Below are 445058 nucleotides of genomic sequence, written 5' to 3'. Positions count from 1 at the left end.
TTGCCCAGTCTTGCGCAACCAAATTAAAGGTCCCTCTCTCTCTACCCATCCCTATTTTTTTTGGCCACTTCCGGTTCGGGCCAAGTGCAGCCATTTTGCGTACGCCCATAAATCTATTAAGACAATTTGGCAAAGGCAGAGCAGCGCAGGAAAGTCGAAACTTTGTCTATTCCTTTCTTTTTTTCACTTATTTTATTTCTACTACTTTTATATATATTTTATTTTTCGGTGGAGCGCATCTAGCGCCAAAAGCAACCGCACAAAATCTGAAACGCAGCTAGGAAAAACGGGGGGTTCCTAGAGGATGGGTTTTCCAAGGAGTGAAGTGGCTGGAAAGGACGAAGGCAAGGCAAACAAAAGTAAACATGCCTGCTTTCTTTATTTTTTATTCGCATTTTTTAAGTACTGTCAAGGGTATCGCTATCTTATGTCCCATACACACACACACATACGCTCTTTTGGGTGATTATATGACAAGCTGCTGGAGCTTTGCTCTACACTTAACCCAATTGGGGGGTTAAAAAGATTTAAAAGAGTTTCCAAATAAAAGTGGGATCACATTATGATATTACTCTTTTAAGCTTTCTTTCTTGCAATCCCTGGCTGGTTAAAAATAAATAATAAAATATTTAAGCCGTAATTTGATTAGGGTTACAATTGATTTTGATTTCTGATAGAAATTATATATTTATATAACTTACATATATATACCTTCTTAGTCATTCATTTGTATTCATAAGGATATATTTTTTAAACAAAAGCTATACAAGATAACATACAGCATTAAGCATTTAAAAGAGGGCTAGTTAGTTTCTGTGAAACTGAAAAAAAGCCCTGATTTCCCTCAGTGTAGGGCGTATCCTGAACCTGAAGCCCAAGCTGATCCCTTAGTCGAGTAGGAGCACCGAGCCATCCCAGCCATGCAAACAAGCTGAGGATTGGGCGAACTGCTGGCGCACAGGGCGTATGGGTAATGGGTAATGGGTAATGGGTACTGGGTATCTCCAGACTCTCAATACACGTAATATTTTATTCTTTGACTTGATTTACTCCCCCAGCCGGTTCGCCAACCCCTTTCTTTTTCACCCCACCACCCTTGAACCCAGTTGGTTCCGTTAGTGTCAACTTGGCGCGAAGTTGCTGGCTGTGACTGCAAGATACTGTCAGTATAGATATGTATAAACCAACCCAAGCCAAACCAACGCAAGTCCCTCGGAAAACCCGACTCTGCCGCATTCTGTAATAATCTATCAAAAATTGTACGCAAACAAAATGTGATTTGGCCCACGTGCTCCGCATATCGCTCCCCTTCTGTCGCACACTTTTCCTCAAGAGAAGGATTTTTCTACTCTGCATAAATTTTGTTCTGGCATTTGGCAATTGCTAGCACTGGAAAAAATCGTATATAACTTGGAAATGCAGTTAAAAATAATCTTAAAATTATCCGAAACGTGTTTTTTCTTAAGGCAACTACTTAATATCTAAGAAACTTTTGATCTCCATATTATAATAGTTTAATGAATGGCTTGTGTATGGTTTCTTTTTCTCCGTGTGAGATATGTGCAAGCAATAGTTGTTTGCCCATTTTAAGATTGTGATTGAGTTGAGTTAAGTTGAGTTGAGTTGGCAGAGGAGTAGCATGCAACTGGTTGAGATTGCATTGGAGACCGGGCAACTGAGGTCCTGGGAGTAGTCCTTCCACCGCCGCTTGCGTAATGTAACCACAGAAAAGTATTTGGTATTCCACAGGGGAAAGGAAGCTCCAAATGTATTCTTGTTTAAACCAATGTACCTTTTGTTAATTCTTTTTGTATTAACAGATTTCCTTTCTGGCATACAAATTAGCATTCCAGTCAAGCTTACATGTATATATTTAAAATGCTTGAAACCTCCTTTGGTCAAGGTGAAACATATAAAGTAGTTACGTGCCACTCACTTATTCACTGGTAATGTAAATTCGTTGTCATTTTGCCAATACCATATAAACCCAAAGAGGGTTTGGGCAACGACAGGCTCTGAGGGATCAAACTTTTGGTTACCCTAAAGTTGACGGCCATTAAAGGGCCCCCAAATGACTTGCCACCTTAAACCAAAAACGTTCCTGTTCACCCGGAATTCTACCCGATTTCCGGAAAAATTGATGGAAACTTTTTAGATATTTTAGTTGCGGATTAAAAGGCGATGGAGGAACTAAAGTAAGCACAAAGTTCACTTACCAGGGTATTCCATGAGGCAGCTCTAGAGTTTCGCCAGCCTTTCCTGTTTTATTTGCGGCTTGTGTTCAATCTGTTGAACTTTGTGCCATAAACAACTTTGCTTTAATCGATTCTGATTCGATTTGAGAATCTGACTTTGAATCGCTTTTTAAATCGTTTTTGTTTGAAAGTTTTCTTTTTTTTTCTTTTTTTTTTTTTTGCTTTTTCGGCATATCTCCCGCTCCAATCCCCCCCCAAAAAATCCCCTTTGCTCCCGTGCAACCCGCTCAATCTGTCACTCAATCTCCCTGGAGGCGACTCTGCAACATTACTTTCGTGGCACTTTTTTTACCAAAGCGACAAAAGTTGAATCGCATCCAGAACTTTTGCAGCACACATATGCATGCGTCTCTTTCTGTTGCCTTCTATCCGTCTCCCTTTCTTTTCGTCAGCAGATTTTGGATGCTGCAACATCTTTGGTTACACTCAAAATGAATCGAACTCAAGCAATGCTACGCGATATTAAGACACTGGAAGAAATAAGTTTCCTTTTCTACACAGAGAAAACTTTCTAAGAACATTGTTCTTGAATTGAGAACATTCTTCTTGAATTGAGAACATAGTTCTTGAATTGAGAACATTCGTTCTTAAAAACAACTTTTTGATAAGTATACACTAAGGACTGAACTAATAGTTTATTTGCACATACAATGTACTTAAATACCGCCAATTTAAACTTAAAAATGTCGTTCTATTTTTAAGAACATTTTCAACTCAAATGAGAACGTCAGAATTTTCTCTGTGTGGTAATTATGTGTGAAAACAGGAACCCATTTCCGAATAAGAGCACTGTTTTCAATCTAAAACATTTGTAGAATTGTGAAAATATTAATGTTTTGTTAGTTTGAAAATGTTATTAAGGTTGCCTAACAGATATTTAATTGTTAAAAAATGTCACAAGTTCTCTGAACATTTGTTTGTCTTAATTCTTAAAGTGCATCCACCCAAGGCTCTTAAACTTCAGAACGAAAGAATCGAATGAAGAGGATAACAACGGCAAAGAAACTGCAAAACAAAAGTCGAGGAGTAAACAAATCTTTGCGATACAAAAGATGCCGCAAAGATACAGATACATATGCGGATTGGGAGTTGCTGCTGCGAAAGAGACAGATAGCTTTAGAGCGAAAGAGACAGAGAGAGAGAGGGAGGGAGTGGGAGCGAAAGAGACAGCCTGTTGCGGAGCAGCAAGAAACTGCAATTTGCGGGCACAGATGGGAGCGAGAGTCAACCAAAGTGAAATCCTATAGAAATTGCATTTGCGGCAGCAAAAATTTGAATTGCAATTGCGCTCGCACACACAGACATAGACACACGCACACGGATGACCCCCGACCTCATCCGCTTTTCCGCTCCCGAGATTGTATTCCAGATCCTGAATCCAGATCCAGTACGCTTTTGGTATCTCCTCGCCTCCTCGGTTTTCCTTGGCTTTTTGCTCAGGGTCCAAGCCGTTCAGCTCAGCTCGTTTATCAAAGCCAGCGCTTTTGAATTTGTGAAATGTCTTTTCCGCTTTCCTTACGTTTGCTTAGCTGGAAAAGCGGGAAGTGCGGGAAATGCTGGGGGGGAGGGAAAACCGGAAGTATCGTTGCAAATTACGTTGGCCATGTCGCTTAGTTTTTCCGATTCGAATGCGCGAACATGACAAATAGATTAGCCAAAAACTTGGCCACAAGGCCGAGAGGGAAAGTGGCTAAAAGTTGCAAAAGGGACAGGAAGTCGCCCGTAATGATGACGGCTGCAGCTGCAATTAGGGCAAGGCTTTCCCGCTTTCCCCTTTCCCGCTTTCCCATCACCTCCCTCGCTTGTCAAACGCATGAAAAATGTGCTATATTTTCCAACGGTCCCAGCAGACGCTTTAAGTAATAACTATTTCGCGGCCAGCAGATACAAAAAAAAAAGTATCTACAAAAAACAAAGTCAAAAATAACAACTGGGGGAGGGGGTTGCCTGATCTATGGGCTCCATGTCATCCGCTCCATGACTCCCATATTCCATCTGTCACCGCTGCAGCATTTTATGGCTATTCATTTTTATGCAACATGGCCAATTGATGGCCGTAATTGCTTTTATTTGCCACCAAACTTTCGAAGGGGAATGGAAATGGAAATGGGAGTGGCCTGCCTGCACAAATGGCGACAAATGTGGAATCAATTACATACAACGAACTGGGGGCCTCCGAAAACGGAAAACGGAAATAGACGCAAAGGTTTGACAGTTGAAGGCTCAAAAAAAAAGTCACTGAATTGACACATTTAGTTGGGTTCCATGGGAACTTTTCCCCCGAGAATTGTATTTAAAAATCTACGACTAATTTACTTAGATTTATTATTTAAAAACCTAGAGTCTAATGAAAATAAATGCCCCATTTCCGTTCACAGCCAAGAAATCAATTTAAATAATTTAATTAAGCAATTTAACAGTTGTATATTTAGATTTATTATTTTAAAACCAAGTGCTTGATGATAATAAATGCCTTTGAAATGAAGTTAATTTCCAATAACAGCCTTCTTTTTTGCTACGCAACCAATTTAGCTTTAAATTGGGAGTGGTTTTCCCCCTCCAATTCACTTTGACATTAAAAAATATTGCCTCTGGAAGCTTTTCGCAGAAAGACTAAGCCCACTGCCTATCAGCACTTGCCTCAAAGAGAAAAAAATTCAAGACAAATACAACTTATAAATAGTTTTACTTGAGTAGCGAAAATTGAAAAACCAAAGCGGCCCGAAAAAAAACAACCAAAATCTTAAAAAAAAAAAAAGAAATGGGGCTAAAAGTGGGGAAAGCAAAACAGAAATAGAGGATGGCCAAGAAACGCAGCAAAGACAGGCAGAAATAATAAAATAGGAAAACTTTTAGCGGCGCATTAAGTAAACCGAGAAACTGTGACTCTGCGGTCGTCCTTGAGGCTCCGCTCGAGTGGGCGGTGGGCGGTGGGCGGTTCTAGGCGTGGCAGGCAGTGCGAAAATGGGCTGCTAACTTAAATTTATGCGACACGCCGACCAGGAAGCCAAAGAAGCCAAAGAAGCCCTTCGACAAAAAAATAAAAAACTAAAATCAGAGAAAGATGCCGAAAAAAAGGCACCAAAACTCGAATAAAATTCAAACGCAAGCGAAAACTTTTTGCAAAGCTCAACCGAAAAAGCAGCTCTTTTCCCCCAGTTTTCCGCAATCCGTTACTGCCCCCCCCCTCCCCTCCGAAAACTGAGCCTCTGCTGGACATGGAATGCCGAACCTTGTTACCCTCAATAGGCCAAGAACAATACACAACTACGAAATTGGTAGGCGAAATTCGGCGGGGGGGCAAAGGGGTGGGGAAATTGACAGGGGGGGGGGTGGTTGGGCGCGTGGAAGGCTGTTGAAGCCGGGCATCGGCGACATTTTGATTTATTTATGCCGACACCAAACGGCGGCCAACTGAACCGTCCTGTATGAATACATATAAAGTATGGTCGCATATGGGGAGGATTTGGGGCGCGGCGGGGTCCTGACACAATCACTTAATGGTGGAACCCTGGTCCTCGCATGGAACACTCCTCATAGGGCGGAGAAGTCAGAACCGGAAAGATAATAACATTTCGGGAATGACTTTAGTTGGTCTAGTCTAGTTTGGGCCTGAGCAAATCACTTAAGGGGTTTATTTCTGCCGAAATCTTAGGATCATAGGAAGTTATTACCAGGCTAGAGCTTATGAAAGCATATGAATATCTATATTTTATACTAAAAGTAACTTATATTTCATACTTACTTTTAGCCATCCGCACTTTGTTACCCTGTTTCATATTGTATAGGTATAAGAATAGATCATTTTCCACAGATCTCTTTATATTAACCATTAAAAATATAAAGTTATTACCAGGCTAGAACCTGTGAAAACATATGAATACCTATACATATTTTTACAAACATGTAACAAACATTTTTAAGATTCTATTTATACTTCATACTTATTTTTAACCATCCGCACTTTGTTACCTTATTTCATATAGTATAGGTATAAGAATTGATAACTTTCCACAGATCTCTTCCAATTAACCTTTAAACATTAAAAGTTATTACAATGCTAGAACCTTAAAAAACGTTAAATGACTCTATTTTCTACCAAAAGTAGCAAATGTATTTAAGATTCTACTTATAGCTTATATTTATATTTAACTAAAAGCACTTACATATCATATTTCATATTGTATACACAGAGAAAATTCTGACGTTCTCATCTGAGATGAAAATGTTCTTAAAAATAGAACAACATTTTTAAGTTGAAAATGTTATTATTTTGCTCGATAAAAGTTGAATTGTATATCTCAACAAATAAACTATTAGTTCAGTCCGTGGTGTATACTTAAAAGTTGTTAAATAAACTCAATTTAACTTTTCTCTTCTCACCATTTCGTTCTAATATTGAGAACATTAATACCAAATTACACGGTTTTTAAGATCGAATGTTCTCAATTCAAGAACAATGTTCTTAAATATTTCTCTCTGTGTAGTTATAAGAATAGATTACTTTCCACAGATCACTTCCAATTAACCATCGCCCACCGCAGAAGTCACTTGAAAGAAGTCAGGAAATTTTGATTTCTGAGTCCTGTGAACCGAGTGCCCGTCAGGATCTTCTCCTTCTGCTGCATTATCCTGCGGGCTGGGTTACGGGTTCAGTTTTGGGTTCGGTTCCGGGTTCCTGGTTCGATTTCGGTGCGCTTGGCTCGCTCATTTGGTTTTCCGTTTGAATTTCCTTTGCACTCAATGAAATTTCAACTTGATTTCCGTCGGGGCATTTGTAACTTATATATTTTCAGCTCTACGTCTGGCTGCCTCTGTGTGGGTGTCAGTGTGTGTGTGTGTTGGTGGGGGTGTGGCCCCCCTTTCGCCGCCCCTCGCACACTCACACACACACAGTTGTTGACACCTACCGCCGACGACAGCTGCTTCGCACCCACACACTCACATCCCCATTCACATCCACGCCCACATCCATGCCCCATGTGTCCATCCGTGTGTGTTTGTTTGTTGATTTGGCTTAGTAGTTACCAGGAGTCTGGCCTTGATGGTCCACGGTGGCGAAGAGTCCTGGCAAAAAAATATACATACACACACATGTGTAAAAAGGGACCGGAATGCCCCGACTATTCACTACCTCTAATAAACTAACTGGCAAACTTTTAATACCCTCAAGCTGATGGGTTGTTTTTCAGAAAATAACTACTTAACTATCCATAAACCCAAAGTGCCAGGAAAACAGTATAGCAAATGTGGGGATTATAGATAGGAATACAAAGAGTATAATATAAACTCTGGTAATTATTAGAGGAATCATTACAGAGATCAAGATTCTTAGAAAATATTCTTTTTGTGGTGTTGATTTTTGCTAAGACAGCTCCAAAGATATCCAATCATTTTTTTTACCCATAATATTTAAGTAAATTGTATCTATATACCCCATCTATAAAGGGTATAGTAATATGGTATACAAAAATAAAGAAACATATAGCCAATTTGAGGAATCCGCTTAAGTGCGACATTGATTTCCGTCACTGATACCCAACACATGTCGACCCGGCAGAAGCTTATGAAGAGGGGTTGCAGGAAAGGAGGGGGGCTGCCAAGCGGGGGGTACACCTAGAGCCGGGGCATTTGGTTTTGGCCATGAGAAATGGCCTAATTACAATTTAAATTGGCACTCAAAACGGGGGCCCGAAATCGAAGGAACAACTAAATTAGTTACCTCTCGCATTTGTTGCACATTTAATGAGGATTTGCCTTCTGATGGGTGGGTGATTTTTCTGTTTTTCCAAGTGTAGCAGAGCGGGTCACAGGATTCACGCAGTTGGTCACACACGAGCTGACAGGCGAAGCCCCCCCTCGCAAATCCCTTGACCCCGCCCCTGCATTTGAATGGCGCCTGCGGCAATTGCAAAATCTATGGATACCGGAGATGCCCGAGAAGTGTATCCATAAGATATTGTTGCCAACCGATTTTCACATGCAAAGTTTCTATTTCTCTTTTCGCACTCTGTCCAAAGGGTATGGCTATTTTTAAAGAGGTTATGGAGTTAGACAGGGAAACATTTTTAAAATTTACATGAGGAAAAGATAATACTTTTATAGGGAAGTTCTCCACTTAATATAGAAACCTATTTACAATTTTAAAACGAGTTTGCAATTATTAACAGTTTTTGTAAACACTTTGGCATGATCTAAATGTATATACCTTATTTTCCATGTATTTATTTTATTGCCATTAAAATATCTATCATTTAAGCTAGGGTAAATTAGGATTCGTTTAATTAGATTTGAGAGTTTTGGGTTTTTGTTTCTGGGAATTGCCAGTAAAGTGTGTGCGGGTGCTACATTCGATTTAAGCGGGTTAGCCGGAAAGAGAAAGGGAGAGAGTGAGAGCAAGAGCGAGGGAGAGGGAAGCCAGCGACAAGTTGGCCAGGGAAAATACGAGATGACATTAATAACTTAGCAATTGTATTGGGCCAGTTGCAGACGAGTTGCAGCGAGGCAAGGCCAACTGCACCAGCTGTTCTGCCGGAGATGGCTCAAAGGGGGCGGTGGTCAAGAAGTGGGCGTGGCCTGGAAGACCTATGTATGTCTGGGCCAAAACCCAGGCGAGATTGAGCCAGGCTGAGCCCGGCAGGTTGATTGATGGTCTGGAACGGAATGAAATTGAATGGAATGGAACCCAGGGGAATTATCCAGACGTTGAAACAAACTACGGAGGAGGAGCACAATCTATTGCAATACCTAGAAGCAATGACCTGATATGAAATCGAAAAAAAAAAAATTAATCAACAGCAAATATATATAACACACAGACAGCGAAGGAGAATATTTAAATTATTGATCTGGTAAAATTAATTTGCATGGGCTTAAATGCATGACAGCCGAGGCCCCAAATAAAGTGCAAATAAAATGGACTGGCATTAATTAGGGATTAGGGTCATAATTACTTTTTTACAAAACCAAAACATTGACCAGAAATCAAGGCAAATTACATATGAGCACATTTAACCGGAAATGAAAAGGCCAAAGATTAATTAGGGATTTAGGCGTTAGTGCTATTTTTAGCAGCCAGTTTACGACCAATGGTGGTGCCAAATTAGTTGGGTTCTTTCATCAGTGCGGGGGCCCAGTTCAAGTGGATGATTTATTTGATATATATATGTATGGTAGGGGACTCGAAGAGACTCGGGTCAAAGGTCAAACGGTGTGTGACAGACACTCAGTCATCCGCCAGTCAGTTCGTCATAGACAGGCGACCGCCTTTCAATCAACCAACCAACCAGCCAGCCAGCCCCAAAGTACCCAAGCTCCCTTTTAGCCATGATGATTAATTGCGGCCCCGGCATGCTAACAATGTTAATTTGTCATATATGCGACGGCACTTCCGCCGGCAAATGGGAAACCGAACCGTAGCGAAAAGCGAGACGAAAAAGCTGAAGGAATCAAATTAAAAATGTATAATCGCTGGGGGAGCCCATATAAAAGAAAAAAATACAAGATGTAAAAAAATATGGAGGAGGGCTCGGCGGGTACGGGCACCAGATTGAAGAGCAATCAAATCAATAATTCATGTTATGAAAACGTTAAGAGTAACGATAATGCCCGAGTCGAGATGAGTTGAGAGGACAGGACCCGAAGAACTCGTCTTGAGGTCGAATTTTTATCCGGAGGTCGTTGGGGTGGGGGGGTTAAGCAAATGTACATTTTCAATGACAACGGTAAGTGCATGTAAATGCAAGCGATGACAATGTGAAGGGGCGGGTTGAAAGGGGGAGGGGGGGGGGCTAGAAGAGGATCCATATACACCACCCACAAGCCCACACGCTCACAACTGAATTTCGAAATAAATTCTCATCTATTTCGGTTTTTGGGTTATGGTTACTCGCCGCATTTCCCATTTTCTACGGGCTTCCTGGGAATCCGCAGCACTTACCACTGTGGCTGTATTTAAATACTTGCACGATTTCCGGTTGTTAGCGCTGCTAAGTTTCAAAATGGCTGCCTCACCGACACACACACACACACGTAGGAGAGCCACACACACACCTTGGCAGCAATTTTCGTAGCACACTTTCGAGCGCACTCATCGACATCGGACATGCATTGTTTTTTTCGCCACTGTTGATTTCCACAATTTTCTCTTGCAAAACTATGCACAGCAGAAAAATTGGTATAAAACAGAAAAACACAAAATACACTTTTTAATTTAACATGCAGCTTACTGAAAGTCCAACCGATCTGCCTTTATAATATCAAAAATTGTAAGTAGATTTCTGTATCCTTGGTTACCCCTTTTAATAATACTGACTTTTTGGTTTTTATATTTAATCCCACAAAATAAATGCAGCTGAATTAACAAGCCTCACGTTTTATATCACAGCAATCACAGCTTAAAGCCCACCTGTTAAACAGAAATATGATATATTTGTTGAATGGCAAAGCTCAAAGCAAAATTGTCATCCTTTGCCCAAATTGCATTTGTATGTAAAGGGCAAAAATCACAGCTTAAAACACACACTCTTTAGGAATTCGGTGAAATATTTATATTGTTTGTAATTAAATCAGTCGACGGGATTTCGCACAGAATTTTGTGAAAGCAAATAAACAAAATATTTGACCAAGCCCTGCAGGGCACAACTTTTAAATGGTATTTGGCCTTAATAACGTGGTAAAAAATTAGGGGCTTTGACTTTTCACTAAAGCCAGCGTAGTTAATGGCATAGATCGGCTTTTAATCGATGATTTGACACCGCATGCCCGTTCAATTTCAAGGAAAATATGCAAAACAATCATTGCCGAAGCCAATCCACAAAGCCAAACAAAAAATAGCTCGCCGGGGGTTCGGGGGTAATATTTATATATACCATAGGTACCTATAGAACCTCCCCTATAAGTCCGCCGATCTGAGCTTTTCCTTTGCCTTTACTCGTTTTTCGGAACGGCTGGTTTATTTTATTATTTTCTGCTCCTCTTCCATACACTCCAATACCTTTTTTGTGCCCGCTGCATTCTGTGGCGGAAGTTCATTTGAGGAATTTCGCTTTGGCATTTCAGATGTGCCGTTCATTATTTTGTTTTGCTTTCACCTTGGCTTTCACCTGAGTTTTCCCAACCATTTCCATTTCCATTCGCCATTCCCCTTTGTCGGCGCTCTGTTCTTTGTCCGCAGCTGGCTTCCATGGCCAATCGGCGAATGAATAGTCTGATTTATAATGATTAATGCCTCCGAGTTATGTGTCGGACATTTGCAATTGAGATGGAGCTGAAAGCGTAGAGAGATACGGCGGCCGTAGCGAAGCGAAGTTGGCCAAAACAATTTGCGGCCACACCTCGTTGGCCAAAAGTGACAGTGTTTTTGGGCTGCTATTGTCTGCCATTTCTCTCTCTCTTTTTTTTTTGGTTTTTTTGGTCGTGCGTGTGCCATCAAAAGTTTCGTCAAACTCTGCGATTCGCTGATTTGGTGGTTTTGGCCCCGGCTTTTCAGCAGATTTTCCCCCCAGATATTCCAGCAGATTTTCCCGCAAAGAGCAGCCTGCACTCGCAGTGATAGTGCGATAAGCAGCTTACCTTTATGGACTGTTTCCGCCTGACCGATTGCATCTGGCCAGTTGGGTGTACTGGCCCACAAAACGCTAATGAAATGGCCAGCCAAAGTCCAGGCAAATTCCATACGAATTCCTTCCAACCACCCCCCACCAAAAATCCAAGTCACCTTGCGGCGATTTCCATTTCACCGGTAAACGTTGCTCCCATTTCAATTTTCGTTTTGGCCATCATAAAATATAATTGTTTTTCCACTCGCCCCGAAAGTGAAAAATAAACTGCCAATTCCACATTGGCGACTGGCTAACAATAAGCTACACCAACAATAACAGCAGCAACAATGGACAGAAGTAAGCTATTTGTTTAACAGCTGCAAGTCAGCAGGAAAATAAAAAGAGAGCTGGGAATAAGCAGCCCAGCAGCAGGTGAAACTGGCGGGGGAATCGACCAGGTGATGCCCTTTGGGATGGGAATTATTTCCTTATATTACAAGGACCCTAAATAAATATTATATCGAGGAAAGCAGGAAAGTATCTGCAATATAAACATTTATTTTAAGATAAATAAAGGTCCTTTCAGGAAAAAAGTTAAGTAGGTTTTTTACACCAGTTTTTATGATGTTTCAACATATTTTTTATAAATTTTTGTATAAAATTAAAATCACTATATGTATATTTTAGATTTCAAAGCAGTATTTAATGCATATGCTGTAAGATGCATTAAATACTGCTTTGAAATCTTCAAAATCTAAGATAAAGCAGTATTTAATACTAAATAATATTTAATACTGTGCTAAAATGCATTAAATACTGCTTTGAAATCTTCAAAATCTAAGATAAAGCAGTATTTAATACTAAATAACATTTAATACTGTGCTAAAATGCATTAAATACTGCTTTAAAATCTAAGGTAAAGCAGTATTATAGTGGTTTAAAATCTAAGACATAGAAATTCAAATAAATGACTGTTATATGTAGGTTTTTAAGATCAGTTTTTATTTAGCTCCCAGATATTTTCATGTATTTTCTATTAGTCTTTGTAATCCACGAACGGAATGTAAAGAAATATTTTTTTTTAACAAACTCTCAGTGGAAAGCCTGCTCTTACCTGCAACCTGTTAGATGTTACCCGAAATTATAAGCTACACTAGACTACAGGGTACGAGGACGAAGGGCGGCGAAAGAAAAATGAGGGGGCGTGCTTCTTGTTCTGGCTCAGCTGCTGATTCTTGGACGGATGCTGAGACCGCATTTATGGCCCACCGGGTTCTACTTATATAGCAATACATATACTTATATATGGCTATATACGATGGCCGCGTATAGCCGGTGCCTACGATTTTTACCTATGTGCCGACGGGTCCGACACGGAATTCATTTAAAATTTAATGACCTAACCGTTATTGCTGTTGTTGCCGCGTTGCTTGTTGGTTGTTGTATGCATGTCCTGCCACCAGCAAAAACAGCAACAACAACAACATCGAGGCAATATTAAAATTCATTAAAAATGATTTGCGTAAAACGCAATTTTATTTTTTCATCGCCACAAAAAAGAGGAAAAACGAAACGCCAAAGAAGCTACCGAAAAAAGAACAAAATAAAAAGTAGAAAAGAAAAAACGAGAGAGGGAAAATAAAACACGGGCATAAAAACAAGCGGCTGGGAAAATAAAGTACAACACTTCAAAATGAAACAAATAAACAAAAAGCAAACGGATCGGAATTCAGGACGAGGAGTTCCATGGTAATGTGTTATGGTATGGATGGTATGGTATGGTATGGTGTCCAGTGTCCAAGAGGGGCAGTAAATCCGCGGAGGTGGGGAACCCACTCATGCATACATACACACATTCATGAATAGGGAAGCCCCATTAATTGAATTGCCTAAAACACATGAGGCTCGGTCCTCTAGTGGCGTACATTTACACCTCTTTGTAGCCCCGAAATCAGTGCTTAGAGAATAAAATGTATATAATTTCTGGAGCAACAAGAAAAATAAACCACATATTCTGCTGAAAAAACATCTAAAAGTTGTACAAAAAAATATACAAAACTTAGTAAAATCGGGTGTTAACATATAATCGTTAATTTCTTATCGAATAAAACCTGTTTGATTTGACTCTGTGAAAAAGTAGACATGCCAATAATAAATATGGTCTTTTTAAAACCTTTAGATACTTTATTTTAGATACCTTTTTAGACTTTTTTGCCATTTTGTATATGAAAAGTTTTCTCTTGGTTCCCCAACTCAATACTTTTTACGAGCTGCTTAACATTACACATAAATTGCGTGAATCTACGATAGTTTTTGGGCCTGCCCCCTTGTATTTCGCTCATGTCCAGTGTGACCAGCCTCGATTAACATTCTGCTTTGACTGGCGCACTTTGTGCTTAAACAACATGATGGTTACACCCCGAAATGCCCTTCATAGACTCCTCATCCAGTGGCCACTAAAAAATTAATGAAAAAAAATTGCCTCAACTGGCACTTACGCACACACACACACACACACACGCCCTCGCACACCCACAGCCATACACGTGCATATAAAATTAAAAAATTTATTGCTTTCGCTGATAGGCACACACAGGCCATTGGCTGTACCGCCCCGCCCACTCGGCTGCCCCGCCCCCTTTTGCTGCGTCACGCAAATGAAAAACACAAAATACAAAATGCACGTTGTGAATGGCGAAAAAGGGGGAAAATAAACGGGAAAAGAAAGTTTTTTAAAATATTACGCTAGGCATTTATTTTTAACAATCCATGCATTTTATATGTCCTGCGAAAAGGGGCGTTGGGCGATTGGGGGCGTGGCCCAGCGGGTTACGTGGTGCGTGCTGTAATTTCCATGTAGACACAACAACAGCAACAGCTTTCACCTTGTCGCTTTTTCAATTTTCCCTCCGCTTCTTATTGACTTTTCCCCGCCTTTCTCCGCTTCACTTTCTTTTTTACGCACGCTTTTTTATGCGCATACACAGATATCGCATACACATATATATATATATTATATTACTTGATTTGATTTTATTTTTATTTCGCTGTTGCCACTTGCAAACATTTCACAGTCTGTTGCCTGTTTTGAGCGCAGATTGTCAATGAAAGTGGGTGAAATGTGGGTGGATGGGTGGTTAGGTGGTGGCTTTCTGTTAAGAAGTCGTGATTCTTAGGCTCATTAAGTTTGACAGAGATTTGCGCCAAAGTTTCCATTTTGTCTGATCCTTGTCTGATTTTATCCACCGACATCCGTGTACTTTTATGAGTTTCATGTCAACCTGAATGGTTGGATGGGCGGAAGTGGGTGGGGGGCCTGGGGGGTCAAAACACTTTGTCATCTAGTCCTACTGCCGGTGACCAATTAGTCCACAGGTGACAAAAGAGCCACGCCCCCAAACCACGCCCCTGCTACGCCCCTGAAAAAAAAACGAAAAGGAAAGTACGTGGCAAGTGAAAGAAATATGAAAATGGCAGCCAAGCATTTTGCAAGCTAAGCCTAAAAGGCCAACAGCCGGCTCACAAGCACGCCAACAAAATACCCTGGAAATATTTAAGCTTAAAAAGCAGAAATTCTATTTATACACCCTTTGGTATATTCAAGTTCTTGCAAAAATGGTATGTTTACTTGCCAACAATTAACCACAGTTTACATCAAAACCATATCGATTTCGGCTTAAATCACTGGAAGTTTGATTGGCAACAAGTTTTGGCAACTTGAAAATTACTTTACCAAAGGAAATGAAGTTTTCTACAATGCAACAACTCGGCAAAAATCCCGCAAACTCGAAAACACATTCCCGATTTGAGTTACTTTGGGGCTGTAGTGCCCCCTATTCAACAGCAGATGGGTGTGTGTGATTTTTAGGGAATATGTGACGGGATAAAGAGAAAAATATAATATGATCCACAAATATATTGGTAGAAATAGTCCTATTATGCCATCATTTAATAACTTTCTTTGTACTTAACTTTGAGTTAAGATTAAGTATACGCATTACGTATACGCCTGGTTATCAAATACTTTTTTTTTAATTACTTAAGTTTAATAAATACAATAGTTTCCTTTAATTAAAGAAGCACCTAGATAAGGTATAGAATTTAAGGAAACTTAAGTATATTTTAATCAGGCAAAGAGTGGACAGTGATTATCGGGTATCGCACAGTCGGCAAGCAGGACTCCAGACTTGTTTTTCTGGTCGTCCCCTGCGCCACGCGAGAGGAAACAATAACAAGCGGAAAAAACACACGCGGTTTGGCATCGCCATTGTTACCTGTACAGGTGGACGTGTGTGTCCGCGGACGGAGATGGCGTGGCGATGGCGATGGCGAATGCGATATTTCAGTGCGTTGTGTGAAAAGCAGCGTAAAAAAAGCTTAAGCTAAAATGGGATTAGAAACAACAGAAGGGACAGGACGAGGTCCTGCGAAAAGGATGTGGAATGGTAAGGGGAATGGGAATGGCTGGTCCTGGCAAAGTGCTTGTGTGCGTGTGTGTGCTGTTTGCTCTGCAGTTGCTGTTGTTGTTATTTGAGTGGCCGCACAGCTGGCACATCCAGCATCCTACATCCTACATCCTACATCCAGCATCCTGCATACGCAACAGGATGAAAAAATTACCCAGACTCACCTGAACTTACCTGCGGATAACAGGCATGCTTGCCATGTGAAGGAAAAACAGAAAGGATGCTAATAAACTGCACTTCCTTATACCCAGAGACCCTATAGCTTGGCTTTAAACTAATAAAATTCTTACCAATATAAGAAATATTCAAAGGGCTTACACTTATTTTGGCCACCTTTCTAAGCTCTAGTTCTGGTTCTATGTTTTCCAAAAACACCCAACTTGTATTGGAAATATTTTTTGAGCAAGTTCATATATATTCATATATATTCTTATCTAATAGACAGATAAAAAAACATTTTCTTTTTCGACCTTAGAGCATTTCACCTGCGACTCTGTGGACCTCGTAAGCTCCTATTGTTTCTTCACATTTCGTTTTCCTTTGTACTTTCCCATCGCATTTTTTCCGACGTTCTGTTGCTAACGAAATTATTTAGTAGACCCGCGTGGCTGTCAGTGGGGCCAAAAACAGAAGCAAAAGCTGAAGAACCCCGAAAAAGGGAGCACGGAATTTGCAAAGGAATAGGGTGGAGGGGCGGGGCGGGGGGAAGGACGAAGGCTGTCCGGGTTGGCAGGAAACAGGACATTGAGTGGCAACTAGTTCATCAGGTCCAGGTGCAGCTGCTTTCCCCCTTTTTCGGTGGACACTCCGTGTCGCCGTGGCGTTTATTTCGCATAAAAATCGCATTAAAACTAAAGCCAAAGTTGGCCCAGAGACACGCCCCCTTCACGCCGCCCTCGCGAATAAAACAAAAAGTAAAACAAATTCATGTTCACACGCACAGCCAACAACAACTATACAAACAGAGGAGAAAATCCATGGAGAAAGCAAGGCTAACTGCGGATTTTGTCCTTTCTTTTTACGACTCTCACCCTTCACTGCCCACTTGGCACAGTGGTGAAGAATGCGAAAATATATGCTAAAAAGGGAGTATGGAAATATTGTTTTGAATAAGATTGGGTTGCTTTTAAAAATCTTAAGTAACTAGAAATACAATTTAAGTATAAATTACATTCAGTTGAGGTTTTAAATAAAATCATTTAAATTTTAAGAACATTTTTGATTGTAACTAAGGGTAATGTCTTTTAATTAGATTTAAATACTTTATTAATTATACATTTTTTAGTCATAAATATCTACTTTACACCACTGTGCCTGCGTAGGCATGTGTGTGTGTCTGTGTGCTTGAGTGGGCGTTTGTTTGTTTGGCCAGCTTTATTTTTTACCTTGCTGACTTTTCCTTTTTGGCCGGGAAGAGCGCCTTTTGATGTGGGCTTATCAGATATCAAAGCGCATAACTGATAATGTGGCAATTGAAGGAGAAACTCAAACAACAGGTGGTCGACTGGGTGGCTTACCCCTGCCCCCTGAACCCCCTGCACCCTGCCCCCTCCCCCCGCTTTACATAAGTTCCATGCTGATTAAATCTAAGCCGAACTTGGGGCTACGGAAACGCCAAAGTCAAAGGCGAAGTTCAAAAAGAGTGGCAGATACATAGGATCATCCATCGCATTTCCTTATCGAATTGCTGTTGGCTTTTCTTTTGTCCGTCTGGCTTACCTTTGTGGATTTGCCCTTTTCAACGGGGCACACAAACAAGGTCGAGCAGCTGGCCAGCAAAAAATCATGGCTGGGACCATAAAATATGCAGATGTTTTCTCTAAAAATATATGCTAAAGAATATTTATTAGAAAATGTAAAATGTTAAAGTGAAAGTGAAAAGGGGAATATTTTTAAATTGAGTATCTATGTTATCATATATTTAGGAGGTTGAAGATTAGAAATATACACAATTTTAAAAATATATTATGCATTATAAATAATACCCTCTTCCAAAAACAAAACAAGCGTATTCCAATTTTCCACTTAAAAATGTCAACTGTTTTCTCTAAAAATATATGCTAAAGAATATTTATTGGAAAATGTAAAATGTTAAAGTGAAAGTGAAAAAGGGAATTTTTTAAATTCAGTATCTATGGTATCATATTTTAAGGAGGTATTAGTTTATAGTAGTTTTGAAAGAAACATAATATTTTAAATATATTTTTCATAACAAATACTTCCCTTTTCCAAAAACAAAACAAGCGTATTTAAATTTTCCACTTAAAAATGTCAACTGTTCTTCGAACCTTTTAGTTATTAGAAAATGTAAAATGTTAAGTGAAAGTGAAAAAGGCAATTTTTTAAATTGAGTATCTATGGTATCATACATTTAGGAGGTAGTAGTTTATAGTAGTTTAGAAAGAAACATGTTGTTTAAAATATATTTTTCATAACAAATACTTCCTTTTTTTTAAAAACAAAACAAGCGTATTCCAATTTTCCACTTAAAAATGTCAACTGTTCTTCGAAACTTTGGAGCTTCCCACTTTTATGTTGTTTTTCGGCTGGGTCCCTTTGCTGATTTGTTTATGTTGATAATGATTACAATGTTGTGTTGCTGCTGTTTTTCCGGAGGCGAGGCTTTTCTTCCCCCCCCCCCTGCTCGGGATCCCTCCCTGATTGTTTTATGTGCCGCTCTCATTATCGCGGCCATCTTTCAAGCGTTGCCGGCATATGTTAGTTGGCCTAAACTTGAAAAGCTTGCAGCGGCACACAAGTGTGGCCTACTTTCCGGGGGGAAAGGACAAGAGAGGGGGGGCTTTGGGGGCTTAGCGGGGTGGTAGATGTCTGCCAGCAAACATAAAATCAGCTAAAACGTTGCCACAGCACGGCACACACACACATATAGTGGCACACAATTTATGCCCCTTTTTGCTGAAGCCTCAACACGGCCCGTGCACCTTGCGGCATTTAATATTTGTGTTTCGCCAGCACGGGCATTTTCCACCCATTTTCCACCCGCCCGCACCTGAGCTCCATGGCTTTTGAAAACAGAAAATACAAAAAAAATGCAGAAAAAATCCAGAAAACACAAAAAGTAAAACCAAAAAGAAGCAAAAATGTTACCTGCCCGCTTTTTTCGTGCAAATATAATAATGTCAGGACTGCGTCGACTTGTTTACGCTTTGGCGAAGGCTTTCGCTAAGGCAATTTATGATTGACCGCATGTCCTGGGGGCCAAGGACCTGGCCGCAATTGAAACTTTAGCGCAAGCACGTGCCAAATGTTTTCGCCCCCGGCTTGCGACGATTACAGGGCCTCCACCCTAATGAAAGCACCCCTCTCCGCCCCCAAAAAACACCCCCCATCAAAGGAAATTTGCTTAAGGGCTATATATACCTATGTATATATAGTACATTGTAATTAGGTTTTCCCAAAAGGTGAACTCCGACCAGCTTGTCGTACTCGCCCCCCAAAAAAAAAAGAAATGTGTGAACAAAAAAGGGGGCCAACTCGTGTTGGCTCAAAAGCAGTGTGTTGTCAGCTTTTTGCAGCGTAAATTAATTTGTAAATGGGTGGCATCACGTTTGTCGCAGCTAATAAAGAGAAAGTTTTGGTGTCGAATTTTGGATACCAACCAGTAGAATGTAATTGGGCAAATAGAGAACAGATAACACTAAATGTAACATTTAAAATGCATTTAACAAGTTTAACCCACTCATTATTTAGAGTTTATGGTAAGCGAATAGCTCGGCAATTTTATAAAAATCAAATTTCAAACCTATTTAAACTAAGGCAATACAAAATGTCAATCGAACTTTGCTTAGGATATGGAACATGCATTTGGGCGAACAAAAAGTATCTTAGTTGTTTTGCGAAAAAGCGATATTTTTCTTAGACCATTTTTGCTGTAACTTGGTCAAAAAATGTCCAAAATATAAAAAACGCACTGTTTTGGACAGCTAACAAGCTAGATAATTAATCGCATTTACTTTCTGGAGAATTCTAAAAACTAAAAATTTTCGCATGTTTTCACTTTTTTTGAAAGGGGTAACATCATCATTTTTTGCGAAAATTGGTCAAAAATAAAATTTTTTAGGTGTGAATGCCAATCGATTGGGAATTGCATTACGAACTCAGCAAGGTATGGCATTCCATTTTAAGACCATTACTTTTATTGTTACGCCCAAAATACTGATATTTTTTGGGCGGAAAATTAGGATTTTAGTTTTTGGCAAAAAATCGATATTTTTCGTAATCCTTTTTTGATGTAACTTGGCCAAAACTGGACCGATATCTAAAAGACGCACTTTTATGGACAGCTAACAAGCTAGCAAATTGATCGCAGTCATTTTCCGGCTGATTCTAGAAACTAAAAATTTTCGAAATTTTTCACTTTTTTTGTAAGGGGTAACATCATCATTTTTTGCGAAAATTGGTCAAAAATAAAATTTTTTAGGTGTAAGTGCCAATCGATTGGGATTTTTTTTACGAGTTCAACAAGGTATGACATTCCATTTTTGGACCTTTACTTTTATTGTTTCGCCCAAAAAACCGAACATATTCGGGTTGAAAAAAGGACTTTATTTTTTTGTCGAAAATTCGATATTTTTCCTTGTCCTTTTTTGATGTTACTTGGCCAAAAATGGTCTGAAATCCAAAAGGCACACTGTTTTGGAAAGTTAACAAGCAGGATAATAGATCGCAGTAATTTTCTGGGTGATTATAAAGACTTAAATTTTTCGCAAATTTTTACTTTTTTTGTAATTTTCATCATTTTTTGCGAAAATTGGTCAAAAATAAAATTTTTAAGGTGTAAATGCCAATTGATTGGGATTTTTACTACGAGTTCAGCAAGGTATGACATTCCATTTTTCGACCTTTACTTTTATTGTTTCGCCCAAAAAACTGAACATATTTGGGTTGAAAAACGGACTTTATTTTTTTGGCGAAAATTCGATATTTTTCCTTGTCCTTTTTTGATGTAACTTGGCCAAAAATGGTCTGAAATCCAAAAGGCACACTGTTTTGGACAGCTAACAAGCTAGATAATTAATCGCAGTTACTTACTGGCTGATTCTAAAAACTAAAAATTTTTGAAAATCTTAACTTTTTTACAAGGGGTAACATCATCTTTTTTTGTGCAAATAGGTCAAAAATAAAATTTTTAAAGAATGAATGCGAATTTATTGGAAATTTTATTACGAGTTCAAAAAGCTATGACATTCGATTTTTGGACCATTACTTTTATTAGTTTCGTCCATTTGATACCCTTTTAAAATACATATTTATGGCACATACACCTGGATTTAATCAGCCCACCTGTGGGCGTGACCCCAACTGACCTGCAATGCTCAGCAAATCCGGGTCATAAATAAAACAATGCATTTTTTAAGGCCACCGGGTCGCATTAATGCTGTTGCCAGTCTAAAACTAAAAAAGAGAGAGAGAGCTGGGCAAATAAATTAGCGGCCGTGATGGCTATTACTGCAACGGCCATTGTTTGTTTAAATTAATTAAATTAGCATTGTAATTGATTAGCCAGCAATGTCAATTCGGTGCAAACAGAGGCCCCGAACCCGAACCCGAACCCGAACTAGAAACCCAAAGCCAAAGCCAAAGCCAAAGCCAAAGCCATTTCCCCAGCGAGTCATCCTTTGGGGCAGAGTAATTTGTGTGTGCGAAGGGTTTGCGGCAAATGGATTCTGAAGCATCGGATAAACAATATATTATATTTCTATAAATCAAACTCACTGCCAATGCAGTCGGAGTGGATCCCCCCCCCCCCCCCTCGCCCATGGAGTCCCTTAGCCGGGAATATTTATAAACCCGTGTATGGGTGTAGTCATATGAGTATTCAAAGCGCAGCGAGGAGAAACATAACACACACTGCCACACAGGCAAACAAACAGGAACAAGGATACGACAAGGCAGCAGCGGCAAGGACCAAGGACCAAGGACGAAGGACGCCCAGGGAGGGGGGGGGGTGGCGAATGGGGACAGGAGTGGAACAGACAGAGTGACTGGGATTCAAATGGCATTTCCTAGACAATATGCAAACATATAGCATACTAGACATGCTTACAACCAGATACCCCCCCCCACACCCCACTCAAAAAATCCAACAAAAATGTTGAATAAAAAGGACGAAAGATGGAAGGACCCACATGAATATTGAGAACTGCGATTTGATTGTATTGTACATACATATGAAAAGAAAAAAAAAACCTAAGAGGCATCCTTCCTGCTCTGTTGACACCAACAATGGCAACGCAGCAAAGGCTGAGAAAAATCTGTTGGATTGCCTTGCCCTTCAAGTAGGCTCCATAGCCACCCAACTTTCTCGGGGATTAAGTGCATAGACCACATAACTCCGCAGTTAACCGATAAGTTCGGACAGACCTACCAAAATGTTCAACTTTCAGAAGTTCCTCGCCTTTCGGGCTTAGATAGACTTAGATTTTCAGACTGTGGATTTTAGCACTGTAAAGCTCACAGCCATAAGATAAAGCCACAATGTAGGAAACTGTTTTTATAACTCTGGGGTTCTTTTCCAGTAAATTCTTTAGAAAGCAGAATGATACTAACAGATTAATACTATTTGTATACCAGATTTTCCTGTATTACTAGCTTTTACCTCTTTTTAGGATTTTATTTAAAACTAAAATTATTAAATCTCAATTTTTATAGGGCTGCCTTTAGTATATAGTATTTAACTCAGTTAGAGGATGACATTGAATTGAATAACTAATGCAATCCAAGGCATTTCAAGTATTCCTGGATAAATTAGCTCGTTGAAGAAGCACTGTTCTTCAAATATGTATAGGTACAGTGCGCGCCGATTTAGCCAACTTGGCCAACTTGCTGGCCAGGAGGAGGTCCTCCCACTTGCGACCGGGCCATCTATCTTCTATCTACAATCTGTGGCATATGCAGCAGCTACGTGGGTGTGCGTGTGTGTATGTGGAGCACACACACTAACTCAGTAGCATACATATAAAGTGTGCCAGGGTTGTGCAAGCCAAAGTCAAAGTGTTCTGTCCACAAAACTTTGTGCCCGGCTAAGAGGCAAATCGAAGAGGCGAACCGAATGGAGGTGGGTGGAATTTATTCCATATCTCAGCAATATATCTTCAAGATGGAGCACCCACAGACACACACACAGAGATAGAGAGAGAGGGGGGGTCAACAAATTGTCATGCAGTGCAATGCAAAAACAATTGCCCGTGGTCGGACATCAACAACATCATCATCAACAACAAAGGAATGGATTGATAAACATAGACAACAGACGCCGAATGCACAGGAAAAATAAAAAATTAATCTATACACTACATACTATTTATAAATCACCTTTGAATGTTATTTTAAGGTGCCTAAAAGTAGGCAATACAAAATTTTAAACTTGCAAATATGACTACACAACATTTTCTGCATACTTTTAAACACCCCTTCCTACATTTAACAGGGATTTCAAGACCCTGTTTAAATTAAAATGATTTTTTTTTTTAGTTTACAAAAATTACTTAAAACTTACTTTATATTTTTTATTCTCATACTTGTTGAAAATTGTTTAAATGCCAAAAGCGATCCTGTTTCTCACAGTGTCCCCATACAACACTGCCACACAACTACGAGTGTTTACTGCTCCTCCAGATTGTGTGCCATGTTCGAGTGGAGCAACTTAAGCAGTCAAATAGTTTAGCAAATTGAATTAATAATATTTTGTGGGCGGGCCAATTGAGGGATGGGTTACAGGACGATTTGGGGCGGGGCCTAATTGTGGCAATAAGCAGCTACTGTTGCACACTTGGAGACAGATTGGAACAGTCGAGTGCCATTCAATTACTCCACTTACCCGGCCAAGTTGCAGGATTCTCGCAACTCGATTGTCCTGCAATGTATTTTTCTTTGATTAATTTATTTATCTCCGGCCCGGCATCATTTTGTATTTATTTATTCACAGACTGATGATATGCTTAAATGAGTACATAAATTCGGCTTTATTACTCTTGAGGAATTTATTAAATATCAATATGTGGGTGGCATGAATACTTGGCAATCGCATCAGCATCTGTTATGCCGAACAATCCTCTGATGCAAGTTAAGGGGGACACGCATTTTGTTGGTATCACAATTGATAGAGCGATCCAAACTTTATTTTAAAATCAAGTCTTTAAATTGTGTGTTGCAATTAAGTGTAATATATGCTTCAATCAGTAGAAATCAATTATTTGCATCTGTTTCAATGTGAACAATCGGTTGGATGTTGTGTTTATAAAATGTAAGACAAGCTGGCTGCAGCAATTTCAATTACTAAATTTACTGTTTGCCCCGCAAAATGGAAGACGAGTTGGTATCATTGGCAACCAATTGGTTGTATTAGAATGGGGGTTATTAGATATCGACAAACAGAGGATTGCGTATTGTATATCTAGTGCGATACATAACATTTGGGGAATTACCCACTGTAGGTATGGATTTGAGCTGTAATTCTGTAGACTGTCACATTTGGCCAAAATGCATATTCGAAATGGGAACCGTTCTATCCAGCTGCGTATCTATGTGATTTTGTATGCACGTGTGTGTGTGTGTGGCATTTACTCAGCTAATTTAAAGCTTAAAAACCCTTTTCGGCCAGCTATGTGAACAATGCCAATGGCCAAGGGCCACTCGAGTTTACCTGAGGGGATGTGTGTGTGTGTGTGGGGGGTGTGTTGGTGTGTTGGTGTGTGTGTGTGACTGTGGCAAATAGTCAAATGCAAACTATTTACCACACATTGAACAACAGTTGCATAACGGTTCAAGTCTCCTTTACGTTTTGAGGTCCCAAGGTTGGCACCCGCCCCCTTTCCACCCACTAAACCAACCCCTCACCAATACCATCATCATCAGGACCCGCAGTGAATGCAATTTTAACTATGTCACACACACACAGATACACACACACACACACACACCCTGGGCACAGACAATGCGGAGTGGCACTCCATTAAGCATATAAGTACACCTATTAATGGTCAAAAAGGAAGCCAACGAGAAACCGACAACGACAACGAACCAAATGAAAAACGAATTCAGAAAAACAGGAGGGAATAAAAAAGGAAGAGAAAGGAGCGACCAAAGGAAGCTGGGAAGAGGGAACAATATTACACTTTATACTTTTGCCACATTACAAAATGGAATTTCCTTCACACTGAACTTAAATCTTATAAAAAACAAACATTAAATATGATTTAAGCTTTGATCCTAAGATTTAAATAAATAAAATTTCGCTATATAGGAAGGAAGTGTTAAAAATGTTATAGACTTTATGAAAGCATAATAAAGAGTAAAAAGGATTGGATGTGATAATGATTATTACTCATTCAAATGCAATTCTTAAATGGAACAGAACAAATAAGGTGTATCTTAAATAAAATAAAATATTTTAAGCTTGCAAGTTCAGTTAGGCCTCTTAGCTTGATTATGTTTTACACTCTGAAAATAAATACTTGTAATGGGTTTTAAGAAACTTGTACTTTAAAAACAATTAAAAGTTCGAGGAACTTTTATTAATCCCAGCTACTTATCATAATGTATTTTCTGCTCTTGTTTTTTACAGTGCACCGCCGGCATACGCACACTCACACTGGCACACACATAATGTAACTCATCTTAAGCACATTAAGAGATGTGCAGGTCCCGCAGGGGGGGGGGGGGGGGCAGAAGGGTCCTGAATCGGGAGCCGCAGGATACAGGACCCACCACCGACTGGAGATGGAAATGGCGATGGAGCTGGAGCAGCACTTGCGGTCGAGCGGGAAGCTCTGGGCTCGGTTGGTTGAGTGAATGGATTAAAAGTCCATCAGAATGTACATAAAAGTCATTGACTTAACAGCCGGGGTCCGGGGTTTTTCGAGACTTGCCAGGTATTCCAGGCATTCCGGAACCGTCGAGGGTCGTCCAAGTTATGCGCCTCACCTGAGGGAATCTTGGGCATCATTACTACTATTTTATTTTATTTTATCTTATTTATTTTTTGGTTACTTTTTTGCCTTTTTTCCCTTTTTCTCGTTTTTTTCTGCATGTATGCGTACGTGTGCATGTGTGCGTGCCTCGGCTGGATGGCTTCACATGCCGCACGACAACACTGGCGCTCGCGTGTGAAATTAAATTGTTTGTTGGTTCGCGGAAAATGAAAATAAACTTTTGTCTTCCTGCCCTTGTTGTTGTACGATATTTCCTGAACGACTATGTGTGTGTGTGTGGGGGTTTTGCACGGTTGGACCGATCAAATGTTGCTGCCACAGTGACTAATTGAGGTTGGGCCATTGGAAACGTTTAATAAAAGGGCTTAAATCGGTAACATTCGGCATCAAAACATAGTTCAAATGACTGAAAGGTAAAGTATTTCTAGGGTTTTAAATATTTTCTATTATAATTCTTTAAACAAAAGTAGAATAGTCTAAATATTAAATCCCAAAGCTGCCCTGTAATGCCAACAGAGCTTATGTGGTCTCAACCGAGTAACTCAAATTGAGTAACTAAAGCGAGGTTAGTCGCCCGTCATTAGGATTAACTAGAAATCCCGCCAGTGGATGAACATGGGCCAGAAAACACTGGCCATGCCAGTTCCAGCGAACAAGTGAGCCTGATTGTGCCCCACAGATACACAGATGCCGGGCCTCCAAATGCCGGATCCGATCGAATGTCGGTCATCAATTTGAATTATTACCTGGCCTGTAATGAGCCGAGCATGATGTTGGCCGTTGTGCAAAAGTCCAAAGGCCCCATCGTGTCGTCGTATGCAAAATATTTCGCCAGTCATTCAATTTGCCCGGCCACCGAAAACCGCCGCGCCAAGGATTCCGATCCCGATCCCCGTCCTGCAGGTGCCTCTCCATAATGGAGTGTTCAATAATTATGCTGCGGTTTTGTTTCTGGTTTTTCCGGCTGTGGTCGTCCTTGCTGCCCCATTGCCCCATTGTCCTGTCTTTCCAGGGGGAGCTTTACCATCCATATTACCCATCCGTCAGTCGGGCAAATATATTAGTTTATTGGCGATTCCTACCATTTCTTTCGCCGCCCCCCCCGAAAAGTGGAAACCTCAACATCATTGAGAGCATTCCACGAGAAACACCCCCGATTCGCCACCCATGGACAGGGAAAATCACGCCGCCTAACGATGCGAAACCACAGGCTTAGGGAAGAACCGCCCCCCCACCTAACACCCAACCCCTCGAAATCCACGGAGCACAAATACGAAATGTATTTACATTGCAGGCTCCATTCAATAACAACCAACTGCAACTGTATGTATGTGAGCACTGAGAGAAACGAGGGTAAGTAAGAAATAAATTGGTAAAAACCAAAGTTATATTACTAACTACAAAGAAAAAATACATATATTGCAGCAAGATAAGAGTAATTCCAAAACTTAGCTACCTTTGTTAAAAAAAGGTAGTAAAAAAGATTTTGAAAATTTAAAGACAAGGAAAAATAATATATTCACTAAAAATATGAAAGATTACCAGAATACAAAAAAATACATTTTTATTTCTGCTATAATTATTTTTAAGATTGCTTAAAAAGAAGACCAATATTTTTAGCAAAGGCAATAAATATATATTCTTAGTTTTGACTATCCCTCTAAAATTCTTTAAGCTTAGAATGCACATATGTATATTTTCTGGACCTTATAAATACCAGTACTTTTTAGTAAAGTTAGCCAATTTTTTTCCCAGTGCACAGGTGCGTGGGCAGGTATGTGTGTGGGAATACCATGGTTATGCGAAAAGCGGCTCAGTGTCATTAGGTGTTTGGTTTGGCAGCGGGAACACGAAACATGAAAAACGGAACGGGAACAAGAACGGAAAACAGGAAAACAGCAAACAGAAAGCCCGAGTTGCCATGTCATCGAATTTTCCGCATTTATGAGCGGCCCAGCGACGCAGTGGATTTTCCTGGAAGGGCGGGACTTTGGGACTATTTTCCGGGCCGGGGCCCAGCCGCGAATGAATGGCAAAGTTATTATGTAGCCGCAAACGCTGCATTCCTCTTATTAACTTATTCAGCATGCCGGCGCAATCAATCCGTCAATAAATGTAGGCGGGGGAATTGCGGCGGCGGCGGCGGCGGTGGGGAAATCTCGAAATCGGCTTTCGAATCCGCTTCTCCAGCGAGCAATCACAGAATGTTCATACATTTGCGGCCGATTTCGAGGCATTAAAAGGCTGTTGCATGCACCATTCCTAGATTACTCGTCCACCATGAGTTCTTCATCGTTCCGCGAAACCGTGTGCTTTGTCAAAGGATCATTTTCTACGAACAATATTCGCTTTTTTTCCCCCTCAAAGTTGCTCTCTTTTTTGTTTTTATTGATTCCCTGGAAATAACCAGTTTGCCAGTTGGCTTTAAGTGTTCTTGCCAACTCAGTACTCAATCAGAAATTTCAGGAATTGTTTGAACTCATTCATACGAATATTTTGCATTGTAATAGACAATAGGCTGTGGGGCTTAACATTTCAATGGAATTTCAATTGTGGTAAAGGTTTATAATGATAAATAAATGCAGTTCCACATATTTAAGTATTAAAATTGCCCTGAAACACAACACCCTGAGCAAAATGGCGATAATACCTGAATTCCCAGTTAATAACTTTAAAACATTTGCCCTTAAATTGTGTATTATCAGGTTGCTAGCCTCAAACTTTTTCCAAAAAACCAAAGTTAGTTGTAACTAAGTTTGTGGATTTTTTGGTGATTGTTTGCTTTTTATTCCAATTAAATTGAAGTTAGCCCTAGGATTTTCCTTGTGAAGTCAGGGCTGCTGCTTAAGTTGGAGTTTTGAGAACAATCGAGTCCTTTGCCTCACTCGCATGCCCCATCATAATTGCAGCAGTCGACCGCAGAACTTTTGTTTAATAGACCCAATCACACATTCCTCGGGATCGGGATGAAGAGGACTCCTTGGGGGGGGGGGAGGGGCAGAATGTCCTTCGGTTGGTGGGTGGCCTGGGTTGGCTACCAACGGCGCACACTTAACTCAAGTTTCATTCAATTATTGTTAAGCACCTCAAGTTTTCTTGGCCGCACACCGCAAAACGGCCGCAGGGGCGTGGCTTGCCCACCCACATTCACCATCAAATTCGAAGGAGCCACCTTATGGGTTTTGGGCCCAAAAACGAGGCCACTTGACAGCCAGGCCGACAACGCCAGCCAGGAGACAACGTCACCTACGCAGCGGACCCGACAAACCCATAAACACCATGTCAGGGACTCCGCCGGCGAGGGCTGCCGGCTTTCTCGTCGTCTCGTCTCTCCAGGCTCACAAAAATGTTGTCGCACAATTTTCTGGCTGGCCAGAGGCTTCTACACTGCGAGAAAGCTTAGGGAAATAATGAAAAATTTCAGATTTGAAATATGTATTTGATCAAGCAACGAAAATGTTATTGAATTTATTCTCAATCGCATTAAGAAGCAATTGTTGAAATCATTAAAGTGATCATCACATCTTAATGTTTTTTTATTTCTCTGTGTGTAATATTTTCTAAAAAATATTTATTTATTTAAGGTGATAGTAAAGTTTACAAAACTAATATTTCTAATCAATTAAAGTAAGGAACGTAAATATGATTTGTTGAAATCATCAAAATGATCATCATATCTTATCTTTTTTTATTTCTCTGTGTGTAATATATTCTAAAAAGTATCTTTCTTAACTAAATAATTGTATCTTATGAATATTTCTAACCAATTAAAGTAAGGAAAGTAAATATGATTTGTTGAAATCATCAAAATGATCATCATATCTTATCTCTTTTTATTTCTCTGTGTGTAATATTTTCTAAAAAGTATCTTTTTAGTATTTTATAAATATTTCCAATCATTTAAAGTAAAAAAAAGTAAGTATTATTTAAATCCCTGCAGGAATTATCCTCAGTGTAGCCACACACAGAGACTAAACAAGCGAGAACAAGCGGAAGCCCCTGTCCCACTTGGCCATCCCATGGCGCATCCTGGCCAACTCCCGAGGCCTGACACCAATACTAATGCGTGCGATTAACATTCGGAATGGTCTGCTTTCCCCCCCCCCCCCCCCCCCCCCCCCCAGACGAAGATGATGGTGCTGCAAGGAGCAAGGAAAGAGACGCAGGACGAAGGACGCAGGACTTCTCGAAAATCGGCAGGCAATTGGCATGGACACGGCCATGCGGCTTGGCCCACATGCGATGGCGGACACGGTCAAATGGCTGCGGTACATGTGTATCTGAATCCGCACACTCGCATATCTCCAGCCAGCCCCTAAACCCACCCACACATATGTATAATCTAAGCCAACACGTACGCCCACGCATACACACGGTTGCATATGTTTGTTATAAGTCCCCCCTGCAAATATGCGATAAACTACTTGCCACCTTGTTTGAAGGGGGGGTGATGGGGGTTTCTGGGGTTTTTTGGGGCTTACTTCTCCGTGGCGGCGGAGGTGGGTGATTTCAGGATCCCGAAATGGTGTCGGCTACACGAAAAATAGCGGCATGTCCTGTCTTGTTGCCGCAACGTGTGTCTTTCGATCCGGTGGCAAGGTGGCAAGGTGGCAAAGTGGCAAGGTGGCAAGAGTGGCCGGAAATGGCCAGGGTTGGCAAACAACGCGACGCCGATTCAATTACTAAGTTTCCTGTTTCATTTTAGAGTAGAGTTAAAACACGCGAAGTTTATATGGCTGACATTTCAAATTGCAAACTATATATTTTACCCACCTTTACTTACCTTACATTTCATTTCTAATATAATATTTTAAGTATTTTTGTCACATTAACTTATATATCATATTAACTCTTTTTGATTTGTTCAAAAAATCACTCATTTACTTCAAGAAAATGAAAGAATTCGTAACATTTTTTCTGCCAAAGTGCTGAATTTTTGAATCTCAGACACCAGGCGAACAGAAATCTTAGCAAGTGACAGCTGGTTGCCAAAAGTAAACTTAAACAGCTGTTAATTTTCAAGATGGCGGCCCTTTGCATATTTCCCCTCCCCCCACTGACCAATAGAAATTGATCTCCATGGGAAAGAACCGTTAGTTGTGAGCCGAACGCAGACCAGAGATGAGCAACCATGGCTGTTTCACGAGCATGTCACTATCTTGTCACGATCTTGTCACTTTCTTGTCACGATGTGTACGAAATCACAGTGAAGTCCTATGTATTTGCCTAGGCCGTGCCAAAAGGAAGAAATCACTACGCCATCTCTAATTAGGCTTGCATTTAGCTAATCAGCTGATCGTTTTACACCTACTAAACGTTTATGTTCGCCTGGTGTCTGACATTAAGAAATCAAGCAATTTGACCATTTTCTCGACGAGGAAATATGGTATTTTGGTTTTATGATTGAGGTCTGAAATATAATTTCTTGATCTTGACACCAGGCCAACATAATCCATAGCAGGCGGCTGCTGGGCGCTAACATTTTCTTACTGGAAGTAAGCCGTTAGTTTAGTATAAGGAGACTAGAGATGGCCAAACGCTTGATCCGGCAACAAAGGCCATACATATTTTGAAGCGGCACACCTCTAGTAAAACCTTAAAAACTGATATTGGGACACCTACTAATTTCTCTGTTCACCTGGTTCTTCAAATTGAAAAATCCCTCATTTACTTCAACAAATTGAAAGAATTTGTAACAATTTTCTACCCAAAAGCTGAATTTTTTAATCTCAGACACCAGGCAAACAGAAATCTTAGCAAGTGTCAGCTGGTAACTATGATTTTACTTATATTTTCAAAATGGCCGCCCTTAACATATTTCCCCTCCCCCCACTGACCAATAGGAATTGATCGCTATGGGAAAGATCCGTTAGTTGAGTGCCAAGCGTAGACCAGAGATGAGCAACCATGGCCGTTTCACAAGCTTGTCATGAGCTTGTTACGATCTTGTCACGAGCTTGTCACGAACTGGTCACGATATGCACGAAATAAATATTAAATCCTATGTACTTGCTTAGGGCGTGCCAAAAGGAAGCAGTCACTAGGGCATCTCTAACTAAGCTCATATTAAACTAATCAGCTGTTCGTTTTTCACCTGCTAAACGTTTATGTTCGCCTGGTGTTTGAAATTAAGAAATCTATCAAATTTCATCCGCCAGAAGACAATTTTTTGCTCTAAAGCTCGTCAAAGTGCTCGTTTTATGGGTTTCAGACACCAGGCAAACATAAATCTTAGCAAGTGACAGCTGGTAACTATGAGCTAACTCAGAGAAGCGTTTTCAAAATGGCGGCCCTTTGCATATTTCCCCTTCCCCCACTGACCAATAGGATTTGATCGCCATGGGAAAGATCCGTTAGTTGAGTGCCAAACGCAGACTAGAGATGAGCAGCCATGGCTGTTTCACGAGTTTCTCACGAGTTTCTCACGATAAGCACGAAATAAATATTAAATCCTATGTACTTGCTTAGGCCGTGCCAAAAGGAAGCAATAACGAGCCCATCTCCAACTAAGTTTAGATTAAACTAAACAGCTGTTCCTTTTTCACCTGCTAAACGTTTATGTTCGCCTGGTGTCTGAAATTACAACCAGAATACAATTTAGAGCGAAGAGAGGGTATTTTACACATCGGATTTGGAAAATTAGAAAAAGTAGTAGGCTTAAATTACACAGGTTGTGAACTATTTTTAAAAGAAATACTAAAATCAAATAAGGTATGTGTTTATTTAAGTTTTATATTTAATTTTCCATATTCAATATTTCACGAATCCTTAAAATATTGTTGGTATATTTAAAAAAACAAAAGTGGTTTTTTTCTAAGAGCTGCTTTATCGATAAGTAAAACTGTCCACCTATCGATTTGTTCCGCAAAATATTCAAACATAATTGTAATTCCAAATTCCATTCCATTAAATATAATTTAAGTGGCTTTCGCATAAGTACGAAATGGGATAGCTGAAAGCCTTTCGAAATGTTTGCGTATGGATGGTAAAAATGTGGCATTAAAAATGGCCACGTTTTAAATTCAAAAATCTCTAAGCCCCAAGGGAATTTCACCATTTTTAACTATTTAAAACCCCCTACTTAAATATAAACTGTTGGCTGGGTTAATTGAAAAATGAACTTCGTTCGTGCCGTATTTTTCGGATGGTTTTTGTTGAAATATGGCTTTTCAACCGGTTCCCAATGGGGAAGTTTCCAGCCCTTCGAGAAACCAAAAAAAAAACAAGGGAGAACGCTATAGTCGAGTACCTCGACTATCAGATACCCGTTACTCAGCTTAAGCGACCAAAGGGAAATGGAGATATGCAAGCAGCAAAGCGAGATTTAAATGCGCCACCTACCGGCGGAAGACAGATTTAAGCGTTGTGTGCGTTAGGGTAGGCGTGACAAATTCATTGTTCAATAGAATAAGTTAGCCGCGCACTTTGCTCTCTCTGAGCGCCGGCAGTGCTTTTCTCTTTGCCGCTAAGTTCGGCCGGCAACTATTTACATACACACACATACACGCGTAAAAACATTTCGCACTGTCTGGCTCTGACGTCATAGCTTTTTTTCTTGGGAGGTTTGTGGGCGTTAGAGTGGGCGTAGAAAAATTTTTTTTGGGTCAATCGATAGGTATGGACAAGACTAATACATTTCAGTTAAAATTTTCTATCTAACATCAAAACTGTAGGAGCCACAGTTTTGGGCGGTTTGTGGGCGTTAGAGTGGGCGTGGCACTCTACTGAAACAAACTTGCGCTGCGTAAGAAGCTCAGGAATCTGCTCGCCTAATCTCAATAGCCTAGCTCTCATAGTTTCCGAGATCTCAGCGTTCATCCGGACAGACGGACAGACGGACAGACGGACAGACGGACAGACGGACAGACGGACAGACGGACAGACGGACATGGCTAGATCGACTCGGCTAGTGATCCTGATCAAGAATATATATACTTTATGGGGTCGGAAACGCTTCCTTCTGCCTGTTACATACTTTCCGACGAATCTAGTATACCCTTTTACTCTACGAGTAACGGGTATAAAGAGTGGTGAAAAAAAATGGCAACCATGTTGCCAGCGGCCACGTAGAAGGCATAACTTCGCTTCACTTTACGCCTATTTCACATAAAACTTACGATTACACAAAAAGAAAAAAGGCTGTGGAATGAGAAACGAAGGGGGGGGGGGGAGGGGGCGGTGAGTTGTGGGCGTGGCAGCTCACTTTAAGACTTCTTAGCGAAAAAGCGACACACAGGGAGTTTATTTTGCGGTGCGATTTGATTTTATGCAAATGATTTGGGATAGGAAAGGGAGAAAGGGGGTGAAAGTTGCGGCAACTTTCAGGCAAATCAATTCGAGCTTGCCAAAGTGACACAACTTTGAACACACACACAGATACACACAGATACACTCAAACACAAACAGACACACACGTGGATGCCAAAAAGGATGCGAAAAGAAGCACGGAAACAACAGCTCGGGGAAAGCGGAGAGCGGGCGTGGAAAAGTGTGGAAAAGTGTCGAAAATGCGAGTCAAGGCGCCGTTTTTGCAATTTGTGTGCGACGCGATGTCAAAATACATTGCCAGCTACAAAAAAAAAAACAAAATGGAAACAACAACAGCAACAAAAACCGCACATGATGAGGAAGAGGAAGAGCAATGGCAAAAAGTTACAAAAAAAAAATGAAAATGAAAATGAAAAACCAAAAAAAATAGCTGAAGAGCAGAGAAGCAGCCGCATGTAAATGCCAAACGCTAGTTGCAGACAGTGCGCGACATAAGTCGATTTGGCCCAGAGCCCGAAAAGCGAACCCCTTTCAATTTATTAATGATTTGGAAATTCAGATTTAAACAAATATGCATTTAAAGGGACACTCTTGAGGTCCTGGAAAATCCTTTTCCCTTAGACCCACAAGAAGTTACATAAAACAATACGACTTTGACTTTCGACATGGGTATATTCTCTTATTAAGAAAAGATATTTAGCTACAAATATTTTATTAAAAATGGCCAACACTGCGTATGCGTTATTTCTTTGGTGCACTTGTATCTCATGTCGTATACGTAATATTTAAATATTTTTATATTGGCCAACACTGCGTATGCGTTATTTCTTTGGAGCACTTGAACCTCATGTCGTATACGTAATATTTTAATATTTTTGTATTTCAATGGCATTTTGTAAATGCTTTAGGAAAGTTTACAACTTTTCAAGATGATATCTCTTTCTTTTGCAGAGCTAGCATTAATTAAACAAAAGATAATAAAAGTTAAAGTTGATAATAAAATTTTGCTGGATTATTTTATTAAGTGCAAAGTTTCTCTTTGGCAAACATATGCTCTTGTCGCTCACTGTACTGCGCAGTCGGTTTGTGTTGTTATTGTTGGTCTGCATACGTGTCGAGTGTTTATTTGAAGGTTAAAAATGCATAAACTTTTAAGCTCGCACACACACACACACACACGCAGACACCGACACTAACACTAATGGCTTTAATTATTAATATTTCAGCGTGAAATTTAAATTCAAAGCATGACAGCCGGCAGAGCGAAAGAGAGAGGAGTAAAAGAAAGAAATACTCGGGAATACGTGGGTAAATTCTGCACACCCAACTTTCACCCAACTTTCACCCATTTCTTGCACTTGTTTTCCTTTCGCTTAGTCTTGTTATTGTTGCTCTAGCAATATATTAAAATTCAATTTAATACAATTTCAATTGCTTGTGCGTGCCATTGCGATTGCGGAGGCGAGAAGGCAATAGTGGCTTTGCCAAATGGCGAAAGGTGATGTGTTTGCACAATGGCACCCATTAGTTGGCCAGGACGAAGGGAATATGGCCCCTGAATTACTGACTCTTACTTGAGAATACCTACTTGAGACGTGGAATATATTCTCGTTAATAGAATTAAATTAAATGGTTCGCATTTAATATAATAAGTTTACGCCATGAGCTTCATTATTTCTTGACAGCGAGAAATCAAATTTGCAACTATTTATGCGACACATCTGAATTTATGCATTTATTCAAACTCAGCTGACAGAGATGCCAGACCAGTAAAAATAGTGTGACCGAATCATTTAATAAACCTGAATTACTGACTCTAACTTGAGAATACCTACTTAAGATGTGGAATATATTCTCGTTAATAAAATTACATTAAATGGTTCGTAGACTAAGCTACAGACATTTAATATAATATGTTTACGCCATGAGTTTCATTATTTCTCGAAAGCGAGAAATCAAATTTGCAACTATTTATGCGACACATCTGAATTTATGCATTTATTCAAACTCAGCTGACAGAGATGCCAGACCAGTTAAAATGGTGTGACCGATTCTTAATCGTCTGTGCTTTCTTCCATTAATATTTAATACACTTGAAGCTTTATATCTTCAAAACAGAACAGGAAAACAAATTTCCATTGCCATTTATGTATTTCTTGAATTCATATTTCATGTGTTCTCGAATTAATGAATAGTCACTTCTTATTTAACTCTATTTTATTAACAGCTTTGGAAAATGCTCTATAAATTTATGACGCACTTTTCCTTATTAATTGGTTGGTTGAATCAAAAAAATCTCAAGAGAACATAAACTCTAGGACGTGTGAAAAGTGGAAAACTAATTTGAGTACGCCACATATACTGGTGCATACAAATGCATTTTTAATATTTATGGACAGCTGAATTGGCCATGTTTTTGCCACAACTTTTTCTCTTTTGTACTGGGTATGACTAAGTCCTTAATTGTTTATTTTTTTTCTTCACTTTTTTTTAACAGCAATATTTCTTGTTGTTTCTCTTGCAGTTGCTGTCGCTTTGTTTCGCCCACCAGATATATTTTATGCTGGAATATTCTGCTTTGTATGCAAAACGTGCAAAGTTTTGTTGTTGTAGATGTGTGGCCAGTGTTGTTGCTGCTGTTTGAAGTGCGTGTTGCATCGCTCAACACTGGCGTTATTTATGCAGCAGCAACAGCAACAGTGGTAGCAACATGAGCGGAAGCGACAACAACGCCTGCCAGTCGATCTCTGTGACCCTTTGCAGTTGCTGTTGTTTCTGCTGGCGTTTAATGAAGAGCCCACCATCAGCAGAAAGGAGAAACGAGTGTGGAGAATGGAGAACCTAGACCCACATCCACATCCACATCCACATCCACATCCTCATGCCTGGCACATGGCCTCATCCAAAAGTCGAGGCCATTCCCTCTGACATGTCAGTGTTGCTGGGCTGCCAGTGCTTGTTGTAATTTGCATTTCATTTTTCCCCTTTGTAGTGCAAAAATGTCATTAAATTAAAGGGCAAAAATTGAGGGAAGCAAAGTCCGCAAGAAGGTCCGAAACTCTGGCTTAGTATTTTGAATGCATTTTGCAGAGAAAGTGAACCGAACAAAGTAAAATAAATCAAGAAATCCAGCAGAGGCATGCACAAAGGTCATCTTGTTTTTCGTCTCCGTCTGTGTGGGTGCAAAACTGATTAAGCTCTGAATTTAATTCACATAACACTCATACGCCTGTGAATAAATGTCTCTTTGTAATGTCAGGCACATAGCTTTAAGGTATTATTTTTAAAAAAGAAAAATAAAGCACATTTTTTTAGAAACTCAGAAGCAAACCCGCTTTTTTTTCTTATTGTAACCTAGTCAAAATACGACAGACAACGAACTGCGAGCCACCTAAGCTACCTATCAATTTTCAGAAAACTTATTTTAAATCACTAAGTTGCAATATGCCAATAAAAAAAAAACACTGATTTTTTATGGCAGAAAATCTAGATTTAGAATTTTGACAAGAAATATATTTTTTAGAGGTTTTTTTATCGTAGTTCAGCCAAATCAAGGTATACAGGTTAAAGACCGACTGTTTTGGGCAGCTTACTACCCATGCTAACGATCCCCATCATTTAACGAACAATTTTTTTTTACCAAATTTGGAATTTTTTGTAAGGGGTTACATCATGTTTTTTTGAAAAAAATGGTCAAAATTTAAAATTTCCAGATTTTGATGCCATTGGATTGGAAATTAAACTACGAGCTCGACGAGGTATAACATTTCTCATTCTGACTATTTGTTGCATTGTGACGGTAAAAACAATGATATTTTATGACAAAAAAACAGGATTTAAATTTTAGTCAAAAAATTCTGAATTTTTTAGGCGTTTTTCCTTTGTAGTTTGGCCAATACAAGACTCACAGATAAAGGACCGACCGTTTTGAGCAGCTCGTTACCTATGTTAATGATCCCCATCACTTTTTAGGAAACTTATTTTTTGACCAAATTTCTCATTTTTTGTAAGGGGTTACATCATGTTTTTTTTGCAAGAAATGGTGAAAATATAAAATTTCCAGGTTTTGATGCGAATCGATTGGAAATAAAACTACGAGCTCAACGAGGTATGACATTCGTCATTGTGACATTTTACCGCATTATGGTGGTCAAAAAACTGGTTTTTTTATTGCAAAAATCCTAAATCAGATTTTTGTCAAATTTTTGTTGACGAATCATCATCTTTTTTTGTGAAAATTGGTAAAAATGTAAAATTTCCAGGTCTTAATGCCAATGGATTGGAAATAAAGCTACGAGCTCAACGAGGTATGACATTCCGTGTTCGGAGCCTCTTTCCTCCCTGCAGTTTTTCAAGGAGGAGCCACTGAATGAAAGGACTCGGCACTTTTGCTCACTATTTTGAATGCATCTTGCGGAGAGGCGAACCGAAAAACGCAAAATAAATCAAGGAATTCAGCACAGGCATGCGAGCACAAACACAATCTGCACTTTAAGCACATCTTTTTGTTTTTCCTCTCCTTCGGCGTGGGTGAAAAACTGATTTAACTGGGAATGTAATTCATATGACTCGCATATGCATGTCGATAAATGTCTCTGTGTGTTGTCCTGCATATAGAATTTATATAATATTTTTGTTAACAGATTTACCATGGGTGTGTGTGTGTGGGTGCGTAAACAAACAACTGACTTACGTACATAGGCGAACTGCAAGCGTTGGCAAAACTTTATCAACGGCAGGCGGCGGGGTCAGAGGTTAGCCATAAATATATATATGCAAAGTGTATATGTATTTGCTTATGTATGTATGGGCTATGTGCTAACTGAATCAGGTCAAAGAAAACACGCGGAGGGTAATAAACATGATAAATACTCGGCAAAAAGAGCAGCAAGGGCAAACGAATTAATAAAGAACGCAAAATAAAGAAGCCAGAGCCCCGAACAGACGAGTCCTGGGATGAAAGTGGCATATGAAAGTAGAGGGATAATCTTTGGTTGCAGAAAGCAGCTCTTAAATATGTAAATATATTATGATAAGCGTTTTAATTCCCATCGTAAAATTGTATTTATTTTTAATGTATCTACAAAACATTTCACAAGCCATTAGTAAACATTTTAAACGTAAGCTTTCCCATCAACCATTATTGTTCATAATCCTTTTTAATGCTAGTTTATTAAGCCTTTGCGATTAAAAGCAAGCTGCCAAGGTGGTTAAGGCACACGAAAGTGAAATCATAAAGCGAATTGAAAGGATAAAATCAGGGATAAGCCTAATTAAAGCGGAAATCCTTGTAGGCATCTCCAGCTGAGCCATCATTATAGCTTCCGTGCCAATTGGAATTCCAATTCGGAGTTGGACAACTGCCAATCGGACATCATCGACAGCAGGCATCGTCCTGGCAGGATCAAAAAAAGGACGAGCCCAGGAACAGGAAGCTGGGGACTTTGCATTCCGGCCATGCCGAGAATCTCAGTTTCAGTGCAATTAGCTGGGAAATGGGAGATGGTAGCCCGGCTTAATCAAATGCCCCATTTTGGGGGGAGATGAAGGTAAAGCCTTGTAAAAACTGCAGAACATAAAAATGTTTGCTTCCGGCCAACAATACAAAGGCCGCAATATTCACACTCTTGCAGCCGACTGGGCACACACACATCCTGGTCGGCTGGCATCCTGGAATCCTGGGATTCCTTGCATCCAGGACGAGGCAGGCATACAAATGAAGTAAACTGGCAGGCAAAAAGTTGCCACGATGATGATGCACCGCCCAATGAAGTCGCTTCAAATGAATATGCGTGCAGAGCCGAAAACAGGACAGCTCCTCGTCTCAACGAGCTGCTGGGGACTCATCCTCAACCTTATCCCCATCCCCATCCCCATACTTATTGCGATTCCCCAAAACCAAAACTCCCTGCTCTCCATCATTCATGATTGCCGCAGTCTGTGGTCTCATGATCGTAATTTACTATTCACAAAATATTCAAAACTGCTGCACAAGTGACACTCGAATGTCTTTTCGCAGTCCCACTGACAGACGCAGACGCATTCACAGTTGGAGTCGTTTTGAATCGTATTCGGAGCCCGGTTTTCAGGACTCAGGACTCAGGACTGTGGTCTGGAGACCTGCCCTCCCCGAGCTCATCATCAACATACCCATCCCCATCCCCATCCCATCCCAATCCCCAATCCCCGTTCTCATCCTCGTTGTCGTCTGTCAAGTGCCAAAAGTGCTTTGTGCCTTTTGCTTTCGGCTCTCTGGGCTTTATTGTAATGCTCTTTGTTAGAGCTGGCAAAACTTTGGCCCGGGCTTCTTCTTAATGAGAGAAGGGAGGGTATGCCACGAAAGCGATCCTTAAATAACACACCTCAGCCACAGGATCATTTAATTGGAGTCCTGGGACTACTTTATGCCTTAACTCATATGGTTTTCTCTGGTGATTTCAGCGATATATTTATTTTTTTACATAAATTTCACCAAATCCCAGTTTAAGCCTTAACTAATTAGGCTTCTCCTACTCACAATCTACTATTCTGGTGCTAATATTTTGACTTCAAGTGCCAAATAATCTGATTATGCCTGCATTCAATACCTCTAGTTTAATTTCTTATCTTGAACTAACAGTCAATACATTCCGAATGACTTGCCTTTAGATAATGCTATTGTTTGGTACGAGCTTTAATTGTTTGGCAAAAGGATTTGCTGCCTTGCCAATAAGCTGATGTGGTTTAGGCCATAATTGCCCCTAATTCTGGTACCAACTACACTGAATAACCATCAAAATCACAATCACTTTGAAATGTTATTTGTATATGCCCTAAAGTAGGCAACAATAAATTTTAACTACAGAAGTACAAAGCAATCTTTCAGAAGGACTACTTCTTTTTATCATTGCATACTTTTAGGCACTTAAAAGTGGGTTTGAAATTATATGGTATCTCTTGTGAGTTAGAAGCATTATCAACTATATTAAACATTAGTTTTGAAATTAAACTAAAATGTTTTGGCTAAGTGTAAGTGATGGACTACGCATGTTGGCCATTTCCAAGGCTAAACAGGGAACATCGCCGCTGGTCAGAGGTGGCAACGGCCATAATCTCCTTGAAGCTGGACTGTATGCCCTTTGTTGGACGAAACACCTATGCCTGAGATTCGAACTTTGATGGTGGCCAGCTGCTGAGCGGTTTATTAGGCCCAATCCTCTGAAATTATAGTTAATAGGCGCGGCATTGTTTCCCTGAAGTTATGCGAACAGACAATGGACGCAGGATTTCTAATCACGTTTGATTAGGCAGCATAAAGCAGGAGTGTTTGAAGTCGATTAAATGCCCACAAAAGGCTAATTTAAATTTAAGATTCTTCACAATGGCACGTTTAAATAATGTAATTAGGAAAAACGCTTGGTTTGACTTGTTCCACACCTATACTTGTCTTTAACTTAGTGCTATATTTTTCATTATAATTAAGTTTCTTTTCTTTTTAAGTGTTTTAGTGCATGGAAAACTTTTGCTTTCCTCCATTATTCTCTTTCTTGAATTTGCAAATGTTTTATTGTGTGAAATACTCGCATTATTGACAAACAAGAAAATAATATTTTTTATTTGCAAGGGTCTCGTTTTTGTTTTCATCTCTTCGCCCCTTTCTACGCTTTCTTCGCTTTCCTCCCTTTTCCCTGCCTTTCTGCCAACTTTTGGCTGATTGTTTCGACTTGGGGCAGTCCGCAGGGGAAGCCACCCACCCAAACCCCCCCCCACCAGACCATCGCTTTCATCGCATTTCACTTCTTTCACTTTTTGGCAACACGACAAGAACAACAACAACAACAAGTAGAGCACCGGGGGAAAACAACAACTTGGTGGACCATAAAACAAGGTAAACTATATAAAAAAGCGACGCCAGGAGAAAGCAATTACAAATGCAAACTACGAGCAACAGCTGCGGGCGGTAAGTCCATGGGGGATTTGACTTAGCTTAGGGGTATGGGTTTTTAGTTTTTCCCCCAAAAATGGGGGAGTCCAAAGTCCGCAATCCGGAGCTATAAGGTGTGTCCAATCTGCTGTTTTTGGCAGATGTTTCCATGGCCTCGAAACGCATTTTCCATTTTCCATTTTTTTTTTCTGTTCTGTTTCCTGTTTTGTGCAAATTTTAATGTCCAACCGGGGGCATATGTTTATGACGCTTACTAATAAAAAATGTTTTTACGACTCGACACGACTCTTCTTCCACTTTCTAGCGTCGCCTGGCACTTACAGTTTATGTGGCTTTCTCCGGCGAATAAACGAATCAAATTCCTTGGCTGGCACACACGGCGTATGAGTAATGCAGCAAAGCCTGCGCCGCGAAAATGGGCGGGAAAAACGGGGGGGTAAAAACGGAGAAAAAGTGGGAACAAGGGAAAAAGAGTGGATTTTTGGTAAGATAGATCATCATCATCATTGCCATGGCAATGGCAGCACTCGCATTCCAGCCAAGTTAGGGCACAGGACAGGATACCTTCGAGGAATTCCAGGAACTGGAGCCCAAGGAGCAGCCATAAAGTGCAAGGATACGTAATGCAATATTTAGCATCCTTTGAGCGCGCTTCCAGTTAAGTGACAAAAAAGTGGAAAAAAAAAATCGCACAAGGATCCTTGCTCCTTGGGCTCATCCTGCCCAACGACGACTACGGCTCCTTGCTACGTGCAACTCGACGCATATCAAGTTACAACTTGCAACAAATATTAAATCAGTAAAATGTCCTTTAGGGCGCACTCAAATGTAATTGTTGTTGCTGCCACCCTTCTAGTTCATCTCGCCGCCATTGTTGTCCTGGTTGTCCTTGTCGTCCTGGTTTCCCCCCATTCGCCCCCATACCCATATTCAGTTCCCCATCTTCAGTTACAGCGCGTCAAAATTGCTGCCAGCCCGCGAGTGTTTATGGCGCCTCACAGGATCCCTCGTCCTATTCGTCCTGTTCGTCCTGTTAGTCCTGCCGTCCTGATGGAGCTGCTCGCCTTGCTGAAGGAGGCGCTAAGCCAGGTGAGATGCACAGTGGAATCAAACTTCACCTATGCATCCAACAATCATTCCCCTCCTGATCCTCACATATATTTAATTATCCTGTACTATTTACTCACATTGTTATTTACTTCTCCCCTTTTTGGCTGAACTGACTGAATTATGACCTATGCATTTGTATCTAAATATTTTCCATCTAAACTTGTTCCTTACTAAAGGAAATATAGATTTATTTATTTAATTTCCTAATCATATCACCTTTATCCTTTGGTTACCAACGTCGTTAAAAGATACAAAATAACATATATGATATTGAATGCCTACTGTGAAAAAAATAACTAAGATGCAGAAGTTATTACCTAAAAAATTCCTCAGCTCTTAACTCTCTTATATCATTTTTTACAAAATACAAAACTAGTTTCCAGATACCAGATGCTTTTATTAAGCCACTCACCCAGTGTGGAATTTTTTCACCAATCAATCTAGCCAAGTGGCTGGATAATTCAATCTTCCCCCCCAACATTTCCCCGAATTCTGGCCTTTCAGTTCGTACACCTATGGCTACTTTTGCTGCATCTTGTGCACGTACTTAAAGCACTTCTTTGCCTCCTTGTCTTTGGACTCTTAACCACATTTTGCCTTGCACTATCTGGCCTGTTTTTTATACCGGCTTTTCTTTTGGCCAGACTCGATGGAATGGCTGCCATCCTTCCATCGGGCAAGGCACTTTGTCAGCGTGGCAAATTAAATCCGATCCACTGTCCCACTGTTCGAAAGGGGTCCAGGTAACCTGGTCCACTCTCTCCTTCGGAAGGCACTACCATCTTGCCCCATCCCGTGGCGCCACTTACCACGCATCCCGAGAGGATGAGACATTGTTGTGCATCTGATGGATACCGCTACTGAGGCCGGATTCCGCCGACTGAAAGATTGTGCAAGTGCAAATGCTTTTCACGGCTATGAAATTACCACCGACTTGGCCGCAGGAACAGGAGACGGAAAACCAGATGAAGGGCGGAGCTCCAAGTGGAGACCACCTTCCCCTCCTGCATTTGACATTGTAATTTGATTTTGTGGTTTGCAGGTACAAATGTGTCGTCGGCCTCCTTCGGCGATGTGGTCAGCTGCGCTAAAGGCGCTGCATTTTGCGGCTCGCAATTTTCCGGATTGGCTTTCCCATTCGCATCCGCAGTCGCGAGTTTTGCCACTTGGTCTGCTCCTGTCACTTGCACTTTTCAGATTGTGTGTCCTGTCCTGTCCTGTACTGGCCTGTACTGTCCTTTCCATTCTTTTTTGTCCCTTCTGCAGTCCTGGCCATGTTATTTATGCCCCTCGGTGTGCGTGCTGCACTCTCTATTCGTATGTGTGCGTGTGTATCTGTGTGAGAACGCCTCCGCCGGGATGATAATGTGTGCGCATAAATATACATGGGGAATTTATTAAGTTTTATGTGCCAGCGCACAGAAGTAGGCAACAAGAAGCGCAGCTCACGGCAAGGACTCGCATTCGGATTCAGTTCTGACACCTCGTCTCCTTCTCGCCCCCCCCCCCCCCCTCTCCTCAGCCCCTGCTTTAAAACTAGTTTATCAACTTTTTTGACAGGCCAAAAAGAGGCAGAGCGAAAAATACAAGGCACTTGGAGAAAATAGCAAGAACTTATAACCAAGTTTTAAGAAAATATAAGGAAATATAAAAAAAAAAATTAAAAATCAGCATAAAACATTGATAATCATAGAAAATAAATTATACATATACTATTATACAATTTCAGGAATTACCAACTTATACAATGGAACCAAAAACATAAAAAAAACTAACCATAGATACTAAATCATAAATATTACTAAGGTAAATTTATAGAATGTAATCTAGTACCTAAAAAGTCATATTTAAAATATGAATATTTAGTCTTAGTTTTGAAAACATAGCCAGCATTTTTAAGAAATAAATCATATTTATATTTAAATGTTTTAAAAACAAATCTTACGTTTAAAAAAAGGAAGAACAGACCAAAAATCCCCCAAAATTCAAATCAATTTACCAAATCTTCTCAGCAAAAAACCCATTCTTTTGCAGAATTCTCAAGGGGTAGCGAATATTTCCCGCAGTGCCAGCCAAGTCAAGATTTCGCATTAGGCACGTGTTTTTCGGATACGGTTTAGATCCCATCACATTTCGCCCCATTCATATCTAACGCATTTGTCGCACATTTTGCTTTTAACGAGCCAAATTGTCTGGGCCAAAAGTTTAGCTCGTTTTCGGTGGAAAACTATGCGATAAAGCGATGGAAGGTGGGGGTCGAGTGGGGGGGCACTGGTGAATCAGCGACTTCAATCAGAACTCCCCGCTGATGGAGTTGTCGCAAGGATCACTCATCTGTGCGGAGTGCAGGTCGTAAACATTTGCCAATCTGCAGACAACGCCTTTGGGGGTTATGCCCCCTGCACCAACTACTTATCTTATTACTCGGTAACCTCCTACTGCTCCCCCGTTTTCCTGCCACTTTTTTGGGGGGTCCTCATCAAGTAGTCGCCATGGGAGGCAATTCCATTCCGTTTCTGGTCCTGCTACCGTTCCGTTCCAGTCCCCACAGTGTACAGCTGCAGAATGCAGCGTTGACAAGTCGTCATTCCACTCCGAATTTCCCAACTACCCACTGTCAACCCCCCGGAAAACCACCCAAGCCCATCCCAAAAAGGAACCCCCACAGCCAGTACAACTTAATTTGCACTATTCAGGGTGCGACTTCGTAGTCGTCGTCGTCGTTGTCGTTGTCGTCATGGCTGCCAGCATCAGGGACTTTTTATTATTTCTCGCTCTGCCAAATTGTATCCCAGTTATTGTCGTAAAACATACGAAGCTGCCACAGTGCGTATGTGCTATATTTGCAGCACCACCACTTCGTCTTCGGATCTCACTTCCTTCCTTCCGCCCCAGGAGCATTGCCCGACGATACCCTGCCGCAGGTTATAACGATTTCCCATTCAAAAAATTCAGGAAATTCAAGAACAAAAGCTGCTTAAAAATGTGGGAGCACTCGCGCAGGCACAAAGCTGTTATTAAAATAGATGTGTTGCACACAAAAAATAACCATTAATGCTGTCTTTAAAGAATAATAGGGGCTATAACCATTTCCATTCGAAATTCAAGGAAATTAAAAACAATTCAAGAACATAATCTTCTTGAAAATATATGTTGGCAGTCTCGCAGGCACAAAAGCTGTTAGTAAAATAAGTGTGTTGCCCAAAAAAACTAACCACATATGCTGTCTTTCAAGAATAATAAAAGTTATAACGATTTCCATTCAAAATTCAAGGATATTCAAAAAATTCAAGAACATAATCTTCTTGAAAATATATGTTGGCAGTCTTGCAGGCACAAAAGCTGTTAATAAAATGAGTGTGTTGCACAAAAAACTTACCATTTATGCTGTCTTTAAGGAATAATAAAGATCTTAACGATTTGCCATTCAAAATTAAAGGAAATTCGGAAAATTCAAGAACAGAAGCTGCTTAAAAATATATATCAGTGTTCTCGCAGGCTCAAAGTTGTTATCAAAATAGGTGTATTGTACAAAAAACTAACCATTTATGCTGTGTATAAGGAATAATATAAAAAATAAATTTACAAAATTTAAATTTACATAAAAGTTAATAAGTTATTTAATTTACTAGATAATTTTAAAAAAATTGAACTTTTTAAGATAGAAAAAAATTTTATTATCCTACTTAAGAGGTTCCACAATTGGCTCTACAAAGAAATCATTGCGGAATGGCTCTGGAAACACACACACATAAAATTTCTATTTTCCTTGGATTATCCTGTGACCAGGAATGAGTTCAGTGAGCTCCAGGACCTGAGCTTTGCCATCCCTAACTGCGGCTGTTTTATTTGCACAATTTTTATACATTTTACGCTGCTGTTGTCGCTGCCGTTTTTGATTTGGGTTTTTTCACTCCTGGCTCGACTCGCAAGGCAACTTATCCCGCCAGCCACTCACTATCTGCCACCCCCTTAGCCCACTGCCACCCAGTGATCCACCCACCCACCAATCCACACAACCACCCCCACATATGTCAGCTGGCATCAGGGGTTTTCCCCCAACGTTTCTTGTTTTTCCGCGACTTTTTTCGCGTGTTTTATTTCGCTGAGCGAATGTGTCACACAGTTTTTAGTGTGTAAAGTGCAAACAATCAACGCAAGCGACTTTCAGCTGCTGCCCGCCCTCGCTTTTCTCTCCGTTTTTCGTCACGCTTTTAGCTAAGCTCGGTCGCACTCCACGTGGCTCCACTGTACTCGCGGCAAACTGCATCTGGTTGCTTGTCAAACGTTAGCAGCATTTTTTCAGCTTGTTTCTGTCACTATTACATTTCATATTTCCACGCCCCTATTGTTGTTGCTGTTGTTGTTGTCCAGCTTAGAAGAGAAATTCCTCACTTTGCCATCGTAAACCCAGCCAACCCCTAGAGTTTTTGCAGAAAAAACCCCTTGACCCCCTAGGAAAACGCCCCCTTTCATTTGGCTGCCGAGTTTTTTCGAGAGCCTTCTTCATTGCGAGTGAGTTAAGTCCGGCTCTTAGGACTTCATTTTCACGGAGCAACTCTGCAAAACTCAGAAAAAGATTCGCAATATATGTTATTATTTTTCAGGCACTTTAAACTCTACGAAAAAGCCAAGAAAAGTGTAGATTATAACTTTATATCGATTAAGACACTGGCTTGTTCACTTTTATTTATTTTTTTTAAGCCTGGCCACCTAGCAAAAAAAAAGATCTAAGGCTTAAAACATTTGCTGACTTTATTTTATGAACCATATTTAAGTTGCCATGACTTTGGAATGACTTAAAATCCAGTCAGTTAGCCAAAAGTCAAGCAAGTGTCATAAGCCCTTGGGGCCTGCTAAAGCATATTAAGGCCTAAAAAGTAGGGAAGATGTGACAAATGTGCAATAATAGTTCACCAGCAAAGAATTACCCATTGGAAATGCATGCAATATATATCCTAAACAAATCCATGGCTCTGGCAACTAATCGCAAGGACACCGGACAGGACTTTATTGAACCGAACCGGGCAAATTGGAGTCCACATCAGCACCTGCCAACGATATCGATGGCCGGGCACAAAACCGATTTCAATTCCATTGGGAGGCCGCAGGCCGAGGCCCCAAGGACAATTCAAATCCTGGCTGCCAGGCTGACTGGCTGCTCGGCTGCTCATTTCATTGTCGACTGCCTCGCTTTAAATGACAGATTTATACGGTATGCACAGGCAACAAACAAGGACAACGACAACGACAAATACAACTCCGATTCCTATTCCGAATCCGACTTCATCTCGGACTCCCTGAGCAATTCAGCAGCAGAGTGTGGCAGTTGCAACTTCAGTCCTTGTCCGAATGAGTGACATGTCCAGCCAGGACGAAGACCAGGACATTGGTATGCACTGCGCTCGTCCTTCCACTCATAAAAGGAGGGGAGATGAGAGTCCCCCCCCTCGTAATCCCAAAACATATACTTAGAAGTGCGCACGGATACGGAGATCCTGGGAGATACAGGCAACAATAAACAGGAAGGCACAACGGGAAAAGCCAACAAACGAGCCAAAGAATGCCTCGCAGGATGCTGAAGGAGTCCGAGTGGCAACATAAACTGAATAAAAAATAATTAAGCCACTGTTGACGCACTTTTTCGGCACGCTGAGCACGTGACAGGATTCCAAGGGTGTTCCTAAGGGGGTTGGTGGGATGGGGTTGAGCAGCGCAAAGTACAGAGGTGACCATTAAATTGCAGAAGTACTGTCAAAGGGCACCAATTAAACTTCAAGTGGCAAATGCAGTGGGTTTAACCTTAAAAGTTTTGGGTATCACTTTCCAGTACTGTGTTCTTGTTCTTTTGATTAGTGCCTTTTAACTTGTAAGCATTGTTGCAATTTCCACTATCAATCTATCAAAAATAACTAATTAACAGAACAACTAATTCACAAAAAGCATACCTTGATTATATTTATCAAATATCATAATTTTTCATATCATATTATATCATATCATATCATATCATATAAATCATATCATACCGTATCATATCATATAATATCATATCATATCATATCTTATTATATCATATCATATCGTATTATATCATATCAAATCATATTATATCATATCATATCATATCATATCATATCATATCATATCATAATCATATCATATCTTATTATATCTTATTATATCATATCATATCGTATTATATCATATCATATCATATCATATCATATCATATCATATCATATCATATCACATCATTTATATATCATTTCATATATCATATCTGATCATATCATATCATACCATATCATATCATATCATATCATATCATATCATATCATATCATATCATATCATATCATATCATATCATATCATATCATATCATATCATATCATATCATATCGTATTATATCATATCATATCATATCATATCATATCATATCATATCATATCATATCACAACATTTATATATCATTTCATATATCATATCTGATCATATCATATCATACCATATCATATCATATCATATCATATCATATCATATCATATCATATCATATCATATCATATCATATCATATCATATCATATCATATCATATCATATCATATCATATCATATCATATCATATCATATCATATCATATCATATCATATCATATCATATCATATCATATCATATCATATCATATCATATCATATATCATATCATATCATATCATTTCATATATCATATCTGATCATACCATATCATATCATATCATATCATACCATACCATATCATATCATATCATTTCATATCATAACATATTTCCTATTTTAATGAGTCCTAACTTAATGAACTAAATATGTGTAAGTACAAAAACAGCAGGCAGAAAATATATTAAAATAAGAAAGCATTTAGATTAGTTGATACCAAATTAAGTTATCCACCACTTTTCCTTTTCAATTAATTTCTAAACTCTTTGACTTTCTATTCGTCCGATGGCCTTCTATATACTTTGGTTGCATTTTAAATGTTTTAACGCTTTAGATGGACGAGCGTGAAGTTTGCATGGGACTCGGTTCAGTGGCCCCGGGTTTCTCTTTTCTCCGCTGCAGTCCTTCAATTATGCATTCATATTCATCGGATTCTTTTCATATTCCCCTCCATTCCTGACCCACTTCCGGAAGCCCAGTTAGCGACCAAATGAACCAACATGGCTGACGCTGATGACCGTCTGCCATTGCCGTTTTGCCATTTTGCCATTCTGCCATTTGCCGTTTTAGTTGTTTCTCTGTCCGACGCCATTTTGTGACCCCTAATGAATATGAAGAGAAGTTGGCTGCATAATTTAGGGGGGGCATATAGGGGGTAGAGTCCCTACCTACCTCCCCACCACCACCCAGCAAGGACATCCAAAAACTGCATTGAATGACATGCGTTTTGCCATCACAGTTCTTACGAGTCGACTGTTGGTCAGCTGGTCATAAAAAAAACACGCACAGCTTAACCAAGACAAATGACAAGGAAATGTGTCAGAAAGAGGGTCTGGAAAGGGGGGTGGCTGGAACCCATAAGGTCAAAGGGCGGGGGGCTCAGGAAGTGGGCCAAATTCGGGCGCTCCCTGGAAGTGTGCAATGACAAAAAGGCAACTGATTAAAGTTGCTGATTGAATGGCACGAGGCTAGAACACTCACTAACGCACACACGCATGCACTGAGAAAAAAAGGGGTTGAAAGTATAACAAATTGGATGATAATAAGTTCAATAGTATACAGATAATGTCCTTACACATCAAATAGTTAGTACTTAAGACAATATTACAAAATATATCTTTCCCAGTAGTATAGTAGTATATAAACTCCCAGTATAACTTTTTAAAGTGATCAAGTGATCTATTGTATCAAGCAAATACTCCCATCTTTTAACCTACAATAAATCATAAGAAAATCTTTAACTTTTTCTTACTAAATACTCCCTTGCTTGTCTAGGTTCTTTTCGCTCAGTGAACGTCTTGAAGTGATTGACATATGTAACTATATAAGAAAGAAACTTTAAGATCCTTTTGTATAAGGAATAAAATCCCATTCTTACCTAAAAAATACTACAAATTTCTTATGAAGTTCTTATTTCTCCCCTTACTTTTTTAGGAACTTTTCGCTCAGTGCACTTTTGCCATAAATAAGTAAATGCAAAAGTCAGAAAGTTGACAGGGACCGGGTAACGAAACGAGGCGCACGTCACTGGCTGCGGATGAAGGGCGAAGGCCACGAGGGGGTGGGGGGGGCTAGTACATGGGTGCCGAAAGGGGGGTTTGGGGGAGCGGCACGCATTTGTCAGGCAAACGGCAAAAGATGTTTGACGCTTTGACAGCTGTGGCAGCGGCAGTGACAGCGGCAGAGGTAGACGCAAAAATCAAACAAGAAATATGCGCGTCGATTCGCCGCTTTCGTCACTAGACGAAGGTTTTCGGGGTTTTTGGGAGTTTCTGAGTTTTCCTTTTCTTTTTTTTTGGGCAGGGGAAATGGAACGTCATCTTCAATGGGACATTTCCACTTTGTCAGCCATCATCGTACTTGTCGTCGTCGCCGTCATCGTCAATGGTCGCCAGGGACTGTTCGCCATGACGACGTCTGCTTTTCCTCGTTTTACCGCTTTCCCACTTTTACCCATAACTCGGATGCACACCCCCTTGGAATACATTGAAGCCCCCGCACCCAAAACAGGTCCTTCCTTCATTTTTTTTAGCTACAGACCACCTAACCCCATGACGGGTCTTTCAAATATATTTCACTGCACGTTCTCCTGCCACTTAGGAACGCTTTTCGGTTATTTTTAATATGAGTACGTGACTTTTTTCCTCCGCCACTTTGCCGGCGGAGAATGGGGGGAAAACAGAGATGTAGCCTTTTTTTAGGCCATAGCCTAATTGAATGCAAGCCTCAATCGAACGGCAGAGATCGGCTGGATTTATGAATGACACCATTCAGAGCGGAGGCCCAAAAACTAAGCCACCTAAAAATAAAACAAGGAAAATTTAAGTATTTCATTTGTTATAGTTTTATCTAATTTTATATAGTATACAATTTAGGGACTTATTTTTGTTTGAATTTCCAGCACTAAAGAAACCGATTATAGTCCCACCATGACCTCCATCTCTGTGGCCCTTTCAAGTGGGCCAGAAACAACAAGTCCTGCAAGGACTTACACTCTTAAATCCTTAACAATGGCAGGGGGTGAAAAGGAATTGTATCTTTAAGCCGGAATGCAGCGGCCAGAACTGAGAAACTGACCGGGTAAGGAAATGGATGCCCATCCTTTCGAGGCCAGGGTTTTCCAAAATTTGGCAGCCACACCAACGCACAAAACTCGGACACAGACACCAGTGCAGACGTAAAGTACAAATGTGCCAAATGATAACATTTTTGGCTCACCCCGCCCACAGTCCACGTATCCCATGGACCAAACTGGCCGCCGAAGTCGAATCTGCATCCTCGTGCTGATACATATGGGCGGGCACTGAGAGAAAACGTCTTCTATAACTAGGAAATGTGATAAAAAATGTCTTAAAATTTAGAACATTAAGAAAACTATGAAAGGTTAAGGGGGAAATATATTATAAGCAGAGAAAAGGATATTAGAAACAAAGTATATAGCACATTAAACCGATAATCAGTCCTAGGAAATAACTCTGCCGGCACACGTACAGCGTACAAGCTGCCCTGTGCGAAATACGCACACGAAAACAAAGACAAAGTGCATATGTCTTTTTGTCAAGGCCCCCAAGACTGTTGAAATTCATTGGAAATTATAAAATCCCACAATTTTATGGCACTTACTCAATTTAGAACCCGTTTTTTCGCTCACTGCACTGAGCCTTTTAGCTCCTTGGGCAAATTTGGCCAACTGCTCGATGTTTTGGTGCCGTTGCGTGTGCCGGATTGCATTCCTTGAATGCTCATTTGCCCCGCACTCACTGCGCTTTTACTGCCGCACCCGCACCGCCACACACACCACACACCTCCACGCACTCACACACATTCGCACACACACAGCGAAAGAGAGGGCGAGAGATTTTTCTGTTGCTGTTGATGCGATTTTATGTATTTCCATGATGCGCTTATTCGACTACGGCATTATCCTGGCGAAGCCACGCAGCGCTTTCCATGCATACAAATTGCTAAATTATTTAAGCAGCGACAACGGCCCAGTTCAGTCGAAGGGGAGAAAAGCTGTAGGAGAACCAGGAGGAAAACCATGAGGAAAATCAGGAGGAAAAGCCTGGTCTAAATCAGGGGGATGGGGCGCCAGGGCAGTTGCTATTAGTCCAAGTTGTCCTGTGCGGTAAGTCCGTTGGTCAAGGGGGGGGTGACTGCCTTTGGGAGGCAAGTTATGGGGCCTGCAGGAGCTTAAGGACACGCACGTATGTGTGTGTGTGTGTGTTTGCGGCCAGGCCAATAATAAATAAGTGGCCAAAAGCGTAGCATACTTTTGTGCGCCGTTAAACTTTCTGCGTAAATTCAGCGTTCATCATGGCTAACTTCGTTTCCTTTTTGCCCCACTGACCCCGCCCTCCCTTTCCTTTTGCTGCTGCCATTACATACAATTGCTTGCTGTCACACACATATATACACTCAGAGAAAAAAGTATATATTTTTACCATTCATTTAAATTATTTTTAAAAATATACAAGATACAAAAATAAAAATGTTATAAAATTTAACTAATATTTATAAGTAAACAAACAAAAAATATGTAAAATTCTTAGCAAAGCAATTTTTTCCAGTGCATTTTTAAATTTTAAATTTATATTTATTTACCCATTTCATAATAGGTTTGTCTGTTAATAAACAATTTTCCCGAATTTCCAATATCCTTAAGATAATAATAAAATGCTATATCAATTTCATTAAGTCACTGTATATTTTTGCCAGTGCACACACACACACACTCGCAGGCAGTGGCCACCAGAGTTGGACAACTCGAGCATGGGCTCCTGGCCTGCTGGCGGTTACGCGGTCACTGGGCCAGTGGTCACTGTACCGGAGACACCATACGCATTCAATTCAATTTGAAATTCATGGCATTAACTTTAACTTCAACTTAAGTCCGCCGCATGCAACTTGATAAAATGTCTGTGAGCAGGAGTCCTGCGGAAAATAAAATGGGGCGGAGGTCCTGGGGGCGTGACCACTGCAGTGAAGGCTTCTAACTTAGTTTGTGTGCGTTGATGTTTTCCTTTTATGCTTGCAGTTTCATAATTTGATTGCATACTTTTCGGGACGCCCATTAACACGATACGTGTGTGCGTGCGTGTATGCGTGCGTGTATCTGTGTGTGTGAGTGAGGGCTTTTAGCTAGCCAATTGCGGCCAATTGGCAAAAACAAAACCACCACAAAAATTGCACCAAAAATTCAACATGTACTGCAATGCAATGTATGTTTTCAACTCAACCAGAAAAAGACAAACCAGAAATATTCACAAATTCTGTCGGCGAAAAACTATGGAGAAAGGGCGCAGCTATATAGTTATATATTTATGCTAACTAGTTTGAAGCAGTGGCAGCTGCATAAACAATTCCCTGCGACTCGTTCAACTTCCATGGACCAACTCGGGGTGAACAAATTTCGGTAATTAAACTACATGCATTCGCCAATTGCAGGAAAGGGAAATTTTCAAGGGGGTGGGGGAGGCAGTGGGGTAACATCGCATTTGTTCACAAAAACATTGATTGTTCTTAATTGCGAAATGGATGGCTGATAAACTCATTGGATGCCACAGCATAATAGTTACAATCGATGCTAATGAATGGCCGGCAGAGAATGTTTAAAAGCGGAAAAGATCAATCGACAAATGATTTCGTTTCTATTGAATCGTTTTACAGGAAAGCAATGGAATTTGTTTAGAAATATATATGATTTTTAAAATATTGCAAGTAATATTACCTGCCTAGTTAAACATTTTTGCATAAATTAAAAAATAATAATCCGCAAACTAAACCACAATACAAATTATTCCCACACTGGGAAGGCCTTCATAAGCACTCAAGAACCCCTTCCTAATAGTCTTACAGGAAATCAATGAAATTTGTTTAGAAATATATATGATTTTTAAAATAATGCACGTAATATTACCTGCCTAGTTAAAGATTTTTGCATAATTTAAAAAATAATAGTCCGCAAACTAAACTACAGTACATAGTACTCCCACTCTGGGAAGGCCTTCATAAGCACTCAAGAACCCCTTCCTAATAGCTTCCCATTAAAAATGCAGCACTTCATTGTGCCCGAGTTTCAATAAAATAGTTTCGGCTATTAATATGAATTGATTGCGAGGCGAAACTGTTGCAAGTTTAATAAGGCAATCAATCTGCAGTATTTATGAGCCGCAAAAGGGGCAATCAATCGGGTAATTGCATATATAGATATCCTGGACCGGTTTGCAGACGACGATGGCGACCAAAGAAATTAAACCAATTACCACATGTGGTGTCGGATTTAAGGCATCCCCGAGTAGCTGGCAAATATGAATATAAATAAAGTTGCCGGCCATTCGCTGGCAGACTGATCCAACTTTATTGCTCTCCTTTGGCCACGTTGGCCACTCGAGGCCTCGAGGAACTTCCGACTTCAAATCACGTCGCTTTATTAGTTCAACTTTCATCGCTCGTCGATTTTTCAGGTCCCCAGATCCCAGCCAGCTTTTCCAGTGGGTGGGGTGGTACTGGATAAGTCTGGGTGGTTCGACTCACCTATTGACGTTTATTGAATCAAAAACGTTCGATTCACCGCCGCCGCTGCTTTGGTTTTAGTTCACTTCGCTGGGATTTTCCGCTTCAACTTGGTGCTTTGTTGCGGTGCCGTTAAAAAAAGGGGAACACTGCGAGAAATTGCTGTGTATCGTTGTGGATTTTTTTATTCATTCTTTAATTGTTATAAATCTTTGGTCTTATCATCATTTCAGTGGAGAGCAGCGAAACCCTGTAGTTGTAGCCATGAGCGGTGCCCCAATGAATTCCGTTGTAGTCAGGAGCAAAGCCATCAGCATGGTACTTCCCATTGAGCGAACTGGAATTCAAGGTGTTTGTTTAAATACTTTTCATATGAGATTACGTTTAGTTAGCCTACCTATATCCACATTCAGCGAACCACCAGCCACCACTGTGCGTGCCGGCGCAATCCTCAGGAATAAGGTCATTATCCCGGTCGAAAGTGGAGAACTTCTTGTACTGATTCCAGTGCATAGAGTCCCCGGCTGTACCATTAAATGAGCTCAAATGTGTTATCTCGTACGATGCCTCCTCATTGCCGATTCTAAAATCATCGTAATACGCATATTTGGTGGTTCCATTAGCGTCGCCAAGTATAATTTTGAGCTCACAATGTCGTTGATCTGTCATCTGGTATAGTTTTTCCAGGCCGATAAAGAACTCTTTGCGTACATCTCCGAATCCATTCTTATAACTCTCCCAGTCGCGTGTGAAGTTCTCAGATCCATCGATACGCCTTTGGATCGTCATCCAGCCTTCCTCATTGCAGGCAGCCTCGAAGTTCCTTAGTCCGGGAATTTTCACTCTGTAAATGCCACTTTCACTGCCAATGGGGCATCGGTCGGTACCATTGGTGGTCAGAAGTTGATCGGTAATCTCAGATAGCTCTTCGGAAACCGATCTGATATGATCTTCCAAGCCTTTGATTACTTGATCCTTCTTCTTCAGCTCCTCATCTATATCACTTATGATTTTATCTTTTCCCTTAAGGTTCTCCGAACAGTCCTTAATTTGATCATTTCTTGCTTGAAGTAGAGAGATAAAGGAACCGACCCTCGATACAATGTCTTCAGTGGTTTTCTCTTTAATACTTTCTGCCTCGTTGACGATTCCTCCACTGCTGAAAGTCAGCTCGATTAGGAGCAAGATCACCAAGAAGATCGACTTCATTATGCTGACCACTGGAAAATCAGAATTAAACTGAATGATACGAAGAGCATTGGCACAGTTTATATAGGCTGACTTGCGCTGCAGTTGGCAGCTATTTATTCTTAAATCTGAAATAATAAAAAATGCCAGAAACGGACAGACGGACAAACACGCCTAGATCTGATCAAGAATATAGATACTTTATGTGTGCTTCTACCCTCTTCTATAATCTATAAACATACAAATTCCAGAAATATGACCTATTTAGGTTATCAATTGATAATTATCAGCTGACCTGTGTAGACAGGGACAATTCCAAAAAATTACTTAATCTTATTAAAAGCGCGTGCAGAACTCATAAAAAATCTATAAATTGTATCAGCTCGTGCCATGCCGGAGATAAGACCATGGCAATAACATTTTTCGTCGCTGCGATTTCATAAAAATTATGAAAATTAATGAATGCCTATATTGTACATGCGATTTTTCCATGTGCAGGGGAAATGTTTGCGCGAAGTGGAAAAAACAAAAGAGATTTCCCCACGGAGCGTGTGCTCAGCAAACTGCTAAGCCTTTCAGCTCCATCGTTGCCCACATCCACATTCACATCATCCACTTCCACATCTAAAACACACATCCAAACACCCGGCAAACATTTCAAATCGCCGGGTCATGATTCAAGCACTCAGTCAGCTGTATTTTATTGAATTAGGGCGGAGCACAGAGCACCGAGCACAGACTGCAGTATGCTGTTCGAGGGGCGGATCGGTTCGGCTGGGATCGGATCGGATTGGGGTTGGGAATTTCGGGAAGAGGGTACCTATAGGGGGGGCGCCACAACAAATGCGACGCCTGGGGCCAAGGCTCCGATATGGATGCAGAAGCTCCAGGTCCTTTGGTCCTTAGGTCCTTTCGTCCTTTTCCACTCCCATATTAAGGGGCATGTGTGTGTGGCCCACAGCCCCCAATAACTTCATAAATCAAAGCGTTTGCTCAGTCATTTTTAGAATTTGTTTGCCACTACGCTGCATTGCAAACAAATCCCCGGCCAGAACAACTCGTTCGAGAATGCAAATCCCCCTTGCCATTGTTTTTTTCACTGATTTTTCTGGCGCTCGCCTTTATGGCCATCGATGCAGGGTATATTCGATCGATTCTGCACTAACTGATATACTTTATTCTAACTATAAATGGTAGTTTTGTATAGGAAATTTTGTTTATGGAACAAGTTTTTGTATGGGGCAAAAAAAGGCTGTATTTATATGATTCCGAGATTTTATTTGTAGCTTTTTTCCCCCAGTGTAATGTTGTTTTTTGTAAAGGAAACTATTTTATGATGGAAAACAAGAAAATTTCCACACGATTCATGTTTTTCAGTGTAGAAATTTGTGTAGATAAGGAAAAGTTTATTGTATATGTTCTTGAACTTGAAGTTTGTTCAAGGCTATCTATAAAAAAATTAAAAAAGCGCCCCGAACAGAGCTTTAAACTAAAGAAATTCCCCCATCTTATCATCTTATATATATGTCTAAAATAACCTTATCTGAAAGCATGAGAGAACGCTTCAGTCGATTATCAAATACTGTGTTTTTTACTGCGTTTATGCTATGCCTATGAAATCAATTCATGTGCATAAACACCGTTTCAAATTTCTACTACTCTATAGAGCTCTATATAAAATTCAAAAGATTTGACAGTCTAACTAATATCATTTCAAGAATTTGTCTGTGTTGTATAAACAGGGGCTATTATAATTTCATGTGTTGGAGAATGCATGTTATTCATAGCATAAACATAGTAAAATACCCGTTACTCAGGTAACAAACTTAAAAATAAAGATTCCTTGTGTAGCTTGCTCTGCGCAGGAATCTCAAGAATCTGCATGCTTAATCCCAAATTGCTAGCTCCTACAGCTTAAACCTATGTGAAGACTTCCTCTCTCTTTGCAGATCTTTCTTATCTAGGGAGCCCAGATTCCTTTTTCCAGGGCATCCAAGGTTCGAGACCCTGGGCCATTGCGTAACTCCTTTGTCCCGCCCCATTTGGATCTCCGTTGTTGTTGTAATTGCTCTGGTTGCATTTTTTTGCTGTTTTTGTTGCCCGTTTTTTGCGTTACCTTTGGCAGAGGAATGTTTGCCTGTTTGCTAGATGTTCGTTTGTTGGTTTCGGTTCTTTGGCAATGCCATTCACATTCGCATTCAGATTCCCAATGCCATTGCCGTAAGCCCATGCCCATTTTTTCCGCCCCCATTCAGTGATTTAAATTACAATTGTGGGTGGTAAATGGAGCAGGAGGAGGAAAAATGTGGAGGAGGAGCAGTCTGTTCATCGATGTGTCGCGTGTGACATTGTCATTTGTTTAAGCTTTATTAATGGTTTTTTGGCTTTGTGCTGCGCACTGTGGCGAAATGGGGAATCGGGAATGCGGAATGCCAAATGCCAAACGCGAATTGTGGGCGGGCCCCCTCAAAAGTAGGCAACACTTTTTGTCCTCGCCGAGTGCTCTCTAATTAGTGCTTGTTTACGGGGCCTGAGAACTCTTGACAGCCGGCGCCTTCAAGTATCCAAGCAAGTTTCGCAAAATACGATTTGCATATTAAAGCTAAGTTTGGTAAGGATGGTTGGCTACAAGGGGTGGGGGGGGGCTGTTGGGGATGGGATGTTAGAGCAGCCAGGCGAACTCATTGAAATTGAACGGAAATTTTGCGCCCAAGTTGAGCGAAAGTTGAGCAACTTTTTCTCGTTTCTTGTTTTTCATGTTTATGGATTTATATTTTTTTCTAGCCACTTGCCTTTCACATTTCGCATTGCTTGTTGTTCCAGCCCCGGCTTTCTATTTGCAGATTATATTTTGTATTTCGCCCGGGCCGCCACTTCGGTTCGGTTCAGTCCATTCCTTAGTCGCTCTCGTATTTTATTTACACGCTCGCTTTGACTTGCCCGTGGAACAATGAATGTCACTTTGGTCTAGACCCCAGACATTGCCCTCGGCGCTGCGGTTGGAACGGGTTCCTGTCGCACATCCTGGGTGGGGATAAAGCCGAAGCAGGCATACCCTTTGGCTACCCATGGAGCCTTGTAGTATTTTGGGGCAACTCTGGACTTTCCCAGTTATTTAGCCATATAATATGATATACTATGAAATAATATGGTGTTAAATGTTATGATATCATGTTATATGATATGATATAATAATGATAAAGTAATACTATAATATGATATGATCTGACATAATATAATATGATATGATATGATATGATATGATATGATACACTTCGATATGATATGATATTAAATTTTATGATATCATGAATATATGAAATAATATGATATGATATGATATTATTATTGATGATGATATCATGAATATATGAAATAATATGATATGATATGATATTATTATTGATGATGATATCATGAATATATGAAATAACATGATATGATATGATATAATTATTGATGATGATATCATGACATGATGATATAACAACAATGCTTTGAAGATTTAACTATTTGTTTTACCTCTCAAAAATCTTACTTTAGCGTTATTTGAATAATATCAGACAGATTTACAGCTTAAAATTTCTTATTGGGCATTATATAAAATAATTTATTTGATATCCTGACACCTAAGAGTTTTTTATTTATTAAATATTAATTAATACATTAAATAACTAGTGTAGTGACCATAATAATATTTATTTAATTTGGTTTATTTGTTTGTATTCATTTCTGTTCTATTAAATTGTATTCCTTTTCATACACCATGTCATATAATATATTATGAGCAGTGTTTCGAGAAATGATGAAAGGGAAACCCCGATCTTGATCCATTTCCAATTTGATGCATATAAATCTTTTCCCATTCGACTGAAGATATGTATTTGCTGTGAGTTTTTCGCTTATGATTGAGTGAACCTGAACCTGTTGCCCCCGGTAGAGTAATCGCCTCAAATATTTTCGTGTATAACTTTTGTTTGTGCCGAACCGGTGGCCAGGGGCTGCGGCTACAGGGGGGGGGGGGGGGGGGTAGTGGGTAGTGGGTAGGGGGTAGGGGGTTTGTATGTATTGTAGGGAGTGTGTGACCTGGCCTGGGGTCACACGTGAAACGGGTTAAGCTTATAAGTTTATAAAGTTGCGGATGGACGCACGTGTCGTTGTTTTTTCAACGCTCAGCTTGGCACAACTCAAGTTTTTTATTTATTTTTCTTTGCCATCGATGTGGCTGACCTTTTGCTGTTGACTCTGACCCCTGCCCCCTGCCCCCTGACCCCCCCCCCTGGGTTTCCGGTTACCCCCGTTACCGATTCCGTCGTTCGTCGCTGCAAAGGATTACATTTTTGCTGCCTCTCGGGCCAAAAGGACATTTGAAGAAAGGCATTTCCCGCTCCGCACGTCGCAATCGGATTTATCGCATTACGCATACGCACCGTTGCCAACCTGTCCCCTCATCCTGGCATCAACCATCAATTTATCGTCCTGTTTATGGTCATTTTACATGGCCAAAGCGTTAATTAAGCCCACTTGGCTGAAACTGTTGTTGTTATTGCTATTACTATCTCCGCTCCTGCGGAAGGAGTTCAAGTTACCCCCCCCCCCCCCTGCTTTCTGTTTGCCTGCGCCCCTGTGTTTGTGCAAGTGAATCGATTATTCATCGAATATGCTAATGGCCAAATCACTGGGCCCCACTAAAATCCCCAATTAAGGGCTGTAATTGCAGTCCACACACAACTTTTTGGCACTCATTAAATATAGCTGCTTGGTTGGCCAAAGCCAGAACTAATATTTTGAGTGCGAATTGATTTTTAATAGGAGTTTCGTTAACTTTTCGGTATCACAGATACAGCCATGGAATTGGAATAATTTCTAAGCAACATTAATTGAACAATAGCTTTGGCGATTTGTCAAAGAATAATAATAAAGCCCACCACCTGCCGGGAACTCTGGTCATAAACTAATAATCTCAGTCGAATGCCTTTGTGGTCATGTCCTTCCTGAGGACATCCTTCTGCAGTCTTTGAACTGCCAGGGGTTTCTGGGGGCATTGCTTATTTTTGGTCCCTTTCTTTGCACTCTCGCACAATGAAATCGCTGAAATTCCTTGCCAATTTTATAAACAACAATGAACAGGCAAGTGTCGGTGGCATCGTGTTGATGCCAATACTGGGGCGATCCCGGATCCCAGGATCCCAGCTAGCCCACATTCCACTTTCTGCATTATTCTGCTTGTTAAACAGTTGACGGTGGCCTTTGACTGGCGACGCCAAATACTACCAAAAACACCAACAAAAGGGCTAAGGAAAAAGGCAAAAAAAGCTGAAAAAGAGGAAAAACACCATCGTACAGAAATGCAGAAACAAAAAATAATGGCTTGACTTTCAATTGCACAAGGACAACAGGAGCGGCAGGACGAACAGCCAGCAACCAGCGGCAATCAACAAACAACACAGCATCGCCGACAACAATAAAAGGCTCAGAGGGTGGTGGTCCTTTCAGGAGGGGGGGGGGGAGTTGTGGGAGGGTGGTTATAAGGGGGAGGGGGCATCAAAATCAATTCGAGTACGGAAACTGCTGCAGTTGTTCAGTTGAACGGCCTGGACACACAGAGCCTGCAAAAGTGGCAGTGGAAACGGAGAGACCTCACTGCCAAACGGAAAGAGCACTGCAAAAAAAAGGAGGAGTTAAATTCTAAAAAAATCTACTTAAATAATAAATACAATATCGATAGTATCGATAGTATCGCTCAGCACCATAATTTAATTTTACAATCGATTTTTGGTACGTTTGCTGAAAAAAAGTATTTTTAGGTATAAGAATATTAAATGTAAATGTTCAAGATCTAACTTCGTTTCATTTTTTTGTTTAGTTTGCTTTTATTTTTGTAATTTGTTGTTTATTCACAACGATTTTCGATAGTATCGATAATATCGATAGTGGCCATATCGATTTTTTCTAACCCTGTTAAATATAATCTCCTATGACTCTGTGAAACCTTCAATGATATCAAGCCAAACATAACTTAAGTTCAACAAAAAATTGTTAGATTAAATACCAGCTTTAAATATTTATACAACTCAAGAAAGCAATAAGCTGTATGAAATAATGATTTGATCCTTAAGATTGTTATACATCATATGCGTTAGGGCTAAAAAACAATGACTGGTAAAGTTTTATTTTAAAATCTTTTAAATTGAGCAAGCTATTAATTTTGTCCACAAAAAAGTGCTGACATTTCCCATAGTGCACTATTTTAAATGTTTTTAAGAATTGTTTTTACGTTTTTTTTTGTTTTTAATCTGACACTGAGCACTGTTTTTTTTTCAGTGAGCTGGAGTCATTCCCGGATAGGATTCCCATTGTTTTTAGTGTTGTGGTTTTTGTTGTTGCTCAGCAGGCTCTGCAGATTATGCATCGATATAAATGAATTGGTGGAGTCAAAAAAGGATGCAAAAAGGATGCACATGCGTTAAGAGAGAGAGAGGGAGATAAGAGGAAGCGCGACAGAGAAGGCTGCTACCGCACAACATGAAATCAACTTTAGTGGCTGAAATTTGAATTTAGATTGAACGCAGATTGCCAAGTGACAAAAGGCTAAAGATCCCCTTCGAAGATCAATCATTGCATATGAACAAGAAAGGAATTTTTTTATTTATTTAAATTATGAAACTCTTAACACGATCAATAGCCAATATTCGAAATATTTGTAATAACATATCGTTCCATAATAAATAAAGCAAAGTGAAATGCAAATGGCAGATAGGAAATGAAAGCAGCGGAATAAATTCGTACTTTCCCAATCGGGATGAGTCCAAAAATGATGCGAAGGCTCAAAGAATGAGCCATTTCTTGGCCCACAGCTCATTCCCGAACCCGATCAGGTTCGGTCCCAAAAGGAAATCAATTCAAATTAGATGAAAATTATAGTTGAAATTGCTGGGGCCACCCTGCCGCCAAACTCTCTCCCCAATCTGATTAACACTGTGCAACCAAAGAAATCGATTTGCCAACACCCACGTAATCAGGGCAGCCGGGAATGGGAATCGGATTCGGAATCGGAATCGGAATCCGAAGCAGAATCGAAATCGGAATAGGAATCGAAGCAAAGGGAAGCAAAGGGACGACTCGCTGACCACCAGTTGCCCATTTGGTGGCCACCAACTGATTACAGTCTAATAAGTATGCGTGGGGCGTGACCGAGGGTCCTTTGTTAATAGGTCTCCAAAGGGTCACACACACACACACGCACTGCTGGCACTGCGGTCATAAAAGGGCGAAAAAGAGAGCAAACTCCAGGAGCTGGGATGGCGACTCCCAAAAGGGAATTCAAATTGAAGGCCACAAAACGAAATCTTAACAATAAAATGAGTTCAAAAGTTACGCATCTAGAAAAAAGGCAGCAACAGCAACCAAACAAATGCCAAATCGAACAGATGCACTGGGAAAAAAGACTTTTGATATACATTATTGAGTTATACATGTATTAAGATGTACATATATTAAGATAAACAAATATTTTCAGTTCACGAACTAAATTACTAAGTGCATCCATCATTTCAAAAAGTAAGGCATGATTCATCTTAAAGAAGTTACAGATAAATCTATTAATGATTCTGTAAAATACAAAACCTTAATAAATTTGTAATGTATCTATATAATAACAATTTTTATCATCGAAATAGGCTTAAGCCAATTTTCTGTAAGTGTACTCACATGCACACACAGCGATACCCATTTGCTCCCCTTTTTTTTTTGTTGAGAGGGGAATCTTGGCATTTTGATTTTGATGTGTTCATTTGCACTTGTCCTCACTCCCACCGATGATAAATTAAATTTAAACTGATAATAAAAGAAGAAAATTTACGAGCCAATAAGACAGGGGGAGTTTGGCCTTGAGATTTGGGGTCGGCCCGCCACACAAATAAATAATAACAAAGGGCCGAGCCAACAAACGGGCTGACGGGAAAGGAGCAGCAACTTCAAGTTCTCAGCGAAAGGGGATGTGTGGCATGGGGAGGTCCTGGCAAAAGGACAATGGTATGGGGGCAGCGGGGGCAACGAGGGAGGGAGCCAAAACCGAGATAAGGACAAGACAAGTGCAGTGCGAGATAAACTTAACAAACGAAGTCAACAGCAACCAGACAGGCAGTTGGGTGCGGGGTCCTCGGAGGTCCTTGGAGGTCCTTTCCAGGGGGCGGAGGTGGGGGTCTTGCCCCCAAAAAGGAAGAGGAAGAGCAAGAACAATGGCATTGACAATGTTTAGCACATGAGAGCACAGGACTAGCAGTAAAGTAAGTAAGGGAAAAAAGGAGAAAATAGGGAGCCAAGGAGCAGGAGCAGTTGGGTCATAACAACAGATTCCAACTGCTTAGTGGATACTTATCCTGGCTGGCACACACACACAGATACTCACAGATACACACCGATCCCCACACACAAACAATCAAAGGTTAAGGTATATTACGTATACGTATTACGTATACGTAATGTTTGCTTAACGCGAGCGCACGGCGACAAAGAGATTAGAAATCTCACAAAGCACAGCCAGCCAAATCCGACTTCAATTTAAGCTTTTGTCAGCGAAAAGAAGGGCGAAAAAAAAATACCAGCCAAAAAAAAAAAGAAGAGGGGAATGATAAAGCAGAGGAGAATGAAGGAGTGCACTTGGCCAACAAATGGAATTAAATTCGCCACTTACCAACTCGCTGGAGGGAAAACTAATCTGGTTGCACTGAAGTTGAGGGAAATGTCTTGTTCTGGTTTGGCTCCGACCGCTCTAATTGATTTAAATTGGTTTCCCAGCCATTCTTTGATTACTTTCAATCGATCGTTTTGGCTGGATCAACTAAGCTGCCGGGCTTTTTCGATATTACTGGCTCTGATTTGCGGATGAATCAGCACCAAAGGTATTTACGCTAGAAAAAGGATAAAGGCGCCTGAGAGTATGCAACAGTTCTAAGCTCTTTAAACATAAGACAATCTATTTTCATTGCATACTTTTGAGCAGCTTTTTGTAAGTACGTTTTCTGCCCTGCTTTTTCTAATTAATAGCCATTGATATTTTAATTCATCCATTTGTTGTCCTAATTAAGGTTTTGAAATCACTTTTAAAGGCGGCTGAGATTATGCCATAGTTCTCAGCTCTTAAAAACATAAGATAATCTATTTTATTGCATACTTTTGTGCAGGTTTTTCTGCCCTGCCTTTTCTAATTAATAGCTATTGATATTTTAATCCATTTGTTGGTGTTCATCTTACGTTTCTTAATTTGATTTTCTTAGTCGCTTGCTCTTTCAATTTTTTACTGCGTTTCGCCCATTTCTCAGCTTGTCCTACTTTGTTTCCCCAGTGATTAAATACGTTTTTAATTTACTTTTATACCGCCCCGGCCATTTCATTCGATCAGTGCGTATCCTTTCCGATTCCTTTTTATCCTTCCGCTACCGCTGGCTGCCATTCGAGTGACCCCCAGTACGTATCCTTTTTTAAGGGGTGCCGAAAAGTATGCTAAATGATTTCATTTAACCAGCAAATGACACCGACACCAGTACACCAACACACCAACACGCGGAAAAGTACAACAACAAGGGCAGCAGATGTGAAGTACGCAGAACGGCGGCGAAAACGAATGTAATTGCAGCAAATGAATAAATGAGGCGAGGCAGACGAAAGCCACCGCTCTTCCTTCGAAGGACCCCCATCCTGCGAGCACCCCCCCTGAAAAAGCCCCCTCATTTTCCACCATCTGGCTATGGTTGTATGGGTGTGTGTGCTGCTCGAATGCAACGCATGTTTTGCCGCTTATTGCCCCAGCAACAACAACAACAACAACATAAAGGCAGACAACGAGAGAAAGCCAATAATCTAAACTTTTTGGTGAAAAAATAGGGTTCTTTCCGGTTTTTCAATCGTAGTTCAGCCAAATCAAATTTCTAAAAAGACCTGCCTTAATAATGTTGCAAACACCCCGAAGAGTAGGATACACCCTCGAACTCCACGTGCACCGGGTATAAAAATGAAAATGAGCAAATGTAAGCACACAGTGCCTGCCCCTCCCCTCCCTGCTCCCTGCTCCCCGCTCCCTCCGATTCCCCTCACCATTTTCATTCCCCACACCGTATTCCGTATATATCCGCCTGATCCCGACGCTATACTACGCTATAGTACCACTCTGGTACGAGTATACTGCCATACCGCTCGACGCCTCTCCCCGGGTGCTTCATAAATTCAAATTTGATTTTCATGTTGATTATGATGCGAGAGATGCGCAGATGATGATGGAAATGAAGATGGCAAATGGCAAATGGTATATGGCAGGCGAGGCCTCCGAGATGGAGCCACAATCAGAGCCAAAGGCACACGGACACACGGCATCCTGATTATTGTCCTGTTGTGCGAGTGAGTGTGTGTGGGTGCGTTGTCCTTGTGACTCTGCTGCTGCCTGTGTTTTGCATTCCACTTGGATTTTTATTTCAGCTTTTTCCATCGTCTCGTCGCCTCGGTTTACGACTTGAGCGAAACTTGTGAATTGGACTAGCCTTTATGAGTTTCGCCACCCAAAAGTGCCATGTATAATATATGGTATGTATGTTCTATACATAGGCCCATCTCAAATGTGTCATTTGCCCGAAAATCTATTATTGAGTGACATCCGTTGATTAAGTGACTCGGCGATTCCTCACAAGTTAATGCACTCGTAATTAATGAGGGGGGAATTACGATATTACAACATAGAACTAATTCCTCTTAATGAGCTCTTGGCATAGATTGCTCATGACAATATTAATGGTGTTCCTTGGAGGGAGGGGGTTTCAAGTGATAATATATCTGTTTCAAATTGTTCCTAAAAAATGTTTGATACTGTAGAAAGAAAGAATTATTCAAGTACATTGTTCTTGAATTGAGAACAATCGTTCTTAAAAACGTTTAAGAACAATTTGGTATCAATGTTCTCAATATTAGAACAAAATGGTTAGAAGAAAAAGGTTAAGTTGACTTTATTTATCAACTTTTTGCTAAGTAATCTAATGACTGGACTAATATTTTATTTGTTGAGATATACAATGTAAATACCGCCATTTCAACTTGATTCAAGCCAAATAAAAATATTTTCAACATCAAAAATGTCGTTCAATTTTTAAGAACATTTTCAACTCAGATGAGAACATCAGAATTTTTTCTATGTACTTCTGGTTTTATTATTTATTAATCATTTTTATAGTTCTTAAAAATAATGCAACTTCACATATAACCTTCCATAGATATAGATTTACAACTCAAAACCCATTTGCTGATTCAGGGACGCTGCTTAAACTCTTTTCCCATATGCATGACATATAACATTTCGCGTCCATTTGGCTGTCTTCGGCAAAATCTCTGGCTGCAAATGGCCAAGACAATCAAAGGCGGCTATAAAGTCAACTGACTTTATTACAGCCCTCCAGTTGGCTCGTTAGCGCGGTTAATGCCCAAAAGCGGTGATGGTGATGGCAGCGATGGCGATGACAGCGACGCATTCCCATCTCGATCTGCCGCTCAGTCTTTATCTGGCACAACCACTTTCGTCGCCGTCGCCATCTCCATGTGCATCCTGCATCCTGCATGCTGCATCCACCGATTGCCATTTCCAGGCCAATCCCAATACCAATACCAATACCAATCCACGTCGCACTTGGCCGAGAGACACAAAAACAAAACCGAATGGCAGGCGACATATGGACGTCATCGGCCAAAAAGGGGGATTCGGATGCCCAATTCCCCCATAACAAGGCGACTGGCGGCAGCTGCTGGCGACACATCCCGATTCCGATTCCGATTCCGACTCCCAACCGTATCCGTACTCCCCATCTCCATCTCCATGTCCATGCCCATTCCCCGAACCCAATCCCAGAACCACATTCACTTGGCAAGGCGGAAGACAAAAGACGCCGTTTGCCATGTCCCACGCACCACTGTTAAATTCTGCTGTAAAACTCTCATTCTCAATTACAATTGTAATTGTAAAAGGCAATAATTTGGGACAGGCGAGGTGGATCCACATCCATACGCAAGAAAGCATTCCCTTTAACCATTCCCAACTGCCCTCAACCGACAAGGGGTTATCCCCTTTCGATGCCACACAAAAGTTGTGTCCTTCATATTTCGTAATAATGCCATTATAAAAATTCGCAGGAGTTTTTCATCATGAATGAATTTGCAGATTCTCCCTACTAGTTACTTTACTATAATACACTTTTAATGAATAAAAATAATACTAATATGTTGACATATTTTTACTTAAGGGAGAATACGTAGATTCTCTTTAACAATTACCATTAAAAACATATTTTTCGAACATACCATACAATTATTATTTAGTTTTTGGATACTTGGGACTAAATATACCCTAAAAACCGTAAAGAAATATGGTTAACTATTATGATTTTAGGGAAAACATAATCTGGTCACACTGGAGATCGGATTATTTCACAATGTTCACAAGAAATAATATGTTCTATTTATGACAGCTATTGCCAATTGATGTGAACTGATTAAGAGAGAGTATCCCGTTTCCGGTTGTGTTTTGCGGATGCAGTTTTCCGGGCTAACCAACAGGTGGAAGCGACGGATGCGAGTCCGGTGTCATAACAACCAGCCGAAAGAATCCAAGGAAAATGGGCAAAATGGCAGGAAAATGGGCAACGAGAAATGGAAAATGGGAAATGGTTAACGGGAAACGGGAGGATCGGCCGTTTGACTCCGGCCAAATGGCGAACATTGACGGTCCGGTGCGGTTGTTATTGAAATTTTTCGAGCGTATGCTGTCGATTGGGTGACAGGGCCAAAGTCGAGGAACAATATGGGGGCGAGGCAGCTGCGAGGCCATTAAGTATGCAACAAATTGCAGCGAGGACAACCAGGCCGGCCAGGACACCCACTGCATGCAGGACATCCCGAACATCGGGGACATCAACAATCAAATGGCCGCAGCTGAAATGCAGCGATAGGTGTTCGAGGAATTTCGAAATGAGAAAATGGCCAGTCCAGTTCTCCTGAAGCCAAGTCAAAGTGGCGAAATTAAAGCTGCAAGTGCACAAGGTCCTTGGTTGAATCATCATCTCATATATTTTACGATACGCCCCATGCAATTGTTCACTCTCGGATAAAAAAAAAATGTAAAAGAAACCCTTTTCAACATATGTACATGCTGGCTCTCAACTAAGAAAAATGGCGCCCGACTGTACCTAAAAATGGAATCGAATTGATCAACTGGGAATGCCGCACTCCCCCTACTATCCACCCAAGCCCCCCCTTTCAAGGTAAACCAGCCATAAACCCAACATAACCTCACATAAACTTGAAAAGAAGAGGGCCACCTAAAAAGGACCGAGCAGAAAGTCGAGCGGAGCGGCGACCGTCGTAAAGCAGCTGTTGCTCCTGTGCGTGGAGTGTCCTTGTCACACCCACCCACACACACATCCTGCATAGCCACATGCATACACTGCCCAAAAATGGGGCTTAAATCATTATTTTATTCACTGCTTGGCCTCAAGCTAAGGTACAGCCTTCTTGAAGGGAATAAACTTTTTTTCAGCTACAGTATTTCTTCAGTATTTTTCAGTATTAATATTTTCTTAATTGTTTTGTTTAAGGAGAATAGTACGTAGACTAATCGCTTTAAACAGGGAATGCTTATTAACGATGATAAACTAAAGCCATTTGGCCTCGAACTAAGGTACAGCCTTTTTGAAGGGAATAAACTTTTTTCAGCTACAGTATTCTTTTCAGTATTATTCAGTATTTATATTTTTTTAATTGTTTTGTTTAAAGAGAATAGTTTACGTGTACTACGATACCTATAAGTCGACTAATCTCTTTAAATAGGGAATGCTCATTAACAATAATAATTTAAAGCCATTTAATATAATTTATTTAAACAAAATGAGTTACCATTTATATGTATTTTTTCAGTATTTTTCAGTATTTATATTTTCTTAATTGTTTTGTTTAAAGAGAAAAGTCTACGTATACTACAAGACGTTTACGTAGACTAATCTCTATAAACAGGGAATGCTTATTAACGATGATAAATTAAAGCAATTTTATATCATTTATTTAAACATAATTAGGTACCATTTATATGTAGATTCTTCTAACAGTTTTTGGATCTACCTATTTGATAATTCTTTTTTGTGTGTTCTGATAAGCAGATATATTTTATATTTCCTAACGATAATATCTGCATATATACCACCAAACCAAGGAACCTGTTTTCCTTCAAGTACATTTGGGTAATACATTTATGCAAGTGTGAGGGGCGGGAATGATAAAGTGTAGGCAAAGAAGGCCAAAAGAAGAGGGGGGGGGGGAGACGTTGGCCGCCACAGAAGGCAACAAAATTCAATTTACTATGCGCGCTTTATGGCCGATTCCAGCCGTGTGTTTGTGTGGGTGCAGGCCAACACACCCACTAAAAGCCAACCCCCGGAATACCAACCACCTCATTGGAATGAATCCCAGTTTATGGGCAGCAGAGCTTGGCCAGTTGGCAAGTTGGCAAGTTGGCCAGTTGCCCGCCAGACAGAAGTAATTACAAGTGTTTGCTTATTAAGTTCCATGGCTCATTAGGCGGCTGGCGATAAAGGCCGTGAGAAGAGCAGCCATCACGATGTGATCCACCTACCTAAGCCAGGAGTGGAGGTCAGAAGTGGGTGGTCACCGCGGGCCATCGACACCGCAGTAAGCCAAAAGAGGAGAGCGGGAAAACAGGACGAAAACAGGATGAAAATCAGGACGAGCAACAGGCGACTGCACGGCCGCTTAAGCCCGTTTCGCATTATCTAATTGTCAGTCTTAGTGCGGGGATTACTGTACTAATTTTTCACCCATCAGTCAGTGAGCCCCACGACCCGCCGACCCCTGACCCTTGGCCCCATGCTGACAGCCAACCCCTGATCCATTATCCCACCAAAGGGAGCGTTACGCATTGTGGCCATCGGACAATCAGCGAAATTGTAAAAGCGTTAGCAACACGGCCGGAATGGAGCCCCAACCTGGCTTCCGCTTTCACATGTCCGCCCAAAAAGGGGGCAACTCCCCCATTTGCTGCATTTTGCGGCTGCCAGCAGACATTTTCCCTCCGAAATGTTGGCTTATCACAAAATGGAAGGTTCTTTCTTACTGATGACGGGGATAGATACGTTCAATGATTGCTAAATCTAATGGCTATGATTATAATTTACTTAAGCCATTTTTAGGGTGCTTAGAAGAACATAACTATCTAAAGACTGGCTAAAAATCTTTACTATTTAATATATCATTTAACGTATTTTATGAATAAATATCTTGTGTTTTTGTACAAGTACTGGCATTTATCAATTAAAAAATTTCAATGGGCCCACAAGGCAGTAGAAGTTGGGGGCCTAATCCCATCAGCTTTGTCCATTTCAATTTTCTTCGTCACTTGCCGCACCTTTCACCTTTCACCACGTCTTTCTCCCCACGCCTGCCACTCGACCCTTTCGTTCTTTTCTCGCCACTGTTCAGCATTTTCCTTTTGGCCAGTCTCCCGACTGCCGACTCCCGTCTGCCAATTACCAATTAAGCTTTGCTTAAAGCCCAATTAATACCCTTGCTCTGATTACCCACCCACCACCTCCATCACCATCATCATCGCCCATCATCAATGCAATTATTGACAACAAAGCTCGGCGCTGTGCCAAATCCCAGAATCCCAGAATCCCACCCAGAAGCGGCAATCGACTAACTGGGCACTCCAAGTCATCCATGGACATTCGACACATGGCGTGGCAGCGTGAAAGGGGGGGGGGGGATGTCCTTGGGCTGGGGTGCTTTAGGGGGTGGCAACTGGACAACTGGACAATTGGACAACTACTACAAAGCAGGAAGCCCGCACAATGCCAAAAACGAAGCTGCACCAGCAACCAGATGACCAAAGGCATTTCATCTAACCGAAATTTGGCAGGCACTTGGAATTACACTCGGAAAAAATTTAGTAATACATACCTACAAAAAAAAATTTACTCATTAATCTTTTAACTGTACGGAAATCTATCCACTGAAAAGAAACAACTTATGCTTATACTGTACATGTTGTAAAATATTTTAAAGCAATAACATTTCTTGATTTAAATTAAGTCTATCGAAATATCGAAGTACATTCGTTCTTAAAAGCCGTGTAGATATTTTGGTATTTTTGGTATCAATGTTCTCAATATTAGAACGAAATGGTGAGAAGAGAGAAATATCCAAGAACATTGTTCTAGGATTGAGAACATTCGTTCTTAAAAACCGTGTAATTTGATATCAATGTTCTCAATATAAGAACGAAATAGTGTGAAGAGAAAAGTTAAATTGAGTTTATTTAACAACTTTTAAGTATACACTACGGACTGAACTAATAGTTTATTTGTTGAGATATACAATGTACATAAATACCGTCAATTCAACTTGATTCGAGTAAAATAAAAACATTTTCAACTTAAAAATGTTCTATTTTCAAGAACATTTTCAACTCAGATGAGAACGTCAGTATTTTCTCTGTGATATGATTATAGAAAAAAAGATTTTAAAAAAGCATACCCATTTCTCTAAGTGTAAAAGCCGGTGGCTTTTCGATTGGTAAGAGGTAAGTGAAAAATTGGTCACTGATTAAATTCAACACGTTGTGGGATTAACTAACTTGTTTTTTATTTCCCGCCGAAATTGTGTTGTTAACTTTTTGGCCCGGCCGCAGACCAGCAATTACACCTCGCCCACTGGCCATCCCCGGAGATCCTTCCCCGGAGTCCCAGGCTATATCTTTTATAACTACATCTCACAGATATATAAATATGTATTCCTACCTAGAATAATATTTAAAGTATCTTCAATCGCTGTATATACTTTGCATCTATTTTTCCTACTTTAAGGCTTATAAAATTCCTTAAAATGTTTTTTGATTTCAAATATCTTCTATGGATCTCTAAGGCGTGGTATAATTGGGGTATATTTCATTGTAAAGCCAGAAAGTACCCTTAATGTATGTATTTATATATAAAATATAAATTTATTTGAATTCTAACTTGGGAGAATGTTTAAAATATCATTAATCGTTGTATCTATAGTATACTTTGTACCTATTTTCCCTACTCTTACTAATTAAATAATTTTTAAAAATCTCTCTTTATTCACAAATATCTTTATCTCGAGAGCGTGGTATATTTCATTGGAAGCCAGAAAGTACCCTTAATCTTGTAGCTTCAAGATAGAGGAGCTGGCAGGCCGCAGAAAGAGCCGCCGGCGGGGAATCGTTTTTGTTTTTGAAGTTTGCCCAACTGGAGCATCGCGGCCAGAAGTGGAGGAACTGGAGGAAGTGGGGCACTACCGGGAACTCGGATTTGGACCAGGATGCAGCGAAGGCGGCCCAACCTGGCCAACAACTTGGGGCGACTTTTTGCACTCATTTCGCACGTTCAAACAATGGAAGTGGGGAAGTCAGGGAGGGAAGGGCAAGGGAATGGCTAAAAGTAATTGGTAGAGGAAGAGCAGAAGGACTCAGGACGCAGGACATGGCCCAAGGACAGGGAAGTAGCTGGGAAAGGAACCAACTCTGGCACGCATCTAAACGCCGTGGCGAAATTAGGAGCCAGGCGACAAACTTTCAAAAACTGACTTAATCCTTAACTAGAATCCTTTGATTAAGACATTTTTAAAATGCATTTAATGTATCATTAAAAATCAAATTAAAAATACATAACTAGAAAAATTGTTATTGTTATTTATAAGAAATACATATCCATAGATACTACGACTTATCGAAACTTCCAAAAGTTTATTAAACAAATTGCTAATTATTATTTATAAGAAATACATATCCATAGATACTACGATTTATCGAAACTTTCAAAAGATTATTGAAACTCTTTTCCAAATTATAAATATTTAATAACTTATGATTTATGATCTTAAATATTCTCTGAGCTCAAGCTAAAAATCAAAATATCTGTGAGATATAATTTAGAATATGAGAACAAAATGGACTTAGTTAATAAATGAAATATTTATATAATGCTATTTTTATGTGGCCATATTTAGTACGTATCATAAAAGGTAAATTCCAAAATTCCCTTGTTTAATTCTGCTTAGTATTAGCAAAATTCTTTCATAAATTTCTGTCAAATTTATTTACATCATCCATTTTGAAATTATCGTGTCCTTGGAGTCTTCTGCCTGGCAATCCATCGGATTGTTCGCTTTCATCTTTTGTCGGCTGGCTATTTGGGGAGATACCTTCTGGGTTCCGACTGGGAAAGCTGGGAAAACTGGGGGATACGGGGAAAGAGGAGCGGAAAACTGGGAAAACGCAGAAGGCATTAGGGGCATCAGCCGCACACGAAAATACAGTTAGCTTTAAGCATTTCCCGTATTTTACTGTCATGCCACAGTGCCACGGCCTCTGTTTGTGTGTGTGTGTGTGTGTGCCTTAGGGGGCGTGGCTGCAAAAAGGGGGCGGGGCTGCCCAACGGTGCTTTGGGGTTTTCTACTTGGTCGTTGTAAATTACTTGATTCGTTGTTGGAATTTAATTAACATTTTCCTAAGTTTTACTTTTAGTCTTTTTAGTAACTGTCTGCGTGTGTTTGTGTCGTGTTTGTTGTTTCGTATCTGTGTGTGTGTGTGTCTTGGTGTGTGTGTGTGTGCTCTCTCTCTATCTCTTTCTGCCGGTGCATTGCCCTCTCTTTCTGGCAGTGACAGGCTTTTCATGCGGGCAGAATCGGACCCAAAAGCTTACGAGTTGTTATGTTTACACATTCGGGCCTTTTGCATGTGTGTGCGTAAACAGGATCATACGCACACACTTACACGCACTTTATCACACGCACACCCACACACTCACCCACACACATTGAGCCATGTACATTTTAAAGTGCAGATAATTGCGCGTGTAGACAAAATGGATTTTCGACTATTTATGTGGTTATCCCAAACTGAATCCTCAACCGCTTTTCCACCATTTCACCACCCATACAATCGCTTTTCCTGCTGTCGGAAAAACTGAGCCAACAAAAATTGCTTTTAATTGAAGCCCGATTGGAAGCAATCCCGAAAATTAAACAAACAATTTGATGGGCAGCGCCGAAAATCGTAGAGGTGCAATTTTTTGGACATCCTCTCATTAAAAGCTATTACTATGGTTTTTTGTTTCTCATAAAAACGAATGAATTACGCAAATTTTACAAGCAGGTGTTAAAGGATTTAATATATTGTATATAAGGTGATATTTTAACAAATTCAATTTTTTTAAAAATTTAAAAACATTTTAAGGAGGGGCTATAAAAACTTGTACATTCTTTTAACACTAAAAATTTAATAATTCACTTTTTAATTTCAATTTTCATATGTGCAAATATTTAAAAATAATATAATCTATAGATTTTATCTGCAAAGCCCTTTGATAGAACCACAAATTCAATTATTAATTTAAAAAGATTATTTGCTTAACTATTTATGAGCGGGTTTATATATCTCACGGTTATTTTGGTGAATATATATGACTTGCCGCGCAACACAAATATTTAAAAATACTTAAAAGAAGTGCTATAAAAACTTATACATTTTTTAACACTACCAATTTAATAATTCACTTTTTAATTTCAATTTTCATATTTGCAAATATTTAAAAATATTATAATCTATAGATTTTTTCCGGCAAAGCCCTTTGATAGAACCACAAATTCAATTATTAATTTAACAAGATTATTTGCTTAACTATTTATGAGCGGGTTTTATGTATCTCACGGATATTTTGGTGAATTTCTATGACTTGCCGCGCAACACTTCCTGGCAATTGCAGGACCCTTTCCCCCGGCCAAAAAGCAATTGCAGTGACAGGACGACTCATGGATAGCAATTTCAAAAGGAATTTCAAATCGAGCCGGCCAACAACAATAACAACAAAGGCGACAGCCGCATCATTCCGAACAACAACAACAACGAATGGCAACAATTGCAATCATTTACATAAAAAACAATGCAAATAGAGTAAAATTAAGCAAATATAAATAAAATGCATTGCTCAAAAAACATCAACTGGAAAATGAAATGGAAACGTGTGGGCAACAACAAAGGATATATCCTATAGATACCTATATACATACATATATATGTATGTATAGTTGTGTGGCTAGTATAATGCACAAATGCACATGTAGAAAATGAAATCAAATGCAATAAAATGCTCTGACATGTTGCGATATGTAACAGAAACTTGCGGGGCAAGATAATAAAACACAATGATACCAGGATGAAAATCATATAAAATGAAAATGAAAATGAACCGAATTGCATTTGGCAATCCCATCCAATCGCACCAAATCGGCATAGGAATCGTCCATATATACGTGTGTATATTTTCTATATCCCATTGAATCCGCAATGAAAATGGCAAATGTATGTACGCTGGTGGCCAACAGCTTTCTGGCCATAATAGCTGGCCTAATGACTTAATTCCTGGGCCAAAGGGCTAACTAAAACAAGTTCAAACCAGCTGTTGGCGGATTATCCAATTCGAATTGCACTTGTGGAATATTTTACAGCATTGCGAAATTAAGGCATACAAAAATCAAATAAAAAATAGATAATAGATAATAGCTAGTAATGTATAGATTTATAATTTATGGCTTCATAATTAAATTGAAATAGTAACCAAAGTAGCCAAAAAAAAGTACAAAATCAATAAAAAGATACAAAAAATATTGTGAGAGTCATGAATTAAAATTAATTAATAATAATAATAATAAAATAATAATTTTGTAGTTTTATTAAAATGGCAGCCAAAGTATCTCAAAAAAGTAAAAAGATAAAAAAACATATTGTGAGAGTCATGAATTAAAATAAATTAATAATTGAATACTGTACACTTCAGAATAAGTAGATAATTCCGTAATTTTATTAAAATAGCAGCCAAAGTATCTCAAAAAAGTTTATAAAATCAATAAAAAGATAAAAAAAAATATTGAGAAATTCGTGACTTGAAATGAACTAATATTTGATGATGAATGACAAGTAAAATGGAGCTGTTGTTCTTTTCTTCACGGCGTTTTCTCTCAATAAAATATATATGAGGGTATTGAATTCATGCAGCTATTGTTCCCTTTACTTTCCCTGGGTTTTTCCCTCAATATCGCAGCACTTTATGTTGGGCGTAATAAATATTTACATTCTGCCGAGAGCGCGAACAAACAAGCTTTATTTTTCGGGTAGCAGGAAACAACTACAATCCTTTGGCTTCCGTCCCCTTTCTCCGCGACTTTCTTCCTCTCCTTTCCTTTGCTTTCCCCATTGCCGCTTGACAATGTAAGCTCAAACAATTTCATTGCCAAACAAACATACTCTCACAGATACTCACGCACACACGCACACACGCGCGCACGTACGCACACGAATGCGAATGCAAACAAACACTGACACATACACACATACACACATAACGGTACATTAATTGATAATTGTTTTGCGCTCAAAAGAAATTAAAGAGCAAAAGCTGCCCTCCCATTTCTCCAACGCTCGTCCCTCCTTCACCCCTTTCTCCGCTTTCATCACTTTCTCCACCTCCGCTCTGCAATCCTCTTTGTGCCCCATTACACTGCAGATGTATTGCGAAAACAGGAGGCAGGCGGAAGTAAATAAAATGCGGGACGACAACTGAGCACCTATACAGAGAGAAATTCGGGATATCGTATATATATTAAGAGGATAACAAGATCCTTGAGATAATATTCTCTTTTAGAGCTTCTCTTCATGGGTTCGAAACATAATATGGAATTCCAATATTATCATCAATCATTTTATTATTTTTTACATATTTCGATTTAAGTAAGCTACATCCTTTAAAAATTATACATTTGTAGAGTTATTAAAAGGAAATCAAAATCCTTGAGAGAATATATGCTTTTAGAGCTTCTCTTCATAGGTTCGAAACATATTATGGACTTAAAATATTATCATCAATTATTTTACTATATTTTAATATATATCTCGTTTTAAGTAAACCACACCCTTTAAAAATTATACAGTTGTAGAGTTTTAAGTTGTAAGCCAAATTTACATATTTCAGAACTGAAATACTATTATATTTATATATTGTCTTACATATTGTATAAACAAAATTGATATGGCATTTGTTTTCCACTGTTTCAGAAAACATAATAGTATACAATACATATAAGTAATTTTTTTTTAATTTAAAGAATTTGATTATTTTATTTATTTTAATAACTATTTTTCTTATATCAATTTTGTTATTCTCTAAATATTTATTGCTTATAAGAACAATAATGCCTGCATGTATTTCTAAAAGTCCCTACGTAAGCCATATTAAAAACCCATTTATTTCTCGCAGTGCAGTACATTTTGTATTTCCTAATACAATCTGCACATACTCTCTTTTTTCGCTGCTCCTCTATTTTTTCATTAACTTTTTGCGATCGCTGCTTGTTTTGGACATGTTCCGGGTGCCACGCCCCCTTCGCCGCCCCGCGGGCAACTTAATTGAACGATTAGTTTTTGTACGTGCACCACGCCCACGGCAGCAGGTGCCGCCCACAAACCACCCACACCATTTTTAACCACCTCTTCCTTGATTTTTGCTGTCCATCCTGGGTCACTATTTAATTTTATCTGCTTCGCCTTGGTTTTTATTTTCGTTTTTATCGCAAAAGCAAGCGAACTATGTATGTACTACAATTTCCACGCCCCTTTCTCTTTTTTTGGGGGGAGGGGGGCTGTCGAAAAGAAAGGGAAGCAGGAAAAAGTCAAATGCCAAAGCACTAAAAAGTCAAAAGGCCACAAAGAAGCAGCGACAACAACAAGTAATAGTAATGGCAATCTTTTGGTTGAGCAAGTGAGATAGCAGGCAGGGGCGAGCGAGAGGGAGAGATGTGGCTAAATGAGAGGGAGCGAGAGGGAGAGCGAGGTAGATGGGCACAAAAGTTAAAATAAATAAAACAAAGCCAACGCATGAAATGACACAACAGAGACAAAGAAAGTAGTGGTAAGGGGGTGGAATGGGTGGAGTTACGCCCCCAAACCCCGCCCAAAAAACACCCACCCACCCAGCACCACCAGCTGGGCGACAAAACGTGGCCAAACGACACGAGAACCCGCCTAAAAATGACAGCAAACGTGGCAAGATGTTGCCCTCGAAAAATTACACAGGAAGAAAAAATGGGTTCTAAAAAATATATAAAAAAAAAATAAAATATATGTCATTTAAGTTATAAATCTCTAGAGATTTTCTTAAATTTCTTATTTTGCTATTAAAACGTTTTAAATTACTGAATTGTTAAGGTTCAAAAACCAACCTACAGATAGACATCTTTTATAAGAAATAAAAATAATATTAAAAACTATAAGACTATTTAATTCGTAGGGTTAAAATAAAATAAAGAGATATAAAAGCTTACATTTTTTATAACAAATACAATATAAAATATTTTAAAACAAATCTATGAGGATATTTTAAATTAAGGACTTAGAAACATGAAATTTTTTCAGAGTTTTGGAATAAGCTTGCTGTGATTTTGAAAACTACTAAGAATTAATAAATTTCCTCTAGAGATTTTCTAAAATTTGTTATTTAACTTTAAAAACTTTTTAAATTGCTGAAATTTAAGGTTCAAAAGTCAACCTACAGATAGAAATCTTTAGAAATCTTTTATAAGAAATAAAAATAATATTAAAAACTATAAGACTACTGAATTCGTACGCTTAAAAACCAATAGAAAGATATAAACCCTAACATTTTTTATAAAAAATACAATTTAAAATATTTTCAAACAAATCTATGTGGGTATTTTAAAATTGGGACTTGGAGACTTACATTTTTTTTTAGAGTTTCGGAATATGTTTGCTGTGAATTTGGAATCTACTAAAAATTAAAGAGTTTCTTGTGACACTAAAATTAAATTTTTATTTGGAGTTTAGTTGAAAAGAATTTTCGAAACAGTGAAAACTAAGCGAATTGCTTTCGAACTTAGCTCATAAATTCTCTCAGTGCAGACGGCTGCTAAAACTGGAGCGTTAAATAGTAGATGGGTGGCAGTGGTTGGGAGTTTTTAGGGGAAAAGTGGGTGCTTGGATGGTGGGTGGATGGGCGAATGGGTTTTTGGGCTTTCGGGTGGCGCAGGCAGCAACAACAGATAATTTAAAGCAACACGGCACTGCCGACTCCACCAGAGCTCTCCGATTCCGCATCCTGGATCCTGGACCACCGTGCTCCAATGAGCCGAATGGCAACTGTTGATAATGATGATGGAGATGAAGAGATGGAGATGCGGCAGCCGACACGCTTTCGCCGTAGGACACACAGTGAAGCCTGGTAACACGAACCGCCGAGAATCCAGCTTTTTGGCCTGTACAAATGAGCAGTGGAAAAACAGTTGCACATACAAACACTTTTTAGTTTCGGTCCCCTTGAAAAGGTTTCGTGGATTTTATTGATATTTGATATTTATCCCTAATTGGATTTCGGCTGTAATTCATTGGTGAAATGAAAGAAATTTGCCTTGACACTTCGATGTTTATTTTCAGCCCAGCTTTTATGGACAACTAAGACAAGCGTATTAAGAACTATTTGAATTTATTTTGTATTGGAGAAACTTGGAAATGCGGATAGTTAAGTAACTTTAAAAAATTGTCAGCATGAATACTGAGAATTAAAATAAATCCTATTTTTATTGATTTCAAATGTTTTTGATAAATTGCTACACACAAAAAATGTTAATGGGTAAAATAGATCAAAACGGCTGATTTCGTAACTGTAGTAAAAGGTTAACAACTTTTTTAAAACAGTGAGGTGTATTTTATTGTTGCTTTGGTCACCATTTAGTAGTTAAAATACCATACATTGGTAGGTTGTAGTATTTCGTTGGTCATTTAACTACAAATTTGTTTGTGTGTAGTAAGTATCCGAATTTATGGTTAGTATTTAAAAGGGTAACGACTATTTTAAATAATGAGGTGTATTTTATTGTTGCTTTGGTCAATATTTTATAGGAAAAATACCATCAAATAGTAAGTTGTATTATTTCGTTGGTCATTTAACTATATTGTAATGGTAAATTTTACCTACAAGTTTGTTGGTGTGCAGAAAGTATCCGAATTTAAGGTTAGTACTTAATGCCATGACTTACCAAGACACCTTATTAAAAGGCCCGTAATCATTAGCGGAAATTCGCTGGCTTTTCGCACGTCTTGAACGCTTCATTAGCCCGCGAATGTTATGACAAAGTGACCTCCGATTTGGTCAGCTGGAAATCCTTCGGCCCGGCGTTGCGGCTGCGAGTCGCTGGTGCGGTCGTTGATTTAAATGTTGATGCCACTGTGGGCGGACTGTGGGCTCCTTGAGGTCGCAGGATACGCACACGCGCGTGAATCAAACGGCACAGGTGGGTGGTTGGGTGGCTGGGCGGCTGGGCGGCTGGGCGGTTCAGTGGTGCGCGCATCGCTGTCTTGTCTCGCTGTGTGTTTATACAAACACACGCGGTAATTAATTTTATTTAATTTTCGACGACAATTCAGGCGACAAGAGCAAGGGCAGCCAAAAAGCCGTCAGAGAAATGGGGAAAAAAGAAAATGGCACAGCTGATAGGAATGCGGGGGCGGCGGGGAGGGCGTGGCCAGTGCGGCACAGGAAAAAACAAGTTAACAAAACGTCAACAATAAGAGGAAAGCCGGGCCAAAATGACCAGCTCGGTCAAAAGAAGGCGGTCGAGACAATGCCAAAAATAGGAACTACCCACTGTTGACCATTTTGCGTTTGCTCTCAATGTTTCACACATTTCCTGCACAGCACAAAAATACACAATCATCACAAGCAATTGAATGAAAATGTATGAAAGGAGTTAAAAATATACATCTTTTACAGGCTTCAATGTAATTTACTTAAGACAAAAATACTTTTGACCGTATTTTGCCTTTTTCATGTACACACAAAAAAACTAGTGGGTCAAATTGAACAATATCAAAGATAAATGGTTTTAACACATCAAATTGCCAAATTTAACTAATGAAACAGTTACTCTCACAACAATTAAATACCCACAGCTAACTATATATGGTAGTTTTACTATTGGATACTATTCCAAAGCAACAAAAAATTATGCATTACATTTTGAAATAGTTATTAACTTTTTTATAGTTAAGTAACTATCCGTATTGGTAGTTTTTACCCTTAAAATTTGTTGTATGCAGCAATTTTTCAACAACCTTTGAAATAAATAAAACTAAGATATTTTTTAAAGTTCAGTATTCGTGCTGACAAAATATTTACCATAAAAAAAATGGTTTCAATAGGTTTTTGAGTGTTTTACTTTAAAATAATTTATTATTTTTTCTTTGTAAGTCTTCTTTTTTAAAAGGATGTTCACAGAATATACTAAAATCATTTGTTAAAGCTTCCTCATTTTTTTCTTTGTAAATCACCTAATTCAAAAGGATGTTTTATGGAATATGCTAGAATTTATTATGGAGCGCAGGACTTTTTGGCACCGTGTGTCTGCAAAGATAAAGCCAAGAGGCTGTCCGTTGTCCGTTGTCCGCTGTCCGTTGTCCTTTGCCCCCTTCGTCCGTGCAGGGGGCACATAATTATCAGCCACATCAGCCGCAGACGACAGGACTTTGACTTTGGGAGTGAGCGGAATTGGCGAAACGAAACGTAACGAAACGAAGTAAGAAAACAAGTTTAACTTAATTGTCAACATTGTGCCAGGCGGACACAAACAGCGACAGCCAGGACAATGGGCGGATGTGAGGGGTTAGGGGATGTGAGGGGTTAGGGGATGGGGGCCCAAAGATGGCCAAGAGAGCGCAAAAAGCGGCGGAGAGAACAAGCCAAGTTGAATACCAAAACGGAAGGGCATAAAGTAACGGCACTAATGATGGAGCACGCCATCTTGTCAAACGCTGGAGTGGTAAAGAGAGTAAAAGAGAGAGAAAGGGGGCAAGACAGAGAGAGAGGGAGCCCTATATAGTGGAAAGTCCCTAACTCAGCATTTCACATTAAAAACTAAAATATAGCACAATATTTCATGCAATCTCATTGTACCATTAAAAACAACTTAGTATCCATTTGAAATACAATAAAAAAGGGATTTTCAAAACAATATAATAATATATCACACAATGTTTCATGCAATTTCATTGTACTGTTTTAAGCAACGATGAATTTATCTAATATACAAATAATAGAAGTGATATTTTAAACAATACAAGTTTTTTTTATTATTTTAGTAATTAAAAGATTTAAACCAAATGAAATATAAATGCTAATTTATTTTCCTTCACACTGAAAACTAAAAGTATGCAATTTCATTGCATTTTTAAAGGGAACTAAGAATTTAAAGATGTTTTTCAAAACATTACAACTTTTTTTTATTATTTTTAAAATTAAAATGATACAAACGAAAGGAAATATCAAAACGATTTCCCTCGATTCAAAGATTGTCACCTTTTTATGGCCCCTTTATTTCGCCAACTCAAGATGCGAAACCGAAAAAAATGAGGAACGCAATCAAATGGCAGCGTGCTAATGAGACTCTAAACAAGCGCCAGGGCCATTAACCCATGTGCGCCACCCCGTGCCGAAAAACGCATGCCAGCACGCTTCTCATAACCCTTAACACTCGCTTCCCTACCCGCACAAAAAAAAAACAAAAACCAGCAGCGGAGAAAAACAAAATAAACGGCTAACAAGTAGCGTGCCATGGCAATAAAATTTAAAAGCGTGATTATTTTCAAGAAGCGAAAAAAGAAGTATATGCACAAATGGTGGAGCTAAAAAATAAATGGATTTAAAAAGCTTTCAGCGCGGCCTAATTATGATTTGCGGCGGCTAAAAGCTAATTGCAACTAATTTTGCCTTGGCTTAAGCAAAAAAAAAAAAAGAGATACAAAAATAGAGAAACTTAAGAGTGCCGCCAAAGTGCTAAAGTTTAAATTTGAATTTAAATTTAAATTTGAATATGTTATCAATAACAGGTGAACTAGTTCTTCAGTGTGTACACACCAGGCTAGGCCAGGCCACAATACCGATTGACCCGACTGATTAATCGATAATAGTTTGGTATGTTATTTAGATCCGATGCAGTCACACTGATTCCGATATAAACATTTGTGTTTTAGATCACCTATCGACACACTATTTTAATACCCCTCCCTCCATATATATATGGGATCATATTTTAAAAACAAATACTTCTATATGTTAGATATGTAGAAATACATTATTTTGCTTTAAAATTGAAAGTTTTATTAGCATATTATATTTCAATGGTATAAAAAAGTACAATTAAAATATCAATGTCACCGATGATCTTAAAATATCAATGTTAGCATCATATATAATATTTAATATTAAAACAGATAATTCTCTTCCTCTTCGATTTCAGGAGTAGAGATGGAAAAACATAGATGTTGGCTTGCGATTAATATATTGGGTAAAACATTAATCACCCGATAAATTCCAATGTATCAAGTATTTTTAATAGTTTTTCAGTTTAATTAATTTTTTGGCTAATATTTTTATATTGGGAAAAAAAACAAAAGGAATTTTAATATTTAAGCTTAAAACTTTTGAACACGTATGCGACATAACCCCTTAAATTACTAACAATGGAACTTTGGTTCTGAAATGTATAGTTTTATATATTTCTGACACGCGATGCTGCATGACAGGCAAGCATGTGAGTGCTGAAATCCCGTATTTTTTGACTAAAATCCGAACGCTCATTTTCAGCCGTAAAAAATCAGTCTTTTGCCTGGCATTATGCAACCACTAGTCCGAATGAGGAATGTAATACCTCGTTGAGCTCGAATTTAAAATTCCAATCGACTGGCATTTAAGCCTAGAATTTTTTTATTTTTCTAATTTTTCGCAAAAATAGATGATGTAACCCCTTACAAAAAATGAAAAAATCGGTGAAAAAATTAATTTCCCGGAAAGTGATAGGGGTTGTTAGCGTAGGTTGTCAGCTACTCAGAACGGTAGGTCTCTTAACTGTACGCCTTGATTTGGTCAAACTACGGTGGAAAAATTGCAAAAAATTGTGTCTTTTTTGACTAAAATCCGAACCCTCATTTTCAGCCATAAAAAATCACTATTTTGGCTGGCATAACGCAACCACTAGTCCGAATAAGGAATGCCATACCTCGTTGAGCTCGTAAATAAAATTCCAATCGACTGGCATTTAAACCTAGAAATTTTTTATTTTTCCCATTTTTCGCAAAAAAACAAAAAATGAGAAAATTGATCAAAAAATAATTTTCCCGAAAAGGTATGTGGATCGTAAGCCTAGATCGTTAGCTGCTCAAAACAGTCGGTCTTTCAGCCCTACGCCTCGTTTTGACCAAGTTACGGCTGAAAAACGGCTAAAAACTGTATTTTTGTAAAAATTCCAATCCTTGTTTTTTCGCACAAAAAAATCAGTATTTTGCGAAAAAAGGTCAGAAAAGGTCACACAAAAAAAAACTTCGGTACTGAAATGTATAGTTTACATTTATTAACTGTATATTTCATCACCGAAATTCCTTTTTATTGATTTTAAAAAGATTCAAAATATCACGATTCAAAAATATTGATGTATTGGTACCTTGATATATTTTCCACATCCCTAACTAACGTTTTTTGTCACCCTCTTTTACTGACACTTACGTGGCTCTTACGTGACACTACGTTGGTGACACTTACGTCTTCTGTCACACGTTACTGAAAGCGATATATATCGGGTATATATCGCGATATAAAGTATTCAAAAAATATTTTATTTTGATATTTTGGTACATGCTTCACATCCCCAACCCCCAAGCAGGAACACCAAGAAAGAGGCAACATGGATCTGGACAAGTGGATAGAGAACGTGAGGGAGTGCAAGTACCTGCCGGAGAACGAGCTGAAGAAGCTCTGCGAGATGGTGTGCGACATCCTGCTGGAGGAGACTAACATTCTGCCCGTGAGCACGCCCGTCACCGTTTGCGGCGACATCCATGGCCAGGTAAATGGGTGATCAGTGCTCCCTGGTAACCAGTCCCACTGATAACCTTTGCCATCCCATCCCATCTCCAGTTCTACGACCTGGAGCAGCTGTTCCGCACGGGCGGCCAGGTGCCCGATACCAACTACATATTCATGGGCGACTTCGTCGACCGGGGCTACTACTCGCTGGAGACCTTCACCCGACTGCTGACCCTGAAGGCCCGCTACCCCAGTCGGATCACCCTGCTGCGGGGCAACCACGAGACGCGGCAGATCACCAAGGTGTACGGATTCTTCGACGAGTGCTTCAGCAAGTATGGGAATGCCAATGGCTGGAAGTACTGCTGCAAGGTCTTCGATCTGCTCACCATTGCCGCTGTAGGATTAGCTTTGTCACTATGTTATTGCTGTATGGCCTCAATAATCCATATCCTTTCCTGCAGATCATCGACGAGGAGGTGCTGTGCGTGCACGGCGGCCTGAGTCCCGAGATCATCACCCTGGACCAGATACGGACGATCGAGCGGAACGGGGAGATACCATACAAGGGTGCCTTTTGCGACCTGGTGTGGTCCGATCCCGAGGACATGGAGTACTGGGGCCAGAGTCCCAGGGGCGCGGGCTGGCTGTTCGGCCACAATGTGACCAAGGACTTCATGGCGATCAACAACCTGGACCTCATCTGCCGGGCGCATCAGCTGGTCAACGAGGGCATCAAGTATATGTTCGAGGGCAAACTGGTTACTGTGTGGTCGGCACCGAACTATTGCTACCGCTGCGGGAACGTGGCGGCGATCCTCAGCTTCGAGACGGCCCAGCAGAGGCAGACGAAGATCTTCCTGGCGGTGCCGGATGCGGAGCGCGTGATACCCAAGCAGAACACCACGCCCTACTTCCTCTGAAAACGATCAGTGCCCCCGGCCAGCGTGTGATACGATATAACATACTATATATATATATATGCATATACACCATATACCGATCCAATACGATCCGCCCACTGATTCGGCATCGTGGCTAACAATCATCTACGCTTGTGGACCAGCGGTGAGCCTTCGACTTCGACTTCGACTGACTGATCCATTTGTCCACCCACAAAACGCCTTCTACACACACACACACACACAAACACTTAACACTCAAGAAACTTGGAACACCTGCCCACACCCAGAAAACTCGGAACACACACCTGCAATGGCCTACCACATATCTATTTAGTAAGATCAAAGTTGAACCTTTTGTTATTTGTTTTCGGCAAGTCAAAGTGCAAGACCAAAAAGAAAGTATAGATTCGATTTGTTTAGGAATTATATCCAAGTATTGTATTTACTGGTAATGGATGCCGCAGCAGCTGCCGCATTTACACAATTCACCATATTTTGTATTCCAAACTTATTTATTTCTGTGAACAACACACGAACTATATATTTTGTACATTTTGTATTAGTAATGCTTTGAAGAAATCAAGTGGCACAGCAAGAACTAAGAGTAACCAAATGTGTGATCCCGATCAAAACGATACGATTAAAACAAAAGACAATTTGAAATGCGCGTTGAAGTCCAATGGATATGGGGATAGGGTTTGTAAGGGTAAGAAATCCCGCCTTTTTTTATACACATCCTTATCATCCATCTCTTTCTCGTTCGTTGAAAGGCAGATCCCAAAGCCAAGATGTACTTTTACTTATGTTGGGATATGGGATATGATAACCAAGCCCAGAGTAATCACTATTTCCTTACATAAATATCTTTTATTTCGTTTCGTTTTCGTTCATGAATCATTCATCTGTTTTGCAACATCAACAACTATTTATATCGTGTTTGCATTGCCCCAAAACGAGCCGTTTCATTATTCTAGCATCTAGCATCTAGCATCTGGCATCCAATTCAAAAACAATACGTATAATTACAAGACTTTCTATTAGAAGGTAAGGTAAATAGGGGGCATTCGCTTTACAGGGCGTGCTTGTTGTTATATAACTCATCTTAACTTGGTTTTCCATGGCACCCGGCCATGCTCACAGTGTGTTTGGATAGATACATCTCTATATATGCCTTGGGGCGGGGGGTCAACAATTACAAAAAAATCAAATAATCACACACTGCAACAGTGCAAGTTAGGAATTAAAATAATGCTCAGCAACAACAACAACTAAAGTTGTACCAAAACATTTGGCCCAATCATGCATTTACATAAAAAAAAAGTGGGGGGAAAAAAAACTAACTGAGAGTTGAGCAACAAAAACGTAGTCAATTGTTTGCTTGTTTTGCTTTTCCTCGTTGCCTATGATTTTCCTTTGGTGCTCCTGATAGTGTTCGCCACCCCGTGTGCTCCACCTTTCCACTCCTCCCCCTACTGCGGCGATATATAGTTATGCTCGAAGATGTCCAGCTCGTTCTGTATGTAGTTGGCCTTGTTGCGGAGCAGCTTCAGTTGCTTCTGGTTCGCCTCCAGGATGTTGAGCTGCGAGTCCAGTGTCTTGAGCTCGTCGTTCATGTCCGTGGTGGCGGTGTCAACGGTGCGGCACAAGCGGGCGAAGGTGCTCGACAGCTCCCTGGGTTGAAGACAGAATCATATTAAGTGGGATTCTCCTACTTATTGGATCACTACTCACTGCTGCACTTGGTGGCTGCAGTTGGCCGAGGTAAGGTCGACGATCATCTTGAGCTTCTTGGTGGCATGGCGCACATACTGCCCCTTAAAGGTGCGCTCCTTGGCCGAGTTGGTCCACGAGAGGCGCTCGTACAGGTAGATGCAGCCGTAGAGGGCGCCCACGCCCACCAGGACGCGCCAGCCGATCGTTTTCAGCATCTGCAAGTGATGGGTGTTCAGCACATAGCTATTCAATAGCACCTGCTTGCGGCGTTTGTGAGCACAAGAGGCGTTACGTTAAGGAGCTGGGATACACTTACGATGCCGGCGACGACGAGGCCGCCCACGGTGCCCTGCGATCCAATGGAGGACACCGCGAAGCGGGAGATCAGCGACAGCTGTTCGGGCGTAATGCCGGCCACAACAGGAGCGGGCAACAGGCACACGGGCGTGGACTCCACGGGCGTGGTGGCGGGCGTCGATACGCTGTGCTGTGGAAGGGAAAGATATGGGGATGTAGTGAAGATAAGCACATGGGGATGTGGCCACAAAAAAACCACTCACTCCAATACTGCTCTGTCGGTTGACCAGCGCCGGCTGACCCTTCTTGCTGCGCTCGCGCACCTTGCCGGTGAACCGCTGGATCATTGCCGCAATGCCCCAGCTGAACTTAAACTCCAGATCCTCCTGAAAGTCGGCGCAGAGGTTCTGACAGTTCAGCGAGTACAGCATCTCGAAGGGCTGTGTGCGCACCACCATTTTGGTGCTGGTGGCCAGGAGCTGTTCGTTCGGCACCAGGGCGTGCATACGGTCGGTCATCTCCGTCTGGGCAGACTCCACATTCATGGCCAGCGCCATGGAGAGGCGGGCACGCAGATTGCTGCCCAGGCCGCTCTCCACATGCGCGTTGAGCTCCTTCTTGTAGATATTGAGAACCAGACGCTCCGGATGGAAGGGCATGTTGAACTCGTCAATGAGAACGCCCAGGCGCCAGATCTCCTCGTTGAGGGCCTTCGATACCTTCTCCTCCACCTCCTCGACCATGTTGTGGATCTTCATTTTCATTTCCCTGGTGACCTGCATCATTTGCGTCTCGGTGCCCTGGATGCGTTCGGTGAGCATATTCTTTTGGTCCTGCTTCAGATTACGGAATATGGTGATCCGCTCGTAGATGTTGTCCAGCATTGACTTCATGTCTCCCGAGACGCTCTTTCCCCGCGAACTGTGCTGCTGGAACTTAGTTTTCACGGCACTCTGCGAGATGCACTCCTCGAACTTGCGCTCAAAGTCCTGGAACTCAAAGTATCGCATCTGGAATCCCTCGGCAATGGCACCCATATGCGGTGGATTGCCCTTGGCCTCCTCAATGCGCGCCTGCAGCGTTTCACGGGCAGAGACGAAGAACACCCTCTCGGCGGCCTCCTTCTCGTTGCTAACCTTCAGCTCTTTGGTGAGGAAATCGATGCAGCGCTCCGTGTGCTGGGACTTAACCTGTCAATGGCGAGACTTATTAGAAAGTGCAGATAATGAGTTTTCAAGGATCGGCAAAAGGAAGACAACAAGTAGACAAGGATTTCCATCGGCCATAGCCGAAGCGCGTTTGGAAACGGAAGCAGAGTGGATCGGGTTTTTCGGGGCCAAGCAAGCGGTTCGTTTTACTGGGTCTAGCTCATTCATTACCTTGGCCAGTTCCTGGCGTTGAATACATTGGATAGTTGGTTGGTTGTTTGATTGATTGGTTGGGTGGTAAACAAAAACAAAAGACACACATCAACATAGAGAGACAACAGGCATACAAAAAGGGTCCAAGAGAGACTAATGAGATGGGAAACGAATCGTTGGTGATTGGTGATGGCAACGATTCGTTTACCATGCTAATGGAAATGCAGGGTCTGGAAGAGACTCTATGGACTAACTATGGGGCTTCCTAGACGTTCGTACCGATTCCTGGCACTCGGGCTCGTTGGCCGAGGCATCCCAGCGATTGTTGAGGATGAAGATGTTCGGCTTGCTTAGCTTCTGGGAGACGGTGTGAAAGAACTGCTTCTCCGCGCGCGTCATCGTTGACTCAGCATTCAGGACCAGCACAAAGACGTCGGCGTTGAGGCAATGGTTGTCGATCCAGTCGTCCAGATTGGCGGACACATCCACGCCAGGCGAGTCCACAAACACGACATCGTCGCGCAGCAGGCTGCAGCGTTCCCTGGGCCAAAAGATGCGCACCAGGCTGCTCTCGCAGAGCTTCTCCTGGCACAGAGCGTTCGCCAGTTGTTTGATGTTCTGTTCGGTTAAAGTTTAAAAGGGGATAATGAAGCCAACGATATTCGCATTCTTTCTCGGGCAACGATGCCACCACTTACCACCACATTGAGCTTCTCATCGGATCCCTCCTTCATCAGGTACGCCTCGCCGCCATTGCTGCCCTCCACTTGGCAGAAGCAGTTGGTGGTGTGCCCAATGCCGCTGGGCAGGATCTTCTCGCGCAGCATGGCGTTGATCACCGAGCTCTTGCCGTTGGAGGTGCGCCCGAAAAAGGCCACCTTCATGTGATCCCGCTGCAGGACCTCGCGAATGGCGGCCACCTTGTACACATAGCTCTCGAACAGCTCCCGCTCCGCCTTGTCCACGATCTCAGCCTCCGCATGCAAGGCTGGAAAAGGGAGTCAAATCGGGTCATTAGAAGGTATTTAACCAAAGGTGTTATGTTGTGTTGATAACTATGTTCGCCACTTCTCTTACTATCCTATAGAGGTAAAGTACACTAAGTGACTGAAGTCTAATCCTGATGTTGTAACAGGGAAGTTTTTACCTTTATATGAAGGGTTTCCTAGTCTTGTCTTGGGTTTTTAGCAAAGGTTTCTATACGAAACGGAACACTGAATCGAATAATGAAGAATAGAGGTTAAATGAACTGATTGAAGTTCAACCCTGGAGATCTCTTAAGGAAGTTTTTTATCTCAAGATATTTTTAACTAATTCTTTTTTACTGGAACCTATGCAGATTTCCAATGGTTTTTTAAAGGGTTACCTAACATAAGAATCAGAGTAGTGGGCTTTCTGGGGTATTCCCCGGCCAACTCACCGTTGATGAACGTGGTCGTCTCATGGACGTACTCCTCGATCTCCCCGTAGATGTCGTTGATCTTCTTCTTCGCGCGCACGAAGATCTGGAGCGGCGATTTGTCGTTGGATTGATAGAGCCGCGATTCGGGTAGCAAGTTGGCGGCCGTCGAGGAGCCCGACGGTTGCAGGGACGAGTTGAGCCGGGACAGGGTGGATCCGGGCGAGGATTTGTCCACCGTGTCCGTCGACGAGGAGTGGCGGTCGTCGTCGGCGGCGGGGCCCGTTTGCCCGGTAACCAGCGAGATGGTGCGGTTCAGGTAGGCCGCCATTTCGGGATCCGGTTCAAGATTCGGTTGGTTTTACGTTTGGTTTATGGTTTATTGGTTCGTTTTTTTTTTTGGGGGAAGAAGAGAATTGCGATACAAAACAAAAGGTATGCAGTCTAGGGATTCGGTTTTAGACACACGCTCCTCCTCCGCCAGAAAAAACTCAAAACTCAAATATCTTTCTTTCTTGTGTGTTATATATTTTGGGGTCTTTGCTCAAAAATCAACGTCACAAAACTGAAATGAAAATAAATGAACAAATTATGACACCAAAGGCGAAACGAAGGGAAAATAAAAAAATATACTAATGAAAAAATACAGTGCGCACTGGTAAGAGTGAACTTGTGGGTACTTAAAGGGCAGCCAATATTACTGAAAACCACATTTAACAATGAGCCTTAAGGCTAAAAAATAAATCATAACATCTCAATTTGCTTGTATTTTTAAGGCACTCGTATTAATATTTGCAATTTTCTTGCGTTCACCTTATCGAGTGTGCACTGTTTATGGCGAAAAGGAAAATACCGCAACGCAAATTGCACACACACACACACACACACGTGGTCCAATTGCGCTGCAACAAATACAGGCGAAAAGTAATAAATTCTAATGTTTTCTTCTTTTTTGACAACTTGCATTGGTGTGCGTGAGTCGAATTGATAAACTTGAACATCATCATCCACCTGCCCTCTCGCTCTATCAACTAACCTGATTGTTGCTACTCTCGCTCATATTTGTATTTGTTTTATATTTGTATTTATTTTCCTCGCCTCCGGTTAATCTTGTTCGTGCGCTGCCCCGCTCTCAGCTGCTGCGTTTTCAAATGGAAATGGACGTGGAAATGCGTGGATAGCGTGAATCGAACTTCCAACAACCGTACATTTCCGGCGCCAAGCAATGCGGCAATTTCCCAAAAATTTAGTTAATATTATTAAATTTTTAGTCTAAAATGCACATGATGTAACGTCTAGAGCTGGGTAACCTCTCACGATAGTATCGATATGTCGCCTAGTGCCAACCAGGGCTGGCAGCGACGAATGCCGATATATACTGAAAATATACCAGATGGTGGGAAATACAGCGCGCTGATTCCAATAGGCGGGAAAGTAACGGTGCCTTTCCCGCTCCAATTCAGAATTGTCATTGGCGCTTTGTGATATGTACCTTGTATTACTTGTATTACTTGTATTTCCTTTTTTCTGTTTATTTTCGCGCTTCGTGTGTCCTAGAATGAGTTTGCAGGACGAGAGTTTTCCGGCGGACGAGCTGTTCGACCACTTGAACAATCCGAGTGGTCAGTCCGCCAGGAGGAGCTACTTTTCGGAGCACCATCAGCCGGCCGCCTTTCAGCGGAATGCGTCGCCATTTTTGGAGATCTGCCACGCGGATGCGGATGTGGATGGGGATGGGGACGCGGATGTGGCCAACAAGAGCGCCAAAACGTGTGTCAGCGATCCCGCAGGTCGCGACCAGGAGGATGATGTCGACGTCGATGACGGTAAGGTGTCCCAAAAGTGGTCCACTCTAGGCTCTATTCTAAGTATGCAAGCCTACACGGAAAAAAATAAAGTGCCTCATGTCATAAGAGAAATTTATTATAGGGGCGCCATACAAATCACTAGGGGCTTTAAATCACATTTACATATCTTGTAAAAGTATGCAACAAACAAAGAATAGTCTTGATTTTAAATAAATTCTTTAAATTTCTAAGTTCAACATATATTGTTGCTTACTTGTTCATTAAAGAAATTTGTTATAGGGGGCTGTTTGGCGGGGCTTAAAGATCAAACAAAGTAGTCAATATTCCCAATTCCAAGATATTATAAACCTATAATGCCACATACTCCCTTTCTTAACAGACCAACTGGGTGACGAGAAGGCTCCTTTGGGCAGCAAGCGCGGCAGCAAGGCGGTGTCCTACCAGGACATCCACTCGGCCTACACGAGGCGCCGCTTCAAGCACGTGACCAGCAAGGTGGCCCAGTACATAGCGGAGATGCAGGCCCAGGACCAGAAGCGACGCAGTGCGTCCGATTCCGGCTTCCAGCGGCACAGCTCCATGCCCGAATACCTGACGCCCAATTCGCGGCGAGACGGAGACCACGATGGCCACTTTAAGATGGACAGCTCCCCCACACATTCGCACTCCAATTCCAATTGCAACTCCAGCTGCAGCTACGAGCGCTTGCTGGCGGAGATCGAGAGCCTGCAGCAGGACAGGGAGCGCCTGCAGCACGAGAAGAAACACCTGCAGGCATACAACGAGCACATCCAGCTCAGCCTGGACAAGAAGATGGCTGAGAACATCCAGATGAAGCGCAATTTCGAGATCCTGCGCACCGAGCTTAGCGATTGCCAGCAAAAGCTGAGGCGCCACCAGAGCCACTCGCTGAGGTCACTGAACTCCTGGCCGCCGGCGGGCATTGCCAAGGTCACCCAAACGGAACCCTTGCTGGCCATGGCCACCATCTGCGCCTCGGGCAACGCCCTGAAAACGCCCCTGCCGCTCGGCAACCTCACCTTCAACAGCAGCGATGGATCTATCGAGCTAGCCCTGCTCAGTGTGGCGGCACCGGTTCGAATCGCCCAGAATCCAGGCCAGAGCAAAAAAGCCATCCGCCCGCAATCCTTGGACTTCAGCAGTGTCAGCACTGAAGCCGATGGCAGCGGAACCGGTAAGGATCAGCTTTATATATATTGCAGTTGAACATTTTCCATATCATTTTATAATATATTTGTTTTTAACCATTTTTCCTCCATTAAAGGCGATGCTCCCGGTAACTCCGCGTCCAGGGCCCTGGTCAGAAGAGCTCCGGCGCCCAACAACTCGGAGACCAGTCAGCCCAGCAGCAACGACTCGGCCATAGAGGTGGAGGGCCACGAGGAGGAGCAGCGGCAACCCGCCAGGCAGTGGGGTCAACCCGGCGGCATCTACTACTTCGACAAGCGCAACAACCGCATCATCGAGATCAGCCAGAATCCGAATCAGACCGTGAACACAAGCCAAAGCCAGAGCATCAACGATAGCCAGGCACATCTGCTGGTCCACTCGATGGCGCAGTCCCATGTCCACGTCAGGAGCAAAAGGAATAACTTGGGCAGTCGGGTGCTCCGCTTCCTGGGGCCCTGTGTTCGGTGCCCAAATGGTGACCCTCTTAATGGCAGCAATGAAACATATACGGTGGGATTGCCGCCTATGCCGGAGGAGGAGTTCGTGGACCCAAGGAACCGGCGATAATCGCCCATGCAAACTATTTTATTTATTTATTTGTATCATCATATCTTGTTATTTTATGTCGCGTTAAGTTTATCCATGTAGTCACCATTTTTATTGCCTCAGTATGTAGTTAACCAATATGTGCATGTTTAACCAAATTAAAAAAGGGCAACCAAGTTTCCCCCCGAAAATGAAAAGCTTTCCGAGACATTTTGTAGGAGAAATTTTAAATTTATTTCATTCCGAGTATATTTGCTTGTTTTAATAATAAATTTGCACAATTGCAGTTATTTCGAAAATCTTCGGGGGGCAAGTGATCTTTAAGCCCCATAATCTGAGATATTTCAGCTAGTGAAAATATTTGCATGTTAAAATTCGTCACCTACTGAAATGACATGTGACTAGTCCATGCAGCACTTGCAACTTTGGTCACACTGGCAGTGACAATCGATCACCATTTTTAGTGCCTCAGTATGTAGTTAACCAATATGTGCATGTTTAACCAAATTAAAAAAGGGCAACCAAGTTTCCCCCGAAAATGAAAAGCTTTCCGATACATTTTGTAGGAGAAATTTTAAATTTATTTCATTCCGAGTATATTTGCTTGTTTTAATAATAAATTTGCACATTTGCAGTTATTTCGAAAATCTTCTGGGGGCAAGTGATCTTTAAGCCCCATAATCTGAGATATTTCAGCTAGTGAAAATATTTGCATGTTAAAATTCGTCACCTACTGAAATGACATGTGACTAGCCCATGCAGCACTTGCAACTTTGGTCACACTGGCAGTGACAATCGAATCGAATCGAATCGGCATTCGTCACCGACTTTCCGCACCCTTTCACTTTCGCTGGGAACTCACTGGGGGGAAAATGGACACACGATCTTCGATTCAAGTTTGCTAAGATTTATTGTGGGTTTGCTTTCTCGAATACACTTGCACGGCAATGAACGAACGCTTTTGCGGATTCCACTGGTGGAGTTGGCAATAACTACTCTCTATGCATAATATTATTATTGTTCTGTTTTTTTATTGAGTTTTTTTTTTAAATGTTTTTGTTGGTTTCTTTACACTTGTTTTTGTATTGTATTTCTCTCGTTTGTATCTTGTTTGCATAATAAATTATAGTTAAATTAAAAGTAAAATGTTATCAAGTTAGTAATTTTTTTAGGTTTTCAGGCGGGGTGGTGCTGGTGGGTCGGGCGTTTTGGGGGTTGTTAAAGCAGTAAGGTCGTGGTTAGTCGATCGGCTAGGATGAAAACATAACAAACTAAATATATAGTGGGGGAATCGTGGGAGATTGGAAGATTGGGAGGATGGGTTTTTTTGTTTGGGCGTTTGAGGGTGGGGAAATGCTGAACATAAACAATAGGCGCAAACATTCTCTCTCTCTGCCTGTCCGTCCCTATATATATAGTCAATCGTGTATGTATATATATAGCTTATACAATTAATTAAGTGTTTGCTTGTTGGTTTTCTCTTCGTTAATTATTTTACTACTAAAAATAAGTTTCTGCCTTATTTCCAACTTATTGTTTTGCGGTTGTTGCAGTGTGTTGCAGTTTTCTTCTGGTTTTTCCTATTGGTTCGTATTTGGTTGCTGTTCTCCTCAACTACACATATCCAACTCTCTCTCAATATCAGCGTCGTCATATCGATATCCAAATCCCGATCCGATCCAGTACAATCCAATCGAATCTCTCCCTCGTTCCTCGTCCCTCGTCAATTACAATCTACAGCTTCTGCATCCGTCGTCCGCGTCCATCTCCCTCTGGCTATAAAAGGATCAACTCCAGCTCCTCCCGCTCCTCCTGCTCCTCCTGCTTCTCCTGCTCCAGCTGCTTACTTCTGGACCATCTTGACCAGCAGATCGGTGGAGAACGACTTGGGGCGCTCGATGGGCAGGCCGAGGGCACGATCCCAGACAAGGGAGGCCAGCACGCCGAGGGCACGGGACACGCCGAAGAGCACCGTGTAGTAGTTCATCTCCTTCATGCCGTAGTACTGCAGCAGCACACCGGAATGGGCATCTACATTGGGCCAGGGGTTCTTCACCTTGCCGGTCTCGGTCAGGATTGGTGGCACCACCTTGTAGATCTTGGACACCAGCTGGAAGGTCTCGTCCTCGGGCAGGTGCTTCAGGGCGAACTCGCGCTGGCAGGTGTAGCGGGGATCGGTCTTGCGGAGCACGGCATGTCCGTAGCCGGGAACCACCTGAAAAACGTTTCAAAATAGGTTGATTAACATCTTTGGCTATATATTTTGGAAAAAGCAAAAAAAAAACTGTCCCAAGGCGTATCCAAAAATACGAAATTAATCATGCCTATAGAAATGCTTAAGGGGAAAACATATGTAGGCAAAAATATAATATATCTGGATGGCCATTATTTTTGTTTTGAATGTTTTCTGGTCTTTTATAATAAGCATTTCTGTATTCCATATATGCATTGCATAAAGTGGAAAGCAGAATCTTTAAAATTGGCATCTTCCCATCTCTATAACGAAATCTACTTGTATGCTTATAGCCTAGGGAGAAACCCTCACCTGTCCGGACTTGAGGGTCTTCCAGATGTACTCCTTCAGCTGCTCCTCCGAGGGGTTGTTGCCGGCCTCCTTCTGCAGCTTGCGCAGCCACACGAGCACCTCCTGGTTGGCCAGGCCGTGCAGGGGACCAGCCAGACCGTTCAGGCCGGCGGCGAAGGACAGGTAGGGATCGCTGAGGGCCGAGCCCACCAAGTGAACAGTGTGGGCGGACACGTTGCCACCCTCGTGATCGCTGTGGATGGTCAAATAGAGACGCATCAGCTCGGTGAAGGGGGCATTGTCGTAGCCCAGCATCTTCACAAAGTTGGCCGACCAATCCAGACTGGAGTCAATCGACCGGGAGCCCTTGCCGCCGCGATAGGTATTGCAATAGATGGTGGCAGCCACCACGGGCAGCTTGGCAATCAGATCCATGCTGTCCTCATAGACGTACTCCCAGTACTTGCTCTTGTGCACACCATCCGAATAGGCCTTGGCGAACTTGCTGTCGTGGTTCAGGGCGGTGACGGCGGCGGCGAACTGCGACATTGGGTGCAGGGTGGTCGGCATGTTGTTCAACATGGTGACCACGTGCTGGGGCAAGGCAGCACGCTCGGCCCACTCGCGGGACAGCTGCTGGACCTGGGACTTGGTGGGCACCTCGCCGGTGAGCAGCAACCAAAAGAGACCCTCGGGCAGGGGCTCAGTGCCGCCATCGGCGGCTGGCAGAACCTTTTGGCACTCGGGAATGGAGAGGCCACGGAAGCGGATACCCTCATCCGCATCCAGCACCGATGTCTCGGTGACCAGGGCCCTGATGCCGCGCATGCCGCCGTACATCATGTCGATGGTGGTCTCGCCCATCTTGGTGGCACCATGCTGCTTGCGGAAGTTCTTCACGCGCTCCTGCTCCTGGGGCACCTTGGCGGTCAGCACGTCGCGCAGGCTCTTGCCATCGGCGGAGATCATGCGAACGTAGGAGCCCACATTTGGCAGTTTCTGGAAGAGATCAATGTGGAAATCAAGTTCAGTTCGGGGCTTTTATTGGGGATATATCTCATGAAAAGACAGTGAGTCAGTGGGGGGATTCTTGGAAGTCCCTTTCTTCTGGGGACTTTACATTTAGTTCATCAAAAACCAGTTTAGGCATGTATTTGGTTTATGATAGCAAACAATGTATATAAAATGATAGCCATATTGGATTTCAACAAACATACTACTCGGATATTTTTTTTAATAATTCAAAATCATAGGAATTGTATAGAAATCCGGTTGCTAGCCCCACATAGTGCACAGGCAATCCCACTAATTCGCAAAAGCCCGACAACTACGAGCACTTCCGGCCACTGTTATCGATTGCAATCGGTCGTTTTGGCCGTCATTGAGCGGCGCTTCAAGTACAAGGCGAAATGCATGTGCACTAAGTATGGGGGTTCGTAATCCGCCGTCTGTGACAGTCTGAGCTCAGCTGATAAGGCTGATAGAGCTGCACTCGGTCGTTATGTCAGCACTCCAACATTATTCCCATGACTCAGCTGGGTGGTGCGTCAACGAACGACGAACTTTGAGGCACCAACAGTGGCGGGCATTTAAAGCAATTCAACTTAATTGGCGGTTCACTGAACCGCCCACAACACCTGAATCAATGGCAATTTTTTTTTTACTTTTTGGGGCGTTACCAAGTGGGAGATCGGCACGAGTCGAAAGCCCAAATCAAAAAGACAGAACCAAAAAAAATCATCTGAGAGGCGTAGGTATGGGGGCACTTCAGTTGAAAATTGTATCATACTTTAAGTTTTTATAGATCATATCGAAATATTTTCCTTAGGTATTTTGTATTATACCATATGTGTTTAATATTATTTTGATCCCCCTTGTAATTATTCTTGAAATCCCACAAAAATATTTTGTTTACCAAAATACATTGAAGAAATTAAAGTATTGAATCAATCGCAATTTTTTTACTTTTTCGGGCGTTACCAAGTCTCCCACATCGACACGAGTCGAAAGCCCAAATCAAAAAGACAGAACCAAAAAAAAAACTCATCTGAGAGGATATTCGCCTTGGGGCGTAGGTATGTTGGCTCTTCGGTTGAAAATTGTATCATACTATAGATCATATCGAAATATTTTCCTCAGTTATTTTGTATTAAACCATATACGTATGTTATATTATTATTTTGATCCCCCGTAATTAGTTTAAAAACTCAAAAATATTTTGTTTACCAAAATAGATTGAAAGAAATTAAAATATTGAACCCCCTTCCCAGAACGCCCCTGGTGATCTTATGCCACGCGTTGGCATTCGTAAATCGAAACGAAATGGAAATGGAATTCCGAGCCGCGTTTTGAGCCCGAGAGTCCAATTTCAATTCCGATTCCGCTCGGCAGGCGCAAAGTGCGATTTTATTTCTGATTGACAGCCGTAGTGGCCCCCGTATTTTCCCCCCACAGAAACAACCCCCATATTTTTTGTTTTATTTTTTCTGGTTGCGCGGCCAGAGGGTCAACAAATTCAATTAACCAAGTGAACTTGTGGCGCCGCCTGCAAAATTGAATTGCATGATTTGCGTACCAAAGCGACCGGTTTCTCTTCAACATAAAGCCCCCAAATTCATTGATAAAAGCATTTTGACCAGCTTTTGAGGTGCATGTATATTAATTACCCGATAATAGCCGAGTAGAGTACCGAAAACAGGATGATATAGGGGGAAATAACGCTGGTTGTCAACCGCAAAAGTTGCCACTAAAGAGGCACTGGAAGAAAAGTATATGTATTTCTATAAAATCTCTTATCTAATCTGCTAGACTCTGCAGTCAGATAAGACATCTAAAATGTGTAACTTGGAAGTAAACAGTTGGAAATACTTTTATATTGGATTAATTAAGATATTATGATAATATGAAATAGTTCCTTAAAGAATTACATGATAATTTTAAACCTAACATCTCTTCAATTAAACATATGTTATTCATTCGGAATTTGAAATAATATTAGTTTTTTAGCTTGATATATTTTTTCCAGTGCATTGTGAAATCGGAAACCCAAGAGATCGCGAAAAACGTCGTTTTGTAGCTGATGCAGCGCAAGGCGCAATAAAAACGACCATATATCCACCGAAGAAAATGCTAATTGAGCTGTCAGGTGTGCGGTTTGTGGCTCGATTGGTGGAGAAAGGCTTGCATAACACTAATAAAATGGAATACCAATTACCACGCACCACAATACACCCATATACCACACTACTTTTGCTATCTTATCACTAATGCTTCATTATTTTATATTTTTTTTTGGAGGGGGGTACTTGAAATGGGTCTCAAGTTGGGCGAGAATACATTTGTATACAATATGAGGGCTCATTATCTGGCGCAGAGGCGTGCGTTCATCTGCTGATAAGCCGAATGGCAAGTAATCCAAATGAAATTCAAGGTCTCACGCGCCGGCAATTATCGCATGTCTAACTAGTCGTAGTCGCAGTCGTAGTCGTAGTCGCAGTCGTAGTCTTAGTCTTAGTCGTAGGTTGCGTTGTCATCAAGGAAGCGATTCGGAATCGGAGTCGCGTGTTTTGACGGCGCCAGCAGACTTCCTTTCGCCGCCCCAAAACGATCGAACGATTTAGTAATTATGTAATATACAGAACTATATGTTAGTATACTTCATTAGAGTGCAAAAACGGAAAACCTTGAAAAATCCGGGAAAGCCTCGAGAACAGAGCAGAGTTGTCATCGAGGTGAGCCGCCGATGACCCCGTAACGATGGAGCTGGAATCAAGTGTTCTCACACCCAGACTACAGTTAGGCTTCCTCAAGAAGAAAACTTTACTTAAGACCTCAAAATATACTATCTTACGAAAGATTACCTTTTAAGGAAAGAAATATTTAAAAATAGGGAAATCCTCAGTATGGTATAATAATTTTTTAGGAGTAATCTCCTAATAATATATAGAACACCGAACCCAATTGAATAAGTTAATTAGTGTAATTTTCCTATTGTATAAGGCATATGAACCATATAAATTCGCAATTAACTCCATGCAACTAGAAACTAGAAAGCCCATTTCCGAACGATCACTGTAGTTCCACATTGCATTTGAATGATCATTACGAAAACTGTTTGATCTCACTGTAATGGGATGGGGATTGGGATGGTAATGGTGTTTTTTTTTTTTAAGGGGTTGCGGGCTTTGGATTTTAGAACCTTGGGTTCTCCTTGCCTCGCGTGACGTTTTCAATTCGGTTTGATGATTTCTGCTATTAGAGACCGCTTGTCAGTCGTCTAATAATTGCAGTCCGAGTTAATCGTCTTAATTACGTTTGCCATTCTCTATAGTTTTTATTGTGTCTCCGAAAGTAAACAGACATCACACAATCGCATCGCATTGAAAGTACCGCCTGACGTAATCCCGCCACTCAACTTAACTCAACTCAACTCAACTCAACTTAACTAAAATCGGTTCGGTTTGGATCGGATCAGTTGAACAAACTTCAGACGTCTGTTGTTGCCGGGTCGGATGTTTGCCCCTCAGTCAGTCATTTAAAAGCTGTAAAAATTCTGACTAAGCAAAGATCATAATGGGGCTCTTACGAGAACTGCAGGCATGCGTCGTAAGCAGAGACTAATTTACATATTACTTTGGCTAAATTCCGGTTCTTGAAAAGTTTCCAAAATATTTTTAGTAATCTCAGTGTATTCAAGAAATGAAAGGGGAAAAAAGTTTAAAAAATGGATAAACGAAATGGGTTACTCACTTTTTTAATATATTTAAAGAAATTGACTAAGAACACTGATAATAAATGGTGATTATGGCATATAATATCAGGGATGGGAAATAGGAAAAAGTTCTTATTTCAAACATATAGCCTTGTTGAAACTTTTTCCCAGTCCATCAATCATTCAGATACATTATTATCTTTTAAGACCGCCTTGAAACCGTTGTTTATTTGTTACCAGACAACAAATTTGCATGTGGAATCCTGCTCATTTGCGCATTGCGAAATCGCCTAAATATAAACACAAATATTTGGCCGTGTTTTTATCACAAGAAAATAAAAATAAAATACTGATTGAGTTAACACCTCATTTTCCCAGTTGGTTGGGGGGCTTTGCGTGTCCGCTTTATCAGCGATATGGCGACGTCTACCGATCATGTGCCCAGCAGCAAATTTGTCACGCTTATCAGGCCGAAATGGAGGGGGGTTCATAAAAGGGGGCTTTTACAGAGACAGGGGCGGGGCTTTTTCGGATGGAACCACCCCCAAAAAGTACAATTATAAGTTATGCTGATATTTCCTCAATTGGGGACAGTATATTATTATAATATTAATATGTTTGCAAGGTATTTAAATGCATTTCAACAATGCATTGTCCCGCCAAGGTGACACTTTTATAGAGCCACTTCCATTGCATAACCCTTAGATTAAAACATATTGTAAAATCAATAGGTTTATTGCAATCCGTTGATTATTTAACTTAGCATGTAAAAAGTAAGTATGAACGTCTGCCTAATAAACATTTTATTGGTGAGAAAAACCCTGTGCTGATAACAAAAAGCATAGGTTTATTGATACGAAATGGTAATATATGATGGGTTCTGTTAATTATTTATTGTACTAACGATAAAGCTTGAGTACTCTCTCTCTCTATAGAGTTTTATCTATTTATATATGGAACTTTTTTAGCAAAATACCTCATCGATGCGAAGATTTGGGGCCCCCGTTCTTTATCTCGTATATATCTCGAGACCCCAAACTTTCCATGACGCCCGTTGGGCGGCGTTATCTCGCGCATAACTAGAATTCTGGATTGGTAATCCCATTCATCCAGGTGGAAAAGGTCCACTTGAGCTTTGCCCACTGGTCATAAAGTCCCGATTTAGATTCCCTAATCAAAAAAATACAATCCGCTGCGGCCGTAAAACTTAATATACAAAAAATGATGTGTACATATACAGAGTATAAATTATGCATTTGCTCTTATGCAATCGCTGATCATCTGTTTACTTTTTCGATTTTTCTTCTGTTTTTTTATTTTGCCCTCTCTATCTCTACACTCTCTTTACTTTCTATACACTCTCTCTTAGTTTGTTTTGGGGGAAAAAAGGGCCGTGGGCGTTACGTAAGAATCGTGACGATTTGTGACGTATTAGCGGAGAGGCGATAAAACATTTCGCGTGTTGCCATTTCGACAAGCTACGTCAAACGCAAATAAAACAACAGTTTATTATTTTGTTTTTGGCCAAGACACTGAGCAAAAAGTGGGGGACCTTTTAGTTGCCTTAAATTATAAAAAACCAAACCTGCTTGAATATTAAATGGAAAGTGGACAAAAAACAAATTAAGCTTTTTAGCCAAAAGCCTTAAGTGGCTTAACATTTACAGCCATTATTTATAGACAAAACAAGTAAATGGCAAAAACAAAAGTTAAATAAATCGCCTCTGCCGACGTCAAAGCGTTTTTTTTGGCACTCTGCCAGCGTCAGCAGAACAAGAAGAACAAGAATTGGAGAGTGTGCATAACATTTGGCAAAGCTACACGGTGAGAAATAAGTTTTATTTTCTTTTATAAAAAAATGTGTATACTTTTCCCTCTAATTGATGAAAGTCGAATTATTTTAATGGCAATCTGACTTAGAATTATATATTATAATATTTTCTATTTTTTTTTAACATTTCTCAAAATGACCCTAATTTTTTCCGGTATAAACATTACCCAACGCAGGTCAAGGAAAAACACCCCCGAAAAAAATCAAAAGGAGGCTCGTCCTGCGAGCCCTTTTTCTTCGTGTGTATGTGTGCCAGCCGACTGTGTGCGTGTGATATTGATTTTCCAATTATCAAATCGCGGATTCAAACTTTTCGATTTTTTTTTGTTTGACATTATGCAATCCACACACATGCAAAGTGCATCGTTGCCGGTGGGCGGTGGGTGGTGGGTGGTGTTTGGTGAGTGGGCGGGCTGCTCCTCCTTCTCCTTTAAGGTCATTCGGCGGACACTTCTCTTTTGCAAGAACGAGATGGTATTTTTTGTCTTTCTTTTTTGGCAACAACAAAAACAACAATAACGTGACACGCATGGGAAAACGGAACAAAAGAGAGGGGGAAAAGAGTCTCTGTATTTCTTTCTCCTCTCTTGCCACACTCTCTTACTCTCTTTTTTCTTAATTTCGCTCTGCGCCGTGGCATTTGTTGTTGTTGTTGTAAATTTACAAGAATAAGGTAAGGTAAGGCCAAAAAAAAAATTTAAGCCGGACTTGTGGAAATTTCCCTTAAAAAATGAAAGAACCCAACAGAAATTGGGCGGGCCAAAGAGAAGAGTTCGTTAAACCCGAAAAAACAGAGTTTTATTTTTAGAGCAATTTCGATGTTGCCAAAAAAGCAATGGGCGAATTTCATTTGGCGATTATGTAATGTATTAGAACAAAACACATAGACGACACACACACACCCGCAAAGGGGGGCACTTATCATTTGCCAACAACAATGAAGCGAATAAAGTTTCTTAATCGCAAGCACATGGCTGGAAATTCTTCTTTTTTTTATACCAGCGTGACGTGCGTGGAAGAAGAAGAGCGGGAAGGAGGCGGAGTAGGAGTAGAGGATAAGAGAGGAGGAAGAGGAAGAAGATAGTAACAACAGAAGCGACACACTTTACAGTTATTCGAAACGGGAAAGGAAAGGTGTAAGTGCTAAATCCCAGGAGTCACTGGAAATACACTGAGCGGAAATACAATAGAATAGTAGTGGAAACTCACCTGTGCCTCGGTCAATTTGCGTGCGGAAATGCGATAGAGCGACATGGCAATGCGATTACGTACGGCTGCGATAGAAGAAAAACACTTTCGCCTTGCTAGAAAATCCCTCTCGCACTGAGAAAAACACAGACACACACAGAAAAAAATTGCCTTTCCTTTTCCTGGAAGTGAAGTGTTCTTTTCGTGGGTTTCTCGGCTAGCAGCTGCGCGGCAACTGAAAGGCCCGCGCGCATTTTCAACGGGCTGTGGGAAAAAAAACCACCCGCTAACCCCACGCAACGGTGTTTTCAGCTTGCCTGCCGTAAGGTCACACTAAAGGTGGGCTGGCACCCAAAACCCCCACGCTTTAAATTGTACTATTATTGTACTCTATGAAATGCATATTAGGCACCAACTGATTAAATAATATTAAGGGTTAACTCTTGTCAATACAAATGTTCCCTTTTTCTTTAAAACTCTAGAATTAATTCTAGTTCCCACCCCCAATCAGTGTTGCCAACTTAGTCATTTTCCCACCAAATCTATAGTGGTCAAAGACCTATGCTGATTTTCCAAAAAGCCCTCAACTCCAAACCTTTTTTTAAATGTTCAGAGCCACCTGAAACACCCAATTTTAGCAGCATGCGGTTTTTCTGGCAATTTCAGAACAAGAATTTGCTTGTTCCATACAGTACGTATGTATGTACATGTGTTCTTCTATACAACTCCACAATTTTTTCAAACGTGTAATTCGGGTTATGGATCAACTTTATTAAAAATATACCAAGTTATAATGAAAAAAACTCACCTGCGCTTCCGATTCTTGCTTCAAGGCTTCCGGATTCGGCTGCTGCTGCTCCTTCAGTTGGCCCGTAGTATCATCCTTCTGTTTGGAGCCCAATCGTTGGAAACCAAAGGGATTGGCATCCCAAATAGACTTCTTGGCCATAAAACGATGTTGCAAATAAAAGTAATTGCCCGAAGAGGCACTTTTAAGGCGAATTACGAACATTAGTCTTTTGGTAGTATAAAAAGTAAAGAAATTAAAATTTTTTGTCTCCGACTGTCGTCTCTTTTCAAGGAATATTAACTAGTGATGTACGAAATGGAATTATTTTGACAGGAAAGTTAGTGCATACAAACTAGATATGACATCGATTGAACAATGAATAATCGTTGAAAATGGAATGATTGAAATCGGCATTGAAAATATTGTTTTAAGTAATTAACAACGAGAAAACTTTCCACAAAATGAATTAAGAAAATGTTATCATAATGCCAAAAACCAGCTTTGGATGTTAATGAACTGGGCAACGAATATGTTCATTTTACGAGGGGTATAATATTTCCATATTCCATATTTTGGCTTTTATTTCGAATGACTTTTTAAAAAAACTTGCATTTTTTTGTATTATTTTTTGTTAGGACTCAAAATTTGTGAGCGTGGTCATTTAAAAAAGGCTCAAACCAAAATTCCAAAATATTCGTTTGAAATTAAAAATAAAGCTAAGCTTATATCCAATAATATCAGATATTTTCCCACTGTTTGCGAGCCACCATCCGCAGCTAGCGGAGGGCAAAGCTCGATATCAACAAATCGATAACAAGGAGAATATCGGAAAATCGGCCAAACTTACATCACTAGGTGTTATGCAAAATACGTCATTTTTTTGACTTTTCGACAGGTTTTTTCCCTTTAAACGAGCGTAAGTGTTGATTTTTCCGAGGCTAAAGCCCACTTACATATCCGATTGCCCGCAGGAGGAGACACCATGGCGACGGCCGTGCCGCATTGCCCCCAGAAACAGGACCTGCCCCCGCCGGGCGGCTACAAGAAGATCCCCTTTGCTCGCGTGCCGCCCAAGAGCTACTTTACAGGTGAGCCATATCATGGAATATGTGAAGATTACGGCTTTATATACTAACCCCCCGATATCGGCAGGCTTCACCATGATCGGCAGCTATGTGGCCGTCACGGCCGTTGGCCTGGGCATCTACTACTTGACCGCCAAGAAGGTGAAGCGCGACGAGATCGAGATGCGATCCGCCCAGAATGTGATCTTTCCCATTTTGGTGGCCGAACGGGATCGGGAATTCCTGCGCCAGTTGCGCCGCAACCGGGACGAGGAGGCCGAGCTGATGAAGAACGTGCCCGGCTGGGAGGTGGGCACCTGGTACGGCGAGCCCGTCTTCAAGACCCTGCCCGAGGACACCCTGGTGACGCCCATCTTCAAGGAGTTCTACGCCCACTCCGACTGGAAGTCGTACGCCAAGCGTGCCCACCTGAAGCTCTGGTCCTAGATCGGCCGAAGTTAATGGATTAGTTAATGCCTAAGCCTCCTCCTTCTTTTTTTTGTTTGTAGATCCGCCTAAGTGCTAAAAATATCATCCAATTATAATGTCTGATTGAGATTGGCTGAAAAATGCTGAGTGTATTTGTGTTTTGTGTCCTGTACTCTGGATTCAGATTTGGAGCACCGAGGTTACCAGAGGTTTTTCCCAGCGGGGGCGTTGCCGTCCAGCCGCAAAATGGTCCCAAGAGCAGTGCTCAAAAATGGCCAAATAAAATGGTTGCGGGGAATCCCATTCGGTTTGGTTTAAAAAAATTTTTAATGAAAATATAAGCGGGTAATCCAATCGTTTTACACAATAAATTGAACCTTAGGATATAGGTAAAAATATATATATATATATAAATGACTATATAGACATTAACAAATTACAATTTTGGGGTTTATAGGGAATACCAATAAAAAGGTTATGGGATTTAGTATTTTTATTTAATTCACAATCAATATGACGGGCGTTTTGTGTGCCAGCATTTAGGTTTTGGGTGTTATTACACAATAGCGGGTGATTTGGGGGCTCTATCATTAAGTAGTCGTAATTAAAAGTAAGTAATATATATCTATACATTGGCCGTAATCGCCATCCTCGGGTGTGTCCAACGTTAGCCGATCAGCTCATCCGAATCATCCTTCTTTTAAAGCCATAAAGGTGGCAACAAAATCAAATCGTAATATGTGTGTATGTGTACAATTAGGTAAAGAAAGACGCTCTCCTTTGGAATTGCTTGGAGAGATGTCGTCGAAGCCCCAAAAACAAAGCGGGTGTGTGTTTGTGTGTGTGTGGCGCGTGTCCGCTCCATCTGCCCATCTTGATCGTCCTTTAGCCGATCATCTCATCATCTAGTTCGGGCATCCTATTGCTCCCCATCCTCATCCCCATCGTCCTCCTGCTTGATAACAACGTAACGAACTGGCGGCGGCGACTCCTGCTTCTTCTTCTCCGGCTCCAGCTGCTGCCGTCGCCGCCAGTTGCCATCACGTTGTGGCCGCCTCTACTTCATGTCCCGACGGCGCTTGATGCTGCCATCGCAGGTGGGCAAATGGCGCTGCAGGAAGCCCTCGAAGACGAACTTGCGGCCGCAGCGCTCGCAGCTGAATTCACGCTTCTCCTCCACCTGCTGTTTGTGCTGACGCAGTGCCTCCGCATTGGAGTACTTCTCGCGGCAGGCATCGCAGGCATACCGCCGCTTCACCTGGCCCACATCGAAGACCACAGTGAAGTTCTGCGAGCAGAAGGCGCATTCGAATTCCTTGACCACCACCTTTTTGCCACCGTGTTGGGCGGCCAGGGCCACCGCCTCGGCCTCTAGCTTGTCCTGGTGCTTGTGCGACTCCATGTGGGCGGTGTACTTGCCCTCGTCGACGAACTTGCGATAGCAACGGGTGCAGCGGTACGGCTGCTCGCCTGTGTGGCGCATCATGTGCTCCTTGAGGTAGGCCACCGAATTGAAAACCTTGCTGCAGACCTTGCACTTGCGATCCTCGGCGGAGACCTCGTTGCGTTGGCGCAGGCAGGCGCGCATGTGGAGCTTCAGGGAGCCGGCGGCGCTGTAGCAATTGCCGCAGTTGGGGCAATAGAAGGTCTTGTTGCGGGAATGCGGATCCTGCTCGGCCTGGTCGATGGTGCCCTCGAAAACGATGGAACCGACCTCGTCGTCATCCTCGTCCACCTCGCCCTCTTCGTGCTCCACGGTCACGATCTCATCGTCATGGTCCAGCTCCTCGCCTTCCTCCAGCTCCTCATCCTCCTCGGCGTCCTCGACGTCATCGTCGTGCATGTTGGGCACAATGTGGAGGATGGTGTGGGTCCCGTCGCCCTGCTCAATGGTCTCCACCTCTTCGACAGTGCTATTCTCGACCAGCTGCTGCAGGGTCACAGCATGGCCGTTCTCATCGATGATGACCTCCTGGGCATTGGCCAGGGCCTCGTGCTCCCGATCGCTGAGGGTGACCACCGCATGCTCGGTGTCATCGTCGTCGGCGGTGGCATAGGCATAGGTGTACTGGGCCTCCTGGCCGTCATCCTCGTGCAGCTCGTGGCCCTCCTCCTCCTCCTCCCCGACCCCATGCTCTTCGTGCTCGTGCTCCTCCTCCTCCTCCTCCACCTCGGCATCGTGCTGGATGACCACGGGCACGATCTCCTCCTTAACCGTGGCGTATTTGACACGCTTTGCATTCATTTCGCCTGGCTTGGGGGGACTCTACTGAGTTTTTTTTCCTAAATGGAGTACGGAGTGAGTACGTCCTGCTTCGGGAATATTCCGAATCGAAAAGAAATTTGACAGGAGAGCCTCCTTTCCTTTTCACCTTTCAGTTTTCCCGGCTGACAGCTCCTCTTTCCACCTCGCCTGCCTCGCCTCTCTGCTCTGCTTACCTCTCCTTCACCTCGCCTTCCACACACGCTATCTCGCTCGCTCCGCCTGGAAGCTATGGGGCCAGCTCCGGCTCTCGGAATTGGTATCGGAATCGGTATCCCAATCCCCGCCTGCTTTCTCAACCAACTTCTTTTTGGCGGCCTTTCGCTCTGGGTTTTTTTCCACAATAGTCAACACTATGCGATTTTAATATAAAATTTTTGTGGCAACTTCGGCAAGATGGTGGAAAAGCAGAGCTGCATGCGGTCTGGCCCGTTGGGTGACGGATTTTTTAGTGCCTTCGTGGTTTTCCAATGGTTTTTGGTATTTTTTTGGGGCTCTTTATTATCGGTGGTGTTATCGGCCAGGCAATCGATTATGTGCACGGGGTGGCAGCGCCGTCAGTTGGGCGCCCATTTCAAAAGGTGGTTGGAATGCATTGTGAGATTTGTTTTAGTTTACACATTTTTTGGCCAACGTTTGAAATATTTCTACACAAATAAATGTGATAAACACTTGTTGTGTTCTGTTGCACAAATTTCCAGCAATAAGTTACATAATTTTTTTTTAACCCATAAGAAATTTGCATATTTTTTTAAGTTTTTTGTTTAAGCCGTGCCTGTAAAACCCATAAATAAAAGTATAAATCTTTTAAAATCTTTCCTTATTTAAATGTGCACATTACATTGGCTAAACCCCATGAGGAAGTTTTTCTATTTTCTGTTTTTACAAAGCTGTATAGATCCAAGAGAAAACCCCCTTTGGCCCCATTTCCCCCATTTTTAGTGCTAGTTAGAGACATTAAGACGTGCCCTGTTGTGGGGAAGATGTCAGGGAAATCGGCGATACTATTTTCGCCACGGCATTTGTCACGTCGCCAAGCAATTTTTGCATTTGGCTGCGATCAATGGTCACTAAAAAAATTCGCCAGCGCTTCGCATCTAAAATTAGAGCGGCTATATGTGGAAATTGCACTTAAAGTTCGGCCATTCGGCTGTCACCTATCCATTGTTTTCTCGTTTTTCGCGGCATATTTATTAGCGGGCGTGTCACTTCTTGACCCCCCCCTTGAAAAAACGACCTTGAACCAATTATCGCCGATTGACGATCGATGTGCGATGTCGGAAAAGCTCGTAACTGACTCAGCCGATCGTCAATTGAAGATCATTCAGCGAATTCCCATGAATGGAAAGTTTTTGCCCGCTTAACCCTCTAACTGCTATTTGTTTAGCCATATTTGCGTAGTATCCTACAGCTGTTATATCCGTAGAAACAGCAAAGCTTGGGGCTTAACAATTGGTATATTATTAATTTGTAATCATTCTGACGTTCTCATCTGAGTTGAAAATGTTCTTAAAAACAGAACGACATTTTTAAGTTGAAAATGTTTTTATTTTGCTCGAATCAAGTTGAATGGGCGGTATTTATGTACATTGCATATCTCAACAAATAAACTAATAGTTCAGTCCGTAGTGTATACTTAAAAGTTGTTAAATAAACTCAATTCTAATATTGAGAACATTGATACCAAAATGTACTTACACGGTTTTCAAGAACGAATGTTCTCAATTTAAGAACAATGTTCTTGGATAATTCTCTCTGTGTGTTAGTTATTACTTTTTATTTAACATGATTGTGAAATCGCCAGTAACTATCATCTAATTTAAAGCATTCCGGAACTTAAGACACTGAAGTATCTACGTAAGCACAAATAGTTGGTTTGAGTGGGAAAAGGGTTAATGACGCACTATCACATGAGAACCAAGATTGCAATCTAAATATCCCGAGTTGAATGCGTCAGAGGGGAGTACAAAGTACCAAAGTACAATATATGTATTACTATATGGGGGTTCCGTTACCCATCCCATCATAGATATCCGATCGGGGGAATGGGTAAATGTAAATTTAAATCTGTCTCAACTTGTGCTTAACGTAGCAATCAGTTTTCCGTCCAGATGAATGAATGCCAGTTGCCAATTGCATTGGAATATATTACAAATTGTTTAAGTTTATAACGAATTTTCATTTTTTTAAGTAGATTGAAACATTATTACAAAGGATTACAAAACGGATTACAAAGTATTACCTATATTAAATCATATAAAATATCTGGAAGTTGTATTCTAGTCTATATTTTCACAAAAACAAACCTAAGCAAACACTTAAATACTTTTTATATCAAATTCATTATATCATCATATTAGGTCTCGAAAATGTTGTATAAAATACCAAACAACCTAGTGGGGTCTGAGCAAATATTTATAAATTGATAAGGGAATTGTGGTAGGTTAATATGAGTGCCAATTACTATTATCGTACACTTCCCGCGAGTCGCCCCATAAAAAAGGGCCTCTATTATCTGAAAGTCACATTTCTACAATTTTACAACTCTCTGCGATCATCGACAACTTGAGATTGGAACGGATGGAAAGGCTATAGCTATGCGTTATTTTTGTTTACATTAAGACTCGAGAGTTCTTGAATCTTCCATCGTCGAATCGATTTCGATTTCATATTTGGATGGGTATGCCAACATATAATATGTACAAAAACCACATAATCTGAAAACGTGCCTCAAAGAAGGTCTTTATTCGGTTTATCAATGTCATGACTACCCGATTTCCAAGTCCCCGTCATCTAAACATCAAAATTTGCAAAATTTTCCACTGGTTTATTGTAATACAAATTTAAATAAATTAAAGAATGTAATCGATAGGTAACTTAAGAATCAAATTATATCTACATATGTATAATAATATTTGTTTTGATATTTTTAAATTCTTTCGCGTTTTGAATAACAACACTAAATTGATTTCCCATGCAGCTTTAATTTAATGATTGCCTGAAATTGTATTGTGTCGATTTGATTGAAACCCATTTGAATGCATATGGTGAAACGACACCAGAAATTTCTGGAAAAAACCGGGTATTTCGAAATGCTCAAAGATAAATAAAATGCCATTGTATTTTGGCGGCATTATAGTAATGGTTCCCCTGGAAAAACACCTGTTACAGTTTTGTCTTACTACCCAATTACCCACAAATTACGTACTATTTTCCTCTTCTTTTTTTTTTTGAGATTTGAGCATTTTCTAACAGTTTCGTCATTTTACAAAGGTTTTCCGCGCGTTTCTCCCCTTTCATTTTCCGCCTCTTATCGATCAAATTCACTTGGCGCCGAGGTTTCAGCCAATGCAACAGCTGTTCCAGGGGGGTTTTGGGGGTGCGACCGGGCGCAAAAGGGGGTGGCACGCAATCAAAAGACACTCATTCACGAGTGGAAATTTCCATTGCAATTTTTAGTGTAACTGAAGCGGCTTCCCTTAACCCTGGACGGCCTAGAAGTGGCTTAAACCTTTTTAATAAAAGGTGTTATCTAAGTGATTACTAGTCGACTAATACGACGTTTTCTGGATGAAACTAAAATATATTTTATGTTATATGTAATACTATAAGAAAAATTTTTAGGAAAGGAAAACTGCACTTCTATATTTCATAACTTGAGTTATGGGAAACCGATTTTGAAGTGAGATACCTCTATAAATTTGTGATTGACCTCTCTATCATTTTACATGACAATCTTTCTTTTTTAAGAAGGGTCAAAATTTTAGCCCCTTTTCATGTTCGATTTTTCCGTATTTCCAATGTCTTTCAGAATGGGAACCATAAACTGGACTTCTAAATTCCAAAACTTGATCTGTTGGCTACCGATTTTGAAGTGGAATACCTCTATGAATTCGTGGTTAAATTCTCTAATAATCTGCATTAAAATTTGTTTTTTTAAGATCGATTTTTCCGTATTTCCAATGGATTACAGAATGGGAACCAAAAACTGGACTTCTAAATTCAATAACTTGAACTATTGGTTACCTATTTTACCTCTATAAATTTGTGGTTGAATTCTTTAATAATAATTTAAATTTAAATGGTGCTTTTAAAAATATGTTAAAATTTTAGGCTATATTAATGTTGGACTTTTAAGTATTTCCAATGGTGTTCAGGATGGAAACTAAAAGCTGCACTTCTAGGTTCCATAACTTAAGTTATGGGATCCCGATTTTAAAGCTAGTGAGCTATTAAGCTTAAAACAACTCCAATTTGGCTATAAATGTTTGTTCTGTATATATTGCAAGCCACACTCTTTCTAAAATTATAAAAATATAATGAAATCATGAGAAAGAAGATGGGTGAGTGTATCAAAATAGCTATGTACTTCCCATAGTAGGAAAGTAATTTTCTAGAGCAGGCCCATTAAAAGCATCTGAATTGCAGCGTTACGTTTAGATTTGCCGAGGCTAATTGATCGACTCAAAAGCGGCGCAATCAGTTGGGGTTTTGTGATTTTCACTTTTTTGGCACACCCCGATTGCCAGCGCAACCAGAACGACCCCCGCGGGCATGCATGGGTTTAATTGCACTGCTTCCCCCTCCCTCTCACTCGCACCTTCAGCCCGCCCCCTCGCCCCCTCTCGCTCTAGCCCACTTTATGTGATTTTTGTTAATGCTAATGGCATGTGGATGAGCGAACGGGTGCACAGTGGGTGTAATTAGGGGAAATGCATAATTGTCTATGCTCTTTCAAGTATAACAAAAGTAGTTGTTTGTAATGATTTAATTGCAAATTTTTTTAAACAACTTTATGTATTTACTTTCTAAAAAGAATTAGATAACCAAGAAATTTAGCTGCAAATGTACTATAATTGTTTTTAACTTAGGAGTACAATATTTTAGTTGCTTATTACACCGTTTGGCCCACTGTGGGCCAACAATGGGACTGACTGACTGACTGTCTGACTCACTCGCTCTCGCACTCACCTGCCTTACTCACCCACTCACGCTCTCCCCCTCCCCCTCCCCTTTCCCCACCATGCCCCCATATCGCCTTCTCCCTCGCACACGAAAGTGCAGTGGCATCGACCGTTGATTTTGCTTTGTTGTCGTAAATTGTTCGCTTTATGCTGATTGTTATTGTTTCTTTTTTCTCTTTTCCTTTTTTAGGCGTAAAGGAGAGAGAGAAGGTAAAGAGAAGGTAAAAAAGGAGAGTCCAAAAGAGGATTGCATGTCGGGTTTAACTTTTATTTTAATGGGTTTTCATTCGCTTAAAATTATGTACAGAACAAACTAAAAAAAAAGAGTATTAAAAAAGCTAACTTCGAGGACCGAAGACTAAAATACCCTGGGAAATATGTAGTTTCAGTCGACAGTTAAACTATTTATTTTACAAGTCATATTCTCAGATATAAACTCACTACCAACACCTTAAGAACTGAAATCTTTCAATAATCTCTTTTGAAAATGTAGATATAAGTATATAGGGTATAAGTCACAATGGAACTTGTAACAATTTTATTAGGTACCCAAATTTAAAAACATTGTTAAAGATACAAAAAAATTTCTTAAATATTATATGCTCTCTATAAGAAAAATCAGAGACTTTAGCTAATTTTAACTGGCCTCATTCCGAACTCGACTGTCGATTGTACGGGGTCTTCCCAAGGGTACTTAAACACGCAATATTATAAGGAATAAATTAATAGCAAGGTCTGTACTGTGGTGAACCCTTTTCTCAAGGACTTTGACTACAACTATGAACGATTGACCACCACCGTTTCGACGGACTGCATTTCCCGAGTTCCGGGATTGGTACTACTACCATTACCAGTACCATTTTGGGTACCATTACCATTATGGGTTGGGTTCTGTGTCTGGTTCTGGTTTTGATTATGGTTTTGGCTGGGCGGTGGCTCTAGGGGCGGCAGACCCACTAGCTTTTCACTTTCCCGCCACAACCAGTCGGCGGTCTCCATGTTCCGAGCCCAGGGAACCAGGGGCCAGCGCATGCAGTCCGAATAGTAGCCACCCGTCGAGCCCTCCAACTGGGGATCGAGTGCCAATCGCAGGGTGGTCTGGGCCCCAGCCTTAGGGGTCTTGAAGAAGTACAGGGATCCCGTCTGGAGGACGCTCTTCATCCAGCCGGGTCCCGCAAAATGGCGATTAAGCTCCGTTCGCACCACGCCCGGATGACAGCAATTCACCGTGACCCCCGAATTCTTGAGAATTGCGCTTAGCTTGCGTGTGAACAGTATATTGGCCAGCTTGGACTGGCTATAGGCCCCAAAGAACTTGCCGTACTTCTTCTCGCTCATCAAATCCTCCCGGTTAATGCGTCCAAAGAGATGAGCCGCCGAACTGACCACCACAATTCGACTGGGCGTACTGTGTTTCAGGCGATCCAATAGAAGATTCGTGAGCAGAAAGTGTCCCAAATGATTGACCCCGAACTGCTGCTCATAACCATCGGCTGTCAAGGTCCGCGGGCAGGCCATTATGCCAGCATTATTGATCAGTAGATCCAGCCGGGTCTCTTCGGCCTTGAAACGATCCACGAAATTCCTCACCGACTGCAGCGAACCCAAGTCCAAGGTGCGATTGAAGAGCTGCTGATTGCGACTGCGATCCATGATCTCCAGGCGGGCGGCCTCGCAGCGCCCGGGATCCCGACATGCCATATAGATCCGGGCACCCCGCTTGGCCAGCTCCAAGACGGTCTCCTTGCCAATGCCCGTGTTGCAGCCGGTGACGATCACCACCTTGCCGTCGATACGGTTGGCCTTCCGGTAGGCCGGTCCCTGGATGCACTTGCGCAGCAGCCACATGAAGAGCGATATGCCGAGGGCGATCAGGAGAATCAGCACTGCCCAGGCCCAGAAGCCACGGAAGCAAAGGGTCTTCTCGACCGATTCGGCGGCGGGATCGAAACCAGGTGGAAATCCTGATCCTGGCACTGATCCTGGGGGCGTGGCAGCCTCCGACATAGCTGGCTAAGCGATCGATACGATCGATCGGTGATTCTCCGGTTTCACTGGCGGTCTCTTCGGGTTTCGGTTTGAATTCTACACAAAAGAGAGAAAAGAAAGTTTATATATATATGTTTATCCGAAAGGAAATGGGGGGAAAAGGGCCACTCCGAAAAGCGGTACAATGGGGTAAGGTAAAAATAAGTCAAGATGGGAAATCTCAGGAGGGGAGTGACCAAGTTGAAGGCCCCGCTGACCCCGAAATCTCAAGTGGTTTTGCACCTGAACAACTGGTTTCTCGTAATTCACTTAAGTTGCTCGCTGCGCGTTGTATCTAGCAAATCATTTTAGATTTAAAAGTCATTACATTTTATGGCATTACAATGCTGTCTAGAATCCAGAATCAAGCATTTTAAAATGGCTCAATCAAATGTAGTGTTACCAGAGGTCCGGGCCTAGAACTTTATAGCTAAACCATAATTATTAGACTTTGGATACTGGTTAGTATTGGAAGTTCACTAACTTTAACTAGACATACAATGAAAAAATGTTCTCTAAGCCTAGTAATTAATTTAATAATCATTATAAGATACTTTAAGATGGTGTTAACATAAGAGAAATTAAAATTGTAATTTAGAAATCTTTATATTTTTATTTTTTCATATAGTTCAATTAATGGAATGTTTGTAAGTCGGTCAATGCCCGGGCATAAGAACTTTCACTATGGTAATGGAATTAACACCTGAACATTTTCTTAAACGAAGCCAAATATATTATTGATTTTTCGTTGGGAAACTGAATAAAATTATAGCAATGACAAGGGCTCCATGACTTTTCCCAAGCGGATTACATTTATATGGCCCAATTCCTTTGAGATTTTGTTATAACCCCTTAAAAAACCCAGACTTTCATTGACAATTTTGGCATTCCATTAATGGCAATTACTCAACTTTCTTTTGCATGCCAAAGACTTACTTACCAATTTGAAGTGGCCTTTATGAACGGAGATGGTTTGAATGCTGGGAACTGCTGTTACCTCGATATTACCACACGAATAAAACTTTTGGGATGTCAGGTGGTTGTTTCGCACATTTCCCAGAGGTGATATGCTATATTTACTCGATCAGTTAGTGCGACCGATCCGAAACTCTAGTTACTGGGCTACTGATCCACTGGCTGCGTGTCTAAGCCTCTCGCGCGATCTTGGCCAACTGACTGACTGACTGCCGTGGAGTCCAATTGCTCGGCGCCTGGCTTCGACTTCCAGTGGTTGTGGTTCCGAGCCGTGTTAACGCGTCAGAAATAACCTGAAAAAAAAATTATTCCGAGGCGTCTGTTATTAACATGCTGCCTCTGCCGCTGCTGCTGCATATGCACTAGGGTGGACCCTGGTAATATCTATAAGTATCTATGGGAAATCTAGGATCTGACTGCACCATTTGAATTTTGTTTAAGCCCCCGTGAAGGCAAAAATGTATACCAAAAACATATATTATATATTATATATATTATCACTCATACGCAATGTTGATGTTTATTTGTTGCAACCAGGAAACATACATATTATATGAAGGTTTTAACATTCTGTTCTGCTTAATGTTCTTATTGTAGTAATTATGCTCATTTATAAAAATATAAATATTTTAAGTAAGATGTATTTATGTATGTATATCAATTGGGCCTATGCGTCGTATGCGTAATATAGCCATGTTTATTAAAAAGGGAATTGTGGTAACTCCTATACTTTGGATTTGCTGATTTTGCTAAAAATCTGTGATCTTGATCTGCCTATGAAGGTCCACCCTACATGGTTACAGTGGTTCTCGGTCGGCGTCGCTGTCGCTGCTTGTTGTTTTTGTGGCCAACATACCAAAGAAGAGCAGCAGCAGCAGCAGCAGCAGCTTGGCTTGAATTTCATTTCTTACCAATTTGCTGTTCCCTCTCCTTTTCGGTGCTTGTGTTCGACTTTCACTTGAAACGTTGTTTTTCTCTTTTCCCTCGGCTCGTTTGTTTTGCTCACTCGTTCGCTTAAGCCGCGCTCGCTTCGATGCCTTTTGCGGTCTCCTCCTTATCCTCTTTCGCTTTGTCTATCTCTTTGCTTTGGTATTTCGATTCGCAGCACGTTTTTGATACACAGAAAGTAAATCATATGAAGATCGCATAATATTATGATGATAATTTAAAAGTAATTTGCATATGTAAATATTATAAACAACACATTTTGTGGGCTTTTGTTTTCCAAGAGAGTCATTCAAAAATAACTTCGATTTATCACCATAATATCAAACTCTTTTTTTTGCGGTGTAAGAGAGACAACATTCCAGTCACCTGATGACTATTTTCAGGGGGCAGGCCGGGGGGATCACTGACCCCGCCTTAAAGCCAAGGCCGAGACTTTGTAAAATTCATTTTCACCTGGGCAATTATACCTGTACCTGCACTTAATACCCGCACTTTGACAGTAAAACTGAACAACGAAAACGCCGGAAAGTCGCACGGCAAAAAATGACAACACGACGGAAATCAATAAATGCCGCTAATCGAAGGCAGGCCGTGAGTTGAATGTCCTTGACACAGGCCAAAAGGCAAGGCGCAGGGGTCACGGGACCAAAGCCGGCTTGCGTTTTCCTCATTTTCAGCCTTTTTTGACTACGTGCTGCTCCACACGTTTACCAAAAAAAGGAAGAAGAGAGCGGGAGAGTGAGCGGCGTGGAAAGGAGGCCAGGAAATCCGGGGAGATGAGAGAGCAGGATAACGGGAGTGAGATGGGTGTAGTTTGAAAGCCTTACAGACCAAGGGGGTCAAAATATTATCCATATATGAATGAATACAAAGAACCAGCTCTATAAGCTTTACTTAAATTTAAATAATACACAGAGAAAATTCTGACGTTCTCATCCGAGTTGAAAATGTTCTTAAAAATATAACAACATTTTTGAAGTTGAAAATATTTTCATTTTGCTCGAATCAAGTTGAATTGGCGGTATTTACATTGTATATCTCAAAAAATTAACTATAAGTCCAGTCAGTAGTGTATGCTTATCAAAAAGTGGTTAAGTAAACTCAACTAAAATTTTTTCTTCTCACCATATTGTTCTAGTATTGAGAACATTGATGCCAAAATGTACTTAGACGGTTTTTAAGAACGAATGTTCTCAATTCAAGAACAATGTACTTGAACAAATCTCTCTGTGTACTCACTTAATTTTCTAGTAACTGCAATTTCCTTCAAGGGTTTTGTATAAAGACTGTATTTTCTTAGAGACCGGCCCGATTTTCCTTAACACATCAAATAATTTTCAAGCTGTTCATCTTGCTATTGCTTAATCTCGTTGAATAGCTTAATACACACTTCTTATCTGCTGCATAAAGAGCTTTTGCAGCATCCACAATTAGATTCCACACTAGGTTGCCCAGCCCACGATCCGTAATCAGTGCACTTTGACCCCTTTGAGATGATACACTGCTATATTTTACACCATAAACTTTAGTCACAACAAAGCCTGATAATTTGATTATTAAGCAAGTTTTGTCAATATATTGCCCGGTCTAAATGAATTTCTGCCCAATAAAATGTGCACTTTATGTTTGCAATAATTAAATAACCGTAACGAAGTTTGTCAGTAGTTTTCAGAGAGAGTGGTTGTGGGTGGTGGTCCCCCCTTTTTGCCATCGCCTCTACGCATATGGCGAGAGAGCGACAGAGAGTAAATGTCACTGCGTTTGGGAGAGGCGCGTGAGAGGCGAACTTTGACTAGGTCAGGTCCTTTGAGCGTCCTTCGCCCCCCTTTTCGCCAATCGCGTTGTTTAATCGATGAGGAGAGCGAAAGCTGCGCCCTTTGCACCCTGCCACGCCCCTCCTGTACCACCCACCGCCCGTCTCTCTCTCTCTTTCCCTCTTTGGCCATTTCTTTCTAGCGAGTTTTTTGGGAATTTTCCACTGACACTGCGGCCTGTTCAATTGGGAACATTAATTCAATCACTGATTGAGTCCACATACTCGTACATTAATATATAATATTTCAATGGAAAGAACCAGAAAACGAAATAAGGCACGTGATTGTCGTTTATAAGACTTGATGGATATAAAAACTTATGTTTATCTAAGGACCTAAAAGGTATAAACCTAAAACCGAATTTCTTAGATTTTAGCCATAATCTTTAGATCATGAAAATATATACCAAAAATATAGTTATTAAAATAGAAATGCAATAATATTACTTAGTACTAGGCAACCTAAAGGACTCTTTGTTCGCGATTCGTGCATTGCGTTTATCCTCTTTGGTTACACATAAGTGCGCTTATCTCTTTTTTCACTTTTGCTGCCGTCAGTTGGTCGCTAATTCCCGCTGTCACTGCTCGCCCACCCCCTAAAAGAACCTCAACTCACCCCTGACCCCTGGCATCAGGATAAGCCGCAAGCTTGGCCCCCTTTTAGTTCCACCCCCGCCACTCGAATCGCGGGTGACGTCAATGGAATTCGGGTTATAGTTATACAACCTCACCTTGATCTTGGGCTAAACAACAGATCGGGGTAAACAATTTGGGGCTGCCAAAAGACTAGCACACGAAACGTAAACAGCGACTATAAAAAATAAACAACAAACGAAGTATTTCGAATTTTTGTGTTTTTCTTGAGGGTATATTTGAGGAAATTTATGGGAAACATAACTGAACTGATTTCAAGAATTCAAGAACGAAATGTTCTTGATAGAACTAAATTTAGAGGAGCTGTAACACTTTTGTAATTAGATAATCACCGAATTAAAAATGAAATAATTCGATTTTTGTATTTTCCTTAGGGGTATCATTTACGAAATCTATTGGAAACATAACTGAACTGATTAAAGGGGGGAACGAAATGCTCTTGATAGAACTAAATTTAGAGGAGCTGTAACACTTTTGTAATTAGATAATCATCGAATTAAAAATGAAATAATTCAAATTTTGTATTTTCCTTAGGGGTATCATTTACGAAATCTATTGGAAACATAACTGAACTGATTTCAAGAATTTAAGAACGAAACGTTCTTGATATAACTAAATTTCGAGTAGCTGTAACACTTTTTAAATTAGATAATCATCGAACAAATAATAAAATAATTCGAATATGGAATATTTTCCTTAAGGGTATCATTTACGAAATCTATTGGAAACATAAGTTAACAGATTTTCATGATTCAAGAACGTGAAATTCTTGATATAACTTAATTCGGAGGAACTGTGAACACTTCTGCAATTAGATAATCATCGAACCCAAAATGTAATAATTCGAATTTTGTATTTTCCTTAAGGCTATAATTTACGATATCTATTGGAAACATAATTGAACAGATTTTCATAATTCAAGAACGGGAAATTCTTGATGTAACCTAATTCCGAGGAACTGTGACCACTTCTGCAATTAGATAACCACCGAACTGACCAACCGCAGAAATGTAGCACACGTAATCGAATTATTGTTGCTCAAGGGAGGCCAGGGGGCAAATAGGGGTTAAGCACAACAATACATTTCATTGTTGGCGTCATTGTATCGCGACCAGAAGAGGATCGAACTGGAAATTGCTCAATAAATGTTCGATTCAGCATCAAATTGAATGCGGCACGCGCAAGGCGCAAAAACACAAAAAAAGTAGAAAACAAAAAAGTGGGGAATGGGGGCCGCAGGGGGTTAATGCCAATGAAAACCTGTTGCCTCGCATAAACATAGAAAACACAATAGTTGGCCCCCCTTTTTTTCCCACCGCCTGTCACTCGTCTTCAAGTGACTCGTAAATTAGCAAATAGAAAGAAAAAACAACAAATTCCTTCAAAGAGAACCAGTGAAAACCAAACAAAAGCAAAAACAGTAAGAGCAAGGGCAAAGATAAGAAGAATGTTGGAACCGAATAAGACGTTAGACGTTACCTAAAATAATGCAAGGACCCTGCTTAGAAAACCGTATAATAGTGTTGGTAAGGGGGAAAAAAAAGAACAAGAACAAATGGAAACCGACACAATGAGTCAATGTCAAGGTCCAATCCAAAAATATACGAAAATATTCAAATGAACACGGTATAATAATAAGGTAATTATTTTTTATATTTATTATTAGAATACTACCTAAAATAATGCAAGGACCCCACTTAGAAAACCGTATAATAGTGTTGGTAAAGGGAAAAAAATAGAACAAATGGAAACTGAAACAATGAGTCACAATGTCAAGGTCCGATCCAAAAATATACGAAACTATTCAAATGAACATGATAATAACGTAATTATTTTTAATATTTATTATTATATTAATATTATAGGGATAAGAATCTAAGAATCAGGTGATCTGTTTTATATAGCAAATAATCTCCTGATATTATTATTTAGTAAAGATCCATGTAAGTACCATGTAAAAACAGTTCCTCTGGTTCTGATTCTTAGATGATATTATTATTTAATACAGATCCATGTAAGTACCATGTTCAAACAGATCTCCTGGTTCTGATTCTTAGATTCATATCCCTCAACCATTAACTTGTTGTTGTTTTGATGATGTCTTGAGTGAGTTGTTTGTTGTTTATGCTGACAATGGAGAAAACAACTGGGAGGGGAAATGCAATGGGGAGGAAGAGATATATAGATGCAGTATTCGATTGACATTGGCGAAAGGAATTGCACAACCACAGGCCAACAACAATGTTACGATATAACCGATGACTATGCAGGGGGCATCTCATCTCGAATTACATATGTGTGGGTATCTACTTATGCACATAAGGCATCGAAATCACATTCAACCGAGTAATGCAAGGCAAATGGACAGGCGCACATAGTATATCACATAATCATTCATCTAACCGAGGGAGGGCTGTTAAATCATCACCATAGTTGACATTTATGAATGCATAACATTAGCCTATCTGCGATATTTACGCCGATATCTAGATGGCTAACTGCGTATCGGTTTTTATGGCCGTGTGAAGTTGAAAATCTGCCGGCTAGCTAACTCGAACCGGTTTTTGGAAAGCACCAGAATATCATCGAAAGATAACAACTGACTCTGCAAAATGCGGGGATAAACAAAAATGCCCACAGATAAGGAGACTAAACAATAGAACCCGCTCAATTCCGAACTGATGGGTTTTCCAAAGCAGATGATCTTTGGTTGCCTTAAAAATAATAATAGTTATGGGATAGAAATTATATGTTGAAAGTTGGTAAACTTATGGAATCCCTTTCATAGCAATTCTAAGATTCTTTGGTTACCTACCAAATAATCATCTTTGGTTACCTTATTAAGGGCTGGATTATAATATAATAAATAATAGTTACTGGATAGAAATGATATGTTGAAAGTAGAATCCCCTTCATAGCAAATCCAAGATTCTTTGGTTACCTTATCAAAGGATGGATTATAGTAAATATAATAATATAATATGTTGAAAATGCCAACTTATAGAAGCCCTCTCATAACAACTCTGAGATTGTTTCCACATTCTATTTTAAGATCTGGAGTGCTGAGGTCCAGAACTGGCATTCAAAGATAATAAATAATATTTAAACAAGTGCAACTGTGTTTACATTTATCTGTTGCTTTCACAGTTTCAATTATAGTTATACTTAGTTTCGATTGGATGGAACAGCTGTTCATTTCACGTTTGCCCAGTTTAGCATGCTAAAATTTCGATTTATTTCCGCTAATTTGCTGCATGCGCGAATCACAACAAATCAAAATTGAAAAATCGTCAACGCATCGAAATTGAAAGAGAGCCACTGAAATACAAATACATTTCTATACATCATATCTTTGTACATCTATTTTGGACCACCGCTCGAACCGCTTTTCAGATACATATTCCTCAATTGAAATTGAATTGTAGAATTTTTATAAATTTTTTTTCAACAAATGTGGGTTTCGCCTAGATTTGAAATGTGTGTCGCGCTGAGTGGATACCCACAAGTCCCCCGAAAAAGGCCCCCCCTTTTGTTCGCCAACCGATTTTAACAATATGACACACGCCAAATTGTTTCAGGCAATTCAATTCGTCGCTGCTGCGTCCAAAGGTCAAGGTTGACACTGCCATGACGCTCTTGATTGGGGTATACGGGAATCGCTGTGGAACATGCCAGATACTTTGTGTCTCCAGATACTATGCAACTGCGCACTGCAGTCGTAAAAATAAAATCCCTTCGGGGGCTTTAACTTTAGGGTTAATAACAAAACACCATTGACTTTTAAGGGTTTTATGGTTTAGTGGTAAGAAGGGTGCTTTCATTGTATGTCTCATAGTTATTGGAACTAAGTTGACTAACTTAAATTCAGTTTGCCGTATTACACAACTACTTATTAACTGTTGCATCCTCTGTGCTTTATTAGCCAATAACTATAAAACCAAATGAAGACTTACGAAACAGGGCAAATAATAACTTGGTTTTATTTATGAACTTCTCTTAGTTCAGTTGAGAGGTTTTTAAGGTTCATAGATTTTTAATATGATTGGTTATTAGGTTGTTTTTATGAAGTACTTAAAATGGTACTATAACGTTTGGGTGAAAGTTTTTATTAAGTTCTGACGATATTGATCACCTTTCTACTTTTATACACCGCTTAGAAATCTTCCTCTTGATATATATAGTAAAGTAATATAAGGAATTTTACAATATTACTATTATTAGTTAGGAATTTACAATATTATTTACAATATTACTAACTAATAATAGTAATATTGTAAAATTCTTTGTATTACTTTACTTACAACTTTTTTACAAGTATCTTTTGGGTATGATCTAAAATTTAGTAATGGGATAGAATTTAACCTGTGAAAGTTATTCTTCGGTTAGCACTGTACCTATATCTGTATATTTATTGGCTTGATTAAGTACCTCAAAGAGTCCTTGTGTTATTCGAACCTAAGTTTTAAGATAAAATTACATCCAAACTGCACATACATATTTTCCTGTTAACCCTACGCTACGAGGGATCACTGTACTCGCAAATCTTTCTTCTGCATTTGCCTTTCCGCGCGTTGCGCATCTTTGCTTCCGCATACCTCGTTCCCATGAAGAGTAGCGTGTGCGAGGGGGATGAAAAAGGGCGGAAGCGGGAGCGGGATGGCGAGAGTGGGTCTAATTGCGGCCGAATTGGGGGCTTCCCCTGCGTTTTCCCCCTCCCCATGAAACGCATTTTCTGCGCACTTGGCTGCAGTTGCATTTTTCTCTCTCTCCCTCTGACTTTCTCTCGCTCTCTCTCTCTCTCCCTCCCCCTGCTGACATTTAAATGTTTTCGCGTGCAAATGAAATGACACAGTCTTTGGATTTATTTTTCCATATACTTTTTTGATACTTTTTATTTATTTGGTTTTTTGTCAGAGTTTTTTTTGTATTTGTTTCGTTTGCCGTGTATGTTTCTGTAATTACAAAATTACTAGCTAAGAAAAAAAACAAATAACATTAATTGTTGCTTAAAATTAGCTGCGTCTAGGTACATTTTTGTATATATATATATGTATGTATATTTTTTAGTACAAGTACATGGGTGTATATATGTAATGCGATATAATATTAAGTCTGTTTTCAGCTGCTTCGTTTTTTTCGCCTTTTTGTTATTATTTATTCTCTTTTATTTTGTTCGCAATGCATTCAAAAGTATATTGTCAATTGCGCCTCGTAATTATGCAATTACAAAATGAAAAGGTAAAAATCCGTGGTTCTTTTTCTAGTTTGTTTGTTAGACTCTCAAGTGGTTTGTCTTGTTTTTGGGTTGTTGCTGATGTGGTCTTCGTTATACAATGCAATTGGCAGTTGCAATTTCAGATTTCCTCTAGTTGCGAAACCGCAGTTACAAAAAAATAAGTGTTTTAATATTTTTTTTTGGAGAGGATTTGGTTTTGGTTTTGGGATAGGAATTCTAGGTTCTATATTTGGAAGCCTGGCATACATAAATACATATAATTAATGTAATTATACATTTGGGACTTTAGTTTGTATTTATAGGTTCAGATATATATATATAGATTTAAATAGTTTGCATATGTACACCGAAATTTATATATGTATGTGTGTAGATTATGTGGATTATGCTCAAACAAAATTTGCACCAACAACTCTAAACGCCAACTCACTTTTCTGTTGCCCGCCAATAACTAGGTTAAGTGACTTTTGGTAACCCCCTTTTTGGCTACGCCGCTGCACCCACTCTCTCTTTCACTTCCAGTCTCTCCTATCTCTCTCTCTCGCTCCGACCTAGTTGGTGATTAGCCATCTCCCTCTTATCCTGGCGACGAAGTGCAGCGTCGCAGTCGCATCTTTAGCCGGCTACTGGCACTTCCAATGCTGCTGCTGCGCCGACGCCGACTGCGACTGCGACTGCTGCTCCTGCTGCCGGTTAGCTGCTCCATGGAGCTGACCTCTGCCTCTGCTTCGGCCTCTGCCTCGTCCTCTGCCGACGCCTGTGTCCCGCGAGAGGTGGCCAGGAATTTACAGTAGCGCCTGAAGCGTCGCCCCAACCGATTGACCATGCCTCTCTCCCTGGTTGCTGGGGCTGCTCTTCTCCCTCTCTCCTCCTTGCTCTTCCTCGGCGAAGTCTGTGCTCGTGGCTGTGCTCCCCTCTGCCAGGAAGTGTCTACTACTTCCCCGCTCTCTGTTGCACTCAACTCCCCCTCATCCGTGGCCGCTCTAGCTCTAGCACTGCTCTCTCCCAAATGGAGGCCAGGTGATCTTCCACTGGAAGTGGGGTCATCTCTCTCGCTATTGTTGTTGTTGTTGTTGTTGTGGTTGCTGGTAATGGAAAGGAGCGCCATGCTGCTGCTGCTGGCATTGTTGTTGTCGTAGTTGTGGTTGTTGCTGTTGCTGTTGCTGCGATTGTGATTGTGTTTGTGATGATCTCATGACCGTTTACCGCTATCCTTGCGAAAGGATTTACGCAGCTTGTCGACCAAACGCAAATGGAACTTCGTATAGTCATTGGAAGATTCCACTGCACCAGCTGGCTGTTGTTGTTGTTGCTTCTGATTTATGGCCGCTGCCTGGGCGGCCGCCTGCCTTTCCAGTGCCGAGGCGGTATGCGAACGGCTGGGCGGACTACTGCGCGTGGGCGACACAATTTGTTGCATCGAACCGTGCGAGCTGCGCGATGCGTTGCGCGGAAAAGCGCGCGAACTGTGGCACCGCTGCATCTGCATCCTTTGATGGGCCGCCGAGCTGGCGCCCAATTGGCCGTGCGACGGTGACGTGGCGAAACTCTCCGATTTGCATTCGGACACCTTGCGGCGTCGCTGCTGCTTCTGCTCCTGCGCCGGCGTTCCAAGAGCGGTGGCCAAAGCCGTCGTACCGTTACTACTCGCATTCGAACATTCCGACGTTTTGCGTGAGCGCGTGTCCTTGTAAATATCGTAATTGTTCTTCATCACGGGCATCATGAACGCCATCTTGATCACTTCTCAGTACTCTCTTTTTCGATCTCGAACCTCTCTCTTTCGAGTGAGATAAACACAAAACAAAAAGAAATAAACGGCTGTTCTCGTTTGTTTTGATTTTCTTCTTTTCCTTTTCTGTTGTTGGTCTCGTTCTTCACTTTTGTTTTTTTCTGTTTTTTTTTTGTTGTTGGTTGGTCTGTTTGTGGGGGAGAACCTTAATGCGCGCACCTTTGCCGTTCGATGGCTCTGTTCGTTTTGAGGCCATCTCGCTTTGGCCGCCTCTACTTATACGCTGGCCGGCTGGCGGGAGAGTACACTGAGAGAAGGGCAGGGGGTCAAAAAATTAATATTGTGCATTAAATGTTCATAAAGTAAATCAAATTGTGACTAGTGCACCAAATTATAAGTATTTATTGTACTTGTAGCGTTAGGAAGAATTCAAAATTATTTAATAAATTAAAAATAAATAAATAAATAAATTGAAAGTGTTTTTTAAAGTAACTCATACGCACGGTTGCCTGTGCCGGGTTTTGAAAAATAGCTTTAAAGCAGGAACCACATTTACATTTACTTATATTTTCATTAAAGACAAATAAACCCTTCTTACGTTTTGGCTTAAAGTACCCAAAAAGCAGTTCATCCGTTCATCATAAAAAGAAATCACTCATACGCACTGTTGGCCATTCAGCTCATTAAGCATTTAACATAAAAATGCATCTTAATGTTACATTTTAAGTTTGAAGGCCCCTAAAAATCAAGCTCAAACTAAATTACAATGTAAAAGAGTAAACAATTATTGCTTTATACTAACTTTTATTATTTACAAAGATAGCATGTTAATAAGGAAACCATTTTTCGTCATAATTTCTCCAAGTGCATGGATGGTGCTCTCACTCTTCTTAAAAATAAAGAGAGCGCGCATGCGCAGTGAGAGCCATGCTCAGTGCAACATGTTTACACGTGGCGCCAAAACGCGATTAGCGATGTAATAAAAATTGCAACAAAACGCGAATTAATATAAGAAAAAATATTTTTTTTTTCACAAAAACAAAAGTTTGTTTCATAACCAGAACTACATATAAATGTAAAGTTCAATTTTTAAAAAAGAAAATACATGCAAAATTGTACGCTTACCTTTTGTATTTAGGGGGGCGGATCTAAAAAGGAGTTCGTCACCGTTTGACGTGGTCGTGCAGTTTTTATCTGAAATCGCGAAGCTGCTTTACGGCTGAGCCCTATATGCATGTTAAATAGCCGTCGTAATCATGATCGATTGCCAACGGTGGGCCGTTTAAGCCTCAGATTGCGATAAGAGTCCAATTCTCATGTCCAAGTCGCATGCTAGCGGGCGCGAATCGATAAACCCCGATGATATCCGAAACAAGGCCCAAGATAAAACGGCACACACAGTTTGTTTAAGTATGTTTTTGTCACTTTAATGAATAGTTTTCAATTAATGTTCTGCCTGCGCTCCTCATCATAATCATCATTTTCGCCTATATGAAATCGTTAAATAATGAAAGTGCATACATATATATATTTTATAATTTATTTCCTTTTGCTTAAACCATCTGGTTTTTTTTCCTTTTCGTATGAATGCATAAATTTGTGGTAACAATTTTTCATTTTCCTTTTGCTTATTAAAACGCTCAACTCGCTTATCTTTTTGTAATGTAAATGCATTTTTTAACAACAATTTTTCGTGGTTTGTCTAAGTTATACAAAAAAAGTTTATTCGAAAACGATTTTAAAAAGTATAGAGAACAAGATTCGGAAACTGGAACGCAACCTATGTGTAAATGCATATACATATAGATTTGTATATATGAATATATATATTATCCTCACATAAATGTATTGTGGAAATTATTGTACAATTTGTTAAGATCTTGCTTGAATTCGTCATTACGCCTATATATCGTATATATGTCTCGAGTGCATTTTGTGCTTCACCACTTCTGCTACCAAAAAAAAAATACAAAAAAGGTTTTCGTTACGTAATACCTTATGGGGACTATTTGGGGGCTATGAAATTCTTTCGATAAACTCGTACAGTTCTCTGATTCAAGCTCCCATTTATCCTGACCTCGCCTCGCACATTTTCAATGTTGTTTATGTATTGTATAATTTACCTATAAGATTTCCTTAAGATGCATTAATATTAATTTAAATTTTATTTGCTTGATTTTGCTTCAATTTAATGAATGTCCGTTGTCCGCTAAGTTCAATAAAGTATTTAGGAATTTCAAAGGCTAGCTAGAGGGTGTTTTTTGCATTTCGTTCGATTCCGCATGAGAGTGAGTAAAAGGAAATATCTTTCGGTTACCCGGACTGTTCCTTTGAAGCTAGCTCATAGATCGTATTCGTACCGTGATGTTTGGGGCGCATAAACCGAACGGGGTCACCAAACCGGTTACCCCCGAAACAAAAACAAAGGAGGAACTTCTCATATGGCAAGTGTGTGTGTGCTGGCAGTTTGTTGGCTTTATAATTATATTCCCGTATATAATATAAGCATTTAAAAGTTCACAAACTTTTGGCGGAATTTCTTTGGACCGCAAAAAAAAACATGTCAACATCAAAATCCCTTTTGTATCGAATACTGTAATCTAGTTTAGACTTATGTATTTACAACACACCCGGCAAAATCGGGGCTGACTAACTAACTAACGCTTCGAACTCAACTAAAGGCTATATATGAATCAGGCTACTTTTTGTGTTTATTTTTTGTATTTTGACCAACTGAAAACGATTACAACTCGTTCATAGATCGTTTAATGTGTCTCATCGTGAGACTTCTAGGGATATGGGTCGAAATCGGGAGGATGGTGCTACAGAGAGATATGGATCTCCAAAACACACACACACAGACGCACGCATAGAAACGGACACAGACACCGTTATAGAAGAGATTAGTGACTAAGCCTAGGTATTCTGGATTCTGGTTTCTGGACTCTAGGGATTCGGAATTCCGGATTTGTCTGAGCTAGTTAACAAACTACACACAAATACACCGACTTACAGCTAGAGAATCCGAATGCCTCGTATGCATGTATAACACTTTGTCTGAGATCACATATAGTAAAAATTGCCAGCGAAAAGTTTCTAGGGAAATGGACCCTTCGGTCCGTCAGGATTGCTATATATGTAGAGTGAGTGTTGTAATTGTTGCTATCAAAAAAATTACCCTAACCATGTACATTCATGAGCTATATATGTATATGTATATGTATGTATTGTAGTACCGAGTATCGTATGCATATTATCTTGTTTTTTTTTTTTTCTTTAAGTATATTCCATTTAGAGTTTTATTTGGTTTTTAGCTAATCGAGTCGAAAGGTAATACGCATCATTGTCTAGCGATCAGTGTCCCTCGGCTTCTGCACGTATAACAACCACTCTGCTTGAGGTACATTAAGGATATAGGCCAGGAGCAAAAGGCTGGCCCTTAGTTTAGTGACTCGACTTACATAGAGATAGATTACCGGCTTAGCTACCCTGAAGATCTATGAAGAACCGTTCCAGTTCGAACCAAAGAACCAAAGAAGAGAAGACGTTTACTTTCGGTCGGGGAACCTGCGATTACGAGGACTTGAACCATCATCCCGGCGTGGGAACTCATCGTGTTGGGTCTGCAATCGAGAGGTGATTAGAAATGGGTGGGGGAGTTTCTCGATGAGGAGTCAACCTACCACCCTGGGATTGGACAGGCCCTTGCCACTGTGACGGACCAGAGGCGCCTGCTCCTCGTCCCCGTAAATCCTGTTAAGATTAAGAGATCAAGGGTTAGGTAACCCAAAGGATTGCCATCACTTTCGATCCACTCACCTGCCCTCGGCCGAGGTGTCGGGTTCGAGCAGTGGCAACATGTCCTCACCCTGCTGCAGTAGCTCCACGGAGGCCAGGGACTCACTGCCCGTGCCCGTGCCCGTTCCAGTGCCCGTCTCCGTGCTGGTATCTCCGCCGCCGGCCGTTGCTGTCGAGGATTCGCCGCGCTCCGCCTCGTGGCACTCGCACTGGCAATCCTCCGGCTTCACATAGTTGTAGTGCAACTTGTCGCCCCCATCCTGATGCGATTTCGCTGGCTGCTGATGATGCTGGTGGTGATGGTGGTGGCCAGTGCCGGCTCCAGTGCCGGATCGATGGTGGCCACTGCCGCAGGCGGAGGAGGAACTGGTGGTGGCCGTGGCGGCCACACTGCTCGTCAGCGTCTCCTTGGGCAAGGTGGTGATCCGCTTGGCAGGCTTCCGCTTCTCGGGTATGTTCTCAAAGTCAATCCAATGGCCGGAGAGCTTGCGCTGGGTCGACGCCTTCGGCTTCGGCTCCTCCAGATGCGAGGGAGCAGCCAGTGGTGGTGGTGCTGCTGGTGCTGGTGCTGGTGGTGTGACCACCGGGAACAGCTGCTTGGCGGAGTCCTTGCGCTCCAGATTGTTGTTGGCCCGCAGACCCTCCTCGGCGAACTCGAACCAGGTCTTGCCACTGGTGTTGGACACGCGACGCGGCGACTTGGTGTTCTGGATGCGCTCCTTGCCGAGGGACTCCTTGCGGGGTAAGCTGATCCTCAGCTTCTCACCACGCACTGGAGCCCCTGCTCCGGCAGTGCCGGTGGTGACTCCTCCTCCACCCGCGGTGACTCCTCCTCCTCCTCCTCCTGCTCCGCCTCCCCCATCGATCTCCTGATGACCACCACCGGGTGTCACCTCCTGCGGCGTCATTATCCCCGTGCAATACTCCTCGAGATGTGAGGGATTCAACGGCGTGGTGGATCTCGGCCTGTCCACCGGACATGTCTTGAGCTCCATGTTGGCCCGCTCTCGCATGGGGATGATGGGCACACCCTGGGCCCGCTCCTCGGGCAGCGTGGTGGGTATGTAGGGCAGCTCATCCTCGAAGGACTCCTGGGACACCAGACCCGTGCTCTCGTGCTCCTCGATGACACACACGTTGCGCGGAAAGTTGTGGTGCCGCCGACCGCCCGCCTCGCCGCCCGCCGGTACGGCCGTGGTCACCGAGGAGCTACCGGCCATGTCCGAGTCCCGTTCGCTCTCCGAGGACTCGACGGGCTCATGCTCATCCGTCGACTGCGAGTGACGACGTTCCGATGGCGGGGACGTCATTGCCATGGGATCCGGAGTGCTGGAGGTCAGGGGATCGTGACGACAAGTGATGACTTGATCCCTGAAGGAAGTGCTTGGTGGTTCCCTATGGCCAGTGCCGTGAGGATCCCTGTAGGAAGTGCTGGGTGGCTCATAGAAGGTGGTGCCCGGCGAAGCCGCAAAGGAAGTGGAAGCTTGAGCAGCGGCAGCGGCGGCGGGTGGCGTGGTCACTGGAACTCCTGAGTTTGTGGGAGTGGTCACTGAGCTCGGTGGCTGCCTAGCTGGAGCCACACTACCCACTGCGGTGGGTGTGGGAGTGGTGGGCGTGGCAGTGCCAGAACTGTAGCTAGTGGTTTCACCTGAAAGAAGGAGGTCTCAAAATGATAGACAGAATCAGAGATGGGGTGATCAGGATCACTTACGTCTTGACTCCGCAACACTCTGTCGCTTGGGCTTCCTGGGTATGGGCACCTGACCACCTGGCAACTCTGCCATCCGACCCAACTCCGCCTCCGTGAGATTCTCGTGCAGCTTGCGGCGCACATCGAAGTTCTCCAGGTAGCGGGAGTGGCGCAAATCCGCTGGAGCCGCCGTCGCCGGAGCAGCCTCGTCCTCCGAACTGGGCCGCGATTTGTGCTTGGAGCGCATCACCACCGCACCGGCTCCTCCTCCTCCGCCGCTGCCGCCCTGCTCCTCCTCCGAACTGTAAACGCCCCGCGGTGGCGGCGGCGGAGGTCCGGTGGAGGAGGAGGAGGTCGCCTCCACTCTCCGGATCACGGTTCCCTGGCGCTGCAATCCCTCTGTCGTTGTCTCGGACCCAGAGTGCTCCACCTGCTCCGACAGCTGGCTGGACTGGCTCTCGGTCTTCGAAATACTGAACTGGGTGGAGAAGAGCTGCTCCTGGCTGCCGGAGCCCAGGCGAGTGGCGAACAGCAGGCGCCTTCGCTCCTTGGCCGCCGCCTCCGCATCCGGATTGGGAGCTGGATTCACGGTGGCCACCGTGTGCACCAGTCTCGGCTCGCAGGCACTCTGGGTGCTCTCCACCGAGGGCAATCGCTGCATGGCCGCCGCCGCCGCCGCCTGCTCCCGCTGCTGGGCGAGATTGGCGGCCCGGGCACTGACCACCGAGCCCACCGACTCGGCCGTCGTCTCCTGCGAGTCCTGCGAACTGTGCCGCTGCACCTCCAGGCTCCAGTTGGCCTGCTCCGCCGGCTGTAGCGCCTGCTCCTCCCCCGAGGCACCCATCCCGGGCGGATCCTCCTGGCTGGGCAGCGATTGTATGGCATCCAGATCGGGTCGTTGGGCCACCCTCCTCTGGGCCACCGGACGCAGTGCAGCCGCTGCGGCCGCCAATTGGGTGGTCGTAATTTGGGTACTGGAGGCCACCACCGGTTGGGCGGAGGCGGGCGGTGGAGCTCGGTGGGTGGGCAGCGGCGATGGATCCATGCTGGCCTGGGCCGCATGGGTCAGCTGTTGGATGCCCTGCAGCAGGGTCCGTGCCTCCCGCTCCTCGGGCGGCGTGTGCAGCGGTATATGGATGACCCCCTCCACGGGCTCATCGTAGTAGCGCAGGCGACTTCCTGGCCGAGATCCGGCAGGGGTGCGACTGCGATTGGCCGATCCAGATCCCGATCCGGGTGCTGGTGGTGGTGGCGGTGGCACTGGCTCCACACTGGACTCTATCGGCGATGAGCTCTTGCTGCTCTGGCTACCCCTCTTTCCTGGCTTGAAGATGGCCAGCACGGACTTTTGCTTGCTGGGAGTCACATTCTGGGAGCCACCGCCTCCTCCTCCTCCTCCGCCGCCACCACGTTCTCCGCCCAATCCACCCGAAGCGGTGGCGGGTCGCTCTTTGCTTTTGCTACGCGAACGAGCCGTTTCCCTGGGCGAATCCGGTGAGTCCTTGCCCAGACGGAAGAGCGAGCTGAAGGAGCTCTTGCGGGAGACTGTTCCTCCTCCGGCTCCTCCGCCAGTTGCGGGCGAGGGTGAGCGACTGGTCAGTCGTCGGCCTGGCTTGGGACTCGCCGTGGGGGTCAGGCGATGCTCCTCGATGGGTCCACCCTGCAAACTCAGCGAGGCGGGCTTGGAGTAAACCGGTGCCAGTTGATTGGGTGCCTCCACCACCCGCTCATTGGAGGCGATGCCCTTGTCACTGTACATGTGATCCGGCCGCAGATTAATCCTTATGTATTCCGTGCCGCTGGCCGTCTTGCCCACGACCATTTGACCCGGACTCTTGGTGCTCCTGCGTTGGGCGCCAATTGTGGGCTTCGTCTTGGGCTCCTTCTCTGCCATCCTTTCGCCGTTGGCCATCGAACTGGCTGTTTGCCTGCTCCGACTGCGACTTGAAGTGGCTGCCGTTGGAGCCGGGGGCAGGACCTTGATGCCCTCGGCGAGAACCGCCTGGGTGGGATCATGTTTTCGGGCCAAGAGGAGTTGCTCCAATAGTGCAGCATTTGCCGCCACTGTTCCGGCACCCGGCATTCCCTCCGCCGCCGACTGACTGTGGGCGGAACTGGCTGCCGTGGAGGCACCACTGGCACCACCACCGCCACCACTGACAACACCGGTAGTACCGGCACCAAGCTCGACGGGTTTGGGGCCACAGAAGGAGGTCTCCAGCAGCATGCGATGCGGCGAGGGCGAGCGCGAGACACCCGATATCGCCGAGAGGCGACTCACCGCCGATCCCTGGCTGCCCACGCTGGAGATGCGGCTGGTGCGACCCGAGATGCAGAGCAGGGCGGCCACCTCCGAGCTGGCCGAATCCTTGCGCTGGTGCTGCTGCAGGTAGCTCTGGTGGTCGTCGAACTTGAAGATGTGCGGCGACGAGCGCTTGGCCTGCGAATAGAGTGGAGAGTGGAGAGAGAGGGGGACACGGTCGTCAAAGGATGCAGTGGCACAAGGAGTGGTAGTGGCGGGAGACCATGTCACTTCAACTTAATGAAATACCTGCGTATATTGTGTACCATGATTTATAATCTTGACGTGAAATTTCAAACGCTGCAGTAAGCAATAAACCAGAAAAGTGAGACTACGGTGAAGAGAAAGGATATTACTTGAAGCCCCTGAGGTCGGGGGCTGTTGAAATTAAATAAGAAGAGAATTTCTAAAGTAGATAGTATATCAAATATATTACAGTATCTAATAAAGATGATTTCTGGACTGGAAAGGAATGGTGGCGAAGACAGGAGAAGTCTGTCAAACGTTAGAGTGACAATAAATACAGGATGGAAATATAGAAGATTGTGCAATATTGGCATAGAATTAAAAAATACGAAGGTTAGAACACTACAATGGGAACACAACTATTCTGTAGATCAAAATAAATTAACAACCAACTTATCAGTGATATTTAAAAGTGGTATTTCCTTAGGTTAATTGAAAATATACCAAAAATCTGGGAGTAAATTTAAAGTCTATGTACACAATAGTTATCTCAGACTTAGTCTTGTGAACATATGTGGAATGGACATTAAATGAAGATCTAAAATCGAAAATTGAGTTAGGCAGAGTGCACTGGATAGGGGAACCATTTCCCCATTTTCCGCAATGCACACATTGAAAAGAGGAAATAGAAGCGGACACTGGTCCGCTGGCAATCATGGGATTCCATTCGGCTCCACGTCAATCGCGGCACTTCAATCTGGACTCACTTCCCGCGGCTGCCAATCAACCAAGGCAAACAGAGCGGGCAGCACAAAGAAAAGAAGCGCCAGTGGAAAATGGTGAAAACAGGGAAATGGAGATGGAATTGCATTTCGGCTGCCGTTGGGGAATGGACCGTATTAGACAGGTTTTCAGATTTTTCGTTCGACCTGCTACTGCTAACTAATTAATTAGCAAAAGTTTTTGTAGTCCTTTTACCCTTTTTTTTTGTTTTTAAAGGGTTTTGTTTCTCCTAATCTAAGAGTTAATTATCCCACTCTTTTAAGATGTTGTTAACTATATGTAAAGTCTAAAACCACTGTCTAAAAGTATGCTACAATATATTCTTCATAGCAAAATCCCTTGGATAAATGCTGCATGCTTTTCGAAGCATACTTTCTGGCGCCTTTTAAATGGTTTCAAAACCATTTAGAGATTTCAGATCCCTAATAATTGGAGATAATTAGTTTAATATCGATGATATTTTATACGAAACGCCCTTTAGCAACGGCCTTCAGTTAATTACAGCTTTCCTTGGGGCTCAATTAACGCAGTCACGCGTCCGACTAATCAATTGCAACTTTTTGCAATTAACCAGGAGCCTTCACCTCATCTCCCCGGGCTTTTCCAACCAGAAATTGATAAGTTGGACGCCTCTCGCCCAGCTGACAGAGTTACTCATTTCTCCCGGGGAAAACTGACTCGTCCGGGGGGTAAATAATTCCCACAAACTTTTGCCCGAGTGGAGGACTAAACTTTTGCCAAACAATCGCAACTGGGGAAAGGAAATTGAGGCTGCAGTGGAAAAGTGCAGGGGATGGGGTCTTTGGGGGTCTATGGGTTTTTGTCGGGTGGCTACGCTTGTCAGCTGTCACTCGGTGCTTACTCGTCCATCCGCCCGCCCATTTCCGTTGATGGCACCACTGCTGCTGCACTTCCCAGCCACTCGAATGCAATTTTGCATTATTAATTCAACTTGCGATGCGGTTACTGTCTCCCATCCGGTTCCCCTTTTCCCCTGAACCCCAGACCTCTTTGCCCCGTCAATGTCACGCCCATCCGCTTGTTTAATAGGAAATGTCGAAGCAACTTGAAAAAATAACGAGCTTCCTTCTCGCGAATGTGTTTAATAGAATCGTTATTTTTTTAAAAGCGACGGAAGGAGGCGGTAAACCAACGTTGTTAAATCTTTTAAGGTCTTTGGTTAATAATTGAGGTGCCTCAAAATTACTTTGCTAGCTAAAGTACGGGTTTAATACCTGGTGGTTAGAAATACCGCAATCGTTTAAAATATTTTACCATCTAAAAAAAGCAACTTAATTTGTATTTATCGTGGGAATATAGATAGTTATCGCTGCGGGTAGTAGATGTCTTTACAAATATCGATTTTTATCAATCGCAACATTTATTTATCTACTCAATCGGCTTTTCTTATCGAATGGTTTGTGTATTTATCGTGTGATTTTCGATAAGTATCGATACTGAAATTTTCAATAAGATTATTTTTTATCTACCTAAGCGATACAGAAATGTTTGATTTCTTGTTATCCCGATCAAGTTATCTGTTATCTACCTAATCGGCTGTTCCTATCGAACGGATTGTGTGTTTATCGAGTGAAGTTCGATAAGTTTCGATCATTTTTTCGAATTTTTTCGATTCTTGCAATCCACTGCTCTCACCTGCTGCTGCTGCTGCTGGATCCGCTCCTGCTCCTCCTTCTTCTGCTCGGCATCCATGAAGTACAGCTCCTCGGTGGAGCTGCGCAGCTCGAGGGCGCCATCCTCCCGAAAGCCAAGGCCAATCGTTTCCTGTAGGGTGCCAGTGCCGACCTTCAGAGCATTAGTTCAACCACATAAACCAGCCAGTACACACACACATCGAGTCGAGCAGTTCGTTTTGTCAGAGCGATAGTTTGTTTGTTTTGATTTTTTGTTTTTCGATTTGGTTTATTCGTTGGGGATTAGACGGAGGTCAGGTCAGGTGAGGATGGGGGTTAAGAAGCATGCACGGTGGTTAAGGGAGTGGAGCAAAAAGTCGAAAACAGAAAACAGAAACGAAATCAACAAATCAACAGCCAATTTGTGTGCAGGATTCGTTTTGTGGTTCGGTTTTTGTTTTTTTTTTTCGGATTGTAGGTAGGTACGTGTTTTAGGTTATAGGTCAGGGGTTAAAGAGGGGGTGTGTGTGTGCAAGGGGTAGCGAGCGCATCACAGAGTGTTACAGACAGAGAAAGAGACAGATGTTCACATATATATACGATGATATACGTATCGATGAATGGTTAGGATAGATTGATTGATGTTTAAATGGAAAAAGCGACAAAAACAGGTACACAAATCCAAAAAGAAGCAAACAAGAGCAAAGTACAACATAATTAGCACCAGATGATACCTCGCCCACCGAGAACTTAAACCCTAACCACCCACAAGTGATGGAAAGATATCAATTTGTTTGACAACGTGTGACATAAGGTATAAGCCCGTGAATTCTAGGGGTTCTCGAATTTCAGTGTAATGCCTTGCCTTAATAGGGTTTCAAGGAGTAATATTGCTTGAAACTGGAAAAGGACTCATCCCTTTGAATTGGAAGCATATTCTTTAATTAGGAACTAGCTGATCTTTCTTTGAGGTTAAAGCACCTCCAGGCTATAAAAGAAATTATTCTTAAGCTCTGATTAAATAGGGGGGTCTAAGTATTCTTGGGCTTATACCTTATGCCCCACCTGAAGTGGGAGTTCGTTATCCTTGGACCCACCTGCTCGAATACATTTTCCGGACTGCTTTCCCGGCTGTCCTCCTCGTGATGCGACGAACTGGAGGCGCGACTCAGCTCGATGCGGGGCGTTGAGGGCGTGGTCAGGGTGGCACCGCGATAAGTACCACCCCCAGCGCCCGCGCCCGCACCACTGCCCCCCGGGCCGCCACCTGGATGGGCGGTGGGTGGTATGGGCTGACCGCCCTCGCTGCTGCTCACCAAAGTGGTGGTCACCGTTGTCGTCGCCGTTTTCAGCGGCGGAGGTCGCTGTTTTGCCTGGACAATCGTGGCCGAGCAAGTGGCCGATGAAACCGATGATGACGAGGAAGAGGAGGTGGATGCGGATGCTGCAGGTGCTGCGGATGCGGATGCGGATGCTGCAGATGCGGATGCGGAGGTGGCTGCACTTGCACTTGCGGATGTGGATGCGGCTATGCTGGGTGCTTCTATGCCGCCGGCGGTTCTATTGCGATTCGTCGTCGCCGACATCGTTGTCTGGTTTCGCACACTTTGCTCCATCATCTAAAAAGAAAAATACAAAAACATCTTATTTAAACAATATAATAAAGAAGTAATGTTAAAATAAGCATTAGTTAAAATAGAATAATTAATTATGTAAAAATATCTTAAGCATTAATGATAGAAAAATAGATAAAATGATTTCTTGGCTTACTTTTCTTACTACTTGATAACCTTATACAATCCTATAGATCTAATAAATATCTTTATCGAAGGACCTTCACACATTTCTAAGTTATTTTAGTAGACCACAAATTGCCAAAGGCTGTCCTGCAATATACAAAGTTCCCAAAATCTGTACAAACTGTCACCTTGAGTTGTCAAAAAGTGCGTTTTGACATTTAGTTGCAACAACAATTGACACTTTGTTCAGCTGGGCTCGTACTTTGGTTGGTTTGTTTGGTTTCTGCAACTATATTGCAGATTAAAACGTTGGCCCAAAAGTGTTGTCCGCAATTTACATAGTTGCAAATTTATGCAAACTGACACATAAAGCTCTTTATACAAAGAAGATTGTATAGAACTTTACTTATTCGGCTATTTGCTGTTATCATAAAAGCTTGGATAGAAATCGAGCTCATGGCTATAAGTCTATTAAAATGTAACCAGTAAGTGCATATACCTTTTGTATCTGTGCATTATATCTACAATTCAGGGACATGGAATGCGTCAAGTTTGAAACCTAATTGTTTACCGCTGGGATTTCAAGGGAGGACCCCCTACATTACATTAGATTACGGACAACCCGGGGGAAAACCCAGTAGAATGGAAATCCGCTGGCTCATTGCGATTGGGGGGCTAACTTTCGCCACCACCCACTAAATCTCCCCTCGGATTGCATTTCGCAAATTGAAATCAAACGCTTTTGACACAGTTTCCTCTATATACATACATTCTATGTATTGGGGAGCTGGCCCGCGGCGATTTCTCTGCGGATTTTCCATCGTTTCGCTTTTCATTTTTGCTTATACCCCACATGTGCATTTTAAATGAAACGATGATTTTCCTTGTCCTCTGGGTTTTCATGACCTTGAGGCTTTCTTGTTATTGGCCGCGATCATAATTTAAGGGTTTTGACTTTGGTATTGCATTAAAGCGTGACCTGCACGGGGTCTCGAAATTGCTTTTGGGCGTGCTTTGACCATCTGGCCGGAATCCCAGGAACTCAAAGAGCAGATACCTTGCCCTTTGGCAATTTTCCCGGTAATGAAATGACAAATGGGTATTTATATTAGGAATTATTCAGGCCACTTATAAGCAATGACCTATCGCGTTTAAAGTAATTTCTGTTTTCTATAGGCATGCCTCGGTAGTCCTACTACCATGTAACTTAACTTGCATATCTCTTAGATTTTAGCTTAAGATCTTGTATGTTATATCTTATCTATTAGTATATCTTATACATATCTTTAGTTCTTGAGTTCTAGTTCCCGTTTTTGGTATTTCATATCTTATGATTTTTACATAACATTAATTGCATATCCCTATCATCTCTATTATTATTATATCTTATATATATCTTTAGTTATTAAGTTCCAGTTCACGTTATCGGTATTTCATATTTGATTTTTAGCTAACATTAATTTAGAATACAACGGGTTTCCTTTAAAAATGTGTCCCCATGGGAACGGCAATTCCTTTCCTCAGTTGGCAGTTTCCTCCTTCCTTAAAACTGGTTTAAATAACTCCTAATCGGAGGTACGAGATAATAACTTCCAGCAGCCGGTTGACTTTATTTGTCGCCTTTCTTGTCTCGGGGCCCAAAGTCTTTGGCTAACGCCATTAGCGGGCTTTAAGTTTTCAAGCTGTTTGAGGGGGGGTCGGGGTCCTAAGTTTACTGGAGCAACAGACGGGGGTTTTTCGCAATGCCACCACCCTAGCAGCTATAGCTGCAGTTTTTCCTGTGGTGCTGCTGCACTCGCATTAAAAGCGCTCAAGGAGAAATCCTTTCACACGCAAAAAGTGGGGTTTGGGGTTGGGGTTGGGGTTCGGGTTGGTTGGAAATGGTGATAAAGAGCGGTGCGGATGAGCGGAGACATACATATATATAGATATATAGTTGCTCGGGGCTGGATGATTGACACATGGCGCCTGAATGCGGGGGCTTGGTATGGGGTGTATCGTTTATTGTCGCTGCGGGACCTTGGGGCCACAAATTAATTTAAAGTTGGCGCTAGCAGCTATACAACGATTTCCGAAATTGAAGGCCCCAAGCATGCTGTGCGGCAAGCAAATTAGGGGTCCACCATCTAGGGTTCCCATTCTATAAGGTCTTCAGCGCAACATCCTTTAATCTCTAAGCTCTACTAAGAACTCGTAGGCCTGTAAATGCCAAATATCAGAAAACCGCTCTACAATACCGAAATATTTTAAAGAAGAATTCCTCACAGCCCATTACCTTTAAGAACCCTGAAACCCAATAATCTTTAAAAATATCTCTTGTATCTTGTAAGCTTAAAACACATGAACTTTAACTTTTGACAACCCCATTAAAAACACCATATCACCATATCCCCCAAAACACATGTGATTTCTCTAACCACCAACCAAAACTTCCCAAAACTCCGAAACCCCCAAAAAAAACCCCTCTCCCAAAATGTTGGCCTTTTGTTTTTGTGGTGTACAGAAGAGAAAATACGGTATATTTCTTCGTTTTTTTTTTTTTGGAAGGCAAGGCAGAAAATATGGGCAAGTGTTTTGGGACAAATCGTAACATAATTCTGGGCATACGAATGGGAAACGGGAAGAGGGGCGAAAGAGGTGCAGGAGGAGACGAAAGAGAAGGCAAAAGAGAGAGATAGAGAGGGAGAGAAGAGCCAGCAGAGAGGCTGTCACACAAATGTGTGATTAAATTAATTAAAAGTTAAATAAAAAGCAACTTAAGGAAAAGAGAGCGAGCCAGCGAGAAGTGGAGGGGGGGGGGGGGGGGGGAGAGAAGAAGAAAGTGGATAAGAGAGAGCCGCGTGCTTTGCTTTCTGTTTGTTGTTCACACACACAGCCGCACACACTCACCGCGGTCCCAAAAAGTCCTCTCCACGTGTGCGTGCGTGTGTGTATTACTTGTCCTTATTAATTTGGCATCAATTTGCACAGGAAAAAAAAGTTTGAATGCTAAATGCCAGCAAGTGTGATTTCTGCTCCTTATTTGCGATTGCCTTCTATCATTCGTTTTTTGATTTATCTGCTGGCTGCTCACTTCAGCTCACGGCTAGTGCTGTCTCCGTCTGACTGACTGACTGGCTGGCTGGCTGGCTGGCACACACACACGCGCTCTCTCTCTCTCTCGCTCTCACTCGCTCTCAGGAGCACCGTTTACCGTTGGACCGCACGCACGCAGCGCCAGCGTCGAACTGCCCCGAAAAGTATGCTAGCGTTAAATGTGAATGGGAATGCGACGAAAGCTTCGCCGTTTTCCTTTGCCTCTCCTCTCCCCCCCCTCTCTTTCTCTCTCGCTTCAATTCGCTTCGAAAGCTTTGCCGGAGGAAAGTAGCGGCAAGAGGGGGTTGGGGGTACGGGCAAAGAGAGGCCGGAAAGCTCAAAGGACTCAGCTGTGGCGCCTGCGAAGCTTCAAGAGTCAACTTGGCATGTGTGTGTGGGTGCGACTGCGATGGGGAATACACCGGCGGACAAATAAATGGGTACACCTTGGGATTAACACCGAAAATGTTATCATATCCGTTGAAGAATTAGCTCAATTAATTTGCACAAGCAAACTATTGAAAAGCTTAGATAATTTAATCAATTGATAAAAATAATACCTTAGCTTAACTAGCTTAATAACTTAACTTAACATAAAGAAACAAATTTTAAAAATATATGTCTTATAATATTTTCTAAATTTTTTTATTTATGTCTTAAAAATTTGCTTTTAATTGTTGCATTGCATTGGAAACTTGGATAGAACTAACATAGTAAAATTCCGAAATCTTAACAACAGTATCATTAAATGAATAAATGCAGATAATGGGGAAAGCTGAAACAATAATTCAGTTAACAAACTGAGTCTCCCATTTTCAAGTGTATAAATCAAGGACATCTTCTTGTTGCCTGGTCCTATGTCCTTTTCCCCCGCTGTTCCCCCATTTCGCCTTTCGTCCCTTTTGCCTTTGGTTAAATAACTTTACTTGCAGCACTTGAGAAAGTCGGGCCATAATTCACGGGTCTTCAGCCGCCGATCTGCGACGCGTGTCTCCAGATATAGCTGCAAAATTTTGGTTGTTTTGGTTGTTTCAATGTTTCTGCTGCTTTCTGTCGCTTAAGGTTCATTCTGTTTATTAGCCACAAGCGTTTGGCCTGACGGCCTGCCTTTTAAGTGGCCATTTGCATGATAGCGGCATACAGCCCCAAACCTTTGCACCCCTATGCCCCCCCCCCCCCCCTCCCCACTGCCACCCCCTTTTATACACCCATTTTTTGGAGAGCGGAAAGCTTTGGCCAAGCTTACAGGGCCCCGTAACGCTTTAGTTGATTTCATGTTTTGGTTAATTAATTTAAGCCCTGTGCATTATGTGCATGTGCCATGAGCTAGTAACAGCTACGGTGGTCCCTCGATAAGTGGCTCGTCTAGGAAAAGTTGTATCTGAAACACTTACGGCCTTATGACACTTGCTTGATCTTTGACTCACTAAATGGATTTGTTTTAAAAGGTGTTGGCAACACAAACAGGTCTTAATATTATATATGTTCATAATATATTGTTTAGGTGTAGAATCTTTTTCTCTGGGTTTTATAGACTATTTTTAAATAAAAAAAAAAAATTGGTCTTATTTCATTTTTGGCTTATGAATTGTTTCTTTCATAATTTTAAGAAACCATTTTTTATGTTTTTAAAATTTAAAACTTTTATAAAAAAAAACTTTTATAAAATATAAAAACAAATAAGTTATCTTAAGACCTAATGAATTTTTCCTTCCATATTTTGACACAACCTTTTCTTTATTAATATATATTTTTAAAATTTAAAGCTGTAATGGGTATATTCAATTTTATAAAATAAAAAATTACTTCTGCCATATTTTCACACAACCCTTTTTATATTTTTTAAATGGGAAACTTTTATAAAATAAAAAAGCAATCAGGTGTCAGGTGCCTAATGAATTTTACCTTCCATATTTTGAGACAACGTTTTATTTATTATTATATATTTTTAAAATTTAAAGCTGTAATGGCTATATTCAATGAATATATGTATGTTAAATACATATTTTTTTGCAGTAGGAGGGCTACACTGTACCCTGTTGTAGGGTGTTCGGTAACTAGGCTGAAGGACTCACCGCCGCATGGCCAGGATGCTGATGCTGATGCTGTTGCTCCTGCTGCGGTGCATTTGTCGTGGCATTGTCCTCGAATGACTTTTCGAAGGATGCAATTGGCGCTGGGCCAAGTCGTTTCTGCCGGCGCGCATCCATTCCGTAACCGTTTTCCAGTGTCGCTCCTCGATGCTATTTATTCCGGCAGGAGCCCGGCATCGGCATGGAATATCCTTTAAATGGAGCACCAGCTAAGGAAGAAAGAACAAGAGCAAAATGAGAGACACACATTAGAAGGCCGTTGGCACGATTTCTTTCTCGGCGTGGCTTTTCATAATTGCTTATGGCAACAATGTTGCACTGGAAAAAAAACATCCAATGCCAATTATCACAATTCATAAATATTAACAAAGCTTGCCCTTATATTTATTTATTATATTTTGAATTAGGGAGAAGTTTTAGCCATCGAGGTCATGTCGGCTTGGAGTTCAACAAGTCTAACTCTCGACATTATGGCAACACACAAAAAGGGACGCTAGAACTGGTTGGGAATTATAGCGTCACCAGAGCGGTATTTACAGTAAACGTTCTATTTAAATCATTGTTAACCTTTTCTTTGTCAAAGGTGAATAAATTATTTTAAAAAATGCAACATATTTTGAGCTTTACTCAACAAACGTAGATTATACATTTCCTTATTTCTTGGGATCCCGAAAAACCTAGTAGAGTTTCTTACAGTGCAGGAATAACTACAGCAAAACGGTTGCAATCACATATCACTTGGCTTTTACTGTGGCTCGCGTTGGGCCCCATCAATCATTGGGGAATCATTTGGAAAAAATAAGCCAAACTAAATATATATGAGGCAATACGTGTCTGCATTGCCAGCGAATTATTCGCCAGTGCGAGCGAGCGGGACAGATGCGCGGCAAGAGCGAGACAGAGAGGGAGGTCGGTGGGAAAAAAAGGGGCTGTATTCCGTGTCAACAGTTCATTGAACCGCGTGGCAGCCGCAAGCGAACCGGAAGTGAAATAATAACATCAACTATTGATGAATATTTAAAGACACGGCCATCCAGGGTTGTCATGTAATTCCGGGAAATTCGCCATTAAATATTCAGTGCCAATATTCTTACGCTGTGGATTGTGTACTATGGCAATTTCGAATTGGCTTGTGTCCTATATTTATAACAATTAAAGCCTTGAAGTGAAATTAATAAAATCCTACTAAAAATTATGGGAATTTCTTGTGTTGTAAGACTGAACAAGCTCATAAATGTAGCCTTATTAAGACCATGAGTTTAATGAGTTTCCCCGAAACATTATTAAGCCAAACAATAGTAGTTTCCCTTTGTAAACTAAATTGTGTCACTCAGATGACGCAGGACCAAAGTAAATATCAACTAAAATCCATTGTTGCAACCAAGCTCTATGACTTCATCGAATCTCTCTCTAAAACCCTAACCAAAAACCAATAAGAGCTCATATATCCCTTGAAGAGCATAATATTTTGTGATTTTAAGTAACTGAGGACTTGGATTCTGTTATTTCAGATTTTCCGAGAACACAAAAGCAATTGCTACCTTTCATTTTAATGCACAAAAGACAATATTTCCTTTACTCCCTCGATTTTCTGGGGCCAAAAAAAAAAAAAGAAATAGGACATAAAACTCGAGCATCCTTGAACTACATATATATATATATGTATGTACGAGTATGTGTATATAAACACACACATCCTGACGCAAACATGATTATTGCAGCTGCCTGGTATAAAGTTTTTTTTCTTTTTTTTTTTTTGGGGGGGGGGGTGCATGGGTATGGGAACTTTTATTCTGCAGTTTGTTCTGGTTATTGGGGCAGTGCGAAAAAAAAGTGGGATTGGTCCTGTGGGGGATGCATATTGATTGGGGAGTTGCGAGTCGAAATGAATTCGGTGCATTATTCATCGTCATGCGGATATATAGTGTACAATACTCACGGCAGTCCGATGGCGAATCAAAGGGAATTGTTTGATGTTCATCTAAGCAAATGTTTGAACGGCTTGAATCGAACGCAATCCCTAAAATATTCACTCTAACTTTCACTCACTGAGTGAATAAACAATGCCATAAAAGCTTCTTGATTTGATGGCTTCCTAGAATTTTCATTCGGTGATTTAAGTCAAGGACTTAAACTAGATGTAGACAAAAATAGTCATAGAAAAGCAACTGTTGTTGAGTATCGATAAGATGAGTATTATATTAATACTATCCAAAGTATTAAATTGAAATTAATTGGTTTACAAATTCTAGACTCTTTAATATGCCTTTATCATTAATATATTATATAATAATATTTTGTCTTGAACCTATACTTTAATTTTAATACTGCCTGTGGTGTACTTTTAATGCAATCGATATTAAATCTTAACTTTCTGTTTTTTTTTGGGTGTAGGTATTTAATTTCCTCAATGGGTAATCCTCAAGGGGCATCGATATTTTTAGCCAGTGTTTGTCATTGGTTTGGCAATGCGATTAAAGCCATTTCAACGTCAGGCCCAAACACGAACACACAAATACCCATTCCAATGTTGACGTAGTTTTTAATAAACTTGTCAGCGCCCTTTTCCGCAATCACCCAACAAATCCAACAAATCCAACCAACCCCCCGATAACCTTGAAACCCCACCCACCGTCCCACATTTGACCTTCTGCTGGCGCGATTCTAAATTTAAAACGTTTAGCAGCAATTTTTCGTAATTTTCCCATAGATTCAGGGGCAATGAATACAAATGAGTGCACTCATCAGTGTCAAGTTGTGATAAAAAAGTGAATAAAAGCTCGAAAAAGGTGAAAACCTAAGGCCAAGTACCTGGGCTATACCATATATGCATGAATAATTCACCCGATTTCCAAAGGATTATACTCGCAAATATGTGCAAAGTCCTGGGGCTTGAAATTTGAATGCAAACATGCAACTAATTAATTAGTCATAATGCCCACCGCAAGCCATGCAAATATGTTCGAAATTCCCTTGATTAATTTTAATAGAATTAATCAAAATCATATTTGACACAAACAGTGGTAAATTAAATGCAATTAGTTGTAAATATAAGTACATGCGCGGTTTAATTAAACCAAACACCATTGAAACTCACTCGAAAGGCTCATAAATAAATACGAAATGTCCATGAAAGCTGGCTTTACTGCATTTTAAAAGTATTTTCCCCCGCAATTATAAAAGTTTCCCTTGGTTGTAAAACACTTTATTAGAAAAAAACCCGATTCATGTACAATGCACATGTTGTGTTTCCTTTTTTTGTTGACGATGCAACAAATTCTCATAATTCTGCCAACCAATACTGCATTCATTCCAATTAGTTGCACATACACAATACAATTGTTACACATACTTCACATTATTTTAGTTTGTACTTCAAGTCCCCTAATTGATACAAACATGTATCATATGTACATGTACGCATTAATTACTCAAATGGAAATATGAGGTTCATCAATTTGATTTCCATATAAATTGATATGGAGACTATAATTAAATTAAAATACTTGTTTGTTTATTTCGGAGAATAAATTACCAGATCTTTGATTTAATAAAATTTGGTTTCAGATATGTTTTGTAAAGTGCATAAGCTGAATCATATCAAAATTTCGGTTTCCGACGTGCAGTTTTTCAATCGTAGTTTGGTCAAATAAAGGCGTACATCTAAAAGACCGACTGTTTTGAGCAGCTGACAACCTATGCTAAAAATCCCCATCACTTTCCGGGAAATTTACTTTTAGACAAATTTTTTCATTTTTTGTATCATGTTTTTTTTGCGAAAAATGGGTAAAATAAAAAATTTCTTGGTTTAGAAGCCAGTCGATTGGAATTTTAATTACGAGCTCAACGAGGTATAACATTCCTCATTCGGACTAGTGGTTGCATTATGCCACCCAAAAGACTGATTTTTTATGGCTGAAAATGGGAGTTCGGATTTCAGTCATAAAATACGTACTTTTTTGCAGTTTTTACATCGTAGTTCAGCCAAATCAAGGCGTACAGCAAAAAGTCCGACTGTTTTGAGCAGCTGACAACCAATGCTAACAATCCCCATCACTTTCCGGGAAATGTTTTTTTTTACCGATTTTTCCATTTTTTGTAAGGGGTTACATCATCTATTTTTGCGAAAAATGACAAAAATGAAGAATTTCCAGGTTTGAATGCCAATGGATTGCAATTTAAATTACGAGGTCAACGAGGTATAACATTCCTCGATCTGACGTTTATTTTCTTTGTAGCAGCCAAAAAACTGAATTTTTAGGGCGAAAAAATGGGATTCCGACTTCAGTCGGATTTTTGTTTCCAGTTCTTCAATCGTAGTTTGGTCAAATCAAGGCGTACAGCTAAAAGAGCGACAGTTTTGATCAGCTTGTTACCTATACTAATGATCCCTATCACTTTTTGGGAAATTTATTTTTTTACCAAATTTCGCATTTTTTATAAGGGGTTTCATCTTTTTTTGCAAAGATTGGTAAAATTTTATAGTTATCTGGTTTGAATACAAATCGATTGGGATTTTATTTCCGAGCTCTGAGAGGTATGGCACTCCTTATTTTAAATTTACCTGCCAAAATTATTTTCAGTATGGACAATAATACCTTTTTCTTTAGAGGTTTTTCAATCGTAGTTTGGTGGGCTGAAAATATCCCCTGTTTGTGAGATTAAAACTGACTTTAGGCAGCCAGCAATTGGTCCCAAAGGAAAGGCAAAACGTTGGGTATTTTCGGGAAACCCCCTTTTGCTGATTTCCACCACTTAAAGCTACTCGATGGCCTTTAACACAGTCATTCCTTCCCCGATCAGATGGAGCATCGAAAATCGATGGAATCAGCGCCAGAAAGTGGTGGAGGGTGCACGAAGGCGACAAGGATGTCAGCATAAACGCGCAACTTTGGCAAACAGCTTAAAGAACCGTTCTCCCGGCGATATATAAAAGACCCCGAGCAACCCACACTTTTTCCACCACTTTTCCACCAGCCCATCCCCCAATTTCTTGCCTTTCCAGTGAAACTTTGCTGTTCTGGGCAAACTATGAAAGGAAAAATTGGAGTAAGAAAACAAAACTTTGTCTGGCCGAACATTAAATAAACATTTGCAAAATCTTTACAGCATACAGGACCCAGACTTCGATCTCAATAACTTTAGTTTAGTCGCTGTCTTTACTGGGGAAACTTAAGAATTCCTTGCATTTATTGAGTTGGACATCAATGAACTGATAAAGAGAATATTTATTATAATAAACACTACTGCTTACACCTATAACTGAGATATACAACTATATTACTCAACAATTTCCTAATCTCTTTTAATTTTAAATAATTTCAATGCCCATTTTTTTTCTTCTTTTGTTTCTAGGCTTCAAACATTTTTCTTCACCCTCTGTGAATTGGCAACTTCGGCTGAAAATGGCTCATGGCCTGCGGCCAAAGGCAGTGGGAAAAAGCCTTTAGACACATTGCCCCCAATGACATTGGTGGCCCAGGGGTGGGGGGCTTTTGGTGGCGAAGGGGGGTCGTCGGCTGGAGACGCTGGGCGACGTCGCCGCTGTCGTTGCCGGCAGAATTTCCCACTGCGAGCGGCGGGAGGCGCTCAGCAGGCGGGAAAAGCATTTCATTGACCTCATAAATTGTCCAAGAAGAGGCGCACAAAAAAGGGGACCAAAGGAAAAGGGGGGTTTGCGACCCCAAAAAGTGGCATCCAAAAGACGGCGGCGGCCGTTTAGTGTTGGCTGCACAGAAAACAATCTTATAATACTTTTCCTTAGTGTACTTTAATACTAAACAAAAAAATACTAGAGATAATCCGGCTCGAAGGACCAACTTTTTAAGTTTTGCCTTTAAAAAAATGATTAATCAATAACACTAGTCCCCAAGTCAGCAGAAGTTTTCTTTCTCTGCACGAAAAGCCAACTTAAAATACAACAAAAAGTTATTAATGCCCGCTCGTTGCTCATCGTTCCCAGCTAAACTGTTTGTCATTTGGGGTGAGGGTTGATGGTTTGGCTAGGGAATAGTGAATAGTGGGTGGTGGGTGATGGGTAGTGAAGATTAACAGAGCTGGAGAAAAAACCAGACGCCAATGAGAATAAATTCAATGAGGATGTTCAATGGACGTGCATAGATGTATGTATTTAAAGGATGTGGCCACTGAGGCAAGAGAATGGCCAGACTGAAGGAAAGAGAAGGGCAAACAGTCTGAGGGCAGACAGGTGACAGTGGTGATGGGATCGTAACTATTATAGAACGGGCCAAACACAAATAAAAATCCAAACGTCTTCTTTGCTTTTAAATTGATTGCATTTGAAGCTCTGGAGATTTCAGCAGAAACCCGTTTTGAAGGCATTCATTGTCAACATAAAACGTATAATGCAAATCCATTACCATTTATAGACCACTGTGCGGTTTCCATGGGTATTCCGATTCTACGATGCTTATCGGCGGTGGAAAGCTGAGGGAGACAGGTGGAGGCGAGAAGCAGAAACAGCAAAATGGAAACAAAACGCTGCCTTTGATCGGTGGCTTTTGATAAGCGTCAATGACACAGACAGTGCAAAGGATATGGGAGGATTGGGGCCGGGGGAAAGGACCTCGTTGCTGCTGGCAGTGAATCAGATTTCGCCACTCTCCCTCTCATTATGCATTATACATTGTGCATTGTAACCAAGTTGAGCTGACTCATTCAAACTTGTCGACGAACGAATTTGGGCCAACTGCAAAAAGGGGCAGCAGGCAGGGTGGTAGCAAAGAACAGGTGACTTTTCTTTGTCTGGCCGCAAAAGTGGAGCACCGACGATGCTGACCAAGCAGCCCCGATCCGTTCACCCCCATCAGCGAACAGTACACTGAGCGCAAAAAATACATATTAGGATGGTAAGAATCGTTAAAAATCGAATCCGGCTCGAAGGACCAATTTATGAAAAATTAACAACCTACATGAGTTAATTACATGGTTAGAAAGAAAGGATCACTAGTTGTGACTGCATTTCTGGTATACTCTTTTTGGTATGTCACAGTTTTGTGACTCATATTAAGATGGTAAAAATCGAATCCGGCTCGAAGGACCAGTGTATGAAAAATGAACAAACTACATGAGTTAAATGTTGGATAGAAAGAAAGGATTACTAGCTGTGACTGCATTTCTGGTATACACAGTTTTGTGGCTCTATAGATGGTATATATTTTTGTTCCCCGTGTGCCAAATGCGATTAGACCTCTTCCACTGCATACTTTCAGGCAGTCGCAGGAAAATGACTTCTTGAAAGGCAAAAGCCAAAAGCAATAATGTGAAAGAAACGAGAATTCGAGTGGGGCACTGAGAGAAGAGAATTAGCATGCAATAACAATGGGGGAAATGTAGGTGTGGGTTCGTTTCAGTTTGGGTCTGTTCTCCTCTATTCGACTGGGGGTCTCCGAATGGGGGGGGGGCGTGAGGCCGTCGGTCTGGGCATGACTAATATGGGTCTCTCGCCTCTCGTTCTTCAGCGAGGTTAAAGTCTTTTGGGGGTAGTTCAAAGCCGTCGGCCCCCGTTTTCTCCGCGCTTTTATTCGTACTTCCCCGTTTTGTTGCCATTGCTATTGCCTTTGCTGTAATAGTGTAATGGCGTGCCGACTGGCGGCAGCTTGTAGGTGTTAAGTAATGGCACACATACACAGTGGGTTAAGAGGGGGTGGCATTAGGGTTATTCGCTGAGGTCGCCAATTATCGGGGACTGCCACAACACGTATGGGATAAGCCCAAAATGTAATGGTAATTAAGGACTAATTGGAAATCATTCCGTTAGAATTACCGAAACCCAGAAGTTTCGTTTTAATCAATGAGTTATATGTAACTTTAGCAGTTGGGGCTGGCTAAATTGGTAGAAGGTCCCTTCAATTATATTCAAAATATTTACTATATAAAACCTTTACCAAAAATTAGTATTTCACAAAACAAAATGAGAAATCAATCCTTGTACCAAGTATTTCGAATATAATCGCTTAATAGAGATTGATTGAGAGTTACTAAAATATTTAAGGCTTTGTTTTCGCAAGTTGATAAAATATTTGTGACCTTTTCACAATCACTTGGAGAAATGAAAAATGCAAGGACCTTAATCAAAAAAAAAAGCTAATCTAGAGGTGGTATGAAAAATAATATTAAGCAAAATAATTCTTAATTGCAGCTCTGAAGACCTCAGCGTTCCGAATCAGCCAACATGTGTATTTCAATTTCAACCCTAGCCTTCCCTTGCATTACCATTTATTATATTCGCCAGGACAGAACCCGCCCCGTAAATAGCAGGTCCCCTGGATTTTTATGGCCGTCGCCTGGTAACAGGCTGTGCAGTCATGAATTCCACCTTACATAATTGAACAAGCATTCGCCGGAACAGGGATATCCAACTATATAGTTGGCAGGACACACAGTTGGCAGACTAGTTATACGAGCAACAGCTAAGAAGCGGCTTACCCACTGCAGGCGAAATTCATTGCATACCTCCAGAAGTCCGGAGTCTGGAATCCGGGGTGATAAAAACCGCAAAGGCAAAACTGGTTCACTTGCCGGGCTTAACACTCGAGCACAGAAAAAAAGTAACGATGGTGCAATCACACATATTTCGTTGGAATTTCGACGCTTTACCGCATCCACTGGTTGTTTCCCAGCGAATTTCCCTGGCTCCTACTCTCGCCTGATTATTTGCTGCGAACTTTAAGCCAAATTCGATTAGACGCGATAACCGTTCTCGGCGCCAAACGAACGCCGACTGAACTTATCAGTCACTCAACTGAACAGCGACCCGGCCAACAACTACAGCTGCGAATCGCCCTATACGTATACACACGGTCTGCCAACTTGTGTGTGTTGGTGTTGCGACGACAACGAGCATGCAACAACAACATGTTGGACCTCTCGCACACACAGCCAAGTACAGTGGTCGCTGGCTAAGGGGATTTCATGTCTAAGTGTTCATAATAACAGCGGAGTAAACTGTTCACAGAAGAAAGTAATTTTCAAACAAAATTGGGGTCACCAAATCCCATCTAGAAATCTTAAAATAGTTGGATAAAGCTGTTTTATACCTTCCTAATCAGCGTAATACTTACTGATAATGTCATCAAAAAATAAATACACGAGCTCCTTTGAGTTAACTATCCCCAAAAGAAAATTTTTTTTGGAAATTGGGGTCACCAAAACCTTATAGTTTACTATTCACAGAAAAAGTTCTCTGATTGCAGTTATATTAATCAATTACAGTTGACTAAAAATAGTAGAAGCATGCTTTTTTATACCATCCTTATCCCAGCTTATTAAACCCTAATAAATGTTACAAGAAAAATAGATATATAAAATGTAATAAATTCGGCACATCTCAACATATCATGTAGTATTATATCTTCTCGAATTAATCTCATTGAGATTTAAATGTTGATTCCCTTTTCGATGGTTTGCAAACCCCACTTAAAAGTTTAAGGCTTCAACAATAGAATATCAAAACTCATGAACGATGTTTACCAAAGTATAAAAGTTTTCGATGATCGAACATTTTTCTTTTCTTTTGAGGCATCACTGTACTTCGACACACACACACTCATATTCAGAAGAGACCCGAACACGGTGGACAGGCGGACTATTGTTGACTGCACATTTCGCTTATTGCTTCTGCTTCTGTTTTTGCCCCTTTCCGCCTGACCCCCCCCTCCCCCCCCAGCTTCTGGCTCTTCCTCTTCCGGAAAAGCAGGGGAAGTGCAGGGAGAATACGGAGAAAGCAGAGAAACGGAGAATGGCAAAGGAAACGACGGAGGAACCGGGGGCAATCCTCGGCCAACTGCAGCCCATATATAGAGTGCAGCGTAAGCTTTTTGGGCTTGGGTTTGGGCTTGTGCTTGGGCATGTTAATGGGGTCACCACTGCCACGCCCACTCGATACGCCCCCGTCCTACAGCTGCTACGATTGTTGTGGCAGAATGCAAAATTGATCAATTTGGGCGTCAAGTCTGGCAGGGACTCTCGCTCTCTGTCTTTGATGGGCCACAAAGTCTCCATCCCCATATACCATCCCCCCCCACCACTTTGATTTTCTTTTTCTCCCATCATGTGCAAATATGTATAATTTATGCCCACTTCCCGGTTACTTGAAAAGCAGACAGGGCCGAGGTTTCGGCTATCGCCCGAACGCCCTAATTGTGTTGGCAGTCATAATGCAATTGAAGGGTTGACTGCTGGTCATCACAAGGATGCTGCTCTTGGTCCTTCCAGCCGGATGAAATCTCTATGCAAACTCTGGAGATTTTAGATCACCTAAAAAGCCCTCTACCGGTTTGCTTTTGGTATTTCCCTGATGGTCTTTTGGATTTAAAATATATCATAGCGTACTTTTAGGCGCCTTTAGAAGGGATTTTAAAACTAATGAGAATTCGAAGGGAAGCAATACAAATGTTTTATTTGAGATTTCCAGATTAAACAAATTTTTTATTTATTTTTTGCATTAAAAGTTAATTTTTTTTAAAATGATTTAGGTGATTTTTACATATTTTATTAATATATTAATATAGAACGTGGTGCATCTCTGAATTTAAGGATATCAGGGCTGCATATACCACACCTAACCAAAAGAAGGGTATTCACTGAAGCCCACCCACACACCGACCCACATCCATTGTGCATGTGTGCATGTTTGCATGTGTGTGTGTGTGCAGGCATCCTCCCCCGCAAGACCGCCCAACTACCCACCGCCACCCCCAAAAAGGCAGAGTTGCCACATAATTCGATTACCATACATGTACATGCAATCGCATGCAGTGCACATCTGGTTTTGGATAAAAGTGTAAGTCCCAGAACACACACACACACACAAACACACACAGCACCCACCGCCCACCAAAATGGGAGTGGCACGCAACACACTGATGGATGAGTCGGAGCGTTAAGTGGCGTTAAATCGGGGAATACGTAACAGGGAGGAGAGTGTTTGCATATAAACAAAATACGCATACATATAAACACATGCACAGCGAGAAAGATCTGCTTAGAACACCATTCTCACTTAGTTTATGATAAGGATACAATTTTTAATTTAGGACTTTATTTAAAATTGTACCTCAGAAAAGCTATTCATATCATATCAATTCATACCATATCATATTATATCATATTATATCATATCATATCATATTATATCATATCATATCATATCATATCATATTATATCATATCATGTCATATCATATCATACCATATCATATCACATCATATCATATTATATCATATCATATCATATCATATCATATCATATCATATCATATCATATCATATCATTTAAAAACAAAGTTATATATCTTTAGGGTTAGAGATATTTAGGATGCGTTCCATATCGTACACCTCTAGCATCAAAACATTCAAATTATCTTAGATAAAAAACAAAAAACCTTGATAATTCTTATCTGCCAACTTTTAGACATGGATACTTTTCAAAACCCAACAAATACAAATTCTCCAAGTCTAGGATATCTTTAAAAGTAAGTCTGCATAAATTGTTTCCGTGCTACATGGCATTAAGACTAATATGTCATGTGGATGGACGGCAATGGCCAGCTAAACGGAGAATGGACGGGGGCTATATAGTACACATAGAGATGATGGAGAATAGGATGTGAGCTCACTTTTTTGCCAGGCCACACTTTAATGTGTCAGCCGCACGACTCCAAGTGTCACAGTGCGAATTGTGGATTGTGGGGGAGTCCAGGGTCCAGAGTCCAGAGTCCGGATTGCGAATTGCGAATTGCGGATTGCGGATGGTAGACTGCAGATTGGGTATTGCGGCCGGAGGAGGAGGTGGACAAGGACGACCCAGTGGCCAGGTTGGCCAACCGAACGGATGTGTCGATATGCGCATTATGCCTCAAGGGTCCTTCGGCCTCTGCTTTCCGTGCCACATTGGTGTGGCATTGCTTTTGCTGTTGCTGTTGCTCCACTTCTATTGCCACTTCCATTTCCTGAACACCCACTCGTCCAGATCACACACAGATACGCATGCACTCCCACACACTCGCATAATATCTATATATCATTGGCCCGATTTTTAGGGCAGTTTCATGCACTGATAGCAATTAGTAAACAACAAAGTTCCCTACTAAAAAATTGAAATGGATCTTGACATCCTTTTAAATCAAAGTATGGTACTCTATACTACATAATATATATAATATTAAAATAACATTGTATAGTATTAAAAAAAAACAAGATTATCTATTACTAGCAATTGGTGAATTAGAAAGTTATATTGCTAAAGGGAAACTCAATGTTTTTTCCCAGTGTAGTCCATCCAGATTTACCCCTTCGCCTTCCGTCCCTTTTTGTGGCGAGTTAATTGCATCAGTCGCAGGCATCGAATGCAGCGGCAGGGATTGGAATTATGCTGTTGCATTAAATATGGAAATTCTGTGCGCGTCATAATGCCATATATGTATGTATACCCCATATACACCCCACCCATCTCCATTTCCCCGGCCACTCGTTCCCCACAATAGAGCATTCAATTACCCAAGATGCGGTCGCTGGTGGGGAATTATGTGAAATTGAATATGCATATATGGAGTGTGGAGTGATGGAATGCGGAATGTGGAGAACCTTCACTTTAAGCATATATTTACATAGACCCAAGCCCAGCTGGGAAATGGAACGAGAACAAAACAAAAATAGGACAATAGATGGTCGGGCCTAATCCGATTTTCACATTCAACAGGATTCGGCGAAAGTGCCTCCAGACTAATTGAATTTTGCCAATCATTCTTGGTCACTGTTCCATTTTGGGATTATAAAACTCTTTGTCTTCTAAATCTCTTAATCAGAAAGCAAAGTTAGTAAAATTTAGGTTTAAATAATTTTCAATAAATACTCAGTTGGCTAAAAATCCAATTTAAACTCAATTAACTTTGGCAAAATCCCGAAGAATGTGAGAGCTAAAATAGGTTAAGGCCCAATGATTAAGGTACAGTTGTGCGCACGACGACTAATCGATTTCGAGGGTGCGTAGACTTTTAGTAACTCCGGCATCACTGGACTTTCGCTGACCGTTCTTTTTGGCCTTGTTTATCTGCCAGTTTTCCGAGTCCATTAGGTAGTCCCTGGAATAAAATAAAAATAACCATTAGAGATTAAAATCCTTTTAAAAGAGGCCAAACTCTAGATGACTTTGAACTGTTAAAGAAGAGTTGGAAGCACTTGCCTCTGCTCCTTGAGCAACTGCATCCACTGGAGCTTCAGGTCGGACATTTTGCCCGCCTCCCCGCCGTACTCCTCCGGCAACATGGAGCGCGGAAAGTGGCGATACGGGGTCTCAGCACCAGGCAAATGGAAGTGGATCAGCTTGAAGACCTCGCCCTTGATGAACGGCTTGACCACGGCCATCACCTTGTCCACGAACGAGGGGCAGTTGAGCACGTGGATCTCCTTGAGCCGCACGGGATGCGCCTCCTGGACGAACTTCATGTAGACGCGCAGGGCGCCCAGGGCGGTTTTGGTCAGGTGACGCAGCGTATAGCCGGCCATGTCGAAAACGGGTATCTCCCCGTCCGACAAACGCTCCTCGTCCTCCGTCGCAAAACGGCAGTCGGCCACCATAAAAAAGACCTTGATGGCAGCCGTGAAGTTGAACTGCCAGAAAAATAGATATCATTCATGAGAAAATAAGGTCTTATGCAAAAAATCCTTATAAATGTGATACTATCTACTCAAATATCACTAGATATAAAGGTAAATAAGATCTTATGTAAAAATCCTTATAATTGTGATACTATCCACTCAAATATCACTAGATATAAAGATAAATAAGATCTTGTGTAAAAATCCTTATAACTATGATACTATCCACTAAAATATCACTAGATATAAAGTTAAATAAGATCTTATGTCAGAATCCTTATAATTGTGATACTATCCTCTAAAATATCACTAGAGTTTCGAAATCACCTACAAAAACGCCCAAAAGAATGCAACAATGTATGTTAAACTCGAAAGTGCAAGTTCTTCTTGCATACTTTTAGACACCTTTATAGGGATTTTGAAAACCATAGTGATTAAATGTAACTTCCCAATATTTGTTAAGGTTTTTTATTTCTCTTTAAAGATGGTTTAACACATGTTTCGAGTGTGTGGCCTGTGAGCACCTACCTTATCCGCATCAAAATCAATCAGGCGGTAGAAGAGCAGCTTGTTGTTCTCCGGGGTCAAGCCGGGCAACGGCACCAGATCTCTGCAAGCGAATAAAGTCAGGAAAACACTTAAGTTAACATAATTCCGGGCCCCCTGATTATACTGTCCATCCAACGAAAACCGGTTACCCCATTTTGCAAGCCAATGCACTCTGTGTACACTAAGCAAAAACAAGCCCTAGTGTCAACATTGCAGGCCACTAAACTCACGGGGCTCACAAGATCTAAGCTAATAGCACCCCAGCAAATGACATGGCCAGATAATCAGAGGTTTTTTCCACTTTCACAGGAATCTCAGCTAATTACTAGTTGATTGGACTGTCGCCACTAAAACCAAAGTCTCATTCAGCGTTTAATGTCTGTATTGAAGCGTTTATCTGCCAGTAAATTTCTGTTATGGCTTTTCTGACGGTACTTATTATTATTGATTTTCCGGAGGAGATTTTTAGTAGATTGTAAAATTGGTTTGTAAGCCAGACCATGTATATGTACGTGTTTTGGATTTGGATTTTCTGAAACTGAACTTTATTTACCTCTTTTGTTGTTTTTTTGTACGAAAATGTAATGTTTTTAATTCAGTTAACTTCTTATAAGCTTATAAACCCGTCTAACTTGGTAATAAACATTTTTTTAGGTTTCAAATTTATTATCATGGCAGTAAATTCTATATTATTTTTTTTTTTTGGCACTTAACTTAATTACATCAGCAATTTCTTTTAACAAATGTATATATAAACCTTACTTTTTTTTGGTTTTATACTTTTTTTAAGATTTTGGGGGGATAGTAATATTTTTTATGGACAAAGAAATGAGCAAGGAGGTCATATACCGATTTTCCTGATTCGATTCTTCTGATTATCGTTTCTTTTTATATAGTTAGGTAGAGAAATCCTAAAATATGATTCCTTTTCATGGAATATCTTTGATCTTTGGTATTTCCTTGGATCCTAACTCCCGAAACGCTATATCTTTATACTCACGCGACTTGCAGAAGCTGCTGAGAGCTGTCGTCCAGGGGATCGCGATCGATGAAGATGTGGGCATGTTTGTTGCGCAGTCCATAATTGAGTTCCAAGAGGCGCTGGGCGGCGGATGGATCCCCGCGCGTCGTGTGCAGAAAGCGGCGCAGAAGCAGACGGGCTGCAGAGGAGGAGGATTCGGATGGAGGTGAGTTCAGGTGTTCAGGTGTACAGGTGGGCAGGGGAACAGGTGCATTCATAAGTCTCTGCGGTGCGATGGTTATGCAACTGGCTGTGGTTCCCATCGCTCAGGCAATTGACCCACAATCAAAGTTGGCCACCAACAGCAATCACACAGCAAAAAATGTATAAGAACTATTTAGGATCACTAAAGAAGAATGGATCCTTTAAGATGTTCTTGTAAAATATTCACAATAGAGGGATTTACCCTAAAATTATTTAAATAATAATAATACAAATAGTAATAAGTTGAGATCTATAATAATAACTTAGTGACACGATCTTCAAAATGATAGCACAATGAAAAAAAACAGCACTTTATACTCATATTAGAAATTGCAATGGGGTTAACCCGAAACGATCGCAATTTCTTTCGGTGCTCTTCACGGAGAAGACGAAGAGTGGCTTTTTGCGATCTGACCCACTTCCACTTGGCTATACGAACATATATTCTGCGGCAATTGCGGCTGCGATTTGAGCCACTCCTGCAGCTCCGAAATCCGTTTGGCCATCAGCTGATCCTCGTTTTTCTCATTCAAGTGGACCATTTTGAAGCGTTAGCTTAAGAATGATTCACCACCCACAAGAACTATCGGAATTATCGGAGCTATCGTAGATATCGGACTTCCGGGAGAGAGCGAGACAGAGTTGGCAGAGAGGAGGAGCGATTAGATTTAAATTTATGCGAGACAGAGCGTCTGTGCGACGCTAATTCGCGACTGCAACTGATTGGAACTTGGCTTTTTTGGCTTTTCGTCGAGTCGCTCTGCCACTGGAGCTCTGCCGCTGCCGACGTCGCTGCCTCCGCCGGCATCGCAAATAATAAGTGCTTGAATATCGGCGAAAAGGGGGAGGATATGGGGCAAAAGTCTGGCAACCTGCTGTGCGATCATGCAACGTATGGGGCGTTGCCATCTTGCTTTTTAAGGCATCCACAAGAGATCCTTAAAAGTAAATAATGGACAGAGAGAATTCTAACGTTGTCATTTGAGTTGAAAATGTTCTTAAAAATAGAAGGACATTTTTAATTTTAAATGTTTTTACTTTGCTCGAATCAAGTTGAATTGGCGGTTCATTGTATATCTCAACAAATAAACTATGAGTTCAGTTCGTAGTGTATACTTAAAAGATGTTAAATAAACTCAATTTAACTTTTCTCTTCTCACCATTTCGTTCTAATATTGAGAACATTGATACCAAAATGTACTTACAAGGTTTTTAAGAACTAATGTTCTCAATTCAAGAGCAATGTTTTTGGGTATTTCTCTCTGTGTGGTATTAAATATCAAAAACGTAATCCAATTGAGTTTATTGCTAGGAATATTTAATTATTTTAATTTCTTTTGATATATCGTGTGTATTTTTATTAACTGCTGACATAAATCGATGATCTAGATTTGGTTTCATTAGTTGGTTTTTAGTTTGAAGCATGATAGTTTTTCTGGCACTTGGTAGTTGTCTCCCTTCTTATAGATATTGTATAACAATGCTGTTGAATAATTGCATGTCCTATGTTAATTTTCGACTGTGCAACATTTACCTTTCTGTTTTTTAAGTATTTTATTAAGCTGTCATCTCCAAATAACTCAATATTCAGTGGTTGTTGGGTAATTTTCACTATGGACCTCACTGTGTCAGAAGGTCGAAAACCGCCAGGTGTGTGTTGACTTGTCTTGTCTGTTTTTTTTTGCGTGTGCGTATTGCGTGGGTGCTGTGCGGTTTTTCCGGCTTTCCACCATAGGTTTAGGCCATTGCCGCATGGCCATGTTTGGCGGCATTTTACTCGTTCGGTTCGGTTTGGTTTTTTTCTTCTCCTTAGCTTTATCGCGACATTGGCAAACAATTTTCGGCAAGGCGAAGTCGCGCTCCACTTGTTATGCTGCTCTGCTCCCGGCCGAGCCGGCCAACTGAACTGGCTTGGCCCGGACGTGTTTCGCAAGTTAAAACCAATCCAAGCCAAAGCCAAACTATTTACAACCGTCTACTGTGAAACGGCGACAACAAAGCATGAACATGAATTAAAACAAAACTGTCAAAAAGAAGCAGCAGCAGCAGCGGCGAAAGCGAATTTGGGTACAATTTTTGTTGGTGGCCCACAGAACACGGCAGTCAACTGGAAACTTACCTGTCCCACACCTGCGATCGTATTTCCATTTCGATTTTACAGTCAACCTTCTGAAAAAAAGACTTTTCTGTACCTCAAATCAGATGTCTACAACTCTAGCATTCCATTTCAAAAACAACTCTTTTCAAAACTTCAACTTAATCTATAATACCTTTATAAAGTAAAATGTTGTTTTAATTTTTTCTTTAAGTATACAAAAAGAATAACCATTAATTTTAAAAAATCTGTGAGACCAAGTATACTATACCTTCCATTTTCTAACTGATTTTCAAGATTTTAGAAAATTGCTCATTCGACATGTTGTTCATTGGTATAAATTTCTGTAACAAGGTACTTAACTAATTAGTCTTAAGTTTATAGTTAAACTTAGTAAAAAGTAATATAAAATATTTCAAAATGACATCAACTTTAGAAGTTTGATGTTTACATCTCTAGCATTCTATTTCAAAAACAACTCTTTTCAAAACTTCAACTTAATTTATACTACCTTTATATAGTTTAATATTGTTTTAATTTTTTTTTTAAGTATACAAAAACAAAAACCATTAATTTTAGAAAATCTGTGGGACCAAGTATACTATACCTCCCATTTTCTATCTGATTTTCAAGATTTTAGAAAATAACTCATTCGACATGTTGTTTATTTTTATTACAGTCAATTTTGTATACATTTCCGTAACAAAGTACTCAACTAAATGGTCTTAAATTATAGCTAAACTTAGTAAAAAGCAATATAAAATATGTTTTAAGCTGACTTTAACCTTTGAAGTTACACATAAAAACTAATAAAAGTGGAACAACAAAGTCTTAAGTCGTAAAATGTAAAACCCATTTGCTTGCAAATAAAAATCAAATATTTACTGATCACTTTAGGGAAGTCGGACCGTATCTTTCGGTGGCCAATTTAATGCAGTTGTAAACTACAAACGCAGCATAAACACGCACAAGTTCACATTTATTTAAGTCTCTCGAAAACAGCTGAGTGGCCTTGAAAATGGAACTTAGCCGCCCCATAAATGCTTTAAAACAAAGCCCAACTCAGACTTTGGGTAAAAAGTGCTAACTACCAAATTAAAATGGTCAACGTACCACTCGAAATATACGTGGAGTTGGGAATTATGGTCATGTGAATGGTTGCCTTCGTTCTTGGCATTTTTCTGCGACCTTAGCTATAGGGTGATGCACTGGAACAAAATTGACTGGGAAAACTAAATGACAAGAAATGGAAAAGGAAATTATCTAAGAAAACATAGTATTAGAGCTATGACTAATTTGTATTTCCTTATCGACGTATAAAATTCTCGTTTATATTTGAAAATAAAAAATGGGAATGGGAGTGGAACATTTGAATTCTGATCGGCAGATCGAGTGTGTCAATCACAGCAAAGTGCATTTTGTAATAATGCACTTGCTGTGTGCCAACTTCGTTGCATCATTTTGCAAATCAATTAGCTAGAATATTCGCACTGGCTGCTAATTGCGGTCGCAGCATCATCAATACAAACCATTTTGGCCAAGTGAGGAATGATATATGCATTTTTGGATAAGGCTAAAACCGAAGCTCTGAAAGCTCCATTCGCTTGGCTCGTTGCTAAAACCCTCAGTCACCAAAATAAATGGTTATCATTGCACATGGTGCAACTTGTGGTCAGTCGAGAAAGGGTTTTCGACATTCTCCAATTTTTAGCGGAATAAAGTAACTCCTAAGTGTTGCAATTTTTCTGAAGTTATGGTTTTTGGTCTTGCAATATGTGCGACCTCTTCAATCAAATATTTCCTCACGCATCTTGAGACATCAATCATGATTCTGTATTTTCTATTCTTTTTGCCAATTCACTGCAAAGTAATACATTCTATTTTTATTGTATTTTATTTTAAAAATTATTTATTATTTTATTTTATTTTAAATTAAAGCTAGTATATAATACTAAAATTAATATTTGAAAAAGAAGGGGCGCTGGAAGCTAAAGTTCTTCGGCCCAGATACTTTCTAAAACCATGTAACGTTGACCTAAGATCACATAAATACCTAAGGAGGTTAATAAACTTTAAATGAAATAAAATGCACTAATAAGAGTCAATTTTAGTTATTGAAAGTCATTCGGAAAATGAATAAAAAAAAAAGCATTTTTGCTTAGCATGTATGTGGGTTGAAACTTATGCTGCATCATCATATGTACATCAAAAAATAAATAGGCGAGGTTTAAAATAATATGTTTTTTTTTTATCCATTCAGCATTGCATTATTTTAATTTTTATGTTCTTTACATTTTATTATCTTACTTATTTGAATTTATAAACTTCGTAATGAAATTCAATTTAAAATAACGCTTTTTCGTAACGTTGCCCGTCACGTAACGTAAGCTCGAAGTTAACGTAACGGAACGCCCGATAAATCGATAACCGAGTGGGTGTGTTACCGCTAGGAAAGTGTGACCGTGCGTGGGCAGAACACAAACTAATGGAATAAAATAAAATAAATGGAGTAAGATCGAATTTTATCAAGTAAAACTACGGAACGGAACAAAATGATCTGTCGCCTGTGTCTGAACGCGCTGGACGAGCAGAGCGCTGTGCTGCTATTCGGCGGCAGCGCCGGCGGAGCCAGTGCGTCCGCCCCAGAGGACGAGGACGACGGAAAGGCGATGCCGGAGAGCTATCTGGTGCAGCTGATCTCGATTCACTTGTATCTCTGCGTAAGTGGCGAAACCTCCCACCCTCCGCCTGCCAATCCCACCCTCTACTAATGCCAATCCCCTCCAGCTCTCCCGCGACGATGCCATCTCCACCTGCATTTGCACCGAGTGCTGTTCGCAACTGGAGAGCTTTCACAACTTCTGGAAGCTGGTAGAGCTGAAGCAGACGACGCTGTGCAGCCAGTTCCTGGCCATCGATTGCGATGTCAACTGGTCGGAGGAGGGCAGCGAGGTGCAGGAGGAGCCGCCGGACATGGACGCACAGCCCCAGCTGCTGCCGGCGGAGGAGACCAAGGTCGTCACGCCCACCACGGCCAATAAGTTCCCCTGCATGTTCTGCGAGAAATCCTTCAAGATGCGACGCTACCTGGAGGAGCACATAGCCACGCACACCGGCGACCGGCCCATCGCCTGTCCATACTGCGAGATGGCCTTCCGCTGCCGTTCGAATATGTACACCCATGTGAAGAGCAAGCACACCACCCAATGGCTAAAGGCGCGCGAGGAGCGGGATGCGGCCAAGTCGGGCCAGAATCACACGGCACCGGAGGAGTCAGCTCCTGCACCGGCTCCGGCTCCAGCTCCTGCTCCTGCTCCTGCTCTTACTGTTGTTGCTCCCCCTCATCCCCCTGCCATTTCTACCCATCAGGCTGCGGCTGCGGCTGCTGCTGCTCCTCCACTCCCACCATCCACCCAACCACAACAGCTGCCCCTGTCCGTGATCAAAGGCCAGCCAAGCGAGGCCATAAACCTGACCATCACCAAGACCCCACCATCCGCCAGCCGGGGCTCACGCAATCGGTCCAGTCGCCGCAAGACGCACTCGCCGAAAAAGGTCCAGCACACGGAGGGCAGCGATGCCAGCGACGAGGATTCGCCCCAAAAGAGGCTCAAGGAGAACGAGCTCATGCTGGCCAACTACAATGCGGTGGCGGCGGCTGTGGTGGCAGCCGCTTCGCTCACGGGCAATCCTGCAGGACAAACGGACAGCCTGCAGCAGCGCCTGTGCGTGAGTCTGCTGCAGCAACAGCAGCAGGAGCAACTATTTGCTGTCATGTCGGCTGCAGCGGCGGCAGTGGGAACGAGTAGTGCTGCCACCACAACGACGACGACGACTACAGGGGCAATGTTGGTCCATCCCTACGGGTGAGTAGTGGAGGTGGGAGTTTGTACCGGCAAAAAGTTAGCTTATCAAACAATCCCCCACAGGAATCCATCGTCAGAGACGGAGAAGCCCGCTGCGCTACAGGCCGTCATCCATGCCGCCGCACCCGTCTCGGTCATTTGTCCCAACTGTGGCGAGCTTCCTGGCCAGAATCATCGCTGCCTGAGCAAGCCCAAGTATGCCTGCGATGTGTGCGGCAAGTGCTTCAAGATGAAGCGGTATTTGGAGGTGAGCACATGCCGCAGGAGAGCCCATGCTGTATCGTTATTAACCCATACTCTTCCCCCAACCAGGAGCACTTTGCCACCCACACGGGCGTCAAGCTGCACACCTGCGCCTTCTGCCCCACGGAGTTCCGGTCCAAGTCGAATATGTACCACCACACCAAGCGCAAGCACAAAGCGGAATGGGAACGGTCGCGCGCCACGCGCTCAGCGGCCAAGGCGGGCGTCCAGGAGCAGGGGCAGCATACCGGTCCGCCACAGGCTCAGCCAGGACCGGCTGCTGCTGCTCTCTAGGATGTCCGCGGAATGCTTAGTTTTAGATCTTTACAATTATATATATATACATATATTTTTTTGCATATTAGCCATACCGAATACCGATTGTACTTATCCCAAGTTTCGTGTACTCCACCACAAAGTCCCGGCGCCTCCACGTCGGGCACCTATTGTGTATACTCTTCTCGTTCTCTATAATGCCTTGACCAGTTGGATTGCATCTGGTTATAAAGTAAACATTCATTTTAACAAAATCGCCTTCTGTTTTCTTATGGCAAGGATTCTTCCATCTTGTATGGCCAATAAGAGGCGAAAGTCCCAAGTATTGACCTTAATTCTTACAAGTTTATTTCACTTTAGCAATTTATACAATTAGATACACAATTAATATGGGTATGGATCCGTTGAGGTTGATCCACGGACCATGGACACAATGCATAGTTCAGTAGATATAGAGCTTGGGCTCCATTCGAACGCAAACTCCATACTTACTGCAGTAACCATAGGGCGCGATTGTCTCCTTATAACTAGGATGGGAGGATTTTGGGTGATTTAAAAAGGTGAAGCCGAGGCTGTAAATTGCCAAGTTGATTGCGATGAAATTTAATTGATTGCTAACCCTAACCCTATGCCTGGCTGCTAGCTGCCCCACTGAGATTGGTGCTGCTCCACTGGAGTTGGCTGCGGTTGATTGCGTTTCTGTGTGTGTCTGTCTGTGTGTTTGTGTGTTTCCTAAAACTAAGTGCTGCGCATGATGTCTTGGTCCTAGGATCGCTTGTTCCGCGCCTGCGCCTGCAGCAGGTCCAGTGATGGCACCGAGAATACAAAGGACAGGCAGCCGAACCGCAGCAGGGTGCCGTGCGCCAGCACCGCCGATCCCTCCCAGGCGCCGGCCACCATGGGCACTGGATTGGCGTTCGTGCAGCGGCAGGCGGGCTTCACAATGGGCGCCAATCTGTAAAGGGGGAATACACACTTTATTTTCATTCAACTGGATGTACGTAGACTCTAGCTACCGCTCGTTGCCCATCTTCTTGGGCTCCAACTGGCGATGGATGTGCCGCCGCTTGTCCAGCAGATCGTCGACGCGCCTCTTTAGCTCCGCATCGTCCGGTCGCATCCGCTTGCCGGCATGCGTGGGCATCCTGTCGGTCAGATCGCAGGCGTACAGCTGCCCATTGACCTCTGTGCCGAACTCCGAGTAGTTGATCAGTTCGTACGACTTGGAGAACTCGTCGTAGAAGATGATGGCGTGCTGCGGCGAAATGCGGCAGCAGTAGCCAATCGCCGACAGGTCCACGGTCTCCGTCTGCGCCAGCGTTGTCGATGGCGAGTAATGGCCGCCGTAACCGATGTACAGCGTGCGGTAACGCATGAAAATCGAATGGTCCAGCCCCAGTGAACTGAACCAACGGCTGTCCTCGAGCATGTCGCCCAGGGGCGTGATCACCGCCCGCGCCTGCACCTTGCACTGCAGCAGCTTGAGCTCCAGACGCGAGGCCAGCTCGTAGGCCTTCTCCGTGTCGCTGCGAGCACGTGGCACATAGCTCTCGGCAGCCGCATCCGCTGCCGCAATAGCCGCCGCCGTGGCCAAGGCCGGGTGCAGGGCCATGGTGGGATCCTCGTCGGCGGCATTGCCGTTCTTTTGCGCCAGTATCGAGGACGTTTCGCTGGTGAACAGCAGCGAGAAGCGGTTCATGTCCTCCGGCGCCAATTGACCCTGAAGCGCGGTGGTGTCTCCTCCGGCCGCATTTGATGCTTCGGTAGCGGCCAGTTGACGCAGCCGGCGGGCGGCCGTGCGATTCTTGTACTGTGTCACAATCTCTGGATGCTCCTCGACCAGCTGCTGCAATCGCTGATGCGCTAGCTTCTTGATAATATCCACGTCCAGGTGGAAGAGATCCGCATCGATGATGCCCGCCTTGCTGTCCTCCTCGTCCTCCTCGAAGCTGATCTCTAGCTCAAGGCTGGCCTTGGACTCCACCTTGATAACCGACGGCTGTTCGTTGGCCAGCGCATCCGTATCCGTTTTAGGAACCTCCGAATCGACTCCGCCGTTGACTTTGTCGCCAGGCGAGTTCGTTTCAGACTCCGGCTCCTCGGGACTGGGATCGCTATCGCTGTCCCCCTCGACCGCCGTCTCCACGGTGCCGTATTCCCGCTGGATCTCACGGAACTTGGCGCGAGCCGAGCGCAGGGCCTCCAGATCTTTGAGCAGCGATTCGGTGACCGACTCGCGGGAGATCTCCTCGACTTCGGTGGGCAGGTTCTTGCGCCGCTTCACGCGATCGTAGCGCAGCGTTTGACGCATGGAGGGCAGCAGCGCCGGGGGATGCTCGTAGTGGTAGCGCACAATGGCCGGCACCTCGATGTGGGCGCGGGCACTCACGTTGGTCTTGGTGCGGTAGGGCGGATGGCGAGTGTTGACGCGCCGGAAGAACTCCAGCTTGACGTTTTCATGGTCAAGCGGCTGGTGGAAGCGATTCCACAGGCGCACCCGCTCCGTGGCCGAGATGCTGTTGGTCATATTGGCATCCTGCAAACAGATAGATATACGCATTAAAACTAGAGAAGGCTTCTATGAAGGGGATTATCTTACAATGAAGTTCTCGACATGGTTGGGGCACATCCACAATCCAGCTGGCAGTGCCGTTAGTGGGGGATCCAGGCAGTCCTGGTGGTAGTAGAGCGGACAGTAGTCGCAGGAGATGAGCGGCGCACGCTTGCAGGAGCGCGTGCAATAGAAACAGGTCTTGGCGGGCAGCGGCACCAGTCCCTGGGCGTCCAGCTCGAAGGGCTTGGAATTGCGGCGCTGATTGCCGGCGCACTTGCGATGCCCACCGTTCCCGCTTGGCGGATGCGGCTGCTGGACGGGCTGCACCTTGCCGTTGCCCGGGAACTGGGTGTGCAGCTCCAATTCCGGTGGCAGTGAAAATTGCTGCGGATTCAGCATGCTGGCCGCCCTAATGACATCGTCCAGCGGCGTCGGCTTCTTGTTGGGATCGAGGGCGCGCTGTATGGCCAGCGGCATCTTGGCCAGCAGCTTCTCAGTGCTGTTGCGTTCGCTGTTGCTGCGCTTGCGCAGGTTGCGGATCTTCAGCGGTATGGACTCCAGGTCGCCGGAGGAGGGCGTATTGGCCCTGGAGCCACTGCCCGCCGACGGCACGCGCTCCACGGAGCTGGCCTTAGAGGAGGAGGCCGGCGGCTGGGATACCTTGGCCATACGGCAGCTGTGGCACAGCCACTGGCCACTGGGTATGTCCTCCTCGCTCAGCGGCGGATCACTAGGATGGAACAGAGGAGAATAGAGGATAAGACACTGGAGGAGACAGCACTAAATCACACAGAACACTCACTGGCACTGCAGGTGGAAGCTGGAGGGGCAGCGGTCGCAGCACAGCAGATTGCCGCCCTCCTCGCAGGCGTCGCAGTAGTCGTGGTTGTGGCCCCTTCCCGGCCTCCTGTAGTACGGATGCTTCGTGTTGGTGCTCCGCTGGACCAGCTTCTCGTCCTCGTTGGGCGGCGGTCGGATGAGCTGCTTGATTTGCTGCGTGAGGAGAAGGGAGTTGGGAGGCGGATGCGTGCGTTAAGCTAATGTGGCATCTCTTGAGCGGCCCCGCCAATCGGAATTGGAGCACCAAGCGGGCAGCGGTAGCCGCTGGGCAGCTGGTCAGCGTCCCTGGGACGCACTCACCTCCATGATGCTCAGCGAGGCATTTGGGTCCTGGTCCACTTTAGACATCTTTTTCGCTGGCTCCTCTTATCCGGTGTACACAATCAATCTCGGCAAGCAACTCTTCACTTCCCTTGGCGGCGGAGGCGGGGTATTCGGTATATTCAGTATTTTCGCTGTGCAGCCCTGCGCATCCTATCGATAGGCGATTAACGGATTATCCAGTGCTGACGCCATTTCACTCCGCATCTAGCTACTTTTGAACTGGCTCGTTTTACCCAGCACAATTTTTTCATCAATCCCATTCGGCTTTGGAATAATATACCTCATAAGTGTTTTTTTCCAAAACCGAAGTATTATTTGCTAATTCACCATTCATATTCAAATCTCAAGAAATAGTATTGGTATTAAATAATAAAAACCAAAGAAATACTAAAGTTCAAAAATTGCGGCACAATATTTTCATCAATCCCCTTCGGCTTTGGATTAATAATCCTCATAAGTGTTTTTTTTTCCAAAACCGAAGTATTATTTGCTAATACACCATTCATATTCAAATCTCAAAAAAAAAGTATTGGTATTAAATAATAAAAACCAAAGAAAAATTAAAGTTCAAAAATTGCAGCTTAAGAAATTTTATGCCGTGACTAGGGCTGTTACTAAAAATAACAATAGGTGATTCCCTAAGAGTACTCGAACACAAAATTAAATTGACTTCTTGGTTTTAGTAAATATAAAAAAAAAAATACAAAGATAGATTTAAGAGCAATAATAAAAGCATAATAAAACCCAATGAAAAATTAAAGTTCAAAAATTGCAGCTTATGAAATCTTATGCCGTGACTAGGGCTGCTACTAAAAATAACAATTAGTGAATCCCTAAGAGTACTCAAACACAAAATTAAATTGACTTCTTAATTTTAGTAAAAATTAAAAACAAAAAAAATACAAAGATAGATTTAAGAGCAATGAGGAAGCTATAGCCAATAACCCAGAAAAATTACATAATATTCTTAAAGCAAACTAATAATAATTGAAACCAAAATTTACACACATTTAACTTTACAGATTCGAGAGTAACAAAGAAAAATGGTCCAAGTCCCATTCAAGCTATAGTCAATCTAATTAATGGTAACAGCCAAACTGTCTTAAAATCACATACAATAATGTATTAAATAATATTTAAGCAGGCTTGTTTCTAAAGATCATTAGTACAGCTCAGTATAAAATTTAGAAATTCCAAATTTTCATATTTTGCAATAGAGTCATTACTTGACTACAGATCTGTCCGTAAAACCGCCAAGCTAGCAGCACTGCTGGCAATCGACGCATCTCAGCTGGCCGACGACGCAATTCGCCAATTGACCAAACAACAAAACTAGAGCAATGTTCTCCATCTTCGGGAAGCGCAAGCCCGCAGAGACACCCACGGAGGATCAGCCCATCCAGGGGCCGGCGGAGGGATCCCGTCCAGGCACCAGTGGCGATGACTTCGTGTTCATAGAGCGGAGGCCCGGACCGGATGCGCCTCCTCCGACCGCAGCCTCCATTTCCGGCGCCATGTATCCGCCCATGCCACCGGCGGGCTATCTGCCCTATCCACCAATGCCAGGAGCCAGGGGCGGTGGTGGGCCGGGAGCTGGAGCTGCGATGAAGCTACCTGGGACACAAGGACCCGTCAACTACTTGCAGGACATTCCCTTCGAGCTGGCACCCGGCCTGGCCACCAAGGATCGCTATGCCAGCACCCAGATGCAGGTGGACAGCATCCTGGCGCTCCTCACGCGCCAAATGTCCGTGGACGAGCTGGCCGAGGAGTACACGTTCGCCCTGGAGAGATCCGTGCAGAACGAGTGCTACTAGCATTAGTCCGTAATTTCACTGGTTATTGTAATAAAACGTTGCTTATTTAATTGTAAAATATTTGTAAAACATTCTGGAATGTCTTAACCCATCCATGTTAATGTAAATCGTAAGATCCCATAAATATTATATAGTTAAATATGTGTTTAGGGAATTCCCCGTTTTACAAACATACATTGTTGAAATATTCAAGGCTTATTGTAGAAAAAAAGTTTGCGATTTTCCTAAATTAATGCAGTTTTATCTCTGTAGTTAATGTATTTGTATTAAATTTAACTTGATCCCAATTCTACATTTTTGTACAAGTTTCTGGAACTCCCTATTTTAAATATTTACCTAGATAATTTTAATTTTTATTTTTATTTCATCCCTTAAACCATTGTAATTCCGTTCTGTCGGATAATATCTGATCTGTATTGTTAACGTAATATTGCTAAAATTTGGTATTACATTAAATATATAATACGTATTTTTTGAAAAAGTACAACTAGATCCTTATAATGAAACCCATAACTTGGTGTACCTATAATTTTCAACCTAGTAGCCCGGAGGTTTTTCCTCAGACCCATTTCAACTGGATCTGCTCATAAGGTGTTCAGTTTCCCCGACGCGAACATATCAAATTGTTAGTGCTCTCGTTTTCCAAAATTATTCGTAGAAAAAAAGATTCAGAAAATTTTTCCTGCCTTTACACTGCCAAGCATCAGCCAAATTCTCAATACGTGCAAATTGATCGCGCCGTTCTGACCACCACCACCACCAATCTCCTGTCATGGCCAGCTCCAATGTCTCGGACTGGGATGAGCCACTGCCCACGTCGACGGACTCGCTGCCCGAGGAGGAGGATCCGGATGTGTGCGCCGAGGAGAACGTGAAGAAGCGGCAGGAGGAGAACCTGGCCAAGCTGCAGTCCTATGTGCGCCGCATGGCCTACCAGCCGGCCATGCCGCCCAAGGTGAAGCCCTACGATGTGGCCCTGTCCAAGCCAAAGATGCACACGCTCATCGACAACTACGAGCAGTTTAAGGACGTCTACGATCCCAAGCTGCGGGCCAAGCGCATCAAGCGAATGCTGGGCAAATACAATGCCATCACCACCGAGTAAGTGCAGCAGCCAATCCAGGTGCTAAGCTTGTCACTCCAAATTCCCCAAAAACTTGCAGGCAACTGGAGGAGATCCTCAAGAGCAACAAGACCAAGGAGCGTAAGAAGGAGGACTTCCTGAAGCGCAAGCAGGAACTGTACTACAATATGCTGACCAAGCTGGAGCGCCAGTGCCGCACCCAGTACCTGAACGTGCTCATCAAGAAGTTCGCCAAGTTCATCGCCCATCTGGCCACCACGATGCGGATTCCGCCGCAGCTGGTCGATCCATATGCGCGCATGCAGCGCGGCATATTCTGCAACATTCTGCTGGCCATCGGTGTGCAGCCCACCTCGCAGTCGGCCATCTATTACACCAGCCAGGATGCCATCGAGTACGATGTGTGCCATCGCCTGGCGCACGCTCTGCTCAGCCTGATCATCAAGGCCCTGGACTCGGCCGCCACACGGGATCCCAACGAGCTGGCCAAGCCGGCGGACATGGACTTCGAGATGGACAACCACATCAAGCGGCGGCTCATGTGCGCCGCCGAAAAGAAGCTGATGTACGAGCGCCGCCGCAAGAAGCCCCAGCCACAGGGCCTTGGAGCCTTCGAGAAGTGCACCCGCTATGATTGCGACTAGGATTTGGTGTCTAGGACGGCTCATCCAGTATATATATATATTTGTTAATCTTCGGCTTCTCACTTAAAGTGTTTACACAGTCACCGTCTGTCCTGGGTTTGATGGGTTTCCTTTGGCTCCTTTAGCTTGAGGCACAGCCAATTGGCGGGCACCTCGAAGCTCTCCGTGGGATGCTGGGTGTACGCCTCGCAGTAGGGCACATGCCAGGTGCCCGACACTTCGTGGGCATTCAGTCGATGGCGGATGGGCTCCTTGACTATAATCCGACCCGTCTGCGTCTGGGTGACCAGCGAGAACTGGTGCTCCTGCTGCCAGCGTCGGAAGATGGGTTTTAGCTCGGGCCCCAGGTGGAAGGCGTGGCTGCGCATCAGGTCGCGGGAGAAGAAGTCCGTGTCCTGGCCGCTGCGCAACGTGGCATACAGCAGAAAGGGATCGTCGTGCGACCTGTGTGCGTGGGTAAAAGAAACCAGTTATTCTGCCTCTCTTTCTCTTTGGTGGCGCACATGCTTACAGATTGCTGGTGAGGAAGAGGCTGGCGTTGCTCTGGACATAGTGCATGGCCTGCTTGGACCAGTTGCGCATGTGCTCGCGTCCCAGGACCAGGACACGCTTGTCCTGATCCCGAAAGTGCCGCACCACAGTGGCCACCAGCTTGGCCAGCTGCTGGGGTGACTTTTTGGTGCCCGTGGAGTAGGCCACATTGAGGCCATCAATCACACAGTCGTAGGGAGCTGTCTTGGCCACGTACTTCTTGAACCTGGCCACCTCCTCGGGCGTGGATGACTGGAAGACATCGCGTCGTATGAGCACGCGCTCCAGGAAACATTCGCTGAGCCGCCTGAACTGTTCATCGCTGATGGCCACCGGCTGGAGGTGCTGCTGGCAGGACTGGCACTTGCCCAGCGGTCCCAGACTGGTGGCACTGGCCTCGAGGAGCTGCGGCACCTGCTGGGCCAGCTCCTGCATGCGCTCTGCCACCCGCTGGCTGACTAGAATCTCATGGCGCTCAAGGAAGTCCAAGAGACGATTAAGCTGGGCAGGTAGCTGGCTAGTTTCGTTGGCCAGGCGATTGAGCAGCGACAGGTAGACCTCACATTTGGGTAGCTTGCGGGCCGTGGCCATTTCCTCCAGCAGGCGCCAGGCCATCTCCAGCGCCTGCTCCGTTTCCACACTAAAAGCCTTCTCCGCCAGCGCAGAGTAGGCGGCCACGCTGGGCGCACTGGTGGTGACCTTCATCATCTCGAGAAGCGGTAGGGCTCCGTGCCAATTGTCGCCCTCTGTGGCCACCAGTCCGTGGATTATGTGCTCGCAGCTGCTGGCGTCCAGGGTTTCGTGCTCCGCCTGCAGGGTCCTGCAGATCAGCAAGATCTCGGCCTGCTCCGCCTCGCTGAGCGGTCGTTCGTGGTAGGCGGCATTGTAAACCCTCAGCAGGCGACCCAGGGTGGCTGCATTTGGCTGGGAGCCCCGACTGCGGAGGAACTCCACATAGTTCTTGGCCAGCGGCAGTTGTCGTGGGCCACTGCAGACGCCAAGGATCACTGCGTCCACATTGTGCCCGTTGATGTGCTTGTAGCCGTCCACCAGCGACTGGCGCACCTCCGTCCACTCCGCGGCGCTCAGCTCCTGGCGACGCTCGAGGAGATCGCTGCGCAGCTGCTCCAGCCGATCCGGTGGCAGGCTGCCCGGCTGGGGGCGCCGCTTGTGCTGGCTGGCCATCCAGCGTGGGTGTGGTTGGCCGGCGCTGGGGAGGATTCGCCGCAGCAGTCGTAAATTGTACATTCTCCTGATCCTGGTGCTCTGTTTTGGGTGATTTGATTCCAATAAGAATATTGCCGGTTAGCAAGTACATCAACCTTTTGGTTTTTTGGTATATACCGAATTATGGTAAGAAATATACTTTGTAAATGTGTTCTCTATTCGAGATTATTATATTAGTCAAAAATTTGACTTTTCTATCCGAGCTTTTAATCGTAGTTCAGTCAAATCAAGGCGTACAGCTAAAATACCGACTGTTCTGAGCAGCTTGCTAAATATGCTAACGATCCTCATCACTCTTATGAAAATGTATTTTTTTTGCCAATTTTCTCATTTTTTGTAAGGGGTTACATCATCTATTTTTGCGAAAAATGGCAAAAATTGAGAATTTCTAGGTTTGAACGCCAGTGGATTGCAATTTAAACTACGAGCTCAACGAGGTATGGCATTCCTCGATCTGACGTTTATTTTCTTTGTAGTAGACAAAAAACTGAATTTTTAGGGCGAAAAAATGGGATTCCGATTTTGGCCAAAATTACGAGATTCAGATTTTAGTCAAAAATACGATTTTTCTTTCCAGTTTTTCGATCGTAGTTTGGTCAAATCAGGGCGTACAGCTAAAATACCGACTGCTCTGAGCAGCTTGCTATATATGCTAACGATCCTCATCACTTTTAGGAAAATTTATTTTTTTTACCAATTTTATCATTTTTGGTAAGGGGTTACATCATCTATTTTTGCGAAAAATGGCAAAAATGAAGAATTTCCAGATTTGAGTGCCAGTGGATTGTAATTTAAATTACGAGCTCGACGAGGTATGACATTCCTCGATCTGACGTTTATTTTCTTTATAGCAGCCAAAAAACTGAATTTTTAGGGCGAAAAAATGGGATTCCGATTTTGGTCAAAAATACGAGATTCAGATTTTAGTCAAAAATACGATTTTTTTTCCAGTTTTTCAATCGTAGCTTAGTCAAACCAAGGCGTACAGCTAAAAGACCGACTGTTTTGAACAGCTTGCTAGATCTGCTAACTATTCCAATTACTTTAAGGAAAATTTATTTTTTGACCAACTCTCGCATTTTTTGTAAGGGGTTACATCATTTTATTTTTTTTGCGAATTCTTATATATCTTGGGGAAGAATCTTTATGGTAAGACGCACATCTTACCAAGAAAAAAGGATTACAAATTTAAAAACTATTTTTTAATTCGGAAAAGAAAAATATTAAATAATTTTAAATAATTCTTTAAGTAATCATAACTTTTTTTTCAGAGTTCAAGACATCGATAGTTGTCAGACGGAATCGCTAACGAAAACCCACTATCGATAGACCCGATAGCATTTACCATCGATGGCTTGGCAGCTCCAAAAGAAAGGAGGAAAATAGAGAAAACAGAAGAGAAAGGAAAATAGAATAATAAACCAGAGCAGAGAAAAGCAGAGCCAGGAGCTACATTGGATAGGATCGGATATCGGGACGAAGCGATACCCCTACCAAATGGGCAACTTTGTGAGCAGGCAGAACGCGGCGGTCGAGGAGGCGGACCCCAGTACGAACAATGCCTACAAGTACCCACCGCGGATGGGCAACTTCTTTGGCACCCACTTCATCATGGGCGGCGAGCGCTTCGACACGCCCCAACCGGAATCGTACTTGTTTGGCGAGAATGCGGATCTCAATTTCCTCGGGAATCGGCCCACGGCCTTTCCGTATCCCCCACCGCAAGCCAACGAACCGACGAAGACCCTGAAGAGTCTGGTCAACATTCGCAAGGAGTCGGTGCGTTTCGTGAAGACGCTGAACGACAAGAAGATGGCCAGTGCTGTTCCGGACAAGCCCAAGCCCATGAAGGAGATCGATCGTGATCTGGATCTGGAGAAGGAGAAATCCAATGTGACCATCGAGGATGTGGATGGCAATGTGCTCTGCTCGATGGGCTTGGGTGGCGGGGATGCCGATTTGGCGCCACCTCCGCCACCCTGTTCCTACAACATCGAGTTCACCTTTGACTCGGACGCCAAGTGCGCCATTACCATCTACTACTTCTGTTCGGAGGACGTCAGTCCCAGCGGCGTGACGCTGGTGCCCCGCGAGGGCCTCACCTCGGAGACCTACCACTACGAGAAGGGCATCAATCAGTGCTTCTCGCAGCCGGGCCATGTCTTCAACCCGCAGCAGATGCCCGAGGATGAGCTGGGCTACAGCCCCGGGCGGGAGCAGTATCCGGTGGCCATTCACTGTGTGGTGGAGGAGGGCAGCGACGAGTGCCGCCAATCGCACACCACCATCTGTGTGATCGACCATCATCCGGAGAACGGCAGCTATGTGCTTCGAGCCCTCAAACAGAAGATCTTCGTGGATGGCCTGTGCTATCTGCTGCAGGAGATCTACGGCATCGAGAACAAGGCGGTGAATAAGACGTCCCTGGACGAGGAGATCGACGATCATGGCAGCGAGTGCGTCATCTGCATGAGTGAGACCAGGGACACACTGATCCTGCCCTGCCGCCATCTCTGTTTGTGCAATTCGTGTGCAGATTCGCTGCGCTACCAGGCCAACAACTGCCCCATTTGCCGAGCCCCGTTCCGGGCGTTGCTTCAGATCCGAGCTGTCCAGAAGGGGATTAGCACACATGTGCTGCACCAGAATACGCCCACATCGACGGCAGGAGAGCCGGCGCCGGTGGACGTGCCGCCGGGCTATATTCCAGTCTCACTAATCGAGGCACTCAACGGACCGCCGCAGTATGTGGCCAGGGCCAGGTTAGTTCTTGCGTTTGCTTGGGTCAGACTGGTTACTTATACCGCTTACTCCCGTTTAGAACCAGCGAGCACGACATCACAGACTCGGCCGCCACAGTGGCCGCTTCGACAATGACCAGTGCCGACATCAAGGCCACATCGCCCATCAAGTCCAGCAGCCAGCGACGGCCAAAGATCAAGAAGAACGCCTCGACATGCACTTCGACCAGTGAGGTGGGCACCATTACCAACCAATCTGGCGGCGGGAACGGCAACGGCAATGGCAACGGCTCATCCACACATTCCGTGGAGATCGAAAGCGATCCGAAGAAGTCCAGCACGGCCACCTGTACTTCGCCCACTTTGGGGGCATCCACTTCACCCGAGCCGAAGCAGGACAAGCTGCAGATCGTCAACGAACGCAAGTATCCCAGATCCACGGCTGGATCCGGTGGCGATGTGTCTGCGGGCACCGATGACGATGAGGACAGTGAGAACGAGAAGTTATCGCCGCTGCTATCGCCCGGCAGCAAGAGCAAGAACGTGTCAAGCAAATCCCTGAAGCAGGTGGTGGCCTGCCTGGAGGCAGACGATGTGGATAAGAGTGGCGGTGCCGGTGGCGATGGGCCCACCGAGGAGTCTAGCCTTAAAAAGGGCTCATCGCTGAAGCGCACCAAACCGAGGCCAGAACTTAGCGGAGGTAACACACCTTCGCCCACTGAGGCCACGGCCGAGGATTCGGATTACTACACGCCGGAAGATACTCAGAACTCGATATTGAGCCCCCTCTGTCCCACGGAACGGGCCAAGAGCGGTGATCCCCTGGGCGCCAGCAGCTGTGTCAATGGCAACCTGGGCGTGGGTAGGAGTGCGGGATCCGTAGCCGGACCAGCTGGAGTGGGACCCGTCGTCGTGGGCTTCAGCAGTGCGGTGAAGAAGAACCTGCACAAAAAGTCCACCTCGGTGGGCAACATGGTGGGATCCGGATCGGTGGCTACGGTTGTGGACTTGAAGTCCAATAACGTTAGCTCCCTTCCAGGTATGTTGAAATTCTGTTTAATAATAGTACTTGATTTGAGACAAACATATCTTCCCCACGCAGACATGTTGGACAGCCCGATCAGCGGAAACTCGGCCTCGACGCGCAGCTCCAGCGACAGCTACTCTTCCAGCTCGTCCACCAAGCAGCTGCTAAGTTCCAATCCAACCACCACGGCCGCCAACATCATCGTGGATGACAAGACGGCTCTGCAGAATGCCGTCAACGTTTAGAGCCGGTTCCAGCTGTATTTCGCGGAATTTTTGCGTTTCGTTTGATCGTTATAGCCTTGCGTTTACTCTATTTATTCGTAGTCAACTAGACTTAGTTAAATCAATGCTGCTTCCCCGCCCGCAAGAACAAACATTGTTGATGATGGTGACGAGGATGGCCAGAAGGATTAACAGGAGGATGACCAGGAGGATAACCAGGAGGATAACCAGGAGGATAACCAGGAGGATAACCAGGAGAATGACCAGGAGGATGACTAGATGGATGTCCTGGAAATGATGAGAAGCGGCGGCGGAGGTGGAGGGTTATAAGGCCACCAGGACACAACACTTAACCAGTATACAGTATACACACACCACACACGTCCCGCATGCATGTGTACGTAGTTTAATCTAGCATAATGGCTTGGGTATATAACAAATAAACTAAATCAAATAAACAATGGCGCCTAGGGCGCTGCATTCCAAAATATATGTAAATCGAACCCAAGTGCTAATATTAATGGGCGGTGTGGGGCAATTTTGTTAATAGGCTTATTAATTCAAGTTTGTATGAATGATTTAAATTGGTACATCGATTTCCCATTTTTTGTGATTTTCATTTTGAAAAGCTAACGAATTTTTAATTTCTCTTGTAATTTGGCTGATTTAGGGAACATATTCGGTCTCCGCTTATAATATTTCTAGCATCTAAAACGCTTATAATAATTCAGTTAAAACAATTCCCATATTTATTTAAAAAAAAGAAACAATTTTCTCTTTTAAGAACATTTTTATTTTAGCAATACTTTATTCAACTTATGTTGTGGCTTGAATATAAAATATATTCAAATAAATGAAAGACAATTTTTTTTAAAATTAAGTATTAGTATTATACTTAATGAGTGCTTATGTTACAAAAAGCGCAAACATTAAACTTAAATATGAAAACAAATAAGTTTTTCAAAAATAAACGATATCTCTCTATCGATAACCACACCCACCAGTCGGTCTATCGCCAGTTATCGACTTCGCGAAGCTCGGCGCTGCCATCACTAGAGGTCACTCTTGGAATTGGTTTTGTTTACCTTTCGCCCAGTTTCAACTTTTCGGTGGTTTTCGAGCGGTCAAGTGGCTGAGAGGAGTCGCGGCGTGAATTGTGCGAAGGACCGAGTTCGAAGGACGCCAGTGGTTTTGCCGGAGGTACGTAGGCAGGAGCTGCCCTTCGCGTCCTGCCAACCGGGCTCCTCCAACTTGGGGGGCTCCCGATTGCCGGACATGTGCGTAATTGATTTTTCGGTCAGCGCGGTCAAGCATTATTTATTTACTAAACTTACCATCCCCCTTACTCCTCTTACCACCAAAAATTACCACTTTGTTTTTTTGGTTTTATTGCAAATCTCAATAGAAAAACTTCCAGCGGAAAAAAAAAACAACACACGCACACTAGGACTTTCAACATTATTTTAGGGATTAACTGTAGGTACAGAGATCGAGATTACATATATATGCATATAGAGAGGGTCTATAGAACTATCAAATATTTAGATAATTTAGCTAATCATTTCCTTATCGTCTTTTGCGTAACAAAGATGGGAGGGGAGATTTAATTCGACTAAAATTTTGAACGAAAGTAGTGGGGGGTTTATCTGCCGGATCTGTTGGGAGCACTACTTGGGTGCTCCGTTGGACAAAGTGCGGGATTTGCGCTTCTTCAGCTTGGTCTTCACCTTCCGCACCAGATTCACGGTGTCCAGCGAGATGCCAGTGGAGGATTTGTTGGCCTGGACAGTGCCATTGCTGCGTTGATACTGCATTTGCCCGGAGGAGGAGCCCAGGGCGCCCGTGCTGCTCTTGGCCTGCAATCCGGCCGCATTCCTCATCCGCCGAGAGCTGCCACCACCTGGCATATTGGCCGGCTGTTGGACGGCCGTGATCACCAGGCCGCCGGTCTTGAATTTGTTGGGTGCTCGTCCTCCGCCGCCGCCGCCGTTGCCCTGCATGTGACCCATCACTCCGGCGGAGTGCATCCGAGCGGCCACGGATCCGGAACCGGCTCCACCCTGGCCCTTGAACATCATGCGCTGGTGCTGCTGCTGATGCATGTATTGCTGCTGCTGCACCTGCTGCATTGCGGATCCTCCGGCGCTGTTGCGACTCCGGGCAAATCGTGTCACCAGCTGCGTGGTCTCCGCGATCTTCATCATGCTGCTGGACTTGCGCTTCACCTTGCCACCCGATTCGCCTGCCACCAGATTCTGGATGGCCTTGGCCTGACTCGTGCCCGCCGACTTCCTAACGAGATGCATGGGCTTGAAGGCTTGCTGCTCCCGGTCACGGTCACGGTCACGATCCCTTGAATGTAGCGTCTGCTGATGCGGATCCTCCACCTTCAGCAAGCGTTGCGCTTGCTGAGGCTGGGAGCGCTTGTGCTCCTCCTGTTGCTGCCACAGAAGAAGCTTCTGGGAACATGCACTGCCGGAGAAGAGGACGTTTTGAATTTTGGATTGATGGATAAGGCCAAACACTTACTTGAACAGATCCACTTGCTCCAGTTTTCTGGGCTTGCGTGGTGCGCCCATAAAGGCGGGTGGGACGCCCATGGCGATGCCACCGGAGGCAGCTGTCGGTGGCTCCCTGCCACTGGAAGTGAACATGGTTCGGTTCTGGCCACCACCACCTCCACCTCCTCCTCCACCACCACCGCCTGCGCTTCGTATGGCCGTTGTGGTGTTGGCCATTTGGGATCCTGCTATCGAGTGACCCTTGTACCAGGCCAGTGGACGCCCATCTGCATCACCGTGCGCTCCTGTCCAGACTTTTTTCTTCAGCGAGAGCTTGAGCTGCAGGTCATCCGCCGTTTGCACATTGCCCTGCCTTTGGGGAATGAAATTGCTCGGGACACCACTCCTAAAACACCATAAAACAAAACAATTTTCAATGGCAATTCATCTTGCTGAAGAATTCGCGTTTTAAAGCTATCATATGATGCTTAAGAACTCCCGAAAGGAATACAAAATACCCACCTTCTGGGTGGCGGCTTGGTCATCGCCTTCATCGCTGGCTTCGATTCGCCCATGTAGAAGTTGGCCGCCTTGCCCTGACCACCATGGCTCCCACTGGGTATGTCCTGCTGATCGAGGTTGTGCCACGAGTAGGTGCGTCTGGCGGATGTCCCAGTTCCGCCCGCCTGACGTTGCATCATGCCAATGTGATGGCCACCCGTGTCCAGTTCGGGGGCAGTGCGGGGTGTCAGCTTGTAGACATCCAACTTCTTGCCACCACCGGGAGTGCCGCTCTTCGAGGGCGTGGTCACGATCAGTTCTGGCGGCATGTGGGCCGCCTTCGGTTTCTGGACCACCGTATCGCCAATTTCCTCAATGTACCGCCTCTGCAGATCGCTCTGGAGCAGCGTGTGCCGAAGCGGAGCCACTGCCCCATAGCCATTTTGTCCGGTCGTCGGCGAGTGCTCCTCGTCGTCGGTGGAGAAGTGCAGATCCGAGCCGGGATCCGTCGTGGGCAGGTCCAGAGTGGTGCGCACCACCTCGCCGCGCTTCTTCGGTGGCTTGTTTCTCACCTTGGTGCGACGCGCCTGCGTGGACTGATTGGATTAGATGTGGGAGATTCGAGGCGAGATTGGAATTTATCAAGTTAGTTGTGCTTGGGTGCCAGGTGGTGCTGTGCTCCACAGTAGAGAAACAAACTACGTAAGTGGTAACTTCCTTAGGTTTTTCATCTGTAAATATCATCGATTTAATTCAGTTTATAGGGTTCTCTTTTGGGTTCCGATTAACTTATGAAGGTGTCCAAAAATATGCAGAGACGTATGAATCGTTCGGTATTGAAAATATATTGCGTTGAATACTTTTGGACACCTTTCTATATGATTTCAAAACCCTAGTGATTTCCGTATAACCCTCATTTCTCTATGCTTTTACCCCAAATACTTAAATACCTCTTGATAAGAAATAGAAAATGGAATGGCATGGCATATACCTTCTTTCGGCGGTAGATGTAGATGCGCCGGTTGGCCAGCCACAGCCGGAAATTTCGATCTACGTGCAATTTCTGATTGACCACCGGCTTCCTTTTCTCCGTGGGCATAAACTTTTTCTTTTTGCCCGTTTTCTTGGCCCCGCCACCGGTTGTCTTGACCTTTCGGGCGCTCTCTTTTCCGGTTCCGGTTCCTGTCCCTGTTCCGGTGCCTGATCCAATTGCTGATCCGATTCCGGTGCTGGCACTGGAGCAGTCGGGATCCCGTTGGGATTCAGATTGCGAGGAATCCATGCTATCGGTACTATCGGAACTCTGAGCTCCTGGCGGCTGGCCTCCTCTCTTTACCGGTGGCTTTCTGGCCAACTGCCTACCCGGATTCGGCTGTTGGGTCGCACTGGTCTCTATGATTGAAGCTGCGGTTTGACTGGTGGCCACGGAAGTGGTATCACCAATGGTGGTGCCACCACCAGCAGCTCCTCCTCCTCGCAGACGTTTCCCAGTCGGAGTCGTCTTGACAGGACCCATTTTGTGACGCCTCCGTTTCAAGGTGGTCAGTGTTTTGAATTTGCGCTGAAACAGCGGCGTAAAGTAGATCCTGTCCAGCTCGTGCATCACTTTGCGCATGCGTCGCATGCGGAACTGAGTTTTGGAATGGGAAATAGGTGGTAATGGGGAATAGGGAGTGCAGAGGTGCAGTGCAGGAGGAGCTAAGTCGAATCCCACTTACCTTTCGGATCTCGTGGATCACCTCCGGCGAACTGGGCGGTGCTCGGGTGGGGGCACAACAGGGTCCCTCCAGATCGGAGGCAGTTATCGAGTGCTTGCCCTCATTATCCGAACTCGAGCTGCAGTTGCCCTCGTCGCTATAGGGGTTAGGATTAGTAGAGATTAGTATCAGTTAGTAGAAATAGGGGGGATTTTAAAGGGTATTTCATTTGGTTTCTAAACCACTTAGCCCCTCTCCTACTGATTCCGAAACATCCATCTAGGGATGAACCCACCTTGAGTAATCCGACAGAGGGATATTTAATGGCTCATCGGCACTGGAGCCTTCTCGCATCAGTCTTTCGATAATTTTGGATCGTAGCCTGTCCTGTTGTTTGAGTAAATTTAAAATCTATTGTAAATGTTAATGCATTTGGATTAGTGAAAAATCATACACTGGCGAAAAGGAAAAAAATTAAATATATGTTTTGGATTAAGGTTGTAAAAAAATATCAATGTGAGTGTGCAGAATAATCAAGCAGTTCACTAGAAGCAGTTTGGTAAAAGCTAAAGTGAAAGCGAAAAAAACTTAAGGCTAACCAAAAGACAACATAAATCATATGGTAGATATGGTATTTATTTCAAAAAATAATATTTTCCGGTTATAATAATACGGTTACGCTTACGGGCTAGCAACATCGAAAGAAACGCGAATTATAGTTAAAGTGACTAGGATATAAGAATAAAGAGCTCGAGTGCCTGCTGGCGTTGCTGTGCTGGGTGTGACTATCTCGTTACGTTTGTGCGGGATCAAGTGGAACAGTTGTATTATAAAGATAGGTATATAGATAATCCAAGAACCCATTGCGTGGATAGGATGTCCGCTTTTTGCGGCTCTATCCACGCAACTGGGTGCTCAAAAACATTAGAAAAACTGCGGTACGCGCAAATAGAGAGCATTCAAATTAGTTCAATTCACAATGCCTCACATACAGAATCCCCGATTGGATCCATATGCTGATGATATATGCCCAGATATACCCTATGCTATATCTGTCATATAACTTCTGTGGCTCTGGCCGATGTGTGATTGTTGTGTGTTGTTTGGAAATTTTCTTGGATGTAGAGTTACGAAGAGATGTTGAGATACGGTTATGGATTTGGGATTTCAATTCTGGGTCAGCACAGCAGCGCTTTTAGGACAAACCGCAGGCAGCGACGAGTTGGCGACAATAATTGCGATTACATTTACGCATTACGATTAACAATTTACGATACACGATATACGATTATAACAATCAACGATAATTGGCACAAGTTTACAGAAAGGAGCGTGTGTTTAGGGTTGTGTGGATCGAATGGAACCTTCCTAGGAGACACTTTTCTCCACAGAACGTTTCACTTTCAGTTTGTCGTTCATTATACATCCCTGATCGGCCATTTTCTGTAATTTCAATGCTTTCTGTTCGCGTTTCTCGCGTTTTCTTATCTTTTTGATTTGTTTAAACAACTTTGCGTGCCGCTTTACTTTGTTCGGATTCTCATCGCAGTAGTCCAAAAGTGTCTCACAAAATGCTCGTCCCATGTGCTCGTAATCCTGAAAGGTTTTTTGGGATTTTAAATTACAATTAAGTTGAGTGAGTTTCCAATTCATGGATGGTTAAACGACACCTACCTGCGTGTTGAAGTGCGTCCCCTTGCGCGATCCCAACGAGGATCCACCGAAGGAGGCCTCGATCGTATAGCTGTTGGTGATGCCCAGCATCCAGACCACGATACGCCCGGTGCCCTCCTTGCTGCGCTGGATCTTGAACTTGCAGCTCTCGAAGGAGAACTGCGAATCGGAAATGGATATATTCAGATACTTAAATGGGATAGTGGCAGTCTGGCTCCAGGATTCTCACCCGATCCGCACTGTTCTTGTGCAACATCAGCGGAAAGACCTGCTCGGTTAGCTTCTTCTCCGGGTTGCGTTTGTTCTCACAGCCATATATGAATATGTTGTGCTTTCGTGAGTGAGCGTGCATATCACAGTACATGGCCACGCCGCATTCCTCAATCAGTCTGTAAAAATTAATACAAATTGAATGGAAATCTAATTTTAATTTTTCTAAAACAAATCCCAAAACACGTTCTCTAAATAGTTATCGATATCAAAATAGAGACGAAGTGTTCTGGGTTGGTTTAATTTCTCTCATTTCAAAAAAGGGACTAATTTCTTCTTGATTTCAAGAACGATTCTTCTCGAATATGTAAATAAAAACATTTGATCTTAGTTTCCTTATCGTTGTTAAATTTTTTAGGTGTTTTATAAATGGTATTTTAAAGCCTTAAAACTCACCTTCTAATCATGGCTTTGGTATACCAAATGGATGGATATGTCTCGCGGATGACCGTGCGATACTGCCGGTTGAGGTCCTTGCCGGTCAGCGAGTTTCGGGTGTTGCCCACAATGACTCCGTCCGGATTCAGCATCGGCACCAACTTGAAAATGAACTTATGCCGCAGCCGCTTGGCCACCGTAGTGTCTCCCGTGATGAAGTCCATCAGACCCTTCATCATCCACGAGGCAGGCGTCTCACTGGGATGCACACGGGCCGACACCACAATCGATTTCTTTCGCTATATAAGATTACGTGCAATTAGGAAAAACAAACGATAAAGCCTTTAGAAACTGAGTTGCGAGGATTTGTTTAGCAAATTATATTATATAATATTTTAATGGTTATATATTTCATGCAAATAGAAAGTTGTTAAAACCCAGTGAGGATTTGGTTCGCCCTTTCCTTTTTTCTCTGCAAATGTTCCCAATTAAAAAACTTAAAATTATGTTTGACACATAGTTAATTATAACTTTTACGACTTTTGCAAACGACTTTGTTTTCGCATAATTAAGGGGCAAAATGAATAATATTGTTTGCCGAAAACTGTTATGCAAGCTGTTTATCTAAGCACAACTTTTGGAAACTGGTTGCCAAAGTTCGTCTGCAGATTAATGGCTACAAGATAAGGGGGTAACTCACCCGCATGTTCTCCTCGTTGGAGGAGGGTGCCGTCACGGTCAGGTAGTAGACATTATTTCCCGCCAAGGTGCGGCAGAGCAGGCGTAGCTTGCAGAACTTCGACTTGACCGGATGGCGCTGGATCTCCATGAGGTAGTCCTGCAGGTCGCTGTAGGTGTACGGATAGCTGTGGGCGAAGAACACGGTGTCGTCGTCGTGCTCGAACTCGATGGTGAAGGTCAGTGTGTACGTCGAGTTGTCCTCGTCGTCCTCGTTGGCGCTATTGCTGGCACTTCTAAATAAACATTTTATTTGATGTAAGTTATGAGTGAATCTCTTAAATTCTTATAAGCTAGCCTACACTTACTCATCGTCATTCCGGTAGTAGCAGATGTTGGCCCCGCATCTCCGCCAGCCCTCGCTCTTCTCCTTGGCGCCCAGCGTGGAGTACATAACTGGCTGCATCCCGTCGTTGTAGAGGCTGTCCGACTTGACCAGATTGACAATCGAGAAGCGGTACAGCATCTTGCGCCTGGTGCGTCGCACACGAAAGTAAAACCACTGCTTCGAGCGGCTGGTGTAGAGATCGGGTCGCAGGTAGAGCTCGTAGTAGGTGGGCGTGATTTGGACCGCCTTGGCCAGGTTGCCGCTCTCGAAGCGCGATTCGAACTCCAGGCCATCGTACTCCTCCGGATTCATTGGATGGCAGTTGGTCACGAAACGGGCCCCACCGACGGCCGATCGGCTAAACTGTGCTTGGGTTAAATCGGAGCACAGAAAGGATTGCGACGAAGTGGTCGTCGTCGTCTGGTTAGTACTTGCAAAGGAGTTAAGGGTGCCGGTCGTCTCCTGGCTGGCTGTTGAATTCAGCAGCAGCTGCTGATCCCTGCTCAGCCGGAAGACGTTATTCCCGACCGGGGACGAGGTGCGAGTGCCCATCGAGGTGCCAGTGGTAGTGCCCGCTCCCATTCCCATTGGCATGTCATAGCCACCTCCCCTGGCCGATTCGTCCTTGCCGCCTAGACAACCGTCCTTGTCGCGATGGCGACCTCTGGCGAGCGCCGCTGCCGACGCCGCCGCTGCTGCCACTGTGGCCGCATGGGTGTGGGGTATCGCTCGTAAAGGGGGCGACTGGCGGCTCTTGATACGACTGTTATCCTGCTGCTGACTACCAGCTGGAGGGGTGATTGGGTTATTCTGGGTATTATTACAGTATTTATAGTGAAAGCTCTTTGAGGGACGTTTAAGAGCATTTTATCTTAGTTTTGTACTACGAAATTCGGAATGTGATATAACCCGCATTATCCTACTACCTATGATGAGAGCTGCTGTCCCTCGAAACAGAGCTTTCACTTTTTTTAGCCTTATAGTTTTTAGTTGAAGCGATTGATGTCTAATAGATTATTGTAGACTGTTTGTGTAAAGCTATAACTAATGTCAAGAGGTATTTAAGCTAAGATCGCTCCAACTAGAGTACCAATCAGAGAAATCCCTCGCTTACAGCCAGCCAGTCTGCTCCTGCTCTCGTCTCCCACCAAAGTTTCGGTATCCGATACCGATCCGGAACTGGGACACGGACGCTTCTCGGCGCCACCAGCTAGCCGGGCCGAATTGCTACCCAAAATTCGGTGCAAACCATCGCCACTGCCCGAATTTTCCGATTCCGATTCGGATTCCTCTTCTTCTTCGCCCACACCCGAACTACTGGTTTCTTCGGAGGAGGTACTATCTCCATGACGATGACGATCGTTGGCCATTTCCCTTTTCACCACCGCACCCTTGCTAATCCCCTTTCCGGAACGCGACTTGGGTGCCACAGCTGCGGATCGATTCTGGCGGGCACTTCGCTCGAAGGCCACCTCTAAGCGGGCTATATTCGTTTTGGGCAACTTGACGGGGGCAACGGCGTATTTGTTCGATACCTTTTGGGATCCCGAGGCGGGGACCAGTGAGGGATCATCACAGTCTACGATCCGGTCGATCATCGCCTTGGCCACATTCTTTCCGAACTGACTGAGGACATAGCGCGGCGAAGCGGGCTTGTATTCGCTGGTGTTGTTCTTCCAGATATCATCAATATCGCTGGGATCCTTGCTCGCCTCCGAACGGCTGGCTGCTCTCGAATTTCGGGCCGTACCACCGCCGCCAGGAGTGACCACCGCTGCCTGTTCCTGATAGCGTTTCTTCTTCGCTTCGATGAGATCCTTAATGATGGCCTTCTCCTTGGCCTCACCGTGACCGCCGGAGGTATCGTACTCATCATCGTAGTAGTCATCGTTGTCGTCTAGGGACGCACTCGTGGATCGATTGTCCACGTTGTTGATCATCTTGGACACGCTGTTCAGTTTGCCGCGGGCACAGCCACCGCCCCCCGCCAGTCGCATGGGCGTGGCCCTGCTGGGGGGCGTGGAGTCCTGGCGGGAATCCGAGGAATAGTCCGATTCGTCGCTGGACTCATCCTCCTCCTTCTTTGCCTTGGGCTTTTCCTGTATAGTTGTGTCGTCGCATTTAGTTTATACATTTTCACATAGCCTCAAAAGCGGGTTAGTTTTTTATCTCCCCATATATATTTTTTTATGGATAAACATTCCCCCAGTTAGTGCAGGTGCAAGGTGCAGTTAGTACTCGTAGTTTCAATGATTATTTTCGAAATCGTTTTGCAAAAAAATTATATAAATTGCTCTATCCTTGACTACATTTTCTTTTAAAAAATTGAGTGATAGATGTTTAGATATTTAGGATAATAGGAAATAATCATACAAGCTGACCAACAAATCAGATATGCAAATCGAAATCGAGTAAATCCTGTGAAAATATAGTATAAAGGATACTCACGTAGTTGACGGCGCTAATTGGACTGTAACTGAACACTACGATGCCATTCTCCTCGCCCACAGGCCGTGGCTTTAGCTCGTTTCCGGTCGGAGCATTGAGGGGCTCCGGCGTAGCGGGCACGTACGGAATGTGTGTGATGCGCTCCTCGATGACCTGGATGGGAATAGTAAACCAAAAGAAATAATCAGTATAAGTATTTCTTTGAAAATTTCAGTTTTTCTAAAAACGCGAATTCTTCAGAGTCTTCTAATATATGGTTAAACTTTGTGTGGCTTAGCTCATTTCGAAAGCATTACCTTAGGAATTATTTATAGATTACAATTTAAAGAATCACTTTGTCAATTGCCTTAGATTTACCATTCTATATAGTTCCGATAATTGCTGTGGCACCCCGGTTGTCTTTTCAAGGTTTAACCAATTAAGGACAGTGATATTTCGATTCCATGCCACAGATGTGGCTCGCAACGAAAATTCTCAACGTTTTGTATGTCCATGACAAGGAAATTGAATTGAATGTCATACAGAGTTACTATTACATTTAAATTCCCTGTCACCGATGACGATTTGCTTTGTGCCCGGCTGTGCTCAGCTGCCCACTCCTTGTCATCCTCCCGATATCAAGCCCTATATTTCCACTGACTTTTTGCCTGTCCTCAGTTGAGGCTTTGATGTTCTTTTACTGTTGTTCTTGTCATCGTTATGGTTCTGCCCACAAGCTTGAGCAGCTTATTTGTTTAGCCTTTTTGATATGCTTACACATGTAAGACGGGCACAGTGGGTCAATAGTTATTTTCGAGTGAAGAAAATATTATAAAATATTTAAAATGAAATAATCTAGAGCCCCTAAAAAATGCAAATGATCTATTTCCCAGAATTAAAAATCATTTACATTTTTTTGAACTTAATTTAACTTTGTAAACGGATCAATTTACTTTCGCAGGCCTCTTGCTATATGTACTTATACGCAATGTGGTCGCATTAACAAGCATTTGGCATAGACCCCCTTTTTTCAGATATGAATTATAAATATCAAGATTGAATACATTATAAAAGCGAACAAACACTTTGACATTAATTGGTATACATGGCGTATGAGTAATTTGTATCAATATCTGTAGTTTTAAATGTTTTTAACTTTATAGAAATCTGTTTTCTGAAGACCCACTATTCCCCTTAGTATTTAAATAATGATTTGACTTTTTAAGAACTCAAAATTTCTTCAAATATGTATTCTTTCTAAACTTTGAAAGTTTTTTTTTTTTACTTTTTCGCACACTGTGCAAAAACAGGACGATAAAACATGCAAATCTGATACACACACACTCACACAACGATTTGCTGGCAGTTGTGTGTGTATGACGGCTTAATTGAAACATATCAGAGTCAGTTCTTGCAACAATGCCCTCTCTTTCTGCAGTCACTACACCCGTCTCTTTCTCCCGTCACTACACCCGTCTCTTTCTCCCTTTTACTCGTATTTTGTGTCAGAGGATTTGTATTGTTTATTTTTTGGCTCACTTTAATGCGGTTTTATTTATTTATGCTTTGATTGTACGTATGATATCAAACTAACTAATTAGCTTGTTTATTCTGCCCTACGGCTTTTGCTTGTCCGCTGTCGTTTGCAGCTAATGTGAACCTCTCGTTTTCCTGGTAATGAAAATGTGCAAAAAGAATAAAAAAAATAACAAAAACTTTTTCATGCCCATTGCCAATGCCAGTGCCATTGTGGCAACAACAACAAAGCGATTCAATTCAACACCGAAGGCGTTTTTACGAATTTCACTTTTTATTTGAGTTAGCATTTTGGACGTCATGGCCAAAAGAAGACGAGGGAAAGACTTTTCCCAAAAAAACTTTCTTGACTTCTTATTTATTTTTGCTCTTTTAATTGCATTTACAGTTTGCCGAACTTTTCGAGCGTGCATGTGTGTGTGTGTGGGTGCCTGGAGCCTTAAAAAAAGAGGAAGCAAATTAACGGTAAAACGGAGGCGAAGGTAAAGAGCAAGCAGGACGGCTATAGCAAATGTGGTGAGTTTGGATTTTTAAATTTCAATTTAAATCAGCATACACTTAAAGTAAAAAATGTTTTAAAAAAAATTTTTTTTTTAAATTTTTTTTTTATATAATTTTTTTTTTTTGCCAAATATGGTAATGATAATATAGATTGACCTTTGAGAATATAAAAATGAGATTTATTTATTTATATATATTTATATACTGCTAGCAATTAATTATAAACTAAATGCCTTTAGCTCAGCTTAAAAATAAAAAAAAAAAAAAAAAAAAAATTAGATATTAGATGGCAATTATAAAATAAAGTTAAATTTACATTGTTCCTATACATTAATGAACCTTTGGTATTCCGTTAAAAACGTTTTGAACTTTTTCAATTACCAAATTTGTATTGAATTTATTTTAAAAAATTTTTTTAGATATTAAATTTTTACTTTTAAATATATTTTTTCATTGATGTGAAAGCAACTTTGTAAACTTTTTTCTTACATTTTTTTGTTCTCATGTTTAACCATGTTAATTGACAAGGAAATGTTGGGCTTCCTTTGTTTTTTCGATTTATTCGAATTGCGCCACAAATTGCTCAACAATTGACCTCCAATTGATTCATTTGCCGCTCTCCCCCCACCCCTTTTCCGCCTGTTTAATCAATCAGTTGGCCAATTTTGTGTTTGACCCCTGGCAGCCGAACCCTTCCGCCCGAAAACCCCCCTCCCTAGCCGCCCCCATAAATCGCTCTCATTCAGCGGCTGACGGGGCGTATGTGTAATGTGTAATATTTGCCCAACACAATTTGGCAGCGCGCATCGTATGCAAATCGAGTACAAATAAATAAAATCGATTGTTAACAATGCTAACGACTTGGCCAACAATTAGGTAAAGGAAAAAAGCAAAAAAAAAGCAAAAAAAAAAGCCAAATAAATAAAATCTCAAAGCGGAAACGAAAGGATTTTCATTGCACTTGGCGAGCGTTTTTACCGCATGCCATGGGTTAAGCGGGGGCGGCGGTGGGCGTGGCCTAGTGTGTGCACCTTTTATTGCAATTTGACCTACATAAAAGCAAGATGGTTGAGGGGCACCACAGTCCCACTTGTCTAAGTCGAACTATCACATGTCGAAGAAAATCTATTATTTAAAAATAAAAACGAAACAAAATGTTTCTAAATTTGTATTCCAAATAAATACATTTTATAAATATATTTATTTTATTTTTATTTTGTTTTAAGGGAACATTTTATTAGAGTATTTTGTATTGATAAATACTCTTTACGACATTTAATGCAAAGTAATTTGTTCGAATTTGTAATGAAAAATGCATAAACCAATTTAAATTAGTTCGACTTAGCGAAGTTGGCCTGTGATTTCTTTGGATTTGCGGCTGCTCCTTTAAAAGCCTTCACCCCATTAACCCCCATGCCACTCGGATTTTATATGCATTAATATTTATGGGGAGCGGCACGCATGTCCTGGGATATCCTGACGAGGCAGACGAGGTGCGTGTCAAAGGCATTGAAGCTCATCCCCCCAACCCCCCATCTAAATCTAGAAATCTAGGACAGCTTAGCCTTAGCCTCCGCCACGTCCCCATTGATTTGGGGTATTTAGGATCTGGAGTCTGGCGTTCGTATCAAGGGATTACCCACCTGACATTCCACCGGCCATCTGGGGGCCTGCTGTGAGCAGTCATTGTCCTTGTCCTTCGGCAGGGCGAAGAGATCGCGCGGTTCCTTCAGTCGAGCAATCGGTCGCAGGGTCTTCTCATCCGTGTTCACAACCAGCTGATTGGTCTTCAGGCCCTTCGATAGGAAACTGCCAAGGAAGCCTGAAAAAAGGAAATTAGATATATAATGTGAAGATAATCTTTAATACTAATAGTAGCCTGTCATAATAATGTCCTAAAACCGCAAATAGCTCCAGGGAAATCACTATTATGAGTATATTAAGAACAATATAGGGGTTCTCTAACCACTGGTTATTATACCCAAACAAAAAACGTTAAATTTATCTGAATTACGAAAATATTGATACAAGATCTCAAAAATCCAAGCTTATTCTGAATATATAGAGAGTTCTTTAACCACTGGATATTATATGGCAAACAGTAACGTCAAATTTATATAAATTACAAATATGATAAGATACAAGATCTCAAAAACCCCACCTTATTGTTTATATATTAAGAACAATATAGGGGTGTTCTTAAACCACTGGTTATTATACGCAAACAAAAAACAAGAAATTGATATATATTACGATTATAATGATACATGATCTCGGAAATCCAGCCCCTAACACGATCCTTACCTTTTAATCGCCTTAATGGTTTTTCAACTGAGGATCGTAGCACTGGAGATCTCTTGAGTGTGCCAAACTTATAATCGTAAACTAGGGATCACTGATCGCGTGTGAGATTTTGCCAACTTAAAAACCGAAATAAAAATGTTCTCAATTTAAAAACGAACTTGCTTACAGCAACTGAGATGTGAAAGATATAGAAAATCGCCCGATATGATGTTCAAGTCAAGGCCTGTGTGTTTATGTGTGTTTATGAGGGGGTGGTTCAGTGGGTCGGCAATTATATAAACATTTGTCGTGCCAAAAAAAAAAGTTGTCTCCACCTCCAGCGGACAAATGTTTAGAGGGTAGGCGCAAATCGCCATTAATATGGCCTAAATTAGCGGCATTTGGCGACTTTTGTCAACAGCAATTAATTGCCATGTGTGCGGGGAAAGCCCCCTTTTATCCCGATTTTTCTTGAAGTAAAGTTTTGTATGTGCAAAACATAGATATATTTCGTTTTCATTTCGCTTCTTGGAGCGTTTCCTTACTTTTTCTTTTCTTTTCTGTTTTTCCCACCAGTGCAACATATTTTGTTAATTAATTTTTGTTTTCTTTGTTGCTTTCTTTGTGTGTCTGCTTAGTCGGTTTTTTTATTAGCACATAAAAGCTGATTTTGTTTTCTTTTTTTTTTTTTTGTTTTGTGCCCCTCATTGGCTTCTTTTATTGCAATTTTTCGCTGGAAAGTCGGAAAATGTCGGAAAAAAGGGGGTGGGCTAATGTCTGGCAACTGTGAATTTTCGGGGGCTTCCAGTGAAAAAGTTTTTCCGCAGCAGCCAACCATTTAGAGCCTGTCAAGTCGATTAATATTGCTAATAATATTCGGCTTTTTTACTTTTTATGTTTATGGCACGCGGGGATTTTTAATAGATTTGCATGTGGCTTATGTTCGCATTAAATTTAAGGCCATAAAATTTATGCACAATTTATGAGTTTGCTTGATTTTGCATTCAAAGATTCCTTCTGTACCATGAATTATAATAACCCATTGTTTAAATTGCTAACAAAGAAATGACAAAGGGAAAGATTCGTAACAAAGAAAATGGTATATAATAGGATATATGTATATACTAAGAAGGGAACTATTATTATCATAATATTATTTCAGAATTTTTGGATTGCTTAAAATGTTATATTATTATTTCCGATTCCGTTTTAAAGTACCACACCTCTTGAACTAACATTTTCAAGAGTTCCGTTTGGTGTCTTCTGCCAATTATTTTGGGAGCTGTCGAGGGGATTATTCAGTTGATTTTTCAGTGGAGGCACTTGAGCACAAGTATGTCAAATTGTTCATGGCTCATTTTGAATGGTTCTATGTGAAATACACTGCGAGAAATGTTTACATTGGCTTATTCGGTTTGATATGTAACTTTGAAAAAATAAACATTCTTAAAAACAAAACGTAGGTATATAAATAAGCAATATCAAATTGATGTCAACAGCTTTTAAAATGGGCTTTTTGCTTTGTGTTGTTATGAATACATATCTATGGTTTGCCATTTCTTTAAAGTGTGTTCGAATATATACATATAGCCATTTAATTTGATATTCTTACGATATAAACAACTGTTTGTTGGCATAATAATAATAAGTAATACCATTAGATATAATATATATATAAGATTTTTAGTAATATAATATAATTATTATATCACAGATAGGATTTGGTTACCTATCTTTATTGCTGAATTATTTATATTTTCCTTCAAATTTCTTTAAAACAATGGTATATTAGAGCTTTTCCAAGAATATTACATGATACATTCGAATAGCATTGCTATTAACAAATATTTGAGTAACAACTTATAGATCATATGTAAGTATTAAATTTCTTTTGTTAGGACACATTGTAGTTTTTGAAAGCACATTCAAGCTCAAGATGTACATAGTACTTTTCGCTCTGTGTAACCCCAATAGATCCCAAGAAATCCCAAGAAATGTTCTTACCGGCACAGAATTCAGAACCCGCTCCTCCAAACGATCTCGAAAGCGCAGAAAAAGACGGGCGATAAAAGCGAAACGGAAACAGAGGAGGACGCTAAATGTGGTGGGTGGCGGGGGGCGTGAAAGGGGCGTGGAGGGGCGGCCCTCGCACAGCTGTTTTTGTACTACCCGATTTTTGTTGCCGTTTTTTGTTATTTGCGATTTTTTTTGCTTTTTCGACAAACGATGCTCAAAATTTGTGGCACTCGAACAAACAGAAAAAAATAAAACAAATCTAAAAAGAAATAGCGATACAAAACCGATATAGACAAGCTATAGAATACCGATTATATGGCGGCACACTTTTCGAATATTTTTTTAGGGGAACTTTTAAATGTTTTTGAAGTTCAGTTTTGAAATTTCGATTTGGTAGAGTCTGCTACTTGGAGTTTCTAGGTTTTTTCTTCAAAAATATGATTGCGTTTTGACTTTATTACGCTTGAATTTTAAATTTGTTGTAAGATTTCAAATGTTTTCTTTAAAATTTTGTTATTTTTTGTGTCGTTTGCCGTTGCGCGTTTTGTTGTTGACTAAAACAGAAAACCCAAGCGAATGGGGAATGCTCAGCGCTGCCGCCGTCGCAGCCGACGTCGCTGTCGGCGTCGATGCCTGCGAATATTATTTAATGCGAAAGAGCAGGAGAAATGGCATGGGGTGAGGGATGGCGAGGGGCAAGGAATGGCCAAGGAGGAACACGGTAGAGAGAGAAAGAGTGTGGGAGAGAGCTTTGGCACTTTCGCTGCCGACGCAAGCTTGGCGCTCAGCTGTTCTCAAGAGCAGCGTTATCCTGCAAGTGTGTGTCTTGCTGCCCATTGTTATTGTTTGGCGGAGCTTTTGCTTTAAGTTTTCCAGTTCCAGCTGTTTTGGTGATGTGTGTGAAAGAGAGAGGGAGAGAGAGAGAAGGACTCCTGTGCGTGGGTGATCTTCAATAAATACAAATGCAAAATTCCCAAAAATGGACTCTCATTAACCCAAAAAAGATTAACCCTTAGAGCGACTTTCGGTGTATTATGGACTATTAATAATTAGATTAATTAGTTACAAAAGTAATTTAAAAATTCCAATAAATTAAATTTAATTCTATACAATAAATTTAACATTTTATCTAGTGTTAAATGTTAGAAATAGGTACTTTTTAAATTTAATTATTATTAAAAAAAAGAAAACCTTAAATTTCCCTATTTATTTGCTTTTTGAAATCGCACTTATGAGCACTTGAGCTGTTCCCACAAAGCAAAATCCACCACTCAAGCACTTCAGCTGCAGTTTAAGTGGAATGACAAAGCTCATTCGGCGACCTTGACCTTTCACCCCACACCACCCCCCGGCACGTGTGATGTTTTTATTATTGTTGATTTTAGATGTGCTCTGTTTGCGTTTGGACCGCCATTTGGCAAGCTTTAAATGACATTTGTCGCCTGGATTTGTGGTCTCAGAATTATTTCTTAAAGGTCATAGGTTATACTGAGTTTGTGATTTTGAATTTGTATACCTTTTAGAAATTTTTTTTTACAGAAATGCAGTTATATTATTTACATACTTTCATTTAATATATAAAAAACAGCTTTCATAAAATATACTAACATTTATTTATTATTTAAAATTTTAAGCTAGCTTATTAAAAAATCTCTGTGTAAATTAAGGTAGCATTGAATTTTCATTCGATTTGTTAGCCTTTGTTCTCAATATTTTGCGTTCATTCATAGCCAAGCCAAAAAGAGAAAGGGGAAAGCAGAAGAAAGGGCCAAAATAGAGGGGAAAGCTCTCTCCCTCTCTCTCTCTACCCGCTTTCAATTTTCAATTGTTGCATAGAAATAACAGACGCCTCGCTGCCGAAGAAGACAGCAGGAATTTGGCGTTAATTAAATTTTTATGCTCAAATGCAGGCGGCAATCGAGAGGCTGAGATCTGCGGACCGATCGCCTCTAATTGCAGCCTTTGCATATTATTTACTTAAATTGTATTATCATTCGTAATATTTATGGCATTTTGTTTATCCCAATCGCAGGCATTCGGCCAATGCCTTTGAGGCCGGATCCCGAAAACCAAAAACCGAAATCTCAATCCGTGTAGCGCAATATTTCTGCCACCCCACAATATTTCACAATTTTTATTCGGCATTTTTTCTCGCCCGTTTTCCTAGGCCATCTTTTGTTTTTTTTTCCCCTTTTTTCTTTTTGTGAGTTTGCTGTTGCATTCTGAATTGAAATTTGTTTAATAAATTTCATTGTTACATTTTCTTTGTTTGCCATTTCTCCAGACGCTTTTATGGCATCGCCCCCCAGATCTTTCTGTATAATAGCCAGGGTTTTGGGGTATATCTGTTTTGATTTACCATCATACCTAAGTTTTTGTTTATTAAATTTATTTTAATCATATATTTTTTATAAAGTATATCTGAAGTTTTATGAAAAATCTGTATAATCCTATTAATTGAAGTATAATACTAGTCAGTAATGTATCATATGAATCATTTTTAACCTATATAATAACAGTTGCTAAACGATCTGCTAATAAAAAAAAAACCATTAGTACTACTTAAAATAATCTCTAAAAAAATAAAGACCATGATTTATAACTAAATGGGAACCCTATCTTAGGATGATTACAAAAACCAAGTAGTACTACTCCACATAATCTTTAGAGAACGATTACCCACATAATTTTATTGGGACCTTATCAACTAATCAACCTTTGCTATCAACTAATTAACCTTTGGATGGTTAAAAAATCCAATTAGTACTACTCCAAAGATACTCTAGAAATACTATATTTCCATATATTTTAATGTGAATCTTATCATTTCCGTAGTTTGCCATTAATTAGTTGCCCCACAAGGCAAAAATAACCTAGATACATGTAATTGCGCCCATTTGTCGATAATGCCCGGTTAGGGAATTCCCCGTGTCGAGTCCACCTTCGATATTTCCATTCCACCTGCAGTGGCACGGTCTGTAATCCCAGTCAAGCGAATTTCCATGCTAGAAATGATGAAATATGCAGGGAACATTAATGAGTTTACTGCCTCTGGGAATTGATTTATGCAGGTGAAATATCGTTAATCGCAATTCAATGAACTGAAATGGGTTCGAATACCCCCCTATATATCTATATCTATATCTATATCTATCTTTTCTTTCTGGGTTGACAACAACAGGCAACGACTTTGATTTCGGAATTGCGATTCCGGAATTTCTGTGCTAATGATTTTTTATTGCCGTTGTCATGACAGCCGCAAGTGGCGACTGAAATCAAACAGTTTTGCGGCTAATTCTAATTCCCATTTATCCGCACTTTATCCGATTCCAGGTGGGCCAAGAGGTGGGTAAACTAAAAGGAGGGAGGAAAAGGATAAGGATCCAATCGAACAACGACTCACAACGAAACTTTCTTCGGGCCGGGCGATAGAAGCCGAATATTCAACAAATTCCCCAAGCTGGCCATGTAGTACAGTGAACTACCAGTAAGAGCAACAGCAATTTAACGAACAACAACACCGAGGTGCCCTTAGACAATCTATTCGTACAACAGAAACAACAAAATCAACTAACAACAAATTGAAAGTGAGTATAAAAAACATATAGAACATGGTGCTTTGATTTCTTATATATGGCATAGGTAAGATGGCAATCGGTATACAACTTTAAATTTTAAGGGGTGCACAAATTATAATTATACATAGTAACAAATATAGTTGTTCAAATACTACACTTACAAATTATCTATGTTTGCTTGGCAAGTTTTGGTTTCACTTGCCGAAGTTCTACTGTATTATAAATTGGATTGAATGGCTAGACAGCGCTTTTGACAAATGTCTTGTGGTTGATAAAGGAATTTATGTCTAAGAACAATCTAAGAAATAATAAAACATACTAAAAGTCTCAACATTGGTTATTACCATTGTTAAAAGGTTATAAGGAGTAAAATAAACTAAATTAAAATAGTTATTTTATAGCATGAAGGAGATTATTCCATTTAAAGGCTCTACTGATTTGTTGTATAAAGTACTCATTTAATTTTACATATTAAAAAAAAACAGTTATGGCTTGCAATACCATCTAAGTGTATTTAATTGTACTCTAATTACTTTGGCATTAACGTAAAGTAAGATTATGATAGACATATATACCATAAGTACTACCAGGTGTTGGATTATATATGTTTTCATTTTTCGACATTCAATTACCAGCGATTCTTAACGGGTTACAAATTCTGCTTATGAACCCATAATTCATTGTAAGCTTAATCAAATGATGTTTATAATGTTTATTGGAATTTTAACCAGTTTAGGATCACGCTGAAACTAATATTATCTTTCTCTGGACACTACATTGAATATATTTGTTTCAGTGAATTAAAAAGTGCTAACTAACTAATATTTTCTTTGTCTGGACACTACATTGAATATATTTGTTTCAGTGAATTGAAAAGTGCTAACTGATATTTTCTTTCTCTGGACACTACATTGAATATATTTGTTTCGGTGAATTGAAAAGTGCTATACTTTTTTCAACTGCATAATCTTAAGTAATACTATTTTCGTTACCTCCACTCGAAGTGGTCAGCGTGCAGACGGGAAAGAGCTGGGCCTGCAGGAACTGCACGCGACCGCCTCCAAAGTCCATGGTATATGGTGTATATATGGTATTTCGATATGCTTACGGCATTTTGATGGGGGGAAGACCAAAGGGAAGACCGTATTTGCGGTGCTATGCTAAGCCATATAGGGGGGAAAATGGATTCTAAATGGGAGCACAGATTGCTGATTGATTTCACTGGTCGCGATTCACTCGTTTTTGGCACACATTGAAAAAATGCAAACCACTCGGATATATCCTTTGCCTGGGCTCCTTATGCAATCGCTGTGGAAAGCCGCTACATGCGGCATTATTATTATTATTATTTGTATTATAATACCCGCACCGATTACGACTGTGCGATACTTTCGTTTCGCATTGCGTCGCCAAATGATAACCACTGATTTTTCGAAACTGAGCCGCAGTCGATGATTCGAGCCGTTGTGAACCAACTCGAATTTCCACTGCGACTGTTATAAACAAATAAACAAAGCCTCGCTCGTTCTCTCTTGCTCTTTCTCTTTCTGTCTCTCTCGGAGCCTTTTCTACTACCATTGTCTAATGCTATAAGGAAGTGCAAGGTGGAAGTCCTGGCATTCTACACATACCCATGCATATCTAACCATCCTAGCCATCCCAACCATCCTATCCATGGCATGCCGTGAACATGAATTCGATTCGATGGCTCAAACAAAGCCAAAGCCAAAGGCAACCAGCCTTGGATACGCCAAAAAAAAAATGAAATAGCTGGAAAAATAAGTAACAAACTCGATTCGTGGAATTTTTGTTGCATATTCTAACGAGCAACAAATGTTTGCCGAAGGTGGAGCTACTCACGGATACGGATATCTCCAGGTCACGTTTACACCGAACACCATATGGTTTGTACTCTAAATATCGAGATAGTTCTAGTGATAGTTCCAGTCTTAAACGGTTTTTAATAACAATTATTACTTTATCTTGAAGAACAAGGGTTCTTTAGCTTAAATGTATTTCTCTGGAAGATGATTATACCATCTGGACTTATTTTGAGATTGGGAGAATATTTATTTCCAATTTGCTTATTTGAAAATAAAAGTTTTTAATAAATATTATTACTTACTATAATTATTATTATTTATGAAGTGACAAAAGAATCATTAGCTTAAATTAATGTCTTGTATTATAATACTCATCTGAACTTATTATGGGATCTTATCTGAACTTATTTCACGATCTTATCTGATCTTATTATAGAATATTATCCGAACTTATTATGGTATTGTGAAAATATGTATTTTCAATTTTCTTATATCGAAAATAATAATTTTGGATATAGTCAAATTTATGTAACTACTTTTCACTTTATAGGATTGTGTTTTGTATACATAGTGAATAACCTGAAATAAACCTGTATGTAATTTATTTAATTCTTGTTTTGAAGAAACAATTTAGCCACTTAGTTTTCTTCAATCATTGTTAAGGCCCCCTAGATTTTCCTTTGCACAGACAATTTAGCCACTTAGTTTCATTCAATCAGATGCTGCTCGTGTTTTATTTTCCTAATAGTCTGAAAAGTCAGCAATAGAAATAAAATAGACGCAGCTAAAAAGAAAAGTTAAGAGAAAAGCAAAACAAATCAAAGCAAAGCCTCGATGCCAAACAAATTTGTCAAAGTCGCTCCCTCGTGGGGAATTTCAAGGGGGGGTGCTGGGGTTGAGGGAAAACCGTGGGAAACTTTTGTGGAGAGAGCAGGGAAGAAGAAGAAGAAGAAGCAGCAGCAGCTGCTGTCAGCTGCCTACGCGGACACAAAACGAACAGGTGTCAAAGAGCGGGAGGAGAGAGAAGAGCCAGAGAAGAGAAAAGAAAGCACCAACTTGTAATCAGTCGCTCTCCATCGTCCTCCCTTCCTCTCTTTCTTCACCTGTTCTCCTCCCTGATTTTCTGCCTATGGGATTATGTCATCGAAGTGGATGAACAGCGGGAAGAAGCAGAAGAAGAATCGTTTAAGGGGAAGAAAGCTGAATTCTCTATACCCTACCCGATCTTTCTAACATCATTTACATTTTTCCAGAACCAAAATATCTTCATATATATACATATATCATCAATGTTAGGAACTTTAAGGATCGCTTAACTCTTAATAAACAACGTAGATCATCTGAAAACATTAAAAGAACGGATCTCAGGAAATAGAGGTCCAATCTAAGCGATAAAAAGGACAACATAGGCATATGTTTAGCCGTAATAATACCCCATGCGAGGGTATATCAAAAAGAAGAAGCTGCAACAGCCCCACAGAGGCAACAGCAATGATCTTGATCGTGCAATTTATGTGTTTTCTATTTTGGCAAGACGCCGTGACTGCCAAGGCGAAAAGAAGACTCTCTAACCGAACCGTAAACGCATGCCGTTCCCCCTTTCCCCCTTCCCCCCGAACTTCTCATTTTCCTCGCTTTTCCCGCATTTCTCCACCCCCCTCAGCGAGACCCTGCACCGCTTGGCCCTCGTCAATCATCGAATTGTGCCAGCGATTAGCTTTCGCCACCCCATTCCCCGATTTGTATGCCAAGAACTTTGCCTCACTCCTCGAATCTACAGTGAATAACGACGAACAATCCACTGAAAACCGCAATGATATACTCTTTTATATCTGGAGAATTTGGAATTAGTAATCCAGTGAGAGTATATGTAGATATATGGAGTAAATATGCAATAACATAACATATCTTTTCTCAAAACTTTAAGAACATATACTCATACTTTAGATCATATATCATACAAAATATAAACTGATTTTAATAGTCGTACGAATTTGAATAATTGTGTAGATAAAATTTGTTATCATAAAATATTTGTTGTTTTTAAATTTATAAAAATAGGAATTATGACGTGGTACACGTCATTGGAATATTTGTATGACAAAAAAATAAATAATACTTTAAAACACGACTAAGGTTTCATTCCAAAAGTTCCCCTGAGCCAGTATCCACGTTAGCGATATATTTTTTTTGTTCGCTAGCTGCTTTGGGCAAATTAACAAATTGCAATTAAAAATTTCCGTTTGCCATATTTTGGCAGCGGACGACATGTGTATTTTTGTTCACACAAAAAATAAAATCACTCGAATCCGTATTTCGAAGCTCTATAATAATTGTGACAGAGATAAACGATGTACAAGAATTGGAAGTGAAAAGCGAATTATAAATCCGCTGAATATTAAGTATTCCCGATGGATATCTGCAGATTGTGCAGGCTTCTTTTGATGTGTAAGCTCTAGAGGGTGAGTCAGTTCTTATATTCCAATAATCACTTTGACATTTTTATATTCCTGAAGGAGACATCTACACTTTTTATGATTTTTCACAAATATTACCCATACGCCATGTGTGCCAGATTAAAGCTTAATTTTTAGTAGCTGCTCAGATTGTTAAAAATTTGTAATAGAATTAAGGCGCTTAAACTTTTTTAAGACAACTTTACAGCCTCAATGTAACAGACATATTTACAGCCTGCCCACACTGCGTATGAGTAATATATTTTCCTTATAACAAATATCTTTGAAAATTGCTTTAAGGACATTTTCAAGCTCCATTTCGGGCATAGCCTGCTTGAGTGCTTTCTTTTGTTCCGTTTTTGTGCCAACACATCAAATTGAATCTTCATTATCTGTTGACAGCACTTGAGTGAACAACTTGAGTGGGCACAGAAAATGAAGAGCAGGTGCACCGAGCAAAACAACTCGAGTTTAATACGTGAATAATGTTTAAGCAACATGGTTTCTGCATAGGTTTTAATAAGATTATATAATGGGTTTCTTATACTTAAGAAATCAAATGGTGAAAAGTTATATGTAAACTTATCAAATTAATTATTATAACATATCACTGTATTTTTTCCCGTGTTGGGGCTGGAGAATCTAACGGGACTCACCATTGACATAGTCACCCAGGACCAGAGAGCATTCCATGTCATTGCATTTGAAGTTGGCTCTCACCACATTCACATTAACGGTACCGTCTCTCTTGAGCTCCAGCTCATCCTCCTCTCCCGCCTCCTGCTGCTCCTCCTTGGATTTGGATTCCAGCATCCCATCTCCATCTCCCTCTCCCTCTCCTTCTTCTTCGCCACCCCCCTCGCCAGCTTCCAGCTCTGCCTCGGTCTCCCTCTCTTCGCTCTTGGAGCGCCCATTGTTGTTGCTATCCTCGCTGCAGCTGCTGCAGCATCTCTCCGCACTCTCCACGCTAGCCATCTCGCTCTGACGCACGGGCAGAGGCTGCAGGAGGGCGAGGGGACAACGGCGTCTGCTCATCGAAGCCGAGCTCAAGGTTCTCAGCAGGCGGCTAAGGGAGGCGGAAACCGCCTCCCTCTCTCTCTCCGCCATCTCAGAATATGCACTCGAAAAAAAAGTACAGTTGTAAAAACACTTTAGCACAGATCAGCGCGCGCGTGCCTGTCCAGCCCAACTAACTAACGGTTTATCTCGAGTTGAGTCGCTCTTCTCTTCTTCGCTCAGCTCAGCTGCTAGCGCAACTGCTGACTGAGCTGCAAAACCAACGCGGACGACAATGGTGGCCTCTGCCGGCGTCGGCGTCGGCGTCGACGTCGCTGCCTTTGGCGAAATTGCGAATCACAGTAAACCACGGCATTAAAATTGTTGCTGCCACGGCGTTGCCTTTGTGCAAGGCACCGACAAAAAACAACACAACAAAAACAAATTGAAGGCCCGCCTAAAGGGCCGAACCAGATATACACTCAGTAAAAGGATCCTAAAGCGGCCATGCGATATGGTAATCGGCAGAAAGATGATATGATAGCTTATCGGCACATAATACACAAGTCGGACAAGTTTCATATCAGTTTATTGATAAACATTCGGAAATGAGTCAATCTTCATATCAGTTTACTCTGTTTATCATCCATGCGCTTAATGGTCTTTATGTAATTTTCAAAATGTATAAATAGTCCTTATAGACATTTTCTAAACCTTGTATTCTTTATAATGTTATAATATGTTCTCATAAGCATAAAATTATATTAATTTAACTTTAAATGCTTTAATTGGCTTACATGGCGTATGCGTAATTATTGTAAAATCTTTTTGGACTTTCAAGATCTGCAATATTAATTTAATGAATTTAAATCCCTAAGCCCCTTATTATAATACCCTTTCTTTAGAGTATCAAAAGAAAACACAGAGAACAACAAAAAATAGTTTTTCGTTATTTTGTTGTAGGCCTACTACACGTGGCAGTGGAGGCGGGACAATAGGCGTCCAAGGGGGACCCCCAACCACCCATTGAAACTCCGCTGTGATTAACATAAATTGCGCACGACATGGGCTATAAACAGCGCAGCAAAGTTCCCAGCCCTCATCCCAAAGCCCCATGGTCGGAGCATTTGTTTTGCAATTTTAAAATATATAATAAAAATATGCTCACTAAATCCCGTTTTAGCCGGGACGAATGCTTATATGGGTCTGCCGTTCCCGCCCACTCCATTGAAATCCCGACTCCTCACCATCCCCCTTTCAGCTGCCTACTTTTTGGCGCGTGAGCGATTTCCATCAGTGATGACGAGGTCTTATAGAGAGAGATTACATATTTTGTATCCCCATCTATCATCAGTTACCCTATTGTGCGATGTAGAGAACCCAAGTTCTTATTATATATCCCCATACAGCTTTAATACCTGAATATTACAGCAACCATTTATCACGAAATTCGCGTTTAAGAGCTTGACATTTATGTTTTATTTGAATTTTGCAAAATTTTGGCACATGGCTTTCATTTGCCGATGACAGATTGCCGCATTTACGAAATAAGCATTTTACAAAGTACAAATCGAAATAGATTGTGTCCTATACGGAAATACCTAAGACAGAGATTATAACGATTTATCTTTACCTGATCAGATTATAAAATAATTTTAATCTTAAGAAATACCAAAGAGTTCTAATCATCAGTTTATACCAATTTATTTATGATCTTCTGATCTTAAGTAATACCAAAGAATTCTGATGTCTTGATATCATTAGTTTAATCTGGTGAAATTTGGCACCAATATTATTTTCTTATCTTATTGGATGTATCCTAAAAATACCAGATAATAAACTTGGAATCTCCAATCTTAAAAAAGCCAAAAGCACGATAAAAATAGCTGATTTGGCAATACCAATTCAATCCCCTGTGTGTTCAGCAGGGCCCGCTTGGCACCAATTTCCCAGCCTTAGCTCGGTTGTTTTTGCCGGAGATGGAGACGATGTCGGCTTATTGGCATTTGACAGCGCCCTGGCAGCGGCGGGACGTCCTTAGAGAAGAGGTCCTTACGGGCGGCTCAATCTCAATAACTTGGCGGTGGCGCCACGCAAGGGAAACGCTTTCGAAATGTGGCACAGATCCCCCTTCGGTGGATTAACCCATTTTATAGCAGCGATACTTTAATGATGGTATACCCAACAAAATATAAATATATATCCCAACAAAAGTCACCAAAAATTACAATACCATTGCGCCTCTACAATCACTAATCGTAAAAGATAATCTCTGATTGCCAGTTATCGATTAATAATCGCCATAATAATCAGCATATACCGTTTTCCCACCACACTCAAAAAGTCATATCCACCGGATATTGCCACGAGGCGTCATATCGTTTTTGTCTGCAATGCGTCATTAGTCCCACGAGGTAACCCAAACCCCGTTCCCAACACTTGCTGCAACACCCGAGATCCCAATCCCGATCCCCAGCCCTATATATACCCCCTATATCATAGCCTTGCGTCGCTTGCATGTCATTTTCCTTCACCAATTGGTTGCGTCTCCTTTGTTCTTTGTTCTTTTTTTTGTGTTCATATACCTTCTTTGTTGTGTTTGCTCAATGGTTTCGTGTAGTATACTTGTTGTAGTTTTTATTTTTGGCTGCGGCCGCCCGCAGTACAGTGAAGACTATCCGTCCGTCGTGGTCCCCTCCCTATATAGTATATCCGTACTTCCGGCGGGGCCCCTTAGCCAAGTAAAAGACAGTGACAGGAGCCAAAACAGAGCGGCAAGTGCCCCGTTTCTCCATTTCTCCCAAACTACATTTCTCCATTTCTCCGTTATTGATATGCATTTGGAGCCGAGACGAAAATAGACGCCGGCACCGAAAAAAGAAACTATTTACGGTGGACGTCAGGCGTCAGGTACGTCAAATGCAAATGCCAGCCAAAAGCCAAAACTACGGCGGCAAAGTGAACTTTTTTTGGGCAGGCGGGTCTTGATTTATCATCAAGCGAGTTTTAGAGGCTCGGCTTAATTGATTGTTTTGGTTATAACCGAACTAGGCTGTTTGATACATGAATAATTAGGCGAATAATATGGTATTTGTCACTGTCTGTCCTTACATCAGAATTAGACTAGCTACTAACGTGGTTTTATGAATATTAAATAGAATCATAGGTTGTAAGCCTAGAAAATTAAATTTTTATCCCAATTTTAGTTTAACAAGTGGACTAATGGAAACCCAATAATTTTAAAAATATGTAATTTAAAAGGTTTCAATTTTTTATAGATTTTACATATTTTGTTTCCTAAGTTCAAGATAATAAGGATACATATGGATATATATTATATCTATATGATTATATTGTTACTAAACCAAAGTATTCCTATTATATTTTAAAAATAGAGTGTACTAATACTTAGTTATGATAAAGAATGTATAATATAAATATTTTATTTGACAAAATCAATTCGAAAAGGTTTCCTTAAAAAGGAAAGGATTGTATCCCCACACAGACTTTGACTTTGACTTACCTTCATTCTGTTTTGATGGCTGCTGGTGGAACTCACAGATCTCCGGACCCATCGACGCATTCCGGTTCTCCTTGTCCTTGACGCCCTTCTGCATTTCTGAAGCGATTCAGGGCGTTTCCGGATGGCTTTTCTCAGGATCTCTGGATCTATTCACTTGGTAGTGCTTCTTCGGTGTTCGGGGATTCGGCACGGATGAGTGGGTGCGATAAGAACGGCTATTGGTGGACGAACTTTGTGCTGAATTTGTCTCCGATTTGGAATGGGATTTTCCGTTTTCGTGTGTTCATGTGTGTTGTATGAGTGACTAAAGGGGTGTAAATGAGTTATGGATGTTCGGATGGGGTGTTTTGTGTGTGCCTGGTGTGTGTTGTGGGCCGAATGGAACTGAAGTGTCAGGGCCTGCTTATTTCCTGCGAGTTCTGAGAATTCAACCGGCTCACTGGGATTGTGTCGCCAACCATACACTTGGAGAAAATTGTCTAGTCATAGTGATCACAGTGACCATCGGTAGCGCTTTTGTTTGCCAAAGGAATAAATCATAGAAACGGTCTCTAGAGTTTTGTAAACCATAATAATATTAAAAGTATATATAATAGTATAATTTAATAATAGCTTGTAAATTAAAGAAAAAGGTAATAAAACCTTATACAGTTATAGATATTATGTCATTTAAGAAACTATTACACAGGAAATGAACTGTTCACAAAATTCTTATCAAGAATATATGTACTTTACAGTATTGGCTGGAATATACTTTCGAGTATTGTATTGTGATTTTATGGTACGCCCTTAACTGGATGTATTTCTCCCAGTGTACGAGTCCAGCCGAGCGGTATTCTCACCTTGGAGCGAGCGGTAAATGTTAACGGTGAACGGCGCCCGACGCCGGATACCGGGTAACTGGCTACTGGCCATCGGATGGTATCCGATGCCGCCGGAAAAGCCGGAAAACTCGGAAAATTCGGAAAGGAAACGGGAAACACTTCGTGACAATGCGACGCGGGCTGGCAAACAAATCAAAGCGAATTAGTTGCATTAGTGGCAGCTATCAGCGGAAAAGGCAGCAACACAGCTCCAGGATGCGGCGTCGCTGCCAATGACTCGTCCTCCTCTTCCAGTTCCCAATCGCAGTCCCACTTCCAGCTGCACCTGCTCCTCCGCCTCCCCGATCCTCTGCCAAGTAAAAAGAGCAGGTCGCCTGGCGTGCCAGCACCTTGGGCCATAATGCACATGCGAGTCCATCGGGAAACAGGGTGTCCCCAAGTTAATATCCAGGGAATTTGAAACCCCAAGGGGTTCCAATTTTTTTAAATACTGAGCTCCCATAAACCTTGGATTCTCCATGTTCTAATAGAGTAACAACTCCATCCCAAAAATCTTTTGAAAATATTATAGTTTAATATATAGTAACTATTGTATTAAAACTTGTACAATGCATATGACATATGATATTTTAGGTATATGACATTTGAATAGCCATATAATATTAATACAATGTTTATTTATAGTTAAATCGCTTGTAATCGACACCCCTTATAGCAGATAATCGTATGGACTGGCATATATTTATCGGATGGCCCCACATACCATCCATTCCGCTGCCACTGCTGATTATGTGCCATTAAAATTGGCTGCCAATTGGCAAAAGTTTTTTTCATTCTGCATTCTGCATTCCCGCTTTCTCCGGCTTTTCACTTCACCTCCATGACGGCCTTTTGTTCGTTGTCCTGAAGCTTTGCCCTTTGCCGCGGTTCAAAGTTCAATGCATTTCCCTTGCGACACGCACACTCGCACACAAACACACTCGCACGTCGATGTGCCACGCCCCTCCAGCCCCCAAAACACTACCTAAAGTATAACCGACCAGGTCTGCTATTGTGGCCATTTTCAAGTTTCTGAATTTGTAATGGATTTCTTGGGACAAATATCACCTGTAACACAAACTATTATTTCAAAAATTAATTCTGATATTACTTTGAAACTATTTATTTCCCTTCTACCATCTTCTAAAATCTCTTGATTGGGTGTCATAAAGTAGGCTACAATTATTTGTAATTTTGTATTGTTATATTTTAACCCATATTTTACCTATAACACAAATTATTATCTTAAATAATGGAGATACTTCTCAAAACTCTTTTCTTTCTACCATAGAAATCTCCTAAAAAGGTGTTTAAAAGTAGACTACGATATTTTTTTAATTTTAAACAACATACTTTAGGATACCTTTTTAGGTGGATTAAAAATGATTGGGTTTTTTTGTGGCACATTGGATAATATAATTCATCAAATATGTTTATATTTTATACTCTAAACCAAATACTTATTTTTTAGAGGTTATATCTTATGAAAAGTTCTGCCTTATTTGAACAAAATTGGCAGCACTGCAACTGACAGTCCATCTTCACACATTTCCACAAAACGCCGAGGCGTCGAAAAATCCTAAACGCAACTTTGTCAGACTTTCAGGGGGGCAATGGAGGTGATGAGCTTGAGGTCTGGGTTTTCGGGGCCCCAAGTTTCGGATTTCGCATTCCGTTTGGGTGGGGGAAAGTGTTCCTGTCAGCCATCAGGCGGGAGAAATGAAATATGCGCGACTTCTACGGACAAACTAAATGAACTCTGAACTTTATGCGAAATTTCACCTCATGCATGCATGCATGTGTGTGAGTAGAGGTGTGTCTGTGTGTACGCTGCGTGTTTTAAACTTTTGTTGCCTGGCAAAGTAAATTTGCATAAGGTTTTTTGGTTAAGTGGGGAGGTGGACGGGTGTTGGCGTAAAAAACATAGCGAAAAAATATGTTTAAAAGTAACTCAATGCACTGAGAAATAAAAAAGCTCTTAATTTTACTCAACTAAGATTAGGGTTACGAAAAGTGGACTAAATATGACGTTAAAGATGTACCTCCCATTTATATTTGGGAAGACATTGACTTTAAATGAGTTAATATGGAATATAACCCAATTAAGTCAATTTTTTCTTTAAAATATATATATTTAGGTCATTATTTTTCCCGTTTAGTCCATTAATTTCAAAATTAAATCAAGGAACCTTATGATCAAAATCCTTAAAACTATAAAGTTCATTTAAGCTTAGGGATATAATATATATAATATATTTCTTGTTTACCCAAGTGTATGGTTTGATTTATTTCATCTTATTTTGTTTTTTTCGGAAACTGGTGTTCCTTACTTTTTAATAGATCTTATAGATGCATAGCTTACTAGAAATATCGAATTAAAATTCATATATTAAAAACTTTATTTTAACCACCTCCATTTTAATTTTGAAATCTAAATTCGCTCTACATGTTTTTCTTGTGCAGACGTTATTCGTTTGGCTTTCAATATTTCAGCTTGAAATGCCAAAAGTGCGTCATGAATGATGATATATGTATGTAGGGGGAGTTGTGGTAACAGCAGGGAGTAGCTGAAAAAAGAGTGGATCGAGTGTGGGTCGTGGGTGTGAAAGGAAGTGGCTAAAGCACCGGAAATTCCTCAACTTGATGCGGAATTTCCGAAGTGCAACACACGGGCAAGGGTTAAGGGTTGGCCCTGGTATTAACCCAAAATAGACCACCCAACCCCACAAGACTTGTTTGAAATTAAATATCAATTTATAGATTAATAGATAAACACCCTAAAGCCAAAAATAATGTTTAAAAGAATGTTTTTCATATTATTTTTAGTTGGTTTATAAATTTTCCTATATATGATGAGCTCTTAAGCCAATTTTTTAAATTTACATAAATCTTAACACTATTATAATGGGCATGGTATAATGTTTTTTAAGATCCACAACATTAATGCTCTGAAATTAATCCAAAAACTAAGACATTATCTCCATAAATTAGAAACGAAATACGAAAACCCCAATTCCATAAACTTATAAAGCTTAGAAATCGTATTATCCTTATAGATGTCTATAAAAACTAGACAGACTTGAAGAATCAACTGCCTAGTTTGTCATTTGATGACCAATCAAGACTTCTATAAAAGTTAGTATATAATATATGTATATATTTAGTTTGGCTTATCACCATTGCTGATGCAACTGCAGAAAAGTTCGAGGGTTAATTGAGCAATTTGCGCGACTCACTGTCGCATTATCCTCCGGATTCTAATTTTAGATGCCGGCTACGTCAGCGGGCCAATTTGCAAGTCCCGCTGCCACCGGCGACCGGTTTCCCTGCGGCTGTTTGATCAATAACCCAGATATACGGCCGTAACAACAACTCCGAAATCAACAATGCCACACAGACCCAAATCACAGAAGCCGCGAGAGTCGGCCGAGTCCATCGAATTGAATCGCAGCCATCAAATTAATTGCAGCCGCATTGTGCATCGGGCCTTATTAAGACACCACCTCGTTTGTCTCTGTTTTCCAGTTGATAACTGCCGATTTTTGAACTGACAATAAAACTAAGCGCAACCGTTTAAAACCAAGGAACCAAAGTAAATCCCATTTAATCAGTGGAAAAAAAGGAAGAGGAGAAATAAACAAACAGGAAAAATGGGACGCAAAGTGACCGTGGCGGTGTCCACACTGAACCAATGGGCTCTGGACTTCGAGGGGAACATGGTGAGGATATTGCAGTCCATCCTGGAGGCCAAGGACATGGGCGCCAGCTATCGGACGGGGCCTGAGCTGGAGGTTTGGTAAGTGCACAGATTCGAAATCACATATTAAAGTGTGCAAAAGTATGCTACAATATATTTTTTAGGCGATAGGTCCAAATACCTTTTGGAGATTTGAAATCACACTTAAAAGGTGTCCAGAAGTAGGCTAAAAAATATTTTTAAATCGAAAGAGCCAAGTGCAGAGATTTCCTTCTAGAGAATCTATGGATAAATGGTGAAAGTCCATTTTAATTTTTCATAGCATGCTTTTGTGCACATTTTTTTAGACTGGTTTTAAACCTATCGAGATTTCCTTGTAATGATTCCAAATCTCAATTATATCAATCGTATTTTAATCGTATATCTCATATATTCAAATCTCCAGAGATTTTGTAAACAGCCCTAATAATATTTAGGAATTCAAACCACTTAAAAACTACTTCAAATGGATGCTACTATTATTATTTAAAATTACGTAAACATAATAATGATAATAAAATTAATCTAATGAGTTGCATATATATACTTTGTGAAAATCAAGCTTGAAATATTATTTAAATATTCAAAGTGTTATACAACATGTTAATAAATATAACTTAAATCCACAGTGGCTACAGCTGCGAGGACCACTTCCGGGAGCCGGACACATTTCTGCACTCGTGGGAGGTGCTGCTGGAGGTGATGATGTCGCCGATGTGGTGAGTCCCCTTAAGTGCTATCCACTATCTCCCGGATTATCCGGATTAACCCCTCCTCTTCTCCTTGTGACCCCCAGTGAGAACATGCTGGTGGACGTGGGCATGCCGGTGATGCATCGCAATGTGGCCTACAACTGCCGGGTGGCGTTCTTCAACCGCCAGATCCTGCTCATCCGGCCCAAGATGGCCATGTGCGACGATGGGAACTACAGGGAGTCGCGTTGGTTCACCGCCTGGACGAAGAACCAGCAGACGGAGGAGTACGTCCTGCCGCGCATGATTGCCCAGCACACGGGTCAGCAGACGGTGCCCATCGGGGATGCCGTGATAGCCACCAGGGACACCTGTCTGGGCTACGAGATCTGCGAGGAGCTGTGGAATGTGCGCAGCAAGCACATCGAGATGTCGTTGGCCGGCGTGGAGCTGATCGTCAATAGCTCCGGCAGCTACATGGAGCTGCGAAAGGCCCACATCACCTCCGATCTCATCCGGAATGCCAGCTTCAAGGCCGGCGGAGCCTATCTGTTTAGTAATCTTCGCGGCTGCGATGGCCAAAGGGTGTACTTCAATGGCTGCTCGGCCATTGCCCTGAACGGCGAGATCTTGGCCCGGGGTCAGCAGTTCGCCCTGCAGGATGTGGAGGTCACGCTGGCCACCATCGATCTGGAGGAGATTCGTGCCTATCGGGTGAGCATGCGATCGCGCTGTTCGGCTGCCGCAAATGCACCGGATTACCCAAGGATCCACTGTGACTTCGAGATGTCCACGCACAGTGACATCTTCAAGACGTCGACGCCACCGCTGAATTGGCCCATCCACACACCGGAGGAGGAGATCGCCCTGGGACCGGCCTGTTGGCTCTGGGACTACCTGAGGAGATCCGGTCAGGGTGGATTCTTTTTGCCCCTCAGCGGCGGCGTGGATTCTAGTAGCTCCGCCACCATAGTGCACTCCATGTGCAGGCAGATCGTGCAGGCTGTGCAGCTGGGCGATGCCCAGGTGCTCCACGACATCCGTTTGATCCTGGGCGATACGGACTATACGCCGGATAATGCCGCCGGATTGTGCAACCGACTGCTGGTCACCTGCTACATGGGCAGCGTGAATAGCAGCAAGGAGACGAGGCGGAGGGCCACTCAATTGGCCAGCCAACTGGGCAGCTACCACATCGAGATCAGCATCGACTCGGCGGTGAATGCCCTGTTGAGCATATTCAATGCCGTCACCGGGCTGACACCGCGATTCCGTACGCAGGGCGGCTGTGCCCGCCAGAATCTGGCGCTCCAGAATATGCAGTCGAGGATTCGCATGGTGCTGGCCTACATCTTCGCCCAGCTGATGTTGTGGGTGCGGAACAGGCCGGGTGGCCTGCTCGTCCTGGGCTCCGCCAATGTGGATGAGTCGCTGCGCGGCTACCTCACCAAGTACGACTGCTCCTCGGCGGACATCAATCCGATTGGCGGTATATCTAAGATGGATTTGCGAAGATTTCTCACCTACGCCAAGGATAAGTAAGCTGATATTTCGTATTTAAGGGATGGGAGCATAAATGTATAGATCGCCCTACTCAGAAAAAAATGTTCTCAAAAGGGAGCCAAGATCTATTCAATCTGGGAAACTCCTAAAATATAAAGGATGTGTTTTCATCTCTATTTCAAGGTCGCTTAAACCAGATCGTAGAGATAGTAAAACAGAGAGACGAAGAAAGAGAGACATTTCATCTTGATTTTAAGAACTTTTCTTCTTGAATAAGTAAGAAGACATTTTCTCAAATTGAGAACATTTCGCTCATTTAGTTGAGAAATTAATGATGCAGAACTGTTCTTAGTGTAATAATATATATTATGTAAAAATGGTAGAGTCTTATCTGTACTACACAGAGCGAAAAAAATATGTACAAGTTTACTTTTGTGAGACATGTCCCTCTTTAAGTGACTGATTTTATCTTGGCTCAATTCCTTTCTACATTTTTGTGAGTGCATATACCATATGTGTTCTCCGCCAAAAGTTGCTAGTTACTCTGTTAACCCTTGAATCCATTTTTCCCAGGTTCAACCTGCCCGTGCTGGAGTCGATCATCGATGCCCCGCCCACCGCCGAACTGGAACCGCTGCAGGAGAACGGGGAGCTGCAGCAGACGGACGAGCAGGACATGGGCATGACCTATGCGGAGCTCTCCCAGTATGGGCGCCTGCGCAAGCAGTCCTTCTGCGGCCCGTACAGCATGTTCTGCCGCCTGGTGGCCACCTGGAAGGGCGACCTCAGTCCCAAGGAGGTGGCCGAGAAGGTGAAGCACTTCTTCCGCTGCTATGCCATCAATCGGCACAAGATGACCGTGCTGACGCCGTCGGTGCATGCGGAGAGCTACAGTCCGGATGACAATCGGTTCGACCATCGCCCCTTTTTGTATCGGCCCAACTGGAGCTGGCAGTTTAAGGCCATCGACGATGAGGTGGACAAACTGCAGCCGATCTACACGCCCTCGTCGGGACAACTGCGTCCCAGCAGCGAGGACCTGCTGCTGTCCACCCAGCGATCCTTCCCTGGGGACGACTCCAAGCACTCCTCGCCCCTGTCCTCGGCCTCCATCGCCTCCATCGATGTGGGCATTTCCACGGCGGCGGTTCCGCTGCCAGGAGCCGCTGCCCCCGGCGGCCTCTCCAAGAAGCCGAGCGGCTACTCTAAGGTGCACGTGAATGTGCTTGGCAAGATCAAGGACCGCACCGGCATTCCTGTCTAGGAACAACATACTCGCAAAGCACTGGAAATATACAATGTCTTTTTTTTTTATCAGCACAGCTTGATGTCTTTTGCTGCCCTCAGTGAGAAGTCATAGGGTTTTCCCCATTTGTTTAACTATGTGCCTTCTATTGGTCGTAAAATGTTTTCCCCTATGTATTTTATAGATAAATGTTTCCTTAAATTGTTTGACATATGTATTAACCCCCATATTATTGGGATAAAAAATTAAATTCCAAAGAAGTTCTAACCCCTTAATTGCTAAAAGTTTTAGATTTAGTTATTTTGATCAAGTCTCTGTAACATTATAACCTTATGTAAGAATTACATTTCTTAATAATTTCAGTGAAAGATTGAACCAAAATCACAAATTTGGAATTGAAAAAAGGAATTTAATACCATTGTATCTTAAATATTGGTCGTTCATGTAACTAAATATAAAGAAAAAATACTTAAGCTCCATTTAATCTTACCATTATTTGCATGTCATATCCAGCACTTGACAGACTATGCTTGGCAAACCACTAAATACATAGCTTTACTATAAAACCGCAGCAAAAGGCATTATCCTGTATATATACAAAATCCATATGCGTAGGCTTAGGCGTAGTCATATTAGAGCGTCATCCTTCTAGATCACATTTTTTTGAAATCCCCTTCGATGTAGTCGGCCTTTGCAACGTCTTTTCCGGTTTGCCTTATCTTAAAGTCTTTAATCTTGTCTAATGCTCAAGTAAAAAACTGGACAAACTTTTTGTCTCTCTGTCCAAACGATTTGTACAACAATCTTAAACAAATAACTAGGCAAATCCTTTGCCACACGTTTTGTTAGATATATAACTATTTTTTTCTGGCCTTACAAACAATTATTACTCGTTGTGTTGTTGGTTGTGTGCAGTGCGTGTGAAGAAGAAGAATATTTGTAAAAGCCCCAGCCTTATAAAATATGCTTATCAGCCACAATTATTATTCTAAAATTACGGATTATTCAGTTATTGGCTACATTACTTATTACAATGTATCCATTGGATAAAACATTGATATTAATATGATTTCTCCGTTAAGTGAAATTTATTTCTCCTAAAAACTCTACACAAAACATGAAATAAAATATCACAACTAACAAAGTTATTATTTTTTCAAGAATAACACCATTAAAACGCACTGTATGTTTAATAATTAAGACAAATTCGTTTTTTCTATGGTTACAATATATTATAAAAAATATTAGGAACGTCAATTATATAATCTGTGGACAAAAACATATATTCGATATCATAGCTCGCTACTGTTTGCCTAAGAAACTCGATTGATTATCGCTTAGGAAAAGTGAGGCGCTTTAGAGATCATATGCTAGTTAGTCCTTTTTGGGTACTCATAAACTATTTTTTTGTGTACACCTAAACAAAAATATTTAAACACTTCAAAATCAAAGCTATAATAAACTTTTGAATTGAAACTGTTTTCTATAATCGCAGTTTAATTCAGATCAGATCATTATTATCAGCTACCATCTTTTTGGAAACCATAGTTATATACTTTTGTTGTTAAATAAACTAAGAACATGAAAACAATTTAAATTGTATTGGTTTTCTGAATCGAAGAACCGACTTTAAATTTAGTTATAAGAATTTAAGGATTATGTAAAATTACTTAAATTTTACAGACACTGTTGGGAGATTTGATATATTTGGTTTTTAGAAATGCATGTAGATTTATAGCACATTGTGAATTTGAACACTCGCATCGGTTCGATTAAATGGAACACTGATTATACACCTCTGTAGAAGGAAAAAAGTATACAGCAGTCATTTTTGTAGTTTCAAATGGATTGGGTACTGGTTCTTGTAGGTTCCGTCTAGGTTATAGTAGTGTGAAAGACCGGATTCCAAATTTTTTAGTGATTATAGTATATTTACTATACCTACAAAATGGGTTATCTTCATTTTAAACGATGATTTAATCTTAACCATGACCAAAACTTTATATTTGTACTTCCCCAATCTCTTTAATATTATTTTTGGCTCACCTTATGCCTTATCAGGTCATAAACGGTGCAACAAAGATAGCCGTAACATGTTTAAAATTGTTGAAATCTAAACTTTGAAGTGACTTCCGCCCAAGAAAAAACGATGTACAAGGTTGGTCAAGTTGTATTAGGTGCTAAACGCATAGTGGTGCTATATCGGCGCTGGGCAGGAATCCCGTCCAGCCGATGATGGTGCGGAAGTGCTCTCCCTTGAGGCTTCGCACGACACGGACATTGCTCGCCTTCCCATGGATGGCGTCCACCTTGCGGCCCCGCAGGTGATCCAGCACCATCTGGCCACGGGTATGGACGCCACTCAGCTCCACGGTGGCATAGTACTCCCGCTGGTCGGCGATCATGGCGTCTGGGAAGAGGTAGATGGCCGTGAGCAGGGAATCGCAGCTGATCCAATTGACGAATCCTCGCGGCACCAGCATCGAGCGTTCCACCCGGGTCAGTAGCTCCACGAAGGGATGTTCGACGGCGCCCAGGACATTGAGGCGCCAGTCGAGAGTCACTCCGAGCTCCCCATCGATGCAGGGCTCCCAGGGCAGGATTAGCGCTGGCTGCGTCAATCGCTCCAGGGTTGTGTGCGCCGCCTCCGGATCCATTAGGAAATTAAACTCGGCACTCTTGGACACATTGCCCTTGCCGAATATGTTGCCGCCCATAATGTAGACGCCACCGATCTTGTCCAGAAACGAGCGACCATAGAGATTTATGCAGTTGGCAAAGTTGCTGAGTGGCCCACAGAGCAGGAAGTCCACTTGGCCAGGATTCTCGCAGGCCAGGCGGTACATGGCATTGACGGCATGCTCCGGCTGCAGTTCCTGCTTCTCATTGACCTCCGGATAGCCGCCCACATCGTTGAAGCCATCATGGCCATGGAATTTAGAGGTGTAAGACCAAGTGCGTGGCACAATAGAATCGGCGCAGCCCTTGAAGACGGGAACCTATGGAGGAGATGCAGGATTAGAAGGGTTTTGTGGAGGTTCTCCTGGTAAGAGCTTACATCCCGCCTGTCCAGCGTGTGCAGCACCCGCAGGGCATTCAGTGTTCCATTGTCCACGTCCGTATTGCCCTGCACCGTGGTGATGGCCAGCACTTTGGAGCTCCTGCCGCCCGGCAGAGCCACCCCCTCCGCCCGCAGCATCATGGCCAGGCCCCAGGCATCGTCGGTGCCTATGTCACAGTCGTAGACCACCAGGCGATTCTTGTTCTCCATGGCTAGGGGTTTCCAACCAAACTGGTCTACCTTTCCGTTCCTATCGATTACCACATTTATCGTTTTGTTTTGGGGCTCATTGTTGTCATCGAATACTAAGTAGTAGTATTAAATTTTGTGGGTTGTTACTGAGTCACTGGCAAAAGTCACTCTTTGAGTCTTGTCTGGGCTTGGGATCATAATGCTGGGGATGTGACAGAGCTGATTTGTTGATTTCCCAACAGTTTTCTAAAATTAATATATATAATTTTAATAAATATATAATTGTTTTTAAGAGATAATTAAACAAACTTACCTGCAACCTGCAATATGCATCTTTCTGCATTGCAATCATCTGTAGTAATGAGGTGGATTTCCCATAAGTCCAGCTGTTTTGGAGTGGTGAATTTACAAGCTGTTGTTATTGTATCTTATCATCCACCAAACATATGATTTTGTTATTATTAAAAATATATATATTATGTTTAATTTAGTGATTTTAAATAATAGAACATTCTTCAAGACCAGTGTATTTAAGAATTTGCTTTTACATTGACTCAACCTTTATTTTCTGAATCATGTAGGTAGTAGTTAGAAGATTTTTTAGTGTTACTATTTGTTATGATAATAGCTATGAATGAATATGGAATATCCATATAATTATTTGTATACCCTTGCAAAGGGGAGTATAATTTCAATTGGAAGTTTCTGAATATTTCATATTTACTTTTCCAATTTTATAAAAAAAATAATATAATTACAAATACTGATATTACTAAACCACAATATTTTTAGGAATAGGAATAGGAACAGTTCTCAATCTTAAATATTTAAAAAGTTGATTAATTTTCAGTCTTACTTAAATCACAGTTTTGGAGAAATACTTACATATGTGGGTAACTCTAATTTTCTTAAATCCCACCAAATTTAGCAAGAAATATTAGTTTAGGAACTTGTTTTATTAAGTAAAATAAATATTTGGTTATCTACTTATCTCTTTCAGGAAAGGTTTATTTCCATTTCAGAAGTGAAACATAAAAGAAATCTTCGTATAATTTTCACTATCGCAACACTCGTTAATCAAAAAAGACTATGCAAATAGGAGCAAAGGCGTTTAATGACTTAAGTGGGTGTTCCACGCTCATTTATTCTATGTTCGTACAAGTGTGCAATATATGTACTAGACGTACCTCCCGTCTGGCATTCCAAAATCTAGATTACTTCAAGTGTCGCAAGTGGGCGACGGACAACGACTCTCATTATGGTTCGTTATAATCGCGACGACCTGCCGCAACTTGATTACCATAGTTGTTACAATAGTGGTTCCAGTTGCCCTTCGGATCCCGCCTCCGGGACTCATTGAATTAAATTGTGAATTCAATTTGTTCTGGGCCCCACAAATTCTTCCCTACATCAACGGATTTCTGGAGCTTCCATTCCGGGAAAGTCCCAGAGATAAGGCATGGGTTTGTATTAAATTGTCTTTCATTTTTATTTTTAAAGCGGTACACAGAAAAGAATTGTTTGGTAAAATGTTCCAATGCGAATGGTTATATAACTATAAATAATAGTTAGCTATTGAAGGAAATATTTTTTATATAAGGTCAGGATTGATAATAAAAACTTAGCATATATAACTATTTGATTGAAAATTTACCAATGCAAATAGTTATGTTACCATAACTATAGTAGTATGTTACAAACAAAAAGAAATGGTCATTAGTAATGTAACTATCTTAAATAGTTAGCTACTGTAAAAGTAGTAGTATTTCTTATGTATTGTTATAAATACAGTAGTATGTTACAAACAAAAAGAAATAAAATTGACCTCCGCATTGGTCAATAGTTATGTAACTATTTTAAATAGTTAACTACTGTAAAAGCAGCAGTATTTCCCATGCACTGTGAATGTTACTAATAAAAATGATTTTAAAATGAAATATAATTTGAAGACTTTATTATTAAGTTCTTACATTCCAAATAGAAACTTATAATACATTTTTGATTATTTTTAATGTTTTGGTAACCTGGAAAGTAGTTTGTAGTGCCGTACTTTCTCCCGCAAAGTAAGGGCATTAGATTGGCGACCTTATCGGTGAAAGTATTCCCACACATCTTATCCGTTTGTCCCGCTCTCGCTTGCTATTGACTCGAACGTGAAATACAGCGCAGATATGAAATGCACACATGTCGGACATATCGCGCACCGTACATGTGAAATGCGTCGGGAAACGGCGAGAGAGTTATGAAATGGCACTCTGGTAGTGCCCATGCCCCAGTACCAGTACCAGTGCCAGTGCCAGTGCCATTACCAGTAGAGTATACTACCCATTTACCCACTACCCAGAACTAGAACCGAGGCGAACCGATAGACGATGTCCGGCAGCGACCAGATGATTGCCGTATATGCCGAGTGTACTGTATATGGGTAGTCCGTAGTCCGCCGTTTGTGCACATTCACCAATTGCCGGCGATGGCAGACGGACGCACAGTGGCAAACGGCACAGGAGGCGGCGACGGAGGAGGTGCATCCACATCCACATCCACATCCACCAGATACGCAATCCTTGACTGCGACGGTGGTAGCGACGATGCCTGGGCCCTGCTCCTGCTGCTCCATGCGGCCGAGAGCCATGGCATCCACCTCCTGGCCATCACCACCATGGGCTGTGGGAACACCAGGCGGGAGAACGCGGCCCGCAATATGCGACGGATTCTGGATGCCTGCAAGCGCACAGACGTAAATATAAATAAATTCATATAAACTCGAGTGCACAGAAAGAAAATGTTCAATTGAACAGTTTGATGTTTCGTGAATTTTGAAACGATATTAGTGTAAATTACATATATAAACTGGGGTTCTTGTTGGAGTGCAAATTATAAAACTGAACTTGATAAACATATCTAAGTGCAATTAAAATTATCAAAAATCGTTGAGATTAAGCTTTCTTTGAAATATTTACTAAAAATATTTCCCAACTAACTATGTACGTTCTAGAAACAAAGGAATTTACCTTTACTATTTTTCTATATCGATTTTGTGGATTTCTTTTCATGAAAACATGAAATACAACAAACAGATGATTCTTTGTTTTTGATGATTTGGGTGCAATAACGCCCAGTGAAATAACGCCCGTTATGTTTAATCTTGTATTTCTGTCGGTTTTTCAAATAATATTAATATATTATAATAAATTCCTTTAAAAAAACGTATGGCTAAAAAATAGTTTTTAGCTTAAAAGTCAATTTTATTTTTGCTTGGTTACTATTTAATAGTATTACTACTACGAAATACACATAACTTACTATTTCACTGTATTTTTACTTAAAACTCCCCATTTCACAGTAGTTCACTGTAAATTTACTATTTTACAGTACTTTTACTGTACGGTTACTATTTACCATAGTTTCACTATAAAGCTACTATTTACTGTTGCTTTACTATTTCATAGTATGTTGTGTGTATTTTCTTGAAAACATGAAATACTTAAACAGATCATTCATTATTTATAATGATTCATGCAATCGAATATTCATTCATGCACAAATACAATAAGGAAAGAATAACAATTGAGGCTGCGGAATCTCGCAAGATCTAATAAAGGAGACACTTTAGCTTTATTAATGCAATTTATAAAGGTTTTTGTATTCAGAGGGCTTATTGTGTACAATTTGTTAAAAATGATTGTCATACTAAGGAAAAGTAATCCGAATATGAGCTTCTTGATGTAAAAACATATACTATAGACAATACATATATCTTCTTTCTGAAAAGTTGAGTTAAGGGATGTTTCTATTGCTCTTTCTAACTGATGTTTACCGATTTCAGGTTCCCATTTACCTGGGCGCCGTGGATCCCATGATTCCCACCGAGGAGGACGACAAGAAGTATTTCCATGGTCGCGATGGATTCGGCGACTGTCTCGAGGATGACCTCGGTCCCCTGGAGGGCATCGTGGAGCCGGAGCATGCGGTGACCGCCATCCATGACCTCTGCCGCGCCCAACCCAAACAGATCACGGTTTTCGCCGTGGGCCCACTGACCAATCTGGCCCTGGGCTATACGATGTACGGCTCTGAGTTCGGGGAGAACTTCCGTGATCTGTTCATCATGGGCGGCAACTACCAGGGCGTGGGCAACTCCTCGCGATCGGCGGAGTTCAACTTCCACTCGGATCCGGAGGCGGCCCACACGGTGCTCCTGAAGACCCGCTGTCACATCACCATTCTGCCATGGGAGCCCTGTCTCCCGGATAGGTTCAACATACCCATTGTGAGTAAGGAGTGTTCTTGAAGTTTACCCCATGGGGTTTTCCCCATACACAGATATTACGATATTGTACCAAGTATGCAAATTGTTTGCTTGGAGTACATATTTTTGCTTAACATATAAACATATAAACAGTTTCTTTGAGACTTCCGTTGAGTTCATAAATCTTATAAAAAGTTTAACCCTATTCATTCCAAAAAAAAGAGCACATATTATAGGTACTCTTTAACGAAGATTTTACAATAGCTATTTTAGATATATTTTTGTAAGAAAATTCGGCACCCTAATGGTTTTAATATGAACTTTAAGTTATGAAGTTTAAGTTCTTAAGAAAAAATCAGGAATATAGGTCCTTGACAATTTGGTTTTTGAAAAGTCTAGAAATGTTGGTTAGTTTTTTTGGTAAATTTATGGTTAATACAGAATTTATAGAGGTTTTTATACTTAATATTGGAAGAACTTACTTAACATTTCTGTGATGAGATAGTATCTAGATGTTCTGAGGAATGTCTAATCCAAAGTTGTAAAATTCAAAATACATTCTAGATCTACTTGTACTTGTTTATGGAATCCCGGTATTTAATACCCCTTCTCCTGCAGAACTGGCGCCTCAAGGAGTTTGCCGCCAGGGCCAAGGAGGCCGGTCATCCGGCGATCACCCTGCTCAACCAGGTGGAGGCCGCCCAGTGGCTGCCCATGATCGAGCAGTACGGGATCGACACGTGGAACCCCTGCGATGCCATCGTGGTGGCCGCCTGGCTCTTCGGTGACCGGTTGATCCGGAGGCACAGCACCTGGCACGCCACCGTGGATCTGCGGGGCACCCACACCCGGGGCCAGATGGTCCTCGATCATCTGCGGGAGCGCGAGAAGTATCCGGAGAACGTGCGCATCATCGAGCTGGTGGACGTGGAGTTCTTCAAGAGAATCTGCGAGTGGATCGCCGGCCTGGACGACGGCGCCCTGCTGCGCGACACTCAATAAACCCGTATCTATAGTGAATCCCTCGCTAATCGACTTTTTAATTTAGTGTGCCTTGTGATAAGGCGGGGGGCCTTTTGGGCGATAAGAACTTTTTGCACACCACCAGCAATAAACCGTTAAAGGTGGCAAAACTAAAATCTGAATGCAAAATATAATCGATCAATTTGAAATTTGGCAATTTTAGATTGAAAAATTGGTTAGTGTCATTTAGCAGTGCCATAAAAAATTTGTAAGTACCCGCAAATATGTGGATGCCACCCATTTTGTTTAATTTTCTATATCTGTTAATAGTTTTAAAATATTAAAAAAAATTCCACAGGTACCAAAGGTCTTATATATTCTTATAAATTTCTTAAGAAATCAAAACAAAAATGTCAAAAAAACAAACACAATAAAATTGTTGCGTAAAATTAATCAAAATAGATAATATTTACTACTATTTAAAGTAGTTATAGTAAAACTACCACAAAATCTACAAAACGTACTATTTTACAGAAGGCTTACTATAAACTTACTATTTTACTGTAGGTTTACTATAAAGTTACTATTTTACTGTAGGCTTACTATTAACTTACATTTTATTGTAGATTTTCTATTTCATAGTAAGTTGTGTGTATTTTGAGGTGAAAGTAAGTTCATTCGATGGGTTGGGCTCATACACCTATTATATTGGTCAATTTGAAGAAAATGTTTTTTTGTGTGTATCAAAAACAATTTTTTTTTATTATTTAAAAAAAAAAACAAAACAAAAACACTTAAACATCTAATTGGTTCCTGGGATTACTTAGACTTCTTCTTAGAATTCTTTATCCTGGACACAGGACCCTTTTTGTGCTCCGTGGGAGTGCGATATGTGCCATGCAGTTTGTCCAGCAGACCGAGCACTCCATAGTTGTAGTTGAATCTGGAAGAAGGAGAGTGATCCTGATATAAATCCAAGGATAACGAAGGACAGGATACCCACTTGGCATGGTGGTAGTCGTGGAACCGCACCGATCCCGCCGACCAGGGAAAGCTGTAGCCCGTATGGTCGCCCATCGAGTTGACGATGGCCAGGGCGAAGATCACATAGGCCAGGGCCACATGGGTGCCCAGGAGGGCAATGGAGGTGGCCACCGGCAGCAGATTGGCCACCACATGCTCCACCGGATGGGCATACAGCGTGATGGCGGCAATGGGTGCCGTCCACTCGTGATGCTTCTTGTGGACATACTTGTACACCGATCTGTGGTGCAGCAAACGGTGGGCATAGTAGAACATGACCTCCTCTAGGACCACAAATATGGCCACATCCCGCAGCGATCGCCGGAAGGTGGGCAGCACCCGGATGTCCCCGCTGTTCTCCGTTCTGTAGACCAGCTCGTAGATCGCCCAGCAGGCCAGGAAGTTGACCACCGTCAGATTGAGCAGCACCACCTTGACGGCAGCCCACAGCCTGGCCAGATCCACTGGCTCATTCTGGCCCGGTTGGATCTTGTATTTGCGTAGAAATCGCGGTCGATTCGTGATGTCCATCAGGGTGAAGATGCCGGCATAGAGCCAGTACACCGCAAAGATGACCACCGTGCTGCCCACCACCCAGAGGCGCCACGAATCCTCGCCCACGGCGTCCAGCAGCCAGCTCCATCGATCCTGCAGGAATTCCCCGGTCTGCGTCCAGCCAGCCAGCAAGGTGTCCATTGTGGTCGAGGTATTGGCGAAAACTACTTGCGGATCACTTCGGCTGCTCTTTGAAGTTCGTTCTCCGGTCCCCCGATGCCCTACACCCAGTGGATTCCATTGGCTCTGGTGAGTCCCTGTTATCTATTTTATAAATTCTTAAGTAGGTAAGTAAATACAAGAAATGTTTAAGGAAAAGATTTCATGTTAATCATCCAATAATATAAATGTATTATATCATATTCCTAAGAATATCATTTAAAGAATACACTTTTCAGCAAGGATCGTTAAAAATCAGATACAAATAAGATAATATTTTTAAGGATTGTACTTCTCGGAGGTCCTGAGAATCAAAAAAAAATATGTTGATCATCCAAAAATGTGGAGCTTAGGATATAAATATATTATAATATATACATATATATTATATTAATAAGTAACCTAAGGATATGCTGTGCTATAGTTTTGAAAAAATAAGGATATAAAACTATTCTGATCCAAAATGAAGTGGATAAAAAAAGTGATAGATAAGGCTTAAGAACAAGAGCTTTCCCCAAAATCGAATGGTTTTCAGTGAAAATATCATTCAGTAGCTCATTACCAGGATCAGTCAGCCCTGACTATCATTATTTTCAGGTTCCTGGGTACTCTTAACGATTATATATGACTATGCCAGCTGATTAGCATTACGTACGAATTTAGAAATCTAGCCAGCTTATCTTTTCTTTCGCAGTCGATGGCAGATTATAGCCAAGCATTACTACTGTATTAAGATTAGGCGTCCATCTATATATAGTCGATTGTTGATTGTTTGGGGGTTTTGAGAATCTCACTGAATCAAAGTTCAAGCCCCGGGGGAGATTATTAGCAGGGTTAAAAGGTTTAGTAAAAGTAAAAAATGAGATTATGATATAATATGTTAGTTTTCAAGAGGTATCATAAATTCCTGTGCTGGTGGTCCGATTTTTGCCCAATTTTGGGAGTGATAAGAAGTCATATTTTAACTTGATTTGGTAAGTTATAAATAAGTGCTGAAAATATATTAATATTTTAATAGAATTAATAACACACACCTTGGCTGAATTTCATTTTCATTTATTGTTTTTACTTTCCATCTTTGTATATTTGACTTAAATTGGTTTCTTAGTTCTGTTTTGGTTTTCGTTTCATTTGTTTTGGTTTTCGTTATCCGACTTTACAACAATTCACTTGCTTTTGCAGATTTATGTATGCCTTGAACGCCTTCAGTTTTGCTATACTAGTTTATTAATCAATTGTTTAATTATATAGTTATATGTATTGAAGCACAGATATTCGAACTGGTTCGTGTTTAAATAAGCCAGAATAACCGATCGATAAGGGACCCAACGAAACCGCCTAAGGAAAATATCAATGAATTGTAAAATTCACCTAAAGTAATTGTCACATACACGTATTCGGGTATATATCATATATCTAATGCCTAAGCAGATTTATAAATATTGCCTTGTCCATCGGATTGTTATATATTTCGTGTCTGTTTCTGTCTGTGGATAAGCTTTGTTTTCGGGTTCCATCTGGTAATAAATTTAAATTTGTTTCTGGTTTTGCGCTTCTTTTGGTTGTGGTTTTTATAGTTGAAAAGGCACTGCTGCATTCAAACTTTTCCTTCTTAGCCCCCGGATCGTAACCCCTTAGTCTCATTTGGTAATTTTATGTTTAGAGATAATTTAATTTAGATAGCCCGTCTAGTGCTTGTGCCTTGATTTCCAACCGAATGCCCGCACAGTTTTGCATATTTCACATATCCCCAAGCTGTTTATAAGGACTTCCTCGAACCGAAGTATCTGTATCTGTACGTGACGTGTTTGCATTACTTGTGTGTGATCAAATTCCTATCCTCTAGTTACTTACAAAAACTCCATCTAGTCGACAAAAACTTGTTCTCTTTTCTTTTAATTTATCTGCTCATTTTTGGTTTTCTTCGGTTTTTATTTTTAATTTTAATCAAATGCCACATACCCTAAATTGATTTAAATCTTTTGTGCAATTCTTTCTCTCTTAAATGTTTTCAAGCTCTGTCAAACTTTATATGAAAGCAATATAAAATCGGTTATGGTAAGTCTGAAGTTGAAGGTTATTTTATAGAAGTTTTAATCACTAAGAGTTGGAAATCATCAATTTGAAATGTCCTGAAACCTTCCCAGCTTTTACAAATTTCAAATGTTTAATTTAAATATTTTTTCGCAATTGCTAGACTATCTGAACCTAACGACAGCTATTTTTAGGTATATCTAAATTGTTTATCTATCCACGGAAGCTCAACAAACAGACATTTTCAAATTTGAAATAGAAATTAGTTTTATAGTGGTATCTTTCAATGTAGCTATAAATAATCATATACTTCTGGTAGGTTTTGTTGATAATACTGCTTGATGAAATAATGGTTAGTTTTATTGAACTATTGTCAGAACTCCTGGAGAATGTTAATCATCTCGTTTACTTCTTTCATTCAGTTTAAAATTTCACAAAACATTTTTAGCCTATTCTATATACTCTTACAACTAACTGACTGCCTTACTTCTCACGCTGCAATTAAAACTGCTTACAAAAGTGGGAAAAAATCGAAAATTTAAATACAATTCTGCATCCCAATAAAAGTATTCAGAAATTATAGATTTTATATGAACATTAAGATAAATTGTTTGTAATATCTTTGGGAATTTCCCTAAATAAATATCAATAAAAAATATCAATAAAATAAACTGTTATACATCGAATTCTAGAAAATGAGAACTTTTTAATGCTACAAACGGAACTTAGATTCAACCGACCTAGCTTTTCGGGACTCTTCAGACTAAGAAGCGTGCCGCCGGCTCCCAAACATTTCTCCACTTTCGTTTAAAAGCTTATTTCTAAAGGAGAACCTTGAGCTACAACAACAACTACTAAATGACACTGGCGACTCCAACGGCCACGCCCACTATTATTCAAGCTGTCCATGGCGATGGCTGCGATGGCCGCGATGATGGCGATGCTGGCGATGATGACTCCTGGCCTCCGCCTCCGTTTCGTTGTCGGTATCCAGCTGATCCCGCTCCCGATCCCGCTCCTCCTCCTCCTCCTCCTCATCATCATCGTCGATGGCATCCTCATCGTGCTCGTTAAGCAGCAGCGGACTGTCGTCACCCAGGCGATTGGGGGGCAGGGCGCTGCCCGGAGTCGTGGGCGCCGATCGGGTGATCCAACCCTTGCGCGCCGTTCGTCCCCGGTTCACAAAGAAGCTGGCCCCACTGACCACACTGCTCACCGGACTCTTGAGCACACAACGCTGGGCTCCCGATCCCGAGCCGGATCCCCCGATGGCCGCCATTGGTATGTACAAAGCCTTGTTCGGCTGCGTTTTACTGCCGGAGGTGAAGAACTTTTTACTACGCCCACTGCTGCCACCGCCGGAAATGGATGCGGATGTGGTCAGGATGGGCTGCAGCTGCACCTGCTGGGTGTTCGAGGGCGTCGATAGCGTATGCTGCAGCCGGGGCTTGGCCCCCGTTCCGCTGAGCAGGAGCTGCTCGTAGCTAACGCCCGCCTGGAGCTGCCGTATCTGGTCGAGAATCTCACGCACCTCGCCCGTCGGACTGGTGGCCTGGGGCGGGGATCCTGGTGTTCCAATGTTGGCCAGACTACTTACACCCGACACCTGGGCCGAAGGCTGGCAGCAGTTCTCCAGGCTGTGCAAAGGATTGGGCTGAATGCAGCCATTGCTGTATATCACCGGTGTGCCCGATCCTCCCGAAACCCCTGTGCCTCCAGTGACCGATCCACCCAAGCCGCCCATGGCCAGGCTGTTCAGGGATGCCGCCTGCGTGGCCGCTCCACTCTCCGCGCCCTGGGAGGCACCGCCTGCTCCTCCACTCTCTGGCAGCATTCCTGAAAGTATGGGTATTGTATGATTAATTAGTTAAGAATTAAAGGCAGTGATTCAGATTCCATCTCTCTTTTATGCTTAAGAATTCGCGGAAAAAGAAATCCTAAATCTTTCAAATTCATAATCATTTGAAGTGGTTCAGATCAGAAATATATTAGATAAATAAAAGAGATATGATGATTGCCAACAAAACCTTGTAAATCATCGTATCTGTTGTATGCTCAAGAATTCGCGCCGTAGGAATAAAGTTCATTGTCATAGCTCAGAAAGATTCAAAGTTAGTCTGATTATGAAACTTTCTTGTGGACAAGCGAAGTATATCTCTCTTTTTTGTGCTGAAGAATTCGCGGTTTAAGAATAAAATCTCTTTAGCCGATACAAAACTGTCACCGAAATGTTGTTTTTAAAGATTTAAGGTAATTCAGATCACAATCAAATATATATCCATCAAGTCTACTTTGTGCTCAAGAATTCGCGCCGTAGGAATACAATTCATTGTCATAGCTCAGAAAGATTCAAAGTTAGTCTGATTATGAAACTATCTTGTGGACAAGCGAAGTAAATCCATGAGGTTTATTAACTCATATCAAAACCTTTATATGATCTCTCTTTTTTGTGCTGAAGAATTCGCGTTTTAAGAATAAAATCTATTACTCCGATACAAAACTGTCACCGAAATGTTCTTTTTAAAGATTAAAGGCAGTTCAGCTCAAAAACAAATATATATCCATCAAGTCTACTTTGTGCTGAAGAATTCGCGGCATAGGAATAAAACCCCTTTCCCACTACCCACCTGCCACACAGCTGTTGTTCACAAAGATGTCGCTCAGGCTGCTGCTGCTGTTGGCCAAGTACCGGAAGTGCTGGTCACTCTGGGACTGCAGGTAGCCCACGCCCACTCCCTCCTCGTGGGAGGCGTGCAGCCGGGTGCTGTAGAGGGCTCCTCCGCCCGGAGCACTGCCCAGTGCCACGGTGGCATAGTGCTGCGCCTGGGCGGGCATCAGTCTCGGCTGATAGGCGTCCGGCTCCACCAGCTGGGATGCCGATCTTGGCATGGCATAGTGCACAGAGGCCAGCGGAGCACTGGTCACCTGATGCGGCGCCGCCTGCTCCATGGATCTCAGGTGGCTATTGGCATGCCCATGGCCATGACCATGGGCATGGGCATGGGCCACATAGTGATGCAGCCCCAGCTCCGGACTGGCTGCCCGGGAATATGGCGGCGGCACCAGGGTGTTGGCCTCGTTTGCATTGCAAATAAAGCTGGAGCTCAGGGAGTCGACGGTGCTGGCCGCACTCAGGGATCCCCCCGCCGCAGGCCGGACAATGTAGTTCCGGAAGTACTGGACCATCAGGTAGCTGGAGCTGCCATTGCCCTTGCCATTGCCCGAATCGCTGTTGCAGGAGAAGACGAGCGGATACAGGTCCGGTTTGGAGGTGACCTAAAGGAGTGGGTGATCAGTATTTAGATTGCTCCAATCTTTGGTATTAATAGCTACCTCCGTGTAGGGCGGCGGCGGATGGTGAAATGAGTTGCAGCGACTGTATTGCGGAGGAGCATAGCAGGAACCGGCTGAATCTCCCTCGGATTGGGTGTGGTGCTCATTGAATCCCCAGCCACACAGGGTCCTTCGCTTCTTCCACAAGGAGTAGGCACACAGGATGGCCAAGATAATGGCCACTACCACGCACCTGTAATGAAAATGGTATATTATATTCATATAAATTCCAATGATCTCTAGAGGTGAACTAATTTATCAGCTAATCTTAAGTTGGGATATTGTTTAGTTGGTTATATTTAAGTTCTAAGAAAATCCCCATGAAACTTAGCTGATAAATCATTTTGTGTGCGAAAGTAAAGATCATTCACTGCTCGGTTTGCAGCTGGCGCGACTGAATGAAGAAGCCCATTTGGCCGGAAACGGATGTGGATGTGGAACCGTGTCCTGCTGTGCCCGTAATCGAATTCCGACTGAAATTTGTTTGCCTTTTCGGTGGCCGAGAGATGGGATTATATGAGCAGGGTGTGCGGGAGGGTCTCCGTTTGTGTCTCATTAGTTGGCATTGCCATTTCCACGGCCCCCAAGGGAGGTGCCCACATATAGGGGTACTGGTACGGGTACAGCTTGCATAAGCCTCTCGACTTGACTCGACTTTTGACTTGACGCAACCCCGGCACTGGGCGCCACCTTTGCTGCCAATAATAATAATATCTCGCATGGCACACAATGCCAATCAGCTGGAAGTCCGACCAGGCCACCCTAGCCACCCCCACCCCCGCCAAACGCCCCCTCCCCATTGATCGGCCTTGCAGTCGACCTCCGGGGAATCCCCAAAAAGAAAAACAAATGCAACCATGACCCTGACACACACAAACCATCGCAGTAAATAAATAAATCACTCTTACTGCAATTAAAATAATCGAAATGTGGGAAAAAATTGATAGAACTAGTTAGGTTTGTCCTTAAGAACCCCCAACTTATAGAGGTTTACCATAAAAGAATTATAAACAGTTATAATTACTGCTTAGTTATTAAAATAACCGAAATGTGGAAAAAAATTGATAGAACTAGTTAGGTTTGACCTTAAAAAACCCCCAACTTAAAGAGGTTTACCATAAAAGTATTATAAACTTAGTTATAATTACTGCCTAGTAAAATAGTAAGTCTTCCAGTGAAATATACCCTATAAGAAGGGATTTCTCTACTCCTGAGACATGTATTACTTACCAGAAGAACCAGTGGGTGGCGAAGAACAGATTTAGAACGTGCGAGTCCGAGGAAGGCGGCAGGGGGCGTGGCCCGCCCTGGTACGGTGGGCAGCAGCCCTGGGTGCAACATCCCTGACTGCAGCCCTCGCAAAATCTAGCCGACACCTGCAAAAATAGAACATTTTGATGAACAGCTATTATATCATATTTCTATTTTACTGATTACAATGATAAAAACTTTAAATGAAAATCATTAAAGTTAAAAATACAAAAATACAACGCGAATTCTTAAGCATTGTGCTAGATAATTATTACTAAAATCCGTAATGCTTTAAATATTTCAAATAATACAGCATTTAATTGCATCATCTAATGAATTTTTAAAATAATATTATAAAAAAAAGTATCTTATTAAACGGTTGCACTTAGTGAGTCTCCACTGTTCTGAGCTTATAATTTATTTATGTGCTTAAAAGAGCGAAAGAAATGTGAGAATATTAAATGCATTTATTGCCGTGGGGAATGCAAAGCAATTAAATTAAAATGCAAAGGTGCATGCAACATTGATGCGTCCTTGTTTATTTGTTATCCTTTTTTATCTTTCCACATATTGAAGTCAATGAAATCGAAGTAACGAATACCCTACAATTGTTTTTTGGGCTTAATATTTTCAAAATAAGTCATAAATAATAAGGGAAGCAAAATAAATGTATTTCTTCAAGAAATTCTAGAAAATTAAATTTACAAGATATTTTTAAATATATTTTTATTATTTATATTCTGATTTAAAGTTGTTTTTCACTGCAACATTGATGAAATGATGGGCACTTACGTTCGCTGGCAGCAGCGCCAACAGGAGGGACAAGGAGAGCAGGAGCCACTGCAGCGCAACCGTGTGTGAGTGAGAGGGATGGAGACACATGGTTCTCTGCCGCTGCCTCGGTCGACGTCGCAGTCGCTGCCCAAGCTGGCGCCAAATGTCCTGGATGGCGGATGTGGAGGGGGCGGGGGTATGCGTGTGTGTGTGTGTGTGTGTCGCCTCTCCCTTTTTCTCCTTTTTTTTTCTTATTTTTGCAGCCTCCGTTTGTTTTTTTCTCCTTAGCTTTAACCCTCGTGTGTGTGATTTGTTCCTTCCCTTTGTTTTGTTTTCCTATCTAGTTTTTTTTGTTGCTTTCTTCCCTTGCTGTTGATACTTTGCAGTTCCGTTATTTGTGCCACATGCTGTTGTTGCTATTGTTGTTGTTGTTGCGGTTGCACTCACACAAACAGCGTTTTGTTTTGTCCTTGACAGACGCCAAATGCAATTTAGCGTAGCATGCTTTTGTGCGTTGCGTTTGTTGTTGTTGTTGCTGCTCCTGCTGCTGCAGACAAGAAGAAGAGAGAATTTGTTGCTAACTTATGGTTGTATTATTATTATTTTATTGCCAAGCCAACTAACACAATCACACAAGAGAGCACCAGCACCAGCACCAGCACACACACACACCAGCACACTCGCACATACACAAACACCTCGGCGACGCCAAAGAAAATTTTCTTTTCGTGTGACGCCACTCTCTTTTTTTTTCGACCGTTTACAATTTAATTTTTATAACGGCAAAACAAACACTGGAAGGTGAGTAAAATGTGCTAATGCAACCACTGCAACTGTTGTTAACCCAAAAATGTAAGGCATATAGATAACAACAACAACAGCAGCAGCAGGAGCAGGATATACGGATGCGGGGTTGGGAAATGGGGGGTGGTGAAATGCGAATCACAGCGCAAAGCGGAATTTACCGTTAGCCTCGAACGTGGGAGCGCGCACAGCAACAACTGAGCGACAAAAACGGAAACAAAGGAGCCAACAGCTTTTGAACTGACGACCAGGGTTGCCACCCCACTCGGAAAAATTAAACCATTTTTATAAGAGCCTAAAAGCATGCTGCAGTATCTTTAAATCCACCAATCTTATCCGGTATTTCACATTTTATTTTTTACAGCATACTCTTAGGGTAAGTTTAAAGTGATTCGAAACCACAATTTCTTTTTTTTAGTTTTTAGTTAAACGCGAAAAAAATAAATCCTGATGAATATAAAGAATTACCAATGCAAATACTTGGTAGTATTATATTATATTTAAAAAATCTCTATTCCGCCTTTAAGTGTCTACAAATACACTTAAAAATTGTAGTATAAACGTCAACTTCAGGGTAGAAAAACCCTGAGCCGATCTAATCTATAAAAGCCTGACAACCCTTAACAGCTGATAACAATTTACCAAGTGGAAGGAAGAGGGATGATTAAAGAGCGCATGTGCTCAATGGGCGCACTTTTTAAATTTAGATTAGTTGAAATGATTTAAGAACATTAATGAATTACCTAGATCAGGATACATACAAAAAAAACACGTAAACTGGTTAATTTATAAATTTATTTTTCCATTTTAGATTACGTTCTAAAATAATTAATAGGATCATTCTTAAGAAACAGAAACAAAAAAATTTTCCATTTAACTTTTAATAAAATTGAGTGAATGAAAACTAATATTATTATATTGATTGTAAAAAATTAAACATTCATAGTAGGTAAAGTACGCGAATTAATGAGCCAATGTGAGTAAAAAAAGAAAACCTATGATTAACTTATGAGTGACCTAATCTACTTTACTTTGAAGAACGAGGCAATGCTCTTGGTTCCCTTGGCGCCCTTGGCCAGGGCCTTCTCCTTGGCGGTCAGCGAGCGCTCCTTCAGCGGAGTCGGCGTGGGCGATGTGATGCTGGCATTGGGATCTGCATCGCTGTCCACCAGACCGCTGCTCTTTAGCTTGGCGGCGGCATCGCTGTCGTTAAGCTTGATCTTCTTGGAGTCGGTGCCCTCGTCCTTGCCCGCCTTGGATTTCCGCTTCTGGGCAGCAGCCTTCTCCTCGACAATCGCCTGAATCTCGCTGGGAATTTGCAGATAGCCGGTGAGCAGGCCATGCAGATCCGCATCCAAATACCGCCCCACAATGTCGCAAGCCATGCGTGTGTAGTCCATTTCGTTGGTGACACTTTCCGACGCCAGCTTCTCGCTCCGCACAAAATTCTGCGACTGAGCGCTGTGCCCGCAGTGGATTTGCTTCTCCTTGAGCATGGCCGCCACCTGGCGCGTCTTCAGGGCTAGCCAGGCCAACGTTCGCTCTTGGTTGTATTTGTAGAACCTCTGGTCGCCGGAGCTCTTCACATCCGACACGCATTTAAGGCTCTCCGGGTCGAGGATCTCGTTGAGCAACCGACTGGTGCTGGCCTCATCCACGGCAATGTTGTCCAGCGATATTGCTCCTATTTAAAGAAGATGTTGCTTAATTTATCATATTGCTTATATAAAGAACGGGGGCAACTATAACATACTTTGCGCACAATGCTTCCGGAGGTGGTGGAGGGCAAGGAGCGTGGGATCCACCGGCGTGGTCATGTAGATCCTGCCATTGGAGCACACCTCGCTGTTCACCAGCCAACTGCGACGCGGCTCTGCGTACTCAAGCAGCTCCATCATCTGGCCATCGGGATGGGTGACGAACAGAGCCTCCTTCCCCTGACCGGGATGGAAAAAGCGCTCCAGCCGGAGGCGCCCATCGTCCCCTTCCTTGGGCAGCAGTTCCTCGGACACAAACAGCACCTTTTTCAGCGCCGCAGCAGTGGTCTTTTTTGCAGATCCCTCCGCATCCGGATCTGGTTTTGGTTTGCTGCCTCGTGTTGCTTTCTTGCTCATTATCCCGGATAATTTAAATTTTTGTTGAAATTATAATCAAGTAATAGTATGCAAGGCAAACGTAAATAAAAATGTACTTCGCCAAACAAAAACACAGATTTCCCGCCTTTTCCGGCGATGTGTGTTTCTCGATAGACGTAGACGATAGTTGTAATCGATAGGCAGTCGGTATATAATTAATTTGGTATCTCAGTATTTTTATATCTGAATCTCGTATTTTTTACCAAAATCGGAATCCCATTTTTTCGCCCTAAAAATTCAGTTTTTGTCTGCTACAAAGAAAATAAAATCAAATGTCATACCTCGTTGAGCTCGTAATTTAAATTGCAATCCACTGGCATTCAAACCTGGAAATCTTTGATTTTTGCCATTTTTCGCAAAAATAGATGATGTAACCCCTTACCCAGAGCAGTCGGAATTTTAGCTGTACGCCTTGATTTGACCAAACTACGATTGAAAAACTGGAAAGAAAAATCGTATTTTTGACTAAAATCTGAATCTCGTATTTTTGACAAAATCTGAATCCCATTTTTTCGACCTAAAAATTCAGCTTTTTGGCTGCTATAAAGAAAGTAAGCGTCAGATCGAGGAATGTCGTACCTCGTTGAGCTCGTTGCTTAATTTCCAATCCATTGGCATTCAAACCTGGAAATCTTTGATTTTTGCCATTTTTCGCAAAAATAGATGATGTAACCCCTTACCAAAAATGAGAAAATTGGCAAAAAAAATAAATTTTCCTAAAAGTGATGAGGATCGTTAGCATATTTAGCAAGCTGCTCAGAACAGTCGGTATTTTAGCTGTACGCCTTGATTTGACCAAACTACGATTGAAAACTGGAAAGAAAAATCGTATTTTTGACCAAAATCTGAATCTCGTATTTTTGAATCTCGTAATTTTGACCAAAATCGGAATCCCATTATTTCGCCCTAAAAATTCAGCTTTTTGGCTGCTATAAAGAAAGTAAGCGTCAGATCGAGGAACGTTGTACCTCGTTGAGCTCGTTGCTTAATTTCCAATCCATTGGCACTCAAACCTGGAAATCTTTGATTTTTGCCATTTTTCGCAAAAATAGATGATGTAACCCCTTACCAAAAATGAGAAAATTGGCAAAAAAATAAATTTTCCTAAAAGTGATGAGGATCGTTAGCATATTTAGCAAGCTGCTCGGAGCAGTCGGTACTTTAGCTGTACGCCCTGATTTGACCAAACTACGATTGAAAAACTGGAAAGAAAAATCGTATTTTTGACTAAAATCTGAATCTCGTATTTTTGACAAAATCTGAATCCCATTTTTTCGACCTAAAAATTTAGCTTTTTGGCTGCTATAAAGAAAGTAAGCGTCAGATCGAGGAATGTCGTACCTCGTTGAGCTCGTTGCTTAATTTCCAATCCATTGGCATTCAAACCTGGAAATCTTTGATTTTTGCCATTTTTCGCAAAAATAGATGATGTAACCCCTTACCAAAAATGAGAAAATTGGCAAAAAAATAAATTTTCCTAAAAGTGATGAGGATCGTTAGCATATTTAGCAAGCTGCTCGGAGCAGTCGGAATTTTAGCTGTACGCCTTGATTTGACCAAACTACGATTGAAAAACTGGAAAGAAAAATCGTATTTTTGACTAAAGTCTGAATCTCGTATTTTTGACAAAATCTGAATCCCATTTTTTCGACCTAAAAATTCAGCTTTTTGGCTGCTATAAAGAAAGTAAGCGTCAGATTGAGGAATGTCGTACCTCGTTGAGCTCGTTGCTTAATTTCCAATCCATTGGCACTCAAACCTGGAAATCTTTGATTTTTGCCATTTTTCGCAAAAATAGATGATGTAACCCCTTACCAAAAATGAGAAAATTGGCAAAAAAATAAATTTTCCTAAAAGTGATGAGGATCGTTAGCATATTTAGCAAGCTGCTCGGAGCAGTCGGTACTTTAGCTGTACGCCCTGATTTGACCAAACTACGATTGAAAAACTGGAAAGAAAAATCGTATTTTTGACTAAAATCTGAATCTCGTATTTTTGACAAAATCTGAATCCCATTTTTTCGACCTAAAAATTCAGCTTTTTGGCTGCTATAAAGAAAGTAAGCGTCAGATCGAGGAATGTCGTACCTCGTTGAGCTCGTTGCTTAATTTCCAATCCATTGGCATTCAAACCTGGAAATCTTTGATTTTTGCCATTTTTCGCAAAAATAGATGATGTAACCCCTTACCAAAAATGAGAAAATTGGCAAAAAAATTAATTTTTCCTAAAAGTGATGAGGATCGTTAGCATATTTAGCAAGCTGCTCAGAGCAGTCGGTATTTTAGCTGTACGCCCTGATTTGACCAAACTACGATTGAAAAACTGGAAAGAAAAATCGTATTTTTGACCAAAATCTGAATCTCGTATTTTTGAATCTCGTAATTTTGACCAAAATCGGAATCCCATTATTTCGCCCTAAAAATTCAGCTTTTTGGCTGCTATAAAGAAAGTAAGCGTCAGATCGAGGAATGTCGTACCTCGTTGAGCTCGTTGCTTAATTTCCAATCCATTGGCATTCAAACCTGGAAATCTTTGATTTTTGCCATTTTTCGCAAAAATAGATGATGTAACCCCTTACCCAGAGCAGTCGGAATTTTAGCTGTACGCCTTGATTTGACCAAACTACGATTGAAAAACTGGAAAGAAAAATCGTATTTTTGACTAAAATCTGAATCTCGTATTTTTGACAAAATCTGAATCCCATTTTTTCGACCTAAAAATTCAGCTTTTTGGCTGCTATAAAGAAAGTAAGCGTCAGATCGAGGAATGTCGTACCTCGTTGAGCTCGTTGCTTAATTTCCAATCCATTGGCATTCAAACCTGGAAATCTTTGATTTTTGCCATTTTTCGCAAAAATAGATGATGTAACCCCTTACCAAAAATGAGAAAATTGGCAAAAAAAATAAATTTTCCTAAAAGTGATGAGGATCGTTAGCATATTTAGCAAGCTGCTCAGAACAGTCGGTATTTTTGCTGTACGCCTTGATTTGACCAAACTACGATTGAAAACTGGAAAGAAAAATCGTATTTTTGACCAAAATCTGAATCTCGTATTTTTGAATCTCGTAATTTTGACCAAAATCGGAATCCCATTATTTCGCCCTTAAAATTCAGCTTTTTGGCTGCTATAAAGAAAGTAAGCGTCAGATCGAGGAATGTCGTACCTCGTTGAGCTCGTTGCTTAATTTCCAATCCATTGGCACTCAAACCTGGAAATCTTTGATTTTTGCCATTTTTCGCAAAAATAGATGATGTAACTAACCCCTTACCAAAAATGAGAAAATTGGCAAAAAAATAAATTTTCCTAAAAGTGATGAGGATCGTTAGCATATTTAGCAAGCTGCTCGGAGCAGTCGGTACTTTAGCTGTACGCCCTGATTTGACCAAACTACGATTGAAAAACTGGAAAGAAAAATCGTATTTTTGACTAAAATCTGAATCTCGTATTTTTGACAAAATCTGAATCCCATTTTTTCGACCTAAAAATTTAGCTATAAAGAAAGTAAGCGTCAGATCGAGGAATGTCGTACCTCGTTGAGCTCGTTGCTTAATTTCCAATCCATTGGCACTCAAACCTGGAAATCTTTGATTTTTGCCATTTTTCGCAAAAATAGATGATGTAACCCCTTACCAAAAATGAGAAAATTGGCAAAAAAATAAATTTTCCTAAAAGTGATGAGGATCGTTAGCATATTTAGCAAGCTGCTCGGAGCAGTCGGTACTTTAGCTGTACGCCCTGATTTGACCAAACTACGATTGAAAAACTGGAAAGAAAAATCGTATTTTTGACTAAAATCTGAATCTCGTATTTTTGACAAAATCTGAATCCCATTTTTTCGACCTAAAAATTTAGCTTTTTGGCTGCTATAAAGAAAGTAAGCGTCAGATCGAGGAATGTCGTACCTCGTTGAGCTCGTTGCTTAATTTCCAATCCATTGGCATTCAAACCTGGAAATCTTTGATTTTTGCCATTTTTCGCAAAAATAGATGATGTAACCCCTTACCAAAAATGAGAAAATTGGCAAAAAAAATAAATTTTCCTAAAAGTGATGAGGATCGTTAGCATATTTAGCAAGCTGCTCAGAACAGTCGGTATTTTAGCTGTACGCCTTGATTTGACCAAACTACGATTGAAAACTGGAAAGAAAAATCGTATTTTTGACCAAAATCTGAATCTCGTATTTTTGAATCTCGTAATTTTGACCAAAATCGGAATCCCATTATTTCGCCCTAAAAATTCAGCTTTTTGGCTGCTATAAAGAAAGTAAGCGTCAGATCGAGGAACGTTGTACCTCGTTGAGCTCGTTGCTTAATTTCCAATCCATTGGCACTCAAACCTGGAAATCTTTGATTTTTGCCATTTTTCGCAAAAATAGATGATGCGTCAGATCGAGGAATGTCGTACCTCGTTGAGCTCGTTGCTTAATTTCCAATCCATTGGCACTCAAACCTGGAAATCTTTGATTTTTGCCATTTTTCGCAAAAATAGATGATGTAACCCCTTACCAAAAATGAGAAAATTGGCAAAAAAATAAATTTTCCTAAAAGTGATGAGGATCGTTAGCATATTTAGCAAGCTGCTCGGAGCAGTCGGTACTTTAGCTGTACGCCCTGATTTGACCAAACTACGATTGAAAAACTGGAAAGAAAAATCGTATTTTTGACTAAAATCTGAATCTCGTATTTTTGACAAAATCTGAATCCCATTTTTTCGACCTAAAAATTTAGCTTTTTGGCTGCTATAAAGAAAGTAAGCGTCAGATCGAGGAATGTCGTACCTCGTTGAGCTCGTTGCTTAATTTCCAATCCATTGGCATTCAAACCTGGAAATCTTTGATTTTTGCCATTTTTCGCAAAAATAGATGATGTAACCCCTTACCAAAAATGAGAAAATTGGCAAAAAAAATAAATTTTCCTAAAAGTGATGAGGATCGTTAGCATATTTAGCAAGCTGCTCAGAACAGTCGGTATTTTAGCTGTACGCCTTGATTTGACCAAACTACGATTGAAAACTGGAAAGAAAAATCGTATTTTTGACCAAAATCTGAATCTCGTATTTTTGAATCTCGTAATTTTGACCAAAATCGGAATCCCATTATTTCGCCCTAAAAATTCAGCTTTTTGGCTGCTATAAAGAAAGTAAGCGTCAGATCGAGGAACGTTGTACCTCGTTGAGCTCGTTGCTTAATTTCCAATCCATTGGCACTCAAACCTGGAAATCTTTGATTTTTGCCATTTTTCGCAAAAATAGATGATGTAACCCCTTACCAAAAATGAGAAAATTGGCAAAAAAATAAATTTTCCTAAAAGTGATGAGGATCGTTAGCATATTTAGCAAGCTGCTCGGAGCAGTCGGTACTTTAGCTGTACGCCCTGATTTGACCAAACTACGATTGAAAAACTGGAAAGAAAAATCGTATTTTTGACTAAAATCTGAATCTCGTATTTTTGACAAAATCTGAATCCCATTTTTTCGACCTAAAAATTCAGCTTTTTGGCTGCTATAAAGAAAGTAAGCGTCAGATCGAGGAATGTCGTACCTCGTTGAGCTCGTTGCTTAATTTCCAATCCATTGGCATTCAAACCTGGAAATCTTTGATTTTTGCCATTTTTCGCAAAAATAGATGATGTAACCCCTTACCAAAAATGAGAAAATTGGCAAAAAAATAAATTTTCCTAAAAGTGATGAGGATCGTTAGCATATTTAGCAAGCTGCTCGGAGCAGTCGGTACTTTAGCTGTACGCCCTGATTTGACCAAACTACGATTGAAAAACTGGAAAGAAAAATCGTATTTTTGACTAAAATCTGAATCTCGTATTTTTGACAAAATCTGAATCCCATTTTTTCGACCTAAAAATTCAGCTTTTTGGCTGCTATAAAGAAAGTAAGCGTCAGATCGAGGAATGTCGTACCTCGTTGAGCTCGTTGCTTAATTTCCAATCCATTGGCATTCAAACCTGGAAATCTTTGATTTTTGCCATTTTTCGCAAAAATAGATGATGTAACCCCTTACCAAAAATGAGAAAATTGGCAAAAAAATAAATTTTCCTAAAAGTGATGAGGATCGTTAGCATATTTAGCAAGCTGCTCGGAGCAGTCGGTACTTTAGCTGTACGCCCTGATTTGACCAAACTACGATTGAAAAACTGGAAAGAAAAATCGTATTTTTGACTAAAATCTGAATCTCGTATTTTTGACAAAATCTGAATCCCATTTTTTCGACCTAAAAATTCAGCTTTTTGGCTGCTATAAAGAAAGTAAGCGTCAGATCGAGGAATGTCGTACCTCGTTGAGCTCGTTGCTTAATTTCCAATCCTTACCAAAATTGAGAAAATTGGCAAAAAAATAAATTTTCCTAAAAGTGATGAGGATCGTTAGCATATTTAGCAAGCTGCTCAGAGCAGTCGGAATTTTAGCTGTACGCCCTGATTTGACCAAACTACGATTGAAAAACTGGAAAGAAAAATCGTATTTTTGACTAAAATCTGAATCTCGTATTTTTGAATCTCGTAATTTTGACCAAAATCGGAATCCCATTATTTCGCCCTAAAAATTCAGCTTTTTGGCTGCTATAAAGAAAGTAAGCGTCAGATCGAGGAATGTCGTACCTCGTTGAGCTCGTTGCTTAATTTCCAATCCATTGGCATTCAAACCTGGAAATCTTTGATTTTTGCCATTTTTCGCAAAAATAGATGATGTAACCCCTTACCCAGAGCAGTCGGAATTTTAGCTGTACGCCTTGATTTGACCAAACTACGATTGAAAAACTGGAAAGAAAAATCGTATTTTTGACTAAAATCTGAATCTCGTATTTTTGACAAAATCTGAATCCCATTTTTTCGACCTAAAAATTCAGCTTTTTGGCTGCTATAAAGAAAGTAAGCGTCAGATCGAGGAATGTCGTACCTCGTTGAGCTCGTTGCTTAATTTCCAATCCATTGGCACTCAAACCTGGAAATCTTTGATTTTTGCCATTTTTCGCAAAAATAGATGATGTAACCCCTTACCAAAAATGAGAAAATTGGCAAAAAAATAAATTTTCCTAAAAGTGATGAGGATCGTTAGCATATTTAGCAAGCTGCTCAGAGCAGTCGGTATTTTAGCTGTACGCCCTGATTTGACCAAACTACGATTGAAAAACTGGAAAGAAAAATCGTATTTTTGACCAAAATCTGAATCTCGTATTTTTGAATCTCGTAATTATGACCAAAATCGGAATACCATTATTTCGCCCTAAAAATTCAGCTTTTTGGCTGCTATAAAGAAAGTAAGCGTCAGATCGAGGAATGTCGTACCTCGTTGAGCTCGTTGCTTAATTTCCAATCCATTGGCATTCAAACCTGGAAATCTTTGATTTTTGCCATTTTTCGCAAAAATAGATGATGTAACCCCTTACCCAGAGCAGTCGGAATTTTAGCTGTACGCCTTGATTTGACCTAACTACGATTGAAAAACTGGAAAGAAAAATCGTATTTTTGACTAAAATCTGAATCTCGTATTTTTTACAAAATCTGAATCCCATTTTTTCGACCTAAAAATTCAGCTTTTTGGCTGCTATAAAGAAAGTAAGCGTCAGATCGAGGAATGTCGTACCTCGTTGAGCTCGTTGCTTAATTTCCAATCCATTGGCATTCAAACCTGGAAATCTTTGATTTTTGCCATTTTTCGCAAAAATAGATGATGTAACCCCTTACCAAAAATGAGAAAATTGGCAAAAAAATAAATTTTTCCTAAAAGTGATGAGGATCGTTAGCATATTTAGCAAGCTGCTCAGAGCAGTCGGTATTTTAGCTGTACGCCCTGATTTGACCAAACTACGATTGAAAAACTGGAAAGAAAAATCGTATTTTTGACTAAAATCTGAATCTCGTATTTTTGACAAAATCTGAATCCCATTTTTTCGACCTAAAAATTCAGCTTTTTGGCTGCTATAAAGAAAGTAAGCGTCAGATCGAGGAATGTCGTACCTCGTTGAGCTCGTTGCTTAATTTCCAATCCATTGGCACTCAAACCTGGAAATCTTTGATTTTTGCCATTTTTCGCAAAAATAGATGATGTAACCCCTTACCAAAAATGAGAAAATTGGCAAAAAAATAAATTTTTCCTAAAAGTGATGAGGATCGTTAGCATATTTAGCAAGCTGCTCAGAGCAGTCGGTATTTTAGCTGTACGCCCTGATTTGACCAAACTACGATTGAAAAACTGGAAAGAAAAATCGTATTTTTGACCAAAATCTGAATCTCGTATTTTTGAATCTCGTAATTATGACCAAAATCGGAATACCATTATTTCGCCCTAAAAATTCAGCTTTTTGGCTGCTATAAAGAAAGTAAGCGTCAGATCGAGGAATGTCGTACCTCGTTGAGCTCGTTGCTTAATTTCCAATCCATTGGCATTCAAACCTGGAAATCTTTGATTTTTGCCATTTTTCGCAAAAATAGATGATGTAACCCCTTACCCAGAGCAGTCGGTATTTTAGCTGTACGCCCTGATTTGACCAAACTACGATTGAAAAACTGGAAAGAAAAATCGTATTTTTGACCAAAATCTGAATCTCGTATTTTTGAATCTCGTAATTATGACCAAAATCGGAATACCATTATTTCGCCCTAAAAATTCAGCTTTTTGGCTGCTATAAAGAAAGTAAGCGTCAGATCGAGGAATGTCGTACCTCGTTGAGCTCGTTGCTTAATTTCCAATCCATTGGCATTCAAACCTGGCAATCTTTGATTTTTGCCATTTTTCGCAAAAATAGATGATGTAACCCCTTACCAAAAATGAAAAAATTCGAAAAAAAATAAATTTTCCTAAAAGTGATGAGGATCGTTAGCATATTTAGCAAGCTGCTCAGAGCATTCGGTATTTTAGCTGTACGCCTTGATTTGACCAAACTACGATTGAAAAACTGGAAAGAAAAATCGTATTTTTGACTAAAATCTGAATCTCGTATTTTTGACAAAATCTGAATCCCATTTTTTCGCCCTAAAAATTCACCTTTTTTGGCTGGAAAAAAGTAAAATAATATTTGTATGTTTTTATTGCCTTATATTAAACTTAATTTTAATTTAATTTTCGAAAATGTCCCAGCACCAAAAGACTGTAAAAACATCGATAGAGACATCAACGACACTTTCTATCGATACTATCGACAGAGCATCGATAGGTGACAGCTGTTAGTTCAAAATATGATGAAATTGTTTATGAATATATAGTACAGATAGATTAGTACTATTATTATTACTTTTCAACAAAATGAGCGTGGATATAGCCAGCACAATCAAGTTTCGGGACATTTGCGACCTGTTCGAGAAACTGAAGGCCACTAGGAAGGTGGCCAACAAGGAGGAGGTGCTCAAGAGCTACTACGAGTCCTTCTGCCGGCACCGCGAGTCGTTTCGCCGGCAAACCGGGCTGCCCGATGACCAGGCGGAGAATGGAGTCAGTAGCTTCTACTCCGTGCTGCGCCTGCTGCTCCCCGGTGCGGACACGGGTCGCGATACCTATGGACTGCAGATCACGGCCCTGGGCAGACTATATATCAAGGTGCTCCAATTGCCGGTGGATTGTAAGTGGATGTTGTGATGGAGATGGGGAGCATGGGCAGCTACTATAACTATTCTTTTGCTCCCTCCAGCCAGCGATGCCGTCAAGCTGCAGCATCGCAGCGGGAATATGTACCGGGACTACGGCGATGTCGTCTATTCCGTGCTCAAGCCCAGGTGCTTCAATCCGCCCAGCGATCTGCGACTGAAGCACATTCACGAGATGCTGGACACCATTGCCAACGAGGACACAGAAGGTGGGTGGTTTTGTGAACTACCTTAGACCCTCTGCCCAAACTGACACTCGTTGCAGTCAAGAAGCAGCAGCTCATCCGTTTCACAGAGCAGGCCTCGCCCGAGGAGCAGAAGTGGCTAATCCGGCTGCTGTTGAAAAGCCTTGGTCTGGGCATCGGGGAGCAGAAGATCTTCGGGGTGCTGCATCCCAAGGCGCAGGACATCTACCAGCGCTGCTCCGATCTGGGACACGTGTGCAATCTGCTGGCGGACAGGACCACCGACATGGACGCCAGTACGAGTACGGACAGCAAAGCCGCTGTCAAGTTCGTTAACCTGAATGCCGTCATCCGGCCATTCCATCAGATACGACCCATGCTGTGCGAAAGATTTCCGGGCGACATCCAGGAGCTGATGCAATCGGATGTGCTCTACATGGAGACCAAAATGGACGGCGAGCGTTTCCAGCTGCACATCGACCGCGGACGCTTCATGTACATCTCCCGGAATGGCGTGGATTACACCCGGAACTTTGGCATCGGCTATGATCAGGGCACCTTGACGCCCAAACTGAGGGGTCTATTGCCACTCGGTCTGGAATCCATCATCCTTGATGGCGAGATGATGGTGTGGGACACGAACCAGTTGCGCTTCCGGGAAAAGGGCGAGAACACGGACGTGAAGAGCCTGAAGCCGGAGGGCAGTTGGCAGCCCTGCTTCGTGGTCTACGATCTGCTCTACTTCAATGGCCAGAGTCTGCTGGACCACACCTACATCCAGCGGGCGTACAAGCTGCAGAAAATGATCGTCGAGCAGCCGGGTGTGCTGCAGTTGATGCGCGCCCGCAAGATCGGCTCCGTCGAGGAATTCAATGAGCTGTTCCAGCAGGCTCTCGACTCCCACGCCGAGGGCATTGTGCTGAAGAAGCAGGGTTCCAGATATCAGCCGGGCGTAAGACTGGGCGGTGGCTGGTACAAGGACAAGGCCGATGTGAGTAGAGTTCAGTTCAGAGTTGGTTAGAATCTAAATATTTGAACTCATCTCTTTTCCCAACCAGTACATCAAGGGTCTGATCACCGAGTTCGATGTGCTGATCATTGGCGCCTTCTACAACCGCAAGCGCACCTTTGTGGACTCCTTTCTGCTGGGTGTTCTCCAGCCAGCGCCTCCTGGCAGCTCCAATCGCCCCGAGGTCTTCAGCATCGGCGTGGTCGCCAACAACACGAGACAGCGCAGCGTGCTAAATCACACGCTGAAACCGCATTGGCACGATGTGATCAAGGAGCCACCGCCGCTGTGGTTTCACTACAAGCCCAAGGAACGGTCAGGATGCCCTGATCTGTGGATCGAACCGCACAACTCGATCATCCTGCAGGTGAAGGCCGCCGATTTGTCGCCCAATGGAGCGTTTTTCACTCGAAAATCATTGCACTTTGCGCGCACTGAAATGAAACGCGATGACAAGTCGTGGAGCGAGTGCATGACCCTGAAAGAGTTCACCGACCTCTGCGAGGGTTCCACGGCCATCAAGAAGCTGAACAAGCGGCAGCTGCGAATGGAGGATGTGACCACCAAGCGGAAGCAGCTGCGGATGACGCCATCGGAGCGGAACCGCCTGGGATTGGCCGTTTACGAGAAGCGCTGTAATGTGGACCCCGCCGCGAGCAGTTCCAAGCTCTTCGAGGGACTCAGCTTTTGCATCCTGAGCGGATCTGCCGGACGGCAGAGCAAGCATCAGCTACAGGAGCTAGCCGCCAAAAACGGTGGCTGCATTGTGGAAAATCCGCTGCCCAACGATCCCAAGTGTTTTTGCATTGCCGGCGACGAAACGTTCCTGGTCAAGCGGCTCTGCCTTCAGGAGCCGCGCACCTGTGACATTGTGCGCATGGAGTGGCTTCTAAGGGTCTGCCAGAAGCAGGAGCTCGAGCTGAGGCCCAAGGATCTCCTGGCGGCCACCGTACCATTGCAGCAGGATCTGGCCGAGTGCTTCGACCGTCTGGGCGATAGCTACAACAAGGACATTGCCGACGTGGCGGAGCTGCAGGAACTGCTGCAGGACATTGAATTGACGCCCGAGAATTCGGCTAACATTACCGCAGCTGAGGTAAACGCTCTGGAGGATCAGCTGCTGGATGGGAAGACAAACCTGAACCTGTTCCGTCACCTGCATGCCTGTTTCTATGATCCACACGGTGATGAGCTGGGCAAGCTTCTGTTTTTGCAAAACGGCGGCAAGCTGGTCGACGAATCCGATCCGCAGCTGAATCTGCGATTCTTCCGCATGTCCTCCGACATGGATAAGGATAAGTTTGAGCACTGGCTGAGTAACCATTCCACGTTGAGCGCTGACAAAGTTTTAAACTCTGCCTGGATCCATAATTCGCATCGGGAGGGCATACTCCTACCCATGAGATTTTTTGTCTAAGTCGTTGAATTTGTTAAAGCTATATTTTTGTACAAAAAAATAACTACTATACCTACTTATGCTGACAATAATATATATTTATAAATAAAATTATTACGAAGAAAATTGAATCAAGCAAGATGGTAAAAAAGTTTTGAGATCCGCAATATTAACTAGCATTGATCTACTTTTACTCAGATTCTAACACCCATTTCCATTAATAAAATGCGCAACATGATTCTTTTTGAAAGATTTCCTTTTTTATTCACATAAAAAGAGATAACGAGCAGATTAATATTGTTTCTTTAGGGAGGATTGTAGACAAATTGGGTTTGATGAATTCTAGGTTTGTGATTTCTTCAATTGATAGGTTTGAGAGTGATCGTTTACAAAGTTCAGGGAGTTTTCAACGGGTTTTTTTCAGTGGTTTTGCACGGTTCTGCACTTTGGGCAATAAGAACATCAAAAATACATTTATTTTATTCATTGTAAAGTTAGATATATGTGTGTATATATATATAACATAAATAATGTATATATAGGTGTATAACATTTAACACTAACAATTCTTAAGCGCGGGCTCTTCGCTCCCTCTCTTTCTCTCCCTCTGTCGCTCTCTCTATCTATCTCTCTTCACCTCAGTTGCACTTACTAACGCTATCTCTGTCGTTCATTGACTTGACTGTAACATTTAATTTAATGAGGAATATGCAATCTCTGAGATTGTTTAACACATTTATCGACTCCATGAACATCTAGATTACGTATGTCAATCAAATTGTACCAAGATAATACAAAAAAAAAACACATTTATAGTTATAGGTTCTCAGTTAGTTCGGTTCTTGGGAGTGGGCGAAATTCGTGGTTGGAATATTTGTAAATGTTTATAAATAGTTGGGCATTGGGCATTGGGCATACAAATGCAGAGTTCTCTCGGTCTTGATCTTTATTTGGGGCTGGCTTAACAAGTGCTGAAGGTCATTCAACCGTCAATCGGTACTATATTCTAGATCGCTTTTTGCTCAATGTAGTTTGGGTTTGAGGGGTTTGTTCTTTCTTATATTTTCAGTTTTGTGGGCTCTTATTTTCGTACGGGGAAATGGGCTAGGATTGCACCCATATCTGGCTTACAACGCTACACATAACAACTATCAACATTAAGGATATTCATAATAATAGCGATTTAATAATAATAATAATAGTAATAACATTAGTTACATCTTTATTTGTGTGTGTTCCTTCGATATAAGTTAAAATAAAAATGATTAAACCATAAACAAAATAATAATTGCATTTTCTTTAAATCAAAAAAGTCTTTTGGAATTTCTCGCATATTCATTATATTCGTAGCTACACATAATATGTACTCTTTTTCTGTTATAAATTATTAACTGTATAATAATAATTTCTTTTCGTCGTTATCTTTTTTATTTTCCCAAAATTAATTAAGCTTAATTTGTAGTGCCTAAACGTTCAGTAAGGCTTTAACTATAAAACATATATATCTTAAATTCTCAAACAAATAAAAAGGAAGTTTACAAATCAGACTTCATTATGAAAATTATGTTTTCCAGCAAAAAGTGTAATCAACATTTTTTTTGAAAGTTAGTTCTTTCTTCAGTTTTGGATTTTTGCGGTCGATATTTGAATTCTTCATTTTCATTTTCATTTTCGCTTTTCATTCTTCACTTTCGGGAGTTCATGTTATATTTCGTAGGTATATGGCAGTCGTTATCATTGTTATAAATTTACCTCTTGAGATAAGTTGATTATTGTTTTCAAAAATCAATATTAAATTAGCAAAAAAAAAAAATAAACAAAAAAAAATAAATGTAGGTATTCCATATAGAGTAAGGTTTATTCCTAAACGTAAACAAAGCTACAGCTACTAATATGTGGGTGTGTTTGTGGTTTTTACTCTCTTCTCCCGATCTTAATCCATCCACTTGGTCAAAAAGTTGGTCCACATGAAACCTTTAGTCCATCTAATCTTGTGTGCTTGTGTGTGGGTCTATATACTACATATATACTTAAGCCTAAGCCTGTGTAGGAGTGACATTTATTGTTATTTAAAAAAAAAAACAAGTCCAAATAGTTTAATTTGTTGATCTGTAGCCGTTTAAACTGCAAGGAAACACAGATAAAAATCAATTAGCAATGAATTCGTATGAAATATAGGTTCAGAAAGAGTGGCGAAGAAAGATTTCATTCAAGAAACTATTTATTTAGGATCTGAAATTGCAATTCAAGGTTTTCCTAGGTTCTTAACTATTCAACCATCGACACTCTTAATGAAAATCTATAGAACTCACGCTGATCGAAGGTGCTCGGATTGATGTAGCTGATCAAATCCTGATCCGACATCGTGGTCAGCTCCTGGGGAATGGGCGGCTGTACCGCCACTGCCGCCGCCGCAGCCACCGCTCCAACCGCTGCCGGCAGGATGCTCCCGGCGGTATTGGGTGCGGATGCCTGTTGCGTCATCACAGCTCCATTTGTGGTCACCGCGGCGGTGGCTACCGACTTTTGCAGCGCATTCTCGCTGGCCAGCGCAACGATCAGAGATTCTTGTGGTGTCGGCGGCACCACCGGCAAGTGGTGGCCATGATGGTGGCTAGTCACATGGCCCGCAACGTGTCCCGTGACGCGTCCGTGGCCGTGGCCATGACTGTGACCGTGACCATGATGGCCATGGTGCGAGTGATGGCTGTGATTCATCGACTGGAAATTGGCCGCCTCCACAGCCACCGCTGCAGCGGCAGCAGCCGCTGTTTCCGGTGTGTTTGAGTGGTTCAGTAACAAATTGACCAAAGGATCTGATGCCGTCTCGGCGGGATTACCGCTCACACCCACGGCTGCCTGGGGCGAATGGGAGTGGACGCGACCATGATGATGATAGTGGTGCTGCTCCTGCTCCTGGGTGGTTATAAAGTCCGCCGCTGCCTTGATGATCATGTTGCTCACCGCCGTTGATGTGGCAGTGGCCGCCACCTCGGGCTGCATAGCCACCGGCGTGGGTGGCAGCTCGTCCACCACACCCACACCCGATGCCGCCGTGGGCGGACTCATCATGATGTTACTCAGCGCCAAAGCAGCCACCGCTGCATCCTGCTGTGTGGGTTCCGGCTGCATGGCTATGTCGTTCAATATGGAGTTGGCCATGGTCACCTGATGGGGTGCCAGTATATTGGGCACCACTGCCGTGGCCGCTCCATTGGCGGAGCACAAAATCGTCGAGGGTGAAACAGCGGGATTCATGATGATATCGGTGGACAGGCCACCGGTGACATCGACGGGCGATGGGCCGCCCAAGGCAGCTGCTCCGGCCAGCGCTGCTGCCGGCTCTGAATTGAGTATGATATCCTGGGTCAGGGGTGAACTGTTGGGGGAACTCTCGCTGCCGCTCATGGAACTGCTGGAGTTCGTGGAGCTCAGGGACAAGCTCCTCTCCAGCACCACATTGGGCGGGGCAATGCCCACCTTGGCTTGCAGAATATCGGTCAGAGCGTGATCAATCACCGCCGACGAGGTGAACAGAGCTGGCTCACTGGTCCCATTGCTGGTAACCACCGATGTGGATTTGGTCAGCTCATCGATGAATTTGTGCACCTGTTGCTGCTGTTGCTGCTGCTGTTGGTGCTGCTGCTGCTGTTGCTGCTGCTGGGGTTGCTGCTGCTGTTGTTGCTGCTGCTGCTGCTGCTGTTGCTGCTGCTGCTGTTCCTGCATTTGCTCCTGCATCTGCTGATGCTGCTGCACCACATGCTTTACAATCTCATTCTTGACGGCCAGTTCCACTGCCACAGCCACCGCGGCCGGATCGATATCCACGGCAGCGGCCACGGCAGCAGCTGTTGCCGGTGCCACAACGGCCGGGAAGCCGGGCAGACTGTTGGACTGATCGTACATAATCGTGTCCAGGCTGGGCTTTCGCACAAAGCGATGATACTGCAGGGCTGCATTCGGGCTATCCGGCGTGGACTCGCCGGTCAGGGGACTGTGCGAGTTGCTGTCATCGAGGAGTTCCGTCTTCAGGGCCTCCGCATTGGCCACCGCCGCATTTAGATGGACCAGCTGCTGATCGGTGATCATGGGCGTGACACTGGGCAGCGAGGAGCGGCGAACGCCCATCGGTATTTGAGTGGTAATCGGTGGCGGCATCATGCCCGAATCGATCTCATGCTTGGCCTCCACGTTGTCGCCCGGAACTGATGGATTCCCGGAACCGCTGGCCCCGCTCCAACCACTGGGGCAACTCGCACCCGGCGCCGATGTGGTGTCCATGAAACCGCTCACATCTACAAGAGGAACAATGGGCAGACAAGACGTCTCTTAGTAATCTCATTTTGGTGGCATGTCAAGCAAGAATCACGGGGGTCATTTGGGGGTCATAATACAAAATCATAAGAAACAAAGATGTAATGTAAGACAGTCAGGGGTAGAATATTGTTTGTTTTTTTTTTTTTTCTTGGGACAGGTTTTTTGGGTAGCGCTTAGTCCTAGGCCAGGTTTTAACTGAGATAGAGTCAGGGGTGGGATAATCGCAGAGCGGGATCCATCAAATCCGAGTGCCTTTCCCTTGTTTCCGGGTAACTACAAGCTTACAAACTAAAAACAAACTTACAACTATAGCGCCAGAAAAGCACTCGAATTCTTTGGATCTACCATCTCCGGGGGGGGGCAGTGGTATTTAAAACTAAGTCTTAACGACTAATTTAAAACTAAATGACTATTTTATTATATATATTTTTTAAAAATTAAATTTTAGGTTCTTAGGCGTATTTATGCTTGGTTGTCTGTTGTCTCTCATTCGCACTTTCGTTCACACTACACTCAGAAAAAGGGAATTGTGCAACAAGAGAGCTACGAAAGAGGTCTTCAGAGTATGCTTTAAACGTATCTTCATTCTTTCCACAGCACACAAAAGTAAATGGCTAAATCAAACCACACCAAGCTGGCCAAAATCAATTATAAAAGCAATCATAAAAATGACAAGACTAAACCGATCGAAAGTTAATCAGACAGACCCTAAGCAGTCATTACATATGGCAATCGATCAAAAATATATTCCTTGTTCAATCACACAACCAAAAGAAAAGGCAAGCGAAAGGTTGCCGCTTTTTAACAATTATCTCAGAACAACAGACGTTACGAGACTATACCATTCAAGTAATTCTCACCCATGGACAGTCATTCAACGGCAATCGTAAAAAATCAACAGGCATTCCATTCGGTCTCACTTTAAAAAAGCACACTCCAAGCATTTTTACCTAATTTATAGACTTATAATTACTACTAATTGCTGAACTTAAGTGCTAATGCTTAGGTTTAAGGTGTTTATGGATTAGTATCAAGAGCCAGTAAACCCAAATTTGCTCGATTCCTGAATCCCTAAGCGGGGTCGCATTGATCTAAAGCTGTTGTCGTTCTCTAGGCGTAATGTTGAGGCTCTGAAGTCGAGCGACGCTTTAACTTCCACTCGTTCTAGACGAGTCCCATCACTACCACCTCTTATTTTGGGTCTTTCAGAACAAGTTCCCGCTTACAGTGCCTAATTGTTTCAACTGGTTTTTTATTTTATTAACGTGAGTTTAGCATTTTCACTGGTCCCTCAAACCTATATGTGTTATAAACATCCATCCATAGGGCCTTGGCCTGAAAATTCTGTACATGAATTGCGTGATTAGATAGAGGAGAACTGAAACTGATCTTCAAAGGGTATGCAATGAATGTTATTGGAATAACAAAATATCTCAATTTAGATATATATAATAGAAAAGTAGTGAAATTTCGGAAATATACATACTATATTTAAAGGACTATGCTTTTCAGACATGTTAACAATACAAAGTGTCGAAAGAACAGGGAAAGATATTGATATGAAGTGATGAGCATACTACTTGTACTTATGAACGATTTTAAAGGACTGATGAATATGATTAGATCTAGTTTTACACACCCTATAAAGAAATTCCAAGGCTAATCTATCAAAATAAACTGATCCCCAGTTAATGAAAATCTTCGATCCCATGATATTCACAAACAGGACAGGACAAAAAAGTGTAGATGGTGTTAGCTTTATGTGAGTACGCAAATATATCGTATTTATATAGATGCTTAAAGGTAATGCTCTAAAGGTTATATGTGAAATGGGTTTCCCTTAAAGTTAATAGTAATGGTAAATGTGTGTGTGTGTGTGTGTGTGTGTGTAGGGGGAGGTATTGTGTGTGTATTAATTAATAGACATATAGAAAAATGGATTACGAAATGGCAAAAAAGAATTTGTACGTTGGTCAATCGGTAATTATTTTTTTTTGTAATTTTTTCTGTAATAGTTGAATGGTTTTTTTGTGTTTTTTTTTTAACCAGTACCCTAAAATTATCCTTGATGCCGTAGTTGCTGTTGTTGTTGTTGGACGTTAGAGATGGGGCTAGAGATGAGCAGATGGGCCTGTTGAAGACTCGTTGGGGCCGAAAATCCTTCGCCGGTCATCATTTCCCATGGGGTTGGATACGATATTGCCGTCTCGGTGCCATAGGTCCTTATAATTTTGATATAAGTATACTTTTTGATTGACATTTTTGTGTGTCTGTGTGACGTGTGGTGGGTGTGTGAGTATCTATCGCCATCGAACGCAAGCGATTGGCAGTCACTTATCGAGCGATTGCTGCGATTCTTTCGATATCATCGCTTTTGTCCCAGCGTTGCTTTCCAGGCAAGCTTTCTTTTCTTGGCTTTTCGATTCGTTGGCCTCTTTGCTATAGTTACTATTTTGTGTTTATATATAGAGAGATGCAGGATATATATATCGGTGTCTATATACTTGCTATATCGACTGTCGATTACTGACTTAATTTGGATTTAATTTTGGCCTTGCATTTTATAGCACTCAAAAATTTACATATTTGACTATATAGTTAGATTGAGCACCTAAATTGCTAAGAGAAGGGGAAGGAGGAAGAATATAAAGTAAAAATATATATATGCATATTTTTTTGGGAGGAGGAGTTTTTTTTTTTTGTATGGTGGAGGGAGGGAGTATTTTTTTTTTATTCAAAGACATCCTGATCTTTTACGGTTATTTATCATTTTTCCTGACTTGACAAAACAGGTTTATGGTTTAGTTTATGGGGGAATCTGCCTTGCGGTTCTTCTCTTCTTGTCTGGCTTTATAGGTATTGTATATCCTCCCGACATTCTGCTGCTTCTGCTGCTGCTGATTCATCGTGTGGTGGTTTATACTCGGTTTATTTTATGTTATCGCTTTGGTTGAGCTTTCCTTCATCGGTTTTTGGGTATTCTTCTCGGCTGAACTTGATCAAGAAAACTCTGCACTTCCATTCAAAGGCCCCCCCATTGGCACAAACACACACGCAGGCAAACAAACAAACACGCGCGCAAACACTCGATCAAACAAACAAACACAGGCACACACGTAACTTAAGCCAGAATAAAAGTACCCAGGAAAAGCGAAACTTTTGTTTTTTTTTGTTTACGTGTTACAAAAATAAGCAAGAAAAATCGACTCAGATATGGATGAAATGGATGTTCTACACAGAAAACTATACGTATTAAAAATGGAATAGAATAGAAATAAACTATTCATAATCATCGCAAAGGATCCGTTTGGAGGGAAAATCAAGTTCATTCATTCAGCAGAGTTGTTTCGATCAGTTTCCGGTTCCGCTCCATTTTTTTTCTTCTTTTTTTTTGAAGTGGAGGGGACGAGCAGAGAGGGGTAAAAAGAGAGAGGGGCAGAGAATGAGAGAGTGAGAGAGACGGGAGGTGGGGGAAGACTGGAGGAATCGTTTCTCCGAAGATTTGCACCGTCCTGTGCCTTAATCATTTATGGTTATTAATTTAATTTAGAATCTTTTGTTTTATCATTCTTGGTTGTGCTTATAGATTAAGTTATAGTTTATGTTATATTTTTCGTTGGCTTTTTTTATCTTGTCCTAGTTTCCTGCTTAAAATAAATAGGGTATTGATTTTTTCATGCGTTATTCGGTGCAAAGGTAAGAAAGTTTTAAAGAGTATGAAAGGAAAGGGAAAAGAAAAGGTGGCAGGCAATATATGAGCGACAATTGACCCCTCTTAGTGACCTGTATATTTATGAAAATTCATTCTTTTTTAGTATATATATATGATGATAAGACAATGAACTCGAAATCTTTTAGTTTTGATCGGGCAAAATGTATGGAGACACAAACAAAAGTAATATTTCTAGGCCTTAAACTTAATATTCTGATTTAAATTTAATTTTTAACTAAGCCTTTTGAACTTTGGTCTTGCCAATGAAGTCACATCCGAATTTTTGTTTTTTTTTTTCTGTGCATCTCTGGGGTCAAGAACATATACCGAATATTTGGCACAAAAATTTCGTTCACTTTTCTTTGTTCTGCTAGCTACACACAGACTTGCTAATTGTTAAATATATATTTAATAATAAATTTAAATATTTTGAGCCAAACCGCAAACAAAGGGGAGACAGCGAGAGAAGATAGAAGATACATAGAAGGGAAAAGTGGAGGTCAGAATAACGCATGAAGAGATCACATTGTTTTATCTAACGCTTATCGATTTATATGTTTGTATTAATTATGTTTCGTAACCACAAACGGTTCTAATTTAGCTAAGCTTATGGGGTTGCTTTTCAAACAAAAAAATAATAATAAATAAAAAATATATAGAAGAATTGCAACTTCAAAGTGGTAGAGGTAGACTAAAAATGGCACTAAACATAGACTTTTAATAACTGCCTAATGACTAATGCCTAATCCTGACTACCTCACGTATGTATCTTTAGTTATAACGACAAAAGGTTCTTCGACAGGTTCCTTTGATCTCTATAAAGCTAACGAATCGCGATCTCCGGCTGGGAGTTTGTGGTTGGTAAATTCGGTTGGTTCTTTTTTTTTATTTTTGGGGTGCAATCGAACGCTTAGTCAACAAATAGATACCTTGGGCGTGGATTGTGTTACTTAACGTGCTGGCCGCCGCCAGCGTCGTGTACTGTCCCTTGGGCGTGTAGGTGAACGTGTGCGGTTCGCTCTTCTTGCCGCTGGAGACGATCGACACCTGCACCTGGACCGGCTTGACGATACTCTGCAGATACGGCGGCACCGTGCAAATCAGATGGGTCTAAAAAGTAGTACACACACAGCTATTAACATAAGATTCTTCTCGAAATGCCTTTAGAACGCACCTGGTGGAGATACTCCTTGTCCGGCAGAACGCTCTGTTCCCACAGGGCGGCTGTTCCGCCGATGAGCTGCTGGCGCACTGCAATCTCTGTGGCCGGATCGTCGCCATTGACGCTGTCGTAGGTCTCCTGGAACACCACGTGCGTGTCCTTGAGAAAGTTCTTGCCAATGATGAAGAGCTCGAGGCCGCCGTCGACGGGACACGAGTTCAAAGACTTCTTGCATATCTCCGGTACGCCAGGTGGTTGAGCTAAAAAAGCAGAATGATATAAGCAATTAGAGAGCTATTAAACAGGTTAAGTTTGCTACAATACTCACTGCAGATGATGGGATTCGAGCAGACCTGGAGGGTCTCGGTGGTGCCATCGTCACGGGTCAGCTGGGTGCGGAAGACCATCCGGCAGCGGGTTGACTTCTTCTTGTTCTTCTGCGCCAGGTGCTCCGGAAAGCGGTGCTCCACATCCACATTGCGTTCCTGCGAATTGAATGTAAGGCATTTAGATTTTACAAGCTCCTTTTATTTATTATTTTTTAATTGGTAGTGTAGAGCATTATACTTTTAAAATTTAACCTATATAACTATTTTTATTCATTATTTATGATTTTTTTATTGGTATAAAAAAATATATTTCTTTTATTAATATAAAATAAGTGACGTTCTATGTTCATTGATTTATTGTTTCGAGTGACTTGCTTTATATTTTTATGAATAGCGCATTTGTTTACCACCCTTTAGATAACTTTTCCTGCAAACTTAGCAATTTCAGAGCTGAATTGCGGACTCAGCTAACAAATATTTACTGGAAACTAATATTTTTATACACATAACGAATCAGAGATACCAAACAATATAAGCAGAACAAAAGATATTTTCTAACAAAGCAACTTATGTATATAAGGGTGTTTAAGAAATCTCCGGCAGTTGGTTTGAATGCCGAACGAAAATCCGTCGGTGTCAGAGAATATATGGAGTTTTATAAGTGTTTCGGAGTAAAGTTAATCCGAATTAAGGGATTTTTTGAAAATCAGAATGTATAGTTTTGCATGTGTTTCGGAGTAAAGTTGCTCTGACTTAAAGGATCTGAATATGTTTCGGAGTAACATTTTTTTTTATTATTAGACCTTATTTAAGTAGAATCTATATATTCGGAATAAAGTTTCTCTGATTTATAGGATGTTTTTACTGAAGAAAAATCTATAGATTTGTATGTGTTTCGGAGTAAAGTTGTTTTGAATTATAAAATTTTTTTAAGTAAAACCTATACAGTTAAGTATGTGTTTCGGAGTAAAGTTGTTTTGAATTATATAATTTCTTAAGTAGAACCTATACAGTTTTGTATGTGTTTTGGAGTAAAGTTGCTCTGACTTATAGGATCTGAATATGGTTCGGAGTAAACATTTTTTAATTACTATATATTTTTTAAGTACAGTCTATATAGTATCGTATGTACACAAAAATGTATAGTTTTATATGCGTTTCGGAGTAGTTTTTTTTAAGCATAATATTTTTTTTAAAGAATCTATAGAGCCTTGTATGTTTTTTCGAAGAAACGTTGGTCCGAATTATATTCTTTTTTTTGTGATCTAGTTGATTTTTAAATAGTTGTGGTGACACCAACAATAGTTCTATATTTTTTCCTCCACTATAGACCCACCTTCAGGATGCCAACGCAATCGCAGGTGATGGTCATGTCCGTTTCGGGCTTGAAATCGATCTCGATGACCATGGTGCCGTCGACCTTCTTCTCGTTGCACTGCGTCGAGTTCTTGCCGGCGACCTTGCAGGCCTGATAGAACATGTGCGGCGCCACGCGTCCAATATCAGTGCCGATGAACACCTGGAGGACGGCGCCCTTGTCGTAGCCGGCCAGTCGGACGATGGGAAATCCGTTGCCACTGCGATCCTTGACTGCCCCACGGCTGCCCTCCGTCTGGTAGCGGGCCCGATGCTGTTGCTCCGGCTGGGAGACGATCTCCAGCTGCACCAGGCCATCGTTGGAGCTGGCGATGCTGTTCAGCGGGGTGGTGGGCTGTCGCTTGTTCGCCACCCGGGTGACAGTCCTGGCCGATATGAATCTGTGGGTTGGCATAAAAAAAAAGGAGATGATGGAATTAATATTATTTTTTCAGACTTAACTTTTCCATTCGATCGTTAAAAATCAAATGTAGGGCTTGGTTTATTTGTCTAAGGATCGTTTAAAATCTGGCACTTGAACTTTGGCCAATGTCCGTTTGAAGAAAGTCTATAGATTCGATTTGATTTGGGTTAAATGATTTATGATTTTATTTTTCACATATGCTGGCCGAAAGAAATGGATGGCTCTGCTGGGTCATGAAATGAGATGAATTCGTTTTTTCTTTGTTTTTACATATGTACAATAAGATACATCTACAAAGCTACGGATACAGATTTAGTTAAAAATGTGTAGAGCTAGAAAATGAATGATATATGGCTTTTTTAATGCTGTTAATTACTCACAAACATACATACACACACGCACATGGAACATAAAAAGCCAAAAGGGAATTTCTCGCAATTTTCATTGCTGCACTTTGCATTTCGGTTCGGTTCGGTTCGTTTTGTTTAAATAAATCTTAGCTTTGACCAATTGTTTACAATTGCTTCGCATTTTTTTTTGCGCCTTTGTTTACAAACGGACACATACACATATATGTATGTACAACAAAAATATATACAGATAGACGGGAACAAACACACATTTGGCAATTATTAAAGAACAAAAGTCAAAGCGATCAAAGTAAATAATCTATTTTTTTCGGCTACACTGCGCAAAGAGTTCTAGCACCAAGACAATTGGGCTTATCTAACATTTTTGTTTAATTTTGAAAGTGAATCTAATTGTTTTAAATGCGTAATTCATTGTTTATAGATGGTTGAGTCACATAAATATTTTAGGGGCGTTGGTGTTTTAAATTTGTTTGGATTTCTTTTTTTTTGTATCAAGCATTTAAACATTCAATTTTGTTTTTAATCAGTTTTCTACAGCCAATCTGAAGGATATATTTTATAAAATTTGATTGTGTTTTTGTATTATCAATATTATTTAGCCAAAATATTTATTTAAAAGAATGTTTTTCTTACTCTGCATCTGACTCAAGTTTTGTTGTTACATAATTTAATCATTGAAAATGTACCAAAGAACGATTTGCGTATTTTTTTTTTGTTGGATGGCAAAGTCGGTTTTCATTTTAGCTGCAAAAGAAAACACGGCGCTTACTTTGTCTCAGTGTTGTTGTTGCTGTTGCTGTTGGTGATGCGCGGCAGGAGGCTTACAGTGGGCGTGGCAGGTGCGGGGGCGGCCACTGGGGGCGGGGGGGGCGTGTCATCCGCCGCTGATGTCACCGCCACCGTGCTGGCAATCTTACGGATAAACTCATCCTCGCTGCAGGCATCATCGTTGTCCAGTTCCACCTGATTGCACTCGAGCTTCTTGCGTTTGATGTGCTTGCCATGTCGATGATGATGATGGTGATGCTGATGATGCTGATGATTCTGATTCTGATGATGCTGCTGCTGCTGATTCTGATGGGGATGAGGATGTTGCTGCTGCTGCTGCTGCTGCAACAGCAATCCGTTGTACTGAAACTGTTGCTGCTGCTGCTGGCTCGGCTGATGTTGCTGCTGCACCTGATGTTGCTGCTGCTGCTGCTGTTGCTGTTGCAGGGTGAAGGCATTTACGGCTGCTGCCACGGCTGCTTCGGTGGCCTGGAAAACCCCTCCAAATGGATCCGAGTTGCTATTGCCACCAATGGTCGTCGAGCTGCTGTCGTTCACAAAGCCCGTATCCTCGTCCAAACAGGGCGGCGTCGAGGCGGCCGAATCCTCCGAGGAGGACGCCGATATCAGGTGATCCTCCAGATCCTCCAGATAGTGACCCATCATTTTCTTGTCGTGCCGCGATCTATACATTAACATATATATACAGACATTCATGTACATGGGATACACAACAGCAACACACTCGCACTCGTTTAGTATTCAAATCGATTTATGCATCGTTTTCGAGATTTAAAATTTCGAAAATTAAAAATATACTTAAGCGCATTACCAGATTTTAAAAATATATCATATATATAAATATTTATTTTTGCAAATTCCTGCTTCTAACTGATTCTTTAACCAATTTATTTATAGTTCTATACACTAATTGTATTATTCCCTTGGAAATCAATCAAAACCTAAATATTTTCTATTTTTAAAGATAGATTTCGAATTCCAATGTGCCAATCAATGTCCGAATGCATTTGAAATGCATTGAATGAACCCAAATCGCCACTCAGCTCAATACAAATGAAATAAACTGAATATAACTAAACAGATCTGAACGGAACTGAACGGAACTAACGGCCCGAACTCAATTGAAGAGTGATTTCGATGTAAGTCGACAGGAAAACTCAAGAAATCAAGACAATATCATGATTGAAGGTTGGGAAAATAGAAAAATAGAGAAAATTACTTTGAGACTGGAACAGTTGCCAGGTGTAGTATGGTGGAAATAATAAATTAAACACAAAGATGTTCAAATAACTAACAAACAAATTGAGTTCAATTAGACAAAAGCGAGCAACAATGGGCTTGAAATCAATTAGAACTAGTTCTATGCCAACGGAATCTGTTCTTTTCACCATATACCAGTCCAGTTTTTGTCTTACTCATAAATAAATCCATAAGAAATTCCTGAAGCTAAGTTCGCCCATTAGCTAATAAAGCTGATTAAATGGCATGCCATAATTTCCCTGCATCCATAATGCCTCTGTACGTAATCTCTAGCTTCTGCGAGATACTGCGCTTCAATCCTAACCCAAATCAGGCGAAACCAGGCGAATGGAACGGAGCACCGAGAGTGCAGCTGATTGATAATAATAATAATAATAAGCGGAGCGGACCCAGGCAAAATCACGAATCGCAAGGCGGACGGCGGCAACAGTGCGTATAAGTAATCGCGACCACATATGTACATATGTTTGTACTGGCAGACGCAAGAAAACAATCCCCAATCCAAAAGTCATTGGCCAAAGTGCGAAAGAAAAATGCGTATTTTCATGTATGCAAATTCAATTAACCGCCAAAGAATGTGCAAATCTGCAAGATCAACAGAAAAAACAACAACAGAGGCGACAAGCGCTGACAATAAACTGAAAAATAAAATCAAATCAGGGGAATATTCTGGAAAGCCCAATGTTTTAAGAATATTTAGAAAGTCATTTTTAATTTGAAAATACAGTGGGAATTTTAATCGATACCATCGTGGTGTAAAACTATTTTTAAACTCAAATTCTTGGCTTTCTGGAGCAAGAAAACAATTTTCGACATCAACTTGACAAGAATGGCAAACTAAATAAATTGTAATGGTGAATGTAATTCGTATTTCAAGATAATAATACATAGGTAAAATTGAAAAGATCAAAGAGCCTATTGATTTATTTGTGAATGCTTGACAATTATCAAAATCATTTGGCGGCAAGCACTTACCAACCATTTACCGATCGTCGCTGCAATTAACGAAAGCCCTAAATAAACCTCATAAAAATCACAACACTTCCATTGTTTTCCCTTTGGATTTTACAGAGCGATAAGGGGCAACCCCAAAAGCCAAGCACCTTCCGAATCAACCCACCTCCTCCCTTTTTTTCATTTTCAGATTCCCATTCCCCCAGACCCAACTGCAATTTGCAATTGGAGGCGAGTTCGTATAACTGATAAGCTGATAAGATAATGCGGCGATTTACACAGATAGGGGCATGCAATTACAATAGCTACAACTACAAGATGACAACAACAAAGGCGAAATCAACAGCACACACACAACAACAACAACAACACAATGAACCCGCGGCACACACAGAAAACCATATGAAAATTTAAATCGTAACTTTAATCCATATCGAAACCTAGTGAATTATAATAAACACATTCACCATGACCCAAAAAGTAAACCTGTCTATAAAAAGTCTATATCAAAAGTGAAATCCATTGACTATTGCCAAAGAAATTTTCGGATTATTAGAAAGGACTATAGGTAGCTTCCCAAATAAAATACCATTAACAAGCTATGCATTAAATTGAATTACCATCTATTGCGAAACTAACAATACCATTTATGATATACATATAATATAATAATATTTGTATATATATTATAATATATAATATTTACCAGACTCCTCTAATAATCCCCTAATTTATCCAAACTTTTTTAAAACACACGCGTTCCTATCGATCGAAAAGCTTGGACTGTACTGAGGCTAAAAAAGCGAAAAACTGGAGAATTTTGAAGAAGCCCCCTCCAGCACTTCTTCCCTTAAAAAACTGGGGCCTCAGCAATTTGATCCTGATCATTCAGAATAAATAGGTGTCAGCGCTCCCTTTGAAACCAATAAACAAATGAACGGATCGCACTTCAAATGCGCCAATAGTTACCAGTTTTATCCAGAAACAAATCGAAATTCGTGGGAACAAAAGATCTTTTTCCATCCATTTGATTATTATTATAAGAAGTAGTTCAGCTTAAAATCCATATATAGATTTCTAAGACATTATATCAAAACTATTACATAAGTATACTTTATATTGCCAAAGAGCACAGAAATATATTTATAAAATACCATTAATAGACAATGGCATAAGCTTATAATTTTTTATAGAGTTGAGAAATATCTAACCCTGGGGTTTTATATTTTCCCTGAATATTAAAAATATAAGCTACACTATAAGCATCAGAACTTATAAACGGACAATTGGATAAAAACAAGAAAAATCCCCTGAATCTGATAAATAGTAGATATATACTATACTATATCCGATTAGATCTGTTCAATGTGTGCGCGCATGTGTAGGTTCTTTGCATCAGAGTGTGTTTGCGGTGAGGCAATCGATATTCAGTCACTCGAAACCATGAATAGAAACGCAAGACGAAATGAAATCATGAACTGGCAATTATCTCGAGTTGCGCCTGCGCATGAACGCGGATGAAGACTTTTGAGGCTGAGAGGGGCGTATATATAATAATCGGGGCAAGGAGTGACAGTGACTCACCTTGATACAGGTATCGCTCGTATTAAATGCTGCTGCGGTGAATGTTGCTGCTGCTGCTGTTGTTGCTGCTGCTGCTGTTGCTGTTGCTGCTGTTGTTGCTGTTGTTGCTGCTGCTGCTGCTGGTGGTGCTGCTGATGTTGCTGCAACGTGTTGCTGGCCACTGCAGCAGCTGCTGCGGCCGCTGCAGCAGCCACTGTGTTGGTTAGCGCACTATTGACCAGCAAACTGGACCGCTGGCCGGAGTTGGTGCCGCTCCCACTGCCCCCAGCGTCGGCCACGCCCCCCGCCCCCGCCGAGGACCTCAGCTCCGTGTGCTGGTCGAACCCCAGGCCACTGTCGTTGGAGTTGTCGCAGGGCGGCGGATGGGGTCGTTGTGGTATTCGCTTCCCAGGAACAAGCTTGCCGGGACCCGCCTGAAAAAATATCATAAAATCAGTCAACCAAAGTAATAAACTATTTTAAATATAATCTAAATACATAGTATTATAGTATATATATAATTAAAATATATCTATATTGAGACTAACTAGATTACACACAAAAACTCGCTTTGGTCAAATTCACCAATGTAATACATAGTTAATCCCATCGATTTTTAAATTTTAGCTATAAGCTTACTATTTTATTGCAGTTTTACTATTACATATTAAGTGTATAGTATAAATACTATACTATGCAACCTTTATACTACTATAAAATAGTAAGTTTATAGTAAAACTACTATGAAATGGTATGTTATTAGTAAAACTACTTTAAAATAATAGTACTGTAGTAATTTTACAATTAAAATGTTACTATTCTTAATAGTTTAATTTAGTAATTTTAATTTTTTTTTAATTAACAAGATATTTTATACAATCTCTATCTTTGTGGTTATAGACACCGTGCTTCTTTTCATATAGTATATAGTATAGATTAGAACGTAAAGTGTATATATACCAAACCCTCTTTTTATATAGTTTCCCAAAACGTATTATTTACTCACCCTGGTGATGGTATGCAGCTTACCGGGCAATCCCTTACCCGGCTGTCTTTTCGATGGTATGCGAAATCCCTTCCGATGTATTCGCGCACTCATTGTGGAATTCGTGGACATGGTCATCCTCATGCCTAGAAAGTAAAAAATGAATGTTATTATTACTTTTAAGTTAAAAGCATGTATCAAAAGTATGTATAGGTAGAAATAAGTATAGATAATAGAGGAGTATATGAATATATGTATATATTTTTATAGTAATATATATTTTAACGCTATAAAACGCCTAGTTGTAATAGAGAAATGATATGTGATCTCTATTAGAACCAAATCAAAGTTAATTTTTCTAAATGACCGCCCCCCATTTGCAGTTCCTCATAGCGGGCATCATTGAGACACAAAAGAAAAAAAATCCAGATAGAGACGGGACCAAGAAAATATTGTCTGATTTGTGGGGCCCCCGTTCGCAAGTTGCAAGTTATATGCTAGGGGAAACTGATAATGCTGCGACGCCTATGGGGTGCATTGAACTCCGCCGGAGAATGCAAACCCGGAGACCTAAGGTCCGTATAGTCCGGCCGAGCATAGAATCTGTTGCAGCTGCAATTCCATCTGTTATTGTCACCACGATGATGATGATGGTGATGGCGATGCTACTGTTGCATTCATTGTTGATCCCAATTGAAGCTCAATTTCCATTTGCATTCGCATTCACATTCGCATTTCAATTCCAACAGCAGTTGCCGTCGCAGTTCCAGCATTATTTTCTGCTCTACATGGAGAGTTCTTGCCTATAAGTACGGTCGTGTATACGTACGTATGTACAAATGTGCACATCTACACAAATGTACATATATCATCTGGCTGGGTGCTGTTTGTATATTATCATGGGCAGCGGAACAATGAGCCGGAGTCCGCCTGATAATGATAAGGAAGCCAGACAAACCCGACCAAACCAAACCCAACGAACCCAACCCATTAACAAGCCGCCTCCTCCTCATTTCTTTATTATAGCCCCGTATTCGAGATCGTATTTTTGGCTTGCGCTGCTTTATTTATTCATAAAGAAGACACATATACTTGTTTATTTCGCAAAACATTTAATTAAAATGCAAATCAATTGCAAATAAAATTTTATAATTTTCTAGGGGCGAGCAGGCGCGAGCGGAATACGACTGGGGTTATATCTTCTTATAGAGGGAGGCTCAAATGTTTGTTGGGATAGGCCAAAGTGGAAGCAAAAAAAGGGAAAACGTAACGATAAGAAGCCGAGGGAATTACAAATATAAAAGGAAGGCTGATTATTCCCTTGCTGGTATTTTAAGTAAGGGAATATTACAATTTAATATACATATTCCCTTGAGAACACACACAACAAATGTTTCCCTATAAATCAAACGAGCTTGTCAATTATGACAATATCAACCAACAAATTCAAGTTGTTAAACACCAATAAAGAGGTGAGAAATGTAATGAATGACGGCAAATAGAAACCATATTTCTGGAAACCCTAAAATAAGCTCGCCACTATTTATCTAGTCAAATTTTTAACACCCTCTTTCCAAAAATCCATTTGGTTCCAAAGAAATCTTATATGAAACTAGGTATGTTCCGTTCCTTAATTCCGGTAAAATCGTTAAACAATTACGAGCCAATTTACGAGATAAGAATCGGGCAAACAATAGCGCCTTTGATAGCAGCAACGAAAACAAACAAACTTTGATCTCCAATTACGAAGATTCCTCGGTGACGTGCGTTGCGCTCAAAAAAAAAAGAAGTGTATTTGTATATGAATATAGGTGGTATACAAATTAGGGAGGCGAGAAAATCTGTTCGACTCTTGGCTTTTATGATACCGTAAGTACAGAAAAGAAAAACACCCACGCGATCCGCACCCTTTTGGCCTAACCTTGGGTGAAAATCAAACAAGAAAACAAACATTTATTGTTGGGCTTGCGGAACGCGCCTACCTGAAGAACCCAAAAAACGGAACCCGGGAAATGGGCTTTACCTGGGATCGCTACAGATAAGATCGGTTGAGATGGGGATCTGACGCCCATTGTTTCCAAGGGGCTACTAAACTGCCTTCTCATGCAGATACAGATACAGATACAGCTGTAGATACTACACAGATACTGGAGATACATGGATACGCTAACGATAGGACAATCATCATAGTCGCTTTCATCTAAACACATCCATCATATCACTAGGTATTACTAGACTTTGCACTCAATTGGCTGACAAAAAGATGACTGCGGCTGAGGCATTAATTCAGTTTTCACCGGAGATCAGGGCGAGGTTGAAAGTAAAGAATCAACCTGGATAGTTAAACACAGATGTTGCTGTCTCGGGGCTCGCAAGTTCTATAATTAAACGCAGACTCCTCCGGCGAAATAACAGCTTTGGCGAGAGGTGAACCCTAAAAACAGATTGTCAATAAAACAATGAATTAAGTGTATTGAACCCGCCTGACCCACTGTGCCCCGCCGGTGGCCCACCGTCCAATGTATTCCGTCCGCACTATTGTGAAAGATGAGCCCCCACCAATGCCAAGGGGTTCGAAATAATAACGGAAATGAACGGGGAAGTCTGTTCAATTTGTTTGATTGGAAAGCATTTGGAGCCAAAATTAGCAAGAGTGCGATATCTCAAACAGTTTATTAAATTCTCTGGCATTGCTAAAATCACAAATGTAATCTATATATATATAAAACTCTAGTTACCATTTTAGGAATCTATAGGGAGTTCGGTGTCAGTAAAGCTAGAGTTTTGGGCTTACGTCAGTCAAACACCTCCAAAGAAATCCAATTTTGCATCCATAATATCAGAGTAAACTCTTGTTAGTTGCTGTTCATATAACATCATTCTGTTTCTAGTTCTCTAAGTTATGAGTACTATTAACTCTATTCATTTGCAAACTTTAAAAGTATTTACTCTTGCTTTTGGAAAATAGATCCAGAAATTCAGATCTTAACCAAATACTCTTTCTGATTCAGTGATGATTTGCGCTAAGGACGTATTTTGGGTTATGTCAGCACAAACACCCCAAAATAAATCCCATTTTGTATTCGTTATATTAGAGTAAACTCTTGCCAGCTGCTATATAACATCATTCTGTTTCTAGTTCTCTAAGTTATAAGTACTATTAGCTCCATTCATTTGCAAACTTTAAAAGTATTTACTCTTGCTTTTGGAAAATATGAATTGCCAAAACTTGATCCTTACTTTATAACTATTATCCTATCCTGTGTTTATAAATACTTTCAGCCCTCTTTATCTGCAATTTTCAAAAGTGATAATATTTACTTTTGGGAAAACAGAAATCGTAGAAATGGACTATCAATTTTAATACCCTAACCAATTTTCAAGGTTCACACTCGACTATTACAAACGTTTCTTCTTCTCGCCGATCTCATTTGTCACCATCCAATTAGCGGGTTGGTCAAGTGTTTCGGCGTTTGATTGGATGTCTCGGAACTCTTGGCATTATTTTTACTGTTTTGCCAGTAATCTTATCGCCCTGGCAAACGGCAAACCTGGCAACCAGAACCAAGAACCCAAACCCAAACCCAAACCCCATGATATAAAGAAAGAAATTGAATCACCAGCGACAACTGGCGCCTCTCGCGTAATGGGAGATTGGGGAGCTTGACATTTCTGGTTCGGGATCTCCGAGGCGAGGAAATTCCTGGTGTACTCGAACGAACACCCATATCGATTATGACATGTTATCAAAGGCGCAGCGAGAGATTTGTTTTCAAAGCAATTTCGGCGTGTTGCCGATAAGCCATTAGCCATTAGCATTGGATGTTGGGATAGTACAATAAAGGCGATTTCTTCGTTTCTTAAGCTTTTCATCTGGATATACGAAAAGCCCATATGGCGAAAAAATTGGCAAATAAAAAATGATTAATTCAACGTCATGTTGACAGCTGGCATTCCTCAATCAAAAAACAATTTCAGATATCACAAGAAAGCTTACATTTTTTGGTCCTTAAGTGACTGTAGGATATCTTTATGGGGGATCTATAAAATTGATAGAATTGCAGAACTTTAGGACTATAAAAATTCTTTGAATATTAGCTATGACTTTAAGATTTTTCGAGTTTCACAATATATTGGAAATGTAATGATATGGGGTTTTCAATCGTTTTTTATAAGAACCTAACTGTTTTACAGTAAGTAACCCATTGTAGATTGCGAAAGTTAAATTTTAAATGTTATTTCTAGCATTTCTTTGGGTAGTTCTGATGGTTTTGTATGTTATATCTCCTGTTAAAGATATATTAACACTTCCTTACCGAAATTGCTTTTGTAATGATGTTGATAGGCTTGGAAATTTGTGTTGCTGTTGTTGCCGCCATTATTGTTGTTGTTGTGATGGGCATAGTGGTGATTGTTGCTGTTATTATTGTTGTTGCTGTGGCCACCCCCATTATTATTATTATTATTATTATTACTGTTGTTGTTGTTGTTGTTATTATGGTGGCTCAGATTATGCATTTTTGATGGAATCCGATAACCGGACTCGTAATGTTTATACTGATTGTAGGTGAAGCGCATTTTGATTGATTTCCACTGGGCTCTCGATTAATTTACTCTTATGGCTATGCAATGCAATTAATTTACTTTCGCTCAGTGTTCTTTCACTCTTTCTACTCTCTCCTCGAGCTTCTCGTTCTCTTTTTGGGATAAGTGCTTTTAGTGTATTTTATAATTATGTTTACAGGCATCGATTGTGTGGTTTTCCCTTTGACTTATATTGTCTTTTGTTTGTTTGGCAAATATTGTTGGCACATTTAATTGTTTCTTTTTTTCGTGAGTGTGTGTGGTTTGTGTTTTAATTAAATTATTGTAATTTTGGATTGGCTTTGTACATTTGTTTGCTGTTGCTATGTTTGTTGTTAAATGTTTTCTGCAGTTGTAGTATTTGTATTTATCTGTCAGCTAATTAGATAAAAAAGAAAGAAAACTTTTTAAGGACGCGGGAAAGCCGGAGAAAAAATTTGGAACAAAATGCGTTTTATAAAAGTAAAAAAAAAATACCCGGGTTAACGCTTAGAAAACGCCCGTAAAACGAACTCAAAACGCTTCGAAAACAGGTTGAAAAATTTGTAACTTCGTTTTGTTTTGTTTCGGCACTTCGCCTTTTTTTCGCTCGCTTATTTATTTATTCATACGACCGTTTGTTATTTTGTATCTTTATTTTTTTACAGCTCGATGCCGAAAACCGAAACCGAACGATGTAAAAATGTTGTTTTTTTTATACACACATCTTCTTTAATTGCCGGCGCGGTTCAAAGTCCAAGCGACAAGAAAAGGCAGAAATAACAAGGAGATCGCAATGGTTTAATAATCATTTTGTTGTATATAGATAATGATTATGATAATCGCGGGGGTTGGAGGGGGATTGGAGCTTAAGTGCATTATTTTTCCCTTTCCCAAAACTGGTTTCGTTGTCCAAGGCGCCTTGAGAAGTTTAACTTGTATCTTCTTTTTTTTGCCGATCCTTCGACAGCTTCCTGGTCTCACTTTTTTTTTCGCTATAATATCTTTCCGTTTACAGTTAGAGTTCGGTGTCGGAAAACTGGTTCCACCCGATCTAGAGATTCTTCCCTGTTCTACTTGTTTGGGATCCCTTTTACTTTTTGGGGAGGAATGTGAAGCCCTTCAGAGTGGCAAGTTCCGCAAGGTCTCCAGGGTATTACGCCCCATCCTTTTTAAAAAATCAGACATCAGCTTTATTCAACCACTCAGAATCACTTTTTATACTTTGAAAAAAAATATACTCTTGTAATGATTGTTTTAAAAAATATATATGATTTTAATTTATTTGGTATAGAATATTCCTTGTTTAAATTCAAATTGATTAAAAATCAAAATTATAATGGTAATGGTATACTTGTCTACTAAAGAATTCATTAATTTTGGAATCTCTAAGCCCTGTTTCAATTTCCATCTGGTACATAACTTCCCCAATTTTTCCCTCAGTGCATTTGGATTTTTAATAAACGACTTTAACGGCTAATCGAGGTGACACAGATAAGTGTGTTAGCACCGTCCGACCCCGCCCCCTTCTTCTGTAAGCCCCACCGCCCCTCGACCGTAACTCCAATGGCCTCTGGTTTTGGGCATGGATTGGTCTTTATATTTTTTTTTTTTTTTGACAATCAAATGCCAAGGCAAGTTCTTGGCTTGATTAAATGCTAATTGAAATTGTACGGTGTATTTATCAGCAATCGGTTATATACACTCGTGTACTGGGTGTACTGGGTGTAATGTGTGTAATGTGTGTAATGTGTGTAGCGACTGCCGTTGGGTTTGTGAAAAATCATGATCTTGTTTCATTGACCCACATTGAACGTGTAATAAACGCGCCTCAAGTGAGCAGAACTAAGCTGATCTTATCTGATCTGGGCTCCTCAGATTATAATTATTTGTTTTTAATTTTCGAGCAGGAAGCGTCGGGAAATCGGGAAATCGGGGAACCTAAGGCATACAACTTTTGGCTGGCCTTTATTTACTGACAGTTATATGCAAAGTCTTTAAAAAAATATTTGTCGGATAGAAGTCAATACTTTGAAGAAGGGATTTCTCATATTGGTTTTTGTAGAAAAAAGAAAAGGTTTGCTGGAATATTCAAACAATAGATTCCAACAGATCACCTATTCAAAATAAGCCTTCTCTTAGGAAGAGATCTTATTTATAAGACAAAATCTTAAGACTCCTTTCCTTAAATAGCTAATTTTTCAATCACTTATCATAATCATCTCTTAAATTAATTTGGCACATTTCTTTTCTTTTTTGTTCTCCTCCTTTCTTGTTTGGTTTGGCTTTTCGGCCGCATTTAAATTTGTTATAAACAAAAAGTTTTTACGCGATTTTCGGTATGCGGGGACTCACAGACAGCAAGTGAATTAAATGTATATATAATTGTCTTGTATTTAATTTCTTTTTGGCGCTTGGGAGATTCTAGACGGGTTCCGGTTGCCTTCGTTGTGGTCTGTGGGTCTGGGGGTTCGCGACTGGAACTTATGCACAGGCACTGTCCGTAGAATTCTGCCCCTCAGCCCAAAAACCGATAAGATAAACCGCGCGACTGAGAAAAGTTACTTGGGTCTATCTCCCTCAAAAAAAAGAAGTTTTTTGGTAGAACCTATGAGGCTTAAATCTAGATTTTGTGTAAAGGAAAAACTAGTTATCAAGACTTTAATGTGTGCAATTAAATGGCATCGTCAAAAAATCTATAAAAAATTAAAAGGGAAGATGACTAAGTAGTTAATATGAAAGCATAAAAAATAAGTTAATTTCTGGACACACATTCGTTTAATACATTATTTTGCAAAATTGTAATTTTTAAAGCTCAAAGCATTGTTTTCCAAGAAAAACCCAAGAACTTAATGGGCTTTTTATAAAGAATCCTACAAGTATTGTCTTCAAAAAGTGCCTATGCCAAAGCGCCACAGATTAGATTTCAATTTTTGAAATAAGTTTTGAAGTTTTATTCGATTTACGAAAAATTTTCTTTCTTTTTAGTTTTAATTTTGCAGATTTTTAATTTGAGCATCCCGCGATCAGGCCAACAAAATGGGCGCACAAGTTATTATAACTTTTTTCGAATAATAAACGTTAATTGAGCACAACATCGCACCAGAAAAAAAAGCGGTTAGAAAAAGTGCGAATTTTTAGCACGAGTTTGCTGGTAAAAGGGCCGTAATCATAATTATAAGCCGTAGACCGAAGACCGTATATACCGTATCACGTAAGCGGCGAATAGTTAACCGCTAAACCGAAGCCCGTAAGCTGTAACCCGTAAGCGGTAACCCGTAACCCGTAGTAAACCGTGACCCGTAATCGGAGAGCGGCGACGAGTGGCGATGCGAACACTTACGCTGAGATCGATGGACTGCGGCGGAAAAAGGTGGGCGCGCTATATAACTTTAGCGCAGACTCGAACCCAAGTATCCGAATCCGAGCCCCGTTTGTCCGGAGCGCAGCGGAGAATTCTCTCTCAAGTGTCCGGAGGTCCGGTGAAAAGAACGAATCACGAATGATGTGATGATGATGCTGAGCTGAGCGCTGAGAGGAGAGTGTGTTGCCGGAGCGGAGCGGAGAGAGAGATGGCGATGGAGCAGAGCAACAAGTGTACGCGTGGCCGAATGACGGCTACGACGACAACGGGTTTAATTGATTTCCATGTGTGTGTGAGCACAGCGCGCGCCTCGTTTCTATTTGCCGCTGCTTTTGTTGTTGTTGTTCTTCCTCTTGTCAGCACTGATTGCAAACGCAAATTGATAAAGCAGCCACAAAGAGAGAGAGAGAGAGAGAACAAGAGACAGAGAGAGCGGGAGAGCTATGGAAATCAATATCAAAATCAAAAGATCGATCTGCAACCTGCACACTCCATCCACTCCATCTTCATCTCTTTTCGCTCTATTTTATGCTTCTGCCACCGCTGCGTATGCGCATTGTATTAGGGTGGACCCAGTGCATAAGCTTATAGAGTCTAAAGTAACCTTATTTATATATTCTTTTAAGGGAAAAACAACACGTTTACTTCAAAAGTATCATATAAACCATATTGAATACATATATACATATGTATATGTATTTATTGGGAAATTATTTATATATGACTTCTTTGTCATGTTTGATTTCGCTAGTCTTCAAAAATGAAGACATCATTTCAAAATATATCCAAAAATATATCAATTTGCCCTATTATTTTAGAAGTTGAGACTCGATTTTAATAATTATTTTGAAAGAAACCCTACTATTAAGACCAGGACAAGTTACTGGCTATCAAGCCGTTTGAGTAATTTCTCTTAGTTTTAAAAATTTGATTTAAAACTCTACTTTTCCCAACTTTCACATAAAGCGGTCCATCCCAAAGTGCGTATTTTTGCTGCGATTTGTGGCTGTTAATTAACACTAGACAGCACACGTTCGCTTTGCGGTCAATTGCAGACAGTCAGGGCCACTCTACACAGCGGAATGCCAACATAAGTCCGCACATACAAACGCTGATAAGTGGACAAACAAACGAATGCTAGCGATCATACACTGTTAAAAACAACATTTACTCTTTTTTCACAAGCTCTATTATATTGTTTAAAAAATGTTAGTTTACTGCCTTTTAAGTAATTAAATTGTCGACTCGAAACTAATTTTAATAAAATATATTATTTTGTATATTCTTGGGATATACATTATCAATAGTAAGAATTAAGCTTAGTAATTTTTTTCAGTGCACCTGTGTAAACTTCTTGCTTGGGCGCGAAAAAAACAATTTGGCAAGTGTGACCAAAAGGGCAAATTTAACACCCAGAAGTTTGAGTTAATTTATGGGTAATTTGATTACATCGATCAGATGTTTATTTAAATGCTCTTAACAAAAATAACATAAAAACGTTACCCCCCCCCTACATTTTCTAAATCTCTTGTCATCTTTAGGCATAAAATGCTATTCAAATCTGGTGTGCAGCTAGATATAACGGTGAATCTTTGTTTTCTCGAAATGCGTTTGCCCCAAATTTGGTCACACCACAGTCACGCGTAACGAGGGGGGAGGGGGTATTGGTTGGGCTGATTTTTCGGCCCCACATGTCAAGTGGCTCAGCTGAGAATAAGCGGACAGCTCCAAAGAGAGTGCTCTCTTTCTCCGAATGTATGCGAAGCACTCACGAAGCGAAACGACAAGCGATCGGGCCAACAACAATAACAGTATCAGCAATGGCGTTAATTTCTTATTGGTTGCCGATGGCGGTACAGTGGGTCGAATAAAAAAATAAATGAATAAGATAAAAGAAAAAAAAAATTAATATAAGCAAAGTTTGATGTACATATGTTGCCAAAAAAAATATAATGTTTTAGAAAATGTCACCTTTTTATTGTATCCCATTACATCCCATTTAACTCATTGTTAATTATTTCTATTATAATAGGCCCAAAAAAAAAGTAAAAGTTACATACATTATAGTTTTTTAAATGGCTTAAATATACAAACCTTAATTTGGTTTCACTATTTTGGGCAGTAATTAATACTATTAGGTCGACTGTGTCAAAAGTTAGCAACAAATATAACAGTAACCAAACAAACACGGCAAACAACACATGTAAATTGTTGTCGCCGACGTCACCATGAATGGCAGCGCAGTCGCTGGCGGCAGAGGTTGCTGGCAGAGGAAAGAGAGCACGCGCACACCCTCAATCCGTGTTATCAAAACAACAACTAAACCAACAACTAACAACAACTACAACAACCCAGTGATGATAGTTTTTTGATATTTTTTGGCTTAGCATTGAAAATGATCGAGAAGGGAAAGCAAGGGGGGGGGGGGGGGGGGGGGTATGGGAGCAAACAGGGAGCGTGTGTGCGAAGGTAACTTCAAAATAGAGCCACACACATACGCACCCAACAATGCGCATACGCAGCGTTGACGCCCATTTCTTTTCACTCGCCTTATCAAAGATTATACATAATAAAAAACCCGAATATTTGCTTTTGGCGCTTCCTTTTCCCATAGAGAGTATACGAAAAGAAAAAAACACCATCAAAACAAAACAATAAATTATAGTAATTCATAGATCTTACAAGTTTAATTTCTAATACTTTACTATAAACTCAAACCCAATGTATTCCATCTATGCTTAAACACCTCTAAAATGAATTTCAGATATTATCTTAGACTCGATTATGGATAGTACTAATTAATCGATCCTAAACCGCAGTGGGTAAGCTCGATTTGCGTTGAAATTTAATTAATACTTAACATTTTTAATGGCCACCCCGCACATTTGTCACTCGGCGATGTATAATTTATAACATTTTGTTCGTTGACAGAATAGCTCCTCCCCCTTAAAAAAAAATTACCCCCCATTTCCCCCAAAATAATATGATGATTACATCTCGTGTATTTGCTCTGATTGTTGTGTTCGCTGATTGTTCCGACTGTTCCGATGAATGTATTATATTATACCCTACTTTTAGTGCGTTGCGACCTTAGCAATGATCATAGCGAGCAACAGCAACAACAACGACGATAATAAACCAACAACCATATACAATATACCTGGGTATTTGTCAAGGTTCAAGGTTACAACCTGCACTTATTAATACGGTTTATTGTACTTTTGTTTCATCACCTGCATCAGTAGTTTCAGTAGTACAACCTACAAAAAAAAAATAACCAGAGCAACAACGACAACAAACAACTACAACAATAGTTACTTGACCTGGAGGAGCAATTGGCTTCTATAATTATTTATACGATGTTTCATTTGTTTCGGAATTTTACCAGTTTCCGAAGTTGCAACGAGAAAAATAAAACACCAGGGGTACAGGAATATGGGAGTAAGTAGTACCAGGTACCAAAGTTAGTAAAACTATCTATATAGTCCACGAACTTTGTACAAATAGAAATTCGTTTTAACTTTGATTCTTAAAAAGTTTATTGCCAACATTTAGCCTTATAGACTACAGCTACGAACCGCACTGTCTGGCAGGCGCATATTTAATTTAATTTGTCTCGCTTCGATTTGTTTCGATTGGCACTCTAATTAGTATAGCTCCAAAAATTGACGAATTATTTTCAATCATTTGTCTCCGCATTCTTGTTTTTTGCGTCTGGCGTTTTTTTCTTATTCCGAATTGGCCAATGGGAAATCGGCCAGAGATCTCGATATAAGACATTTACTTTCTGCCGGAGGCGGTGCAACGAATAAAATATTTTCACATCCAGCGGATGCTGTACATTATGTGATATATCACTATACATACGTAGCCCAATATCATAATCATGTTAAATGCCTAATCACGATCTCGGACGATTTATTTCGTATCGATTAACGCTATTCCTCCTCTCCTTTTCCTTTTTTTTTACCTATCCAGTTCTTTTTTGACTCGCAACGCCACGAACAAACGCTAACTTAAAAGGTAAACAAAACAAGAGTAAAGAGCATAGAAAAAAAGAGTTTTTATCTTTTTTTAAAAAAATTTTTTTGGTTTAAGAATATTTTTAATAGCAGTAAATTTCCTAAAAACACGGTTTATTATTTTAAAAATCATGTTTAAAATTTTAAAAAGGAATTTGCAATTTTGCAGTTGTTCCTTCTTGTTTATGCAGATAAACCAACAATTGTTAACAAATCTTTTTTACATTTTCGGTAAACAATTTTACTATTTTGTGCAGCAATAAAAAAAACGAAACACCAGACACGAAATGTTATTGAAAACGTTTTGCGTATGGAGCTTTTTTTACGGCGGCTGCTGATCGTAAAAAGTAAAATCAACAGACAGAAAAATCGCAAAAAATCAAATTGTTATTCTCTGTTGCACGTACAACAATGGTAAAAACAATAACAACACTGCCGAACTTCAAAAGACACTAAAAAAAAAAAAACAACAATCAAGGAAAAGAGATTAGCTCTTTTTTTTTGGATTTTGGTCTTTGCTGTTTTATTGTTTAATTAATTTGACTAAATTTGTTGTAATTGTTTTGCTGACGCTGCTGTTTGATTTAATTATAGCAATGGCAAAAGCAGTAGAAGAGATATCACGCATACGCCGCATTGGCCGACCGGTGATCTCAGCTGTTAAGCGCATGCTCACTTAACAGCAGCCGCAGGGCAGTAACAGCCACGTTAACAGCTCCCATATCATCATCATCAGCTTTTATATAAAGTGGTAGCAACCCGAAGTAGTGGTCATTTATAGCCGTATAGCCTTTCCAGAATCAACTTACATCTTAAAATGAATTGATGAAAGAAAGTATCAAAAATCCTGGAGATTCCTTTAAAATATTTTTAAAATAAATCAAAATACACCAGCTAACTCAATGATGTACAATTTTAATAATAATACAAGTTTTAAGTTGAAAGTTATCTTTATAGAAGTTTTGATATAGGCAATTCAAATTCATTTCCAAATCGAACCATTCCTTATTACTCCTCTATTAGCATATGAAAATCATAAGATTCTTGAATATACAATTTGAAATAGCTATTTAAAAACACTTGAGAAACCTAAGCCCCTGATCTTCGGTTTCTTCCCTCATCACATACTATAACATAAGTAATCTCCCCTGAGGCTCAGCTTCTTCTTGCACTTAATGGGAATTATTGCGCGTGTCTTCTAATCACCAGTTTCTTTTCTAAGATTATGCAAACGCGTTCGGACGGACAGAAGGCGATAAGCCGGGGGGTCGAGGTGTTTCGAGGGAACCACCATTCCATATCATATCATATCAGCACACACTATAACCAAAAACTGAGAGATCGGCGACTAATTTCTAGTGCCATACCCCCAACATCAGAGAAGAGAGAGATTGCCCAAGTTGATAGGCAGTTTGCTCGAGTTTCGCTCAGGTTTTCATTTGTGGTTCACATTTTGAACTTCCGGGGGATCTACATATGTTTATTTTGGGCGAGAATACCGATGTATGTCTATGGATGTTGTGGGGTGTTGGGTTGGGTTGGTAAGTGCTTGTTCTGGGCATCACGTGGATGGACGCGATTTGATAACAGGGCATGACAACCACATTGTCCCTGGTTTATTTTTGCAGCACCAGCAACAGCAGAAAAAAATTCAAGTCTTCATTATCGTGCGGCATCGCTTTTATCATATGTAAATGGGCCACGCCCATAAGTCTACACCTTAGAGGAAAAGAATACCAAAAGGCTATAACAACCGGCTAAATGTAATTTGCATTCGAGCGTTAAATTGATTAGCATAGGGTCTAGTTGCGGGGATTCACCGAAAATCTATTAAAATACGCCCTAAGCTACCCGATCATTCTACATTTTTAGGATCTGTTTGGTTTTAAAAATTTACATTTTAATACGTTTTCAAGGTAAATATTTCAAAATTAAAGGTTTTATATAAAAAAAATGATTATTGGGTTATCAAAACATGCAAATATTTAGATCTCAAAAAATCTACAGGTTAATAATAGCAAAATAAACAGTTTAACTGATTCTTTTAAGTCGGTAGACCGAAATTACCTTTAAAATTGAAAATGGAAATCCTAGGTTTGGCACAGATTTAGCTGTTATATAACAGGCAATCAATATATGATAAGCAAATTTCTTTAAAATTTAGAATTAACTTGGATTGTCTAGAATTGTAAGCTGTAGATCGGCACTTTTCGAATTCTCTTCTCATCGACGGGAGAATAAAGAGAACATATAGCGAGAAAATGCCCCTAAAACGAAGAGTAAATTAATCAAGAACTGAATAAATTGCTGCTAATTGATGTATTTGTGTTTGGTTTGCTTGTCGTGCGTTTTCATCAATTCATAGGACGGAATGGATGACTAAACTTCTCAGCAATGTCACGAAATGCGCTAAATAATACTTTTCTCCAGCCCATCTATCTGTTCATACATATTTATCTATCTCAGCGGCTCTGCTTCTTTTCACACAGCCTTCAAATCTTTCATCCAAGTATTCGTATTCTTATATTGTTCTGCCTCTGCGGATTTTCTGTTTTCTCCCTTCTTTTTTTTTGGCGCTGTGCGATTTATTATTGTTTTTGCTTACACACATCAGCATATAATTCTCCTCTTGAATTCTCGCAAAAAATAACAACACTAACAAATAATAGTCAGAGATTGCCGGTGATGAAGATGAAGAAGAATGAGTGTACCCATCATAATTTGTAGATTTGCGATTTTAAACGCCCCCTGACCATTTTCTGCATATTTTGAATTCTCAAGTGGAATGAAAAACAGTACCGAAATAAATATGAGCCATAGTACTTATATTTTATTTGCTTCGATTTATAGATTTTATAAAGTCCTAAGGAAGAATGGGAGTATCCATCATAATTAGTAGATTTGCGATTTTTAACGCCCCCTGAACATTTTCCGCATATTTTTAATTCCCAAGTGGAATGAAAAATAAATATTAACCTTAGTATTTGTTTTGATTAGATTTATAGATTTTATAAAGTTCTGTACTATTGTATATCTATTGTATTATATAAAATATCCAACAAATAATATGAATCCTACTCCAAATTTGGTTATGAATGACAATAATATTTAATTTTATGAATGAAAATCAGTACAATTCCTGAAACAAATGATGGATGGCTCAAGCGCAGATTGTCGAAAAATAACAATAAAACAATCAAGACAAAAAAGAAAGAAAGAACCCAAAGAAATGGGAGAAATGGGGGGGGGGGGGGTGGAGGTGAGATAGCGGTGGGCAGCGTGCGCGTCAGAAAACGCGGACAACCGAGGCACGCGCACGTCACGTGACTTGGGCCAAAACAAAAAGCCAGCAATCAGCAAATACACCAGCAACAACAACCATATAATATAATATATTATGTAGAGACAACAACAACAACAACAGCAGCAGCAACACAAACAACGCATATACTTTTCAAGATGCTGAACGACCGCTCGATCGGCGATCTCAATCAAAAAACGGCCATCATCATCGCAATGTTCGTCATAGTTATATGGCATATACATATGTATGTTCGTTTTCTCACTTTTAAAACAGCCATTTTCATAGAATTCGTATTCCTATTCGTATTTGTATTCGTATTTGGCAGTGCCGAAAAATCGAGAGAATCGCGAGACAGCCGCCAGCGAAAAGTAAACAAAATCTTATCAGACACCGCTCACGCCCAGCTCATAAAAGATACAGATACATTCGGCGGTGAGCACATACATATGTATGTACAATAGACGTCTGCGCTCGCGAATTTCACAATACAAAGCGAAAAAGCAACAATAACACGTCTAGCTACAAAGTATGTATGCCAACGACCTGTGAATGCTCTGCGGTTTCCAAAACTCATCAATGAACCCGTAGAATATGTGAAAAAAAAACATTGGATAGATCGTATTTCCACATGATCTTTGGGATGGGATCTAAAAAACTTAAACTGGTTCTGTATTGATTTTAGCTTTAAAGCTAGGCGCTACAATTCCAAAGTTATACATTTTTTATAGGAATTTTCTTAAGTAAATAAAACGAAAAAGACATTGGATAGATCGTATTTCCACATGATCTTTGGTATGGGATCTAAAAAACTTAAACTGGTTCTATATTGATTTTAGCTTTAAAGCTAGGCCTTACAATCCCAAAGTTATAGTTTTTTATAGGAATTTTTTTAAGTAAATAAAACGATAAGAAATTTTTAATAACTTTGGATAGAACGTATTTCCATATCATTTTTGGGATAAATAAATAACTTTTTAAGCTAGGCCTTACAATCTCTAAGTTAGATATTACTCATAGGAATTTTCTGAATAGAAATACGATTATTATAATATTTATTTAACACATGGTTTGACCTAAAAAGCTTAAATCTACGAATTTTTTGATAAGAAATTCAAATGATTATAATACTTTTAACAACAATTCTTCCCCCGAGTATTAGGGTATTTCCCAAGTCAACCTTGACCACTTACACCACCGAAAACCCTAGACCGATGGCAATCGCTAAGCTGTGCGTCTGCGATTTGCCTTGCCAAAAAAAAAAAAACAGAAACTAATTGCAAGACTTTGTCTGATCGGTTAGAGTGTGGTATAGTACATATATGGGGTGGTCGGGTCTTGAGGGGTTTGGGTTTGGATTTGGGTTCTCTGATCGTTAAACTCCGGCCGCAGACTGCGTGGAAGAGGAAGCAGAAACCGTAATCAAAATGCGAATACGAATGCGAACTACTTTTGCGATCTGATGCGATCTGGTTTGATTTGGTTTGGTTCGCCTCGCAGAGTCGGGATCCCAATTATCTCGTAGACCAGACAGACTAAATAGATTTAGTACTATATCACTGCGGTTGTAAGTAAAGCCCCCCTCCCTCTTACTACATACCCCCACGCGTTTGTTCGATTTCGAGACCCCCGTCCCGCCCACCAAAATCGGGTGTTACACGTGTCGCCCGTCGCCAGAGGTCGCCAGCTCAAAGCCCCCACTCAAGGTGGAGCATACATAAATTCATACATAATCTCTTACATAAAAACGATAAATATAAAAGGCAAATATTTACGCAACAGAACACAACAGAGCAGAAATGGTCAGAGAAAAAAAATACTTCATAGATACAAAATAGTTCAAACATGTATGTAGGTTTTCTTGAACCCTCGCTATTTGTTCTCTATCTCCTCGATTCTGCTGACCCCTGGATCTTGGTTGATAAGATCTTGTCGAGTGACCCGTGTTTAATCAGCTTGTGTTTGCAACGGGTATTTATAGGATTTCTGGGATCGTGATCCTGAAATAACACTAGGGTTTCGGCAAATAAAATTTGGTATACGGTATACACAAAACGATTGATGTTTGGTAATATAGTAAACCAACCAGAAGTAATCAGGTTTATTTACCATTGGGGTTATTTCTTATTAATATTTTTTTTTTTTTTTGATTTAAAGTACCTGATAATGAATTTTAGTCTTTTTTTCGCAGAATCTGAGCACTGCAATTCAATAAATCCACACCGAAAAGCATTATCTTTTTGAGTTTTTCATAACCATCTATGCAAATGTTATGTTAGTGTTATTTAGACAGTTTGGGGCTATTCATATTCAAATTAAGCCATTTTCGACTCATGTGAGGAGGAGCCCTCACCTATCAAAAGGGCCGGAAAACTCGTCTGAAGCGGCTCTAAGTTGTTTTTCAATTGTTATACTCTTTTAGAGACCTCTTTTTTTTATTATTATTATTTTTCTTTTAATTGTGTTACTTTTTTCTGATGAATGGGTATGAAAAACGTTCGTTTAGCACTTAAATAATGAAAGTAAATAGACAAACAAAGATTTCAAATGCGTTTCTGGCTCAGTGTCGCCACCCACACAACAAGGCAAACACCCATCGTAGTGCCGTCTTGCTCTAACTTCAATTAGAGTCGATGGACCAAGACCGCCCCCCCCCCCCCACACACACACACACACCCAAAACCTTCAGTCCCCAGAATATAAAACCTATCTCACACACTCCCCACTTCATATTTGCCAAAGGCTGGACCCCTCCCCGAATTTTCTATTATATTTGGGGCTCGTCAACCAAAACAGAATAACGCCAAGACAACAAGCCGCAGCCAATGTACACAAATAATTTGGATGATTTGTGCCTGGCCAAAGTGCAAAAAGAGTCCGAAACGCAGGAGAAAAGATTCGTATGCGAAATTTCAGGTATACATATATATTATATCTGGTAGGTGAGAATCAGCCATGGGCATGGCATTTCCGTATTTTCTCTTTTCGACAAAATACTATTTTATGATGATGTTTTCGTGTTTTAGGTAAAGAAAAACAGCCAAGGGTTGAAAACATTTGTTTAAATTGGTTTCAGTTTGAGAAAAATGTATGGAAACTCCAAAATGTACTGGGAAAAGAAATCATCATCATAGGTAAAAATATTTTTTAAAAAAAAGTTACTATTAAGATATCTTCTAGTCTAGTGATCAATTTAGTTTCCCCACAAAATCCACCTTTTTTCTTGCTTCCTATCTTTGAAAATATTAAAATGAAGTTCTTAAAATACCTTAGAGTAAAATTCCCATTTCAAGTGTGCAATTTTTTGTGAAACAACCAGAAATGCTGTTTAGTCACGTTCAAGATACTGATTTTTCAAATGTTAAGAGATAAATAAACATGTGGACACAGACATTAGGGAAAAGGAAAATATACAATGCCGAGCCGGGCCTTTTTTGATTATAACGAACGTTATTCGCTGAAAGTTATCATTTCTTCATCATTTCGCATTTTTTTTCATGCCTGGTATTTGTCTTTATTTTTTCCCCCATTTGGTTTCGCCGATGTGAATGACACACGGGAAGAGTTCAAGGCCAGCATATTGGATAGACGTAAACAGAATATTACAAATTTTCTTAAATAAAAAAAATATGCTAAATAAGAGAAAGTCGACAACCTGGGGAGTATACGTATTACAGAATATAACTTGACTTAAAAGAAATATTTGGCTACACACATCCTAAGTCGTAACTCAGAATATTACCAGGAACCTACTCATATATGATATATGATAGGATGCATATCATATCTTATAATATCATATCATATCTTATAATATCATATCATATCTTATAATATCATATCATATCTTTTAATATCCTATTATATCTTATAATATCATATTTTATCATATATATACTATCATGTATGTATGATTATACTAATATAGCCCCACTTCGGTGTTCCTTAATATTTATTTAATATTCCTGTTGTTAAAATGACATTTCGTTTAAATTACTCAATTTGGCAAACAGAAACTTGGTGAAATTCAAGACCTACATTGGCTAAGTAATAAATGCCCTGGCAGTAAGAGTTGAGATCCGATTTACATCCCGATTCATTGGCTCCATCGGCGTTGATTATTATAATTCATAAATTCATAAATTAATAAACGTTTTTGCGGCGCAGTGTCGATTGGTGCCAGTTGCTGACGTCACGGCCAAGACAATTGATTTGGGCTGATTCCTTCGACTGGAGTGCCAGAAATCGGAGAGAAAATAAAACCGCAACTCAAATATCGACAGTTGGGGTCTTTAGCCTGACAGCGTTTTATCAAAGGGTTAAACTGTTCAAAAGGCTGTCAAAACAATCTGCAAAATCACTTAACTGTACGAACTTTTGTATACCCTGGCCAAAAATAATAGAATTTAAGCTTACGTAGTAATATATCTTGCCATAATATTTGAATTTAAGTTGGAAATTAAAAGCCTTCATTTGGAATGTGTTGTTTTTAGCAGTAATACCTTGTTTTAATTATAGATTAATGTAATCAGAGAAGGGAATTTAATCTTTTTTGTTCATACGATTATATCCAATTATCTGTTCAACTTTTCAAACATGTTTGCTTATGATTCATTTTGCAAGTTAGTTAGTGGAATAATTAATAAAACGAAATTTTCCAAATAATGACGCCGGTTTATTTTCGTCTTTCTGGCTATTGAATCATTTATGAATAAAGATCGGTATAAATAAGAAGACGAGGGGTCATTTATCATAGATGGATAGCTGGTATTTCCATGGACCACCGTCGGATATGATCGTGAAACGCACTGTATGTGCTAGACTTCCCATTCCCAATTACCGACCTGCATAACAAATAAATTGCTAACGCTAATTTCCATTCCGGCGACCCACTCACTTGCGAAACTCCCCACCTCATCTCACCTGGATTCCCGTTTCCCAATCCCGAACCCCGAGCCCCAACTCCCGACTCCCCATCCCGACCACCTGACTGCCATCTCTTCACCCTTCGATGCATTTTGAAACCAGCTATTGGACGGGGGACTCACCTGAATGACGACAACCGAACCACGTTGTCGTGTGTACGTCACAACAAAAGCCGGAGAAAAGGTTTTCACTCCACGGCATTTCCGGACAACCCCCTACACTTGCGAAAAAAGGGTAGTATTTAACAGAGAGGTCACGTTGTTACTCGATTATTATTTGATTTGATTTGAAATCTACAAAGATTTAACATGATACATCGTTTCTGTTCTATTTCATTCGAAATCTCTATACTTTTCATATGGCGAATCTCCTGAGAAATAAAATCTCTAGAGTTTTCATATTGTAAGTCCTTAAAGATTTGAAACCGCAAGTTGTTTTTCGGGTAACATGCTTTTAAACTTAAATTTAACTTACTAGAGTTTTCATTTTGTAAATCTTAAGAGATATGAAATTTGAAATCTCTAGTTTTCATATTGCAAATCTGCAGAGGTATGAAATCTCTAAGGTTTTCAAATTATAAGTCTTCAAGTTGTTTTTTGAGTGATATGCTTATAAACTTAAATATAACTTACTAGTGTTTTTATTTTGTAAATCTTAAGAGATATAATATTTGAAATCTCTAGTTTTTATAATGCAAATCTCCAGAGATATGAAATCTCTAAGGTTTTCAAATTATGAGTCTTCAAGTTCTTTACTATAGTTTTTATTTTGTAAATCTTTAGAGATATGAAATGTGAAATCTCCAGAGATTTGAAACCGGTAGTTGTTTTTTTTTCTTTAATATTTGGCAAATTAAAATTTTAGTAATTTATCTTTTAGTAACAAGTTATTCAGTCATATAATAGGTAGTACCTACATTTTTTTTCAAGTGAACCTCAGAGCCAGTTGAGTTTTGTAATAGACTGGCTACTTGTGGGGGAAAGGGTTGGAAATGGAAATCAACGGGATGCCGGCTTCTGGTCTAGATCAATTTTCCAAGAAACGCTTCGAAAGCGTTGCGTTTTGACCTTAGACAACTGTTGGCTCGCGTTTTTCAGCTGCTCGTTGCAGTGGAATAATCTAGCAACGTAATGGAATTTAATGCCATACCAAATGACAACAATAGAGCGGAGAATTTTAGATGAATGATCATGAAATACTTGGTTATCCAATCCACACGAATGTATGAATGAATGAAAGAAAGAGTATATTGAAGACTTTGTTCTAGAAAGGGGTATAAGCTTTTTAGAAAGAGGATTAGTTTTTTTTATGGTGTAAACAAATATTATGAATAATAAGTATTGGATGAAATAATTCAACTAATCTGTAATCTAGAATGCAATTATATTTATTCTAAGGAAGAGATGTCAGAAAACAGCATTACTCATGAGTATTCAACGTTATAAGCATAGAAAGGCCAAACTGGATTAATGTTCGATGTGATTCCCCACATGAAAATAAGGAAATTTTCCCTCTTCCCCAGCGAGTAATTAAAAATGTAGTATGCAAATTCAAACGGCATATCGCATACATTCTGTAAATTGGGCCAATCAGTATTGACGTTAATATTTCTCACTCAGTTATTTACTTTATTAACTCAGAATTAATTGTGATTTGTAGTTGTGGATCAGATATTTCGAGAAGAAAAAGTCCTGAGCGCTTCGCAGTGACTCACTTGCTGGCAATTTCAATCAATATCCGGCCGCAATACGGTCCCACTGATTTCGATTTTGCTTTGGATCAAAAATTATGCCCCCATAAACGCTCTGATTGCATTTTATTGTCTCCTGTTTGTCGCCGTGCTTTAATGAAAGCCCCAGGCAACACAACACACAAAAGCAAACAGAAAGCCCAAAAAACATGGCAAAAACTCATTTAATGGGGGCATATATAAATTTCGGAGCGGACTTATCGGCCGACTGACATTACAATATCTTTATTTCGATATTTCACTTGGCTGGTTAAGGATTGTTTTGTTTTTTATTTCAAGGGGATTCATAAAAAACAAGCCTGCCAAATACAGGTGGAGAAGTAAAAGGTTGGTGAGATGCGAAATTATAAAAATATAGTTTAATTACCTTTTCTATTAAATACCATTGTCATATTTCGTTTTTTAAATTTTAATGTAGTATTGTATTGAAAATTTAATAACAATCTATAAGATTCTTGGAAATCCCTTACAACAAATTGTAATTTCCCTTTAAGTCTTTGAAATCTGAAGTCTCCCTGCGTTCACCGAAAAAATCTAGAAGAATGCCGTTCTAACAATTCATTTTTCTTATTTCCTGCTTTGCTTACTCAACAAACCATTTCTGTATTAATATCAATCAACAAAACGTGATGCTCCCAAGAAGCCAAAAAAAAAATAACAACAAATTTAATCATTTTGTTTTGAACGAAAAGTTTATTTGAATGATGCATCGACATCGGGACAATGATGAACTTGCTCCACCTGCTCCCACCCCTACACACATATGTATCTTGTATCTTATATCTTATATCTCCTCTCCCAATCATATATTCGCATATATGTGCGTGTCTGCTGGCGTCGCAATAACAAAATAATTGAGGTGGGCTCGCAAAAAAATGGTCAATAAAGGCAAAGGCTTTTCGACTATGGGCTACCCTTTAAATATTTTATTACCCATTATTTTCGACTTATACCTGTAAAACAAAATAAGTAAATAAAGAAAATAATTGAAGCTAATAATCTATTACATTAATTTAAGACTACATACAATACTCTTATATACAGAAATATTTATCACATAATTTTAAATTCTCCCCGAATTGATAAATTTGTTGGAAACATCTGAGTAACTAGAAAAACCTTTTAAATATTTCTTTCACCATTTCTAGGGATTATTTTATTAAATAAATAAAATAATAGAAGACTTTGGAACATTTAAAATAAATAAATTGTTATAATAATTTAAGACTACACAAATACTTTAAAACACAGAAATATTTACCAAATAGTTTAGCATTCTCCCTGAATTGCTAAATTTGGTATTGGCGATAAATTAAGTTAGTTAATAAGTTGCAAACAACTGAGTAAATAGAAAAACCCTTGAACTTTTCAGGTATCGGACACCAAAAATAAAAGGTAAAAAAAGAGGCAAACTGGAAATAAACTCCAAAAGTGATTGCCATTGAAAATTTTGGGTGAAAGCCAAAGAGACCTAAAGGGAAAATGGAGAAAAATGAAGAAATATAGGTTTATAACAAAAAAATCTGGAAAATTGGGGGGAAAAAGAGCGGGAAGAGAGCTTTTGTGTCTCTGACGAGGTATTTTATAAGGTATTTCGTCGATATAAAGCCAGACAAACGACGAATTTGGAGCCAAAGCGGAATGCGAGCAAACTATAATAGTGTCGCATCAACAAAAACGACAACAACAATAACAAATAAAACGATTTTCATACATAATTAAATTGATTAACTAAGTTGAAATTATTCAAGTCGTTGTCGCGGCCGAGCTTTGCATACTAAAGTGAAAAAATAAACAAATTCGAAAAACAACCTGTAGCCAGACGAACAAAACAACAAAAGCTGAAAAAGCCGCACAGCGACGACGGCGATCATTAACTAATCTAGAGAGCAGAAAATTGTATTAAATTAACCAATAAACAATTGCTGACTAAGTCAAGTCACGAGACTTTCGATGCAATTAATCGACAGACAAATGGCGGGGAAATGAGTCGAAGGATGGGCAAAGTCCACTTAATTTACAAGGCAGCATCCTAGGGCTTCCCAGCTGGACAAAAATAAACAGAGTGCATCATGGGCAGCTGGGATACACAGTATGTACAGTGGTCATTGGCTAAGTGGAAATACAGTCCGTTTGGTATTTTGGTTTTCTTTTTCAGAGCTTCCTATTTTGGCATAACAAACTTTTTCATTTACAATTTCAATATTCATCCTGCTGTTTTTCATCCGCAGGTTAATTTAAAAGTAGGTTTTGACCCCCCTTTGAATATATGGTTTTTAAGGTATAATTTTAGTTAAACATCAAAGGAGAAAACAATCCATAGTAGAGATCAACTGCTTGATTAATTGCAAAGCTAAAACTAAACCTGTTGCCTGGAAATATTGTTTAAAATATTTAAAATATATAATATTATCTATGTTTGCCACTTTTTTTTTCGTTTACAAATCTAACTAATAAAATATTTTACAATAAAAGTCTTGAATATACCTTTTTCTAGAGTTCCCTGATTAAGAAAATTTCTGTTGAGTGTAAGCAAAAATATATTGATCTGTATAATACTTTTTCGATTAGCCACTGACCACTGTACTTGTGTGTTTTGCCGCTCAACAAGTGCAACTCGTTGTTAATTTTTTCTTCTACCAGTTTCTATTGTCTACATTTTCCCTTTTCGTGTGGGTTCAGCGCCCAGGAGGTTTCCCCCATCTACAGCAGACACACCCTCGCCAAAAGGAAACCGCATTAAGTGAGTTTTCCAGCAGGTTGCCAAGGAGCCGCGACCTTGTTGGAAAAACATCCAATTCAATTCAATTCAATTTGATTATATGAGCATTAAGCGGTGCAAACAAATGGCTCAAGAGAGCGGAATGAAATGAGACAGCGTGCTGGAAAGCCGGAAAAGTGGGTGGGGAAATTGAATACCGAGCAAACAGCTGAGGGGAAAACTTGAAAAGGATTCGCGTGGCGTTTCCTAGGAGCTTAAGCTGAGCGAAAACCCGTTTTTAACAGTCTTGTGTTACGGTTATTAAGCGACATGGAAATTAAAGGTGTATCAAAAAAAGTTGTCTAATCATGATGCGCGCACATGTAAAGTTACAGTGATTAGTCGAAAAGTAAAACTTTTGACTAGGGGGAAAAATAAAAATGTTATTTTTATTTGTTAGCATATAAACTTGTAGTCAAAGTAGATGAGAAGAGTTTTTAGTTTTATTATATTACATAGTATTTATAGAACTTTTAGAACGTTTTGCAAACTCAGAGGTGGAAAATCTTAGGAAAATCAACATTCGAACTATAGTGTTAGTCAAATTTCCTCTTTTTAATTTTGAAAAAATGTTCCATTTATCGCGGGCTCCCTGTACTACGCCCATGTAAACATACATAATTGCCGGTATGCGTGCGTGTAAGCATAAAACCGCATGTGTGTGGGTACACGTGCGTGGCTTTCAATGCCACAAAGTATGTGGGGGCCAAATAGTTTTTGTTTTTTTTGTATTATTTATTGTTTTTGTCAACTTTTTCTGATATCGAAAGTAGAATTATCGAGAGCGGTCTGTGGGCGTCAAAGGGTGGGAATCAATCAAGAATTACTTCTTGGGGGCAATATTTTTATCCAAAATATGTGTACACCTTTGGGCGGTCTATTTTTGTTTGCCTTCTATTTACGGCAAAAGCACTCATAAAGTTGGAAAGACTCACAGACAAGAAAACCAAATTAACCATCTCAAACGTTGGTAAGATACCAGCAAATGGTCATTAATAAGTTAAGTCTGGCTAACTGAAAGTGCTTTTTATCAGCTATGTGGTTTATTTTAATTTTTTAAATTAATTCTTATAGCGAAAACCTTATCTTACACATGTACATGTGTATGTACTTAGGTTCACCACCCATTTTTCTTTTGCAAGTAAACAAACACAGGCTCGAAAAAACCGAAAGAAATGCGTATTAAAATTCCTAAAATTCCTAATTTTAAAATTAAATAAATACCAAGTTTCTTTGTTCAAGTGCCAAATAGTATAAGTCAAATAAATGGCAAAAGATCTCTCTAACTTTTTTAATATTTCCTGCAAACGTTGCCCTTAATATTTGGTATAAATTCTGAATTTAAATAACAAAGATATTACCATATGAACCCATAATTATAATAATTAATTATAATCCCAGTTAACCCAGAATTCATGTTTTACATGTTTCCAAATTCATAGGCTTATATCTATAAATATAATGATTTCTTGAGATGCAAAAGTGTAAACAACCAAAGTCGACAAACTATGGTGATCGAAATTCGATTGACAATGTGTAAGGTGGGCAAGGTGTATTTTAATTAGGCGTACTTAAAGGTAAAATGGTAAAATCAAAACAAATGAGAGCAAGAAAGGCTCGAAGGGTGAACCAAGGGACGTGGTGAGGGGGGGTGGGTAAAAGAGAGTGGTTACAAACCTGTTCCGCGGGCCGCGTACGTTGTTGTTGTTGCCTGCATGGACGGCGAACTGGAGCCCGGCGAGGGGTTGGGGGGCAGCAGCGGTACGGACGAGGGTCCAGCGCCACTGGTTTTTGTGAATTTCAAAAGCATAGTTTTGCTCCGTTGTTATCGTTGCTGCTGTTGCTGTTGTTGATTTTCTTCTAATTGTTATTATCGATGTTTATGTTGTTGGCCAAGCCGAGAGAGCGATAGCGCTGGCTAACGGGACAAATTGAGAGTCCAAGTGGCCAAAAAGGCTGCGACTTTTTGCCTGCGTCAACGCTTCTTCTTCTTCTTCTGCTTGCTGCTCTGCTTCTTATTCGCCTTCTTCTTTGACTGTCTATTTGTTGCTATTTTTAGCAACAACAATTCCTCCTCCTTTTCAGCTCTCTCTGTCGCTGTCTCCCAGTCCTGTCGTCGTTCTCCTCTCTCCCTCCCACACACTGGATTCCTGCTCCTGACGTTTTTTGTTTTATCAATTATATTACAGTTACAGTTCTTGCCTCTCACTCACTCACACACTCCCGCTCTCCTTTTCTCTTTCTCTCTCTTACACGAGTGGGTGCCTGCACATGTGAGTGTGTGCGTGTGGTATGTCGCTCAATTGTTTTCGTTGCGTGGTCAAGTGTTTTGCATTGTTTTTGTTCGCACTATCACTTGCATTCACCGCTCCACTTGTTAGTCAATGTCGCTGTTGCACGTTAACAAAAAAAAACACTATTTTGCGCACTATTTGCGGACGCTGTTTCTATTTGTCTTCTTCTATTTTTCAACTTGTTGCGCAGGGATGGCAGACTGGCCCGAAACGATAACGATTAAGCCGATAACGGGCTTGTGTCCCGGCTAAGTATTCATTCTTGGTGTATAACGTGGCTGAAAAAACAAATAAACAAGAGAATTCGACTTCTTTGTTATTTCTCTGAAACAAATTATTGATTCTTACTAATGCAAACTTTAAATTTCAAAAAAATCCATCAGACCTTATACAGAAATTCAGCACTTAACGATATCGATTCGCCTATCGACTAGTCGATCGCCGTTCCGATTGTATTTGTAATCGGCATAGCGGGTACACTGGTTCGCACGTGTTGCGATTTGCGTGTTTTGGGTGGTAATTTCTTTTGAGCATTTCTCGCGTGGATCATGGGCAAATTCCGGTCGAAGCTGAAGCGCCATGGCAAGGGGAAGACATGGAGCAAGGGTCAGTCGGCCACCTCCAATCCCGAGCAGATGAAGCACCGCATGAAGGCCAAGTCGCGTTTCTTTCAGCCCAATTTGAGTCTGGGTGAGTTTTGCCGGACAAGCTGGCACCTGGTTGAGCCACCTGACATCCGAAACCCCTTTCCAGCTGCTGCCACGCCCACTGGCCTCACCCTGGAGGCGGTGCACAAGCATGAGCAGCGACAGGCCTACAATGCGGAAACCACAACGGTCAACGATGTGGCCGGCAGTCTGAAGAGTTTCAAGCTGGACGACGAGGATGATGGCATGTCCGAATCGGGCACTGCTCCCACCGGCACCTTTAAGACCTTCCAGACCTTCGCCTCTAACTACAGCACCTGCAGCAACACCAGCTTCCGCAAATTGCTCACCGGCTTCCGGGCCTCGTCCGATCTTCACAAGGAGATGCTGGCCATCCTGAGTGCCCTCACCGAAATCATCCGGGAGAACGGCGGCGGCGAGTCGTCCACAGAGTACTTCCTGCTGCTCATGGAGCAGATCGAGGCGGCCACCGAGGAGCGGGACATCGTGGCCGGCGTGGCCCTGCTCTCCATGGGCATCAAGTCGGTGCCGGCTCCGGTTCTGCGGAAGCGTTTCGCCCAGACAGCCACCACCATGCAGACACTGCTCCAGAGATTCGTGGAGGGCACCAACCAGTCGGTCATCCGATATGTAAGTGGAGAGTTCAGGGGATTGCCCATGACAGTTGAAAGTAATGAGGGAAATGGAAGGGCTATTTACTTCTAGAAATAGAATAGTCTGAATACACAATCTAAATTCTTTATGTTATTAATATTACAATAGTTTATCAAAAGTAATAGAAGCATATGTATTACAGGCCTTATTATTTATTTGGTAACTTCTAAATACGCACATTAATCTCATAGCTCAGCTCCAATTGACTTAAATATTTTATTTAAATGATCTTATGAGAGATGTTACTGATTCAATAGTGTATTTTGTTTGGAATTTTTTTTAAATTCTTATAGAATAATTTCAACATTTTTTCCCATTATTAGGTAATCGGCTGCTTGTCTGTGCTCCTGCGTGCCCAGGATTATGCGACATGGACGTACAGCTCCACGTTCCAGTACTTCGATGCCCTTCTGGCGTTCAGTATTCACTCCAAGCCGAAGATCCGCAAGGCTGCCCAGCATGCAGTGGTGTCCATCATACATGGCAGCAGCTTCATGCTGCCGGCGGTCAAGTCCGATGAGGATCAGGAGGACGCAGCGGAGAAGAAGGTGAAGAACCATCCGGCCAGCAGTCGGGTGACCAAGTTCTGTTTGGCCCAGTTCAAACCGGAGGTACTGGCCAATGCCCAGACGACTGTGCTCCATACGCTGGCGCTCCTGAAGGACACACTATCTGGCTTCCGGACGGAGGACATACGCAATGTTTGCGAGCACTTGCTCTCCATTATGACGGCGGCCAATGTGCTGGTCAGGACGAACTGCTTCCAGGCGCTGCATGCCCTTTTCCTCACGAGGAGCCCCAATTTGAATGCCTCGCTGTGCGCGAAACTACTGGCCGCTATCCACGAATATCGACCGGATCGCAGCGATGTCCGGCAGACGCTCGCCTGGGTGACGGTCCTCAAGGAGGGCCATCAACACTTGGCCACCCTGCAGCTGGATCTTTGCATGCAGGCCCTGCCCCGCCTGATCGACGTGTGCACCACGGATCTGTGGCTCTCGGACCGAACGGAGCTGGTTGTGGGTGTCTCGAATTGCATCAAGGAGCTGATGCAGGACTGTGTGGCTCGGGCATGTGCCACGGAGGAAGATGCCCAGCGAAACCGGCCGAGTGTGGCCAAGATAATCGCCTCACTTCACAAGGTGCTGAATGCTCCCTTTGGGGAGATCTCCAAATACGTGATCCTCATCTTTTCCATTGTCTTTGAGGCCTGTGGCAAGCAATTTGGGTAAGGCCATCAAATCTATTACATATAAATACCAAAATTTAATTAACTTAACTGGTTTCAGTTCGGAACTCACTCCCTCCCTGCTGACAATCTCCAAGCGGTACGACGCCCAGAGTGGACATCGTCTTCAGATCGAGCACACGCTGATCAGTGCCATCAAGGCTCTGGGACCCGAACTGATCCTCACAGCGATACCCCTGTCCGATGGCAAGGGCGGCATGCAGCTGGAGCGTTCCTGGCTGCTGCCCCTTCTCCGCGAGGGAGCCAATGGGGCCAGCCTGCAATTTTTCAAGGAGAAGATCGTGCCACTGGCCATGGACTGCCAGCAGAAGTGGAAGGAGTTCACCGAGGCCAAGAACAAGTCTTCGTCTCACATCTATGAGCTGTTGTGCTGCCAGCTGTGGGGCTTGTTCCCTGGCTTCTGTCGCCAGCCAAGGGATCCGGAATACTTGCGGCAGCTGGCCCCCACCTTGGGTGCCGCTCTGGAAAAGAATCCAGAGTTCAGGGCTCCCATTTACGATGGTCTGATGGAGCTGCTCGACGACAGTCAGAGCGCGGAATGCCATCAGGCAATTGGCCTGTATGCCAAGAACTTTTTGCCTCGCCTGTTTAACATTTACACACAGAAACCGAATGGCACCTACGAGGCCGATCAGCGGAAGCGTGTCCTGGATGTCATCCGTTTGTATATCTCACGGGCGCCCGCTGACGTTCAACTGCAGCTCTTCGAAAACGCTCAAGGGCAATTGGCAGCCAGTGCCGTGGCCAGTTTTGAATACGACGCTCTGTTTGATATAAATGCTGCCATTGTGCGTGTGCAAAAATGCAAGGGAATCGAAGCTTACTTCGAGAAGTACATGGCTCCCATTCTGAGGAACGATAAGTCCAAATTGGTGGCCAAGGATGAGCAGAAACTAAAGAAGCAACAGAGGAAGACCTACGAGTAAGTGTATTAATTGGTGAAAGTCTAAACCAAAGCTTATTTTGTTTGTCTTACAGACTCCTTCGGGAACTGGTGACCTCGGAGAAGGCGTCGTGCCAGAAGTTCACCCGCAAGAACAGCATTGCCCTGCAGCAAATCCTTCTGGAAGCCTTCACCACCAGCTGCAGCGTTTGCCAGGCATCGCGATTGTAGTAAGTTCAAGTGTACGAAGAGCACAAGTAAGACAGCAGCTAATGTATTCCTATTCCCGCCCGCAGCTGCCTGAAATCCCTAATGGAGTGCCGCAGCAATCTGGCGTATAACGACCAACTGGTGATGAAGGCCATTCCCGAGGCTGTGCTGAACTACAAGGAGTTCTCCACGCGCAAGGAACAGGTGGCCGAGCAGCTAATCAAGTCGATTACGCAACTCTACCAAGATGCGGGCAAGATCAACGACTTTGTTGACATCCTGACGGCCGGATTCACCGGCGACGAATCGCTGGTGACGAATACGATTCTGGCCTTCAGAGCTGTGCTCCAGCAGCAGGGTCAACACTTGACGGTGGCCACGCTAGAGTTTGTCCTGCAGCAGGTCTCCGTTTTCCTCGTCCAGAAGTCCCGCAATCAATCGGAGGCAGCCGTAGCCTTTCTGATTACGTTTATCAAAGTGATGCCCATACCACTGGTGGCCAACCACCTGGAGACGATTGTAAGCAATCCTTAGGTTCATAATCCATGCAGCTGATTAATTGGTTGATCACTTTTAGATGCGCTCCTTGTCTGCCATGACCAAGGACACGAAGCGCTACTGCCGCATCCAGATCGGTTACTTCCTAAAGAAGCTGTGCAAGCGCTTCAGCACCGAAGAGCTGGCCCGCTTCGTGCCCGGCGATGATGAAGTGACCCACCGGCGGCTCAAGAAGATCCGCAAGCAGATGCGCAGGGATACGCGCAAGAAGCAGAGCGAGGAGGCCCAGGCGGATAGCTCCGATGAGGAGCTCGTCGGCGGTCTGGAGCAGAAGAGCTATACGTAAGTGGTGACGCCTGTCCATGGGTATTATCCAGATGCATTCACAACTATTGTTTTCCCGCAGCATTGATGATATTCTGGCTGATTCCGACTCGGATCTGCCCGAGGATATGGACGCCGAGGAGGAGGGCGGAGCAGCAACCAGTGCTAGCAAGCGTAACAAAAAATCCAAGCAGCAGAAGAGCACGTACATTCGCGAGGATCCCGATGAGATTGTCGATTTGGCCGATCTCAAGTCCATTGGCAATGTGCTGAGTAAGTTGGGGGGAAACTAAAATCAAGTAGTAATGGATATGAGTACTAAGTATGTTGTCCCATCTTAGCTAGTGGTTCTGGTCAAACGGCAGCCACGGCCAAGAGCCTGAAGGCGAAACCCCAGCTGCCGAATGGAGGCTTCAAGACTGCCGACGATGGACGCCTGATCATCAGCGACAAGGCTTTGCGCGGCCAGGGAGGAAACGATGAGTCCGGTTCGGACTCGGATTCGGATGCATCGATGGCCGATGGCACTGCCGTTAAGGAGCCAAAGGCCAAGCGCGGCATGGAGGACGATTCCAGCGACGAGGAGGAACTGCAGCAGCAGCAGTCGACGGCTGCCAAGCGGACACGCAAGGGCGGCGATGCGATGAGCATGAAATCCGGCAAGACAACGGCCAGCAGTCGCTATACCGCCGGTGGCAAGGGCATCCATCGTCAGCTGGCCGCTGGTAACTCGGATGCCATGTCCGTGAAGTCAGGCAAATCCACCGGGCGGCCAGCGGGCAATGAGTACAGCAGCAAAAAGGCCAAGGGCGATATGAAGAAGCGCGGACAACTGGATCCATATGCGTATATACCACTCACAAGGAACAACCTGAACAAGAGGTGTGTAATCTATTATATTTCCCAGATCTTTCTATACCGATCTCTGTCTAATTGTCCATCTCTTTCGCCCTTTCCCCCCACAGAAAACGTTCAATGAACTCGCGGAAATTCAAGAGTGTGCTGCGAGGAGCTGGCGCTGAAACCGGAGGAGGCGGCGGTGGCCGGGTGTCCAAGAAATACAAATAGAGTGGAGCAACCAACTAACTGGATCATAAAGCTATAGAGATATAATATTAACACCGGGATAGTGCGGACGGCTGATAAGCAATCTAAGACGTTGATGATTATTTCCCCTGCGTTACCTTGCTACCTTGCTTAAATATATGAATATTATTAAATATGTATGCAGGCGGAGACGTTGTAAATGCCGGAGATAAACTAAAGAAAACAGATTAGTCATGTATTAGATGAAAACAGTTTGTTTTTTTCATTGTTGAGCTCTGCGGACTATAAATAAAGAAGTTTTAAAGCAAATTAATAGAGCGGAAAATAACAATTCGTCAAAATTTGAGTATACATCCCAAATATAAGAAAGACAAGCTCCATATATTAAAGTAAAGTATCTATGAATATTTATTAACGTAAATGCCAGAGTCAAAATACAGATTAGTGGAACAAAAAAAAAATCCTGATATATAAGTGAGATAATCTCAGATAGACTGATCTTTCAGTGGTCAAACGCTCTGTTGAAAATCCTTTTCAATGTGTGTCCGGCTCCACTCGCCCTGGGGATCCACACTAGCCATTGTCTCCTCAATGAAGTGCATTTTATTGTGGCTATCCACCAGGATGACGGTGTGCGTCCGACTGCCGTAGGCATGATCTTCGATGTGAACATTCAGGGCACTCAGTCCCTCGCCCCAGTTGGGCGCACGCCTCTTCAGTTCGGCGTCCGGCCAGAATTTGTGCTTGTTCCGGAGCAGCTGCATCAGGTGGGCGGAAAGGGTCTGCACACTGGATCCACCGTGCTCCTTCACAATCGCCTCGAACTCCTGCTGGCCGTGACGCACCTTCTCGAAGGGTGTGTGTGGCAGGCTGTTACCGAATCCGTAGCACTCTCCGTTCCGGAACTCCTCCAGCGTGGGCGGCACATTGCTCAGCAGCTCCACGCGGGCGGGCAGGGATGAAGATCTATTGTAATATAGTATAAACAATTATTAGCTTTGTCTTTGAGTTCATTATATCATTATCATTAATGCTGGCAGGGATAAATAGTATAATATAATATAAACAATTAATAACTTTATTTTTGAGTTCATATTATCATTAATGATAATGAATATCTTTGAAAATATAATATAACCAATCACCTTTATTCTTGAATTCATATTAACTCAAACAAAAGAAACCCAAAGTGATTCTTTATCGGTTTATGTCGAGTTAATCGCCGAATTTATGGCATTGATAAACGGGTATTAATGGTTCTTCAAAATTCAAACAATATAAAACCAATAAAATGAAAATCGGACGATTTTTTTCCAAATTCAAGTAAAACAATCTTTTTTATAAAGCAGTTTTCAAATATATCTACTTAAAGGATATTGTTAATAATAATATTAGTTCTCAGACAGATTTTAAAATAAATAATATCGTGCTTTTTGCATATTATATAAGGTAATACACTGGTAACAAAAGCCTAAGTTCAACATATACATGCATTTAACAATTTTTTCAGTTAATATATACATACTATTTGAATAATTGTAATTTTTATGACTAAAATTGTAACGTTTCCCTTCCCTTTCGAAATTTGTTCAGTTTAATATATAATTAACATATTTTTCTATAAATTTCTAAAATGGTCAAGTTCAATACCCACTGCTGCCCTGGTATTTCGATATTTTTTCAGTTTAATATATAAAATGTTGATATTTGAAATGTTTTTGTTAAAACATTTAAGAAGTCAACAGAATCAGAAACTTTTTAATTTATTTTTTAGTTTAAATGGATTTAAGGACATAGGATACCTTGTGGACTCACCCAATCTCGATGGACACAAAGTTGAAGGCACTGTACTTGGTGCAGTCCTTGAGCAGTGTCTGGTTGTAATTCTGGATGCTGTGCTCCTCGTCCGCCTGGGTGACGAAGTCGGCCACGATCATGCCGCGCCCTAGTAAGAAATGTTCGTTATTCGAATGCCCCTTACTCGGATTCAGATTCGGATTCGGATGACTGTTGTTGTTGGAGGTGGTGGGCTTGGGGCAAAGGTTAATGCCGGTGCTGTTGCTGTTGTGATTATGCGGTTGCAAAATGTTCTTGTGCGCTTCAAAACGAAAACAGAAACGAAGAAAGTTGTTTTTTTTTCTCTTGTCGCATTTGTGAAAGTTTTAGTTTGGGCCAAATGGATGGGCGGTGGTGCGTATGTGTCTGTGTATTTTGGTTAGTAAATGGCTTAAATGGGGTTTACCGACTGCATCGCGGGGCTTGGGCTCGCCGGTCAGGTTGAGCAGGGCGCCCACCTTGAAGAAGCCCGCGGAATGGCCGATGGCCAGCCAGGTGCCACCCTCGCGTCCCGGTTCCAGGTCTATTCCTGAAAATAAAAGGATATTTCTAAAAAATGTTCGAAATGGATTGTACTTTCAGTGGAATTTAAATAAATATGATACATGTATTGGATTATTTAAAGTATTGCTATATTATTATTACCATATTATGTGTTATATGATACATGTATGGGATTATTTCAAACCTTCCATCCTTCTATCAGTATGGTATATTTCAATAACTATTACTTTAGTATTAGTATATTAGTATCCTTCTATGGTTATGGTATATACGAATAATTATTTTTATACTCTAAATACCCGTTTACCTCCTGGTAAACCCCTTAAAAAATGTGAGTTCTTCAGTTAGATTATAAATACGAGTCATTATCAAGATTTATAGTAGTGCTGTTTTGAAGTGCTTGGCAGCAGACAATTTATTTGAGAACACCTTTAACGGAATATTTGAACTTTTAGTCTAACCATATTTAAAACACAATCTAAAATATCCATTAATAAAATACAAATTCAAAACTCATGCCATTGTGTACATAATAATTTCGTTATATCATTTTATTTGCTGTTCATAAGGAAATACTTAAGCTACTTGAAAATAAATGGGATCCAAAGTTTTTCAAGATTTAAAAAAATAATGATCACAGCAGTTCGGATCCCAGAGATCATTGGTTATGATATGGTAGCCCAGCTCCCAATAGGGGTTTACTTACCACCGTAAACATGCTCGGCATTCGCCCACTTTGCCGCCGATTGTGTGGCCCGGGCAAAGAACTCATCCCGATTGGAGGCCAGGATCAGCTTGTAGCCACCCACCTGCGGATTCGAGTCCGCACAGAAGAATATCACGCACATCCTATATTATATCTGATATCCTATGCCTAGAGTCCAATATCAAGTAAAAAACGATGCGAGGTGCTTAAAAGTCGGCGGACAACTGGGGATCCGAAAAAAGTTGGACTCAATCTCGACGAGGTGTTGGCATCAAAATGGCAGGTCGTTCGGTTCAGACTCCTCTTTGTTGCTTTGTGGCAATAGCTCTACGATGGGTTTATCACTAAATTAACGTACAGCTGATATGATATACAGTCTTATCCGTTGTTTACGAACGAAGCTAATCTAAATCGGTTAGTAAATGGGTTGGTCTGAGGTTGTTGGATGTTTTGTATGGATCGTGCCTCTGTTTGTGATCTATTTACGCCCCAAAAACAGCCTATAATTGCGAACAAAGCAGTGTTTTCATTAATTTCGATGATGGGGCTCGCTTGTTTTGGTTTCACTTTTTATGTTTTTATTTTTTTAGCGTTGCCAGCTGACGAGAATCGATAAGAAATCGTTAACCCTCTGATGCCCTGCGGTAAGAACTTAAATTTTTTTTTAATCGACGGTCTTTTAAATCTTTAGTAAGATGACCCAAAAACAAAATTCCAGAGCCCATAAACTGACTAATGAATCCTTAGTATCTTTTAATGGCCAATAGGGCTTGGTAATAATTAAAAAATGTTTTTTTCAAATCGTTTGCTTTCTCAATTGGCCTTTTTTAAAGGGACCTAAGCTAATTTTTAGTATTTTTTTTATTTTATTCAGTTCTTTTAAGTTTTAGGTCCCTGACTTCAAGGGTTAACATTTCAAAAGGAAGTACTAAAGGACTGTTTTTATACAATAAGAGTCTATTTAACAAACAAAAAAGGAAGCCAAAAAGAAAAAATAAACTATAAGAATATTTAAAATGCTATTTAAAAACATAAAATAGTCTAATATCAGCCAGTAATTTTAACGAAAAATTCAAAATTGTTGAAGGGCAAAACAATAGTAGGATCGTGTCTTCGCTAGGGCAGGCTGGTGAGTCTGCTATGCCGGGATCGTGTCTCCGCTATGCCTCCTAACATTTTAGAGTGACCGTTTAATAACTATTTTCGGCATATCGATAGTTCAATCGCGAGCGAGGTCACACTGCAGAGCAGTACTAAAATCGACGTTAACATTTCTGATCAATTAAACTATAGAAAAACCCGGCCGTAGATCGCACACTGACCGTACCGCCCTTGCCACGCCCACAGCCGCCCACGCCGCCACGCCCCCTGGCGCGGGTCACATCGATAGAGAGCCTCTGCGCGCGTGTGTGTGTGCCCAAGGAGAGGAAGAAGACGAAGAAGAAAAAAAAACAGGCAGGCGAAAAGCGATAAGAAACGGAATACACTGGAAGAAAAACTGCGATAAGGAAACGGGGGCAAGCGGATATTGCCAAGATTCTGGGATGGACTAGTGGGCACCGGCCGGATCTTGAGCTCAGCGAACAGTGGAATTAGCAGGGACTAGGATCTGGATCAGGAACCGCGACGGGGCCGGGGACAGGAACAGGGAGACACAACAGCCATGTCCTCCGCCGTGAACATACAGATCGTCTCCATGCCGAATCTGGCCAAGATCGAGAGCTTCCTGAAGGATGTCAGCTACCGGGAGACGATCGAGTACAGTGCCAATTTCAACACGCGCCTGTGCATCGAGCGTCGCCTCCGGCTGCCCTTCCTCGATCCGCAGACGGGCGTCGCCCAGAACCACTCGCAGCTGTTCCTGGACAAGCGCCAGCGGATGCCCGGCTTCCGGCAGGGCCAGATCTACACGTATCCGGCGGCCCGCTGGCGGAAGAGCCGCCGCCAATACTTGAGCAAGATGTACAGGTGAGGATTCCCGTGGACATAGTGGGTTTCAGCTAGGATTCAATGTATTTCGATGATAATTTCTTATATTTGGTTGTCAAATTACCCAAGGAATGGGTAAACACGGGTATTCCGTTCATAACATGGGTTATATCACCCAAAAATCTGTTTTATTTACGGCTACGAACATAATATATAGAGGATTTCTGGCGGATTGGGGTCCAAATCCTAGTTATAAAGATGAAATACTATTTGTAATTGTTATTTTTAATAATTGAGTTTGATTCCGGGTAGTCTAAAGTTGTTTTTTATATAGTAGTTTCTGTTTATCCATCATTAAGATGAGCTCCTTGACTACCCATATTTATATCAACTCTTCCCCACCAACAGTCGCTTTCCGGAGCGTCCCTTCCAGGCGCTACGCAAGGAGCACGAGGCTCTGGTGGCCAGCGGTGTGAACATGGGTCTGAGCAGCCTGCCCAGCGGCGTGGGACCCCTGCCCGGCAGCAATAGCTTGGCCAGCAGCTCCTCCCTGACGCTCAACATGCTCACTGGCGGCGGAGCAACGCCTGCGGTTCTGGGTTCCCTGCACAGCGACACTGCCCACGATTTCAATGGGGCCTTCAGCATGGAGGAGTCCAGCTCACTGGGTGCCGCCGGCGGTGATACATCCGACAGCAAGGACAGCCAACAGCAGCAGCATCAGCAACAACAGCATCAGCACCAGCAGCAGGCCGTCAAGGAGGATCAGCTGCCCAAGGAGTGGTTCTACGATGACATAGACATGAACGATGTGGACTCGCTGGAGGAGCCCAAGTCGCCGGCGGACGATGAGTACGATTACGATCCGCGCTACGGGAACAAGAAGCGGCGCAAGCGACGGCCAGGAAAGCGAGGTGGCGACTCCGCTGGCGGTGGCGGTGGAGGCGGCACCGGTGGTGGTGGCAACTCCGGCGGCAGCTCCAGCTCAAGGAGACGCAGTGCAGCGGTCAGATCGCGTATCACCACAACGGATGCGGCGCTGGACGCCTCGCTGGAGGCCATCGAGTCCGGTGAGAGTGTGCCGGGCAGCAATGGCGGCCCAGTCGCCGGCGTTGGCATCCTAAGCGGCAGTCTGGGAGCCGGTTTGGCAGGTGTGTCCGCGGCCGGTGGCGTTGGAGGCGGAGGTGGTGGAGGAGGATCAGGAGCCTCGGCCAACAGCCGACGATCCCGGGGAACGGGGGGAACACGCGGCCGGCGACGAACCAAGGGACCAGGCGGCGCCGTTGGAGCTGCCTGCGATCCGTCGAGTCCCGGCATGGTCATCGAGCCGCCATCCTTCGAGAGTGCCGCTGCCGCGGTGGGCGTGGTCGAGGACGCGAACGCCCATCTGCGCAACTATCGGAAGTATCTGTAACCGCTCTTTCAACAACCAATTCGTCGTGTAATCAATCAATCCCCTGTTTTCGAATTGTTTTCCCTCGCCTATCGACCGTTTACCTATTCGCATATAATTTAAAGTTACTCTATGGACCTTAGTTGACCAGCGACAAAAGAAAAGAAACGAAAATTAAAAACAAGAAAGAAAAGAAAAGAATCAAATCACCATTGTGGACCAGGAACAGAAACAGGATAAGGATCAGGATCACGATCAGAACCGCGCACCAGGCCGTAGCCAATACAATTCCAATGTTTCGCCTCTTTTAACTTTATGTTCCCATAGCCAATTGATTGTTGTTTTTTGAAATACCAATGGACAGACGAACTTCCCTGCCAGAAAACTCGACCAGAAATGGGTTTACAAAAAGATCTTTTACAACTTTAGGTCTGTGAAACCTATAAGTTATGTAAACCCTTGCCATTTTTCTATAGAGAAGTTCGCCCGTCCATATATAATTATATTGTACATTTTATATATGAGTGTACAGGCATTATACATATATATTTACATGCATTATATTAGCGACTCTACTTAAGGCCAGTCAACCTTTTCGACTGGCTCTCCACCTAATCGCAATCTCTCGGTTTCTGTTGCTGCATGTTCTTTGAAAACTATTTTCTCTATTATCTCTCAACCTCCCCCATATAATTATATTCAATTTTTTTATTTAACCAAAAGTTTAGTTAAAAAAGGAGACAATTCAAATTGTAATCTATTTAGGCAAGTGGTAGGGTATCTCTAGCATATAGAAGAAGCTAAAAACAATTTCGTAAAACCAAAATTTTTTCTCTAGAATCATAATTCTTAAGCTGAGCTGATGAAACGAAAAACAAATTTTAACAAACTGAGGAAAGGATAAAATAAAAAAACAAAAATCAAAAAAAAAAAAAGAAGTTATGTACATTTTGGAAGAATCAAAGTCCACAAAATTTTAATAAATGAGAGGCAAAAATCAGACAAAAACTAAAACCCACAAGAGGAGGCAAAAAAAAAAATGGAAATAGGTTTCTAAGATGTTTTAATATATTTTGTAATAACAATTGTGCAAGTGTTTTTTTTCTTGTAGTTCGGATACCCATGAAAAACCAACCAGCAAAGGCAACAAGTAGTCTCAATGAGCGGTTCCTCGAGAGGATTTGCCGCTCATCGATCATAAGGCTCTATTGCTGGTGGGATTTCTCGTTGGCAACTACTTTCGGCGCTTGGGAGCGCTTGAAGATTCATCTGTGGAGGATCTGGTGGTTCGCTTGCGTTTCTGACTGCTTTGGGGCTGGTCTTCATCGATTTCTGGCTGGGATTTGGCCGTCTTTGTGGGCTTCTTCTGGACTTTCGGCTGTCTCTTCGTTTGGGGTGACTCCTGGGGTGGTTTGGATTCCTTTGAAGGATCCTCCAATGGATCTTTGGATTCCTTTGATAGATCCTCCGATGGTTCCTTGCATTTCTGCTCTTCCTGGGATTCAGTTGGCTGCTCCTTCTTGGTCTCTGGCTTCTTTTGGGATCCAGAAGGCCTGTTATCCTCTGACTCCTGCTCCTTTGACTCTTGCTCGACACCCAGAATCCCCCTGATCCGATCGTACACCTCCTCCACAGTGGGAAACTTAAGAGCACGTGGTGGCCCCCGCTTTAGACCCGACCAAAGTGGCACCAGTTCCTGTTTCCCCAAACCCGGGCGCAAATCCAACTCGAAGGCGCCGCGCCTTGGTGCTCCGGACGCATTCAGCCGGAGCTGAAGTTGGTGGAGACCACGTTCCCGCAGGCCGGCGTGCAGATCCTCCGCCCGGCGACGAAAGACTCGTCATGATCGGCAGTGCTCCACGTAGAGCACTGGTTTGTTGGCATCCAGCTCTTCGGCCACATCCTCCCGAGCGGTTGGCTCCTGGCAAGGGTTGATGGAATTGTCAGATAATTGGTAATATACAATAAAAATAAATTACCACTGCTTTTTTGGTCCGTTTCGGTGGCATGTTAGTTTCCAATTTTTAAGTAAATTGCGCGCTTTTATTTACAGTGTTACCAGATGCTGGAATGTTGTTTACCCCCTTAACAACATTCATACATACATGCCCGATAAGTACTTAACCTTTCCGCCAGAGGGCGCCACCCAGGCAACTTAAACGTTTGAGGAATACCCCATCTCTAGAAACTATCACTTATCGATTACTATGATTTGCAAATTGCAAGGGCGCGCCACCAAGGCAATTTTAAAAAGTTTGAGGAATACCCCAACTATCAAAAACCCATCTCTAGAAACTATCACTTATCGATTACTATGATTTGCAAATTGCAAGGGAAGCCAACGCGCGCCATTTTCTAAATTAAATATAAGACAAACTTAATTAGGCACTCTTAGCTTTTAATTTTATCCAAGATGTCGCACTACATGCCACGTCGCACCAGCGAGTTCCGCGGCAATGCGCTGGAGGAGCGAGGCCCTGCCGAGAAGCGACAAACCAGGTGAGTGATCCTCGGGCAGCGAAAGGAATCAGAAAGATTGAGACCAAGTTTATCCTTTAACCAGGGCCACAAAGCGCAGCGCAGCCTCACACACTCCCTCCTCCAGCCAGGTGGTTCCTCCCAGAAGGTGGGTACACTCCCCATACGATAATCCACCAATAATGCCTCACTGTAATCCTCTCCAGACCCTCTGCATCGCGTCTGCCGCAGCCGCTGAACCTGGAGCGTGATCGCTTAATGAGTGTGACGCCCAAGCATGGCCCACGACCTTTGTCCACCGCCACGCGTGGGTCGCAGAACCTGGAGCGCGATGGGCCCACCCAAATGACAGTGACACCCAAGCATGGCCACCGACCGGCGCCCTTCACCGCTGAACGCCCCGTTGCCCCGCACTCGGACAAGAAATGGGTGGCGGAGCGGGCTCAGCAGATACTCGGCTATCTGCAGGACATCAATGAAAGCATGGCCACCACTTTGCCCATCTCAGATTTGTTTAATCGCCCCGGCGGACTGCGGCACATGACCATCAAACAGTTCGTTGCCATACTCAACTTCCTGTTCCATCACATCTGGCGGAACAAGGTGACCGTGGGTCAGAACCACGTCGAGGATATCACAAGTGCCATGCAAAAGCTGCAGTATCCCTATCAGGTGAAGATTCTATAGTCCTTTCTATAATCCTTGACCAATAACTATATCTTAACTCTTAGGTGAACAAATCCTGGCTGGTTTCGCCAACCACATCGCATTCCTTTGGCCATGTCATCGTGCTGCTGGACTTTCTCATGGACTTTGTGCCCTCCTCGGATGAGACGGGTATAGAATTTCCCTTCATGGAGACCACCGAGCAGCCCAGTTCGTATTTGAACAGCGTGCATTGCGAAACAATGGCCACCATGACCACCACCACCACCCAGATGCAGGCCGTACAGCTGGACGCGGAGGTCAACGCTCTGCTCTTCGCCGAGGCCAGCAAATGCATTGTCCTGTGGGATCAGGAGCTCAGCGAGGAGGAGGCCAAGCTGCAGGCGGAGACCAGAGATCAGTTGATAGGCAAAAAGTGTGATTTGCCCGATCGACAGGCGCTGGACCAAGTGATCGACGATCTGAGGGTGAAGTTGCAGCATTTGGACGATAAGCTGCAGCATCCCAGCGATGGCACTAAGCCGGAGAAACTCGAGCATCTCACCAAGGAGCAGAATCTGCTCGCCCAACAGTTGGCCGACAGCCAAGAAGAGCTGAAGCAGCAGCTGATCCTCTGCGATAAGCTAGCCGCTCAGGCCGAGGAAAAGCAGGCTAATCTCCGTCAACAAATGAAGTACGAGCATCGCCTGGAGCAGGCGGTCAACAACCAAAAGTACACGGCTCAGCAACTGAATACCCTCCAAATGGAGAGCAACGATGTGGAGAACTACTCGAAGGCCTATGAGCGCCAGGTGAAGGAGGTGTCCGACCTGGAGCTCCACCAGCAGGTTGTGCTATCGCGGGCCAAGCAAAAGCTGTTGGACTGCGTTGAGAGCTTCAACTCGCGTGCCCGCCACCTGAGCTTGGACCCGGCAATAAGCGGCCTAATGAAGGGCGGCCGTGATCAGCAGTTTGACCTTACGCTGCCGTTTAATCCCGAGCGGGAGGACATCTCCAAACGGATTCAGTGCCTGGACCTGCTGGGCAATCTTCTCCAGCAGCAGGGTCAACAGAATGTCGAGCGGCGTCAGATGCTGGATCAGCAGGTGGACAAGATAAAATGCGACTCCCTGAAATTGGACACAGAAGTTGCCAACTTGGAGTCCCGCCTACAGGCACAAAAGCATCGCCTGGACAAAATGGAGGCGGGCTATCGCACCAAGCGCGACATGATGGTACAGCACAAGCAGCAGTTGGCCGAGGATCAGTGTGATCAGATCGCCCGTCTGGGTGAACTGGAGAAGCGGCAGAAGGAGGCGGAGGAGAAGATCCAGGCGATCGTGCAGAAAAACGAAGATCTACTGGCCGGCGCCGAGTCGTTTCAGGAGGAGGACCACAAGACACGCAATGCCCATCTCGACGATTGCGAGCTGAAGCTGGCCGAAGCCGAGAAGGAGCTGCAGGCCCTGAACTCCAAGCTCACCGTGAGCCAGGCCCAACTGGAGGAGGCCGAGCAGAAGATGTACTCCAATCCGCTGCCCTCCTTTGAGCCCGTCTTGGAGGCCTTTAAGAAGCGCTGAGCCAGTGCTTTTTGTTTTTATTTTAAATTTTGGAATGTGTTTAAGCTCAGATAGAAGTTTAAGCGAGTGGTGTTACTCCATTATGGATATTTGGTTGTAACCTTTATTTGAAGTATTGTTATTGAGTATGTATTTATTGAAGTGTTGAAGCGAATGAAGTGTTTTTATTTTGAATAAATCCCTAAGAACAATAATATCACTGCATTAATTCATTTATTGGCAGTGGTGCTCCTTGGGTTTATAAGCTAGGATGGAAGTTATCCATTTATTTGGCAATTTACATATATGTATATTTTTGATCAGCATTGATCAGCTCACTGAACTTAAATTAAAAGCTATAAATTTAAGACTTTCCCAACCAAAGCTATGAATATGAACAATTATTTTAACCTATAGTCTAAGGCAGCCATAGAAAAATGCGATTTAAATACGCCAAATTGTCCGGTATTCTTAGGAATTTGGAAAGTGTAAACGTTGACGACCTAAAACTTTGCAAATCCCTAATTTTAATCAAAAATCTACACGTATCAGACGTTTATATAGCATAGCTGTTCGATTAAAACATGACTAATTTCGTTATACTTTAATAAACCTTGATGTTTTCATATTTTTGCATTCGTTAAATTTGCTAGGACTGAGATTATGGCTAGGCCAAGATTAAAAAGTTAAAAAAAACAAATATTTCATTTTTATAATAATTTATTAAATGTAATATGTATGTATTATTTATTACGAGCCAATCTTAAAACTGAGAAATAAGCCAAATTTGTATCTACATATATGTATGGTCAGCTACCTTTAGAAAAAAACCCAGACTATTTATTCTCAGGTCGCTGTAGCTTGATTTCGCACCACCAGCGATTCAAGAAGTGCCCCAATTCGACACAAAACCCCCAAAAGGCATCATATTTCAATAGAACACTAAGAATTCTCCCCCAATCGGGCACCCAAAATATGGATAATAAAAATCTGCTATTTCTTAGAGTATTCTTAGAATAACTATACGTATATAATTACAATTGGGGGCTGGTTGGGGGATACATATGTGCATGTGCGTGCTTGGGTAAGTCTTGGCTCGATTTCTGTTAGTGTTATATATATATGTCTGCATCCGAGGCGATGCTAAAATGCTTTGCAAGTAAACAATGCTTATCACACAAACGCCAGTGCTGAGGGTCTCGTCTCCAGCTCCGTGGGCACAATAGGATGAACGGTCGCGACTACAGGCTAAGTAACTAGGACTACAGAGTGTTGTGGTGGTGGAGAGCTCGGTTGGCACTTGAATGGCGGTGCTAGGAGTCGGAATCCAGGCGGCTACCAGCTAATGGCTACTGGCTGCTCCGTTTGATCCGCTCGACGTGCAGGTCGTAGAGCATCTTGTTCTTTTCGTAGTAAAATGGATTCTGGTCGGCACCCAGTTCGGGATTGTACTCGTAACCGGCTGCATCGGGGCCACCAGGGCCACCTGGGCCACCTCCAGGGGCACCAGCTGCTGCTCCTCCTCCTCCTCCTCCTGGCAGGGGCGGAATACTGCAGCTGCTGCTGCTGCTGCTATTCCCGTCGTCGTAGTTCAGGTGCAGGTTGTTGATGCGCTTCGAGAGGGGCGTCGATTCGCAGGGCAGATCGTCCTCCCGGCTGCGCTTCCTGTGGGGGGGATTGAAAGGATTGGAAGTGGTGAGAATGGTGTTCCTTGTGCCTGGCCTGGGCTGGCCTGGTCCCTGATCTGACCGACTAACCGTGTCTTCAAAAATCCAGCCATTCCGATTCCGGGGCCAGCGAATTGGTTCTTCCTTTTCTTGGATTCGATTGACTTATTGTTTTGTTCTCTCTATTCTCGCCAGCCTTGCCGAGCGAGTATCGATAGTATCGATGTATCGATAATAATTAGTATTTCAGCACTGTCAGGGGCTTTTATATACTTAATAAAACTAGTATTTATCAGTATTTCGCTTTAACATTCGCCGTACTTTAAAACAAATTTATATTAACAAAACATAAAAACTAAGTTTATGTAGAAGTTAAAGATGTGGAATTGCAATTTTTTGTTGTAAACAATTATTCGCTATTTTTATTCATTTTATTTCAAATGTATTTTTTTTATCTAGGCATATAAATGCTACATAATTTAATTGAAAATAATAGATACCATTTACCAGTGATTCTTTTTTTATTCTGCAAGTCGGCATAGCTTTTTAAATCTATACTAGCTTCGAAGTGGCAAATCAGAAGTATATTAATACATAATACCTCAAGAACAAACTCTGCAAGCCGGTTGTGGATACTGCGACACTTTCTACTCATTTGCGTTAATCATTTAGTTACTTATATTTTTTAATTTTTATTTGACAATACAAATTTATATCGTGGAATATCCAGTAATATCCAAACTTGTAATAAAAATAATAGAACTTGCTCATATACCGTAGATAATGTTGTAATATCTGTAAAAAAAAATATACCATTTACAAATGACACTGGTTATTCGCTGTCCCATTGTTTTCTTCTCTCCACATTCTATTCTACAACTTCGATCTATAGCGATCTATAGATATATATCCCGTCAATAGCTTCAAAAAATACCAAAAATACCAGCTCCGCAAGCCGGTTGGGGGCACTGGCGCCAGGTGGCAACGCCGCGCTAGTCACTCGCACGCAAACAGCTCGCTGGAGAGAGAGAACACGAACACACAAAAGGAAATAGTAGTTTTCCGTACGTACGAATACGAATACGAATCGAATCGAGCCCAGCCCAGAAAAGCGGAAAACTCGGTACGGACTCGCCAGCGGTTGCAAACTTCCATAAACTGTAAGTAGAAAATGTGCCTGAACGCGCGGGGCACAAAGAACGGTGACAAATCTAAGAATTACCCAGTGAAAAGTGAATGAAAACGGAGCGAAATGTCGATGACGGGCCTGCCTGTATGTGTGTGTGTGTGTGTGTGTGTGGGTCGTACGCCAGTGTGCGTGTGTGATAAATAATTGGTTCCGAATTTCATTAGTTTTTAGCCTGCAAAAGGCCATTATTATCTGGCCATAACTGCTAATTACGAAGCAAAACAAGTAAACAATGGCAGCTGACTGGACGGCCGATCCCGTGATCAAATAAATAAGCACAAATAATAGTAATAGTGCAGTAAAAACTGCATTTCTCGAGCAAGTGAACACGCACTGCACACGCACACTAGTGCAGGCCGCCCTACTCGCTGTGCGTGTGTGTGTCCAATCAGAATTTTCTGATGCCCGTCCGGCTTATCTGTGTGCGCATTTGCTTTCCGTTCTTTTCGTTCTTTCTTCGGCTTGAGTCATCGAATCGGTCTGCCCAGATATGTGGGCTGCTCCGCATAGAACAGATAATAGATAATAGATAAGGGGGGCCTGCGGCATACGGTCACACTGAAAGGAGTAGGAGCAGGATAGGACATGACCGCACCCCAGTCCGGCAACCCCGTTCGCAGCCGTTTCTCACTTTCATTTCATTTCTGCTCTGTTCTGGACTATCTAAGTATCTAAGACTAACCCCCAATTGACTTGAATCCACAGGAGTCATTAGCCAGCCCCTCTGCACAACAACATGCAAACCATCAAGTGCGTGGTCGTCGGCGACGGAGCCGTGGGCAAGACCTGCCTGCTCATCTCGTACACAACCAACAAGTTCCCCTCGGAATATGTGCCCACGGTCTTTGACAACTATGCGGTCACGGTGATGATCGGCGGCGAGCCCTACACACTGGGCCTGTTCGATACGGCCGGCCAGGAGGATTACGATCGACTGCGTCCGCTCTCCTATCCGCAGACGGATGTCTTCCTTGTCTGCTTCTCGGTGGTCAGTCCCAGTTCCTTTGAGAATGTCAAGGAGAAGGTGAGGTTTGCCTATATTTAATGGTTTCCATAAGACTAATCCTTGGTTTCTACCCCTCCTCAGTGGGTGCCCGAGATCACACACCATTGCCAAAAGACACCGTTCCTGCTGGTGGGCACACAGATCGATTTGCGCGACGAGACCAGCACTCTGGAGAAGCTGGCCAAGAACAAGCAGAAGCCCATCACCATGGAGCAGGGCGAGAAGCTGGCCAAGGAGCTGAAGGCCGTCAAGTATGTGGAGTGCTCGGCCTTGACACAGAAGGGCCTGAAAAATGTATTCGACGAGGCCATACTGGCCGCCCTGGAGCCGCCAGAGCCGACAAAGAAAAGGAAGTGCAAATTCTTATAATTCCTCAACGCCCCCCCTCCCTCCCCACCACACCCAGCCCCAACACGATGATGTATCCCTTTCATTCTGGCTTTCTACTATCGCAATGACTCCTTACCAGCCTCCAAAAAGAAAAAAATGTCGAGAAGCGTTCAATATATATACGAATATATATATGTGTTGATTTATGTTATTCTGCAATCGTTTCTCCCGGAGCGCCCAGTCCAGCCCAGTACTCCAGAAGCCACTTTGCCTCCTCCATCTGTCTGTCTCTCTCTCTCTCTCTGTCTCCCTGTCTCCCTCTTTCTTCTTTCGTAGCCCCGAATCTGTGTCAGTAATGTCCGTGCTCCTCCTGCGGAGCCACAATTAGCCTGGTTTTTAATCGGATTTTATGATTTACCCACTGTCCCAGCCAACTGGGCAGTCGCTTTTAACTCGGGGACCGTCTTCCGCCCCTCAAAACTTCAACCCAATCCCAGCCAAGAGCCGAAAATCCAATCCCAGCCAATGCAACCCCGCCCAGCAGTTGAAATCAAAGCGAACAAACCGACTTCATTTCTGCTCGCATTCTTGTTTTTGGCGCAATCTTCTTATTAAGTAAAGAGAGAAAACACAATATCAATATAGCGAAAACAAATTATTTATATATATTTCTTTATATATATATACAAGAATTAAGGAGGAGACAACAAAATATAAAGTTATTATAAACAAAACACAATCCAGAACAAACAAAAGCAAAAAAAAAGGAACGGAGAAACCATGCAATTTTTGTTTTGCATCACTCGATAGGAACACTTGCAATCCAAGTCTATATAGTCCCAAGAGCAACGTGGAAAAATAAACAAAGTCGCAGTCGAGGATTATATGAAATATTTATGATTACTGATGGCGTAATGTTCAAACAACCGGAGGTAGGAGGGAATTCGCTAACATGCAAATATGAAAGTGAAGCTTATTATGTAATAAAAATAAGAGTATTGAAATATGATTAAAAATAAATTAAAAGAAAACTAGGCGTTGCATCCACAAACACATCTGAAATCTACAATCTATATAAAAATATATATATATATATATTTAAATATGTATAATCCATAAAGTATAACAATAAAACAAACCGCAACAGCAAGAAAAATTTGTATTGTAGTTCAGTAAAAACAACAAAGAAGATGAGAAAATACGAACTAATGCATTTTTTAATATTTTTATATGTATACATTATCAATTTTTACATTTTTTTTCTAGACCTTAGTGATTTAACATTATTGATTTCAGATAATATCTTATAATAAAACGAAATCCAAAACGAAACGATTATTTTCTGTATGAGCAAAGGAGGAAAAACAATTAGTTTGTGAAAGGGTAAACAATTTAGGAAATTCGTCAGCATTTCAAGCGAAACTTCGGATGTCTAAAATCGTATGCAAATGCGTTTTCAACATACAATCTTTATGTGACGAATATTTCAAGTAATTACTTTTTAAAGTTGGTAAGAGTAAGTGATAAAACACCAACTGAATCCAATGCTTATGTTAAAGCCACAGTTCGGAATTTAGATGCCCAAGGATTTATGGATATAGGCTACCAACATCTTTGTTAAGGACACAAGTTAATGGAAAAACCTTTCTAAATGGTTTTGTATTTTAGCCAATAACAAATAAAGGCCTCTCGATAGCGTAAAACAATTAAAAGGATTTATTTTCCTCTAATAACAAAATTAAACTTATGAAAGAAAGTCTAACTCTAACTTCTTGTAAGAAAACAAAAACAGTAACACCAGCTTTGACCAGATGGAATCATCAGCACAGTGGCTGGATCCATTTGCACTTAAGGGCCGCCGCGGTGACAGCCTCCTCTTGTGATTCCGCAAATCCCGCGCTTCCCTGGATGTCGATCTGGTCGTAGTCGAAGCGCAGGCTGCCCTCTTTGTCCTGCAGGAGCTGCTCCACCCCATGCCAGGCGATCATCACTCCGTTGTCGGAGCAGTAGCGTTTGGACGGCCGGAAGCTCCTCCATCCATACTGGGCGGCCAGGTGTGCGATATTAGCGTAGATGGCATCGTTATTGGCCACCCCGCCGGACATGACCAGTGTGGGCGGGGAGTCGCCAAAGAGCTCCTGCACCTGCGGCTGAAGGCAGTACTCGATGGCCCGCTGGGTGCGGTGCATCAGGTGCCGGCTGACGGCGCGCAGCAGACCGGCGCAGAAGTCGCCGTAGTTGCTGATGACTCCGTCCGGTGGCGTTCGCTCTAAGCGCTCGCGCCTCCGGATGGCGCGGAAGGAGTTGTTCTTGATGCCGGCAAAGCTGAAGTTACAGTTGCGCTGCTGGGCAAGTGGCAGCGGAAAGTCGTAGGCCTGCGGATCACTGGCCAGCTGGGCGGCGTGCTCGATGGCTCTGCCGCCGTTCCACAGACGATACTCGGGCAGGATGTGCAGGCGCAGTCGGCGTCCGATCTTGTCGAAGGCCTCGCCGGGCGCATCGTCCAGCGTTTGGCCAAGGAGGGTGAGGCGACCCGGTCCATGGACCACCACCAGCTGGCAGTGACCGCCGCTGGCCAGCAGGCAGAGAAACGGGAAGGGGATCTGCTCCGGATGCTCCATGCGGGCCTGCAAGGCATGCGCCTCCATGTGGTGGACGGGCAGCAGGGGCTTCTGCAGGCGACGGGCCAGATGCCGGGCGAAGCGCAGGCCCACCAGCAGGCTCAGTGGCAGTCCGGGACGCGTGGTCACCGCAATGGCCGCCAGCTCCTCCGGCTCCAGCTGAGCCTCCGCCAGGCAGCGCTCAAACGCGGACTCGATGCGGGCGCGATGCAGGTCCTGGGCCCTGGGTGGAATGATGCCGCCGTATCTGCAAAGGTATCTGGTCAATCTCTGATCCACTTCTGGAGGAGGGCGTCCCGGTACTCACCGCGTGTGGAACTCCTGCTGGGACTCCAGCACATTCGCCCTCACCCGGCCGGCGGTGTCCACAATGGCGATGCCCGTGTCGTCGCAGGAGGTCTCAATGCCCAGGACATAGCTGAGGCGGCGTCTGATCCCTTCTCCGAAAGCTTTTCCCACTGGAATTCCATTGCCGGCTAAACACCTGAGTGCATGCATAATAGGGTGGGTAAAACAACAAACAATCGAGGCTATCGATGGTTTTAAGTATCGATAGTATCGCTCAGGGGTTTCTGGTATTTTTGGAAAACAACATTATGTTGGTATATTTCTTAAACCACAACGGTATTTAAACTTTATTTTAATAATTTACCAATATTTTTTGAAAAATTGTATTTAAACTATTTAAAAAAGTTTCCAGACCTGTTTATTGAAGTATTTTAAAAAGCTATTAGCAAATATTTACTTTAAAAGTTCTAAGTTGTGATATCAAGGAAATAAAAACCTTACGCGATCCAAAACTTAAGCCCCAAACTTTCGTATAAAAAATGAATGACAAAAAAATGACCGTTAGCTTAGGGCAATAACTTTTGGTGATAATGCTATCTTTTCAGCTGAACAACTTAATAAATGCTGCTTGCCTTTAATGGTTGATTAAGGAATGGGAATAAGTACATGTATTAACCTCGACTAAATATTGTAAAAAGTGGTTATTTACAGTTGTCTTGTTATTGGTTTATTATTCTCAAATTGAATTTTGGACTTGTCTTTGTCGGTTACAACTAAATAATAAATAATATTGGTTTTAATCAGAAAATGCCACCCGCCGATTCGCAGGAAAGGTGGTCCATTCCGTTGGTTGTTTATCCGGAAATGCATCCACGTACACGTAACACCAAAACCAAAACCCACACGCACACGCACATACAGAAAGTTCCGGACTTGCACATTAGCCGGTCGTACAGAGATAGGATTCTTCTAAGTTAGTGGATATTAAATACATTTTGGCCTCTTAGCGCTCATAGTAGACGCGATAGTACAGTGTCTTGGAGCGCCAGATGCTGTAGCTGTTGTCAAACTTCAGCAAGTAGACGCCCTCGCCGGGATAGGAGTGGGAACCCACGTACACCTCATTGTAGCACTCCCGCCGGTAGATGGGCACGATAATGGAAATGGGTGCTTTGGGCGGGGCAGTTGGGTTGCTAACCGCACCGCGCTCCTGCGACAGCGAGCCCGACTCCAGGTCCTCGGTGGTGGATAGGTAGTCCTCGTCCACGCAGTCCTCATCCTCGTCGGAGTCGCTCACATGTACGGTCACCTCGTTGGTCACCGGCTTGGCCCACTCGAAGTAGATCCCAAAACCGATGTCGTAGCTGTCCGTGGCGAACTCCCAGAAGATGCACTTGCCGTTCATGTTGGTGGGCACACGGACCTGTGAATTGCAAGAATCAAGATCCTTGCTTTTCAAAGTAGCTGACATACAAACTCACCGTCACCGTGTCGCCGTGTCCGATGGTGATGACGCCGTCGCCATCGCCGGCAGACACTTCAGTCTTGAACTGTTCGATGTCGGGACGTGTCCAGATCTTTGCCGGGCAGATCATAACATAGTCGTCGTACTCTTCCTCGCCAAGCTGTTCATGCACGGTGCCCCCAGCCTGCTCGGCTTGACCTTGCTGCTCCACCTGCTCCTGCTGAGTCTCGATCTCACCGAGCTTTAGGCCCTCCATGGCGTTTGGCAAGTCTGTGCTGCTATTGTTGTTATTGCCAGGGGCATTGTCCTCCTGCTGGCCCTTTTCCTCTGCGTTCTGCATCTGAAGCTGATTCTGGTTCTGCAGATGGAGCTGCTGCATGTACTGGTGGTAATGCTCCCGCTGCAGCTGGTGAATAAGCACTGCCTGTTGCTCGGGATTGCCTGGGAACTGCTTCTCGGCGTACAGCTGTGAAAGGAGTAAGTGAAGGGTGAGTGACAAGGACACGAAACTGGAAACTGGGTCATGACCCCCATTCAATGGCAGGGAACCCAGCAATTAGCATGCATTATTGAGCACGACAACAGGTGCAAAGGGTCCAGAATGTCTGGTGGTGTCAAACAAAATCGATGGACTGTCTACCTTAAACTGCTGGTACGTCTGCTTGTTGAGGGCGTCCTGCAGCTGGCGGCGCTGCAGCTCCTCCTTGTAGCCCTCCTCGAGCAGTTCCTGCTGGGCGTTCTCCTGTCGTTCGCGCGCCTCCTTCTCCAGCTCCATGAGGCGCAGCTCCTTGCGCAGCGTCTCGTCGCGGTCCTGCCGCACGGCCTCGATGTACGGCCGAAAGGCGCTGCACATGGTGTCCAGCAGGTCGACGAACCCCTCCATCGCCTGCTCCCGGGTGATCTCCCCGAGGAGCTGCCAGTGCTGCTGGCGGTCGCGTCCGATCACATCGAGGACGCCCAGCGCGGGGGCCCGACTTGTGTTGAAGGGACCCAGGGCCGCCTGCTGCTTGAAGGCGATCAGCTTTAGGTTGTCCTCGTACGACAGGTGGATGGCCTTGCCGGAGTTCCCTGTGGGTGGAATAAGGGTGGTATTACCTGCTAGGAATGGCCGGGCAGCCGAGGTCGGTCACTTACTCTTGTAGAACGTGAATGCCAGGCGATAGAGCTCGGTGAGGGGAAAGCCCCACTTCTCCGCCGACGGTGCCGCCGTCGTGTCCGCCATCTGTGCCGCTCCGCTGCTGCTGCCGCTGCCGCCGCTCGTCCCGCTTGTCCCGCTCGCCATGCTGCCGTCGCTTGTGGTTTATTCCACGCCTGCTGGCCTGCAAACTTTTCGCACAAAACAAAACAAAATAATAGAATGAATTGTGACGTAGAGTTGTCGGACTATCGTTGGCACTATCGATACTATTGATGCACCATCGATGATTTGAAAACTGTCGATAATTTTGTCATCATACATAATAACGGTATTCTTAAACGGTCGAAACAAAAAAGTAAGGGGGCTCCCTTAATTTTTTCAAGTTCAGCTTGTTATTAGCTCTCTCTTAGACCTTCCTTCACTGCATGAAAACCCAATTTGTCGCCCTATTTATTTATTATTCTGGTATCACAGTAGTATCAAATAAAATTATGTAGAATATTTTTAGTTTAGCTTACTAAAAACTTTATACATTGTAAATCAATATTGTACATATTTTAAGTTCTGAGCAATTTGACAACTTATCGCAGCTACTTGAAAATTCAACTGGTACAATTTTCAATAGTTTAATTAATACCCAATATATACTTACATTGGCTTACTTCAAATATTATTGAGTTTTATCATTATAATTTTATTAACCAACCTCCATTGAATTATTAAAGAATATCCTTAATTTTCGAGCTATTTTCGATACCTCGAAATTATCGCCAGCTTATCATCTCTATTGTTGTGGCCGGAATTTGGATTTCACACGTGCCGTGGAATCTTGTTGTTTTCTGTGAATAGAATACCGAAAACCGACCTAACGATGGCCAGTACTCGGTTCTTCTTGGCTGATCTGCCGGACAGGACCGTGGAGGCGGATCTGCACAGCCTGTTCCAGGACTACGGCTATGTGGAGCATGTGGATCTGAAGCGGAAGGAGCAGGATGGGGCCACCAAGGTGATTGCCTTCGTCACCCTGCAAACGGACGATGCCCAGTACTGTGAGTTAGCCGGAAGGACAGCGAAAGAGGAATGAAACGAAGTAACCACAACTTAACTTTGCAGGCGTGAACGAACTGAAATGGCAGAAGCTGCATGGCGAGAAGCTGCGTGTGTCCCTGGCCAGGGAGTCCTTTCTGGACCGACTGAAGCGGGAGCGCGAGGAGAACGAGCGGCGGGAGCAGGGCGAGCCAGCCGACAGCGAGGTGTTCACGGAGAAATCCCAGCTATTGGCCCAGAGCAACCAAAACAAGCGCAGGGTTTTCGGCGAGGACGAGGAGATCGGCGACGACGAGGTTTCTGCGGATCTGCTGATCACCAAGAAGCGCGCCGCCCACTCTATTCAAAACGGCCGGGTAGGCAGTTGCTCAAGGAACCGCCTCAACTCCTTACTTATTCTAACCGCCTTTCTCTCTTCTTACAGATTGTCATACAGCAGGAGTTCGACGCTAAGCCGCTGCACGTCATCGAACAGCACCGCAAGCCAGCCAAACAGCAGCCGGACACCCAGGTCAGCCAGGCGGAGCAGAAGCGCAAGGAGTCGCTCAACAAGATGCGGCAGGGCCACCAGCAAAAGAAGTCCGCCATCCAGCAGGCGCTTTCTGCAATATCCGTGGACGGCGGCCAGGCCAAGAGGATCAAGTTCAGCGACGCCGAGGAAGAGGAGGAGGCCAAGCCCGCCCAGAAGTCCAAAAAGCAAAAACGCGATCTCTTCGAAGGCGACGAGGATGAGGAGGAGGAGGAGCAGGTCGTCCTGCCGCAGCACAAGGGCAAGAAGGGCGAGCGTCTGGTGGAGATGCAAAGCAAACAGAGCATAGATCCCCGCTTTCGTATCACATCCAATTTTGTCGACGAGGAGGAGGAGGAGGGAGCGGAAATAGAAGCCCCTGAAGATCAGAAAGAGCCGGAGGAAAGTGAGCGCAAGTGGCAGATGAACATTCTGGAGCAGGTTGTGGGGCATAAGATTGACAATAATGACGGCAAGCCGGCGAAGAGCAAGAAGATGCTGCGTTTCGATCCGGCCAAGGAGGACCATCAGAAGCTAATGCGCCAAAAGCAGCCCAAGGAGGAGGAGACTCCCAAGACCAAGACCAAGGACAAGGAGGTTAGCAAAAATCAAGATGTCCCAGCCCCCGTCTCGAAAACGGCCTTCTACATGGTCACCGACACTCTAAAAGATTCCCTGAACACCCGCGGCGGGGGTTTCAGCCTGCTGGACATGTTTGGCAGCGCCCCAAGCGAGGAGGTGGCCAAGCGCCAGGACCAATTGGAGAAGCTGGGCCAGGAGAAGATCCTGGTGGGCAAGGCGTCCGCCAGCAAGCTCGGCCTGGCCCCGCTCAATCCGTTTTCCTACGACTCCTCCGACAGCGAGGATGAAGCCAAACCACCCCAAGAGGAGCACGAACCGGAGGTTAGCAAGGAAAACCAGGCACAGCCAGTGAAGCAGTCCAAACAGAAGAAGAGCAAAATCAAACTGGAGTCCTTCTTCATACCCAAAAACGACCCTCGGCTCAAGGGTAAGGGCATCAATCAGTGATTTCATCTGCTGCTATCTAACTTATTGTTTTGTTTTTTACAGAGGGCGCCAAGTTCTTCAAGTCCACTAAGGCGGAGGTGGATCAGGCCGACTACGACCAAGTGAGGAATCGCCTGAAGCTGCTGATCAGCAACAAGATCGCCAAGACCAAGAAGAACCTGCCCAGCAAGAACATCAAAGAGTACCGGAATAAAAAGGCAAAGCGCTAATACCCTTGGGCTGATTCGTAGTTTCAACTCTACGGACTTTAGTTTTAGGCTTTTACCTCTGTAAAATAAACCACATTTGTTTTTTTTTTTCTTTAATCGTACATGTATTGATCTAGATTACAAAAAAAAATGAAATGATTGTGCTTAAGTTGCTGCACAAATGCATTTGAGCCCCGTTGCAGCTCCAACTAGATTATCGTAGCGATGTGAATCCTGCTTTGTGCTGAGATTCATTTGGCATCCGTAGGTGGGATTCCGCCTAACTAAAAGCTAATTTAAAAGATTTAAAAATATTGCTGCAACAATAATTGCGGTGCTCAGCATTCCATTAAGTTTATCTCGTCCGCTAAGCACGTTCGTTGGCTCTCTAAGTAAAAATGGCAATCTCAATAAAAATTCGAGACGTGGCTCTTCTTTGGCACTGTGTCCTCATCCGGAGGGATTATATGTAGGTAGGTAGAAGTCTTAAGTAGATCTAGCAAGCGACCGTATGTTAAAGTAGTGGGTATTCTACGTCTGCCTGACCTCGGCCCGTTCCTCTTCGCCAGCCTTTGGGACGACGACGGCCGACTTGTCCGCGACCTGGGCATCCTCACCGCTGCTATCGCCGTCGTCGGGCACCTCAATGGTGGTGCTAATCTGGTCCCCGCCGGTGGGCATGGAGCTGCTGCCACTGGGTGGTGGCGCAATGCCAGTGTTGCGTTCCAAACTGGACTGTTGCTCTGCTGCTGGTGGTGGCGGTGGTGGCGCTGCGAACTGAGCTTCTGGGGGCGGTGAAAAGGCACAGGGACCAGCGGCCGTTGGCGTCCTCTTCTCCTCCCTGACCACCGCCACTGGGAACGACGCCAGTGTCCGTCTTACGGCCAGCGTTTCAATGGCCACCACCGTGCGCTCCAGCAGGTTCATCAGCCGATCCTCGCGCGCATCCATTCGCTTGAGGAACTCCTCGTCGCGCTTCTCGCGACGCTTTAGATACTCAATCAGCTCGTAGTTGGTGCTGTCGCCATCCGTGGAGGTGGACATCTTGCGCTTCTTCTTCAGCGTGGTGGACGAGGAGCAGTCGGACAGGTTGTCCGTGTCGACAATCACGTCGGGGTGCAGTATATTCGGATCCAGGCCCGGCGAATAGTAGTTCTGTGCCCTGTGAGAGCAAGGATTTGGTCAGTGGGGAACGGGAACACCTTCTGGGCGTCGGAGCACTCACCCATTGTAGTTCGTCTGCATCAGCTGGATGTCATCCGGGTTGAACTCGCCCTCCGAAAGGGGCTCCGACCTGTGGGTAACAAAAGGGTGTACAAATCTTAGAAATTATGTTATCAATGGATCAATTAAAATATAAGAAGAACTGCAAGGCGTTATTACAAAAAACTATATATATCATATATATTTTAGATATGATTTTTACGGTTCCAAAACATATTTTTTACATATGTAGCTTATATCTTCAACATTCGCCACAGGAAGTCGCTAAAAAGTAGGCAATTGATTTTCATGAACTTGGTTTCGGGTACTTCAAGGCTTAAATCCTTATTTTTTTTAACTTGTTATAAGAATTTGAAGACAATGCGTTCTTACTCGAAATATATAATACCAACAGACCCTACAAGTTTAATTTTAATTAACTAGCTCATGAACTAAAATAAAAAAAACATGTTTACATCAAACATACATAGATAGTGTAGTTCGTTAACTAAGGGTTGTCATAAAATGCAGAATACTTAAAGATCGAGCAACTTGATTTAAATTCTCACTTTTATTACTTGTAAGGACAACTTAAAACATTTTATTGGTAAAAGAGAGGATCCAATATCTAATTTCTAGCTCTTCGAGAAGAGAATAAAAACATGGAATATTTTTACACCCATGAATACGTTAAAAAACTGATACTCTAAAATGAAAGCTCAGAAAAAGCTAGTTGTTCGTTCACTAAATAACTACGGTTTGTCCTTAAAGTTCTGGAGAAATCCAGGTGTGCCTTGGCTACATCTCCACACTACTCACTTCATGGATATGTTATTTTCATGGTGGTTGTTGTTCTGGTGATGCATGTTGAGGGCTCCATTGCAGTCCTTTTCAAAGTCGGGTCCTTCGCCGCTGTCATCCATTGGACCATGCCCCAAGCCAAGTGGGTGGCCGTGTCCCATTCCATGGAGGTGGTTTTTAAATGCTGGACGCTGTGACTCATCCTCGTCGTCGTCCTCGGGCGTCATCTGCACGCCGCCAACATTGGCCATCTGAAGCTCGTGCCGTTTCTGGGCGGCGACGGCGGCAGCGGCGGCTGCTGCAGTTGCGGCCGCCACATGCATCTGGAGGGGATTCTCGTCGAAGACGCCACCACCGCCGGACAGGCCGGATACGCCGGATGCGGATCCGCCCACCGGGCAGGCCACCTCGTTCAGCTGCGCCTCCACAAAGTGATTGGGCAGGAATCGCTCCAGTTTGCTCCCGCTCTGCGAGGAGTCCGTGGAGTGGGCGTGCGAATGGCTCTGGCCACTCTGGCTGAGGCTCTGCAGGAGGCTGTGCTGGTGCGGGGTGAGATTGTCCTTGTTGAGCAGCACACCCAGCTCGGCCGCCTGCCGCCGGCGCTGGTAGTAGGACAGCTCGTTGTGGTTCTTGGAGATCAGGGCCAGGCGCTTGCCATTCGAGCCCCAGCATTCGCCGCGCTGCTCCTCGATCTCCTTGAAGAGGAACATGTACGGCCAATTGCGGCGCACATGGCGTTCGGGATTCTTCTTCAGCTGCGTGTAGATCTTCTTGAGATTCTCGTACCGATTGCAGCACTGCTTGGCCGTACGCTTACGGGTGCTGAAGCGGTTGAGCACCTCGGCCACCATCTCCCACACGCTGGCATGGTTCTTCCGGTTCGACTGGAATGCGCTCTGGATGCGCTCCGACTTGACGATGTTCAGCAGGGCCACCGATTCCGGCACATTGAAGTACGACTCCGGGGTGCGCGGCGCCCGCTGGTGGTGGTAGCTGCTGGTCACCGGCGGGGGATTCTTCGTCTCCTGCGGGGATCAAGGATACAGGTTATAATAACATAACGATCGGATAAAGAAAAAGTCGTTCATATAAAAGCCCCCAAAAATTTTTAAATGAATAAAAAAGGTTCTCGACAGACAGAATTTCTTTTATAACTGTGATATTATAGATATTTTAGGTTTAAACAAGAAATAAAGCGAACACTGGTGTATATACTCTTCCATTTTAAACCATATTAGGCCATAACAATTAAACGTATAGTAGAAAATCGGATAGTTCCATTGCATTATGTTTTTCATAGGATTTTGTTAAAAAATGCTTGACCCCAGATAAGAAGAGAAAATGATTAAGTACAACGAAGCTATAATTTGTTTTCCATTAACTTTAGCATTATTCCTATGGGAGCTATAAAATAAGGCCCATTCCAACTTATGCTGCCTGCAATATAAATAAGATTTTGGTGGAAAGTTTCATTCTCATCATACTCTCGCCCCAAATTTTTCCTTTTGGTATTCTTAATGCATGACATAAAGAAAAAGTTAAAAAGAAAATAGTTTTGGACCGTGCGCCATGCCTTTTAAGGCTTTTAGGCATATTTTATATTCGTCTAGATGCCGTAGACTTTATTTTTAACTTTGACAGTTTGTTTGTAATACCCTAAACCATTATTTAACACTCTATAACTTTTATATGCAAATTGCATTATGCTAACATAGCCCTTGATCTTTAAAATTATAATATGTACATTGCACATATGTATGTTTATACTTTATACTATAAAGTTTACAGAGTTTCACTGCGTTCCAAACTTCTGTCAGAAATCATAAACACGATGATACTATTAAACATCATAAAAACTGACATGATATTTTCAGAATGTGTGACTAAGATATACCTTTCAGAATTCTAACTTAACAGAATCTGACACAGAGCTCTAGAAAGATGTTCCTTTCTGTTGTTGAATTATGTTAATAAGGACGTTTCACAAAGGAAAAGAACTAACAAAATAACAAATTTTTGGCTAAATTGTTTCCATGACATAATAATATTTTGGTTTACATGACATCTGTTGTACATATTCGTGAGATTTTGGACCTCCTACAATCTTATAAATCAATCAAAAAAACCACTGAAGACGATATCGATATGATTTCAGCAAGATATGTAACTCCCTGTTTACATTTGATAAAGTTTGTTTTAAGAATCGCAGATTTGCTAACGAATGTATTTTGGTAAATGACCAATATATACACATTGTTCATATGTGTGCAGTCTGTAGAGTATATTAATATACAGCCATTGACAACTTATTAGAATAAACAGTATTAAAATATTTTAAACAATTAACTGACTATAATAAGTTGTAATAGCGTTTATGAAACAAACAAAACTGTAACTTTTTAAGTTGAATCCTCCGATTCTTTTTATATAAATAGGTTGCAGATTTCTAAAGATAATGTAAATATTTCATGGAATGAGCCTGTTTTATTTAAAAGATATTTCTCACTTTCAGCCGGTTCTCGTGGGATTAAAAAGATTTACCTAGTTTCTTAGGGAATGGAAGTGCTATTGTGATTTTCACCAGAACTGTTTGTGTATCATGCTGTTGGTAAAAACTCATTCATTCCGTGCTACATTTTTCGAAACATTCCCCCAGCAGAGATGACTAAGCGCCGCGAGAACTGTTTTGCAGATTTTCGAAGATAGTCACTGCCGCAGATAATCCATGCAACGGCTTTGGCATTCCGATCGGATCCTCAAGCACTTCCGAATCTTGAGATCTCTGTTATTTTTTTTTTTTTGTGAGACCCATGGCTCTACTGCTCTGGAAGCTGATCTCCCAGTTGCTTACCATTGGGGAATTTTGTTCTGTCAGCAGCTTAATGGATGCCCCGATTCTGCTGAGAAGGCGCAACGCTGGGATCGGGGTCTTGTCTTTCTTCTCTTCGCTTCTCCGCTGCCGATTCAGATTCTTCCGAGTGCTTCAATGGCGGATTCTCCTGCTCTTGCGGCTCCTCTGTTCGTTGCTGTTCTTCTTGTTACAGATGCTGCGGACTGGCGGCGTTTGCATTTCAAATGTATCTAACTATTGTGAACGCAACGTAACCCTTGCAACACTTATTGGGTATGTCTATAAAAAAAAAAAAAATCAACATATGTTAAGAAAAACCGATCACAACAAGAACAACGATTTTGTGAGACACAGCAAAAAAAAAAACCGAAACAAAAACAAAATGAAAATCGGAATAAACGAATGAAGGCGATTTTTGTACTTGTTCTTTGTTGTTTTTGGCGTTACTCGCATTTGGTTGTTGACAACAAACCGACATCGACTATTAATATTTAGAAGTTAACCTTTTAGCCTCAGACGGCGGCTCATCGGCTACGGCAACGTCGACAAAAACACGCGAAATAAAAAGAAAACAAAAAATAAAACACAAACGCGAGACAAAATAAAAAAAAAACAAAAATGAAATCTAAAAAAGAGCAAATCACAAATCACAAATAACGGAATCAGATGCACATGTGCCCTGCGTTCACACTCACGAATATCCGAGCGGACATTTACAGTTAGTGCGGTCACAACTTTCCACCAAAGTAAAGCTCTTTTCTTTTTTGTTGCATTTCACGTCCCTGTTCTCTTCTTCTTTCCGCAGATCCTCCTTTCTTCGCGCTCTCACTCACACACACATGCCACGCACGACTCTCTTTCACTCTCTCTCTGTCTCTCTCTCTGTCTCTCTTCTCACGCACTAGAAGCTTTCGCTGACCTGCATTTGCACTGAGAGAAATGAAAGAGCAATACGCGCGATTCGCTTTCGCCGGACAACGCGATTACCGTTTACCGTTTCTCCGTAGTCCGCCGTCCTGAGATTCCAACTAACCAACTAAAACTAACCAATCCAAACAACAACGAAACTGAAACTGAACTTTTTGTTTGCGATCCCGTTGCCCGATACTAACGGCAGTGGCACACACACACACACACACGCACACAGGGGCCCGAGCTCTCACACAGGCACACTCATACATATACACATAGACCGCTACGATCGTTAGGCGGACGATCGCTCCTCGGCGCACGGAACATAACGGAACGAAACGGAACGGGACTGCTCCGCTCTAACCTGGTAGATTGCGGCGGAGAGGCGATGGCTATGGCGATGCCGATGCCTTCTGGGGTGCACATGTGTTCCGAGCACACACACACACACACACACACACCCATCCACTTTGGGTATATAAATATACACGAATATGTAAATTCATGCATGTATGTATGTACAAATGTCTACTTATAGAATCGGGCAGAGGCGGCGACGACTACGGCAACCGAAGAGAGAGGGAGAGGAGGAGGCGGCGGAGAGCGGAGGCAGCAGATCCGATCGGAGCAAGCAAGATTTCAACGATCCCGAAGAGGGAAGCAGTTACTCCGATTCGATTCCTACTCTAGAAACAACCGCATGCTGTACTATACCCATGGACACCCATACTTCTCCCCAAAGCGCTGTGCATGTATTCGGTTCGGATCGATTCGGGACGGGATGCGATGAGATGGTACGGTATGGTATGGTATGCTAAGAGATGAAGATGAATCTGTAAATCTATAAAGGGCCAAATGGGAAAAGTCGTAGCCTAAATATAGATACAAGTATGTTCTGTAGTACGGTGGCCACCCCAAGTGGATGCGATCGTTTGGCGTTGACTTCTGTTTCGGTGTCGGCTTCTGGGTTGATGATCTCTGCAGCGAAACTGCATCTCGAGCATTGGCCAAAGCGCACCAGGATATCAACTACCATCATACCAGCAGCCTATTGGTTAGCATACTATATGTTATGAGCTCGTTCATGTTGGTAAATACTACACAATACCTTGACTTATTCTTGCCAAACGTAAAAATGTTGTAAAAGACCTCTTCTTTCACTAATGAATAAGTTTTAGTTGTTACCAGCATTCAATGTAATTTGGACCAGACTAGATTTAATTCAATTCCAATGAACATGCTTAAAATGGTTCCAACTGAACCATTGTTTAAGAAGTGGTTTACCATTTAAGGATTGAAAAACTTTACAAACATACAGGATAGATAGGAATAGAGTTATTTCTTGTCTTGGTTTGAATTCCTCACGAATTACCTCCATACCAGTCGTTCCCATTTCAAGCGCGAATTCTTCAGGAAGTTTTGAGTTGGAACCTATTGCCTTTAAAGGCAAGGTGAAAATTTATTCGACGTTATAAAAATTGAATGGGCTTTAATCTTTTTGATCGCACTACATACAATCCATAACAGGAGTGAAGTTCGGATGTAGTTCAAACAAATGTAAAGCATATACATACAATTTATTTCTAATCAAAAAGTAGACTTATAAAAAAGTTGGTTGCCTATGGTTTTTGAGTTCGGAACTGAGTCGAGTCTACGGACCAACTACCAAGCTACAGTGATAAGTCATTGGGTCGGAGATAACCCCGCTCCGGTCTAACACTGTTTTTGTTTTATTTGAGAGTCGAGAGATTATCGAAACTACGCCGCTGAGCAACTTGATTTTGAGCTTGTGTGCCTGGGGATCTAAGTGTCCAAATACCGAATTCGGAGCTTCGTCCGATTCTGGCGATCGGTCGAAAGAAGCTATTACATAGTTCCAGGCCGGTCTTGTTATGACTTGTAGCTGTAAGATATTCATATGGGGGCTGTACTACCAGTACAAGTACCCTCGATACGAAGCACAAAGAAGACATTCAAATGAAAAGCGTTCGCCGGCTGAGTGGCAAAGAGAGTGAGCAACGAGAGATCGTAAAGCGAACCACATAGTTCTAGTTCGGATGCAGATACAGCTACAGATACGTACACTTATTTTGGATTACAAATAGAATACGATCGTTGCCAGAGCATACGTTGGTACACGCCTGTATTTCGATTGGTGTGTATGTGCACGCCTCTGTGTGGTATATGTACTAAAAATTAAAAATAACGGTGGGGCCGTGAGTAAATTTTGTACGGCCCCAGCAACACCACCCAATCCAATCCAATCCAAACCATTCCATTCCAATTTCTTTTCCATTTCCAAATCCAACGAGCGTCAGGCGTTTCGGTTACGATCAGGGCATTTTCCATGACCATATGCCTCGAAAAGTGATCGTTGACCGATCGTTCGGATAGAAATGTGAATCAGGCTGGCAAATAGTAATCAATGAAAATCGGCCAGCGAGGAGAGGTGTCAAAGGTGGGCGAACAAAGCCCAAAATCAAATAACGACGGCCGCTTTTATAGACATTCACCCGAACGATAGTAGTGCATACATCTGCATGTGCTTAGAAGCACCCAATGCATATCAAAATCAATGGTCTCCGATTGGGTAATATCGGTCGGGGTTTAGCGCAAGCTATGATTAAAGATTTTTTAATTCTTATGTGGAAAAACAAGCCTTTTCCGAACTGATTACTCCGAATCGTATTTTCCGAAATGGGTATTCTTATCTGGGTATTCCGAATTAGGTATTCCGAACTGGGTATTTCGAACTAGGTATTCCAGGCTGGGCATTCCGACTTGGACTTTTCGGACTGGGTACTCCGAACTGGGTATTCCGAAGTAAGTACCCCGAAATGATTATTTTCAATTGGATATCCCGAACTGGGTACCCTGATCTCGTATTCCGAGCTGGGCTTTCCGAACTGGGTAATCCGAACTGGGTATTCAGAACTGAGTATTCAGAACTGAGTATTCCGAAGTAGGTACTCCGATCTGGGTATTCCGAACTAGGTATTCCCAATTGGATATTCCTAACTGGGTACTCCGAATCGGGTATTCCGAACTGGGTATTCCGAAATTGGTTACCCTTTAAGTTACCATTACCTGGTTCTTGCTTGGGGTGTTTAAAAGGGTATCCATTTGGGCGTTGTGCATTTTCCACATAGAGCAGTCTAGCCTGCTCCAATTTTCAGTCAAAAACGTCGAGTTCAACAACCCCCCATCTCATGACCCCCGAAAGGGAGACGCGTAAAGTTCCCCATACTTCACTCGAACCGAGTGTTATGGTCGTTCGCAGCGGTTCGGATCGGTGGTAGTAGACTGCTTCTGGTCCCTAGTCTACGGTTCTTAATACGCCGCTTTAAAAATAGCAACTATAAATCTTATGTACATACTCTCGTCGCTGCCTGTCATTGGCAAAAAACGTTCGTTAAACGTACCCCGCTGATCTCGAGAGGAGATCTTGTTGCTGCCGGTGCTGTTGCAGTGTGTAAAAGTAAAAGCATCGCATCCAATCCCATGTAAATCGGCCACATGCACTCACCCATCCGAACATCTGTCAGTCCATGGCGCACACTTAACAAAATCGACCTTACACGTCCTAAATCGAACAGGATATGAGTAAAACCATTTACTTTTAGTTTTTCCGAAATTTCGATCGTTGAATATTGATCTAATATCCTGAAAATGTTGTATTCCTACCATATTTTTTTAAGATACTTATAGTTAATCCCTAACATCTTATTCGTAATAACTTAGTACAGTGTTATATTTTATAACATTTAAAATCAAATATGAGTTAAGACCCCTTAAAATCATACACGTATTGACCTAATTTGCAATTTTAAAATGAATTCTTACTAAACATATTACCAAAGACAGTTCGAAAAGTTTGAATTTATTCCAAGTGTACACACATGTTCCTATCTATATGTTTGATGCAGGGCTGAAACTATCGAAACTAATGTTACTTAAGTTGCCATCGGGATTGGGGGAGGATAGATATTGCAGTCCACGCTGAAGATCACCGGACCCGAAGAAATGAAACAGATTCAGATTCAGATACAAATACAGGCATGCCGCTACGGATGCACATACAGACGTACAGATACAGATTATAGCTACAGCTACAGCTACATTCACGATCGTGACGCCAACGTAGGAAATTTCGAGCAAGGGGCACGGGGCAGGGGGAAGGGGGGCAGGGGGGCAGGGGGGGTTTGGCTGCAGACGGACTGACAGCAACTACAGAACGGAGCGTAAGCAATGTTAACGAGTAAAAATCAAGAAAATTTTAGTTCTAAAAATAACCCTTGTACTCATTTTTGTTTCAAAACGGAAAGCGGCAGCCAACAAACGACCAAAAACCAATAGCTATAAAGCGCAAAGATACTGAGATACTTGCAACGCTCCGAGATACATATATAAAGACAGAGATACAGATACAGACATACGGACATACGGATGAGTCTGCGGCCACGGATTCTTGGCAATGCCATTGGGGGTAGAACATACTGTTTTACATATACCATGGGTATTGTTCTTGGAATGCGATTTGTAACGTTTTCGAAAATGTTCAAATTATGATACATACAAAGTTCGACTGTCGCGAATATAATTTTCTTCTGGTTTATTGCCAATAAGTTTTGTATTTTGATTACTATACTCTGTGAAATACCTTTTAAAGTCTATCACGCTAAAATTGATACAGAATCTTATTAAAATGAGTATCATTTCTAATCAATTGTTTATAGGCGTATTGGGGAAATCTAAGCCATCATTTAAATCAAAATCAGAACACTATCTTTTAGATTTTATTTTAAACAAGAATAGTAGAAACAGCTAGATAGTCGAAAAAATAATTGATGTATTGAAAAAGCATTTTATTTAATTGATTTAACTTGTGAAACTAAAGCTATATCATCTTTAAGGACCCAATTTTATAATTAAGGGCTTAGTTTAGAGGGAATAGTACATGAAATACTTCAAATTTTACAATAAAAACATCCAAATTGAACAAAATAAGTCGAAATAAACATTTTTTAATGATTTTCGTACCATTTTTGAGCAAATGCGCTATGTAGATTAAATTCACAGTTGCAGTGGCATCGAAATGGCATACAAAACGGAATCTTCAAGGACCTTCAAAGCGTTGGATCCTTTGGAGTGCCTTGAAAGTGCAATTTCTCGGAACCTCAAATCCTTCAGATAGGCGCGCCATCTAGTGGGCACAAGCACGCGATTATCCCGCTTGATGGGCGAGCTTTGGGCAACTTTAATTGCGATGCGAGATAAGCGGTGCGCTACTCACGCTGGTGAATGGTGTATGGTATATGGTGAATGGCAAATGGCGGTGGGCGGTGGGTGGTGGTTGGTGGGTTGGCGGACAGGTAACTGTAAATAGCAAACAGCAGTTAACAGGTGCGCACACATATGCTGCTCAATCCCGTTACACAATACAGTTCCCATGAAAGCGGCGCCTCTGGGGAGTAGGTGTGTGTGCGTGTGTGTATTTGCATATCCTTGAGCGTCTCTCTGCCACACACACGCACACACATGTGACAATGGGAGCGAAGAGGGGGTGGGGGTTGCGTCTGCGCTCTCGCTGCTTGCACTTTCCGTTGCCTACTTTGGTGCGTACGAGAGAGCGAGAGAGTGGAGAGTGGAGAGCGAAATCGAAATCGAAAGTCGGGTAACGGTAACTTGTAGCTTTGGAAGGACAACTCTGTTATAGATAGAGGAAACTTCCTGTGCTCTCCGCAGCGTTGCCAGATCGTTTAACGTTCACCGTTAGCCTTTCGCCTTTCACCATTCACCATTCGCCATTCACCATTCACCATTCGCCATTCGCCGCATCGCACGCATGTAATGCTGTAAGGACGAAAGCTCTTCTGCAGGAGCGGGCCAGTAGGCGAACCAAGACCAGCAAACTCGCTGCTTCGCTCCACACCAAAAAAAGTGATAGACACGGAAAAATCGCTGGCATTCATTCACCGAATACCGAATAGGCGAGAAGCTCGACCGCCTGCAAAAAGAAACGTGGCCAAAAAAAACGAAGGCAACAGAAGAGAATAACGAAGGACGAAGGTGGTGTGGTGACCAGGACAAATAATAATAATATTCCATATTCCTTCGGAGCCAAAAGACATTGGGCATTTGACTTTTTGTTTGTGTGTGCGTGTGTGTGTCTCAGTGCGTGAGTGCGTGCAACGGTAACGGTAACGGTTAGAAGGATATAAGATACAAGTATACACATATACATATATCAACGAGGGTGCGCGTGTGTGTGTGTTGGGGCCACGTGAAGGCGAAGGCAAAGGCGCGCAACAACAGGAGCGGCTGGGCGATAGAGATAGCGATAGATAGAGAAAGTGACAGTGACTGTGACTGTGACAGTGTGTGCTGCTGGCGAAAAACCGAAAGTGAAAATTGAATGCGAATACGCGAGCGGAATCAACGGGCGCGGGTCCTTCAGCCGTAAACTGTTGAATATAGAATGACGCTGCTGACAAAAATCAATGTGAGGCACAAAGAAGCAACAGCAGAAGCAGCAGCAGCAGCAGCAGCAGCAGCAGTAACGGTAACAACAGCCAGGATCCACAGCCAGCGCCGCTCCCCCCAGATAAAGATACTGCTATAAGGCCAAGGATAGGGATAAAGGATAAGGGATAACACACACACAGAGAGAGAGAGAGCGAGAAGGAGAGAGCAAGCGAACGAGCAAAAAGCAAGCACTAGAAGCTGAGAGCCAGAGAAGCGGAAGGACCCTTTCAAGTGCAACAATCGCCGAATTCTCCACCACCATTGAAACCCAAACCCCCCCAGCACCCCAACCACCCACCCAGCCACCTTTTTATTAGTAACTGTTGAGGGCCGAGAGACAAAAGCGAAATGAAGCCGTCGGATTTGTTGTTGGTGCTGGAAAAGGTAAGCGACAAAAAAAAAAAAACCGAAAAAAGACCAAAAGAGAGCCAAAAACAAACAAAAACCTGGAACCCCCTCCCTCTCCATAAACTGAAAAGTGTATTTTTATTTCTCCACTGAATCTGACATAGAGTTTTTGGTCACTGCTAAAATTGGAGCCCCCTCATCTACACTCTACACTCACCCACACACACACACAGACACCCACAGACATACATACATGCACGCAGTGCGTGTGTGTTAATGGAGCTCCCTTGTAATGGTATGCCTCAAAAAGGTCATTATGATGCCGAACGCCGACGCACTCACACACACACACACACACACATAGAGAGAAAGGCAAAAGCTAAAGCATGTGTGTGTGTGTGATGTGGTGTGCCGTGGACTTATGCAAATCCATTTGACAACGAAGAAGAAGCTCTCCACATCTCACCCACACAGGCACACAGACGAGTAAGTAACCGACGAGCGAGCATAGAAGTCGCAACAACAACAGCAAGAGCCTCACTTACACCCACACTTACACCAAGCTTCAATGCCAAAGCATAACAAAAAAAAAAACAACAAAAAAAACACCCCCTTTTTTTTTTTTTGGCTTGGCGCTATCTTTATTGCCACTTCTGTTGCGCTGGCCCTTTACAGCCGCATCTGTAATTGGAGCCGCTCGACTCTAGACCAAATCCCCCAGTTACCACTTACCAGTTCCACTGGCACTCCGTATCCGGAATGGGGAATCAGGGAATCCGGGAATCCCACTACCAAAAGCATGTGTTTTTGGCCAGGATTAGGTGCGAGCGGGATGGCGAGAGCCTGAGCTTTGTTATGACAATATCGCTCATACGCAGTGTGTGGCTCAATGCAAGACGAGCTTAGGCGCCCAAAAAGTATGCTACACATAGCTACACACTGAGAAAAACAAAATGAAAGGCTTTCTAATGAGGGGAAATCACAATTAATTAAATTATTAATTATAAATAAAGGATCTATTATAGTGTATTATTCATAAAAACTAGAGATTTAGTTATTATTTATGGCTAATACATTAATCAAGGTCTCTAAACAGAATTTCAAATTGATAACTTTATTATAAATAAAACTTTAGTTAATCTTTATAATCCTTATATTTGACTTTACCTAGATGCATAGTTATTTTGCATTATCTTTTGTTTATGATAATTTATTAAAACCTTAAAATTCTGTTTTTCAGATCTTAAGTTAATCTTTTATATGTATGTGACTTTGAAAAATCGTTTCTCATATGAAAAGTATATATGTATTTCTTTTGTTTTTATGAATAACTTAAAACCCCTATTGAAATACCAAGGTTGAGTAGTAATTCTCTCTGTGCAGAAGATTTTCTCAGTAGCAGCATTACGTTCTATTTGGAGACGCCGCCTTCACTTTGACTTGGCTTATCCAGAAACCAGGGAAAGCAGGACTCCCCCTCCAGATTAAAGTCCCCCAGGAAGTCCAGCCCCTTTCTTCGGCGGCGTGACCTTTTGTGCTGCTGCCACTGCAATCGCTGCTCATCCCCTGACACTTGCGAGCCATTAATAACGCCAAACTGTTAAAAAAAGAAAGGGGAAAGCTTGGGAAAAAGGTTCAGAAAGAGGATTGTGGTCAGAAACGAATTTAGAATACCCTAGACTTCGAAGTTTATATCTTATTTAGGATGATTTAGCTCGAAAAAGGAGAACCATTATAAATCAGTTTTTTAGGTTTGATGTGAAGAATTGGATATGTTTTTGGTATGGGACTTCAAAACAATGATATTGGGAGTACTACAAAGTATTTACTATATAGGATGTTTTAGCTCGAAAAAGGAGAACCATTATAAATTAGTTAATAGGTTTGATGTGAAGAATTGGACAGGTTTTTTGGTATGGGTCTTCAAGACAAAGACTTTAGGAGTACTACAAACTATTTGCTAAAACTAAAAAGCCCTCTGCTGGGCTAACAATGTATGGGGCAGCCTGGTACTCATTGGAATACAAAAGGGCGGAGCGTTGGCGAGTCGAAGGACAACACCGCACATGGGACATGGGATGCGCGGCAGAGGATGCAGCGGGCATTGGAGGCTACTGCCTCGGTGGCTTTGATTGCGTCAAGGACTGGCCCGTTGTCGTGGCTGTGGATGATGACTTTCCAGTTCCCGGAACTGAGCCAAGGCGCCCACGCACCCACTTACCCAGATACCCACTTACCAACTTACACACTTTGTGTACCAGTGGAAAGATGGAAATGAAAATGAAAATAAAAATGGAGGTGGATATGGAAATGGAAATGGAGGTGGAGACGGAGACGGAGGCGGAGGCGGAGGCATCTCGTGGCCGCATCTGCGGTCGACTGCCTACCCGCTGACATGGCATTTAACTGGAAAAGCTGGGGAGCAAATGATGTTGGCCACTGCAGCTGACATCAAAGGCTCTTCCTGAAATGAATGCAGCGAGCTCCCCTTTACGAGCCATTTCCTCAAATGGGAGCAGAGAACAGGAATCAGTTGTAAATCGAGTCTGCAGGAGTTTGAAACGTCCGTTTCTTCGCTCTAAACAGCGAAATAATTGCTTTCTAGTTCAATCTTTGGTGATTTTGATTGAACCCGTTTACACATTTTAATTCAGTGTGTGCAAAAAATCAAGGATATGCAAGTGTTTCCAAAACTATTGCAAAAAGTAAGGAAAATACAATTTTTTGAGTCGTTAAATCAAAAATGTCTGTATATTATAGTACAGTTGAACTTCCATATCTTGAATTTCCTTAACTCAAATTTTCTCTGACTCGATCAAAACTCTAGCGTTTAGAGACAATATCATACAATAAGTCAAACTTTTATAGATGGAATTTCTCTAAAACTTCTCTCTGGTAATTAGATCGAATTCTTGAGAATCTGACGTTTCGAGGAATTCATGTAAGTGATTATTAATGATAAATCGTTTTTAAAATTCTGCTTTATAAACAAAAATATATATTTTTCTGCTATCTCGAAGTCTGTAATTTGTAACTTGGCAGATGGAGATTTGAGTTAAGGAAGTTCAGCTGTATATATGGATTGATTTAAGGACTTGACTCGTATTTAATTGTGCCAATAAAAACAACCTAGACTATTAAAATAAAATAAATTAATGATAATGTCTTTAACACTTTCTGCGGAACAACAGTTTCAGTATTGCAACCCAATAGAATTTGAAAAAATTCAAGGTATATTCGTGATTCATTTAAGAGGACATTCAATTAAAAAAGTGCGAGTTTTGTACTTTATTGAGTTAAATATTATATACTCTTTAAGTTAAAGTAACATTCGTTTAGGTGGATAAATTCCATAATATACATATGTTTCATAAGAAAAATGCATTTTTTTTTGAGTGTATAAAACTGGCTGCAAGGACGGGCAGAACTTGTTGCAAATATCGATTGTCAGGACCTCTCCTTCCGGTCCGCTATTTCCTGTCACTCAATTTCCCCCATTCTGGCATCGGTTATCAGTGGAGAACACTCGCTTTTTGTGGGTTCTGGATGGTTGGGCGGCACCACCTTCTCCAACTGCACCTCCTCATCCTCCTGCTCCCTCTCGATGGCACTCATCTTTCAATAGCATCTACGCGAACGTGGGTCCTCGAATTAATTGTGCTGCTGCTCCGATTCCAGGTCAAGTTCAGGGTGCCTCTGCCGCCGGGAGTCAGCTCGACGACGCTCCTGCCCAAGCTCATCCGCACCAAGGACGTGAAGCAGCTGCAGGACGGCAACGCACAGCCACAGAAGCCCAAGCTAACGGTGAGATGAGCCAGAATTTAAGAATCCCTGCGCAGTCCTTAAATATGCCTTTTGCCCTTCAGAAATGTCTCAACACTTTGGACCTGACCTCGCTGGGCATTGGATCCTGCTGCGGAACGGGCATGTACCTGGTGGCCGGCATGGTGGCCCAGAAGATAGCCGGACCCGGAGTGATTATTAGTTTTATTATAGCCGCCATAGCGAGTATTTTCTCAGGTAAACGAGCTCCTTTCCACTTTGCACTGATTGATTGGACCAATTTGTAAAAGATGCCTTAATATTAAAGTTGACTGCATTTGTTTTAGAAAATAAGTACATTATATGCACAGTACACTCAGACTAAAAACTTTTCTCTCGATTTTAAAAGTTAACTAAGAGCGATTCCATCTCATATTATTGAAGTCAAGACTGCTTTCGTCTCAAAAACAAACCTAGATAGATTTTATCCCAACTTTAAGAAACATTAGAGTACTTTTTTTTCTTTCTTAATATCAAGAACATTTATTCTCAAATAAGTGAGAACGCGATATTTCGTTTCTTACATTTCTGGGTGAATTTATTTTGCAATTGGTCCAGTTTTTCAGTGGATTTCTCCCCACAACTCTGTGATCCGATATATATATATCCCGATTTAACAATCCATAGGCGCTTGCTATGCAGAGTTTGGCGTTCGTGTGCCCCACACATCCGGCTCGGCCTATATGTATTCATATGTGGCGGTTGGAGAATTCGTAGCTTTTATAATTGGTTGGAACATGATATTGGAATATCTGATAGGTGAGTATTCTGCGGCGTAATCGAAGGTCCCTTTGGTATTGACTGTGATTTCTGGATAGGAACAAGTGCCTGTGCCTGTGCGTTAAGTTCTAGTTTCGATTCCCTGACCGGCAATGCCATAGCGCGAACGATAAGCGAGTCCATTGGCACGATATTCGGTGAGTGTTTGCGTCGATCGATTGGTTTTGATTTCCCTATCCATATCTATATCTTTATCCTTAATACACAGGCAAACCACCGGACTTTATTGCCTTCGGCATTACGCTGCTCATGACCTGCGTCCTGGCGATGGGTGCCAGCAAGTCGGTCATCTTCAACCACACACTCAACGCCGTCAACCTGGCCACGTGGGTGTTTGTAATGGCCGCCGGGCTTTTTTACGTGGACACCAAGACGTGGTCGGAGCACCAGGGATTCCTGCCCTACGGCTGGAGTGGTGTAAGTAGCAATCTATCATCCTAAACTAATTTTATAGAATTAAAATCAGTTCAATCGATAGAAACTCTTGATATTTAACATTATTTCTTAAAATATATTAAAACATGTGCCCAAAAGTATGCTGTAAAATCATTGCTACTGAACAAAAGGCTGCAAAATATATCATAGCATACATTTCGGCACTCTTTCAGATGATTTCAAATCCATTATGATTTTTATTTACCTTATCTTTCTACAGGTATTTTCTGGTGCTGCCACCTGTTTCTACGCATTCATCGGTTTCGATATTATCGCGACAACCGGCGAGGAGGCGCACAATCCGCAGAAGAGCATTCCAAAGGCTATCGTTGGTTCCCTGGTCGTCGTGCTAATCGCCTATGTTAGCGTTAGTCTAGTCCTAACTTTAGTGGGTGAGTACGAATTATGAGTGAACCAATATGCATCAATATTACTATTATAATAGGTTGCAAAAGTTGTTCGATTTTTCAGAATCTTGAAATTCCATTTTTTTTTCGAAAATCACAGAGACCTTAGTGACAATATATTTTAAATTCAGAATTGATTCAGAAAGACAATCTATTATTAAAAGCATACTTTTAGACATCTTAGTAAGGCGTCTCCCAAAATGTCCTATTGGAATCGTGTAATACTACATATATATTTATAAACATAGAAGATATGTCGATAATGAGCCTATAATATTTAAAGAACCTAATTTTTAACCCCCGTAATTTTTTTCTTCCATTTCCCAGTTCCCTACGACCACATCAACACGGGAGCGGCGCTGGTCCAGATGTGGTCGTACGTGAATGCCCCGAAGTGCCGGGCGGTGGTGGCTATCGGAGCCACCGCTGGACTCTCGGTGGCCATGTTCGGCTCCATGTTTCCCATGCCGCGTGTCATCTATGCGATGGCCCAGGATGGTTTGATCTTCAGGTGAGTGCTGGAGTTGATGAAGGGTTCCTGTAATGCAGATCTCGATTGCAATCCCCTCCAGGCAATTGTCGCAACTGTGGCAGCGCACCAATGTGCCCGGACTGGCGACCATTGGCAGCGGATTGGCCGCCGCTTTGGTGGCACTCACTGTGCGCCTGGAGATCCTCGTCGAGATGATGTCTATAGGGACGCTGTTGGCCTACACTCTAGTGTCCACCTGTGTCCTGGTGCTGCGCTATCAACCGCACAGCACCTCGCTGGTGGAACTGCTGCCGGCCCAGCTGCGCACTCCGGTGGCGCCCGGAACGGCCAGCGATTCCCGATCCCATGTGACGCCCGCCGAGGTGCTCGAGGTCCCCGGGAAACTGACCATCAAGCGGGTCACGCGCGGCATGTCCGACTCGGACGACTCCTTTATCGACGACAGCCCGGAGGGATTCCTGGGCGGGCGGGATGACCAGTTCCTGGTGTCCGATAGATCCGAGAACAAGTTCTACGGCAGTGTACATGGCGCACCCACCGGACCCACCGGCCAGGCCACCGCCTTCGATGCCATGGGCCTGAACTTCGTCACCCGGAAGATCCACGACTACGCGTACCTGTGCCCCGGCTTCTTTCCCTGGATCAATCCCGGTCAGGCCACCGCCGAGAGTGGTATGTATCCTTAAAAGTTTTGGGTCCATAATCGAAAGCTATCGTTATGATTACAGTATATATTTCTTCATTACAATCTTTAATATTTTTTGAAAAGGGTTAAGAGACAAGTTGTCTGTTTGAGAATTCTTACTCTCACTTTTTCAAGACGAAACGTTCTTAAACGTTCTTTTTGTTTTTCCAAATGAAACGTTCTTGAAATAGAGAGGAAAGTAGTCTTGATTTTTGTTTTTAGATTCAATCGATCTTGTCCCATCTCTGAGATCGAGAGAAACGGGTTCTTTTTAGGTATCTACCTTAAGTATCTTGTATAGGTTGGAGCCTTTGTTCCTGCTTAAAACCCATCACAAGAACAACAAAATTGCGATTGAAATTGACTCTTTGTTTTTTTGCTTTTCCAATCCAACATCGACATCGACATCGAAATCAAACCAACAGGCATGTACGTCACCAAGCTAGTGGGCATCATGTTCGGTCTCATATTCTTCCTGGACCTGTTCGCGGCCATTGGGTGGTCCGGTGGCCTCGCCGCCTTCATTTATTTCATTTTGTTTATCGGCATATTTGTGATACTATTGATTATATCGAGGCAGCCGCAGAATAGGTAATAACAATACCGTTCGCCAGTCCATTGGGCTAATGCAGCTAACCACAATCCCCCCTCTTTCGATCTCGACCAGGTATGCACTGGCCTTCCTCACGCCCGGACTCCCCTTCATCCCGGCCATCGCCATCACCGTGAACATCTACCTGATATTCAAGCTGAGCATCCTCACGCTGGTCCGCTTCACCGTGTGGATGTCCCTGGGGTTCATCATGTACTTCTACTACGGCATCACGCACAGCAGCCTGGAGCAGACCAGCGACGACCTGGAGCTGCATGTCGACTATGTGAGTGTTGTCCGATGATTGGGTATTCCATCCAAGCCTTAACTGAACACCCCATGCATTACCATTATTATTCTACAATTCCAGAGCAAAAACGTTGAGGAGAAGGCCGTGTGGGATCAGCAATCGTACAACCAGACCCACGAGCCCGTCTGGGCCAGCAAGGAGGTGAAGCATCCTTCGAGTAAGTGTTGATTCTGAAAATTATTATTTCTTTACCTGATGTAATATTATCATATTATGCATTTATGGTTATTTTTCGTATACATTTACAAGAATATCGAAATTTTAACGACAAGAACGATATTAATAGATATTTCAAGTTTCGATATATCAAACTTTACGATATTTTCGATAGGATGTTATCGATATAATTAAGAATTCATAAACCTCATATGTAGCCAACCCAAGAAATGATTTATTTTTTTTTTTTTTTGTAAATTTAATCTAATTTATAAGATTAATGTAAGTTGGGATAGTGGTGGGATGGAACATCAAGTTTGGGAGGTATACTATATATATTGAAATATATTTCCTAATACAATTTCATTTTTGGTGTCCAGCAGAGCAACGCTACAACTACGGAAAGACCACGTCGTCTTCGTCGTCGGTACAGGGCAGCTCGAGGAGTGGCCAGGCCAGTGGGCCGGAGAAGCCACCGGGCAGGAGCCAAGCGGGACACAGCCGACCGGTTCCACCTCCCCCGATCCCTGGCCAGGCGAAGGGTTCGGGATCGGGATCGGGCAGCGGTCCTCCCATGGAACGCCAGTATACCGGCCAGTTCAGCATGTTCGTGGACGAGGGCCAGTTCCCCACGTGGGAGGACTAAGTGAACAACCCCATCCACATAAATCCCCATCCCAATTCCAGTTCCATACCGATTCCCAAACCCGATGATGCCCTCTGATTCCCGAGTGATGCTCCATCAACGTAAGATAACCCAATGACATCATGGGCTTTGATCGCAAGTTTTCTGGATCTTCATCTGGATATGGATCTGGAACTTGACGGTCGGGTGCAGCTCGCTCACTTGTAAATACGATTAGAGATGTTAAGTTTAAACATATGGCGATCTGTGTCGTGTCGTTACCGAATTGCAGATGCATACCGTATACAAGGCATGTGCATGTGCCCTGGGCGGCGGAGTTATACACCCTATATAATATACACATATATATATATATATATTGATATATACAAGCAAATATATATTTACATATATAGCGATGGGTTATATTAGTACAGCAAAGAGTTACAGAGCAAAGTTGCCGAATTCCAACTATCCAAACCCTGATACCAAGCCGACCGATTAGCGATAGACGATAAGCAAAGACACAGACAACAGATAACAGATAACAAATAACCGATAACCAATGAACGATTGTGCTCAACTCCGATTGGCAAGCGTTTTGGGTGACGTTGGTCAATCGGCCTTCAGCACAGGGGAATCAGGAAGGCAGGCACAATAATACATATGTACATATGTATGCATATTTCTGAAATTGTTCAGATATATCCTATACGGCAGTGAGGTGGTTGTCGGGGTGCTACCATGCACAACTGTACATTTTAGGCACCACCACCCCCACACCCACACTCACAAGGGACTAACACGATAAACGAAAAACCCTGGGCTTGTGAAGAGATCCCCGTAGGAGATCAGAGGATACCTTTCGTAACCCCAAATGATATCGGCCCTCTGACCAAAGACGATCTTTGCATAAAATTGGGATTGGCTCACACACAGACTCCCACAACTGACGATCTTGAACACTAACGTTATGTACCTTTGATTCTATATTGTTGTTTACATATTTATGCTATGCATTTTATAAGGCGCCTGGACATGAGGTTTTACAGTACAGTACGCCCTGCCTACGGCCGTCCCGTCTCACTCACTCTATCGGAATGTTATTTGTTTTTTATTCTAGAGGCTCGCGCTAAACTAAAACTCATTTTAAAGCGGCATTTCGCATTCGTTGTAATACAATTCATTTTACTAATGGAATACCAAGAAAAAATTATACAAATATGCATATATATTTATAAAAATTACCATATAGACAAATACCAAAGAATATAAAGAAGAAAATATTTATTGAACTATTCAAACTTAAACCAAGGATAAAACCAAAGCAAGCATAACTACAAATATGTATAAACACAATGATAACTTAAACCAAAAGCAAATATGATAATGAAAACATTTATGTACAAGCATACTTTTTTCCACTTTATATACATACTATGTACAAGCAAACCATGCATAACTATTTTTAGCTAAATTACAAGTATATGGCAAAGTTAAAGCAAAATCAACCTTTTTAATAATAATAATACTTATGATAATTTATTCCTTTTGTACTTCACGACTTTGTACAGGAAAGAATCCGAATAGCGAATATCAAAGATTGCAACAAGAACTCAATAACCTAGGGCTAGCTTTCGATTCGATCTAGCCCCGCAACAGAGAATAACACTATTTATATACAAAACAAACGTACCGTCTAAGACATTCGATATTTTGATTTTGACTGATTTCGTTCGATTCCATTCAGTTAATCCCTTAAATTTCGAGTGCCAAAATCAATGCACCATTGCACTTCTTGAACCAGTAGCAGAAAACATATGTATAAGTAAGTCCTAGGACCGAAACGAAACAAAATGAGTTCCATTTTCAACTTACTCAATATTAGGGTTTTCGAAGAGGAGCTTTCCGGACCAACTACTTAAGATATAGTGCCACCCAACGGTCCTGCACCATGTACTTTACATGTATTCTTACTTTTGTTCACTAAAACTCCGTTGATTCCTTTCAAAACTTAAATCTAACACGATTTGTACATACACAACCTATACAGGCAGGCAAAAAAAAATATAAAAAACAGTGCGAATGTATATTTTTTATGAACAAGACAAGATACAGCAAAGAAGCAACTAAAGGGAAACGAAACTCAGATACAAAAGTAACAACTAATGAATAACATATCCTACCACACAGCTTAAAGTTGAGATATAACAATAACGGAACTCGCCGAGCCCACATTCATCCGATTTTTTCGATACCTGATCACCGATTACCGATTACTAGAGTCCAAGTTTTTCTTTCGTTACCAAGTTGGGTCAAACTGTTTATTTGAACTGTTAAACATTTTCTTAAACGGACTCCAGTTTTATCGGTGAAAAAGGATCCCAATTGTCTGTTGAGTGTGCGCTCAGAGGAGTTACCATCCGTACATCTATATGTCAGTCAACTATGAAAGTGACAAAAGTTACAGTACAGGCAATCCAGTAACTGCGGGCTGAAGCAGCTTGCTCTTCCACCTTTCGGTTCTTTCGGTACCACCAAGTTAAGATAAATGTTATGGGAATATGATAGTTTTAATAGATTTTCTACAGTTCCAATTTAAAGCAAATAACAACAAAGTCAACATAACGTGCAATATATCGATAAGTGTGAAGGGACAAACCAAAAGCTTCCGTTAACAAAAAGTATGCATTTTACTACCAAATATTATTTCCGTACTTTTTTAATCCCCCGAACGGAGAATGAAAATCGTACTCTAAGGTCTATGCTCACTGTGACTAAACTGCAAACGGAATGAGATCAAAATCAGAAAAACCAAAGGCGGAAGTGACGGAAAACCTAACTGCACCCACAAACACGCATAGACAAGCACACAGAAAAGGAATAGATCAACAATAAGAACAGCAATATGAGAATTATAATTCCGAAAACCTAGCAGACCGTTTACTTAAGAGCCAAGTCTAAAATTTGATTGTTTGATTGATTGGAAATGGCTTTAGACGATTGTTTCCTTATTGATTGATTTTCCAGCTGAATATAAAGTACCTAAGTTTCTGTTTATTTCATAAGACTGAATTACTGGAATATGATTTATTTTAAACGTGTATATAATTAAGGTGTAATAGCAAACTTTACAACTTTTACTAATGAAGCATCAAAATTTTTGAAATTATTCTGAACTCATTTATTAAAAAATTAAAAAAAAAAACAAGATGAAATTGAGGAGAAAAAACGATGAAAAAAGGTGATGAGATAGTCGAGAGAGAATGAAGTTAATATGCAACTATTAATATACAACATATATGGGAAAATCCCGATATGATGATGATATATATATATATTTCAATGGATCGATAACAAAAAAAAAAACAGCAAACCAAAGTGAAATGAAAATGATGTTAAAATATAAGAAAAACAAAACATTTTTTAATTCAAATACTACTCTTGATTTGTTTTATGTGTTAATAACTTATTAAATGATATTTCTTGAGAATATTAAAAAAATAAAATTGTTAGGATATTCAATGTTGATTGTTTTCATGGGAAAGCTGAGGGAAGTAGGTCTATAATTCGGAGCAGGGGAGACTGCGCTATTAAAAAAAGTTATCTATTAGTTGGCTAGCTAAATTAGAATAAAAAATACATATTTTGTAGGAATTAAATACTTAAAACTATATTGATACCCCGCACTACCGGTGCAATTCGTCACTACGTGAAATTGTAAAACAGCCAGGCCAGTGGAGTCCAGCTAAAAAACTCAAGGCCAGTGGAAAAAGCCGGTTATCGCGTATTTGGTGAAATCGATTGTTAAAATACTAAATCAGTTAGTATTTTCCAAGTCACTCCCCGGCAAACGGTCGCACTAATTACGCAGAGAGAAAAAGCTAACAATTTTTTCTGTGCCCGAAAACTAATTATTTAAAAGGTAATTAAAGGTGAGGTGCGTTGTGATGGGTCACAGGAATACGGAATAACTGCGGAACATTGGGTGAACTGTTTTCCGGCGACTGGCTTTGAGCCATTCCTCTGATTCAACTCCCTTTTGAGACGTGTTCAAGCTGCGATACGCGATAGGGGCAAATGTGTTGGTATTCGGGTGATTCCGCCCCCAAAAGAGGGTGTGGAGGAGGTTAGGGGGCCTCGCAATCAATAATCGCTCTACTAACGCCGGAAACAATCTTTCTCCATTCTCCATCCCAATCTCAGCCAGCAGCGAGGAGCATCATCAGCGACGATGACCGATTCCAAGTACTTCACCACCACCAAGAAGGGCGAGATCTTCGAGCTCAAGTCGGAGCTGAACAATGACAAGAAGGAGAAGAAGAAGGAGGCGGTGAAGAAGGTGATTGCCAGCATGACCGTGGGCAAGGATGTCTCCGCCCTCTTCCCGGACGTGGTCAACTGCATGCAGACGGACAATCTGGAGCTGAAGAAGCTGGTCTACCTCTATCTGATGAACTACGCCAAGTCGCAGCCGGACATGGCCATCATGGCGGTGAACACGTTCGTTAAGGATTGCGAGGATTCCAATCCGCTTATCCGGGCGCTGGCCGTGCGCACCATGGGCTGCATCCGGGTGGACAAGATCACCGAGTATCTGTGCGAACCGCTGCGCAAGTGCCTGAAGGACGAGGATCCATATGTACGTAAAACGGCCGCCGTGTGCGTGGCCAAGTTGTATGACATCTCCGCCACCATGGTGGAGGACCAGGGCTTCCTCGATCAGCTGAAGGACCTGCTGTCCGACTCGAATCCCATGGTGGTGGCCAACGCAGTGGCCGCGCTCAGCGAGATCAACGAGGCTAGCCAGTCTGGGCAGCCCCTGGTCGAGATGAACTCGGTGACTATCAACAAGCTGCTGACGGCGCTCAACGAGTGCACTGAATGGGGACAGGTCTTCATCCTGGACTCGCTGGCCAACTACAGCCCGAAGGATGAGCGCGAGGCGCAGTCCATCTGCGAGCGAATCACTCCACGACTGGCCCACGCCAACGCCGCCGTCGTCCTAAGCGCCGTCAAGGTGCTGATGAAGCTGCTCGAGATGTTGTCCAGCGACAGTGACTTCTGTGCCACACTCACCAAGAAGCTGGCACCGCCACTGGTCACGCTGCTCTCCTCGGAGCCGGAGGTTCAGTATGTGGCGCTGCGCAACATCAACCTGATTGTCCAGAAGCGTCCGGACATTCTGAAGCACGAGATGAAGGTATTCTTTGTCAAGTACAACGATCCCATCTACGTGAAACTGGAGAAGCTGGACATCATGATCCGCCTGGCCAACCAGAGCAACATCGCTCAGGTGCTCAGCGAGCTAAAGGAGTACGCCACCGAGGTGGACGTGGATTTTGTGCGCAAAGCGGTGCGCGCCATCGGGCGATGCGCCATCAAGGTGGAGCCCTCGGCAGAACGTTGCGTCTCCACGCTGCTGGATCTTATCCAGACCAAGGTCAACTACGTGGTGCAAGAGGCCATCGTGGTCATTAAGGACATCTTCCGCAAGTACCCCAACAAGTACGAGAGCATCATCAGCACGCTCTGCGAGAACCTAGACACTCTGGACGAACCGGAAGCGCGCGCATCGATGGTCTGGATCATTGGGGAGTATGCGGAGCGCATTGACAACGCCGATGAGCTCCTCGACAGCTTCCTCGAGGGCTTCCAGGTGAGTTTCTACCGCACTTGCCAACATTTTGCCAGATGTCTGCCATGTTCTTTTCATTTTTCAGGATGAGAATGCTCAGGTGCAGTTACAGCTGCTGACGGCTGTGGTTAAGCTGTTCCTCAAGCGCCCGTCAGACACCCAGGAGCTAGTCCAGCACGTACTCTCGCTGGCCACTCAGGATTCGGACAACCCCGATCTGCGTGATCGTGGCTTCATCTACTGGCGTCTCCTATCCACAGATCCGGCTGCCGCCAAAGAGGTGGTGCTGGCCGACAAGCCGCTCATCTCGGAAGAGACGGACCTTCTGGAGCCGACGCTGCTGGACGAGCTCATCTGCCACATCAGCTCGCTGGCTAGCGTGTATCACAAGCCTCCCACGGCGTTCGTGGAGGGTCGCGGCGCCGGAGTGCGCAAGTCGTTGCCCAATCGAGCTGCCGGATCCGGAGCTGGTAGCGAGCAACCAGAGAGCGGAGCCGGTTCGGAGGCCATGGTCATTCCCAACCAGGAATCGCTCATCGGCGATCTGCTCTCCATGGATATCAACGCACCAGCCATGCCCTCCGCTCCGGCGGCCACCAGCAACGTGGACCTGCTGGGCGGCGGCCTGGACATCCTGCTGGGTGGCCCACCTGCAGAGGCGGCTCCTGGCGGTGCCTCAAGCCTGCTTGGCGACATATTCGGCCTGGGCGGGGCCTCGCTTTCGGTGGGCGTACAGATCCCCAAGGTCACATGGCTGCCGGCGGAGAAGGGCAAGGGCCTAGAGATACAGGGTACATTCTCGCGCCGCAACGGCGAGGTGTTCATGGACATGACGCTGACCAACAAGGCAATGCAACCGATGACCAACTTCGCCATCCAGCTGAACAAGAACAGCTTTGGTCTGGTGCCCGCGTCACCCATGCAGGCTGCTCCCCTTCCACCCAACCAATCCATCGAGGTTAGCATGGCGTTGGGCACCAACGGACCAATTCAGCGCATGGAGCCGCTCAACAACCTGCAGGTGGCCGTGAAAAACAACATCGACATTTTCTACTTCGCCTGCCTGGTGCACGGCAATGTGCTGTTTGCCGAGGACGGGCAGCTGGACAAGCGCGTGTTCCTCAACACATGGAAGGAGATCCCCGCCGCCAACGAACTGCAGTACAGCCTGAGCGGTGTCATTGGCACCACCGATGGCATCGCCTCCAAGATGACCACCAACAACATATTCACCATCGCCAAGCGCAACGTCGAGGGTCAGGACATGCTCTACCAGTCACTCAAGCTGACCAACAGCATTTGGGTGCTCCTGGAGCTTAAGCTGCAGCCGGGCAACCCGGACGCCACCCTGAGTCTCAAATCGCGCTCCGTGGAGGTGGCCAACATAATCTTCGCCGCCTACGAGGCCATCATCCGATCACCTTAAGCGGTTCACCCATGACGTCGGATGTTGGACGAGGAGCACAAAGCAATCGGAGCGATCAATTTATGAGGGAGCCGACTGGATGTTCTCTGCGGGCGTTGAAGATTAGCTCAACAACAAAGTGTAATTTACGTATTATTATTATATTGTGTATTGGCGGCTTCGCCACTTACACACAATTATTTATGCATATGCACACCATATAAACCAATCAAATTTGTCGAGAGAACTGTTAATTGTTAATCGGAGCTGCATGTCCTCAATGTACTGTATAACGTTTAAAGGTAGCGAAAGCTGCGCCCAAGCTAACGTTGCGTAATCGCATTCCAAAACTCTGTAACCCCATATGCACGGCATCTATGTATATGTACGTGTCCTAGTAAAATGTATGACATAACACACTAAATAGTTGAGGCATTGTTTTCTTATCGCTAGAATAATTTCCTAGAAAAGTGCACTTCATCGTTCCAATTTTAACTGGGGTTTCTAAGATGTATGAAATCCTTATAAGTATTTGCGTATCGATCAGAAAACTTAACATTTAAGACTTCCTTCCATCAAATTCCTTCCTTTCTTGTTTCAAAATCAATTTAATAAGATTTGAAGGTCAACAAATAGTTTTTTTAATTGATAGGGATCGTTATTTTCTGAATCCGGTTTTTCTGCTCTAAAAGATAAAGGGCCACAATAAGCTCTGAGGGAATATTTATAATTTTGCTATTTTTGTACAAGAAACATTATGTAACCCCTTATAAAATATCACCATAGAGGCAACTACTGCTGGGCTTCTCCCCTTTCTTCTTGTCCTTCTTGTCCTTGTAAGTCTTGTCCTTTAAAATCTTGTCCTTGCAAATCTTGTTCTTTTCCTTGAAGTTCTTGTCCTTATCCTTCTTGTCCTTGAAATTCTTGTTCATGTCCTTCTTGTCCTTTAAATTCTTGTCCTTATCCTTCTTGTCCTTGTCCTTCTTGCCCTTGAAATTCTTGTCCATGTCCTTCTTGTCCTTTAAATTCTTGTCCATGTCTTTCTTGTCCTTGAAATTCTTGTCCATGTCCTTCTTGTCCTTTAAATTCTTGTCCATGTCTTTCTTGTCCTTTTCCTTCTTGTCCTTTAAATTCTTGTCCATGGCTTTCTTGTCCTTTTCCTTCTTGTCCTTGTCCTTCTTGTCCTTATCCTTGTCCTTATTTTCCTTCTTATCCTTCTTGACCTTCTTGGACTTCTTGATCTTCTTTGCCTTGGGCTGTTCATTGGCGTCCGACTGCGGATGGCTAGTTTTCTGAGCACCACCCTGCGAACTGCAGCTAGGCGCTGAGTCCTCCTCGGCGTTTGATTTGCTCAACTTCTCAAGGTCCTTCTCAAGGTGGTTCCATCTCGTCGGATCGAGAACGTCGATCTCTATGCGCTTCGGCTCCGGATCCGTTTCGTGGTACCCTGTGAAGAGAGAGATGATATCATGGGTGATCCTTGCCCATTACTGTAGGATCTAGTTTGGGGCCTTACCCCAAAGGGACTTCTCCACAGCTCGCATATACTTGTCGACGCGCGAGTAATTCTTGCGTGGCTCGAGCAGCAGTTCGCAAAAACGCTGTATGTTGTGAGGAGTGACATCGAAGTAATCAATGCGCTGCTGCAGCAAATTCTTCATTCTCTCATAGTTGAATGGCCCATTTTGTGGGCAGGGGGGGATCTCCGCTAGTGATATAAGTATGCAAGTGTTAGCTTCAGATTCTGGTTTGTAATCTTTCCTATAGAGTCAACCTGATGTTAAATTTTCTTTTTCAATGTAATTTAATTCCTTAAAAGTAGAAATTAAAAGTTAAGATTGTATGTTACACTAGTAATCTTAAATAGCAAAAATTTTTTTTTTTTAGATGTTTATGACTTCAAATTCGATTTTTAGTTGTGTTAAGTATCTTTTCTGGGATAACTAGGAAAATACTTTGGCATCTTTTAAATTCTTGCGAGTTTTCCAAGTATATATTATTGATTAAGAGTTCATAACAGGCGAGTCCTGAATATGACAAAATGGTAATTATGTATCTTAAAACAGGGATGATATTATAATAGTCTTATTAAAACTCCAGACAATGTGAAATCCCAACAGGATATGTAGAAATCCCCACATTTAAGACCACGAAACTCACCCGGCGGACAGTCTCCGTTGAAGTTTACGAGCGCATTGCGGAGCATCTGGTGGAACAGATACTTCAGACTAGACCACGTGAAGATGTTGTCCCCGGTTATGGCCACATACTGCAGATAGTCCTTCAGCTCCTTGGGTATTATTTTACCCTGGTCCAGGGTGTAGAAATGCAGGACCCGCACGAGATGGCAAGTGGCCTTCATGGTGACTATGTGGATGAGCGTTAATACGGGGGAAACTGTTTCTGGAGAAAGCATGGGGGAAAAGTGGAGCAAAGAGAGATCAGAAAACCGGCCGGTAAGTGAGGAAAAGGTTACTCCTCGAGGTAGAAACACAAAAAACCGCGAGAAGAGAGGGCAAAACTTGCAATTGTGTGCAGGTATGCGCAAGACACTGACATGAATAATCTTGCATTTGACAGCTGTCTCTCTCTTTTCCTCCTTTTCTAGAAGGATTCGATTCGCCGGACAAAACTCACTTATGCAAATTTACAAAAACTCGCATAGGCTGTGTGTTCTGCAGCTCTGGATGCCATACCATCGTTGTAGTTGATGATGTCTGCGGCAGTCGGGCAGAAGAAAAGAAAATTTTATATGGGACGCCTGGTCAATTTTCATGGAACCTGCACATCTCCATTTTCGGCACCACCCACTAGAGGGAAATCGAACCATCCAGACGCCCACTTACCTTAACTAGCTGCGCTCCTGTTTTCTATCCCAACTACGCCTTTTAACAGCACTTAAGCCAGTTGAGTTGACAATGGAATCCGTTCGCTTACTTCGGTTTGGGCTGGCTGATTATTTTCTCAATGACAAGGTGTGACCTTTCCTTTTCTGACCTTTATGATAACCTCTTAAAATCAGAGTACTTTTAACTGAAATCTGAATCGAGAAAAATAGTATTTTTGTCCAAAATCTTTATTCTGTTTATCAGCGTTTGTGATGCCACATTTAAAATAAAGGTCCAAATTAGTAATGTAATGCCTCGCTGGACTCGTAGCTTAATTTTCAATGCCAATGCAAAATTTGTCAAATAATACATTTTCCTTAAAGTGATTGGGATTGTTAGCATATTTAGAAAGCTGTTCAAAACAGTCGGTCTTTTAGCTGTACGCCTTGATTTGGCTAAACTTCGATTGAAAACTGGAAAGAAAAATCGGAATTTTGACTCAAATCTGAATATCGTATTTTTGACCACTTTTTCGCCCTAAAAAATCAGTTTTTTGGCTGCGTTACAAAAAAAAAGCGTCAGATCGAGGAATGTCGTACCTCGTTGAGCTCGTTGCTTAATTTCCAATCCATTGGCATTCAAACCTGGAAATCTTTGATTTTTGCCATTTTTCGCAAAAATAGATTACAAAAAATGAGAAAATTGGCCAAAAATTAAATTTTCCTAAAAGTGATGAGGATCGTTAGCATATTTAGCAAGCTGCTCAGAACAGTCGGTATTTTAGCTGTACGCCTTGATTTGACCAAACTACGATTGAAAAACTGGAAAGAAAAATCGCATTTTTGACTAAAATCTGAATCTCGTATTTTTGACAAAATCTGAATCCCATTTTTTCGCCCTAAAAATTCAGCTTTTTGGCTGCTATAAAGAAAGTAAGCGTCAGATCGAGGAATGTCGTACCTCGTTGAGCTCGTTGCTTAATTTCCAATCCATTGGCATTCAAACCTGGAAATCTTTGATTTTTGCCATTTTTCGCAAAAATATATGATGCACCCCCTTACAAAAAATGCGAAAATTGGTAAAAAAAAATAAATGTTGCTTAAAGTGATGGGGATCGTTTGCAAATGTAGCAAGCTGTTCAAAGCGGTCGGTCTTTTAGTTGTAGGCCTTGATTTGGCCAAACTACGTTTGAAAAACCGCAGAAAAAATTAGTGCTTTTGACTGAAATCGAAATCCCAGTAAAAATCGCCATAAAAAATCTGTTTTTTTGATGCCATAATAGAACTCGTTGGACTCGTTGTTTAATTTCCAATCCATTGGCATGTAAGCCTGGAAATTTTTAATTTTTGCCATTTTTCGCAGAAAAAAATGAGAAAATTGCCCAAAAAATAAAATTGTAAGTGATGGTGATCGTTGGCATACGTAGCAAGCTGCTCAAAACTGTGTCTTTTTACTGTGCGCCTTGATTTGACTAAACTACGATCGAAAGACCGCAAAAAATAAGTGTATTTTTCACCAAAATCAAAAGCCCATTTTTAGGACCTAAAAATACACTACAAAATAGTATTTTTGATCGAATCTAAACTTCGGGTTTCCGAAGTAAAGTTCTTTATTTGTTTTATAATCGATATGCGCTGCCGGTTAATCTTCTTGTTTTGTAAATATCTTTTTGGTAATAGATAACATATATGTATGTTATTGAAGAGTGAAGTGTAAGATTTACAAGACATTGTTCGCTTTAAATTTACACATATTAATACGGTTGAAATTGAATAGTGTTTCCTATCCAGTCCTCACAACCCTGAAAAAAGGGAAGATATTATTCCTTGTGTAAGGATTTACATTTAGACAACTTTACCAAAGCGGACTCTCATATTGTTGGCGCTGGCTTCCATGCAGACGGCACCAAAGACGAGTTCCCTTGTTTAGTAGATCATTCGCCTTCAAATTCTTGTTCTTCTTCTGAAACTTGCGCATGAAATGCATATAGGCTACGGCGGAGCCCAGACGACTTGGGTCGAGGGTCTTCAGCACAAGGCTGGGTCTCTTCTTGATGCACTTGGACTTGGATGGCTTCCCTTTCTTCTTGTTCTTGGACTTCCGCTCACGGGCACTGGGAGAGCGAACTTGGCTGCACTTCACCCGCTCAGATTTACCGGGGTTTTCCCCTTGGGACTGATTCTCAGACTCCTGAGGTGCACTTTGTGTAACGGTCACCGGATCCTTCTAACTCACGTTTGTTAGTAATTGGTAGATATCAGTCATGACTAAGATATTTCCTGTGCTTACCATGTTTTTATAAAACTCCTTATCATCAAGGGTCAACTGATTCCACTGTCTGGCTCCGAAACGTACCATGTCCTTTGGGGAAACCCCGCAGTGCGCCTTCTTATATTCTCTTAAGAAGTTCAGGTAACCATTGTTTGTCACGCGCGCTACCTTTTGTAAATTATAAACTCGGTTTTGAAGAGCATTTCTACGTTTTTTTCCGTCCATAGTTTATTTTTGTACGAATCTAAAATTTTGTTCTAACGCGATACTGTCGACACTAAGTAATGAATGCGAGTACTGATTCTGATTGAGAAGCTGTTCTCCCAGCTACCTAGGATATTTTTTTTTTAATCTTAAAAAAGGCTACTGTGAAATTGTTTACTATTTAATTTTCCGCCTTTTAAACCTGGAAATTTTTAAATATTGCCAATTTTTGCAAAAAAAAAAGTGATGTAACTCCTTACAAAAAATGCGAAAATTGATCTAAAAATAAATTGTCCTTAAAGTGATTGGGATCGTTAGCATGTTTAGCAAGCTGTTCAAAACAGTCGGTCATTTAGCTGTACGCCTTGATTTGGCTAAACTACGATTGAAAAACTGTAAAGAAAAATCGCATTCTTGACTAAAATCTGAATATCGTATTTTTGACAAAATCTGAATTCCATTTTTTCGCCCTTAAAGTCATTGTTTTTAATGCAATTGAAAAATGAAATGTCCAAATGAGGAATGTCTTGCCTTGATATCTGGGTAAAAAAGCTTTAAAGAAATGGTAAAGGAAATAACAAAAGAGAAGTTGATTTTTCCTTGCAGCTCAACTTTTTTTCAAACTCAAGCCACGCCCATTTTTGACACCGTAAATTGTGGTATTTTTGTAGCAGCCACATTTTGCAAGATGGATTGTTAACCTAAATGGAAGTCCCTTACTTTCTAGGTTCCTATGCAAATACTAAAAGCTATTTTGATTACCAAAGAAACAAACCATGTTTTTAATTTATTCTTGATGTTCAAACTCTTAATATTTTATTAAAAGCCGCAAAAGAAGTGGAAAATGAGGGATAAAACCGTTGTTGTTTATTTTAAAAGATAACTTATTTTGAAGTAAGCGCTATAGCGCTCATTCATGGCATGGTAATGGTGTTGTAAATTAATGGAGTAATGTGGATAGTAACTGGACCGAAATGGTGTGGTATACCTGGTCAGGGTTGCGAAGGTTGGGCTCCTGAGCTTTCAGAGCTTTCGGCCGAGCCTTTCGGGGGTTGTTTTGGTTCCTTTCTGGCCCACAAGGCTGTGCAGCTGTAGCCATCCCTGTCTTGGCCGCAGGACCGACTCACTGTTTTCCTGTTGTACCACAAGCTATTCTGGCTTGGCCCCGATTGTAGCAAACCCAGAACCATTTCCCACATCGCAGTGCGAAAATGTGTACCAAAACCGTTACTGCAATATATCTGCAATAGTTAAATTGGCCCCAGGATCGGGTCTATTCGGTTCATAAGGACTTGGCACTTTGGACTCTGGACTTTCAGGTGCTCCGCCCTATTTCGAGGTGTTTTTGGTGGAGAAAAGGGAGAGAGGTATAACAACCATGGCTGAATCAGTGCAGGAATGTGGTGGACTCGTTTTGTGCCAGTGAAGAAGCCCTTCAATTAACCGAATCAACGAGACAATCGGTATATATTACGTTCCTGTTGGAAGAACAACAACATAGATCCCAGTTTCGTAGCCCAGGGTCCGCCAAAAATTAGTCCGCCGGAATGAGGGTGGCGGCGGACATGGTGTTCGACTATGGCAGCGAAGAGTCAATGGGCACCACCCACCTGGACTGGCCCTTTCTCATCAAGGTTCGTAGCCCCCATCCACATCCCCATACCCATACCCATTCCCCTTCGCCCCTTTCCCACACACACGACATATTTGCACGCTTTTTAGGTTAAGTCGAGACAATATGCAAAGTGTCGAGTATAATGTGTATAAGTGGGGGTTTGTGTGTCAATAGCTTTGTCACTACGAGGACGAAAATGAAGCTGAACCTGCGCTCCTTCAAAGTCCCCTAAGCGAAGGCTTAACGCCACCTTATAATCGGATGTAAACAGGAACCAGTTAAAATATGTATATATACTTAGAATAATAATGTTTATTATTATTATTTTTAATGTAATACATAGTCCTCTTGGATGTTTTTAGGGTTTCTCAAATGTTTACTTTATAAATTTAGAAGATATAATATGATATATAATATGAATTCTTTATAGACCCATCTCATCTCTTTAAAATCTTTTCCATTATAAAAATATTTTACTTATAAATAAGTAGTTTTCTTTTTGTATCCAGAGTGTTTACTAAACAAACTTCAAAGCTCAAAATTTTATATATTTTTGGGGATCCCATAAACCATTTATGATCCTAAATATTTTTTTTTCTTTAAACATGATAGTATATGTTTTTTGAGTTACTAGAAAAAGTGGTTAATAATAAAATCCACATCATAAGTGGCGAAGGCAAGTGGCGCCATCGTCATCGTCGCGGCCCCTTGATAAGTGTGTCGTGTCCTTGGTCGCATTAGGTTGACCCAAGCCAGGCTCGCCCCGCGTGACACCCTTTGCCAATCTGCGCTGACCTCCTACTCATCCTCCTCCTCCTCCTTTCGCAGGGCATCCTGGAGGGACAGACGTGCACGCCCAGTGCGCCGGAACCACTGGCCGCCATCCTGTGGGCCATCTTCGCCGTCTTCGGCATCGTCTACGCCCTGCTTGGCTATCGATGCCTCCGCGCCGTGGGCTTCCTCAGCGGACTGATGGTGGGCGCCAATGGCATCTTCATACTGCAGGACTTCCAGATCACCTTCCTGGGCAAGCCGGCGGATTCGGCGCTGGCCATTGTGGCCGGACTGCTGGGCGCCGTCCTGGGTTCCACATATCCAGTGGCCTCTGTACTTATAAGCGCCTTCGCTGGAGCCCTGCTCTCCGGCGCCGCAATGGCCGTATGCGTGGCCACTTTTCCGGACAACGAGTTCGGGGTAAGTTCTTAATAGAACTCCATATGCATTGTACCTATGTATATCCTTATCCTTCTCCTCTGCAGTATCGCGAGATCTATGTGGCCGTGGTGGGCGGCGCCGTCATCTGCTCCGTGCTGACCCTGTGCTGCGTCAAGTACGTGACCATCCTTACCTCCAGCATTGTGGGCACGGCCATGATCCTCAGCGCCATCGACTTCTTCATGCACGGCCTGGAGACCATCAATTGGGTGAGTGCAGCAAAATTTTAATCGGATTGATCGGTTGTTTAAGATAAAATCATTAAATTTTGCCTTTAAATGTTTCCGTGATAGGATATCATATCTATCCCTATTGTAACTACCTTTATAAACTTTATATTATAAGGTAAATATTTAATTTCTTGCTTAATCTATGAATTGATAAAAATGTTCGTAACTTAAAGTAACTATCCTGATTACTTCGTATTTTTTATTGTACATCAATTCAATTGAACATTAAGATAAAAGATATTATATTGAGTTAACATTTTCTTATTGTATAATAATAATACTTGCCATAGTAATAATAAAATTGGAACACTTTCAGGGACTTTTAAAACTAATACTATAGAATTATAAAATTTGGAACCCAAAAGAAATTAAGTTTTCCTTTTAAGATGTCCTTTGCCTTATTCCTCCCTTTACTAGAATCTTAAGTATACTAATTGTTGGTTCTTTTTAACAATTTTTACAATCTCCATAGATAATCGGCATGCGACCGCATCCCTTGCCGCCACCCTGCTATGGGGGCCTCCTGATCGCCGCCTGGCCCGTCACCATCGTCCTCAGCATCATGGTGCAGTGCTTCATCACCGCCTGGCGCGTGGACCATCGCAAGCGGGTCTACATGAGGCACCACAACCACCCCGGCCACGCCCACGGCGCCCACCTGCCGCACAGCCAGCAGCAGGCGGGACCGGGCCACGCCCTCGCCCCCGTCCGGCGATCCCAGTCGCGCACCCGCGAGACGCGCGAGGAGGCCAGGCAGCGCAAGTTCCGCTACCTTTACCAGGTGCGCACCGCCCGCGGCGACATCATATCGCAGGTGAGTGGAGAACTCAGTGGGGTTAAGTGGGATCAAGGGGTCGGGGGATGTCACCCATGATTGGGAATATCTTCCGGACTTCTAAGCTAGTCACTAGAGATTTTTGTGACCCGTTATTGGACCTTTCCTTATACAAATAAATAAAGAAGCTAAAGAATTCGCGTTTCGAACTCATTTTATTTTATTCACGTTCATAGTCATCAATATATTTAACAATGGAAGAGCTGAATTTGGTAGTGAAAAATCATTCTTCTTCAGCAGGTTAAGATAAATAATAATACTAAAGAATTCGCGTTTCGAATTCATTTTATTTTATTCACGTTCATAGTCATCAATATATTTAACAAGGGAAGAGCTGAATTTGGTAGTGAAAAATCATTCTTCTTCAGCAGGTTTAAAATAAATAATAATACTAAAGAATTCGGGTTTTGATCGTTCAAGTCCTTCTCATAAAGGTTAAGCATAAGATCTATCGACAATTAGATTTATCAAAGGGAAAGTTAACTTTTTCTAATTATAATCTCAGGATCAAGATATCAAATATATTGTTTTTCTGATGGACAAATCTCGTTTCAGAACTTCGTTTCGGCCCTGCAGAAGCGCATCCAGCTGAGCGGTACGGAGACCCCTTCTGAGCGGTCGATCAAGAGCAGCTCCAACGAGCGGAACACGTTCCGGAGCGACCGCACGCACTTCACCACCATCCACGACCCGGACTCGGAGCTGTGCGACAAGATCGAGATCGTCCGTGACATTGGATAACAAACAAGCAATAGCTACATGTAACTATACCCGTAAGGGGGCTACGGGCTGCGGTACTTGGGCATGGATGGGACACGGGTCGGGGGATTAGCCTGGATGAGCCAGGGGCTGGGAAAGTTGAGAATGCGGAGGAGGTGGATGAATCACACAAGTACGGTTGCATGTAGACTTTGTAGATGAGGCACAAAGTGCCAGACACACACACACCGGAAACGGAAACAGAAACAGTTGGACAGAGTGTAGTGGATCATTGGAAGCTTTAAATATCTGAGGATATACGGATCTGGAGCTGGTTTCTCGCGCATTGGAGCACTTTCAAGAGATCAGCGGGACAAGAAGTAATAGATTAAGATTGATTGCATCGTGCACAGCTAGAATCTAAGATGTCCGATGGCAGGAAGCTTTTTGTTCTCTTCACTTATTCGAATGTTACTAACGATAGAAATACTTACTATGTATGAAGATATGAAGAACGGATAACTTATAAGTTGACATCTGCGAGTGATGAATGATTTACTGTGGATCATGGGTACTGCGTATTCCTGCAACTAAAACTAAACCTAACCAAGTACTAGTAACGCTTCTCCCACTTCGAATATAGCCAGGCAACCGCATTTACTAATCAGTTCATATCTGTGTTATAATTATACGATTACGATTCGATGGGGGAAACCAGATTCGAGATACAAGTGGCTCACGAATAGAGCGTTGACATTTCGTTCCATTACAACTATCAAGTAAATAGGCCTAAGAATTACGTTGTAAACTCTATACACTCGAGCATACATTGCAATTTCCCGATACCCCCCTATAAGAAAGGCAAAAACACAATACAATACCTATTAAGTACAATAAAAAAAAGGGATGGTTGGGAAATATGTACGACCTATACTCATTTTAGTACGACTGTCCAGTCCGGGCAGATGCATTCGAATTATAAACCTGTACAGTTGGAGCCATAGCCATTTAGAGATAGACCTAGCGTTAGCATGTCGATAAGCCAAAGCTAAGCCATTTCATTGTCGATATATGGTAACTCACAATCGCTGCAAGGGAGGGGAACTTAAGGTCCGACCAAGTCAAAATTCAGCATTGAACCCCCTTAACGATCCGCTCGATCAGCCGTCTTAGCATTATCCATAAGATTAACGTTCGAAACACATATATATATATATATATTATATACCTATTATAAGACATTAGATCCATGCAAACAGCGGTACAAACTAAAAACAAAAAAATTCACGCGATAAAAGCTAGCCGAGACATACCAAAGTAAGTGATATGCATTTTTAACTGTCTAGTTAAAGGGCCTAAGCGAAAATTAGATATGCTTATCTTTAAGAAGTCACCTTCTAATAGGTCTAAGCGGTCTTCCACAATTTCTCCTTTCAAAGAATTGAATAGTTTAAATGCCAATTATCTAATCATATAGAAGTTTAACTAGTAGGATTTTTCCAAAACTTTTGTACACCATAATTCCGTAGTTGCAAAAACAGGTTGGGCTCATTAACTAGACAATTACAACAAAGAATATAAAAATAAATAAATAAAATAGTTTTAAAAGAAATGAAGAACCTTCAAGGATTGGACATTGCCAGGCAGAAACTTCCATATCGAATCGGTTTGTTTCCAAATCACAAATATGTAACTCAACTCAAGTTTCCTGTTATGTTGATTAACGCTTAGTTTTTAGGAATTGCTGCCGTCCGCAATTGTTGATTTTGAGCTATCCAAAAAAAAACTGTAAAAGCGACAGAAACGTCAAAAATTGTTGGTTACTTTTTGAAACTGAAAAATAATTTCGATGTTCGATAAAAAACATGCTTTTCGAAATATGAGTCAATAGATATTTCATTTTGACACTTAAAGTAAAGCGATGACATTTATCATTTAAATGTCAAATGTCTATTATCGATTACTGAAATACATTTTCCATTTTGAAAGTTTTCCAAACATTTTTGACAAGTCTGATGCGCTAAGATTCTGTAAGTCTCCCTATATGTTGTTAATTCTGTTCCTCTCGTTGTTTTAATGTTCAACAGCAATGTCTAATCGGAGGATAATGCCATGGGTATATTTTACATTTAAGTTTGGCGAATAATACAATTTTTTGTAAGACAAGTGTTTGACACACTTAATCCAATATAATGAAAACGGATAATAACTGCAAACTAAAGTAGTGAAAATCATAAAAGAGTTGCACCTATGTATACACTAATAAAATTCAAATAAAGAAAAAAATTAATATTAAAAAGGCCAAAAACGATTGTCAATGCAATTCTAGCTTTGGTGCAAATGTTGGAATAGACTGCTAACAAAAAAAACATCTTGTAATAACCAAAGAGTAAACATATTAAATAAACGATGCAGGCCACACATGTGTTTTTCTGGTACAACAGTTTCAGATTGATTCTTAGGATGGATTCTATATAGTAATCTTGGTGCCTCCAAGCCAAATGACGAAACGCTGGCCTCTTCGTGTCTAATAGTTTATTAATTAATAACACATCGGAATACAGTGGCGTGGATCTGTTTCTAGTTCCTTTTCGGCCAGCAACAAGTTATAGAAGAAGAAACAAACGGTCGATTCAGAATTCAGATAATTGAACATTTGTGTATTTAAGTATTTGTCGACGATGGTCTGCATTCATCGCTCGGTAAAGCACAAACATCACAAACACGAACTAGTCTCTGTTGCAATTGCCGGATTCTGGTTACGACGCTGCTCTACGTCCGCCCATCCATCCATCCATCCATCGATCGTATCCTGCTCTGTGTGTTTTTAGGGATTGGGGATGCGGTGTGCCGAACTTAGATGCGGCCCGGGAATGTGCCGCTCTCGCGCTGATCGTCCCACTTCTCCACCCAGGCGTTGGGACACATCGACTTGTAGACCTTCTGGAAGTAGTTGCAGGGCGCAAAGTCCTCGCCGCGCTTCTTCTGGCAGCGGTGGAAGTCGATGTACGACTGGTAGCAGTAGCGGGTCACGTTCTGGTTAGGGAACCGTGGATCGAAGGGGGCGGTCTCCAGCTTGTAGGCGGACATGTTGCTGCTGTCTGACGATTTGTCGCTGCTTTTGTTTTTGGACATGAAAAATTGCATATAGACTTTAGTTGGGAAAAGGAAAATAAAAAGGAAACGAAACGAAACCGAAGGGAGGGCAAAAATCATCGATCGAAACGCAACCAAAGTCGGAATGAAAAAGAAAGAGATGGATGTTATAGGTTCACATGGGGGCGGGGGCGATGTACATAACGAAATGAGAATGGAAACGAAAAGTTAAATACAATTTCAGTGCAAAAACGGGTAGGAAGAGATAGACATATAAATCACAAAGGTTAGTTCATCATGTTTGTGGTTGCTTAATGAGCGGTATATATCATATTATATATATAGAGAGATACATCTCGTATGGATCTTCTAAAATTATGGCTTATTACCTAAGACTATGATTATTTTATTAAGTGTATATCGATCGGGGCAGCGTCTAGTAGTCCGTATCGACCCGTGTGAAAAAAATACAAATTACACTGCTCGCGCTTGCAGCTCAAAAGCCCTCCAATATCTATATATCTATAAGCTACGGATCTGTGCTCGCATTTTCTCGTGTACAAAATCTTCAATGGGGATTGGGTTTGGGTTATCTCAGTGCGTGTGTATCTCGAGTGTACGGAAGAATGGCTGGTATTTGGTCGAATCAGAATCGATTTTGGAGCTGGGGAGTTCACGTTTGTTGGTCTGCCTGCGTTCAAGTACATGTTTCTATGAGGTGTGGGCACTGTTGCTGCGACTACTTGACCAGCGGCCGCTTGCCGTTGTCCGTATCGCAGGCGTTGCTCTTGTATTTATTGACCTCGGCCAGATACAACGACCAGAAGTCCTTCGGGTCCACGTCGCTCTCATTGGGCGTCTTCAGCTTGGCCACAACGCCGGTCTTCAGGACCTTTCCGCCGCGACGCCGTCCAACAAGCGGTGGGGGTGGCGCAGACTTGCCGGCCGCCGCTGCGGCTATGTACGGAGCGGCAGCACTGCTGGCAGCCCCTACAGCAATGGCCGGCAGCGCGGGCACTGAGGAGGCCTCCGGCGAGGCCAATTGCTGCTGCTGCAGGAGCTCCTCCATTACAGCTGGCTGCTGCATTGGTTGGCTGCCAACCTGCTGCTTTTGGTCCTCCTGCATCTTCTTAAACAGCTCCATAAACGAGCCATCGTTGGCGAACACCGGATGCGAAGGTGGCTCCGGCTTGGGCGGTGGATACACTTTGCCCTCCCTGGCCAGTGCTTCGCGCAGCTTCTGCTCCATCTCGCGGTGGATGCGCTCCTTGTCGAAGGGCTCGTCGGTGTCGAGGTTATAGTAGGCACCCACTGCGGAGGCGGCGGCAGCGGCTGTCATGCTCTTTCCGGCCAATTGCACTTGATCTGCGGCGGCGGCAGCTGCAGCGGCTGCCTTCTGTACGGCACTCAGCTCTGCTCTGCCGGAGGACGATGGCAGGTGGCCCCTACGTTGGCTATTGTGGTTGCTGCTGGATCCGGATATATGGCCAGGGCCAGAGGCCGGCGATTCCGAACGGCGGTAGTGGCTGGAGCGCCTAGAGTACTCCCGATCGCGATCCCTGGAGCGGTCCCTAGAGCGATCCCTGGAACGGTCTCTCGAGCGATCCCTGGAGTCGCGATCCCTGTGGTGACGGGACGTCTGACGCTGCTGCTCCTGGCGGCGGCGGCGCTGGCCAGAGCGTTCCGCAGACCGGCTACGACTGCGACTGCGAGAGCGCGAACGGCTGCGACTGTAGCGATTGCGCTCCCACCTGGAGGATCCGCCGGAGCCCCGCTCATGGTAGCCGCGCTGATGGCCTCGCCCGGCGCGCCGCTGCAGCTGCTGGTGGTGGTGATTGCCATTATCGTGGTTGTCCTCCTGATCCTGCTGATAGTAGGGCAGGCGGGCCGCCGACATGTCGGATGGGGATGTAGTGATGATCTGCAATTCGAAACTGTGCCGCGTTAAATCGAGCAGTTGGCAGAGGCGCGTTTTTTACGAAATACCTATGTATACACAATATCAGAGTATGCTTTCTGTATTCAGTTAACTTTTTCTTTATACTTTTATTTTTTTTTTTTTGTTCTTTTCGGATCTGCTGTTCGGTTCGGTTCTGTTCTGTTCGGTTTGCCGCTTGTCAGAAACAAGAAACGAGAATCGATAATCGAGAATCTAGCGAAATTTCTTGCGCTGACTTGACTTGGCTGGCGCTGCTGGCTTCTTGACCCACAGACCAGACCAATCGGATTTTCGGGAGCCGGAGCTCCAACCAAGTGGATGGGCGACAAAAAATGCTAGCGGAACAGCGGAACAGGCTCTGTTTTACGGGCGCATACGCGTCTGCGACTGCGTCTGCGACTCTTATGCAATTTTGGATACTTAGACTTTTGATTAGATTGGATTGGATTGGATTGCTTTGATTGGTAGTAGAAGTAGTAGTAGTAGTAGTACTTGGCTTGCAGATTTCTGTTCTGATAAAATGAGAGAAATGGTAATTTACTTGTTTGCGATGTCCGCTGAACTGGATGTGTGGTGTGGCTCCAATGTTACGTTATCATCCGATGATGTTGCTGTTGTTGTTTGTTGCTCCTGCTCCTTTTGTTGTTGTTGTGGATGAGTAGAGGTCCTTCCTTTTGCTTAGTTCGAGAATCAGTGCGATTCTGCTTTTGCTTGTGTTTTTCTTGCGTTTAGTGCTTAACTCTTGACTGCGATTTGCGACTCTGAAACGTATCGGATTTTCGGATTCGCCTGCATGGAAAAATGACTTGAACGCATGAATACAAAACGTTACTCGAACCAGGAAACGCGCGGTGCAGGGGGATTTGATTTGATTTGATTTGAATTGTCTTTCTGGCTACAATAGTGGATAGATAAACTTATGGGGACTGTTTTTCTTTCGACCACCCCCCTTTGCGAGCGGTGACTTATGTAACCCTAGGAGGGAGGGTTGTGAGGGGGTTATCCAGATCCAGATCGGGACAACTTACGGATGAAGATGCAGGCAACGGAGACCCCTCCTCCCAGCCCCTCATGGCCCACCAACAACAACTACCAGCGAGTTATGTAACTTGTACTTTTTTCATCTCTTTTTTTCCTGCTGCCCGAGGAATTCGCCAGCGGAAGTGTGAGTGTGAGTGTGTGTGTGTATTAGTGCTCTTGTGTCTATGTGTGTGAGCGTGTGTTACGAGTTGCGAAGTTACAAACGGCCTCTTCTTGGGCCAACAAGTTCTTAATTCTTTGGCTGGGCATCGATCGGATCGGTGCCTTGGCTTACGGTCTGGTGTACTTGATAAGGTGCGATAGCAGTGCCTTAAAACATACCTTTGTTGTTCCGAGAGTACGACGAAAAATTTTCAACTGCCGAGAATTCTCACGAGCCCCTGGCGATAGGAATAGCGATGGCCGAGCGTAGAGCTATCGAGAGCTGTCATTGTGACAGCTAGGGCCGGGTTGCCAGATCGTTGAGCACGGCCAGTGTTGTACAGCGTGCGTTTCGGAGTGCAGTGTCGAGTCCGAAATTGTGACACGCGCAGATGGAAAACATAGGTTGCCTTCTCCGCCGCCGCCGCCGTTGATGATGGGCAGCAATCCTCCCGAGCACGGGACCAAGCCGAGATCCACCCGAAACCACAGACAACAGAACCACCGAGTGGTGCGCAAGCAGCCGCCGCGTCCCACTGTCAGCGACCGCCACAACATCTACATCACCAGCAAGACAGACTTCAAGGTAGGTGGATAGTTCTCTTGTGGGTCCACATATCCTCTAATCTTATACTGTACCCCCTCCCACCTGGACAGGCCCAGCAGCGGCGCTGCGAGGAGCTGCTCAACTCCGGCGCACGCGAAATCTTTCTACATTGCATGGGCTTCTCGGTCACCCGAGGCCTCAATCTAGCCCTGCGCCTCGTCCACAACTCGGAGGGCGCCCTCAGCTACGCCATCAACACGTCCACCATCCAGCTGGTGGACGAACTGCATCCGCTGTGCGATGCCGAGGACATAACCTTCCGCCAGCGCAACAACTCGGCCCTGCACATCAAGATCTTCAATCGCAGCCTCTTCGACATCGTTGTGCCGCAGCCGTCGCAGTCCCAAACGCAAGCCCAATCCCTGGGTCAGTTCCGGGGCAAGCCGAAGTCCAGTAGGCAGTAGGATAGTACGATGTTTAAGCTCTCGGAGCTGGTGCGCTGGCTGGGGCTGACGGAGTTCGAGATCCTGGTCAACCTGTGCGGCCTGCTGGTCTTCACCATCACGCTGGCCGTCAAGCTGCACCTGCAGGCCAGGGCCGGACCCGGAGGCATGCTGCCAGAGCCCATGGGCGACTGGTTCACCGTCTTCAGCCCGCTGTTCTTCATCGACATCTGCAACGCGTACTTCTGCGTCATCGTGGGCATACGCATGTACCTGGACTCCAACAACAAGCGAAAGGCCCTGCACCGCTTCATGTGGAGCACCTACTTCCTGGTGCTGATAGCCATCTTCAAGTACCTGCTCTGCCTGAAGCTCTCCAGCAAGACGGGCCTCGAGTACTCGGAGGTCTTCTCCCCGATCTTCGTCCTGTTGCAGCTCGTGGCGGTGCGAGCCTGCCAGTTGCCCAACTCCATCTGAACTGTAGACATATTATATATTCATAGCTCTAGTATGATACGATACATATATTATTTCTGATCTTAAACGGAAGTGGATGGCTTTTAATCCTTGGGCGTTTTTTGTATAGTTTATCTGATCCATAAGGAATCTTTAAATGCTCTCCGATCATAGCACATCCGTAGCTTATATATGTATTCAGAAAAGCCTTTTTACAAATGCCTTTTTGTACATTGGATCAGTATTTCAACTTGAAATTGATTATCATTTCTTTAATAGTTGATGGTACAACAATTAAGAAGGTGGGAAATAATCATAGGGGTGGTATTTGAACTCTACCCTTTGATACCAGTATATATCTTAATTAAGCTGATGATTTTATTAAAGCTTTTTTAAATGTTCGTAAAAAAAGATTCCTAATAAATAAAATATATGGAAATAGCCTAGGGCTAAATACAGTTTAATTTGTAGATTTATTTTAAAACCAAGAATCTGGAGTTTCTTTAATATTATTCTTCCGAACTTTTTCCGAATTCCAGTGTTGGGCAGCGCCGGCGGTGGACCTTGCGATCAGGTGGCAGCCCCAAGGGAAACCGATTGCTCAGCTCCGAAAACGCCCGAAAAGAAACAATAACAGAAACTGTTGAGCCAATCCGGAATTCGCGGAATCCAGAAAATCCAGTCGCACCGCTAGCGCCATGTCCACCTTGAACCGGCCCAAGTCCCCGCACACGCCCACCGCCATCAAAAAGGGCGAGAAGGAGGACAGTTTCTGGGACAAGTTCAGCACTTTGGGTCGCAAACGCGGCACTCGCGAAGGTAGGTGGATCGCTAGGAGCTCCATAGACGCCTATATATGGCTATGGATTGAGAAATTGTGTTCTTGGAACTCCAAACCCTGGATTGGCCACCAAAAGTTGTTTGGAAACTGCTCCCCTTCCTCCCAGGAAGCTCTTCTGGGAACAGATGTGCGGATGCGGATTCGCTGAGCAGCCAGAACATTGCGTCACTGATGACGCACACAAACAAACGGGGCCCGCAAGTGTTCGTGTGTGTGTGTATGATGGCCTTGTGTCGTCATCGTTTTTGTTTACCTTATTTTAAATGGTATCTTTAAATACGCCCCCTCTGCTTGCTCCTTTTGCAGTGAAGAAGGTCCAGGAGGAGGGCAAGTACGCCATCGACTCACCGGGCTCACCCAGCCAGTATGACATCCCGCCCGAGGACTACGCCCTGCGTAAGTATGCATTTTTCCTGGAGGGAAATCACCCATCTTATCCTATCATGATCTCCTCTGATCCCCGCAGGCGAGCACGAACAGCGCGCCGTCATCGATCCGCAGTCCATCAATGAACCCGAGGTGATCAAGCTGCAGCGCATCCTCGTCGACTGGATCAACGACGAGCTGGCCGAGCAGCGGATCATCGTCCAGCAGCTGGACGAGGATATGTACGATGGCCAGGTGCTTCACAAGCTATGGGAAAAGCTCACCGGCAAGAAGCTGGACGTGCCGGAGGTCACTCAGTCGGAGCAGGGCCAGCACGAGAAGCTCAACATCGTCCTGAAAGCCGTCAATCACGTGAGTGTCCTTGTACAGCCCGAGTTCTGGAAGGGATCTCTTCCAATGAGTAACACAGAGCCCTTCCTAAGTTCCATTGCAATGATATATTTGCTGATTGGCTGGAAAATATCCTTTCAACCAACTTGACATCACTAAAAATCATATTCAAGTAAAACATTTAAATGAAAAAGATTACAAGACTTTCTTTACATCGACATGTTTGCTCTAAAAATAAAAATAAAGAAAGATTTTATAGCAGAACAAAATAGTCTTAAGAACTACGCAAATTACTTCTTAAATCTAAGATCAAAGGCATTAACATGTCACAGATGTTATTAGTTCAAGCCTACTTAAGCATATTTCTCTTGCCTATATTTATGTTTTTTACTATTACTCATTATTACTCATCAATTTCATATCACTTCACATTTTCAACGCTCTTAAAAATAATTCAGTTTATATAATTTATTTCAAAAGCAATGATTTTGCAATCAACAGTCACTTAATTATACTTTTGCTTTTCCCCCTCAGACACTTGGCTTTCACCAGAAGATCCCCAAATGGTCGGTGGCCAGCGTGCACTCCAAGAACATTGTGGCCATTCTGCATCTGCTGGTGGCTCTGGTGCGTCACTTCCGGGCGCCCGTTCGCCTGCCGGAGAACGTGTTCGTGACCGTTGTGATTGCGGAAAAGAATGCGGGAGTGCTGAATGCGCAAAAATTCCAAGAGCAGATTACTTCCGAGTACGACGACCTGGGCATGCGCTGCGAAAAGGACGCCTTCGACACGTTGATCGACTGTGCGCCGGACAAGTTGGTCGTGGTGAAGAAGTCCCTCATTACGTTCGTGAACAAGCACCTGGCCAAGCTGAACTTCGAGATCAGCGATCTTAATACGGACTTCCGCGACGGCGTCTATCTGTGCCTTCTAATGGGCCTGCTCGGCGGCTTCTTCGTTCCGCTGCATGAGTTCCATTTGACGCCGCAGGACGTCGATCAGATGGTCAGCAATGTGGCCTTTGCCTTCGACCTGATGCAGGACGTGGGTCTGCCCAAGCCAAAGGCGCGGCCCGAGGACATTGTCAACATGGACTTGAAGTCCACCCTGCGCGTCCTCTACAGCCTGTTCACCAAGTTCAGGGACTATGCCTGAGTGGCAGCCAAATGAAGCAAGCCGCAAAAAAGCCAGAGGAGCAGCAACCGGCGCAAATTTTACATTTTATATTAACGTTTTTTGTAATGTTTACACGCTTAATTTATGTGCGTTCTAAAGCATGATTGTAAACGGTGCAGCGTTGAAGAAAAATATCCTAAATGCACTCTCGAACCTGCTGCACCGTTCACAGTCAGCTGAATGAATGATTTTATATATATTTATAAACATATTTGTGTCGTACGTCTAACCACTGCCATATGCCCGGACGCAGTTTGTCCGGAGCAGGGCAGAGAAGAGCTAACCCACACCCAAAACCAAACCCGGCGGCCAGTTGTTAACTTGTCTTACTCACGTGCCAGACGTAGTAGTTGTTACTAAGTGAATTTACTGTATTAATACACAATAACCAACCGACAATGTGCCTTTAGATCACACCGAGCTTTTGCGAAATATGTCACAGATCAGATCAGTTTACGGAAAAGTCTTCAAAAAAATTGTATTGTGTACGTTAAAAATTTGGATTAGAAAAATCAATAAATATTGCCAATAGCATATGTGTTATTCTATTTTATACAGTTTCAAGGCGCAAAATTAATCTGGGGCTGCAGCACTCCAAACCGCCAGCTTCCATCCATTACCCATGTAAGTTGTTTGTTGATGGTCTCAAATTTGTAGATTTTTGCTTAATGCTTTGCTTATTTGAATTGTGACGGTTGCGCGCGCAACTGGCAACGGTCTGTTATCGATAACAGCGACAGGGAGTGGGCTGCCAGACCCTGCATTGCAGCGAGCTTTTATCGATTACTGACTGCTGGCCAGGCCGTTTTAATTTAAAACTTTGATTATGGTCCTGGCCCAGTTCCTGGCCACTCCCCTAAAACTTAAATCTCCCAAATCAATTATCGCCAATTGCAACTGCAAAACTAACAGCAAAACAAAACGTTCCCCGAGTAATGTGTTGTTTTGAAACAAGGTGGCAACCATGCGCATGCTCTTTATGATTTTCACAATAGCCGAGCGAAGTTTCAAGATTCTAGAGCTGCCCACCGCCACAACGCTCCTGCTGCGCCGCCAGTGTCACAACTACTCCTACGACTACATCAGCCCCACGCACATAGAACTCAGTCGGGAGGCCACCCGCCTTGTAATCCGCCGCCTCCAGCGCACCGTACTCCGCCTGATCCGTGACCCGGACTTTAGCATGTCCGCCGAGGCGAATCCCGAGACGGAAAAGGACACCCAGGACTCGCCGTTCGCGGCTAACCGCAAGACCGGTCCCACTGCCGGCGCCGGCAAGCAGGACTCCAACTGCCGCACCTGCAACGACTTCAAGTCCTGGTCGAAACAGCAACGCCTCATCTCCAACGTGCAGAGCTCCAAGGTGAAGTGACCATCCGTTTGTCCATCCCCATCGTTGTGCTCCGACTGTTATCTCGAGCCTCCTCCCTTCTCTCCTCCTGCAGGTGAAGCACATGGCCGCCGCCGAGAAGCTGACGGTTAATGCCGCCCAGGAACCGCTGCCCCGCGATGACTGCCCGCTGGACAAGGTACGCCTGGGCATCTCCACCTGGGGACTGCTCCACACGATGGCCGCCTTCTACTCGGACAACCCCACGGACACCGAGAAGCGCGACATGAAGACCTTCTTCGAGGTGCTCTCCCGCCTCTATCCCTGCGAGTTTTGCGCCAAGGACTTTCGCACCGAGTAAGTGCCATCGGGGATCGTACTGTATAGCTGACCTATTAACTAAACCCTCCTATAGCCTGGATGTCAACCCGATCAATGTGAACTCCCAGAAGGAGCTGGCCATGTGGCTGTGCAAGTTCCACAACCGCGTGAACGACAAGCTGGGAAAGCCGCTCTTCGACTGCACCAAGGTGAACGAGAGATGGCGCGACGGCTGGCTGGACGGCTCCTGCGACTAGGCGCCCCCAGTCCCATCTTGCCGAGAATCCCCCGTTGACCGGTTGCCATGTTGACCAGACTTGTCCCACATATTGCTCGGCATGCCCATCACGGATCACCACGGAACACTGCACTCTCCTGCTCGGCGGTGATCCGCCACCCAAAACTGTGCTCTGTGCTCCGTTCCTGGCCAGAGGCACTGCCCCATTAGTCGGAGTCTGCGTCGGCGTGACATAAAATTGAGTTATATATTGTAATAGAGCGACACATCAACGGTCCGTTGTTAAATGATTTGCTGGCTATGAACTCTCAGAGAATACACACATTTTGTTGAAGACCCCTTTTGTGTTTGCTCACTGTCCCTGCAGATTTCACAATCTTTTAGTATGCTAAGATAAGAAGGGTGCCAAGTGACCCCTTTCTGTCGACTCATGGGTGGCGGAAGGCAAATACCGGGTACCCTCGATAAGCTGTGGATAGAAAGATCTAGACTACTTATTTTGGAAAATCATAGCCTGTGGAATGCCAGCATTGATAAATTTGGGTAGTTGGATAATTTCGAAATGAAAGTTTTGAGATGGTTGATGTACATTATGAAGTAAATTTTTAAGTTTTGGGTTCTTAAGATGACTTAACTTTTTCGATATTTCTATTTTTATCTTTTAAAAATGTTAATTTACAGTGCTTATTTATTACCAAAGCCATATTCTTAATTTTTTTTAAACATTTTAAATAACTTGCAGAAGGCACCTTTGTTTGGAATTTAAGTTTTACTTTTAAAGTAAATTGCCATACATTAGTTAAATTATGAAGATATGTTTTCAAAATAATTGTTTTTGTAAAATAAATTCAAAGACCAGAGCTCCGATCAACACCAGTTCAACTGAAAAATGTTTCAACCACCTTTGCCCAAAGTAAAATATTAAGAGACAAATGTAAGCTTTCTTTTATTTAGTATACACAAACATTTAAACTTTTAAAACTTTAAAATTTAGCTATTTCTAACTAAAATATACATTTTATGGTCGATTTTGTAGTCGATACATTCTATCGCACTAGTTCCATCTCAAAAATAAAGCCAGATGTGGCTGGGAAACTAGCTATGCCGTCAGCACTGTCACCACTTGGCCACCACTGGCACAGATCGAACTACAGTTAGTTGCCTGCTGGCTTTTGCGCGTCGTACGTTTCACCTGCGAAAGATTTCCCGACTTGGCCGAGCAGAGAAGAGTGTAATTACCAAACAAAGAAATGCGCCTGGCTCAAATTGAATAAATAAAAGCGCCCGCCGTGTGTGACAATCACTTTGCCCACCCCCTTTGGTCTGAAAAGGAGCGCCAGTAGCAGCGGCAGCGGCAGTAGAAGAAGAAGAGACAGTAGTCGTAGTAGTAGGCGACGAACAAGAAGAAGAAGAACCAGCAGGCAGTCAGGCTGTGGCAACGAGAGAGAGCGAGAGAGGACTAAACTAAGACAGGGCTGTTCGACAACCAGGTGTTTACATCCTGCTCTCCGACATCTGTGTGTGTGTGTGTGTGTGTGTGTCCGTTTGTCGTCATCACAAATCAGAGAAAAAAATCAGACTGAAATTCGTGCAACAAACAATTGTGATAGTTTCCCCTTTCTCATTTTATTTATTTAAATATTTATTTTTATATTTTTTTTTTCTAATTTTTTCCTTGTGCCCCCCCCCCACGTGCGTTGGTTAAAATATCGAAATATCGTTAATAAACCCATATCTGAAGTGCGAACGCGGAAGACGCGAATTCCGAATTCCTGAGTTCCCAACTCCAAAAGCAATAAGCAGCCCCACAGGAAACGCAGCATGGCCCCGGCTTTGAGCAAGTTGGCCAACAACCAGAGCGCCATCGTCGGCGTGGCGGGCATGACGGCGGCCCTCTGGATAATCGCCTATGGCAAGATGTCCAACAAGAAGCGGTGAGTACGCCCCCAGTCAGTTTCACCCTCTTAAAATTCCCGAATTTCGGTTTTTTATCTTGGATTTTTATGCCCAAGCATTCTCATTGTATGGCACACTTTCGTGTGTAAAGATAGATCTATACTATACGAACCGCCAGCATTGAGAAAGGTCTCGGTCTTGGCCACCGAAATTTCCGTGATATTGAATTTGATTTATTTGCACATGCCACACACTCTTGAAAATCGCAAAGTTTACAAGTGTGTGCGTTTGTTTGGCGGAACATACGATGGCGTAGTGGGTCATCTGGTGGATTTCAAACTGGTTTTACGGTTCGTTTTCCTTCCACACTGGATGCACTTCCCCTTCATTTTATTCCGGTTTCAATTGATCCGTCCTCCAATGCACAGTGGGCCTGGGCAGCTGATTTTTAAGGAAAAAGGTTTTCTTCCTTGTAGGTTGTCTACTTTTCAAAGATTTTAGCTGGAAAGTTTCTTAGTGACGAGTGCATTTTGAAAAGTTGTAGGAAAAATCTAGTCTAAAGAATTGTCTTCATTTAAGTTAATGGTGTAGAATTTATATTGACTAGGAAACCCAAAAAAAATTGTAACAATTTTTTATGCACGAAAAGAATATATATTTATATAACGACACACTTTTTTTTAATTTCACATATTATTTTCAAATAGAAAAAGTATCTTAAATCAATATTTCGGAAGATTTCAATTTATACTGATGGTAGAACAAAGTGTTGTGATTTAATATCGGGCTAAGTTTATTGGAATACTTCAATCCCTGCAGAATTTTTTTTTTTATTTAAAGAACGATTTGATTTTTTGTACATATGTATATATTTTATCTAACCCCAATATCAATTTAAAGTATGTTTAGAAATCTTTTATAATATTTGTAAAAGGAAAGGAAAGGAAAGGATCTTTTGTCCACAAATACATTGCTTTATCCCACTGTACAGTGGGTAGTTTCCACGGATAACTAGTGGAGATCAAGGCCACCCAATCCATCAGATTACATTTTTGCAATATTTTCAAACAGTCATCAGGTCATTAATTTTTGTAAAATAAGCTGTATCTAAATGCTATTTTCCTGCTAGTTATGATAAGGAAATTGACTAAACTTTAGACAATCTTTTTGTTGTACTTTATAGCAATCCTTCTGATGGATTACTAAGCATTATTCGCACAACGTCATTCAGAAATTAGAGCACCACTCAGAAAGTTATATGTTTGTTCAAGGGCCACGTTTCCGTGTTTGAATGGACTTGGTCTCTTTGGGCAATCTAATCGGTATCACGCCCAGACTACAATACTCAGTATATACCCACGTTATCGGCACTTGTGCCGATTATGCTCTTGTTAACGCGCCCGATATTTGGCCACACTTGAAGTTCAGGGTTTGGTCCCCGGAAGTCCCCACAATCCGTCCATTCCATCTAATTGAATATAAAGTGCGGCAATCGAAGGGGGTCGGTATTCCGTCTATTTGCATGACAGAGCCAATTAATTAGAGAGATTGTGGCGGACAAGTCGAGTGCAGTGCCGTATTGCCAGCCGGATTGTGGATGCATGTGCCACTCGATAATTGCTGCTATTATTCCGATTATTCCGATATCAGGAGCCCACTTGATAGCCAGCTCTTTCCGCACCTTCTGCACGCCAGTGTAGATATAAGTATGGGCTGCACTTTGGCTAGCAATCGAAATTAAAGATTTTTAATGGGCTGTAGTCGGCGGTTGTTGTTTTCTTTTTGTTTTTTTTTTTTTTTTTTTCTTTGCCGAGGTGCCGCCACTTGTTGTGGTTGGCCGGCAAATTTATGCGCCGTTCCATATTCGAATACCCTACTTTCGATGGGCTGACTCACAATGAATACAATGTGAATGAATGGACACTCCGAAGTCCAGTTCTTCATTAAATAGATTTTTTTTAATGATTCAATGATTTAACCGGGCTTTTCATATCACATTTTATTACATATGTAAGTACATTTAAGATTATATTTTCTCTTCCTATCCTATCATTTTTGATCCTGTATAGGACATCAGTCATATTCCCTTTTTAACTATCAATATGGGTAATAATATATTTTTAAAAATACATATGTATATGCTTTTAATAAGACAGCGTTTTCATTGATTAAAGTTAGTACAACTTAAATATGAAAGGATTTTAATAATAGATCCTATCTTAAGTTGGAGATCTTTAACGTATAAGGGTATTTTGCCAGTCTGAAAGCCCTAACTAATTGGTTTATAATGAATACGAACGTTTTTATTGTATCAAATAGTTTCCGGGTGGTAAAGCCCTTTTCACAACCTTTCTTGCGAACAGTTTTTATAGCGCCTTATCAGGGGATGGCCTTGCCTTATGTACCTTATAACACCTTTCCTTATAATAATAAATGTTACTAACCGATATGGGTTTCAGTACATTTGGCACCTGATACGAAAAGAAAGGTTTCGAATTTGTTCTGGTTATTTTAAAGAGCCGCTACAGAAGGGTATTATACCTGTATCCAAATCTGCATTCCCATCGGGGGTTGAACAACACCTATGCAAATCTGTGTGCCTGTCCGAAAGTCCAACAACTTTGACATCCAATCCAGCCCAGCAGCCTGGCCTGCAATCGAACACGTAATAACCGGTGGGCAGTTTACTTTGGTGTTGCAACATACTCCATCGTACCCCCACCCCAAAATTGTACCCATGGATGGGCATGATGACACCCGAGTATAAAACATAAACATTACAGTCGTACCTTTTAATGACTTGCGACGGACGCATAACACTAAACACTCAAGACTCGAGGCTCAACACTAAAAAAAAAAAAAAGAAATAGTGGCTTCTGGTTTCGTTTTCCATTTCTCGGGTCTTTTGTAGGGGGAGAATGGGTGGAATAAGTGTTAATTTGTGTAAACCTCGCTCTGTTTTCTGTTTTCCCCAGGTAGACACATTCTCGCCCCGACTGCTGTTGCGTAATACATATAGTTCCAGAGTTTCTCCAAGTTCCAGAAGAGATTCATTCAGTTATTTGGGGGCAGGGGGAAACGCTTGGCCCCGGCTATAATCGCAGGGCTGCGAAAAAACGAAGATGAGAAACCCGCTGCAGTCTAGCAATTTGTAGATTTTGTATAATTCGTATAATTCCCGCTTTAACTTAGTCGGTGCGTGAAATGAGATCGTAAATTCAATGCAGATTCGCAGCCGATCTCTGACATTTGCACCTGTCGATCTGCCACGTTGCCCAAGCCTCTCTCTTTCTTTCTTTCTTTATTTTTCTATATATCTTTCCAAATTGAGTTGGTGTGAGTTTGAATGGTTAACAGGCGATGAGTGTGTGTCTATATAGCTATCTCTGATTTGGCGAGTGTTTATCAGACATTAGAACGATAAGAGTCGCCATATGAGCAGCGATTGCGGAAAAAGACCGCACTGAACTTTGATTTGAATCGCAGGCGGCGGCGGCATATCTCTATCTGAGTCAGACACCACCTAATTGATCTTCGTCGTGTTGGGGTTCAATGTGCCGCCCATTAGAAGATCGCCGGCGATTACGGAACGAGAGCTTTGGATGAATCGAGTGGGCACGGGGGATGTGACCTATGGACCCAAACACATGTTCCCCGCCAAGGCGGTGAAAACAAGTTTAATATACGAATTAAAAAAAAAGGAATACCACACGAATGCCAGACAAACGGACTGTTAGATAGATAGAAATATATATACATATATATAAATAAATAGAAGAGCAGTATGAATAATTCAGAGATCTGCGCGGCAATGTCGAAGAAATAACCAAGTCATCACGACTCGTCGATTTTTCTTTCACTTTTTCGCCTGCAGATAACCAAGGCGCGAGCTTTGTACTTTGCTTGGGCCAACTTAACACCACCCCACACTGCATCACCCACATCCCATAGACTTCGAACCGCGTCCGATACGATTATGATCCGATTAGGCGATCCCAAGTCGGATAACCGAGTTTTTTTTGCGAAAGACTGGGTCTAAAAAGCACAAACTAAAGCAAAAACCTTCGTGTTGAGCTGGTCAGCGCTGTTGGTGCTCATAATTGGACGCTGGTTTTCACTGGCACCATGATCTTATTATGATTACAACCCCTAATTATAGTTTTCCGTTTTCATTTTGTACTTTCGAATATCTTATGGCAACGGAATGGGAAAATACCATGCCAAATGTAGCGGTATGTACCCAGTATTTCATGGTATAATTCAATGGATAAGGGATCTCTTGAGAAAGTAAACTAGGGGTTTTCGACTTTAAGAAACCAATACTTTTTAAAAACCCACCAAGGAATTTTGGTTTGACCTTGTTTGTATCGATATCCCAAAGATCCCAATATCAATAGAAAATATATATCTTCCAAAACGGAATACAAAAATTGGGGTTAATCAAATTGATCTGGAGAATTTCTCTATTAGTTTTAATGATATTTTTGTTAATTAATAGTTAAAAAATTTAAGTACTTCTAAAGGGCATTACGAATCTGCAAGGATGATCAAGCAGTTTTATCTCAACCCAATAAAGTGTTGTGTAAAATATCATAGCTCATCTAAGCGACTTAATGGTTGTATTTAATCACATACCTGCACTGCAAGCAATGGGGTTTATGGAGACATAAAGCACGTAGTTCATTCTTTATTTGCTAAGCGATGAAAGCGACATGCTAGCAAAAGGCAAAGGTTGATATTCAAATGAACCATATAAACAGGGTGTTAAACAATTGTAATTTATTTTATAAATAAGCCATCAACGTTGGCAATTTGTTAAGTATATTAATTCGATAATGAAATCACGAGTACAATATTATTAAAACAAATTATATGTTTTATATGAAGTCAAGAAAGCGTTGAGGATCCCATTAATAAATCTAGTTTTTTACCAACTAATGGTATACCTTATTTAAAAGGTTTCTAAGATATAATGATAGTTTTACTCAATTTTGAATTCCAACAATCTTTATCCTGTCTACATTATTTCTTATATCGCATTTTATACACATTTTAAAAGGACTATAGTATGAACCATTATCAAATCATTAATTTTTTATTATTTTATTTCAGAAAACCCGGCTATGAGGATAAAATCCAGTACACAATTGCGGAAAAGAAAGAGAAGAAGGCGTCAAAGGCCCATGTGAACTCAGTATTCTTTAAGCAGCTGCGAAAGCTACTCCGTAAGTAGATTCGATCCCTCAGACGATAGTCCCAATTAACCTATAAACTGATCTTATTATCCCTTCATAGCCATCCTCATTCCGGGCTTCTGGAGTGTAGAGACAGGCCTGCTCTTCCTGGTGGCCGCCGCACTGATCGGTCGCTCTGTGAGCGACATCTGGATGATCCAGAACGCGACTGTGGTGGAGAGCACCATTATACACATGAACCGCACCAAGTTCAAGTCGGCGCTGCTTAAATATCTGACAGCTCTGCCAGCGGTAAGGGATTTTAAATCAGTGGCTCGTGGGATGGGGAAGTTCCTCTGCTGCAGCTGCTGACCACTGTTTTTGATGGTAGATAAGCACTAACTAACCATGGTTCTTTTTTTCTGGCAGATCTCTGTTGTGACCAACGTCCTCAAGTGGAGTTTGGGTGAGCTGAAGCTGAGGTTCCGTACCAACCTCACACATCACCTGTACAATCAGTACCTAAAGTGAGTATTATTATGACCTTTAAATTAAATAAAAGATTATTACAATTTCCTTTTTCCCCCCCTTGCAGTGGCTACACCTACTACAAAATGTCCAATCTGGACAACAGGATAGCCAACGCCGATCAGCTGCTGACCACGGACATCGACAAGTTCTGCGAGAGCGCCACGGATCTGTATTCCAACATCAGCAAGCCCGTGCTGGACATCTTCATCTATGTCTATCGCCTGACAGTGAATCTGGGCGGCAAGACGCCCTCGATCCTGATGCTCTACCTGCTGTTCGCCGGCATTTTCCTCACCCGTCTGCGCCGACCCACCGGCCGCCTGACCGTCGAGGAGCAGAAGCTGGAGGGCGAGTTCCGCTATGTGAACAGCCGGCTGATCACCAACTCGGAGGAGGTGGCCTTCTACCAGGGCAACGTGCGCGAGAAGCTCACGCTGTTGGCCAGCTACTCCAAGCTGCGTGCGCACCTGCGCAAGTTCCTCGAGTTCCGCGTCAGCATGGGCATCATCGATAACATCATTGGCAAATGTACGTGTCCGCCATTGGCTGCTCCTTATCCACTTAATTCCAATGGTTGTATTCCACAGATTTCGCCTCCATTGTGGGCTTCTATGCCGTGTCCATACCCTTCTTCGCGGAAAACCACCCACTGCTGTCCGGGGAGCAGAGTGGTCAGCGTCTGCAGGCCTACTACACCTATGGACGGATGCTGGTCAAGCTGGCGGAGGCCATTGGCCGCCTGGTGCTGGCCGGACGCGAGATGTCCCGTCTGGCCGGCTTCACCGCTCGCATGACCGAGCTGATCAAGGTGCTGGGCGACCTCAACAAGGGCACCTACGAGCGCACCATGGTCAATGGCAACAACATCACGCAAAATGCCAGCGGCTCGGGGGCCAGCGACTTTGGTCCCAACAAGGGCATCATGTGCTTCGAGGATAACATCATTCGGTTCGAGAAGGTGCCACTGGTGACGCCCAATGGTGATGTGCTGCTGCAGGAGCTTACATTCGAAGTGAAGTAAGTATTAGGCCACATTATTGTTGAATTCATACTCATAAAGCTCACTGTTTGTAGATCCGGCACAAACGTCCTGGTGTGCGGTCCCAACGGCTGTGGCAAGTCCTCACTGTTCCGCATCCTCGGCGAGCTGTGGCCCACGTGGGGCGGCAAGGTGACGAAGCCCTCGCGCGGCAAGCTTTTCTACATACCTCAGAGGCCCTACATGACGCTGGGTACATTACGTGACCAGGTGAGATCCAATGAGTGATTCAATAGTAGTGAATCCGTAATAACCCCCAAATCCCTTGCTTCGCCAGATAATCTATCCTCACACGCGCGAGGACATGCGCCGCCAGGGCCAGAGCGACGAGGATCTCATGCACTACCTGGACATCGTGCAGCTGACCTATCTGGAGCAGCGCGAGAACGGCCTGGACGCCATCGAAGACTGGATCGATGTGCTGTCCGGCGGGGAGAAGCAGCGCATTGCCATGGCTCGGCTCTTCTACCATCGGCCGCAGTTCGCCATCCTGGACGAGTGCACCAGCGCCGTTTCCGTGGACGTGGAGGGCAAGATGTATAGCTACTGCCGCGAGGTGGGCATCACGCTCTTCACCGTCTCGCACCGCAAATCCCTGTGGGCGCACCACGACTACTACCTGCAGTTCGACGGTCGGGGCAGCTACGAGTTCGCGACCATCGACCAGGACAAGGAACACTTTGGCTCCTAAAGAGTACGCAGGTCCCCAAGCCTCCAATCCCAGATGACCAGGACCAGATCGCGACCAGTTCTCCGCCCGATTCCTAGCTGTAACTCCGGTGCTGGCAACTCCCGCTCCGTCTCCTCCTCCTCCTGCTCCTGCTCTTCATCCATTTTGGTGCACTCTGTATATACCGAGACATGTATATATGTTTTGCGAGTTGGCAAACCTTTTTTGTTTCAATTGTGATTGTTTCCTTTGTACGCGCTAGCTATTCCACAATTTATTCCGCTTTTAATATAATTAATAACCCCACCCGCTGGGATTTTAGATGTGTAACTTTCGAGAATCGAGCTGGTGTTAGAGATGTAAGATGTAAGCGTAAAGTAGTCGAAAGGCAAAGGGCCACAAACGTTGGATGAGCGTTTGGAGAACCTTTTAGTTAATAACACACCCATACCCGTAGACCGCACAAGTCCCAAATCGCGCGCATAGACAACTTATAGTAATTTGTAAACTACACTTGGCTTATTCAATTGTTTTGTATTTTGGTTTTTTTTTTAAATTGGAATTGGAATTGGAACCTTGCACGGCAAAAGTGAATTGCATTATACAGTGCAAGACGCAATAAATGTATATAAATATAAAACAAAAAAATACGTTTTTGATGCCGGCTGTTAGTTTTAGTAGATTGCTAATCTATGCTAGTTAAAAAATGAGTTTAAAACGGGGGTCAGGCCTTTCGTTTCGGTTTTTTGCTCTCCATCAGACTCATAATGGTCTTGCGCAAGTCCTCTGTCTCCTTTTGCTCGTTCTCGAGGTGCTCGATTTGTTCCTTTCGCTCCTGCAATTGCGTCTCCAGCACGGAAACCAGATCCTCCGACTTCTTGCACGCCTCCCGCTGCTCCTCCAGCGCCTTGTGCGTCTTGGCCAGCTCCCTCTCGCGCTCCTCGATGGTGCGCATCTTCTCCTTCATGTCTTGCTCGTAGGCCACCATGGACTTCTTGAGCTTGTCGATGCGAGAAGTCTGTAAGTAACAAAGGTATTGAATCAATACTGGTAGTACTTTAGGTACTTGATAGCCTTGCTCTTACGTTCTCCTTGTTGTGGGCCTCCAGCTTGGTGAGCTCCTCGCTCTTGGCGCTTAGGTTCAATCGCAGCTCATCGCAGTCCTTTTTCAGGTCGGCGATCTCTGAGTTCTTTACGAGCAGTCTGCGTTCGTTGGCCTGCAAGTGGTAGGAGTTCTCGGACATCTGCTTCAACAGGTTGGTCATGTTGCTCTTCAGCTCGACCGTCTGCTGTTTGAGATCCTTGCACTGGGTTTGCAGCCTAAATGACAGATAACGTTTCAATTTGTTTAGGATACGGAACCGGAATTCACTCACCGCTCTTGGCTAATGAGCAGCTCAAAGTTGGTGGACTGAAAGCGCTCTAGTTCGGCGCTCTGGACGTGGGCCAGTTGTGTGCCGCTGACCAGCTGCTGGCCGGCCTGCTCCAGGCGCTGCTGCAGGCTTAAGACGGCGCCGTTTAGGCTGTCGATGCGGTGGTTATATAGCTCTATGACCTGGGAGACTGGGGCCGATGCCAGTTCGTTGCGGCGCAAGATGCCTCCGATGTTGTCCAGCAGTGCGTTCACCCGCTGCGACATGTCCTTGTCGATGAAGGTGCGGTGTCCCTTTAGGATCGAGCTAAGATTTCGCCACTGTTCGGCCTGGTCGCCGCAGACTGCTGAAGTCTGGGTCATCAGACCGCTGGGATTACTGGTGATGGCAGCCACATGCTATGGGGGAGAATAATAAGTGGTTTTTTGATAGGACTGTAGAGAATATACTGCTCACCTTGGCCACCGCTGCCTTGGGAAAGCCCTCGAACTGTGCAATTTGAAGAACGGCGGCCACCAACGGTTCGCTTTTGCTGACCATGCCACGGGCTAGACAATACTGCAACTGGGCCTGCCCCAGCAAAGTGCAGCACTTGTCCAGGTACGCCTTCTTGGCAATGCCGGCCACATTGACGAGCAGGAGCAGGCAAAAGCAAGACTTTTCCACTTCGCTCTGCGCCAGGCTCTGTGTGCTGAGGTATTGGGGAACGAGGGCGAGTGGGGCCGCCAGGATCTTGTCGAAGTACGACTCTGAGATCTTCGATAGGACCAGCTTTTCAGTCTTGGCCTCCTGGAGCAGAACGATCAGCAGTCGCAGAGTGGCCAATACTTGAGCGGGCTTGGTGTCCGGACGCTCGGCGCTGGCCACTAGACTGACCACATGTGAGGGATCGCGGGCCACGAGCTGCGCCACCGCCGAGCGCTTGCCCAGGCGCAATAGGGTCCAGAGCAGCTCAATGGCCGCCACGCCGCACAGATCCGAGCTTAGCCATTCGCTGACCATCTCGTACAGGCGCGGCGTGATCGAGTCCAGGCTAATGGAGCTGCTGCCGTCCTCGGAAAGCTGCAGAATGTAGGTGATGAGCCGAAAGACTAGACCCAGGCAAATCTGTTGGTGCTTGCGCGTCTCCTCCTGCGAGTCGTCCATGCCGCTGCGCGAGTCGATTTGCTAAAAGTGGGAAGAGTAGTAAGGAAAGCTTTTCACGGCAGACCAATGGGGCAACTCACGTCCAGCAGCTTTTCCACATCCGCGCAGAAGTTGCTGTGCGAAAGCATCGCACGGTGAAGGCCGGCATGGGACTGCGAGTCCAGTAGGAAATCCACAATGTGCCTCAGCTGGGCGACGTTCCAGTGCTTGAGGCAATCCTCGATGCCGGCAAAGGACATGCCCAGGAAGGTAAACAGCTCCTGCAGCTCGAAGGCGTACACGTCCTCCGAAAGGATGATGAGCATCTTGTAGGCCAGCAGGCCGTAGCTTTGGATGGCCCGACAGAAGGACGATATGTTGACGCTGCGCAGGAAGAGGAACAGCACGGCGAAGTTCTTGTAACAGAGGTTCACCAGCACGGAGAGGGCGAGCAGGACGTGCGAGTCGTCGTCGTCGTCGCGAACAGAGCCATTCGAGGCACTGGCACCGTCACTCGTCCCCAGCACAATCCCCACGAGGTGCTCGATGAGGGCCGCCAGATAGGGCTCCTCCCAGGCGATGTGGATGCCGTATGTGAGGTCCTGCAGCAGCACCAGCAGCCGATGCACTCGCTCCACGCGCCGCGTACGCCGTATGAGCACGCCCAGCAGCGGCACAAAGCAGAAGCTCTCGACGATCGCCTGCCGTGCCTCCAGATTCAGGCTGCAGTGCTGCACCAGGCCGACGCAGGCCCACAGAACATCGCCCTCGGTGGCCTCGTTCTCGAGGGCGCCCATCAAGGCGTGCAGATCGACATAGAAGCGGGCCAGCTCCAGGTTGCCCGGCGAGGGGGCGAAGTGCACCGGCTGCACCTTGGTGCCCAGCAGGGCCACGCTGCGTTGCACATAGACCAGCGACTCCTCGGAGCGCTGCATCTGGAAGGCGGCCGCCCGCGCCCTGAACTCCCGCACATAGCCGATGGCCAGCGAGGCGCCTGCGTCCTGCTGCGTCTCCAGGCCGTTGCTGCCACCGCCGGCTGATGTGTGGTTCCGTAGCGTAGCCATACGGTTCCGTTGCGTTTGCGAGTTAAAGCTTGGTTTCGCAAAAAAAAAATACGAAGCGTCAAACAGAAAATATTTTCGAAAGTTGTCGATAGTTTGCCGCTAGCCAGATCGATAACAAGCTGTGTTATCGATTGGCAAGGGGTTGTAGCCCTGGTTGGCTGGCAAACTTTTTTCCAGTGCTGCAAAATACCATTTTGTAATTTAACGGTAACTTAAAACAAAAACTTTAAGTCTTTTTTCATTAATAATTTGATATAATTGATTTCCTTTTTTAATCTAATGGGAAATTGCCTATCTTTGAGTAGCCATAAAATAAATTCGAGCTAAGCCAAAGCAATCATAAAGGGTTTTAACTAGTTTTAATGAGTGCTTGTTAAATTTGAATTCAAAAAGTCAAGTGTTGCACAGTGCCATGCCGTTTGAAATCTGTTTTTGTTACGCGGGTTGCGATTTAACGGTCTAAATTTTAGATAATTAAATTAATGGCTTGCAAAACTAAATTTTACAACAGCTTTACATTTACTAAATCGGAATATTACAAGTGTGGCTGCATATTTTTATTACATAACATCAATTTTCCTAAGATAAGAAAGATTTTTGGTAAACTAAAATCTGGTTTTATGAATCCCCATGAAACGACTATACCATCAAAACATATTTTTATTGATGTTATTCCTTTTTCAACTCTTCAGGTAGTAATAAATAGTTTTTGGTAAGATGTCTCTCATAATTGAATTTAATTAATTCAAATATATTAAATTTTCAATCCTGATTTTTTATAATGTACTCATTTTTCTTTCGAATGGTGGGAAGAGTTTTTTGTTTTTTAATTGCAATTATTAAAGAACTACGTACAGAACTACATTATAAACCTAAAGACTTAAAATTCTTAACTTACAAAGTCCATGTAACTCTTTAAAGATGTTGTGCCCTGGACTACTTTCGCTTTTTTTGGCTTGCCTGCCTCATTTTCGAAGCGATAAAAAAGCTTAGGCTTATGCTTTCTGCACATTTTGGGCTCAGCCCATTGTCCACCCACCGCCCAATCAACAACAACAATGCCTAGAGCTGAAAGCATGCGTAATTCTGAGATGGTGGGGGGGGGGGCAACGCACATGTGGCTCCGCAGTGGAGCACCAACCCCGAAACCCCCACCTACCCCAAAAAAGCAGAGGGATGCTGTCCAGCAAGGAAAATTCGTTTTGATTTTGCATGGACTTTTCAAAATTTATGCGCTATTTGAAATGTTACGCACGTGTGTGTGCATGTGTGTCTGTGCTGGTGAGCCCATGTGTACATATGTATATTTAAGCGAAATTAAATATCCAAAGGGGCCAGGGAAATGGAATTTAAGGCTTGCTGGACTGAAGTTGGGATAAGCCCGGAATTTAAGGAGATGCCAAGGTCCAGTGCTCCTGAGCTGAATTCACTTCAGTGCTTCAAATCTTTAGGGATATATTTAATTAAATATTATAGGTAATATCAAGAAATATATAAAGGTAATTAAAACATAGGCTTGATAAAACAAATATTTGTATAGCAAAAAAATAAATAAATGTGTAGGTAAGAAGTTGTAAACCGTACACTGCAATGTTCTAAATGTAATGAAAAATATAATATGGTTTAATAAATAAAAAAAGAAAATAATTTTAAAACAAATTCCAAGGAAAGAGGTCTTAATCTATTACAATACTATAAAATATATTATAAAATATACAAACGTATTGCTTTCAAAGACTACTCTTTATTACAGTTAAAGATATAATTTCCCATTTTAATTATTGTTATGGTTTCTAAATATTTTCATTTTTTTTTCAAAGAACCTACCAATTTTTCTCGGTGCATAAATCCTGTTACCACACACATGGCAAATTTGAATTGTGTGTGTGTGCTGGCGTTGTATAGTGGAAAGTTTCAATATTGGCTCAGTCAGAAGTTAGGAGTGGGGTTTTTTAGAGGGGTTTTTAGGGGGGGTGGTGGGTGGGTGGAGTTTGCCCAACTGCCCAAAAACGCCCACAGTGACAGCACATAGGCACACACATGTGGCTGTCCTTGTATACGCACAAATATATATATATATATTTACATTATTCATGCACACACACATTGGCACTTTTGAAAAATGCGTTTTATTCAAAGCGGAAGCATCAGGCTCTGACCAAGGGGTCGGCATTGGGCGGTGGGTGGTGGGTGGTGGGTGGTGCTCGGTGGCCGTAATGGTTGGATGCTCCTGTCCTGGGGGCTTTCAGCCTTCAAGGTCTCGTCTTCCGTGCCCCCAACAGATAGATTCCACTTTGCCTCGTTTACTTAACCCGAAATTTCGGATACTCGTATGTTTGGAAGGCTTACTCTGGTTTCCAGAAGATACATTTCAATAAACAGTATAATAATAATAATGCCTTCAAGTATATGTACTTATAAACTTTAACATAGTCCATTTACATTTTTAGTGGAACCTAAATAAAAATATTTGGTTGTATAATAAAATATTAATATATATATCAAAAAAATTAATAAGTAATAACATATTGGTGAATACCAAAGTAAGACTTTAAAATACAAGTAAGAAATTCTATGCAATAATATATCTATATACCATTGAGAATTCTACTCGTTTTAATCATTTAAAAAATATTTTTTGTGGTTGTATTCAAAAAAATAAAAAACATTAAACTAGATTACTAAATTAGTTAAATCATTAACGTTTGTTTTGAAAATCACAAACATTTTTATCTATAAAATGTTGTAAATAGTTTGTAATATATCTGCCCAATATACCCCTCAATTTTCAACACAAAATCGAAAAATTCTCATCTGATATTTGCACAACCATCAGAATCGGCGGTGTTTGCCTTGGAATGCGAGTGTGTTTGGTATGAGTTTAAGCAGCTTTTAATCGTAGCTTTAAATGTTTTTACATTTTTCCCGCATCCAAAAACTTCAAAAATGTTTAGAATATGGGAAAATGCTTGTAAATATAGCTAAATGTCACTAGCTTTCAAAAGATTGCTACTCTCAAAATGTGTTGCCTACTTACAGGAGTGATAATCTCTAGTAAAATAAAAAAAATTTCGATTTTAACAAGGTTTTAAAGGGTGGGAAATTCTACCGATCGCTGGACCTGCCTTGAAGATTTTTCGACTTTCACTCGTCTGCGCATCTGCGCTCATCTTCCTGACCCGCCTCAATTTCGATTGCCTTGTGACTTTCCACTTTCCGCATCCCACTCCCTGATTTTCCCATTTTCCAGCGGGACTGCAGACTGCAGACTGCAGCGAATGCAACCAAATCGGATTGTTCAATCAAACGACTGGCCCACACCCCCACACAAACTCAAAAATCATTTGGACAATGGAAAACGGACATGAACATGAATCGGTTTTCAGGCTGCGTTACCGGCTTTACCTGAAATGCCATTATTTTTCTTGATTTTCCACTGGATTAAGTGCACACAGAGAGAAACAATCTGTAAAAATATAAATTAAAAATACATAAGAAACAAAGGTATAAAGTTATCGTCTTAGACTAACATTTAGTATTGCCATTTCTTATATGGAACCACTTTAAGCAAATGGTTAATTACAAATTATATTTAATATTGTTATAAAGTTTTTCTCCGGGTGTAGAGAGGCGCTGCTGTGGTGCAACGAAATCCTGTCTTCTGTTCTCCTTGTTCTTCCCACACGGGACTCGCAATAATTTGGTATTGTATGGTATGGTATGGTATGGTATGGTATGCTATGGTATGGTACAATAAATTACAGCCATATGACAGACTAACAGCGACTTAGAATGGTGGAAAGAGAAACTATTCTCTCGGGTGTCCTTGAGCCATTATTTTCGGTGTAATTGCAGGGCGTTTATGCGATGGTATAAATCATGATCAAGCTATAATAGATCACAATTTATCTTTGATAGCTATGTAGAAATGGGGCAAATGTAGTAAGGATTAATTGAGATACAACTTAAAACCTAAATAAGACGAATAACAATAATATGAGCTATTTAGAAATATATCCTTGTTATATACATGGAAAAATAAACATTGCCCAACTCCGGCGCGTATATATTTCAAAAATCACTAGAAATTTATCTTATATGGTTTGATTTTCAATATCATAAGATATTAAGGAAGCCATTTGTAATGCAAACACATACTACAAAAATAAAAACTCAAGCTTGAAAACATAGAGGATATTCATTTGATTTTTTACACATATTCAGATATTCTTGAGGTGCAAACTTCGCGAATTGGCCACGCATAAACGCATGTTTCCGTCCAGCCCACCTGATTTTGGCTCTACTACAGGCATTTTCACCATTACAAAGTGCAACCAGTGCAAGTGCCTTCGTTCTGCGTTTATCAATCCCCGTTCGCCGTAGATTTTCCGAGCTCGGAAAACTCTTGGCGGTCGGGCCGTCGCCATTACCTGTTGATTTCACTTCCCCGGCATCGATGGCGTCATTCCAAATGATGCACGGCGCCTTTTAGTTGGACACGGTCTGCGTGATTCCGCCCCAGACTTTTCCTTTATTTTCCCATCCCCTGTAATCGAACCCGACCCCTTGTACCTGCTGCGTTTGAAGTACGTGAATCTACACTTGGAGAAATCGGCGATACAATTGATGGTTTAGAAATTAGGTACTAAATTAATGGCCTCAAAATTTTAATTATAAAATAAAGACATAAGAATTATGCTTTCAAAATTGTAATTATCAAATTAAAATGTTTTAAAAATATTATTTTTGAAATTTATAAAAAATGTATTTTATATAATATAAATAAAAAATTGTAGAATGAATTTGGAACATCCGGCTCTGATGTAAAAATTTTTTGGAAATATTCTGATTACAAACTGTACCAGTTATAAATATATCTGCCAGTGTACACTAAAACAAATAGATGATACTAACACGTAAAAAATATAACTTTGCTTGGTTGTAAAGATTTTTTGTAAATTATAAAAATAGTTAATAAAAACTTTTTTATAAGTAAATCTTAAAATTATAAAAATTCAAGTAGTTTTATCCGTGTAAATGTATTTGGTTCATTATCATAAAATGGTTCACTGTTTAAATCCCCTCCAGTTGGCCCAGTAAAACTATAAAACTGTAGTTTACATTCTTTATTTCGGTTCAAAAAAATTCATTTTTTCTGTCATGTGTCATGTTAGTTTGCTACCAATAATTTCTTGGCTTGACAATTTCGATTCTCCATTTTGGGTACAGGGGGTGGTGAGGGGAGACCCGTCGTTTATATGTATGTACACATAAATGTATGTACAGGTTTATTATAGAGATACATATATAGAGATAATTTTCGTTTTCACTGCTTGCGATTTTAGTGCATAAATTCATTTGGTTGCAGATATTCGGACTACAACTTGGGTTCCGATTCGATTTTGGGGTACATTGAGATGTGCTTATTAGAGAACACACACACACACACATATATATCAATATATATATGTAACATTGAGTTTTCCTAACTTTTATTATATAAAATCTTTTTTTTTTGTTAAAATTCCTGATACAAGTTGGGTTCTCTTGAGATTTGTTGGCCTGTTGCGGTTGCATCTGAAGTGGCTATAGGTTTGTAAAAATGTACAAATATCAATGCACGCACACACAACATACACAAAAAATAATTGGTTATTATCGCCTACGATTCTGATTTTAATAGACCTTTATCTGTGTGCTTTGATGTTTCTGGTTTTTTTTTGTGTGTATTTGCTGGTGGAGAAATAGGTACACGGTTCCATGTCGAATTATTGGAGTTTTTACTTCTTATTTTGTTTTTTTTTTCAAATTACTACTACACACAGGTAATACTTTCACAAACCGAACAGATTTCCAAAATATTGTTTTATTTTATAGTAAAATAATTAATAAGTTTATAGGTTACTGTAGGAAATTGAGTTATAAGTTCTATGGTAAAAAATAAGAGTTTATGGTTCTTGAAAACATTTTGACAAGCAAAAAATTAATATTTCCTATTGAATAGAAATTCTTATTTTGGAAAAGGTTTTCGGTTTGTAGAAGCACTACCCATATATACATACATATCATGCATTTGGCGATTGTTAGACTTTTCCTATAAACTCTTTGGCGGTTTCAGTGTTTATTTTTCACTTGGTGCTGCTTAAAAATTTCCTTTAAATATATACCCGATCATCATATTCGTATATGTGTGTATAATTTGTAAGTTCCATGCGGGTTTTGTGCTCCCTTTTGTTTTAATAATTAATTGCTAAAATTTAACATGTAGTTGCTACATAATTCAAATATGTTTTTTAGTTCCTCTCTTTGTGTTTCCTCTCAAGAAATTGCATTTAGCTTAGATCGAAAGAGTCGTTATAATCCGAACCAAAGAGTTGCCTGCATCAAGTATTGCTTAGGGGTTCTGCTATAAGACCAAAAAAAAAACTGCTATATTCACGTATAATTCTAAACACAAACAGGGAGGGGAAAATACAATCGGTGAACCGAAAAAAGTATTAGTCCTGCAAGATGGATTCTTAACTTTGGGATAATGAAAGGTATGAAGGGTTATGATCATTTAAAGATTAAAACTTCATGTTAGGCATGGGATTTATCAGAACTAGCAGACAAATATCAATAGCAATTATTGGTTTATTAGGGATTCAGGATTATTTCCTTGCAGGACCATCGAAATCACTTGTCTCTTGATTCTAGTTTCTCAATTGGATTTTCGTTGTTGAAATAAATTGAGGGGGATTGGTACATACACAGGAGTAGGTGACCCCCTTTGATCGCCGCCCCTTTCACCTTGGGCCACCGCCCCCCGGGGGATGGGGGGTGTTTTTTGAGTGGGCGTGGTTGCCTTGTCATATGAGCAACAAATTTATGGTAGCTGGCCAAACTGTAAAGATTCAAATTTAAACTGATGACAATGACGCAACTCGTGGGGGTGGGGGGAATGGGCGGCCGGGGGTGAGGGGGCGTGGCGATCCAGTTTCATTAAGCCTAGAAGTATCCTTCGTATATAATATATAGGTGTGTATAAATAGCATATAAACAATTACATTTAAAGTTATTTGTTTTAGTTTTACGTATAATTAGTTGACATTTTCTTCGATTTGTTCGTTTTTTCTTTCTTTCCAAATTAAGATTCGAACTAAAACTAAAATATATTTCTGCTGACTTGCACATGTACTTTCTTTAATTATCATTTTATTGCTAACGAGGTAGATTTCTATTACTTTCTGAGCGGTTCTGCCGAGGTAATCCTTTGTGGTTCTTTTGCTATCGCTAAGTTTCGTCCTTAACATTTCCATAAAAAAAAAAATACATTATATTGCACAGTAAACACTCCCAACTGACGGATGAAATGCGTTCCAATTCAATTCAATTCAATTTCAACTAAAAGTATTGCCTCTCCTGCTTTTAACCTTTTGCTATTTAAGTTTAATTATTGTTTTTTTTTTCCGTTTGCCCAATAAATGATATGCACAATGTTGATATAGGAGACAATTTTCAGCTGCTTCTTCATTATCCTTACCAAATTTTAGTCCTTGAACCTTTTTGTATGTACAGCTTAATGAATGCAAGTGTATTTGTAGTTATGGTGTTGGTTTAAAAGGGCTAAAAGTACTCAAGATCATACGTACTTCTTTTGTTAAGCGTTTTATATATAACTGAATAGATTTACACTAAGGAGATTAAGGGGATCCTTAGTACATCTTTCGAAAAAAAACTCACTGAATTATTGCACTAATATGTAAAAAAAACTAACATTTATTGGAGGGGGGAGATCCTGAAGTCCATTTTTATAAAGATGATCGGGGTTGGGGGGTTTTTTTTTTATTCCAATTGATGTGTATATTCCAAGGGTATTACATCCATCCTTTGCTCCTTCCTTAATGTCCTGGCCAAAGGCCCGAGTTCGCGGGTTGTCCGAAATTATTCAATTCATTTAAATTTTGATCCGTCTCTGGGCGTTCGCTGAATACATCGATGGATTCGATTTGAGATGCCTCCTGGATGCTGCAATGGAACGAAAGTGAGGGGATCGATGGGTTAGTTAGTTACTGGGAGATTAATGCCAGGTGTTTTGGGGGAGAAAAGGTCAAGCCGAAAGCTCAACTTGGCCAATTAGTCAGTGTCAAGTGTACGACTTTTGAAACATCTGTTTCGGTTTCAGTTTTATTAGTATTTAGTATCTGTATCTCTGTATATGGATCTGTGACTGCAGCTGTGGATTGGGATCAGAATCGAAATCTGGGTTCGGGGTAGTCCAGTTTCAGGTTCAATGTAAGACTTGATATAAAGGAATCACACCGAAATCAAATCCAATAAATCTCTAATCCAATTTTAACTCATTATGCTTATATGCACACTCGGGTCCCAGTTCCACAGTCCCACAGCGATCTCGCTCGCACCCCCCGGGAATTATTAGCCATAAGGCCAAAACTCTATAATCTGATATCTAAGATGTTGCTCTTTTCCCCTATTCCTGCTCCTCCGATTTCTTCCCGCCTCTCCTTTCATCTACTCCCCGATTCGGTTTCGGCGTAATTCTTATAATTCGTATGATTCTGCTTCTTCATCGCTCGCTTTGTTGTTTCTTCTCCGTTTCTGTTTCTGTTTCTGTTTCGGTTTCTGTGGCCCACAATCCACAAAATCGACAACAACAAGGGGAACGCCTTTATGTTTTTTTTTTCCTCTTTTTTAATTTCGGCTCGGCCGTCTTCTTCTTACACCTCGGATGTGTGTATGCGTCACACCAAGGCTTAGATTATACACCGTGCGAAATGGGCTAGAGGTCGGAGATTTCTGATTAAAGACAGACCTAGATCTATGTGTTATAATATGCGGGTGCATGCGTTGATCGATCTCTGGAGAGATATCAAGAGTTATCAGTTAAATACAGGATTTGGTTTACTTGTTGCAATCTACATATGTAGATTGACATACGGAAAAATGAGATTCATTTTTATTCAAAAATACTCATATTTTTATAGGTTTTTCAATCGTAGTGTCTCCAAATCAAGGCTTACAGCAAAAGGATCGACTGTTTTGAGCAGCTTTCTAGATATGCTAACGATCCCCATCACTTTAAGGAAAATTTATTTTTTGACCCGTTTTCACATTTTTTGTAAGGGGTTACATCATCTATTTTTGCGAAAAATGGCAAAAATCAAAGATTTCCAGGTTTGAATGCCAAAATATTGGAAATTAAGCTACGAATCCAACGAGGTATGACATTCATCGTTTGGACCTTTAGTTCTATTATGGCATCCAAAACACCAATTTTTGTAAAGCGAAAAATTGGAATTGTGATTATAGTCAAAAGTACTATTTTTCCCTGAGGTTTTTTAATCGTAATTTGGCCAAATCAAGGCGTACAGTAAAAAGGTCGACTGTTTTGAGCAGCTTTCTAGATATGCTAACGATCCCCATCACTTTAAGGAAAATTTATTTTTTGGCCCATTTTCGCATTTTTGTAAGAGGTTACATCACCTTTTTTTGCGAAAATTGGCAGAAATTAAAAATTTCCAGGTCTGATGGCCAATGGATTGGAAATTAAACTACGAACTACTATGCCATCCAAAACACGGAGTTTTAAGGGCTGACAATTAAATAGTAAACAATTTCACAGTAGCCTTTTTTAAGATTTAAAAAAACTATCCTAGACAGCTGGGAGAATAGCTTCTCAGTCAGAATCAGTATTCGCATTCATAACCCAGTGTCGACAGTATCGAGTAAGAACAAAATTTTAGATTCGTACAAAAATAAACTATGGACGGAACAAAACCTAGAAATGATATTCAAGCCCCTGTATATAAGTTCCAGAAGGTAGCGCGCATGACAAACAATGGCTACCTTAACTTCTTAATGGAGTACAAGAAGATGTTCTGCGGGCTTTCCCCAAAGGACATGGTACGTTTCGGAGCCAGGCAGTGGAATCAGTTGACCCTTAAAGAAAAAGAACTCTTTAAAAACATGGTAAGTAGGAAATATCTTAATTTTAAATAATATCTACCAATTACTAACAAACGTGAGTTAATAGGATCCTGTGACCGTTACAAAAAGTGCTCCTCAGGAGCTTGAGAACCAGTCCCAAGGGGAAAACCCCGGTAAATCTGAGCGGGTGAAATGCTGCCCAGTTCGCTCTCCCAGTGCCCGTGAGCGGGAGTCCAAGAACAAGAAGAAAGGGAAGCCATCCAAATCCAAGTCCATCAATAAGAGACCCAGCCTTGTGCTGAAGACCCTCGACCCAAGTCGTCTGGGCTCCGCCGTAGCCTTTATGCATTTCATGCGCAAGTTTCAGAGGAAGAACAACCATTTGAAGGCGAATGATCTACTAAACAAAGGAACTCGTCTTTGGTGCCGTCTGCATGGAAACCAGCGCCAACAATATGAGAGTCCGCTTGGGTAAAGGTGTCTAAATGTAAATCCTTACACAAGCAATAATATCTTCCCTTTTTTCAGGGTTGTGAGGACTGGATAGGAAACACTATTCAATTTCAGCCGTATTAATATGTGTAAATTTGAAGCGAACAATATCTTATCTATTACCAAAAATATATTTACAAAACAAGAAGATTAACCGGCAGCGCACACGGATTAGCGTATAAATATATAAAACAATTAAGGAACTTGTCTTCGCAAACCCGAAGTTTAGTTCCATCAAAAATACTATTTTGTAGTGTATTTTTAGGTCCTAAAAATGGGCTTTTGATTTTGGTCAAAAATACACTTCTTTTTTGCGGCTTTTCGATCGTGGTTTAGTCAAATCAAGGCGCACAGTAAAAAGACCGACAGTTTTGAGCAGCTTGCTAAATATGCTAACGATCCGCATCACTTTAAGGAAAATTTAATTTTTGGCCAATTTTCTCATTTTTTGTAAGGGGTTACATCATCTATTTTTGCAAACAAATGGCAAAAATCAAAAATTTCCAGGTTTGAATGCCAAAATATTGGAAATTAAGCTACGAGTCCAACGAGGTATGACATTCCTCTTTTGGACCTCTATTGGCATTATGGCACCAAAGAAACTGATATTTAGGGCAGAAAGAGGAGATTCTAATAATTTTGGAATCCTGATTTGGCCTTACAGATATTTTTATTGGTGAGTCCAAGAGATATCGTCTATAGGGGTATCTAAAACGCTGGTCTCTTCTAGCTCCATCTATTATACTTATAATTAAGGCTAATACGGCTTCTTAATTTAGCTGCCCCTCTGCTCGAAATAATCCAGCCGTGTAACTTTTGGAGTTGGAGTCATGCAATGTGGCCGCTTCTATCCCAAAACCAACCCCTCGCCCCAAACACCCCCCACCCCCTCCCACAATGTCTCTATTCTGCGGCCATTTATCTTAGCCGGCTTGATTTTTGTGGCCGGATCGCCGGGCTTCAGTTAATCTGCAGCGCATCAGCAATTAGCGGAAACTCGTCATAAAAAATACGAAAAGAGACGAGAGCAGCAGCAACAACACAAAATCGGATAAAGCGCCGACAGCAACAAGGCACAAAGTATAAAAAAAAAATAAAAGTTTTGGCTATAGTTTAGTGGTATTTTGGTTGAAACTCAGTCGCTGCTTCGTTTCGCGGGGCTCAAAAAGATTTATTTTGTTTTACTTTACTTCTTTATGTCGTATTTCTTTTTTTCTGTTTCTAACTGATTGTGAGACAAAATTTCGGTTGAATTGGAATTAGGACACACACATGAAGTGAAGCTTCGAAATGTAGCAACAATTTCTGGGCAACGACGAGTTTTTTTTTTTTTTTTTTCGCTTGACGCAGCTGTGCGCTGTGACGCTCCTCGTTTTTTTTTTTTTTTTTTTTTTTTTTTTTGCCATGCGGCAGCACCACTGCCCCGCCCATCCAGCCCCGCCCCCTGCTCCGCATATATCATTTTGAATTTTGAAATGCCCCAAAGTTCGACACCTCGTCCCCCTGGCCCGCCGTTCATCGCATACTTTTGTGGAGAGGACTCGAGGTTCGTTAGCAAGTTCGTTGCCTAAGTCTTTTGTTTTGAGTGCCCACTGCGGATAAACGATATACAGTTAGCAGTAGATCGACTCGGAATGAGATGGTTAAAGGATCCCCAAAGGATCAAACAGGATGAAGGAAGTGTATATATTATAATACATAATGTCACATTCGAAATCTATTATTTCGCAGTAAAATGTATCTAAGTATTAACATATAAGAATATACGTGTTTCCTACACAAATACTATCCCTATCCAAATACTATCCCTGTATATATAATCTATAAAAAAATTTAAAAAATATTTATTATAAAATATTTTAAATAAATTTATTAGGAGATTGCCAGCAAGAAATTCTAATTCCGGGAATAAACCTATCATTAGAACTATTGCTTTCAGTGTATATAAGGGTATTATGGCTTGAACTTTGGCAATACGCAAATCTTATGCAGATGTTAGCACACAAAAAAATAATACGCAACAGATAACAACAATAAAAAATATATTATAATAATATTTGATGAATGGTCAGCTCATTAGTGGTTTTTTTCTTAATCATGAGGATTGGATCATTAGTAGTTTGAAATTTTAGTACTAAATATTTAAAATATTTTTTTAGATGATTAATAAAAACTTTACTCAAATATGGTTCCAGTTCAGATGGTAAATTGTAGACTTCCCTCGAATATGGGTATACCATTTTAAAGAATGGGATTGTGCACTTGGCGATTCCTTTCCTCTCCAACATTTGTATTCTGTGGTGGGACTACCCATAGATTCCATATATTATAGAATCATTCGTTTGTATCTATAGGTATCTATGTGTATCTGGCCATTTTCCAAGCGGCGTAATTAAGGTTCTAGACAGACGTTCGGAATCTTGGCCAGACATGGCAGATGCTCGAAACAATGTTGAGCCGAGCTGAGCCGAGACGATAATGATAATGATAATGATAATGATGCCGATGATGATGCGGCCGCCATGCTATCCTGTCATCTTGGTCTTGGCCTTCGAGTTGCGCTGGCTGTTGTTGTTCTTGCCGTTTGTCATTGAATTTCGGAAATCAAATATCTATGGCCTTAGCTCTCGGGGGTTGGTTTCTTCTAGCGCTCGCACACATGCCCGAATTGAAAGCCAGAAATGGTTAGCAACAGCCAAGAAGGTGTGTGCCTGTGTGCGTGTGAGCCTTTTATTTTGTGTGTGTGTATATATATATGGAACACAATAAGCATTTTAGGATGCTGTCAAATGTTTGGTAATTAAAAAAGAAATTTCTCGGTCTCTAAGCCAAAGTCAAATGGAGGGAAAATCTAAAAAAAGAAAAAAATTATGGACAATTTTACACTTCCCCAGAAAAGAGGAAAATTTCGCAGCAGGAGTTGGGGCTTCTGGGATAAATTCCATTTTTCAGCGGGGCTAATTTGATTGAGTTCCTGTGTTAGATGTCAAGAGAGTCATGACCCGCTGACAGCGCCAATTTAACCCATTTGAGATGCGAAATTAGGCACGAGCAGTTGACAATAAACAAAGGGGGATTTTTACCCCCAAAAATACTGAAGTTACTAACGTTTATAAGGATAATACATATATATTGCATAGCATTCGAGTTTTTATAGCAAAACCTAAATGATTAAGTTTAAATATGGACTTTACATAGGTTTTACTACATTTTTACTGAAAACCATAACCATATCTCATATATCATTTTGTAACCATAGAAAATATTTATATTTACAGATCTAAAGAGAATGATGACTATTTTTGTTTACCAAAACCCCAAGATATTTGTTCAGAGCCCATGGCTTCTGTTTTTTTTTTTTAGATGGACAGGACTCAGAAAGTGAGGAATTCAGAAGGGAGATGGAGAAAGGAGAATGGAGAATGGAGGTGGGGGGCTGACCCTGAGAACAGCAAATACAAAAGAACAGTTATGCGCGGGGGAACCCAACCAAATCCAAATCCAATCCCAATCCCAATCCCAGAAAGTAAACACAGTCGGCGAAAAGGAAAGAGCCAAGGAAGTAAAGTGAGCAGATCACACATGTTCGTTGAAGAATGTGTGGGAAGAATTGGGGGGGGGGGGGGGCTGAAAGACTGGTCTTCAAAGTGCAGAAAGAAGAGGAAGAATGCCGAATTTGCACATCGATCATATAGCACAACTTTCGGTTGTCTCTCTTTTGAATAGTGCCCTTCCTCTATTCCCCATCCCCAATCTCTTTCTTCTCCTCCTCCTCCTCCTTCTTCTCCTGTTTCCTCCTCCAAAACAAAGACACAAAAGCCTGTCAAGGCGAACCTATTGTGTATTGTCCCCGAAGTTTTTCGGTCTATATAGAAAAGATATATATTTTTTTTTTTTACATTTTGCTCTTTGCAGGAAGATTCTTTCCTTTCGAGCGATCTGTGTGTGTATAACTATGAATCATGGTAAGTGCTAACGCTGTACATATGTGCACAAACATATATACACATCTGAATCTGAAGAATCGGGAGAAACAGGCGCAGAGGCAACGGAAAGAACAGCACAAAAGGAGGCAGAGAGAACGACGAGCACATTTCAAGGATTACACTGTCGTGTGCGAGGGAGATAGAACGATCTACTGTCTTTTTTTTTTTAGGGAACGAGTGTATCTACAAGATACACACACATATGGACACACGGATACAAAGGTAGACAATTTCTACCTGGATAACCGATCAAAATCTCTGCCGAAAAAATACAAGAAAACGAAAACGAATACGAATACGAAAAAGAGGAAAGAGGCAGATAGAAACGACGAAAGAGGGAGGCAGCAACAGAGCGCAACATCTTGCCGAAAAATTAAAATTACAGATGGTTTGTTGCTGGATGAGCATATGTACAGGAAACCAGTTTTTATGTTCAACAAACAAAAAAGTAAGAAACGCACGGGCACCGAAAACCGAGTAGAAGATACACAGATACATGTGCAGGGCGAGAGACACAGATATACCATACCACAAGAAGAGGAGGGAGAGAAGGGGGAACGGCGGCGTTATGATGACATAGCCACAATTGTTGCTGCTGCCGCAACTGGTGTTGTTGTTGCCGCTGCTTTTGCCTTTGCCTTTTTTTTTTTTTTGCCTCGAGTGTCGCGCAAGCGCAGCCCCCAAAAATCTTTTCAAAAGCCCGCCACAAAGCCGGCAAACTTAGAGCCACCTCTTCAGATCCCAAGCTGCGAATCCCTATAGAGACAGGGACCAGGCGCCAATCATTGGAACTAATTCAATAGTATGCTATTCAAAAGGTTAGGCTCCTTTTACATTCGAAATACTTGTGTTTTCTTATGCAATACCCCTCGTAAGGTCCCTCTTCTTGAGATCCTAAGTCGCCAAAACCCTATAGAGACTAGGGGTTAGTCAGTATTTTGATCTAATTTCACTATTTCTAAAAAGAACTTCCTTAAATACATATCTACTAAGGGTTAACACAGGTTACTTAGTTTTAAAATTTTAGCAAAACGTTCTTCTATCCTCTAAGATATGGGAAATTAAAATTATTCAAAACATGATTCTTCCACTAAAAAGGTTTCTAACTATGGTGGTTTGTGTTATAAAATTTCAAACGTATATTGATTTTAAAAACGGTATTTGTAAATAAATAAAAAAACAACTTAGATATAGAAGAATTTCAAATACTTTTGAAGAATATAAAGGTATCTCCAAAAAATAATAAGACAATCTATTTTACTACAAAAAGAAGAACTATTAAAATGTATAAGAAGAGAACCATTAAATGTGTATTAAATAAATTCAAAGAAATTGTACGACAAATAGATTTTTCCTAAGAAGGGTGTTACATAATCTTAAGACGAAATGTTAATTATCTGACTGCAATGCCGCAGATTGAGGACCACATTTCTCTGCTGTTCTAGCGTCTGCTTAGCTACTTATGTACGTATGTGCATATATCTATGCGTCTATTTGCACCCCCTAGGTTTCCATTCCCTGCGAATCCGTATCTCTTCGCCCCCGGGGCGAAAAAGGAGGGAATGCCGAGCAAAAGATACTTGAACATGTGTTGGCGCGATGTTTGCACGCTGCAAAAACCCAGAGATCTCAGATGGCAGCCGTTCTGGAGAACACATTGTAAGGATGGCGAAATCAATGGAGAGCCAACGGCATCGGAATCGGAATCCTTTGTCCCGAGGATCCTTGGGCCCGCTGGGAAGCCAGTTGCCACACACAAGCGACGCGTATCTTTGTATCTACACATGTCTCTCGCTTGTCCCTCGTTCTCATTCCAACTCCCTGCTTTCTGCTTCTGCTTCGCCTCTTTCTTCGCAAAAATTGAGCCTCAAACAAAACAACAAAGTCTCTATCTCAGCCGAACTCCGAATTCGGATTCTCAAACTCAAACTCAAACTCAAACTGAACCTCAACAACTGAATCAGAAAACACAGATACGAAAAAACACAGAAAACAGAGAGAAGAAAAACGGCATCGAAAAATAAATATTAAAGACACGCACGTAATTTCTTCGGAACTAGCAGCGAAGAACAACAGAAACAACAATGAATTTCTACAAAAATAATTAAGAAAAAACAAAAAAAAAGGGAAAAGAGCAAAAACACATACATTTATTCAAAAGTTTATGGCTTTTGGGTTGTCAAGGCGAGGCCAAAAGAAAAACTCTGGTCGAAAAGGAACAAGGTCTGCAAAATTAAAGAATCCAACATGGTAAAAAAAAACACCACATTTCAATCCCAAACTGAAAAATAAAGAAATAATCATAAATAAAAACATAATTTGCGTAATTTTCACTTTTTTTTGGTTTTGTTTATATTTGTCATTTAAAAAAAATTGTAGGCGTGCCAAGGGGGAAAGCGTTAAATTGGTTAACAATTAAAATAAAAAAAATAATTACAAACAAGTTTCGAGTGTGTGTGTGTGTGTAGAGGAATGTGGGGGGATGCGATGGGGATAAAATGAAGATTTTAAATAATTACAATTGGTTTTATTGGTTGGAACATAAGTTAGGGGGCAACTAATCGTAATAAATATAAATGGGTATAATAATAATACGCGATTGCGTGCGCTTGTTTTTTGTGGCTTAGAAACATAATAATATCCCTGATTTCGCATTTTCTTGAGTTCTTCTTTCCTTTGCTATGACAATTTGGCGTTTTTAAGGCTAGCATATATATATATATGTGTGCTGAGGATATATATATGTGGGTATATATGCGTTTGTCTAGTAACTAGATATAGTATATATCAATTGGCATATAGTTGCTGATTTTTAGTTTACATATCGTGTATATGGCATTTCTTGTGGTTCTTTCTCTCGATTACAAAATATAATCAATAATCAAATAATCAAATAATAACTAAACAAGTTACAAATTAAAATAAGACAAAAAAAATAACTAAAACTAGGTGTTTACATAAGTAAAATGGAATATGTATAAACATATATATATATATATTATATATATATGGGGGCGCCCTGATTTTAAGCGTTTCTTGGACTGCTGTTGCTGAGGTATACTTGATGGTTTAGGTTACACAATACATACAAATAAGGCTTTACACATAAGCATCGTTATCATAATAGTTAAAGTACAAATAATAATAATACAATTTTAACATACAAATAAAATTAAATAATTTGCTGCTACAACAATTAGGAATTCTGTCTGTGTCTGTCTTTTCAATCGTTTCACACATTATGGCAAACTCAATACATGTTACAGGAATGGATTTGGGTATATGGGTTACATTGGGTGGTGGCATTTCTGGTTACCAGGCTGTCTAAGTTATTGAAATGCTGCGGCTTTGCGATCGTTTGTGTTTACCCAAATAAAAACAGAAATAAAATAAACCTCGAGTTATATTGCCTGCCATGCGATAAAGCGTGTTTTCTCAACGAGCTGGCTAAATTCTGGTTAAAAATGTATTCGGAACACTTTAAAGTGTTTCATCGTCTGGCTGACTCGACAGGACACTCAACTGCAGAGCCGCTCGCACTGCGCCCGCAGTCCAAGCCGCGCTCAGTTGCCCTCTGATCCTTTGACCCTCTCTAATCCTCTTGCCCAAAGCCCAGGAGCATTTCAAAAACCAGATCCGCGCCTGCTCATCCTCATCCTCATGCCACATGTCTCAACTCAGTACAACTCTATGCTCTTCTCGATCATCTGAAACTCCTCCTCCACGAACTCGCTCTTGATGATCATGTGGTGGTGATCGCCGAGCTCCTCCTCCTCCTCCTCCTCCAGCATCTCCATCTCATCCTCGTCCTCCTCCAGCAGGCTGTCATCGTCGGCGGCCACATCGTCAATGTGCCGCTTCAGACTGAGACTGGGATTGAGACCCGGATTGACAGCCTGGCCGAGAGCGAGGGCAGGAGCAGGAGCAGAAGCTGTCACTCCCGATTCGCTCACGGCTGTCGTCACCGTCAGCGAGCGGGCAAAGGCCGCCTTGATGGTGCCAACGGCCGGAACAACACCTCCTCCTCCTCCTGCTCCACCTCCTCCCAATCCCAACGAGGCAGTGGCTGCTGCTGCTGCTGCGGCGGCCGCTGCCGCGGCAGACTTTTTGCCCACCACCCGCGGCCGATTGTGCGTCTCGAGATGCTTGCGCAGATGATCCTTGCGGCAGAAGCCCTTCTCGCAAATGTCGCACATGTGCTGCTTCAGCCCCGTGTGGATGGCCTCCACGTGTCGGCGCAGATCGGTCTTGTGATGGAACTGCTTGGGGCACAGCTCGCACTTGTGCGGCTTGTCCTGGGTGCGATGGCGACCCAGATGCGTGGTGTAGACATCCTCGCTCTGGAAGCGCTTGCCGCACTTCTGGCAGCGGAACGGGTACTCACCGGAGTGGAAGCTCTTGTTGTGCTGCGTGAGGTAGCAGTTCTTGGTGAACTCCTTGTCGCACTCCAGACACTTGATCCGTCCGGAGGGCAGGGTGGTCGAGTGCGGCGACGTTGATCCCACGCTGCTGTTCCGCCGTCGCTTCGTCGTCGATGGTGTGGCATTTCCACCACCACCTCCTCCTCCTCGTCGCTTCTTGGCCAACGGCTGCTGGGCCAGGGATTGGGCCTGATCGGCCAGGATCTGTTGCTGCTGCTCCAGTTGCTGCTGCTGCTGCTGCTGTTGTTGCTGCTGATGGTGCTGCTGCTGCTGCTGTTGCTGGTGCTGCTGCAGTTGCTCCAATTGCTGGTGCTGCAGCTGCTGATACTGCTCCATCTCGTAGTCCTGCTGGTGCTGCATCAGCGTGGCCATGTCCATCTCCAGCGCGGGAGTGGCCCGCGAACTGCTCACCGTGGGCGAGTAGGGTGTCGAGAGCACCGTCAGCGTTGGGGTTTGCGCCTCCTGCTGCCCGCCCTGCTGATGGGCATGCAGCGCCGTGGTGAGCGTATGCACGGGCGGCAAATCGCCCTCCTGCGGCGACCGCTGGGCGGCCACCGAGTACGGCGAGATCGGGGCATAGGGCGCGAACAGCGAGGCGGGCATCAGCTGAAGGATCTGGCCATCGCTGGTGGTGATCTGATTGCCGTAGGCACCGCCGCCCGTTGCCTCCGCCGTGGCGCCACTACTACCAATAATAGTGTGATAGCTCATTGTGGGGTCCAGCGGCTGCAGCTGCTGGTAGCATTGCGGCGGCGGCGGCATGATGGGCATGTGCATGGTGGGCGGCATGGGCATGGTGCTGGTGATGTGCGGCGGCGGCGGCTGCAGCGGCAGCAGCTGCGGCGCTGTGATGGTGGTGAGCGGCATGGGCATGGGCATGGCCATGGTGGGCGGCGGGGAGCTGCTGGTGGGCGAACTGCTGCTGTGCGGCAAACTGTCCGCCAGGATTAACGCCTGCTGCTGCTGCTGATCCAGTTGGTGAAGCTCCCGCTGCTGCTGCTGCTGATGATGCTGGTCCTCCTCCTGGCGCTGGTGGTGCTGCTCCTCCAACTGATGATGGTGCGGGTGGAGCACCGCCTGGTGGTAATGGTGCACCAGCTGCTGCTGCTGCGGCTGCATAGTGTCCGGCATACTGGTGGTGATGGTAGTAGCTAGCGGCGTGGTGCTGGTGCTGCTGCACTGCAGCATATTGCTGTGCATGAGCGTGGGCATGGGCATGGGCATATCCAAAGCCAGCATGTTGTAGTCCATTGCCATAGGCGGCAGCATTCCCATAGGCGGCAGCGGCTGCGGCGGCGGGGTGGTGCGCGAGAAATCCGTTCCCGGCGGCTCCTGCCGGTAGATAGTATGGGGCGAGTTGCTGCTGGGCGTGCTGGGATTGGTGTTGCTGATGCTGCTGCTGCTGCTGCTGCTGCTGAGCGTGTTGGGCGTGCTGCTGTGATAGTGGCGCGCCGCCAGCAGATATTGCTGGGCCGCCGCCGCCTGCTGATGCAGGTGATCTTCCGCCGCCTGCTCCTGATCCCGCAGCTCCAGCTCCTCCGCCTCCTCCGTGGCCATTGAGCTGCTGCTGCTGCTGTGGCTCCTGTCCTGGCTGTGATTGTGATTGAGATGTGTGTGGTTGCTGTCCTCCATTTGCTCGCTCTTTATAGCTACCGTGGTGGCCGCCGTTGTTGCTGTTGTTGTTGTTGTGATTTGTGGTGCTCGGGTTGTTGTTGTTGGTGGCGGCGTGGTTGTTGTTTCGTTCAGCAGGCCCCTCATTTGGGAGGACGGCATTTGGGTGGTGTTGTTGTTGTTGTGTGGGGCGGAGGGACCTGCTAGCCCGTTTGGGTGACCGTTCAAAACGGAGTTGTGGTGCTGCGGCATCTGCTGCTGCTGCTGATGGTGTTGTTGTTGTTGCTGCTGCTGCTGCTGGTTGTTGTTGTTGGAAGCGTGCTGTGGTGAAGCGTTTGTCGTGGATTGCACTTGTTGCTGCATGTAGCCATAGCCGTTGGCGGTGCCATTAGCATAGCCATTGGCCTGCTGCTGATGATGGTTGAGGTGGTGCTGCTGCTGCTGCTGGGTGGGCGAGGGCGAGGCCGAGTACTGGGACATGGCAGCGCCGCCCATCGCTCCCACGCCCAACCCGCCGCCCCCGCCATACTCGGGCGGACTTCTGGGCGGCTCCGGCGGTGGCACATTGGCCGGCGGCGGTGGCGGCGGCGGCTGCTGCTGCTGACCACTGGCCGAGGCGGCAGCTGCTGCTGCTGCTGCTGCGGCCGCTGCGGCTGCGGCAGTGCCCCTGCGACTGGGTTTCGTCACCGGATCGCGGGCGGGATGATGGTGTGCCGAGATGGGCAAGGTGGCTGGATCCGGCTGACCGCTCGACTTGACCGCATTCTTGTGCAGCGTCGTATTGTAGTGCCGCTTGAGGTGGCCCGAACTGGTGAACCACTTGTTGCAGGCCGTGCAGTTGTAGGTCTTGGGGCGACGCGCCTCGTTCGACTTCCAGGTGGCCGCCTTGGCCGTCAGGCTGTTGGCCGGCAGCACGGAACTGGAGCTGGGCGGCTCGAAGCCGCGGTATCCGCCTCCTGGCGCCGCACCCGCCGCGCTCTCCTGCCCCGGACCACCGGTGGTGGTGCTCGGAAACTCCGCCGGACTGGTGGCCACGCTGGCGCACAACTCCGCGCCGCCTCCTCCCGCTCCGGTGGGATCAAAGGACTTGTCCACATAGTGCTGCGAATCGGGATACTCGGACTTGATCAGTCCGTGGCCACCGTACTCCTGCTTGATCAGCGTGGCTCCGCCAACGCCGGCTGACTGGTGGTAGGGCGACTGCTTGGGCGAATAGTAGGGCGACTTGTCCACGCCCACACCCACGCCCACTCCCACGCCGAGCCCCACGCCCAGTCCCTGCTGCATGTAGGGTGGCAGGCCCTCAACAGAGGCCACTGTCTGCTGTGGCTGCTGCTCCCAGCTGTGGAGCGCCCGCTGCTGCATGGACTGCATCGAGTGCAGCGGATCTGGCAGAGCGCCCAGCGGAAGGCCGGCGACCGCATCGTGCTGCTGTTGTTGTTGCTGCTGCTGCTGTTGTTGCTGTTGAAGCAGCTGCTGGTGGTAGACCATCTTCTGGGAATCCAGGTCAAGCAGCTCGCCGGGATTGGCCGCTGTGGTACCGCCAACGCCTGGTGGCTGTGGCGTGGGCATCTCCTCCTTGATGTACGGCGAACTGGCGTAACCACTACTGCCATATGGCGACTCTCCGTGCACATTGGCTATGTGCTCCTGCAGCTCCGACTCGTTGGTGGTGAGGATGCCGCACTTCTTGCACTGCAACTTGCAACCACCACTGCCAGTTGCTCCGCCCGGGGAGCCCGGTGTCTGGCCACTGGAGCTGCCCAACTGGAGGTGCGACGATGTCGACGTGGGTGAGCTGCTGCTCACCACACGCGGACTCATGGCCACCGTTGTGGTGGTGCTGACGGCGCTGGGCGCACTGCCCGCCTCCTCCTGGCCGGCGGCACTGCCCGTTGGAATGCCGCCCAGCCCCGAGGTGGGGGTCTGCAGGTAGGGATGATAGCGCACTCCGGCATTCTTGGCATAGTCCACGCCCACGGCGCCAAAGGCGTAGTCGGTGGTGCCCTGCTGCTGCTGTTGCTGCTGCTGGTAGAACTGCTCGTAGCTGTTGATGTAGCTGCTGGCATAGCCCTGCTGCTGTTGCATGTCACCGCCGTAGAGACCGCCGTACATCTGCTGCTGCTGTTGCTGCTGCTGCTGTCCGGCGGATGCGGAGTACATGTGGTGGGTGGCGTACGGCTGGTGGGTGATGCCCGTGACCTGCTGCTGTTGCTGCTGCTGCTGGGGATCGCCGCCGCCCATGGCCTGCTGCTGCTGTGCTTGTGGCTGCTGCAGCTGTTGCTGCGTCGGCTGTTGCTGCTGCTGTTGCGGGGGTTGCGGGGTGCCGGGCTGGTTATCACTGGAGTCGGCTGCGGCGCTGATTGTGGCATTGGGCGTGGCGGGCGCACTGCCGCCGCCGCCTCCTCCTCCGCCGGAGCCTCCCGCTCCTGGTCCGCCCGCACCTCCTCCTCCTCCTCCTCCTCCTGCTGATGATGATCCTCCTCCTGATCCTCCTCCCCCACCGCTGTCGGTGGCACTGCTGGCGGCGAGCGCCTCTGCCGCGTGCAGTGGCGGCATCTCGGTCTTAATGCTCGTCATGGACCGCTACATATGTCGTGCTCCTTCCGCTGCTGCCGCTTCTCATGTCTCGCGCTCTCCGGGATTAGTGGCGCATCCTCTGCTGCTCCTCTTCCTCTCTTTCCCTCTCTCTTTCTCCGTTTTCGTTGGCTCTGCTGAGCCGATCGTTTTGTTTAGGTTTTTTGTATGCAATTTTTTTTTGTGCGATTTTTAGTTGGTTTTTTTTGTTTTAATTTGCTTTTACTGAAAGTAATCGAATTATTTTTTAAGCCATTATTAATTTGAAGTTACTCGAATGCAAGAAGTTGATATAAAAAAAAAGAGAAAAAACAAACACACACACGCACACAGATTTGAAAAGCTTTGGTGTCTAACGGTTCTTGGTGTCCATTTCACTTTGATTCGATTTCATTTGGGTTGCCAGGCACTTTTATTTGGTGTTTGGATCGTGAAATCCAATAGTTTTCGTATTTATGTAGTGTCAACTGCAATTGTTTGTGGAATTCACAAGAGCACACAAGCACACACACACTTGAAAAAAATGTAGGATCCTCGCTGAAGATCCCTTTGTGGGTTTTCTTCTACGTTTCTTACTTATCTGCGCCTCGCTTTGGGCACTTCTTCGTCGGACTTGGACTTCTTTGCTGCTCCTTCTCCTTCTGCTTTCCTGCTGCTGCTCCGCTCTCGCGCGCTCTCTCTCTCTCTCTCTTTCTTCAGCGAAGAAAGACACAACAGCAGACTCGATAAATAATACGAACTGAAGAAACCAATATCGGAACCGAAACGAATGCTGGGTAATTTTGAATTTTGAATTTTGTGTTTGCGAATTGCGAGGGAAGCGAGAATGCCGATGCTATGTGATGCTCTCTCTCTCTCTCTCTCGATCACGCACACTCTCTCTCGCACTCTCCACTTTACCGGTGAGTTCTTCTCGGTTTTCGCCCTCCTTTTCCAAAAAAGATCACTGGAATTCGCGTTTATCGTTTATCGGGGGTGATCGGTTCCGAACAGAACAGAAAAAAATTGCTTACGAACACAAATATCACGGAATACACCAAATATATATATTCCCGCGTTTAGATTTCTTAATTCGTTTGGTTTTTTAAATTTTTTGTTTAATTTGTTTGCCGAAATGTTGTTGCCAAAATGTTGCTTTTGTGAGCGGGGGAAAATGAAACAAAAAAGGGCGCTAAAAGTAGCCGCTCCACTCCGTTCGCACGCTTCGTCGCTTTTTCACCCGTGTCCTTCTGTCTGCTCCGGCGTTCCAAATAAAAATGACCGACAGCGCCGTGCACGAACTCGTCGAAACGTATCTGAACCTGAGTTTCGAGCAGCAGCACGAACGAGTACGAACGAACAGCTGCCGAGTGAGATATGTTTCTACTGGGCTTGTACTGGGGCACTGGGGGTGGCGACGAAGTGGCAAAGAGAAATTTCTCTCTCTCTCTCTCTCTCTCTGGTAGTATAGTTCTGTTTCGGGAGACACCAAATCTCCCTCGGCAGGCGATCTTTTACGTTCCCAAAGGAAAGCATGCTAGACCGGACAGTTGTTTTTGTTTTGGCTTTTGCATTGCACTGGTGCACCATAAAAAAGTATGGCTTGTATCATAATTAAGTCTATTAACTAAACTCCGGTGACCTTCACCCCCAACTCCCTCGTCGATGGGCGATCGCCTCCGTGTAGATGGAGAAGGTGGCCATCGAGGCCACGGTGGACGGACCGATCCCGATCCTCCAGCTTGAGGTGACCAGGGTTTTGGAGCGGGGCAGGGGGCTGCACCCGCAAAGATTTTATAAGGATGTCAAAAGAAGAGCTGATAAAGGTTGCTGGGCTCTGGGCTCCTTGGCGCCACCATCAAGGTGCCAATTCCGGAACTCCGAAATCCCAAAAACTGAAGTTACAGTAACGTAACATTCTAACGTAAGTGTCGGCAAACGTAAGCAACCATAAGTGTTAGTTAAAAAGCGAGATGCAAGATTTCTTTGCCTCTCTGCTCTCCGCTCTCCCAAAAGCAGCGCTGCTGCGAGAGACTGAGAGAGAAGCAGCGCCGGCTGCGACGCCGGCAGCGCGCGCCCGTCGCAGTCGACGCACATGCGTGCCTGTGTGTGTGTGTGTGCTATATACTGCGCGGCGGCGTTTCGCTTATGTGCGTCTGTATGTGCGACCGCCGCTGTCGCCGTCTCTGTCGCGCACTGCCGCCGCTGCATTTGATTTTGTCTTTGCTATTGCTTTTGCCCTGGCGCTGCCTTTGCATTTCCTTTTGATACCCTTTTCGGCGAGCTCTACGATTTTGGTCTGAATTACGATCCTATAGAGCATGCGGCAATTTAGTTTTGCCCTCCTCCTGCAAACAAAAAAAAGATCAACCCTTCGTTTTCGAACTATCATATCCTATTGCTACCATTATAACCATCCAACACGAAGTTCATTTACTTTTTATTTAATTTTAATACCATACCTTATATAATGATACATATTCGGGCTTAAAGAACTTAAGAACTTTTATATTATCACTAAAATCTATCGACCAAAATCCTTTATCTCCAATGTCTGGAACTAGTTAAAAAGGATATAGATATAGATATAGATATAGATCAACCTTAAAAAAGTATGGCTGTTGCCAAGTCTCCCTGCCTTAAGATACTTTTGCACTCACCTCTGCATTGTATTTTGAGCTTTGTTTACAAGAAACTTTATAGGCCTTATATATTTCTGACAGTACTTACAGGTACATCCATAAGTACATAAGTTCGTATAGGTATGTGCCAGGCAATAAAAATTAAATATTATTCTTTGGGATCGCAAGTTTTCACATGTTTTGAATTACAATAACCGATAAAAATATAGAAGTTCGTAGCAGTATGTAAACCAGGTAATCCAAGAGTATAATCATATAATGTGATGATAGTACCAGGCAAAAATAACTCTAAATCTATAAACGTAAACTTTTGTTATGTGGCTTCTGGAATTGTTAGTCGTGTGATTAAAAGTCCGGAACTCATTTGGAGGACCTTTTAGCGATCCATTGATTACCATATCGATACTTGCCTAAGTTAAAGCTGTGTTGCAGTTTTGATTGTTTGTTTTTTTTTTAGCATTTGCCTCGATATGAAAAGCTATTAATGGGCTCCCACAGTCCGCATTAGTCAGATGTTGACTCACTGGACCGGGCCAAAACCAATTGGCACTACTAGCCCAGTTTCTGGGACGCGTCCGACTGGTCTCGTAAAAGTTTTCAGCGCTTAAAAATTAATAAAACCAAATTTTATTACGCCGGGCTCACAGAGCTAATAATAAATTGAAAAGAACGAAGTAGCCGACTACAAGATGCCCACTATACAATAAATACTTGAAATATTATTATATTCGATTGAAAACAAACATATAGATAAGATTTATTATAGATAAGATATTAATTAGTTATTAAAATCGTTTTTCCTAAAATAATTTTGTCTTGACTTGTAAAAGCATATAATTATGAATAGTTTTGTTGTAAAGTAAGAGATCATGCGAGATCATCACTGATTATAATCTCTAGGTCTTACACATATTACCCAAAATATAGGTGATCATACGACGGGCATACTTTTTAGTCTATAAATAGCGACGCAAAGGGTTTGTGCTTTGGATTTGGAAGTATGTAGCTACGGTTTTCACGTTGTTCTTTTTTTGTTTTTTGCCGTTCATCTGGTTTGGGATTCAAACTCAGTTGAGAATGGCCCAAAAGTATTTAAAAATCTCGTAAGAGAAAAGGCGAGGGCTAATGGAGCCGAGATACAAATACATCCATACCGTCCACATCCACAGCCACACACAGATACGACTCCGATGTGGGGCTGTGTGAGTGGGGCCTTGAGGAAGAGTTTAGATTGGGGTAGTGGAGAGTGGGGAGGAGCAAGAGAGAGGCAAAGAGTGCGACAGAGAGGCCCGAAATTTACATACATGATTGTCATAAAAAATCAGCAAGCAAATTGTCAAATCCCTAAACTGACAATAAAACAATAAAGAAAACGAAGACTAAGGCGAAGAGGAAGACGACGAAAGTGGGTGAAAGAGGAGGGGGAGAATGGATGGCGATGAGTGATTGGCAGCGAAGCCGACTGTAATCCCGAACGGGATCTGATACTTCTTGGATCTATAAGATGGAACATTTTTATAAAAATAAAAAAAATGGTTTTTTAATATATTATTTTTTTTTAATGTTTTATTTATTAACACACAATTTTATTAGCTTTACCTAGTTTTTTTTTATATTTTTTGAATTAAAAAACAAATTATAAAAAGTTTTAAATAAAATTATTTCTAAATGGATTGAAAACAAAAACATTGAACAAAAATGTAATTGAATTAAAACTTCTAAGTTCCTTCTGACCACATAATGTGACTTTCATAAATATGAAAATGTTTTTATTGAAAACCAACCCCTCCATCGTTTGTTTCCCCTTTGGGCAATCATATGTAAATATATATGTACGCACAAGCTGTCAGCATATGTTGCAAGTAAAGTAGGGCGAAAAGTGGCAGGTGGCAAAAAGGTTGGAGGAAAACGCAAAAGCTGATGCAACTGTTGCATCCAGACGACTGCAGTGGGATTAGCCCGCTTTATGCCACATTTATATTTTTATGGGCACGCAACAGTTGACCTGCAGTTGCAGGACTTTTGAGCCCCAGGTACATACATACATAGGTCATCTTTACTTTCCGGCTTGCAGAATGCAGCAGTTAATTAACCCCTATAATGGATTAATTATCACACAAAAAACAGTAGACTTTTAGCAGTATATGTTTTTAATGTAATATAATACATATAAATAAGACAAAATATAATATAAATAAAGTATAAGATCATCACGGGACTATAAAAATAAAACTTTGGAAACCATAGGTTATACTTAATAAATCCTAAATAACAATTCTACATATTTTTTATGACTTAATTTTCTTGAACTTACGTTTTTCTAGTAAAGAAAATCTCTAAACTGTGATGGGTTTTCTCTATTTTCAAGAAAATATCTTTTTTTTATAGTAACTTTTAGATTTATATCATAACAATCAAACCCAGAGCCTCAATGGCGACTTTTCTATTTTCAAAGAATCAAATAATGTATCCTAATTTCTTTTAACGGTGATATGTTTATTATAATTATAGATATCCTTAGGTATGATAAACCTGCACAAGCATAGCACGGTGAAGAAATCACAAAGAGTGCAGAGTGAGTACCTGAATTTTTACCTACCACCTGTAGAATCGGAAATGTCATCCCTGCTACTTGAGGCATTCTACGCAGAGTTTCTTTACCGCAGGCCTCGATGTCCGACTGGGTAATTGCGAGGTGCGTGCAGCACTATATCTCAGCTATATCTGGCGATATATCTGGCATACCTTCGAGGAGGAGGAGGAGGGAGGAACGAGGGTGGATCTTGCGTGCTGGTGTCAATCACAGTCCTTCTATCGCTCGGGTTTTGGGTCTGTCCCTTTGCGTGCAACGCACTTGTGTGCTGCAGTTAATGACTTTTTAATTGAGCGCGTACAGATGTCAGTGCCCAGCGCCATCACTTTTTCTGTATTGTGTGAGACCGATTTTTGAAGGCATTAAAAAAGCAGCTTAGCTTGGAATTTTTGGAAAAAGATATTTAGAGGGCTGTGACATTCCTCCTAACACATTTTCCAAACCGTAGTAATCGTAGAAATCCGTTTACTTTGAATTATATAAGTATATATATCTATATATGCCTTTTAGAGTGTTATAACCCGTAATGAATCTAAATATTATTATCTTCTTATGCATTATTATGCATTTTCCGTTAAATTCTAATGAAAATTTTAATATACTTATCTAAATATAATTTTTGTTCTTTATTATTACTTAGTACCTATGTATGTAAATCTGAACCTTATACATATGTACATTTTAACATCTACAACTCTAAAAACTTCTGGATCATCTTGCAAAGGGACTTCGGACGTGTCTCTGTGAAAATAGGGTATATGAAAGTATACAAACGACCATCTAGTATTTGCTCTTCACACGACAATTGTGAATTACACAGTAAGAATTGCTCTTTTTTCCCTTGTCACTTCTTACACCCTTCCAGAGAGTATTATGATTTGTATAAATTTCTGATCAGTAAAAATATAAAAATATGGAAGCTTTAACTGACTCTTTTTAAGATTACTATCGAAAAACCTTTCTAATCGTCTTTTTTAATAGAATTATACGTCCTATAGACCATATGAAACTAATGTATTAAATTTAAATTAGTTTGGTAGCTCTCGCCTTAACTATTACCAGTATACATAATACCATTTTTTGTAGGTTTCTTGAGACTTAAAATAAAATTTGGTATAGGATGATAAAGTTGAAAAATATTATATACCATATGAATATGTCCTCCACTATTAACTTTTTCCTATAACTGAAAGAGTGAGTAAATGTCGTATATAATTTCCTTGATCGTTCGTCTTCGTCTCCTTATTATTATTATTAATATTATTATTATTTTGTGCGGATCGTTGTGGTGGGCCATTGTTTTTGTTGGGTTTGTTGGCTTGTTTGCTTGTCGGTTGTTTTCGTTTGCACAATATCCCCTCTTCGTTTTCTCCTTCCCCCCGCCCTTCGCACTCTCCGTTTGTTTGCCATGTCCAACACTTCTTCTTCTTCCTATTCATTTGCGTTCTCCTCATCTCCGCTCTCTTCTTCTTCACTTCTCATTTGCATATTTTCAAAGATTTGCCAGTTACGATTTCAATTACTCGCTAGAAGAAACGAGAGAGAGCGAGAGGGAGAGAGTAATAGTTGGAGAGGAGGTGGGGGTGGCCAGAAGAAAGAGGCGGAGAAAGAGGAGATCGCTGAGAGGCAAAAAGTACATACATACATATGTATGTATGAAATGCGAACAGCCGGCAGGCGAAATTATTATTTTCGAGCCTCTTAAACAGGGTGAAAAGCGAGAAAATATCACAAAAAAACTAAGTACACACACATAAATACATACATACACACGAATGCCGATGGAAAAACACAATGGGCAACTAAGCCAAACCAAAACAACAAAACGAGCGACAAATGCCGCTCGATCATAATTGAAAAATGCATGCCAGCAACAAAAACAATAACACAAGGACAACAACAACAACAGAAAGCAACAGCTATGGGAAAACAACAAAGCGAAGAGAGAAAAAAAACAGCAGATGCACAACGCACCAACAAATAAATGCCATCGCATATTTTAGCCAAAGGGAGGAAAGGAGAGGGAGAGCGAGCGAGAGAGAGAGAGTGACACGCAAAGGACCCTGCAGTTCCATAATTGAGTTAGGCGCCTAATCGGCACGAAGCCGACTGCGACGTCGGCAGAGCAGCCAGCGACGCCGGCAGAGCTGAGCGCAACGGCCGCAAAGAGACGCGCTCTCAGTCGGCGTCCGCAAAGAGAACGCACAAAAAGTACTTTTGGGCTCTCCCTCTCTCGCAATGTCTCAGCTGAAGAAATGCGTGTAAGGGCAAGGAGGCCCAGCAATTAAAATAGCTAGACTTTTGTGCACCCTTTCCTTTTGAATAACGCGACATTTTTTCGTAAATGTTAAAACAACCAATTAAAATAATATGTTTGGGTTTTAAACTATTTGTATTTCTTAAAAAAATGTATATGTTTATTAATATTATTTATTAATATGTGAAGTTTTAAAAATATATTTTCTTACAACGATTTGCATAGTCGGATATGTCTATAAATACCCTGCTTCTAAGTGCAAGATGCATAGACCAAACGGGACATGCCAAAAAAACAGAACAACAACGGATTAGCGGAACCGTTGTTGTTGTTGCTTGTTGTTTTTCTGGAAGGCACGCGCCTTTTTTCGTCTTTTTCACTTGCGTTTACTTAAGTGAGTTAGAAGTGACAGAAATCTACGAGCAATTAACTTTGTCAAATTCAATAGTGTCTTAAAATTGAAATAGAAACAATTCCCAGGTACATAAGTCGTTCGCAGACCAACAGTCTGAAAACAGTGAGACTAAAAAACAAGATAATCTATACTTAAAATAAGGGAAATACAAGATTCCCAAAAAAACACGTGGCGGAAAAAAAATAGCTGTGAAAAATATTAATTTTTGATGTGAAAAGCAACAAATGGTGCATATAATAAACAAATAAACAAATCTGTGAAAGCATTTAAAAATCTTATTGAGTGCAAAGTTTCTAGGGACAAAAAATAAGATATGTTTGTTTTTGAAACTTATGTTTGTGGTTAAAATTCGTTAAAAATTAATATTAATAACATTAAACCACAATTCTTACTTTTGTGTACGTAAACAAACGTGGCTATTTAAATAAAAATCTCAAACATCTCTTATTTTCAGTCCCTGGAAAAGTGTTATTTTTTTTCCGCATCTGCAAAACCAATGAATGTTTTAATAAATAATAAAAAATACATAAATAGTGTGTGCTATATTTTTCTTAATAATTTTTTACAACAAAATAAAATAAATCAAGTGACCGAAAACAAAAGTTTGCAAATTTCTTCTCGATATTTTTTTAATTTTCTTATATTTTTAGACAAGGCTGATGGTAAAAATGGATGGCTAAGTCGATCCATTTTAAGCATATTATCCGAGGAACTTGTTCTGTCCCACAACTTGGAGGGGGCCAAAACAAGAAGAAGCTCAAAGTCTACCCAAATTTCGTCCGCGCCTTGTTAAGTAAGTTTTTATTGGGGCCGAAAGTAACTATTGTTTGTAAGTTTAATTTTTAAATGACTTCTGGGATTTTTACATTGAATACCAAAGATAACACATCTTTTATTATAAATAAAACTTACAAATAATGATTACTTTCGATCCCTCGTTTTTATTTTCGTCTCGTTCTATTTTCAAAACTAATTTTTCTTCTAATACTAGATTCAATCGCTCGGAGCCCTCGGAGCCTCCCGAAAAGGCACTGCAAAAAGCAATGAGGTGCGTGAAAAACCAGATGCTGAAGAACCGACGACTCCGATAACACCGGGAACCCCCGAACTGAAATTTTAAATAAAAATAAATAAAAATAAAAATTACAATTGAAATTATATTTGCTGCTAAGCGCTCAACGGGTGCCGAATGTGTGCCTTTTCTACTGCCTAATCCAGCGCTCAACGTGTGCCGAATGTGTGCCTTTTCTACTGCCTAATCGAGCGCTCAACGGGTGCCGAATGTGTGCTTTTTCTACTGCCTAATCCAGCGCTCAACGTGCGCCGAATGTGTGCCTTTTCTACTGCCTAATCGAGCGCTCAAAGGGGTGCTCAAAAATGCGCCGAATGGGTGCTAGTTTTTATGCACTGATGAACCCTAGGACATGCCCATGTTAATTTGAGCACCTAATCCCATATAAATTAGGCGCCTATTAGGCGCTGAGTGATGAACTTTTTGCAGTGATTGAGTGCCTAATCGGCGCCGAATGGTACTGCAGGGGAGTTGAAATTTTAAAGGAATTTAATTTGAAATGCAAACAATGCAGCTCACACATACACACATACACGTGAGTATGGGAAGTGCAACAAAATGGCAATGAAACATGGGCAGCGAAATGAGCAGCAGAGAATGAGCAGCGCAGCAGCAGCGGCGTCGGCAGAGGGTACACACGAAGAAAGAATTGCATATTTGCACTTAATAACATAATTTCAAAAATGTTGACAATTTTGGGTAAGTGAATTTATTATTTATTTTAAGTTCAAAATTTCCTATAACTTATCAATTTATTAAAATGACAGTAACTTTTATCGAAAATATATTTCGTACCTATATTTTATATGTAATAATAGATTCCTAGTAATAGTTATAAATCAGTTATATAGAAAATGTAGAAAAAAACTAAAGACTTAGATCAGATAAATCCTTTTCACTTAAAAAAATCAATATATTTTTTTATAAATTTTTTAAAACAACAATTAATTTGGTTTACCATAAATATTTAATATATTATGATGGAAGTAATCTTTGTAGCTTCTGTTTTCTGTTCTAGTACGTCGCCTCTTTTCCATTGAAAGAACATTAGTGTCATTATAATCCGGTAATTCACTAGGTCTTAGATTTTTAAGACTTACTTAGCTGTAGAGCAGTTTTATCATTTTTCTAAAAGTAGATAACCTATTTCAATTCGATCCCGTCTAAATGATAGTCTGTCTTACAGATAAGGAAATGGTTCATGTGAAGATAGTTAAGATATTAAAAAAGCATGTATAAACGATATAATACATTTATTTAATAGGACCATGTCCTTGAAATGTACCATGGTCCTTTAAAATATTCAATTTTCTTGGCAAGAAATACGTGCCTCTATCGATCATATAGTAATATAATATATTTACTTTTCCAACTGCTATGTACATTTTACCTCAAAGCTCAAAGTTTAGATACCTTTGCACTTTTCCACTCTTTTTGCTTCGTTTTTAGTTATTAATTAATGTCATACAGGCGGACATAGTGCGACAAAGCAAATTGACACCGGAAATTGGGTAAAAGCGGAGCTCTCTGCGTGGGCAGTTGACTTTTCCGGAGGAAGCTGGGGAAAGTGGGGAAGGTGAAGGTGGGAGAAAGGGGAGAAAGGGGTCACAGCGCTTGACTGGCATTTGTTGTGTCCAACTGTACTTTCTGCCTGCCACAAACACACACACACACATGTACAGACGAAGCACGCATACACATGCGCCAAGTTTTAATCATTTAAAATCGTAACTGTTATTAATATTTAAGGCTTCCACATAATGGTAAGCGTACACACACTCAAAGGCAGTTACACTCTCCCCGTAAAAAGTGAACTTAAATTTTTAAAATATTATTAATTAGACAATTAAAAGAAAAAAGTATAGTTATGATTCGTAACCTGATAATAGATTATGCCTATAAAAACAGTCCCTTGTAGATCACATATTCGCATATTTTTTCAATACTTAACCAGATTAATAAAAACTATATTAATGATAAACGTATGTAGTTATAAAGTTCTTGTGATAAAAACTATTATAGTTTTTAAATTTTTTTAATTTAGTTTTATCTTTAAAGCTATTAAATTAGTTGCCAAAACTAATGTAGATCAATAATTCGTATTATTTCAAAACCTTATCAGACTATCATCAGATGTAATATCATAATGATAGGGTTATAAAATATTCAAGATAATAATATATTTTTAGAGATTGTCTCATATTTTGATATATTCATTTATTTTTGAAAATAATAATAGATAATTAGAGTTTAAATGTGGTTTCCAAAATGAAACACCTTTGACCCACTGTGCCTCATGTCCGTTGCGGCTGTTCGCCCACATGACCACCACCACCCCCTTAAGCACATCCCCTTACCAACCCCCCCCCCCCCCCCACACTCTTAAATATCCGAGCGCCAATTTAAATTTAATATCGACGCATGGGCAATCCACCACCGACACACGCAGGATACTCGCAGGACACTGCTGCTCCTTCGGCTCCTTCTCGCCTCTCGTAAATCTATTTGGCACATTCATGCATAAAGTATTTAGTATCTTTGAGATACCTTTTTAACCGCATGGCAACTACACAGGGGCAGGGGGAGGGGGAGTTGAAAGGGGGGGGGGGGGTGGCCATGAGTTGGGGGATTGGCAGGCGTCAAATTCATATGGCAGCCAACCAAAATGCGCGGACACTGGGGGAAAATCGGGAAAAGGGGGTGGGTACGTGGGTACGTGGGCCCAGCGGCCGACACTTTCACTTGCAAATGTCTGTGTTTGTGTCCTTGCGAGTGCGATTGTGTGTGAATGAGTGTGAGTGAGTGTGAGTCAGTGTGTGTGAGCTTTCGAGCCCAAATAAATTAATTTCAAATGTAAACTCGGAGAGGACAGCAAATACAATTTTAACTGAAGACACGCACGTATGTGCAAATAAATCCAAAGGAGAATTTCAAAATTTGGTAAGGGATTGACTTTGCTTTTGGATTAAAAGCTTATAAACAGGGCGGATAAGAGGGATCAGTTATTAAAACTATATAGGAAGTTTAGGCATTTTTATCACATATTAAAAAAAACAGATATTTTGGTGTTTGATTAAGTTGCATTGTGGAATAGAAAGATATTTGATTAATATACATACATATAAGGTATAATACATAAGATTTGGTTAAAGAACAGTTTTGCTAAAAATATATGAATTTATGATAAAGATAGTTTATGGAATAGATATTTATTTATATGGGATAGGAATTTTTTCAATTTTACTTCAATACGAATCAAATTTTATGGTAAATGATATATATATGTATAAACTTATGAAAAAGATAGATAATGGAATCGAACGTTTTATATAGGCTAGGAATTTTTGTGATTTTTGTTTAATACTAAAGAAATTCTTTGGTAAATGATCATTATATTTTCAAGCTGTAATCAAGACGAAAGTAGAAATTTTAGAGCCAAGTGGATTTCCATTTCCCCAACTCCCCTGACGGATTACTGGCCAAAACTCCACCTTGCTGTGGGGCTTATGTGCCCGCCTTTAAGCGTAGTTTCGTAATGGCCAGGACACTTTCTCCACCCCCCCTTTCTTCTCCACCCCCCTGGAAACTCACACACACGCTCACCACTCGCAAAGGGATAATTTACGAAATTTGAATCTTAGAAATTGTTAAAAGCATTCCTCTTTCTCCAGCAGCATTCTCCCTCTTCCTTTCACTTTCACTTTCCACTTCCCTTTCTAGAGAAAGGCACCGCATGTGTGTGTATGTGTGTATCCGCATGTATTTCAAAATTGCAAAATGTCTACCGTGGACATTCAAAGTCAGCATCGCCAGCGTCCGCCAAGGCAAATTCACCCCCCACCCCCCATTTCCATACAGAGTACACTGTAAGAAACTCATGCAGTTTCGTGTGACCTAAAAAGAAATATCTAAAAATTTAAACAATGCCCTAACAGTGAAACATTTTTTAAGTGATTTTCTAACAAGATTTAAAATATTTAAAAATTTGTTTTTTTACCATAAATGCATGTGTTATATTGAATAAAATTAATATGATCCAATTACTTTAGAATAATTTTAAAAAACCATTTTTTTTAAATAGATAAGGAAACAATTTTTTTTTTAATATTTTTTTTTAAAAGGTCATACGTTTGTATAAGTAATATTTTATTTGTTTTGATACCCTGTTTTTTACGAGTAAAAATGTTCCTTGTCTTCACAAAAATAATTAAAAAAACTAATAGCTGTAATACATTTAAATTTCCATAGCTATACTTGGTACCTTGAATCCCAAACTGATTGCTTATAAAAGTAATACCCTAAAACTTGTATTATTTTAAGTATTTATCAACATTATTAATAAATGGGTAAACCATTTCTGTGTCTTAAAATACTTGGTACTTTTAATCGCCACATACATATAAGCAACTATGGCGATTAAAAGAAAAACAATGCAAATTTTATTATTATAAACATTTTAAATTTATTACATTCCATTTCTGCCAGTGTACTAATCTGCCTGTCTCTCTCCAACTTTGCAACTTCGGCCCATACATCTTGGCTCGACGTCCTTGCCCCAAACTCATTTGTACATCGCAGTCCCCCTGCCCCATTGAAATCCGACTGACTGACATAGCTTCCCCCCCCTGCCCCCAACACCGCCGCCCCTGGGCTGTCACCCCCTGTCCAATACACTAGATATGTATACGTAACGGACAGTCAAATTGGGGGTGGTGGGTGGTGGGCGGCATGCGTTTGGAGGAAGGGTTGGGGGTAGTGGCTGCCTTTGGATTTTGGACTTGAAAGTAGCGCGATAGACGAACACATTTGGTTTCGTGTGCGTCTGTGCACAGACTCCCCCTCCCCCTCCGCCTTCCCCTTCCCCCTTCCCCCCTCCCCCCTCTCATCCTTTTTGGCCAACTGCTTCCTGAACTGTTTTAAATGTGTGACAGCCGACAACAAACCCCTCCGCCGCCCCCTTTCTCCTGGCACCATAAGCGATTCGAGGGGGTGATGGGTCCTTCCAGCCTCATCTAAGCACTGAGAAAAATTTATTTTACGCAAAAATAATTTTTCCTGATTTTACACATAATTTAAAATAAAAAAAATAACTAGCCTTTTCTACAATATATCATATATGTATCATATACGTATCGAACTCAATCACACTTTTGTTTATATCATTAAAAAAAACACTATGCCTTGAGTTATAGTACTATTATTAACTTTTTCTTAATATTTTCCCGATTGTTTCGAGGGTAACAAACTAATTTTATTATATTGATTCTAATAAAATATCTCAAGCAAAAAATATGAAAATAGTTTGAAAAAAAAAACATTTTTCAAAAATCATCAGGTAGGCGAAATACTCGAACTCGTTCTATATGGTAAGCAATTTTTTCCAAACACTTTTATTTAGTACAAAAAATTTGTTATTTTAAGGGAAATGGTTATCTTTTGTATGAACATCGGTGGAAATTCAAAATTAAAATTTTACTTTGCCTTGAGCCCTTTTTCTCCCAGTGCACTCCTGTTGTCCTAGCTGTTTTTGCTTGCCCAGTTTTCGAAAATGTAAACTCATCATAAGTGAACCAGCATCAGCATGTGTGTGTGTGTTGTCCAAAAGGAGCCAACGCAGACATCGTTGACTTTGTTGTTGGGGGGGAGTGGGTGAAAGTGGGCGAAAGTGGGTGGTAGTGGGTGGCAGTGGGCGGACATTGTGCGTGGCAAGTGTTGTGAATGGACATTCCACTCCAAAGGCAGATGAGAATGAGAAAGTGGGAGTGAATTGGTGGTGGGGGTGCTGAAAATCAGGGGGGGGGGGGTGGTTAGGAATGGGGTAGTGGGAAAACGAACGAATTTTACAATTTTCCTTTCCTGCTGCTCACTGTGTGTACACATGGGTGTACACATAAATGTATGTATGCAAATGGCGAGGGTTGTCGCAATAGTTGTATCACAATGTAAAATCTCTAGAAAGAATATTTTAAAAAATACTCTCAGAAAATATAGTGCTTAAGTGGAAAAAGGTAGTTCCCCTTTTTCGCCCAAAAAAGTCATCTTGTTGGATGCCATAAAAGAAATAAAGGTCCAAATGTGGAATGTCATGCCTTGTTGGACTCGTAGTTTAATTTCCAATCCATTGACATTCATACCTGAAAATTTTTCATTTTTGCCATTTTTTGCAAAAATAGATGATGTAACCCCTTACAAAAAATGCGAAAATTGGTCAAAAAATAAATGTTGCTTAAAGTGATGGGGATCGTTTGCAAATGTAGCAAGCTGTTCAAAGCTGTCGGTATTTTAGTTGTAGGCCTTGATTTGGCCAAACTACGATTGAAAAACCGCAGAAAAAATGAGTATTTTTGACTGAAATCGAATTGCCAGTAAAAATCGCCAAAAAAATCAGTTTTTTGGATGCCATAATAGAAATAAAGGTCCAAATGATGAATGTCATACCTCGTTGGACTCGTTGTTTAATTTCCAATCCATTGACATGTAGGCCTGGAAATTTTTAATTTTTGCCATTTTTCGCAAAAAAAGGTGATGTAACCCCTTACAAAAAATGCGAAAATGGGTCAAAAATTAAATTTGTCTTAAAGTGATGGTGATCGTTAGCATACGTAGCAAGCTGCTCAAAACTGTTGGTCTTTTTACTGTGCGCCTTGATTTAACAAAACCACGATCGAAAAGCCGCAAAAAATAAGTGTATTTTTGACCAAAACCAAAAACCCATTTTTATACCTAAATTTACACTACAAAATAGTATTTTTGATCGAAACTAACTTCGGGTTTCCGAAGTAAAGTTTTTTATTTGTTTTATAATCGATGTGCGCTGCTGGTTAATCTTCTTGATTTGTATATATCCTTTTTAGTGGTAATAGATAACATATATGTATGTTATTGAAGAGTGAAATGTGAGATTTACAAGACATTGTTCGCTTCAAATTTACACATATTAATACGGCTGAAATTGAATAGTGTTATTATTATTGTTTGAGTAAAGCTTTACATTTAGACAACTTTACCAAAGCGGACTCTCATATTGTTGGCGCTGGCGTCCATGCAGACGGACCCAAAGATGAGTTGACTTTTTGACTAGATCACTTGCCGTCAAATCGTTGTTCTCCCTCTGAAACTTGCGCACGAAATTAATTTTGGCTACGGCGGAGCCCAGACGACAAGGGTCGAGAGTCCTCAGCACAGGGCTGGGTCTCCTCTTGATGGACTTGGATGGCTTCCATTTCTTCTTGTTCTTGGACTCCCTCTCACGGGCACTGGGAGAGCGAAATGTGCTGCGTTTCTCCCGCTCAGATTTACCGGGGTTTTGCCCTTTGGACTGATTCTCAAACTCCTGAGGTGCACTTTTTATAACGGTCACAGGTTCTTTCTAACAAACGATTGTTAGAATATCAGTCACGACTAAGATATTTCCCGTGCTTACCAATTTTCTATAAAAATCCTTATCATCAGGGGTCAACTGATTCCACTGTCTGGCTCCGAAACGTACCATGTCCTTCGGGGAAACCCCGCAGTGCGCCTTTTTATATTCTCTTAAGAAGTTCAGGTAACCATTGTTTGTCACGCGCGCAACTTTTTGAAAGTTGTAAACTCGGTTTTGAAGAGCATTTCTACGTTTTTTTCCGTCCATAGTTTATTTTTGTACGAATCTAAAATTTGGTTCTAACACGATACTGAACGACACTGAATAATGAATGCGAGTACTGATTCTGATTGAGAAGCTATTCTCCCAGCTGTCTGGGATATTTTTTTAAATCTTAAAAAAGGCTACTGTGAAATTGTTTAAGCAAATGATATTTGCTTTAAACCGAAATATCTTTTTTCGACCTAAAATTCCGCGATTACCTGTCGTATGAGTAATATTTTTAAGTAGTCCTTAAATATAACCGGTTGACAGGGTTCTTCCTTGTTTTATTTTTTCTAAGTTAAAAGCATCAAATAAATATGTACATATGATATAATTAAAAATGTTCTTCCCTGGCCTTATGGTTAAAAAAAATGTTTTTATACTTTGTTTTAAAATATTTGGAGGCTGTTTTCTTCACTCATAGAAAGCACATATGGAAAGTGAGTGGGTGAAAGTGGTTGTGTGTCCAAATGCACGTGGTGCGGCGTCGTTTTCGTCGTCTGGCCTGCCATCAAAGCCAACCACCGGCCACAGCTTTCGTCCTTCGTCCTGCGTCCTGCGTCCTTCTTCAGCTTCAGCTGCTGCTTTTGCGTAATTTTCGAGATTATTTCGCACACACACACGCAATAGGGGGGTTGTGTGGGAGGTGGGTGGGCAGGGGAGGACCATGGACACACAGCCATGCATAATGATGTTGGCTTGTCCTGGACAGCAGCAGGCGCCCACTGGATGGGCCGATGGGTGGTTGGGTGGTTGGGTGGTTGGGTGGTTGGGTGGCTGGGTGGTCTTGTCGTAGTTATTGCTTGCGGGCATTCATTTTAATTTTAAAACAACAGCAGAACGAGCCAAGGCCTAGAACACACAGTGCTTACAAATGGCAATCAATTTCAGACGCACACACACACCCACACTCCTAGAACCCTACACCCACACACAAACACACACACACATGGTTACAAGGGTTGTGCGAAGCACTCACATTGCCATCTTGTTGCGAACATCTCTGGAAAATTCGCAGCAGCGAGGCGGTCAAACGAGCAGCGACGAATGGAAAATGGAAAATGGTTAAATGGAAATTGGCAGTTGGGCGAAAGAAGAATTCCTTATTCCCTGCTGCGAAGAAAGCCCCGAATGCACTATAAATAGAGATATAGTAATGATCTTAAACAAAAACTGAAGGGAAGGATAGGTACATATATTATATATTATATATAGAGATATAGTAATGATCTTAAACAAAAACTGTAGGGAAAGATAGGTTTATATATTATATATAGGAAATACAAAAGCACATCCTTTGCTAAAATCAAATTAATAATCTTTCTTATTTATTTAATATTTTTCTTAAATGCATGTACTTATACCAAATTGCTTTACTTAGGGTTTAATAGTAACTTTAGGACCACTACGTATGTATAATATCTGATCTCTCTGTAGGAAGAAAAATGAATATATTTATTCTTTGGGACAATATATCTCCTTATTTTTGTTGCTTTGTAAACCTTATTTTAAGATATTTGGTTTTTTATAATGGAAATTTAAAAAACAGGTACCAAAAATCGGATCTCTCTATAGGGATAAAGATTATATTTATTCTTTGGGACAATATATCTCGTTATTTTTGTTGCTTTGCTAACCTTATTTTAACTCCTTAAACAGGGACCAAAAATATACGTTCTTATAAGATATCAAACACCAATGAGGAATTAAACTTGTATAATCATTATTATAAATCATATTACTTACAAAAAAAAATGTTCATAAAAATCTAAAGAATATTCTATTTGGGGGTTTTAATCATAAAACTATTAGGTAATCTTTATTCTTTTTACTTATATCACAATTAAAAGAGCAAAAAACTAAGGCAGATCTATAAGAATCGTATACATAAGATGAGGTTACTTCAGTGAAGCTTTTAAATTGACTAGGAAATATTTTATGGAAGATATTTATGCCACAATTCCGCATGGAATCCGATTAAGGCATCAAATGGCGCAAGTTGCGACCATCAACTATAAACGATTGCATTGGCCCTTGTGGGCTGCCTAATCATTCTCTTCTTTTTAGACGTTTTTTGTCTGGTTTTTGGGATTGGGTTTCGGTTTAATAGAGATAGAGATAGAACCCAGCTTGACCTGCAAACGCGGCAGCTGGAGTGTGAGCTCCATTCATCAGCGGCCAACGATATTCGGATGGTCGAAATGGAAATGTACCCTTAATCCCATTCCCTCCCGCTTTCCACTGCTTTCTTCTGCTTTCCCCAACTGCGAACTTACTCCTTTTGCTGGATGCCTTTCAGTGTCATTAGTTTTGAATAAGCCATAAATTAAAGATTAAAATATATGTCCGTGCATATAAATATATTTGTGTGTGTGTGTGTGTCTATATGGACAGTGGAGTCCTTCTTACATGGCTACCCCCTTTTTTGGTAATGGGCAGCTGGAGGGGGGCGTTTGCTAACTGGCAGTGGGAGGGGGGCAAGTTAAAGTGAAAGTGAAAGGGAAACATAAGTCCAACAATGGCCCAAAGGCTGCCTAACGACATTGCCAGGGGTGGAGTGTGAGGGGGGTTTAGGGGGGAGGGGGGCAGGGGGGCAGGACAATGACGAAGGCGCTTTAAGCAGCCCCCCTCCACGCACACACACGTGGACCAACCCCAAAAGGCATTACAAATTTGCATATGTGTGGCCGTGTCCATGTCCATGTTTGGTGTCCCTGTGTGCGTGTGCCAAAAACTGCTGGCGTAGGTAAATTAGTTGCTCTATGAATGTGTGTGTGTGCGAAGGTGGTGTGCACTGTTATCGAACACTCTCATATTCCCAACAATCTCCTCCTTCACTGAAAAAAATAAAGGTTGGTATAGGTATCTTATATCCTTTAAACATATTCTTCTTGATTTGTTAGGGATAGATAATAATATTCCCAACAATCTCCTCCTTCACTGAAAAAAATAAAGGTTTAAAAGCTAACAAGAGAAGAGGATTTTATATAGGGAGTATAGTATAAACATATCTTGAAGAATCTTGAAGAATGAATTTTATTCCATTATCTTATAGTATTATAAACCTTGGTATAGGTATCTTATATCCTTAAAACATATTCTTCTTGATTTGTTAGGGATACATAATAATATTCCCAACAATCTCCTCCTTCACTGAAAAAAATAAAGGCTTAAAAGCTAACAAGAGATGATGATTGTATAAACATATCTTGAAGAATCTTGAAAAATGAATTTTATTCCATTATCTAGCCTAGCTTAAGAATTTTCGAAATGAGATTTTAGAGAATTATAAGGTATTATATTATAATGGTTATATATTATATATTATATATAATGGCTAGCATAGTTGCCTTCCTTAAAACATATTCTTCATGATTTGTTAGGGATAGATAATAATATATATTATTTTTCACTATTGTAACACTTTGTCTTTCTAGTTCATCAAAATCGCCTGATCCATATCCTATAGCTGTCATTTTAATACGGGTTTTCGAAAAGAATTTTTGGTTTCTTAATAGTTTTTAAAGCGGTTTCAGATTAGTAAGGATTATTTTTCTTTAAAGATTCTTAAGAGGTTATATGTTACCCAAAAACAATTTTAATAAAACACGAATATTTACTCATTATTAATATGATATTAACGATTATGGATACATCCTTATCTGGCTACAATTTGTTTTTAGTTTCTAAGAAAAGTTCCCATACTTAATAATACGATTTTTCTCTCAGTGATTTCATCTGCAGTAGGAATGTTCCTTTAAAACCGTAAGTTTATGCGTGTGTCTGTGTGCGCTGAGTGGTTTGGGGTGGCGAAATGGGGGAAGGGGGGTGGTAAAGGGGGCGAGCAGCTTGGGCAGTTGTTGGCCAAGCACACACACACACACACTTGCGTAAACAATAGACAAGTTGAAATGCTCATCTGACGCATGCCCAACAAAGTATGCAACACAATTGGGCTAACTATGTTGCCTCCTGATTTATTGGGGGTGTGGTTGGGGGTAAAGGGTTAGATTTTTGGGGAAATCATGTTGTTGTTTGTGTGAGCTTGTATGTAAGTGTGTGTGTGTGACAAACAATGGCCAGGAGGAACATGGAGCAACCCTTACAACTCACAATCTACAACCTACAACCTACAACTACCATTTCCATTCCCATTCTACAAAAGGCGAAAACTACAAATGAATGCCCACCGAATCCCTCACAGTTGGAGTCGCCTCTTGTCTAAGCCAAATATTTCGCTTCCCAGTTTTGATTATCAAAATAACTTAATTTATGTGGCCCCAGCTATGAGTGTGTGTGTGGAATTGGGAATGCCAGAGAGTTTCTACTAAATGGCAGCTTAAATGACGTAAATGTAGCATTGCTGCTGGCCCTTTTTTGGTAAAGATGAAGGCATTAGGCAAAAGTTTTACCCCAAAAATGTTCAGAGTTTGATTGTCATTGCCCCATCCCCATACTCTTTCATTGTGATTGCTCCTGGTTCGGCAATAACTATTAAAATAAAATGCCCAACTTTGCCATTCATTAAACACTTGTCTCCGGCGATCGCTTGGTGTATCTCACAGTTTAACGATAGTTTGTATCTCATTCCGCAAAATAGTAGGACGTGAACGATTAAAACTAATGGCATTGAAAAGGGTTTCAGGTTTTCCATTCGGAACCTCAAAGTATTTGTAGATATTGGACTATAGAACTTAGATATTAAAAGATAATATATTATCCAAAAACTACTTAATTTTAGGAACAGTTTCCAGGGAAAGACCTTCTTGACTCAAAAGATTACTATTTAAAAGATTTACATCTATAATCTATTTTAATAATAATTTGATGTTCATCCAAGGTTTTCTTTGCTTGCATTTAATACTCTGAAAGGGATATGCTTGAACGTCCATGAAAAATATATTTATATTAATAGGTACTGCTCATTATTTACAAAATCAATTAAATATATGGATTAGAGCAAGGAGTTCATTACAAAGGCCAGCGTTATTGACTTGTTTTCTTGATGATTCCAGTCCATCAACTCCCCTTTTTTAGGATCCTTTCCTTGGGCTAAGTACTTGAGCGCAAGGATTGAGAGTGAAAGGCCCACCAGGTCCAATTAAACATAATTGCCGACCTCCCAACTCAACCCGTGCCCTATAAATCCCCCCCCCACCCCCTCCTCCTGTACTGTCCCTTTCAAACAGCTGCAAAAAAAGTTTTCAAAGAATGGGAACAAAGGAAAAAAACGAAGAAAATGATTGGACCCCCTCGGTAAAAAGCTGCGAATACGCAATGCCCGTTCCTGGCCCTTGGTCCTTGGTCCTTGGTCCAGTAAATAGAGCCCAGGTCCTCGGACACCCCAGCATCCCCGGGAGTGTGCCAGGCGTGTGCTGGGAAGGGTTGGTCCAGCCAAACTGGGTAAATGAAAATTGGCATTTATATAAATAAATTCAAAATGCAAAGTGAGACGCAAAAAAAAAAAGAGAAAATTATAAGAACGAAAGTTGGGAAAAAAGGGTGGCTGGCTGAATGGGTGGAGGGTTAAACGGAGATTGAGAGGCCATTAAGATAATCAATCTCATTAATAAAAAGAAATTCTTTTTGCATCAGTGAGTTGATGCTTGGGGAAGCTGAAAGATCCAGACACTAGCAAAAGAGATCTCTTTTCCATAAAGTTCGTCTCTCTGGCTTCTAGTTTTAAAGGTTTTTGGTCCTCCCCCTTGTTGGGCAACTGACCGGACTGAAAAGTCCTCTTACTTTTACTCTTTCCGGTCCCTCACACTACCCCTACCATTCTCCAACCTACACGTTTTTTGCTTACTTTCACTTTCAGCCGACATTTTTCTTAACATACCCTTTTCCAAAGAGGTTATTCACTTCGACAATCCTAAGAATTATATATACCTGTTTTGTTATATCTTCGATTACCAATGTTTTGACCATTTTCCATTTAAAATTGTAATGATATAGTATGAATACAAATAACCGAGGGAAATGGTAACAAAGATCTAAATCTCAAGGATCATATCATGAAATTAATTTGACGATATTACAATCGTTACTTGTAGAGTGAGAGATATATTATTATATTTAAAAATAATAGTTCCTAGAAATAATAGTTCCTATAGGAACTATCCCTTTACCCTCGACTATCAGACTTGTTAAAATGAGTTCCAAGGGTATCCCAACTTTGGTGCTCTGGGATTCATCCAGTCACTTTCTGCCCATTGAAACACCTTCTTTTTTCACTAGTTCCACCCCTTTTACAGCGCGGTCCGTTCGCAAAAAGCCCAAGTCCTTTCGTTTTTTATTTACTCGCCTTGGAGCGTGCATTTTATGTCCGAGGCTGGAAAATGTTCCCTCTATTTCGCCTTTTCTCTCTCTGATATTTTTTCACTCAACATATATTCGCAGTTTTTTCAATCCTTCTTCTTCTTCTTCTTTTGCAACGCCTTCTTCTTCTGCTTCTTTTCGGTCTTGGGGCTTTTTTTCGGGTGTTTAAATTAGAACTTTGTTCGTGCTTTGAATTTTTAAGTTATAAACTCAAGGGGGTATTCCTCTAGAAGCGGCCACCCCTTCCCCCTCTTTTTTTTTCACCCCCTCGTGTCCAGTCTTTTGACTTTCACTTTTCTCCCTCTTAACCATTTCTCTTGTTTGGCCAGGAGAAAAAAAAATTGAAAGAAAATTCTCAACTAAAGGGGAAAATGAGTTTTTTTCCCGGGCACTGTGGGGGCTAAAAGCGAATGTGGAAGGGGGGGGGGGGGGGGGTGGGGGGAGAGCAGCCGTTGTTACATTGGGTCCACTCTAAATGCTCCACTGTGGCCACCCCGAACAGCTGCTCAGCAAAGCCACCTCCTACCATCCTTGGGCAAATGCCAGGGCTCAGATCCTTGGGGTTATTATCAAATTGAATAAAAATAAATGCGACTTCATGTGAGTTTAAATTTGGCCATGGCTGGTGGTAGGGGTGGCCCTGGGTTTCCTGGCTAATGGGAGTGTTACGAAACTTGTTGCTACTGGTTCTAACGAGCCGAGAATCTGTCTGGGGACTGGGAACCGGAATGGGAAAGGGAATGGTATCGGGGGGCAGAAGAACCACATGAGGGATATCTCTATTCGGGCCTAAACTCCCATGTGCCAATTGCATCATTAGAAACGCTCCAAAACAAATGGGAAAATCCTTGAATAGGGATTCTTAGAAAAACTAAAAATTTTGAGTGAATTTGAATTTCTAATGGCCATATGACACTTACCTAACACTGACACTTACCAACTAACTAAATCTATAACTAACATATTTACAAACATGTATACTTTGATTTTATATACAATTTCACCTTTTTTCAGATTTTTAAATTAAATTCTAAAAATTAAATCAAATCAGTTAGTTGAAATTTAAGCAAGTGTCATAAGGCCATCACAACTTTCTTTTGCAATTAGTGTAAAGAATATTAATTTCAGGTACTAAATCAAATAGGGAAAACGGATTAGACATAATTTGATGCTTTTAGTTTTGATCTACGTTAATATTGGGTTGGCAAGAAAGTCATGTCGTTTTTTTTCAATATTTTCAAAGATGATTTATTTATATCAGGACTTATAATTAATCAATTATGTATTGGCCGTTTTGTTCGACCACTAATGACCATCTCTCGGGCAGCTGCATAATTCCGCGCTCGAAGAACTTTTGGTCTTTTCCAGCAAAGAATCGAGACAAGTGGTTTTCGACAGCCTCATCTGAATCAAAGTTTTTACCATTCAAAGAGTTTTGAAGAGAGCGAAACAAATGGTAATCTGAAGGTGCTAAGTCCGGACTATAAGGTGGATGTGGTAGCACTTCCCAATTCAGCTCCGTTAATTTTTGCCGAGTGACCAAAGATGTGTGGGGCCTAGCGTTGACATGGTGAAAGACTATACCCTTGCGATTAGCTAGTGCCGGCTCCTTTTCTTTAATTTTTTCCGCCAAATTGGATAGCTGGCGACAGTACACATCTGAATTGATGGTTTCATTCCGTCCCAGCAGCTCAAAGTGCACTACACCCTTCCAATTCCACCAAACAGACAGCATAACTTTCCTCTGATGGATATCGGCCTTTGATGTGGCTTGGGCTGGCTCATCTTTCTTGCTCCATGATCTTTTTCGTTGGACATTATTGTAAACAACCCACTTTTCGTCGCCAGTAATGATCCGCTTCAAAAAAGGATCGTTTTTAATCCGTTGCAGCAGAGAATAGCAGATGTTGATACGCTTAGTTAGGTGAATTTCCTTTAAGTTATGCGGAACCCAAACATCGAGCTTGCTTACGTAGCCAAGTTTCTTCAAATGGTTTTCAACCGTTGTATGCGACACACTGAGCTTCTCTGACATCTCCCGCGTTGAATAGCGCCGGTTTTCATCCAGCAAAGCCTGAATTTGTTCGTCAAAAACGGCCGATGGTCGACCAGAACGTGGGGCGTCTTTAACTCCAAAATCTCCAAGCCTGAATTTGGCAAACCAGCGCTGACATTGGCGATCACTCATGGCATCTTTACCATACACTTCGCACAATTTTTCGCGAGCTTCGACCGCTTTTTTTCCTTTTCGGAAGTAAAAAAACAAAATATGCCGAAAATGCTCACTTTGGTCCTCCATGTTTAATTTGCTATAGCTTCCACAAATGTTATCGAATAATTACCAAATTTTCGTCGATAGTACCTAAGACAATAAGCTTTAAAACGATACTAAAAAGTGTGACCCTGGTGCTCGATTAGTCGTAAATAAATTAGATTAAAAACGATTACTAAAAAAAACGACATGACTTTCTTGCCCACCCAATAATTACAAATTTCTCCAAAAAAGAAATTCAAATTTTATCGTTTCCCAAAAGATTTGGTTATAAAGGTTACAAGCTGTGTATGAACCCTATAAACAAATTTTTATTAGTCTTTTTTAATAAATAGAAATAACCAGGAACCCAAATGGGCAATTGCTTGTGTTGGAAATTACTCACAGAATTAAAATTCAAAATTGACTGCCCATTTTCTGCATAAACTATTAGAAATGTGTTTATAAGGGTTGAATGAAAATCTTTCCCATGAAAGCGTATAATATATGGCAACAAATGTGTTTTCGAAAAAAATGAATGTAAATTAAAAATCGGGGGATGTAATAATGGAACATGACTTTCAGAAAACCACAAAATTTAATTTGCCCACCTTTTTATATTGATGGAAAAATTATGACAGTTTTCTAACCCTTTTATACTGACTAGAAATAAACAATAAAATCAAAAATTAAGTAGGTTCCTAACCTATTTTGATTTTAAAGAACCTTTTTTTTTTTATTATGCCAGCCCAAAAAAAATTAATTTTAAATAAACTTTACAAAACTTTGTAATCACAATACTTTCCAACTTAAAAAAAGTGCTTGGTGCTGCTTTTTATAACGAAAGTCAGTGAAGGCTGCACCAAATCGGAATAAGATACTCCGCCGAACCATGAATAACCGAGTTGACCCAACTGTCGTCGAATCCCCACCAAGTTTTCCCAACTATTTACACATCAAAGCCAAATTAACGTAATGAAAGATTTATACAATTTACCCATTTTCTTCAGTTAACAATTCGAGTGAAAATCCTACAGATAAACACACGAGGGAGTTTATACAACATATAAAAGGCGAAAACGGGAAAAACCGGACATTGGCAAAGGGCAAAAGGGGTTGGCCACCCCCAATATGCTCCATCCCCCATCACCCGGTGCCCAATAAAAATATATACATATGTATATGTATTGAGGGAAAAATGTAAAAAATTACATAAATGTAATTTCTGTCTGTGTTACGAGCCACATAGATCAACCCCCAACCATCGAGGCCTGGTTATTAAAATTTTCCTTTTAAAAATAAATGAAAACTAAATAGAAACCAGGGGAGGGGGAAGGGGAAGGTGGAGGGGGCAAAAATGTGATTTTACCCCCATTTCACTCTTTTCGATTTTTTATAACCCCCCTCCCCGAATTTCCTTTTTCCTCGACCTCCCTGCTTTTCCCCTCGCCGCATAGATTTATCTCGTCCGCTGGCGAAACTTTTTAACCCTTTTGTTTAATTAAAAAACACAGAAAACGAACGGGAAAAAAAGGCGAGGAAAAGCGAGAAGTAGAAGAAGACGACGTGAAATAGGAAGATGATGAACAAGGACGAGGCGGAAGGACGAAAGGCGAAGACCATGATAGGACAGCTGGCGCAGGATTTTAAAATGCTTTTCAATACAAAAAACCAAAAAAAAAAAAAGAAAAAACAAAAATGAACAGAAAACGAACCCAAACGCACAAAAAAAAAAATTATAAAAAAAAATGGAAAGCAAAGTACATAAATTTCGACAGCCGTTGTCCTAAAAAGGGGTAAAAGAGGGTTGGGCAGTGGCGGCGGCGGCTGTTAACAAAAAAAAAAAAGAGAAAGCAAAGAAAAAGTAAAGTAATTATTTTGCATTTGCGTAGATAAAATTAACGATGATGGCGAGATGCCCAGAGAAAAATCCGAGCAAGGGAAAAAAGAGGAAAAACTGAGATGGTCAAAGGAGCTAGACAGAGTCGGATGCACGGCGGCAAAGTGAGAGGGAGAATGGCCAAGTCAGTGACAATGCGGCGGAGGACCAACCCCCCATCCTCAACCCCTTCCATAACCCCTTCCCAACCCCTTCCCTTACCGCTTCCCCACCCCCATGGGCGTCACTAACCCCATCATTATGCCAATTCGGCTGTCAAAACTTTGTGCGTACTTTGTTGGTCCTTCTTCGCGTCTCTTTTTCTCGATTTTAACCCTTTTTTTATTTTTCGGTTGGTTCTTCTTTTTGTATTTGTCGCGCTTTATGGCCTTTAAGAATTTTCCACGGGGGTGGTCGGGGGCTGGCGCTGCCCCTAAGTGCGTCGGCTTGATTTTCGTTGCTGTGATTCCTTGCCGAACATCATTTGAATATGCATGAGCGCAGGGCTCTTTGATGAATGACACGTGCGTAGGCGGACAGGGGCAGTTTGTGTGCCGAAAGGGGGGTCAGCCGCGATCACTCGACCAGCTGATTGATACATATTTTAGCTATACTTGAGATTTAAAGAAGGCCTTCTTACGAGAAAGGATGTAGGTCTAAGAATGAGAACACTGAACTTTTAAAAGGATCGCAACCTACAAGGCGGATTGAAATTTTTTTCATAGTTTTTTTTTTATACATTAATCCATTATCTTTGAGAAAAAATAGAGTTATGATCAGCAGGAGCGTAGTCAGGATGTGGATTTTGGGGGGTCTTTACCCTTCTTGGTTAAATCATTTAGAAAACAATGTCTAAAACATGTTTTTAAAATCCCCCCCAACTAAATTCCGACTACGTCACTGATGATCTGTGCTCAATTACCTTGAAGAGATCGCCTAGATCCCCTCGTAACTGACGCCCCTGCTGGTGCCTCCCCACCCCCTCTATTCTTACGCACTTTTTCCTCCTTACGCACTTTTTTTTGCATATACAGTGGGCGAGTGGAAAAAAGCTCGGGCCAAATAAAAAGGGGTTGATTATGGTCACTAGCAAATTGGTAGTACACAGGCACCAACACGACTTCCCCGCCCACTCAGGTCCAGTTTGGACCAACCAACCGTCGGCGAGGACAAAACAAAAAGTGGAAAAGTGGTTGATTTTTCTTTATTTATTTATTCTTTTTTTTCTAGATTTTTTTTTTGTTTTTTTTTTATGTTGTATTATTTGATTTGCTTTTGCAATTTCGGCGCTAAGATTTTCGCTTTTCTTTTACGAAAGGATGAATATTGTACATGGGAGGTAAATAGAGCGAGCGAGCAAAAGAGAAAGGACAGTTTGATGGGGTCTGCTTCTAATGGTTTTTAAATTTTGTAATATTTCAATGTCATTTTCGGCTAATGCGCAGCGCGAGAAATTCCGGTCCAAAAGGTACAGTTGGTGGCAAAGGGTCAGAGCGAAAGAAACGCCTTCCTTTTCTCCTTCTTTTGCATGCGTTTAATTAGCCCGCAACGCCATCTGTGGGCCAGCGTTGGTAGTTGGAAAATTGTAAGAAAATTTTGAACAGGAGAAAACTTTACAAGAGAAAGTGAATGAAAAATTGAACAGCACATGTATTGGCATAAATAACACACACATACGCTCAGAAATGTTGTCAAATAAACCAAATAGAGAGACAGACAAACGTTTCACACTTTCGTTATTTTTGGCCAGCGGGCAAAGTGAAAGCGAGCGAGGGAAAGCAGTTGGCGAAAAGGGGCAAAAGGCGAGTCCAGACGCAAGTGAAAGTCAAATGGGGGTAGCAACGCACAAGCACACACACACAGGGACATACACACACACACACACCCAGCCACATGTGGCAAAAGCTAAAGAACGTAATCGCACGTAAGTCCTGACGTCCAGTAAAAAATTCAAAAAAAAAAAAAACGAAAATGCGAAATGCGAAAACAGGAAACGAGAAGTCCTGTGTAAAAAATTCATGCGTGTGTGTGTGTGTGTGTGGGTGGCACGGTCGAACTCACACACCACCCCCTTTTATCCCCGTCAGTCACAAGTCATTGGATGTCCTTCGTCCTTCGTCCTTCGCCGGCAGCTGCTGGCAATTCCCGGCCAATACAGCCAGACATCAACGCTTCAAATTTCAATATATTGAATAATACAGAGATCAAAGTTCTGTCCATGCACCCGTCGTTTTATTTTTTTTTTTGGAAGGCGGGGTGAAACTTGGAATACATTTGGGAAATTGAAAACATTTGCGGATGCCGGCGTTTTGAACTCAAGCGATTTGATCGGACTTCAAAAACAGGCCAAAAATTGCTCCTCTGGGAATGCCTTACTCCTGTTTTCTGTGTCACTCAAAAAGTATAAACTATCCTGTGTACAAATGCAATTGGAATTAAATTCGAAGGGTTTTCCATAAGTAAACCTGTTACTTTTCTCAGTAATTGCAATTAAAAAGCCAACACTGTCTCTTTAAAAGTAAAACTCAACGGGTTTAATCTTTATAAGCATAAAATATTAATAGTTCTGATAATTGAGTTAGCCAATTATATTCTTAAGAGCAATAACAAATATTTAATAGCTATTTAAAAAGCATATATGAAACTAGTTTTGATTATCACTAGGTCCTTATTATATTTATTATCCTTTATTTAGCATCCGATATTCTGTGATATTTAAGTGGTTAGCAATTGTTGTATAAAAATATAAATAATTTTATCCATAAACCTTCAAGGAACCTGAATATCTGATGATTTAAAAGTAATTTAATATATTTATATAATGGGAAAGGTTATGTTAATTGTTTATCTTATTTAACTTATTTTTTTAATTTCATAAATATTGTTAAAGTTCTTAGGTTTTATTAGGAAGATGCTGTTTTTAAATTCAACTGTATATTTAAATTCAAATATTTAAAAATAAAGTTTGCAACTACTTTGTTCTCCTTATAAGGACTAAATTTGGAAACACATTACTTATATAACTTTTTAAATCGTTTCATGTTCGTCAGGGCGAAAAGAGTGTGTACGGGGCCAGTATTCCCAGTTGATTGCCACTAAACCGCCCCCAGGCAGGCACACATACGTCCCCCCATCACACCATCCCCCCCACCGAAATCCTGGTGCTCCTTAAGCCGGTTCCTGATTTGGCAGCCACGCTAATTTCCAAAAGCCTTGGCCGACGGCGCTTATGAGCTCTGGACCCATGAAGTTCGCATTACGTATGTAAAATAGTGCAGAAACGAACCCCAAAAACCTCAGACCCAAGACCTAAAGACCCGAACCTTTGGACACAACTTGCGTACTTTACATACACCAAAAAAAGGGGGGGGGGGGGTTGGGTGGGCAATGTCCTTTATTGTAAGTTAAGTTCATGTGTGTGTGTGTGGGGTGGGTGGGCCTACAGTTTGGCATTCGCCATTCTTGCTCTGAAATTTAAAATGTTCTATGGAAATTGGTTTACCTATGTACGTGTGTGTGTGTTCCGAGGGGTGGGGGGGGCTCGCCCTATACATATAGAAATATGCCAGGTGGGCGTATGTGGGCAATGGCTTTCCTACATAAACATAACAAAAGTATAGCCACACTCGACTTGAGATTCTCAATTGAAAACCCTGTTGTGTACGCATGAATATTTGTGAAAATACAGTAATCTCACAGCAAAAGCTAGTCTTAGGCTTAAAGTTTTAAAAAGGTATGCTTTAGATGGTTTCCGAATGCTAGTTACCTGGTTCAATTTCGTTTGATATATCTATCTTAAACTATCGATGGTTTGACCCACCATAGTATCGATAGTATCGCTCTAAAATATTTTATTTTATTCCTATGCATAGTTTTAATAATTCAAGAAAAGAATAAAAGAGTATATATGTTAATATGGCTATATTTTATAAAAATACCATTATGTGGATCTACATTGATCTTAGTTAAATTTTATTTGTAGAAAAATGTAGATAGGTATTTATTTTTAAGTAGTGGGATTCAGGCTTTACGTTTCCATTAAAATACCAAATATGTTGTAATATTTTTTCAAATCTCATTAATATTTCTATAACTTTGAGAGAATTTCGATAGTATCGATACTATTGATGGTAGCCACTATCGATAGCCAAAACTATCGATGGTGAACAAGTAAACTAATTATATTAACATTTCTAACAAATATGTTTCCATAAAGCTAGAGATAACATTTACAATTATGGGATATTGTCGATTAATAATATGTCAGCTTGCTTATATTTTAAAGACCTAATCTAACTTCCCTATGATAACTGAAAGGCATATTAAAACCATAAAAAAGAACCGATTTCCAAATCGATAATTAAATTTTTTTCAAAATGCATGGTCAGTTTGTCCTTTGATTGTGTTAGTCCCCGAAAAAAGTCTGTTGATATGATGGCAGTTTTGCCCCACTGTGCGACATGAGGCTGGAATCGCCTCGGGCGATTGTGAATAGTGGAGCGGATAGTTGTGTTGGCCATAAATTATTAACCGTCCTTTGTAGTTTACAACCGCATCCCCATATTTTGCCGGGCCTGCTTGTACATACATAATGGGCAAGTCAGCGACACACTTTGAAGGGATTAAATTCTGTTTTTGTAATTAAGTTGAAATTTATAATCAAGGCGAGTTCTTGTTTGCCTGCAAAGGGTGCTGTTGGAAATTGTTCGAAGTTGGGGGCTAGTTATATATAAGTTTGGCTAACTTCTGGTCATGCGTGTGTGTGTGTTTTCCTGTTTTTGGGGCATTTTGTCTTAGGCAAAGTAGTTTTCAAGTCCTGCGACCACAGACAAACAAATGGAAAATGGAGGATGAGAATGGGGATGGGGATGCTCGAATTCCGGGCGGAGTGAAAGTTTGCGCCAGCTTTTTTCTGGTAACTTTAACATTTCTACGCCTCAGCGCATTCGCAATCCGAGCTCAAATCCATAGCATACTTTTGCGGGCGGCATGCTTAATTTATGGCCGAACACACAGGATCCAGGATCCCACACACACCCGAATGTGTAGTTTTCTTTTCCTGCTATTTTAAAACCAGACCCAGTGACTTAGTTCCCACAGCAGGCACGGCTATTTGGGTTAAAGTCCCGCCGAGAAATGCAAAATCACGGCGAAATTCTTGTTTTTATTTATTTATTTTTATTCTTCATCCTGGCAGTGACAAGCCGAGGCGACACTAAAACACTCGGAAAAAAAGAGCTCTAGCAATTGAACATGGGAAATCTACACAAACTAGCTTTAGGTATCTTATAAAAATATTATAGGAAACTTGAAAGAAAAACGAAAAGAAAATTACAAAAATAATAATAATTCCAATCATACCTTACGTGCGAAAATGTTCCAAATATTTTTTCTAAAATTTGTAAAGTTCATATTGTGAGTTCTTTTACTATCGATCTTCCCTGGAACTATTCTACCTTGAAATCTCTATAAGACAAACTATTTTTTTAGATGTTAGAGAGATAGAGATATAAATGCTTGTGAAATATATTTACATTAGGTTATATAAAATATGGGATGGATTTTTAACTCAGTCTTAGGATCTGTACACTATAATTTTTAAATATTTGAGAAAATATATCCATGTTTATTGTAAACGTTAATCGAAAAATGAGAGTCAAGAAAAGAATTGATAGTTTCTATGCCAAAGAAAGATTGATTTGTAACTTTGTATTGGGATTTCAACACTATTATTTTTCTACATAAGAGGAATGTTTATATTTTCAGTTGTAGATAGTATTCAAAGTAACACCACAGAGAAAGTTCTAACGTTCTCATCTGAGTTGAAAATCTTCTTAAAAATAGAACGACATTTTTAATTTGAAAATGTTTTTATTTTGCTCGAATCAAGTTGAATTGGCGGTATTTAAGTACATTGTATGTACAAATAAACTATTAGTTCAGTCCTTCAAATCAAAAAGTTGTTAAATAAACTCAATTTAACTTTTCTCTTCTCACCATTTCGTTCTTATATTGATACCAAAATGTACTTACACGGTTTTTAAGAACTAATGTTCTCAATTCAAGAACAATGTTGTCACTTCAAGAACAATGTTCTCAATTCAAGTACAATGTTCTCAATTCAAGAACAATGTTCTCAATTCAAGAACAATGTTCTCAATTCAAGAACAATTCAAGAACAATGTTCTCAATTCAAGAACAATGTTCTAAATTCAAGAACAATGTTCTCAATTCAAGAACAATGTTTTCAATTCAAGAATTATGTTCTCAATTCAAGAACAATGTTCTCAATTCAAGAACAATGTTCTCAATTCAAAAACAATGTTCTTGGGTAGTTTTCTCTGTGAGCTCTTTCTTGATTTCAATGGGTATTTTTTTGAGTGCACTGGTCCGTCCGAATCACCACCCCCCGAGCTGGGTTGGCCTAAAAGGGTTGTCTTGTCCTTGTCCGCCTCTGACGGCCAGCGAAAGTTTACAGAAGAAAATCATTTGAGAAGAAGGGCACAGAGAGAAGGGGGGGAGAAAGAGAGAGAAAAGAGACAGCTCGGACACAATTTCCTACTTAAAAAAAAGAAAATCGAAAGGGGGCATCTGGTCTGTCAACTACATAACATTGCGAATGAAAATTCAAGGGAAATTTCCCTTCGTTTTTTCCTGCGTTTTGTACCGCTCTTATTTATTTTTTTTTTGCTTCCTTAGACACACACACACAGATACATTTGTACATACATATATGTATACAATTGGTTTTTATATAATTTATCAT

General features: G+C 41.9%; 53 protein-coding genes across 95 annotated transcripts; 24 read left to right on the top strand and 29 right to left on the bottom strand.

Moving 5' to 3' along the window:
- Window positions 1–56400: 56400 nt before the first annotated feature.
- On the bottom strand, window positions 56401–57440 carry LOC119555957 (fibroleukin-like). Its single transcript, XM_037867676.1, has 2 exons — window positions 56629–57440; window positions 56401–56568 (listed from the first exon to the last, which is right to left on the bottom strand). Exons 1-2 carry the CDS (start codon window positions 57438–57440, stop codon window positions 56427–56429), a joined length of 954 nt encoding a protein of 317 aa, XP_037723604.1. The 3' UTR covers window positions 56401–56426.
- Window positions 57441–87223: 29783 nt separating this feature from the next.
- LOC119556047 (serine/threonine-protein phosphatase 6 catalytic subunit) lies at window positions 87224–88971 on the top strand. Its single transcript, XM_037867840.1, has 3 exons — window positions 87224–87443; window positions 87515–87802; window positions 87868–88971. The coding sequence occupies exons 1-3, from the start codon at window positions 87282–87284 to the stop codon at window positions 88324–88326; spliced, it is 909 nt and encodes a 302-aa protein (XP_037723768.1). The 5' UTR covers window positions 87224–87281; the 3' UTR covers window positions 88327–88971.
- A 184-nt stretch (window positions 88972–89155) lies between these two features.
- Window positions 89156–94397, bottom strand: LOC119556042 (transmembrane GTPase Marf). 5 transcript variants are annotated; one of them, XM_037867834.1, is made up of 9 exons: window positions 94115–94397; window positions 93100–93643; window positions 92378–92667; window positions 91959–92297; window positions 91698–91709; window positions 90582–91508; window positions 90338–90508; window positions 90040–90236; window positions 89156–89979 (listed from the first exon to the last, which is right to left on the bottom strand). In XM_037867834.1, exons 2-9 carry the CDS (start codon window positions 93407–93409, stop codon window positions 89778–89780), a joined length of 2448 nt encoding a protein of 815 aa, XP_037723762.1. In that variant the 5' UTR covers window positions 93410–93643; window positions 94115–94397; the 3' UTR covers window positions 89156–89777. The 5 variants fall into 5 exon arrangements, with proteins under 5 accessions (XP_037723762.1, XP_037723760.1, XP_037723764.1 ...); XM_037867832.1 differs by having other exon boundaries at window positions 93100–93406; XM_037867836.1 differs by having other exon boundaries at window positions 93100–93184.
- A 133-nt stretch (window positions 94398–94530) lies between these two features.
- On the top strand, window positions 94531–96909 carry LOC119556043 (protein swallow). The gene is made up of 3 exons (XM_037867837.1): window positions 94531–94904; window positions 95266–96081; window positions 96172–96909. Exons 1-3 carry the CDS (start codon window positions 94565–94567, stop codon window positions 96642–96644), a joined length of 1629 nt encoding a protein of 542 aa, XP_037723765.1. The 5' UTR covers window positions 94531–94564; the 3' UTR covers window positions 96645–96909.
- Window positions 96910–97509: 600 nt separating this feature from the next.
- On the bottom strand, window positions 97510–107121 carry LOC119556044 (probable citrate synthase, mitochondrial). Its single transcript, XM_037867838.1, has 3 exons — window positions 106899–107121; window positions 99169–100146; window positions 97510–98838 (listed from the first exon to the last, which is right to left on the bottom strand). Exons 1-3 carry the CDS (start codon window positions 106941–106943, stop codon window positions 98467–98469), a joined length of 1395 nt encoding a protein of 464 aa, XP_037723766.1. The 5' UTR covers window positions 106944–107121; the 3' UTR covers window positions 97510–98466.
- A 1326-nt stretch (window positions 107122–108447) lies between these two features.
- On the top strand, window positions 108448–109289 carry LOC119556048 (NADH dehydrogenase [ubiquinone] 1 alpha subcomplex subunit 13). The gene is made up of 3 exons (XM_037867841.1): window positions 108448–108583; window positions 108639–108755; window positions 108820–109289. Exons 2-3 carry the CDS (start codon window positions 108650–108652, stop codon window positions 109176–109178), a joined length of 465 nt encoding a protein of 154 aa, XP_037723769.1. The 5' UTR covers window positions 108448–108583; window positions 108639–108649; the 3' UTR covers window positions 109179–109289.
- A 346-nt stretch (window positions 109290–109635) lies between these two features.
- On the bottom strand, window positions 109636–111854 carry LOC119556046 (zinc finger and SCAN domain-containing protein 2). The gene has a single exon (XM_037867839.1). The coding sequence runs from the start codon at window positions 111403–111405 to the stop codon at window positions 110218–110220; it is 1188 nt and encodes a 395-aa protein (XP_037723767.1). The 5' UTR covers window positions 111406–111854; the 3' UTR covers window positions 109636–110217.
- A 4780-nt stretch (window positions 111855–116634) lies between these two features.
- Window positions 116635–121712, bottom strand: LOC119557482 (retinol dehydrogenase 12). The gene is made up of 4 exons (XM_037870251.1): window positions 121578–121712; window positions 120302–120474; window positions 119356–119683; window positions 116635–118472 (listed from the first exon to the last, which is right to left on the bottom strand). The coding sequence occupies exon 4, from the start codon at window positions 118392–118394 to the stop codon at window positions 117165–117167; it is 1230 nt and encodes a 409-aa protein (XP_037726179.1). The 5' UTR covers window positions 118395–118472; window positions 119356–119683; window positions 120302–120474; window positions 121578–121712; the 3' UTR covers window positions 116635–117164.
- A 5987-nt stretch (window positions 121713–127699) lies between these two features.
- On the bottom strand, window positions 127700–130013 carry LOC119557303 (putative uncharacterized protein DDB_G0279653). Its single transcript, XM_037870013.1, is given in 1 exon segment — window positions 127700–130013. A coding segment is annotated over 1 exon segment (1158 nt). The 5' UTR covers window positions 129777–130013; the 3' UTR covers window positions 127700–128618.
- Window positions 130014–131197: 1184 nt separating this feature from the next.
- On the bottom strand, window positions 131198–155782 carry LOC119555934 (pneumococcal serine-rich repeat protein). Of its 6 annotated transcripts, none has more exons than XM_037867635.1 (8): window positions 155522–155782; window positions 147056–147282; window positions 141264–141785; window positions 140189–140338; window positions 135283–137701; window positions 133593–135219; window positions 133457–133526; window positions 131198–133396 (listed from the first exon to the last, which is right to left on the bottom strand). In XM_037867635.1, the coding sequence occupies exons 2-8, from the start codon at window positions 147188–147190 to the stop codon at window positions 133322–133324; spliced, it is 4998 nt and encodes a 1665-aa protein (XP_037723563.1). In that variant the 5' UTR covers window positions 147191–147282; window positions 155522–155782; the 3' UTR covers window positions 131198–133321. The 6 variants fall into 6 exon arrangements, with proteins under 6 accessions (XP_037723563.1, XP_037723562.1, XP_037723564.1 ...); XM_037867634.1 differs by having other exon boundaries at window positions 155549–155782; XM_037867636.1 differs by having other exon boundaries at window positions 140189–140317; window positions 155549–155782.
- Window positions 155783–159680: 3898 nt separating this feature from the next.
- Window positions 159681–163191, bottom strand: LOC119555936 (alpha-tocopherol transfer protein-like). 2 transcript variants are annotated; one of them, XM_037867642.1, is made up of 5 exons: window positions 162907–163191; window positions 162243–162402; window positions 161222–161303; window positions 160278–160705; window positions 159681–160176 (listed from the first exon to the last, which is right to left on the bottom strand). In XM_037867642.1, the coding sequence occupies exons 1-5, from the start codon at window positions 163007–163009 to the stop codon at window positions 160062–160064; spliced, it is 888 nt and encodes a 295-aa protein (XP_037723570.1). In that variant the 5' UTR covers window positions 163010–163191; the 3' UTR covers window positions 159681–160061. The 2 variants fall into 2 exon arrangements, with proteins under 2 accessions (XP_037723570.1, XP_037723568.1); XM_037867640.1 differs by lacking the exon at window positions 162907–163191 and having other exon boundaries at window positions 162243–162670.
- Window positions 163192–167017: 3826 nt separating this feature from the next.
- LOC119557913 (zinc finger protein 865) lies at window positions 167018–169201 on the top strand. The gene is made up of 4 exons (XM_037870920.1): window positions 167018–167282; window positions 167350–168428; window positions 168492–168675; window positions 168741–169201. Exons 1-4 carry the CDS (start codon window positions 167115–167117, stop codon window positions 168963–168965), a joined length of 1656 nt encoding a protein of 551 aa, XP_037726848.1. The 5' UTR covers window positions 167018–167114; the 3' UTR covers window positions 168966–169201.
- An 81-nt stretch (window positions 169202–169282) lies between these two features.
- Window positions 169283–172780, bottom strand: LOC119556331 (PHD finger protein 12). Its single transcript, XM_037868422.1, has 5 exons — window positions 172642–172780; window positions 172304–172494; window positions 171547–172231; window positions 169964–171483; window positions 169283–169902 (listed from the first exon to the last, which is right to left on the bottom strand). Exons 1-5 carry the CDS (start codon window positions 172687–172689, stop codon window positions 169713–169715), a joined length of 2634 nt encoding a protein of 877 aa, XP_037724350.1. The 5' UTR covers window positions 172690–172780; the 3' UTR covers window positions 169283–169712.
- A 1103-nt stretch (window positions 172781–173883) lies between these two features.
- LOC119556334 (proline-rich antigen) lies at window positions 173884–174852 on the top strand. Its single transcript, XM_037868425.1, has one exon. It carries the CDS (start codon window positions 174006–174008, stop codon window positions 174480–174482), a length of 477 nt encoding a protein of 158 aa, XP_037724353.1. The 5' UTR covers window positions 173884–174005; the 3' UTR covers window positions 174483–174852.
- Window positions 174853–175064: 212 nt separating this feature from the next.
- LOC119556333 lies at window positions 175065–176293 on the top strand. The gene is made up of 2 exons (XM_037868424.1): window positions 175065–175583; window positions 175646–176293. Exons 1-2 carry the CDS (start codon window positions 175255–175257, stop codon window positions 176208–176210), a joined length of 894 nt encoding a protein of 297 aa, XP_037724352.1. The 5' UTR covers window positions 175065–175254; the 3' UTR covers window positions 176211–176293.
- On the bottom strand, window positions 176213–178044 carry LOC119556332 (mitochondrial ribonuclease P catalytic subunit). Its single transcript, XM_037868423.1, has 2 exons — window positions 176722–178044; window positions 176213–176654 (listed from the first exon to the last, which is right to left on the bottom strand). Exons 1-2 carry the CDS (start codon window positions 177987–177989, stop codon window positions 176291–176293), a joined length of 1632 nt encoding a protein of 543 aa, XP_037724351.1. The 5' UTR covers window positions 177990–178044; the 3' UTR covers window positions 176213–176290.
- Window positions 178045–179314: 1270 nt separating this feature from the next.
- Window positions 179315–182452, top strand: LOC119557332 (E3 ubiquitin-protein ligase MGRN1). The gene is made up of 3 exons (XM_037870054.1): window positions 179315–180730; window positions 180790–181748; window positions 181812–182452. The coding sequence occupies exons 1-3, from the start codon at window positions 179466–179468 to the stop codon at window positions 181979–181981; spliced, it is 2394 nt and encodes a 797-aa protein (XP_037725982.1). The 5' UTR covers window positions 179315–179465; the 3' UTR covers window positions 181982–182452.
- A 552-nt stretch (window positions 182453–183004) lies between these two features.
- Window positions 183005–221040, top strand: LOC119557099 (glutamine-dependent NAD(+) synthetase). The gene is made up of 7 exons (XM_037869676.1): window positions 183005–183160; window positions 194399–194526; window positions 202144–202397; window positions 215575–215845; window positions 216415–216504; window positions 216582–218015; window positions 218554–221040. The coding sequence occupies exons 4-7, from the start codon at window positions 215700–215702 to the stop codon at window positions 219242–219244; spliced, it is 2361 nt and encodes a 786-aa protein (XP_037725604.1). The 5' UTR covers window positions 183005–183160; window positions 194399–194526; window positions 202144–202397; window positions 215575–215699; the 3' UTR covers window positions 219245–221040.
- On the bottom strand, window positions 183400–211550 carry LOC119557097 (cytosolic carboxypeptidase Nna1). Of its 13 annotated transcripts, none has more exons than XM_037869667.1 (16): window positions 211187–211550; window positions 196155–196333; window positions 192496–192648; window positions 191162–192146; window positions 190028–190835; window positions 189682–189955; window positions 189000–189280; window positions 188563–188722; window positions 188334–188492; window positions 188088–188255; window positions 186955–187070; window positions 186681–186816; window positions 185954–186592; window positions 184984–185558; window positions 184490–184867; window positions 183400–184432 (listed from the first exon to the last, which is right to left on the bottom strand). In XM_037869667.1, the coding sequence occupies exons 1-16, from the start codon at window positions 211278–211280 to the stop codon at window positions 183628–183630; spliced, it is 5910 nt and encodes a 1969-aa protein (XP_037725595.1). In that variant the 5' UTR covers window positions 211281–211550; the 3' UTR covers window positions 183400–183627. The 13 variants fall into 13 exon arrangements, with proteins under 13 accessions (XP_037725595.1, XP_037725596.1, XP_037725593.1 ...); XM_037869668.1 differs by having other exon boundaries at window positions 188187–188255; XM_037869665.1 differs by lacking the exon at window positions 211187–211550 and adding an exon at window positions 207324–207794 and having other exon boundaries at window positions 188187–188255.
- A 341-nt stretch (window positions 221041–221381) lies between the features above and the next one.
- Window positions 221382–222881, bottom strand: LOC119557100 (uncharacterized protein C17G8.02). Its single transcript, XM_037869677.1, has 3 exons — window positions 222793–222881; window positions 222285–222725; window positions 221382–222225 (listed from the first exon to the last, which is right to left on the bottom strand). Exons 2-3 carry the CDS (start codon window positions 222495–222497, stop codon window positions 221407–221409), a joined length of 1032 nt encoding a protein of 343 aa, XP_037725605.1. The 5' UTR covers window positions 222498–222725; window positions 222793–222881; the 3' UTR covers window positions 221382–221406.
- Window positions 222882–224746: 1865 nt separating this feature from the next.
- LOC119556453 (pyrimidine-specific ribonucleoside hydrolase RihB) lies at window positions 224747–227754 on the top strand. The gene is made up of 3 exons (XM_037868693.1): window positions 224747–225216; window positions 226306–226749; window positions 227347–227754. Exons 1-3 carry the CDS (start codon window positions 224950–224952, stop codon window positions 227728–227730), a joined length of 1095 nt encoding a protein of 364 aa, XP_037724621.1. The 5' UTR covers window positions 224747–224949; the 3' UTR covers window positions 227731–227754.
- Window positions 227755–228420: 666 nt separating this feature from the next.
- On the bottom strand, window positions 228421–229444 carry LOC119556454 (fatty acid hydroxylase domain-containing protein 2). The gene is made up of 2 exons (XM_037868694.1): window positions 228695–229444; window positions 228421–228634 (listed from the first exon to the last, which is right to left on the bottom strand). The coding sequence occupies exons 1-2, from the start codon at window positions 229408–229410 to the stop codon at window positions 228511–228513; spliced, it is 840 nt and encodes a 279-aa protein (XP_037724622.1). The 5' UTR covers window positions 229411–229444; the 3' UTR covers window positions 228421–228510.
- A 1024-nt stretch (window positions 229445–230468) lies between these two features.
- Window positions 230469–237826, bottom strand: LOC119556452. Of its 2 annotated transcripts, XM_037868690.1 has the most exons (6): window positions 237786–237826; window positions 236839–237367; window positions 236026–236171; window positions 234796–234988; window positions 234090–234738; window positions 230469–233298 (listed from the first exon to the last, which is right to left on the bottom strand). In XM_037868690.1, the coding sequence occupies exons 2-6, from the start codon at window positions 236926–236928 to the stop codon at window positions 232355–232357; spliced, it is 2022 nt and encodes a 673-aa protein (XP_037724618.1). In that variant the 5' UTR covers window positions 236929–237367; window positions 237786–237826; the 3' UTR covers window positions 230469–232354. The 2 variants fall into 2 exon arrangements, with proteins under 2 accessions (XP_037724618.1, XP_037724619.1); XM_037868691.1 differs by lacking the exons at window positions 236026–236171; window positions 236839–237367; window positions 237786–237826 and adding an exon at window positions 235167–235272.
- A 696-nt stretch (window positions 237827–238522) lies between these two features.
- LOC119556615 (ribonuclease H2 subunit B) lies at window positions 238523–239836 on the bottom strand. The gene is made up of 2 exons (XM_037868931.1): window positions 239378–239836; window positions 238523–239308 (listed from the first exon to the last, which is right to left on the bottom strand). The coding sequence occupies exons 1-2, from the start codon at window positions 239736–239738 to the stop codon at window positions 238647–238649; spliced, it is 1023 nt and encodes a 340-aa protein (XP_037724859.1). The 5' UTR covers window positions 239739–239836; the 3' UTR covers window positions 238523–238646.
- Window positions 239837–248927: 9091 nt separating this feature from the next.
- On the top strand, window positions 248928–252166 carry LOC119558201 (DNA ligase 4). The gene is made up of 4 exons (XM_037871493.1): window positions 248928–249325; window positions 249395–249559; window positions 249616–250526; window positions 250594–252166. The coding sequence occupies exons 1-4, from the start codon at window positions 249013–249015 to the stop codon at window positions 251959–251961; spliced, it is 2757 nt and encodes a 918-aa protein (XP_037727421.1). The 5' UTR covers window positions 248928–249012; the 3' UTR covers window positions 251962–252166.
- Window positions 252167–252841: 675 nt separating this feature from the next.
- LOC119558200 (putative uncharacterized protein DDB_G0282129) lies at window positions 252842–296328 on the bottom strand. 5 transcript variants are annotated; one of them, XM_037871489.1, is made up of 10 exons: window positions 295527–296328; window positions 269184–269308; window positions 268199–268611; window positions 264381–265064; window positions 262797–263217; window positions 261460–261616; window positions 261144–261391; window positions 260899–261079; window positions 254253–256235; window positions 252842–254064 (listed from the first exon to the last, which is right to left on the bottom strand). In XM_037871489.1, exons 1-10 carry the CDS (start codon window positions 295657–295659, stop codon window positions 254060–254062), a joined length of 4350 nt encoding a protein of 1449 aa, XP_037727417.1. In that variant the 5' UTR covers window positions 295660–296328; the 3' UTR covers window positions 252842–254059. The 5 variants fall into 5 exon arrangements, with proteins under 5 accessions (XP_037727417.1, XP_037727416.1, XP_037727419.1 ...); XM_037871488.1 differs by lacking the exon at window positions 295527–296328 and adding an exon at window positions 273479–274124; XM_037871491.1 differs by lacking the exon at window positions 264381–265064.
- Window positions 296329–296606: 278 nt separating this feature from the next.
- LOC119556285 (RRP12-like protein) lies at window positions 296607–302001 on the top strand. Its single transcript, XM_037868338.1, has 10 exons — window positions 296607–296833; window positions 296897–297441; window positions 297789–298693; window positions 298755–299636; window positions 299693–299827; window positions 299894–300326; window positions 300385–300647; window positions 300712–300902; window positions 300971–301511; window positions 301595–302001. Exons 1-10 carry the CDS (start codon window positions 296692–296694, stop codon window positions 301695–301697), a joined length of 4140 nt encoding a protein of 1379 aa, XP_037724266.1. The 5' UTR covers window positions 296607–296691; the 3' UTR covers window positions 301698–302001.
- Window positions 302002–302056: 55 nt separating this feature from the next.
- On the bottom strand, window positions 302057–305304 carry LOC119556286 (transport and Golgi organization protein 2). 2 transcript variants are annotated; one of them, XM_037868340.1, is made up of 4 exons: window positions 304723–305304; window positions 303919–304041; window positions 303492–303774; window positions 302057–302642 (listed from the first exon to the last, which is right to left on the bottom strand). In XM_037868340.1, the coding sequence occupies exons 1-4, from the start codon at window positions 304862–304864 to the stop codon at window positions 302186–302188; spliced, it is 1005 nt and encodes a 334-aa protein (XP_037724268.1). In that variant the 5' UTR covers window positions 304865–305304; the 3' UTR covers window positions 302057–302185. The 2 variants fall into 2 exon arrangements, with proteins under 2 accessions (XP_037724268.1, XP_037724269.1); XM_037868341.1 differs by having other exon boundaries at window positions 303492–303621; window positions 304723–305300.
- A 640-nt stretch (window positions 305305–305944) lies between these two features.
- On the top strand, window positions 305945–308228 carry LOC119556837 (uncharacterized transmembrane protein DDB_G0289901). The gene is made up of 2 exons (XM_037869306.1): window positions 305945–306690; window positions 307060–308228. Exons 1-2 carry the CDS (start codon window positions 306386–306388, stop codon window positions 308063–308065), a joined length of 1311 nt encoding a protein of 436 aa, XP_037725234.1. The 5' UTR covers window positions 305945–306385; the 3' UTR covers window positions 308066–308228.
- An 868-nt stretch (window positions 308229–309096) lies between these two features.
- Window positions 309097–310128, bottom strand: LOC119556839 (selenoprotein BthD). Of its 2 annotated transcripts, none has more exons than XM_037869308.1 (2): window positions 310024–310128; window positions 309097–309965 (listed from the first exon to the last, which is right to left on the bottom strand). In XM_037869308.1, exons 1-2 carry the CDS (start codon window positions 310051–310053, stop codon window positions 309279–309281), a joined length of 717 nt encoding a protein of 238 aa, XP_037725236.1. In that variant the 5' UTR covers window positions 310054–310128; the 3' UTR covers window positions 309097–309278. The 2 variants fall into 2 exon arrangements, with proteins under 2 accessions (XP_037725236.1, XP_037725237.1); XM_037869309.1 differs by having other exon boundaries at window positions 310027–310068.
- Window positions 310129–310357: 229 nt separating this feature from the next.
- On the top strand, window positions 310358–312943 carry LOC119557448 (myosin-11-like). The gene is made up of 4 exons (XM_037870213.1): window positions 310358–310543; window positions 310608–310670; window positions 310729–311194; window positions 311254–312943. The coding sequence occupies exons 1-4, from the start codon at window positions 310458–310460 to the stop codon at window positions 312745–312747; spliced, it is 2109 nt and encodes a 702-aa protein (XP_037726141.1). The 5' UTR covers window positions 310358–310457; the 3' UTR covers window positions 312748–312943.
- Window positions 312944–313428: 485 nt separating this feature from the next.
- Window positions 313429–314634, bottom strand: LOC119557449 (WW domain-containing adapter protein with coiled-coil homolog). The gene is made up of 2 exons (XM_037870214.1): window positions 314484–314634; window positions 313429–314391 (listed from the first exon to the last, which is right to left on the bottom strand). The coding sequence occupies exons 1-2, from the start codon at window positions 314504–314506 to the stop codon at window positions 314076–314078; spliced, it is 339 nt and encodes a 112-aa protein (XP_037726142.1). The 5' UTR covers window positions 314507–314634; the 3' UTR covers window positions 313429–314075.
- A 763-nt stretch (window positions 314635–315397) lies between these two features.
- Window positions 315398–318123, top strand: LOC119556272 (cdc42 homolog). The gene is made up of 3 exons (XM_037868322.1): window positions 315398–315553; window positions 316288–316606; window positions 316670–318123. Exons 2-3 carry the CDS (start codon window positions 316319–316321, stop codon window positions 316955–316957), a joined length of 576 nt encoding a protein of 191 aa, XP_037724250.1. The 5' UTR covers window positions 315398–315553; window positions 316288–316318; the 3' UTR covers window positions 316958–318123.
- A 488-nt stretch (window positions 318124–318611) lies between these two features.
- Window positions 318612–320068, bottom strand: LOC119556271 (probable tRNA N6-adenosine threonylcarbamoyltransferase, mitochondrial). Its single transcript, XM_037868321.1, has 2 exons — window positions 319847–320068; window positions 318612–319786 (listed from the first exon to the last, which is right to left on the bottom strand). The coding sequence occupies exons 1-2, from the start codon at window positions 320035–320037 to the stop codon at window positions 318739–318741; spliced, it is 1239 nt and encodes a 412-aa protein (XP_037724249.1). The 5' UTR covers window positions 320038–320068; the 3' UTR covers window positions 318612–318738.
- Window positions 320069–320531: 463 nt separating this feature from the next.
- On the bottom strand, window positions 320532–322683 carry LOC119556270 (Golgi resident protein GCP60). The gene is made up of 4 exons (XM_037868320.1): window positions 322427–322683; window positions 321933–322360; window positions 321309–321758; window positions 320532–321250 (listed from the first exon to the last, which is right to left on the bottom strand). Exons 1-4 carry the CDS (start codon window positions 322572–322574, stop codon window positions 320831–320833), a joined length of 1446 nt encoding a protein of 481 aa, XP_037724248.1. The 5' UTR covers window positions 322575–322683; the 3' UTR covers window positions 320532–320830.
- A 538-nt stretch (window positions 322684–323221) lies between these two features.
- LOC119558149 (probable RNA-binding protein CG14230) lies at window positions 323222–325324 on the top strand. The gene is made up of 4 exons (XM_037871384.1): window positions 323222–323479; window positions 323544–323833; window positions 323902–324994; window positions 325057–325324. Exons 1-4 carry the CDS (start codon window positions 323302–323304, stop codon window positions 325221–325223), a joined length of 1728 nt encoding a protein of 575 aa, XP_037727312.1. The 5' UTR covers window positions 323222–323301; the 3' UTR covers window positions 325224–325324.
- Window positions 325325–325326: 2 nt separating this feature from the next.
- Window positions 325327–331134, bottom strand: LOC119558150. Of its 4 annotated transcripts, none has more exons than XM_037871385.1 (5): window positions 331052–331134; window positions 330058–330336; window positions 327225–328231; window positions 326428–326496; window positions 325327–326364 (listed from the first exon to the last, which is right to left on the bottom strand). In XM_037871385.1, exons 2-5 carry the CDS (start codon window positions 330058–330060, stop codon window positions 325734–325736), a joined length of 1710 nt encoding a protein of 569 aa, XP_037727313.1. In that variant the 5' UTR covers window positions 330061–330336; window positions 331052–331134; the 3' UTR covers window positions 325327–325733. The 4 variants fall into 4 exon arrangements, with proteins under 4 accessions (XP_037727313.1, XP_037727315.1, XP_037727314.1 ...); XM_037871387.1 differs by having other exon boundaries at window positions 331045–331124; XM_037871386.1 differs by having other exon boundaries at window positions 330753–331096.
- A 443-nt stretch (window positions 331135–331577) lies between these two features.
- On the top strand, window positions 331578–349516 carry LOC119558147 (high affinity cationic amino acid transporter 1). Of its 5 annotated transcripts, none has more exons than XM_037871379.1 (13): window positions 331578–331763; window positions 341521–341646; window positions 341709–341862; window positions 342292–342423; window positions 342483–342581; window positions 342653–342861; window positions 343100–343271; window positions 343614–343797; window positions 343859–344451; window positions 344890–345055; window positions 345132–345342; window positions 345427–345523; window positions 345903–349516. In XM_037871379.1, exons 1-13 carry the CDS (start codon window positions 331686–331688, stop codon window positions 346166–346168), a joined length of 2487 nt encoding a protein of 828 aa, XP_037727307.1. In that variant the 5' UTR covers window positions 331578–331685; the 3' UTR covers window positions 346169–349516. The 5 variants fall into 5 exon arrangements, with proteins under 5 accessions (XP_037727307.1, XP_037727308.1, XP_037727309.1 ...); XM_037871380.1 differs by having other exon boundaries at window positions 331583–331763; window positions 345906–349516; XM_037871381.1 differs by lacking the exon at window positions 331578–331763 and adding an exon at window positions 336690–337878.
- Window positions 349517–349983: 467 nt separating this feature from the next.
- On the top strand, window positions 349984–353614 carry LOC119556747 (AP-1 complex subunit beta-1). The gene is made up of 3 exons (XM_037869168.1): window positions 349984–350072; window positions 350354–351806; window positions 351871–353614. Exons 2-3 carry the CDS (start codon window positions 350382–350384, stop codon window positions 353209–353211), a joined length of 2766 nt encoding a protein of 921 aa, XP_037725096.1. The 5' UTR covers window positions 349984–350072; window positions 350354–350381; the 3' UTR covers window positions 353212–353614.
- A 220-nt stretch (window positions 353615–353834) lies between these two features.
- LOC119556748 (serine/threonine-protein phosphatase 4 regulatory subunit 2-like) lies at window positions 353835–356173 on the bottom strand. 2 transcript variants are annotated; one of them, XM_037869170.1, is made up of 4 exons: window positions 356037–356167; window positions 355351–355557; window positions 354707–354898; window positions 353835–354637 (listed from the first exon to the last, which is right to left on the bottom strand). In XM_037869170.1, exons 2-4 carry the CDS (start codon window positions 355550–355552, stop codon window positions 353958–353960), a joined length of 1074 nt encoding a protein of 357 aa, XP_037725098.1. In that variant the 5' UTR covers window positions 355553–355557; window positions 356037–356167; the 3' UTR covers window positions 353835–353957. The 2 variants fall into 2 exon arrangements, with proteins under 2 accessions (XP_037725098.1, XP_037725097.1); XM_037869169.1 differs by having other exon boundaries at window positions 353836–354637; window positions 355351–355593; window positions 356037–356173.
- Window positions 356174–357584: 1411 nt separating this feature from the next.
- On the bottom strand, window positions 357585–358566 carry LOC119557442 (protamine-like protein 99C). Of its 2 annotated transcripts, none has more exons than XM_037870204.1 (3): window positions 358308–358566; window positions 357877–358244; window positions 357585–357819 (listed from the first exon to the last, which is right to left on the bottom strand). In XM_037870204.1, the coding sequence occupies exons 1-3, from the start codon at window positions 358512–358514 to the stop codon at window positions 357801–357803; spliced, it is 594 nt and encodes a 197-aa protein (XP_037726132.1). In that variant the 5' UTR covers window positions 358515–358566; the 3' UTR covers window positions 357585–357800. The 2 variants fall into 2 exon arrangements, with proteins under 2 accessions (XP_037726132.1, XP_037726133.1); XM_037870205.1 differs by having other exon boundaries at window positions 357877–358241.
- Window positions 358567–359592: 1026 nt separating this feature from the next.
- Window positions 359593–365499, top strand: LOC119558042 (transmembrane protein 198). The gene is made up of 5 exons (XM_037871191.1): window positions 359593–360127; window positions 360937–361302; window positions 361368–361532; window positions 362026–362367; window positions 362944–365499. Exons 1-5 carry the CDS (start codon window positions 360041–360043, stop codon window positions 363127–363129), a joined length of 1146 nt encoding a protein of 381 aa, XP_037727119.1. The 5' UTR covers window positions 359593–360040; the 3' UTR covers window positions 363130–365499.
- Window positions 365500–365719: 220 nt separating this feature from the next.
- Window positions 365720–369622, bottom strand: LOC119558048 (cytochrome c oxidase subunit 6B1). 2 transcript variants are annotated; one of them, XM_037871196.1, is made up of 2 exons: window positions 369485–369622; window positions 365720–366205 (listed from the first exon to the last, which is right to left on the bottom strand). In XM_037871196.1, exon 2 carries the CDS (start codon window positions 366175–366177, stop codon window positions 365944–365946), a length of 234 nt encoding a protein of 77 aa, XP_037727124.1. In that variant the 5' UTR covers window positions 366178–366205; window positions 369485–369622; the 3' UTR covers window positions 365720–365943. The 2 variants fall into 2 exon arrangements, with proteins under 2 accessions (XP_037727124.1, XP_037727125.1); XM_037871197.1 differs by having other exon boundaries at window positions 365720–366202; window positions 369485–369611.
- LOC119558041 (arginine/serine-rich protein 1) lies at window positions 366479–369426 on the bottom strand. Of its 3 annotated transcripts, none has more exons than XM_037871189.1 (2): window positions 368664–369426; window positions 366479–368117 (listed from the first exon to the last, which is right to left on the bottom strand). In XM_037871189.1, the coding sequence occupies exon 2, from the start codon at window positions 368078–368080 to the stop codon at window positions 366923–366925; it is 1158 nt and encodes a 385-aa protein (XP_037727117.1). In that variant the 5' UTR covers window positions 368081–368117; window positions 368664–369426; the 3' UTR covers window positions 366479–366922. The 3 variants fall into 3 exon arrangements, with proteins under 3 accessions (XP_037727117.1, XP_037727116.1, XP_037727118.1); XM_037871188.1 differs by having other exon boundaries at window positions 366479–368104; window positions 368664–369425; XM_037871190.1 differs by having other exon boundaries at window positions 366479–368911; window positions 369151–369425.
- A 28-nt stretch (window positions 369623–369650) lies between the features above and the next one.
- On the top strand, window positions 369651–370347 carry LOC119558046 (ribonuclease P protein subunit p20). Its single transcript, XM_037871194.1, has 2 exons — window positions 369651–369890; window positions 369962–370347. Exons 1-2 carry the CDS (start codon window positions 369738–369740, stop codon window positions 370313–370315), a joined length of 507 nt encoding a protein of 168 aa, XP_037727122.1. The 5' UTR covers window positions 369651–369737; the 3' UTR covers window positions 370316–370347.
- LOC119558047 (transmembrane protein 203) lies at window positions 370289–370843 on the top strand. The gene has a single exon (XM_037871195.1). The coding sequence runs from the start codon at window positions 370325–370327 to the stop codon at window positions 370769–370771; it is 447 nt and encodes a 148-aa protein (XP_037727123.1). The 5' UTR covers window positions 370289–370324; the 3' UTR covers window positions 370772–370843.
- A 483-nt stretch (window positions 370844–371326) lies between these two features.
- Window positions 371327–374018, top strand: LOC119558044 (beta-parvin). Its single transcript, XM_037871192.1, has 4 exons — window positions 371327–371569; window positions 371898–371987; window positions 372058–372329; window positions 372843–374018. The coding sequence occupies exons 1-4, from the start codon at window positions 371449–371451 to the stop codon at window positions 373461–373463; spliced, it is 1104 nt and encodes a 367-aa protein (XP_037727120.1). The 5' UTR covers window positions 371327–371448; the 3' UTR covers window positions 373464–374018.
- LOC119558045 (FAD-linked sulfhydryl oxidase ALR) lies at window positions 373967–375709 on the top strand. Its single transcript, XM_037871193.1, has 4 exons — window positions 373967–374108; window positions 374440–374847; window positions 374930–375171; window positions 375230–375709. The coding sequence occupies exons 2-4, from the start codon at window positions 374449–374451 to the stop codon at window positions 375390–375392; spliced, it is 804 nt and encodes a 267-aa protein (XP_037727121.1). The 5' UTR covers window positions 373967–374108; window positions 374440–374448; the 3' UTR covers window positions 375393–375709.
- An 840-nt stretch (window positions 375710–376549) lies between these two features.
- On the top strand, window positions 376550–385004 carry LOC119556503 (ATP-binding cassette sub-family D member 3). The gene is made up of 9 exons (XM_037868764.1): window positions 376550–376863; window positions 377115–377307; window positions 382382–382494; window positions 382565–382755; window positions 382873–382970; window positions 383039–383502; window positions 383562–383991; window positions 384049–384223; window positions 384291–385004. Exons 2-9 carry the CDS (start codon window positions 377195–377197, stop codon window positions 384702–384704), a joined length of 1998 nt encoding a protein of 665 aa, XP_037724692.1. The 5' UTR covers window positions 376550–376863; window positions 377115–377194; the 3' UTR covers window positions 384705–385004.
- Window positions 385005–385202: 198 nt separating this feature from the next.
- On the bottom strand, window positions 385203–388350 carry LOC119556502. Its single transcript, XM_037868763.1, has 5 exons — window positions 387283–388350; window positions 386513–387223; window positions 386060–386454; window positions 385769–386003; window positions 385203–385701 (listed from the first exon to the last, which is right to left on the bottom strand). The coding sequence occupies exons 1-5, from the start codon at window positions 388243–388245 to the stop codon at window positions 385408–385410; spliced, it is 2598 nt and encodes an 865-aa protein (XP_037724691.1). The 5' UTR covers window positions 388246–388350; the 3' UTR covers window positions 385203–385407.
- Window positions 388351–393390: 5040 nt separating this feature from the next.
- On the bottom strand, window positions 393391–412510 carry LOC119556182 (trithorax group protein osa). 2 transcript variants are annotated; one of them, XM_037868124.1, is made up of 3 exons: window positions 411836–412510; window positions 407035–411484; window positions 393391–396252 (listed from the first exon to the last, which is right to left on the bottom strand). In XM_037868124.1, the coding sequence occupies exons 2-3, from the start codon at window positions 411260–411262 to the stop codon at window positions 396182–396184; spliced, it is 4299 nt and encodes a 1432-aa protein (XP_037724052.1). In that variant the 5' UTR covers window positions 411263–411484; window positions 411836–412510; the 3' UTR covers window positions 393391–396181. The 2 variants fall into 2 exon arrangements, with proteins under 2 accessions (XP_037724052.1, XP_037724051.1); XM_037868123.1 differs by lacking the exon at window positions 393391–396252 and having other exon boundaries at window positions 405156–411484.
- LOC119556183 (protamine-like protein 99C) lies at window positions 397953–398859 on the top strand. Its single transcript, XM_037868125.1, has 3 exons — window positions 397953–398214; window positions 398279–398643; window positions 398701–398859. The coding sequence occupies exons 1-3, from the start codon at window positions 398008–398010 to the stop codon at window positions 398717–398719; spliced, it is 591 nt and encodes a 196-aa protein (XP_037724053.1). The 5' UTR covers window positions 397953–398007; the 3' UTR covers window positions 398720–398859.
- Window positions 412511–427003: 14493 nt separating the features above from the next.
- Window positions 427004–427920, bottom strand: LOC119557514 (protamine-like protein 99C). Its single transcript, XM_037870287.1, has 3 exons — window positions 427641–427920; window positions 427225–427586; window positions 427004–427163 (listed from the first exon to the last, which is right to left on the bottom strand). Exons 1-3 carry the CDS (start codon window positions 427845–427847, stop codon window positions 427121–427123), a joined length of 612 nt encoding a protein of 203 aa, XP_037726215.1. The 5' UTR covers window positions 427848–427920; the 3' UTR covers window positions 427004–427120.
- Between the last annotated feature and the right edge of the window lie 17138 nt (window positions 427921–445058).

The sequence above is a fragment of the Drosophila subpulchrella genome, chromosome X (genome assembly GCF_014743375.2).
Source record: "Drosophila subpulchrella strain 33 F10 #4 breed RU33 chromosome X, RU_Dsub_v1.1 Primary Assembly, whole genome shotgun sequence".
Classification (NCBI taxonomy): Eukaryota; Metazoa; Arthropoda; class Insecta; order Diptera; family Drosophilidae; genus Drosophila; species Drosophila subpulchrella.
This window is presented reverse-complemented; position numbering and strand designations above follow the sequence as displayed.

Coding starts and splice junctions, on each gene's coding strand:
- LOC119558048 (XM_037871196.1), bottom strand. CDS start 366,177: ATGTCCGCCTACAAGCTGGAGACCGCCCCCTTCGATCCACGGTTCCCT.
- LOC119556332 (XM_037868423.1), bottom strand. CDS start 177,989: ATGTACAATTTACGACTGCTGCGGCGAATCCTCCCCAGCGCCGGCCAA. Junction 176,655..176,721: donor CTCTTCCTCACCAGCAATCT/GTAAGCATGTGC, acceptor CCACGCACACAG/GTCGCACGACGATCCCTTTC.
- LOC119556748 (XM_037869169.1), bottom strand. CDS start 355,552: ATGAAGGCCACTTGCCATCTCGTGCGGGTCCTGCATTTCTACACCCTG. Junction 354,899..355,350: donor CAACGGAGACTGTCCGCCGG/GTGAGTTTCGTG, acceptor TTATATCACTAG/CGGAGATCCCCCCCTGCCCA. Junction 354,638..354,706: donor TGTGGAGAAGTCCCTTTGGG/GTAAGGCCCCAA, acceptor CTCTCTTCACAG/GGTACCACGAAACGGATCCG.
- LOC119556285 (XM_037868338.1), top strand. CDS start 296,692: ATGGGCAAATTCCGGTCGAAGCTGAAGCGCCATGGCAAGGGGAAGACA. Junction 297,442..297,788: donor ACCAGTCGGTCATCCGATAT/GTAAGTGGAGAG, acceptor TCCCATTATTAG/GTAATCGGCTGCTTGTCTGT. Junction 299,637..299,692: donor CAACAGAGGAAGACCTACGA/GTAAGTGTATTA, acceptor TTTGTCTTACAG/ACTCCTTCGGGAACTGGTGA.
- LOC119555934 (XM_037867635.1), bottom strand. CDS start 147,190: ATGGATGCGCGCCGGCAGAAACGACTTGGCCCAGCGCCAATTGCATCC. Junction 137,702..140,188: donor TCCAGCAGCAGCAGCAGCAG/GTGAGAGCAGTG, acceptor CTCTATTCGCAG/GCCAAGCGCTCGTCGCCGCA. Junction 135,220..135,282: donor GAGTGTTGCGGAGTCAAGAC/GTAAGTGATCCT, acceptor TCCTTCTTTCAG/GTGAAACCACTAGCTACAGT.
- LOC119556046 (XM_037867839.1), bottom strand. CDS start 111,405: ATGAATGCAAAGCGTGTCAAATACGCCACGGTTAAGGAGGAGATCGTG.
- LOC119556047 (XM_037867840.1), top strand. CDS start 87,282: ATGGATCTGGACAAGTGGATAGAGAACGTGAGGGAGTGCAAGTACCTG. Junction 87,444..87,514: donor GCGGCGACATCCATGGCCAG/GTAAATGGGTGA, acceptor TCCCATCTCCAG/TTCTACGACCTGGAGCAGCT. Junction 87,803..87,867: donor ATCTGCTCACCATTGCCGCT/GTAGGATTAGCT, acceptor CCTTTCCTGCAG/ATCATCGACGAGGAGGTGCT.
- LOC119557482 (XM_037870251.1), bottom strand. CDS start 118,394: ATGTCGGAGGCTGCCACGCCCCCAGGATCAGTGCCAGGATCAGGATTT.
- LOC119558147 (XM_037871379.1), top strand. CDS start 331,686: ATGGACACCCATACTTCTCCCCAAAGCGCTGTGCATGTATTCGGTTCG. Junction 341,647..341,708: donor CACAGAAGCCCAAGCTAACG/GTGAGATGAGCC, acceptor TTTGCCCTTCAG/AAATGTCTCAACACTTTGGA. Junction 343,272..343,613: donor TCTAGTCCTAACTTTAGTGG/GTGAGTACGAAT, acceptor TCCATTTCCCAG/TTCCCTACGACCACATCAAC.
- LOC119556270 (XM_037868320.1), bottom strand. CDS start 322,574: ATGGCGAGCGGGACAAGCGGGACGAGCGGCGGCAGCGGCAGCAGCAGC. Junction 321,759..321,932: donor AGACGTACCAGCAGTTTAAG/GTAGACAGTCCA, acceptor CTCCTTTCACAG/CTGTACGCCGAGAAGCAGTT. Junction 321,251..321,308: donor GACACGGCGACACGGTGACG/GTGAGTTTGTAT, acceptor TGCAATTCACAG/GTCCGTGTGCCCACCAACAT.
- LOC119558044 (XM_037871192.1), top strand. CDS start 371,449: ATGTCCACCTTGAACCGGCCCAAGTCCCCGCACACGCCCACCGCCATC. Junction 371,570..371,897: donor CAAACGCGGCACTCGCGAAG/GTAGGTGGATCG, acceptor CTCCTTTTGCAG/TGAAGAAGGTCCAGGAGGAG. Junction 371,988..372,057: donor GCCCGAGGACTACGCCCTGC/GTAAGTATGCAT, acceptor TGATCCCCGCAG/GCGAGCACGAACAGCGCGCC.
- LOC119556331 (XM_037868422.1), bottom strand. CDS start 172,689: ATGTCTAAAGTGGACCAGGACCCAAATGCCTCGCTGAGCATCATGGAG. Junction 172,495..172,641: donor CCTCGCTGAGCATCATGGAG/GTGAGTGCGTCC, acceptor CTCCTCACGCAG/CAAATCAAGCAGCTCATCCG. Junction 169,903..169,963: donor AAGAAGATGGGCAACGAGCG/GTAGCTAGAGTC, acceptor CCCCCTTTACAG/ATTGGCGCCCATTGTGAAGC.
- LOC119556615 (XM_037868931.1), bottom strand. CDS start 239,738: ATGAGCAAGAAAGCAACACGAGGCAGCAAACCAAAACCAGATCCGGAT. Junction 239,309..239,377: donor CCGGAAGCATTGTGCGCAAA/GTATGTTATAGT, acceptor TTCTTTAAATAG/GAGCAATATCGCTGGACAAC.
- LOC119556837 (XM_037869306.1), top strand. CDS start 306,386: ATGTCCTCCGCCGTGAACATACAGATCGTCTCCATGCCGAATCTGGCC. Junction 306,691..307,059: donor TACTTGAGCAAGATGTACAG/GTGAGGATTCCC, acceptor CCCCACCAACAG/TCGCTTTCCGGAGCGTCCCT.
- LOC119555936 (XM_037867640.1), bottom strand. CDS start 162,526: ATGGGAACCACAGCCAGTTGCATAACCATCGCACCGCAGAGACTTATG. Junction 160,706..161,221: donor TTGATTTTGATGCGGATAAG/GTAGGTGCTCAC, acceptor TTTTTCTGGCAG/TTCAACTTCACGGCTGCCAT. Junction 160,177..160,277: donor CAGTTGCTCAAGGAGCAGAG/GCAAGTGCTTCC, acceptor ATTTTATTCCAG/GGACTACCTAATGGACTCGG.
- LOC119556454 (XM_037868694.1), bottom strand. CDS start 229,410: ATGGACACCTTGCTGGCTGGCTGGACGCAGACCGGGGAATTCCTGCAG. Junction 228,635..228,694: donor CACGACTACCACCATGCCAA/GTGGGTATCCTG, acceptor TCCTTCTTCCAG/ATTCAACTACAACTATGGAG.
- LOC119558150 (XM_037871385.1), bottom strand. Junction 326,497..327,224: donor GAAAATAACATATCCATGAA/GTGAGTAGTGTG, acceptor TGTTACCCACAG/GTCGGAGCCCCTTTCGGAGG. Junction 326,365..326,427: donor ATGCAGACGAACTACAATGG/GTGAGTGCTCCG, acceptor TTGCTCTCACAG/GGCACAGAACTACTATTCGC.
- LOC119558200 (XM_037871488.1), bottom strand. CDS start 273,740: ATGCGCTTCACCTACAATCAGTATAAACATTACGAGTCCGGTTATCGG. Junction 269,309..273,478: donor TCATTACAAAAGCAATTTCG/GTAAGGAAGTGT, acceptor TTTACTTTCTAG/GCATGAGGATGACCATGTCC. Junction 263,218..264,380: donor AACAACAACACTGAGACAAA/GTAAGCGCCGTG, acceptor GCCAACCCACAG/ATTCATATCGGCCAGGACTG.
- LOC119556747 (XM_037869168.1), top strand. CDS start 350,382: ATGACCGATTCCAAGTACTTCACCACCACCAAGAAGGGCGAGATCTTC. Junction 351,807..351,870: donor GCTTCCTCGAGGGCTTCCAG/GTGAGTTTCTAC, acceptor TTCATTTTTCAG/GATGAGAATGCTCAGGTGCA.
- LOC119556182 (XM_037868123.1), bottom strand. CDS start 411,262: ATGACGAGCATTAAGACCGAGATGCCGCCACTGCACGCGGCAGAGGCG.
- LOC119558201 (XM_037871493.1), top strand. CDS start 249,013: ATGAGCGTGGATATAGCCAGCACAATCAAGTTTCGGGACATTTGCGAC. Junction 249,326..249,394: donor GCTCCAATTGCCGGTGGATT/GTAAGTGGATGT, acceptor TGCTCCCTCCAG/CCAGCGATGCCGTCAAGCTG. Junction 249,560..249,615: donor TGCCAACGAGGACACAGAAG/GTGGGTGGTTTT, acceptor CACTCGTTGCAG/TCAAGAAGCAGCAGCTCATC.
- LOC119558047 (XM_037871195.1), top strand. CDS start 370,325: ATGTTTAAGCTCTCGGAGCTGGTGCGCTGGCTGGGGCTGACGGAGTTC.
- LOC119557097 (XM_037869662.1), bottom strand. CDS start 207,774: ATGGCGGAGAGAGAGAGGGAGGCGGTTTCCGCCTCCCTTAGCCGCCTG. Junction 190,836..191,161: donor CAGGAGCAGACTGGCTGGCT/GTAAGCGAGGGA, acceptor TCACCCCTCCAG/CTGGTAGTCAGCAGCAGGAT. Junction 189,956..190,027: donor TACTACCGGAATGACGATGA/GTAAGTGTAGGC, acceptor ATGTTTATTTAG/AAGTGCCAGCAATAGCGCCA.
- LOC119557514 (XM_037870287.1), bottom strand. CDS start 427,847: ATGGACGGAAAAAAACGTAGAAATGCTCTTCAAAACCGAGTTTACAAC. Junction 427,587..427,640: donor AGGATTTTTATAGAAAATTG/GTAAGCACGGGA, acceptor ATCGTTTGTTAG/AAAGAACCTGTGACCGTTAT. Junction 427,164..427,224: donor CAATATGAGAGTCCGCTTTG/GTAAAGTTGTCT, acceptor ATTCAATTTCAG/CCGTATTAATATGTGTAAAT.
- LOC119558046 (XM_037871194.1), top strand. CDS start 369,738: ATGATGGGCAGCAATCCTCCCGAGCACGGGACCAAGCCGAGATCCACC. Junction 369,891..369,961: donor CCAGCAAGACAGACTTCAAG/GTAGGTGGATAG, acceptor CCACCTGGACAG/GCCCAGCAGCGGCGCTGCGA.
- LOC119558149 (XM_037871384.1), top strand. CDS start 323,302: ATGGCCAGTACTCGGTTCTTCTTGGCTGATCTGCCGGACAGGACCGTG. Junction 323,480..323,543: donor AACGGACGATGCCCAGTACT/GTGAGTTAGCCG, acceptor TTAACTTTGCAG/GCGTGAACGAACTGAAATGG. Junction 323,834..323,901: donor ACTCTATTCAAAACGGCCGG/GTAGGCAGTTGC, acceptor CTCTTCTTACAG/ATTGTCATACAGCAGGAGTT.
- LOC119557449 (XM_037870214.1), bottom strand. CDS start 314,506: ATGGCTGGATTTTTGAAGACACG. Junction 314,392..314,483: donor GCTGGATTTTTGAAGACACG/GTTAGTCGGTCA, acceptor TCCCCCCCACAG/GAAGCGCAGCCGGGAGGACG.
- LOC119556183 (XM_037868125.1), top strand. CDS start 398,008: ATGGACGGAACAAAACCTAGAAATGATATTCAAGCCCCTGTATATAAG. Junction 398,215..398,278: donor AAGAACTCTTTAAAAACATG/GTAAGTAGGAAA, acceptor GTGAGTTAATAG/GATCCTGTGACCGTTACAAA.
- LOC119557332 (XM_037870054.1), top strand. CDS start 179,466: ATGGGCAACTTTGTGAGCAGGCAGAACGCGGCGGTCGAGGAGGCGGAC. Junction 180,731..180,789: donor CAGTATGTGGCCAGGGCCAG/GTTAGTTCTTGC, acceptor ACTCCCGTTTAG/AACCAGCGAGCACGACATCA. Junction 181,749..181,811: donor TAACGTTAGCTCCCTTCCAG/GTATGTTGAAAT, acceptor TTCCCCACGCAG/ACATGTTGGACAGCCCGATC.
- LOC119557448 (XM_037870213.1), top strand. CDS start 310,458: ATGTCGCACTACATGCCACGTCGCACCAGCGAGTTCCGCGGCAATGCG. Junction 310,544..310,607: donor GCCGAGAAGCGACAAACCAG/GTGAGTGATCCT, acceptor TCCTTTAACCAG/GGCCACAAAGCGCAGCGCAG. Junction 311,195..311,253: donor AGCTGCAGTATCCCTATCAG/GTGAAGATTCTA, acceptor CTTAACTCTTAG/GTGAACAAATCCTGGCTGGT.
- LOC119557100 (XM_037869677.1), bottom strand. CDS start 222,497: ATGGAGAACAAGAATCGCCTGGTGGTCTACGACTGTGACATAGGCACC. Junction 222,226..222,284: donor ACACGCTGGACAGGCGGGAT/GTAAGCTCTTAC, acceptor TCTCCTCCATAG/GTTCCCGTCTTCAAGGGCTG.
- LOC119556044 (XM_037867838.1), bottom strand. CDS start 106,943: ATGTCGCTCTATCGCATTTCCGCACGCAAATTGACCGAGGCACAG. Junction 100,147..106,898: donor GCAAATTGACCGAGGCACAG/GTGAGTTTCCAC, acceptor GATCTCTTCCAG/AAACTGCCAAATGTGGGCTC. Junction 98,839..99,168: donor AGACCCTCAAGTCCGGACAG/GTGAGGGTTTCT, acceptor AACGTTTTTCAG/GTGGTTCCCGGCTACGGACA.
- LOC119557442 (XM_037870204.1), bottom strand. CDS start 358,514: ATGGACGGAAAAAAACGTAGAAATGCTCTTCAAAACCGAGTTTATAAT. Junction 358,245..358,307: donor AGGAGTTTTATAAAAACATG/GTAAGCACAGGA, acceptor AACGTGAGTTAG/AAGGATCCGGTGACCGTTAC.
- LOC119556048 (XM_037867841.1), top strand. CDS start 108,650: ATGGCGACGGCCGTGCCGCATTGCCCCCAGAAACAGGACCTGCCCCCG. Junction 108,756..108,819: donor GCCCAAGAGCTACTTTACAG/GTGAGCCATATC, acceptor CGATATCGGCAG/GCTTCACCATGATCGGCAGC.
- LOC119556503 (XM_037868764.1), top strand. CDS start 377,195: ATGGCCCCGGCTTTGAGCAAGTTGGCCAACAACCAGAGCGCCATCGTC. Junction 377,308..382,381: donor AAGATGTCCAACAAGAAGCG/GTGAGTACGCCC, acceptor ATTTTATTTCAG/AAAACCCGGCTATGAGGATA. Junction 384,224..384,290: donor TGGGTACATTACGTGACCAG/GTGAGATCCAAT, acceptor TTGCTTCGCCAG/ATAATCTATCCTCACACGCG.
- LOC119556334 (XM_037868425.1), top strand. CDS start 174,006: ATGTTCTCCATCTTCGGGAAGCGCAAGCCCGCAGAGACACCCACGGAG.
- LOC119556286 (XM_037868340.1), bottom strand. CDS start 304,864: ATGTGCGTGATATTCTTCTGTGCGGACTCGAATCCGCAGGTGGGTGGC. Junction 304,042..304,722: donor TGCCGAGCATGTTTACGGTG/GTAAGTAAACCC, acceptor TTTTATTTTCAG/GAATAGACCTGGAACCGGGA. Junction 302,643..303,491: donor TTTGTGTCCATCGAGATTGG/GTGAGTCCACAA, acceptor ATATTACAATAG/ATCTTCATCCCTGCCCGCCC.
- LOC119556272 (XM_037868322.1), top strand. CDS start 316,319: ATGCAAACCATCAAGTGCGTGGTCGTCGGCGACGGAGCCGTGGGCAAG. Junction 316,607..316,669: donor TTGAGAATGTCAAGGAGAAG/GTGAGGTTTGCC, acceptor ACCCCTCCTCAG/TGGGTGCCCGAGATCACACA.
- LOC119558045 (XM_037871193.1), top strand. CDS start 374,449: ATGCGCATGCTCTTTATGATTTTCACAATAGCCGAGCGAAGTTTCAAG. Junction 374,848..374,929: donor CCAACGTGCAGAGCTCCAAG/GTGAAGTGACCA, acceptor CTCCTCCTGCAG/GTGAAGCACATGGCCGCCGC. Junction 375,172..375,229: donor GCCAAGGACTTTCGCACCGA/GTAAGTGCCATC, acceptor ACCCTCCTATAG/CCTGGATGTCAACCCGATCA.
- LOC119557099 (XM_037869676.1), top strand. CDS start 215,700: ATGGGACGCAAAGTGACCGTGGCGGTGTCCACACTGAACCAATGGGCT. Junction 215,846..216,414: donor GGGCCTGAGCTGGAGGTTTG/GTAAGTGCACAG, acceptor TTAAATCCACAG/TGGCTACAGCTGCGAGGACC. Junction 216,505..216,581: donor GTGATGATGTCGCCGATGTG/GTGAGTCCCCTT, acceptor TGTGACCCCCAG/TGAGAACATGCTGGTGGACG.
- LOC119556502 (XM_037868763.1), bottom strand. CDS start 388,245: ATGGCTACGCTACGGAACCACACATCAGCCGGCGGTGGCAGCAACGGC. Junction 386,455..386,512: donor CCAAGGCAGCGGTGGCCAAG/GTGAGCAGTATA, acceptor TCTCCCCCATAG/CATGTGGCTGCCATCACCAG. Junction 385,702..385,768: donor AGGCCCACAACAAGGAGAAC/GTAAGAGCAAGG, acceptor TGTTACTTACAG/ACTTCTCGCATCGACAAGCT.
- LOC119556042 (XM_037867832.1), bottom strand. CDS start 94,138: ATGAGCGAGAGTAGCAACAATCAG. Junction 92,298..92,377: donor ATGAGAAGCTCAATGTGGTG/GTAAGTGGTGGC, acceptor TTAACCGAACAG/AACATCAAACAACTGGCGAA. Junction 90,509..90,581: donor ACCGACAGAGCAGTATTGGA/GTGAGTGGTTTT, acceptor TCCCTTCCACAG/CACAGCGTATCGACGCCCGC.
- LOC119558041 (XM_037871189.1), bottom strand. CDS start 368,080: ATGTCGGCGGCCCGCCTGCCCTACTATCAGCAGGATCAGGAGGACAAC.
- LOC119556452 (XM_037868690.1), bottom strand. CDS start 236,928: ATGTGTCTCCATCCCTCTCACTCACACACGGTTGCGCTGCAGTGGCTC. Junction 236,172..236,838: donor TGGCGCTGCTGCCAGCGAAC/GTAAGTGCCCAT, acceptor CTATTTTTGCAG/GTGTCGGCTAGATTTTGCGA. Junction 234,739..234,795: donor CGCCGCCGCCCTACACGGAG/GTAGCTATTAAT, acceptor CCACTCCTTTAG/GTCACCTCCAAACCGGACCT.
- LOC119556453 (XM_037868693.1), top strand. CDS start 224,950: ATGGCAGACGGACGCACAGTGGCAAACGGCACAGGAGGCGGCGACGGA. Junction 225,217..226,305: donor ATGCCTGCAAGCGCACAGAC/GTAAATATAAAT, acceptor TACCGATTTCAG/GTTCCCATTTACCTGGGCGC. Junction 226,750..227,346: donor ATAGGTTCAACATACCCATT/GTGAGTAAGGAG, acceptor CTTCTCCTGCAG/AACTGGCGCCTCAAGGAGTT.
- LOC119557913 (XM_037870920.1), top strand. CDS start 167,115: ATGATCTGTCGCCTGTGTCTGAACGCGCTGGACGAGCAGAGCGCTGTG. Junction 167,283..167,349: donor CGATTCACTTGTATCTCTGC/GTAAGTGGCGAA, acceptor AATCCCCTCCAG/CTCTCCCGCGACGATGCCAT. Junction 168,676..168,740: donor AGATGAAGCGGTATTTGGAG/GTGAGCACATGC, acceptor TCCCCCAACCAG/GAGCACTTTGCCACCCACAC.
- LOC119558042 (XM_037871191.1), top strand. CDS start 360,041: ATGAGGGTGGCGGCGGACATGGTGTTCGACTATGGCAGCGAAGAGTCA. Junction 361,533..362,025: donor GCCTGGAGACCATCAATTGG/GTGAGTGCAGCA, acceptor CAATCTCCATAG/ATAATCGGCATGCGACCGCA. Junction 362,368..362,943: donor GCGGCGACATCATATCGCAG/GTGAGTGGAGAA, acceptor ATCTCGTTTCAG/AACTTCGTTTCGGCCCTGCA.
- LOC119556333 (XM_037868424.1), top strand. CDS start 175,255: ATGGCCAGCTCCAATGTCTCGGACTGGGATGAGCCACTGCCCACGTCG. Junction 175,584..175,645: donor TACAATGCCATCACCACCGA/GTAAGTGCAGCA, acceptor AAAAACTTGCAG/GCAACTGGAGGAGATCCTCA.
- LOC119556043 (XM_037867837.1), top strand. CDS start 94,565: ATGTACCTTGTATTACTTGTATTACTTGTATTTCCTTTTTTCTGTTTA. Junction 94,905..95,265: donor TGATGTCGACGTCGATGACG/GTAAGGTGTCCC, acceptor CTTTCTTAACAG/ACCAACTGGGTGACGAGAAG. Junction 96,082..96,171: donor AGCCGATGGCAGCGGAACCG/GTAAGGATCAGC, acceptor CCTCCATTAAAG/GCGATGCTCCCGGTAACTCC.
- LOC119555957 (XM_037867676.1), bottom strand. CDS start 57,440: ATGAAGTCGATCTTCTTGGTGATCTTGCTCCTAATCGAGCTGACTTTC. Junction 56,569..56,628: donor TTCGCTGAATGTGGATATAG/GTAGGCTAACTA, acceptor CTTGAATTCCAG/TTCGCTCAATGGGAAGTACC.
- LOC119556271 (XM_037868321.1), bottom strand. CDS start 320,037: ATGCATGCACTCAGGTGTTTAGCCGGCAATGGAATTCCAGTGGGAAAA. Junction 319,787..319,846: donor CAGCAGGAGTTCCACACGCG/GTGAGTACCGGG, acceptor ATACCTTTGCAG/ATACGGCGGCATCATTCCAC.